We start from the raw sequence: 576,716 nt of genomic DNA, 5'->3' as shown, positions 1-576,716 counted from the left end.
TATCCTCAGCCTCCACCACCACTATACCACCAGGGTGACCGTGGTCCGTGTTGCCACCATTGCAAGTTCCTCCGTCCTAATTTTTGGCAGCTTTTGCTCGGAAGGCATAGGCAAAGACTATGGGAGACCCACTCCCCAATAATGGGAATAATGTTTTGAATATGCTGTACTGCATGGCTCTTGTTTGCCAGCATTGCAAGTTCCTCCGTCCTAATTTTTGGCAGCTTTTGCTTGGAAGGCATAGGCAAAGACTATGGGAGACCCACTCCCCGATAATGGGAATAATGTTTTGAATATGCTGTACTGCATGGCTCTTGTTTGCCAGCGTTGCAAGTTCCTCCGTCCTAATTTTTGGCAGCTTTTGCTTGGAAGGCATAGGCAAAGACTATGGGAGACCCACTCCCCAATAATGGGAATAATGTTTTGAATATGCTGCACTGCATGGCTCTTGTAAGGGGCATGAAAACCGTCTTGTTAAGCTACTGCGACCTCCACCACTCTTCCAAGGGGCATTAAAACCATCTTGTTAAGCTACTGCGACCTCCACCGCTCTTCCAAGGGGCATTAAAACCGTCTTGTTAATCTACTGCGACCTCCACCACACTTCCAAGGGGCATTGATATTGTCTTTTTATTCCACTGTGACCTCCACGTCTCTTCCAAGGGGCATTTAAACAGTCTTGTTAAGCTACTGTGACCTCCACATCTCTTCCAAGGGACATTAAAACTGTCTTGTTAAGCTACTGCGACCTCCACCACTCTTCTAAGGGGCATTAAAACTGTCTTGTTAAGCTACTGCGACCTCCACCGCTCTTCCAAGGGGCATTAAAATCATCTTGTTAAGCTACTGCGACCTCCACCACTCTTCCAAGGGGCATTAAAACCGTCTTGTTAAGCTACTGCGACCTCCACCGCTCTTCCAAGTGGCATTGATATTGTCATTTTATTCCACTGTGACCTCCAAGTCTCTTCCAAGGGACATTTAATCCATCTGGTTAAGCTACTGTCTTGCTAAGGTACTGCGACCTCCACCACTGTTCCAAGGGTTATTAAAACCGTCTTGTTAAACCACTCTGAACTCCACAGTTCTTCCAACGGGCATTGAAATATTGTTTTTATTTAACTCTAACCTCCACCACTCTTCCAACGGGCATTGCATTTCCTCCTAATTTTAGTTAGCTTTTGCTTTTCAATGCAAATGTGGCACCCTGCTGCGCACAGGTACCACAGGACCAAGGGTGCATGGACGGAGTTCTCCACAAGAGGCCCTCATTACATACAAACACCTCCACCCTTCCACCTCACACCACCAGAGGGAGCCCGTTAGGGATATATATATGGAGGGTGGAGCCAGGCAGTTCAACTTAGTTAGTCAGACAGAGTCAGAAGTTAGTGTGCTGGCACTTAGACCAGTGAAGACGCAGCACGCTGGCTGATGTACTTAGGCAAGCCAAGGCCTACAGCACGAGTTGAGTTCTGAGGGCCCCGAGTGTGGCCGATGGCAAGGAGGAGAAGAGAGAGGAGTTTAGGGGGCAGAGGAGCATCATAGGCTCACCCCGATATACAAACCGGACACCGAGTCCGCGCCTACAGGGTCCCTTTATGCCCAGTAGGGATCACCAGCATTCCAGGAGGACTACAAGTCCCTGGACGAACTGAAGCTAGATCCATTACAGGACCAGGAACCTGAAGGCCCCAGCGTCCAGGGAGAGTGGTTACCAGCAGAAGGTCCTACTACCGAGCGACAGGTGAAGGAACAGCACGACACATAAGCTAGGCCCAGTTGCATGCTGGCCAGGAGCATACAGAAAGGCAGACATGGACCAGGAGGCCTTATACCCGCTCACTGGGGAGAAGTCCTGAAGTGCACCCATCCTACTGAGTACCCTGGACCGTACCTGACATCCGCACCAGTAAAGGTATTGAAGCGAATCCCCTGTCTCTGTCAGTTACTCCTGCTGTGCCATCCCGCCTGCACTACAAGTCCCAGCATCACCACCCACCATCAAACACTATCCCTGCCCTGGGGGCCCACTCCACCTGTGCGGAGCAGAAACACCTCAGCTGCCATCCCATCCCCCCCCGGAGGTCTGCAGCAGCGCTGGTAAACCTTTCCAGATACCACAGGTGGCATCACAAACTATTTATTTTATTTTTCCTATCCAAGTTACAAATCCCCTTTTTAGTTGACCGCCCTGGGCCACGGACCGGGCCAGCCACTGTAATATCCCCCACCAGCATCCATAGGCCCGGCTGCCGAGTACCCCATTGCCCCGGGGGCGTGTCACATAGGTGAACACTAAGGGAGACCCATTCCCCAATAATAGGTAGAAGGTTTTTAGTACGCTGTAATCCACGTCTGTTTCAAGGGGCATTGCAGTTCCTCATAATTTTTGGAAAGTCTTCCATTCACTGCTTAGGCCAACAGTGTACAGGAGACCAAGTTGCTATAAATGAAAAAAATGGTTTAGTTAAGACCCTCTGACCTCCATGTCACTTCCAAGGGGCATTGGAGTGCCTCGAAATTTTAGGTAGGCATTGCACTCACTGTATGCCCTATAACTGTGTAGCCGAACCGCTCCTTTTGGTACAGAAACATATCCTACAAGACATGTGTGGTTGACTGGCCTGATATTGATGTGAATGGTCCCTGTTCCTCCTGCTCTTTCTCCTTTGCCACCACCTCATCCATCATTCATCACCTGAAGCTTTGTTTTAACAGGAGTCATAGAACTGGGATAGTAGCAGGAAAACATCCAGCAATCCTCGAAGGAGGTAGGATATGCGCCAAAACGCTGACCACCTCAGGCCTAGCCGCTACTACAAAAATGCGCTTGCATTCCAAGGAACAGAAAGCTAAGGAGATGGATGGTCTCATGATCATGAATAATTTACTCGTTGTGTAGGAGGCCGACCACTGCTGCTGTCTACCTTCTGAACTTTGTGTTGAAGCCTGATTGACCCAGTGTTATGAACTGCTACAAACACTAAGGAAAGATAGGAAAACTGTCCCTACAATAGGACTAAGCTGATACCCTACGATGCAGCGGGGGACCTGTTCCTTGTGAACAGACCCGCCTAAGTCCTCGGCTAGTCTGAACGCAGACCTATAGATATAAGGGAGGGGTCCCTACAAGAACTAAGGACTGGGATATAGATGGACACCTCCTAGCAGAAATTGTAGCAGAGTAAAGACAAACAAACAAAAAGTACTAGTGGTCAAAAGACCAAGCAAACTACAGAGTAAGGTACAAGGCACCTGGCTAGCTTAAGAGTAAAAGAAACACTGAAGTCCAGCCAGGCCAGAAGGGCGGAGCTGGATTATATAGACAGAAAGTCATGTGACCAACAAAATAGAAAAAGAACTAACAGGATGGTTCTAACAGTACCCCCTCTTCTATGAGGATCCTCCGGATCCTCCAGGCCCAGGTCTATCAGGAAACCTCCTGTGAAACGCTCCGACAAGTCTAGGCGCAGAGACATCATCCGCCTTTACCCAGGAGTTAAGAATGCGAGAAATTTCATATTCACCGTCTTCCACCACCGGAGGAACAGAGACAGTGGCGTCCCTATCCGAAACATCAGCTTTTATCAATAAGGAAACATGAAACACCGGATTAATCTTCCAGGAGGTGGGAACCTCCAACCTAACATCAGATTGGTTAACTACCTGAAGTACCTTAAAAGGCCCTACAAATTACGGGCACAATTTCTTAGAAGGAATCCTCAACCGCAGATTCTTAGAGGACAACCAAACCATGTCACCAACCGTAAACAAAATCTCTTGACGTTTCCTGTCAAAGTACCTCTTAGATTTTTTGTTAGCCTCTTGAAGGTTACAACGTACATCAGTCCAAACTCTCTCCAAATCACCGGAAAAACTCTCCTCCTCCGGCACAGCAGATACCAATTTGGAGAATGACCCAAACGACGGATGTCTCCCAGTACAACAAAAAAAAGGAGAACACCCAGCAGAAGAGGATGTATGGTTGTTAAGAGCAAATTCAGCAAGTGGCAGAAACTCAGACCACCCCTCTTGATTGTCTGCCACAAAACAACGCAAAAACTGTTCAACATCCTGGTTCTTTCTTTCTGTCTGTCCATTAGACTCAGGATGATATCCAGATGAAAATGACAAATGAACTCCCAACCTGTCACAAAAGGCACGCCAAAAACGAGCCACGAACTGAGGTCCCCTATCGGAAACAATGTCGGTAGGAACGCCATGGAGTCTGACAATTTCCTTAACAAAAGCCTTAGCGAGTGTCTTAGCGCAGGGCTGTTTGATGAAAGGAACCAAGTGACACATCTTGCTAAAACGGTCCACGACCACCCAGATGACAGTGAAACCCTCAGAGGCAGGAAGGTCAGTTATAAAATCCATAGCAAGATGCGTCCAAGGTGCACTAGGAACCTCCAGAGGGCAAAGCAACACCGCAGCAGGAGCATGTGAAGACTTCCTTCTGCCACCCAGGCCACCAAAAACTGCGACCTACAAGTCTCTTAGTCTCAGAAATTCCTGGATGACCTGCCAACCGAGACTCATGATATTCCACAAACAAATCTTTCCTAAAGGTTCTAGGCACAACCAACCTCCCATGGGGAGTGTTAGACAGGGCATCCTCCTGGGCTTTCAGAATCCCATCTTCCAAAATGGAGTCCAATGCTGCTATCACAACACCTTCCTGTAAAATGCTCTCCTCCTCCTCGGTACCAACCATGGGAGAAAAGCTGCGAGATAAAGCATCAGCTTTTACATTCTTGGTACCCTGGATGTAAGTAACAGAAAAATTAAACCGCGAAAAAAAAAGTGCCCACCTAGCCTGACGGGCTTTCAAGCGCTTGGCAGCATCAAGATAGATCAGATTCTTATGATCAGTGAAAACCTGAATGGGAAATTTAGCACCTTCCAAGAGATGACGCCAAAGTTCAAATGCGAGTTTAATAGCCAGCAATTCCCGATTACCAACATCGTAATTAAGTTCGGTCTCAGAAAATTTTTTTGAAGAAAAGGTACAGGGATGCACTCCATCCTTGTTTTCCTGAGACAAAACAGCCCCGACCCCCACCGAAGAAGCATCAACCTCGACCAAAAAAGGCTTGGTCTCATCAGGCTGCATAAGGATGGGGGTAGAACTGAACCTCTCCTTGAGATACACAAAAGCTTCAATAGCCTCCGTAGTCCACTGAACCGTATTCCCACCTTTCCTGGTGAAATCGGTCAGCGGCTTAACAATTATAGAAAAATTCTTAATGAATTTTCTGTAATAATTGGTGAAACACAAAAATCTCTGTATCGATTTCAAACCAATAGGCCTAGGCCATTCCTGCACCGCCTGAACCTTCACCGGGTCCATCTCAAAGCCCTCGCTGGAGATAATGTAGCCCAAAAAATGAATTCTCTGCACAGCGAACTCACATTTCTCCAGCTTAGCAAAAAGCGAATTGTCACTTAACAACTGCAATACCTCACGTATGCTCTGCCAATGAGACTCCAGATCCGGCGAATAAATCAAAATGTCATCCAAATACACCACCACATTTTTACTGATCAACGGTCTTAGGATGTCATTAATAAGGTTCTGAAAAAACGCTGGTGCATTGGTAAGACCAAAAGGCATAACCAGATTCTCAAAATGACCCACCGGAGTGTTAAAAGCAGTCTTCCATTCATCACTTTCCTTCATTCGTAACAAATTGTATGCCTCCCGGAGATCAATTTTAGAGAACCACTTGGCCCCCACTAACTGGTTGAACAAGTCAGGAATTAATGGCAGTGGGTAGGAATTGCGTACGGTAATTTTATTAATTTTGCGAAAGTCCAGACATGGACGTAAACCGCCGTCCTTTTTTTTTTTACAAAAAAGAATCCAACAGCCACAGGAGACTTAGAAGGTCTAATGTGACCGGCGGCCAAGCTTGTCTGTATGTATTCCTCCAAGGCCTTTCTCTCAGGGATAGTCAGATTAAATAAGCAACTCTTGGGAAGAGTAGCTCCAGGGACAAACTCAATGGTGCAATCATAGTCCCTATGAGGAGGTAAAACTTGCGACTCCTCCTCGGAAAAACCTTCCAAAAATCCTGAATAGGTACAGGTAATTCCCCTCTTTCCACAGCAGCAATGTGACCGTTACATTTATCATGACACTTAGGACTCCAAGACTTAATTTCATGGGTAGACCAGTCGAGTACAGGATTGTGCAATTTTAACCAAGGTAACCCCAGAACCACTGGAGAAGGCTAGTTATTTAATACCGCCAAATCCAAATTCTCTTGGTGAATGCCATTAATGGTGAGGGGAAATTCAAAAACCTTGTGAGTAATACATTTCAAAGGAGAGCCATCAACAGCAACCACAGAAATAGGAGATGACAAAAGTTTGGATTCTAATTAAAATTTTTCCAAAAATCCCTTATCAATCACATTGAGTGTAGAACCACAATCCACAAATACCCAAAATTCAATCAATTCCTCCTGATATGAGGTGCTCCCAGAAAGAAATACTCCCTGTGAGTTTAAACAAGCAATATGGGCGTAACTGACCTTTTTTTTTTCTTTGTTCAAACGAAGCACACAGTTCTTAATAAAGTGGTCAGATTTACCGCAATAAAAACATAATCCCTTAGCAAACCTGCGGTCTTTTTCCTGAGAATGGGGTGACATCGCCCCAATCTCCATCGGTTCTCCACCTTCCGAGCAGACCCTCTGAAAGCTAGGAGCTGCCATAGCAGTAGATTTCTCTTCATTAATCCTAGCACGCAGTCTCCTGTCCACACGTATAGATAATTGCATTGCCTCCTGCAAGGTTCCAGGTGTTGGGAAGGCAATCAGCAGATCCTTAACCCTTTCACCTAGACCAGCAAGAAACAGACATTTTAATGCCGAGTCATTCCATTCCACTTCAGCCGACCATCTTCTGAAGTATGTACAATAATTTTCCACATCACCTGATCCCTGCTTCAAACGTCTTAATTCAGTTTCAGCAGATGAGACTCGATCAGGATCGTCATACAACAACCCCATAGCAGAAAAAAATTCTTCCACTGATCAAAAACACAGGTCATTAGGTTGGAGAGAAAAGGCCCATCCCTGTGATTCTTTGCTCAAAAGTGACATTATAAACCCAATGCGCTGTGATTCATTCCCAGAGGATCTGGGTCTTAAACGAAAATATAATAAACAAGCGTTTTTAAAGGAAAAAAAATCTTGCTGTTTACGATAAAAAAAAATCTGTCAGTCCTACCTTCAGTTCCACAAAATGCGCTCCAGGACAGCTACTCACATATTGCTGGAGCTCGGCCACCTCCAAAGACAGTCCCTGTAGGCGATGAGCCAACTCCTGAACCGACACCATGCTGATATCTGGATTTCTTTCCTTAGAGTGTTTTATTTTAGTTTTGGGCTGGACTTACTGTTATGAACTACTACAAACACTAAGGAAAGATAGGAAAACTGTCCCTACAATAGGACTAAGCTGATACCCTACGATGCAGTGGGGGACCTGTTCCTTGTGAACAGACCCGCCTAAGTCCTCGGCTAGTCTGAACGCAGACCTATAGCTATAAGGGAGGGGTCCCTACAAGAACTAAGGACTGGGTTATAGATGGACACCTCCTAGCAGAAATTGTAGCAGAGCAAAGACAAACAAACAAAAAGTACTAGTGGTCAAAAGACCAAGCAAACTACAGAGTAAGGTACAAGGCACCTGGCTAGCTTAAGAGTAAAAGAAACACTGAAGTCCAGCAAGGCCAGAAGGGCGGAGCTGGATTATATAGACAGAAAGTCATGTGACCAACAAAATAGAAAAAGAACTAACAGGAGGGTTCTAACATCCAGGACCGGCAATCCTCTATGTCTGGAGGACATGTTGCATCCTAGTGTCCAACTGTGTCCTGGCTTCCACAATATTAACCCAGTGTGAAGGCATCAGTGAGATGGATCATCCCTGGCCACATTCACTTGTCCACGTGTGTGTGGTTAGGCTGTCCTTCAAATAGGGGCGGCTGGGGACCGTTTATGGACTGAGTATGGATACCAGGCCGCCGACGCAGCCATGACGTGGTGGCCAGATTCCGCCTCCACATGCCTAAAAGCCCCAATTTCAAGTGCAAGCATGCAAGCAGTATGGTATTGCAGCCTGGGGGTGGGTGGGTGGCAGGCTGCATACTTGCGCTTGCATTGCAAGGAATGGGGGAGGTATAATTGAACACTGCCCTGGGACAAGGACTTGCACGGGGATAGTTGCAAGTCTGCATCTTCTGATGCGGCAAAGATCACTTCTGATGGGCACACTTTTAGGCAGTGACCTGGGTGTCAGAGATGCTTCCAGGGGTCTTCCCCATGCTGTTCCCATGTCTTTTCAGCACTGTATGCATGTGTCACACAGCACATGGCCAGATAAGGTTGTAAAATGTTAAAATGATATTTCCCGGTGAATGCATTTGTCACAGTTGAAAGCAATACAAAAGTGAAAAAACACATAAAAAAATGCTACTTGTGAACATAGCCCAAGGTGTGGAGGAGTATTTTTGTTTTTGGTTATTTATTTTACCTTATACGCAAGTCTTTACCCTGGAAAGGAAGTTCCTTAACGTATTTCACAGGAAAACCGTTTCAGTTTCGTTTTTGAACGTTTTATTGTGAGCCCGTAAAAGTGGCTTAATACCTCTGACCACGTTGTTGACAGCAGTGACCTGGGGGTCAGAAATGCTTCCTGGGGCGATCCCCATGCTGTCCCCATGTCATTTGAACACTGTCACTATCATTTTGGACACTTTTTAGGCTTTCTACAGACTGCCTGGGGTGCCGCCACAAAAATGCTCGGGTCTCCCATAGACTAACATTGGGCTCGTTGCTCGAGTCGAGCACCCGAGTATCACGGTGAGTTCGGCCCGAGCTTTGAGCACCCGAGCATTTTAGTGCTCGCTCAACACTAGTGTTTATGATGCCCATAAAATTTTTTTTTTTATAAATTATGTTCATGTATACCCCACAGGGGTAAATGTTTGTCAGCCCATACACTTAGTGCATGGGCACTACAAGTATAGGAGGCCCGTTCCTTTCTAATGGGAACATTTTTTTATGAGGCCCTCCTCCACATCTCTTCCAAGGGGCATTGAAGTGCCTTTAAATGTTTGGCAGCCCTTGCATTCACTGCATAGGCCAACACTATGAGAGACTCTCTCCTTTCTAATGGGAATTTGTCGATTCTGTGGCCCTGCTCTATGTGTCTTTAAATTCTTAGTGGGGTTTTCCCTAAATTTGGTCAGCCGTTAGACTCACTGCATACCCTATAACTGTATAGCAGACTCTCTCCTTTCTAATGGGAATTTGTCATACTCGTTACTGTGGCCCTGCTCTGTGTGTCTTTAAATTCTTAGTGGGGTTTTTCCTAAAATTGGTCAGCCTTTGGACTCACTGCATACCCTTTAACTGTATAGCAAACTCTCTCCTTTCTTATGGGAATTTGTCGTACTCTTTACTGTGGCCCTGCTCTGTGTGTCTTTAAATTCTTAGTGGGCTTTTTCCTAAAATTGGTCAGCCTTTGGACTCACTGCATACCCTATAACTGTATAGCAGACTCTCTCCTTTCTAATGGGAATTTGTCGTTACTGTGGCCCTGCTCTATGCGTCTTTAAACTCGTAGGCTGTGTGCCCACTATGCGTTTTTTAAGCGTTTCCGCAGCGGCAAAAACGCTGCAGAAACGCTTACAAAACGCATGGTAGAAGGCCTGCCATGTTACCCAATGATAATCCGCATGTGCTGTGCACATGCTGCGGAAATTTCCGCTGCGGATTATCATTCCGGAAAAAAACGCAGCACTACCAATTATTTTGCGGAAGTGCTGCATTTTCGCCGCCATTGACTTGCATTAGAATGCGCCAGTTCCGCAAGACTGCATCTGTACTTGCGTAATTGGCGCGTTCAAATGTGTGGATGGTACCCGGGTGTGGAGGACAGGAGACTCTCCTCCGGACCCGGGTACCATAGAAAACTGTAAAAAAAAGAATAAAATAAATATATACTTACCTTCTGGCAGCCCACGGTGCGCTCCTCCTTGCTTGGCAGCAGTTCGCAATGGAATGATGGACCTGCGCTGATGTCAGAGCCATGTGACGGGTCACGCGACGCTGATGTCGGCAGGTCCTTCACTCTACCGCTGCCGGCAGCCAGGACGGAGGGAATCAAGACTGCGGGGGCCATCAGAGGGTAAGTATACATTTATTTTTTTATTTTTTGACATTCTCTCGGGTCACAGTATATAAATCCATGCCGTTTGCATGGATTTATATAGTGTGACCAAGTTGACAAGCACTTTCCAAGTGATGCTAAAATCGCTTGGAAAGCGCTTGTCAACCCGCATGCGGAAATGCAAGTGAAGAACACTTCACTTCCGCATGTCCCTGGCAGGAAAACGCATGTACAATCCGCATACGTTTTTTTCTGCCAGGGAGATGCAGAAACGCTCAGGAAAAAATCCTGAGCATTTCTGCATCGTGGGCACATAGCCTTAGTGGGATTTTTCCTAAAATTGGTCAGCCGTTGGACTCACTGCATACCCTATAACTGTATAGCAGACTCTCTCCTTTCTAATGGGAATTTGTCATTACTGTGGCCCTGCTCTATGTGTCTTTAAATTCTTAGTGGGGTTTTTCCCAAATTTTGGCAGCCCTTGCAGTCACAGCATGCGCATTACCACTATAGGAGACCCGCTCCTTTATAATGGGAACATTTTTTTTACTGAGACCCTCCTCTATGTCTCTTCAAAGGGGTATTGGGTTGCGTCCAAATTTTTGGCAGCCCTTGCAGTCACTGGATATGCAATAACAGTATAGGAGACTCACTTGTTAATAATGGGAACAACAAAGCATAGCCGGCTGATGGCTCTCTAACAACAGCGACGGCTGACTGCTGGCCTTTTAAGAATAGTAAGGGCCGTCTGATGTCCCTATAAAAATAGGCTTTTTGACTTTCAGAGTCCCTCCATCATAAATAAAACAGGATGTGTCTGATGATGTGTCACACACCACATTGCCAGATAAGGTTGTAAAATGTTAAAATGACATTTCCCGGTGAATGCATTTGTCTTAAAAAATAACGTAAAAAAACAAAACAATAGGATCTTTCTTTAGTATAAAAAACAGCGTCACCAATTTAACCTCAATGTAATCACATTGTTCAGCTCATGCACCTCCTCCTCCATCTCCGAAATGACCACATAGGTCAGAAGCTGACAGCACTGCAGCACTGCCTGTGCCAAGCGGCAACAGGCTGTGCTTGTTAGAACTCTCCTGTTAGGTTTTTTCTATTTTGCTGGTCACATGACCTTTTTTGCTTATTTAATCCTGCTCCGCCCTTCTGGCCATGCTGGACTTCATTGTAATTTCTACTCTTAAGCTAGCCAGGTGCTTTGTAACCTTTCTCAGGCAGTTTTGCTAGGTCTTTTGACCTTTATGTTCTATGTTGTGTGTTTGTCTTTTTACTGCTACAATTTCTGCTAGGAGGTGTCCATCTTTCTCCCAGTCCCTAGTTCTTGTAGGGATCCCTCCCTCACATCTATAGGTCTTCGTTCAGACTAGCTAAGGACTTTAACAGGTCTGATCGCAGGATCAGGTTCCCCGTTACATCGTAGGGATCTAGCTTAGTTCTATTGTAGGGACAGATCTCCTGTCTTTTCTTAGTGCTTGTAGCCTATCATAACAGTAAGTCCAGCCCAAAAAATCTCTAAGGAAAACCTCCAGTTTCCATCATGGTGTCGGTTCAGGATTTGGCTCAACGCCTGCAGGGACTCTCTCTGGAGGTGGCCGAGCTCCAACAACACATGAGTAGCTGTTCTGGAGCGCATTTTGTGGAGCCAAAGGTACGATTGCCTGACTTATTTTTTGGTGAACAACAAGATTTTTTTTCCTTTAAAAATGCTTGTTTATTGTATTTTCGTTTGAGACCCAGATCCTCTGGTGATGAATCACAGCGCATAGGGTTCATAATGTCACTTTTGCGCAAAGAACCTCAGGGATGGGCCTTTTCTCTCCAACCTAGTGATCCGTGCTTTAGATCAGTGGATAGTTTTTTTTCTGCTTTGGGGTTGTTGTATGATGATCCTGATTGTGTCTCATCAGCTGAGACGGAATTGAGACTTTTGAGGCAGGGATCAGGTGATGTGGAAAATGATTGTACTCACTTCCGTCGGTGGTCTGCTCAGGTGGGGTGGAACGATTCTGCTCTGAAAAGTTTATTTCTTGCTGGGCTAGGTGAAAGGGTTAAGGTTCTGATTATTGCTTATCCTACACCTGGAAACTTGCAGGAAGCAATGCAATTAGCTATACGGGTGGACAGGAGACTGCGTGCAAGGGTTAATGAGAGTAAATCCATTGCCATGTCAGCTCCTAGTCTTGAGAGGGTCTGTACTGACATTGGAGAGCCGATGGAGATTGGGGCGATGTCACCCCTCTCTCAAGAAAAAGACTGCAGGTTTTCTGAAGGTTTGTGCTTTTATTGCGGAAAATGTGACCATTTCATTAAGAACTGTGTGCTTCGTATGAACAAAGAAAAAAAAAAAAAAGGTCAGTTACGCCCGTATAGCCTGTTTAAACACTAAGGGGGTATTTCCTTCTGCTACTACTGCAGCTCAGGAAGAATTAATTTAATTTCGGGTATTTGTGGATTGTGGTTCTACTCTGAATGTGATTGATGGGGGATTCTTGGAAAAACTTAAACTAAAACCCAAAACCTTTGTCATCCCCTATTACCGTGGTTTCTGTCGATGGCTCTCCCTTGAAATGTGTTACTCACAAGGTTTATGAATTTCCCCTCACTATTAATGGTATTCATTAAATAATTTGCCTTCTCCAGTAATTTTGGGGTTACCCTGGTTAAAATTGCACAATCCTGTACTGGATTGGTCTACTAATGAAATTAAGTCCTGGAGCCCTAAGTGTTATGACAAGTGTGGTAACGGGTGCATTGCTGCTGTGGATAAAGGGGAATTACCTGTACCTATTCAGGATTTTTGGAAAGTTTTTTCTGAGGAGGAGTCGCAAATTTTGCCTCCCCATAGAGACTATGATTGTACCATTGAATTTGTCCCTGGAGCGACTCTTCCTAAAAGTCGTTTATTTAATCTTACTATTCCTGAGAGAAAGACTTTGGAGGAATACATACAGACGAGCTTGGCCACCGGTCATATCAGACCCTCTAAGTCACCTGTGGCTGTTGGATATTTTTTTGTTAAAAAAAAGGACGGCGGTTTACGTCCTTGTCTGGACTTTCGCGAGATTAATAAAATTACTGTACGTAATCCCTACCCACTGCCATTGATTCCTGATTTGTTTAACCAGTTAGTGGGGGCCAAGTGGATCTCTAAAATTGATCTCCGGGGGGCATACAATTTGTTGCGCATGAAGGAGGGTGATGAATGGAAGACTGCTTTTAACACTCCTGTGGGTCATTTTGAGAATCTGGTTATGCCTTTTGGTCTTACGAATGCACCAGCATTTTTTCAGAATCTTATTAATGACATCCTTAGACCTTTGATCGGCAAAAATGTGGTTGTGTATTTGGATGACATTTTGATTTATTCGCCTGATCTGGAGTCTCATTGGCGGAGCGTACGTGAGGTATTACAGTTATTAATTGACAATTCGCTTTTTGCTAAGCTAGAGAAATATGAGTTCGCTATACAGAGAATTAGTTTTTTGGGCTACATTATCTCCAGCGAGGGCTTTGAGATGGACCCGGTGAAAGTTCAAGCTGTGCAGGAATGGCCTAGGCCTATTGGTTTGAAATCGATACAGAGGTTTTTGGGTTTCGCCAATTATTACAGAAAATTCATTAAAAATTTTTCTATTATTGTTAAACCACTGACCGATCTCACCAGGAAAGGTGCTAATACGGTTCAGTGGACTACTGAGGCCATTGAAGCGTGTGTGTTTCTAAAGGAGAGGTTCAGCTCTGCCCCCATCCCCATCCCCATCCCCATCAGGTTCCCCGTTACATCGTAGGGATCTAGCTTAGTTCTATTGTAGGGACAGATCTCCTGTCTTTCCTTAGTGCTTGCAGCCTATCATAACAGTGCTGAAGATAACATGCTTAATGCTTAATTGACAAACCACCCAGCGCTGCAGAGTTGTTGAAAGCTGTAACACAGCAGCCTGATCTGTGGCTCTCACCGTTGAACATACAGCCAGGCATGGTCGTGTGTGACAATGGGCGGAACCTGGTGACGGAGAAATGACAGCCGGAGTAGATACAGTTTCCCTCTATGCCAGTCCTTTCACCGAGCTAAATGCAACTCTCAGCAAAAAAAGTTGTGGACTGGCTCCTTGCCATCCCTGGCCACATTCAACTGTCCACGTTTTTGTGGTTAGGCGGTCCTTCTCAGTAAGTGCACTGGGGTGGGCACGGGTAATGTTGTGAGACCCGTGCTTGTGGAAGGCGGAGGTGAGACTGGGTGAAACAGTGGCGGCTGGGGACCAAGTATGGACACCCGGCCGTCGCCGGCATGAGGTTGTGAAAAGCTTCCGCCTCCACGAGCTTAAAAGGCCATATTTCAAGTGCAAGCTGCTGCCCAGAAATCTGGCAGCTGAGTGTTGCGGCCTGTGGGTGGGTGGCTGGCTGCATACTTGCACTTGCATTCTAAGTAACAGAAAACTAAGCAGATGGTGGCCTCTATCATCATCATGGCCTCACCTCGGCACTATGAACTCTCCTGAAGGAGAAGCCATTGCCCACCGGAGGAGTCTCCGGTTCTCTGGTGGGCCCGTCCAACCCTGCCGAGAAGCAGCCCTGGCTAAGAAAAGTGTGGCGGAAGGTTCCCGGAGACTCTGTGGCTGCTTTTTTAATGTGGATTGGCCATGCTTATGCATGCTGTTTCTTAAACTGCATTACAGATCAGGCCATTGTCCAACTCTGTATTCAAGAAACTAAATGCGCAAAGAAAGATGTGTGTGTGTCAAAGCAACACCGACAAGTGCGAGTTGATGTTGGATGGGCTGCCATTGCTTCTGCAACAAGCTGCATTAGAGGACTTCCTGGGAGAAATGACAAGCAGGGTAGATACAGTTTCCCTCTATGCCAGTCCTTTCACTGAGCTAAATACAACTCTCAGCAAAAAAAGTTGTGGCCACATTCACCTGTCCACGTGTTTATGGTTAGGCGGTCCTTCCCAGTAAGTGCACTGGGGAGAGCACGGGTAATGTTGTGGGACCCGTGCTTGTGGAAGGCAGAGGCGACACCGGGAGAAACAGTGGCGGCTGGGGACAGAGTATGGACACCCGGCCGCCGCCAGCTTAAGGTTATGAAAAGCTTCCGCCTAAAAGGCCACATTTCAAGTGCAAGCAGCTGTCAAAAATTTGGCAGTATAGTATTGCAGCCTGTGGGTGGGTGGGTGGCTGGCTGCATACTTGCGCTTGCATTCCAAGGAATGGGGTAGGGACAACTGAACGCTGCACTGGGACAAGATCGTGGACGGTGATTGTTGCAAGTCTGCAATGACAGGTGCATGGCGGGAGGCATCTTCACATGCGCCAAGGATCACTTATAATGGGCACACTTTTAGGCTGTGACCTGGGAGTCAGAAATGCTTCCAGAGGTCTTCCCCATGCTGTTCCCATGTTTTTTCAGCACTGTATGCATGTGTCTAATGATGTGTCACACACCACATGACCAGATAAGGTTGTAAAATGTTAAAATTACATTTCCCAGGGAATGCATTTGGCTTTGTTGAAAGCAATGCATAAGTGCAAAAACTCATCAAAAACGCTACATGTGAACATAGCCCAAGGTGTGGAGCAGTATTTTTGTTTTTGGTTATTTATTTTGCTTTATATACATTGTACATGTCATGGAAAGGATGTTCCTTAACATATTTCCCAGGAAAATCCATTTTAGTTTCGTTTTGGTATGTTTTATTGTGAGTTCGTAAAAGTGGGGTAATACCTGTGACAATGTTGTTGACAGCAGTGACCTGGGAGTCAGAAATGCTTCCAGGGGTCTTCCCCATGCTGTTCCCATGTAATTTCAGCTCTGTTCCCATCAATTTGGGCAATTTTTAGGCCCTCTGCAGACCGCCGGGGGGAGCCGCCTGAAAAATGCTCAAGTTTCCCATAGACTTACATTGGGCTCGTTGCTCGGGTCGAGCACCCCAGTATTCCAATTTGCTTGACCCAAGCAACGAGTACCCAAGCATTTTAGTGCTCGCTCATCACTAATAATGAGCTCTTGTATAGAGTGATCAAGAAAGATCTGGAAATCACTGAGTAATTGCTGGTCACTAAGGTCTATTGGTGCAGGGTGCTTGATATGGCTCATAGTCATGTTCTAGGGGGATCCTTGGGGGGCCGAGAAGACCCAGGAGAGTATTCTCTGGAGGTTCTTCTGGATGGGGATGTACAAGGAGATTGAGGATTATTGTAAATCCTGCCCCGTGTGCCAAATAACTGCGCACGTGTCCCATTTTTGCAACCCACTTGTACCTCTCCCCATCATATTTGAGAGGATTGGGATGGATTTGGTGGGGCCAATTGTAAAATTAGCTCTGGGGCACCAGTATATCCTTGTCATAGTAGATTATGCCACTTGCTATCCTGAAGCGGTTCCCCTAAGAAATACTGCATCCAAAAGTATTGCTTGTGAGTTATTTTTTATGTTTTCTCTGATGGGGATTCCGAAGGAAATCCTTACTGACCAAGGCACACCCTTCATGTTAAAGGTAACGAAGGAGCTTTGCTGAATGCTAAAGATTGCCCACATATGTACTTTGGTATATAATCCTTAAATGGGTGGAATATTTGAGAGATTCAATAAGACGCTGAAGCACGTGTTGAAAAAGGTAGTGGAATAAGATGGACACTATTGGGATTATCTTTTACCATATTTAATGCTCTCCGTGAAAGAAGTACCGCAGGCCTCTACTGGTTTCTCGCCTTTCCAGTTAGTGTATGGGAGGCACCCAAGAGACCTGCTGGACATAGCAAAAGAAACATGGGAAGCTGAGGCTATCCCATATATAAGTTTTATTGAACACGTAGCGCAGATGCAGGACCAAATCAAAAAAGTGTTACATATTGTCAGAGAGCCCATGCAGAAGGTCCAAGAGGCCCAAAGTCGAGTCTATAATAGAGCGGCCAAAATCAGCAACTTCAAAGCAGGAGATAGGGTATTGGTCTTAGTCCTGACAGTTGGAAGCAAGTTTTTGGCGAAGTGGCAGGGTCCTTATGAGGTGGTAGAGAAGGTTGGAGAAGTAGATTATAAGGTACATCGACCAGGAACACATGAACTGTACAGCTGTACCATGTGAATCTACTTAAATCTTGGAAAGATAGGGAGTCTTTGGGCGCTACCAGTCTGAAACGTAGTATGTCACCATAATCGGTTCCAGTGGTGAAATTAGGGGATATCCATTAGAAGACCCAACGTCAGGAAGTGCAACAATTCCTGGAGAGGAACCTCTCTCACCTGCCTAGGAATACACATCTAATAAAACATGATATAGTTACCGGACAGAGTAAGAAAATAAATCTGAAACCCTATAGAATGCCAGAGGCATGCTGAGAAGCAATCTCAACTAAAGTCAAACGTATGTTGGAGTTGGGAGTGATCGAAGAGTCCCAAAGTGGCTGGTCTAGCCTGGTTGTGTTGAATCCTAAACCAAATGAGACCTGGAGGTTTTGCAATGATTTTTGAAAGTTAAATGAAATCTCTAAATTTGATGCATATCACATGCCCAGGATAGATAAATTGACAAACTCGGTAATGCCAGACACATAGCGACTCTTAACAAGGGTTATTGGCACAGACACAGAAAAGGCTGAAGGAAAAAGCTTCATAAGAGTCACAGCCTACAGATTGACCGGACGTGTTCACGAGAAGGAAATGCACAACGGTTAAATGTGCTAAATCCTGAGTTCCTGGAAAGCCAAGCCCGCATACCTCCCTGGTAGCATGAGTAACCAATATGGTATGTTAGTTAGCGCCTAGCCGGGCAAGTCTTTGTTAGTTTTGTTTTCTTTACTATTGGTTACGTTTTTGGCTGAAAATAAAGCCCCACACTTTTTTTATATGGACTGTGTCTGCCTATATCACTGCCACCCTTGCGCTACAATGCTCTAGGATGTTGCATTATATATATACAGTACAGACCAAAAGTTTGGACACACCTTCTCATTTAAAGGTTTTTCTGTATTTTCATGACTATGAAAATTGTACATTCACACTGAAGGCATCAAAACTATGAACATAATTAACTACCACTTAAAGCTCATCAGGAGAATGCCAAGAGTGTGTAAAGCAGTCATCAAAGCAAAAGGTGGCTACTTTGAAGAACCTAGAATATAAGACATATTTTCAGTTGTTTCACACTTTTTTGTTAAGTATATAATTCAACATGTGTTAATTCATAGTTTTGATGCCTTCAGTGTGAATGTACAATTTTCATAGTCATGAAAATACAGAAAAATCTTTAAATTAGAATGTGTGTCCAAACTTTTGGTCTGTACTGTATATATATATACACTGCTCAAAAAAATAAAGGGAACACTTAAACAACAGAATATAACTCCAAGTAAATCAAACTTTTGTGAAATCAAACTGTCCACTTAGGAAGCAACACTGATTGACAATCAATTTCACATGCTGTTGTGCAAATGGAATAGACAATACATGGAAATTATTGGCAATTATCAACACACACTCAATAAAGGAGTGGTTCTGCAGGTGGGGACCATAGACCACATCTCAGTACCAATGCTTTCTGGCTGATGTTTTGGTCACTTTTGAATGTTGGTTGTGCTTTCACACTCGTGGTAGCATGAGACGGACTCTACAACCCACAGAAGTTGCTCAAGTAATGCAGCTCATCCAGGATGGCACATCAATGCGAGCTGTGGCAAGAACGTTTGCTGTGTCTGTCAGCGTAGTGTCCAGAGGCTGGAGGCACTACCAGGAGACCGGCCAGTACACCAGGAGACATGGAGGGGGTCATAGGAGGGCAACAACCCAGCAGCAGGACCGCTACCTCCACCTTTGTGCAAGGAGGAACAGGAGGAGCACTGCCAGAGCCCTGCAAAATGACCTCCAGCAGGCCACAAATGTGCATGTGTCTGCACAAACTGTTAGAAACCGACTCCATGAGGGTGGTATGAGGGCCCAACATCCACAGGTGGGGGTTGTGCTCACAGCCCAACACCGTGCAGGACGCTTGGCATTTGCCACAGAACACCAGGATTGGCAAAGTCGCCACTGGCGCCCTGTGCTCTTCACAGATGAAAGCAGGTTCACACTGAGCACATGTGACAGACGTGACAGAGTCTGGAGACGCCATGGAGAGCGATCTGCTGCCTGCAACATCCTTCAGCATGACCGGTTTGGCAGTGGGTCAGTAATGGGGTGGCATTTCTTTGAAGGGCCGCACTGCTCTCCATGTGCTCGCCATTAGGTACCGACTAGCCTGACTGCCATTAGGTACCGAAATGAGATCCTCAGACCCCTTGTGAGACCATATGCTGGTGCGGTTGGCCGTGGGTTCCTCCTAATGCAGGACAATGCCAGACCTCATGTGGCTGGAGTGTGTCAGCAGTTCCTACAAGATGAAGGCATTGAAGCTATGGACTGGACCGCCTGTTCCCCAGACCTGAATCCGATTGAGCACATCTGGGACATCATGTCTCGCTCCATCCACAGATTGTCCAGGAGTTGGTGGATGCTTTAGTCCAGGTCTGGGAGGAAATCCCACAGGAGACCATCCGCAACCTCATCAGGAGCATGCCCAGGTGTTGTAGGGAGGTCATACAGGCACGTGGAGGCCACACACAATACTGAGCCTCATTTTGCCTTGTTTTAAGGACATTATATCAAAGTTGGATCAGCCTGTAGTGTGTTTTTCCACTTTCATTTTGGAGGTGACTCCAAATCCAGGCCTCCATTGGTTAATAAATTTGATTTCTATTGATGATTTTTGTGTGATTTTTGTTGTCAGCACATTCAACTTTGTACAGAACAAAGTATTCAATGAGAATATTTCATTCATTCAGATCTAGGATGTGTTATTTGAGTGTTCCCTTTATTTTTTTGAGCAGTGTATATATGCACATACATAAGGACATATGCATACACAGAGAACATACAAACACATGTTATGCATACATACTATAATGTCATCAAAGGTCCTGATGCACTCTCAATATTGGAAACTACACTAATGATGCAGAACTGCTGTTATCAATATAGTATCTGCTGTAAATGCTGGGGGACCTTTAAGTGAGTGGCAATTGCCCATTTCACCCAACATACATTGCTGGCCCTGCTTTTCAGATAACGGGATACATGGCTATGTTAATAAAATATTGTGCTATCAGACAAGTTATGGGTTACTACCTGTGTCAGACTGGTGCACCGGGAAACCGGAGAATCCTCCAGTGGGCCCGCACTGAGCCCAGCACCGCAGCTCCTGCCTCTTTCACATAATCATTAGTGCCTGCCCTGCCCAGTATTCTAATTGCGTGCCCCCGAGTGGTGTGTGCTTTATTCTATAACTGCTGCTGGTGGGCAGGCTGCACTGCTCATCAACAAGTGATGTGATGTGCAGCGCCTTCACATCACCTGCTGCTGCCGGCTTCTATTTATCTCAACGCGCGCACCGCTGCTAAGAGAATGGTGCGTGCTGAACCTCACTTCAGCCAGCACAGTCACAGCTGACTGTGAGGCTGAGATTATATAGTTACGTAGGTTGAGTAAAGACCTAGGTCCATCAAGTTTAACCGTCCTCCCCCAATTGTACATTTTGTCTAATTTAACTAACCCACAATGTTATGTGTTTCGAGGAAATCATCCAGCCTTTTTTGAAAGCTGTTATTTTGCCTGCCATTACTGTACTACCTCTTGTGGTAGGGCATTCCACAGTGTGACTGCTCTGACTGTAAAAAACCCTTTCCTGTTTAGCTGCCTGAATCATCTTTCTTTCACCTGTAATGAGTGCCCCCTGGTCCTTAGCATGGTCTTTGGAAGGAATAAGTCATGTGATAGTCCTTTGTACTGACCACACATATATTTATACATGTAAATGAGATCCCCTCTGAGGCGTCTTTTTTCCAAGCTAAACAAGCCCGACTTTTCCAGCCTCTCATCATATATGAGAGGCCTTCCATCCCTTGTAATAATCTAGTTGCCCGCCTTTAGACTGACTCTGACTTCTGAATATCCTTTTTAAAATGTGGAGCCCAAAACTGGATCCCATATTCTAGATGCGGCCTCACCAGTGATTATAAAAGGGTAACAATATATTGGGGTCACAGGATTTTATTTCTCTTTTTATACATCCGAAAATCTTGTTTGCTTTAGCGACTGCTGCCTGACATTGAGTACTGCTGCTCAGCTTACTTGTAACCAGAATACCCAAGTCCTTTTCCTGTTCTGTAGTGCCGAGTACACTCCCATTTAATGTGTATTCAGCAATAGGATTACTCCGTCCTAGGTGCATTTGCCAAGTGTTTGCCCATTCAGTCATCTTATCTTATCGTTCTGCAATATCGTAATGTCAAGATCAGATTTTAATATCCTACATAGTTTGGTGTCGACAGCAAAAACTGATACATTACTTTCAATCCCATCCCCAAGGTCATTGATAAAGAGGTTAAAAAGAATCGGTCCTAGCACAGATCCCTGCTGTCAGGGTCAGACTGTCCTGGTGGGGTATCGGGGAAATCCCTAGTGGGCCCTCGCTGCAGACGACAGGGTCAGAAGGAAGATTAGAACCGAGTATAAGGTTGCTATGTATATATATCATAAATATCTGAATAATCTCCATACTACAACCTACTCTTAGGACCATATATCTCAGGCCATTCGTATACAGAACATTATATACGGATGTGCCGAAGCAATAAATACTACGAATGTATGGCCAATATATTGGAAAAATAGAAAATCACTTTATTGAGAAAAACTTATTTAAAAAGATCATTAAAGTCATATGGGACTTTGGTGGCACAACATATGTCAAAAAGAAATGAAACATAGATAATTAAAACTTAATTAAGAACAGACACCAGGTGTCACCACAGGGTGCAGATATCACATCCATCATTATATTCAATTGCATTTATATCGCACAAGGGAATGTAGCACCCTGAGGATTCGGCTGCTACAGGGGTATTGCACCTCAACCCAGAGGTGTGATATTCCACTCCCGGGTAAGGATGGAGTGTGGAACTGAGCTAGTAGGCTGCATGCACTACACACATCCCATTTCCGGGGAACAGACCGATGGTACTCCCACTAGAGAAATGTGCAGGTACGACAGTGTCTGTTCCTGGCTGGAGTGGGAGGGGGGTGGAACATCCCAGTAGTGTAGGGGCAGATAGGGGGAGCAGCCTGGGTAAAGTTAGGAGCTCATTGGGTGCTGGTCACCTGGGCTCACACATAGAGGGAGTATATAAGGTGGGCACCATCTTAGATCAGGGTCAGTCAGTCAGTCAGTTGTCAGTCTGTGAGACGTCAGTCTGTCAGAGTGTAACCTGAGAAGCAGAGCAGAGGAGAAGAGAGAGAGACCCAGAGGCGCAGAGGGGACCCCAAGAGCCCATAAGAGAGCTAATAGGGTGAAGGGTCGGCAACAGGGTACCGGATCCCAAGCTGGCAGAGGCTACAGCACACCTTAGCCAGGAACCGGAGGTCGTGGGCAGGATTTGCCACGATCACCCACTAAATCCACCCGGAAGGCAGACCAAGAATAGGGTCAGGGAGCCCAGAGGAGGCTTGACCAACAAGAGGCCCGAGGGAGCCGGACTTAGGTGGATCCCTGGTGGGAACGGCCAGAAGAAGGGAGAGACAGAAAGGAGCTCAGGACCACACTCCGGAGTTGCCTGGGAGTTGACCGAGTCCAGGACCTGGTGGACGCAGCACGGCTTGGGTGGTCACTGCTGTACACAGTGACCCGAGCAACACCAGTAAGTAAAACCCTGGAACTGCATTTTATGCCTCTGAGTCTCCTTGCTGCACCTTCACAACCACCATCCTCCACGGCTGACCCCCTGAGGCTATACCCCTCCCGTTGGGGGTTATACTACCTAAGCTGCACACACATCACCAGCCTCAGTGGACCCTGCTGCAGCGGCGGCCTTTTGACCGCAAATCAACGGGTGGCGTAGTCGACACAAAGAACTCTAATAACATCTGTAGGACTGCCACACACTGAGTTTGACACCCTGGGCACGGACCGGGTCACCGCCACTCGGAGACTACAACCCCCATCTGATCCGGCTCCGGGTATCCCTAACAACACTGGCCCAGGGGGCGCGTCAACTTTGGCGTAGTCGGCAGGATAACGTGCCCGCAACAACCGGGTACTGCGTGCCTGAAGAAAAGTTCACCGTTACCTCAAAAAGAAGTCTCCTGCCGGTTCCGGAGGGTCCCCGCCAACGGACCCCATCACAGGTCGTTTCCCGCCGGTTGTCCGCCATTTGCAGCTTTTTCCCGCCATCCATGGAGTTTCCCGCCACTGGGAGACGATTCCCGCCATTTCCAAGGATTTCCCGCCTTGGGGGAGCGGACGCCATTATGGGCGTGCCAGAGGGTGGCAAGAGGCCACCTCCCATCGTGGGCCAGGTCGAAGAATGGCGCCAAAAGCGGAAACCGCGCCCACCAACAGAGACTGTGATGCTGGAAGTGTCCATCAGCGTAAGAGAACTGCCCCTGGAACTGACAATCACAAAGTTGCCCCGGGACCACCCTCAATGTGGGCGGAGACAGAACAAGAGAATGAAGATGGGTGCAGCCTGGAGGAGTCTGGAGAGAGCGCACCCGGAGACAAGACGTCTGGAAGAGAGTCCAGAGAGAGCCTACCCGGAGATGGAGGGAGAGACAGGCAGCACCGACCCAGTGGTCAGGAGCCTGTTGCAGGTCGCCACTCCAGAAGGCCTGCTGGAGATCCTAGCACAGCTCCCCCGAGACCGGGAGTGTGCACAGACCGCGCTGGAGGGCCTCGCACGGAGGATGGCCCAGGTGCAGCGGGAGACGTTGGCGGAGTGGAGCCGAGAGATGGCCCAGCAGACCGAAACCCGTCAGCGGAGCACGCCACCCGAGACGAGGAGACAGACCGCCTCTGAGGATGGCGCAGGAGGAATGAAGGCAGGAGACGGCGCCGAGAAGGGAGCTGAACGGACGGAGGCAGGTAAAGGGGACGTCTCTACCCCGAGCCGGGAAACCGCGTGCCTGCCCCAGCTCCCCGTCGCAGAGCCCGAAATTCCCCCTGCCGTGCCCGTCGCTGCATCGTCACCGCCGTCGACTAGGCCTCAACCGGAAACCGCGGCCGCGACCCCTGTGACGTCACACGCCTCGACCTCGAGCGTGGCCAAGCAGGAAATACCACCGGCCTGGTCGCAAGGCCTAGTACCTCCGGGCGCCGCAATACCAACAGCGCCCCCTACCTCCGCGGAGCCACCGGCCTGGCCGCAGGGCCGAGTAACCACGGGCGCCGCCGTTCTTACGGTGCCCTTTTCCTTTAGGGTGCCCCAAGCCTGGTCGCAAGGCCTGGTCAACCCGGGCGCCGCTACCATCAACGCGCCCTCAACATCTCGAGTGCCGCACCTGGGTGAAGATCTATTCGCCCAGCATACGTGCCCGGATGGGCAGCCCTTCATATGGCCCCAGGAGTACATTCAGCTGGAACTCCAGAGAGCAAGGCCCATGTGCGAGCCCCTGATTCCGGTTCCGAAGCCCGCAAGGAGGACCTCGCCCCCGCTGGAGGAGGCACAGTTCGAGTGGGACCCCACCGGAGAAGACCTCATGGGGTTCACTCAGGAGACTCGGGCGGCCGCAGCAGAGCGTGCAGAGTGCTGCCGGCAGCAGCTCGAGGTCTTCGAGAGGGAGCGGAGAGAGAGGCGGGTCCGGGAACAGCAAGCGCAGATAAGGAGTGCGGAGCAGAAGAGCCGGACCAGGAGGAAACCCCGTGCAGCTCATGGTCCCCGTGCCACCGGGACTGTGATAAAATTCAACATGCAGCATGGGTGGGGCTTCATTAGAGACCATCATACCCCCGGCGACGTCTTTGTGACCCGCAGAGACGTAGAAAGCCATCTGCCGGAGGGACACAGAGGTCGTGACCTGTATGTAGGGGACAAGGTCACCTTCACCCGGCACAAGTGTGCCAAAGGACCCTACGCCCTCCATGTGCATCGCCTGACGGAGGAGGAGCTGCGGTGTGAGGAGGACGCCGTCGTTGAAGTACGGTAGAGAGAGACTGTACATAGTTACCCGTCAGGGTATAAGAACTGTTCTAGTTAAAATATAGTCCCCGTTGGGACCAGCAAATTGAACTGAAACGCGTGTGTCCCTATTCCCACTGGCCGAGGACTGAGAGCGGCCATATTTCCCTTATATATAGTTGCGCTTCCTAAAGCGCCCCCTACCGGTTTTATAGGGAACTGTTTTCTTCAAGAGACTGTCGCACTTTACCCGGTCACAAGTTGCACAGTGACCGGAGGAACCAGAAACAAGAATGTTATTTATATGAAAAGTTTATTGCTGATATATCTATATGATGTTTTCTATGTTTATGTTTATGAAAAAAAAAATTGTATGTTTTGGATGTTTATATTTTACAGCCCGAGGACGTGCTGTGATTTACCAGGGGGGAATGTAGCACCCTGAGGATTCGGCTGCTACAGGGGTATTGCACCTCAACCCAGAGGTGTGATATTCCACTCCCGGGTAAGGATGGAGTGTGGAACTGAGCTAGTAGGCTGCATGCACTACACACATCCCATTTCCGGGGAACAGACCGATGGTACTCCCACTAGAGAAATGTGCAGGTACGACAGTGTCTGTTCCTGGCTGGAGTGGGAGGGGGGTGGAACATCCCAGTAGTGTAGGGGCAGATAGGGGGAGCAGCCTGGGTAAAGTTAGGAGCTCATTGGGTGCTGGTCACCTGGGCTCACACATAGAGGGAGTATATAAGGTGGGCACCATCTTAGATCAGGGTCAGTCAGTCAGTCAGTTGTCAGTCTGTGAGACGTCAGTCTGTCAGAGTGTAACCTGAGAAGCAGAGCAGAGGAGAAGAGAGAGAGACCCAGAGGCGCAGAGGGGACCCCAAGAGCCCATAAGAGAGCTAATAGGGTGAAGGGTCGGAAACAGGGTACCGGATCCCAAGCTGGCAGAGGCTACAGCACACCTTAGCCAGGAACCGGAGGTCGTGGGCAGGATCTGCCACGATCACCCACTAAATCCACCCGGAAGGCAGACCAAGAATAGGGTCAGGGAGCCCAGAGGAGGCTTGACCAACAAGAGGCCCGAGGGAGCCGGACTTAGGTGGATCCCTGGTGGGAACGGCCAGAAGAAGGGAGAGACAGAAAGGAGCTCAGGACCACACTCCGGAGTTGCCTGGGAGTTGACCGAGTCCAGGACCTGGTGGACGCAGCACGGCTTGGGTGGTCACTGCTGTACACAGTGACCCGAGCAACACCAGTAAGTAAAACCCTGGAACTGCATTTTATGCCTCTGAGTCTCCTTGCTGCACCTTCACAACCACCATCCTCCACGGCTGACCCCCTGAGGCTATACCCCTCCCGTTGGGGGTTATACTACCTAAGCTGCACACACATCACCAGCCTCAGTGGACCCTGCTGCAGCGGCGGCCTTTTGACCGCAAATCAACGGGTGGCGTAGTCGACACAAAGAACTCTAATAACATCTGTAGGACTGCCACACACTGAGTTTGACACCCTGGGCACGGACCGGGTCACAGCCACTCGGAGACTACAACCCCCATCTGATCCGGCTCCGGGTATCCCTAACAACACTGGCCCAGGGGGCGCGTCAGGAACACTGTGAGGATTGTATGTATATTCATATACATTGGGGCTGGAAGGAGGTATCATAGCAAGGTATACATGGCCACAAATAGAGCCTCACTTATGGTCATAAACCTAAAATCCACCCGCCATAGATGTAAATAACTCACAGAACACATATCAAAAAAAGAGAGAAAACATGATTCACCTTGTGTAAACATAGAAGCTGCACGCTGTGTGGCTCCCCGACGCGCGTTTCGGCGCTCCTGCCTTTGTCAAGGGGATGGCTGTGACTGAGAATGAGCAATGCTTTAATACCCCCATTGAAATTAGTAATTAGCTAGCATACACCTGTCACGGGGGCCAGAACTATGTAGTCATGTGACCATCACCATGGAAGCGCATAGTCACATGACCGTTACTATGGTAGTGCCCGACGCTACCCACTATGCACCGCGACCCGGAAGTGACGCAGGATGCATCCCTGCAACCCGGCAACGGACCACATCGGCGTCGCAGCAGCAAAGCTGCCCAGGGACACCGAGGGAGTCCGAAGCCACAGAGCAGCGACGCATCTGCGTGCAGAGTCATAACGGTGAGTATACATACTACAAAGACAGACTTAAAGAGCTAAGGGATGACATCCTATTGGTCTCAGTATTGTCTGCCAAAACACAGAGAGAGGAAGGGGGAAGGGGGAAGAAAAAAGAGGGGAAAAAGGGGAAAAAGAAACATAGTGAAAGGAGAGAAGAGAGGGAGAAAAGAAGAGGAGAGGGGAGCGGACCAAAAGGGAAGAGGGATAAAGGGGAGGAGGGGGGGAGGGGGAAAGACGGGGAAAGAAAGGGGACATACCACATACTGCAAATTGATATATCATCTCATAGATAAAGATCCCATATCTCTAATGTCTATCACAAGATACATATATTAATCCCATAAGTAGCTCCCATGTATAGAGAATAGTGTCGGTGTAGGGAGGTATTGAATAGCTAGCTCGTTAGTCATAACCTCCCAAGATTACCACTTGCTACATTTAGGTGTACCAAATTGATTACCTATTATTGTAAATCGCATCTTGCCCCATTAATTTATCTAAATGATTATATATGGAATCACACTAATATACATTATGTCATATTGGGCCAAACGCCAATGTACAATATGGTACACATACATTTTAAAAAGAACATTGTGTCATGATGTTGTTAGCAGTGTTAAATCCATACTTAGAATGCACATATATTACACCTCAGAGAATCATAGAGGGAAATAACAACTTATGGAAAGGTATCATCGTCAGGAAAATATATGTAAGACATGATTACATCAATAGATTGCCGCTAAATTACGTAGGGCCAAATAGCTACATATATACGTTCTCTCAATCCTTGTATTATGAAGCTTCCCAGCAAGGTTGGCATAGAATCACGTTCTAGGGCGTCACATCCAAAGTAGAGATTGTCCGGTGCATAAAATGGGTGAAGAGACACACCACACATCCAGCCAAGGCCAAAAATTCACAGCACCTGGTAAAAAATATTATATACAATTAAAAGTGGAACACACTCTATATATAATAACTGATACATACGTAAGATGGAAACCCAGGATAGGGTCACAAATATGGGGCGAAACTATTATATTCGTTCAGACCTTTCGTATGTATTGTTTGGAGGGTCCAAATCCACCTTGTCTCAATACGGGCAAGTCTTTGTGCAATAGGACCACCACGTATACCCACCTCTACCATATCAATCCCTTTTACCTCTAAAAGTTTGGGATTGCAATTGTGGTATCTTTTAAAGTGTCTTGGGAGTGTCTTTAAGGTAGATATTTCATTCTGTTCGGAAGCCGCTATTATACACAGAACATGTTCCCTCACTCGTGTTTTTAGGCAGCGTGTGGTCATCCCAACATAGATGAGGTTGCAAGGACATGTAGCATAATATATCACGTTCCGGGAATTACATGTTATACGTTTTTTAATCTCATATGAATATCTCCCCGTAGAGTCTACAAAATTAGTACTTCTCACTATGTTGGGACAGGCCACACACCGACCACATGAGGTACATCCAAGACGATTATTAAAATTGTCAAGAAAGGTACCAACCCTTCCTCCTTCATAGTGACTCCGAACTAGATGGTCGCGAAGATTTTTGCTACGGCGGAATACAATAGTGGATTTGATCGTAATATATTTCGCTAGCGCAGGATCAGCTCTAAGTACTGGCCAGGCTTTACTTAAGGCCTTCCTAACTGCTGGTATTTGTGTGTGGAAGGTGGTAATGAACCTCACAACGTCATTTTCTATCCTAGTACTAGATTTATACAGGAGTTCATGGCGAGAAGAATGTCTAGCGCGATTATACGCTTTCTTGACACTTCTATGACTGTACCCACGTGCATAAAAGCACTCACTCAGTTCCTGGGATTGTAATTCAAAATCATAATCGCTGGAGCAAATCCTGCGAAGCCGCAGGAACTGCCCCACCGGAACAGACCGAATAATGTGCGATGGATGGGAAGAGGAGGCATGTAACAAAGTATTGGATGAGGTGGGTTTTCTGAAGATATTTGTTTGGATGGCATTGTTCGGACCCCGAGTTAAACATACATCAAGGAATTCAACTCGATTTCGATCACAGTTGGATGTGAGCCGTATATTTAGGACATTCACATTTAGGTCACAAATAAACATCTCTAGATGTTCACGTGACCCCTGCCAGATCAGGAATATGTCATCGATGTACCACGTCCAAGAGAGGAAGCGGCCCATCGAGAACTCCTGATCCGGCAGGGAGAGGTCCTTCTCCCACAGCCCCAAGAAGAGATTAGCATATGAGGGGGAAAAAGCCGCCCCCATCGCGGTCCCCTGGAGCTGTAGGTAGAAGGACCCCTTAAAAACCAAAAAATTATGGGTAAGTGTGAATTCTAGCAACTCCATCACTAGTATTTGTATCTCAATTGGTATTGATGACCCTCTATGAAAATATTGGGAGGCTCGTAACCCATCATTATGTTTGATGCTGGTATATAGCGACTCTATATCAGCAGTAACCATTAAAGAGTCAATGTCAAGATATCGACCATCTACCCTTCTCATTAGGTCCCCTGTATCTCTAAGGAAGGAGGGAAGAGTTTCAACTAATGGATTGATTTTAGAGTCTATCCATCTATTGACGGGCTCCAAGTAGTTACCCCTGCCCGATATAATGGGGCGTCCAGGAGGTCTACATAGATTCTTGTGAAGTTTAGGGAGGAGATAAAAGGTGGGCACTGTTGGTTCTACCACACACAGAGCCGGGGACAATTCGCCAGTAATAGTCCCTTTGCTAACAGCTTGACCCAAGATATTCTTTAATTGTTCCTGAAAAGTATGTAATGGGTTGTATGTCAATTTTTTGTAGCATGTTCTATCCCGTAACTGGCGAAATGCCTCGGCCTCGTTCATCTGCTGTGGCCAGATCACAAGATTTCCACCCTTGTCAGCCGGTTTTATTACAACGTCTGGCAGATTTTTTAAGATCTTAAGTCTCTGTCTCTCCTCCCTATTAAGATTATCACAGGAAACATGTCTGGGGATTTTACATAATTTGTTGGAGACTATTTGTGCAAACATCTCTACATTGGGATGGCTAGATAGAGGGGGGAACCGCTTGGAGCCCTGTCTAAAAGATGGAGGTATCTTAGTACAATCAGTAGATGTATGTTCAATCGCCAGTTCTTCCAAAGTTCTCACGGCTCTTTGCTCCTCCTCCGAGGGGAATAATTGCCATAGGTGAGGATCATGGAAATGATGTTTGAAAATCAGGGATCTAGCAAAAATATGTAGGTCCTTGATAGGAGTAAACTCATCAAAACCCATAGCTGGTGAAAAAGACAGGCCCCTACTGAGAAGGTAGAGGTCAGATTCAGAGAGCAAGTTCTGACTCAGATTGATTACCTTGTTGTCAGAATTCTTTTTCGTCGGTGGCCTAAAATTCTGCCGTTTATAAGGATGATAGTTGAGGTCACGATGTTTCCGGGTCATTGAGCCAGACCTAGTCACTCTAGAAGTAGATACCTCATCACAGGATTCACTGAGTGACGACCCCGATGAGAATGATGATGTACGAGGTGAACGAGGTTGTTGAACATATGTTTTTCGCCACCAATAGACCCTTTTCAGCTTGTAGTCACGTACATCTCTATTGATTTTTTTGACATGTACCTCCTGAATTTTCTTAACAATACCATCAACGGTATATATTGTTCTGTATACGAATGGCCTGAGATATATGGTCCTAAGAGTAGGTTGTAGCATGGAGATTATTCAGATATTTATGATATATATACATAGCAACCTTATACTCGGTTCTAATCTTCCTTCTGATACTTTATTTACTGTGTGCAGCACAGCGTCTCTGATTAGAAATATGGACTATAAAGCCAAAGAAAAAACTTGGCTAAACCAAGTGCAACAGGTTTTTGGGGCTGATGGTGGCACTCCTCGGCAGGATGGTGAACATATATGGGATGACGATTTTTCAGCAATACAGGATTTGATTATAAAACGAACACGCTTCTGGTGGAATAGGACTTTCCTCGATACCTACCTCAATAAAAAGATGATACCAAGGGGCCTACGTGTGAGAGTGATCCCTACTTTTCCAGTAGAGGATACCACGTTTATATCTAAATGGGAAGCCACATGTGATGAGTGCTCGTATAAATTAATGCAACAACTAAGTGAATTAAATACGGGCAAAATTACGGCCTTGGACCTATCTATTGATATTGCTCAGAAAGCATTTAGGGCAAATTGCCCTCCGGATAAATTGCCAATTTTTGATTCCAAATTGGAGAATTCCGCTGATGGTATTGTTAAGAAAATTCAGGAGGTCCATGTCAAAAAAATCAATGGAGATGTACGTGACTACAAGCTGAAAACAGTCTATTGGTGGCGAAAAACATATGTTCAACAACCTCGTTCACCTCGTACATCATCATTCTCATCGGGGTCGTCACTCAGTGAATCCTGTGATGAGGTATCTACTTCTAGAGTGACTAGGTCTGGCTCAATGACCCGGAAACATCGTGACCTCAACTATCACCCTTATAAACGGCAGAACTTTAGGCCTCCGACGAAAAAGAATTCTGACAGCACTTGCTCTCTGAATCTGACCTCTCCCATCTCAGTAGGGGGCCTGTCTTTTTCACCAGCTATGGGTTTTGATGAGTTTACTCCTATCAAGGACCTACATATTTTTGCTAGATCCCTGATTTTCAAACATCATTTCCATGATCCTCACCTATGGCAATTATTCCCCTCGGAGGAGGAGCAAAGAGCCGTGAGAACTTTGGAAGAACTGGCGATTGAACATACATCTACTGATAGTACTAAGATACCTCCATCTATTAGACAGGGCTCCAAGCGGTTCCCCCCTCTATCTAGCCATCCCAATGTAGAGATGTTTGTACAAATAGTCTCCAACAAATTATGTAAAATCCCCAGACATGTTTCCTGTGATAATCTTAATAGGGAGGAGAGACAGAGACTTAAGATCTTAAAAAATCTGCCAGACGTTGTAATAAAACCGGCTGACAAGGGTGGGAAACTTGTGATCTGGCCACAGCAGATGTACGAGGTCGAGGCATTTCGCCAGTTACGGGATAGAACATGCTACAAAAAATTGACATACAACCCATTACATACTTTTCAGGAACAATTAAAGAATATCTTGGGTCAAGCTGTTAGCAAAGGGACTATTACTGGTGAATTGTCCTCGGCTCTGTGTGTGGTAGAACCAACAGTGCCCACCCTTTATCTCCTCCCTAAACTTCACAAGAATCTATGTAGACCTCCTGGACGCCCCATTATATCGGGCAGGGGTAACTACTTGGAGCCCGTCAATAGATGGATAGACTCTAAAATCAATCCATTAGTTGAAACTCTTCCCTCCTTCCTTAGAGATACAGGGGACCTACTGAGAAGGGTAGATGGTCTATATCTTGACATTGACTCTTTAATGGTTACTGCTGATATAGAGTCGCTATATACCAGCATCAAACATAATGATGGGTTACGGGCCACCCAATATTTTCTGAGAGGGTCATCAATACCAATTGAGATACAAATACTAGTGATGGAGTTGCTAGGATTCACACTTACCCATAATTTTTTTGTTTGTAAGGGGTCCTTCTACCTACAGCTCCAGGGGACCGCGATTGGGGCGGCTTTTTCCCCCTCATATGCTAATCTCTTCTTGGGGCTGTGGGAGAAGGACCTCTCCCTGCCGGATCAGGAGTCCTCGATGGGCCGCTTCCTCTCTTGGACGCGGTACATCGATGACATATTCCTGATCTGGCAGGGGTCACGTGAACATCTAGAGATGTTTATTCGTGACCTAAATGTGAATGTCCTAAATATACGGCTCACATCCAACTGTGATCGAGATCGAGTTGAATTCCTTGATGTATGTTTAACTCGGGGTCCGGACAATGCCATCCAAACAAATATCTTCAGAAAACCCACCTCATCCAATACTTTGTTACATGCCTCCTCTTCCCATCCATCGTACATTATTCGGTCTGTTCCGGTGGGGCAGTTCCTGCGGCTTCGCAGGATTTGCTCCAGCGATTATGATTTTGAATTACAATCCCAGGAACTGAGTGAGCGCATTTATGCACGTGGGTACAGTCATAGAAGTGTCAAGAAAGCGTATAATCGCGCTAGACATTCTTCTCGCCATGAACTCCTGTATAAATCTAGTACTCGGATAGAAAATGACGTTGTGAGGTTCATTACCACCTTCCACACACAAATACCAGCAGTTAGGAAGGCCTTAAGTAAAGCCTGGCCAGTACTTAGAGCTGATCCTGTGTTAGCGAAATACATTACGATCAAACCCACTATTGTATTCCGCCGTAGCAAAAATCTTCGCGACCATCTAGTTCGGAGTCACTATGAAGGAGGAAGGGTTGGTACCTTTCTTGACAATTTTAATAATCGTCTTGGATGTACCTCATGTGGTCGGTGTGTGGCCTGTCCCAACATAGTGAGAAGTACTAATTTTGTAGACTCTACGGGGAGATATTCATATGAGATTAAAAAACGTATAACATGTAATTCCCGGAACGTGATATATTATGCTACATGTCCTTGCAACCTCATCTATGTTGGGATGACCACACGCTGCCTAAAAACACGAGTGAGGGAACATGTTCTGGGTATAATAGCGGCTTCCGAACAGAATGAAATATCTACCTTAAAGACACTCCCAAGACACTTTAAAAGATACCACAATTGCAATCCCAAACTTTTAGAGGTAAAAGGGATTGATATGGTAGAGGTGGGTATACGTGGTGGTCCTATTGCACAAAGACTTGCCCGTATTGAGACAAGGTGGATTTGGACCCTCCAAACAATACATCCGAAAGGTCTGAACGAATATAATAGTTTCGCCCCATATTTGTGACCCTATCCTGGGTTTCCATCTTACGTATGTATCAGTTATTATATATAGAGTGCATTCTACTTTTAATTGTATATAATATTTTTTACCAGGTGCTGTGAATTTTTGGCCTTGGCTGGATGTGTGGTGTGTCTCTTCACCCATTTTATGCAACGGACTATCTCTACTTTGGATGTGACGCCCTAGAACGTGATTCTATGCCAACCTTGCTGGGAAGCTTCATAATACAAGGATTGAGAGAACGTATATATGTAGCCATTTGGCCCTACATAATTTAGCGGCAATCTATTGATGTAATCATGTCTTACATATATTTTCCTGACGATGATACCTTTCCATAAGTTGTTATTTCCCTCTATGATTCTCTGAGGTGTAATATATGTGCATTCTAAGTATGGATTTAACACTGCTAACAACATCATGACACAATGTTCTTTTTAAAATGTATGTGTACCATATTGTACATTGGCGTTTGGCCCAATATGACATAATGTATATTAGTGTGATTCCATATATAATCATTTAGATAAATTAATGGGGCAAGATGCGATTTACAATAATAGGTAATCAATTTGGTGCATCTAAGTGTAGCAAGTGGTAATCTTGGGAGGTTATGACTAACGAGCTAGCTATTCAATACCTCCCTACACCGACACTATTCTCTATACATGGGAGCCACTTATGGGATTAATATATCTATCTTGTGATAGACATTAGAGATATGGGATCTTTATCTATGAGATGATATATCAATTTGTAGAATGTGGTATGTCCCCTTTCTTTCCCCATCTTTCCCTTTTTTTCCTCCCCCCTCCCCCCCTTTATCCCTCTTCCCTTTTGGTCCCCTCCCCTCTCCTCTTCTTTTCTCCCTCTCTTCTCTCCTTTCACTATGTTTCTTTTTCCCCTTTTTCCCCTCTTTTTTCTTCCCCCTTCCCCCTTCCTCTCTCTGTGTTTTGGCAGACAATACTGAGACCAATAGGATGTCATCCCTTAGCTCTTTCAGTCTCTCTTTGTAGTATGTATACTCACCGTTATGACTCTGCACGCAGATGCGTCGCTGCTCTGTGGCTTCGGACTCCCTCGGTGTCCCTGGGCAGCTTTGCTGCTGCGACGCCGATGTGGTCCATTGCCGGGTTGCAGGGACGCATCCTGCGTCACTTCCGGGTCGCGGTGCATAGTGGGTAGCGTCGGGCACTACCATAGTAACGGTCATGTGACCATGCGCTTCCATGGTGATGGTCACATGACTACATAGTTCTGGCCCCCGTGACAGGTGTTGACAGGTGTATGCTAGCTAATTACTAATTTCAATGGGGGTATTAAAGCATTGTTCATTCCCAGTCACAGCCATCCCCTTGACAAAGGCAGGAGCGCCGAAACGCGCGTCGGGGAGCCACACAGCGTGCAGCTTCTATGTTTACACAAGGTGAATCATGTTTTCTCTCTTTTTTTGATATGTGTTCTGTCAGTTATTTACATCTATGGTGGGTGGATTTTAGGTTTAGGACCATAAGTGAGGCTCTATTTGTGGCCATGTATACCTTGTTATGATACCTCCTTCCAGCCCCCATGTATATGAATATACATACAATCCTCACAGTGTTCCCTTGTGCGATATAAATGCAATTGAATATAATGATGGATGTGATATCTGCACCCTGTGGCGACACCTGGTGTCTGTTCTTAATTATGTTTTAATTTTCTATGTGTAATTTCTTTTTGACATATGTTGTGCCACCGAAGTCCCATATGACTTTAATGATCTTTTTAAATAAGTTTTTCTCAATAAAGTGATTTTCTATTTTTCCAATATATTGGCCTACATTCGTAGTATTTCTTGCTTCGGCACCTCGGTATGCAGACGACAGGAGGAAGAATAAAAAAAAGCCTGCAGTTTTTAGGATCACGTGCCCTTTGAAAGCTCAGGCAGAGTATTTGCAGGGGCACACGCATGCAGCGATTATTACCTGAACTGCCGTGTCGCACGTCCCAATGAACCTGATGATTCTGCGTTTGACGTTGCAGGCGTATGACGTCACTGTCATGAGTCGGCTGCGACAGGCGCACTCAAGTCAGTCGCCTGCCTCTGCTAGGTCGGTGGCCATTTTAAGATGAGTGTGCTGGATCTAAGCAGAGGAGGACACCGCACGGCGTCAGGAGCGCAGGAAGGTAAGAGGAATCTTTTTTTTCTGTTTGTGGATGCGTGGGGAGGGGGGGAGGCTAGACACATGGGTGCCATGATTGATATATGGGGGGGTAGGATGGACTCATGGGGGCCAGGATGAATATACGGGGGGGGCTTGACACATGGGGACCAGGATGGATATATGAGGGGGCAGGCTGGACACATGGGGGCCGGGATTGATATATGGGGGGGCAGGCTGGATATATGGGGGCCAGGATGGATATATGGGGGGGGGCAGGCTGGACACATGGGGGCCAGGATGGATACATGGGGGAGCAGGCTGGACACATGGGGCCAGGATGGATATATGAGGGGGCAGGCTAGAAACCTGGGGGGCCAGGATGGATATATGATGGAGCAGGCTGGACACATAGGGGCCAGGTTGGATATATGGGGGGGCAGGCTGGACACTATGTACAAACCTCCTGTGTATAATGTCACCGGTGATCACTGTTTTACCTGTAGACTTATACTATACACTGTATGTTATATACAGAACTCTTGTGTATAATGTTACTGATGGTAATAACTGTTAATATTGTGGTTTGTATTCATAATCAGTATTGTAATATTTGGTCACTATGTGGTGTTAATATGTGTTCTGGTCATGGTTTGGCGGTATTTATTCCTTGTATGTGGTATTATTTGGTCACTATATGGTGGTAATATGTAGTCTGGTCATGGTGTGGTGGTATGTGTTCTTTGTATGTGGTATTATTCGGTCACTATGTGGTGGTAATATGTCATCTGGTCTCAGTGTGGCGGTAATCCCTCAGTGGCTGCGAGCGCTGTTTTTGTTTTTTTCTGGAAGTCTTCAAGAGAATGAATGAGGCTGTGGTCTGACTTCCTGCCTGCTGCTGCATTTTAAAATGGGGATAAGTGTCCTGTCAGGGATAAAACTTCCCCATTCTTCTGATTGGTGTCGTTTCCAGAGGTCAGACCTAAACTATCAATAAGTTATCACTGTGGAGCCCATGGATTGGTGATAACTTGTTTGAACCAAAGAAGCCCTTTAATGCAAACTACCGTAATTGTACATCCCAGTTATAGTGTGCGCATTGTAGATGTGTAGGAACCGTCTGTAATTTACAGTCGATGCTCCACTATAACAGGGTTAACGATAACGGCTAACAGAAATTTGCATACAGCTGTAGGGTGGGCCTCTAGCGTCAATTCCCCTTGTGGGCCCCAGACACCCCAGTCCAACCCTGCCTGCGGTACCCCACTGCTGACTATATCCCATTTAGAGAACTTACCATATGACGACTCATATGACACATTTATGACGACTCTTTCTTTCCTATCATTAAGCCAATTCCTTACCCATCTACATATAGTTCCCCAAGTCCTTGCTTCTGTAGCTTCAGTATAAGGCTGTTATGTGGTACAGTATCAAATGCCTTTGCAAAGTCCAGATAAATCACATCAGCCGCATTACCAACATCCAGGTTTGCACTTACCTCCTCATAGAAACCCAACATGCTGGTTAGACACGACCTATTTTTCATGAATCTGTGCTGGTTGTCATTTATTATCTTATTCTCTGAAGATATAACTCTGCAGGTAATCTCTTATGATGCCCTCAAAAACTTTGCACACTACCAATGTCAGACTTACCAAGCAGCAAAGCCATAAAATTGTATACAGGAGCAGAGGGACATTGATGGCTACAGTGTGTGTGAGTAAATAAAATAAATGATAATGCTGACTAGTTCTCCTGCCACTGCCATTAAGTGCCCTGAGGCAGTTAGGTGAGGGGGCCCTCATGAAATGTAAAGATGACACAGGGGGATTGGTCCCTCAGTAAATTTCTAATTTTCTGTGGGCACCCTCCCCCACTGTGTCACTCACCCTAATTTGTTGTGAGTCCCCTTTCCCTCCCTGAGCAGGCCCAAAGGAAATTAGAGGTAAAACAAGGGGGGGAGGGGTCCCAAAGCAAATTAGAGGTGAAACAGCGGGGGAAGGAGCCTACAGGAAATTAGAGGTGACACAATGGGGGAGGTGGCCCTCAGGTAATTAACCCTTTCACGACATCTGCCGTACATGTACGGTGCATGGCAGAAGTGGGTGTATGAAGCGGGCTCCCATAGTGAACCCCCATAGTGAGCCTGCCCCATACACGGCAGGTGATGGCTGACAGCGGCATTTAACACTTGCCAACATGTCCGCACATCATTTCCTCCACCTATCGTCATGGCCGTGACTTGTTCACGGGTCGTCTATGGGTTGTCATAACATCCGGGGGTCAGCTGATGGCAGGGCTTCAAAGGAGACCATGATTTCTGCTAATTGCAGTGATGCTGTCTATAATCGCATCTTCATGTTCCCTAAGGGGGCTAACAATAACAGTAAAAAGTAAAAAAAAAAGTTTTAAAAAATCTAAAAAAAACAAACAAAAAAACCTAAAAGTTCAAATCACCCCCACTTCTCTTTCATTGAAAATAAATAAATAAATTATATATATATATTAGTGTATATATCTATATATACACACAATACACATATGTGGTTTTGCCGAGTTCAGAAAAGTCAAATCTATCAAAATATAAAAACAATTAACCTGATCGGTAACCACCGTGAACGGGAAAAATTCAAGAACGTCAAAATTAAGTTTTTTTGGTCACCACAAAAAAGCTGTAACAAGTGATCAAAAAGTCACATCTATCCCAAAATGGTACTAATAAATACCTCTCATCCCACAAAAAGACTTCTTAACAATACTGGACATGTTGTGTATCGCTGTAATTGTATTTATGAGGAGAATCATATTGCAAGGCACTTTTTACCATAAATTGTACACTGTAAAAACAATTCCCAAAAAACAATGTCAGAATTGCGTTTTTTTTTCACAATTACTTGGAATTTTGTTCCCGTACACTATGTGGTAAAATGAATGGTGTCATTGAAAAGTAGAACTCTTTTGTCTTCATATGTCAATGTGAACAGAAAAATAAAAGAGTTATGGCTCTGGGAAAAAGGGGAGGAAAAAAATAATGAAAAATGGAAAATGGCCGTGGCGTGAAGGGGTTAAGAGTCATATGAGTAGATCAACAACTTATTGAGGCCATGGGGGAATTTGGTATTGACGTAATTGCACAGACTTGTACAATCATGTTTCCATGTCTCACACAATAAACAATGTGAAAACAAAAACCCAAAAAACTATGGTGGACTTGCATTTTTTTTTCATCATTTCATCCCACTTGAAATTTTTTCCCATTTTTTAGTATAAAGAAAAGTAAAATGAATACTATTCTAATTTGGATCTACTCCTGTGATTCGTAATGTAATTTAACTGAAAAGCGACCATATAATGGAAATTTACAGCATGTCGCGGCATTACGTATATGGAGCTGGCTCAGGAACTGAGTCTTCTCCATACCAGGCAGATGCCCACTGTGTTGGACAGCAGATATATTCCTGTAACAGTCATCACATTGTATGATTTTTACATAATTAATTTGCATTTTTTTGCATGAAATAAATATTTGATACAATAGAAAAACCGAAGTTAATATTTGGTACAGAAAACTTTATTTGCAATTACAGAGGTCAGATGTTTCCTGTAGTTCTTCACCAAGTTTGTACACACTGCAGCAGGGATTTTGGCCCACTCCTCCATACAGATCTTCTTCAGATCCGGCTTTGGGGCTGTCGCTGGTTTCAGCTCCCTCCAAAGATTTTCTATTGGGTTCAATTCTGGAGACTGGCTAGGCCAGTCCAGGATCCTGAAATGCTTCTTATGGAGCCACTCCTTAGTTTCCCTGGCTGTGTATTTCGGGTCATTGTTATGCTGGGAGACGCAGCCACCACCCATCTTCAATGCCCTTACTGAGTGAAGTAGGTTGTTGGCCAAAATCTCGCCATACATGACCCCATCCATCTTCCCTTCAATACGGTGCAGTCATTCTGTCCCCTTTGCAGAAAAGCACCCCCAAAGCATGATGCTTCCCCCACCATGCTTCACAGTTGGGACGGTGTTCTTGGAGTTGTACTTATTGTATTTACTTTTCCCACTGTAAATAGTGTGCACGAATTATGTGCGCACTTACTCCCATCAACCCTCCGTGAAATGGTGGCAGGCAACCAGGCCCCGACTAATAATCTGCCCCACCAGGCAGATTCCTGATGGGGTGCTGGCACAGGGGACCCGCCTGGACTGTCTCCTTATTATCTCGCTGGTCTGTGTGCAGCAGTGCACGATACTGACCTCAGCACCTTGTAAAAATGATCTCCGTCCTGTGCACCAGTCCTGATAGCATGTACTCCGCCTCAGCTGTCTCCTGCCGCACTGAAGATCTCTCACTAAGTGCAGGGACAGAAAATAGGTCGGTTGCAGCAGTAAGTTCCTATGTAATTGGGGCTGGGAGGAGGGGTAGCCGCCTATATACCGGGTTGGGAGGGGGTGGGACCACTTTTTATAAAATTATAACTTTTGTGTGAAGGCTTTTCTGCCCTGGGCCTAGCCATTCAAAAGGGGCGTGCCGTGCAAGAGAACACTGGCCAATGAACACTATCGCATCAGACTGACAGAAGAACTGATTGGCCAGTGTTCCTGTCCTCCTGCAGGGCACGACTCTGAAGGAGAGGCAGCAACCAAGCTGCAAGGTCAGCCTAACTGCCTGTGTGTGCTCCCACTGAGGGATAAAGAAGCAGCTCCATTCCCCATGGTGACAGCTTCTCCTAATCTGGCAGGCAGCCCTGCAGAGATGCCGAGAAGGAGAGAGCGGGAGAGGTGCAGGGACAGTGCTGCTGTGTGCAGGAGAAGCTGCAGCTGCACATGTATGTCTGCCTCCCCTACAGCACAGAGGAGTGTGTTACTTGTGTGTGTGTGGAATCTGTAATGTGTGTACACTTGTTCAACATGATTGTACTGTGTATATGATGTGTACCTGCTGAGCATTTGTTATACAACTTATGTGTAATAAGTACATGTATGATATGTGTGTGTGACCATACAATGTGTATGTAATAAACATTTGTTATCCAGCATATGTGTACTGTGTACATGTATATAATGTATAAGTGTGTAGGTTTATATGTTTTAAACATTATGTTATGGGTCCGGGTGGTGGAACCTCTGTGCTGAGATGCAAGGAGGGACCAGGGGGGCGTAACTAAGTGCCAACTTGGACCGACCCTGGCCACAAGGCGGCTTAATCGACTCCGTGAGCCAGGAAGGGACTGGGCAGGTGGACCAGGTGTCACTCTGGGACCAACCTTGTGTGAGAGCAGGCGACTCCTACGGGTCAGATGGCTGAAGCTCACCGGTACAGCGAATGAGCACGGCAGGTAGCTTGACGGGTGGTCCAGGTAGGCAGGCAGGCGGGCTCAGCAGGAAGCCAGACAGGTGATCCAGGTAGGCAAGCAGGTGGACAAGGCAGGTGACCTGACAGGTGATCCGGGTAGACAGGCAGGCGGACACAGCAGATGGCCTGACAGGTGATCCGGGTAGACAGGCAGGCGGGCACGGCTGACAGACAGGCTGGCGGGCATGGCTGACAGACAGGCTGGCCGGCACGGCTGATAGACTGGCCGGCGGGCACGGCTAACAGACAGGCTGGCAGGTACTGGAACCTGAGGGCTGAGGAGAGTGTTAGCACACAAACAACAACCGTGCACAGGCACCTCTATTTTGGAGGAGGTGCTGTAAATAGGAGTGGTCCTCCGGCCACTGGCCAGGGACTCTTTAGGACTGCGTGCGTGGCCCCTTCAAGAGGGAGGGAGCGCGCGCGCCCTAAGCACAGTGCCCGGGAAGCTGTGCACGGTGAGTGCAACAGCAGCAGCAGGGGAGCTGCAGGATGCTAGACCAGGACCGCGGTGGTGAGGGGAACGGCGTCTCTGCCCGGCAGGAGGCAGAGACGCCGACGCTACAGTATCCCCCCCTTTACGCCCCCTCTTCTTCAGGCCCGCAAGAAATTTTTCAAGAAGGCGAGGGGCATGAATGTTCTCCCTGGGCTCCCAAGATCTCTGCTCAGGACCAAACCCCTTCCAATCCACAAGAAAGAAAGTCTTTCCTCTTACCCTCTTGATGGCCAAAATGTTCTCTACCTCAAAGACGTCCTCAGCGGAGACTGGAGCTGGAGCAGTACCTGGATCGTCAGAGAAAGAATTAAGGACAACAGGTTTGAGGCGAGACACGTGAAAGGAGTTGGGGACCCGTAAGGAGGCCGGGAGTTTCAGCTTGTAAGCCACTGGATTTATTTGATTCAGGATCTCGAACGGACCGGTGAACCGCGGACCTAACATATATGATGGAATCTTGAGACGGACATATTTGGAGGAAAGCCAAACCTTGTCTCCCGGACGGAATTGAGGTGGATCCAGACGTCTCTTATCAGAATGCTTCTTCATCCGCTCGGAGGACTGAAGAAGCGCAGATCTAGTGTCCTCCCAAATTGCAGAAAATTCACTGACGAGAGACTCCGTGGCAGGATTGTCCACTGAAGGGGAGATGGGAAACGGAATCCGGGGGTGTTGACTGTAGACCACGAAAAACGGAGACTTAGCAGAGGACTCACTCACATGGTTGTTATAGGAAAACTCGGCCCAGGGCAGGAGCTCAACCCAATCGCTATGGTGAGCGTTGACAAAGTGCCAAAGAAAGCTGGTAAGGATCTGATTGATGTGTTCCACTTGACCATTGGACTGAGGATGGTAGGCCGAAGAGAAATCCAGAAGCTTGCAAGTGGCTCTCCAAAAGCGAGAAGTGATCTGAACTCCTCGGTCCGAGACAATGTGGAGGGGAAAGCCGTGGAGATGGAAGATGTGACTGATAAAATCCTTAGCCAGCACAAGTGCAGACGGAAGACCAGGCAGAGGAATGAAGTGAGCCATCTTGGAGACGCGGTCGACGACCACCCAAATGACAGTACAACCGGCCGATACAGGAAGATCCGTGATGAAATCCATTGCAATATGTTGCCACGGAGCGGAAGGCACGGGAAGAGGAAGGAAACGACCGTCTGGAAGGTGCCTGGGTATCTTGTTACGGGCACAAGAGGAACAAGCCGCGACAAAATCCGCAACATCCTTGCGCAAGGTGGGCCACCAATAGTGCTGGGTAATGAGCAGAAGTGTCTTCCTCTGGCCGGCATGGCCAGCCAGTTTGGATGAATGGCCCCAGAGTAAGACCCTCTTCCGATCCTGAGCCGCTACAAAGGTCTTACCAGGGGGAAGATGAGACAGGTCAAATGGTGCAACAGTCATTATTCTGGAGAGATCAATGATGTACAGAGGCTCCTCCTCCAGATCGGAAGACAGAAAAGAGCAGGATAGCGCGTCGGCTTTAATGTTCTTGTCTGCTGGGCAGTAATGGAGGTTGAAGCAGAATCGAGCAAAGAACAAAGACCATCTGGCCTGACGCGGGTTTAGTCTCTGGGCGGTCTGCATATACGCAAGGTTTTTATAGTCAGTGTAGATGACCACCACGTGCAGAGCCCCCACAAGCAAGTAGCGCCACTCCTCCAGGGCTAATTTGATGGCCAGCAGTTCACGATCTCCTATGGAGTAATTACGCTCGGCTGGAGAGAAGAGTTTGGTGAAGAAGCCACAGGTCACCATTCGCCTGGATGAGGATTTCTGGGTGAGCACTGCTCCGGCTCCGGAGGAAGAGGTATCAACCTCCAGGAAGAACTGTTTATTGCCATCAGGACGGTGTAGCACAGGAGCGGAGGAGAAGGCTTGTTTAAGAGAGATAAAGGCCTTCTCTGCCTCGGGAGACCACTCCCTGGGATTTGCTCCCTTACGGGTAAGAGCAGAGATGGTAGCTGTCCAGGAGGAGAAATGAGGAATAAAGAGGTGGTAATAGTTAGCGAATCCCATAAACCGCTGAATGGTCTTCAACCCCTCAGGTCGGGGCCACTTTAAGACGGCAGACACCTTCTCGGGATCCATCCGCAGTCCAGTCTCCCAGATGATATACCCCAGAAATGGCAGGGAGGTCTGCTCAAAGAGGCATTTCTCGTACTTAGCATACAGGTGATTTCTCCGGAGCCTCAGCAGTACCTGACGAACATCCCTCCAAATGAGAGGGCAGATCAGGGGAGAACACCAAGATATCGTCTAGGTACACCACCATGCAGGAATACAGGAGATCTCGAAAGATATTGTTTACCAACTCCTGGAAGACGGCTGGAGCATTGCAGAGACCGAAGGGCATCACACAGTACTCGTAGTGACCATCCCGGATGTTGAATGCCGTGTTCCATTCGTCTCCCTGGCGGATCCAGACCAGATTGAACCTCCCATGCAGCTCGAGCTTAGTGAAGACCTTGGCGCCTTTAAGGCGGTCAAACAGCTCAGAGATGAGAGGCAGGGGGTACTTATTCTTGATGGTAATCTGGTTTAGACCCCTATAGTCGACACAAGGACGAAGAGAGCCTTCCTTCTTCTTGACGAAGAATAATCCTGCTCCAGCCGGAGATTTGGATTTCTGGATAAATCCCCTATCAAGATTTTCTTCAATATATTCAGACATGGCACGGGTTTCGGCCAGCGACAAGGGGTAGATTCGCCTGCGAGGAGGTGAAGCACCAGGTATTAGGTCGATGGGGCATTCATACAGCCTATGAGGTGGTAGTGTCTCTGCCTCCTTTTTTATCAAAAACGTCCGCATAGGACCAGTAGGGTTAGCCAGAGTAGATGGGGTCAAGCAGGACGAACTGGAACCAGACAGGTCTTATGGCATTCCTGCCCCCAACGGAGCACCTCTCCCGAGCTCCAATTCAGGATGGTCTCATGTCTCTGTAACCAAGGCAGGCCAAGCAAGATGGGATGAGAGAGACCGGACAGTACATAAAAGGAGATCTTCTCCGAGTGCAGCATTCCCACCTGAAGAGTTACCGGCTCAGTGACCAACAAGATGGTTTCAGGGAGAAGTTTTCCATTCAGAGGAATCTGCTAAAGGATCCGCCAGACGTACTGTAGGAATCTGAAAACACTACACAATGGCCTGTTGAAAGAGATTTCCAGCGGCTCCGGAATCCAGATTGGCAGTCTTGAAGAAGCGGGTCTTACCACTGGTAACGGAAACAGGCAGAGTCAAGAGCGGAGAGGAAGAACTCTTGTCTAGGACGACCTCTCTGTTCGGTCCTAGACAATGAAGTTTCCCGATCTCACCGAGCAAGAGCAGATCTGATGCTCTATATTGCCACAATAGAAGCAACTCCCCACGGCATGATGGGTCTCCTGGCGAGACTTGACCATCTTGGCTTGGTCAATTTGCTTCGGTTCTGGAGAAGACACCTTGAGGAGTGAGGTTGCGAGACTGGACTTTGGAAAACGGGAGCGAGACGCGGAGGTCTCCTCTCACGGGTCATCTCCTTAGCGCGTTCAAGGAAACGGATGTCAATCCGGGTAGCTAATGACACCAGGTCGTCCAGGGAGGGTGGTATGTCACGACTAGTGTTGAGCCACCCCCTTGGTGTTCGAGTTCGGTTCGGTTCGTCGAACACCCGTGTGTTCGCCGAACTGTTCGTCGAACACCTTCGAACACCGTTAAAACCAATGGTAGGCAAACAAAAAGACATAAAACACATAGAAAACACCTTCAAAGGTGTCCAAAAGCTGACAAACTGCTCAGAAGACACAACTAACACATGGAAAAGTGACAAGTACATATAGTCATGAGAAAAGAAAAGAGGTGGAGGAGTAAAAGGAGGGGGGGACACAGATATAGGCATGTCATGCCCTTCTAAAATCCAAAAAGTGAGAAGCCGACACGTTCAGTCCGCTCCTGCCCGTGCCACCTCCGCGTCGCCGGGTTTGTGCCAGAGCCGCAGTGAACCCTGACGGCCAGCCCCCCTCTCCCAATACTGGTGCCTGTCCGCTGGTGGGTCGAGCGAGCCCCCCTGTGGTGGAGGCAGCTCTAAGCTTTTTAATTTAAATTGTCTCTCTAATTTGAATGAATACACTTTAAATCCATTTACAAGGATCTATTGGAGGGCAAGTCTCATGCCAGCAGCCGCGTAATTCCAGCTCCAGTAGCGTCCACTAAAGCTGCTGCAGTTAAAAAGCTTTTATAAGGATCGAGCTCGGCTGTCCACCGCAAGGCATCCTACTGCCAGTCCCAGCCCCTATGCCTTGGGGTGCCTCCTGATGCTCTTCACTGAGTATCCCGTGGTCCCGAAGCATTTCCTTTGAAAAAATTAAGTGTCCAAACTACAGGTGGTGTAGCTTGCTTAACAGCCGGGATAATCCGCTGACTAGCAGACACTGCTACTAGGCACAAAGTATTTCCTGGGCTAGATGCAGTTAAAAATTTGTAATTAGATACTCTCGTTGGATGCTGAGAAAGCATTCCATAGAGTCTCCTGGCACGCCATATATGATTCTCTTAAAAAGCTTGGGGTAGGGGTCTAGGGGACCCTTTTATAGCTAAAATCACGGCCCTGTATCGCAATACGTCACCTAGGCTGAAGATAAATGGAACTGTAGCACCCTGAGGGCTCGGTTGCTACAGAGGTATTGCACCTCACCCAGAGGTGTGATATCTCACTCTCAGGTAAGGATGTAGTGTGGATCAGGACCCGACACCTGCATGCATTACACCACATTGCCGTGGGGCAGGGTGACCAATATGCCCCTGAGATGGGCACGACAGTCCCTGTCCCTGGCTGGAGTGGGGGGAGGGAACACTGAGGAAGGGGAACCCTGTAGTGCAGGAGCAGGGAGGAAGCAGTTCCTGGGTGCATTGAGAAGGGAGTATAAAAGGTGGGCACCATCTTAGTTCAGTGCAGAGAAGTCTGAGCAGAAGTGGCAGGGAGCAGGGGCTCTGCATGAGCTCTGCTCCGGAGGCGTGCCTAGTAACAGAGGCCCAGGCCTGGAAGAGGGAGAAGGAAGGAAGAGGAGCGGAGAAGGCTCCAGGAACGAGGAACGAAGGGATCCCAGGGGTGCGGACGGGCGAGTCGCCACCGCACGCCCGAATCCACCTGCGTGGAGGGGTCAGGCCAAAGGGGGAGACCGGTCCCCGAAACTAGTGGAGGCAGGAAACGACCCTCAGCTAGAAACAGGAGGCTGTGACATTTTGTGTGGCGCAGCCCCTCGCTACACCCGCTAGGAAGGCACCACATAGGGTCAGGGAAACTGGCGCCAAGTTTACCAAGAGGAGGCCCGAGGCAGCCGGACAGAAGGGTTGGTAAGAAAGGCCAGACAAAGGACACACAAATGGGGTCCTGTGAAGCGCTCCAAAGTTATCTGGGAGTTGTCTGAGCCCCTCACCTGGTGAGCACAGTACGACGTGGGCAGCCGTTACCTGCAGACGTGGTCTGGATAATAAGAACTGTGAGTAAAGGCCCTGGACTGCATCACTGACTCCGTGTCATTACTGCTGCTGCCCTGCACCATCACCCCCATCCTCCGCATACACTGCCCTGAGGCTATACTCCTCCCGTGGGGAGTTATGCTACGCTCTGCTGCACCCACAACACCAGCCTCAGCGGTCTGCCCTGGAGCGGCGGTTCACTCTGACCGCAATCCACGGGTGGCGTAGTCGGACATTTAAACATCAAAACCACATAAATAGTTCCGCCATTGGTTTGACCGCCCTGAGCCACGGAACCGGGTCGCCGCCACGGAGACTACAACCACCAGCATCCACCAAAAAGGGTCCGGCTCCGGGTGTCCCAAGGCCCAGGGGGCGCGTCAGAACATTTTCATCACCTTTCACAATCACCAATGGGACAAGGCAGGGATGTTCTCTGTCCCCTCTCTTATACATCCTAGTGACGGAGCACCTGCTCTCATCAATTCGCCATAACCCCAATATTAGGTGGATTGAGGTGGGAGGCACCGAGTACAAGTGCTCTCTATTTGCTGATGATGTCCTAGTATATATCACTCAATCACATATATCCATCCATGCTGTTATGGCTGAAATAGATCACTTTGTTACATGGTCAAATTTTAAAATCAATGCAGCGAAGTCTGAGGCCCTCGATGTCTCCCTCCCCAAATCCATATAGGATTCCATCCAGTCCAACTTTCCCTTTGCCTGGCCCTCACAGGGTATCAAATACTTAGGAATTCCTATTCATAGAGACCTCTCCCATCTATGTTATCTTAATTTTGGGCCCTTTATTGAACAACTCCATACAGACCACGGTTGGCAAGTTAGAACTGTAAGATTCACTACGTGAACCACTGGTGTTTTGTGGAAAAGCACATGTACACTGTGTTCCAAATTATTATGCAAAAAGTGTTTAGGAGTGATAAGGGAAGAATTTGTTTGTTTGTCAGTTAAACTCATTGATGGTGATGTGTGTCAGGGCTCTTTATATCACTGTAAGCAATTGCAGACACCTGTGCTAATTAGTTTGGCAGGTGTGTCCAATGAAAGGCAAGACTACTTAAGAAGGCTGTCTCACATTATTAAGCAGCCTACATTTTCTGCCAAAATGGGAAAGAAAAAGGATGTGTCGGCTGCTGAGAAGCAACAAATTGTGGAGTGTTTAGGTCAAGGCATGACTACAATCAACATTGTGCGATGATCAGGATGAAGTGTCTTGGCAATCAAGAAGTATGTAGCTGATTCACAGTACACACGTGTGCGTGCTGATAAGGGCAAATTGAGGACTCTTTCCTACAGGCAATTACGTCAGGTTAAAAGAGCAGCGGCAAAAAAGCCTTGTCATAGCAGCAGACAAGTTTTTGAAGCTGCTGGTGCCTCCAACGTCCTCCGAACAACAAGATGCAGGGTCCTTCAGAGGTTTGCAGCTGTGCATACGCCATCCTGTCGACCTCCTCTATCCACTTCACACAAGCAGAAACGGCTCCAGTGGGCCAAACATTACATGAAGACTGATTTCAAAACTGTTTTGTTCACGGATGAGTGCCGTGCAGCGCTCGATGGTCCAGATGGATGGAGTGGAGGATGGCTGGTTGATGGACACCCCACGCAAACACGGCTACAGCGCCAACAAGGAGGAGGTGGAGTAATGTTTTGGGCTGGAATCATGGGGAGAGAGATTGTCGGCCCCTTTAGGATCCCTGAAGGCGCTAAAGATGAACTCCATAATGTATGTGGATTTTCTCAAACAGCACTTCCTGCCATGGTTCAAGAAGAAGAACCGTGTATTTCACAGCAAGATCATTTTTTTGCATGATAATGCACCATCTCATGCTGCACATAAAACATCTGCATCTCTGACTGATATGGGCATAAAAGGGGACAAACTTATGGTGTGACCCCCATGCTCCCCTGACCTCTACCCCATTCAGAACCTTTGGAGCATCATTAAAAGGAGTGTCTATGATGGCGGGAGGCAGTTCACATCTAAGCAACAGCTCTGGGAGGGTATTCTGTCCTCAAGCAAAACAATTGAAGCAGAAACCATCCAAAACCTGACAAATTCAATGGACGAGAGAGTTCAGAAGCTCCTTTCGAACAAGGGGTCCTATGTGAAAATGTAACATCACCTAGAATAAAGTTTTGAGTTGAAAACTGTTTGATTTCAGTTTCTAACAACCTGCTAATGCTTATAATTTCAAAAATGACCATTTTTTTGGTCTTTATTAAAATGAAAAGGTTGATCGAAAAGTTTGGGGGATCTAAGAGTGTGGCAACCCAGTAGTCATGATTACTTCGAATTCTGACAATATGAGGGTCATGCTGCAGGTAGTGCAGCAAGAAGGCACTTATGTGTCTTGCGCATCTCGGAGCCCCAAAATTATTTTCCGGGCTAGATGCAGCTAAAAATTATTATTAATTTTAAATCTGGTGAAGCTTTAGTATAGATGGCCTAATAGGATCAGTGCTGCACACTGCTACAAAGCCCAAATTATTTCCAGTCAAGATACAGATAAACATGATTAGTAATTTGAAAGCTTAAAACGGTTGGTAGGGTGATTTTAACCAATCATCAAGCTTTTACTCTCCCCAGGATGACACAGGGGTAGAAAAGTCGTTTCGGATCCATGATTTGTTCATCTTTATGAACGTGAGTCTGTCTACATTATCAGTGGAGAGCCGCGTGCGCTTATCTGTCAGCACACCACCAGCAGCGCTGAACACACGTTCAGACAGAACGCTGGCTGCGGGGCATGACAAGATCTCCAAGGCGTAAGTGGCTAGCTCCGGCCATTTATCCAGATTGGAAGCCCAAAAAGAGCAAGGGTCCAGTGACACAGTCATGGCTTCAATGTTTACTTGGAGATACTCCTGTACCATCGTCTCTAGGCGTTGACTATGTGTCAGACTTCTTGTCTCCTGTGGCCTTGCAAAGGATGGGCTAAAAAAGTGGTGAAATGATTCCGCAAAATTGATGTTACCAGCAGATACTGTGGTTCTGTTACGGTTTGAGTGCTGAACACTTGATGGTCCCACGGTTGGCAAGTTGGAACTGTGAGATTCACTACGTGCACCACTGGTATTTTGTGGAAAAGCACATGTAAGATTCTGCAACAGTCTCTGCTGATACTCCTGCATGCGTGCATCCCTTTCTATGGCAGGAATAATTTCTGCAAATTTACTTTTGTACCGGGGATCTAACAGTGTGGCAACCCAGTAGTCAGGATTATTTCTAATTCTCACAATTCGAGGGTCATGTTGCAGGTAGTGCAGCAAGAAGGCACTCATGTGTGTTGCGCATCCAGGAGCACCAAGTCCCTGTTGTGTTGGTGGCGAGGTAACAATCATGCTTCCTTCCTCTGTCCTCTCCCCCCAACCTCGCACAACAGAAATGTGATCAAGGTCTCCCTCATCTGATGAGTCTTCCATCAGTTCGTCCTCCACTTCTTCCTGGGCTCCTGCACCTTCCTCACTAGTTTGGCTGCTACCATGCGCCCTGGTAAAACCATCTCCCCCACCCTCACATGCCTGCCGCCTTGGTGCTGCCAACCGTCTGGACCTTGCAGATGTTAGCCCTTCCGCATACAACTCCTCCTCCTCTACTTCCTCCACCTCCTCTTGTGCCACCACCTGACTCCGAATTCTGTTTAACATGTGCTCCAGCATGTAAATCACCGGAATAGTCATGCTGATAATGGCATCGTCAGCACTAAACATCTTCGTCGCCATTTCAAAACTGTGCAGAAGGGTGCATAGGTCCCTGATCTGAGACCACTCCTCCAGCGTGATTTGCCCCACCTCTGGATCTCATTGGCCCAGGCTATACGTCAGAACGTATTGCACCAGGGCTTGTTGGTGCTGCCACAGTCGCTGCAACATGTGCAGAGTTGAATTCCACCGGGTAGGCACATCGCATTTTAGCCGGTGAAGTGGCAGGCCCAACGACTTCTGTAGAGATGTAAGTCGCTGAGCTGCGGGATGCGAACGGCGGAAGTGAGCACACAGCGACCGTGCCCTCTGCAGAAGGCCATCTAGTCTGGGATAGTGGGCTAAAAATTGCTGGACAACCAGGTTCAACACGTGAGCCATACAAGGCACGTGTGTGACATTGCCCCGGCGAAGGGCCGCACCCAGGTTTGCAGCATTGTCGCACACGGCCTTCCCTGGTTTCAGGTCCAGTGGAGACAACCATTCATGAAATTGGTTCTCCAGAGCTGACCACAACTCCTCAGCTGTGTGACTCACATTTCCCAGACATTTCAATGTAAAAACCGCCTGATGACGTTGAGCCCTACTGCCAGCATAGTAAGGAAGTGTGCAGGATCCCTTCTGCGCAGTTAGAAAGCTTGTGGCATGACCAGACAGGCTTTGGGTGCAGGTGGAAGACCGAGAGGAGGTTGAGGAGGCAGAAGCAGTGGAGGAACTTTGACATAAAGAGGATTGACTCACAACTCGTGGGGACGGCAAGACTTTAACAGCAGCCCCTTGTCCTGCTGTCACCATAGTTACCCAGTGCCCAGTCAGCGACATGTAACGCCCCTGTCCATGCCTACTCGTCCAAGTGTCTGTGGTGAAATGCACCCTGTCACACACAGAGTTTCTCAAAGAAGCGGTGATGTTGTGTGCGACATGCTGGTGGAGCGCAGGCACACCTTTCTTTGAGAAGTAGTGCCGACTGGGCATCTGGTACTGGGGCACTGCGACGGACATAAGGTCTCGAAAATCCTCTGTGTCCACCAGGCGGAAAGGCAGCATTTCTGTAGCCAAGAGCTTGCAGATGGTGAAATTCAACCTCTTAGGTTTCTCATGGCTAGGAGGAAATGGTCTTTTACTTGTCCACATCTGAGGGACCGAGGGCTGGCTATTGTGCTTAGACGGGGTTGATAAGGGTGTCCCCGGCAAACTGCCGGTCTGTGAGGAAGATGCAGGCGGACATGTTAGGTTGCCTTGATCCAAAGGTGGTGCTATCGATGTCGGACAGCGCTCAACACCAGCTGGTGTTACCACCTCCAAAGAAAATGATGACCTGCCAATCACGCTGGCTGTTGCGGGTAAAGAGGTGGCAGGTCTGCGCCCCAAAACAGGTGTGACTGCTGTCCCCCCAGTCACAGAGGATGAAGAGGCCGTGGATGCACAAGATATGGCAGACGGTGGTTGGCCCGGCCGGCTAGGCCGCATTGTAGCACACTGAGCTTCCCACTGCAACTTATGCTTCATGTCCATGTGCCGGTTCATGCATGAAGTACTCAAACTATGTATTTTTTGGCCTCTACTTAGCTTTTGCTGACAAATGTTACAGATAACACGAGTTGGGTCATCTTTATCGATCTGAAAAAATGCCCAGGCTATGCAAGGCTTAGCACCCATGCGACCTGAAGAGCCACCACGACTTGTGGTGAGAGGCAGAGTTGTGTTTGAGGATGCAGTTCTTGACGTGCTTCCAGTACTACGTCTCTGTCCAGGAAGGCGCAACCTGACCTCGTCGTCACTAGCATCTTCCTCCACCTCCTCTGCTGACCTCATCTCTTGGCTGACTGTGGGTTGACAGTAAGTGGGATCTCCAACCTCATCATCATCACCCTGTGCGTTATCACATCCGTCGTCCTCAGAGCCAACCTGTTCCTGCCCTGACAAAAAACTAAAGTTGTCGCTCCAATCAGGTATTTGAGTCTTATCATCGTCTTCCTCATTGTCTCCACCAACAGGAGTTACAGTTTGGGAATGAGGGTCTACATTATGGTCAGAACCTTCTGCTTCTGGTCCTGGATCCGACTCATAAAGATTCTGGGCATCAGTGCAGATCATTTCCTCGTCTGGATTCACAGAAGCGCTGGAGTCGACCTCTGATTCCCAGGCTATAGTATGAGTAAACAGCTCTGCAGACTCAACCATCTGTTCTACCTCATACTCAGACGGGCAGCTGGAGATTTGGGAGCTGTGAGGAAGCAAGTGCGATTGGGGTGACACCTTTGAGGACTGGAGTATTTGTGATGTTGAAGTTGATGTGGAGGAGAGCCCACTTAAAGGAGCACTTGATATCCGTTGAAGCACCTGCTGTTTTTGTGCCTCATCTGGAATTTGTAGCGATTGGCGTGGCCGTAAGAAAGGGATCTTATCACATTGTCCGCTAAAAGAAGTAGACATTTTAGTTTGGCTGGAAGATGGTCTTTCTTCTGCAGATGTTACTGTTGCTTTAACACCTACCCCACGGACACAACCTTTTTTCCCCTTCCCAACACGCCTATTCCCCTTTCCACCAGCAGCAGGCCTTTTTCCACTCATTTTGGTGGTTAACTAATTCACAACTCTGGAGTTGTTTGCACAAAAAAACAATGGATGGGAACCGAGCAGAGCTGAGTGGCCAAACTGTGGTATTAGGCCAAAACTATTGGCTGGGTTAGATGCAGAAAAAAATTATATTCAATTTGCAACCTGATGGAGGTCAGTATAGATGGACTAATAGAACAAGTCCCACACACAGCTAGAAGCCCAAATATTTTTTCAGAGGTAGATGCAGAAAATTTTTTTATTCAGTTTGCAACCTGATGGAGGTCTGTATAGATGGATTAATAGAACAAGTCCCACACACAGCTACAAGCCCAATATTTTTTCAGAGGTAGATGCAGAAAAAAAATATATTCAGTTTGCAACCTGATGGAGGTCAGTATAGATGGACTAATAGAGAAAGTCCCACACACTGCTAGGCCAAATATTTTTTCAGAGCTAGATGCAGACAAAAAATTATTTTGAATTTGCAACCTGATGGAGGTCAGTATAGGTGGACTAATAGAACAAGTCCCACACACTGCTAGAAGGCCAAATATTTTTTCAGAGCTAGATGCAGAAAAAAATTATATTCAGTTTGCAACCTGATGGAGGTCTGTATAGATGGATTAATAGAACAAGTCCCACACACAGCTAGAAGCCCAAATATTTTTTCAGAGGTAGATGCAGATAAAAATTATTTTTAATTTGCAACCTGATGGAGGTCAGTATAGATGGACTAATAGAGAAAGTCCCACACACTGCTAGAAGGCCAAATATTTTTTCAGAGGTAGATGCAGATAAAAATTATTTTTAATTTGCAACCTGATGGAGGTCAGTATAGATGGACTAATAGAGAAAGTCCCACACACTGCTAGAAGGCCACATATTTTTTCAGAGGTAGATGCAGAAAAAAATATATTCAGTTTGCAACCTGATGGAGGTCTGTATAGATGGATTAATAGAACAAGTCCCACACACAGCTAGAAGCCCAATATTTTTTCAGAGGTAGATGCAGAAAAAAATATATTCAGTTTGCAACCTGATGGAGGTCAGTATAGATGGACTAATACAACAAGTCCCACACACAGCTAGAAGCCCAATATTTTTTCAGAGGTAGATGCAGAAAAAAATATATTCAGTTTGCAACCTGATGGAGGTCAGTATAGATGGACTAATAGAATGATGCTATGCCCAAAAGATTTTACTTCACTAGGTGCAGTAAAAAAATTGGTATTCTATACACAGGTGGTATATCTTGCAACACAGATAGGCTACTCCACTGACTAACACACTCTGCAATAGGCCAAAAAGGATTAGCTTTGCTAGATTCAGCCAAATGCTGTGAAAAAAACTTGCACAGCACTGGCACAGACCTGCCTGGCAAAAACTGATAGGAACTGATGTAACCTAGTCCTGAAAAGGACTCCAATTACAATTAGTCTTTACTCCCACAATCTATCTATTTAAGAGCACAGACCTGCCTGATAAAAGTCGTAGGAAATGCTGTAACCTAGTCCTTAAAAGGACTGCAATCACAACTATTCCCTACTCCCAAGCTATCTGTAGATTTGTGCGAAAATTGGCTTGAAATTAACAAGGTATAGCGCACACAGCAACAGCGGTGCCGTCTAACACGCAGCTGCAGCAGTGAGAAAATGGTGGCGACGGGGAAAATGGCTTGGTCTTATAGGGCAAGGACATGTGACATACACTGCCAATGACACATGCCCTAGCTTGTGTGAAAAAAAGCACTTCGCTCCGTGTGTGCGCTGCTGATAGGCTGACAGATTGCACCTCCCCACTGTAAATGCGGGAAAGAGAAAAAAAAAATGGAGATCTTCATTGTTCCTGCAGAGATCCATCCCCTGCCCCTCCCCCCACCCCGCTGTACACTCAAACTGCGTATTAACATTAATTTTCATCATTACTGAGAAAAAATCCAGTTATGATTTTGGTGCACGAACAGTTATCGAACATAACCTCGAACAGCCGAATTTTTCTCAAATTGTTCGTGTTCGCCGAACGGCTCGAACACCGCCCAAAACAGCTCGAATTTGAGATTGGCGAACAGTTCGAGTAGAACAACGCTCATCTCTAGTCACGACCGGCTAGCTCATCCTTGATCCGTCCGGAAAGGCCCTCCCAAAAGGTGGACACCAGGGCCTCATTGTTCCAAGCAAGTTCAGATGCGAGGGTTCGGAAACACACGGCATACTGGCCCATAGTGAGACTCCTTTGGCGGAGACGGAGAAGTGGGGAGGCAGTAGAAAATTGTCATCTGGGCTCATCGAACACCTTCCAGAAGGCAGCGAGGAAAGCCTGAAGATCAGACACCAGGTGATCCCCTCTCTCCCACAGAGGGTTAAGCCACGCCAACGCCTTTCCGGTGAGGTGAGACATGATGAACGCCACCTTGGCCCGGTCGGAGGTGAACTGGTGTGCCAGGAGTTCAAAGTGCAGAGTGCACTGATTTATGAAGCCCTGACATAGATCGGGGTCACCACCAAAACATGAAGGCGCAGAGAGCCGGGGTCCAAAGCCGGGTGCCACAGCGCCACTTGGTTGAGGTGCCTCCGGAGCGGCTGCCGCTCGGTTAGAGACGGACACAGTCGGGGTGGACAACGCATCCAGGCGGTAGTTGACTGTCCGCAGATAGGACAGGATAGTATCCAGTTGGGATCTCTGGCGAGAGACCTCTTGGTACAGGTCTGAGAGCGAAGGAGCCAGGGAGCCATCGGGTTCCATGGCCTGTACAAACTGTTACGGGTCCGGGTGGTGGAACCTCTGTGCTGAGATGCAAGGAGGGACCAGAGGGGCGTAACTAAGTGCCAACTCGGACCGACCCTGGCCACATGGCGGCTTAATCAACTCCGTGAACCAGGGAGGGACCGGGCTGGTGGACCAGGTGCCACTCTGGGACCGACCTAGTGTGAGAGCAGGCGACTCCCACAGCTCAGATGGCTGAAGCTGACCGGTACAGCGAATGAGCACGGCAGGTAGCTTGACGGGTGGTCCGGGTAGGCAGGCAGGCGGGCTCGGCAGGAAGCCAGACAGGTGATCCAGGTAGGCAAGCAGGCGGACACGGCAGGTGGCCTGACAGGTGATCCGGGTAGAAAGGCAGGCGGACATGGCAGGTGGCCTGACAGGTGATCCGGGTAGAGAAGCAGGCGGGCACGGCTGACAGACAGGCTGGTGGGCACAGCAGATAGACAGGCTGGCAGGCACGGCTGATAGACAGGCTGGCGGACACGGCTAAGAGACAGGCTGCCAGGTACTGGAACCAGAGTGTTGAGGAGAGTGTTAGCACACAAACAACAACCTTGCACAGTCACCTCCATTTTGGAGGAGGTGATTTATATAGGAGTGGTCCTCCAGCCATTGGCCGGGGACTCTTTAGGATGGCGCGCGTGGCCCCTTTAAGAGGGAGGGAACGCCCGTGCACCCTAAGCACAGTGCTCGGGAAGCTGCGCGCGGTGCACACAACAGCAGCAGCAGAGGAGCTGGAGGACGCCGGACCGGGACCGCGGCAGTGAGGGGAACGGCGTCTCTGCTCAGCAGGAGGCAGAGACGCCGACGCTACACATTATGCAGTATTCTAAAATTGTATGTAATTTTAAAGGGAATCTGTCACGTGAAAAAACGCTATTAATCTGCAGATATGGGGTAAATCTGCAGGTTAACAGTGTTGTGAACCTGCCCAGCACCCACACTTAGATCCCTGCTGCCGGGAGGAAATTAACTTTATGTCCCCCTGTAGCATTCATTTTTCCATCATGGGGGCAGCACCAGCTCGAACAGTCACCACACTGTGCATAGACAGCTATGGCTGTAACTGAGCTCCCCACACTGACTTGCAGCCGGCCCTAATGCTGAGCCAGTGTCAGTCAGTCCTAGAGCGAAGATACAGCCATTGCTAACTATACACAGAGCGGTGACTGAACCAGCGCCACCACTGTGACTGAAGCCTAACGCTGCTGAGGAAGAGAATAAAGCTAATTTATTCCTGGCAGTGGGGATCTAAGTGCGGGTGCCGGGCAGGATCATAACGATATTAACCTACAGATTAACCCTATATCTGAAGGTTAATAGCATTTTCTGACATGACAGATTCCCTTTAATGGGGTTGTCCACTACTCAGACAGCCCCTTCTCAATCCCTTTTCCCCCCCAGTAAAATAATAACACCTATACTCACCTCCAGTGCCGGCGCCATTCCAGTGGTGTGAGCACTGGCTCTACTAGGGCTTATGTGACATTATGGCATGCACTGGCTTCACTCTCCCCTCTTTCGGACGTAATTGACATCCGGAAGAAATGTGAGAGCAGCTGCAACTCTCACTTCCTCCAGATGTCTAATTTGTCCGAAGGAGGGGAGAGCGAAGCCAGCGCTGATTGGCTGCAGAGATCACATGACATCTTCATGTCGTGGTCCCGGCCTAGACCATCATTCATGAACTAGCTCAGGTCTCTGTCTTGACCTATAGTTGACAACCTCATAAACATATACGAGGCTGTAAAGTTCAGATAAGGAGACTCACTGCCAGTCAGTGAGTAACTGTTTGTACTCAGACTGTAAATTGTGTCTTAGGTTAAAAGACAAGACCAGAAACTCAATTTGCACCGGTCTGACGCCTCTCATCCAGCCAAACCAGAACTCACACTTTGCACTGACGAGGGGCAGTACCCCGAAACATAGTGTCTGCAAACTGAGTTTCTGGTTTTGGCCTTTATCCTAAGTAGTGTTGAGTGAGCACTAAAATGCTCGGGTGCTCGAAGCTCGGGCCGAACTCACCTTGATACTCGGGTGCTCGACCAGAGCAACGAGCCCAATGTTAGTCTATGGGAGACCCGAACATTTTTGCGGCGGCACCCCTGGCAGTCTGTAGAAAGCCTAAAAAGTGCCCAAAATGATAGTGACAGTGCTCAAATGACATGGGGACAGCATGGGGGATCGCCCCAGGAAGCATTTCTGACCCCCAGGTCACTGCTGTCAACAACGTGGTCAGAGGTATTAAGCCACTTTTACGGGCTCACAATAAAACGTTCAAAAATGGAACTGAAACTGTTTTCCTGTGTCGGGTATTTGTACAGTCTGACAGAGGAAAAAAAAAAAAAGGAGGATTTAGATAAAAAAAAAAAAAGGATTTTTCCTGGCCCCTGAGACCTGGGGCTAAGTCTAGCAATTTGAGCAACAGCAGCACACAGGACTTTAATGCAGTGTTTGTTGGTGGCACTGGGTCTCCTATACAGCCTGCCTGCCTGCCTGATATCTGGGATGGATATTAGTCCTCAGAAGGACTGTTTGTTTGATTTTGCAGGCTTTAGAGACCCTACACTATCTATTTTGCAGTATAAATCTCTCCCTAGCTCAGCAGCACTCTCCCTACACTGTCTGATCCGGAGCGACTGTGTCCAAGATGGCGGCGCCCGGTTTTAAATACTCGAGGTGACGCTGTGCGGCCAGCCAATCACTGTAATGCCCACAACCAACATGGCTGCGGCATTACAGTGATGGCTGGCAATCCCTGCATGTTCATTGGCTCTGTAAAGAGCGCCAAACATGCAGGGCGGAGACCCGAGCTCTCGCCCCAGTAACCCAAAAATGCTCGGTGCTCGCTGAACTTTCCGAGTAGTGAGATGCTCGGGCGAGTACTGAGCAGTGTCAAGCATGCTCGCTCAACACTAATCCTAAGTCATGTGATAAGGCTCGTTAAAGGGTCACTATTGACTTTTAGGATTACTACTTCCTGTAGGTGGCACTAGAGTTCTAGTCCTCTTCATCTCTGAAGAGACAATTTGCATATTTCCCAGAGGAGCTTTGCGGCTTTAAATGTCTCCTCACCTGACGTGCTTAACACGTCACTCTCCGCAAGGAGAAATATTACCCCTAGATACTCAGACTGTGACACATACAGGTGAATCTCACTAAATTAGAATATCATCAAAAAGTTAATTTATTTCAGTTCTTCAATGCAAAAAGTGAAATTCATATATTATATAGAGTCATTACAAACAGAGTGATCTATTTCAAGTGTTTATTTCTGTTAATGTTGCTGATTATGGCTTACAGCCAATGAAAACACAAAAGTCATTATCTCAGTAAATTAGAATACTTTATAACAACAGCTTGAAAAAATGTTTTTAAAATCCAAAATGTTGGCCTACTGAAATGTATGTTCAGTAAATGCACTCAATACTTGGTCGGGGCTCCTTTTGCATCAATTACTGCATCAATGTGGCGTGGCATGGAGGCGATCAGCCTGTGGCACTGCTGAGGTGTTATGAAAGCCCAGGTTGCTTTGATAGCAGCCTTCAGCTCGTCTGCATTGTTGGGTCTGGTGTCCCTCATCTTCCTCTTGACAATACCCCATAGATCCTCTATGGGGTTAAGGTCAGGCGAGTTTGCTGGCCAATCAAGCACAGTAATACTGTTGTTTTTAAACCAGGTATTGGTACTTTTGGCAGTGTGGACAAGTGCCAAGTCCTGCTGGAGAATTAAATTTCCCTCTCCATAAAGCTTGTCGGCAGAGGGAAGCATGAAGTTCTCTAAAATTTCCCGTCCTCCAGACTCTGGGACCTTGATTTCCAAATGAAAATTGGAACTCTGGGACCTTGTGCAGTGTGTCAATGACTGCCTTCCGGACATCTGTCAGGTCAGCAGTCTTCCCCATGATTGTGGAGCCTACTGAAACAGACTAAGGGACCTTGTGCAGTGTGTCAATGACTGCCTTCCGGACATCTGTCAGGTCAGCAGTCTTCCCCATGATTGTGGAGCCTACTGAAACAGACTAAGGGACCTTTTTAAACGCGTAAGAAGCCTTTAAAGGTGTTTTTTGTTAATTATTCTAGTTTACTGAGATAATGACTGTTGTGTTTTCATTGGCTGTAAGCCATAATCATCAACATTAACAGAAATAAACACTTGAAATAGATCACTCTGTTTGTAATGACTCTATATAATATAGGAGTTTCACTTTTTGTATTGAAGAACTGAATTAAATTAACTTTTTGATGATTTTCTAATTTACTGAGATGCACCTGTAGATGTGCTGATGCTCTCTCCCTCTGGATGTATGGAATACATTTGAAGAAGGGAGAATGAAACGGCTGCTGATTGGCTGCAGGGATCATGTGACGTAATACTGGTGCGCGATCCGAGTGCCAACACTGCTGGAACGGCGGAGGTGAATATACTTTTTATTATTTTAAAAGGGGGAAACATTCGGGTTGAGAAGTGGTTGTCTGAGTAGTGGACAATCCCTATATGCCACGTGGACATGCTGAGCATTTGGTGAGTTTTTTACCTCAGTATTTGTAAGCCAAAATCAGCAGTGGAACAATCAGAGGAAAAGTATAATAGAAACATGTCACCACTTCTGTATTTCTCACTGCTGGTTTTGACTCACAAATACTGATGTAAAATACTGACCAAATGCTGAATGTGTGAATGTGGTCTTAAAAAGGTTATCCAACATATTTAAGAAAGCGGTGTAACAAGAAAAACAAAGTTCATCACAACCTGTTAATGTTCTACAATTTGGGTTGAAGACACTTATTGTACAGTTAGGTCCATATATATTTGGACAGAGACAACATTTTTCTAATTTTGGTTCTAGACATTACCACAATGAATTTTAAACAAAACAATTCAGATGCAGTTGAAGTTCAGACTTTCAGCTTTCATTTGAGGGTATCCACATTAAAATTGGATGAAAGGTTTAGGAGTTTCAGCTCCTTAACATGTGCCACCCTGTTTTTAAAGGGATCAAAACTAATTGGACAGATTAAATAATTGTAAATAAAATATTCATTTCTAGTACTTGGTTGAAAACCCTTTGTTGGCAATGACTGCCTGAAGTCTTGAACTCATGGACATCACCAGACGCTGTGTTTCCTCCTTTTTGATGCTCTACCAGGCCTTCACTGCGGTGGTTTTCAGTTGCTGTTTGTTTGCGGGCCTTTCTGTCTGAAGTTTACTCTTTAACAAGTGAAGTGCATGCTCAATTGGGTTGAGATCAGGTGACTGACTTGGCCATTCAAGAAAATTCCACTTCTTTGCTTTAATAAACTCCTGGGTTGCTTTGGCTTTATGTTTTGGGTCATTGTCCATCTGTAGTATGAAACGACGACCAATCAGTTTGGCTGCATTTGGCTGGATCTGAGCACACAGTATGGCTCTGAATACATCAGAATTAATTCGGCTGCTTCTGTCCTGTGTCACATCATCAATAAACACTAGTGACCCAGTGCCACTGGCAGCCATGCATGCCCAAGCCATCACACTGCCTCCGCCGTGTTTTACAGATGATGTGGTATGCTTTGGATCATAAGCTGTACCACGCCTTCGCCATACTTTTCTCTTTCCCTCATTCTGGTAGAGGTTGATCTTGATTTCATCTGTCCAAAAAATGTTCTTCCAGAACTGTGCTGGCTTTTTTAGATGTTTTTTAGCAAAGTCCAGTCTAGCCTTTTTATTCTTGATGCTTTTGAGTGGCTTGCACCGTGCAGTGAACCCTCTGTATTTACTTTCATGCAGTCTTCTCTTTATGGTAGATTTGGATATTGATACACCTACCTCCTGGAGAGTGTTGTTCACTTGGTTGGCTGTTGTGAAGGTGTTTCTCTTCACCATGGAGATTATTCTGTGATCATCCACCACTGTTGTCTTCCTTGGGCGCCCAGGTCTTTTTGAATGGATGAGTTCACCAGTGCTTTCTTTCTTTCTCAGGATGTACCAAACTGTAGATTTTGCCACTCCTAATATTGTAGCAATTTCTCGGATGGGTTTTTTCTGTTTTTGCAGCTTAAGGATGGCTTGTTTCACCTGCATGGGGAGCTCCTTTGAACGCATGTTTACTTCACAGCAAAACCTTCCAAATGCAAGAACCACACGTCAAATCAACTCCAGGCCTTTTATCTGCTTAATTGAGAATGACATAACGAAGGGATTGCCCACACCGGTCCATGAAATAGCCTTGGAGTCAATTGTCCAATTACTTTTGGTCCCTTTAAAAACAGGGTGGCACATGTTAAGGAGCTGAAACTCCTAAACCCTTCATCCAATTTTAATGTGGATACCCTCAAATGAAAGCTGAAAGTCTGAACTTCTACTGCATCTGAATTGTTTTGTTTAAAATTCATTGTGGTAATGTCTAGAACCAAAATTAGAAAAATGTTGTCTCTGTCCAAATATATATGGACCTAACTGTATGTGGGCTGGTGAACAGTGTGCCAGGGCTGCATTTTAGTCCCAGTCCGTCCCTGCAGGCAACCGATGGATTATTGTAAGAAAGTCTCTTACTGAGAACTGGAAGAGACTGGAAAACAGTATGGACGATTCTTCTTCAAAGGAGAGAATGAACTTTATTCAGAGATACGTGGCAGAACAGTTCAGAATGCAGGCAGGGAAAATACACTGGCACTCGCAGGTGACCAAACACAGCATTAGGTTATCTGGAGATGGTCTGGCCATGGTCGGGCAATGGTGTGGCCATTGCGGTGGACTGCCTGTAGACTGGCGATAGAATGGCCCCGAACAACAGTATCAGAGCCTTTTTATGCATGGCTTAAACAAAGGTACTACATATTGCGGTAAAAGGTGTATACATGATAACTAGTGTTGAGCATTCCGATACTGAAATATCGGGTATCGGCCGATATTCACTGTATCGGAATTCCGATACTTAATTCCGATACTTTTATAATATCGAATACCGGAATCGGAAGTTCCCATAATGCCTGCGCTCTGCAGTGTCTGTGAAGGATGACAAGCTGGATGGCAGCGCTCAGCTGCGATCCAGCTTGTCATCAGAATGCCATCCCAGCGGGGGAGAATTCTCCTGATTGTTTAAAAGCCGGCGCGCGGTAAAAAGCCGCCGGCTTTTAAACAATCACGCAGCCCCATACTGCTTCCCCGCAGCCTCCCACCCCGATCCTCCGCTCCCCTCGCCACCTCCAATCCCAATCGTAAATTAGGACCGGGCGGGGAGCGCAGCACCAAGGAGCGAAGGACCCGGGCGGGGAAGCCGGCAGTGAAAAGACTTCACCGCCGGCTTTCCCGTTCTGTGCTGCGCTTTCCCGCCGGTTATTTCAAATGAACAGCTGAGGTATCAGGTGATGCCGATCAGCTGTTCATTTGAAGTAGCCGCGGTGCCCTCAGAGGGTTCATGTGAGTTCATGCTTGACTGCATGAACTCACATGAACTTTCCCACGGCCGCACAGGTCAGCCTCACCTCCCAGACCCGTCATGATTAGTGTGTGCGGGGTGTGTGTGCGGGGTGTGTGTGTGTGCGGGGTGTGTGTGTGTGCGGGGTGTGTGTGTGTGCGGGGTGTGTGTGTGTGCGGGGTGTGTGTGTGCGGGTGTGTGTGTGCGGGTGTGTGTGCGGGGTGTCTGTGCGTGCAGGCAGACATAGGCCGATGTGACACTACTACTCCCATCGGCCTATGTCTGTCCCCCGTCCACTCCTGCCAGCAGGATCAGCTCGATGGGACCAGTAGTTCCCATCAGCCTGATCCTGCTATTTAAATTGCCCTACTGTGTCCCCAATAAATGTTAAATACATGTCATTGGTGGCCAGTGGTTACCTAAAAGAAATTAGTTCATACATTACCTGTCCCCGCCGATCGCCACCTAAAATAAAGTAAAAAATAAAAAACTACACCTATACTCACCTAGACACCTAATTCCCCGAAGCCATCGATCTCCTGTAATAAAATATAAAATAATAAACCACAACCTTATCCTTACCCCTCCGTAGCAGTCCACGAGTGTCCCACGAAGATCTCCAGTTCAGAGCAGCCACATAGAATGTGACCGCTCTGAACCGCTGCCGCCGCCGCTAGAATGACGGGGCCGTAAGGGTTCACCGGAGTTCAGGCAGCGCTGCTCCGGTTAGCTCCTTTACGGCACTGCTGTATCGTGAGAAATTCCCACAGTACAGCACTGCCGTAAAGGAGGTCTCCGGAGCTGCGCTGCCTGAATGCACTCCGGTGACCTCAGTCAGTGGCTCCCGCTGCCGGGAGCGGACGTGTTCCCGGCAGCGTGAGCTTACAGCAGCCATGCACAGCTGTCACCATCTCCAGATGTGACAGCTGTGCATGGGAGATCAGCGCAGGAACGTGGACAGGTAACTATTTTTTTTTTAGTAAACTAAGAATTAAATAAAATGGTGTTTTATTTCAAATAAATTATTTTTTTCTGGGTGTAGTGTGTTTTTTCTTTTTAACACTTTGTAGGTTAGTAATGGGGGTGTCATATAGACGGCCATCATTACTAACCTGGGCTTCATGGCAGCTGGCGCTGACATGAACCCCACCACTATTACCCCCTGCCACCGCACCAGGGCAGCGTGGAAGAGCGAGGCTAAGTGCCAGAATTGGCGCATCCTATGGATGCGCCATTTCTGGGGCGGCTGACGGCTGGTGTTTCTAGCCTGGGAGGGGGCCAATATTCATGGCACCCTTCCTGAGCTATTAATATCAGCCCCCAGCTGTCTGCCTAGCCTTTGCTAGCTATTAAAATAGGGGGGACCCCACGTCATTTTTTTTGGGGGGGTCCCCCATTTTAATAGCTAGTAAAGGCTAGGTATTCAGCTGGGGGCTGATATTAGTAGCCTGGGAAGCTCCGTGGGTTTTACCCCCTTCCCAGGCTTCAAACATCTGCCCCAGCCGTCTGCTTAACCTCCGCTAGAGACTAAAATTATGGGGGATCCCACGCCATTTTTTTTTTAAATAAATCCTTTATTTTAACACTAAATGACATTTGAGGACTTAATAAAGATGCAGTCCCTAAATTATTATTTATTTTTTAATAAATTTTTCCCAAAACTTTTGACGTGGGCTTCGCCATATTTTTGTATGCCAGCCAGGTACAGCATCCAGCTTCTATGAACGCGCCATTTTCCGGGGCGGCCGCGGACTGCAATTTTCAGCGGGGGGGGGGCAGAAAGCTTGGGCCTCCCTGCGCTGCAGATTCCATCCCCCAGCTGCCTAGTTGTACCTGGCTGGACACAAAAATAGGGAGAAGCTCCACGTTTTTTTTTTTTTAATTATTTCATGAAATTCATGAAATAATTAAGAAAAAAAGGGCTTCCCTATATTGTTGTGTCCGGCTAGGTACAAATAGGCAGCTGGTGGTTGGGGGCAGCCCGTTCCTGCCTGCTGTACCTGACTGGACACAAATATAGTGCGAAGCCCCACGTCAATTTTTTTAAATTATTTCATGAATTTCCTGAAATGATTTAAAAAAAATTGACGTGGGGCTTCGCACTATATTTGTGTCCAGCCAGGTACAGCAGGCAGGAACAGGCTGCCCCCAACCACCAGCTGCCTATTTCTACCTGGCCGGACACAACAATATAGGGAAGCCCTTTTTTAAAAAAATTATTTCATGAAATAATTAAAAAAAAATTGACGTGGGGCTTCGCACTATATTTGTGTCCAGCCAGGTACAGCAGGCAGGAATGGGCTGCCCCCAACCACCAGCTGCCTATTTGTACCTGGTTGGACACAACAATATAGGGAAGCCCTTTTTTTCTTAATTATTCCATGAATTTCATGAAATAATTTAAAAAAAAAAATGCGTGGGGCTTCGCCCTATTTTTGTGCCCAGCCAGATACAACTAGGCAGCTGGGGGCTGGAATCCGCAGCGCAGGGAGACCCAAGCTTTCTGGGCCACCCCCGCTGCAAATTGCAGTCCGCAGCCGCCCCAGAAAATGGCGCGTTCATAGAAGCGCCATCTTCTGGCGCTGTACCCAACTCATCCAGGGCCCTGGTGCGGTGGCTCACTGGGTAATAAAGGGGTTAAGGCCAGCTTGGCATTATCAGCTGGCCCTAAGCCCGAAATTCATGGGGTCACGCCAATATTAGACATGACCACCATGAATTTCTAGTAAAGTATTTAAAAAAACACAACACCCAGAAAAAAGTCCTTTAATTGAAATAAACACACAATTCTTTATTGTTCTAAATTAAACCATACTTACCATCACGCCCATTCCAGCTGAAGCCAACGATCTCCTGCAATAAAAGTAAAATAATAAAGTAACATCATCCTTACCTTTCCATGGCTCCCACGACAGTTTCAGCTCTGCTACATCGAGATGACAGGCTGGACCGCAGCAGAACGCTGCCATCCATCCTGTCATCCCGCAGACACTGAGAAGAGCAGGCATACTTCCACTCCTCAGTGTCTGGCTGTGACGGCATCCAGATGAGCCGAGGTCATGTCCAATGAACTCAGCTCACCTCATGTACGTCACTGACAGCGTGGGAAAATTCTCCTGCACTCAGCGCTTCAGCGTGAGAATTTTCCCACGCTGTCAGTGACGTGCATGAGGTGAGCTGAGTTCATTGGACATGACCTCACCTCATGTATGTCACTGACAGCGTGGGAGAATTCTCACGCTGAAGCGCTGAGTGCAGGAGAATTTTCCCACGCTGTCAGTGACGTGCATGAGGTGAGCTGAGTTCATTGGACATGAACTCGGCTCATCTGGATGACGTCACAGAGAGACACTGAGGAGCGCAAGCATGCCTGCGCTTCTCAGTGTCTGCGGGATGACAGGCTGGATGGCAGCGTTCTGCTGCGGTCCAGCCTGTCATCTCGATGTAGCAGAGCTGAAGCTGTCGTGGGAACCATGGAAAGGTAAGGATGAGGTTGCTTTATTATTTTACTTTTATTGCAGGAGATCGTTGGCTTCAGCTGGAATGGGCGTGATGGTAAGTATGGTTTAATTTAGAACAATAAAGAATTGTGTCTTTATTTCAATTAAAGGACTTTATTCTGGGTGTTTGTGTTTTCTTTTAACTTTGACTATGGGGTTAGTAATGGGGGTGTCTTATAGACGCCTCTCCATTACTAACCTGGGCTTGATGTCAGCTGGCATTATAAGCTGACATCAACCCCAACCCTATTACCCCCTGCCACCGCACCAGGGCAGCGTGGAAGAGCGAGGCTAAGTGCCAGAATTGGCGCATCCTATGGATGCGCCATTTCTGGGGCGGCTGACGGCTGGTGTTTCTAGCCTGGGAGGGGGCCAATATTCATGGCACCCTTCCTGGGCTATTAATATCAGCCCCCAGCTGTCTGCCTAGCCTGTGCTAGCTATTAAATTAGGGGGGACCCCACGTTATTTTTTTTGGGGGGGTTCCCCCATTTTAATAGCTAGTAAAGGCTAGGTATTCAGCTGGGGGCTGATATTAGTAGCCTGGGAAGCTCCGTGGGTATTACCCCCTTCCCAGGCTTCAAACATTTGCCCCAGCTGTCTGCTTAACCTCCGCTAGAGCCTAAAATTAAGGGGAACCCCACGCCAATTTTTTTTTAAATAAATCCTTTATTTTAACACTAAATGACAAGTACAGTAATCAACACTGTCACTGTACTTCATATATATGTGACTGACATGTTTCTATCTATCTAATCTATGTGTGATCCTCTATTATTTCTGTTATAAATTGTCGGGTACAGATGCTGAATTGCCGGCCGGCTTTCTTAAAGAGACGGTGCATGAAAACACTATTATTTTTTTAAATAAATCCTTTACACTAAATGACAAGTACAGTAAGCAACACTGTCACTGTACTTCATATATATGTGACTGACATGTTTCTATCTATCTAATCTATGTGTGAAGCTCTATTCTGTCTGTTATAAATTGTCGGGTACAGATGCTGAATTGCCGGCCGGCTTTTTTAAAGAGACGGTGCACGAAAACACTAATATTTTTTTTAATAAATCCTTTACACTAAATGACAAGTACAGTAAGCAACACTGTCACTGTACTTCATATATATGTGACTGACATGTTTCTATCTATCTAATCTATGTGTGATTCTCTATTCCTTCTATTCTAAATTGTCGGGTACAGATGCTGAATTGCCGGCCGGCTTTTTTAAAGAGACGGTGCATGAAAACACTATTATTTTTTTAAATAAATCCTTTACACTAAATGACAAGTACAGTAAGCAACACTGTCACTGTACTTCTTATATATGTGGCTGACATGTTTCTATCTATCTAATCTATGTGTGAAGCTCTATTCTGTCTGTTATAAATTGTCGGGTACCGCTGCTGAATTGCCGGCCGGCTTTTTTAAAGAGACGGTGCAAGAAAACACTAATATTTTTTTTAATAAATCCTTTACACTAAATGACAAGTACAGTAAGCAACACTGTCACTGTACTTCATATATATGTGACTGACATGTTTCTATCTATCTAATCTATGTGTGAAGCTCTATTCTTTCTGTTGTAAATTGTCGGGTACCGGTGTATGCCGCTGATGAATTGCCGGCTTTTCATGTCATTCTACATTATTCTTAGTTGTTTTCCTTCATGTAGAATTAACCTACAAGGAAAGAAAGGGTTTATTTTCATTCCGATATTTGTGTCCCATAGACTTGCATTGGTTTCCGGTATCAGAATCGGCGATATCCGATACTTTTTGGGTATCGGCCCGATCCAATCCGATACGATATTTCCTGATATCGGAAGGTATCGCTCAACACTAATGATAACATCAGTATTTTTACCAAGCTCCATTACAATCCATAAATCCCCATGTCTCTCTTAAGTAATCATAATTTTCCACATATTGACAACTATATTGTCCTTGTTCTTCTGCTGCTATTAACTTTTGTGTATACTAACCATACCTGCTAATGGCACTGACATCATTTTATAGCTGCACTGTGGGGAGAGCGCGCAGAACATGCATCTCATTAGCTGCAAAACTTAGCTCAAACTTCTGAACAAAATGGCTGCTAGGTTTAACATGGCTGTTCAGAATATTATGACTTCTCATTCTCTTTCAAGTCCCCCTCTTGTACTCTTTCTAGAGTACAACTTTACATTGATGTAATATGCAAAGGTGAATTATTATAAACAGGATTATTACGGTAATTCATCATTTTATAAACCTGTATCTAGAGCGGCAAAATTCCCTAAAAGCAAAAAAATAATAGAAAGTCAATTAAAGTATTAGTCCCAAAAAATAACAAGTCCCATAATAGTTAAGTCTTTTGATCACTGTCTTCTCTTTTTCTTCTTATGCTTTGGATTCTGGATTTTCCTGGTCTTCTCCCCCTCTCACACAGAGTCCCACTGTAGTGTGAAACACCATCTCCCGATCATCTGGTAGGTTCATGGTCACGAGTCGAATATGAAAGTCTTCGGCTGACCTGGGGAGAAAAAAGGGTGGAGTATCAATCCTTACCAGAAATCTCAGTAAGATAATTAAGAAGTCTACACTGATCAATATGAACAATTTTAACACCTTTGTCGCTTGGTTATTTAACCCTGCGCACTCCTAAAACCATAAGGCTAATTATTTGAGTGACAACAAAGGGACCTTCCCAATTAGCTTCCCATGGTCCTGTTTTTCTGAAATTCTTAATCATCACCTGAGCTCCTTCAACAAATTTAGATTCACAGGATTTTTCAGTAGGATCTGCACAACTCTTTGCCATCTGAAACGCCGCATACTGCTGAAGGTGCTTAATGTGCTGTTGTATTTGTTGTAACCACTGATCCCTCTGCACTACGGCTTGCTCAGGACTAGGAAGTGCAATGTCACTTGGCAACTGAACAGGCGTCTCCCAGTCATTAATTCAAATGGGGAAATGCTGGTGGACTTGGATGCCACAGCACGGATGGCTAACAGAATAGCCGGTAAATGATTGACCCAATCATTGCCTTTTTCTTGAATCTTGGACATTTTAGACTTTAGGGTTCTGTTCATGCGCTCTACCATTCTTGCAGACTGCCGATGATAGGGGACATGAAACTGCTGCTGGATCCCCAGCAGAGCAGAAATATGGGTCATAACCTGTCCCACAAAGTGAGGGCCATTGTCACTTTCAAATATTTTAGGGAAACAATTTTGTGAGAAGACATTTTTCCACAAAAGTCTAGCTGGAGTCAGGGCAGTATTGTTTGTGGCTTGGAGTGCCTCTACCCATTTAGAAAAGACATCGACTAGCACAAGGGCATATTTAATACCTCCTTTTGCTGGAGGGAAGGGACCAATAAAATCAATTTGAATAGACTGCCAGGGACCCTCCGCTACTTGTATTCTCAGGAGATGTGGCTTGCCTTTTCCTTTGGGATTATTTTGTAAACAGATAAGGCATTTGTCATGTATCTCATGACTTAAAGCTCTCAAGTGGGGATGCCACATTTTGTGTTGTACAAGCTCTAGTAAAGCCTCTAGTCCCGGGTGAGCAAAAACTGAATGATTAAATTTGATCAGAGGTTTGATCATTGTCGTGGGGATGTAAGGCACAAGCTTGTCATTAACCCTTTAGTAGTACAGGTACTCCCCTTTTTCCATGGGCAGAGACTAGAGGGAATTATACAAGGATGAGTCTCCATCCTTCTCCTGTGCTTTTATAAAGTCCTGACAAGGAGAAAAAAACAAGGTCGGGCTCTTGAGGCCTCTTCATAACAGCAGCAATCACTTCATGAGGGCATTTTTCCTCCGCTGTAAGGGCGGCTTCCTTGCCTGCGTGATCTACATATGCATTGCCAAGGATGTTGGGGGTCAGGAGTTAGTTTTTGGTGACCTTTGATTTTACAAAAGGACCATAAATTTGGGAATTCTTTGCCCTGCTGCACAATTTGTCAGAGAATCTCTGCATGTTAGGGCTTGTTCTGTGAATCAACCATCCTCCTCAGGGTCGTAACGTTTAGATATAAAGTGAAGGAGGAAACAACATAGGCACTGTCACTGAAAATATTCATAGGTTTGGTGAATGTTAGAATAATTTGTAGAGCTGCTTCTAATTCAGCTCTCTGGTCAGAAAAGTGACCTGAGAGTCTGTACTGAAGCAACAACTGTTTATCGGGAAACCATACAGCATAATCTGTGGCTTAGAGTCTATTATACCAGTATCGAGCTCCGTCAATATAGGCACAAGGGACGCCCTCCTGAAAGTCGGCTCGGAAGGGGGAGAGAGTGACATTAGCCCGTTCAACTTAACAATCGTAACATTTTCTTGCGTACTGTACCATCTCGGCTAAATGATATTTTTCACACACTTTAACTTGTAAGTCTCTGGTCTCAATCCATTGAGCCACTCTCTGAATTTACCCCCAAGGCTTTTCCTTTCAACACATTTTTTTGAGTGACATGTGGGGTTTGTAGAATTAACGGAGCAAATCCCACTATGTGTCTTACTTGATTCATTGTCCAGTGCACGCCCAGTAAGTGCTTCATGCACGGAATAAAACCTTTCTCCACAGGGGTAAGCAAGTACTGCAATAGCTCTTTGAGTAGCAGTAACCCCAGGATGGCCACTCAAGACAGAATCATGAAACTCCTGCTAGAGACATGATCTTAGATAGACTGGCACAAATACTGTAATTTGGAATGTGGAGTAGTGGAAGGGGCCAATGGCTGGGCTTTACAGATCTACGCATTCAACTCCGAGGATACTATAGACACCACAATACCCTGAGAAAAAGAGGAGGATGGAGGTTCCGGGGAAGAAACTGATTCAAGGCTGTGTGATAAAGTGTCAGCCTTCACATTCTTGGACCCTGGCCTGTACATGATAGAAAAATTAAGTCTAGACAAGCTTAAGGACCATCTGGCCTGTCTTGGGGTTAGCTGTTTAGCTGATTAAATATAGGTTAAATTTTTGTGAACTGTCACTACCGTGACTTGATGAACTGCCCCCTCCAAAAAATCTGCAACTGACTGGCGTGAGCGTGATTAGAGATCCCACTGTACCATGAACCGAGGAGAGCCAGGAGGGCCGTAACTAAGTATCAACCCGATCTGACCAAGGTCGCACAGCGGCTCAGTCGACTCCGTGAACCAAGGAGGAACCGAGCAGAGGGACCAGGTGATACTCCAGGTCAGACCCCGGTCACAGCTGTTGGCCCACACTGGGGAATGCAGGAACAGGCAGGTTAGACTGGCATACAGACAGGTGGGCACTGGCAAGCACGGCTGGTATGCAGACAGGTGGGCACTGGCAAGCACGGCTGGAGTGCAGACAGGGAGTTACTGGCAAGCACGGCTGGAGTGCAGACAGGGAGATATCAGCTGGTTGGAGCGCAGGCTGGATAGGGTCCAGTACAGACTGGGAGACAGGAACAGAGCTGCAGATGTGGTAGACAAGCAGAGTAAAGCGAAACCGCCGGAGCGGAGGACAAGGCAGAGCAGAGAGGAACCGCCGGAGCGGTGGACAAGGCAGAGCAGAGCGAAACTGCCAGTGCGGTGGACAAGGCAGAGCAGAGCGAAACCGCAGGTGCGGTGGACAAGGCAGAGCAGAGCGAAACCGCAGGTGCGGTGGACAAGGCAGAGCAGAGCGGAACCGCCGGAGTGGTGGGCAAGGCAGAGCAGAGAGAAGCCGCCGGAGCGGTGGACAAGTCAGAGCAGAGGGAAACCGCTGGCATGGTGAGCAAGCAGAGCCGAACAGGGCTGAAGGTGCATGCAGAAAGGACAGGACTCTGTTCACATGGAACAGACTGGAAAATACAGGAAGATGGCTAGAACACAGGAGGTAGATACGGAGGAAGGGAAAAGGAACAAGCAGAACCAGATACACACAAGGTACTTACTATGAAGTAGCAAGTGGACACAAAACTCACAAAAAGAAGTACAGAGACAATGAGTTGGAGTTAGGTGCAAGTTCAGACACTGCAAGAAAAGGGAAGGTATGGACATAGAGACAAACAGGTAACAGGCTAGGAGACAGTTCAGACAGGAACTGATACTGTAACGAGATACAAGAATGAGCCTGGGTATACAGCCCCCAGGGTGGCGGAAACAGACTAGAGGTCATAGGTAACAGGCCTGGGTATACAGCCCCCAGAGTGGCGGAAACAGACTAGAAACAGGACAGGACCTGGCAATTCAGTTGCAAGGACAAACTGAGTGAAGGTGTTGCTCAGGCCCCTCCTTCTGGGTGGAGGGGGTTTACATATCCAGTGACTCACAGCATAGGCTGGGGACGCATTAGGAGTGAGCCCGCAGCAGCTATAAGAATCAGGAAGTAACCGAGCCGCCGCCCTAAGCAATCAGACAAGAGACATGCACACAGCATGAACTGGAGCAAGGTTTGCAGGCTGGACTGACAGGTAAGATTGCGGTCTTGCATAGTGGAAGGTGGTGCACTATGCAAGCACGCCGCCAGGGATGTTACACATTGTTTCTCTCCACAGACAAATTTCCTAGAGAAAAAAAGCACATGATTGCAAGTTGGTCAGAGTTTTGGAACCTTGAGATAATATTGCCCCTACTCCGATCTTTTAAGCATCCACCTCCACAATGAACGGTTCCTGGAGATCGGGTTGGTTTAAAACTGGAGCGGACATGAAGCACTCTTTCAATTTATCAAATGCCTCAATAGCATTCGACGACCAACCCTTAAGATCTGCCCCCTTGAGTGTGAGATCAGTGAGAGGTTTAACAATCTGTGAAAAACTCCCAATATATTTTCTGTAGTTGAACCCAATTAATTATGGCCTGCACCTTTCCAGGATCCATCTTAAAACTTTCACCAGAAACAATGAACCCCTAGGAACGATATCTCTTGGACAGAAAAGTTACATTTTTCCAATTTATCAAACAAAGAACTCTCTGTTAGATTTTGTAAAACAAAACGGACATGTTCTTGATGAGAATCCAGATCGGGCAAAAAAATTAGAACATCATCAAGGCATACCACAATAAACAGATATTGTTCGTAAAATTTTGAAATACTGCGGGTGCATTGGGTAACCCAGAAGGCATGACAAGATTTTCAAAATGTCTCTCAGATGTTACAAATGCTGTTTTCCACTCATCACCCTCCCACATGCACATCAAATTATAAGCCTAAGATCCATTTTAGAAAATCACTTAGCCCCTATAAGCTAATAATATAGATCATGGTTGAGTGGAAGTGAGTATTTTATCCGTAATCTTGTTTAATTCCCGTAAACCGAGGCAAGGATGAAGGCCCATCCATCTTTCTTTTTAAAAGAAAAATCCAGCAACTACAGGGGAGGGGGAAGGATGGATATTCTTCCGTAAACTTTGATTTACATATTCTTTTATGGCAGTATGTTCAGGTCCTGGCAAATTATACAGGTGAACTTTAGGTAATTTAGCATTAGGAACAAGATCAATAGTACAATCATAAGGACGATGTGGGGGTAGTACCATATTTTCCGAGAACACATCTCCAAGGCCATCAGGTACCCCGGCAGACCTTTCCAAACTATCATAGCAAATTTGTACAGAGCTAAGACGTTTCTTATAACAATTGGGACTCCATTTAATAATATCCTTCCGACACCAATCAATAACAGGATTGTGAATACATAACCATGGAAACCCCAATACCAATCCAGGAGGTAAACTGTCCAACACATAGCAGGAGATGGACTAAGAGTGAAGTGTTCCCACTCAAACGGTGAACTCCACTGTAACCAGCTGGACAAGATTCTGAAGTAACGGTGTCTTGTCAATAGCAAAAATTTGAATGGGTCTTTCCAACTTAACCGTCCCTAACCCTAATTTCTGAAGCAGTCCAGAATCAATGAAATTGGCAGCAGACCCACAGTCAATGAAAGGTAATGCAGATAACCATTGGTTTTTAAAAAGTAGCTTCATGTTTGACAGCATCTTGTCTGAGGAGTAAAAGAGTACCTGGAAGTCTGTGTGACCTCCTCGACAATCACACAGACTTAGACATTTTCCTTGTCTTGATTGGCTTGTTTGCAGGCATGCTGCACAGTCCTTAAGGAAATGTCCAGCGTGACCACAATAGAGGCAGAGTCCAAGATCACGCGGATGTCTCCTCTCAATGGCCCGAGGGTTGGCAGCTCCAACCTCCATAAGTTCCGCCTAAGGTAAGTGGATGAATATGGGAGGAATAACTGAAAGGCTATGTGCCCACGATGCAGAAATGAAGCAGAAAATTTCTGCAGCGTTTCTGCATCTCCCTTGCCAGAAAAAACGCATGCAGATTGTGCATGCGTTTTTCCTGCAGAATACATGCGGATTCACATGCGGATTCACATGCGTTATCGCATGCGTTTCCGCATGTGGACTGACAAGCACTTTCCAGGCGATAGCATCACTTGGAAAGTGCTTGACAACTAGGTCACACTATATAAATCCATGCAAACGGCATGGATTTATATAGTGTGACCGTAAAAATAAAAAATTAAAGCTATACTTACCTCTGATGCCCCGCCGCGTGTGCTGTCGCGCTCGTCCTGGCTTCTTCCTGGTTGCCGGGCTCTAGCGAGACAGCCTGCGGTCACATGACCGCGACGTCATCTCAGGTCCATGAAAAATGCATCGTGGGCACGCAGCCAAACCCTCTGTTGCTCACCACGTCTCTCCCGAATGCTTCAATCCATACGAGTGGCCTGGGTCATGGCCTCCCCCAAGGAGCAAAGTGGCGTATACAGACCCAGAGCATCCTTAAGTGTATCAGAAAGACCTCTGTGATACTGGCACCTGAGAACTGCATAATTTCACAGCATTTCAGAGGATCATTGCCTCAGAGAATCATTGCCAGAACTCGGAAATATAGTCCTCCGCAGTACTGGCCAGATTCATGATCCTTACCTCTGAAACCTGGACCCTGTCAGATTCGTCACAGATCATCCCTAAGATGTCAAAAAAGGCATCAGCAGAAGATCATTCTGGGGCTTGTGGGGACAAGGTAATGCCCAAGTCTGGACATAATTATTCCCACCCGCTGACTCTCATAACCTGAAGTTCCAACTGAATCCATTGGCGGCAGGGAAAACAATATTTGCAGCCAATTGTACTGTAACACTACTCACCATTCATGGACAAGCCATGAGGCAGTATAGTCACACGTTCCAGGGTCAAATATCAAGATAGCACATAATAAGCAAAAGGGAAAAGATAAAGGTAAGGTCAGGTCATGGTCCAAAGTCAGAATACCAGGACAATAGCGGATCAGAGCAAAGGGGTTTGAAAAAGTGGATTGTCAGAATTAGGTCCAAAGTCAGGCAGTAATATATCAATGAACAGAGCACAGAAAACCAGACAAACAGCACCACCGAGCGAATGCTATGATTGGCACAAATCTGAGCTGAGAGCTGAGCTAAGTAGCAAGGAATTAATTAGAAACAGGGAGCATCTGCAAGAAGCTCAACACCTCCCAGTCTCTGATTGGATGGCCGAACTGTTAATCAAAGGACCGACAGCTCAGCACACCTCTGCAACAAATTGGACGACTTAGCTGTTTATCAACACACTGACAGCTCAGCACGCTCCTGCACCCAATAGGATGACTGAGCTATCACTCACGGTACCCACAAGACGTAGAGGGGAGGAATCATGACAGCAACTAGCTTTTCTTCCTGCTACTCTCAGTGAAGCAGGGGCTGTAGTATTTAACTGAGCATTGAGAGCATGAGGATGAGCAGCTAGTCAGCACGTGACGTATGCAAATTGTTCGAGTGGTCACATACTTAAGCTATGTATAGGTGGGTGCACCAAACAGAATTTTTGCCCTGGGTTCACTTAAAAGAACTGCAGTCTCTAAACAAGACATTTGACACAGAAGCAGAGATGTTATCAGGCCATTAGTGGTTTAATCCAACTGGTCCTCTCTATTAATGAGCGAGCACTCGTTGCTCAGGTCAAGCAAATTGGAATGCTCGAGTGCTCAGTCCGAGCAACGAGCCCAATGAAAGTCTATGGGAAACTCAAGCATTTTTCCGGCGGCCCCCCCGGCAGTCTGCAGAGGGCCTAACAATTGCCCAAATCTATGGGAACAGTGCTCAAATGACATGAGGACAGCATGGGAAAGACCCCTGGAAGCATTTCTGACTCCCAGGTCACTGCTGTCAACAATGTTGTCAGAGGTATTGCGCCACTTTTACAGACTCACAATAAAACATACAAAAACGAATCCAAAATGGATTTTCCTGGGAAATATGTTAAGGAACATCCTTTCCAGGGTAATGACTTGTATATAAGACAAAATAAATAAATAACAAAAATGCTCCTCCACACCTGGGGCTATGTTCACACATAGCGTTTTGATGCGTTTTTGCATTGCTTTCAACCATGAAAAATGCATTCACTGGGAAATGTAATTTTAACCTTTTACAACCTTATCTGGCTATGTGGTGTGTGACACATCATCAGACACATCCTGTTTCATTTATGAAGGAGGGACTCTGAAAGTCACAAACGCTATTTTTACAGCCTTACTGTTCTTAAAGGGCCAGCAGTCGACTGTGCTTTGTTGTTCCCATTATAAAAGAGTGGGTCTCCTATACTGTTATTGCGCATGCAGTGACTGCAAGGGCTGCCAAAAATTTGGACGCACCCCAATACCCCTTTGAAAAGACATAGTGGAGGGTCTCAGTAAAAAAAATGTTCACATTATAAAGGAGTGGGTCTCCTATAGTGCTAATGCCCATGCTGTGACTGCAAAGGCTTCCAAAATTTGGGAAAAACCCCAATAACAATTTAAAGACACATAGAGCTGGGCCACAGTAACGAGTACGACATGTTCCCCTTAGAAAGGAGAGGGTCTGCTATACAGTTATAGGGTATGCAGTGAGTCCAACAACTGCCAAAATTTAGGAAAAACCCCACTAACAATTTAAAGACACATGGAGCTGGGCCACAGTAATGAGTACGACATGTTCCCATTAGAAAGGAGAGGGTCTGCTTTAAAGTTGTTGGGTATGCAGTGAGTCCAACGGCTGCCAAAATTTAGGAAAAACCCCACTAACAATTTAAAGACACATAGGGCTAGGCCACAGTAACGACATTTTCCCATTAGAAAGGAGAGGGTCTGCTATACAGTTATAGGGTATGCAGTGAGTCCAACGGCTGCCAAAATTTAGGAAAAACCCACTAACAATTTAAAGACACATAGAGCTGGGCAACAGTAATGACATGTTCCCATTAGAAAGGAGAGGGTCTACTATACAGTTGTAGGGTATGCAGTGAGTCCAACGGCTGCCAAAATTTAGGAAATACCCCAATAACAATTTAAATACACATAGAGCTGGGCCACAGTAACGACATGTTCCCATTAGAAAGGAGAGGGTCTGCTATACAGTTATAGGAATGCAATGAGTCCAACATCTGCCAAAATTTAGGAAAAACCCCACTAACAATTTAAAGACACATGGAACTTGGCCACAGTAACAACATGTTCCCATTAGAAAGGAGAGGGTCTGCTATATAGTTATAGGGTATGCAGTGAGTCCAACGGCTGCCAACATTTAGGAAAAACCCCACTAACAATTTAAAGACACATAGAGCTGGCCAGAGTAACGACATTTTCCCATTAGAAAGGAGAGGGTCTGTGTGTCACCCCAGGCCTGGATGCCACAAATATTAAAGGCTGTGTCTGAGAGCAGGAGGGAGGTTCCCTGGTCAGGGACCATTAGCATGCAGCACCTCCTGTCCCAGGCCAGTAGGGGGAGCAGGCTGCCCCTATAAAAGCTGGAACTGGGGCAGGGTTAGACAGACCAGAACCCACTTCTGAAGTGACCAGAAGGGTTCTCAGAGAAGAGGGACAGGTCAGCAGCAGCTGAGGAGTCCATGAGGCAGAGGAGAGACTGCGAGCCAGGGACTGAGGCGACGAGAGCCGGTCCTGGCTGAGAGAAGCACACAACGGGACATTGGGGTCCGAGGCTGTCAGGGTTGCAAGCCCAGCAGCAGAGAACCAACCCGCGAGGGATTTCAGGTCCCTTGGCCTAAGAAGCCTGGAGGCTCCGCCACACAGAGGAACCAGTACAGCAAGGAGAAGCAAAAGGTACCTAAGGCCCGAGTCGCAAGCCATACAGGCAAAGTACACGGCCAGCTCAGGGACGTGGGCTATTACACCACGAAAAGGGGGATAGTCAGCAAGAGCATAGAGAGAACGGTAGGCCTACACACTCACCCTGACCAGTGGGGCTCGCCCGAATGCTCTCAGATACCCAGGCCCATTCCTAACCGGTACTCCTGTTGGGTCAGTAATAACATCTGCAATAAAGACCCTGGACTGTTTGAAGCGGACTCTTAACTCTTACTATTGCGGCCTGCACTATCACCCCCAGCATCCATCTACTCTGCCCTGAGGCTACACTCTTCCCGTGGGGAGTTATCCTACCCCTGTGCTGCACACCAACACCAGCCTCAGCGGTCTGCCTTGCAGCGGCGGTCATCCCTGACCGCAATCCACGGGTGGCGTAGTCAGACATTCCAAAACACTGATAAATAGACTGCACAGAATTTGGTCTGACCACTCTGAGCCACGGGATTGGGTTGCCACTACTACTCCCAGCATCTGTACAGTTTTAAGGTATGCAGTGAGTCCAACGGCTGCCAAAATTTAGGAGAAACCCCACTAACAATTTAAAGACACATAGAGCTGTGCTACAGTAATGACATTTTCCCATTAGAAAGGAGAGGGTCTGCTATACAGTTATAGGATATGTAGTGAGTCCAACGGCTGCCAAAATGTAGAAAAAAAAACACTAACAATTTAAAGACACATAGAGCTGGGCTACAGTAAAGAGTGCGAAATGTTCTCATTAAAAAGGAGAGGGTCTCCCATACTGTTTGCCTATGGAGTGAGTGCAATGGCTGTCAAAAATTTGGAGGAACTGCAATGCCCCTTGCAACAAACGTAGAGGTCGGAGGGCCTCCTGAAAACAATGTTCCCATTATTAGGAAGTGGGTCTCCCACACTATTTGTCTATACAGTGAAGCAACGGCTGCCTAAAATTTGGAGGAACTCCAATGCCCCTTGCAAGAGATGTAGATGTGGTGATATGGTGGTGACATGGAGGAGGATGTGGAGGATGAGGTTTTGGAGAAGGAGGCGGACAAGAGCAAATAGACAAAATCAGGAAGCGTATACCCATGTCTGGGTGTGAAGACAGATGTGCATGGGAATAGAATTAGACTTCCCAAAAAAAGACACTGTATTTGAGTTTGTTACGCTGCTATCTTTCGGTGGTGTTGAGACGTCTGACCCAATCCAGCCCTTGTTCATTTTTATAAGAGTCAGCCTGTCATCATTTTCAGTTGACAGGCGGATGCGCCTATCAGTTACAATTCCACCGGCAGCACTAAAAACCCGCTCTGACAAAACGCTAGCGGCAGGGCAGGCCAGGACCTCCAAGGCATAGAGAGCCAGTTAATGCCACATGTCCAACTTGGATACCCAATAATTATAAGGCACAGAGGAATCACGGAGGACATTGGTACAGTTGGCAAGGTACTCCCTCACCATCTTCTGAAACTTTTCCCTCCTTGTGAGAATACCCCGCGCCTCAGGGCCTGTGCGATGGGAGGGTCTGAGAAAACTGTCCCAGAACTTTGACAGTGTTCCACTGCCTCTGCTGGATTGCATTTGTGTCTCTCTCGCCTGTACTCCTTGGTTGTCCAACGAACTGTGACCTCTGCCGCCAGCGTTTTCAGATGGGAATTTTTTAAATAATTCCGCAACAAGGGCTTTCTCGTACTGCACCATTTTAGTAGGTCTGTCGTGCAAGGGAATAAGAGACAGAAAAATCTCTTAGCATAGGTCTAGAAGTGTCACCAACCAGTAATGACTGTCACACAAAATTTGGACAACGCGAGGGTCACGGGAAAGGCAGCGTAACATAAACTCAGCCATGTGTGCCAGACTACTAACAGGCAAGATTTGTCCTCACCAAGAGGACGACTGACCATGCTCTCCTCCTCATCCTCCTCCTCTTCCTCCTCCTCCCTGTCCTCAGGCCATCCACGCTAAACACGGTATGACAGTTGTGCAGGTAGTACTGTCTATAGCGCAGGAAACAAGCTCCTGTTCTTCCTCCTCTTCCTCTTTGTCACTTAATCCACGTTGGGATGAGATGAGGCTGGGCTGTGTGGAATCACAGTGTATGGTTCCTTGCTCCATCTCATCGTGCCCCGCCTGCAATGCATCCTCTTTAATTGTGAGCAGAGAGCGTTTCAGAAGACAGAGAAGGGGATGGTGACGCTAATTATGGCGTCTCCGCCGCTCACTATCTGGAGTCCTCAAAGTTTTGGAGGATGGTACAGATGCCTGACATCCATGTCCACTCCTGAAGTTTTATGTGTGGAGTCTGAACTGAATACCGACGGCCTTGTTGACGCTGTAATACGGGAAAGAATATACGCTACTTCTTGAGAGTGCCTAATGGATGCAAAATCAATATCCTAATAAGATTAACATCCCGGCACTGTACAAAGTCCATAATCAATAATTCATTGGAATTTTTCAAATATTTATTGCCAACATGGTCAGACAGACTTCAAACCAACGTTTCGGCTCTCAGAGCCTTTATCAAGGTTTATCTGCATATTAACAAATCAATTCGTTATTATTGTGATAAGTAAAAATTAAACAAAATAGTATAAAAGAAAATCACAAAACAAAATATGCATCATTCTGTAAACCAATAGCATAAGGTAAACATCAAAAAAAGAAAAATAAAAAGTAGTGCAGATATAACAATGATACTATAGAAATAATAATATCAAAATAGCAAAATAGCGAGGACCATCGTCTTCAAATAGGATTCATACTGTGGAAAAGTGTGAGGTTCTGTAGATGAACATAAAACCAATATGTGAAAAAAGGCATAATAGAAAATAGTAAAAACATATCCATTTTACTTATCACAATAATAACGAATTGATTTGTTACGAGGGTCAGTCAATAAGCAATGCCTCCTATTTTTTTTCTCCTTTTAATTGGCAAGAAATTCAAATGCAATTACATAGGTTGAATACCACAACATTAACGATTAATTTGTCACTTTTCAATATAATCTCCATCCATTTCCACAGTCTTGGTCCACCGTTTAACAAGGGCATGTATTCCAGCATGGTAAAAAGCATTCTTGGGACCCACCGTGCACAAACTTTTCTGTATCCCAGTTGTCCAATAATTTTCATCACACTGTCTTTACTGAGGCAGATAATGCCACACAATTCATCTGCAGTCACCCGGCGGTCACCACAAATGATGTCATCGACTCGCTGAATGTTGCTTGGAGTCACTGCGGTTACTGGCCTGCCACTCCGCATTTTGTCAGCCAACGGTGATGGCCCTTCAGCTGTGTTACAGCGACGAACCCATGGTCTAACAGTACTGACATCCACTGTTGCATCACCGTACACATTTTTCAGTCTCTCATGAATTTGAATGGGCGTTTCACCTTCTGCATGCAAGAAACCAATCACAGAACGTTGTCTAATACGAACATCGATGTCAGCCATTGTTGTAGCTAACGTTCTTAAATGGGCTCACACGCGTCGTACTTTGACAAGCATATCCGGGAAGGTTTTGAGAAACCGCTGAACCACGAGGTTAAGCACATGGGCCAGGCATGTGTGAGCTCGCCTCGCCTCAGAGCCGCCACCAGGTTCTGGCCATTGTCACACACGACCATGCCTAGCTGTAGGGTCAGTGGTGTCAGCCACAGATCTGCCTGTTCTTTCAGAGCTGTCCACAACTCTTCAGTGTTGTGCGGTTTGTCATCTAAGCATATTAGCTTCAGCACAGCCTGTAGCCGCTTGGCTGAGGCAGTGCTGCTGTGCTTCCAGCTTGTGACTGATGTGGTCATTTCGGAGATGGATGCTGAAGAGGAGGAGGAGAAGGTGTAGGAGCTGTAGAATGTGGGGGAAACCCTGATTGACCTAGGGCCCGCACTCCTCGGCGTGTTCCGTCCCAAGGTCCAACTGGGTCCCGGCTTCCACTATATTAACCCAGTGTGCCGTCAGTGAGATGCACTGTTCCTGCCCACAAGCAAATGTCCATGTGTCCGTGGCTAGGTGGACTTTCCCAGTTATTGCGTTGTTGAGGGCATGGCTAATGTTGTGGGACATGTGTTTGTGTAATGCGGGGACGGCACACCGGGAGAAATAGTGGCGGCTGGGGACCGAGTACCGAGGGATGGCCTCCGCCATCAGGTTTCGGAAAGCAACATTTCAAGCGCAAGCATTCATGAAAGGTGTGAATTTAGTAGTGTGGCCTGTGGGATGTTGGCTGCGTATTTGCACTTGCGTTCCAAGGACTGGGGTAGGGACAACTGAATGCTGCGCTGGGACTTGGACGTGCTTGCTGATGGTGCTAGTTGAGAGTGTGCAACGACATGTGCAGGGCGGGAGGCATCTTGGCATGCGCCATGGACACGGGATTGGCGTGCACGCACACCAGCGGAACAAGCAGTGGTGTCACCTGCAGACACTGTTTCTAGACCCTAGGGTTCCGGCCCACTTAGTCGGTTGCTTTGCTGCCATGTGCCTAATAATGCTGGTGGTGGTCAGGCTGCTAGTTTTGCTACCCCTGCTGATGCTGGCCTGCCAGGTGGTGCAAATGGCCTTTTTGGGATTATCTGCAGAGTGTTTAAAAAACAACCAGACTCTGGAAGACCTAATAGTTGTACTGGTAACTTCTGTCATGTTGGCGTTACGGGGAATGCTTTCCCGCCTTGAGTCTGCGGCCACCACACTGCTTCTTCCTGCCTGTTGTGGTGCTACGCTTCTCTCCCCCTGTGTGCTGCTGTCCTCACTTTGTATGCCCCCCTGCCAGGTTGGGTCAGTTACTATATCATCCACCACCTCGTCTTCCACTTCCACACCCTGGTCCTCCTCCTGACTTTCTGGCAATTGTGTCTCATCATCATCATCCACCTCTTGCGACAGTAATTGCACTTTCCCACCGTTGCCTTCGTGTGACCGTGGCTGCTCAAATATTTGGGCATCGCTACAAGCGTTCTCCTCTTGACTCGCTTGAAGCTGGCCAGGCGAGAGGCCCAAATCTACAAATGGAAAAGTGAACAGCTCTTCGGAGTGTCCAAGTGTGGGATCAGTTGTCTCCGGGCATTCGACATGGTGGGAGGAAGGGGGATCAGGGTGAGGAATATGCGGTCCAGACTCACGGCTACTGAGACTTGACCATGTAGAAGACAGGGTGGTGGTGGCAAAGTGACTGGAAGCATTATCTGCTATCCAACCAACAACCTTTTGACACTGCTCTGGTTTCAATAGTGGTGTACTGCGTCCCCTAGTAATCGGGACAGGAAGATCGAGCAACAAGATGTGGGTGTTTGTTGTTGCACAATTTCAGCTTGGCCACAGCCACGTCCTCGGCCTGTGCATGCACCATCACCATCACGTCCACTTCCCCGTCCCTTGCCACGCGCCTTGCCCATTTAAAATGGAGGACAATATTTTCCACGTTCATGGGAAATGGCTGATTTTGGAATGCAGTTATATGTGATACGTCTGACAGAGAACCACGGTTTTAAATAGCAGGCCTGTAATTTACTAATGCTATTCTTCACAGAGACCTAGTGTGAATAGCTTGACTGACACACTGCAACAAAGTGGAAGGCAGAAATCGCTGATTTTGTTACAATGTTATATGTGATATGTCTGACAGAGAACCACGGTTTTAAATAGCAGGCCTGTAATTTACTAATATTATTCTTCACAGTGACCTAGTGTGAATAGCTTGACTGACACACAGCAATGAAATGGAAGGCAGAAATGGCTGATTTTGGAATGCTGTTATATGTGATATGTCTGACAGAGAACCATGGTTTTAAATAGCAGGCCTGTAGTCTACTAATATTATTCTTCGCAGAGACCTCATGTGAATAGCTTGACTGACACACTGCAACAGAATGGAACTGACAATATTTTCCAGGTTCAGTTCAAATTTCTGGATTTTTATCTCTGAAATATGGAACAGATCTGGCTGTATTCTGCAGTGCTAACAAGCAAATGGAGCAGAAAAATGGTGTACTCTTGATTGCTTTTTAAGCAAATAACCAAGATAAAAAAAAATTTGCCCTGGCCCCTGATATATGGGGCTATGTCTGCAAATATCTGTAATTACAGCAGCAGCAGACAGGATGTTCAATGGACCGTCTGGCACTATATGCACTGCAGTCTGTCACATGCCCTGCCTGCCTAACTCCTGCTATCACTACTGAATATATGCAGCTGGATTCGTCCTCAGAAGGACTGTTAGTTCAGATGGATATATATGTTGTGGAATACCTATACTAACTAAAAACAGGCAAATCTCTCCATGACTCAGCAGCATCTCTCCCTACTCTGCCTGTGTCCGGGGTAGACTGTGACGAGCATAGCGGCACCAGGTCTTATATAGACCTGATGACGCTGTGCGGCTAGCCAATCACTGTAATTCCCACAACCAACATGGCTATGGCATTACAGTGCGTGGCAAGCAATCCCTGCATGTTCATTGGCTCTCTAAAGGCCGTCAAACATGCAGGACGGGGACCCGAATTCCCGCCCGAGCAACCCGGAAATACTCGCCGAGCACCAAGCTTGTCGAGCACTGTGATGCTCGGGTGAGTACCGAGCAGTGGCGAGCACGTTTGCTCATCACTATTCCTCTCCACTTTGACCAAAGTGTTTTGTAACTTCCAAGACTTTAGTAAGTACACTTCTAAGTAATGCTACTATTGTGCCAGGCTGGCGGGCACAGCTGATAGACAGACTGGTGGGCAAGGAACCTGAGGGCTGAGGAGAGTGTTAGCACGCAAACAACAACCTTGCATAGGCACCTCCATTTTAGAGGAGGTGCTTAATATAGGGGCAGTCCTCTGGCCATTGGCCAGGGACTCTTTAGGACGGCACGCGGCCCCTTTAAGAGGGAGAAAGCACGCGCCCTAAGCACAGTGCCTGGAAGCTGCGCGCAGTGCGCACCTCAGCAGCAGGAGAACAGGAAGACGCCGGACCGGGACCACTGCGGTGAGGGGAACGGCGTCTCTGCCCGGCAGAGAGGCGGATCCAGACGTCTCTTATCAGCATGCTTCTTCATCCACTCCAAGGACTGAAGAAGCGCAGATCTAGTGTCTTCCCAAATTGCAGAAAATACGCTGACGAGAGACTCCGCGGCAGGATTGTCCACTGAAGAGGAGACGGGAAATGGAATCCGGGGGTGTTGACTGTAGACCACAAAAAACTGAGTTTTAGCAGAAGACACGCTCTCATGGTTGTTATAGGAAAACTCGGCCCAGGGCAGGAGCTCAACCCAATCGCTATGGTGAGCGTTGACAAAGTGTCGAAGAAAACTGGTGAGGATTTGATTAATGCATTCCACTTGGCCATTGGACTGAGGATGATAGGCCGAAGAAAATTACAAGGAGACATCCAGCAGCTTGCACGTTGCTCTCCAGAAGCGCAAAGTGAATTGAACTCCGCAATCCGAGATAATGTGGAGGGGTAGGCCGAGAAGATGGAAGATTTGATGGATGAAGTCCTTAGCCAGCCCCGGTGCAGACGGAAGACCAGGCAGAGGAATGAAGTGGGCCATCTTAGAAAAGCAGTCAGCGACCACCCAAATGACAGTACAACCGGCAGAAACAGGGAGATCCATGATGAAGTCCATTGCAATATGTTGCCACGGAGCAGAAGGCACAGGAAGAGGAAGAAGACGGCCGGCTGGGAGATGCCTAGGTATCTTGTTACGGGCACAAGAGGAACAAACCGAGACAAATTCCTTGCGTAGGGTGGGCCACCAATAATGTCGGGCAATGAGCAGAAGTGTCTTCCTCTGGCCAGCGTGACCAGCCAGTTTGGACGAATGATCCCTCAGTAAAACCTTCTTCCCATCCTGAACCACTACAAAGGTCTTACCGGGAGGTAGATGAGACAGGTCAAATTGAGCAACAGTCATTATTTTGGAGAGGTCAATGATATGTAGAGGCTCCTTCTCCTGGTCGGTAGACAAAAATGAACGGGATAGTGCGTCGGCTTTAATGTTCTTGTCTGCCGGGCGGTAGTGAAGAGTAAAGCAGAATCGAGCGAAGAATAGTGACCATCTGGCCTGACGCGGGTTTAGTCTTTGGGCATTCTGCAAATAAGCGAGGTTTTTATGGTCAGTGTAGATGACCACCGGGTGCAGAGCCCCCTCCAGCAAGTAGCATCACTCCTCGATTAATTTGATGGCCAGCAGCTCTTGATCTCCTATGGAGTAGTTGCGCTTGGACGAGGAGAAGAGCTTGGAGAAGAAGTCGCAGGTTACCATTCTCCCAGACGAGGATTTCTGGGTGAGCACTGCTCCGGCCCCGGAGGAGGAGGCATCAACCTCCAGGAAGAACTGCTTGTTGCAATCCGGATGGTGTAGCATTGGAGTGGAGGAGAAGGCTTGTTTTAGGAAGACGAAGGCTTTCTCCACCTCGGGAGACTACTCCCTGGGATTTGCTCCTTTACGGGTGAGAGCAGAGATGGGAGCAGTCCGGGAGGAAAAATGAGGAATGAAGAGACGGTAATAGTTCGCGAAACCCAGAAACCATTGAATCCCTCCAGTCGGGCCTCTTTAAGATGGCAGACACCTTCTCGGGATCCATCCACAGACCGGTCTCAGAAATGATATAACCAAGAAACGGCAAGGAGGTCTGCTCAAAGAGGCATTTCTCGTATTTAGCATACAGGCGATTCTTCCGGAGCCTCAGCAGAACCTGACGAACATCCCTCCGGTGTGAGGGCAGATCCGGGGAGAACACCAAGATGTTGTCCAGGTACACCACCACGCAGGAATACAGGAGATCTCGGAAAATGTCGTTAACTAGCTCCTGGAAGACGGCTGGAGCATTACAGAGACCGAAGGGCATCACGCGGTATTCGTAGTGACCGTCCCGGGTGTTAAATGCCGTCTTCCACTAGTCTCCCTGGCGAATCCGGACCAGAGTGTACGCTCCACGAAGATCGAGCTTGGTGAAGACTCCGAGACGAGAGGCAGGGGGTACTTATTTTTGATGGTAATCTGGTTTAGACCCCTATAGTCAATACAAGGATAAAGCGAGCCATCTTTTTTCTTGACGAAGAAGAATCCTGCTCCAGCCGGAGAGGTGGATTTCTGGATAAATCCCTTAGCAAGATTCTCCTCAATGTACTCAGACATAACACTGGTCTCGGCCAACGACAAGGGGTAGATTCGCCCATGAGGAGGTGAAGCACCAGCTATTAGGTCGATGGGGCAATCATACGGCCTATGAGGTAGTGTCTCAGCCTCCTTTTTGTCAAAGACATCCACATAGGACCAGTAGGGTGCCGGCAGGCCAGGTAGGTTAGCCGGAGTAGATGGGGGTCAAGCAGGACGAACCGGAACCAGACAGGATTCATGGCATTCCTGACCCCAACGGAGCACTTCACCAGATCTCCAATTCAGGACAGGCTAATGTCTCTGTAACCAGGGCAGACCAAGCAAGAGGGTGTAAGGGGGAAGACCGGGGTGTAAGTACTTTCAGAGCAAGGGATCCGGAACTGCCGGGGCCGTGCCTCTGGTTGCAGGGGGAAGACAGACTGCGAACACAGGAGTCAGGTGACTGGGAAGCTGGGGGCATGTCCAGAGTGAGAGCTGGGAGGTCAGGTGACCGAGAGACTGGTGACGTGGGTAGAGAGAGGAAGAGACGAGGACATTTGCGCGGGAAAGCGGAGCTGGGTCCTGCTCAGCAGAGCAGTGTGAGAGGGTCCAGGCTCCTGGCTCCAGGACTGGGAGCAAGAGCCGAGTGCAGTGGACCAGAGGAGTCAAGCCGACTAGAGAAGAGATGCAGGGTCGGTGGAGCCGGGCACGTGAGGTGCCATGTTATGGACTAGGGGCTCAGTGGGTAAAACCGGAGACCGCCCGCTGCCGCCAGAAGACGGAGCATTGTTTGGGCGGGGAAGCCTGAAAAAATCAACACCGGCCCCAGCTGGCAACTGCCTTGTGGAGGAAAAGAGTCAGCTAAGTGTAAAAACTGTCGTTTACAACCGGTTCAACTCTGCTATATCTAGTTAAACTGTGAACTGTCAGTTAAAGACTTTTACCTGCTACTTTCCTTGTTTTTCCTCATATTTTCCCCTGTTACTCCCTGCATGGAGATTTACCCTATTATAAACTTCCCCTGTTTATTTACCCTGTATTGGCTGCTCTGTGTTTCTGTGTCGCTGCATCTAAAGTACCCGTGTTACAAGAGGATCAGAGAGACCGGACAGCACATGAAAGGAGATCTTCTCCTAGTGCAGCATTCCCACCTGAAGAGTTACTGGCTCAGTGACCAGCAAGATGGTTTCCGGAAGAAGCTTCCCATCCACTGAGGAAACCGCCAAAGGTTCAGTCAGATGTATGGAAGGAATCTGATAACGCTCCACAATGGCCTGTTGAATGAGATTCCCTGCGGCTTCGGAATCCAGAAAGGCAGTCTCGAAGAAGCGGGTCTCACCACTGGTGACAGAAACAGATAGAGTCAAGGACGGAGAGGAAGAACTCTTGCCTAGGATGACCTCTCCAAGCGGTCCTAGACACTGGAGTTTCCCGGTCTCTCTGGGCAAGAATGGATCTGATGCTCTATACTGCCACAGTAGAAGCAACTCCTCTCGGCGCGGCGTGTCTCCTGGCGAGACTTGACCATCTTGGCTTGGTCAATTTGCATTGGCTCTGGAAAAGACACTCGGGGGATTGCTGGTTGCGGGACAGGCCTTTGGAAGGTTGGAGCGAGACGCGGAGGTCCTCTCTCCAGGGTCGTCTCCTTAGTACGTTCCAGAAAGTGGATGTCGATCTGGGTAGCTAAAGACACAAGGTCGTCCAGGGTGGGAGGTATGTCTCGGCCGGCTAGCTCATCCTTGATCCGTCCAGAAAGGCCCTCCCAAAAGATGGACACCAGTGCCTCATTATTCCAGGCCAGTTCAGATGCTAGGGTGCGGAAACACACGGCATACCGTCCCACAGAAAAACTCCCTTGACGGAGTCGGAGAAGTGAGGAGGCAGTAGAAGATCTTCGTCCAGGTTCATCAAACACCTTCCGCAAAGCCGTGGGGAAGGCCTGGAGATTGGACACCAGAGGATCCCCTCTCTCCCACGATAAGCCACGCCAACGCCTCTCCGGTGAGGTGAGACATGATGAATGCCACCTTGACCTGGTCGGAGATGAACCGGTGTGCCAGAATTTCAAAGTGCAGCATGCACTGATTTATGAAGACCCGACATAGGACAAGGTCACCATCGAAACGTGGAGGTGCAGAAAGCCGGGGTCCCAAGCCGGGTGCCACAGCGCCACAGGATAGAGGTGCCGCCGGAGTGGGTGCCGCTGGAGTGGGTGCCACTCGATTAGAGACGGATACCATCGGAGTAGACAGCGTGGGAGTTGACTATCCGCAGATAGGATAGGATAGTCTCCTGTTGGGATCTCTGATGAGAGACCTCCTGGTACAAGTCAGAGAGCGAAGGAGCCTGGGAGCCACCGGATTCCATGGCCTTTGCAAACTGTTACGGATACGGATACGGGTGGTGGAACCTCTGTGCTTTGATGCAAGGAGGGGCCAGAGGGGCGTAATTAAGTGCCTACTCGGACCGACCCTGGTCACACGGCGGCTTAGTCGACTCCGTGAACCAAGGAGGGACCGGGCAGGTGAACCAGGTGCCACTCTGGGACCGACCTTGTGTGTGAGAAGGTGACTCCCATGGGTCAGATGACAGGAGCTGACTGGTACAGCGGATGAGTACAGCAGGTAGGCTGGCGGGTGATCCGGGTAGACAAGCAGGCGGGTACGGCGGATAGCTAGACAGGTACTCTGGGTAAACGAGCAGGCGGGTATGGCAGGTAACTTGGCAGGTGCTCTGGGTAGGCAGGCAGGCGGGCACGGCTGGTAACTGGCAGGTGCTCCGGGTAGGCAGGCAGGCGGGCACGGCTGATAGACAGATTGGCGAGCAAGGAACCTGAGGGCCGAGGAGAGTGTTAGCACACAAGCAACAACCTTGCACAGGCACCTCCATTTTAGAGGAGGTGCTTAATATAGGGGTAGTCCTCCGGCCATTGGGCACTCTTTAGGATGGCATGCGCGGCCCCTTTAAAAGGGAAGAAGCGCGCATGCGCCCTAAGCACAGTGCCCGGGAAGTTGCTCGCAGTGCGCTCCTCAGCAGCAGGAGAACAGGAAGATGCCGGACCGGGACCACGGCGGTGAGGGGAACGGCATCTCTGCCCGGCAGGAGTCAGAGACGCTGATGCTACATCCCCCCCCCCTTTACGCCCCCTCTTCTTTCAGCCCGCGAGAAATTTTTCTAGAAGATGAGGGGCATGAATGTTCTCCCTGGGCTCCCAAGACCTCTCTTCAGGGCCAAACCCCTTCCAATCCACAAGAAAGAAAGTCTTTCCTCTTACCCTCTTGGTGGCCAAAATGTTTTCTACCTCAAATACATCCTCAGCGGAGACTGGAGCTGGAGTGGTACCTGGATCATCAGAGAAAGAATTAAGGACAACCGGTTTGAGGAGAGACACGTGAAAGGAGTTGGGAACCTGTAAGGAGACCGGGAGTTTCAGCTTGTAAGCCACCAAATTAATTTGGTTCAGAACCTCGAACGGACTGATGAACCGCGGACCCAACTTGTAAGATGGTATCTTAAGACGAACATATTTGGAAGAAAGCCAGACCTTGTCTCCCGGACGGAATAGAGGCGGATCCAGAATTCTCTTATCAGCATGCTTTTTCATCCGCTCCGAGGACTTAAGAAGCGCAGATCTAGTGTCTTCCTAAATTGCAGAAAATTCTTTGACGAGAGACTCCGCGGCAGGATTGTCCATTGAAGAGGAGACGGGAAACGGAATCCGGGGGTGTTGACCGTAGACCACAAAAAACTGAGTTTTAGCAGAAGACTCGCTCTCATGGCTTTTATAGGAAAACTCGGCCCAGGACAGGAGCTCAACCCAATCGCTATGGTGAGCGTTGACAAAGTGTCGAAGAAAACTGGTGAGGATTTGATTGATGCGTTCCACTTGGCCATTGGACTGAGGATGATAGGCCGAAGAAACATCCAAGGAGACATCCAGCAGCTTGCACGTGGCTCTCCAGAAGCGCAAAGTAAATTGAACTCCGCGATCCGAGACAATGTGGAGGGGTAGGCCGTGAAGATGGAAGATGTGATGGATGAAGTCCTTAGCCAGCACCGGTGATTCCCACGGATCAGATGACAGGAGCTGACCGGTACAGCGGATGAGCACGGCAGATAGGCTGGCGGGTGATTCGGGTAGACAAGCAGGCGGGTACGGCGGATAGCCAGACTGGTACTCCGGGTAAACGAGCAGGCGGTATGGCAAGTAACTTGGCAGGTGCTCCGGGTAGGCAGGCAGGCGGGCATGGCTGGTAACTGGCTGGTGCTCCGGGTAGGCAGGCTGGCGGGCATGGCTGATAGACAGACTGGCGGGCAAGGAACCTGAGGGCTGAGGAGAGTGTTAGTACACAAACAACAACCTTGCACAGACACCTTCATTTTGGAGGAGGTGCTTAATATAAGGGCAGTACTCCGGCCATTGGCCGGGGACTCTTTAGGACGGCGCGTGCGGCCCATTTAAGAGGGAGGGAGCGCGCGCGCACCCTAAGCACAGTGCCCGGGAAGCTGCACGCAGTGCGCACCTCAGCAGCAGGAGAACAGGAAAACGCCGGACCGGGACCCCGGCGGTGAGGGGAACGGCGTCTCTGCCCGGCAGGAGGCAGAGACGCCGATGCTACAGCTATTAACCTGCAGATTTACATGTTAATAGCGTTTTTTGACATGACAGGTTCCCTTTAAGCCACTTCTTGATGACCATCTTCACAGTGTTGCATGGTATATCTAATGTCTTGGACATTTTTTTGTATCCTTCTCTTGACTGAAATCTTTCAACAGGGAGATCTCTTTGCTGTGTTGTAATCTGTTTACAGACTGTGGCTTTTCCTGTAAAATCCAGCTGAGAAAATATCAGGAAATTCCAACTAGAACAGCTAAAATCTATATAAGTTTAATTAGTATAATTTTAAATAATTGAAGCTGTGTTCTGACTAGTATTTAACATGAGTTTTAGGGCTTATGTAGGCGATTGTATTAATCGGATGAGTGTTATCCGATTCTGATTAAATAGCATGCGAACAGCACACTGAGACATTGTTAATCAAATTTTTTTTTTTGCCCGACTGTGAGAAAAAAATTGCAGCATGCACTACTACTTTCTTCTGAGTCTCAGATCAAACTCAACCATCCAAGCCTATGAGTGTGTTGAAAAAAATGGACCCAACACGAAACATTCAAGTGGCATCCGATTTTTACGGATTCATCTCTATTATCAACCTAGGAAACGGTATTTGATCATGTATATTTTTATTGTATTTAAACGGATTGCACATTGATATTTATGGATGCAACTTGGACAATTTTTCATAGGCTCATCTGCTGAAACTCTAAATGTGATTGGCTAGTACTGAACACAACCACGTCCCCAATTATAAGACGCTGTTCACACTTTATGCAACTTCATTATTTTGTTTTATTATTTTTATTTCCCCCCTCAAAATTATTTCAGCTTATTTCTTAGTAGATTTGTACAGAGTATAAGCTTCTTGGTATGATTTGTTTACATGACAAAAAACGGCTATTTTAATAACGGTGTGTAGACTTTTTATATTCACTATAGCATCATATCTTTCATAAACTGCAGCTCACACCATTCAAAAAGCTAAAGAGGCATATATCTAAGACCTTGACATTGAAAAAAGTAGAATAATGTGTCTGGAGCTGCCAGATATTTGATTAATGAGTATAATTGGAATGTCATACATTTTTTTGTAATAAAAAAGGTGTCTAAACCTGTTAGATGCAGTTACCGGAAAAAAATGCTTCCTGAGATAAGAGGCTAAATAGATTCTGAAACTTAATACCAGATTTCATCATGGATTGAATTTCATAACCAACCTCTTGTACATTTATAGAATTTCAGTGCAGTGACTTTATATAATATGTTACCCTGCACTGATGTTTTATTTTATTTATTTGTAACAGTGATGTGTTTTAATTAGCCAGTATACTCTAGTAGTCTGCTATTACTAAGAGCATACTATGATCAAAACTAAAAGTTTGAATGCTAACCAATGCATGTTGATGTGCATTTTAATTTATCTACTCTAAAACTTTGGAATTTTAATCTGCGGAAAGTTTCTGCACGTTTCAAAAATGCACAATAGCAAACTTTGTTTGTACCTTGAACACCTTATTAATAAGTGCCCATACGGACTAAAATAACCCTAATGACATTACATAACCCACCCAAGGGAAAGTAACACGTTGCATAACAGAGCAGCAAACAAGTTAACACAGTTCTGCAAGCCAAAAGGATGTTAATGCGCAAGAAGGAAAAATCATAACGATAAAGAAATCTGGAGAGGTGTGCTTAGTGACTAGTGATGAGTAGTGACTAGTGCTCACCGAGTATGTTTGAGCCGCCCCGGCTGTATGTGTCATGGCTGTTAGGCAATCCCTGCATGTGTCGCGGCTGTCTAACAGCCGTGACATATGCTGCCGCGGCGGATCGGACCTAGATGCCGAGCACGCTGAAAATACTCGGTGAGCACCCGAGCGTGCTCGATTAAAGGGTTAAACAAGCACGCTCGCTCATCACTATTAGTGACCCCTTCTCAAAGGCTTCCTCTGAGGTTCTATGGGGAACTTCAAATGGAATGTCTTGATGAGCAATGGGACATTGACATCCTTTTTACGAATCCATTACCTCTCTCCTGAACCTAAACATTTTCAGGAAATCAAATAATTTGGTATGCAGGATTTGGATTCATATCGAAATATAAAAAAAAATTCAAAAGCAGGATCAGGAGATTTCTAGATCGCAGGCCTGGTTCAGGTAAGCACAGTTTCAAACTGGCCCAGCAGAGAATTAGAGGAACCTCCGGTAGGCCCTCCCCCTCGCTTCTGTATGTTTGGAGCAGATTTACTTTGGCTAAAGTCTGGAGCATCATTTAAGATAGTACTGGCATCTACATGAGTTCTGTGGTACTACCTTAATAAAACTCTCTGTGCCACCTTTAGGGTATGTGCAAACGATGCGTCCTGTCACCGCTTTGATTGCAGTATACTTTATGCTGCGTCCAAAGCGCTGCACGCAGGTGAATCTGCATGTGTCCATTGAACACATGCGGATTCACCGCAGCCTACACTGTGTTCCAAATTATTATGCAAATAATATTTTCTCAGATTTTCCCAAATTACCTATATGAATTGCAGTCATTGTAATTTTCCAGTCAAATAACTATTAGAGTACAATTGAAAGGTTTTTGTACAAACTGCCTATGATAACAGTATATTTTTAAAAAAATAAAAAACTCAAACTGCACTCAAAATGCATGTTCCAAATTATTATGCACCGCAGAGTTTTCAACCTTTTCATTTTAATAAAGAACAAAAAAAATGTCATTTTTGAAATTATAAGCATTAGCAGGTTATTACAAGCTGAAATCAAACAGTTTTCAACTCAAAACTTTATTCTAGGTGATGTTACATTTGCACATAGGACCGCTTGTTCGAAAGGAGCTTCTGAACTCTCTCGTCCATTGAATTTGTCAGGTTTTGGATGGTTTCTGCTTCAATTGTTTTGCATGAGGACAGAATACCCTCCCAGAGCTGTTGCTTAGATGTGAACTGCCTCCCGCCATCATAGACACTCCTTTTGATGATGCTCCAGAGGTTCTCAATGGGGTTGAGGTCAGGGGAGCATGGGTGCCACACCATAAGTTTGTCCCCTTTTATGCCCATAGCAGCCAGAGATGCAGATGTGTTATGTGCAGCATGAGACGGGGCATTATCATGCATGAAATGATCTCGATGGTCCAGATGGATGGAGTGGAGGATGGCTGGTTGATGGACACCCCATGCAAACACGGCTATGGCGCTAACAAGGAGGAGGTGGAGTAATGTTTTGGGCTGGAATCATGGGGAGAGAGATTGTCGGCCCTTTTAGGATCCCTGAAGGGGTAAAGATGAACTCCATAATGTATGTTGAGTTTCTCAAACAGCACTTCCTTCCTTGGTTCAAGAAGAAGAACCGTGCATTCCACAGCAAGATCATTTTCATGCATGATAATGCCCCGTCTCATGCTGCACATAACACATCTGCATCTCTGGCAGCTATGGGCATAAAAGGGGACAAACTTATGGTGTGGCACCCATGCTCCCCTGACCTCAACCCCATTGAGAACCTCTGGAGCATCATCAAAAGGAGTATCTATGATGGCGGGAGGCAGTTCACATCTAAGCAACAGCTCTGGGAGGGTATTCTGTCCTCATGCAAACAATTAAAGCAGAAACCATCCAAAACCTGACAAATTCAATGGACGAGAGAGTTCAGAAGCTCCTTTCGAACAAGCGGTCCTATGTGCAAATGTAACATCACCTAGAATAAAGTTTTGAGTTGAAAACTGTTTGATTTCAGTTTGTAATAACCTGCTAATGCTTATAATTTCAAAAATGACCATTTTTTTGTTCTTTATTAAAATGAAAAGGTTGAAACTCTGCTGTGCATAATAATTTGGAACATGCATTTTGACTGCAGTTTGAGTGTTTTATTTTTTTAAAAATATACTGTTATCTTAGGCAGTTTGTACAAAAACCTTTCAATTGTACTCTAATAGCTATTTGACTGGAAAATTACAATGACTGCAATTCATATAGGTAATTTGGGAAAATATGAGAAAATATTATTTGCATAATAATTTAGAACACAGTGTATACATTGCACTGGTAGAATTTCTCTTGTGGAGACCAGCGTCACCACAAGAGAAATAGACATGCTTCGGTCTGTGAAGAAGCGCTGCATGTCCGTCTCCATGGGTAAGCCGCAGGAGCACGGAGATGCATAGTGGGCATGGGATTTGTACAAATCCCGTCCACTATGCTGTAACATCTGGCCGCTGTGGATTGCACACAGCGCAAGTGCGCTGCGTCCAATCCGCAGCGTTTTCTGACCGTGTGCATGCATCCTAACACCTCCTTCTTTCCTTCCTTCCCCCTCACACACACACACCTCTGTCTTTTTTACTGTAAGGGCAGAGAGATGGAGGGGGTCTGTAGGCTGCAGTTACTGTAAAGTAAGTTTTTTTGAGTGTATATTTATTGGGTATGTGTTTATTGTATACACTGTGTGTGAGTACTTAACTTACTGACAGCTGTGTGGATTGGACTCTGGGCCCCCAATCAGTTATGATCTTATAGGTGACATAAAAACAGAACTTTTCATAAATAGTCTATAATGGTGGAGAGTTATAGAAAGTTCTCTATCTATACTAATAAAGCCACAACTGGTTAAGGGCCCACTCCCATCTCTGTCAATAAGGGCTTTTTCATACATCATATTTTTTGATATGTGTGCTATCCATCATTTTTGCAGATAGATCACGTACCTATTAAAGTGGATATGCTTTTTCACCTATCTTTTTTTTGTGGAAAAAAAAACCTGAGACCTATCAAGCTTTGATTGAAGATGCCAGTAACGCACTTATTGCATGCAGATTTTGCTGCACATTTTACTTTATGCAATACAAAGGGTTAAATCCCCAGTGAAAATCATCATAAGGAATTGATGCAAAATGGAATGTCCACATTGCACTGTAATTATTTCAAACTCTGTATGTGATAGAAATCTAGTGCTTGTGCTGTACCTGCTTGTAAACGCTGATTCCATGTGCAGTTCACCACAAGACCAAGGTAAACTAGGTGAAAATCACAGTGGTTATTATTTACCTGATGTAAAATTTGTGCAAATTATTGCCTTGTCCATATTCACTATTTGAGGGAAAACCTTCAGTAGACACATGTGACACGCAGAAGTAGTGCTGTTGCTTCAAAAGCATCCAGCAACTATAAGGGTTAACACAGTTACACGAGACAGGGAGTGTTTAGCACGCCCCAGGGGGATTGTGGGGAACTTGTTTATTAGTCTGGCTGGAGCCGAAGAGAAAGGTTGGGTGTGTGATCTGTATCTCACAGAAGCGCAGGATTCAGGTCAGGAGTGAAGCTAAACACAGGTCAGATAGACTCCCTGAACTAACAGTGCAGAGTATTATCGGGCAGAAAGATAAGGACTGGAAAGAATTGTGTCACAGGGATCATCTCCCTCATCAAACCCCCCCCCTCCATCTCCATGCAGGATAAAGAATGCTGTGCACTATTGTGTCCGTGTGAAGGAAAAACCTGTGTTTGTGTATGCATAGAAGTGTGCTGCAAAGAGATCTAATCGGTGCTGAATTATGCTACAGAAGAGACTGACGTTACTGTGCCTGCTTTAATAGACTGTACTGTGATGAAGCCTGTTGCTACAAAGAGTTAAATGCTACTGGCCGTACTTGATTAAACTCCACTGTTCACCTGTTTATGAAGACTCTTGTGAGATGTGTCTGGTCAGCAATTTAATTTATCGTGTGCCTGATAGAAGCTGCAGCCTATGGTCACCCTGAGTAACGGTTCCCTCAGGATTCCAAAGAATTCATTAAACCTGTCTCGCCCCTATGCGGTGTGCACGTAACTTTGGTGGCCCGTACGGGAAATCCTGAGCGGGAATTAGCGTGTAGAGGGAGAAGAGGAAAAGTGTCTGGAAACACACAGCGGCACAGCACCTCAATTCAACTCAAGTTAAAGGGGACCAGCCCTAAATAAAACTCACTAGCAGCAATGGATGTGGAAATACAAATGGACAGAATTAGTGAGCTGCTTCTTCAGTTAACCTGTGAAGAATTGAGAACAGTAGCAGAACATATAAAGATGTCAGAAGAACAGATTTCTAAAGCACACAACCGCAGGCAACTGTTAGCTGTCATTAATGCAAAAATGGATGAGCTGGGGGAGAAAGAAGCTGAAGACGTCATGGGGACGTTTCTCCAGGGGCTAACACAGTTTCTAACCGGGTTGAAGTCGGAGGATGGAGGGGCGCCACCAATTACCAAAAGCGGGAATATCTGTCCGCAGACAGAACTACAGGAATTGAAAGAACAATTCAAAGCCCTAACAACAGCCCTGCAGGAATCGACCAAAACCTCTGAACGGGTGACAGACTCAGACAGAACCTTTACCCTGCTCGGGTTAGATAAATCAGGAAGACAGTCCTCTCTAATATCACAAACTACTATAAGGAAAGAATTCAAGATCCTGGGACAGATTGGAGAGTGTGAACAGAAACAGAAACTGTCTTATATGAACTTGTTGCACCAGATCGATGCAGGGTTATAGAAAGGCTACCAGCCAGATGAGATCGATGAGCCCTGGACTGAACCTCCGTAGTGTGCTAGAAATGAGGAGTCAATTGACCTTGCCACAGCTAAAGATGATTTTAAAATGGCACTATAAAGAAGAGAGTACTTCAGAATTGTTCCACCGACTCATTAACATCTCACAGGAAAATAATGAATCACCCCAAAGTTTCTTGTTCAGAGCAGTTGAACTTAAGGATAGACTGTTATTTGCATACAGAGATGTAGAAGCGGAGGAGAACTTTGATGCTGGACTATTGCAGAAAAAGTTCTTGAAATCATTGGGAATGGGGTTAATCAGCAAAGACATCAAGTTTCAGTTGAAACAGTATCTAGAAGATCCTGGCATTCTGGACGAAGTACTAATTGAAAAAATTAATGAGGCAGCTAGTTTGGAGTCAGAGAGCGGGCAGAAGTTAAAGAAAGGCTCTGCTCCTAAAATCACCAAAATGAGTCAGCTGAAATTGGAGACCCCCGGTGGCCAGTCCGAAGATCATCATGCAAACCCTCCAGTGCCACCCCCGAGAGGGAACCTTAAATCACCAACAAGAGAGAGGACCGCTAGAACTGACTGGGAGGAAGAAATAGGAGAACTGAAGCCGAGTTGATTGAGGTGAAAAAGTTGATTTGTTCCAGGTCAGAACCTGTATCCCTCAGACCCAGGAGTGGGTTCCAAAACAGAAGATACCCGGCTTGTGAAGCATGCCATTCATCAGATCAGATGGTATGTATCCACTGTCTAAGATGTGGTGAAGAAGGACATTATGCCAAGGAGTGCCAATGGTTGCGGTCGTTTCAGTTAAAAAACAGGAGGTTGCCAGTGCAGGGCGACTGGTAACTACAATATGGAGGAGGCCCCAGAAGCAAATCCAAATCTCACCAAACCCCAGAATGGCGCAAGAGAGACAGGGGCATCAGTTACTTAATGCCCAGTGTGGAGGTCAAACGATATACTACTGGGAGGAGGATTCCTCGGTCAGTAAAGATAGCCTCATTAGCCTAATAGGTGAAAGGTGCTTTATACAGTGCCAGCTAGATGGACTCCTGGTAAAAGCACTGTGGGACACAGGAGCCCAAGCTAGCCTTTTAAATGAAGAATGGAGAAGGCGCTACCTGCCACATACCTGCCTTCGGTCGCTAAAAAAACTCTTAGGACCAGTGGAATTCCACGGCAGCGCTGTCAACCAGACCGAAATCCCTTTCATAGGCTGGGTGGAAGTGACTTTCCAACTGAGGGCCACGAAGAACAGCAACACCATTGAGCGTTTGGTACCTTTTCTTGTTACCAGTGATCAGAACATGGCAGAGGATCCTATCCTGGGTTATAATATAATCAGTGAGGTCATCATGAAACACAAATCAGGGACGCTGGTGGTGGATGCAATTGCCACATCGCTTGCCATACCCAACGCTGTGGCGGAAAATGTGATTCATAGAGTAAAGAAAGCACAGAATACAATGGACCTAGAAGAAGTCAAGGTAGGCTGGCGTCCAACCATCATCCCTGCAAATCAAATGGTGGGGGTGAGGTGTGGAGTCCTGGTAGAACCGGGAAGAAAAGTCCAGAAAAGACTGTTCGTGCCAAAAGACTCCTCAGAACTTCCAGAAGGGCTAGTTCAAGGTGAGACTGTGCTTACGATACCTACTGGTGGGTTTTCTCGTGTGACAGTACCGGTGATGAATACTACGAAACACGAAATTTGACTGGATCCAAAAACTGTGTTAGGTCTAAACCGTTAAAACGATATATCTAGCCAGTGTGAGACTAGCTCAGGGATCTACCATGAATTCAGTCTCCCCACCAAGGAACAAGAGTTGCCCAGGGGAGGAAATTCCATGACCCACCTCGGGGTTCTGGGATCCCCCAGTACCCCTGGAACACTTGTGTGGTGAAGATCGAGCGGTAGCAAAACAGATGCTGAGAGAAGAGTGTCATGCATTCTCCAAAGATGACTCTGATATAGGATGTATCCCGTCGTTGCAGTTGAAAATCAATTTGAAAGACACGACCTCAGCAACCAGAAGTTACATGTCTGTGCCGAAACCAATACACTGTGAAGTGAAAGAGTATTTACAAGATCTAATCAACAGAAGTTGGGTCCAAAAGTCAAAGTCATCTTATTCCTCTCCTATTGTCTGTGTTAGGAAGAAGGATGGTACGTTGAGACTCTGCTGTGATTACTGGGAACTAAACCGAAAGTCAGTACCCGATTGACACCCGATACCAAAGATTCAAGATATGCTGGTTAGCCTATCAGGAAGTACCTGGTTCTCTGTCCTCGATCAGGGTAAAGAATACCATCAAGGATTTGTTGAAGAGTCCAGTAGACCTTTGACAGCATTCATCACACCGTGGGGGTTATATGAGTGGATCCGCATACAGTTTGGGCTCAGTTCAGCTCCAGCAGAATTTCAGAGGAGCATGGAGACCTGTTTAGAAAGATTGAGGGACGAAATCTGCCAGCCGTACTTGGATGACAATGTGGTACAGAGCAAAACCTTCCGGGAGCTTGATGAACACGTGAGGACCGTATTACAGCGGTATCAACAACATGGAGTTAAGTTGACCCCAAAGTGTGAACTGTTCAAAAGGCAATTCCTATTTCTAGGGAAAATTGTGTCCAGAGAAGGATATACCATGGACCCAGCAGAAATCGCTCAGGTACTCGCCTTAAAAGACAAGCAGCCCTCTAGCGTCGGTTACTTGAGGCAGATCTTAGGATTCCTCTCCTACTATTGTACTTGCGTTCGGAACTTCTCCAGGATTGCTGCCCCAATATACCTCCTCTTGTGAGGAACAACAGAGTTCACAACACCCACGGAGAAAAAGAAGAACGCGGGTAGGACCGGGCTTAAAAGAACCAACGCCGTTTCATCCCAACAGCCCATTCCCTGGACAGCAGATCATCAGGAGGTATTGGAAGAACTAGTAGACTAACTGGTAAAACCACCCATCTTTGGATATCCTGATTTCAACTTAGCATTTGTTCTTCATTGTGACGCTTCTCAAGTTGCACTGGGAGCTGCCCTGTATCAGCATCAAGATGGAAAATTGAGAGTTATCGGTTACAGTTCTAGGACCTTGACAGACGCCGAGAAGAATTACCATCTACATTCCGGAAAATTGGAGTTCCTGGCATTGAAATGGGCTATCTGTGAACGATTTAGAGATTATCTCTACTACAGCAAAGAGTTTGAGGTATACACTGACAACAACCCTTTGACCTATGTACTCACTACAGCCAAACTGAATGCAATGGGTCAGAGATGGGTCGCTGAACTAGCTGACTTCAATTTCAGCATCAAGTACAGGCCAGGAAAATGCAATGCGGATACTGACGAATTGTCAAGAATGCCACTAGAGCCTGAGGAGTTCATGCAAGAATGCTCAGAGGAAGTCAGTCTGGAAGCAATTGAGGGCACTACCCAAGCAGTACAAGCTTATCAAGAGGAAGACACACCATTGTGGTGTCCGTTGACGGTGGAAACCACCATAAAAGTGAGAGATCAAGATCACCCCCTGTCCATTCAACAACTGCCAAAAGGAAAAATCCATAGAGCACAACGGGAAGATCAGATAATTGGTAGAATACTACTTTATGTGGACCAAAATCGGTTTCCAAGTAAACAGGAGAGAGATAAGGAGTCATCAGTAGTATCTGTTTTAGTTAAAGAATGGACAAAGCTCTACCTCAGTGAAGACTGTATCCTGTATCGTAAAGGAGGACAAAACCGGCAGTTGGTACTACCCAGAGTATTCCGTAGGTTGGTCTTCAAAGAACTCCATGAAAACATGGGACACCTAGGAGTGGAAAGGACAACCAACTTGATTGGTGAACTTTTCTTCTGGCCATGCATGCAGAGAGATATTGAGAGTTATGTGACCAGGGAGTGTGGGTGTCTGAAAGATAAACGTCCCAACACATCAATCCTGGCACCTATGGGCAACATCCAAACTACGTTTGAGATGGTCTCAATAGACTTTATACATCTCGAGACGTGCAAGGGTGGTTACGAATACATATTGGTGGTGATGGACCATTTTACTCGATTTGCTCAAGCATATGCCACCGCCAATAAAGCTGGTCGAATAGCGGCAGAGAAGATCTTCAATGATTTTGGTTTGAGGTTTGGGTTCCCTACGAGGTTACACCACGACCAAGGAAGAGAATGAGAACCAGCTCTTTGCCAAGCTAGGAAAGTACTGTAGAATTCAGAGATCCCACACAACGCCCTATCACCCAGAGGGTAATGAACAAGTGGAACATTTTAACCGGACATTGTTGTCGATGTTGCGTTCGAAGCTGAAATCTTCCAGGAGTTCTGCAACCTTTATGGCTGTAAGAAAATTCGTACAACGCCTTACCACCCCCAAACCAACGGGATGTGTGAGAAGATGAACAATATAGTCATTGATCTCCTGAAGACGTTGCCCCTGGAGGAACGCACCCTGTGGCCATAAAAACTGCCGGACCTGATAGACCTATACAACAATATCCCGGTGAATGCTACAAACTGCACCCCGGCTTACCTGATGCAAGCTAGACCAGGTAAGCTGCCCGTAGACCTGGAGATGGGAGTCCTAATACCTGAGGACACCTCCCCGGATGCGGACTGGGATACGGAAAGGCAACTGCAGTACAAGAAGGTACAGGAGAGTGTGGAGAAGAGCCTGGCCCAGGTGAGAGAGAGGCAAGAAAAACTCTTCAATCAACATGCCCCTGCTGGTCCCCTAGAACCTGGTGAGCAAGTCCTGAAGCGAAAAAGAAGGCTACATAAGTTGGATGACCAGTGGGAAAGGGAACCCTACACCGTAATGCAGTCTGACCACGACAACCCAAAGGTGTGCGTAATCACCAAGGACGGAGGAGAAACCACTAGTACCGTCTCCAGAGACCACCTCAAAAGATGCCCCGAGCAACTCCGTAGTGCAGAAGAGGATCAGAGTGACCTTGAACCCGCAGAGGACAAGGAAGAAATGATCAGCACCGTTCTCGGAGAGTTCCCTCAGTCCTGGACTCGCATAAATGATGCCATAGTGGTACCTGTCCTGCATTTCCTGCAACCGGCACAGCAACAACCAACACCAGAGCCTGAAGGTGAAGAGGAGCAAGCGGTTCCAGAGGCAGAAGAGCCTGTACCAGCAGCCCAGGAGAGTCAACCCTCTGCTGACAGTGAGCCTGCCATGCCTGCGGTAAGCCAAAGGACCCGCAGACAGCTGCCTGCCCTACCTGTACACCCAGCTGGTAGCTGTACCCCTAACGCTAGTGGGGAAAGCCAAGTCGGTCCACCACCAGACAGTGGGTTAAGGAGGTCAACCAGGAGCACAAAGGGGCAGATACCCGCTCGCTGGAAAATATAGAGCACGCAAAAATTGAAAATAACCCTGTTACCAACTGTTGAAATGTTTGCCTAGTTACATGCTTGTTTGGTAATTCTGTGTTTCAGTTTCTTGCAGTTACCGTAAGGACTCACAGGTTATGGACTTTTTATAACCGGGACCTGGTATGGACTGCGTTCGGAGCCTAACCCAGGAATGAACTAAGACTGTGAAGGACTTGGGGTAGGACAGACCCCCACCTGATTAAGGCTCCCCGTTGTGTTGGTGATATGGACACCCGGTCACAGGCCACACTGTGACCTAAAGAACTCAATCTGTGCGTCGTCTGTCTGTTAATGTTTTATGGTATGCATATTGTCTTTGTTTATTGTTTAGTCCCGGAGTACTAAATTTCACTAGGGTGGATTGTGTCACCCTGGCCTGGATGCCACAAGTGTAATTAAAGCTGTGTCTGAGAGCAAGGGGGAGGTTCTCTAGTCAGGGGAACATTAGCATGTAGTACCTCCTGTTTCAGGCCAGTAGGGGGATCAGGCTGCCCCTATAAAAGCTGGTGCTGGGGGCAGGGTTAGAGAGAACTTGATGGCCTGTCTCAGCACTGAGACTTGTCCCAGAGCAGAGCAGGGACAGACAGTTGTATTGCACCTAAGAGGAAGTGTGGCAGGAGGAGAGCCACAAGCCAGAGACAAGAGGCGAAGAGAGCCTGTCTTGGCAGATCACGGACTTAATCTACCAGACTTTGGTGTCTGAGGCTGGGAGGATTCTACATCCTCCAGCAGATAACCAGTTCGCAGGGGACTGTATATTCCTTGGCCTAAGAAGCCTGGAGGCTCTGCCACAACAGAAGGGACCAGTAAAGCCGTACAAGGCTGGGAGCAGAAAGGAACCCACGTCGCAGGCCATACAGGCGAGAATACACGGAAAGCTCGGAGACGTGGGCGTTACCCTATAACGAGGAGATAGCCAGAAGGAGCGTAGAAAGCACGGTAGGCCTACACCCTCACCCTGACCAGGGCCAATTTCCCCGTTGCTCTCAGACATCCAGGTCCCCTCCTAGCTGGGACTGTTTGTGGGTCAATTTACCTGTTCTAGTAAAGACCCTGGACTGCAACCTGTTGTCTGCGTGCTCCTTGCTCCTCCAGCACTATCAGCACTGGGACTCTCACTACCATCACTCCCAACATCCACTATACTGCCCTGGGGCCGCACTCTTCCTGTGGGGAGTCACACTACCCTAGCTGCACACCTCATCAGCCCCAGCGGTCTGCATGCAGCGGCGGTTCCTAATAACCGCAATCCACGGGTGGCGTAGTCGGACATAATCAATAGCGCATAACGGACTACCACTGGCCTGACCACCCTGAGCCACAGAACCGGGTTGCCACTGCTACTCCCATCGTTCCCCTATTGCCCGGATCCGAGTTCCCCACGGCCCAGGGGGCGAGTCACTAGTCAAGAACGTACGTGAGAAAAGTGGTCCAGGAAAACTTTGTTTGTACTGGGAAGACAAGGTGTATGTTGTCGTAAGGAGGAAAGCCGATGACAGTCCAGTGTATGAAATCCGATTGGAAATGGAAGACAAGCAAACCAGAGTAGTCCATCGGAATTTACTACTACCCTGTAATTATCTGCCACAACAACAAGACTTCCCAGAAGTAGACCGACATCATCCGAGATCGACTAAGGGACCACCACAGACTGAAGCTCTGAAGGTGGATAGTGACCTTGAAAGTTACGATGAAGAGCACACCATTGTACTTCTCGGTCCGGCAATGAGAGGGATGTACCATCCTCAGGAGAGTGAACTAAGTTCTGAGGCTCCAGAGATTATACCAAGGAGTACAGATGAAGTCCAATTCAGATCTGGTGATCGAATACCGGTCCCTGAAGAGACTGATCGACACTCAGGAGGAGCGCAATTACCAGACCGTGCAGAAACAGGCGATTCAGGAGAAGTACAGAAACTTACAGAGGCAGTTCCAAGAGCATCTGAGGAAGCATGGGAAATGAGTGCGGCGGAAGAAACTCCTGTGATCGAAGAACCCGTGGTATCTGAGGAACAACCCACCAGGAGGATGTCGACTCGAGAAGTGAGGAGGCCCGTGATGCTGACATATGAGACACTTGGTGAACCGAGTCCAGTGCGAAGGACTGTTGACTGGAAACAGGAACAGTATCTCTGCCTGTGGACCAGGAAAGCCCACTTGAGTGGTATTCACCACCGAGAGGCAGTATGGAAGATGTTGCCTGGTGGAAAGACTTGTTTACTTGTTTTCTTGCTTTGATTTTCCTTAAAAGACTTTGTAGAAACAAAGAACTGTTAAGGTCTAGTGAGAGAGAAAGATGGTTGAAGATGTACGAAAAGCTTCAGCTGAAGAGACGCTGATTGTGTTAATTGTTTACTTCTTACAGGAGTACTACAACAAAAAGGTCATAGAATTGATTGTTATCAATGTTTGTAAATGTTATGCCAATTTGACAATGCCCATTTGCATATAAAGTTACTCAACTTTCACCACTGTCTCAGAATTGATCAGACTGACCAATTAAGGCCAATGTCGAGGACGACATTCAAAAAGGAGGGAAGAGTGTGACATGCAGAAGTAGTGCTGTTGCTTCAAAAGCATCCAGCAACTATAAGGGTTAACACAGTCACACGAGACAGGGAGTGTTTAGCAGAGCCCCAGGGGGATTGTGGGGAACTTGTTTATTAGTCTGGCTGGAGCCGAAGAGTAAGGTGTTGTGTGTGTGATCTGTATCTTACAGAAGCGCATGATTCAGGTCATAAGTGAAGGTAAACACAGGTCAGATAGACTACCTGGACTAACAGTGCAGAGTATTATCAGGCAGAAAGATAAGGACTGGAAGGAATCATGTCACAGGGATCATCTCCCTCATCAAACCCTCCCACCCTCCATCTCCATGCAGGATAAAGAATGCTGTGCACTATTGTGTCCTTGTGAAGGAAAAACCTGTGGTTGTGAATGCATAGAAGTGTGCTGCAAAGAGATCTAATCTGTGCTGAATTATAGTAACATAGTTCTTAAGGTTGAAGGAAGACTGAGTCCATCTAGTTCAACCCATAGCTTAACATGTTGATCCAGAGGAAGGCAAAAAAAAAACATGTGGCAATCACAAAGCTCCACATTGGGGAAAAAAATTCCTTCCCGACTCCATACGACAATCAGACTAGTTCCCTGGATCAACGCCCTATCAAGGAATCTAGTATATATAACCAGTAATATTATACTTTTCAAGAAAGGTATCCATGCCCTTCTTAAATTTTAATAGTGAATCACTCATTACAACATCATGCGGCAGAGAGTTCCATAGTCTCACTGCTCTTACAGTAAAGAATCCCCGTCTGTGATTATGATTAAACCTGCTTTCCTCCAGACGTAGAAGATGCCCTCTCGTCCCCGTCTCTGGCCTCAGAGTAAAAAGATCAGTAGAAAGGTCTTTGTACTGTCCCCTCATATACTTGTACATAGTAATAAGATCATCCCTAAGCCTTCGTTTTTCCACAGTAAATAACCCCAAGTGTAATAACCTGTCTTGGTATTGCAGACCCCCCAGTCCTCTAATAACCTTGGTCGCTCTTCTCTGCACCCTCTCTAGTTCAGCTATGTCTTTCATATACACTGGAGACCAAAAATGTACACAGTATTCTAAGTGTGGTCGCACTAATGACTTGTATAGAGGTAAAATTATGTTCTCCTCATGAGCATCTATGCCTCTTTTAATGCATCCCATTATTTTATTTGCCTTTGCAGAAGCTGCCTGACACTGGCCACTAAACGTGAGCTTGTCGTCCAACAATACACCCAGGTCTTTTTCAGTTACAGTTTTGCCCAGTGTTTTACAATTAAGCATATAATTATACATTTTATTTCCTCTGCCCAAGTGTATTACCTTACATTTATCCCCATTAGAGCTCATTTGCCATTTATCAGCCCAAGCTTCTAGTTTACATAGATCCTCCTGTAATATAAAATTGTCCTCCTCTGTATTGATTATGCTACAGAAGAGACTGTCGTTACTGTGCCTGCTATAATAGACTGTACTGTGGTGAAGCCTGTTGCTTCAAAGAGTTAAATGCTACTGGCCGTACTTGATTAAACTCCACTGTTCACCTGTTTATGAAGACTCTTGTCACATGTGTCTGGTCAGCAATTGAATCTATCATGTGCCTGAGAGAAGCTGCAGCCTATGGTCGCCCTGAGTAATGGTTCCCCCAGGATTCCAAACAATTCATGAAACCTGTCTCGCCTCTATCTAAACTTAGGCGGCGTGCACGTAACACACACTACTCATGAGAAAAGAGGGACAGTAATATGTGAGGGGTTTCTGTGGTCCTCTATCTAATGCCTCATTCAGATGTCCATTTCCACATGTGTATTCTATCGATGCTCTTCACAAATAGAACATATATCCATTATATCCTATGGGGCTGTTCACATCTGTGTTTTTTTTTGCAGACCATACGTCTGCACCTTAAAAACATTATACATCAATACATCAATTTTTGGTCCGAGTCACAGATCAAAATTCCCCATACAATTTATTGCTGCTGTATTTCTCTATTTACTGATGTAGTATTTCATTATTATATTAGTAGCTCTGTTGCATTATTGGGTAAGTAGGGGATTGTGGGTCCATTCTATGAGATAACACATTTGTGATGTACACTTGTTTTAATTGTGCTGGCCTGTTTCTGAAATGTATTAATACATTTTGGAAATATATTATGGAGAATGAATTTGTCAATGATCCCCTATATTTCTTTTTTGGGATATGTGGTTCTGTGTTGAGGATTGTAGTGCTCTTCCAGCACTTACATTGAGGACTGGGTTGCGATCCAAACTTTTTTAGTGCTACAATCTAAGATTTCTTTCATTCTTCCTCTTGTCATGTGTTTGCAGTGCTTTTACTTTTTGCTGGTTTCCAGTTTGATCTACATTGGAATTGATGGACTACATTGGACCGGCATGGGATCCATGTCTTTAATAAAATGGTCAAATAGGTATGGTGCCAGGAATGTTTTCTTTTTTCAGGAAAGTTTTTTTATTTTATATTACATCATTAGTAATGTATCTGACAGACAACTTTCCACTACTATTAATAGAACTTGGTATCAACCAGTCTTGTTTTTTGTTGACCAAGGGCTGTTCCCCCTCGTATTTTTTATTTTTACAATGTGCCTAAAAACTAACAGGCAGGAAGTTGCTAACTACCTGTCTGTTGTGCCCAGTGCTGATCTCTGCCAGCACAGAGCGGTCACTGACCACTCCTGCTGGCGGTTCAGTGGTTTCCAATGAAGTCACATCGACAGAGCAGCGGCTTCTTTTCCACTATCCTCTGTTGACGGGATGTGACTGCTGACATCAAGCTAATTAACAGCCGGCTCCTCGCTGCCTAACTAAGGTCAGCTAGTTGTCATTCAGCATGACATTGGTAGTTACACCTCGTCAACAGAGGAGAGTGGAAGAAAAACAGCTGCTCTGTTGACGTGGAGCAGCAGAACTGCCGGCAGGAGCATTCAGTGACCGCTCTGAGTTGGCATCAGGTAGGATAGGCAGGTAGTTAGTAACTACTTGCCTGTTAATTTTTAGACCCATGGTAAAAAAAAAATCCTGGATAACCTCTCTAACTACGCAAACACAAGGGTGTTGAGAAGAGCTGTGTTACCCTCAAAATTGGACCATTCAATGTGACAAGCCCCCTCTGGAGTGACTGCTGGCTGGTGTTTTTAAAGTGTGAAGGGACCAATATCCATGAACCTTCCCATCTTGATAGTATCAGTTTGCTGCTGTAATTTTTACCAGTAGTTGGTTATGTAAAATGAGAGGAACCCATGTTATTTTTGTTCTATAACTATTCATATGTGCAGAATCGAGCAGTCTGTATCCACTATACTAGGACCATTTGTTTCTATTTCTTTTGAATAAAAGTAGTTAATCATTGCCTTCTTGAGCCCCTGGTTACGTTTTCAAGGTAACACAGGATAAAATGTTAACATGTGAAACAACCTAATTTATTTACTCATTTTTTATGTGTGTGCACTAGTGATGAGCAAATGTATTTGGTTAACCCTGTAACCGAGCACGCTCGGGTCCTAACCAAGTATCTTCGGCGTGCTCAAAAACTGTGTTCGAATCGCCGTGGCTGCATGTCTTGCGGCTGTTAGATAGCTGTAACACATGCAGGGATTGCCTAACAATCTAATAGCCGCAAGACATGCAGCCGTGACGCTGAAGATACTCCGTTAGGCTCCGAGCGTGCTCAGTTAAAGGGTTAAGTGGGCACGTTCGCTCATCAATAGTGTGCATACATTTTCATAACCAGCCAATATAAAACTAACACCAGAAAATTGATCCTCTTGGGATGGGAAGGTCCTGAGATACTTACTGTTTACTTTCTAATCTAAAAATAAAAGCTTGCTGCCGTCCCAGGCACAAACTATCATATTGGATGGTCTGTTTTTGGGGGTAAACAAATATTTCCCAAATCACATGATAATTTTCTTAACCAACTAGATACCATGTTTGTCCAACGTGGTCTGTGAAATTCAATATAGTCTTTATAGTGATAAGAAAAATGAAAGAAATGTCTGATATTTAGTTTCAAACGCTTTATCTTAATGTGCACAGCGCTGTCCTCCTTTTTTGGTGCAGACTTTAGCCTTTCTTATTTTTTTGATCCCAAAAATGATGTTTTCTGGTGGTTCCTGTGTTCTCCAGTCCGACACTTGGTAAGCAAGCATATGAAAATATGGCCTATTTCATCCAGATCATTATCATCAGATGATTTTCATTTGGGTGCAATATATCTGCCATCTGTGTGTCCCAGAGGCATAGCTAGTGGTTAAAGAGGTTGTCCGACCCCAAAAATCCTAATTTTTTTACGCTAATCTATGCTGTATTGTAAAACTCAACACTACTACACATTGCTTTTTAAGTCTATCTTTTGTACCTCTTGAAATTCACTTCAGTGCCTGCATCCAGTTTGTTTACCTTCTCTTCCAGATCTGGCAGCTTTCTGTGCTTTTTTTTAAGCTCACAGCCAGCGGTAGCCCCACCCTGCCTGAGTTTCCAGCTCCGCACTTTGTCTGCCCACTACACACTCATTGGCTGTTATGATTCTGCCCCAGCACTAACTTCTATCATAAATTCCACCTTTACAAATGACTGAGCAGTGATCCTGATCCTATCATTTGAGGCAGTGTAGCACCAATCACCTACACCTCACATCACATCCGCAGTTGTACTAATGTTGTCACATGTCACCCACATTACCTCTGAAAAATGGGTCATATGCCACCACACTGTGAGTACAGTGTCCATTTTAGGACATGATCAGATATCAAAGTCAAGCATCAGAATAATGCCAGTTTGAGGCTAACTACCCTGTCTGAGAACTGACTTTGACATCTGACTTTACAACTTAGTCATTGTTCGCTGCTGGGACTTGAATCCAAAACTCTATGTTTAGAAGCTAGTGCACTTACCATTGAGCTATACACTCAATGTATATGTGGCACCCCAGGGGTCTGGTTTCCACAGTAACAGCAATGTTATGTCTGAGAGCAGGTGGGAGGTCTCTTGGTCAGGGATCATGTGCATGCCACACCTCCTGCCCAGTCCTGGGAGGGGAAGAACTTCCCCTATATAAACCTAGGGCTGAGGCAGGGTTAGTGAGTAGAGAAGAAGTAGAGACAGAGAAGAGAAGCAGATATAGGAAAAGAGCATCAGGAGCTCTGTGGGAGCAGTGCTATAAGGAGTCAGGGGCTGGCAGCTGCAGAGCTCGCCCTGACTGAGAAGCTATCACCGGACCCGGAGTCCGAGGCTGTGGGGACTAATCCTTACCCAGCAGCAGAAACCGCCCGGCAGGGGATTTCAGGTCCTCTGGCCAAGAAACCCGAAGGCACGGTCACACGCGTGGGACCAGCACCGCCGTCGTGGAGCGGACGCCACTAGAAGGCCCCGAGTCACCGGCCATACGGGTGAGCACCACACGGTACACTCAGGGACGTGGGCTACTTATACCCGCCTCTAGCAAGGTAGCCAGAAGAGTACAGTCAGTTTGGGAGGCCTACAACTCCGCCTGGCCAGGGGAGATCCCATCTGCTCAAGGACTGACCAGGCCCTGATCGCTAGCCAGTACTCCGGGAGGGTCTATCTTTATCACCAGTAAAGACCCTGAATTACACCGCATTGTCTCTGAGTGATTCCTGCTACCCCATCATCCACGTCGGCTGCCCTGAGGCCATACTCCTCCCGTTGGGGGTGATACTATCACGCTGCACAATCCTACCACCGGCCTCAGCGGTCTGCCCTGCAGCGGCAGCTCCTTCGCTGCATTCAACGGGTGGCGTAGTCGTCCAACATCTACCGCTAATACAGCGCCACTTAGTCTGACTCCCTGGGCACGGACCGGGTCACCGCCACGAGACTACAACCCTCAACAGATCCGGCTCCGGGTAAGCTCCCGCGTGCGCATCGCTGCGCGACACAGGCCCAGGGGTGCGTCAACTTTTGGCGTAGTCGGCAGGATCTCGTGCCCGCAACCACCGGGTACTGCGTGCCTGAAAAAGACTGTTCAAACTTACCAGTGGTGAAGATTCCCGCCATCCGGCGCCATCTTCTGTCTTCTTCCCGCCATCCGTGGAGTTTTCCCGCCGTTGGACGCCATCTTGAAGACGCCGCGCGGGAAGAAGAGGGGCGTGGACTCCGAAAGCGCGCGAGAACTGAAGCCCCGCCTCACGTCCGGACGTTGCGTAAGGTCCTGGAAGGAGCCCAGCAGACGCCGACGTCACAGGAGCGCGACGGAAGGTCCTCAACCCTGACGATCCACTGCGGAGCCGCGGCCTACGGAAGAGGATCATCGCAAGGTAGGCCACGGTCCACTAGGGGGGAGAAGGATGTCGGATACGGAGGAGAGCTTCACCGCTTCAACCCCCGCCAGCGCCACCGCTGTTGCGGTCATGCCTTTCACCATGCCCTATATCCCGGGGGCAGCCTGGCTACCCCAGTACTCAGGGGAGTCACATACCCTGCATGACTTTAGAGAAAAGCTGGATAGCCTCTTCCAGGTGTATCCCCTCAAAGAGGAGCAAAAAGTGAGCATCCTGGTGGCCCAATTAACCGGGGCAGCCCAAAGGGAGGTAAAGTCCTGGCCACCTGGGAGGAGGACTGTCGCAGAGATACTAACCCGGCTGAGGGACACCTTTGATACCCGCACCTCAGCCGAGATCAAGCTTAGATTCTACGGGTGCAAACAGCGGGCACATGAGAGTATAAGGGACTATGCCCTGAACCTACAAGAGGCCCTGAGAGCCATTAAGCAGACCGACCCTGACGGCGTGGGAGACGAGGACAGGCTGTTGACTGAACAATTTATAGAGGGTTTATATTGCAATGCCCACCGAACCCAGTTGCGGGCAATGGCCTTACAGGACCCTCATCTGGGATTTGCACAGTTCAAGGACAGAGCCATCCGGGTGCTCCGAGAACCAGCACCAGGTGGCGTTGTGACCCACAGACGCCCCACTACCACTTACCACCAGGAGGCGGCGCCCTTGTCGGCAGGGCCTGTGGGAGCTGATGCGCAGGCTTTGAACAATGACCCGGCTCCAGACCTGCACCATCAGGTCCAAGAGCTAGCTAAAAGCGTTGCTGCGCTAACCCGAACTGTGCAGTCTTTACAGGTTTCCACTCCAGGGAAGATCCAGCTGGCATCCGGACCGGAGGACATCCCGTGGCGTCGACCAAGGAGGACCCCACCGGCCAGAGGAAGACCCAGCGACCGATACAACGAGGACGGACAACCCATCTGCCGCCGCTGCAATCAACCCGGACATATGGCAAGGTACTGTCCTTTAAACTGGCACAACCTGGGGTAGAGGGCCAACCCCCAGGAAAAAGATCATCAGGCCCATCGAACTGGCGCGACAGATATGTGGGAGGACGTCCAGTCTTGCCTGTTGTACTGGATGGCATCCCTATGAGTGCCCTATTGGACACCGGGTCACAGGTCACCACTATCCCGTACGTGCTCTTCAAGCAGTACTGGAATGACTCGGATATCACCCGCTACCCTGACGACGACTTGAGTATCATCGCCAGCAATGGTCAGCCCGTGCCACAGATTGGATTTAAAGAGGTGACCATTAAAATCGGTAGAGTCGAACTGGCAGCACAGGGACTGATCATTGTAGACATTGACAAACACGAGAGTCACCCAAAGATAACTCTAGGAACTAATGTAATTGAAAATTGTCTTGCAGAGGTGATTTTCCTTTTACAACAGGTTGCCAAGAACGCCAGCTCCGGCCAGCAGCGAGTGCTCCAGAAAGAGATCCGGGCACTGATGCGACGGCAACAGATAGAACTCTCCGGTGGTGAGATTGGTAGCGTAAGAATGTGTGACCCTTTCCCTATTGCCATGCCCCCAAAAAGTGAAATGATGATTTGGTGCCGGGCAGCTATTGGTCTGAGAGGTAGAGATTACCAGGCAATGGTAGAACCAGTTTACTCAGACAGTAGGCCCACCATTTTGACAGCACGGGGGGTGGTCAATGTACGCCATGGGAGGGTGCCCGTTCGCATAATAAATATCGGGAAGAGGGAAGTGTACCTGCCCCGGTATGCCACGCTAGCCAAATTGTATACCATCAATCAAAATTCCATACAGTCCGTAGAACCCTTGCCTCCATCTTCCCCAGAGGAAGGTAACGGCTCTAAGGAAACAATGGAGGACTGGTGTCAGCAACTACATTTGGGTACTGACTCCACTCCCTCACACCAGAAACAGGGAGTCTATCGGGTGGTTCAAGAGTACGAGAGAGTGTTTAGTAAACACCCGTTAGACTTCGGGCGAGTCAAGGGGGTAGAACACCACATCCCCACGGGAGACCATCTTCCTATAAAAGAGAGGTATCGACCCGTACCCCCTGCACACTACCAACACGCCAAGGGGATGCTTAGGGACATGAAGGAGGCTGGGGTGATCAGGGATAGCTGTAGCCCCTGGGCAGCTCCACTAGTCTTAGTCAAAAAGAAAGACAACACCATGAGGATGTGTGTAGATTACCGGAAAATTAACCGTATCACACACAAGGATGCGTACCCCTTACCAAGGATAGAGGAGTCTTTGGCTGCTTTAAGATCTGCTAACTTCTTCTCTACCTTGGATCTCACTAGCGGGTACTGGCAGGTTCCTGTAGCAGAGGCGGACCGGGAGAAGACCGCATTCACCACCCCGATGGGACTTAGCGAGTTTACCTGTATGCCGTTCGGACTCTGCAACGCACCGGGAACCTTCCAACGATTAATGGAGTGCTGTCTGGGCCACAGAAACTTCGAGACGGTCCTGTTGTACCTGGACGATGTCATCGTATATTCCAAGACTTATGAGGACCACCTGAAACACCTGGCGGAAGTGTTCGAAGCTCTGGCAAACTACGGCCTAAAGGTAAAACCCTCCAAGTGTCACCTCCTAAAACCAAAGGTGCAGTACCTGGGACACGTGGTGAGCGCTGACGGAGTGGCTCCCGACCCTGATAAGATCACCGCAATTAAGGAATGGCCAAGTCCCTCCAGTGTAAAGGAAGTGCGGCAGTTCCTCGGGTTGGTAGGCTACTACTGAAGGTTCATACCCGGTTTCACCAAGAAGGCAGCTCCTATGCAGTACCTCCTGATAGGCCAGTCCAGAAAGGCCAAGAACCAGAAGCCACCCTTCAGATGGGAGAAGCCGGAAGAAGAGTCCTTCCGCCAGCTGAAGATGGCCCTCACGGGGGATGAAATCCTGGCGTACCTGGATTACAGCCAGCCCTTTATCCTCTACACCGACGCCAGTAACATCGGGCTAGGAGCCGTACTGTCCCAGATCCAGCAGGGGAAAGAACGGGTAATTGCTTACGCCAGCCGAAAACTGCGACCCACCGAAAGAAACCCTGAGAATTACAGCTCATTTAAGCTAGAGTTCCTGGCAGTGGTGTGGGCAGTCACCGAACGCTTTAAGCACTACCTCGCTTCTTCCCGGTTCACCGTGTACACGGATAACAACCCGTTGACACACCTGGACACGGCAAGACTCGGTGCCCTAGAGCAGAGATGGATGGCCCGTCTGTCCAACTACGAGTTCACAATCAAATACCGGGCAGGACGCTCCAATACCAACGTGGACGCCCTGTCCAGGATGCCAAACCTACCGGACGTAGGAGAAGATCCAGAGGGACTGGAAGAAGTCGAACTCCCCGCGTTCCACCGTCATGGGACTATCCAGTATTCCCATCGGGTAAGGAGTAAGCAAGCCGCTACGTTTAACCCCTTGCCTCACTACAACTGGGAGGAAACGCAAGACAGTGACCCTGCCGTCCGGCTGGTGAAGGAGATGCTGACTCGGCCAGAGGCTCGCCTTGACCCAGACGCTCCGGAGGAAGCCAAGCAACTGTGGGCTGAGAAGAGTCGACTGTTCCTTTACAAGGGGAAGTTGTGCCGCAGAATGGTTAACTCCCGGACGCATGAACTAATCTGGCAAGTAGTGGTGCCACGGAGAGACGCAGCCATGGTGATGGAAGCATACCACGACGGGGCTGGACACTTCGGATGGAAGAAGCTGGAGTTCCTGCTGCGTGGGCGGTTCCACTGGGTAGGCATGAGGGGAACCATCGAGAGGTGGTGCAGAGACTGTGGCCCGTGCAACCTAAGAAGGAAGGACCGTGCCAGCCAGAAGACTCCCCTGCAGTCCATCGTCACCCGGCAGCCGTTGGAACTGGTAGCCTTGGATCATGTAAAACTGACCCCAAGCAGAAGTGGCTACGTCTACGCGTTAACCATTGTGGATCATTACTCCCGGTTCTTGGTTGTCGTCCCCGTTAAGGACTTAACGGCTCAAACAGCAGCTAGAGCCTTCCAGCAGCACTTCTGCCGCCCACACGGGTACCCGGACCAAGTGCTGACGGACCAGGGACCTGCCTTTGAAGCGGAGGTCTTCCAGGAATTCTGCAATCTGTATGGCTGCCGGAAGATAAGGACGACACCCTATCATCCGCAAACTAATGGACTTTGTGAGAAAATGAACCAGGTGGTAATGGATCTCCTGAAAACGTTGCCCCTGGAAGAACGCAGTCTGTGGCCTGAGAAGCTGCCCGATCTGGTGGACCTATACAACCACATCCCGGTAGGTTCCACCAACTGTACCCCGGCTTACCTAATGAGGGCGAGACCTGGTAAGTTACCTGTTGACCTGGAAATGGGAGTCCTGACACCCGAGGACACTTCACCAGAGGCAGACTGGGACACAGAGAGGCAGCAGCAGTACCGGAAAGTACAGGAGAGCGTGGAGCGAAGTCTCTGTCAGGCTAGGGAAAGACAAGAGAAAACTTACAACCAGTATGCTCCCGCTGTTCCCCTGGTACCCGGAGAGCAGGTCTTGAAGAGGAAAAGACGGCTCCACAAGTTGGATGACCAGTGGGAGAAGGACCCGTACACGGTACTGCCCTCAAGCCACGAAAACCCGAAAGTCTGTACCATCAGTAAAGACGGAGGGGAGACCATAGCCATTGTATCCCGGGATCACCTGAAGAAGTGTCCTGAACAGCTACGGAACCCTGAAGAGGAACAAGAAGACCATCGACCCGTAGAGGAAAGGGAAGATATGGTTAGTACTGTGCTCGGAGACTTCCCTCGGTCCTGGACTCAAGTCAATGGTGCAGTTGTGGTACCCGTCCTCACGTTCCTCCAACCAGCATCCCAAGTGCCTACGGAGCAACAGGTAGAGCTGGAAGAGCAGCCGGTCCAGGAGGCAGAAGTCTCCACACAAGCAGAACAGGAGGATCAACCCTCTGCTTATAGTGAGCCTGCCGTACCCCTAGTGAGCCAAAGAGCCAGTAGACAGCTGCCCAGTTTACCCTTGACAGCTCCTACACCCTGTAGTTCAGGGCTAGACAGTCAGCTCCGTAGGTCCACTAGGGCCACTAGAGGCCAGTTACCCGCACGTTGGAGGATTTGAAGTGTATAAACTGTTTTATTTGTGGTTACCTGTTTTTCTTGTTGCTTGTGTATAATTATGTGTTTCTAGTTATTTATAGGAGTCCTTGGTGGATTTACCGGGAATCCTTGTACATGGTTGGAGCGTAACCTAGGAATGGACTAAAGACTGTTAAAGACTCGGGGTAGGACAGACCCCTACCTGGTTACGTCTCCCTGTTTTGGTGAAATGGACACCTTGCTTTTCTTCAAAAACTGCACCCGGTTGCGGACACGCCGTGACCATCTTTATATGTTTTTCTTATTGTACTATTATTGTTTATACCTTGTATGTTTTTCTAAAAATATGTTTAGTCCCGGAGTACTAAATTTCACTAGGGGGGAATGTGGCACCCCAGGGGTCTGGTTTCCACAGTAACAGCAATGTTATGTCTGAGAGCAGGTGGGAGGTCTCTTGGTCAGGGATCCTGTGCATGCCACACCTCCTGCCCAGTCCTGGGAAGGGAAGAACTTCCCCTATATAAACCTAGGGCTGAGGCAGGGTTAGTGAGTAGAGAAGAAGTAGAGACAGAGAAGAGAAGCAGATATAGGAAAAGAACATCAGGAGCTCTGTGGGAGCAGTGCTATAAGGAGTCAGGGGCTGGCAGCTGCAGAGCTCGCCCTGACTGAGAAGCTATCACCGGACCCGGAGTCCGAGGCTGTGGGGACTAATCTTTACCCAGCAGCAGAAACCGCCCGGCAGGGGATTTCAGGTCCTCTGGCCAAGAAACCCGAAGGCACGGTCACACGCGTGGGACCAGCACCGCCGTCGTGGAGCGGACGCCACTAGAAGGCCCCGAGTCACCGGCCATACGGGTGAGCACCACACGGTACACTCAGGGACGTGGGCTACTTATACCCGCCTCTAGCAAGGTAGCCAGAAGAGTACAGTCAGTTTGGGAGGCCTACAACTCCGCCCGGCCAGGGGAGATCCCATCTGCTCAAGGACTAACCAGGCCCCGATCGCTAGCCAGTACTCCGGGAGGGTCTATCTTTATCACCAGTAAAGACCCTGAATTAGACCGCATCGTCTCTGAGTGATTCCTGCTACCCCATCATCCACGTCGGCTGCCCTGAGGCCATACCCCTCCCGTTGGGGGTGATACTATCACGCTGCACAATCCTACCACCGGCCTCAGCGGTCTGCCCTGCAGCGGCAGCTCCTTCGCTGCATTCAACGGGTGGCGTAGTCGTCCAACATCTACCGCTAATACAGCGCCACTTAGTCTGACTCCCTGGGCACGGACCGGGTCACCGCCACGAGACTACAACCCTCAACAGATCCGGCTCCGGGTAAGCTCCCGCGTGCGCAACGCTGCGCGACACAGGCCCAGGGGTGCGTCATATACAAGCAGTTTTTCTTGGCTTATGAGATCAACCATGAAAATACTCAGGATGTCTAAGAGTCATTGTGATTCTCATGTTTGAAGAAAGTCAGATATCAGACTCACATATCAAACTCACACATCATTAGAATTTGACTTGGATGAGGTCTGTGTGAAAGTCCCAATGAGTTTCAGACAGGTTTGCACTGATAATCACATAACCAAATAGAATGTCTAGAGATATACAACAGAGTGTATAGCTCAATGGTAAGGGCACTGGCTTCTAGACATAGCATTTTGGGCTCAAGTGCCAGCAGCGAACAGTTGTTATTGTTATCAGTTGTAAAAGTCACATGTTAAAGTCACATATCTTTGACAAGTGAGTTTTACAACTGATAATAAGAAAAATAAAAAAAAGTCACTGTTTGCTGCTGGGACTTGAACCCAAATCTCTACATCTAGAAGCCAGTGAACTTACCATTGAGCTATACACTCAACCAAATAGATTGCATAGGTTTATTCAGCTATGTGATTTTCAGTCAAACCTGTCTGACTGGGACTTTCACACAGACCTCCTCCAAGCCAAATTCAAATGATGTGTGACTTTGATATGTGAGTCTAATATCTAACTTTCTTCAAACATCAGAATCAGAATCACAATGACTTTTAGACACCCTGAGTATTTTCATGGTTGATCTCATAAGCCAAGAAAAACTACTAGCCACTATCACTTACCCCTATGGCTGAATGTTTATTTTTCAGACTCAAAGCATGGAGCTTCTGGGTTCAAATCCCAATTGCAAAAGAATATATATTTTTTTAATTATGCTGGTTCGCACACAAACTACAGTGATGTTTTACTTTTAAAGGGAACCTGTCATGTCCTATCTACTATGTGAACTGCCCCCATTACGTTGTTAGTGATGAAATGTGCATCACTAACACACTTTTTTCGTTAAAATTGGTGCTTATATGAAACCTGCTCGTTCAGTTATAAGTAGTGTTGAGCCACCCCCGTAGTGTTCGAGTTCGGTTCGGTTCGTCAAACACCCGTGTGTTCGTCGAACTGTTCGTCGAACACCTTCGAACACCGTTAAAACCAATGGTAGGCAAACAAAAACACATAAAACACATAGAAAACACCTTGTGTCCAAAAGCTGACAAACTGCTCAGAAGACACAACTAACACATGGAAAAGTGACAAGTACATATAGTCATGAGAAAAGAAAAGAGGTGGAGGAGTAAAAGGAGGGGGGGACACAGATATAGGCATGTCATGCCCTTCTAAAATCCAAAAAGTGAGAAGCCGACACATTCAGTCCGCTCCTGCCCATGCCACCTCCGTGTCGCCGGGTTTGTGCCAGAGCCGCGGTGAACCCTGACAGCCAGCCCCCCTCTCCCAATACTGGTGCCTGTCCGCTGGTGGGTCGAGCGAGCCCCCCTGTGGTGGAGGCAGCTCTAAGCTTTTTAATTTAAATTGTCTCTCTAATTTGAATGAATACACTTTAAATCCATTTACAAGGATCTATTGGAGGGCAAGGATCTATTGGAGGGCAAGTCTCATGCCAGCAGCCGCGTAATTCCAGCTCCAGTAGCGTCCACTAAAGCTGCTGCAGTTAAAAAGCTTTTATAAGGATCGAGCTCGGCTGTCCACCGCAAGGCATCCTACTGCCAGTCCCAGCCCCTATGCCTTGGGGTGCCTCCTGATGCTCTTCACTGAGTATCCCGTGGTCCCGAAGCATTTCCTTTGAAAAAATTAAGTGTCCAAACTACAGGTGGTGTAGCTTGCTTAACAGCCGGGATAATCCGCTGACTAGCAGACACTGCTACTAGGCACAAAGTATTTCCTGGGCTAGATGCAGTTAAAAATTTGTAATTAGATACTCTCGTTGGATGCTGAGAAAGCATTCCAGAGAGTCTCCTGGCACGCCATATATGATTCTCTTAAAAAGCTTGGGGTAGGGGTCTAGGGGACCCTTTTATAGCCAAAATAACAGCCCTGTATCGCAATACGTCACCTAGGCTGAAGATAAATGGAACTGTAGCACCCTGAGGGCTCGGTTGCTACAGAGGTATTGCACCTCACCCAGAGGTGTGATATCTCACTCTCAGTTAAGGATGGAGTGTGGATCAGGACCCGACACCTGCATGCATTACACCACATTGCCGTGGGGCAGGGCGACCAATATGCCCCTGAGATGGGCACGACAGTCCCTGTCCCTGGCTGGAGTGGGGGGAGGGAACACTGAGGAAGGGGAACCCTGTAGCGCAGGAGCAGGGAGGAAGCAGTTCCTGGGTGCATTGAGAAGGGAGTATAAAAGGTGGGCACCATCTTAGTTCAGTGCAGAGAAGTCTGAGCAGAAGTGGCAGGGAGCAGGGGCTCTGCATGAGCTCTGCTCCGGAGGCGGGCCTAGTAACAGAGGCCCAGGCCTGGAAGAGGGAGAAGGAAGGAAGAGGAGCGGAGAAGGCTCCAGGAACGAGGAACGAAGGGATCCCAGGGGTGCGGACGGGCGAGTCGCCACCGCACGCCCGAATCCACCTGCATGGAGGGGTCAGGCCAAAGGGGGAGACCGGTCCCCGAAACTAGTGGAGGCAGGAAACGACCCTCAGCTAGAAACCGGAGGCTGTGACATTTTATGTGGCGCAGCCCCTCGCTACACCCGCTAGGAGGGCAGCACATAGGGTCAGGGAAACTGGCGCCAAGTTTACCAAGAGGAGGCCCGAGGCAGCCGGACAGAAGGGTTGGTAAGAAAGGCCAGACAAAGGACACACAAAGGGGGTCCTCTGAAGCGCTCCAAAGTTATCTGGGAGTTGTCTGAGCCCCTCACATGGTGAGCACAGTACGACGTGGGCAGCCGTTACCTGCAGACGTGGTCTGGATAATAAGAACTGTGAGTAAAGGCCCTGGACTGCATCACTGACTCCGTGTCGTTACTGCTGCTGCCCTGCACCATCACCCCCATCCTCCGCATACACTGCCCTGAGGCTATACTCCTCCCGTGGGGAGTTATGCTACGCTCTGCTGCACCCACAACACCAGCCTCAGCGGTCTGCCCTGCAGCGGCCGTTCACTCTGACCGCAATCCACGTGTGGCGTAGTCGGACATTTAAACATCAAAACCACATAAATAGTTCCGCCACTGGTTTGACCACCCTGAGCCACGGAACCGGGTCACCGCCACGAAGACTACAACCACCAGCATCCACCAAAAAGGGTCCGGCTCCGGGTGTCCCAAGGCCCAGGGGGTGCATCAGAACATTTTCATCACCTTTCACAATCACCAATGGGATAAGGCAGGGATGTCCTCTGTCCCCTCTCTTATACATCCTAGTGACGGAGCACCTGCTCTCATCAATTCGCCATAACCCCAATATTAGGTGGATTGAGGTGGGAGGCACCGAGTACAAGTGCTCTCTATTTGCTGATGATGCACTAGTATATATCACTCAATCACATATATCCATCCATGCTGTTATGGCTGAAATAGATCACTTTGTTACATGGTCAAATTTTAAAATCAATGCAGCGAAGTCTGAGGCCCTCGATGTCTCCCTCCCCAAATCCATATAGGATTCCATCCAGTCCAACTTTCCCTTTGCCTGGCCCTCACAGGGTATCAAATACTTAGGAATTCCTATTCATAGAGACCTCTCCCATCTATGTTATCTTAATTTTGGGCCCTTTATTGAACAACTCCATACAGACCACGGTTGGCAAGTTAGAACTGTAAGATTCACTACGTGAACCACTGGTGTTTTGTGGAAAAGCACATGTACACTGTGTTCCAAATTATTATGCAAAAAGTGTTTAGGAGTGATAAGGGAAGAATTTGTTTGTTTGTCAGTTATATCACTGTAAGCAATTGCAGACACCTGTGCTAATTAGTTTGGCAGGTGTGTCCAATGAAAGGCAAGACTACTTAAGAAGGCTGTCTCACATTATTAAGCAGCCTACATTTTCTGCCAAAATGGGAAAGAAAAAGGATGTGTCGGCTGCTGCGAAGCAACAAATTGTGGAGTGTTTAGGTCAAGGCATGACTACAATCAACATTGTGCGATGATCAGGATGAAGTGTCTTGGCAATCAAGAAGTATGTAGCTGATTCACAGTACACACGTGTGCGTGCTGATAAGGGTAAATTGAGGACTCTTTCCTATAGGCAATTACGTCAGGTTAAAAGAGCAGCGGCAAAAAAGCCTTGTCATAGCAGCAGACAAGTTTTTGAAGCTGCTGGTGCCTCCAACGTCCCCCGAACAACAAGATGCAGGGACCTTCAGAGGTTTGCAGCTGTGCATATGCCATCCTGTCGACCTCCTCTATCCACTTCACACAAGCAGAAACGGCTCCAGTGGGCCAAACATTACATGAAGACTGATTTCAAAACTGTTTTGTTCACGGATGAGTGCCGTGCAGCGCTCGATGGTCCAGATGGATGGAGTGGAGGATGGCTGGTTGATGGACACCCCACGCAAACACGGCTACAGCGCCAACAAGGAGGAGGTGGAGTAATGTTTTGGGCTGGAATCATGGGGAGAGAGATTGTCGGCCCCTTTAGGATCCCTGAAGGCGCTAAAGATGAACTCCATAATGTATGTGGATTTTCTCAAACAGCACTTTCTGCCATGGTTCAAGAAGAAGAACCATGTATTTCACAGCAAGATCATTTTTTTGCATGATAATGCACCATCTTATGCTGCACTTAAAACATCTGCATCTCTGGCTGATATGGGCATAAAAGGGGACAAACTTATGGTGTGACCCCCATGCTCCCCTGACCTCTACCCCATTCAGAACCTCTGGAGCATCATCAAAAAGAGTGTCTATGATGGCGGGAGGCAGTTCACATCTAAGCAACAGCTCTGGGAGGGTATTCTGTCCTCATGCAAAACAATTGAAGCAGAAACCATCCAAAACCTGACAAATTCAATGGACGAGAGAGTTCAGAAGCTCCTTTCGAACAAGGGGTCCTATGTGAAAATGTAACATCACCTAGAATAAAGTTTTGAGTTGAAAACTGTTTGATTTCAGTTTCTAATAACCTGCTAATGCTTATAATTTCAAAAATGACCATTTTTTTGGTCTTTATTAAAATGAAAAGGTTGATCGAAAAGTTTGGGGGATCTAAGAGTGTGGCAACCCAGTAGTCATGATTACTTCGAATTCTGACAATATGAGGGTCATGTTGCAGGTAGTGCAGCAAGAAGGCACTTATGTGTCTTGCGCATCTCGGAGCCCCAAAATTATTTTCCGGGCTAGATGCAGCTAAAAATTATTATTAATTTTAAATCTGGTGGAGCTTAGTATAGATGGGCTAATAGGATCAGTGCTGCACACTGCTACAAAGCCCAAATTATTTTCCAGTCAAGATACAGATAAACATGATTAGTAATTTGAAAGCTTAAAACGGTTGGTAGGGTGATTTTAACCAATCATCAAGCTTTTACTCTCCCCAGGATGACACAGGGGTAGAAAAGTCGTTTCGGATCCATGATTTGTTCATCTTTATGAACGTGAGTCTGTCTACATTATCAGTGGAGAGCCACGTGCGCTTATCTGTCAGCACACCACCAGCAGATCTGAACACACGTTCAGACAGAACGCTGGCTGCAGGGCATGATAAGATCTCCAAGGCGTAAGTGGCTAGCTCCGGCCATTTATCCAGATTGGAAGCCCAAAAAGAGCAAGGGTCCAGTGACACAGTCATGGCTTCAATGTTTACTTGGAGATACTCCTGTACCATCGTCTCTAGGCGTTGACTATGTGTCAGACTTCTTGTCTCTTGTGGCCTTGCAAAGGATGGGCTAAAAAAGTGGTGAAATGATTCCGCAAAATTGATGTTACCAGCAGATACTGTGGTTGTGTTACGGTTTGAGTGCTGAACACTTGACGGTCCCACGGTTGGCAAGTTGGAACTGTGAGATTCACTACGTGCACCACTGGTGTTTTGTGGAAAAGCACATGTAAGATTCTGCAACAGTCTCTGCTGATACTCCTGCATGCGTGCATCCCTTTCTATGGCAGGAATAATTTCTGCAAATTTACTTTTGTACCGGGGATCTAACAGTGTGGCAACCCAGTAGTCTGGATTATTTCTAATTCTCACAATTCGAGGGTCATGTTGCAGGTAGTGCAGCAAGAAGGCACTCATGTGTGTTGCGCATCCAGGAGCACCAAGTCCCTGTTGTGTTGGTGGCGAGGTAACAATCATGCTTCCTTCCTCTGTCCTCTCCCCCCAACCTCGCACAACAGAAATGTGATCAAGGTCTCCCTCATCTGATGAGTCTTCCATCAGTTCGTCCTCCACTTCTTCCTGGGCTCCTGCACCTTCCTCACTAGTTAGGCTGCTACCATGCACCCTGGTAAAACCATCTCCCCCACCCTCACATGCCTGCCGCCTTGGTGCTGCCGACCGTCTGGACCTTGCAGATGTTAGCCCTTCCGCATACAACTCCTCCTCCTCTACTTCCTCCACCTCCTCTTGTGCCACCACCTGACTCCGAATTCTGTTTAACATGTGCTCCAGCATGTAAATCACCAGAATAGTCATGCTGATAATGGCATCGTCAGCACTAAACATCTTCGTCGCCATTTCAAAACTGTGCAGAAGGGTGCATAGGTCCCTGATCTGAGACCACTCCTCCAGCGTGATTTGCCCCACCTCCGGATCTCGTTGGCCCAGGCTATACGTCAGAACGTATTGCACCAGGGCTTGTCGGTGCTGCCACAGTCGCTGCAACATGTGCAGAGTTGAATTCCACCGGGTAGGCACATCGCATTTTAGCCGGTGAAGTGGCAGGCCCAACGACTTCTGTAGAGATGTAAGTCGCTGAGCTGTGGGATGCGAACGGCGGAAGTGAGCACAAAGCGACCGTGCCCTCTGCAGAAGGCCATCTAGTCTGGGATAGTGGGCTAAAAATTGCTGGATGACCAGGTTCAACACGTGAGCCATACAAGGCACGTGTGTGACATTGCCCCGGCGAAGGGCCGCACCCAGGTTTGCAGCATTGTCGCACACGGCCTTCCCTGGTTTCAGGTCCAGTGGAGACAGCCATTCATGAAATTGGTTCTCCAGAGCTGACCACAACTCCTCAGCTGTGTGACTCACATTTCCCAGACATTTCAAAGTAAAAACCGCCTGATGACGTTGAGCCATACTGCCAGCATAGTAAGGAGGTGTGCAGGATCCCTTCTGCGCAGTTAGAAAGCTTGTGGCATGACCAGACAGGCTTTGGGTGCAGGTGGAAGACCGAGAGGAGGTTGAGGAGGCAGAAGCAGTGGAGGAACTTTGACATAAAGAGGATTGACGCACAACCCGTGGGGACGGCAAGACTTGGACAGCAGCCCCTTGTCCTGCTGTCACCATAGTTACCCAGTGCCCAGTCAGCGACATGTAACGCCCCTGTCCATGCCTACTCGTCCAAGTGTCTGTGGTGAAATGCACCCTGTCACACACAGAGTTTCTCAAAGAAGCGGTGATGTTGTGTGCGACATGCTGGTGGAGCGCAGGCACACCTTTCTTTGAGAAGTAGTGCCGACTGGGCATCTGGTACTGGGGCACTGCGACGGACATAAGGTCTCGAAAATCCTCTGTGTCCACCAGGCGGAAAGGCAGCATTTCTGTAGCCAAGAGCTTGCAGATGGTGAAATTCAACCTCTTAGCTTTCTCATGGCTAGGAGGAAATGGTCTTTTACTTGTCCACATCTGAGGGACCGAGGGCTGGCTATTGTGCTTAGACGGGGTTGATAAGGGTGTCCCCGGCAAACTGCCGGTCTGTGAGGAAGATGCAGGCGGACATGTTAGGTTGCCTTGATCCAAAGGTGGTGCTATCGATGTCGGACAGCGCTCAACACCAGCTGGTGTTACCACCTCCAAAGAAAGTGATGACCTGCCAATCACGCTGGCTGTTGCGGGTAAAGAGGTGGCAGGTCTGCGCCCCAAAACAGGTGTGACTGCTGTCCCCCCAGTCACAGAGGATGAAGAGGCGGCGGATGCACAAGATATGGCAGACGGTGGTTGGTCCGGCCGGCTAGGCCGCATTGTAGCACACTGAGCTTCCCACTGCAACTTATGCTTCATGTCCATGTGCCGGTTCATGCATGAAGTACTCAAACTATGTATATTTTGGCCTCTACTTAGCTTTTGCTGACAAATGTTACAGATAACACGAGTTGGGTCATCTTTATCGATCTGAAAAAATGCCCAGGCTATGCAAGGCTTAGCACCCATGCGACCTGAAGAGCCACCACGACTTGTGGTGAGAGGCAGAGTTGTGTTTGAGGATGCAGTTGTTGACGTGCTTCCAGTACTACGTCTCTGTCCAGGAAGGCGCAACTTGACCTCGTCGTCACTAGCATCTTCCTCCACCTCCTCTGCTGACCTCATCTCTTGGCTGACTGTGGGTTGACAGTAAGTGGGATCTCCAACCTCATCATCATCACCCTGTGCGTTATCACACCCGTCGTCCTCAGAGCCAATCTGTTCCTGCCCTGACAAAAAACTAAAGTTGTCGCTCCAATCAGGTATTTGAGTCTCATCATCGTCTTCCTCATTGTCTCCACCAACAGGAGTTACAGTTTGGGAATGAGGGTCTACATTATGGTCAGAACATTCTGCGTCTGGTCCTGGATCCGATTCATAAAGATTCTGGGCATCAGTGCAGATCATTTCCTCGTCTGGATTCACAGAAGCGCTGGAGTCGACCTCTGATTCCCAGGCTATAGTATGAGTAAACAGCTCTGCAGACTCAACCATCTGTTCTACCTCATACTCAGACGGGCAGCTGGAGATTTGGGAGCTGTGAGGAAGCAAGTGCGATTGGGGTGACACCTTTGAGGACTGGAGTATTTGTGATGTTGAAGTTGATGTGGAGGAGAGCCCACTTAAAGGAGCACTTGATATCCGTTGAAGCACCTGCTGTTTTTGTGCCTCATCTGGAATTTGTAGCGATTGGCGTGGCCGTAAGAAAGGGATCTTATCACATTGTCCGCTAAAAGAAGTAGACATTTTAGTTTGGCTGGAAGATGGTCTTTCTTCTGCAGATGTTACTGTTGCTTTAACACCTACCCCACGGACACAACCTTTTTTCCCCTTCCCAACACGCCTATTCCCCTTTCCACCAGCAGCAGGCAATTTTCCACTCATTTTGGTGGTTAACTAATTCACAACTCTGGAGTTGTTTGCACAAAAAAACAATGGATGGGAACCGAGCAGAGCTGAGTGGCCAAACTGTGGTATTAGGCCAAAACTATTGGCTGGGTTAGATGCAGAAAAAAATTATATTCAATTTGCAACCTGATGGAGGTCAGTATAGATGGACTAATAGAGGAAGTCCCACACACAGCTAGAAGCCCAAATATTTTTTCAGAGGTAGATGCAGAAAAAAAATATATTCAGTTTGCAACCTGATGGAGGTCAGTATAGATGGACTAATAGAGAAAGTCCCACACACTGCTAGAAGGCCAAATATTTTTTCAGAGCTAGATGCAGACAAAAAATTATTTTTAATTTGCAACCTGATGGAGGTCAGTATAGATGGACTAACAGAGAAAGTCCCACACACTGCTAGAAGGCCAAATATTTTTTCAGAGCTGGATGCAGATAAAAATTATTTTTAATTTGCAACCTGATGGAGGTCAGTATAGATGGACTAATAGAGAAAGTCCCACACACTGCTAGAAGGCCAAATATTTTTTCAGAGCTAGATGCAGAAAAAAATTATATTCAGTTTGCAACCTGATGGAGGTCAGTATAGATGGACTAATAGAACAAGTCCCACACACAGCTAGAAGCCCAAATATTTTTTCAGAGGTAGATGCAGATAAAAATTATTTTTAATTTGCAACCTGATGGAGGTCAGTATAGATGGACTAATAGAGAAAGTCCCACACACTGCTAGAAGGCCAAATATTTTTTCAGAGCTGGATGCAGATAAAAATTATTTTTAATTTGCAACCTGATGGAGGTCAGTATAGATGGACTAATAGAGAAAGTCCCACACACTGCTAGAAGGCCAAATATTTTTTCAGAGCTAGATGCAGACAAAAAATTATTTTCAGTTTGCAACCTGATGGAGGTCAGTATAGATGGACTAATAGAACAAGTCCCACACACAGCTAGAAGCCCAAATATTTTTTCAGAGGTAGATGCAGAAAAAAATTATATTCAGTTTGCAACCTGATGGAGGTCTGTATAGATGGATTAATAGAACAAGTCCCACACACAGCTAGAAGCCCAATATTTTTTCAGAGGTAGATGCAGAAAAAAAATATATTCAGTTTGCAACCTGATGGAGGTCAGTATAGATGGACTAATAGAGAAAGTCCCACACACAGCTAGAAGGCCAAATATTTTGTCAGAGCTAGATGCAGACAAAAAATTATTTTTAATTTGCAACCTGATGGAGGTCAGTATAGATGGACTAATAGAGAAAGTCCCACACACTGCTAGAAGGCCAAATATTTTTTCAGAGCTGGATGCAGATAAAAATTATTTTTAATTTGCAACCTGATGGAGGTCAGTATAGATGGACTAATAGAGAAAGTCCCACACACTGCTAGAAGGCCAAATATTTTTTCAGAGCTGGATGCAGATAAAAATTATTTTTAATTTGCAACCTGATGGAGGTCAGTATAGATGGACTAATAGAGAAAGTCTCACACACTGCTAGAAGGCCAAATATTTTTTCAGAGGTAGATGCAGACAAAAAATTATTTTCAGTTTGCAACCTGATGGAGGTCAGTATAGATGGACTAATAGAACAAGTCCCACACACAGCTAGAAGCCCAAATATTTTTTCAGAGGTAGATGCAGAAAAAAATTATATTCAGTTTGCAACCTGATGGAGGTCTGTATAGATGGATTAATAGAACAAGTCCCACACACAGCTAGAAGCCCAATATTTTTTCAGAGCTAGATGCAGAAAAAAAATATATTCAGTTTGCAACCTGATGGAGGTCAGTATAGATGGACTAATAGAGAAAGCCCCACACACTGCTAGAAGGCCAAATATTTTTTCAGAGCTAGATGCAAACAAAAAATTATTTTTAATTTGCAACCTGATGGAGGTCAGTATAGATGGACTAATAGAGAAAGTCCCACACACAGCTAGAAGCCCAAATATTTTTTCAGAGGTAGATGCAGAAAAAAATTATATTCAGTTTGCAACCTGATGGAGGTCTGTATAGATGGATTAATAGAACAAGTCCCACACATAGCTAGAAGCCCAATATTTTTTCAGAGGTAGATGCAGAAAAAAAATATATTCAGTTTGCAACCTGATGGAGGTCAGTATAGATGGACTAATAGAGAAAGTCCCACACACTGCTAGAAGGCCAAATATTTTTTCAGAGCTAGATGCAGAGAAAAAATTATTTTTAATTTGCAACCTGATGGAGGTCAGTATAGATGGACTAATAGAGAAAGTCCCACACACTGCTAGAAGACCAAATATTTTTTCAGAACTGGATGCAGATAAAAATTATTTTTAATTTGCAACCTGATGGAGGTCAGTATAGATGGACTAATAGAGAAAGTCCCACACACTGCTAGAAGGCCAAATATTTTTTCAGAGCTGGATGCAGATAAAAATTATTTTTAATTTGCAACCTGATGGAGGTCAGTATAGATGGACTAATAGAGAAAGTCCCACACACTGCTAGAAGGCCAAATATTTTTTCAGAGCTAAATGCAGACAAAAAATTATTTTCAGTTTGCAACATGATGTAGGTCAGTATAGATGGACTAATAGAACAAGTCCCACACACAGCTAGAAGCCCAAATATTTTTTCAGAGGTAGATGCAGAAAAAAATTATATTCAGTTTGCAACCTGATGGAGGTCTGTATAGATGGATTAATAGAACAAGTCCCACACACAGCTAGAAGCCCAATATTTTTTCAGAGGTAGATGCAGAAAAAAAATATATTCAGTTTGCAACCTGATGGAGGTCAGTATAGATGGACTAATAGAGAAAGTCCCACACACTGCTAGAAGGCCAAATATTTTTTCAGAGCTAGATGCAGACAAAAAATTATTTTTAATTTGCAACCTGATGGAGGTCAGCATAGATGGACTAATAGAGAAATTCCCACACACTGCTAGAAGGCCAAATATTTTTTCAGAGCTAGATGCAGACAAAAAATTATTTTTAATTTGCAACCTGATGGAGGTCAGTATAGATGGACTAATAGAGAAAGTCCCGCACACTGCTAGAAGGCCAAATATTTTTTCAGAGCTAGATGCAGACAAAAAATTATTTTTAATTTGCAACCTGATGGAGGTCAGTATAGATGGACTAATAGAGAAAGTCCGACACACTGCTAGAAGGCCAAATATTTTTTCAGAGCTAGATGCAGACAAAAAATTATTTTCAGTTTGCAACCTGATGGAGGTCAGTATAGATGGACTAATAGAACAAGTCCCACACACAGCTAGAAGCCCAAATATTTTTTCAGAGGTAGATACAGAAAAAAATTATATTCAGTTTGCAACCTGATGGAGGTCTGTATAGATGGATTAATAGAACAAGTCCCACACACAGCTAGAAGCCCAATATTTTTTCAGAGGTAGATGCAGAAAAAAAATATATTCAGTTTGCAACCTGATGGAGGTCAGTATAGATGGACTAATAGAGAAAGTCCCACACACTGCTAGAAGGCCAAATATTTTTTCAGAGCTAGATGCAGACAAAAAATTATTTTTAATTTGCAACCTGATGGAGGTCAGCATAGATGGACTAATAGAGAAAGTCCCACACACTGCTAGAAGGCCAAATATTTTTTCAGAGCTAGATGCAGACAAAAATTATTTTTAATTTGCAACCTGATGGAGGTCAGTATAGATGGACTAATAGAGAAAGTCCCGCACACTGCTAGAAGGCCAAATATTTTTTCAGAGCTAGATGCAGACAAAAAATTATTTTTAATTTGCAACCTGATGGAGGTCAGTATAGATGGACTAATAGAGAAAGTCCGACACACTGCTAGAAGGCCAAATATTTTTTCAGAGCTAGATGCAGACAAAAAATTATTTTCAGTTTGCAACCTGATGGAGGTCAGTATAGATGGACTAATAGAACAAGTCCCACACACAGCTAGAAGCCCAAATATTTTTTCAGAGGTAGATACAGAAAAAAATTATATTCAGTTTGCAACCTGATGGAGGTCTGTATAGATGGATTAATAGAACAAGTCCCACACACAGCTAGAAGCCCAATATTTTTTCAGAGGTAGATGCAGAAAAAAAATATATTCAGTTTGCAACCTGATGGAGGTCAGTATAGATGGACTAATAGAGAAAGTCCCACACACTGCTAGAAGGCCAAATATTTTTTCAGAGCTAGATGCAGAGAAAAAATTATTTTTAATTTGCAACCTGATGGAGGTCAGTATAGATGGACTAATAGAGAAAGTCCCACACACTGCTAGAAGACCAAATATTTTTTCAGAGCTGGATGCAGATAAAAATTATTTTTAATTTGCAACCTGATGGAGGTCAGTATAGATGGACTAATAGAGAAAGTCCCACACACTGCTAGAAGGCCAAATATTTTTTCAGAGCTGGATGCAGATAAAAATTATTTTTAATTTGCAACCTGATGGAGGTCAGTATAGATGGACTAATAGAGAAAGTCCCACACACTGCTAGAAGGCCAAATATTTTTTCAGAGCTAAATGCAGACAAAAAATTATTTTCAGTTTGCAACCTGATGGAGGTCAGTATAGATGGACTAATAGAACAAGTCCCACACACAGCTAGAAGCCCAAATATTTTTTCAGAGGTAGATGCAGAAAAAAATTATATTCAGTTTGCAACCTGATGGAGGTCTGTATAGATGGATTAATAGAACAAGTCCCACACACAGCTAGAAGCCCAATATTTTTTCAGAGGTAGATGCAGAAAAAAAATATATTCAGTTTGCAACCTGATGGAGGTCAGTATAGATGGACTAATAGAGAAAGTCCCACACACTGCTAGAAGGCCAAATATTTTTTCAGAGCTAGATGCAGACAAAAAATTATTTTTAATTTGCAACCTGATGGAGGTCAGCATAGATGGACTAATAGAGAAATTCCCACACACTGCTAGAAGGCCAAATATTTTTTCAGAGCTAGATGCAGACAAAAAATTATTTTTAATTTGCAACCTGATGGAGGTCAGTATAGATGGACTAATAGAGAAAGTCCCGCACACTGCTAGAAGGCCAAATATTTTTTCAGAGCTAGATGCAGACAAAAAATTATTTTTAATTTGCAACCTGATGGAGGTCAGTATAGATGGACTAATAGAGAAAGTCCGACACACTGCTAGAAGGCCAAATATTTTTTCAGAGCTAGATGCAGACAAAAAATTATTTTCAGTTTGCAACCTGATGGAGGTCAGTATAGATGGACTAATAGAACAAGTCCCACACACAGCTAGAAGCCCAAATATTTTTTCAGAGGTAGATACAGAAAAAAATTATATTCAGTTTGCAACCTGATGGAGGTCTGTATAGATGGATTAATAGAACAAGTCCCACACACAGCTAGAAGCCCAATATTTTTTCAGAGGTAGATGCAGAAAAAAAATATATTCAGTTTGCAACCTGATGGAGGTCAGTATAGATGGACTAATAGAGAAAGTCCGACACACTGCTAGAAGGCCAAATATTTTTTCAGAGCTAGATGCAGACAAAAAATTATTTTTAATTTGCAACCTGATGGAGGTCAGCATAGATGGACTAATAGAGAAATTCCCACACACTGCTAGAAGGCCAAATATTTTTTCAGAGCTAGATGCAGACAAAAAATTATTTTTAATTTGCAACCTGATGGAGGTCAGTATAGATGGACTAATAGAGAAAGTCCCGCACACTGCTAGAAGGCCAAATATTTTTTCAGAGCTAGATGCAGACAAAAAATTATTTTTAATTTGCAACCTGATGGAGGTCAGTATAGATGGACTAATAGAGAAAGTCCGACACACTGCTAGAAGGCCAAATATTTTTTCAGAGCTAGATGCAGACAAAAAATTATTTTCAGTTTGCAACCTGATGGAGGTCAGTATAGATGGACTAATAGAACAAGTCCCACACACAGCTAGAAGCCCAAATATTTTTTCAGAGGTAGATACAGAAAAAAATTATATTCAGTTTGCAACCTGATGGAGGTCTGTATAGATGGATTAATAGAACAAGTCCCACACACAGCTAGAAGCCCAATATTTTTTCAGAGGTAGATGCAGAAAAAAAATATATTCAGTTTGCAACCTGATGGAGGTCAGTATAGATGGACTAATAGAGAAAGTCCCACACACTGCTAGAAGGCCAAATATTTTTTCAGAGCTAGATGCAGAGAAAAAATTATTTTTAATTTGCAACCTGATGGAGGTCAGTATAGATGGACTAATAGAGAAAGTCCCACACACTGCTAGAAGACCAAATATTTTTTCAGAGCTGGATGCAGATAAAAATTATTTTTAATTTGCAACCTGATGGAGGTCAGTATAGATGGACTAATAGAGAAAGTCCCACACACTGCTAGAAGGCCAAATATTTTTTCAGAGCTGGATGCAGATAAAAATTATTTTTAATTTGCAACCTGATGGAGGTCAGTATAGATGGACTAATAGAGAAAGTCCCACACACTGCTAGAAGGCCAAATATTTTTTCAGAGCTAGATGCAGACAAAAAATTATTTTTAATTTGCAACCTGATGGAGGTCAGCATAGATGGACTAATAGAGAAATTCCCACACACTGCTAGAAGGCCAAATATTTTTTCAGAGCTAGATGCAGACAAAAAATTATTTTTAATTTGCAACCTGATGGAGGTCAGTATAGATGGACTAATAGAGAAAGTCCCGCACACTGCTAGAAGGCCAAATATTTTTTCAGAGCTAGATGCAGACAAAAAATTATTTTTAATTTGCAACCTGATGGAGGTCAGTATAGATGGACTAATAGAGAAAGTCCGACACACTGCTAGAAGGCCAAATATTTTTTCAGAGCTAGATGCAGTCAAAAAATTATTTTCAGTTTGCAACCTGATGGAGGTCAGTATAGATGGACTAATAGAACAAGTCCCACACACAGCTAGAAGCCCAAATATTTTTTCAGAGGTAGATACAGAAAAAAATTATATTCAGTTTGCAACCTGATGGAGGTCTGTATAGATGGATTAATAGAACAAGTCCCACACACAGCTAGAAGCCCAATATTTTTTCAGAGGTAGATGCAGAAAAAAAATATATTCAGTTTGCAACCTGATGGAGGTCAGTATAGATGGACTAATAGAGAAAGTCCGACACACTGCTAGAAGGCCAAATATTTTTTCAGAGCTAGATGCAGACAAAAAATTATTTTTAATTTGCAACCTGATGGAGGTCAGCATAGATGGACTAATAGAGAAATTCCCACACACTGCTAGAAGGCCAAATATTTTTTCAGAGCTAGATGCAGACAAAAAATTATTTTTAATTTGCAACCTGATGGAGGTCAGTATAGATGGACTAATAGAGAAAGTCCCGCACACTGCTAGAAGGCCAAATATTTTTTCAGAGCTAGATGCAGACAAAAAATTATTTTTAATTTGCAACCTGATGGAGGTCAGTATAGATGGACTAATAGAGAAAGTCCGACACACTGCTAGAAGGCCAAATATTTTTTCAGAGCTAGATGCAGACAAAAAATTATTTTCAGTTTGCAACCTGATGGAGGTCAGTATAGATGGACTAATAGAACAAGTCCCACACACAGCTAGAAGCCCAAATATTTTTTCAGAGGTAGATACAGAAAAAAATTATATTCAGTTTGCAACCTGATGGAGGTCTGTATAGATGGATTAATAGAACAAGTCCCACACACAGCTAGAAGCCCAATATTTTTTCAGAGGTAGATGCAGAAAAAAAATATATTCAGTTTGCAACCTGATGGAGGTCAGTATAGATGGACTAATAGAGAAAGTCCCACACACTGCTAGAAGGCCAAATATTTTTTCAGAGCTAGATGCAGAGAAAAAATTATTTTTAATTTGCAACCTGATGGAGGTCAGTATAGATGGACTAATAGAGAAAGTCCCACACACTGCTAGAAGACCAAATATTTTTTCAGAGCTGGATGCAGATAAAAATTATTTTTAATTTGCAACCTGATGAAGGTCAGTATAGATGGACTAATAGAGAAAGTCCCACACACTGCTAGAAGGCCAAATATTTTTTCAGAGCTAAATACAGACAAAAAATTATTTTCAGTTTGCAACCTGATGGAGGTCAGTATAGATGGACTAATAGAACAAGTCCCACACACAGCTAGAAGCCCAAATATTTTTTCAGAGGTAGATGCAGAAAAAAATTATATTCAGTTTGCAACCTGATGGAGGTCTGTATAGATGGATTAATAGAACAAGTCCCACACACAGCTAGACGCCCAATATTTTTTCAGAGGTAGATGCAGAAAAAAAATATATTCAGTTTGCAACCTGATGGAGGTCAGTATAGATGGACTAATAGAGAAAGTCCGACACACTGCTAGAAGGCCAAATATTTTTTCAGAGCTAGATGCAGACAAAAAATTATTTTTAATTTGCAACCTGATGGAGGTCAGCATAGATGGACTAATAGAGAAATTCCCACACACTGCTAGAAGGACAAATATTTTTTCAGAGCTAGATGCAGACAAAAAATTATTTTTAATTTGCAACCTGATGGAGGTCAGTATAGATGGACTAATAGAGAAAGTCCCGCACACTGCTAGAAGGCCAAATATTTTTTCAGAGCTAGATGCAGACAAAAAATTATTTTTAATTTGCAACCTGATGGAGGTCAGTATAGATGGACTAATAGAGAAAGTCCGACACACTGCTAGAAGGCCAAATATTTTTTCAGAGCTAGATGCAGACAAAAAATTATTTTCAGTTTGCAACCTGATGGAGGTCAGTATAGATGGACTAATAGAACAAGTCCCACACACAGCTAGAAGCCCAAATATTTTTTCAGAGGTAGATACAGAAAAAAATTATATTCAGTTTGCAACCTGATGGAGGTCTGTATAGATGGATTAATAGAACAAGTCCCACACACAGCTAGAAGCCCAATATTTTTTCAGAGGTAGATGCAGAAAAAAAATATATTCAGTTTGCAACCTGATGGAGGTCAGTATAGATGGACTAATAGAGAAAGTCCGACACACTGCTAGAAGGCCAAATATTTTTTCAGAGCTAGATGCAGACAAAAAATTATTTTTAATTTGCAACCTGATGGAGGTCAGCATAGATGGACTAATAGAGAAATTCCCACACACTGCTAGAAGGCCAAATATTTTTTCAGAGCTAGATGCAGACAAAAAATTATTTTTAATTTGCAACCTGATGGAGGTCAGTATAGATGGACTAATAGAGAAAGTCCCGCACACTGCTAGAAGGCCAAATATTTTTTCAGAGCTAGATGCAGACAAAAAATTATTTTTAATTTGCAACCTGATGGAGGTCAGTATAGATGGACTAATAGAGAAAGTCCGACACACTGCTAGAAGGCCAAATATTTTTTCAGAGCTAGATGCAGACAAAAAATTATTTTCAGTTTGCAACCTGATGGAGGTCAGTATAGATGGACTAATAGAACAAGTCCCACACACAGCTAGAAGCCCAAATATTTTTTCAGAGGTAGATACAGAAAAAAATTATATTCAGTTTGCAACCTGATGGAGGTCTGTATAGATGGATTAATAGAACAAGTCCCACACACAGCTAGAAGCCCAATATTTTTTCAGAGGTAGATGCAGAAAAAAAATATATTCAGTTTGCAACCTGATGGAGGTCAGTATAGATGGACTAATAGAGAAAGTCCCACACACTGCTAGAAGGCCAAATATTTTTTCAGAGCTAGATGCAGAGAAAAAATTATTTTTAATTTGCAACCTGATGGAGGTCAGTATAGATGGACTAATAGAGAAAGTCCCACACACTGCTAGAAGACCAAATATTTTTTCAGAGCTGGATGCAGATAAAAATTATTTTTAATTTGCAACCTGATGGAGGTCAGTATAGATGGACTAATAGAGAAAGTCCCACACACTGCTAGAAGGCCAAATATTTTTTCAGAGCTGGATGCAGATAAAAATTATTTTTAATTTGCAACCTGATGGAGGTCAGTATAGATGGACTAATAGAGAAAGTCCCACACACTGCTAGAAGGCCAAATATTTTTTCAGAGCTAGATGCAGACAAAAAATTATTTTTAATTTGCAACCTGATGGAGGTCAGCATAGATGGACTAATAGAGAAATTCCCACACACTGCTAGAAGGCCAAATATTTTTTCAGAGCTAGATGCAGACAAAAAATTATTTTTAATTTGCAACCTGATGGAGGTCAGTATAGATGGACTAATAGAGAAAGTCCCGCACACTGCTAGAAGGCCAAATATTTTTTCAGAGCTAGATGCAGACAAAAAATTATTTTTAATTTGCAACCTGATGGAGGTCAGTATAGATGGACTAATAGAGAAAGTCCGACACACTGCTAGAAGGCCAAATATTTTTTCAGAGCTAGATGCAGTCAAAAAATTATTTTCAGTTTGCAACCTGATGGAGGTCAGTATAGATGGACTAATAGAACAAGTCCCACACACAGCTAGAAGCCCAAATATTTTTTCAGAGGTAGATACAGAAAAAAATTATATTCAGTTTGCAACCTGATGGAGGTCTGTATAGATGGATTAATAGAACAAGTCCCACACACAGCTAGAAGCCCAATATTTTTTCAGAGGTAGATGCAGAAAAAAAATATATTCAGTTTGCAACCTGATGGAGGTCAGTATAGATGGACTAATAGAGAAAGTCCGACACACTGCTAGAAGGCCAAATATTTTTTCAGAGCTAGATGCAGACAAAAAATTATTTTTAATTTGCAACCTGATGGAGGTCAGCATAGATGGACTAATAGAGAAATTCCCACACACTGCTAGAAGGCCAAATATTTTTTCAGAGCTAGATGCAGACAAAAAATTATTTTTAATTTGCAACCTGATGGAGGTCAGTATAGATGGACTAATAGAGAAAGTCCCGCACACTGCTAGAAGGCCAAATATTTTTTCAGAGCTAGATGCAGACAAAAAATTATTTTTAATTTGCAACCTGATGGAGGTCAGTATAGATGGACTAATAGAGAAAGTCCGACACACTGCTAGAAGGCCAAATATTTTTTCAGAGCTAGATGCAGACAAAAAATTATTTTCAGTTTGCAACCTGATGGAGGTCAGTATAGATGGACTAATAGAACAAGTCCCACACACAGCTAGAAGCCCAAATATTTTTTCAGAGGTAGATACAGAAAAAAATTATATTCAGTTTGCAACCTGATGGAGGTCTGTATAGATGGATTAATAGAACAAGTCCCACACACAGCTAGAAGCCCAATATTTTTTCAGAGGTAGATGCAGAAAAAAAATATATTCAGTTTGCAACCTGATGGAGGTCAGTATAGATGGACTAATAGAGAAAGTCCGACACACTGCTAGAAGGCCAAATATTTTTTCAGAGCTAGATGCAGACAAAAAATTATTTTTAATTTGCAACCTGATGGAGGTCAGCATAGATGGACTAATAGAGAAATTCCCACACACTGCTAGAAGGCCAAATATTTTTTCAGAGCTAGATGCAGACAAAAAATTATTTTTAATTTGCAACCTGATGGAGGTCAGTATAGATGGACTAATAGAGAAAGTCCCGCACACTGCTAGAAGGCCAAATATTTTTTCAGAGCTAGATGCAGACAAAAAATTATTTTTAATTTGCAACCTGATGGAGGTCAGTATAGATGGACTAATAGAGAAAGTCCGACACACTGCTAGAAGGCCAAATATTTTTTCAGAGCTAGATGCAGACAAAAAATTATTTTCAGTTTGCAACCTGATGGAGGTCAGTATAGATGGACTAATAGAACAAGTCCCACACACAGCTAGAAGCCCAAATATTTTTTCAGAGGTAGATACAGAAAAAAATTATATTCAGTTTGCAACCTGATGGAGGTCTGTATAGATGGATTAATAGAACAAGTCCCACACACAGCTAGAAGCCCAGTATTTTTTCAGAGGTAGATGCAGAAAAAAAATATATTCAGTTTGCAACCTGATGGAGGTCAGTATAGATGGACTAATAGAGAAAGTCCCAAACACTGCTAGAAGGCCAAATATTTTTTCAGAGCTAGATGCAGAGAAAAAATTATTTTTAATTTGCAACCTGATGGAGGTCAGTATAGATGGACTAATAGAGAAAGTCCCACACACTGCTAGAAGACCAAATATTTTTTCAGAGCTGGATGCAGATAAAAATTATTTTTAATTTGCAACCTGATGGAGGTCAGTATAGATGGACTAATAGAGAAAGTCCCACACACTGCTAGAAGGCCAAATATTTTTTCAGAGCTGGATGCAGATAAAAATTATTTTTAATTTGCAACCTGATGGAGGTCAGTATAGATGGACTAATAGAGAAAGTCCCACACACTGCTAGAAGGCCAAATATTTTTTCAGAGCTAGATGCAGACAAAAAATTATTTTTAATTTGCAACCTGATGGAGGTCAGCATAGATGGACTAATAGAGAAATTCCCACACACTGCTAGAAGGCCAAATATTTTTTCAGAGCTAGATGCAGACAAAAAATTATTTTTAATTTGCAACCTGATGGAGGTCAGTATAGATGGACTAATAGAGAAAGTCCCGCACACTGCTAGAAGGCCAAATATTTTTTCAGAGCTAGATGCAGACAAAAAATTATTTTTAATTTGCAACCTGATGGAGGTCAGTATAGATGGACTAATAGAGAAAGTCCGACACACTGCTAGAAGGCCAAATATTTTTTCAGAGCTAGATGCAGTCAAAAAATTATTTTCAGTTTGCAACCTGATGGAGGTCAGTATAGATGGACTAATAGAACAAGTCCCACACACAGCTAGAAGCCCAAATATTTTTTCAGAGGTAGATACAGAAAAAAATTATATTCAGTTTGCAACCTGATGGAGGTCTGTATAGATGGATTAATAGAACAAGTCCCACACACAGCTAGAAGCCCAATATTTTTTCAGAGGTAGATGCAGAAAAAAAATATATTCAGTTTGCAACCTGATGGAGGTCAGTATAGATGGACTAATAGAGAAAGTCCGACACACTGCTAGAAGGCCAAATATTTTTTCAGAGCTAGATGCAGACAAAAAATTATTTTTAATTTGCAACCTGATGGAGGTCAGCATAGATGGACTAATAGAGAAATTGCCACACACTGCTAGAAGGCCAAATATTTTTTCAGAGCTAGATGCAGACAAAAAATTATTTTTAATTTGCAACCTGATGGAGGTCAGTATAGATGGACTAATAGAGAAAGTCCCGCACACTGCTAGAAGGCCAAATATTTTTTCAGAGCTAGATGCAGACAAAAAATTATTTTTAATTTGCAACCTGATGGAGGTCAGTATAGATGGACTAATAGAGAAAGTCCGACACACTGCTAGAAGGCCAAATATTTTTTCAGAGCTAGATGCAGACAAAAAATTATTTTCAGTTTGCAACCTGATGGAGGTCAGTATAGATGGACTAATAGAACAAGTCCCACACACAGCTAGAAGCCCAAATATTTTTTCAGAGGTAGATACAGAAAAAAATTATATTCAGTTTGCAACCTGATGGAGGTCTGTATAGATGGATTAATAGAACAAGTCCCACACACAGCTAGAAGCCCAATATTTTTTCAGAGGTAGATGCAGAAAAAAAATATATTCAGTTTGCAACCTGATGGAGGTCAGTATAGATGGACTAATAGAGAAAGTCCCACACACTGCTAGAAGGCCAAATATTTTTTCAGAGCTAGATGCAGAGAAAAAATTATTTTTAATTTGCAACCTGATGGAGGTCAGTATAGATGGACTAACAGAGAAAGTCCCACACACTGCTAGAAGACCAAATATTTTTTCAGAGCTGGATGCAGATAAAAATTATTTTTAATTTGCAACCTGATGGAGGTCAGTATAGATGGACTAATAGAGAAAGTCCCACACACTGCTAGAAGGCCAAATATTTTTTCAGAGCTAAATACAGACAAAAAATTATTTTCAGTTTGCAACCTGATGGAGGTCAGTATAGATGGACTAATAGAACAAGTCCCACACACAGCTAGAAGCCCAAATATTTTTTCAGAGGTAGATGCAGAAAAAAATTATATTCAGTTTGCAACCTGATGGAGGTCTGTATAGATGGATTAATAGAACAAGTCCCACACACAGCTAGAAGCCCAATATTTTTTCAGAGGTAGATGCAGAAAAAAAATATATTCAGTTTGCAACCTGATGGAGGTCAGTATAGATGGACTAATAGAGAAAGTCCGACACACTGCTAGAAGGCCAAATATTTTTTCAGAGCTAGATGCAGACAAAAAATTATTTTTAATTTGCAACCTGATGGAGGTCAGCATAGATGGACTAATAGAGAAATTGCCACACACTGCTAGAAGGACAAATATTTTTTCAGAGCTAGATGCAGACAAAAAATTATTTTTAATTTGCAACCTGATGGAGGTCAGTATAGATGGACTAATAGAGAAAGTCCCGCACACTGCTAGAAGGCCAAATATTTTTTCAGAGCTAGATGCAGACAAAAAATTATTTTTAATTTGCAACCTGATGGAGGTCAGTATAGATGGACTAATAGAGAAAGTCCGACACACTGCTAGAAGGCCAAATATTTTTTCAGAGCTAGATGCAGACAAAAAATTATTTTCAGTTTGCAACCTGATGGAGGTCAGTATAGATGGACTAATAGAACAAGTCCCACACACAGCTAGAAGCCCAAATATTTTTTCAGAGGTAGATACAGAAAAAAATTATATTCAGTTTGCAACCTGATGGAGGTCTGTATAGATGGATTAATAGAACAAGTCCCACACACAGCTAGAAGCCCAATATTTTTTCAGAGGTAGATGCAGAAAAAAAATATATTCAGTTTGCAACCTGATGGAGGTCAGTATAGATGGACTAATAGAGAAAGTCCCACACACTGCTAGAAGGCCAAATATTTTTTCAGAGCTAGATGCAGAGAAAAAATTATTTTTAATTTGCAACCTGATGGAGGTCAGTATAGATGGACTAATAGAGAAAGTCCCACACACTGCTAGAAGACCAAATATTTTTTCAGAGCTGGATGCAGATAAAAATTATTTTTAATTTGCAACCTGATGGAGGTCAGTATAGATGGACTAATAGAGAAAGTCCCACACACTGCTAGAAGGCCAAATATTTTTTCAGAGCTAAATACAGACAAAAAATTATTTTCAGTTTGCAACCTGATGGAGGTCAGTATAGATGGACTAATAGAACAAGTCCCACACACAGCTAGAAGCCCAAATATTTTTTCAGAGGTAGATGCAGAAAAAAATTATATTCAGTTTGCAACCTGATGGAGGTCTGTATAGATGGATTAATAGAACAAGTCCCACACACAGCTAGAAGCCCAATATTTTTTCAGAGGTAGATGCAGAAAAAAAATATATTCAGTTTGCAACCTGATGGAGGTCAGTATAGATGGACTAATAGAGAAAGTCCCACACACTGCTAGAAGGCCAAATATTTTTTCAGAGCTAGATGCAGACAAAAAATTATTTTTAATTTGCAACCTGATGGAGGTCAGCATAGATGGACTAATAGAGAAATTCCCACACACTGCTAGAAGGCCAAATATTTTTTCAGAGCTAGATGCAGACAAAAAATTATTTTTAATTTGCAACCTGATGGAGGTCAGTATAGATGGACTAATAGAGAAAGTCCCGCACACTGCTAGAAGGCCAAATATTTTTTCAGAGCTAGATGCAGACAAAAAATTATTTTTAATTTGCAACCTGATGGAGGTCAGTATAGATGGACTAATAGAGAAAGCCGACACACTGCTAGAAGGCCAAATATTTTTTCAGAGCTAGATGCAGACAAAAAATTATTTTCAGTTTGCAACCTGATGGAGGTCAGTATAGATGGACTAATAGAACAAGTCCCACACACAGCTAGAAGCCCAAATATTTTTTCAGAGGTAGATACAGAAAAAAATTATATTCAGTTTGCAAGCTGATGGAGGTCTGTATAGATGGATTAATAGAACAAGTCCCACACACAGCTAGAAGCCCAATATTTTTTCAGAGGTAGATGCAGAAAAAAAATATATTCAGTTTGCAACCTGATGGAGGTCAGTATAGATGGACTAATAGAGAAAGTCCCACACACTGCTAGAAGGCCAAATATTTTTTCAGAGCTAGATGCAGAGAAAAAATTAATTTTAATTTGCAACCTGATGGAGGTCAGTATAGATGGACTAATAGAGAAAGTCCCACACACTGCTAGAAGACCAAATATTTTTTCAGAGCTGGATGCAGATAAAAATTATTTTTAATTTGCAACCTGATGGAGGTCAGTATAGATGGACTAATAGAGAAAGTCCCACACACTGCTAGAAGGCCAAATATTTTTTCAGAGCTGGATGCAGATAAAAATTATTTTTAATTTGCAACCTGATGGAGGTCAGTATAGATGGACTAATAGAGAAAGTCCCACACACTGCTAGAAGGCCAAATATTTTTTCAGAGCTAAATGCAGACAAAAAATTATTTTCAGTTTGCAACCTGATGGAGGTCAGTATAGATGGACTAATAGAACAAGTCCCACACACAGCTAGAAGCCCAAATATTTTTTCAGAGGTAGATGCAGAAAAAAATTATATTCAGTTTGCAACCTGATGGAGGTCTGTATAGATGGATTAATAGAACAAGTCCCACACACAGCTAGAAGCCCAATATTTTTTCAGAGGTAGATGCAGAAAAAAAATATATTCAGTTTGCAACCTGATGGAGGTCAGTATAGATGGACTAATAGAGAAAGTCCCACACACTGCTAGAAGGCCAAATATTTTTTCAGAGCTAGATGCAGACAAAAAAATATTTTTAATTTGCAACCTGATGGAGGTCAGTATAGATGGACTAATAGAGAAAGTCCCACACACTGCTAGAAGGTCAAATATTTTTTCAGAGCTGGATGCAGATAAAAATTATTTTTAATTTGCAACCTGATGGAGGTCAGTATAGATGGACTAATAGAGAAAGTCCCGCACACTGCTAGAAGGCCAAATATTTTTTCAGAGCTGGATGCAGATAAAAATTATTTTTAATTTGCAACCTGATGGAGGTCAGTATAGATGGACTAATAGAGAAACTCCCACACACTGCTAGAAGGCCAAATATTTTTTTAGAGCTAGATGCAGAAAAAAATTATATTCAGTTTGCAACCTGATGGAGGTCAGTATAGATGGACTAATAGAACAAGTCCCACACACAGCTAGAAGCCCAAATATTTTTTCAGAGGTAGATGCAGATAAAAATTATTTTTAATTTGCAACCTGATGGAGGTCAGTATAGATGGACTAATAGAGAAAGTCCCGCACACTGCTAGAAGGCCAAATATTTTTTCAGAGGTAGATGCAGACAAAAAATTATTTTCAGTTTGCAACCTGATGGAGGTCAGTATAGATGGACTAATAGAACAAGTCCCACACACAGCTAGAAGCCCAAATATTTTTTCAGAGGTAGATGCAGAAAAAAATTATATTCAGTTTGCAACCTGATGGAGGTCTGTATAGATGGATTAATAGAACAAGTCCCACACACAGCTAGAAGCCCAATATGTTTTCAGAGGTAGATGCAGAAAAAAAATATATTCAGTTTGCAACCTGATGGAGGTCAGTATAGATGGACTAATAGAACAAGTCCCACACACTGCTAATAGCCCAAATATTTTTTCAGAGGTAGATGCAGAAAAAAATTATATTCAGTTTGCAACCTGATGGAGGTCTGTATAGATGGATTAATAGAACAAGTCCCACACACAGCTAGAAGCCCAATATTTTTTCAGAGGTATATGCAGAAAAAAAATATATTCAGTTTGCAACCTGATGGAGGTCAGTATAGATGGACTAATAGAGAAAGTCCCACACTCTGCTAGAAGGCCAAATATTTTTTCAGAGCTAGATGCAGAAAAAAATTATATTCAGTTTGCAACCTGTTGGAGGTCAGTATAGATGGACTAATAGAACAAGTCCCACACACTGCTAGAAGCCCAAATATTTTTTCAGAGCTAGATGCCGAAAAAAATTATATTTAATTTGCAACCTGATGGAGGTCAGTATAGATGGACTAATAGAATGATGCTATGCCCAAAAGATTTTACTTCACTAGGTGCAGTAAAAAAATTGGTATTCTATACACAGGTGGTATATCTTGCAACACAGATAGGCTACTCCACTGACTAACACACTCTGCAATAGGCCAAAAAGGATTAGCTTTGCTAGATTCAGCCAAATGCTGTGAAAAAAACTTGCACAGCACTGGCACAGACCTGCCTGGCAAAAACTGATAGGAACTGATGTAACCTAGTCCTGAAAAGGACTGCAATTACAATTAGTCTTTACTCCCACAATCTATCTATTTAAGAGCACAGACCTGCCTGATAAAAGTCGTAGGAAATGCTGTAACCTAGTCCTTAAAAGGACTGAAATCACAACTATTCCCTACTTCCAAGCTATCTGTAGATTTGTGCGAAAATTGGCTTAAAATTAACAAGGTATAGCGCACACAGCAACAGCGGTGCCGTCTAACACGCAGCTGCAGCAGTGAGAAAATGGTGGCGACGGGGAAAATGGCTTGGTCTTATAGGGCAAGGACATGTGACATACACTGCCAATGACACATGCCCTTGCTTGTGTGAAAAAAGCACTTCGCTCCGTGTGTGCGCTGCTGATAGGCTGACAGATTGCACCTCCCCACTGTAAATGTGGGAAAGAGAAAATAAATGGAGATCTTCATTATTCCTGCAGAGATCCATCCCCTGCCCCTCCCCCCACCCCGCTGTACACTCAAACTGCGTATTAACATTAATTTTCATCATTACTGAGAAAAAATCCAGTTATGATTTTGGTGCACGAACAGTTATCGAACATAACCTCGAACAGCCGAATTTTTCTCAAATCGTTCGTGTTCGCCGAACGGCTCGAACACCGCCCAAAACAGCTCGAATTTGAGATTGGCGAACAGTTCGAGTAGAACAACGCTCATCTCTAGTCATAAGGGTGTGATCCTCATATTCAGTCAGGGCTGGCACCTCCCACGCATTTGAATTCTGCTCTCAGCCTGCGCTGAAGTATGGGGAGCTTGCGCAGTATGACATGGCCAGCCAGCAAAGCTTGCAGCAAGGGGAGCCGTGCATGCGCTGTGACGAGCGGCTCCCCGCGCATGCACAGTGAGGCTGTGTAGTTCCCAGCTTCACTGCGCATGCAAGTGGTTGCCTTCTTTAACCCCTTTACCCCCCAAGGTGGTTTGCATGTTAATGACCAGGCCAATTTTTACAATTTTCACCACTGTCACTTTATGAGGTAATAACTGTGGAACACTTCAACGGATCCCCCTGATTCTGAGATTATTTTTTCATGACGTATTGTACTTCATGATAGTGGTAAAATTTCTTTGATATCACTTGTGTTTATTTGTGAAAAAAAACGGAAATTGGGCGAAAATTTTGAAAATTTTGCAATTTTCAACCTTTGAATTTTCATGCCCTTAAATCAGAGAGATATTTCACACAAAATAGTTAATAAATAACATTTCCCACATATCTACTTTACATCAGCACAATTTTGTAACCCAAATTTTTTTTTGTTAGGGAGTTATAAGGGTTAAAAGTTGACCAGTGATTTCTAATTTTTACAACAAAATTTACAAAACCTTTTTTTAGGGATCACATCACATTTGAAGTGACTTTGAGGGGCCTTTATGACAGAAAATATCCAAAACTGACACCACCCTAAAAACTGCACCCCTCAAGGTGCTCAAAACCACATTCAAGACGTTTATTAACCATTCAGGTGCTTCACAGGAATTTTTTGGAATGTGGAGGAAAAAAATGAACATTTAACTTTTTTCACAAAAATGTTACTTTAGACCCCAATTTTTTAATTTTCACAAGGGTATCAGGAAAAAATGGACAGTAAGATTTGTTGTGTAATTCCTCCTGAGCACGCCAATACACCATATGTGGGGGAAAACCACTGTTTGGGCACACGGCAGGGTTCGGAAGGGAAGGAGCGCCATTTGACTTTTTGAATGTAAAATTTGCTTAAATAATTAGCGGACGCCGTGTTGCGTTTTGGGGAGCCCATGATGTGTCTAAACAGTGGAAACCCCCCCCACAAGTGACCCCATTTTGGAAACTAGACCCCTCACGGAACTTATCGAGGTGTGTGGTGAGCACCTTGAACCCCCAGGTACTTCACAGAAGTTTATAACATTGAGCCGTAAAAATAAAATGCTCACATTTTTTCCACAAAAATGTTTTTCAGCCTCCAATTTTGCATTTTCATAAGGGTAACAGGAGAAATTGCACCATGCAATTTTTTGTGCAATTTCTCCTGAATAAGCCGATATCCCATATGTGGGGGAAAACCACTGTTTGGGTGCAAAGGAGGGTTCGGAAGGGAAGGAGCGCCATTTGACTTTTTGAATGCAAAATTTGCTTGAATAATTAGCAGATGCCATTTTGCATTTGGAGAGCCCCTGATGTGCCTAAACAGTGGAAACCCAACAAATGGGACTCTATTTTCGAAACTACACCCCTCAAGGATTTTATCAAGGGGTATAGTGAACATTTTGAACCCAGAGGTACGACACAAAATTTGATAACATTTGGTCATCATACTGAATAAGTTGTCATTAGTCTTGAGTGCAAGTGCTCACTACTTGAGTTTGCATCGGGTACTCGGGTATGCACCAAGTATCGCGGGTGCTCAAGTGACATGCTTGAGTCCCCGCCCGCATGTTTCATGGTTGCTAGACACCCAAAAAAAACATGCGGGGATTGCTCGTGTATGGCAGGCAATCCCCGTGAGGTTTTTTTGGCTGTATAACAGCTGTAAAACATATGGGGTGAAAAGTCGAGCATGTCACTCGAGCACCCGCGATACTCGGTGCATACTCGAGTACCCGATGCAAACTCAAGTAGCGAGCACTTGTGCTCAACACTAATCGCCATATCGTCATCATTTTTTTTTCTTTACTTCTGAAAAAATCCCAACCCCAACACAACCCTAACCCCAACCCTAATACAACCCCAACCCTAGCCCTAGCACAACCTTAACCCTAGCACAACCCTAACCCTAACACAATCCTAACCCTAACACAACCGTAACCCTAGAGTTTAATTTTTACTCTGTTCCTCGTGCGGTATAAGTGATTAGACGACTTTATTCTTCGGGTCAGTGCGATTACAGCGATACCAGATTGATATCGGGTTTTTATGATTGACAGCTGTCACACACTAAAAAACCCCTTTTTTTTGCAAAGGCTAATTTTTGAATCACTATATTTTGACAGCTATAATTTTTCCATATTTCGGGCAACAGAGTCATGTGATGGCTTGTTTTTTGCGGGACAAGTTGACGTTTTTATTGGTACCATTTTCGGGCACATGGCTTTTTTGATCGCTTTCTATTCCGATTTTTGGGAGGCAGAATAAACAAAAACCAACAATTCAGGAATAGTTTTTTTTATGCCGTTCTACGTGTGGTAGCTTTATTCTTCGGGTCAGTACGTTTACAGCGGTACCACATTTATATATTTTTTTATGTTTTGGCATTTTTACACAATAAAAACTATTTTATAGAAAAAAGAATTGTGTTTTCATCGCTTTATTCTGAGAGCTATAACTTTTATTTTTCGGTCGTTAGAGCTGTATGGCGGCTTATTTTTTGTGGGACAAGATGACATTTTCGGCGGTACCATTATTATTTACATTCGTCTTTTTGATCGCGTTTTATTCCATTTTTTGTTTGGCGGTATGATGATAAAGCATTGTTTTTTGCTTCTCTTCTTTTTTTTTATCGTGTTCACTAAAGGGGTTAACTAGTGGGACAGTTTTATAGGTCAGGTCGTTCCGGACACGGCGATACCAAATATCTGTACTTTTATTGTTTTTTTCATAATATATATTTATGGGTACAATATATTTTTATTTTTTGGGGATTCCTTTTTTAATTTTTTTTTTGTATTTTTACAATTTTTATTATTTTTTTTTCACTTTCTGACAGTTTTCTTACTTGTACACATTGTCCCACTATGGGACTTTCACTTTACATCCCTGTGCTATAAAGCCTGTCAGTGCTGCACAGGAAGAAGTTACTTTGGTGGTGCACTGCGCATGACCAAAGTAACTTCTTGCGAAATCGCCAGGGCGTACAAATATGTATCTGGCCCATAAGATAAGGCCCAGGGCACAGATACGTATTAGTACGCCTTGGGCCAGAAAGGGGTTAAAGCCGTATCCGAACCATAGTGTTAAAAACGTGGCAAAACATTGGTGCAGATGCTTTACTCCTCTTGAGTCTGTGAATCTTTGAAGCAGACTAGTGATGAGCGAGCACTAAAATGCTCGGGTACTTGTTACTCAGGTGCTCAACCTGAGTAACGAGTACAATGTAAATCAATGGAACACTCGAGCATTTTTCCACCCCCCCTCCCCCCCGGAGGTCTGGAGTGGGTCTAAAAATTGTTAAAATTGATGGAAACAGTGCTGAAATTACATGGACACAGCATGGGGAAGACCCTTGGAAGCATCTCTGAATCCCAGGTCACTGCTGTCAACAATGTTGTCAGAGTATTTCACCACTTTTACCTACTGACAATAAAACATACACAAAATGAGCTAAAACATCACAAGGTAATGACTTGTATATAAGGCAAAATAAATAACAAAAAACAAAAATGCTACTCCACGCCTTGGGCTATGTTCACACATAGTGTTTTTGCTGCATTTTTGCACTTTCGCATTGCTTTCAATAGTGAAAAATACATTCACCAGTAAATGTAATTTTAACATTTTACTACCTTATCTGGCCATGTGGTGTGTGAGACATGATCAGACACATCCTGTTTCATTTATGAAGGAGGGACTCTGAAAGTCACAAAGCCTGTTTTTACAGGGCCATCAGGCGGCCCTTACTATTGTTAGAGGGCCAGCAGTTGGCCCTCACTATTGTTAGAGGGACATTAGCCAGCTATGCTTTGTATTGCCATATTTTGCTACTGCAATGTAATTTATCCATCTGAGGTGGTCAAATTTTCTTTTTCGTATATACTCTGTAAAGTTTGAAATTTGAATGTCCAGTAGGCAGCCGCCACAATTTATGGATGTCTAGCAGACGGCCCTCACAATTTATAGAGTGCCAGCAGGCGACCTCCACTATTTTTAGAGGGCCAGTAGTCGTCTTGGGGACAGATGAGACCAAGATAGAGCATTTTAGTAAAGCACATCATTTAACGCTTTACTGTAAATGGAATGAGGCCTACAAATAAAAGAACACAGTACTTACATTCAAATATGGTGGAGGTTCAAAGATATTTAGGGGTTGTTTTGCTGCCTGTGGTACAGGGTGCCTTGACTGTGTGCAAGGCATCATGAAATGTGAAGATTCCCAAAGGATTTTGGGTCGCAACGTAGTGTCCAGTGTCAGAAAGCTAGGTTTGCATCCTAAGTCAAGGGTCTTCCAGCAGGACAATGACCCCAAACATACTTCAAGAAGCACACAGAAATGGATGGAAACAAACCACTAAAGAGTTCTGAAGTTGTAATTCCAGCTCCAGTAGCGTCAAGTCTCCCACCACTACCTCTTACATACCAAAGCTAAAGAGAAGCTGCGAATGGACACATTAAATCAGTACATTTTGTTAACTTTGATTCATTTCTAGCAAATTTGGAAAATTTCTGTCAACTATGATAAATTTTTGCAAATTTTGATTTCTGAGTACAGTTCACCGTAAAAATTATGAATCAGTCAATGAGTGTATGGAAAAAAAATCAATCTAGTTATAGTTTGTGGAAGAGATGTATGAGACCAGAATGAACACTTATTTCCAGCAGATGTTACCACCTAGCACCTATCCCTATTGTAAATTCAGCTTACAGCAGTATGAATAGGGAATAGAATAGAGTTGAGTTTTTTTTGCAGCAGCACGCAGTATAAGGCAATAATCCCTGGCTGGATCCGTGTAATACGCTATCCATAGTACGATAGCTCACCCATACACGAGTTGCAAATAATAGAGGTAATATTGTAGAATAAAAAATAGATTTTAACCAGCATGAAGGGATTTTTTTGGTACATGGCAGCACCAAACTGTGAACGAACACAAGCAACCCTGCCTGCTTTGATGAATTTCTTATTACAGATCAGCGTTTAATATTATGAATCGGTCAATGAGTGCATGTAAATAATCAATCAAGTTATGTACTGTGGAAGGTATGTATGTGAAAAGAATCATTTCCAGTTGATTATACCTAGCACTTGTCCCTATTGTAAAAGCAGCTAACAGCGGTATCAATAAGGAATAGAAGATATTTTTTTGCAGCAGCACGCAGTATAAGGCAATAGTCGGTGGCTGGATCCATTTAATACGCTATTCATACTACGATAGCTCACCCGTACATGAATGTCAGATAAGATAGGTAATATTGTAGCATAAAAAATTGATTTTAACCAGCCCTGAAGAGTTTTTTTGGAGTGAGTCTCCTAGACTGTTATTGCATATGCAGTAAGTTTAATGGCTGCCAAAAATTAGGATGCACTCCAATACGAATTTGAAGAGACGTAGTGAAGGGCCTCAGAAAAATTGTATTAAAAATGATTAAGGAGTGGGTCTCCTATACTGTTATTGCATCTGCAGTAAATGCAGAGTCTGCCAAAAATTAGGACGCACTCCAATAATCTTTTGAAGAGACGTAGTGGAGGGCCTCAGTCAAAATTATTTTTCCCATTATTAAAGAGTGGGTCTCCTAGACTGGTAATGCCCATGCCTAGTGTATGGGCTGAAAAACATTTACCCCCGAAGAGTATACATATATATTTTATAGAATGTTAGAGATAGGCCTCTAAAAATAGTTCCTACGGGCATCATAAACACCCTTAAAAAAATTATGACCATGTTGCATGATGGTCACCCTGGTAATATGGTGGCGGAGTATGAGCAGAAGGAGGAGGATGACAAAATAGAAAAGATCCTTAAGGACTATACCCATCTCTGGGTGTGAAGGGGTGCATGGGAATAGACCCCTCCCCCCCCAAAAAAAAAGCAACTGGATTTGAGTTTATGTTCTGCTGCTATCATCCGTTGGTGTTGAGAAGTCTGACCCAATACAGCCCTTGTTCATTTTGATAAGAGTCAGCCTGTCAGCATTTTCAGATGACAGGCGGATGTGCCTATCAGTTATAATACCCCGGCGGCACTAAAAATACAGTCTGACAAAATGATAGGCGCAGGGCAGGCCAGGACCTCTGAGGCATAGAGAGACAGTATGCCATATGTCCAGCTTGGATACCCAATAGTTGTAAGGCACAGATGAATCACGGAGGATGCTGGTATGGTCGCCAAGGTACTGCTTCAGCATCTTCCAAAACTTTTCCCTCCTTGTCAGAGTACCCGTGCATCAGGGCCTGTGCGCTGGGAGGGTCTGAGAAAACTGTCCCAGACCTTTGACAATGTTCCCCTGCCTGTGCTACATCTGGTTTGTGTCTCCCTCGCCTGTACTCCTTAGTTCTCGAAGAAACTGTGACCTCTGCCGCCAGCGTTGTCAGATTGAAGAATTATTAAAAAAATTCCCTAACAAGGGCCTTGTGGTACTGCAACATTTTATTAGACCTCTCTGCCACGGGAAGGAGAGATAGAAAGTTCTTCTTGTACCGTGGGTCTAGAAGTGTGACCAACCAGTAATTACTATTGTCCAAAATGCATACAACGTGAGGGTCACAGAAAAGGCAGCGGAACATAAACTCAGCCATGTGTGCCAGACAGCCAACAGCCAAGACTTCCCTGTCCCCATCAAGAGGATGGCTGTCCATGTTCTCCTCCTCATCCTCCTCCTGGTCATCCTCGTCCTCCCCCCTCTTCAGGCCATGCACGCTGAACAGACGGTATGAATGTGGTGTGGGTAGTATCGTCTGTAGTGAAGTAAACCAGCTCCTGTTCATCCTCCTCCTTCTCATTATCACCCAAACCATGTTGAGATGAGATGAGGCTGGGCTGTGTAGCATCACCCTGTATAGTTCTTTGCTCCATCTCATCGTGCTCCGCCTGCAAAGACTCCTCTTTAATTGTGAGCAGCGAGCGTTTCAGTAGGCAGAGAAGTTGGATGGTGGCACTAATTATGGCATCATCACCGCTCACCATCTTGGTCGAGTCCTCAAAGTTTTGGAGAACTGCACAGATATCAGACATCCATGCCCACTCATCAGCTCTTATGTGCAGAGGCTGATCAGAATACCGTGAGGCATGTTGAAGCTGGTACTCAACTGCCCTCTGCTGCTCACAAATCCTTCCCAACATTTGCAATGTTGAGTTCCAACGTGTGGTGACATAGCACACCAGTTGGTGAGCTGTAAGCTGCAAATTCTGCTGAAGCACTGCCAGGGCGGCGGAAGCTGTAGTTGACTTTCGGAAATGGGCACACACTTGGCGTACTTTCACGAGCAGCTCAGGTAGATCAGGGTAGGTTTTAAGAAACCGCCGAACCACTAAGTTAAGCACATGGGTCAGGCATGGTACGTATGCGAGGTTGCCAAGCTTCAGAGACGCCACCAGGTTCCGGCTATTGTCACACACAAACATGCCTGGTTGTAGGTTCAGCAATGAGAGCCACAGATCTGCCTGCTCTGTTACAGCTTTCAACAACTCTGCAGCGGTGTGCGGTTTGTCACCTAAGTAGATTAGCTTCAGTAGAACCTGTTGCTGCTTGGCCATGGCAGTGCTGCAGTGCTTCCAGCTTGCGACTGATGTAGTCATTTTTGAGATGGAAGCTGAAGAGGGGGAGGAGGAGGATGTGCATAAGCTGATGTAGAATGTGGGGGCAACCCTGATTGACCCAGGGCCCGCAATCCTCGGCGTCGGGAAGACGTGTTCTGTCCCAGGGTCCAACTGGGTCCCAGCTTCCACAATATTCACCCAATATGCCGTCAGTGAAATGTACCATCCCTGGCCACAAGCGCTTGTCCACGTGTCGATGGTTAGGTGGACTTTCCCAATAACTGCATTGGTGAGGGCACAGGTAATGTTCTGGGATACGTGCTTGTGTAAGGCGGGGGCAGCACAAGAGGAGAAATAGTGACTGCTGGGGACCGAGTACTAAGGGACAGCCGCCACCATGAGGTTTCGGAAAGCGTCTGTCTCAACAAGCCCAAAAGGCAACATTTCCAGTGCAAGCAGTCTAGAAATATGGCAGTTTAGTATTGTGGCCTGTGTGTGCGTGGCTGCATATTTGCGCTTGCATTCCAAGGACTGGGGTAGGGAAAACTGAACGCAGCACTAGGACAAGGTCGTGGATATGGTTGCTGATAGTGGTGGTTGCAAGTGTGCAATGACAGGTGCAAGATGGGAGGCATCTTCGCCTGCGTCATGGACAGGGGATTGGCGTGCATGCACAATAGTGGAACGGGCAGTGGTGTCACGCGCAGACACTGTTTCTGGACCCTGGCATTGGGGCCAACTAGTTGGGTGCTTTGCTGTCTTGTGCCTGAGCATGCTGGTGGTGGTCAGGGTGGTAGTTTTGCTGCCCCTGCTATTGGTGGCATGGCAGATGTTGCAAATGGCCTTTTTTGGGTTAACTGGACAGTCTTTAAAAAAAGAGCCAGACTCGGGAAGACCTAACAGTTGGACTGACAACTTCCCTCATATTGGTGTTTTGGGGAAAAGTTGCCCGCCTTGTGTCTGTGGCCACCCCACTGTTTCTTTCTGCCTGTTGTGGTGCTACAGCTCCCTCCCCCTCTGCGCTGCTATCCTCACTATGCATGTCACTTTCCCAGATTGAGTCAGTAACTTTATCGTCCACCACCTCGTCTTCCACGTATGCATCCTGGTCCTCCTCCTGACTTTCTGGCAATGTGTGTCTCATCATCATCCACCTCTTGCGACAGTAATTGCACTTTCCCGCTGCCGCTTTCGTGTGACTGTGGCTGCTCAAATATTTGGGCATCACTACATGCGATCTCCTCATGCACCGCTTGAAGCGGATAGAGCGAGAGGCCAGAGTCAATAAATGGAAAAGTGAACAGCTCTTTGGAGTGTCCAAGTATGGGATCACTTGTCTCCAGGCACTCGGCATGGTACGAGGAAGGAGGATCAGGGTGAGGAATATGTGGTCCAGGCTCACGGCTACTTAGACTGGACCATGTGGAAGACAGGGTGGTGGTGGCAAACTGACTGGAAAATATTATCTGCTATCTAACCAGCAACCTTTTCACACTTGTCTGGCTTCAAGAGTGGTGTTCTACGGCCCCCTAGAAAGTGGGACAGGAAGGTAGATCGACATAATGTGGGTGCTTGTAGTGCTCCCTCAGCAGGCACAGTTTTGTCTTGCCCACGGCCTCGGCCTCCGCATACACCATCAACATCAGGTCCACTTCCCCATCCCTTGCCCCGTGCCTTGCCCATTTTAAATGGAGTATAATATTTTGCAGCTTGCAAAAAATGTAAGGATTATTACCGCAGTAATATTTGATCATGTCTGATGACAAATTATTTATGCAGTGGTGGTATAGCGATGCTATTGGTCAGTGACCAAGTGTGGATATGTTTTCAACACACAAGTGCCACACTTTAAATGGAGTATAATATTTTGCAGCTTACAAAAAATGTCACGATTATTACCTCAGTAAAATTTGATCACGTCTGATGACCACGTTTTTATGCAGTGGCGATATAGCGATGGTATTGGTCAGTGACCAAGTGTGTATTTGTTTTCAATGCACAACTGCCACACTTTAAATGGAGTATAATATTTGTCAGCTTCCAAAAAAAATTCAGGATTATTACAGAAGTAATATTTGACCACCTGAGATGGTCAAGTTTCTCTGCTTGCACAATACAGCAATGCTATTCAAATAAAGCAAATCTGTCTGTATGCACTTAACAAGCAAATTGAGCAGTAAAAATGGTGTATTATAATGCTTTTCACCAAAATTATCAGGATTAAGAGCAAAAAAGAATATTATTAGCCCTGATATTTAGGGCTATTGATGTGAGTTCCAGCAGCAGAAAGAACGTGCAATGGACCCTATTCTGTACTATACTAGGTCTCCCAAACTCTGCCTAACTGCAATCAGCAGTATTAATATTCATCAGAATGAGCCCTAACAAGGATTGTTAGTGTAGATGAAAGTAATAATAGTGGTGTGGAATCAATGTTTAAAATAAGCGCCAATTCTCTCCCTCTCTTAGCTGCAGCTCTCCCTACTCTGCCTGTTTGACGGGTAGACTGTGGTGAGCATAGGGTCCCGGGTCTTATATAGACCCAATGACGCTATGCGGCCAGCCAATCACTGTAATGCCACAACCAACATGTCTACGGCATTATAGTGACTGTCAGGCAATCCCTGCATGTTAATTGGCTGCCTAATATGCGCCAAACATGTGGGGCGGGGACTCGAACTCTCGCCCAAATATTCAAAAAATACTCGCCCAGTAATGAGCATCTCGAGCACTGTGATACTTGGGCGAGTAACGACGAGCATGCTCGCTCATCACTAAAGCAGACCTCTGATGCTCATGGAATAAGATGTGTGAACAGCTCTGAAGACTCACCCATCTGTGGTTCCCCACAGTCAGTTGGGTGGTTGGAGAGTTGTGAGGTGGGGGAAACAATGGTATTTGGGTTGCCACCTTTGAGGGCTCTACTGTGTGTGCTGTTAAGGTGGAGGAAGGGGAGGAGAGGCCACTTGATGCAGCGCTTGCCATCCAATGGAACACATGCTCTTTCTGGCCCTGATCTACAGAACGTACCACTGTGTGGCTGCCAAAGAAAGAGTCGAGTAGCCCATCCAGTGACAGAAGCTGTCAAAATGCTGCGCAATTATACAATTAATGTCACTTTTCCTGGTGTCAGCCCATAATTTGAGCTGTTTATGCAGCTTTTGGCCCCCGTTAAATGTGTTGTCTATGCGTTGGTTTTGCCTCCCATTGAATTCAATGGGGTTCAGATATGTTCAACGAACTGTTCGGCGAACATCGGGACGTTCGCTGATCCGAACCAAAGCGAACCTTGAAAGGTTCGCTCATCTCTAATCATAATAGCTGCACTCTGAAACACTATAATATGTAGACATTGAATATACATTTTTTTTTACATTTGTAGTACATGCCTTCTGACTGAGCACTCCTCCCATCAGTCTAAGGCATATTAAATGGAGCTTGATCCTTCCTGCCCATATAATTGTAGGCTTTAAGCCTGAGAGAGGCATCATATTAGGTTTCGGGTGCCAAGTAGAAATGATCAGGCACTAAAATGCTCAAGTGTTCGGTACTTGAATCGAGCAGGTCGAATGCTCGGATGGTCTCGACCAGAGTAACAAGTATAATGGAAGTCAATGGTAAACTCAAGCATTTTCCAGAAGACCCTATCTGGAGGGCTTGGGGGGGGGGGCAGGAAAATTGCTGAAATGAATGGAAACAGTGTTCAAATGGAATGTGAACAGCATGGGGAAGATGCCTGGATGCATCTCTGACTCCCGGGTCACTGCTGGGAACAATGTTGCACAACTTTTATGGACTGACAATAAAACATACAAATCCGAAGACGTTTTGTGAAGCTCTAATGAACTCCAAGCCCAAGAGAGTTAATGCAGTGCTTGAAAATAATGGTGGCCACACAAAATATTGACACTTTGGCACAATTTGGTTATTTTCACTTAGATTAGTACACACTTTTGTTGCCAGCTGAGTCTCCTGACATTGTCTGTGCTTCTGTGGCTGGCTCTCCTGACATCCTCTGTGCTGCTGTGGCTGGCTCTCCTGACATCCTCTGAGTGTGCCATCAGCTGTAGGACTGTTGTTTTAACCATGCAGCAGCGGTGGTATATAAGTACTGCAATAGTAATATTAAACCCTGCCTAGATGCCTCTAATCCTAAACTTTCCCTCCACTTAATGCAGGTAACAGTGATTTCAGTACAAAAATACAGTGTCCATTTTAGGACATGATCAGATATCAAAATCAAACATCAGAAGGATGTCAGTTTGAGGCTAAATACCCTGTCTGAGAAGTGATTCTGACAAGTGATTCTGACAAGTGACTTTTACAACTGTAATAATAATAATAATAAAAAAAAATATAACTGTTTGCGGATTGGACTTGAACCCCAAATTCTGTGTCCTAAAGCCTGCTCACTAACCACTGAGCTATAAACTCAGCTGTAATATCCTAGAAGTTCTATTTGGTTATATGATTTTCAGTGCAAACTTGTCTGAAACTCATTGGGACCTATGCACAAACTGCAAGCAAGCCAAATTCAAATGATGTTTGATTTTGACTTGTGAGTCTGATGTGTGACTTTCTTCAAACATCAGAATTAGAATCACAATGACTTTTAGTCACCCTGAGTATTTTCATGGTTGATCTTATAAGACAAGAAAAGCTATCAGTTAGCATCACTTGACTGGTTAGCTTAATGATAAGGCATCAGTCTCTGAAACTACAGTGTTAGAGTTCAAATCCTGATAGGAATAAGATTTTTTTTTTTAATTATGGCTATTAAGCACACAAACTACAGGGGTGTTTTACTTTTAATATCTGACACTCTGATTGTCATCCTGATGTGTTAAGAGTTTCAGACACACTGTCTATTTGCATGGTAAATTACATAGCAAAAGTAAATAGTCAAAATCACTCGTCAAAATCACTGATCTCTGCAGGCCAAATATTTTCTGTATGGGTTGTGTACAGGGGTGGATTAAGAATAGCAAGGGCCCCGGGCAGTTTAGAAGGCACGGGCACGTAGCCATATATACACAGCGGGAGGCCGCACGGCACCATCTATAAACAGCAGGAGGCCGCACGGCGCCATCTATACACAGCGGGAGGCCACACGGCGCCATCTATACACAGCGGGAGGCCACACGGCGCCATCTATACTCAGCAGGAGGCTGCACGCAGTCACACACACAAACATATACAGACAAACACATACATACACGCATAAACACATTTGAAACACATAAATACATATAAACAGACATCACACAATTATGTCTGCCTGCACACACACACACACACACTCTCACTCACTTTCACACACTCTCACACACTCACCATCCCCCGGCTCGGCTCCAGTCCTCCTGCTCCTCTCCGCGCACAGGGCCGTGTCTCCTAGCTGTGACGCGGCCAGGCCAGCACAGGGAAGTTTACTGCTGCAGTGCTGGCACGGCCGAAGAAGAAGTAGCGGCCGTGCGCCGCTGCTGGGGGAGCGGTCCGGGAGCCCCCCGCCACTGTCTGCCTGTATGCCGCGCCCCTGTGTATGCTGGGCCCTGCCTGATTTCATGTGGCAGGGCGGTCCCAGCATCATTCAAACTGCCCGCCCTGGTGGATCTGCAGCTGGCCGGATGGGAGCGGCTGTGTGATGCAGCGTGTCTATGAGTGGCTGCTTTGAACTTTGGGACCGCCCTGCTTGACGTCATGTGGCAGGGCGGTCTCAAAGTTCAAAGCAGCCACTCACAGACACGCTGGCTGCATCACGCAGCCCTGTATATACACTAGCGCCGGCGGGAAATTTAAATGATGTTGGGACTGCCCTGCCACATGATGTCAGGCAGGGCGTACCAACAGCATTTAAACTGCACGCCCGTGCTAGTGAATATACAGCCGAAGTGGCCAGATGGGAGCGTCATGTGCACTGGCAGGGCGGGGCGACACAGTATGATTCAAACCGCCTACAGCTGCGGGCCCGCTGCGGAGATCATCTAAAGCTTCGGTCAGCGCGGCGGTGACCGAAAAAAATGCGCATTATAATGGGAGCAATTCATGGGCCCCCTGGAGCCTCAGGGCCCCGGGCGGTAGCCCATATTGCCCTCATTATAATCCGCCTATGGTTGTGTATGAAGCATCAGAAGGGACAATGAAAAGAGTCTCAGAATACATATTTAAAAAAAAACAAACACTTTTTTTATGTGTACAATGTTTTTTCTAATATACTTCATTAAACTTTTATTTTACTTTTAAATTAATATTGTATGTCAGTATGAAACTCGCAAGCAATCTAAAGTCAAGACAAATAAGTTTGGTTTCATGGCGGGCATATGGGGTTTTTGTTAGGTTTTCAATATGGGCAGTTTTAGATAACGTGTGAGCCTGGGGCCCTATTTTCTAAAAAGTGCACGCCCCCTCCAAAAAAAATAATTTATTGAAAAAACTACAGAAAACACCTGTGTGTCTCCAGATTGGCAGTGACCATGTAAATAAGACTTTGGATTTGGGATATTCACCTTCACTCTGGCCAGTAAGTGTATTTTATTTTTTTTATTGAAGTACCACTTTAATCTGAATTTCTAAAATTTATTATGGTAACCAAACATTTTTATCTCTTACTTTATAAAAAAAAACATATAAATAAGTCATGCATGAAAAGGTTAAACGAGTAAAATAATTCTGAGCAGTACAAAAGAAAAAAGGAAGTAAGGCGGAGTTTGTGGATTCTGTGGTAATAAAGAGCTTGCGGTTATATAAAGACCATAGCTCTAGCCACCTTGCCAGCTGCAGACAGATACTGGGAGGTCAAGGCTATATTTCTGCATTCTCATTACATTTGTGTTTCATAGGAAATTGTATAGTAAGTTTCTAATATAGCTTATGCTATACACGACTTAGCAGCTCTGCTGTTGACAGTAGCAGTTCTGATTACTATATAAATTATTTATAGTCTTATACTGCTGGGCGCTTCAGAAGGAAGACTTGTGGTTATTTTCATCACTATCGGAACAAATTCCAGGCTAACTGACACAAGTGAAAGAAGATGAAATGTAAGTGTTACTTCCACATAGTAATTATAATTCATACTAAAAGGATGAGAAATGATGATCTTTGTCTCCTTATACAAATCCTTTTTAGCCTATGTCACAAGTGTGTGTGCAGAACAGTGAAGATAATTGGGATTGATTGATGTTGCTTTCCAATATCAGCGATCTGAAGAACTATGTCTACAAAAATCAATCTTTTAATCATATATGAGTTAGGTACCATCCTGATTGAGTACACCTTGCTGCGGTGCGATGGCTTTTACCCTTTTTTGATCAAAATAGTGTTAGCTAAGTACTTTACTTGATTTATATGTACTATTACTACCCATTTACTTATTAACTTATTACAGGGTATTTTGTTTTTATCTTAGGTTGTATATACATAATGTTACATATACAGTGTGTGTGTATATATATATACACACACACACATACAGTATATATATATACATACACACACACACATACAGTGTGTGTGTGTATATATATATATATATATATATATATATATCATTTTTGTTTTTAAATTTAACAGCTAACTAATACTCAAAGTATTTGTTTCTATAGAAACAAATATGCCATTTTCCTCAAATATCTGATCAAATTAAATGCTTTTTTACTCTTTAAGGCTATGTTCCTATGAGGAATATTTAGTGAGTTTTTTAGAAAAAAAAGGTTTGGTACCGTGTTAGCCAGTTGAAAAAAGATTACTCTCAGTGGGAAAAACAAGATAATCTTGTAGTTATGATACCTTTTAACGGCTAGCAAAAATAAAATAAATGATGTTACAAGTACAAATGACAAGTTGGTTGTGCACACAGGTTTTTTGCAACAAATGCCTCCTGCATACAAGTATAACAAACATGCATACTAACGTACATATAACATGTTAAAAAGGGCATGTAAGTATAACTGTCGTGCATTCAAAATACATATCACATGTGTGACCCTAATGCAGGACTATAGAGCATAAATATTATAGCTATACGTGTATCAATATACCCCTAGACCAGTAGTGTACCCCTTGGTCCGTTTCTAGATTAATAATCAGAACCTATCTACCACCCATGACTATTGAGTGTCTAGACATATATGGAATAAACTGGCATTCTAGCAACCTGTGAATACAAAAGAGTGGAAACCTGAAGATACAAAAGGGAAACCCCACGCGTTACCCCTTTTCAGGCTTCCTCAGGAGTATGAGGAATTGTATTTTGAATGCATGACAGTTATAATTACACTCCCTTTTTAACATGTTATATGTACCTTAATATGCATGTTTGTTATACTTGTATGCAGGAGGCATTTGTTGCAAAAAAACTGTGTGCACAAAAAACTTGTCGTTTGTACTTGCAATCTTGTGATTAGTGGCTTAAACAGAGGTGGAAACTTCACATGTAGTCACGCTTCCTCATTGAGGTTGTTGTTTGTTTTTAATTGTTTTTTAATGGTGTCCATATGTTTACCCAATAAACTTTGTATATACTTTTTGGTTAACTCATGGTTTTATGGGCTACATTTATTGGTACTATAGACATATTTTATGTTCCAGTGCTTCATATTGCACTATAGTAGGTTACAGTTCAGGACTGCTAACACAAAGACATGTAAAAGCTAGATTGCAGTTTGCCAAAATGTATGTGAGTAAGCCAAAATCCTTCTGGGAAAGTGTCTTATGGACAGATGAGATCAAGATAGAGCTTTTTGGTAAAACACATCATTCTGCTGCTTATCGAAAACAGAATAATGCAGACAAGAAAAGAATACAGTACCTACAGTTAAATATGGTGGAGCTTCAAGGATGTTTTGGGGTTGTTTTGGTGCCTGTGGCACGAGGTGCCTTGACTGTGTGCATCATGAAATCTGAAGATCACCAAAAGATTTTGGATCTCAATGTAGTGCCCAGTGTCAGAAAGCTGGGTCTGCATCCTAGGTCATGGGTTTTCCAGCAGGACAATTACTCCAAATATACTTCAAGAAGCACCCAGAAATGGATGGAAACAAAGTGCCAGAGAGTTCTGAAGTGGCCAACAATAAGTCCAGATCTAAATCCCATTGAACACCTGTGGTGAGATCTTAAAATTACTGTTGTGAGAAGGCACCCTTCAAATATGAGAGACCTGGAGCAGTTTGCAGAAGAAGAGTGGTCCAAAATTCCAATTGAGAGGTGTAAGAAGCATGTTGATGGTTATAGGAAGGATTGATTGTAGTTATTTATTCCAAAGGGTATGCAACCAAATATTAAGCTGAGGGTGCCAACAATTTTCTCCAGCCCATTTTTGGGGTTTTGTATGAAATTATTTCCTGTGGTAGATCACTCACTCAGCTGCACATGGAAGTAGACGCAGGAATGTTGTTTCTTTAAATTCCTGAGGAATTTATTAAAACACAGCATAAACCACTATTAAGGCCTTCAAAATAAACAGGCCTTTCTTGGCATAATGAGTAAACAAAAGAAAATAAGGTAGTACAGTCCATAGGCCTGTGGGATTCCACATTATACAAGATTCAGGAAAACAAACACAAGCTCCTCTCTCTGGAGCCAGCTTCTCCAGACACTGAACCCTGAATGCCTTTACAGGCCGAGTATTTAAACCTCAGACCACACCCTGGGGTAGAGATATGGTGAGCGACCTCCCACCCGCTCTATAGTCGTTCAATAAAAAACCTGGCCCATTGAAATGGCTGATTAACTCTCTCAGCATATAACATGCAGGAGAAGACTTCAAGGTTTCACATCACTGAAGCTATTAGCCTCAGTGAAACATATTTCCCTCCTGCACTCTGCAACTGACTTTGTCACAGTCCTATCTGCCTCTTTTCCTTTTTTTTGTGTTGTTCCAATACACACAAAGGAAATAAAAATGTGTATTACAAAACGTGTAATTGCAATAATTTTCTAGGAGAAATACTTAATTTTCTGGAACAATTTTCAAGGGTGCCAACACTTTCAGCCATGACTGTATGTTCTCTTTCTTTCAATTTATTTCTGTTCAATATTTTTTTTTAAATAATACTCCATTTAAACTAATAAATCTACCCGTTTAAAAAGCATTTAAAGCAAACCTGTCATCAGGATTTTGCTAAGTAAACTACAGGCATTGTCAGGTTGGCTCTGTTACACTGATTAAAATGATACCTGGGTGGAAGAAATCCATCTTGCAGTTTTGAATTAATGAGATGCTCGTGCTCCGGGGCGTACCTGTGAGCTGGTCTTTTTTTGGTGCTCTGGCCTCATCGTCATCATTCTGGGCTCAAATGACAGTTCACTGAACCTTCAGTGACCTGCCTCCTATTTTAAATACTGTGCCTGCATATTTAAAATTGTGGTCTTCAAAAAAAAAAAAAATCAACTTCAACAAAATGTTGGCGGCATCGGCGCATGCGCAATAGCATCTGTGTCACCCAGGGGGAATATAGGGGACTCGGTACCCGAGCCTTTTACCTTGTTTAGGAGGTCACGGCAGTCGGCTCCCGAGGCCCGTACTCTGGGTCTCTCTTTAAAAAGGGGTTTTAGTATAGAGTTTGTCTCGTGACGCCACCTGTGGTTTCCGGTAATAGTTACCGGCGCTGCTGCAGACCTCCGGGGGTGATGGGATGGCAGCTGGGATGTTCTTGCTCCCCACAGGCGGAGCGGACCCCCGGGGCAGTGTAGGTGCAGGTGGTGGTGATGCTGGGGCTTGTGGTGCAGGAGAGATGGCGCAGCAGGAGTAACTGACAGAGACAGGGGATTCACTTCAGTACCTTTTCTGGTGCGGATGTCAGGTACGGTCCAGGGTACTCGGTAGGAAGGGTGCACTTCAGGACTTCTCCCCAGTGAGCGGGTATAAGGTCTCCTGGTCCGTGTCTCCCTCTCTCTAAACTCCTGGCCAGCCTGCAACTGAGCCTAGCTTCTGTGTCGTGCTGTTCCTTCACCTGTCGCTTGGTAGTAGGATCTTTTTCTGGCAACCACTATCCCTGGACGCCGGGGCCTTCATGGTTCCTAGTCCTGTTAAGGGTTTAGCTTAAGGTCGACCAGGGACTTGTAGTCCTCCTGGTATGTCGGTGATCCCTACTGGGTATAAAGAACCCTGTAGGCATGGACCCGGTGTCCGGTTTATGTCTTGGGGTGAGCCTATGATGCTCCTCTGCCCCCTCAATTCCTCTCTCCTCTCCTTACTGCCTCCGGCCACACTTGGGGCCCTCAATACAGCAGCAGACATGCTGCGTCTTCACTGCTCTCAGTGGCAGCACACTCTGACTGACTGAGACTCTCTGACTCCCTAACTCGACCCTCCATATATATATATCCCTAACAGGGCTCCCTCTGGTGGTATGAGGTGGAAGGGTCGAGGTGTTTGTTTGTAACGAGGGCCTCTTGTGGAGAAGTCGATCTATGCACCCTTTTGGGTCCTGTGGTACCTGTGAACAGCAGGGTGCCACATATCTATTGAAGCAAGAGCATATCATTAACTCAAAACTAGAAACACTGATTAAACAAAACCAGAAGACAGATTTCTTCTGCCCAGGTATCATTTTATTTAGTTTTAAAGCGCCAACCTGACAATGCCTGTAGTTTACTTAGCAAAATCCTGATGACATGTGTGCTTTAAAGTGGTTTCCTGCTAAATTCATCAATCTACTAGTTGAGTAATAAATGAATGGCCAATGATAGTCCGACTCTGAAATACCGCATTGTGAAAAGTGTAGGTTTACACTTGACTTTTTTGCTGCATATTTTAAGCAGCGTATTTGGTGTGTAAAATGTATAGTGTTTTACAGTACCAGCATAATCATTGAAATTTCTGAAAACTCATGAACATTCTGCGTTTTTCCATGGGTATGTCAAGCCCTGCTGTGTTTTTGCCAGAACTGTGCATTTCAATTCTTTTAGAGCTTTTACAGTGCTTTTCACCGATAAAAATTAATGGTTGAAACACGCAAGTAAATACTCAACAAAAACACACGTTAAAACGCAACAAACGCATGTATTGTTCTCATATTTTTTTTGTCTTCCCTCCCCTTTTTGGTGTAGAAAAAATGCTGCAAAAATGAAATGTACTCTTCATAAGCCCATTGTTTCAGCAATAAATTTTCCTAAAAATAAGTAACTTAACCAAAAACTTCATGATGAAAATCACACATCCCTCTCGTTACAATTGTTAAAGGATATAACACCTACATAGTCCAAACGGATAACCAAGGAATGACCAAAGTAGTTTAACATATAATAATCAAATTTTATTGAAGACACCACATGACAATTAAAAAACATGAAAAGACATGATAAAAAGTGTGTGATAATATGAGGGAGACTAAGGGCATCCACCACGACATGATCCTATGAAAGAGGTTCACTGGTTAGTATAACAGCTTCAACTTGTCTACTATTTATGAATTAATACATGCAATTGCATTTCCTATGAACTACAAGTCACTTTTTGCACTATGCACTTTATATTGAATCATGCTTTACAGTGGTGGCCAAAAGTATTGGCACCCCTGCAAATCTGTCAGATAATACTCAGTTTCTTCCTGAAAATGATTGCAATCACAAATTCTTTGGTATTATTATCTTCATTTAATTTGCTTGAAAGGAAAAAACACAAAAGAGAATGAAGCAAAAATCAAATCATTGATCATTTCACACAAAACTCCAAAAATGGGCCAGACAAAAGTATTGGCACCCTCAGCCTAATACTTGGTTGCACAACCTTTAGCCAAAATAACTGCGAACAACCGCTTCCGGTAACGATCAATAAGTTTCTTACAATGCTCTGCTGGAATTGTAGACCATTCTTCTTTGGCAAACTGCTCCAGGTCCCTGATATTTGAAGGGTGCCTTCTCCAAACTGGCATTTTGAGATCTCTCCACAGGTGTTCTATGGGATTCAGGTCTGGACTCATTGCTGGCCACCTTAGAAGTCTCCAGTGCTTTCACTCAAACCATTTTATAGTGCTTTTGGAAGTGTGTGTTGGGTCATTGTCCTGCTGGAAGACCCATGACCTCTGAGGGAGACCCAGCTTTCTCACATTGGGCCCTACATAATGCTGCAAAATTTGTTGGTAGTCTTCAGACTTCATAATGCCATGCACACGGTCAAGCAGTCCAGTGCCAGAGGCAGCAAAGCAACCCCAAAACATCAGGGAACCTCCGCCATGTTTGACTGTATGGACCGTGTTCTTTTCTTTGAATGCCTCTTTTTTTTTCCTGTACACTCTACAGTATGTTGATGCTTTTTCCCAAAAAGCTCTACTTTTGTCTCATCTGACCAGAGAACATTCTTCCAAAACGTTTTAGGCTTTCTCAGGTAAGTTTTGGCAAACTCCAGCCTGGCTTTTTTATGTCTCGGGGTAAGAAGTGGGGTCTTCCTGGGTATCCTACCATACAGTCCCTTTTCATTCAGACGCCGACGGATAGTATGGGTTGACACTGTTGTACCCTCAGACTGCAGGTCAGCTTGAACTTGTTTGGATGTTAGTCGAGGTTCTTTATCCACCATCCACACAATCTTGCGTTGAAATCTCTCGTCAATTTTTCTTTTCCGTCCACATCTAGGGAGGTTAGCTCATGCTTCCTCACAATTTGGTTTCTCAAGTCCTCAGACAGTTCTTTGGTCTTCTTTCTTTTCTCCATGCTCAATGTGTTACACACAAGGACACAGGACAGAGGTTCAGTCAACTTTAATCCATGTTAACTGGCTGCAAGTGTGATTTAGTTATTGCCAACACCTGTTAGGTGCCACAGGTAAGTTACAGGTGCTGTTAATTACACGAATTAGAGAAGCATCACATGATTTTTCAAACCGTGCCAATACTTTTGTCCTCCCCCTTTTTTAGGTTTGGTGTGGAATTATATCCAATTTGGCTTTAGGACAATTCTTTTTGTGTGTTTTCATTGAAGACAAATTAAATGAGGATAATAATACCAAAGAATTTGTGATTGCAATCATTTTCAGGAAGAAACTGAGTATTATCTGACAGATTTGCAGGGGTGCCAATACTTTTGGCCACCACTGTAAAGCATGATTCAATATAAAGTGCATAGTGCAAAAAGTGACTTGTAGTTCATAGGAAATGCAATTGCATGTATTAATTCATAAATAGTAGACAAGTTGAAGCTGTTATACTAACCAGTGTTCATATCGCTGGGATGCCCACGCCTGCCTCTCACTTCTATGCGCATTTCGCAGCGTGCTTCCTCAGGTACTGGTAGTGAGCACAGGGTTTAGGTGGGGATAATAAAGGCCTAGGGGTAATTAGTCAGCCAATCGGGTGCATAGTGCATGATATCGGCGCATAACGCTGCCCGACGGAAGATGCCACGCGTCCATCCCCAGGGCTGCGGTCACGTCACCAAAGGGTGCGGCGGCGCCCCTAGCGACATCACATGCATCCCGGAGAGAGACAAGCGCGCACCCCTGGAAGGGCGGCGATGTGCACCACACTACCTCCGCCATGAGGACTGAGGGCAAACCGGCGCATAACTCCGCCCGCCAGAAGTTGCCGCGCGTCCATCCCCAGGGCTGTGGTCACATCACCAGAAGGCGCAGTGGCGCCTCTGGCGACATCACAGACAGCCCGGAGAGAGACAAGCGCGAACTTCCAGAAAGGCAGCAATGCACACTGCACTGACTCTGCCATGATGCTGGATGGCAAAACTGTGGGCAGATATGTTCTCCCCAACAGGCCATGGCTGCTTGTTAAGGAAATCACTACAGACGCCATAACACAATAGAAAATGTCATACAGCCATATCTATATACCTCTGTGAGAGTTATTGCAAGCTATAAATAATAGTAATAAGACTAAGCGGGTCACAAAGCGTACCTGTAACGGGTCTGGGAGGTGGAACCTCTGAGCAACTATACAAAGGGGGCAGTCCTTGTAAGGAAGCGGGTGGCTCCCAGCGAAGGCGGGCAGGCAGTCACGGCTAGTGACGGGGACAGTCTCTGGGTAAGAGGGCAGGAGGTCACGGCAAGTGACGGGGACAGTCTCTGGGTAAGAGGGCTGGAGGTCACGGCAAGTGACGGGGACAGTCTCTGGGTAAGAGGGCAGGAGGTCACGGCAGGCGGGTGGTCACAGCTAGTGACGGCTGAGCCTCCGGGTAGGCTAGCAGACAGGTAGCAGGTGAGCGCTCCCAGGTGAGCGGGCAAGAGTCTCTGGACAGGCAGGTGGTCACAGCACATGACGGCAGAGCCTCCAGATAGGCTAGCAGACAGGTAGCAGGTGAGCGCTCCCAGGTGAGCGGGCAAGAGTCTCTGGACAGGCAAGTGGTCACAGCACGTGACGGCAGAGCCTCCAGGTAGGCTAGCAGGCAGGTAGCAGGTGAACGCTCCCAGGTGAGCGGGCGAGAGTCTCTGGACAGGCAGGTGGTCACAGCACGTGACGGCAGAGCCTCCAGATAGGCTAGCAGACAGGTAGCAGGTGAGCGCTCCCTGGTGAGTGGGCAAGAGTCTCTGGACAGGCAGGTGGTCACGGCACGTGACGGCAGAGCCTCCAGGTAGGCTAGCAGGCAGGTAGCAGGTGAGCACTCCCAGGTGAGCGGGCAGACAGGTCCATAGACAGACTGGCAGGGCTGGTAGGCAGACTGTCGGACCGCAGGAATGTCAGCAGAAAGACACGTATCAGGCAGGTATCAAGCAGGAAACTGGCAGGTAACTGGCAGGTAACTGGCAGGTATCTGGTAACGGGACCTGAGGGCTGAAGCAGAGTGATAGGCTATGCAACAACATTGCTCGGGCACCTCCATTTTGGAGGAGGTGCCTTATATATGGAGAGGTCCTCTGGCCATTGGCCGGGGACTCCTTAGGACGGCGCGCGCGGCCCCTTTAAGAGAGGGGGAGCGCGCGCGCGCCCTAAGCACAGTGGCCGGGAAGGAGCGCACGCTGCCAGCAGAGCGGGAGGAAGACGCCGGGCACGGAGCAGAGAGGTGAGGGGAACAGCGTCCCTGCCTAGCAGAAGGCAGGGACGCCGACGCTACAGTACCCCACCCTTTAGGCCCCCCCTTTTTTAGGCCAGACAGAAATTTATCAAGGATGTGAGGGGCATGGATGTTCTCCCGGGGCTCCCACGTTCTCTCCTCAGGACCAAACCCCTTCCAATCTACTAGAAAAAAGGTCTTTCCTCTTACCCTTTTGGTGGCCAGAATGTTCTCTACCTCAAACTCGTTCTCAGCAGAAATCGGAGCAGGAGGCACACCTGTAGACTTGGAAAAAGAGTTAAGTACCACGGGTTTGAGGAGAGATACATGGAAGGAGTTAGGGATCTGGAAGTTGGCCGGGAGTTTCAATTTATAGGCCACCGGGTTGATCTGTTTGATAACCTCCAGTGGGCCGATGAACCGAGGCCCTAACTTGTAGGAAGGAACCTTGAGCCGGACATACTTGGACGAGAGCCAGACTTTATCTCCAGGATGGAATTGTGGAGGATCCAGGCGTTTTTTGTCAGCGTGTTTTTTCATCCGCTCGGACGACTGAAGGAGTGCGGATCGGGTACTCTCCCAAATGCAGGAAAATTCGCTAACGAGGGATTCCGCAGCCGGATTGTCCACCGAGGTGGAGACGGGAAATGGGATCCGAGGATGTTGACCGAAGACTACAAAAAACGGGGATTTGGAGGAAGATTCGCTCTCGTGGTTATTGTAAGAGAATTCGGCCCATGGTAGGAGATCCACCCAGTCTGAATGGTGGGTATTAACGAAGTGCCGGAGGTAACTGGTCAGGATCTGATTGATTCGCTCCACTTGACCATTGGACTGTGGGTGGTAAGCGGAGGAGAAGTCCAGGGTGACGTCTAGCAGCTTACATGTGGCTCTCCAGAAGCGTGAGGTGAACTGAACCCCACGATCCCACACGATGTGGAGGGGCAGGCCATGGAGACGGAAGATGTGGCGGATAAAGTCTTTAGCCAGCTCGGGTGCAGACGGGAGACCCGGCAGGGGAATGAAGTGAGCCATCTTGGAAAAGCGGTCAGCGACCACCCAAATGACTGTACACCCGGCAGAGACAGGGAGATCTGTTATAAAGTCCATAGCTATATGCTGCCAGGGGGCAGCAGGTACTGGAAGAGGAAGGAGGCGACCGGCTGGCAGGTGTCTCGGAACCTTGTTGCGGGCACAGGACACACAGGCAGAAACAAAGTCTATTACGTCCTTGTGCAGGGTAGGCCAACAGTAGTGCCGGGTAATAAGCTGGAGGGTCTTTTTCTGACCGGCGTGGCCAGCTAGCTTAGACGAGTGACCCCAGTGTAGGATCTTCTCCCGATCAGGTACAGTTACGAACGTCTTACCGGGAGGGAGACGATTTAGATTCACGGGGGCCACCTGCATTACTCTGGCGGGATCGATGATGTGTTTAGGTTCCTCCTCGAGATCAGACACCAGGAAGGATCGGGACAAGGCGTCAGCTTTGATGTTTTTGTCAGCCGGGCGAAAATGAAGAACGAAATCAAAGCGAGCAAAAAACAAGGACCACCGGGCTTGGCGCGGGTTAAGTCTCTGGGCACTCTGGAGGTAAGCCAAGTTCTTGTGGTCCGTGTAAATTATTACCGGGTGAAGAGCCCCCTCGAGCAGGTAACGCCAGCTTAATGGCCAATAACTCTCGGTCTCCTATAGAATAGTTGCGCTCAGAAGAGGAGAAGAGTTTGGAGAAGAAGCCGCAGGTTACCATTCTTCCGGAAGACGACTTTTGGGTAAGTACCGCTCCGGCTCCAGAGGAGGAGGCGTCAACTTCCAGGAAGAATTGTTTGTTGCCGTCCGGGCGATGCAGCACCGGGGCGGAAGAGAAAGCCTGTTTTAAGGAAAGAAAGGCTTCCTCTGCTTCGGGCGGCCATTCTCTGGGATTAGTGCCCTTACGGGTGAGCGCAGAGATTGGGGCAGTCCGGGAAGAGAAGTGCGGTATGAAGAGGCGGTAGTAGTTGGCGAAGCCAAGGAACCGCTGAATAGCCTTCAACCCCTCTGGTCGAGGCCACTTCTGGATGGCAGACAGTTTCTCAGGATCCATTCGTAGGCCGGTCTGAGAGATTATGTAGCCCAAAAATGGAAGCGAGGTCTGCTCAAAGAGGCACTTCTCATATTTAGCGTAGAGGTGGTTCTGCCTGAGCCTGAGCAGGACCTGACGAACATCCCTCCGGTGAGTGAGAAGATCCGGAGAGAAGACCAAGATGTCGTCCAGGTACACCACTACGCAGGAATAGAGAAGGTCCCGGAAGATGTCATTGACCAACTCTTGAAAGACGGCGGGAGCGTTACAGAGACCAAAGGGCATTACCAGGTATTCATAGTGGCCATCCCGGGTGTTGAATGCCGTCTTCCATTCATCCCCCTGACAGATACGGACCAGGTTATAGGCCCCAAGGAGATCCAGCTTGGTGAAGATTCTAGCCCCCCTCAGACGGTCAAATAATTCCGGAATGAGCGGAAGGGGGTATTTATTCTTCACCGTGATCTGGTTAAGGCCTCTATAGTCTATACAGGGACGGAGTGAGCCGTCCTTCTTTTTAACGAAGAAGAAGCCTGCTCCCGCCGGGGAGGTAGATTTCCGGATAAATCCCCGGGCCAGATTCTCCTCAATATATTCAGACATGGACCGGGTCTCAGCAGCGGACAAAGGGTAAATACGCCCACGGGGAGGAGTAGCGCCGGGTATCAGGTCGATTGGGCAGTCGTATGGTCTATGAGGGGGTAATGTCTCTGCCTCCTTTTTATTAAAGACGTCCGGATAAGACCAATAGGGAACCGGAAGTCCAGGTAGATTGGCTGGGGTAGGAGAAGGACGGACAGGATGGACGGGAACTAAACAAGTCATATGGCAGTCCTGTCCCCAGCGAAGGACTTCTCCGGTCTGCCAATCAAGCACGGGTGCATGTCTCTGAAGCCAAGGTAGGCCTAGCAAGAGGGCGTGAGAGAGTCCAGGCAGAACATGAAAGAAGATGCTCTCAGAGTGCAGCATTCCCACCTGCAGAGTAATGGATTCGGTGATGAGTTGGATGGGACGTGGTAAGAGGCCCCCATCCACGGCAGCGACAGATAAGGGTACAGCCAGAGGTTTGGTGGGAATGAGGTATTTTTCTACCAGGGACTGAGAAATGAGATTTCCGGCAGCTCCAGAGTCAAGTTGGGCTAGTTCAAAATAACGGTTCTCCCCGCAGATGATAGAGACCGACAGCAACAGAGATGGAGAGGGTTTATTCTTGTCTAGGATGACCTCTCTGAGCGATCCTAGACACAGGCGTTTTCCGACCTCTCCGGACAGGAACGGATCCTGTGCTCCTTACTGCCACAGTAGAAGCAGCTCCCCTCAGCTCGGCGTAACTCTTGACGGGTTTTGACCATCTTGGTCTGGTCGACCTGCATAGGTTCGGGTGAGTGCGCCTGGGGAGTAGCGGGAGAAGAAACGGGTTTCTGAAAGGTAGGGGCTAGACATGGAAACCTCCTCTCACGGGTGACCTCTTTGGCGCGCTCCTGGAACCGGATGTTAATCCGGGTGGCAAGAGTTATTAAGTCGTCGAGAGTGGTAGGAATGTCCCGACCGGCGGGTTCATCTTTAATACGGCCGGACAGACCCTCCCAAAAGACAAACACCAGGGCGTCGTTATCCCAGGCCAGCTTCGAAGCAAGGGTACGGAACCGTATGGCATATTGGCCCACGTTGAGATTTCCTTGATGGAGGCGTAGCAGAGATGATGCGGATGAGGTCTTCCGTCCGGGTTCGTCGAAGACTTTCCGGAAAGCAGTGAGAAAGGCTGCAGGTTGGACACCAGGGGGTCTCCTCTCTCCCATAGAGGATTTAGCCAAGCCAGTGCCTCCCCCGTGAGATGGGACATGATGAAGGCTACTTTGGCCCGGTCGGAGATAAACTGGCGGGACAGAAGCTCAAAGTGCAGGGTGCACTGGTTTATGAAGCCCCGAGCTTGAGCGGGGTCGCCTCCGAAGCGAGGAGGTGCAGAAAGCCGGGGTCCGGGGCAGGATGCCATGGTATTGGTGGGCAGCGGCGCTGCCGGGCTGCGAGTAATGACACTAGCGGTGGTTGCTGGTGGAGCAGTCAGAGTGTCCAGACGAGAGTTGACATTCCGCAGATGACTCAGGATGGACTCCTGTTGGGACCTCTGACGGGACAGTTCATGACATAGGTCCGAGAGCGAGGGAGCTTGGGTGCCACCGGGTTCCATGGCCCGAGCAAACTGTAACGGGTCTGGGAGGTGGAACCTCTGAGCAACTATACAAAGGGGGCAGTCCTTGTAAGGAAGCGGGTGGCTCCCAGGGAAGGCGGGCAGGCAGTCACGGCTAGTGACGGGGACAGTCTCTGGGTAAGAGGGCAGGAGGTCACGGCAAGTGACGGGGACAGTCTCTGGGTAAGAGGGCTGGAGGTCACGGCAAGTGACGGGGACAGTCTCTGGGTAAGAGGGCAGGAGGTCACGGCAGGCGGGTGGTCACAGCTAGTGATGGCTGAGCCTCCGGGTAGGCTAGCAGGCAGGTAGCAGGTGGACGCTCCCAGGTGAGCGGGCGAGAGTCTCTGGACAGGCAGGTGGTCACAGCAAGTGACGGCAGAGCCTCCAGGTAGGCTAGCAGGCAGGTAGCAGGAGGACGCTCCCAGGTGAGCGGGCGAGAGTCTCTGGACAGGCAGGTGGTCACAGCAAGTGACGGCTGAGCTTCCAGGTAGGCTAACAGGCAGGTAGGCGCTCCCAGGTGAGCGGGTAAGAGTCTCTGGACAGGCAGGTGGTCACAGCACGTGACGGCAGAGCCTCCAGGTAGGCTAGCAGGCAGGTAGCAGGTGGACGCTCCCAGGTGAGCGGGCGAGAGTCTCTGGACAGGCAGGTGGTCACAGCACGTGACCGCAGAGCCTCCAGATAGGCTAGCAGGCAGGTAGCAGGTGAGCGCTCCCAGGTGAGCGGGCAAGAGTCTCTGGACAGGCAGGTGGTCACGGCACGTGACGGCAGAGCCTCCAGGTAGGCTAGCAGGCAGGTAGCAGGTGAGCGCTCCCAGGTGAGCGGGCAGACAGGTCCATAGACAGACTGGCAGGGCTGGTAGGCAGACTGTCAGACCACAGGAATGTCAGCAGAAAGACACGTATCAGGCAGGTATCAAGCAGGAAACTGGCAGGTAACTGGCAGGTATCTGGTAACGGGACCTGAGGGCTGAAGCAGAGTGATAGGCTATGCAACAACATTGCTCGGGCACCTCCATTTTGGAGGAGGTGCCTTATATATGGAGAGGTCCTCTGGCCATTGGCCGGGGACTCCTTAGGAAGGCGCGCGCGGCCCCTTTAAGAGAGGGGGAGCGCGCGCGCCCTAAGCACAGTGGCCGGGAAGGAGCGCGCGCTGCCAGCAGAGCGGGAGGAAGACGCCGGGCACGGAGCGGAGAGGTGAGGGGAACAGCGTCCCTGCCTAGCAGGAGGCAGGGACGCTGACGCTACAGTACCTAAATAGTACAATATAATATATATAACATACTCATTCAGCAATTGATGTAAAATAATAAATTGACATAAAAAATTCTCACAGGGTGATTTAGTCTATTGTCTAATATTTTTGAAGATATATAGTCATTTCAATAAAACATACATTTGAACAGCCTCAATTAGATACAAACACATGTATAGGGAAACAACAGATCTTGTGATCCTGATGGTGTTGCCGTAGTTACACAGCCAGATATATCATCCATGAATTAGATAATCCTGATGATCAGTAGAATATCCTAACGAAGTAAACATAATTATAGGACATTTTCTGAAATGAGAAAAATCAAAATTACTAAATGAAATTTAATACAAATGATGATATTGCAACATCATTATCCTGAAAGACCAAAAATACCCCATTAGTAAAGCAAAAACCCTGAACCTATTGCTCACTACTGATGTTAAGATACACACTTAAGATAAAAAAGCTAAAATAAATGTAAAAACATTTATATATATATCTGGGAAAAGGAATGGACAAACAGCAGCTCAGAGACGGAGGTACATGTTATTTTATCAAAAAGGGTCTAGTCTAAAAGGTCAATATACACATTACAAGAAACTCGAGAAACCCCATTGGTCATTCAGACCAAATGGTTTCATTTTACGAAGTGTAGTGATCCACTGGCACTCTTTACATGCCAACTTATTCATTAAATTTCCCCCACGAATGCCTAAATGGACCACAACTATCCCTCTCACCTGAAGAGCAATGTTAGGGGTCCAGATGGTGGAACCACTGTGCCGTGGTACAAGGAGGGACCAGAGGGTTGTGACTAAGGGCCTACCCGGACCGACCCTGGCTACATGGCAGCTTAGTCAACTCCGTGAACCAACGAGGGACCGGGAAGGTGGACTAGTTGCCACTCTGGGACCGACCTTGTGTGCGAGCAGGCGACTCCCACGGGCCTGACAGCTGAAGCAGACTGGCACAGATGATGGGCAGGCAGATGAGCATGGCTGATAGGCAGGCAGACGCACAGGCTTGGCTGGCGGGCTGACTGGCAGGCACGACTGGGACCTGAGGGCTAGAGAGAGTGTTAGCACACAAACTGCAACATTGCACAGGCACCTCCATCTTGGGGGAGGTGCCTTAAATAACTGGTGTCCTCCGGCCGGGGACATTTTAGGATGGCGTGCATGGCCCCTTTAAGAAGCAGGGAGTGTGCGCGTGCCCTAAGCACAGTGCCTGGGCATCTGCGCCCGGTCCAGCACAGTGTGAGCAGGAAGCAGAGCGGAGGACACCAGGCCGCGGCGGTAAGGGGATCAGCGTCTCTGCCGGGCAGGAGGCAGAGACGCCGACGCTACAGTACCCCCCTCCCTTATGTCCCCTCTTCTTCAAGCCCGCAAGACATTTTCCAGAAGAAGAGGAGCATGAATGTTCTCCCTGGGCTCCCATGACCTCTCCTCAGGACCACATCCCCTCCAATCCACAAGAAAGAAAGTTTTTCCTCTTACCCTCTTGGTAGCCAGAATGTTCTCTACCTCAAAGACGTCCTCAGTGGAGATTGGAGCAGGAGTAGTACCTGGATCATCGGAGAAGGAATTGAGTACTACCGGTTTGAGGAGAGACACATGAAAGGAATTGGGGATCCGTAACGAGGCAGGGAGTTTCAACTTGTATGCCACTGGATTGATTTGACTCAGGATCTCGAAAGGACCGATGAACCGTGGACCCAACTTGTAAGAAGGCATCTTAAGGTGGACATACTTGGAAGATAACCAAACCTTATCCCCTGGACAGAATAGAGATGGATCCAGGCGTCTCTTGTTGGCATGTCTCTTCATCCGCTCAGAGGACTGCAACAGTGAGCGTTGGCGAAGTGAGGAAGCTAATGTGGATCTGATTGATACGCTTGACCTGGCCATTGGACTGTGGATGATAAGCTGATGAGAAATCCAATGCGACATTTAGCAGCTTGCATGTGGCTCTCCAGAAGCGTGAAGTAAACTGAACTCCTCTATCCGAGATGATATGAAGATATAGGCCGTGGAGACGGAAGATATGAAGGATGAAGTCTTTAGCAAGCACTGGCGCAGAAAGAAGACCTGGCAAGGGAATGAAATGGGCCATCTTGAAGAAGCGGTCAGCGACCACCCAAATGACAGTACAACCGTCCGTAACAGGGAGATCTGTGATGAAATCCATTGCAATATGTTGCCACGGAGTGGAAGGTATAGGTAGCAGAAGACGTCGACCAGTTGGAAGTTGTATGGGTGTCTTGTTTCGGGCACAGGAAGAGCAGGCAGAGACGAAATCCACAACGTCCTTGCTTAAGGTCGGTCACCAATAATGTCGGGAAATTAGCAGAAGCGTCTTCCTCTGACTGGCATGACCTGCTAGTTTAGACGAATGTCTCCAGAATAAGACCCTCTACCTATCCGGAGCGGCTACAAAAGTTTTACCAGGAGGAAGGTGAGATAGGTCAAACAGAGTGACAGTCATTATTCTGGAGGGCTCAATGATGTGTTGAGGGTCCTCATCTTGATCAGTAGACAGGAATGATCGGGAGAGCGCGTCTGCCTTGATATTCTTGTCAGCCGGACGGAAGTGAAGAGAGAAGTTGAAGCGAGTAAAGAACAACGATCATCTGGCCTGACGAGGATTAAGTCGTTGAGCAGACTGCAAGTAGGCGAGATTTTTTGTGGTCCGGTAGACAACCACCGGATGTTAAGCCCCCTCCAGTAAGAACCGCCACTCCTCTAGTGCCAATTTGATGGCAAGCAGTTCCCGATCTCCAATGGAATAATTGCGCTCCAAAGGAGAAAAGAGCTTGGAGGAGAAGCTGCAGGTCACCATTTGCCCAGACGAGGATTTCTGAGTGAGAACTGCTCCGGCCCGAGTGGAAGAGGCGTCAACCTCCGGGAAGAACTGCTTGTTACAGTTAGAATGATGAAGTACTGGAGCTGAAGAGAAGGCTTGCTTCAAAGACACGAATGCGCTTTCCGCTTCGGGAGTCCATGCCTTGGGATTAACCCCTTTGTGGGTCAAGGCAGAGATGGGAGCAGTCCAGAAGGAAAAGTAAGGGATGAACAGGCGGTAATAATTAGCAAATCCCAGAAACCGCTGAATAGCCTTCAACCCCTCAGGTCGGGGCCATTTTAGAACGGCAGACACTTTTTCGGGGTCCATCTTAAGCTCGGTCTCAGAGATTATGTATCCCAGGAAGGGGAGTGAAGTCTGTTCAAAAACGCATTTCTCGAATTTGGCATACAGACAATTCTTCCTGGGCCTCTGCAATACCTGCCGAACGTCTCTTCGATGTGAAGGCAGATCAGAAGAGAATACCAGGATATATATAAATATAGAAGATCTCGGAAGATGTCATTCACCAGTTCTTGGAAGACTGCTGGAGCATTGCAGAGTCTGAAGGGCATCACGCGGTACTCATAGTGGCCATCCTGAGTTTTACATGCAGTCTTCCACTTGTCACCCTGGTGAATCCGGATGAGATTGTATGCGCCACGGAGAACGAGCTTGGTGAAGATCTTTGCGCCTTTGAGGCAATCAAATAACTTAGAGATGAGAGGCAGAGGATACTTGTTCTTGATGGTGATTAGATTTAAACCCATATAGTCGATACAAGGGCAAAGTGAGACGTCCTTTTTCTTGACAAAGAAGAATCCTGCACCTGCCGGATAGGAGGATTTATGGATAAAACCCCTCACCAGATTCTCTTCTATGTATTCTGACATGGGTCTCAGCCAACGACAGGGAATAGATTCGACCTCGGGGTGGAGAGGCACCAGGAATGAGATCGATAGGACAGTCATATGGCCTATGAGGAGGTAGTGTCTCAGCCTCCATTTTGTCAAAGACGTCCGCGTATAGCCAATAAGGTTCCAGCAAGCCGGGGAGATTAGCAGGAGTAGATGGAGGTCGAGTAGGACTAATGGGAACCAAGCAAGTTTTGTGACATTCCTGGCCCCAGCGGAGCACCTCTCCTGTACTCCACTTCAAGACCGGCTGATGTGTCCGAAGTCAAAGCAGTCCAAGCAGTAAAGAGTGAGAGAGGCCGGACAGCACATAGGAATGCTACACTCGGAGAAAATCTCCTTCTATCTAGAGAACTACGGGCTCGGTGACGAATAAGATGGACTCTGAAAGAAGCCTCCCATCCACCGAGGAAACCGTTAACGGATGCAGAAGACGTCGAATAGGGATCTGATATTGCTTCACAATGGCCTGAAATATAACATTCCCAGCGGCACCGGAATCCAGTTAGGCAGTCTCGAAAAAACGTGTCTTACCACAGGTTACCGAAACAGCCAGAGTCAGGAGTGGAGAGGAAGAATTTTTGCCTAGGACGACCTCTCCAAGCGATCCTAGGCACTGGAGTGTATATGCTCAGTACTGCCACAGTAAAAGCAACTTCCCTCGGCACGGCAGACCTCCTAGCGAGACTTGACCATCTTTACTTGGTCTATCTGCAAAGACTCTGGGGAGGAGGACGAGGACAGATGCTGGTTGAGAGACTGGCCTTTGGAAGGTTGGTGCAAGGCACAGAGGCTTTCTCTCATGGATCACCTCCTTTGAACGCTCCTGGAACCACATGTCGATCCATGTGGCCAACAACACCAGGTTGTCCAGAGAGGTGGGTATGTCACAACCGGCTAGCTCATCCTTTATCCGCCCAGAAAGGCCTTCCCAAAAGGTAGACACCAGAGCCCTGTTGTTCCAGGCAAGTTCTGACGTGAGGGTGCGGAAACGCACAGCGTACTTTCCCACAGTGAGACTCCCGTGGCGGAGTCGAAGGAGAGAGGAGGCAGTCGAAGATGTGCGCCCGGGCTTACTGAAAACCCTCCGGTAAGCCACAAGGAAAGCCTGGAGATCAGACACCAGAGGATCCCCTCTCTCCTACAGGGGATTAAGCCATGCAAACGCCTCTCCGGTGAGAGGAGACATAATGAATGCCACTTTAGCCCGGTCAGAAGCGAACTGATGAGCCAGGATCTCAAAGTGCAGCATGCACTGGTTGATGAAGCCCTGACATAGAGAGGGATCACCGCCAAAGTGTGGAGGAGCAGAAAGTTGGGGTCCAACGCTGGGTGCCACACCGCTGCTGAGAAGAGATCCCGCTTCTGCTTGGTTAGAGGCAGATGCAGCTGGAGTGGACAGTGCATCCAAACCGGAGTTTACAGTCCGCAGGTAGGACAGGATAGTATCCTGTTGAGATCTCTGGCGGGAGACCTCTTGGTACAGGTCTGTAAGCGAGGGAGCCTGGGAGCCAGCAGATTCCATGGCATGTGCAAACTGTTACAGGTCCAGATGGTGGAACCAGCCGTGGTACAAGGAGGGTCCAGAGGGGTGTGACTAAGGGCCTACCCAGACTGACACTGGCTACACGGCAGCTTAGTCGACTCCGTGAACTAAGGAGGGACCGGGAAGGTGGACCAGGTGCCACTCTGGGACCGACCTTGTGTGAGAGCAGGCGACTCCCACGGGCCTGACAGCTGAAGCAGACTGGCACGGCTGATGGGCAGGCAGATGAGCATGGCTGGTAGGCAGGCAGACTGACAAGCTCAGTTGGTGGGTTGACTGGCGGGCAAGGCTGATAGACCGGCTGACGGCAACGGCTGGGACCTGAGGGCTGGAGAGTGTTAGCACACAAACTACAACATTGCACAAGCACCTCCACCTTGGGGGAGGTGCCTTAAATAACAGCTGTCCTTCGACTATTGGCCGGGGACATTTTAGGATGGTGCGCGCGGCTCCTTTAAGAAGCAGGGAGCGCGCGCATGCCCTAAGCACAATGCTCGGGGATCTGCGCGCGGCGCGTGCACCCCGTTCCAGCATGGTGTGAGCAGGAAGCAGAGCGGAGGACGCCGGGCCGCGGCGGTAAGGGGATCTGCATCTGTGCCGCGCAGGAGGCAGAGACGCCAACGCTACAAGCAATAGGACCAGTCGGATGGAATTCGCAAAAATGAACAGGTAAAGTTTTTAATCTCAAAAGTTGTCTCTCCTCGTCTCCCCCATCCAGTATTGATCTTGCTGTTTTGATACCTATAACATGTTCTAAAATACATACAGGTAACTGCCTAGAGGTGAGACCGATATAAATCAGGTTAAATGAGCATGTGAGATATTAAATCACTGAAGTTGTTCTGCAGTTGATAAAGTGAACGATTTTAAATGCACATTGATTAGAAGAATTGACAAAAAACTCACTTTTCACCATGTAGCGGCATGCACTGCAGTCTCCGCATGCTCTGGAAACCCATTTTGGTCCTCTTGACTCAAAAATGTAGGTTGATCTTGGAGAGACATAATGATTATGTACCAGTGTATCACCTATTGTCTTAGACCTCATATTGTGGCAAGAAGGAGTATCATCAATCAATTTGGCCAATTCGGGATCTTGTTTGAGGATAGGCCAGAACCGATTCAAGATTCCTGACATCTCCTTCCATCTGGCATGGTGGTTGGTAATAATACGTAATTGAAAATCATCCTGCTTCCTATTTTTGTGTTGAAATAATGTATACCGATTCATACATTTAGCTTGACAATATCTTTGGTTTATATCATCCAATTTATAGCCACGATGCAAAAATCTCTGTTAGATCTTTTGATTGGACCTCAAATTCCTCCTCCGTATCACATATCCTCTTTGCGTGAACAAATTGACCCTTCGGGATCGCCCGAATTGTATGTCTAGGATGAGCTGAGTAGTGAATTAGTGCTCGTCTTTTTCTGAAAAATGGTGCTGTGTATATCCCCTTGTGGAACTGCAAATCAAGAAAATCAATTGTTGTAGTTGCAATATGAAATGTCAATTTTGCATTCCAGGTGTTTTCATTCAGATGCTTTAGGAATTGATCGAGTTCCTTTTTGTTACCCTGCCTAATAAAAGGGCATCCAGCTCACCACCGTTGGTCCCGAGATGGTATGGAGGCAGGGCAACATGTGCTCATGTTCCCAAAAGCCCATGAATAGGTTGGTATATGAGGGTGCACAAGTTGCCCCCATTGCCACACCTTTCAATTGAAGAAAAAAATGGTCCTTAAAAGTAAAATAATTATGAGTGAGCACAAATTCCAGAAGATTTAATAGAAACTCCATCAATTCCTGGTCTATACCTTTATTGGTTAGAAAAAAATGAGCGGCACGAAGGCCATGACTATGCTCGATACATGTATATAGGGATTCAACATCCCCAGAAATTAAATATATGTTGGGATCAAAGGTGACATCCTGTAGTCTATGAAGTACGTCTCCTGAATCTTTAATATTAGACGGTAATTCCAATATGCAAGGTTTTAAGCAGAAGTCTAGAAATCTACATGCTGGTTCACATAAACTACCACACCCTGAGACAATAGGTCTCCCAGGTGGGTGTGAACGTTTTTTGTGCACTTTTGGCAAGAAATATATGGTTGGGACTACTGGATGTTCGACTTGAAGGCCTTCCCAAATAGTTTTAGTAATGCACCCATTTTCAAATGCTTCATCAAATAGTTTGAAAAGTGATTGTTGAAATGGCAAAGTTGGATCGGAAGTTAATTTTCTATAACATTCAACATTGAGGAGTTGTCGGAAGGCCCCTCCCTCATACAACTCCGTTGGTCAAACCACGACATTGTCTCCCTTGTCGGCTTGTTTAAAGACAACCTTTTTCATATTACCAAGTTCTTTGAGAGCTTGTCTTTGTTGAAAAGTCAGGTTGTCTTGTGGTCTAAACAGGGGTAGCTGGTATAACTCGTTGCATACCATTCTAACAAAAATCTCAATGGAAGAATTAAGATTCAAAGAGGGAAAGGTCTTAGATTTCTTTTCACTATAACTCGGGAACTTACTTTATGAAGGCTCTTCTTGTTCTAGAACCTGGAGCGCTTCCAACTCCGTTTCTGTTGAGAAATTTGTAGAAAATTAGTTTTTTGCATGATACTTTTTGACAAGCAAATTTTGTGCAAAGAGGAATACATCTTTAATAGGAAAAAAAGGGTTAACTGTAGATGTTGGGCAAAACGACAAGCCCAGAGCCAACACAGACTTTTGGGGCGGAGTTAACACAATTTTGGACAAATGAATTACCTTAGAGTCATCATATTGCTCGGAGTATTGAAATTTGTCATTTTTACGTCTGTTTGTAGTTTGTCGTGTATAATATCATCCAAAACTCTCGGAAGGGGTCGTCAGGTTGGTGGATCCCGATATTCCAGATGAATTGCTTGATACCGTACTTTTCGACTCCATCCGTTGTCGATCATGTTTCTTTCTTCATCTGAAAACCTTGTCCGTCTGTTTGATCTCATTTAAATTTAATGTTTTTTTTTTTTGAGATCCTGTTCCCATTTCATAATAACTTTAATTTAGATCTTCCGCAAAAGCTGTAAACTCCACAGTTGATAATCTTTCCTTTAATTTGTCCTGGATTGGATGTATTTGTCCCTCCATAGTCTGTACCGTTTTCTGATCATATGCTATAAGGAATTCTAAGAAAGATCTCGAACAATTTTGGCATGCTTCCTCCCATTTCTATATAAACATGGAGTCTTCAATTGGAAATGAGGGGAAGACTTGAATACGTAATCCGCGTGGAATCAATTGACGTTGAAGATATTGCTCTAGAGTTTTGCCATTCCACCAGACTCTAATCCGTCTATACAATAAATATCTGAGCTGCCTCAAAATTAGTCTCATTTGTTACTGGAGTATCATTTATAGTCTCCCCAAATATATTTGTTATCTGAGTAAGCCAGTTGGCGTCCCGACTTCTGAAATCCATGACGGATTGGGGTCCTCCTGAAAAAACAATACAAATCTTAAACCTACAGTGGGTATGGAAAGTATTCAGACCCCTTTAAATTTTTCACTCTTCACTCTTTGTTTCATTGCAGCCATTTGGTAAATTCTAAAAAGTTCATTTTTTCTCATTAAAGTACACTCTGCACCCCATCTTGACTGAAAAAAAACAGATATGTAGAAATTTTTTGAAAATTTATTAAATAAAAACTGAAATATCACATGGTCATAAGCATTCAGACCCTTTGCTCAGTATTGAGTAGAAGCACCCTTTTGAGCTCGTACAGCCATGAGTCTTCTTGGGAATGATGTAACAAGTTTTTTACACCTGGATTTGGGGATCCTTTGCGATTCTTCCTTGCTGATCCTCTCCAGTTCCGTCAGGTTGGATGGTGAACGTTGGTGGACAGTCGTCTCTCCAGAGATGCTCAATTGGGTTTAGGTCAGGGCTCTGGCTGGGCCAGTCAAGAATGGTCACAGAGTTGTTCTGAAGCCACTCCTTTGTTATTTTAGCTGTGTGCTTAGGGTCATTGTCTTGTTGAAAGGTGAATCTTTGGCCAAGTCTGAGGTCCAGAGCACTCTGGAAGAGGTTTTCATCCAGGATATCTCTGTACTTGGCCGCATTCATGTTTCCTTCAATTGCAACCAGTCGTCCTGTCCCTGCAGCTGAAAAACACCCCCATAGCTTGATGCTGCCACCACCATGTTTCACTGTTGGGATTTTATTGAGCAGGTGAAGAGCAATGCCTGGTTTTCTCCACACATACCGCTTAGAATTATCACCAAAAAGTTCTATCTTCGTCTCATCGGACCAGAAAATCTTATTTCTCATAGTCTGGGAGTCCTTCATGTGTTTTTGAGCAAACTCTAAGCAGGCTTTCATATGTCTTGCACTGAGGAGAGGCTTCCGTCGGGCCACTCTGCCATAAAGGCCAGACTGGTGGAGGGCTGCAGTGATAGTTGACTTTGTAGAACTTTCTCCCTTCTCCCTACTGCATCTCTGGAGCTCAGCCACAGTGATCTTGGGGTTCTTCTTTACCTCTCTCACCAAGGCTCTTCTCCCAAGATTGCTCAGTTTGGCTGGATGGCCAGGTCTAGGAAGACTTCTGGTGGTCTTCTTCCATTTAAGGATTATGGAGGCCACTGTGCTCTTAGGAACTTTGAGTAATGCAGAAATTCTTTTGTAACCTTGGCCAGATCTGTGCCTTGCCACAATTCTGTCTCTGAGATCCTTGGGTAGTTCCATTGAACTCCTGATTCTCAATTTGCAAAAATTTCTACATTTCTGTTTTTTTCAGTCAAGATGGGGTGCAGAGAGTACTTTAATGAGAGAAAAAATGAACTTTTTAGAATTTACAAAATGGCTGCAACGAAACAAAGAGTGAAAAATGTAAAGGGGTCTGAATACTTTCTGTACCCACTGTATGTGTACTTTTATTGTTTTTTTTCATAATATTTATTTATAGGTACAGTATATTTTTAATATTTTTCACTTTCTGACACTTTTGGAACATTTATACTTTGTCCCACTATAGGACTTTCACTTTTTCCATTCTAATCGCCTGTATAGAATAGGGATGCAGCAGCATACAAAAATAAAAAAGTTCTAGCTCTCAGAATAAAGCGATATAAAAAAAATGTTTTCTATAAAATAGTTTTTATTGTGTAAAAGCGGCAAAACCTAAAAAAACTAAATAAATGTAGTACCGCTGTAAACGTACTGACCCGAACAATAAAGCTGCTTTATCAATTTTACCACACGTGGAATGGCATAGAAAAAAAAAACAATTCCAGAATTGTTGGTTTTTGTTTATTCTGCCTGACAAAAAACGGAATAGAAAGCGATCAAAAAATGTCACTTGCCTGAAAATGGTACCAATAAAAATGTCAACTCGTCCCACAAAAAACAAGCCATAACATGACTGTTGGCCGAAATATGGAAAAATTATAGCTCTCAAAATATGGCGATGCAGAAACTAGTCTTTGCAAAAAAAAAGGGTTTTTTAGTGTGTGACAGCTATTAATCATAAAAGAAAAATATGAATCTGGTGTTGCTGTAATCGACCCAAAGAATAAAGTCATCTAATCACTTTTACCACACGAGGAACGGCGTAAAAAATAAACTCTAGGGTTAGGGTTGGGCTAGGGTTAGGGTTATGCTTGGGCTAGGGTTAGGGTTGGGCTAGGGTTAGGGTTAGGATTGAGATTGTGTTATAGTTGGGGTTAGGGTTGTGTTGGGGTTGGGATTTTTTCAAAAGTAAAAAAAAAATGACGAAGATATGGCTACTAGTGTTGAGCGCAAATGCTCGCTACTTGAGTTTGCATTGGGTGCTCGGGTGTGCACTGATTATCGCGGGTGCTCGAGTGACAAGTTCGAGTCTCCGCCCCATATGTTTTGCAGCTGTTATACAGCCTAAAAAAACTTGCGGGGATTGCCTTCCATGCATGAGCAATCCCCGCATATTTTTTGGGGGTGTATAATAACCGTGAAATATGCGAGAGGGGACTCGAGCATGTCACTTGAACACCCGCGATACATGGTGCATACCCAAGTACCCGATGCAAACCAAAGTAGCGAGCACTTGCGCTCAAGACTAATAACAACTTATTCAATATGATGACCTAATGTTATCAAATTCTGTGTCGTACCTATGGGTTCAAAATGTTCACTATACCCCTTGATAAAATCCTTGAGGGGTGTAGTTTCCAAAATGGAGTCACTTGTGGGGGGGGGCTTCCACTGTTTAGGCACATCAGGGGCTCCCCATACACAACATGTCGTCCGCTAATTATTCAGGCAAATTTTACATTCAAAAAGTCAAATGGCGCTCCTTCCCTTCCGAACTCTTCCGTGCGCCTAAACAGTGTTTTTTTTCTCACATATGGGATATCGGTGTGTTCAGGAGCAATTGCACAACAAATTTTGCAGTCCATTTTTACCTGATACCCTTGTCAAAATAAAAAAATTGGGGTCTAAAATAAAATTTTTGTGAAAAGTTAAATGTTCATTTTTTTCTTCCACATTCCAAAAATTCCTGTGAAGCACCTGAAGGGTTAATAAACTTCTTGAATGTGGTTTTAAACACCTTGAAGGGTGCAGTTTTTAGAATTTGGGGTATTTTCTGTTATAAAGGCGCCTCAATATCACTTCAAATGGGATATGGGCCCTAAAAAAAATTTTTACAAAATTTTCACCAAATTTCCAATTTTTTCACAAATAAACTTAAGTCATATCAAAGAAATTTTACCACTATCATGAAATACAATATGTCACGAAAAAATAATCTCAGAATCAGTGGGATCCGTTGAAGCGTTCCAGAGTTATTACCTCATAAAGTGACAGTGGTCAGAATTGTAAAAATTGACCCGGTCATTGACGTGCAAACCACCCTCGGGGGTAAAGGGGTTAATAATCTTTTAATTATAGCTCAGAACTATAATTAACTTCAGATTTCATTACTGTTTTGCAATGCAATTTTTTTTCAAGGAAATGTACATATCCTATTTTTTTTTATGGACCTATTCAATTTTCGCAAGTGGTTGACCTATTCAGATTTAAATGGACTTTGGGGGCATACACACATGGTCAGAATTGTTGGTACCCCTCATTTAATGAAAGAAAAACCCACAATGGTCACAGAAATAACTTGAATCTGACAAAAGTAATAATTAAAAATCTATGAAAATGAGCAAATGAAAGTCAGACATTGCGTTTCAACCCTGCTTCCACAGAATTAAAAAAAAAATTAAACTCATGAAATAGGCCTGGACAGAGATGATGGTACCCCTGAAAATAATGTGACAAAAGGGACATGTTAAATCAAGTTGTGTCCACTAATTAGCATCACAGGTGTCTACAATCTTGTAATCAGTCAGTGGGCCTGTATATAGGACTACAGATACTCACTGTGCTGTTTGGTGACATAGTGTGTACCACACTTAACATGGACCAGAGGAAGCAAAGGAAAGAGTTGTCTCAGGAGATTAAAAAGAAAATTATAAACAAGCATGTTAAAGGTAAAGGTTATAAGACCATCTCCAAGCAGCTTGATGTTCCTGTGAATACAGTTGCACAAATTATTCAATTTAAGATCCATGGGACTGTAGCCAACCTCCCTGGACATGGCCTCAGGAGGAAAAATGATGACAAATCAAAGAGATGTACAGTATAATACGAATGGTAACAAAAGAGCCCAGGATAACTTCTAAAGAGATTAAAGGTGAACTTCAAGCTCAAGGAACATCAGTTTCAGATCGCACCATCCGTCATTGTTTGATCCAAAGTTGTCTTCATGGGAAACTACCAAGGAGAACACCATTGTTGAAAAAAATCATAAAAAAGCCAGACTGGAATTTTTCAAACTACATGTTGACAAGTCACAAAGCTTCTGGGAGAATGTCCTAAGGACAGATGAGACAAAAATGGAAGTTTTTGGCAACGCACATCAGCTCTATGTTCAAAGACGGAAAAATGAAGTATATCAAGAAAAGAACACTGTCTCTACTGTGAAACATGGAGGAGGCTCTGTTATGTTCTGGGGCTGCTTTGCTGCATCTGGCACAGGGTGTCTTGAATCTGTGCAGGGTACAATTAAATCTCAAGACTATCAAGGTATTCTAGAAAGAAATGTGCTGCCCAGTGTCAGAAAGCTTGGTCTCAGTCACAGGTCTTGCAACAGGATAATGACCCAAAACACACAGCTAAAAACACCCAAGAATGGCTAAGAGGAAAACATTGGACTATTCTGAAGTGGCTTTCTATGACCCCTGACCTAAAACCTATTGAGCATCTTTGGAAAGAGCTGAAACATGCCATCTGGAAAAGGCAACCAAACACGAGACAACTGGAGCAGTTTGCTCATGAGGAGTGGGTCAAAATACCTGTCGAGAGGTGCAGAAGTCTCATTGACAGTTACAGGAATCGTTTGATTGCAGTGATTGCCTCAAAAGGTTGTTTAACAAAATATTAAGTTAAGAGTACCATCATTTCTGTCCAGAAAAGCAATGACTGACTTTGATTTGTTCATTTTCATAGATTTTTAATTTATTATTACTTTTGTCAGATTCAAGTTATTTCTGTGACCATTGTGGGTTTTTCTTTCATTAAATGAGGGGTACCAACAATTTTAACCACGTGTGTATATATTGGAAACTCCACAAAAGTGATAGCATTTTAAAAACCGTACCCCTCAAATACTTCAAAACTGCGGTCCGGAAATTTTTTAACCCTTTAGGTGCTACACAGGAATTAATGCAAAGTGGAATGAAAAAAAAAGTTTTTCCTCCAAAGTGTTGCTTTAGCCCCAATTTTTTTCAATTTTACAAGTAATAACGCAAAAAATGGACCCCACAATTTGTTACCTAGTTTCTTCTGAGCGTGCTGATACTCCACCATTTGAATTTTGGAACACAAACTTGGCTGAAATAGATTGCGGATGCCATGTCGTATTTGCCCTAAGGCACCCAAACAGTAGAAAACTCCCACAAGTGACCCCATTTTGAAACTACACTCCTCAAGTATTTTATCCAGGGGTACAGTGGGTACGGAAAGTATTCAGACCCCTTTACATTTTTCACTCTTTGTTTCATTGCAGCAGTTTAGTAAATTCTAAAAAATTCATTTTTTTTCTCATTAAAGTACACTCTGCACCCGATTTTGACTGAAAAAAACAGAAATGTAGAAATTTTTGCAAATTTATTAAAAAAGAAAAACTGAAATATCACATGGTCATTAGTATTCAGACCCTTTGCTCAGTATTAAGTAGAAGCTCCCTTCTGAGCTAGTACAGCCATGAGTCTTCTTGGGAATGATGCAACAAGTTTTTCACACCTGGATTTGGGGATCCTCTGCCATTCTTCCTTGCAGATCCTCTCCAGTTCAGTCAGGTTGGATAGTGAACGTTGGTGGGCAGCCATTTTAAGATCTCTCCAGAGATGCTCAATTGGGTTTAGGTCAGGGCTCTGGCTGGGCCAGTCAAGAATGGTCACAGAGTTGTTCTGAAGCCACTCCTTTGTTATTTTAGTTGTTTGCTTAGGGTCATTGCGTTGTTGGAAGGTGAACCTTTGGCCAAGTCTGAAGTCCAGAGCACTCTGGAAGAGGTTTTCATCCTGGATATCTCTGTACTTGGCCACTTTCATGCTTCCTTCAATTGCAACCAGTCGTCCTGTCCCCGCAGTTGAAAAACACCCCCATAGCATGATGCTGCCACCACCATGTTTCACTGTTAGGATTGTGTTGGACAGGTGATAAGCAGTGCCTGGTTTTTTCCACACATACCGCTTAGAATTATCACCAAAAAGTTCTATCTTCGTCTCATCAGACCAGAGAATCTTATTTCTCATAGTCTGGGAGTCCTTCCATGTGTTTTTGAGCAAACTCTATGCGGGCTTTGATATGTCTTACACTGAGGAGAGGCTTCCGTCGGGCCACTCTGCAATAAAGGCCCGACTGGTGGAGGGCTGCAGTGATAGTTGACTTTCTCCCATCTCCCTACTGCATCTCTGGAGCTCAGCCACAGTGATCTTGGGGTTATTCTTTACCTCTCTCACCAAGGCTCTTCTCCCACGATTGCTCAGTTTGGCTGGACGGCCAGGTCTAGGAAGACTTCTGGTGGTCCCAAACTTCTTCCATTTAAGGATTATGGAGGCCACTGTGCTCTTAGGAACCTTGAATAATGCAGAAATTATTTTGTAACCTTGGCCAGATCTGTGCCTTGCCACAATTCTGTCTCTGAGCTCCTTGGGCAGTTCCTTTGAGCTCATGATTCTCATTTGGTCTGACATGCACTGTGAGCTGTGAGGTCTTATATAGACAGGTGTGTGCCTTCCCAAATCAAGTCCTATCAGATTAATTAAACACAGCTGGACTCCAATGAAGGAGTAGAACCATCTCAAGGAGGATCACAAGGAAATGGACAGCATATGACTTAAATATGAGTGTCTGAGCAAAGGGTCTGAATACTTATGACCATGTGATATTTCAGTTTTTCTTTTTTAATATATTTGCAAAAATTTCTACATTTCGTTTTTTTTCAGTCAAGATGGGGTGCAGAGTGTACGTTAATGAGAAAAAAATGAACTGTTTAGATTTTACCAAATGGCTGCAATGAAACAAAGAGTGAAAAATTTAAAGGGGTCTGAATACTTTCCGTGCCCACTGTATATTGAGCATTTTGAACTCACATGTACTACACAGAATTTAATAACTTTATGTTGTCATATTGAAAATTGTAATTTTTTTCATGAAAATGTTGCTTTAGCCCCATATTTTTCACTTTTGCAAGAGTTAACATGAAAAACTGGACTGCAAAGTTTGTCACCCACTTTCTTCTGAGCGAGTAATCAAAAAGTTCTGTTTGGACACACGGCAGGGATCGGAAGGGAAGAAGCGATATTTGGTATGTAAATTTAGCAGGAATAAATTGCAGATACCATGTATTATTTGCACAGACCCTTGGAGGTATCAAAACAGCAGAAACCCCCACAAGTTTCCCCATTTTTGAAACTGGACCCGTCAAGTAACTCATCTAGGGGAGTGTTGAGCTTGTTGAACCCGTAGGTGCTTCATAGAATTTTTTAAAGTGTGGATGTGAAAACAAAAATTAAGTTTTTTTTCTGCCAACTTTCACCAATGTGCCATTCTGAACCCCCTGTGGATACGTAATGTCAGCTTGGCACAGTTTTACACAGACACCCCCTGTCTACACAGGCACAGAGCAGCACGGGGAGTGAGAGAGGGTGGCCCACCTGATCGCTGGTGTAGCACAACACTTGCTCACAACCCTGACAGGCTGAGACCCCTTTCACTAGCACCATTGAAACAGAGCCTTGCCAACCCAGTAGAACTACCACCAGTTCCTTGTTAGATATTAGCCTGATCCATTAGCGGGATTATTTTGGGCCAGAATCCAGCTCTGGTAGCATGTGTTGTTAAACAGAGAAAACGGACATGTGGATTCATGGATCGAGATAAAAGAGCAGCCCAAGGTTAAATTGGATATTTAATTGCCTTAAGGGCATACTAGACAAAACACTATATACACAATGGATATACATATACAATGGTTAGATATGCAAATACAGGTTATAGTGCAATAAGTATAAGCAGATGATACAAAAGTCATTTACAGTTGATTGTTAGGCCTTGGTGCTGTCAGCCACATGGGAGGTGTGGGGTGCCAGCAGTTTCCGTTTTTTTTTCAACACAATGCACGGCATGACCTCCCTTAGAAGACAACAAGGGTCAAGGTTTCGCACAAGCAATTAACCCCTTGTTCGGTCACTCCCTTTCCTGCTCCTGGGATGGTCCTAGTTTCCCTCCCCTCGGGTCTGGTGTCTGAAACTTCAAAACCTATGATGGATAACTTGTGCATGGAAGGTCACAGGGAGGTAGTTTTGGAGCTATCGGATCCAGCCCGGCCACCGTTACGCTTGGAGACTAAACACGGCTTTGTCACCTGGTTTCTGCTAGCCGGTCTACATATCTCCCCACCCCGGGGTGCTAGAACGAGTAGAGAGCCTGGCAGACATTCGGCCCATTCCCGAGATCTTGAAAACATAACCGGTATATGGCTAGGACGCATCGCATCTCCATAACGCCTTATGAACTAACGGCTCCTGTATGTCTGGGGGGGGGGGTGGACTTTGAAGCTGTTAAACAACTTGGGCTCCCAGCAGGAGTTCATCCTGCCAAAAAGGCCTTGGTATCAGCTAGGCTGCTGGGGGTGTGGGCTTTTCCACTTGGAGCTTTTGAAGCTGTCCTGTCTTAGCTTCACACTTTGAAGGAGGTCTATGATCTTGGACCGGATATGATACAGTCGATTGGCATGAAGTTATATTCCCCATATTCTTCACGCACCATCTGCCCTTTCCCCGGTAGCTACACTACTAAGTTGCTTGGTTATACTCTGCCCCTAGTTTATTAGGCAATCATTCCTTCAAGTTAAACCTTGTCTTTTTCTTTTTTAGTTTTTGTTGAGATTTTTTATGCTGCATTTTTTCATTGCAAATCCACAACATGTCAATTTCTCTTGCTGGTACGTTGAGTTTTGTGTACAGATTTTTCCTATTGACTTGAAAATCCACAGGAAAAAAAACGCATAAGCATTTTTAGTGCGTTTCTATGGCGGAAATGCATAAAGAGTGCATGTATTCCGTACATAATTGTATTAATAAAGTTTTGTCAAAGTTAAATACCAGAAGTATCAAAAACAAAGCAGCTTTGCTTTCAACATGACATGCCAACAAGAGACAAAAAACACAGCTTTAAAAACGCGATAAAACCGCATGTAAAAAAACGCACTCAAAATCGCAAAAAAATAACGCAAATAATTTAATTTATTTAATAGGTGCAGAAAATCTGCAGCATGAAAAAGTCACCAAAATTCATTGTGGAAACGTAACCTAAAGGGTTTGTTCACTACAGGACAACCCTCGCTTAATCAATTCAGGACCCCCATTAAAGTAAAAATAATGGATACTCACTTCCCTTAGTAGTGTTGTTCCTGCGATGTTGACTCTGATGTTACCAGCCCAGTGGGTGACGTGACACTGTTGTGACATGTGATCGTTCCAGCACATATGTATTTTATACTTGCAGATTTTCTGCATCTAATGCAATTCTATGTTGAAAATCTGCACATAAAACTCAACGTACTTGCAAGAGTAATTAACGTATTGCAGATTGGAAAGGCACCAAAGGTTAGTTTACGCTAAAGTAAAAAAGCACAGTGGGCATGAGATTTCTATAAATCCCATCAACTTTGCTGGAACTGCAAAAACATGCCGCATCAAAAACACATCGTCGGCACACAGCCTTAAGGGTATGTGCACACTGTTTTTTTTTTATGAGTTTTTAGAGTTGAAGATGAGTGGAAACTCTAAATTTTTAAGGTTCTTTGAGTTTTTGAGGAGGATGTGAGAATTTCTTTTCAGTTTCGGCTCTAAAATCTCTGTGTACATGTAGCATAAGAGTATGTTCAGCTGAGGTTTTTTTGTAGGACTTTTTGGCGCAGAAGTTGGTGGAAACTCTCCTAATTATCCTTAAAGACTTAAAACTGTGCAAAAACTTGGATTTTGTACTCAGTTTTTCAATCCAAAAACTCAGCAAATGACTCAGTGTGAACAGACCCTAAAAGGCTTTTTTCCTACTTTTAGAAAACTCCCACAACCATAATAAAATCGCAAACACTTGCCTACTTTTATTTTTTTATGAAATTTACTTCGCCTGCTTTTTTCATGTTTTCTAATCGATATGACTTGTGTTTTTTTAATTTCCTGTTCAGAGCTTGAAATGGGTGTTTCCCATTCTAATGGATAAAACCACATTACTCGTGAACTCCTTGAACCTCTGTGTCATAATGAATCTGAGAAAAAAAACACACTTCCTAAACTTTCATGTGTCAGTGAGACCGAAACTACTGAAAACTTTAATTGACCCAAAGAAAGTAAGCAGATAGAAAGATAGGAGCAAATGGAGAGAAAAGACTGCTGGCGGTTTAAAGGGGTTGTCCACTACTGTACAATTCAATACCCCAATTAAAGGGGTGCCGTTCCAGTGATATCGGCGTTGCTTTTCCAGGCTTGCGATTGTGTGTCCACAATGAGATTTTGGTGAGTTTTTGACACTGCTTATTTTTGCTGCATCAAAAATGTAGCGTCTTACAGTTCCAACAGAGTGGATGGGCTTTGTATAGATCAATAAATTTAAGCTAAGGGATTATATATAGCCCACTATAAAAATACTAGATATTGCAGAAAATGGGTTTCTATTAAAAAATTGATTTTATTAGAATATCGTTAAAAAATCTAAGGTGAAAAAATAGTGCTAAACGATAAACACAGAAACAGATAGTGAGATACTCCGTATCTCAAATGTGCAATGCGGACATAATAGCCGGGGTAGGCCTGTGCAGAAATAAATCCACTTTTCTGATTCAAATTGGTCAAACGTATATAATGCACAATATAGGCTTATTTGCCCAAGTTAATCTATATTGAAATTAATACGTTTCTCGATTTAAATAGACCACATCAAAACAACATGTTCATAAATATTGTATCCTTACGTTATAGAGAATACATGGATCCTTACATGATCCTAAATCTATTCACCGCAGACACATATCAACCTTTGTCACTTAAAAGTAGTTACACAGCTGTCATTAAGATATTAAATCCATTGGTCAGCATAAAGTAACAGTTGGTTCAAGGTCCTGTGTACACACAATATTAACTACCTATGCTCTGCATAGTTATCAGGGGTATATGCAGTTAAATACACTGCTCAAAAAAATAAAGGGAACACTCAAATAATACATCCTAGATTAGAATGAATGAAATATTCTCATTGAATACTTTGTTCTGTACAAAGTTGAATGTGCGGACAACAAAATCACACAAAAATCAATGGAAATCAAATTAATTAACCAATAGAGGCCTGGATTTGGAGTCACCCCCAAAATTAAAGTGGAAAACCATACTACAGGCTGATCCAACTTTGATGTAATGTCCTTAAAACAAGTCAAAATGAGGCTTAGTATTGTGTGTGGCCTCCACGTGCCTGTATGACCTCCCTACAATGCCTGGGCATGTTCCTGATGAGGTTGAGGATGATCTCCTCCAGGATGGCACATCAATGCGAGCTGTGGCAAGAAGGTTTGCTGTGTCTGTCAGCGTAGTGTCCAGAGGCTGGAGGCGCTACCAGGAGACAGGCCAATCAGCAAAGCGGTGTTTAAATTTGGCGGCAATATCGGTGATTGGTCGCAGCCGGCGGCCGCGACCAATCAGCAGAGCGTTGTTTAAATTTGGCGCCAATAATGCGGATTGGTCTCTGCCGGCGACCGCGACCAATCAGCAGAGCGGTGTTAAAATTTGGCGCCAATAATGCTGATTAGTCGCGGCCGGCATCCGCGACCGATTAGCAGAGCGGGGTTTAAATTTGGCGCCAAAATCGCTGATTGGTCGCGGCCGGCCGACGTCCGCGACCAATCAGCAGAGCGTTGTTTAAATTTGGCGCCAAAATCTCTGATTGGTCATGGCTGGCGGTCGCGACCAATCAGCAGAGCGGTGTTTAAATTTGGCGCCAATCTCGCTGATTTGTCGCGGCTGGCGGCCGCGACCAATCAGCAGAGCGGTGTTTAAATTTGGCGCCAATCTCGCTGATTGGTCGCGGGCAGCACAGCAGTGTTTAAATGTGGCGCCAAGATCGGTGATTGGTCACGGCCGCTATTTAAATGTTGCGCCCAATTCGGTGATTGTTCGTGGGCAGCGGCTGTGACCAATCAGCGAATCGTATTGGTAAGGACCGGGGAGCGGAATCGTATTGGTGAGGACCGGGAAGCGCCGCTGCCTGTGCGGCTACTTCCGCTGCGAGAAGCCGGGAGATGAGCGGCTGCTCGCAGCAGAAGTATCCCGACCCGCAGTGCCGCTCACCGGTTCTCCCTTCCGCTTGGAGGTCAGCGGCGCCGGCGGTCGAGGTCCTTCTGCTGCTACCGGCCGGGAGATGAGATTTCCTGGACAGACAGACAGACAGACAGACAGATGGGATAAGACGATTATATATATAGATGACAGTGGCGTACCGCCAATGGCGGCAGACCACATCACTGCTATGGGGCCCATGGCCGGAGGGGGCCCGTGAGCGCCCCAAGCAGCGTGGGAACGAGGAGGATAGGTGAGTAGGAGGTTGCGGCGGCAGAGGAGCGGGTTGCGCAGTGGAGGAGCGGAGCACCTGCAGTAGCCGGCTGCTGCAGCCACCACGTGTCCCCGCTGCTAAAGGGACATGAATATTCCCTCTTCTCCACTCCCATGGGCATGGAGAAGACAGAATATTCATTCTCTTTAGTAGCGGGCACAGAGAAGCGCTGAGCCCCGGCTCCTGCTGTCAGTGCAGAGGAGTGAATGTGCCGGCAGCAGCTCACCTCTGCTTCTGATAGCGCGCGCTGCTCAGATGCCGACATGAGCTGCAGCAGACTGGACGCAGCGCTGGAGCAGAAGTGAGGAAGGAAGGTGAGTATAAGTGTTTATTGTTTTATGTGTGCAGTGATTGGGGGATTGAGGAGGCCACACATACCAGGAATGGGGGATTGAGGAGGCCACACATACCAGGAATGGGGGATTGAGGAGGCCACACACACCAGGATACTTGGATTGAGGAGGCCACACATACCAGGAATGGGGGATTGAGGAGGCCACACATACCAGGAATGGGGGATTGAGGAGGCCACACATACCAGGAATGGAGGATTGAGGAGGCCACACTTACCAGGATTTGGGGATTGAGGAGGCCACACATACCAGGGATTAGGGGATTGAGGAGGCCACACATACCAGGATACTTGGATTGAGGAGGCCACACATACCAGGAATGGGGGATTGAGGAGGCCACGCATACCAGGAATGGGGGATTGAGGAGGCCACACATACCTGGAATGGGGGATTGAGGAGGCCACACTTACCAGGAATGGGGGATTGAGGAGGCCACACATACCAGGATTGGGGGATTGAGGAGGCCACACATACCAGGATTGGGGGATTGAGGAGGCCACACATACCAGGATTGGGGGATTGAGGAGGCCACACATACCAGGATTTGGGGATTGAGGAGGCCACACATACCAGGGATTGTGGGGGCCACACATACCAGGGATTGTGGGGGCCACACATACCAGGGATTGTGGGGGGGCACACATACCAGGAATTGTGGGGGGCACACATACCAGGAATTGTGGGGGGCCACACATACCAGGAATTGTGGGGGGCCACACATACCAGGAATTGTGGGGGGCCACACATACCAGGGATTGTGGGGTTGAGGGGGCCACACATACCAGGATGGGGAAATTTACCAGTAGCTGCGGAATTTCCCACCCTAGGTTTATACTCAAGTCAATAGGTTTCCCATTTTTATGTGGTAAAATTAGGGGCCTCGGCTTATATTCGGGTCGGCTTATTTAAAATATATGGTATTTTAAAATCAGTGAGTACGTGGTTCCCATAATATTGCAGGACTGTGGCGTGCATTATACTATATGGGGGCTGCATTTTACCCTATGGGGTGTGTAATATACTGTATGGAGGACTATGGGGAGTGTATTATATTCTATGGAGGACCATGGGAAGTTCATTATACTATATGGAGGATTATGGGGGGCGCATTATACTATATGGAGGTTTATGGGGGGAGCATTATACTATATGGAGGATTATGGGGGCGCATTATACTATATGGAAGATTATTGGTGGTGCATTATACTACATGGAAGGCTATGTGGGGCCATTATAATATTTTGAGGGCTATGTGGGGGGCCATTATACTGTATGAAAGCAATTATACAGTGTGAATGTTTGTGTGGGGTCATTATACTGTTTGGAGGGCTGTGTGGGGGCCATTATACTGTTTGGAGGGCTGTGTGGGGCCATGAGAGTGTATGGAGGGCTCTGTGGGGTTCACAGTTGGGGGATTATACTGTGTTAGGGTCACCATACTTTGCCGTGGGAGTTGAAGTGGGGTACAACAGTGTCATTATACTGTGCATGTGGAGGAATGCACCAAAGGGGTATCATACTGTTTGGGGGGCACTTTTGTTGGCATCATACTTTATGGAGGCAATGAAGGAGGAATCTAGGACTTCAGAAGGAGGTAAATTACTATGTAAAGGCTGGAAAGTTATGAGATCTGCTCTTCTGTGACACAGACAAATATTTTTTTTTTGTAGGGGGGGGGCAATTAGACCTTCTGCTATGGGGCCCCATGACTTCTATGTACGCCCCTGATAGATTATGTCCATTTTGATTGAGTGTAACAACAGACATATGGTTGTACTAAGTTGCATTAAAACTGGTTACGGTTTGCTCATGTAACGTTTCTGCATTAAGCTGCATGTTTTCTTCAAGCACAGGTAGTCCAGTTTGCATGATTCAGAGTAGTGGGACTGGGTATTCTATTGCAGTGACCCAGTATGAATGTATTTAACTGCATATACCCCTGATGACTATGCAGAGCATAGGTAGTTAAAATTGTGTGTACACAGGACCTTGAACCAACTGTTACTTCACTGTTTTAGTTCATGCTGAACAATGGATTTGATATCTGAATGACAGCTGTGTCACTACTTTTAAGAGACAAAGGTGTCTGTGGTGAATAGATTTAGGATCATGTAAGGATCCATGTATTATCTATAACGTAAGGATACAATATTGATGCACATATTGTTTTGATGTGGTCTATTTAAATCAAGAAACTTATTGATTTATTAATATAGATCCACTTGGGAGAATAAGCCTATATCGTGCATTATATGCGTTTGGCCAATTTGAATCAGAAAAGTGGATTTATTTCTGCACAGGCCTACCCCGGCTACTATGTCCGCATTGCACATTTGAGATATGGAGTATCTCACTGTTTGTGTTTGTCGTTTGTCCTGTTCAATTTTTTAACAATATTTTAATAAAAGCCATTTTTTAATACAAACCCATTTTCTGCTATATCTAGTAGGTTTTTACAGATCTCACACCCACTGTGCTTTAATTTTTACTCAACGTAAACTGACCTGCAGGGCGAATTCAAATCCCCAACATGTCATTTTCTTTTTTACACTCAGTTTTATGTGCAGATTTTTCCCATAGACTTGCATTACATGTGGAAAATCTGTAAGTTGAAAACACGCGTGTTTTTAGTGCGTTTCTGAGGCTTTATTTAAGACAAAACATACCAACAAGAGACAAAAAAAAGCTGAATCAAAAAGACGATAAAAATGCATATAAAAAAACAGTCATTGCGTTTTTCCAATGTGTTTCAGAGTACGTTTTTTTACATGCGTTTTTGATGCTGCGTTTTTTTGTCTTTTTGGTATGTCATGTTAAATAAAGTTGCTTTGTTTTTGATACTTCCAGGTATTTGCTTTTCACAAAACTTTATTGATATAGTCAAGTCACTTGTGGATTGCATGCATTTTTGTTGTGTTTCTGACGCGCCCCCTGGGACATATTCCTTTTTGAGGGGAATACCCGGCACCGGATCAGATGGGGGGGGGTTTGTAGTCTCCAAGCGGCTGTGACCCGGCCCGTGCCCAGGGCGTCAAGCTCAGTGTTATGTGGCAGTCCTACAGATGTTATTAAGAGTTCTTTTGTGTCGACTACGCCACCCGTTGTGATGCGGTCACTGTGGCCGCCGCTGCAGCAGGGTCCGCTGAGGCTGATGGTGGGTGCGCAGCTTGGTGGGATAACCCCCAACGGGAGGGGTATAGCCTCAGAGGGGACAGGCGCAGAGGATGGGGGTTGTGGTGGTGTAGTGCAGACGGCAGTGAAGACAGAGTCGGGTTGTGCAGTTAAGGGTGTTTACTTACTGCAGATGTTGTACTGGTCACTCCAGCTGCTAGTGACCACCCGAGCCGTGCTGCGTCCACCAGGTCCTGGATCCAGCCAACCCCCAAACAAGTCCGGAGCGTGGCCCTGAGCTCTCTTTCTGTCCCGTTCTCTGGCCGTCCCCACCAGTAATCCACCTAGGTCCAACTCCCTCGGGCCTTCTGTTGGGACACCCTTGGCCCTGGGTTCCCTGACCCTTCATGTGGTGTGCCTTCGGGGTGGATGTGATGGGTGACCGTGGCAGACGCTGCCCACGGTCTCCGGTCTCTGGCTGGGGAATGTTTTTACCCCCACCAGCTTGGGTTCCGGTACCCTGATGCCGACTCTTCACCCGGTGCTTTGAGTTGGGATCTCAGAGTCCTTCTCTTCTGTGCTCTGGGTCTCTCTCTTTTCTCCTCTCTCACTCTGGGTCTTTGTCTTTCTTCTCTCCTCTGCTCCTGACTTGTTCTCTGCAGCTGACTGACTCTCTGCATCAGATCCTCTGCATCTGACCCTGATCTTAGTTGGTGCCCACCTTATATACACCCTCTATGTGTGAGCTCAGGTGACCAGCACCCAATGAGCTCCTATCTTTACCCAGGCTGCTCCCCCTATCTGCCCCTACACTACATGGGATGTACCACCCCCCTCCCACTCCAGCCAGGAACAGACTCGGTCGTACCTGCACATTTCTAAGTGGGAGTACCGTCGGCCTGTTCCCCGGAAATGGGATGTGTGTAGTGCATGCAGCCTACCGAGCTCAGATCCACACTCCATCCTTACCCGGGAGTGGAATATCACACCTCTGGGTTGAGGTGCAATACCCCTGTAGCAGCCGAATCCTCAGGGTGCTACATTCCCCCCTGGTAAATCACAGCACGTCCTCGGGCTGCAAGACATAAACACCAAACATACAAATTTTTATAAACATATAAAACATATAAAACATTATATATATAAAAACTTTTCATATAAACATTCTCGTCGTCTCTTGTTTCAGGTTCCTCCTCCGGACACTGTGCAACGTGTGTCCGGGAAAAGTGCGACAGTCTCTTAGAAAAACTGGTTTTCCTATAAAACCGGTAGGGGGCGCTTTAGGAAGCGCAACTATATACAGGGATATGGCCGCTCTCAGTCCTCGGCCAGGTAGAGGGAAGGGAATGGCTGCTCACAGTCCTCAGCCTGTGGGATTAAGGGGTAAACGGGTAAACAGTTCACTCAGCTGGTCCCAACGGGGACTATATATATATGTATCAACAGTTTCTTTGGTACCCGGTCGGGTAACTATTTACATCACTTGCTCTGCCGCACTCAACGGCGTCTTCCTCCTGCTCTTTGCTTACAGCTGGTTGTTACTTCAGACCCGTCCGGGTCCTCTTGCTCCTCCTCCTAGACGCGGCACCCTTGGTTTTACGGGTGCGGGCGCGGTGGTGGTGGCGCCCGGGTTGCCCAGGCCTTGCGGCCAGGCCTGGGGCACCTGGAAGGTGAAGGGCACCGTTAATACGGCGGCGCCCTGGGCTACCTGGCCTTGCGGCCAGGCCGGAGGCTCCGCAGAGGTAGGGGGCGCTGTTGGTGTTGCGGCGCCCGGGAATTCTAGGCCCTGCGACCAGGCTGGTGGTACTTCCTGCTTGGTCACGCTCGGGGTCGAGGCGTGTGACGTCACAGGGGTCGCGGCGGCGGCTTCCGGTTGGGGCCTAGTCTGCGTCGGTGACATGGCGTTTTCGGGCACAGCAGGGGGACTTTCGGGCTCTGCGACGGGGAGCTGGGGCAGGTAAGCGGTGTCACGGCTTGGGGTATAGGCGTCCCCTTTACCTGCCTCCATGCGTTCGGCTCCCTCCTCGGCGCCGTCTCCGGCCTTGGGTCCTCCCGCGCCATCCTCAGAGGCGGTCTCCTTCCTCATCTCGGCTGGCGTGCTCCGGGTCTTGGTTTCAGCTTGCTGGGCCATCTCCCGGCTCCATTCCGCCAATATCTCGCGCTGTACCCGGGCCATCCTCCGTGCGAGGCCCTCCAGGGCAGTCTGCGCACACTCCCGGTCTCGGGGGAGCTGTGCAAGGACCTCCACTAGGCCTAGTGGGGTCGTGGTGTCCAGCAGGCTCCTGACCAACGGGTCGGTGCTGCTCTGCTCTTCTTCCAGCAGGCTCCTGGCCAGCGGGCCGGTGCTGCTCTGCTCTCTGGACATCTCCGGGTGAGCTTTTCTGCTACTCCTCGTTAGACCTCTTGCCTCCGGGTGCGCTCGCTCCAGACTGCTCCAGGCGGCACCCATCTTTGTTCTCTCCTTTCGTCTCCTCCTACTTCGAGGGCGGTCCCGGGGCAACTCGGTGACTGTCAGCCCCAGGGGTAGTTCTTTCACGCTGACAGACACCTCTAGCATCACAGTCTCTGTTGGTGGGGGCGGTTTCCACTTTTGGCGCCATTTTCGGTCCTGGCCCACGATGGGAGGTGGCCTCTTGCCCTCCTTTGGCACGCCCATAATGGCGTCCGCTGCTCTTCCAAGGCGAGAAATCTGCGGTTTTGGCGGGAAGCGTCGCCCAGTGGCGGGAAACTCTGCAGATGGCGGGAACAAGTTGGAAATGGCGGACAATCGGCGGGAAACGACTGGTGATGGAGTCCGATGGCGTGGACCCTCCGGAACCGGCGGGAGACTTCTTTCTGAGGTAAACTTGCACTTTTCTTCAGGCACGCAGTACCCGGGTGTTGCGGGCACGTAATCCTGCCGACTACGCCAAAGTTGACGCGCCCCCTGGGACATATTCCTTTTTGAGGGGAATACCCGGCACCGGATCAGATGGGGGGGGGGTTTGTAGTCTCCGAGCGGCTGTGACCCGGCCCGTGCCCAGGGCGTCAAGCTCAGTGTTATGTGGCAGTCCTACAGATGTTATTAAGAGTTCTTTTGTGTCGACTACGCCACCCGTTGTGATGCGGTCACTGTGGCCGCCGCTGCAGCAGGGTCCGCTGAGGCTGATGGTGGGTGCGCAGCTTGGTGGGATAACCCCCAACGGGAGGGGTATAGCCTCAGAGGGGACAGGCGCAGAGGATGGGGGTTGTGGTGGTGTAGTGCAGACGGCAGTGAAGACAGAGTCGGGTTGTGCAGTTAAGGGTGTTTACTTACTGCAGATGTTGTACTGGTCACTCCAGCTGCTAGTGACCACCCGAGCCGTGCTGCGTCCACCAGGTCCTGGATCCAGCCAACCCCCAAACAAGTCCGGAGCGTGGCCCTGAGCTCTCTTTCTGTCCCGTTCTCTGGCCGTCCCCACCAGTAATCCACCTAGGTCCAGCTCCCTCGGGCCTTCTGTTGGGACACCCTTGGCCCTGGGTTCCCTGACCCTTCATGTGGTGTGCCTTCGGGGTGGATGTGATGGGTGACCGTGGCAGACGCTGCCCACGGTCTCCGGTCTCTGGCTGGGGAATGTTTTTACCCCCACCAGCTTGGGTTCCGGTACCCTGATGCCGACTCTTCACCCGGTGCTTTGAGTTGGGATCTCAGAGTCCTTCTCTTCTGTGCTCTGGGTCTCTCTCTTTTCTCCTCTCTCACTCTGGGTCTTTGTCTTTCTTCTCTCCTCTGCTCCTGACTTGTTCTCTGCAGCTGACTGACTCTCTGCATCAGATCCTCTGCATCTGACCCTGATCTTAGTTGGTGCCCACCTTATATACACCCTCTATGTGTGAGCTCAGGTGACCAGCACCCAATGAGCTCCTATCTTTACCCAGGCTGCTCCCCCTATCTGCCCCTACACTACATGGGATGTACCACCCCCCTCCCACTCCAGCCAGGAACAGACTCGGTCGTACCTGCACATTTCTAAGTGGGAGTACCGTCGGCCTGTTCCCCGGAAATGGGATGTGTGTAGTGCATGCAGCCTACCGAGCTCAGATCCACACTCCATCCTTACCCGGGAGTGGAATATCACACCTCTGGGTTGAGGTGCAATACCCCTGTAGCAGCCGAATCCTCAGGGTGCTACATTTCCACTGCAGAAACACAATTAAAACACATATGCATCTTTTACCTGCGGATTTTCTGCATCTAATGCAAGTCTATGAGCAAAATCTACACATAAAACTCAGCATATCCACAAGAGAAAACGATATGTTGTGGATTTGAAACATGCACCACAGGTCAGTTTACACTGAAAAAAGCCTTGCAATATGACTTAGGATAAAAGCCAAACCAGAATCTCAATTGCAAGCAGTGTTTCTGGGTGTTGCCCCTCATTAGTGCTTTTATCCTAAGTAATACTATAGGACTCATTGAAGGGTTGATATTGACTTTTAGGATCACTACCATAAATGGCACTAGAGGTCAAGTCCTCTTCCTCTCTGAAGAGACAATTTGCATATTTAATTTCCCAGAGAAGCATGCATGACTTTTAAATCTCCTCACTCTGACATGCCAAGACTGGCTTGTTACTCTCCACAAGGAGAAACGTCACCCCTTAAACCCCAGTCCAGAGCCTCTCACCTAGCCAAATCAGATCTCATACTTTAAACTGACGAGGGGCAACTCCCCAAAACATCGTGTCTGCAAATTGAGATTCTGGTTTGGTTTTTGTCCTAAGTAATATTGCAAGGTTCTTTGAAGGGTCAATATTGACCCTTAATAAGCCCCCTTGCTCTCTGAAGAGACAATTTATATACAGTGGGTACAGAAAGTATTCAGACCCCTTTCAATTTTTCACTCTTTGTTTCATTGCAGCCATTTGGTAAATTCTAAAAAGTTAATTTTTTTCTCATTAAAGTACTCTCTGCACCCCATCTTGACTGAAAAAAACAGAAATGTAGAAATATTTCCAAATTTATTAAAAAAGAAAAACTGAAATATCACATGGTCATAAGTATTCAGACCCTTTGCTCAGACACTCATATTTAAGTCACACGCTGTCCATTTCCTTGTGATCCTCCTTGAGATGGTTCTACTCCTTCATTGGAGTCCAGCTGTGTTTAATTAAACTGATAGGACTTGATTTGGAAAGGCACACACCTGTCTATATAAGACCTCACAGCTCACAGTGCACGTCAGACCAAATGAGAATCATGAGCTCAAAGGAACTGCCCAAGGAGCTCAGACAGAATTGTGGCAAGGCACAGATCTGGTCAAGGTTACAAAAGAATTTCTGCATTACTCAAGGTTCCGAAGAGCACAGTGGCCTCCATAATCCTTAAATGGAAGAAGTTTGGGACCACCAGAAGTCTTCCTAGACCTGGTCGTCTAGCCAAACTAAGCAATCGTGGGAGAAGAGCCTTGGTGAGAGAGACAAAGAAGAACCCCAAGATCACTGTGGCTGAGCTCCAGAGATGCAATAGGGAGATGGGAGAAGGTTCCACAAAGTCAACTATCACTGCAGCCCTCCACCCGTTGGGCCTTTATGGCAGAGTGGCCCAATGGAAGCCTCTCCTCAGTGAAAGACATATGAAAGCCCGCATAGCGTTTGCTCAAAAACACATGAAGGACTCCCATACTATGAGAAATAGGATTCTCTGGTCTGATGAGACGAAGATAGAACTTTTTGGTGATAATTCTAAGCGGTATGTGTGGAGAAAACCAGGAACTGCTCATCACCTGCCCAATACAATCCCAAGAGTGAAACATGGTGGTGGCAGCATCATGCTATGGGGGTGTTTTTCAGCAGCAGGGTCAGGACGACTGGTTGCCATTGAAGGAAACATGAATGCGGCCAAGTACAGAGATATCCTGGATGAAAACCTCTTCCAGAGTGCTCCGGACTTCAGACTTGGCCAAAGGTTCATAATCTAAAAATGAAAAATATAAAATAGTTAAAAACAAAATTAAAAGAACAACAACTGTTGCCAGCACTGCAATAAAGACTCAGAGAGAGGCACTCAAAGGGAGGCGGAAATCATTTCTAGGGGTCCAAGAAAATAGCCATTAAACATCCATCAAGACAACGCGAAGGAAAGTGTCCAAGATCTACAGGAATGGTGCAAAGGACGTATATTCATTAAGCCCAAGTGGTGTCTGTGTGGCCAGTTTAAAAATCCACTCCAATTCCTTCTGGGTCAATCGTTTTTTCCAATTGCCCCCTCTTGGGCCCGGTATCACGCGGTGAATACCACGTACTTTCAGTAGAGTTTCATCACATCCGTGCGCTAACCAGAAGTGACTTAAGTTCACTACTTGTTGCTGCCTCTTTTGCTGCTATAATGTCACGAACATGTTCCCTTACTCGTTTTTTAAATTCTCTTGTGGTCATGCCCACGTAAATTTTATTGCAAGGGCAAGTGGCGTAATAAATTACACCACTTGTTTTGCAATTGATTGAATGCATGATCTCATAGCGAACTGTACCAGATGAATTGTAGAAATCAGTAGCACTGATCACATTTGTACATGCTACACAATGTCCACATGATGAAAAGCCCCACCTAAGGCCACGTGAACCCAAAATCAAATGAGGTTTTGAGGTCTGATGATGGCTGTGAACCAACAAATCCTTTAAATTTCTTTACCTCCTAAATGAGATAGCTGGATATTCATTAAGATGTTTGCATAAAGTCCTGTCGCATAGCAATATAGGCCAATGTTTCATCAAAGTATCACGAACCTGATGATGACGAGATTGAAAATCACAAATGAATCTTATTCTCTCTGCTTCACTGGCATTTTTCCTCCTAGGTATCAATAAATCTGCACGATTGGTATTCTTTGCCCGTCTCTTCGCCTGTTCAATATTACGTCTGCTATAACCTGACGGAATCGATTAGTCAGATCCCTCTCTAGCTTTTCATATGCGCTGTCCTCAGAACAAATTCTGCGAGCCCGCTAAAATTGCCAAGTTGGTATATTCCTAATTAAATGGGAGGGATGTGATGAAGAAGAATGGAGGAGAGTGTTGGCAGCCGTCTCCTTCCTATACATATCCGTTTGGAGATACCCCGATTCGTCCACCTGTATAGTTAAATCAAGGAAGTTAATGGATTTGGCACTTGCCGTGTGGGTAAGTCTGATATTGCAGATATTAATATTAAGGCCAGCCAAGAACTGATTCAGGTTACCAGCAGAGCCCTGGCATATCATTAAAATGTCGTCAATAAACCTGCCCCGGAATTTACATCTTTTTAAACAATGTGGATGTATTTTGATCCTGGCATTTTTTCTTTGTTGGATGTAAAACTCCAGAATTTAGTTTTTTTTGGCCTCTGCAACATTGTAATAAAATGCAATAAGAGGTGATCTACCCCAAAATGGTATCAATAAAAACATCAGCTCAGGGTGCAAAAAATCCATCAAAGCCATCATACAGCCCCAGATTCCAAAATATTGAAATATTATGGTTCTCAGAAAATGGTGACATAAGTGAATTTTGTTTTTGCTTACAAATTTCTGATTTTTTTTTCCACCACTTAAATAAAAAATAAACGAAACATCTTTGGTATCTGCGTACGCGTAGTGACCTGGAGAATCATACTGTCAGGTAAATTTTAGTATATAGCGAACATGGTAAATAAAAAAAAGCAAAAAATATTGTGGAATTGTACTTTTTTTTGCAATTTCAACGCACTTGGAATTTTTTTCCTGTTTTACAGTGCATCGCACGATAAAATGAGTGGTGTCATTCAAAAGTACAACTCGTCCCAAAAAACCAAGCCATCATATGGCTATGGGGAAAGAAAAGTAAAAAAGTTATAGCTCTTGGAATAAGTGGAGGAAAAAATGGAAAGCGCAAAAACAGAAATTCACAAAGTTAAGGGGCTAGTAGGTAACTTCCACCAAATTCTTGCCTGGTTTAGGAATTGTTACTATTATGGCCTCCGGTATCTTTTTGGGAAAGGACCCGACGAAAGCCATATGGCAAACAAAATAAGTCATTAAGATGTTAGGTAAGGGTGTGGCCTAAGGTGAGGTAGTATTCATTAGAAAATCCACCTAGACCAGAGGATCTGCTTATTTTTTTTTAAAAGTGAGACAATATGCTCAACTTCTTTGGGTTAGGCCACAGCCTCACTATCAGTATTTTTTCTCAGGAGTGGAAACCAAAACAAGGAGTGGGTGAAAAATGAAATGAAAAATTGGTGCACTTGTTTCTATTATACCTTTTCTCTGATTGTTCCTCACCTGGTTTTGGCTCCCACTCCTGAGAAAAAGTACTGACCGAATACTGACCAAATACTGATAGTGGGGCTGTGGCATTAGAAATGGTAATTTAGTTGATCAAACTGGTACATGTTGAGAGAGAATAGGTACTGTAGATGCTTCCAGAAAATAATTTATAGTGCACTTCAAAAGTGCACTTTCTCTTTGCATATTTGCAGTTTTGAAGGTGGTAACGGCACTCTGTACCACAAAAAAATGGACGCTCACCACTGTGAGGTCCATTAGACTATATTTTTAATCCACATAGCACTTTTTAGCACTTAGTCACTTTTTTGTAGTGCTGCCCAAGATACGAGGTACACTCCCCTGATGAATCCTTTTTGAGGAGAAAGAAACACGTTGGGAGGCATTTTGCGGGGTAATAGATACACTTGGGTACTGCCCTTGTTAGGGCGGGAGCAATTACCAGGAGCACGACAGGGTAGATTTATCCTCAATGATGGGAGACAATTGAACTGGAGAGAAAAACCCTGGAGGATGCCCATGGACAAGAGAATGGGTGAGATCCACATATATTGTTAAAAGTTTTATATCACTATGTTTAAGTTTCATATGGACCAGATGGGATTAATATTACATATTACTAGTTCCTTCCAATATGCTATATAAGAGGTTTGCATAGTGTCCTGCTTTCATATACTGTATCCTTAACAAGGTTGGAAGTATATTTTTTTGCTGGCTCTCTCTATTGTATGAGGGGCCTGTCTGTGATGCAATAGGGGTGTATGAGCAGTTTATATTGGACATTGGAAGTATAAAAATTATGTTAAGGATTTAATAAAGGTTATATTTTAAGAGTTTTCCTCTTGGCTGATCTATATTGTTAATACTGAGGTTATAAGTCAATACTGCGGTAAGTTTAAGCAGTTTGTAGCTAAATAATTGCTTTGTTGGCAGACCACAAGTGAAATTGTTAATGTCTGGGGATTTGTTTTCCAGAAACCATTGTGAAATAGCTCTAGACCTGTCATTTTTAATTGACAAAATTTGGATGATGAAAGAGTTGGTTCTCCAAAGTCTGTCGGTATTAGGTCTCGCTCACACTAGCGTATAACTCTTACGAGTGCTATGAGATGTTTTATCACATAGCACTCGGCCCAATGTTATACTATGGAGCTGTGCAGATCAGCGATTTTGTTTTTTTTTCTCCTGCCGATTTGGCATGAGAAAACAATTGCAACATGCTGTGAGTGGCTCTGCAAATCATTCCATGCGCACCCATACAAGTCTGTGTGTGTGTAAAATATCGGACTGCACTCATATGTCATCTGAGTGCAGTCCAATGTGCGCGGTGTAGGGACTCGCTCTTGTAGGTATTTGACCTTAGGTTGTGTTCACACAGGTAATGCAGATTTGGTTCAAAACCATGCAGTTTTTTTTGCTTTCCACAGGTTACACAGCACCAAAACAACAAAATGATAAACGTAAATCCCTAGCCTTGTCCAGACGCTAACTAAACAGTATAGACCCTGACTACTTCAGACACCACTGAGCTAGCCCCAGTTCGGTCAAACAAACCTGTTATCATTCATAGCAACCACTGATACTTGCAGCTTGGTGCACACGGTCTGTGCAGGCTCTTCTCAAAGAGATTCTGGTTTGTTTCTCTCCAACTTCAACACACATCCAGTCTGCTCAGCCTCCTCAGCACACTGACTTAGATGAACTCCTAGCCTGTTTATATGCAGGACTAACCAAATGTACTAATCAAAGCCTGCAGAGCTAGAATTTAAACCTAACATACCTGGCATTACTATATGTCCTCTCCCTCTGACCAAAGCTGAGGGCTGGGCACCATCTGCCAACCTCCAGTGCATACAGGGGGTCACTTTATCAAAACTGATTTGTGAGGGGGCGTGGCCAGTTTTGTATTGCCTCCTCTGAGACTACCTCCCAATGGGCCTCAGGAATTCTACAGGGCTTTAAATCGACCCTAGTGGGAGGCTCATATTTGATGATATGAGTGTGACCTGGTAACTCCAAGACACTGCCTCTATTTTTGAGCACCAATTTCTGGCTGTATTGTCTTTTGGAAGGTGAAAAATTTACTGCCGCTTTGACATCTGGAATGTTGGCTTCTACGTGGGCTAAGAAGTAAGGGGTTTCAATCGGGTCCCTATCCTTCCAGGGCTTTAGCAGGTTGCTGTAATAAATGGGAAAAGGCTTCTTTTTCCCTGGTCGGTGTACTTTATAGTTTACCTCTGCCACCTTTTCTACCACCTTATAGGGCCCCTGCCACTGGTTAAGGAACCTGTTCTCCCCTGTGAGCACTAACACAAGTAAATTGTCTCACTCGAGCCGACCGATTATATCCCCTGGACTTTCCTCTTGGGCCTTGAGGAGGAACTCTTTTAGCTGTGCCTTAACTATGTTCCCGTGAGACAACAAATCATTATGCATGGCCAAACGTGGAACCAGCTACCAGTTCCTGAAGAACCCCATTTACATTTTCCAGAGTATCTTTTACTGTCTCTGAGCTGGGCAGTCCCAAAGTTGTCCTGGTGCTCTATGACCTGTCCTTTTACTTTGATCCCATGACACAACAAATCATTATGCCTGGCCAAACAAAAGTGCTATCAACCATAGCAACCACTGATACTTGCAATTTGGTACAGATTCCTCTCAAAGAGATTCTGGTTTGTTTCTCTCTTCAACATCAAGACACATCCAGTCTGCTCAGCCTCCCCAGCAGACTGACTTAGATAAACACCTACTCTTTTTTTATATGCAAAGCTAGCCAGGTGTACTAAACAAAGCCTGCAGAGCTAGGATTTAGTCCTAACCTGCCTGGCATTGCTATATTGGACACAGACAATGGAGAAGTTAGAGAAATGAAGCTCTCCATCTTCTTCACACATGTGCTACAATTTTCGCATGCGAGAGAATGGAATCACAGTAAGATGACACTCAGCTCAAACTGTGATCAGAGTTTGAGCAGAATGTCATTAGCATAATCAGCTCAACTCTTTCACATAAGAGAATCTACGATAGCATGAGTGTACACTTAGACTGAGGAGAGGTGGGGAAAAAAATACAGGTGGTTCGACCATGTGCAAGTTCCTATCTCGGTTTTTTTTTTTAAATTATGGAATGAATTTCTGGTATGATTAGATCCCTATCTAGTTAGGTATTTAGTGTATGTGATAATTTGAGCTCTGTGGCATTAGAGCATACAGTACGATCAGTGTTTTGGTTATAGTCACTTAAAATAATTAGGTCTACTTGCTGTAGCTTTTTAATTAGTTTTATAGTTTTGTTTTGAAGGGATATTTGTTCTCTGTTAAGGGCGTAGATATTAACTATGGTTAAAAAATGGTTATTGATGCTACATATAAGCCTATGGCCCCACTATCATTATTTGATCAGTATTTTTCCTCAGTATTTGTAAGCCAAAACCAGGAGTGGGTCAAAAATGCAGAATTGGTGCACCTTTTCTCTGGTTTCTCACCTGATTTTGGCTTACAAATACTGAGGAAAATTACTGACAAAATACTGACCAAATACAGATAGTGGGGCCATAGCCTTAGAACAGTTGTGGAATAGGGCTCAGCACTAGGAGCTATGTACCAAAACTGCCTCTGAAAAACACCTCTGTTGGCTGCAGACACTTTCTCATGACAGGTGATTCCACAAATGAACTGTTGGCGAGGTATACCTGTTCATTGGAAGCCATTCCTGGTTACTACCTGATGAAGCTTCTTGAGAGAATGCCAAAGAGGCGTAAAACTGTCATCAGAGTAAAATGGGGGTACTTTGAAAAATCTAAGGTTTAATACATATTATGGTTTGTTTTAGACATGTTTCTTTACTTCTTGTTTTCATGTGTCTATTTCTGTTTATTTCTGCCTACAATGAAAAAGGAAAAGTTGTTGAATTATAAAAGACATAGAATCAACAGACCTGTTAAGATATGCAAATTGTGAAAAAATGGAAACAAAATTTGTAAGTTTCTGGCAGCTCCATTAGCAATTGTCAACCAATGATGTCCCAGATGTGCTCAATGTAAGACAAGTCCGGAGATGCAGCACCCACGGTCTAAGCCATGATGGCTGCTCACAGTAGTACAAGCAACATGCGACTTGTCAAAAACAGCAGAAAAACTGCTCCTGGGACATTTTGGAGAAATGGAGGCATCATTGGCTTCACAACCCAATCAATATAATGTCAAGCTGTTCGTGTACCTGGAATAAAAACCTGAGGGGTCCAGGTAAAATACATTATGCCACGTAATAATCCCCCTGAATAGGGCTCGTGTAAATTTCACTCGTGAAAGTGTCTTCATAGTCTCACTTGCTTTCCAGACCGATCTCGGGCTATCATTGTGACCTAGACAAAAGTGAGACCCATCACTTAAGAGAACAGACATCCATTCCAGCCTCCCTTGCCATCTTGCCCTGCTCCATGATAGATTTTGAGAGAAGAAGCAAAAAAAAAAATTAGTTTTTAAATCACATGTATATACCCTTGAAAAAAATATTTTAATATTTGTGTGGAAGTGTCTCTGGTCTTTTTCGAGAACAGACAGCATTTAAGTAGTTTTTGCCTAACTAAAAGGGCCCAAAGGGAAAGATACCTAAATTGTCCCTCCCAAATGCCCATCATCACTAAACTTGGCTGGGAAGATTGTGTGAGACCTGGTGTCAATGCTTTTAGATAATTGGTAACCTGATAGTTACTATACTTGTGTACCCCTATTGCATTGCATGTAAGGGATGAGCTGTTTTGCTAGGCAGGGACCTGTTATGATGTGCGAGCTTCACTTGCAACATCGTCCCTCATATAGAGATTGCTTTGGCTGTAAAGATATTGTACAGCCAGACATTTTATTAAAAAAAATAAGTACACTAGCCCTGAAATTCTGTTTAATCCTGAGAACATGCTGAGGTTTGCAATTTTTTTTTCAAGTTCTTACTAAATACCTAAGTGACCTGCCAGTTCTGCTTTGTCAGCATGACACAGTCATATTTACTGGCAAATGGGTTACTGGGGGCATATCTACTTTGTAATTAGAGATTGCTACTCATATTTATTTTATATCACAAGTATGCTGCATATTTCTTATCATGGGAGCAACAGAATAATCTCACGATTTCATGCTAAATAAAACTTTGGTTTTCAAATGAACACTAAACCCACAGATGACTGTTACCCTCACCCACACCACTGAACGGCAGCTTTGTTTGCATACTGCCCATAATCAAAAAGCTGCCAATCGCTATATGAAAAATCTGTCATAAAAAGAGGTAACTTTTGAATTAAAATCCTTCCTCAATGTGTGGGCTCAAAAGTCTCATTCCAACCATAAGTAAATTCCTTTGGTAGTTTTCAAAATGGGGTCACTTTTAAGGACATATTTCCCAACTTTTGGAGAATAGAACTAGGGACAGATCATGCGGTGTACTATGTGCACCACTGTAAATTTTGGCCATGCCCTGGCCACACCCAAACCACGCCCATTTAGCATTTCTTTTTACCCTGGCAGGAGGAGATGTCAGAGGGGCTGTCGTAGTGAGGGACATTCAGGAGACACCCGAGACTGCAGGGCGTAGACCCAAATCAGGACTGTCCGCTGTATCTGGGATACAGATGAGCGGATCGATTCACGGGACTGTGGTTCAGCGACCAGGTCAGTGCTACCTGGCAGCTGGACAGGAGGCTGCGAATCTCTAACATTCTGGTGTCCCCAGCTCAGCTTTGATTAGCCAGGGCTGACACAATGTCATCTGTGCATCCTGTTCATCTCTAGTTGGGACCTGTGGATTTATTTTTTATTCATTCACAGAACTTTCTCATATAGCTTCACTATGCGATATCTGGCTTTTTTGAGTCTGTAAGGCTGTGTTCACACTTTGCAGTAATACTTTTTTTTTTGTTTTCTGCTGGTGTCCATACCAAACTACACAATCTGCTCTCCCTTATTTGATGCATTTTTGGTGCAGATGTGAAGCCTCGTTATTAATGTGTTTTTTATAGTACAGAAAAGCTTTGATTCTGCACTTAATAAAGTATCTGAGGTTTTTTACACGTGTTATTTTTAGGATCCACATAGAAGCATCTAACAAAAAAAAACACCAAAACCACACAATTCAGCAGCACCTCCTTTAGACTACGGAGGGCACAGTTATCATGAAATCACATCCACTTTGCTTGGATAAATAAACACAGCAGAATTTTTGTGCAAAAAAAAAAGCAGCAGAAAATATGCGGCAATTACGCTTCATGTGAACAAGGTCTAAATTTTGAAGAAAAGTGGATGTGATAGCATGTAATCTCCACTAAAGACGCTGCTGAACTCTGCGGTTTTGGTGTATTTTTTTTCTCTAAAGGCTTCCTCTGAAAAAACGCTGTTGTATTTTTAAGCACAGAATCAAAGCTTTTCTGTACTATTAAAAAAGCATTAAAAACTCTGCTTCATATCTGCCCCAAAATGGCATCAAATAAGGGGGAAACGTATAAAAGAGATGCAGCAAACACACAATAATCAGAGAAGATTGCTATTGCGTTGTGTGGTGAGCACACTTGCAGAAAAAAAGCAGTAGAAAGAACGCAGCATTTACGCTACATGTGAACAAGGCCTCAGACTTCCAGTTTTATTACATTTTTTATGGGTTTAATAGAGAAAAATATAAATCAGCCCATTTTGTTACATTATTTACAGATCCCTGTAAATCTGATCGCTATGTTTTGTGGTTTGTTATGATTATAGGGACACCAAATATGTCCATGTTATTTGCTGATTTGTGATTGTTTATTATTTTTTTTAAAAAAAAGCACATTAAAAATGACATTATTTTTTTTCATTATCAAGTGTTTTTCGTTATTTTTTAGTAATTTTATAGGATGAAAACATCTCTTTTCTCCCTCTAGACTACAAATACATTGAAATACACTGCTGTGTACAATGTATCAGTACAATCTGCCTGTGGAGTCAGAGCCTGCAATACAGATCAAGTACACAAAATTCTCCCCATTACATCAGCAGCGCTTGTGCTTCCATAGCTTTAGGTCCTTCCTGTGACTCTGAAGGTCATGGGTTAAAGTACTGGGGAGACTCTCGCAAAATAGAAAAAATTAAATTTTTTAATTGCTTCTTATTATTTTTACTACTTTTAGAAGAACAACAAAAAAAAATTCTTTCTTCTCCTCAGTATACAGGGAACTTAAAAACACATTGTGTATAACAATGTATCTCTATGTACATATATAATCTGCTTCTGGGTTCACTGCCTGCAATACAAGTCAAGATTACCAAATTCTCCTATGTTTATCATTGTGGGCTGTGGCTCCTAGATGGAACTACAGCTTACAAACACTGACATGAGTTTGAGTGACAGGGGAGAAATTTAATAATATAATTAAATTTATACACTGAGTAGAAAATTGTGGCTCCGCCCGCCCGAAGAACAGGAGATACGAAGTGATGATGACGTCGGAGAGAGGTATCTGAAGCCAGGAAAAAGCTCTGACGTGCCAGGACAGCGGGCCAATCCCACTCAACTGAATCCGGGACGGTTGGGAGCTATGTGTATGGGTGTTCGGTTAGGTGCATATTGTATGGAGTTGCTTTGTTTGTCAGCCAGCTAATCACTCATGCTAAATGTATGTTCTCCTTTGGTGCCAAACTACAGATTATGGACTAATTGGAGGTATTTTTGCAACGCTCTAAATGTTGAAGTCCATTTCCTCACCTCCCTGTATTATGTATGAAACATCTGTTCTAAAATGACACTTTTGTTAAAAATATATATATATATATTTTCACACTAATTTTGAACTAAATCAGTCAGCAAAACGTGGCCTCAAAAGGCTCATTACAAATACAAATTAATTCCTTATGGGGTGCAGTTTTCAAAATGGTGCCACATGTGGGGCTATTATAATATTCTGCCAGCTCAAATGCAGAAATGAAGATGGCCTTTAAATTGTCGCCCCTCACCCTCATGACTGAAACCGAATGCTGATGGGGAGAATAGTTAATTTTCTCACCGCTACATGCATGCATGCGCCGGGCAGCATAATAACGCTATTAACCTGCAGATTAACCATAAATCTGTAGGTTAACAGCGTTATTTCTGGTGACAGGATCGCTTTAAATTCCAACAAAGTGGATGTGATTGATGGATTAACGGGTCTATTCACATGTTGGATTTTTTTTCTTTCCCTCGGACAGAGGGGTATGCGGAAAATATCAGACATGTCCGATTTTTGATCCGAGGGTCCAATCAAAATCGGCAATGCAAGTCAATTGTTCCGTGAATAAATATGAGTGCACTCGGATGACATCTGAGTGGGGTCTAATTTTCACGGACTGTCAGAATGGAGAAGGTGGAGAATTTTTTTTAAATTTCTCCATGAGCAAGAAAATCGGATGACACTTGTACCACACTATCGATCCATTTTCTCGTACGTGAAAAAAATTGGATGTCTGAATGAGACAGAGCTCAATGTAAACTGACCTGCAGTGCGTGTTTCAAATCTGCAGCATGTAAATTTTTACTTGCGGGTACGCTGAGTTTTATGTGCAGACTTTCCTCATGGAATTACATGATGAGGAAATCTGCAGGAAAAAAACACATATGCGTCTTTAGTGTGTTTCTGTGATGGAAACACACTATAAACTAATGTAATCCACACATGAAGCTTTGTCCAAGCTAAATACCAGGAATTATCAAACACAAAGCAGGTTTATTTAAAACATGACAGCCCACAAATCGTCAAACAGCAGTGTAAAAAATGTGATAAAAATGAATGTAAAAAAAAGCACTCAAAAACGCAATGAAAAAAACACAAGTAACCTAACTTATTTAATAGGTGCAAAAAGTCTGCAAAATCAAAACACACCAAAAGCTCATTGTGGTAAAGTTACCCAAGGTTAAGTTGAGTAATGCACTTTGCCTGTATTTATTCTATGCATGTTCTACTGAGCACTTTGTCAGGCACATCTTTTAGACTGCTGTGTGAACGCCTTTTTATGTGTTTTGTACATGTATTATTTACTCTCGACTACTATATTACTTTAACCTGTTACACCTGCTTTTGTGGGATCCTTCTGCTACTTCTCCTATTTGATACAATTTTTTAAAATTAAAAAATAGTTTAATATACTAATTGAAATAAAGTTTTTATATTTTTAAGCTAAGGCAGACATACTTTGTTTTTTGCTATCGGATTTTGTGGTTTAATTGAAATACTGCATATAACAGGCCAACCCTTAGGCTATGTGCCCACGCTGCAGAAATGCTGCATATTTTTTCCGCTTCTCCCTGGCAGGAAAAACGCATGCGGTTTTTACATGCTTTTTTCCTGCCAGGTAGAAGAGTTTGTGAAGCGTCTTTGCATGCATTTCTGCATGCGGGTTATCAAGCGCTTTTCCAAGCGATTTTAGCATCACTTGGAAAGGTGCTTGACAACTTGTTCACACTATATAAATCCATGCAATCGCCATGGATTTATAGTAGTGTGACCAAGTTAGTTAAAAAAAAAGAATAAGAATGGTAAAAAATAAAAAAAAAAGATTATACTCACCTTCCGATGTCCTCCCTGGTATAGGTGTTTTCTTTGCTGCGTCCGGTCTCTTGCACTGCTCGCGGTGGTGTGAAGGAACTGCGGTGACGTCATTGAGTCATGTGACAGGTCACATGACTCAATGACATCATGGCAGGTCCTTCACAACACCGCGACCCATACAGCAGACAAGACGGAAGGGAGAAAACACCGGGAGGACATCGGAAGGTAAGTATAACCTTTTATTTTTTATCTTAAATTCTTTTTTTTACAGTTTCTATGGTACCCAGGTCTGGAGGAGAGTCTGGGTACCATCTGCACATTGAACCGTGTGATATCCGCTTGTGCAGATGCAGTGATGCGGATGTCACGCGGTCCATTGCAAGTCAATGGTGGCGATTACGCTGCATGTCCGCAAAATTAATGGACATGCTGCATATTTTTCCACAATGATAATGGGGCACGTATTACAAAGCGTTTAAGCGTTTTTGCTGCAGAAATTCCACGGCAAAAACGTTTGAAAAACGCATAGTGGGCACGCAGCCTTAGGCTATGTGCCCATGATGCAGAAATGCTCAGGATTTTTCCTGAGCGTTTCTGCATCTCCCTGGCAGAAAAAACGCATGCAGATTGTACATGCGTTTTCCCTGCCAGGGACAAGCGGAAGTGAAGCGTTCTTCACATGCATTTCCGCATGCGGGCTGTCAAGTGCTTTCCAAGCAATTTTAGCATCACTTGGAAAGTGCTTGACAACTTGGTCACACTATATAAATCCATGCAAACGGCATGGATTTATATACGGTGACCTTAAAGAATGGTAAAAAATAAAAAAATAAATCTATACTTACCTTCCGATGGCCCCCGGAGTCTTGCTTCGCTCCGTCCTGGCTTGCCGGCAGCTCGCGGTACACTGCACTGAAGGACCTGCCGTCACATGACTATGACGTCAGCGCAGGTCCTTCAGTTCACCGTGATCTGCAGGCAAGTGAAGACAAGGACACTGGGGGCCATCAGAAGGCAAGTACAATATGTATTTTTTATTTTATTCTTTTTTTTACAGGTTCTATGGTACCTGAGTCCGGAGGAGAGTCTCCTGTCCTCTAGACCTGGGTACCATCCGCACATTGAAACGCTTGGATTCTGCATGTACAGATGCAGTCATGCGGATTCCCAGCGTTCCAATGCAAGTTAATGGCGGCGAAAACACAGCGCTTCCGCAAAATAATTTGTAGTGCTGCGTTTTTTTCCGCAATCATAACCTGCAGCGGAAATTTCCGCAGCATGTGCAGAGCACATGCGGATTATCATTGGGGAACATGGCAGGCCTTCTACCATGCGTTTTTTAAGCGTTTCTGCAGCGTTTTTGCCGCTGCGGAAACGCTTAAAAAACGTATCGTGGGCACACATCGTGAATTGTTTTGCAACATTATTCTCAGCAGCAACCTGAGAGTCAGAGATGCATCTTCCCCATGTTCCCTTTCCATTGGAGCGAGGTTTCCATCCATTTCAGCAAGTTTGCTGCCCCCCTAGCCAAAAAAAACGCAGCATGCGCTAGTATCTTCCATGTGTTGGATAAGACGTGTCCATTCAAGTCTATGGGTGCACACAAAAAAAGTGGATACCATCTGAAGCCACAGTAGAATATAATTTTTTACGGAAACACTGCAATTCTTTAATATAGGAAACTGTAAATTGTCTTGTAAATTATTAATAGCTGCTAACACTGCAATTCTTTAATATAGAAAACTGTAAATTGTCTTGTAAATTATTAATAGCTGCTACTGTAAAAAAAACACATTGTATATGGACTGCATACATATGACAAGTGAGAGAAAAATATTCTGAGTTTTCTGGATGAAACTCTGATTTTTTTATACACTCGTGTGAACACAGCTTAAGTGGTGGGAAACCATTCATAACTGGATATGTCCATTGTGGTAAAAATAAATAAATAAAAAAAAAAAAAAAGTTAAGTAGTGCAAGACTGGGACATTTTTCCTATTTGTGACCTGGCATATATATATTTGTGGTTCTAATAGGTCAAAAAAATTTAAAATCACAAAGGACATTTAAAATAGATCTTATATTGTGTTCCCCTTTCCAGGGCAATTATGTGGAGTCTTTTTTAAAAACTTTTCTGTCTTCATATTTCATAAATTGCACCATCAATATTGGTATAAAACATATCAATGTCATAAAGCATTTCAACGTTTAAATACATTGTTTTCATTGCGGATTTTCCTTGTAAATGGGGCTGACATATTAACCCCTTCACGCCGCAGCCAATTCCCATCTTGAGTTTTCTTTTTTTTTTTCTCCTCTTCCAAGAGTCATAACATTTTTATTTTTCCGTCCACATAGCCATATTGTGGTGGGCCACTGGGGAGGCGCCAGATGTTGCAGAAGGGCCAGCTGGGGTGTGTAGTCTCACTGGCAGCAGATAATGATGTCACGGTAGCTGAAGTGGGTCGCTAAACCCCTCAACACTTCCCTCGTGTCCACAACAATTTCAAAAGCGGGAGGTGGCACTTGTGGATGGTATAGGACCCCCCGGGGGCACTCCTGTAGTGGTGGTGTCTGGGTGCAGGTTTTGGAGTACCCGTGATGTTTGTGCAATGTCAAGCAGCCAGACAGGCAGGTGAACTTGTAAACATAACAATTTTACTGAAGGAGGTAACAGGGTACAGTCTCTCTTACAGGCAAAGTTCACAGTATATTGTGCATATGAGAGTAATGGTTCTCTCCTCATGAGACAAGCATTGTTATGGCCTCTCAGGACGACTGAAGCAGTTTTCTTCACTTGCTAGTACAGGAAATGCTATGCGGAGTCCAGGAAATATTACACTGATGGAGGGACCGTCACAGATTGGCTCTCTGTGCAAACACACTAAAGTGTGGATGTACTCACAGCTTTTATCCCACTGTTCCTTCTTGCAGGGGGTAGGTTTAAGCAAAGTAGGTGGCGTGGCAGCCACATGGATCTGGTCCTGGCTAGGATCAAACAGGATAGCCAGCGTTGCAGGAGAGCATGTAATGCAGGTTCCGGAATGCAACGCACAGAGACACAAGGCGAGAACAGTCAGAGATGATTGTAAACAGTTTTATACAACAGGTATTCTGAAACAAGGGATTAGCAACAAGGGTAAGGAACAGTGGTTTGAAATATCAGCAAAATACGAAATTTCTCAAAGTAAGGCGCAGTCTCTTAAAGTAAGGTGATGCCCTCAATCATGGGAGACACCACGCAAGTTCTTTAACTGTGCATTTGGCCCTAGCGGGGGTCACCGGTTATTCCCGCTAGGCCGTGAGTCTCTTCCGGATAAATTCAATTAGATCACGTTGTGCTACTTTAGCCCCAACCGTTCCCCTCCCAACCTGAGTACATAAACCCAATTGTCCCCGATACCGTGGGTGAACAGTGGAAGTGACGGCCCTGCTCACGTATGCAGCTTCTCTGCTTCCGCTGGCGTGACTTTCCTGGGGCAACCGTCTCTCAACTCCTCTCTGCTTGGCCGTGGGAGGCAGTCTCTCGAGCCTTGGATAGGGGGGTCCAGGTCTCGTCTGTCGGCGGGCGACGTCGGGTTCCGCAAACTCACTCAGCACCGCGATCAGGTTCCTAGTCCCCTCAGCAGGCACAGCACTCGGGTCACAACTGTGAGGGATCCGGAGCTCTTTTACCGGTGCCCGGCTGGAGCACCTCTCAGGCCTCTGGATTTGGCCTGCCACACGGGGTTTCTCAGGACGCAGGGAGCACGTCTGCTCCTTTCTGCTGCTTGGTGCCAAAGACCCCTCAGGTTTGGCGCGCTGGCCTCTTATCTCCTGGAACTCCTTCCTGGAAGTCACCTGATCGGGTCCAGCGTCTGAACCTGCCCTCCCTGCAACTTCCCTTGCATATTTTGGTTCCGCTTGACTGTATCTGGCCAGTAGATGGCAGTCTCGCTCCATCCTAGAAACATCATGTTGAAGTCCTTTTACAAGCTTTCTTGTCTGTTCTACATTCCTCCTTCCTTTTTGCTCGCCAGTCCTCGGGTGAGTGGACTTCTCGCAGAATTGATGTCTCCTTCCTGGCAGTGCAAGCTCAGACAGGAGTTGGGCACACTCCTGCGTTTTCTGTTGGATTCGAGACCAGATAAACTCTTCCTGAGCATACCGGTTAGGAGGAATTCCGGCATTAGCCCGCTCAGTTCTGCGGGGCTCTTCTTGCGGAGGAGACTCCGGGAGATCCGAGGAATCAACTACTGGGAATTTGTTAATCATTTCCCGACTCATTCTGAGTTCCACTTGGGAGTGGAACCAACGGTTCTGACGGGCCCAACTGCATTGTGGCCCATCCTTCTTCATCCCCCAAGGTTCCTGTATGTGGCACTTCAGCCAACACGTCCGAGGACCCAACTCCGTTACAGACTTCTGCTTCAGAGGAGCAAGGTCGCAACTAGTGTTGAGCGATACCTTCCGATATCGGGAAATATCGGATCGGATTGGATCGGACCGATACCGAAAAAGTATCGGATATCGCCGATTCCGATACCGGAAACCAATGCAAGTCAATGGGACAGAAATATCGGAATGAAAATAAACCCTTTCTTTCCTTGTAGGTTAATTCTACATGAAGGAAAACAACTAAGAATAATGTAGAATGTATTGGGGGAGGTGGGGGAGACAATAAAGGCATAGAGGTTTAGCCCAATCAAATGGAATAGCAGGAATTAATATTTTTTTTAAGACGTTCTGAGTTACGGAAATATTGACTATGTTAAGTATTTTTATATTTTGTCAGATATTTATGTTTCACTACTTCCATGCTCTTCACCTTCTTTTTTACTTCTCCCACACTTTCTCCTTCATCATCCTCAGCATCTTTTTCATCCTCTTCTTCTTCACCTTCTTCATCTTCTTCTTCACCTTCTTCGTATTATTCTTTTTTTTACATTCTTCATATTCTACTTCTTCATCTTCTTCATATTCTTCTTCTTCATCATATTCTTATTTGTGACAGGCATTCCTGTAGTTGTTATCTATAAAAGGTTGGACATTACACCTTTCGTTCTGCCCGTCACAAAAGATTTACAACAGGATTTGTCCGCGTTCAGTTTGGCCTGCAGCAGCAGGTCTTTTCCAGGGGCACCACGAGGAGAAACAGACTCACCCACATACACTGCTTAGTCATCTTCTGCTTATAATTTAGATATTATCTTTTGCTATGATTTTTAGTCTTATGCTTAATGTTCTTCCGCTTTTTGTTCTGCAGCTTCTTGTATTTCTGCTTCTTGGTTTTCTGTCTCTTGTTCTTCTGTATCTTGGTGCTTGTCTTCTCTTCTTTGTCCTCTTGGTCAACTTCTTCAGGGTCATCTTCTTGGTCTTCTTCGGGGTGGTCTTCAGGGTTGTCGTCTTCGGGGGTCCTCGTCTTCGGGGTCCTCGTCTTCTTCGGGGTGGTCTTCAGGGTCCTCGTCTTCTTCGGGGTGGTCTTCAGGGTCCTCGTCTTCTTCGGGGTGGTCTTCAGGGTCCTGTGCCAGAAAGCACTACCAAGGACCAGCAGACGTAGGTGGAACTTGGATACCGAGAAGGAGGCACCTAATCCAAAGGCACTGCCGAGAACCAGCTGACGGTACTGGAACCCGGATGGGTAGCAGAAGGTACCCATGTAAAAAAAAGTTCAAGGCCGCGAGCCGGCCGCAGTTACCAAAACCCACAGTCCTACAGGGGGTGCTTGTCCTATTGGCACTATGGAACCAGCCTTCATTGCCTGATCCCGCAGCCCACATAGGAGTCACCTAAACTGCAGGCACCATAGAGTCGGCTAACCTGACCGCAACACGACAGGACAACGCATTGGAGGCAAAGTGACGTTGACACTACCCGGAAACAGCTGGCGTGCTGGAACCAGGCTGGGCAGGAGGGAGTACCCGTGCCAAAGTCACTGCCGAGAACCAGCTGACGGTACTGGAACCCGGATGGGTAGTAGAAGGTACAAGAGCAAATTGAACTACCGAGGACCAGCTGACGGTACTGGAACCCGGATGGGTAGCAGAAGGTACAAGAGCCAATGGAACTGCCGAAGACCAGCTGACGGTACTGGAACTCGGTTACTAAGCAGGAGGTACCTGTGCCAGAAAGCACTACCAAGAACCAGCAGACGTTGGTGGAACTTGGATACCGAGAAGGAGGCACCTAATCCAAAGGCACTGCCGAGAACCAGCTGACGGTACTGGAACCCGGATGGGTAGTAGAAGGTACAAGAGCAAATGGAACTACCGAGAACCAGCTGGCGGTGCTGGAACCCAGGGTAAATACTAAAAACAGAGTGGAGCCAGAGGTGTAATTGGAGCAAGTTTTAAATCAGTAGTACAGTGGATGTGGACAAAGCAGGAGAATTTGCCGGACACACAGCAGGGGAACAGCTGACGTTACTGAACCCCAATAACACTGGAGCAAGCGTTGACTGTGCAGACGGCACTTCTGAGCAGCAACTAGCGGTATTGGAGCCCAGGGTAAATACTAAAAACAGAGGAGCCAGAGGTGTATTTGGAGGAGGTTTTAAATCAGTAGTACAGTGGATGTGGACAAAGCAGGAGAAATTGCCGTCCGCAAAGCAGGGGAACAGCTGACGTTACCGAACCCCAATAACACGGCAGCAAGTGTTGACTGTGCAGACGGCACTTCCAAGCGCCAACTGGCGGTGTTGGAGCTCAGGGATTACAGTTCAGGTGGTAGAAACATGAACAGAACAGGAGACCTGGATACTTTTGCCAACAATTATTTATTCTGGAAGAGGACTGGCAAATTCATGAGAGATCCAGGCCTTGTTCATTTTGAGAAAAGTAAGCCGGTCAACGTTATCGGAGGATAGTCGCATGCGACGGTCTGTTAGTACACCACCTGCGGCACTAAAGACGCGTTCCGATAATACACTAGCAGCAGGGCAAGCTAGCACCTCCAATGCATACTGACTTAGCTCTGGCCATGTATCTAGCTTACAGACCCAAAACTTGAAGGGAGAAGAGCCGTCTGGGAGTACACTAAGAGGGCAAGACATGTAGTCTGTCACCATCTGACGGAAACGTTGCCTCCTGCTGACTGGAGCCGTCTGTGATGGTGTAGACATTTGTGGCGGCGGGGACACAAAACTTTGCCACATTTCGGCCATACTGGTCTTGCCTTGTGCTGAGGCGCTGCTTCTGCTCCCTCTTTGTGCAGAGCTTCCTCCACTGCCTCGACACACTGAGCTGCTTTGTAAAGCACTAGCAGCACTGCTCTCGGTTGGAATGGAGAACATGATGGAATGCACCAGTGCGTCTTGGTACTCCCGCATTTTACGCTCCCGGTTCAACGGTGTTATGAGGCTTTGTAAGTTGTCCCGGTAGCGAGGATCTAGGAGGGTGGACACCCAATAATCAGCCGTGTTGAGAATGTGGGCGATGCGGCGGTCGTTTCTCAGGCACTGCAGCATGAAATCAACCATGTGCTGCAGACTGCCAACTGGCCAAGAAACGCTGTCCCCTGCTTGAGGCGTGATCTCTGCCTGCTCTGCATCACCCCACCCTCGCTCTAGATACTGACTACTAGAGCATTGTGTACCTCCCTCCTCTGGACAGATGTCTTCCTCATCCATTGACTCCTCCTCATCCTCCTCACAAAGTGTCCTCTGCCTAGGCCTTTGTGAGGAACCACGTTGCGCAGACTGTAGAGAAGCAGATGGCATTTGTGACTCCTAATCCTCCACCTCTTCCAAAACCTCGTCCCTTAGTGCTTGCAGTGTTTTTTCAAGCAGGCAGATAAGGGGGATAGTCATACTGACTAGTGCATCATCTGCACTCGCCATCCGCGTGGAATAATCGAAGGCACGCAAAACGTGGCAAATGTCCTTCATAGAGGCCCACTCAGTGGTGGTGAAGTGTGAACGGCGCGCACTGCGACTTCTTTGCGCCTGCTGCAGCTGGTACTCCATTACTGCTGCCTGCTGCTCACACAACCTCTCCAACATACAGTCATATGAAAAAGTTTGGGCACCCCTATTAATCCTAAGCTTAATGTTTTATAAAAATTGGTGTTTTTGCAACAGCTATTTCAGTTTGATATATGTAATAACTGTTGGACACAGTAATGTTTCTGCCTTGAAATGAGGTTTATTGTACTAACAGAAAATGTGCAATCTGCATTCAAACAAAATTTGAAAGGTGCATAAGTATGGGCACCCTTATCATTTTCTTGTTTTAAATACTCCTACCTACTTTTTACTGACTTACTAAAGCACTTTTTTTGGTTTTGTAACCTCATGGAGCTTTGAACTTTATAGCCAGGTGTATGCAATCATGAGAAAAGCTACTTAAAGTGGCCACTTGCAAGTTGTTCTCCTGTTTGAATCTCCTCTGAAGAGTGGCATCATGTGCTCCTCAAAACAACTGTCAAATGATCTGAAAACAAAGATTATTCAACATAGTTGTTCAGGGGAAGCATACAAAAAGCTGTCTCAGAGATTTAACCTGTCAGTTTCCACTGTGAGGAACATAGTAAGGAAATGGAAGAACACAGGGACAGTTCTTGTTAAGGCCAGAAGTGGCAGGCCAAGAAAAACATCAGAAAGGCAGAGAAGAAGAATGGTGAGATCAGTCAAGGACAATCCTCAGACCACCTCCAGAGAGCTGCAGCATCAACTTGCTGCAGATGGTGTCACTGTGCATCGGTCAACTATACAAGGCACTTTGCACAAGGAGAAGCTGTATGGGAGAGTGATGCGAAAGAAGCCGTTTCTGCAAGCATGCCACAAACAGAGTCGGCTGAGGTATGCAAAAGGACATTTGGAGAAGCCAATTTCTTTTTGGAAGAAGGTCCTGTGGACTGATGAAATCAAGATTGAGTTATTTGGTCATACAAAAAGGCGTTATGCATGGTGGCAAAAAAACACAGCATTCCAAGAAAAACACTTGCTACCCACAGTAAAATTTGGTGGAGGTTCCATCATGCTTTGGGGCTGTGTGGTCAATGCTGGCACTGGGAATCTTGTTAAAGTTGAGGGACGCATGGATTCCACTCAGTATCAGCAGATTCTTGACAATAGTGTTCAAGAATCAGTGATAAATATGAAGTTACAAAGTGGATGGATCTTTCAGCAAGACAATGATCCAAAACACCGCTCCAAATCTACTCAGGCATTCATGCAGAGGAACAACTACAATGTTCTGGAATGGCCATCCCAGTCCCCAGACCTGAATATCATTGAACATCTGTGGGATCATTTGAAGAGGGCTGTCCATGCTCGGCGACCATCAAACTTAACTGAACTGGAATTGTTTTGTAAAGAGGAATGGTCAAAAATACCTTCATCCAGGATCCAGGAACTCATTAAAAGCTACAGGAAGCGACTAGAGGCTGTTATTTTTGCAAAAGGAGGATCTACTAACTATTAATGTCACTTTTCTGGTGAGGTGCCCATACTTATGCACCTGTCAAATTTTGTTTGAATGCAGATTGCACATTTTCTGTTAGTACAATGAACCTCATTTCAAGGCAGAAACATTACTGTATCCAACAGTTATTACATATATCAAACTGAAATAGCTGCTGCAAAAACACCAATTTTTATAGAACATTAAGCTTAAGATTAATAGGGGTGCCCAAACTTTTTCATATGACTGTATGTAACGTTGAATTCCACCTGGTGGGTAGGTCACATATGATGCGATGTTCCGGAAGACGTAATCGGCGCTGCAGAGCTGCAATGCGTGATCTTGCATTGCTGGAACGCCGCAAGTGAGCGCACTCTATGCGGACCTTGTGAAGCAGTGCATCAAGATCCGGATAGTCCCTCAAAAAACTCTGCATGACCAAGTTGAGCACATGTGCCAGACATGGGATGTGAGTGAGGTTGCCTAGGCCCAGAGTTGCCACCAGATTTCGGCCATTGTCACACACTACCATGCCTGGCTGGAGATTCGCTGGCACAAACCACACGTCGCTCTGCTGCTTGATGGCATTCCAGAGCTCCTGCGCTGTGTGGCTTCGATTCCCCAAAGAAATTAATTTTAATACGGCCTGTTGACGTTTGGCCACGGCTGTGCTCATATTGGTCACCATAACAGGTAACCGTTCACGGGTCGATGTGGAGGTAGACCGTGACGGCTCCTGCAGCGCTGATTCAGAGGAACTGGAGTATGAGGAGGAGTCAATGTGTACAGACTGGATTCCTGCAATCCTTGGAGTTGGCAGAACACGTACAGCGCCACTCTCAAGATCTGTACCCGGCTCCACAACATTTACCCAATGGGCAGTGAGGGAAAGGTATCGTCCCTGTCCATGCTTACTGGTCCACGCATCGGTGGTCAGGTGGACCTTGCTACTGACGGCGTTTTGTAGCGCATGTTTAATTTTTCCCTCCACATGATGTTGCAGGGCAGGGACGGCTTGCCTGCTGAAATAAAATCGGCTGTATTGTGGGACTGCCAATGCCATAAAGTTACGGAATGTGTCAGTCTCCACCAGCCTGAATGATAGCATTTCAAGGGCCAGTAGTTTAGCAATGCCAGCATTCAGAGCCTGTGCTCGGGGGTGGTTTGCCGAGTATGGGCGCCTTTTCTCCCATGCCTGTGCTAACGATGGCTGTAGACTGGCCTGGGAGTGTGAGGATGACTGGGAAAGTGGTGCTGTGGGTGGAATTACACTGTGTCTCTGTACAACAGTGCCAGAGATTCTTCCATGGCGATCCTGTGAGGAAGCCGAACCAGCTGTGTGTGAGCTGGAGGAAGAGGCTACAACACGAGCTGAAGAGGTGGTAGGTGGCGCTGTAGGTTGGCCTAGGTCTTCAGTGTGTTTTTGTAACTCCACCACGTGCTTGGTCCGCACATGTTTCCACATATTTGTGGTATTGAGGTTGCTGACACTTTTCCCTCTTTTCACCTTCTGATTACACAGCTTGCATTTGACAAAGCAAATGTCATCTGCAACTGTGTCAAAAAAGGACCAGGCACTGCAAGTCTTGGGAGCGCCCGCTTTGGATTTTGGAAGAGCCATGCTCCTAATGGGTGCCGAAGTGGAGGCTACAGGCAACCAAGTCTGCCCCCTCCCTCTCCCTCCTTTTTGGGCTGTTCGGGGAATCTCTTCCTCAGAGCTGCTCCCACCACCTTCCTGTCCCTCACGCCATGATGGGTCAAGGACCTCATCATCTACACCACCCTCTTCAAACAACTGCTTCTCCTGGGTAGTCTCGACAGCACAGTACGCACCAGAAAGTGGCACCTGAGTCTCATCATCAGATGCGTACTGAGGTGTGCTGCTGACCATAGGCACTGGCCCACCCGCCTCTTCAGATTCAGAGAGACAAAACGGTTGCGTATCACTGCATACTGCCTCTTCTTCAAATTCTCGAATTCTGCTTGGCTGGCCCCCTCTTTCCAAGCCAAGAGATTCAGAGAACAGAAGTAGAGATGGCTCCTGTCCAGGGCTCTCTGACTGCCTGGGCAATTTGGCAGGTGGTGAAGAGACAGATGGGTGCTCTTCAGTGCTCAGGACCTGAGAGGATCTGGAACTAATTGAAGACGATGCATTAGCTGCCATCCATCCAACAACGGCTTCAATTTGGTCCTCCCGCAGCAGTGGGGTACGGCTAGCTCCTACAAAGCTGCGCATAAAGGACTGTTCCCTGGTAAAACTGGGGGATGCTGAGTCACTGGTGCCCGCAGCAGGCACAGAATCCCCACGTCCTCTCCCTGCAGGCACAGAATCCTCACGTCCTCTCCCTGCAGAAACTCCACGACCATGACCACATGCCTTACTCCCTGCCTTCTTCATCTTGGTAGACTGATAAAGATAGGCAGAAAAGTACTAAGGGCTTAGTGTGCTTATTCCTGAACAGCTGCTAACAGGTATAAGAAACACTAATTTTATAAAGTGTGGACTAGACTTTAATATGAGCTAATGTGGCCTACACAACTGTAAAGTGGAGTGTTTGGTGAACTTTATTTAGTTTTTTTTTGTCACAAAAAGACACTGGATGTGCCTAAAGATGTAATAACGATAGTATCACAAACTTTTTGTAGCTATTACAATGTAGGAAGGTAACCTACAATGCAATAGATGAGGCTGCAAAAAATAGGCTAATACTAATCTGGCTGGGGCTGCAGGGCCCAATGCTGCAGAAAGGCTCCTCTAACTACTCCTATATAGTGTGTTTGGAACCAATTTAGCTGAATACGGATGGAACCACCACACTAATAGGAGATATCAGGAAAAATTATGAATTGGCAAAAAAGGACAATGTATGAGGCAGTGACACACACTGAGTGCACTACAACCAGACGTGGTTGAAGCACACACTCAGGGTGAGCTGCACTCACACACCAGACCTTGCAGACAGCGGTGAACAGTACAGATGCAGAGCACTGTGCACTAGCGCTGCAAGACCAAAAAAATTTCTCTATCTACTCCTATATAGTGTGTTTGGAACAAATTTAGCTGAATACGGATGGAACTGTAGCACCCTGAGGATTCGGCTGCTACAGGGGTATTGCACCTCAACCCAGAGGTGTGATATTCCACTCCCGGGTAAGGATGGAGTGTGGAACTGAGCTCGGTAGGCTGCATGCACTACACACATCCCATTTCCGAGGAGCAGACCGACGGTACTCCCACTTAGAAATGTGCAGGTACGACCGAGTCTGTTCCTGGCTGGAGTGGGAGGGGGGTGGTACATCCCAAGTAGTGTAGGGGCAGATAGGGGGAGCAGCCTGGGTAAAGATAGGAGCTCATTGGGTGCTGGTCACCTGAGCTCACACATAGAGGGTGTATATAAGGTGGGCACCAACTAAGAACAGGTTCAGTTGCAGAGAGAAAGTCAGCGAGCGGAGGGGAAGAGAGACCCAGAGTGAGAGAGGAGAAAGAGAGACCCAGAGGGGGAAACCGAAGAAAAGGACTCTAAGACCCCAAATTAAATCCCCGGGTGAAGAGTCGGCACAGGGTACCGGAACCCAAGCTGGTGGGGGCAAAAACACTCCCCAGCCAGAGACCGGAGACCGTGGGCAGCGTTTGTCACGGTCACCCACCACATCCACCACGAAGGCATACCACGTGGAGGGTCAGGGAACCCAAGGCCAAGGGTCTCCCAACAGAAGGCCCGAGGGAGCTGGACCTGGGTGGATCAATAGTGGGGACGGCCAGAGAAAGGACAGAAGGAGAGCTCAGGGTCACGCTCCGGACTTATTTGGGGGTTGGCTGGATCCAGAACCTGGTGGACGCAGCACGGCTCGGGAGGTCACTCGAAGCTGGAGTGACCAGAACATCAGCAGTGAGTAAACATCCTAAACTGCATAACCCGACTCTGTCTCTGATTGCCGTCTACACTGCATCACCACAACTCCCATCCTCTGCACCTGATCCCCCTGAGGCTATACCCCACCCGTTGGGGGTTATATCACCAAAGCTGCACCTACACCACCAGCCTCAGCGGACCCTGCTGCAGCGGCGGCCACAGTGACCGCAATACAACGGGTGGCGTAGTCGACATTAAGAACTTAGTAACATCTGTAGGACTGCCACATACAACTGAGTTTGACACCCTGGGCACGGACCGGGTCACAGCCACTCGGAAGACTACAACTCCCATCTGATCCGGCTCCGGATATTCCCCCTAAAGAATATGGCCCAGGGGGCGCGTCAACTTTGGCGTAGTCGGCAGGATTACGTGCCCGCAACACCCGGGTACTGCGTGCCTGAAGGAAAGTGCAAATTTACCTCAAGAAGAAGTCTCCTGCCGGTTCCGGAGGGTCCCCGCCATCGGACCCCATCACCAGTCGATTCCCGCCGGTTGTCCGCCATTAACAGCTTTTTCCCGCCATCTGCAGAGTTTCCCGCCACTGGGAAGCGGTTCCCGCCATTTCCAAAGGTTTCCCGCCTTGGAAGAGCGGACGCCATTATGGGCGTGCCAGAGGGTGGCAAGAGGCCACCTCCCATCGTGGGCCAGGACCGAAAATGGCGCCAAAAGTGGAAACCGCCCCCACCAACAGAGACTGTGATGCTAGAGGTGTCGGTCAGCGTGAAAGAACCGCCCCTGGAGCTGACAGTCACCCAGTGGCCCCGGGACCGCCCTCGAAGTGGGAGGAGACGAAAGAAAAGAACGAAGATGGGTGCCGCCTGGAGCAGTCTGGAGCGAGCGCACCCGGAGGCAGGAAGCCTGGAGAAGAGTAGCAGAGAAGCTCACCCGGAGATGGCGAGAGAGCAGAGCAGCACCGGCCCGCTGGCCAGGAGCCTGCTGGAAGAAGAGCAGAGCAGCACCGACCCATTGGTCAGGAGCCTGCTGGAAACCACGACCCCACTAGGCCTAGTGGAGGTCCTTGCACAGCTCCCCCGAGACCGGGAGTGTGCACAGACTGCCCTGGAGGGCCTCGCACGGAGGATGGCCCGGGTACAGCGAGAGACATTGGCGGAGTGGAGCCGAGAGATGGCCCAGCAAACCAAGACCCGGAGCACGCCAGCCAAGATGAGGAGACAGACCGCCTCTGAGGATGGCGCGGGAGGACCCAAGGCCGGAGACGGCGCCGAGAAGGGAGCCGAACGCATGGAGGCAGGTAAAGGGGACGTCTATACCCCAAACCAGGACACCGCTTACCTGCCCCAGCTCCCCGTCGCAGAGCCCGAAAGTCCCCCTGCTGTGCCCAAAAACGCCGTGTCACCGACGCAGACTAGGCCCCAACCGGAAGCCGCCGTCGCGACCCCTGTGACGCCATGCGCACCGACCCCGAGCGTGGCAAAACAGGAAGTAACACCAGCCTGGTCGCAGGGCCTAGAATTCCCGGGCGTCGCATCACCAACAGCGCCCCCTACCTCCGCGGAGCCTCCGGCCTGGCCGCAAGGCCAGGTAGCCCAGGGCGCCGCCGTCCTAACGGTGCCCTTCACCTTCCAGGTGCCCCAGGCCTGGCCGCAAGGCCTGGGCAACCCGGGCGCCACCACCACCGCGCCCGCACCCGTAAAACCAAGGGTGCCGCGTCTGGGAGAGGACTTGTTTGCCCAGCACACGTGGCCGGACGGGCAGCCTTTCATCTGGCCCCAGAAATATTATGAACTGGAGCACCAGAGGAGAGTTGGGGCCATGTGTGCACCCCTGATTCCGGCTCCGAAGCCCGTGATAAGGATCTCGCCCCCGCTTGAAGAGACCCAATTTGAGTGGGACCCCACCGGAGAAGACCTAATGGGGTTCACTCAGGAAACCAGGGCAGCTGCAGCGGAGCGTGCTGAGTGCTGCCGACAGCAGCTCGAGGAGTTTGCGAGGGAGCGGAGAGAGAGGCGGGTCCGGGAACAACAGGCCCAAATAAGGAGCGCCGAGCAGAAGAGCCGAACCAGGAGGGACCCCCGTGCAGCGCACAGTCCCCGCACCACCGGGACTGTAATTAAGTTCAATATGCAGCATGGGTGGGGCTTCATCAGAGACCACAACACCTCCGGCGACGTCTTTGTCACGCGCAGAGATGTGGAGTCCCATCTGCCGGAGGGGCACAGAGGTCGTGACCTTTATATCGGGGACGAGGTCACCTTTACCCGGCACAAGTGTGCCAAAGGACCTTACGCCCTCCATGTGCATCGCCTGACAGAGGAGGAGCTGCGATGTGAGGAGGAAGAGCAAGAGGATCCGGACGGGTCTGAAGCTGAGATCCCCAAAGAAGGAGCAGGAGGAAGACGTTGTTGAGTACAGCGGAGCAGGTGCTGTAAATAGTTACCCGATCGGGGTATAAAGAAACTGTTACTGCAAATATAGTCCCCGTTGGGACCAGCTGATGTGAACTGTTCACCCGTTTACCCTTAATCCCACTGACCGAGGACTGAGAGCGGTCATTCCTGCCCAATACCTGGCCGAGGACTGAGAGCGGCCACACAGTCCCTTGTACATAGTTGCGCTTCCTAAAGCGCCCCCTACCGGTTTTATAGGAAAACCAGTTTTCTAGAAAGACTGTCGCACTTTACCCGGTCACACGTTGCACAGTGACCGGAGGAGGAGCCAGAGGCGACGAGAATGTTTTATATGAAAAGTTTTATGCTAATATATGTTGTTTTATATGTTTTATATGTTTATGCAAAAAAATTTGTATGTTTGGATGTTTTTGTCTTACAGCCCGAGGACGTGCTGTGATTTACCAGGGGGGAATGTAGCACCCTGAGGATTCGGCTGCTACAGGGGTATTGCACCTCAACCCAGAGGTGTGATATTCCACTCCCGGGTAAGGATGGAGTGTGGAACTGAGCTCGGTAGGCTGCATGCACTACACACATCCCATTTCCGAGGAGCAGACCGACGGTACTCCCACTTAGAAATGTGCAGGTACGACCGAGTCTGTTCCTGGCTGGAGTGGGAGGGGGGTGGTACATCCCAAGTAGTGTAGGGGCAGATAGGGGGAGCAGCCTGGGTAAAGATAGGAGCTCATTGGGTGCTGGTCACCTGAGCTCACACATAGAGGGTGTATATAAGGTGGGCACCAACTAAGAACAGGTTCAGTTGCAGAGAGAAAGTCAGCGAGCGGAGGGGAAGAGAGACCCAGAGTGAGAGAGGAGAAAGAGAGACCCAGAGGGGGAAACAGAAGAAAAGGACTCTAAGACCCCAAATTAAATCCCCGGGTGAAGAGTCGGCACAGGGTACCGGAACCCAAGCTGGTGGGGGCAAAAACACTCCCCAGCCAGAGACCGGAGACCGTGGGCAGCGTTTGTCACGGTCACCCACCACATCCACCACGAAGGCATACCACGTGGAGGGTCAGGGAACCCAAGGCCAAGGGTCTCCCAACAGAAGGCCCGAGGGAGCTGGACCTGGGTGGATCAATAGTGGGGACGGCCAGAGAAAGGACAGAAGGAGAGCTCAGGGTCACGCTCCGGACTTATTTGGGGGTTGGCTGGATCCAGAACCTGGTGGACGCAGCACGGCTCGGGAGGTCACTCGAAGCTGGAGTGACCAGAACATCAGCAGTGAGTAAACATCCTAAACTGCATAACCCGACTCTGTCTCTGATTGCCGTCTACACTGCATCACCACAACTCCCATCCTCTGCACCTGATCCCCCTGAGGCTATACCCCACCCGTTGGGGGTTATATCACCAAAGCTGCACCTACACCACCAGCCTCAGCGGACCCTGCTGCAGCGGCGGCCACAGTGACCGCAATACAACGGGTGGCGTAGTCGACATTAAGAACTTAGTAACATCTGTAGGACTGCCACATACAACTGAGTTTGACACCCTGGGCACGGACCGGGTCACAGCCACTCGGAAGACTACAACTCCCATCTGATCCGGCTCCGGATATTCCCCCTAAAGAATATGGCCCAGGGGGCGCGTCAGAACCACCACACTAATAGGAGATATCAGGAAAAATTATGAATTGGCAAAAAAGGACAATGTATGAGGCAGTGACACACACTGAGTGCACTATAACCAGACGTGGCTGAAGCACACACTACAGGGTGAGCTGCACTCACACACAGAGACCTTGCAGAAAGCGGTGAACAGCACCGAGAACTGTGCACTAGCACTGCAAGGCACAGCGATTTATAAAGTAGCTTGGGTAAAGCAGAATAGACCAAATAGGTAGCTAAAACTGTCCCTCAGAACAACAGCATCCTATCCTTAACTGAATTCACAGCAGAGTGAGCTCAAAATGGCGGCGGCGGCTTTTATAGTGCATCATGACATCATTTCAGCAGCCAATCACAGCCATGCCATTAGTTAAGATGCCTACATGCCTAACAGGATGTGCCCACACTTCTTAGGATCCTCATTGGCTGAATAAAATGAAAATGGCTCATTGCATTATGGGAACTTCCGATTCCGGTATACGATATTGCAAAAGTATCGGAATTAAGTATCGGAATTCCGATACCGCGAATATCGGCCGATACCCGATATTTCAGTATCGGAATGCTCAACACTAGTCGCAACATATTACGGTGCAACACCCTGGATGTCGCGGCGTCATCCCCGTCGGGCCTAACCTCGTAGACGGGGTTGTCTGGGTGAACCTTCTTCACCACCCGATATGGTATTGCCTCCCAACGATGGTCCAGCTTACTCCCAAATCGTTTAGCCCTCACCAGCACTCGGTCTCCTGGCTGAAGCGATCCACCTGTGGTCGGGGGCCGAACTGCATGCTCTACTTCCTGAAACTTCTGAGCAACCAGTCTTCTCACGGTATGGAGTCGACGCTGGTGTTCTCGAATCCAGGTACTTTGGCTACTGCCCGGGCCGGGGTCTTCTGAGTCTAGCTCCAATTCGGTGATTTCTCGGCCACTTCTTCCAAACAGCAACATGTAGGGGGTGTAGCCGGTGGTTGCATGAACTCGATTATTATACACCCACACCAGCTCCGACACAAATTCGGGCCACTTCATCTTTTTGTCCGCTTCCAGTGTTCGCAACATTTGCAACAGGGTTCGGGTAAAGCGCTCGCATGCACCGTTCCCTTGCGGGTGGTAGGGCGTTGTCCGGGAACAGTCGATCCCATAGATGCAGTATAGCTCATCCATCACTCGTCCTTGGAAGCAGGCTCCCTGGTCAGAATGTATTCGCTTCGGGCACCCATAAATCCGGATGAAATCTTGACAGATGGCCTTGGCTGCGGCTTCTGCCATCTCGTTTTTAGTGGGCGTCACTACTGCGAACTTGGTGAAGTGATCAGTCATGACTAAACAGTGTCCATAACCGTTGTATGAAGTTCCTACCATCAGGTAGTCAATCATCAAGACTTCCAAGGGGGCAGAAGTTCGGATGGTCTGAATGGGAGCTCTTTGTTCCGGGGGCTTGTTAAACTCACACTGGCGACATGTTCGGCAGACCCCCTCGACTTCTTGCCGCAGTTGAGGCCAATACACCAGCCGTTGCAACCACCGGAAGGTTTTTTCTACTCCGAAGTGAGCACCTCCTCTATGAGCTTCTTGGGCTAGCTGTGTTACTAGCGCTCCTGGAACTACCACTTGCCAGGTAACATCAAACTCTCGAGGCAGCTGGATTCTTCGGCATAGCAAGCCGTCCTTCAGGAGGAGCCTCTCCCACTGGCCTAGGATTTGTAGGGTAGTTGGAAGTGAAGCGGCTTTGGTTTCCTGGTCGGGTCTCTGATTAAGGGCAACCCATGCTCTCAACTTTGCTAGCTCTAGGTCGGATTGCTGCAGATGTATCCATTCGTCTCTTGAACGGCCCAGAATCTGAGTGGGCCTTGGCTCCTCTCTGGTCTCTTGGGCGTCGACCACAGCAGCGGCGAACTGGTTGAAATCCGGGATCTCGTCGCCTTCGAGCTCCTCATCTCTGTCCTTCTTCGGCTCCACCTGAGTGACCCGGGACAGGGCATCTGCATGTGTGTTCAGGGCCTTGGACCGATAGGCGATTTTATACTGGAATTTGGACATCCTTGCGACCCACCGCTGTTCTAACGCGCCCAGTTTGGTGTTCTCCAAGTGGGCCAAAGGGTTGTTATCTGTCCGCACTTGTACTTCTGACCCTGACAAGTACTCAGCAAATTTCTCGGTCATGGCCCACACCAGTGCCAGTAGCTCCAGCTTAAACGAACTGTAGTTGTCCGGATTCTTCTCCGTATCTCGGAGTGACCTGCTGGCATACGCGATCTCTCGCTCTTTCCCTCCTTGTACTTGAGCCAGCACTGCTCCCAGTCCATGCAAGCTTCCATCAGTGTACAACATGAAAGGCTGCGAAAAGTCAGCGTAGGCCAGAATTGGGGCATTTGTTAGCGCCATTTTCAATGCTCGGAATGCCTCTTCTTGTCGTGGGCCCCACTGAATTGGCTGCCGCTTGGCTCCCCCGGCCGTTCCTCTCAGCAATTCATTGAGCGGGATAGCAATCTTAGCGAAGTCTTTAATGAATCTTCGGTAGTATCCAGCAAGCCCCAGGAACGCCCTTAGTTCCTTTAGATTGGCGGGCTTGGGCCACTTCTGCACAGCAGCTACTTTCTCCGCAGTGGGGTGCACCCCTGCACTGGACACAGTGTGCCCCAGATATTCAATTTCTCGTTTGAAGAGACGACACTTACGAGGCTTAATTTTCAGGCCGTGCCTTTGTAGCCGTTCTAACACTTGTTCCAATCGGCGGAGATGATCCTCAAACGTAGCGGAATAGATAATTATATCGTCCAGATATATTAAAGTGGCTTCAAAGTTGAGGCCCCCCAAGCATCTCTCCATCAGCCGTTGGAAGGTTCCTGGCGCATTTGTTAGACCGAACGGCATTCGATTGAACTCAAACAGGCTCATAGGGAGAACAAAAGCTGTCTTCGGACGATCCTTCTCAGCTACTGGGACCTGCCAATAGCCACTGGCCAGGTCGAGGGAGGAGAAGAATTTGGCACTCCCTAGTGCAGATACAGACTCTTCGATTTGGGGGAGTGGATAGGAGTCCCGTACTGTACAGGCATTCAGCTTTCGATAGTCTACGCAGAATCTCAGGGTACCATCCTTCTTTCGGACCAGCACGATCGGAGCCGCCCAGGGGCTCTGGCTTTCACGGATCACACCGTTCCGCAACATGTGGGCCAACAGCTCTTTCACCTCCTGGTACATTTGAGGCGGGATCTGCCGATATCTCTCTCGGATGGGAGCAGTATTTCCGGTGGGTATTTCGTGCTGAATGTCCCGAGTGCACACAAAATCATCTTCATGCTGTGCAAACACTCCCTGATATCACTGTAGAAGTTGTTCGATCTGCCTTACTTGTCCAGCAGAAAACTCAGTCAGGTTAGCCTCCATTTCTTCCAGGAGGTGGCGTCCAGCCAACGGTTCTCTTCCATGCTCCTGGCTATTGAGGGACACTTCTAGGGTCCATGGCTTTCCTTCCACAGGTGCCAGCCCTATAGCGTCAGCTCTAGTAAGGGCCTCTGGCATTATGCACACTCGCGCCACCTCTTGTCGGGGCAACAACTGTAAACTGGTGCCACTTAAATTGATGCAGCGCACGGGTACTCGACCGTGCCGCACGGTGGCCAGAGTTCGAGCAATCAGGAGTCCAGAGGGCGCTTCTTCTCCCTCCATTGGTTCAGTTTGAATGTCCACGCCCTCTAAGGACACATGTGCCAGCACCGGCCAAGTGAGTACAGTCTGTCCCACTGGCAGTGTCATTGTGGCTTCGGGCGGTATCGATACCTTACCAAGGTACGGAGAGGTAGTGGGCAACTTTTGAATCTGACTGACCCACCTTGATTAGCCGCCACCAGTTTGACAGTGGGTTCCCGGCAGGAACGAGCGACTTCAGGAAAGTGACTTTGGAAGTACGTCTCAGGCATAGTGGTCACTTGAGACCCGGTGTCCATCAAACAGCGGATCCGCTGTCCATTGAATTCAGCCCAGATAATGGGCCTCTCAGAGACAATGTCTTCAGAGCTCCCTCTTCTACTCTCTGAAGCTCGAGACCCCACGGTATGCTCCACAACCGTGGGGCATTTTAGTTTAAAGGCTGTCCCCTCCTCCTCCTTTCTCGGTTGGGACAGTCTTTGGAGATATGCCCCCTACCTCCGCAGGTCCAGCACTCCGGTCCTCGTTCTGCCGATAGGTCAGGTACATGTCGTGCTGGGGCCGGATAGGAACGTCTTTCTCGTTCTGGTATCCGTCCGCGTTGAGCAGTATGGTCTGTCGGCAAGGGGGCAGTAGGAGTCTTCCTAATAGCATTCAGCTCACCCCGAATGTCTCGAATTTCCTGACTTATTTCCCGTACCCAATCAGGCTCTTGGTTGGTGAGTCCAGGAGCAATTGCCTCATGACTTCTAACTGTGGCTTTGAGAACAGGAACTTCTCTCTCCAGGACTCTAGCTTCAGCCCCTACCTCCAGGAAGCCCATATCAGGGCTCAATCGCAGCCGCTCCTTCTGGATCTGCCTCAGGGAAGGGTCTTTGAAGCCAGCAATCAGTTGGTCACGCAACACCTCATCCAATGGTCCCAGTCCTCTGTTCCCATCGGTACATCACAGTCTGTCGGGCCTCTCCATTAAGGGTTAGGAGGGCCAGCTCCGCCTGGGCTAGAGGGTCAAGGGGATACATACGTAGCATACTTCTCAGTCTTTCTGCCCAGTCCCAAAGTGACATGCCATCCCCTGTAAACTTGGGAAGATGGCTGAGCATAGCCCCCAGGGGTATATGGCTCCGGCCGGACCCAGCCACAGACTGATCCGCCATCTCTGCGTCTGAATGTTGCATCCTGCCGACTACGCCAAATGTAATGCAGGTGCCGGAATGCAACGCACAGAGACACAAGGCGAGAACAGTCAGAGATGATTGTAAACAGTTTTATACAACAGGTATTCTGAAACAAGGGATTAGCAACAAGGGTAATGAACAGTGGTTTGAAATATCAGCAAAATACGAAATTTCTCAAAGTAAGGCGCAGTCTCTTAAAGTAAGGCGCAGTCTCTTAAAGTAAGGTGATGCTCTCAATGATGGGAGACACCACGCAAGTTCTTTAACTGTGCATTTGGACCTAGCGGGGGTCACCGGTTATTCCCGCTAGGCCGTGAGTCTCTTCCAGATAAATTCAATTAGATCACGTTGTGCTACTTTAGCCCCAACCGTTCCCCTCCCAACCTGAGTACATAAACCCAATTGTCCCCGGTACCGTGGGTGAACAGTGGAAGTGATGGCCCTGCTCACGTATGCAGCTCCTCTGCTTCCGCTGGCGTGACTTTCCTGGGGCAACCGTCTCTCAACTCCTCTCTGCTTGGCCGTGGGAGGCAGTCTCTCGAGCCTTGGATAGGGGGTCCAGGCCTCGTCTGTCGGCGGGCGACGTCGGGTTCCGCGAACTCACTCAGCACCGTGATCAGGTTCCTAGTCCACCTAAGCAGGTACAGCACTCGGGTCACAACTGTGAGGGATCCGGAGCTCTTTTACCGGTGCCCGGCTGGAGCACCACTCAGGCCTCTGGATTTGGCCTGTCACGCGGGGTTTCTCAGGACGCAGGGAGCACGTCTGCTCCTTTCTGCTGCTTGGTGCCAAAGACCCCTCAGGTTTGGCGCGCTGGCCTCTTATCTCCTGGAACTCCTTCTTGGAAGTCACCTGATCGGGTCCAGCGTCTGAACCTGCCCTCCCTGCAACTTCCCTTGCATATTTTGGTTCCGCTTGACTGTATCTGGCCAGTAGATGGCAGTCTCGCTCCATCCTTGAAACGTCATGTTGAAGTCCTTTTACAAGCTTTCTTGCCTGTTCTACAAGCACATGGACAGCATTCTCTCTCCTGACCAGAAGACACTTCACTCTTTTTGTGAAGGAGATTATGTGACGAAAAATGTCCCCTCAGCATAGACTGGCATTGAAAACTCTTCCGTGAGAGAATAATGTCTCTCCTATATCTTCCTTAGGCAGCAGGAACCGCCCACAACTGGTTTGTACCAGTGTTCAGTCAGAGTGTGGCCTGAGCTGGGAGACTCCTCCCAGCCGTTGCTATGGCCACCTGTTGTGAGAATAATCATTACTTCATATTACCACATTGGCCAGCAGGTGGCAGGAAAGTACAATTTACAATGCAAGTTAGTACAATTTACAATGCAATGTATTATATCCCCTAACTCAGTACACACAATGGAACAAATCTACTACCACACTACAACTGTCTCGTTTAGCAGCAGTAGAACTGGGATGCCACAAACTCCCCCTCTTAAGAAAAGCCATCCTCGATGTACAGTTGGAGGGTGAAGCCTTGTACAAATGACAAAGTTAGGGATACAGAGGAAAAAGTGCAATAAAGTGCATGGCAAAATGGAATAATTAATAGTTATGAGCGAGCATGCTCTCTACTGCTCCGTGCTCGCTGAGTATTTCCGAGGTTGGTCAGCGGGGGCTTGGGTCTCCTCGCTGCATGTTTGGTGCTCTTTACAGAGCCAATGAACATGCAGGGATTGTCTGCCACACACTGTAATGCCACAGCCATGTTGGTTGTGGCATTACAGTGATTGGCTGGCCACACAGCATCATCAGGTCTATATCAGACCTGGCGCCGCCATGCTTCTTCACAGTCACTCCGGATCAGACAGTGTAGGGAGAGGTGCTGCTGAGCTAGGGAGAGATTTGCTTGTTTCTAGTTAGTGTAGGTGTACCAAACTATATTAGAGACACATATCCATCTCAACTAACAGTCCTTCTGAGGACTAATCCAGCTGCAGAGATATCAGTGCTAGGCAGGCAGGGTGTATAGCAGACTGCAGAGCACATTTGTCCGTCACACGGATCACATATAATTGCACTGAAAATATTGCTATTTCTGGCCTCCATTGAAATTGTGTTTCAGTGTGTAAGTGAAGCTATTGACACCAGTTTGCTATTAAAAAATACACTGCTCAAAAAAATAAAGGGAACACTCAAATAACACATCATAGATCTGAATGAATGAAATATTCTCAGTGAATACTTTGTTATGTACGAAGCTGAATGTGCTGACAACAAAATCACACAGAAATCATCAATGGAAATCAAATTTATTAACCAATGGAGGCCTGGATTTGGAGTCACCCCCAAAATTAAAGTGGAAAAACACACTACAGGCTGATCCAACTTTGATGTAATGTCCTTAAAACAAGTCAAAATGAGGCTCAGTATTGTGTGTGGCCTCCACGTGCCTGTATGACCTCCCTACAACGCCTGGGCATGCTCCTGATGAGGTTACGGATGGTCTCCTGTGGGATCTCCTCCCAGACCAGGATTAAAGCATCCGCCAACTCCTGGACAGTCTGTGGTGCAACGTGATGTTGGTGGATGGAGCGAGACAATGTCCCAGATGTGCTCAATCGGATTCAGGTCTGGGGAACAGGCGGGCCAGTCCATAGCTTCAATGCCTTCATCTTGCAGGAACTGCTGACACACTCCAGCCACATGAGGTCTGGCATTGTCCTGCATTAGGAGGAACCCAGGGCCAACCGCACCAGCATATGGTCTCACAAGGGGTCTGAGGATCTCATCTCGGTACCTAATGGCAGTCAGGCTACCTCTGGCGAGCACATGGAGGGCTGTGCGGCCCTCCAAATAAATGCCACCCCACACCATTACTGGCCCACTGCCATTCTGAAGGATGTTGCAGGCAGCAGATCGCTCCCCACGGCGTCTCCAGACTCTGTCACGTCTGTCACATGTGCTCAGTGTGAACCTGCTTTCATCTGTGAAGAGCACAGGGCGCCAGTGGCGACTTTGCCAATCCTGGTGTTCTGTGACAAATGCTAAGCGTCCTGCACGATGTTGGGCTGTGAGCACAACCCCCATTTGTGGACTTCGGGCCCTCATACCACCCTCATGCTGTCTGTTTCTAACCATTTGTGCAGACACATGCACATTTGTGGCCTGCTGGAGGTCATTTTGCAGGGCTCTGGCAGTGCTCCTCCTGTTCCTCCTTGCACAAAGGTGGATGTAGAGGCCCTGCCGCTGGGTTGTTGCCCTCCTATGGTCTCCTCCACATCCCCTGGTGTACTGGCCTGTCTTCTGGTAGCGCCTCCAGCCTCTTGATACTACGCTGACAGATACAGCAAACCTTCTTGCCACAGCTCGCATTGACGTGCCATCTTGGATGAGCTGCACTACCTGAGCAACTTCTGTGGGTTGTAGAGTCCGTCTCATGCTACCACGAGTGTGAAAGCACAACCAACATTTAAAAGTGACCAAAACATCAGCCAGAAAGGATTGGTACTGAGATGTGGTCTGTGGTCCCCACCTGCAGAACCACTCCTTTTTTGAGGGTGTCTTGATAATTGCCAATAATTTCCATCTATTGTCTATTCCATTTGCACAACAGCATGTTAAATTGATTGTCAATCAGTGTTGCTTCCTAAGTGGACAGTTTGATTTTACAGAAGTTTGATTTACTTGGAGTTATATTCTGTTGTTTAAGTGTTCCCTTTATTTTTTTGAGCAGTGTAGTTACCTACAGGCCAGCTACTTAAAACTGGTTTGTTTGTCACACGGATCACATATAAGTTCTCTCCAAATTCAGCCATTTTTAGTAAGCGTGGAAGATATTGTCCTCCATTTAAAATGGGCAAGGCACGTGGCAAGGGACTGGATGTGATGGTTATGGTGATGGTGCATGCAGAGGCAGAGGCCATGGGCAAGCTGTAATTGTGCCACAACAAACACCCACATCTTCTCGCTTGACCTTGCTGTCCTAATTAATAGTGGACCGCAGAACACGACTATTGAACACAGAGCAGTGTGAAAAGGTTATTGGTTGGATAGCAGATAATGCTTCCAGTCACTTAGTCACCACCACCACCCTGTCTTCCACACGGTCAAGTCTCAGTAGCCGTGAGTCTGGACCGCATATTCCTCACTCTGATCCTCCTTCCTCCCACCATGCCGAGTGCCCAGAGACAACTGATCCCACACTTGGACACTCTGAAGAGCTGTTCACTTTTCCATTTATAGATTCGGGCCTCTCGCCCAGTTCACTTGAAGCGGGGCAAGAGGAGATCGCATGTAGCGATGCCCAAATATTTGAGCAGCCACGGTCATACGAAGGTGACGGTGGGAAAGTGTCACAAGAGGTGGACGATGATGAAACACAATTGCCAGAAAGTCAGGAGGAGGACCAGGGTGCGGCAAGACGAGGTGGTGGATGATATTGTAACTGACCCAACGTGGCAGGAGGACAAGCAGAGTGAGGACAGCAGCACACAGGGGTAGGGAGGCAGAGCACCCCAATAGGCAGGAAGAAGCAGTGTTGTGGCCTCAGACAGAAGGCGGGCAACCTTTCCCTGTAACATCAACACAACGGAAGTTGCCAGTACAACTGTTAGGTGTTCCCAAGTCTGGTTGTTTTTTAAAGACTCTGCCGATAACCCCAAAAAGGCCATTTGCACCACCTGCCAGGCCAGCATCAGCAGGTGTAGCAAAACTACCAGCCTGACCACCACCAGCATGATCAGGCACATGGCAGCAAAGCACCCGACTTTGTGGGGCGAACCCCAGGGTTCAGGAACAGTGTCTGCAGGTGACACCACTGCTTCTTCCACTGTTGTGCATGCAAGCCAATCCTCTGTCTACAGTGCATGCGAAGATGCCTCCTGCCCTGCACCTGTCATTGTATACTCTCAACTAGCACCATCAGCAAGCACGTCCGTTTCCCAGCGCAGCGTTCAGTTGTCCATACCCCAGTCCTTGAAACGCAAGTGAAAATATGCAGCCAACGCCCCACAGGCAACAATACTAAATTCCCACATTTCGTGACTTCTTGCGCTCGTCTTTTAGGCTCGTGGAGACGGAAGCTTTCCGCAACCTGATGGTGGCAGCCATCCCTCGGTTCTCGGTCCTCAGCCGCCACTATTTCTTTCGGTGTGCCTGCATTACACAAGCACGTGTCCCACAACATTAGCCATGCCCTCAACAATGCAGTTACAGGGAAAGTCCACCTAACCACGGACACGTGGACAAGTGCTTGCGGGCAGGGACGGTGCATCTCGCTGACAGCACACTGGGTTAACATAGTGGAAGCCGGGACCCAGTCGGACCTTGGGACGGAACACATCCTCCCGACGCCGAGGGTTGCGGACCCTAGGTCAATCAGGGTTGCCCCCACAGTCTACAGCTCCTGCACCTCATTCTCCTCAGGCTCCTCCTCCTCTTCAGCCTCCATCTCCGAAATAACCACATCAGTCACAAGCTGGAAGCACAGCAGCACTGCCTTAGCCAAGTGGCAACAGGCTGTGCTGAAGTTAATATGCTTATGTGACAAACCGCACAATGCTGAAGAGTTGTGGACAGCTCTGAAAGAGTAGGCAGATCTGTGGCTCACACCGCTGAACCTACAGCCAGGCATGATCGTGTGCGACAATGGCCGGAACCTGGTGGCGGCTCTGAGGCGAGGCGAGCTCACACATGTACCATGCCTGTCCCATGTGCTTAACCTCATGGTTCAGCGGTTTCTCAAAACCTACCCGGAGCTGCAGGATCTGCTAGTCAAAGTACGCTGCCTGTGTGCCCATTTTAGAAAGTCAGCTACAGCATCTGAGCTTCCACTGCCCTTGCCATGCTTCAGCAGCGTTTGCAGCTTCCGGCTCACCGACTGGTGTGTGATTTCCCCACGCGTTGGAACTCTACACTGCAGATGTTGGGAAGCATTTGTGAGCAGAAAAGGGCGGTTGTTGACTACCAGCATCAACAAGGCCATCGGTATTCAGTTCAGACTCCACACATAAGACCTCAGGAGTGGACATGGATGTCAGACATATGTACCATCCTCCAAAACTTTGAGGACTCCACCAAAATGGTGAGTGGCGATGATGCCATAATTAGCCTCTCCATCCCGCTACTCTGTCTTCTGAAACGCTCTCTGCTCACAATCAAAGAGGATGCATTGCAGGCGGCGCACGATGAGATGGAGCAAGGAACCATACCAGGTGATTACACACAGCCCAGCCTCATCTCATCCCAACGTGGATTGGGTGACAATGAGGAAGAACAGGAGCTAGTTTCATGCGCTATAGATGGTACTACCTGCACAGCTGTCATGGCCTTAGGACAGGGGGGAGGAGGAGGACAGCATGGTCAGTCGTCCTCTTGGTGAGGACACGGAAGGCTTGCTTGTTAGCAGTCTGGCACGCATGGCTTAGTTTGTTACGCTGCCTTTCCCGTGACCTTCACGTTCTCCAAATTTTGGGTGCCAGTCATTGCTGGTTGGTGACACTTCTGGACCCATTCTACAAGGAGAACTTTATATCTCTTATTCCTGAGGCAGATAGGTTTACAAAAATGGGGCAGTACCAGAAGGCCCTTGTTGCGGAATTATTAAAAAAATTCCCATCTGAAAACAGTGGCGGCACAGGTCACAGTTCGTTGAACAACCAAGGAGTACAGGTGAGAGAGAAACAACTTCAATCCAGCAGAAGCAGGGAAACACTGTCAAAGTTCTGGGAGAGTTTTCTCAGCCCCTCCCATCGCAGAGGCCCTGAGGTGCAGGGTACTCTCACAAGGAGTGCAAAGTTTGGGAAGATGCTGAGGGATTACCTTGCCGACCGTACCAATGTCCTCCGTGATTCCTCTGTGCTTTATAATTATTGGGTATCCAAGCTGGACATGTGGAATGAACTGGCTCTCTAGGCCTTGAAGGTCCTGGCCTGCCCTGCCGTTAGCGTTTTATCAGAGCGGGTTTTTAGTGCCGCGGGTGGAATTATAACTGATAAGCGCATCCACCTGTCAACTGAAAATGCTGACAGGCTGACTCTTATAAAAATGAACAAGGGCTGGATTGGGCCAGACTTCTCAACACCACTGAATGATAGCAGCATAACAAACTCAAATTCAGTGTCTTTTTTGGGGAGGTGTTTTCCCATGCACCTTTTCAAACCTACACATGGGTATACGCTTCCTGATTTTGGCTATTTGCTCTTGTCCTCCTCCTCATCCTCCACCACCATATCACCAGGGTGACCGTGGTCCGTGATGCAACACCCACATAATATTTTTAAAGGGTGTTTATGATGCCCGTAAAAAAATTATTTTACACAGTATGTTCATGTATAACTGCCAGGGGTAAATGTTTATCAGCCATACACTTAGTGCATGGGCATTACAAGTATAGGAGACCCGCTCCTTTCTAATGGGAACATTTTTTTTTATGGGGCCCTCCTCCACGTCTCTTTCATTTTTGGCTGCCCTTGCATTAACTGCATAGACCAACACTATGGGAGACCCACTTCCTAATAATGGGAACAATGTTTTCAGGAGGCCCTCCTCTAAAGTCTCTTCAAAGGGATATTGGAGTGCGTCCAAATTTTGGGCAGCCCTGCCACTTACTGCATACGCAATAACAGTATAGGAGACCCACTCTTTAGTAATGGGAACAATAAAACATAGCCGGCTGATGGCTCTCTAAGAATAGTGAGGGCCGACTGCTGGCCCTTTAAGAATAGTAAAGGTCGCCTGATGACCCTATAAAAATAGGCTTTGAGACTTTCAGAGTCTCTCCTTCATAAATGAAACAGGATCTGTCTGATGATGTGTCGCACACCACATGGCCAGGTAAGATTGTAAAATGTTAAAATGACATCTCCCGGTGAATGCATTTGTCACGGTTGAAAGCAATGCAAAAGTGCAAAAAACGCATCAAAAACGCTACGTGTGAACATAGCCCAAGGTGTGGAGGAGTATTTTTCTTTTTGGTTATTTATTTTGCCTTATATACAAGTCATTACCCTGGAAAGGATGTTCCTTAACATATTTCCCAGGAAAATCCATTTTGGTTTTGTTTTTATGTTTTATTGTGAGTCCGTAAAAGTGGCGTAATACCTCTGACAACGTTGTTGACAGCAGTGACCTGGGAGTCAGAAATGCTTCCAGGGGTCTTCCCCATGCTGTTCCCATGCCATTTGAGCACTGTTCCCATCGATTTGGGCAATTTTTAGGCCTCTGCAGACTGCCGGGGGAAGCCGCCTGAAAAATGCTCGAGTTTCCCATAGACTTACATTGGGCTCGTTGCTCGGGTCGAGCACTCGAGCATTGCAATTTGCTCGACCCGAGCATCGAGCACCCAAGCATTTTAGTGCTCGCCCATCACTAATTACTAGTAAAACCAACATAGGATGTGAACATGAGAAATATTCAGAAATATTGTTGGGAATAGGGTCTCTAGGCATTTGATGTAAATGTCCATACTTAGGAAAAATGTGATAGTAGATAAATATGAGCATAAACATCATTCTTAGTAATAATAACTATAATACTGTTACATGTAAATGGGGTTAACAAAGTTTAAGATTTCTTGGCTTTGTGAGCCAGGCACAGTCTTTGAACTGTTACATTAACTAGAAAAAAAAAACATATTAATCTGGTAAATCTGAGTATATAAATGCCAAGAGGGCATATCATTCAAGAAGGATATATGGTAACGTAACTAGTCCCTGTACTGAGCAGGTAGGATACCTTTGTACTCCGCTCTGAGCACCTCAAAAGGTACAGTCCATTGGCTGGAGATTAGTTCAGGTTCTGTGGTCTCTTCAGGTGGAAGAAAGGTATTCTCTGTTGAGGTAGGAATAAACTGATGATAGCCAGGAAACGCCAATTGTGGAGCAAAGATAAGTTCAGCGAGGCTCTGCAGTCTTTCTGATTAATCTGGGGGATTCTGTGTTCCAATCAAAGTTGACTTGTGTTGTGGTGATTCTTTCAGGAGTTCTTAGGCGGTTTCTGTGTACCGTATGGGGATTCCAACCAATTTTGGATATCTCATACACCTCAGACGATGGAAAGGGTATAGCAGTTATTGCGTACAGTTCAACTTCCCAAAGTGGATCCAATTTTCCAGTCCGATGGTTGTTTCGGAGCCACACTCTGTCACCAATTTGTAGGGGTTTGGCATGGGCACGTTGATTATAATCTTCTTGCTTATCTTCTTCGTGCTTCTTCCATGCGAGAATCAACAATTTCCTTGGCTTCCGCCACGCGTCTGCAGTGTTCAATCACCCAGTCCATTTGTGGAAAAGGATCAATGGTGTCAGGTACTTGCACACCTAGAGCCAAGTGTGAAGGAAACTGGCCTTGTCGGCAGAACTTCAGATAAAATGGAGTGTGACCAGTTGAGCAATGGGTGGTGTTATTGTAGATGTGTACAAGATCTTTCAGAATCTCAGGTCACCCAGCTCCCCTGGTGGCAGAAGCAGTGCGCAGCATACCGATGATGACTTGGTTCACTCTTTCACATAGTCCATTACCTTGTGGATGTAGTATAGGTATAGGTGGCTGGGTAAGAAGGGCTTTCAGTGTTTGGAATGCTTGTTCTTGATGATTTGTCCACTCTACTGGAAGCCTTCTGTTGTAGTTTTCCTCGGGAAATCCCCATAGCAACTCAGTAAGTGGTTCAGACACTTGAGCAAAGTGAGGAATAAAGCGGCGATAGTAGCCTGCAAATACCAAAAAACGTCGGACTAATTTGATGGTAGTGGGCGCTCTCCAGCTTTGAACTGCAGCAATTTTGTCGGGGTCAGGTTATACTCCTTCCGCGCTTACCACATGTCCAAGGTAGTTGACTCGTGGTTTTAGCAAGTGGCATTTGGAGGGCTTGATTTTGAGGTTATGTTGGCTTAGTACCTTGAAGGCTTTAGACAGATGGTGAATGTGGTCTTCATATGTCCAAGGATAGACAATGACATCAAAGTAAAGGAGGACACTCTGGAAATGTTCGTGGCCAAAACATCTCTCCATTAGCCGTTGGAACATAGCAGGGCCATTGCAAAGCCTGAAAGGCATAAAGTTAAATTCAAAAATCCCCATTGATGTGGTAAAGGCAGTCTTCTCTCTGTCTTCTGGTGCCATGGGAACTTGCCAGTATCCGCAGATTAAGTCAAGAGTAGAGAAGTAGGAGGCAGATCCGAGAGCAGTCACGGACTCTTCAATTCGTGGCAAGTAGTGTTGAGCGAGTATGTTCTGTCCGAGTATGCACGGGCCGAGCTCCGAGTATCTATATCTGCTCGGTGATATGCTTGAATCGCTCCCGTGTGCATGATTTGCAACTGTTTGACAGCTTTATTACATGTGAGGAATGTGTAAGAAATAGACATTCCTCTCATGTAATAAAACTGTCAAACAGTCGCAAATCATGCACACGGGAGCAATTCAAACACATCACCGAGCAGCTATAAATACTCGGAGCTCGGCCCAAGCGTACTCAGCAAAAGGGTTAACAGAACATACTCACTCAACACTAGTGGCAAGGGATAGGTATCCTTGTCTGTGATGTTGTTCAATTTGTGGTAAGCCACGCAGAAACGGATGGAGCCATCTTTTTCTTTCACAAGGACCAACCGTGCGGCCCAAGGGCTTTGACTTTCACATATGACATCAGCTTCTTGAAGCATTTTCTTGACAGACTGGTACTTCGCAGATGGTATGCAACGATGTCGCTCCTTGATTGGAGGATAATCACCTGTGAGGTTTCGATGCTGAATCAGAGTAGTCTTACCGAAATCCAATGGGTGCTTACTGAATGCTTGACGATAACATTTGGCAATGTTCAGAACTCCATTGATTCTCTCTACTAGACTAGTGGCATCTCCCACATTCAGCTCAGTCCACCAGGGGTCTGAAGTAACCTTCTTACTGTCTTGGGCAGCTTGGGTAGAATGTTGATTAGCTGTTACTTCACTTGAGATGATGTCTTCTGGTGAGAAGTAAGAAGTAGATTAGAAAAACTCCAGCACCTTCTCCATATCCATCACAAGAGATGTAAAGTTAAAACGTCCATTTTATTAGTTCCATTAAAAAAGCGCCATATGTAAGGCAGACCTTACGCGTTTGAACCAAACAGGGGTTCTTAATCATAGGTTACATTGCTGTAGATAAAAGACATATATATATAAATATGGACTAAAAACAAAAGAGAAAATAGGGTGGAGACTAACAAAGAACAGGAAGTTCATTAGTGGATGAAAGACCTCCTGAGAATAATTGCTCAGTAATATGCATAAATTAAACTTATGTGCATGGTTTGCTAGCAAATTATGTACACCATTAGAAAAAAGTATAAAAAAACGTATATTAGATCATTATGTGCATGGTTTGCTAGCAAACCGTCGGAGCGGCGAACAAGGCAGAGCGGGCAGAAACCGCCGGAGCGGCGAGCAAGGCAGAGCAGGCAAGAACCGCCGGAGCGGCGAGCAAGGCAGAGCAGGCAAGAACCGCCGGAGCGGCGAACAAGGCAGAGCGGGCAGAAACCGCCGGAGCGGCGAGCAAGGCAGAGCAGAGGGGACAGGGCTCTGTTCACACGGAACAGACTGGAAGGGAAAAGCAGAATCAGATACACACAAGATACTTGCAATGAAGTAGCGAGTGGACTCTAAACTCACAAACGGAAGTACAGCGACAACGAGTAGGGGTTAGGAGCAGGTTCAGACTCTGCAGAAAGAGGGAAGGTACGGACATAGAGAAAAACAGGAAACAGGTTAGGAGACAGTTCAGACAGGAACTGTTACTGCAACAAATACAGGAACGAGCCAAGGTAAAGCCAAGTGCTGGTTCAGACAATGCAGGAGAAAGGGAAGGTACGGACATAGAGAAAAACAGGAATCAGGTTAGGAGACAGTTCAGACAGGAACTGTTACTGCAGCGAGATACAGGAGTGAGTCTGGGTATGCGGCCCCCAGAGGGTGGGACGAACAGACTAGGAGCGTGTTCAGACAGGCCTGGAAATACAGTCTCCGGGAAGGCAGACAGGCAGGCAAGAAAACACAGAATAGGACCTGGCACATTCAGAGTGAAAGAGCACACTGAATGAATACATTGCTCAGGCACCAGCTTCCAGGTGAGGCTGGTTTAAATATCCAGTGACGGACAGCAATAGGCTGAGGACACATTAGGGGTGTGCCCACAGCAGCTACAAGAAGCAGGAAGAGATCGGGTGCCGCCCTTAAGCAGCCAGAACAGAGGCAAGCAGACAGCATGGAAAAAAGCCAGGCTAGCAGACTGGATTGGTGATCAAGTTTGCGATCTTGCATAGTGGGGGATGGAGCACTATGCAAGAACGCCACCAGGTATGTTACACTATGATTAAGAACCCCTGTTTGGTTCAAACGCGTAAGGTCTGCCTTGCATATGGCGCTTTTTTAATGGAACTCATAAAATGGACGTTTTAACTTTACATCTCTTGTGATGGATATGGAGAAGGTGCTGGAGTTTTTCTAATCTACTTCTTACTGCTTCTCATCCCTGGATTTGCTACCATGGATTTCCATTCACCAGTGGACCCTTATGGCATATGTATGATAGGCTGAAATTTTTCCTATTTTTTTCTTTATACACCTGTGTTCAAAGCAATTTTCGTGCCACCATTATTGCCAGGGCCACGTTTATATTACTCCATTTTTCATCACATTTATCGGTGGAGTCTTTTTGGTGTTCTCCTTTTTGTGGCTATTTAACATGCACACTCCATGTTTTCTTCCCGTGGCTAATGAAGTCAGAATGGGAAAGGTTAATGATGTTTTCAGCAGCAACAAACCACAGTCTTATGATCCCAATGTGAATACTGTGTTTAACCCGTTTACAACCCAAGGTGGTTTGTACGTTAATGACCAGGCCAATTTGTACAATTCTGACCACTCACTTTGAGGTAATTACTCTGGAACGCTTCAGCGGATCCCCCTGATTCTGAGATTATTTTTTCATGACATATTGTACTTCATGATAGTGGTAAAATTTCTTCGATATCACTTGCGTTTATTTGTGAAAAAAACGGAAATTTGGTGAAAATTTAGAAAATTTAGCAACTTTCAAAATTTTAAGTTTTATGCCCTTAAATCAGAGAGAGAGGTCACACAAAATAGTTAAATAAATAACATTTCCCACATGTCTACTTTACATCAGCACTATTTTGGAACCAATTTTTTTTTTTTTTAGGGAGCTATAAGGGTTAAAAGTTGACCAGCGATTTCTCATTTTTCCAACAAAATTTACAAAACCATTTTTTTTAGGGACCACATCATATTTGAAGTCATTTTGAGGGGTCTTTATGACAGAAAATACCCAAAAGTGACATGATTCTAAAAACTTCACCCCTCAAGGTGCTCAAAACCACATTCAAGAACTTTATTAACCCTTTAGGTGCTTCACAGGAATTTTTGGAATGTGGAAGAAAAAAAATGAACATTTAACTTTTTTCACAAAAATGTTACTTTAGACCCAATTTATTTTTTTTTTTTCGCAGGGGTAACAGGAAAAAATTTACCCCAAAATTTGTTGTGCAATTTCCCCTGAGCATGCAGATAGCCCATATGTGGGGAAAAACACTCTTTGGAAGGGTTCGGAAGGGAAGGAGCGCCATTTAACTTTTTGAATGTAAAATTTGCTTGACGCCATGTTGGGTTTGGGGAGCCCCTAATGTGCCTAAACAGTGGAACTCCCCCGCATGTGACACCATTTTGGAAACAAGACCATTCAGGGAACTTATCTAGATGTGTGGTGAGCACCCTGAACCCCCAAGAGCCTTACAGAAGTTTATAACATGGAGCCGTAAAAATCAAAAAATCAAACTTTCCACAAAAATGATGTTTTAGCCCCATTTTTTTTTATTTTCACAAGGGTAAGAGGAGAAAATGAACCCCAAAAACTTTTGTGCAATTTCTCCTAAGTACACCAATACCCCATATGTGGGGAAAATACAGTGTTTGCGTGCTCGGCAGAGTTCAGAAGGGAAGGAGCACTGTGTGACTTTTGGTACGCAAAATTGGCTGGAATTGAGAGCGGACGCAATGTCGCGTTTGGAGAGCCCCTGATGTGCCTAAATAGTGGAAACCCCCCACAAGTGACCCCCATTTTGGAAACTACACCCCTCAAGGATTTTATCAAGGGATATAGTGAACATTTTGAACACAGAGGTACGACATAGAATTTGATAACATTAGGTCATCATATTGAATAAGTTGTCATTAGTCTTGAGCGCAAGGGCTCAATTTTTTTTTTTTTCATTTTTTAATACTTTTTTTACTTTTATACTTTGTCCCACTATGGGAATTTCACTTTTTTTTACTCTGATCGCCTGCATAGCATGGGGATGGAGCACCATCCCTGTGCTATACAGGCTGTCAGTGCTGCAGATGTAGAAGATACTTTGGTCATGCACTGCGCATGACCAAAGTATCTTCCTGCTGTCTGGTGACCCGGATGTTGTCATGACGACATCGGGTCATCATGGCAACATCCGGGAAGCCGCGGCAGATAGCGTTGGACGCTGGCAGGAGAGGTGAGTATAGCGATCACCTCCCCTTGCCCCCGCAATGCTGCGATCGACTTCGATCGCAGCATTGCGGGGGTTAATGTGCCGGGAGTGGTGTGGGACCGCTCCCAGCACAGCCTGTGTGCGGGCAAAATCAACAGGGCATACTAATACGTACCTGGCTCTTAAAGCCCAGGGCGCAGGTACGTATTACTACATCTTGGGCTTTTAAGGGGTTAAAGAGCTTGAACAAGCCATGACACAAAGATTAAAGACATGGTCGGACTCCATAACTTTGCAGCGGTACTTAGATAATGATATAATCCCTAGAGGGTTACGCCTAAAGAAAATTGTGAATTTTAATTATGGAGAGGAATTTACTGCTGTCCCAATCCTCATCTAAACTAATGCAACTTATTATCAAGGAAGAAAACAAAAAGCTGAATAAATTGGAAGAACAAATAACCACATTACAGGAGTCATGTGAATTCAACAAATTTTAAAAAATGGAATGAAGAACTTTCCAAACATATCAATTCTGTGGCGGAACCTATCACTGATGTGAAGAGAAAAAAATTTGCTTGTAATTGTGCAGATTATGAGTCTAACCAGGTTTACACCTAGAAATTGCACAAACCAAAGTCAATTCTTAAAAGACTCCACCATCAAAACTGAAAACTCCAAATAAGAAAAAACAGGTTGGATATCCACAGGCTGATCTGGATACAACAGGAGAATTCACAGATTACTCCTTATCACCCGATCAGTCTCCTGCTGAAAATCATGATTTTTCCAAAAGAAACCTGTCAAAAAACAGGGGCTTCATAGAGCGGGAAGGAAACACAAATCCGCAAACAAATCGGAGGTATCCAACCAGAAAATTAAAATGAAAATCAACAATGAGGAGGTTGCTGTAGTTAACCTCTCTGCAAATATTATTTCTCTGTCTCAATTACGGTTATTAAGCAAAGGAAGTAAATTCATTCATACTATAGCAAATCTATTTGAAACTATCAAGGATGTCAGATTTGTAAGATCTTTGACAGTCAAGAGACATTTCTTTGCAGAGAACAGGGATAAAGAACAACACATTGTGGATCAATCTTTCCCCACAGCACCTCCCATTGACCTTTCTAGGAATTTACTTGAACAAATATCAGTAAAAGCTTTGGAATCTTTAGATGCGGATTTTGTAACAGATATACCAAATGACTCATTCACAACATTGTTTCCAAATCCACTATTCTATCCATTAGCCTCTAGAATACCTGGAATGGACAGTTTTCAAAATATAATTGAAAGAGAACTTATAAAAATACTGGATAGCGAATCAGTTGCAATGGATAATCTGACCACCATAGAGCGACAAGCACTGAAATTGTTAAAAAACAATGACAATATTATCATTAGAGCGTCCGATAAAGGTGTCTCTCTTGTAATCCTTGATAAGGCATTATACACCAGAGAGATTAACTCCATGCTATCGGATGTAAAAACCTATAGTAAACTAGCAGAAGATCCAACTAATCACGTAAAAGGAAAATTGAATTTTATTCTAAGAGGAGGCTTGCAAAAGGGACTCTTTAATCAAAAACCGTATGAATATCTATTAACTGAGTCACCAGTGTGCCCAATACTGCACGCCCTTCCTAAACTGCACAAAGAAACATTTCCACCCCCATTCCACCCCATTGTGGCAGGAATTGGTTCACTTACTGAAAGAACTGAGCATGGATTGATCAGCTACTACAGCCTATAGTTTTCTCCAGTACAGGATATATCAGGGATAGCAAGCATTTATTATCTGCTGTGAAATCTTTTGAGTGGGAATGTAATGATAGATGGGTTACCACTAGTGTTGAGCGAGTATGTTCTGTCCGAGTATGCTCGGGCCGAGCTCCGAGTATTTATAGCTGCTCGGTGATATGGTTGAATTGCTCCCGTGTGCATGATTTGCAACTGTTTGACAGCTTTATTACATGTGAGGAATGTGTAAGAAATGGACATTCCTCACATGTAATAAAGCTGTCAAACAGTCGCAAATCATGCACACAGGAGCGATTCAACCATATCACCGAGCAGCGGTAAATACTCGGAGCTCGGCCCGAGCATACTCGGCGAAAGGGTTAACAGAACATACTCGCTCAACACTAGTTACCACAGATATTGTGTCATTATACACTAGCATCCCGCACCATCTCTCATTACAATCTGTCTCCTATCACCTTAACAATACCAATCTCTGTACGAAAGAATTAAATGAGTTCATACTAAATTTGATACTATTCTTACTTGAAAACAATTTTTTTTACTTTAATGGAGATTTTTTTCTGCAGACCTGCGGTTGCCCTATGGGTGCGTCTTTTTCCCCCATCATTAGCTAATTTATATGTAGCTTGGTGGGAATTATTTCATATTCACACTCTTGACAATCCTTTTTTGCCTTACATCAGGAGGTACGCCAAATACATAGATAATGTCATCATGATCTGGCGTACCCCTGATGATGAGGCACTTTATATGCTATCCACGTTTCTACAGCTTTTAAATGACAATACATTTAATTTACAATTTACCATTAACATCTGTCAAAATGCAACCGCATTTTTTGTATATTTAACTGGAGACAGCAGTAATATTTGCATCCACACGTGTCTGTACAGAAAACCAACCAGTGGCAATGCGACGTTGATGGCAAACAGCTGTCATCCAGCACATACTTTTAAAAACTTACCACTAGGTGAACACATTAGAGCCAGACGTCTATGCTCTACGGATGAGAGCTATATTCATGAATGTGACATACTGAAGCGCAGGTTTAACCCCTTAAGCCCCGCGGGTGGTTTGCACGTTAATGACCGGGCCAATTTTTACAATTCTGACCACTGTCACTTTATGAGGTAATTACTCTGGAACGCTTCAACGGATCCCCCTGATTCTGAGATTGTTTTTTCGTGACATATTGTACTTCATGATTGTGGAAAAATTTCTTCGATATCACTTGCGTTTATTTGTGAAAAAAACGGAAATTTGGCGAAAATTTTGAAAATTTTGCAATTTTCAAAATTTTAATTTTTAAGCCCTGAAATAAGAGCGATATGTCACACAAAAGAGTTAATAAATAACATTTCCCACATGTCTACTTTACATCAGCACAATTTTGGAACCAAAATTTTTTTTTGTTAGGGAGCTATAAGGGTTAAAAGTTGACCAGCGATTTCTCATTTTTCCAACAAAATTTACAAAACCATTTTTTTAGGGACCACATCACATTTGAAGTCACTTGGAGAGGTCTTTTTGACAGAAAATACCCAAAAGTGACACCATTCTAAAAACTGCACCCCTCAAGGTGCTCAAAAGCACATTCAAGAACTTTATTAACCCTTCAGGTGCTTCACAGGAATTTTTTGAATGTGGAAGAAAAAAATGAACATTTAACTTTTTTCACAAAAATGTTACTTTAGACCCAATTTTTTTTATTTTCACAGGGGTAACAAGAAAAAATGGACCCCAAAATTTGTTGTGCAATTTCCCCTGGGCACGCAGATACCCAATATTTGGGGAAAAAACACTGTTTGGGCGCACGGCAGGGCTCGGAAGGGAAGGAGCGCCATTTGACTTTTTGATTGTAAAATTTGCTTGAATAATTAGCGGACGCCATGTTGTGTTTGGAGAGCCCCTGTGTGCCCAAACTTTGGAGCTCCCCCACAAGTGACCCCATTTTGGAAACTAGACCCCCCAAGGCACCTATCTAGATTCATAGTGAGCACTTGGAACCCCAGGTGCTTCACAAATTGATTCATAAAAATGAAAAAGTGTTTTTTTTTCACTTTTTCATTTTTACGAATCAATTTGTGAAGCACCTGGGGGTTCCAAGTGCTCACTATGCATCTAGATAGGTGCCTTGGGGGGTCTAGTTTCCAAAATGGGGTCACTTGTGGGGGAGCTCCAATGTTTGGGCACACAGGGGCTCTCCAAACGCAACATGGCGTCCGCTAACAATTTGAGCCGATTTTCCATTCAATTTGTTAGCGGACACCATGTCGCGTTTGGAGAGCCCGTGATGTGCCTAAACAGTGGAGCCCCCCCACAAGTGTCCCCATTTTGGAAACTATACCCCTCAAGGATTTTATTAAGGTGTATAGTGAACATTTTGAACCCAGAGGTACGGCACAGAATTTGTTTACATTAGGTCATCATATTGAATAAGTTGTCATTATTCTTGAGCGCAAGTGCTCGCTACTTGAGTTTGCATCGGGTACTCAGGTATGCACCATGTACAGCGTGTGCTCGAGTGACATGCTCGAGTCCCTGCTCCGCATGTTTCACGGTTATTAGACACCCAAAAAAAAACATGCGGGGATCGCTCGTGCATGGCAGGCAATCCCCGTAAAGTTTTTTGGCCGCGAAGCATATGGGGCAGAGACTCGAGCATGTCACTCAAATACCCACGATACTCAATGCATACCAGAGCACCCGATGCAAACTCAAGTAGCGAGCACTTGCTCTCAACACTAGTCGCCATATCGTCATCTTTTTTTCTTACTTTTGAAAAAAATCCCAACCCCAGCCCTAGCCCTAGCACAACCCTAGCCCTAGCACAACCCTAGCCCCAGCACAACCCTAGCCCCAGCACAACCCTAGCCCCAGCACAACCCTAGCCCCAGCACAACCCTAGCCCCAAACCCAGCCCTAACCCTAGCCCAATCCTAACCCAAGAGTTTATTTTTGACGCCGTTCCTTGTGCGGTATAAGTGATTAGACGACTTTATTCTTCGGGTCGGTGTGATTACAGCAATGCCAGAATCATATGGGGTTTTTATGACTGACAGCTGTCACACATTAAAAGACGCATTTTTTGTAAAATCTAGTTTTTGCATCGCCATATTTTGAGAGCTATAATTTTTCCAGATTTTGGCAGACAGTCATGTGACGGCTCGTTTTTTGCGGGATGACTTGACGTTGTTATTGGTGCCATTTTCAGGCACGTGACATTTTTTGATCGCTTTCTATTCCGATTTTTGGGAGGCAGAATAAACAAAAACCAACAATTCAGGAATTGTTTTTTTTTTTTTTTTTATTCTGTTCCGCGTGTGGTAAAATTGATGAGGTAGCTTTATTGTTCGGGTCAGTATGTTTACAGCGGTACCACATTTGTATCATTTTTCTATGTTTTGGCGCTTATACACAATAAAAGCTATTTTATAGAAAAAAATATTTTTTAGCATAGCTTTATTCTGAGAGCTATAACTTTTTTATTTTTCGGCTGATAAAGCTGTATGGCGGCTTGTTTTTTGCGGGACGAGATGACGTTTTCAGCGGTATCATTTTTATTTATATGTGTCCTTTTGATCGCGTGTTATTCCACTTTTTGTTTGGCGGTATGGTGATAAAGCATTGTTTTTTGCTTCGTTTTTTTTTTTTTTTTTTTTTACCGTGTTCACTGAAGGGGTTAACTAGTGGGACAATTTTATAGGCCAGGTTGTTCCGGACGCGGCGATACCAAATATGTGTACTTTTATTGTTTTTTTTTTTTTATATAATAATATTTATTGATGGGTACATTATATTTTTATTTTTGGTGTATTATTTTTTTTATTTTTTTATAATATTTTTGCACATTTTTTTTTTTTTTCCACTTTCACACAGTTTATACACTTTATTACTTTGTCCCACTCTGGGACTTTCACTTTTTTTTTTCTGATCGCCTGCATGGCACAGGAATGAAGCACCATCCCTATGCCATGAAGGCTGTCAGAAGTGCACAGTGTGAAGATTGCTTGGAGATGCACTGCGCATGCCCAAGCAATCTTCCTGCTCTCTGGTGACCCGGATGTTGTCATGACGACATCGGGTCGTCATGGCAACACCCGGGAAGCCTTTGCAGACTGCGCTGGAAGCCGGAAGAGGAGGTGAGTATCGCCGATCACCTCCCCTTGCCCCCGCAATGCCGCGATCGACTTCGATCGCAGCATCGTGGGGGTTAATGTGCTGGGAGCGGTGCAGGACCGCTCCCTGCACATAGTACCGGGTGTCAGCTGTGACAATCAGCTGACACCCGGCGGCGATCGCGCCCGCACAGCCTGTGTGCGCGCGCGATCGCCATGACGTACTAATACGGGTCTGGCTCTTAAGTCCCAGGGCACAGACGCGTATTAGTACGTCAGATGTTATTAAGGGGTTAACCCCTTACTTACCGGGGACGTATTAGTACGCATATCTGCGTACCGCCGGTTCAGTGAGGGCTCCGGCGCTGAGCCCTCACTGAACCGAGCACATGTCAGCTGATTCTTACAGCTGACATGTGCCCGCAACAGCCGCGGGTGGAATCGCGATCCACCCGCGGCTGTTAACCAGTTAAATGCTGCTGTCAATCTCCGACAGCAGCATTTAACGCGCGCTTCCGGGTAGCGCGTCATAAGCCCCGCCCACCTGCGACCCCGTCACGTGATCGCGGGTCGCCGATGGGCGTGCATGACAACCCAGGGTCTGCAGCAGACGCCTGTGGTTGTCATGATCTTGTCGCTATGAGCGCCACCTAGTGGTCGGCGCTCATAGCACAGGACCATTTCTGCTGCATGCAGGGGATCTGCTGGTCCCCTGTATGTAGCAGAGGCGATCGGACAGTTGCTGCTTCTAGTCTCCTATGGAGACTATAGAAGCATGCAAAAAGTAAAAAAAAAAAGTTTTTAAAAATATAAAAAAAAATAAAAAAATATAAAAGTTTAAATCACCCCCCTTTCGCCCCATTCAAAATAAAATATATAAAAAAAAACCCCACATACACATATTTGGTATCGCCGCGTTCAGAATCGCCCGATCTATCAAAATAAAAAAAGAATTATTCCGATCGGTAAACGGCGTAGCGAGAAAAAAATTCTAAACGCCAGAATTACGTTTTTTGGTCACCGCAAAATTGCAATAAAATGCAATAACGGGCGATCAAAACATCGGATCTACCCCAAATGTTATCAATAAAAACGTCAGCCTGGCACGCAAAAAATAAGCCATCAACCAGCCCCAGATCACGAAAAATGGAGACGCTACGGGTCTTAGAAAATGGCGCTATTTTTTTTTTTTTTTTTTTACCAAATTTTGGAATTTTTTTTCACCACTTAAATATAAAAGAACCTATACATGTTTGGTATCTATGAACTCGTAATGACCTGTAGAATAAGAAGGGCAGGTCAGTTTTAGCATTCAGTGAACATGGTAAAAAAAATAAATAAAAAACAACTGGGGTATTGCACTTTTTTTGCAATTTTACCGCACTTGGAATTTTTTTCCTGTTTTCCCGTACAGGATATGATAAAACTAGTAATGGCGTTGAAAAGTACAACTCGTCCCGCAAAAAATAAGCCCTCACATGGACATATTGACCAAAAAATAAAAACGCTATGGCTCTGGGAACAAGGGGAGCAAAAACGAAAATGCAAAAACGAAAAATGCTCCGGGGCTTAAACATAGAGGTTATTCAAATACACATACTGTATTTATAGAGCCCGTAATATAGCCTTTCACAAAACACAAGCATCTTTACTGGAGAATAATACGGTTTGTAAGAGAAATAAACAAGTTATTTTCTCCACAGCTTATAGTACAGACTACCAGGCTATTACAGATTTAATTCAGAATTATGCTTGTATATTACATCAGGACAAAGCACTTCAGAGCATCCTTAAGGAAGGCATTAATTTTGTTGCTAAAAAATCCCCCAATATAGGAAATTTATTATCTCCAAGTTATTTGTCCACCAAAAGCCCAAGGTCAGACACATGGCTTCATATTAATGGATGCTATAAATGTGGAGGCACCAAGTGTAACATTTGCAAATTTATGTTTAAGACCCAGACATTTACTGACAGTGCAGGCAAAATATATAATATCAAGCACTTTATTAATTGCTCTAGTACATATGTCATTTATCAAGCACTGTGCACATCTTGCAAAACATTCTATGTGGGTTGCACTAGCCGCATGCTCAAAAGACGCATCGCAGAGCATGTTACTGGAGCGACTCCGAATCCTAATGCAGTGAGTTCTCTATGTCAGGGCTCAGCAATAGTGTTGAGCGAGCACTAAAATGCTCGGGTGCTCGAAGCTCGGGCCGAGCTCACCGTGATACTCGGGTGCTCGACCCGAGCAACAAGCCCAATGTTAGTCTATGGGAGACCCGAGCATTTTTGCTGTGGCACCCCCGGCAGTCTGTAGAAAGCCTAAAAAGTGCCCAAAACTATAGTGACAGTGCTCAAATGACATGGGGACAGCATGAGGATCGCCCCAGGAAGCATTTCTGACCTCCAGGTCACTGCTGTCAACAACGTGGTCAGAGGTATTAAGCCACTTTTACAGGCTGACAATAAAACGTTCAAAAACGAAACTGAAACTGCTTTCCTGTGAAATATGTTAAGGAACATCCTTTCCAGGGTAAAGACTTGTGTATAAGGTAAAATAACCAAAAACAAAAATACTCCTTCACACCTTGGGCTATGTTCACAAGTAGCATTTTTTATGCGTTTTTGCACTTTTGTATTGCTTTCAACAGTGACAAATGCATTCACCAGGAAATGTCATTTTAACATTTTACAACCTTATCTGCCCATGTGCTGTGTGACACATGCATACAGTGCTGAAAAGACATGGGAACAGCATGGGGAAGACCCCTGGAAGCATCTCTGACACCCAGGTCACTGCCTAAAAGTGTGCCCATCAGAAGTGATTCTTGCTGCATCAGACTTGCAAGTCCTTGTCCCAGGGCAGTGTTCAATTGTACCTCCCCCATTCCTTGTAATGCAAGCACAAGTATGCAGCCTGCCATCCACCCACCCCCATACTGCTTGCTTGCTTGCACTTGAAATTGGGCTTTTTAGGCATGTGGAGGCGGAATCTGGCCACCACGTCATGGCTGCGTCGGTGGCCTGGTATCCATACTCAGTTCCCAGCCGCCCGGCGGCCCGGTGTCCACCCTTGGTCCCCAGCCACCAGGGGGTGGCCGGGTGTCCATAAATGGTCCCCAGCCGCACCCATTTGTCCCTGTAATCTTCCCCACACTTTTCTTAGCCTGGCCTGCTTTAGGGCAGCATTGGCTGAGCCCACCAGACAACCAGACTCCTCCGGTGGGCCCTGGCTTCTCCATCAGGGGAGTTGAGAGTGCCAAGGTGAGGAGCATGATGATGATGATAGAAGTTAGCATCTGCTTTGTTTTCTTGGAATGCAAGCGTAAGTGTGCAGCCTGCCACCCACCCACACCCAGGCTGCAATATCATACTGCTAGCTTGCTTGCACTTGAAATTGGACCTTTTAGGCATGTGGAGGCGGAATCTGGCCACCACGTCATGGCTGCGTCGGCGACCTGGTATCCATACTCAGTCCACAGCCAGCAGGCGGCCGGGTGTCCATAAACGGTCCCCAGCCGCCCCTATTTGAAGGACAGCCTAACCACAAACACGTGGACAAGTGAATGTGGCTAGGGATGGTCCATCTCACTGACGCCTTCACACTGGGTTAATATTGTGGAAGCCGGGACACAGTTGGACACTGGGAGGCAACACGTCCTCCAGACGTAGAGGAATGCGGGTCCTGGGTCAATCAGGCTTCAACACAAAGTTCAGAAGGTAGACAGCAGCAGTGGTTGGCCTCCTACACAACGAGTAAATTATTAATGATCATGAGACCATCCATCTCCTTAGCTTTCTCTTCCTTGGAATGCAAGCGCATGCATGTAGTAGCGGCTAGGCCTGAGGTGGTCAGCGTTTTGGCGCATATCCTACCTCCTCCGAGGATTTCTGGATGTTTTCCTGCTACTATCCCAGTTCTATGACTCCTGTTAAAACAAAGCTTCAGGTGATGAATGATGGATGAGGTGGTGGCAAAGGAGAAAGAGCAGGAGGAACAGGGACCATTCACATCAATATCAGGCCAGTCAACCACACATGTCTTGTAGGATATGTTTCTGTACCAAAAGGAGCGGTTCGGCTACATACACAGTTATAGGGCATACAGTGAGTGCAATGCCTACCAAAAATTTCGAGGCACTCCAATGCCCCTTGGAAGTGACATGGAGGTCAGAGGGCCTTAACTAAACCGTTTTTTCCATTTATAGCAACTGGGTCTCCTGTACACTGTTGGCCTAAGCAGCGAATGGAAGGCTTTCCAAAAATTATGAGGAACAGCAATGCCCCTTGAAACAGACGTGAATTACAGCGTACTAAAAACCTTCTACCCATTATTGGGGAGTGGGTCTCCCTTAGTGTTCGCCTATGCATAGAAAAGCAAAAGCTGACTAAAATTAGGAGGAAATGCAATGCCTGTTGGAAGAGTCGTGAAGGTTAGAGGTAGTTAAAAACAACATTTCAATGCCCCTTGGAAGAGGTGTGGAGTTCAGAGTGGTTTAACAAGACGGTTTTAATGCCCCTTGGAAGAGTTGTGGAGGTCGCAGTAGCTTAACAAGACGATTTTAATGCCCCTTGGAAGAGTGGTGGAGGTCGCAGTAGCTTAACAAGACGATTTTAATGCCCCTTGGAAGAGTGGTGGAGGTCGCAGTAGCTTAACAAGACTGTTTAAATGCCCCTTGGAAGAGCGGTGGAGGTCGCAGTAGCTTAACAAGACTGTTTTAATGCCCCTTACAAGAGCCATGCAGTACAGCATATTAAAAACATTATTCCCATTATTGGGGAGTGCGTCTCCCATAGTCTTTGCCTATGCCTTCCAAGCAAAAGCTGCCAAAAATTAGGACGGAGGAACTTGCAATGCTGGCAACACGGACCATGGTTACCCTGGTGGTATAGTGGTGGTGGAGGCTGAGGATAAGGAGAAGAGCAAAATACAGCCGAAATGAGGAAGTGTATACCCATGTGTGGGTGTGAAGCGGTGCATGGGAATACACCTCCCGAAATAACACAGTGGATTTGACTTTGTTACTCTGCTGTCATTTGGTGGTGATGAGAAGTCTGGCCCAATCCAGCCCTTGTTCATTTTGATAAGGGTAAGCTTGTCAGCATTGTCAGTTGACAGGCGAGTGCGCTTATCAGTTGTAATTCCTCCAGCGGCACTGAAAACACGCTCAGATAACACGCTAGCGGCAGGGCAGGCCAGGACCTCCAAGGCGTACAGAGCGAGTTCATTCCAAGTGTCCAGCTTGAATACCCAATAATTAAAAGGCACAGAGGAATCACAGAGATGCTGGTACGGTCGGCAAGGTACTCCCTCACCATCTTTTGAAACTTTCCACTCCTTGTGAGAGTACACCGCGCCTCAGGGCCTGTAAGCTGGGCGGGTCTCCGAAAACTGTCCCAGAAAGTTGACAGTGTTCCCCTGCCTCTGCTGGATTGGAGTTGCGTCTCTCTCGCCTGTACGCCTTGGTTGGTCAACGAACTGTGACCTCTGCCGCTAGCGTGTTTAGATGGGAATTTTTTTAAGAGTTCTGCAGCAAGGGCCTTCTGGTACTGCCCCATTTTTGTAGACCTCTCCACCTCAGGAATAAGAGAGTAACAGTTCTCCTTGTAGCGGGTGTCTAAAAGTGTCACCAACCAGTAATGACTGTCACCCAACATTTTGACAACGCGAGGGTCACAGTTATGGCAGCGTAACATAAAGTCAGCCATGCATGCCAGACTGGTAACGGGCAAGACCTCCGTGTCCTCACCAAGATGACGACTGACCATGGTCTCCTCCTCCTCCTCCTCCCTCCTGTCCTCAGGCCACCCACGCTGAACCGACGGTATGACAGTTGTACAGGTACTACCGTCTACAGCGCATAATACCAGCTCCTGTTCTTACTCCTCCTCCTCCTCTCCCTCATTGTCCCCCAATGCACGTTGGGATGAGATGAGGCTGGGCTGTGTGTAATCGCCCGCTACGGCTTCTTGATCCATCTCATCATACTCTGGCTGCAATGCCTCCTCTTTAATTCTCTACAGAGAGCGTTGCAAAAGACAGACAAGTGGGATGCTGACGCTAATGATGGCGTCATCTGATGGCGTCATCGCCACTCACCATCTTGGTGGACTCCTCAAAGCTTGTCAGGATGGTACATATGTCAGATATCCAGGTCCACTCTTGAGGTGTTATGTGTGGAGTCTGACCTGAATATCGACGGCCTTGTTGCAGCTGGTACTCCACAACTGCTCTCTTCTGCTCACAAATCCTTTGCAACATGTGGAGGGTAGAGTTCAAACATGTAGGGACATCACACACCAGTCGGTGTGCTGGAAGCTGCAAACGCTGCTGCAACACAGCAAGGCCAGCGAAAGCTGTAGCCGACTTCCGAAAATGAGCTGACAGGCGGCGTACATTGATGAGCAGATCTGGCAACTCAGGGTATGATTTAAGAAACCGCTGAACCACGAGGTTAAGCACATGAGCCAGGCATGGTACGTGTGTGATCTCGCCTCGCCTCAGAGCCGCCACCAGGTTCCGGCCATTGTCACACACGACCATGCCTGGATGTAGGTTCAGCGGTCTCAGCAACAGATCTGCCTGCTCTTTCACAGCTGTCCACAACTCACAAGCAGTGTGAGGTTTATCACCTAAGCTTATGAGTTTCAGCACAACCTGTTGTCGCTTGGCTGAGGCAGTACTGCAGTGCTTCCAGCTTGTAACTGATGTGGTGATATCTGAGATGGAGGCTGAACATGAGGAGGAGGATGATGCGCAGGAGCTGTACACTGTGGGGGCAACTCTTACTGACATAGGGCTCGCAATCTTCGGTGTGGGGAGGAGGTGTTCCGTCCCAAGGTCCGACTGGGTCCCGGCACCCACTATGTTTACCCAGTGTGCCGTCAGGTAGATATACAGTCCCTGGCCACAAGCACTTGTCCACCTGTCTGTTGTCAGGTGGACTCTCCCAGTAACTGTGTTGTTGAGGGCACGGTAGATGTTTTGGGACACGTGCTTGTGTAGTGCGGGGATCGCACACCGGGCAAAATAGTGTCGGCTGGAGACCGAGTACCGAGGGACGGCCACCACCATAAGGTTGCTGAAGGATTCCGTCTCCACCAGCCTAAAAGGCAGCATTTCCAACGCAAGCAGTCGTGAAATGTGCGAATTTAGGATTGTGGCCTGTGGGGCGTTGGCTGCGAATTTGCGCTTTCGTTCAAAGGTCTGGGATATGGACAATTGAACGCTGCGGTGGGACGTGGACGTGGATGTTGATGCTGTTTCTTGAGAAACTGCCATAACAAGTGAAGACTGAGAGGAGGGGGCCTTGGCATGCAGTATGGACAGGGGATTGCCTTGCATGCACAACAGGGGGTTCTCTTACACACACAACAGCGGAAGAAGCAGTGGTGACACCCGCTGACACTGGTCGTGGACCATGGGGTTCGCCCCATAAAGTCGGGTGCTTTGCTGACATGTGCCTGATCATGCTGGTGGTGGTCAGGCTGGTAGTTTTGTCACCCCTGCTGATGCTGGCATGGCAGGTGGTACAAATGGCCTTTTTGGGGTTATCAGCAGAGTCTTTAAAAAAATTCCAGACTCTGGAAGACCTACCGGTTGTACTGGCAACGTCCCTCTGGTTGGTGTTACGAGGAACTGTTGCCCGCCTTCTGTGTGCGGCCACCACACTGCTTCTTCCTGCCTGTTGGGATACTCTGCCTCCCTCCCCCTGTGTGCTGCTGGCCTCGCTCTGCGTGTCCTCCTGCCACGTTGGGTCAGTTACTAGATCATCCACCACCTCCTCCTCTTCCACTTGCACACCACGATCCTCCTCCTCACTTCGTGGCAATTGTGTCTCGTCATCGTCCACCTCTTATGACAAATTGCCAGCGTCGACTTCCTCTGGCCGTGGCTGTTCAAATATTTTGGCATCGCTACATGGAATCTCCTCTTTCACCACTTCAAGCGGAGCCAGCGAGGGGCACAAATATGGAAATAGACCAGTGAACAGCTCTTCAGAGTGTCCAACTGTGGGATCAGTTGCTGTCTGACAACACTCGGCATGGTGGGAGGAAGGAGCATCAGGGTGAGGAGGAGTATGCGGTCGAGACTCACGGCTACTAAATCTTGACCGTGTGGAAGACAGACCGGAGGTGGTGGTGCCCAGGTAACTGGAAGTATTATCTGCTCTCCAATTAATAACCTGTTCACACTGATCAGTTTGCAATACTGGTGTTGTAGTGTGCTTCCCTAGTAATTCTGTCAAGAAGTGGGAGCGAAAAGATGTGTCTGTTGGTTGTGGCACATTTTCGCCTTGGCCACGGCCACGTCCTCTACACGCACCATCACCAGAACGTCCAGTTCCACGTCCCTTGCCACGTACATTGCCCATTGTAAATGAAGTAAAATAGCTTACACTCGCACTATCAATGGAAAAAGGGTAATAGAAAGGAGATTAGAACCGTGGAAGAGGAATACCACAGTTCTATTTCTCTGGCCTACACCAGACTCTTTTAAACTGATATATTTGTGTCTGAACAGTCAGCGAGACACTATTACTGTTTTTTTTTACGGAAAAAGGCCAAAAGCTGGATAATACTGAGATTTGAACCGTGGAACTGCAGAACTAAACTTCTAGTTATCTGGCCTACATCAGAATATTTTAAACAGATATATTGGTGTCTGAACAGTCACAGACACACTCAATTTTTTTTTTTGGATGGGGGGAAATACCAAAAGGTTAATAAGACTCTGACTGAGGAAAAAAAATAAATACAGCATTTTTAGATAAAAAAAAAGGATTTTTCCTGGCCCCTGAGACCGGGGGATAAGTCTAGCAATTTGACCACCAGGAGCACACAGGACTGTAATGCACTGTTTGTTGGTATAACCACTGCGTCTCCTATACAGCCTGCCTGCCTGCCTGATATCTGGGATGGATATTAGTCCTGGGAAGGACTGTTTGATTTAGTAGCCTTTAGAGACCCTACACTAACTATTTCGCACTATATATCTCTCCCTAACTCCGCAGCACTCTCCCTACACTGTCTGATCCCGGGTGACTGTGTCCAAGATGGCGGCGCCCGGTTTTAAATACTCGAGGTGACGCTGTGCGGCCAGCCAATCACTGTAATGCCCACAAACAACATGGCTGCGGCATTACAGTGACTGGCTGGCAATCCCTGCATGTTCATTGGCTCTGTATAGAGCGCCAAACGTGCAGGGCGGAGACCCGAGCTCCCGCCCGAGTAACCCGGAAATGCTCGGTGCTCGCCGAACATCCCGAGTAGCGAGATGCTCGGGCGAGTACCGAGCAGTGTCAAGCATGCTCGCTCAACACTACTCGGCAAACATTTTGCTGATTTTCACTGTGGTGATCTTTCCTCACTTAGGCTGCGTGCCCACTATGCGTTTTTCAAGTGTTTTTGCAGCGGAATTTCCACAGCGAAAGCAATTAAAAAACGCTTGGTAATACATGCCGCATGGTCCCCAATGATAATCCGCATGTGCTGTGCACATGCTGCGGAAATTTCCACTGCAGATTATCATTGCGGAAAAATACGCAGCATGTCCATTAATTTTGTGGACACGCAGCGTAATTACTGCCATTGACTTGCATTGAATCGCATAATATCCACATGACTACATGTGCACACACGGATATTAAGCGATTCAATGTGCGCATGGTACCCGGGTCTGGAGAAGAGGAGACTCTCCTCCAGAGACGGGTACCATAGTGCCTTCTGATGGCCCCCGGTCTCCTGTACGATGCGTCCGGTCTCTTGTACGGCTCGCGATGGTCTAAAAGGACCTGCGGTGACGTCATTTAGTCATGTGACGGGTCATGCGACCGCTGACGTCGGTAGGTCCTTTAGTTTACTGCGAGCTGCCGGAAAGTCAAGACAAGGTCACCGGGGGCCATCAGAAGGTAAGTATAATATTTATTTTTTATTTTTTACCATTCTTTCGGTCACACTATATAAATCCATGCCGGTTGCATGGATTTATATAGTGTGACCAATTGTCAAGCACTTTCCAAGTGATGCTAAAATCGCTTGGAAAGCGCTTGACAACCCGCATGTGGAAATGCATGTGAAGAACGCTTCCCTTCTGCTTGTCCCTGGTAGGAAAAACGCATGTACAATACCTGGAGGAGATAGAGGCAAGCTTCTCTTAAGGCCCCGTCACACTAAGCGAGATCGCTAGCGAGATCGCTGCTGAGTCACAAGTTTTGTAACGCAACAGCGACCTCAGTAGCGATCTCGCTACATTTGACACTTAGCAGCGACCAGGCCCCTGCTGTGAGATTGCTGGTCGTGTCGGAATGGTCTGGACATTTCTTTGATCGTTGGGTAGCATGCATCGGTGTGTTTGACACCTTACCAACGACTTTGTTGACGACTCAGACACAGAAACACGTAGGCGTGCATAGTTATACAGGTCACTACGGGTCGCCGCATCGTTGCTGCGTTGTTGGGAAGATCTGACTGTTTGACATCTCACCAGCGACCACATAGCAACGCAGCAACGATCCCTGACAGGTCGTATTGTTTTTCGGGATCGCTGTAGCGTCGCTTAGTGTGACGGGGCCATTAGCTAGAGAAGCATCATGGATTCTTAAACTTAACTCTCGCATTCCCAATCATCTCAATTTTCGCAATGATCTAATGTACATTTTTTGATACTTTTTTCTAATGGTGTACATAATTTGCTAGCAAACCATGCACGTAAGTTTAATTAATGCATATTACTGAGCAATTATCCTCAGGAGGTTTTTCATTCACTAATGAACTTCCTGTTCTTTGTTGGTCTCCACCCTATTTTTTCTTTTGTTTTCAGTCCATATGTACAGTACAGACCAAAAGTTTGGACACACCTTCTCATTTAAAGATTTTTCTGTATTTTCATGACTATGAAAATTGTACATTCACACTGAAGGCATCAAAACTATGAATTAACACATGTGGAATTATATACTTAACAAAAAAGTGTGAAACAACTGAAAATATGTCTTATATTCTAGGTTCTTCAAAGTAGCCACCTTTTGCTTTGATGACTGCTTTGCACACTCTTGGCATTTTCTTGATGAGCTTCAAGAGGTAGTCACCGGAAATGGTTTTCACTTCACAGGTGTGTCCTGTCCGGTTTAATAAGTGGGATTTCTTGCCTTATAAATGGGGTTGGGACCATCAGTTGTGTTGTGCAGAAGTCTGGTGGACACACAGCTGATAGTCCTACTGAATAGACTGTTGGAATTTGTATTATGGCAAGAAAAAAGCAGCTAAGTAAAGAAAAATGAGTGGCCATCATTACTTTAAGAAATGAAGGTCAGTCAGTGCGAAAAATTGGGAAAACTTTGAAAGTGTCCCCAAGTGCAGTTGCAAAAACCATCAAGTGCTACAAAGAAACTGGCTTACATGAGGACCGCCCCAGGAAAGGAAGACCAAGAGTCACCTCTGCTTCTGAGGATAAGTTTATCTGAGTCACCAGCCTCAGAAATCGCAGGTTAACAGCAGCTCAGATTAGAGACCAGGTCAATGCCACACACAGTTCTAACAGCAGACAAATCTCTACAACAACTGTTAAGAGGAGACTTTGTGAAGCAAGCCTTCATGGTAAAATAGCTGCTAGGAAACCACTGCTAAGGACAGGCAACAAACAGAAGAGACTTGTTTGGGCTAAAGAACACAAGGAATGGACATTAGACCAGTGGAAATCTGTGCTTTGGTCTGATGAGTCCAAATTTGAGATCTTTGGTTCCAACCACCATGTCTTTGTGCGACGCAGAAAAGGTAAACAGATGGACTCTACATGGCTGGTTTCCACCGTGAAGCATGGAGGAGGAGGTGTGATGGTGTGGGGGTGCTTTGCTGGTGACACTGTTGGGGATTTATTCAAAATTGAAGGCATTCTGAACCAGCATGGCTGCCACAGCATCTTGCAGCGGCATGCTATTCCATCCGGTTTGCGTTTAGTTGGACCATCATTTATTTTTCAACAGGGCAATGACCCCAAACACACCTCCAGGCTATGTAAGGGCTATTTGACCAAGAAGGAGAGTGATGGGGTGCTACGCCAGATGACCTGGCCTCCACAGTCACCAGACCTGAACCCAATCGAGATGGTTTGGGGTGAGCTGGACTGCAGAGTGAAGGCAAAAGGGCCAACAAGTGCTAAGCATCTCTGGGAACTCCTTCAACATTGTTGGAAGATCATTTCCGGTGACTACCTCTTGAAGCTCATCAAGAGAATGCCAAGAGTGTGCAAAGCAGTCATCAAAGCAAAAGGTGGATACTTTGAAGAACCTAGAATATAAGACATATTTTCAGTTGTTTCACACTTTTTTTGCTAAGTATATAATTCCACATGTGTTAATTCATAGTTTTGATGCCTTCAGTGTGAATGTACAATTATCAAAGTCATCAAAATACAGAAAAATCTTTAAATGAGAAGGTGTGTCCAAACTTTTGGTCTGTACTGTATATACACTGCTCAAAAAAATAAAGGGAACACTCAAATAACACATCCTAGATCTGAATGAATGAAATATTCTCATTGAATACTTTGTTCTGTACAAAGTTGAATGTGCTGACAACAAAATCACACAAATCTTCAATGGAAATCAAATTTATTAACCAATGGAGGCCTGAATTTGGAGTCACCCCCAAAATGAAAGTGGAAAAACACACTACAGGCTGATCCAACTTTGATGTAATATCCTTAAAACAAGTCAAAGTGAGGCTCAGTATTGTGTGTGGCCTCCACGTGCCTGTATGACATCTCTACAATGCCTGGGCATGCTCCTGTTGAGGTTGCGGATGGTCTCCTGTGGGATCTCCTCCCAGACCTGGACTAAAGCATCCGCCAACTCCTGGACAGTCTGTGACGTTGGTAAATGGAGCGAGACATGATGTCCCAGATGTGCTCAATCGGATTCAGGTCTGGGGAACGGGCAGGCCAGTCCATAACTTCAATGCATTCATCTTGCAGGAACTGCTGATACACTCCAGCCACATGAGGTCTGGCATTGTCCTGCATTAGGAGGAACGCAGGGCCAACCGCACCAGCATATGGTCTCACAAGGGGTCTGAAGAACTCATCTCAGTACCTAATGGCAGTCAGGCTACCTCTGGCGAGCACATGGAGGGCTGTGTGGCCCTCCAAAGAAATGCCACCCCACACCATTACTGACCCACTGCCAAACCGGTCATGCTGAAGGATGTTGCAGGCAGCAACTCTGACTCTGTCACATCTGTCACATGTGCTCAGTGTGAACCTGCTTTCATCTGTGAAGAGCACAGGGCGCCAGTGGAGACTTTGCCTATCCTGGTGTTCTGTGGCAAATGCCAAGCGTCCTCCACGGTGTTGGGCTGTGAGCACAACCCCCATCTATGGATGTCGGGCCCTCATACCACCCTCATGGAGTCGGTTTCTAACCGTTTGTGCAGACACATGCACATTTGTGGCCTGCTGGAGGTCATTTTGCAGGGCTCTGGCAGTGCTCCTCCTGTTCCTCCTTGCACAAAGGCAGAGGTAGCGGTCCTACTGCTGGGTTGTTGCCCTCCTACGGCCACCTCTACATCTCCTGGTGTACTGTCCTGTCTCCTGATAGCGCCTCCAGCCTCTGGACACTATGCTGACAGACACAGCAAACCTCCTTGCCACAGCTCACATTGATGTGCGATCCTGGAAGAGCTGCACTACCTGAGCAACTTCTGTGGGTTGTAGAGTGACGTGCCCCCTGGGCCGTGGGGTACTCGGTGCCGGGCCGGTCGTTGCTAGGGGAGATGCCACAGTGGCGGTGACCCGGTCCGTGACCCAGGGCGGTCAGTAAAAGGGTGATATTTACAGGGGAATTAAAGTTCTTATATACAGTTTGTGACGCCACCTGTGGTATGTTGCTATATGGAGCCGCCGCTGCGGAGCAGGTCCTCTAGAGCTGTTAATGCAACAGAGTTGGTTCAGCTCTCCACAGGTAGAGCTTAGCTCCAGGGCAGTGTAGATGTTGCTGTTATGGAAGTAGCACTCGTGGTGCAGTGTAGTGCAGGGGGTGATGGCACAGCAATAATTTCACAGAGACAGTGGGGTGCAGTCCTCAGGGTTTACTCACAGTTGTTAAGTTCCTCAGGTTGCACTTTCCGGAGGCCCTGTGCCTCGCCAAACAATGTCCCAAGCCAGTATCCTCGGATCTTTCTGGGCAACCTGGAGTTCCCTGGATCCTATGTGGTTACCTTTTGGTGACTTGAGTGCGGATGTGGCAACTGCACCCTGAAAGTACAGACGCCTCTGGTTTCCAGTTGAACTTTGTAATTCTCACTGATTAGGAGCCGGTCCCCTCTGCGGCTCAATCCCTCCACCGCCTGGCAGATTCTGGCGTACGGGTGGTCTCCAGCACTGCCCGTACCCTGGGATCCCCTCTTTGCTCCTGGAGCCTTCCTCCTGCTCCTCTCCTCCTCAGTCTGTCCTGGGCCTCTCTGGCTAGGCCCTCCTCCTCCTGAGCAGAGCTCCTGCTCCCTCTACTTCTCCTCCCAGACTAAACTGTCCTTTCAAGATGGCTTCTCTCTATATACTATCCCTTACAAGTGCTCCCCTGATTTACTTCCTCCATGTTATGATCTGCAACATGTACTAAGGAATGATAGGGGAAACCTGTCCCTACAGTAAGACTAAGCTGAATCCCTACGATGTAGCGGGCTGCCTGTTCCTAGCGAAAAGACCAGCCTTAGTCCTCGGCTAGTCTGAATGAAGACCTATAGCATTAAGGGAGGGGTCCCTAAAAGAACTAAGGGCTGGGACAAAAATGGGACACCTCCTAAACAGAGAAGTTGTTGCAGAACACAAAAAGACAAACTGACAAAAATGTACTAGAGGTCCCAGAAGGACCAAGCGAACTTGACAGAGGCACCGAAGCACCAGGCTAGAGAAACAGTCAAACACTGAAGTCCAGCACAGCCATAAGGGCAGAGCTGGAATATAAAGGCAGATGGTCACGTGACCACAAAACACAAGATGGAAAAAACAAATAGGAGGGTTCTAACACTCCACCCACACCCACTACATGGTTTCCCCCACTCCAGCCAGGGACAGGGCTCAGCAGGAGAGTGACGCATCTTGCCCCTCCTGCTGGTCTGAAGTAGTGTAGTGTTGGATGCAGGTGTTAGGGTCCTGGGCAGCACTCTATCCTTGAGAGTGAGATACCACACCTCTGGGTGAGATGCTGTACCTCTGTGGTGACTGAACCCGCAGGGGCGCCACAAGAGTCCGTCTCATACTACCACGAGTGTGAAAGCACAACCAACATTCAAAAGTGACCAAAACATCAGCCAGAAAGCATTGGTACTGAGATGTGGTCTGCGGTCCCCACCTGCAGAACCTCTCCTTTATTGAGGGTCTCTTGATAATTGGCAATAATTTCCATCTATTGTCTATTCCATTTGCACAACCGCATGTGAAATTGATTGTCAATCAGTGTTGCTTCCTAAGTGGACAGTTTGATTTCACAGAAGTTTGTTTTATTTGGAGTTATAGTCTGTTGTTTAAGTGTTCCCTTTATTGTTTTGACTAGTGTATATGTCTTTTAACTACAGCAATGTAATCTATGATGAAGAACCCCTGTTTGGTTCAAACGCGTAAGGTCTGTCTTGCATATGGCGCTTTTTTAATGGAACTCATAAAATGGATGTTTTAACTTTACATCTCTTGTGATGGATATGGAGAAGGTGCTGGAGTTTTTCTAATCTACGTCTTACTGCTTCTCATCCCTGGATTTGCTACCATGGATTTCCGTGCTCCAGTGGACCGTTATGGCATATGTATGGTAGGCTGAAATTTTTCCTTTTTTTTCTTCTGGTGAGAGTTGAGAACTGCGCTACTGGATGAAATTTGTGAAGGTTAACAGGTGTGTCTCTTGTTAATCAGTCAAACTGGCACTCTTCCATTAGAGACAGTTACAATGCTGCGAGCAGCTTTCACTAATGGTTGTCCTTCTAGCAGGATTGGTTCGAGGAGAGCCTGATAATCTTGATTTTCAATACCTGGTCGGGCACGGCACCATACCATGGTTTCTGAACTAGGCTGTAGAATCACCGGTCGGATGTCTCAGATGCGGACACGACAAATTTCACCCTTGCTATTTGCAAACTTCTGCTGGGTGACAAGCACACGGATGGCATGCTGAATGGTCTGCTGCTCAGAAGATGTAGCTGTAGGGAGAGAGGCATGCAAAGTAGCCAACACTTCTGGAAAACAATTTCTAAGAACATTCATGCCTAGAACCATTACAGCAAAACCCTCATCCTCTGCATCAGTTACAATGACTCCCTGTCCTTGAAGCGTAATGTCCCCAATCCAAATAGTGGGCTCTCAGTAACCCTGGTGAGGTATGGGTTGACCATTACTAGCTATAATGTTCACCCAGACATCTGGAGGGTTATTTAAGTCACTAAAGTCCCAATGTTCAAAATATGCCCGCTTCTGCAAAGTAGTTACCTGTAAGCTGGTGTTGACGAGAGCTCCAGAGGCACACCGTTTACGAGGACAGTTATGTGCGGGCAGGGCGAGATGAAGTGAGGCACCCACATGGATGCCCCCTCTGGACCTTGCCTTCTTCCTCCCGAGGGCTGGTCTTCAGCCTCGGGGGTGGCCCGTTTAACTGATAGCACTGGGCCTCAGTGTGTCCATATCTGTGGCAGTGCTGACAGAAAAGTCTCTTACGACAAGCAGTTTTGCCTGGAGGTAAACTCCTGGGTGGAGGCTCTAGATAGAGAGTTCTGTCCTGGGCTTGCTCCCTGCAGCGTGAAGGTGAAATAATCTGATTTTTGATCTGCTGAGAGACTTGTTCGAGTCCTCTGGAAATGTTATCTACACGGGCCTCAAGGGATGCCTTGGAGTCCACAGCAGGAGTCTGCGCAGCTTGTGTAGCTTGAATGGTACCTGGCGATGTCATCTGGAAAGATGGAGGGGCATCAGGAATAGACCCAGCTGGAGGAGCAAAGGGGACATAGTTTCCCTGTATATATTCATTGCCGAGGACACGGATTACTAGGGTCTTGAAGTCTGCAAAGCTGAAGCTGAGATGTTGTGCAGCAAGCATGCGAAGTTTGCTCTGCGACAGTTCAGCGCCCGTCCCCTCTATGAAGCAGTCTATCCAGATTTTGTCAGAGTCCACACTTTCATGGGGGTCAACCTGTAGAACAGCGGAGAAAGCATCTTGGAGGGATAGAGCATAGTCCCGTTGGGTCTCACCTGGCTGTTGTTGTCTTGCTAAGAATCTCATCTTTGCCTCAGAGATAGATGTAACCTCAAAGGCATCCTTCAGTTTCGCAAGGATTTGCTCAGGCATTTTCTTCTCTGTTGGGGGCCAGGATCAAAACTTCCTTGGAAGCAGCACCCTCAAGCTGACCAGAACAGCAAGTGCACATCCTGCTGGAAGAGAGGGGGTAAAACAGGAAGAGAGCCAGCAACTTGTCATGGAAGTCTCTGAAAGTGTGCAGCTCCCCCTTGTAGCGTGGCAACCAGGGTGCCCCAGGATAAAATGTGACAGAGAATGGCATGTTGCACGTGATGGGCACAGCAGGGCTGCTAGCACCAGATTGGCTGTTGTTGATGGGTTTACTCATGATGTAGATGCTGAGGTGACTAGAGAAGAATCCTGTTCGTGACACCACAAATTGTGGTGGGCCACTGGGGAGGCGCCAGATGTTGCAGAAGGGCCAGCTGGGGTGTGTCGTCTCACTGGCTGCAGATAATGATGTCACGATAGCTGAAGTGGGTCGCTGGACCACTCAACACTTCTCTCGTGTCCACAACAATTTCAAAAGCGGGAGGTGGCACTTGTGGATGGTATAGGACCCTCCTGGGGCACTCCTGTAGCAGTGTTGTCTGGGTGCAGGTTTTGGAGTGCCGGTGATGTTTGTGCAATCTCAAGCAGCCAGACACGCGGGTGAACTTGTAAGCATAACAATTTTACTGAAGGAGGTAACAGGGTACAGTCTCTCTAACAGGCAAAGTTCACAATATATTGTGCATATGAGAGTAATGGTTCTCTTCTCATGAGACAAGTAAAGTTATAGTCTCCAAGGGCAGCTGGAGCAGAGTTCTCTTCACTTGCTAGTACAGGAAATGCTATGAAGAGTCCAGGAAATATTACACTGATGGAGGGACCTTCACAGATTGGCTCTCTGTGGAAACACACTAAAGTGTGGATGTAGTCAGTTTTTAGCCCACCGTTCCGTCTTGCATGGGGTAGGTTTAAGCAAAGTCGGTAGCGTGGCAGCCGTGCATCTGTCCTGGCTAGAAGCGATCAGGATGACCAGAGAGCAGGAGAGTCCATGTACAGCATTCTCTCTCCTGACTACAAGACACTTCACTCTTTTTGTGAAGGAGATTATATGAGGAAAATTGTCCCCTCAGCGTAGACTGGCATTGAAAACTCTTCTCTGAGAGAATAATGTCTCTCTTACAGTGGGGGAAAAAGTATTTAGTCAGCCACCAATTGTGCAAGTTCTCTCACTTAAACAGATGAGAGAGGCCTGTAATTGACATCATAGGTAGACCTCAACTATGAGAGACAAAAGGAGAAAACCAAATCATGAAAATCACATTGTCTGATTTGGAAAGAAATTTTTTTTCAAATTTTGGTGGAAAATAAGTATTTGGTCAATTACAAACAAGCAAGCATTTCTGGCTCTCACAGACCTGTAACTTCTTCTTTAAGAGGCTCCTCTGTCCTCCACTCATTACCTGTAATACTGGCACCTGTTTGAACTTGTTATCAGTATAAAAGACACCTGTCCGCAACCTCAAACAGTCACACTCCAAACTCCACTATGGTGAAGACCAAAGAGCTGTCGAAGGACACCAGAAACAAAATTGTAGCCCTGCACCAGGTTGGGAAGACTGATTCTGCTATAGGCAAGCAGCTTGGTTTGAAGAAATCAACTGTGGGAGCTATAATTAGAAAATGGAAGACCTACAAGACCACTGATAATCTCCCTCGATCTGGGGCTCCACACAAAATCTCAACCCGTGGGGTGAAAATCATCTCAAGAACGGTGAGAAAAAATCCTAAAACCACATGGGGGGACCTAGTGAATGACCTGCAGAGACCTGGGACCAACATTACACAGGCTACCATCAGTAACACACCATGCCGCCAGGGACTCAGATCCTGCAGTGACAGACGTGTCCCCCTGCTTAAGCCATTACATGTCCGGGCCCATCTGAAGTTTGCTAAAGAGCATTTGGTTGATCCACAATCCATTGGGAGAATTTCATAAGGTCAGATGAAACCAAAGTAGAACTGTTTGGTAGAAACACAAATCGTCATGTTTGGAGGAGAAAGAATGCTGAGTTGCATCCAAAGAACACCATACCTACTGTGAAGCATGGGGGTGGCAACATCATGCTTTGGGGCTGGTTCTCTGCCAAGGGACCAGGACGACTGATCCATGTACATGAAAGAATGAATAGGGCCATGTATCGTGAGATTTTGAGTGCAAACCTTCTTCCATCAGCAAGGGCATTGAAGATGAAACGTGGCTGGGTCTTTCAGCATGACAATGATCCCAAGCACACCGCCAGGGCAATGAAGGAGTGGCTTCATAAGAAGCATTTCAAGGTCCTGGAGTGGCCTAGCCAGTCTCCAGATCTAAACCCTATAGAAAACCTTTGGAGGGAGTTGAAAGTCCGTGTTGCCCAGCGACAGCCCCAAAACATCACTGCTCTAGAGGAGATCTGCATGGAGGAATGGGCCAACATACCAGCGATAGTGTGTGCCAACCTTGTGAAGAATTACAGAAAACGTTTGACCTCTGTCATTGCCAACAAAGGATATATAACAAAGTATTGAGATGAACTTTTGTAATTGACCAAATACTTATTTTCCACCAAAATTTGAAAAAAAAATTCTTTCCAAGTCAGACAATGTGATTTTCAGGATTTGTTTTCTCATTTTGTCTCTCATAGTTGAGGTCTACCCATGATGTCAATTAGAGGCCTCGCTCATCTTTTTAAGTGGGCGAACTTGCACAATTGGTGGCTGACTAAATACTTTTTTTCCCCACTGTATATCTTTCTTAGGCAGCTGGAACCACCCACAACTGGTTTGTACCAGTGTTCAGTCAGAGTGTGCCCTGAGCTGGGAGGCTCCTCCCAGCCGTTGCTATGGCCACCTGTTGTGAGGAGAATAATCATTACTTCATATACACACATTGGCCAGCAGGTGGCAGGAAAGTACAATTCACAATGCAAGTTAGTACAATTTACAATGTAATGTATTATAGCCCCTAACTCAGTACACACAATGGAACAAATCTACTACCACACTACAACTGTCTCATTTAGCAGCAATAAAATGGGTACCGGGATGCCACAGTATGAGGGCTTGTTTTTCGTTGGACGAATTGCATTTTTGATCAGCATGATTCATTTTATCATGTGGTGCATTGGAAAGGGGGAAAGAAATTTCAAGTGCATTGAAATTGCATAAAAGTGCTATTCCACAGTTTGTTAAGTTCTTTAATTACCATGTTGAATATGCGGAAAAATTGACCTGTCAATATGGTTCTCCAGGTTACTACGGTTACGTAGATATCAAACATGTGTTGTGTTTTTTTTTTTATTTAAGTGGTGAAAAAAAATGGATTTTGTAAATAAAATAAAAAAATTAGCTTATGTTGTCATTTTCTAAGAGCCATGATGTTTTCAATTATTGGGATATGGGCGTGTGAGGACTTGTTTTTTGGGCCGTAAACTGACATTTTTACTGATACCATTTTTGGGATATCTACGATGTTTTGATCCCATCTTCTTGTATTTTATTGTAATGTTGCGGCAACCAAAAAAACGTAATTCTGGTGTTTTTGATTTTTGTTTCTCATTACGCCGTTTACCAATAGGACTAATTTACTATTTTTATTTTGATAGATTGGACTTTTACAAATGCAACTATACCAAATATGTGTAGGTTTTATTTTTTTATTTTATTTTTAATAGGGAAAAAGGGGGGTAATTTGAACGATTATATTTTTCTTATTTTTTCCATATTTTTAAATATTTGTTTTCACTTTTTCCTGTACTTCTTAGTTTCCTTAAGGGACTTGAACCTGTAATCTAATCTTATCGCTTGTACTATGCATAGCAGTCCATTGTATCTCATATGAATGCCACCTAAACACTGGTGAGAACTGTCATGACAAGCACAGAGGTCTTAAGCAGACCGCCAGCTGTCATAGCAACCCATCGGCGCCCCACGATCATGTCACATGTTTATTTCCTTTATGTGTATTGGAATAGCACAATAAAAACTGAAGAAAAAAAGGCAAATTGGACAAAATTTCAAACAAAACCCCAAAAATGGGTGGGACAAAATTGGCATCCTCAACTCATTATTTGGTTGCACACCCTTTGGAATAAATAACTGCAATCAATCGCTTCCTATAACCATCAACAAGCTTCTTACACCTCTCAACTGAAATTTTCGACCCCTCTTCTTTTGCAAACTGCTCCAGATTGCTCATGTTTTAAGGGTGCCTTCTCCCAACAGCAATTTTAAGAACTCTCCACAGGTGTTCAATGGGAATTAGATCATGACTCATTGCTGGCCACTTAAGATCTCACCAGCACTTTGTTTCCATCCATTTCTGGGTGATTCTTGAAGTAGGTTTGGGATCATTGTCCTACTGGAAAGCCCATGACCTAGGGCGCAAATCCAGCTTTTAGACATTGGGCACTACATTGCGACCCAAAATCCTTTCATAATCTTCGGATTTCAAGATGCCTTGCATACAGTCAAGGCACCCAGTGCCAGAGGCAGTGAAAGAACCCTAAACATATATTAACCTCTGACATAGTTGACTGTAGGTACTGTGTTCTATTCTTTGTAGGCCTCATTCCATTTTCAGCAAACAGTAGAATGATGTGCTTTACCAAAAAGCTCTATTTTGGTCTCATCTGTCCACAGGATGCTTTTCCAGAAGGATTTTGACTTACTCACGTACATTTTGGCAAACAGCATGTAACATCTGACAGAGGTCACATGTTCAAAAGGCGACCCCGGACAGACTTGGGACACGCCACTCCATCTAGTGGAATGCTACCATGAAAGGACTGTCATCCAGGGGTAGAAATGGTCACCAAGCAGGGTCAGAGCCGAGAGGTCACATCAAGGACAGAATCAGGAACCGTAAGAATAGTCAGAAACAAGCCGGGGTCAAAACAGGAAAACACCACTAAAAAAACAGGAGCAGAAGATGCACATCTAGCCGGGGAACACTAAGCTCTATCTGGCAGCTACCAGCTGCAATCTGGAAGCCTTAGTAGGGTGTGGTGCTCTCCAATTGGCTGGAGCAACTTCAGCTGGAATGCACACAAACCCATTCTGCCAGACTGGATGGCACTTCACATCCCATCAACTTTATCCTTAGTGGCTGGACAGAGCACGCCTTCCAAAGCTTCTGGTTTTGATAACTCTATCACCAGGGCCGCCACATAGTGAATACAGCGGTGCCTGGCAACAGAAGCCGAAGTTGCAGGAGCAGGTTCTGGTGGAGATGTGACACTGCAGTCTAGCTCTTTATGTCTGTGTCAGCACTGGGTGTTCTGCCATAGCGTTTCATTTCATTCAAATGTCAATGGATAGTTTGCTCTGACACTGATGCCCCCTGATCCTGCAGGACAGCTTGAATATCTTTGGAACCTGATTGGGGCTGCTTATCCACCATCCATCCAAATTACCCTGCGTGGCAACCTTTCCTTAATTTTTCTCTGCTGTCCACATCCAGGGAGATTAGCTACAGTGCCATGGGTTGTAAACTTCTTGATTTATGTTGCGCACCATGGACAAAGAAACTTCAAGATTTCTGAAGAAGGACTTGTAACTTTGAGGTTGTTGATATTCTTCAACAATTTTGGTTCTCGAGTCCTCAGACAGTTCGCTTCTCCTCTTTCCATGCTTAGTGTGGCACACACAGACCTCACAATGCAAAGATTGAGTCAACTTCCCCTCTTTTTATCTGGTTTCAGGTATGATTTTCATATTGCCCACACCTGTTACTTGCCACAGGTGAGTTTGAACAAGCATCACATGCTTAAAACAAAGTTATTTACCCACAATTTTTGAAAGGTGCCAACAATTTTGTCCAGCCCATTTTTATGGTTTAGTGTAAAATTATGTCCAGTTTACCCTTTTTTCTCATTCTTTTTTTGTGCTGTTCCAATACACACAAAGGAAATAAACATGTATATAACAAAACATGTGTAATTGCAAAAATTTTCTGAGAGAAGTACTTCATTTTCTGGAACAATTTCAACGATGACAACACTTTCGGCCATGACTGTAGTGCTTAGGAAGATATAGTTGGTAATAAATAGAGATGGGCAAATCCAAACAGAAATGTTCAACGTTTGTACTGGACAGTCACTATTCGGGTCTGAATGCCAAACAAGGACTTGGGGAGGATGGGATGAGAGGGAGAGGAGAGAGAGAATTTTTTTAATTCTCTTACAAGTTTGGGTCTCCATTATTTTCAATGGGGTTCGGGTTCTGGTGGAGTTCGGGTTCCAGTCCTCTCATCCCTAGTAATAAACCAACTCTACCTTTTTAAGTTGATGATTTTTTCGTGTTTTTTGCATAAATAAATCGTAATTATTGCACATATGAATAAGTACACAACTTTCTAATATATTGTCACGCCAGGTGTGAGTGCAACACAGAGGAGAAAGGGAGCCCAGACACTAGGGAAAGGGGGAAGAGGTGACCTCCTAATCTGGACTAGCGTCACCCTGTCTCCCCCTAACGTCCCTATTCAGCCTCAGCAGCTGTCGCCGATCACGTGCTTCTCCCTACTATCCCTGGCGTAAGGCTAAAGCTGGGGGTGGAAGGAGATGAGCACTAGTCAACCTCCGCCAGCACTCTAAAGACAAAAAGGGGAAGACAACACAGGAAAATAACTTAGCTTTAGAAGAACTCCAACAGGGCACACGGCCTCAAGACTCCAAAGAGGACGTGATGCTGCTTCAGCCAAGTTCTGAATAGAAATGAGTATAACCGGCGACGCCCACCTAGACACACCAGGTATATATACACCCAGACTAAAGGGAGGTAGTCGCTGAGTACTAAACACAGCCTCCTATCTAGGCAGCTGTATGCATTGCCAAATGTAAAGATCTCCTGCAAACCACTGCAGGGCGACTGTCACCTCTGACACCCACTTGACAGATATTTTGCTTCAGATCCTCCTATGTAATGTGTGTCTGCCAAGGCCTAGACAAGGGGTAGGCAGAGTAGGCACCTGCCTAGGGCGCTACCTTCTGCCTACCTGAGGGGGGCGCACTTTGGACAAAAATTGCTGAATGCCTGCAGCCGCCCAGCATCATCTTCTGGCTGCAGACATTTGGTACAGGGACAGACGGGGCATGGGCACACAGGGAAGCAGTGTCAGTCACTGACACTGCTCACCCCTCTCTCTGCCTAAGCCTCGGCTGTCGCTCCCTGATGGTGGTTCTGGTGATGTAGTCATGTACTGATGGTGGGTCTGTTAATGTATTCATGGGCTAATGGTGAATCTAGTGATGCATTCATGTACTAATGGGGGTTCTAGTGACATATTCATGGACTGATGGTGGTTCTGGTGACGTATTTGTGTACTGATGGTGGTTCTGGTGATGTATTTATTTACTGATGATGTTTCTGGTGCCATATGTCATGATTGCTCAGTGAATGATTGTTATGCTGTCCAATGGAAACTGGGTCTTGCTGAGTTGTCAGTTTTTTGATTGACAGCTTAGTTGTCCAATCTTGTGATGGGCGTGCTGAACTGTTGGTGCTTTGACAGCTCGGCTGTCCAATCTGTGGCTGGGAGGTGCAGGACTTTCTCCAGGTGATCTGTGTTCTGGAGATTGCCAAAGCTATTTAACTTAGCTGTCTGCCCCTGATCCCTGCCAGACGTAGTGTGTGCTTCCAGTTGAGTGTTTGCATAATTCTGTTGTTCTGAGTTCTGCTCTTCTGCTGCCAGACCCTTTTGGGCATGTTCTGACTATCCATTTGTCTTGTCCTTTTGCTTTGATCTGCTATCTCCTGGTATTTTGGCCCCGGACTGTGACCTGACTTATGCATTTGTCTTTTCCCTTAGTTATCTACGTGCTTTCTTGGTACTGACACCAGAACGTCTGACTTCTCTGCTTCACAGTCTGTCCGTGAGTAGTGACTAGCGTCACATTATATTCACGTACTATTGATGGCTCTGGTGCTCTAATTAAGTTCTTGGCTTTGTATTCATGTACTGATGATGGTTCTGGTGATTAAATATAGAACTAGAATCATCATCACTTCATGAATACAGCACCAGAACAACCATCACTGCATGAAGATATCACCAGAACAGGAATATGTCACCAGAACCACCATCTGTACAAAGAGGCGTAGCTAGGGGTTCAGCTCAGGGGGGGCAAAACATCTGAGTGGGCCCCTAACCAGGTAACCATGGGTACAACTATGGTGGTGAACCCTGAACGTGGGTATAGAGAATCCTCAGGAGATAACCGCTCTGAAAATGAATCTCAACACTGATATTATCACCATATAGTGGTAGATACCAGTGCTGCAGAACATACAAGTAATCACAGTACAGTTATATATAGTAACTTACAGCTGATGTTCTTCCTGGTGGAGTCATTTATTTTCCCATCTTTTCCATCTGGCCCAGACTGACATGGCGACTTCTCCAGCCAGGACTCGTCTGCAGAGATTGCAATGAAAACACATTAGACTTCTCACATTACCAGCACCGTTCACATCTATTCTCAACATGCACAAACTCCTCATCCTGCTGATACCCCAATGCTGAGCCTGTGCTGTCAGCTACTATATATACAGTATAGTGGACCCATAGGTCCCTTATACAGAGTATGATGTCCCCACAGCTCCCCTATATACGGTATGATGGGCCCATAGCTCCCTTATAAACAATTTAATGCCCCACAGCTTCCCTATACACAGTATGGTGGGCCCACAGCTTCCCTATACACAGAACCACCGTCAGTACATGAATGCAGCACCAGAACTATTGGTAAATGAATGCAGTGCCAGAACCAGTAGATGAATACAGCACTAGAACCACATTTTTCCTCCTCTGCATACTGTCCACAAGATACTGTGCCATCACATTAACATCCCTCATATACAATAAAAGTCTCTATAAGTTTGGGCTCTATAAGGCGCTTACCTTTCCAACTTCGGCAACAAGGTGATGGCGGCAGCAGTGTAACGGCGGCAGCAAGGTGACTGCCACAGTAGGGTGGCCGTGGCAGAAAGGTGACTGCCTCAGCAGGGTGACTACCTTTGATCAGTTATGGATTGGTACATTTGTACACGATCAGAACCACGGTCAGTACATGAATCCATAACCAGCTCCACTGTTGCTACATGAATCCAACTTCTCCATACTGTGCCCCCACTTCTCCATATTGTCCCAAAAGCTCTCACCTCTCCATACTATCCCCTCACGCTCCCATCTCTACATACTGTGCCCTCACTTCCCAATACTGTCCTCCCACGCTCCCAGCTCTGCTTATTGTTCCACTACTTCTCTATGCAATCCCCTCACACTCCCACTTCTACATATGGACCCACACACTTCCATTTCTCCATTCTGTACCCCCATTTCTCCATATTGTCCCCTACGCTACCATCTCTCTATACTGTCCCCCCACTTCTTCATATTGTACACCCACTTCTCCATACAATCCCGCTTCCAATTCTCCATCCTGTTCCCCCATACCCATATTGTCACCTATGCTCCCACCTCTCCATACTGTCTCCCCGCTTCATGTTGAATATCCATTTCTCCACACGGCCCCCACCTCTCCATAATGCCCCCCACTTCTCCAAATGGTCCCCCCACTCCTGCATACTGTTCCTATGGTTCTTTCTTTCCTTACTTTCCCAACACTTTTCTATATGGTCCACCTCCCTTGCTGCTCCCTATCACAATTTTCCTCACTTACTCATTACGTGCCAGCACCATGCGTCCTTTGCCACTCTGCAGCTCAGTGATTGCAGCAGAGTGATGAGGTCAGCTGTGTGTGACCTCTTCACTCTACTGCACATAAGGTCGAGGAGATGAGAGCTCCCCTACGTCCCCTCGCTGCTGCGTTGAGCAGATGTATTCACGTGAATACATCTGAGCACAGGCAGAAGGGAGCCAGAGGTGACTCGCTTGCTGTGCAGCTTTGACTTAAGTATATCAGAGCACTGTGCACTCCGATATAGTTAGTTAAGCATAGCATAGCTCCGGGAGGGCGCCCCATGGTGAACCCCCCTGAGCACAGGGCCCGGAGCGACCGCACCCCCTGCCCTCCCGGAAGCTACACTACTGTCTGTACATTAATGCATCACCAGAACCACCATCAGTTTCATGCAAGCTGTATTTGTTGCATGACTGATGCAAAAAACATCAGACATATCCCTTTATCTATAATGGGGATCTGTTTTCTATTAGGGTATCTGCCAAATGCTGGACACCTTAATTGAAGCCAAATGGCCCCAATTATAGTTACGCTATTTTAGTTTCCATAGCTATCCTTGGGTTCTACATTTAAAATATAGGATATCAGGGATGAATATCGCTATTTGCCCCTGATATTGTGTAAATGGTCCCCAAAAATGATTGATTCTGTATCTAACTTTGAAATTGCACTTCCTGTTAAGTCACATCCCTAAAGTACACCACTTTTCTTTAGTTTTGATGACATTTTTTGTGAAAAAGGTAACCATTCTAGTGGAAGTGCTCATCAGAGTTTGCTACCTAATCCATCTCAGGGAGGGGGGGGTGCATTAAGGGTCCTGTTACCTCAGCCAAACCAGAACTCACACTTTGCACTGACGAGGGGCAGTACCCTGAAACACAGTGTCTGCAAATTGAGTTTCTGGTCTTGGCTTTTTATCCTAAGTTATGTGATAAGGCTTGTTAAAGGGTCACTATTGACTTTTAGGATTGCTACTTCCTGTAGGTGGCACTAGAGTTCTAGTCCTCTTCCTCTCTGAAGAGACAATTTGCATATTTCCTATAGGAGCATAGCGGCTTTAAAAGTCTCCTCACCTGACGTGCTTAACACGTCGTCACTCTCCGCAAGGAGAAATATTACTCCCAGATTCTTAGTCTCTGAGAAATTCCTTTGCTTTGGGGTTGGGGGGGGCGTCATTGGCTTTATCTGCCTAGGGCATCAAAATACATTGTCCCACCCCTGGTGTCTGTACTCAGTGAAGTGAATTTCCTTGTTTAAATTTAAATTTGGAGACAGCAAAATAGTAGAAAACTGTTTAAGCATATTTACTTGCAAATTTTAAAAGGCTATTTCCCCTTTAAAAGAAAAAAAAAACACGTTTTACCCATAGGATAGGAGTCCCAAAAACTAAGCTTTGTAGTCCTATTTTAAATGGACTAGAGACGCACATGCTCAACTACCGCTCCATGTATTGTCAATGAGATTGCTAGAAAAAGCCCCAGCAATTGGGTCTCCAGTGATCAGCAAGTTATCTTCTATCCTAAAGATAAAGAGTTATTCCCCTTCCAAAAACAAGTTATTTCTTAACAGAACCAGTGAAGAGATTGAAGGGGTTGGTTGCTTTATCTTTATTGTAATAAATATGCAATGGGCTCCCCTGGAGGTGGATTCTCAAAGTCATAGGTTTGGATGCGGAGTCTGGAACAGAGGTGACAGTGCAGTGATGTGGAACTTGATGGACAACACATAGTTCAATGAGGACCAGGGATGTATTGTATGCAGGACAGCTTATAACACGTAGAACAGATAACACAGATGATGCAGGGCCAGGTATGACACAAACAGGAACCGTAGCAGTCTAGAAAATTTCCTTCCAGCATGGCAATGGTTAATAGCAACAATGTAACAGAAAAAATGCAGTCTGGAATCTTCCAGCAAGGCAATAATCAATAGCAGCAATGTATGCAAGCTGGAACTTGTGGTGTGTAAATAATTATCTGCTGAAATACAATGAAGTATAGGCAAACTGGAGACATGCTTAAAGAGGTGTATTGCCATGATTGCAGAAATCAGGTGTGAACAGGACTAAGATTAGTAGCAAAGAGTTGGTAACTTGCATGCTGAGAGGTTGGTATGGGCTAAAAGGCCTAGGGTGATGAATTTTCTGAGAAATCCAGAATGGACAATACAAAGGAAAGTGCAATGGCAGAAGGGAGCAGGGTTTATCGTCCAAGCTGAGGCAGGTGAATAGCAAAATGAGTTTGTGCAGCCTTTTAGAAAGACTACAATAACAACTGTAGGAGGAGAACCTGTAATACTTACAGTATATATTGACAAGTACCACTAAATCATATCCCAAATACATCTGTTAAACTGAAGTGGCCAACCCCTTTAAATATAAAGCAACTGGTTGTATAAATATCAACTCTACCACTTTTATCTAGCTGTGCCTTACTTTATTTATTTGTTTTTTAAAATCAGATAAGATGAGGAGGACTTGTCGTCTAATGACTGCCTATAGTCAAAAAACTGTTAAAGTGGCGCGTGGTCCGCTCATCAAAGCTATTGTCTCTGATTCCACTGAAAGCACAGAAGGTAATTTCTATATGGTTTTAACATCAGTTTAATTATTTTGAAATTTGGAATTAAACAAGATTAAAGGGTCATTACATACAGTACAGACCAAAAGTTTGGACACACCTTCTCATTTAAAGATTTTTCTGTATTTTCATGACTATGAAAATTGTACATTCACACTGAAGGCATCAAAACTATGAATTAACACATGTGGAATTATATACTTAACAAAAAAGTGTGAAACAACTGAAAATATGTCTTATATTCTAGGTTCTTCAAAGTAGCCACCTTTTGCTTTGATGACTGCTTTGCACACTCTTGGCATTCTCTTGATGAGCTTCAAGTGGTAGTCACCGGAAATAGTTTTCACTTCACAGGTGTGCCCTGTCAGGTTTAATAAGTGGGATTTCTTGCCTTATAAATGGGGTTGGGACCATCAGTTGTGTTGTGCAGAAGTCAGGTGGATACACAGCTGATAGTCCTACTGAATAGACTGTTAGAATTTGTATTATGGCACGAAAAAAGCATCTAAGTAAAGAAAAACGAGTGGCCATCATTCCTTTAAGAAATGAAGGTCAGTCAGTCCGAAAAATTGGGAAAACTTTGAAGGTGTTCCCAAGTGCAGTTGCAAAAACCATCAAGCGCTCCAAAGAAACTGGCTCACATGAGGACCGCCCCAGGAAAGGAAGACCAAGAGTCACCTCTGCTTCTGAGGATAAGTTGATCTGAGTCACCAGACTCAGAAATCGCAGGTTACCAGCAGCTCAGATTAGAGACCAGGTCAAGGCCACACAGAGTTCTAGCAGCAGACATATCTCTTCAACAACTGTTAAGAGGAGACTTTGTGCAGCAGGCCTTCATGGTAAAATAGCTGCTAGGAAACCACTGCTAAGGACAGGCAACAAGCAGAAGAGACTTGTTTGAGCTAAAGAACACAAGGAATGGACATTAGACCAGGGAAATCTCAAATTTGGACTCATCAGACCAAAGCACAGATCTTTGGTTCCAACCACCATGTCTTTGTGCGACGCAGAAAAGGTGAATGGATGGACTCTACATGCCTGGTTCCCACCGTGAAGCATGGAGGAGGAGGTGTGATGGTGTGGGGGTGCTTTGCTGGTGACACTGTTGGGGATTTATTCAAAATTGAAGGCATACTGAACCAGCATGGCTACCACAGCATCTTGCAGCGGCATGCTATTCCATTCGGTTTGCGTTTAGTTGGACCATCATTTATTTTTCAACAGGACAATGACCCCAAACACACCTCCAGGCTGTGTAAGGGCTATTTGACCAAGAAGGAGAGTGATGGGGTGCTACGCTAAGTGGCCTCCACAGTCACCAGGCCTGAACCCAATCGAAATGGTTTGGGGTGAGCTGGACCTCAGAGTGAAGGCAAAAGGGCCAACAAGTGCTAAGCATCTCTGGGAACTCCTTCACGATTGTTGGAAGACCATTTCCAGTGACTACCTCTTGAAGCTCATCAAGAGAATGCCAAGAGTGTGCAAAGCAGTCATCAAAGCAAAAGGTGGCTACTTTGAAGAACCTAGAATATAAGACATATTTTCAGTTTTTTCACACTTTTTTGTTAAGTATATAATTCCACATGTGTTAATTCATAGTTTTGATGCCTTCAGTGTGAATGTACAATTTTCATAGTCATGAAAATACAGAAAAATCTTTAAATGAGAAGGTGTGTCCAAACTTTTGGTCTGTACTGTTTATAGAACAAGAGAGGATAAACAAAAAAGTTTTAATTAAAAGTGTTGTCTCAATAGAGAAACCTTTTAGGCTACGGCTCCACTATCAGTATTTGGTCAGTATTTTTCCTCAGTATTTGTAAGCCAAAACCAGGTGAGGAACAATCAGAGAAAAGGTATAATAGAAACAAGTGCACCAAGTCTGCATTTTTGACCCACAACTTATTTTGGCTTACAACTACTGAGGAAAAATACTGACCAAATACTGATAGTGGGGCCATAGCCATAATCTGAGATCTACCACATTAATCAGTTATCTTCCTTATTTTCCATTTGGGAACAAGTTTATGTGTTATATTGATCTTATCAATATTACTGAGCTTCCGGGAGTACCAGGGATAGATTTTGTTTATACTATGTGATTTGGGTTTTTTTTTATCCAAAATATATATGTAAAAGTTTTAGTCAGGTGTGGAAAAATGCTGCAAAGTTGGAATTCTCAAACTATTAAATCTAAATCCTATCAATATCAAAACAGCATCAATTCTAGGTACACATGCACAAAGTCAGGAATTTTGTAGTTTTATTGTAAGGTGTATGAGTAACCAATTATAGCAAATAGGTGATAATTATCATCATTTGCATATGTAGATTGAAACAGTCATTAACTTAAACAGAAATAGCTGTGTAGAAAGATTAAAACTGGGTGAGCCATGTCACAGATCATACACAATGGCAATGTTGAACACAGCAACAAGACACAAGTTAGTTATACTGTATTAGTATAATGTATCCTAGGTGTTAGAACCCTCCTGTTAGTTTTTTCTATCTTGTGTTTGCGGTCACGTGACCATCTGCCTATATATTCTAGCTCCGCCCTTCTGGCTTTGCTGGACTTCAGTGTTGTTTTGACTGTATTTCTAGCCAGGTGCTTTGGTGCTTATCTCTTTCAGTTCGCTTGGTCCTCTGGGACATCTAGTACTTTTTGTCAGTTTGTCTTTTGTGCTCTGCAACAACTTCTGTTTAGGAGGTGTCCCATTTTTGTTCCAGTCCTTAGTTCATTTAGGGACCCCTCCCTTAATTCTATAGGTCTTCGTTCAAACTAGCTGAGGACGAAGGCGGGTCTGTTCACAAGGAACAGGCAGCCCACTACATCGTAGGGATTCACCTTAGTCTTACTGTAGGGACAGCTTTCCCCTATCTTTCCTTAGTCTATGTTGCAGATCATAACAGTAAGTCCAGCCCAAAAAAAAAAAAAAACTAAAAGGAAAGAAATTCGGGCATCGGTATGGTTTCCATCCAGGAGTTGGCTCAATGCCTGCAGGGATTGTCTCTGGAGGTGGCTGAGCTTCAGCAATATGTGAGTAGGTGTCCTGGAGTGCATTTTGTCGAACCCAAGGTAGGACTGCCTGATGTTTATGGTAAACAACAAGATTTTTTTTCCTTTAAAAATGCTTGTTTGTTATATTTTCGTTTGAGACCAAGGTCCTCTGGGAATGAATCACAGCACATTGGTTTTATTATGTCACTTTTGCGCAAAGAACCACAGGGGTGGGCCTTTTCTCTCCAACCTAATGATCCATGTTTAAGTTCTGCTGAAGAATTTTTTTCTGCTATGGGGCTATTATATGACGATCCTGATCGAATCTCATCTGCTGAATCAGAACTTAGATGTTTGAATCAGGGGTCAGATGATGTTGAAAATTATTGCACACACTTCAGGAGATGGGCCTCAGAAGTTAAATGGAATGATTTTGCGCTGAGATGTTTATTTCTTGCTGGTCTGAGTGAAAGGGTTAAGGATTTGCTAATTGCATTCCCTGCACCTGACACTCTGCAGGAAGCTATGCAGTTAGCTGTTCGTATTGACAGGAGACTGAGGTCCAGGGTTAATGATGTAAAAACTCCTGTAACTTCAGGTCCTAGTTCCCAGAAAATCTGCTCTGACAGCGGAGAAGCAATGGAGGTTGAGGCGATGTCACTCCGCTCTCAGGAAAGAGATCGGAGATTCGTTGAAGGTTTGTGTCTTTATTGTGGTAAAGCTGACCATTTGATTAAGTATTAAGTGAGTGTCGTTTAAGTAAAGAAAAAAAAAAGGTCAGTTACGCCCGTATAGCTTGTTTACGCTCTGCAGGAGTGTTTCTTTCTGGGAGTACTACTCTGCAGGGAGATTTGATTAAATTTCAGGTATTTGTGGATTGTGGTTCAACACTTAATGTGATTGATAAAGGGTTTTTGGAAAACCTTAAATTGGAATCCAAACCTTTGTCATCACCTATTTCTGTGGTTGCAATTGATAACACTCCTTTGAAATGTATTACTCACAAGACTGCTGCATTTCCTCTCACTATAAATGGAGGTCACCAAGAAATTTTCGACTTGGTTGTTTTGGATAATTTGCCCTCTCCAGTTGTTCTAGGATTGCCTTGGTTAAAACTGCACAATCCTTTATTGGACTGTTCTACTAATGTGATTAAGTCTTGGAGTCCGAAGTGCTATGATAAATGTTGTAATGGTTGCATTGCGGCTGTGGAAAAAGGGGAATTACCCATACCTATTCAAGATTTTTGGAAGGTTTTTTCGGAGGAGGAGTCGCAAGTTTTACCTCCTCATAGAGATTATGATTGCGCCATTGAGTTTGTTCCGGGTGCTACTCTTCCCAAAAGTCGCTTGTTTAATCTGACTATCCCTGAAAGAAAGGCCTTGGAGGAGTATATACAGACTAGCCTGGCTGCTGGTCACATTAGACCTTCTAAGTCACCTGTGGCAGTTGGATTCTTCTTTGTTAAAAAAAAGGACGGCGGTTTACGTCCATGTCTGGATTTTCGTGAAATTAATAAGATTACCGTACGCAATTCCAACCCATTGCCGTTAATTCCTGACTTGTTTAACCAGTTAGTGGGAGCCAAGTGGTTCTCCAAAATTGATCTCCGGGGGGCATACGATTTGTTATGTGTGAAGGAGGGTGGTGAATGGAAAACTGCTTTTAACACTCCGGTAGGTCATTTTGAGAATCTGGTGATGCCTTTTGGTCTTACCAGTGCACCTGCATTTTTTATTAATGACATCCTGAGACCTTTGATTGGTAAGAATGTGGTTGTGTATTTGGATGACATTTTGATTTATTCACCAGATCTCGAGTCCCATTGGCAGAGTGTATGTGAAGTTTTGCAGTTATTGAGTGATAATTCACTCTTTGCTAAACTGGAGAAATGTGAGCTCGCTGTGCAGAAAATTAGTTTTTTGGGCTACATTGTCTCCAGCGAGGGCTTTGAGATGGACCCTGTAAAGGTTCAGGCTGTGTAGGAATAGCCTAGGCCTATTGGTTTGAAATCTTTACAGAGATTTTTGGGTTTTGCCAATTATTACAGGAAATTCATTAAAAAAATGTCTGTAATTGTCAAACCTCTAACCGATCTCACCAGGAAAGGTGCGAATACGGCCCAGTGGACTACTGAAGCCATTGAAGCGTTTGAGTATCTCAAAGAGCGGTTCATTTCTGCCCCTATCCTTATGCAGCCTGATGAGACCAAGCCTTTTTTGGTCGAGGTCGATGCTTCATCAGTGGGGGTCGGAGCAGGTTTGTCTCAGAAGAACAAGGATGGAGCACATCCTTGTGCCTTCTTTTTGAAAATTTTTTCGGAAACCGAACTGAATTATGATGTTGGAAATCGGGAGTTGCTGGCTATTAAACTTGCGTTTGAACATTGGCGTCATTTTTTGGAAGGCGCTAGATTTCCTATTCAGGTTTTCACAGATCATAAGAATTTGATCTATCTGGATGCTGCTAAGCGCTTTAATGCCCGTCAAGCTAGGTGGGCACTTTTTTTTCTCTGTTTTATTTTTCTGTTACCTGTATCCCTGGTACTAAGAATGTTAAAGCTGATGCTTTATCTCGCAGCTTCTCTCCTACGGTCGGTGCCGAGGAAGAGGAGAGCATTTTGCAGAAAGGAGTTGTGGTGGCGGCTTTGGACTCCGTTTTGGAGAACGGGATTCTGAATGCTCAAGATGATGCTCCATCTAACATTCCCCATGGGAGGTTGTTCGTGCCTAGAGCCTTTAGGAGAGACCCATCTCTCCTGACCCATCTCTCTGGTACATGCTCTGCATAATTCCCCTGCTCCTATGTATGCTGTCTTCTAATGCTCTGCTGACCCATCTCTCTGGTACATGCTCTGCATAATTCCCCTGCTCCTATGTATGCTGTCTTCTAATGCTCTGCTGACCCATCTCTCTGTTACATGCTCTGCATAATTCCCCTGCTCCTATGTATGCTGTCTTCTAATGCTCTGCTGACCCATCTCTCTGGTACATGCTCTGCATAATTCCCCTGCTCCTATGTATGCTGTCTTCTAATGCTCTGCTGACCCATCTCTCTGGTACATGCTCTGCATAATTCCCCTGCTTCATCTGTCCCACTCCAATCAATATTCACATATGTTTGTTCTTTCCCCACTATATACCTTATCTGATTTTTAGAGGTGCTAAACTGCAGAGACTTGCGTCCTGGCTCTGTCTTTGATCACCCAGCCATCTCCTGTTGAAATGACCAGCTGTTAATTTATCCACAAGCCGCTCCCACAATGCCCTACACCTGATATAGTTTAATGTGGCCTATATATTTAGACTCTCTGTAAGGGGTGCACGCGTGCTGGGGTGTGCACGCGTCTTCTTGTGCAAAGTGGCTTCGGAGAGAAGTGGCAGTTATTTCAGAGGCAGTTAGTCAGGGCAGGAGTCAGGTAACAAACACTTTGACCACTTACTCTCCTTAAACTATGTTTCTGTTAGCTCTCACTTTTTCCTCTATAGTCCTCCACTTTCTAATAACCCCTCAAATCCCTACACCAAGTAAGAAACTCATCATCTCTCCCTCTATCCTCCCCATTCATCTCACCTCCTCCTCCAAATTATTCCTCAACATTCAATCCTGGATCTCCAAACACAGAAAGCCACCTCATGCTCTCTCTTGCTCCCACCTGCTAACACTTTCTCTGCTCCTCCTCACTGCTGGAGATATCTCTCCAAATCCTGGTCCTCCTCGCCATATCCCCACAGTTACTTCTACCTCCTATCCACGACCTTCCTCAAACTGTCGCAACCCTTCTAACCTCATACCCATCCAACTAATACCCACCTCCTCAGCTATACTAACAGGAGCTCTATGGAACGCTCGCTCTGTCTGCAACAAACTTTCCTTCATCCACGATCTTTTCATTACAAACAAACTCTCCTTCCTCGCCATCACCGAAACCTGGCTCACCCCCTCTGACACAGCCTCCCCAGCTGCCCTTTCATATGGCGGATTCCACCTTTCCCACACCCCCCGCCCCAATGGCAAACATGGTGGAGGCGTAGGTTTCCTCCTATCAGAACTCTGCGCTTTCACCAAAATCCCACTGCCACCCTCCGTTACACTCCCCTCTTTTGAGGTGCACTGTGTGCGCATCTATTCCCCCTCCAACCTCCAACTGGCCGTCGTTTACCGACCCCCAGGGCAAGCCACCACCTTCTTAGACCATTTCACTACCTGGCTGCTTCACTTCCTTTCCACTGACATAGAATCATAGAATCATAGAATCATAGAATGGTAGAGTTGGAAGGGACCTCCTGGGTCATCTGGTCCAACCCCCTGCTCAAAGCAGGATTCACTAGATCATCTCAGACAGATGTCTGTCCAGCCTCTGTTTGAAGACGTCCATTGAAGGGGAACTCACCACCTCTCGTGGCAGCCTGTTCCACTCATTAATCACCCTAACTGTCAAAAAGTTTTTTCTAATATCTAATCTGTGTCTCCTCCCATTTAGTTTCATCCCATTGCTTCTAGTCTTTCCTTGTGCAAATGAGAATAAAGATGATCCTTCTACAATGTGACAGCCCTTGACATATTTGTAGACAGCTATTAAGTCTCCTCTCAGTCTTCTTTTTTGCAAGATAAACTGTCACGGGTGTGTTGCCACGAAGATCGTCACGAGTACACAGCCTGACTTCTCGCAGCTGACTTGTTGGTGCTTTGTGTTTCTCGGCAGTGAGGGAGTTAATTCTCTCTCTCTCTCTCTGGGCTAGATGAGGTCCAGCCTCGCCCAGCTGCAATCAATACTTCTGTAGTGAGACTCCTTCATATACCTGCTGGTCTGTTTGGGAGGTGTCGGTGAAAGCATTTCATTCAGACTGACAGAGCGGATCGTGGTGTTTGGAGTTGCTGAGATAAGTGTATTTGGAAGTGTTTTTTCCCTTTCCTCGCTTTATCATTTATCTCCTTTCCCGTTGGTTTTCCCTCTGTTGTAGTTGAGAAGTTGTTTGTATGCAAGGTGGTTTTGGTTTTTCCCTTGTACTGTCTCGTTCGTCTAAATACTGTGTTTGGGCATATTATTTCTTGTTCCCTTTGGTTGTGATCGGGGTCCTTCTCAGGACTAGATTACTGAGGTGCAGGGATCTTCAGGAGGTAGGGGTTACGCTGGCGGCCTGGACCTCTGTACCTTTAACAGTACCTCCAGGTTGAGGGATTAGTCAGGGCCCCAGCTTAGGGTCAGCTTAGGCCCCCTACCTCCAGTATACAGAGACAGCGTGACATTTTCACCGACCCACTTAGTTTTTCTCCAGCTACTATGGATCCAGTAGCCGGTCTATCTCGGCAATTGCAGAGTTTGTCCATGGAGCTGGCGGACGTTAGGTCCAAGGTTTGGCATCCTCAGGAGCAAGCCGGACCAGAACCTAAAGTAGCTCTCCCTGATAGGTTCACTGGGGGGCGGGACAAGTTTTTTGTTTTCCGGGAGGCATGTAAATTGTACTTTCGGCTGCGGCCTCGGTCATCGGGGAGTGAAGAACAAAGGGTGGGAATTGTCATCTCGCTCCTACAAGGGGACCCACAATCTTGGGCGTTCTCTCTTCCCCCGGGTTCCCCGACTCTCCAGTCAGTGGATAGGTTTTTCGCTGCCCTGGGACTCGTATATGATGACCCAGATCGGATCTCCCTTGCTGAGTCTAAGTTACGTAGGATCCAGCAGGGAGATCGTCCGGCGGAGGAATTCTGTTCGGAGTTCCGTAGGTGGGCCACGGACACCCAGTGGAATGACCCGGCTCTTAGGAGCCAGTTTTGTCATGGTTTATCCGACAAATTACAGGATGTGTTGGCACAGTATGACTCTCCCGTGTCTCTGGAAGCCGCTATGGCCCTCGCTATTCGCGTGGACAGACGGCTTCGGGAGAGGTGCGGGATAACTCTACCCCCTGTGATGACTCCACCTCCTACAAGGTCCCCTCATATGGTGGTTCCCCTGGTCAGTCCAGAGGAGCCTATGCAATTAGGAGGGACATCATTTCGGGGGAGGGGACCGGTGGTGCGCCATAAGGCAGGAAGGTGTTTCTTCTGCGGGAGAAAGGGACATTTTATTGGGGGGTGTCCATCCCGTCCCTTGCAGAGTGAAGAGTCGTCGGAAAACTGTTGATCCCAGGTTGTGTGGTGGACGGCAATCTGGGAGTAGGTATTTCGTCCCTAGGTTCGTCTCAGTTTCTCGTACCGGCGGAGGTGGTGGTGGGTACGAGAACTGAGAGGATATCTGTTCTTCTGGATAGTGGGGCCGGGGCTAATCTGGTTGATGCTCGGTTTGCCCGGGTTCAAGGTATGCGGTTGAGTGAGTTGGCTAAACCCATCCCCATATTCTCGATCGATGCCAGGCCTCTCGGGCAGGGAAGTTTTTTGCAAGTTGTGCATGACGTAAAACTTCAAGTGGGGGCAATACATAAAGAACTGTTGTCTTGCTACGTGTTGGAGGGTCTTCCCACTCCTATTGTGTTGGGCCTTCCTTGGTTAGCTAAGCATAACCCGGTTATTAATTGGCAAACCAGGGAGATAAGCCAATGGAGTAAATTCTGTAATAAAAACTGCATGAACACGGTCATTGGTGCGGTTACTCCTTGGGTCTTACCTCCATTTCTGGCGGACTTTGAGGATGTATTCTCGGAGAAAGGGTGTCAGGAACTACCTCCTCATCGCGTGTATGACTGTTCTGTAAAACTGCTCCCTGAGGCCAAGTTACCTAAAGCTAGGTTGTATAACCTTTCTGGTCCTGAGAGGCAGGCCATGAAGGATTATATCTCAGAAAGTCTGGCTAAGGGGCATATTAGACCTTCATCTTCACCGGTGGCTGCGGGGTTCTTCTTTGTTAAGAAGAAAGATGGAGGCCTACGCCCTTGCCTGGATTTCCGTGAACTTAATCGGATTACGGTCCGAAATCCGTATCCGCTCCCACTTATTCCCGATCTCTTTAATCAGATCGTGGGCGCCAAATGGTTTTCTAAGTTGGATCTCAGGGGGGCGTACAATCTGATTAGGATGAAGGAGGGGGATGAGTGGAAGACGGCGTTTAACACTCCGGAGGGGCATTATGAGAACCTTGTCATGCCATTCGGTCTGACTAATGCCCCGGCGGTGTTCCAACACTTTGTTAATGACATTTTTCGCCGCTTGGTGGGACAGTTTGTTGTCATATATCTGGATGATATCCTAATTTACTCGCCGGATCTGGTGTCTCATCAGGAGCACGTTAGGCAGGTGTTACAGATCTTGCGGGATAACAAACTGTATGCCAAGTGGGAAAAGTGTGTGTTCGCCGTACAGGAACTCCAGTTTTTAGGCTTCCTGGTTTCAGCGTCCGGTTTTCGTATGGACCCTGGGAAAGTGCGGGCAGTTCTTGAGTTGGATCGGCCAGAGAATCTTAAGGCACTACAACGTTTCCTGGGGTTTGCTAATTATTACCGGAAGTTCATTCGTAATTTCTCGTCCATGGTTAAGCCTCTCACTGACATGACTAAAAAGGGGACGGATTTTTCTAGGTGGTCTGACAAGGCTTGTCAAGCATTCTCCTCTTTGAAAAAATGTTTTGCCTCGGCGCCCATACTCATTCAACCTGATGCGTCTCAGCCATTCATTGTAGAGGTAGACGCTTCCGAGGTAGGGGTGGGAGCAGTATTGTCACAGGGTTCGTCCCCTGGTAAGTGGCATCCGTGCGCCTTTTTCTCTAAAAAATTGTCGTCCGCTGAGAGGAATTACGATGTCGGCAATAGGGAACTCTTGGCCATTAAGTTAGCTTTTGAGGAGTGGCGCCATTTTCTGGAGGGGGCTGTTCATCCGGTCACCGTCATCACCGATCACAAGAACCTGCTATATCTGGAGTCCGCGAAACGTCTGAATCCCAGACAAGCTAGGTGGTCATTGTTTTTTACCAGGTTTAATTTTGTCGTTACATATCGTCCTGGGTCAAAAAATGTAAAGGCGGATGCCTTATCTCGTAGTTTCCCGGGGGCCGGGAATACGGACGACCCGATTCCTATCCTTCAGGAGGGGGTGGTGGTTTCGGCAGTATGCTCTGAGCTGGAGGAGGAGGTATTGGAGGCTCAGGGGGACGCCCCTGTTGGACCTCCAGGGAGATTGTTTGTTCCAGATCAGTTGCGACAAAAGGTGATCGAGGCACACCATAACTCAGTTTTTGCAGGACACCCGGGGAGTAAAGCTACTGTGGATCTCCTCTCGCGTCGGTTTTGGTGGCCTAATTTACATAAGGAGGTGGTAACTTTTGTCGCGTCCTGTGGGGTTTGTGCGCGCTCTAAGACCTCACATACCCGTCCGTCTGGGGCCCTCTTACCTTTGAAGATCCCGGAGCGTCCTTGGACTCATCTGTCTATGGACTTTATTACGGACCTCCCTCCGTCTTCGGGTAAAACGGTCATACTCGTTGTAGTGGACAGGTTCAGCAAGATGGCACATTTTATCGCTCTTCCGGCTCTCCCTAATGCTAAAACTCTTGCGCAGGTGTTCATTGGGGAGATTGTGAGGCTTCACGGGGTACCCTCCGAGGTGGTGTCTGATCGGGGGTCTCAGTTTGTGTCTAAGTTCTGGAAGGCGTTTTGTGCACGGCGGGGGATGCAGTTGTCATTCTCATCGGCTTTTCATCCTCAGACCAATGGTCAGACGGAACGTATGAACCAGAGCTTGGAGACATATCTCCGGTGTTTTGTGTCAGAGAACCAGGAGGACTGGGCTTCTTTCTTACCTCTGGCAGAGTTTGCTCTTAATAATAGGCGGAGCGAGTCCACTGGTAAGTCCCCGTTTTTTGGGGCATATGGTTTTCACCCCCAGTTTTGTACTTTCAGTGGGGGGGGCTCTTCGGGGGTTCCTGAGGAGGAACGATTTTCCTCATCACTCGCTTCAGTATGGAGAGGGGTGCTGAAGAATCTGAATACTATGGGGAACCGATACAAACGTATGGCTGATAGGAGGAGAGTGTCTGGTCCGGACCTAAGTGTGAACGATCGGGTATGGTTGTCTACCAGGAATATAAAACTTAAGGTTCCCTCCTGGAAACTGGGTCCCAGGTTCATCGGGCCGTACAGAATCAGTTCTATTATTAATCCGGTGGCATTCCGTCTTGACCTTCCCCCTACGTTTAAAATTCACAACGTGTTTCACAGATCATTGCTTAAGAGGTATGTGGCGCCGGTGGTACCGTCACCTTTACCTCCCCCTCCAGTGGTTGTCAATGGTAACTTGGAGTTCCAGGTATCGAGGGTCATCGATTCACGCTTTAATCGCCGGTCCCTTCAGTACCTGGTTCATTGGAAGGGGTATGGTCCTGAGGAGAGGATGTGGGTTCCTGCGTCGGATATTAACGCAGACCGATTAGTTCGGGCCTTCCACACGACTCACCCGGATAAACCTGGCCCTGAGGGTCCGGAGGCCCCTCGTAGAAGGGGGGGTACTGTCACGGGTGTGTTGCCACGAAGATCGTCACGAGTACACAGCCTGACTTCTCGCAGCTGACTTGTTGGTGCTTTGTGTTTCTCGGCAGTGAGGGAGTTAATTCTCTCTCTCTCTCTCTCTGGGCTAGATGAGGTCCAGCCTCGCCCAGCTGCAATCAATACTTCTGTAGTGAGACTCCTTCATATACCTGCTGGTCTGTTTGGGAGGTGTCGGTGAAAGCATTTCATTCAGACTGACAGAGCGGATCGTGGTGTTTGGAGTTGCTGAGATAAGTGTATTTGGAAGTGTTTTTTCCCTTTCCTCGCTTTATCATTTATCTCCTTTCCCGTTGGTTTTCCCTCTGTTGTAGTTGAGAAGTTGTTTGTATGCAAGGTGGTTTTGGTTTTTCCCTTGTACTGTCTCGTTCGTCTAAATACTGTGTTTGGGCATATTATTTCTTGTTCCCTTTGGTTGTGATCGGGGTCCTTCTCAGGACTAGATTACTGAGGTGCAGGGATCTTCAGGAGGTAGGGGTTACGCTGGCGGCCTGGACCTCTGTACCTTTAACAGTACCTCCAGGTTGAGGGATTAGTCAGGGCCCCAGCTTAGGGTCAGCTTAGGCCCCCTACCTCCAGTATACAGAGACAGCGTGACATAAACATTCCCAAATCCTGCAACCGTTCCTCATAGGACATGGTTTGCAGACCAGTCACCATTCTGGTCGCTCTTCTCTGAACTTGCTCCAGTTTGTCTATGTCTTTTTTAAAATGTGGTGCCCAAAACTGTACACAGTATTCCAGATGAGGTCTGACCAAAGAGGAGTAAAGACCGATAATGACTTCACGTGATCTAGACTGTATGCTTCTGTTAATACATCCCAGAATTGTATTTGCCTTTTTTGCTGCTGCATCACACTGTTGACTCATGTTCAGTCTATGATCTATTAGTATACCTAAGTCTTTTTCACATGTACTGTTGCTTAGCTCTATTCCTCCCATTCTGTATATGCTTTTTTCATTTTTATTGCCCAGATGTAGTACTTTGCATTTTTCCCTGTTAAAAACCATTCTGTTGGTTGCTGCCCACTGCTCCAGTTTATTTAGGTCTTTTTGAATCCTCTCTCTCTCTTCTCTAGTATTAGCTATCCCTCCTAGCTTTGTGTCATCAGCAAATTTAATCAGTTTACCCTCAATTCCTTCATCTAAATCATTGATAAAGATGTTGAACAATACAGGTCCCAGGACGGAGCCCTGTGGTACCCCACTTGAGACATTCATCCAGCTGGATGTGAAGCCATTTACAACCACCCTTTGAGTCCGATCACTAAGCCAGTTATGAATCCACCTAACAGTTGCCTGGTCCATTGCATACTTGGTCATTTTTTCAATAAGGATGGTGTGAGATACTTTGTCAAATGCTTTGCTGAAGTCAAGATATACTATATCTACAGCATTTCCCTGATCCACCCAGTCAGTGATTCTGTCATAGAAGGAAATTAAGTTAGTCTGACATGACTTGTTAGTTACAAACCCATGCTGACTCTGGTTAATCACTTCATTCTTATCCATGTACTTACATACATGTTGTTTAATAATTTGTTCAAAGATCTTTCCTGGTATAGAAGTCAGACTCACCGGCCTATAGTTCCCAGGGTCCACCTTCTTCCCCTTTTTGAAGATAGGAACAACATTTGCTCTTCTCCAGTCTTCTGGGACTTCTCCTGTTCTCCAAGAATTTTCAAAGATTATGGAGAGTGGTTCTAAAATTTCTTCTACGATCTCCTTCAGTACTCTGGGGTGTAATTCATCTGGACCTGGAGACTTGAACTCATTTATGTTAGCTAAATATTCCCTCACAATCTTTCTGTTTACAGATAACTTGGATTCCTCTATTCCTTTAAAAGGACAGTGAAGATCAGTTGATGTTACATTTTCTTTCTGAGAGAAAACAGATGCAAAATAGGAATTAAAAAGTTCGGCCTTCTCAGCATCCTCTCTTACCATTTCTCCATTTTCATCCTGTAAAAATCCTATAGCATCTTTGACTTTTCTTTTACTTTTGACATACCCCCAAAATCCTTTTTTATTGCTTTTGACATCTCTTGCAAGCCTTAATTCATTGTCAGCTTTAGCTAACCTGATACGTGCCCTGCAGGATCTGCAGACTGCATTATAATCTTCTTTAGATATGCCTCCCTCTTTCCATTTAATAAACATTTCTTTCTTTCTTTTTAGCATGTGTTTAAGTTCTGTGTTCATCCATCCTGGTTTCCTTAAATGCTTCCCATTCTTCCTACTTTTCGGGATTGTTAACGATTGTGCTTTGAGAATCTCATTTTTAAAAATTTCCCATCCTTCCTGGACATTTTTGTCCTTAAGGACATCCAGCCATTGGATCCCTCCTATTCTCTTTCTGAGTCTCTTAAAATCTGCCTTTCTAAAATCTAACCTTGAAGTTTGAGTCTTCACATGTCTTCCTCCTCTAGTTATCCAAAATTCTATAATAGCATGATCGCTGCCTCCTAGGGTCCCAGCCACCTTTACCTCCTCAACCATTTCCTCCCTGTTTATAAGGATTAGATCCAAAGTAGCAGATCCCCTTGTTTTCTCCCCTACCTTTTGGAAGATAAAGTTGTCAGCAAGAGAGGATAAGAATTTGCTTGACCTGTTAGTTTTACTTGAGAGAGATTCCCAACAAATGTCTGGATAGTTGAAATCTCCCATGACCACTACGTCATATTTTTTGGAGAACTTGGTCATTTGATACATAAAGAGTTCATCCATATCTTCAGCTTGCCCAGGTGGCCTGTAGTAAATGCCTACAATGGTGTCCTTTCCGTTGTTCTCTCCTTGTATTCTTACCCAAACAGTTTCCACAGAACTCCCAGTCTCTGAAGCTTCAATCTCTGTGCAGATATACGCTTTTCTAACATACAATGCAACACCTCCTCCTCGTTTATCAAGTCTGTTTCTTGCAAATAAGTTGTATCCTTTTAGCCTTTTATTCCAATCATGTGTATCGTCCCACCAAGTTTCAGTGATTCCAATGACATCATATTCCTTTTCCTGCATTAGTAGTTCCAATTCTCCTTGTTTGTTGCCCATGCTTTGTGCATTTGTATAAAAACATTTTAGTTTGTGATTGGTTTCTCTTCCTCCCATATTTTTATTATTTAAATTGTTTTGTCTTTGTTCTTCCTTTCCACTTCCAGTAGCAGAGATCTCAATAGTATTTGTCAGCTGTTTGGCTTTTTCTGGCCTTTTGCTTCCCTTCCCACATTGTTCTAGTTTAAAGCCCTTCTGATGAGTGTAGCAAGGCGACTTCCAAATACATGTTTTCCAGTCTTCGTAAGGTGCACCCCATCTCTAGCAAGTAGTCCATCGTATAGGTAATTCATTCCGTGATCCAGAAATCCAAATCCTTGTTGACGGCACCATCGACGTAGCCAGTTGTTCACCTGTAGAATCTTATTCCACCTCATTGTTCCATGGCCATCCACTGGGAGGATGGATGAGAAGACCACCTGCGCTCCTAATTCTTTCACTTTCTTGCCTAAGTCTTCAAAGTCACTGCAGATGGTTTCCAGGTCCTTTCTTGCGGTGTCATTTGTCCCCACATGTATTAGCAGGAATGGGTAGTGATCTGTAGGTCTGAAGAGTCTTGATATCCTGTCAGACACATCTTTAATTTTTGCTCCTGGAAGACAGCACATTTCTCTTGAGGTTATGTCTGGTCTGCAGATAGCGGCCTCTGTTCCTCTTAACAGGGAATCCCCCATGACCACCACGCTCCGTTTTTTCTTCACAACATTCTTCTTTCTCCATCCAGGAGGATTCTGAGGGCTTACAAGGTTATTCATTGCTGGCAAAGTCTTATTTTGCTGTATTTCTTCATGGTTCTCCTGCGAGAGAGCCTGGTACTGGTTCCTGAGCAGTATGGGTGCTGACTGCCTCTCGATCCTCCTGCTTCTGTGGGTCACATGCTTCCATTCCTCTGTTTCGTCAGGTGCAGTTCGAATTTCTTCTCTTTCTGAATCATGAAGAGATAATTCTGCTCACTAATTCTGCCCACTATCATAATGGGTGACTTCAACATCCCCATTGACACTCCCCACTCGTCGGTCTCTAAGCTCCTATCCCTCACTTCCTCCTTTGGACTCACTCAATGGTCTTCCACACCCACCCACAAAGATGGCCACACACTGGACCTCATCTTCACCCGCCTCTGTTCCCTATCTAACCTCTCTAACTCACCACTCCCTCTCTCTGACCATAACCTCCTCACATTCTCTACCCTCTCCTCTCCGGGTGCACAATCCCCACTCCACAAACTCACACACCCTCGCAGAAATCTCAAACACCTTGACCTACACTCTCTCTCTGAATCCCTCCTTCCTCTCACAGACATAAATTCCTTGCACGATGCAGACGTTGCTGCTGCTTCATATAACACCACAATAGCTGCAGCTCTAGACTCGATCGCCCCTCTCACACACACCACACCTCGCACATTCAACAGGCAACCCTGGCACACTAAACTTACCAAAGAACTGCGCCGGGCCTCCAGGGTTGCAGAGCGGAGATGGAAAAGGTCTCACTCCATCGAGCACTTCATCGCATTCAAGCAATCCCTCACTAATTTCAAGTCCGCACTCACTACAGCAAAACAAACCTACTTCTCATCTCTCATATCCTCCCTATCTCACAACCCTAAACAGCTATTTAACACTTTCAACTCTCTCCTTCGTCCCCCAGCACCTCCTCCCTCTTCTCTCATCTCAGCCGACGACTTTGCCTCATTCTTCAAACAGAAGATTGACACCATCAGACAAAACTTTGGCCTAAAGTCCACACAACCCCTCCTCATATCTACTCAACCCTCCTCCTCCAAACCCCACTTCTCCACCATTACAGAAGGTCAAGTCTCCTCTTTACTCTCCAAATCACACCTCACCACCTGCGAACTTGACCCAATCCCATCCCACCTCATCACTAACCTCACCTCAGTCTTCATCCCAACCCTAACCCACCTCTTCAATCTATCACTAACAACCGGAGTCTTCCCCTCATGTTTCAAACATGCCGCAATCACACCCATCCTCAAAAAGCCCTCCCTTGACCCTTCCTCTCTGACCAGCTACCGCCCCATATCACTCCTCCCCTTTGCCTCAAAACTTCTAGAACAACATGTCCACCTTGAACTGTCCTCCCACCTCTCCTCCTGCTCCCTCTTCGACTGTCTACAATCTGGCTTCCGACCGCATCACTCGACTGAAACTGCCCTGACCAAAGTCACCAACGACCTACTAAATGCCAAATCCAAGCGACACTACTCCAACCTCCTCCTTCTGGACCTGTCATCTGCCTTTGACACAGTGGACCATTCCCTCTTACTCCAGATTCTCTCATCTCTTGGCATCACGGACTTGGCTCTATCTTGGATCTCCTCATACTTAACAGACAGGACATTCAGCGTCTCCCACTCACGCACCACCTCCTCATCTCGCCCCCTATCTGTCGGTGTCCCCCAAGGTTCAGTTCTAGGACCTCTGCTCTTCTCCATCTACACCTTCGGCCTGGGACAGCTCATAGAGTCTCACGGCTTTCAGTATCACCTCTATGCTGACGACACACAGATCTACCTCTCTGGACCCGATATCTCCTCCCTACTAACCAGAATCCCACAATGTCTGTCCGCCATCTCATCCTTCTTCTCCGACAGGTTTCTAAAACTCAACATGGATAAAACAGAGTTCATCATCTTTCCACCCTCTCATTCACATCCCCCATCCGACCTATCCATCAACATCAATGGCTGTTCACTCTCCCCAGTCCCACAAGCTCGCTGCCTTGGGGTAACCCTGGACTCTGATCTCTCCTTCAAGCCACATATTCAAGCCCTTTCCACCTCCTGCCGACTCCAACTCAAAAACATCTCCCGGATCCGTGCATTCCTCAGCAAAGACTCTGCAAAAACACTAGTGCATGCCCTCATCATATCCCGCCTCGACTACTGCAACCTCCTGCTCCGTGGCATCCCTTCCAACACTCTTGCACCTCTCCAATCTATCCTAAACTCTGCTGCTCGACTAATCCACCTGTCCCCCCGCTATTCCCCGGCCTCTCCTCTCTGTCAATCCCTTCACTGGCTCCCTATTGCCCAGAGAATTCAGTTCAAAACTCTAACCATGGCATACAAAGCCATCCACAACCTGTCTCCCCCATACATCTGTGACCTAGTCTCCCGGTACTTACCTGCACGCAACCTCCGATCCTCACAAGATCTCCTGCTCTACTCCCCTCTTATCTCCTCCTCCCACAATCGTATACAAGATTTCTCCCGTGCTTCCCCCTACTCTGGAACTCTCTACCCCAACATATCAGACTCTCGCCGACCGTGGAAACCTTCAAAAGGAACCTGAAGACCCACCTCTTCCGACAAGCCTACAACCTGCAGTAAACACCACTGCACGACCAGCTCTACCCTCACCTACTGTATCCTCACCCATCCCTTGTAGACTGTGAGCCCTCGCGGGCAGGGTCCTCGCTCCTCCTGTACCAGTCGCTGACTCGTTTTGTTAAGATTATGTAAATGCTTTTGTTATGTATATCCCTATCACATGTAAAGCGCCATGGAATAAATGGCGCTATAATAATAAATAATAATAATAATAATTTGTTTGTGGAGTGTCATGAGTCTCAGTTGGTAGGTCATCCAGGAGTTTTGGAGACTAAGAGACTTATCAGTCGCAGTTTTTGGTGGCCTGGATGGCAGAAGGAAGTCATCAAGTGGGTGCGTCAGTGTACTGTGTGTGCTAGGTCAAAGGCTTCACATACTCCTGCTGCGGGGTTGCTTTGCACTCTGGAGGTTCCTAGTGCGCCTTGGACGCATCTCACTATGGATTTTATTACTGATCTTCCTGTGTCCAAGGGTTTTACTGTCATCTGGGTGGTCGTGGACCGTTTAAGTAAGATGTGTCATTTGGTTCCATTCATTAAGTTGCCCTGCGCCAAGACACTCGCTAAGGCGTTTGTTAAGGAGATTGTCAAGCTCCATGGCGTTCCCACGGATATTGTTTCTGATAGAGGACCTCAGTTTGTTGCTTGCTTTTGGTGTGCTTTTTGTGACAGGTTGGGAGTCCATTTGTCATTTTCATCTGGTTATCATCCGGAGTCGAATGGACAGACTGAAAGAAAGAACCAGGATGTTGAACAGTTTCTGCATTGTTTTGTGGCAGACAATCAAGAGGTGTGGTCTGAGTTTCTGCCTCTCGCAGAATTTGCTCTTAACAATCATACATTCTCCTCTGCTGGGTGTTCTCCTTTTTTTTTTGTACTGGGAGACATCCGTTTTTTGGTTTGTTCTCCAAATTGGGGTCGGCGGTGCCGGAGGAGGAGAATTTTTCCGGTGATTTGGAGAGAGTTTGGACTAATGTACATTGTAACCTGCAAGAGGCTAACAAGAAGTCCAAGAAGTATTTTGAGAGGAAACGTAAGGGGTTTTTGTTTACTGTGGGTGACATGGTTTGGTTGTCCTCGAAGAACCTGCGGTTGAGGATTCCCTCTAAAAAACTGGGTCCTAAGTTTGTGGGTCCATTTAAAGTGCTTCAGGTTGTTAACCCGAAGCGGTTAGGTTGGATGTCCCCACTTACTGGAAGATTAATCCTGTGTTTCATGTTTCCTTGTTGAAAAAGGCTGACGTATCGAATAGGGACGCCACTGTCACAGTTCCTCCTGTGGTGGAAGATGGCGAATATGAAATTTCTCATATTTTGAATTCTAGATGGCATAGAGGGAAATTACAGTACCTTGTCTCCTGGAAGGGTTTCGGTCCTGAAGACAACTCCTGGGTAAGGACGGATAATGTCTCTGCTCCTAGGTAGAGATGAGCGTTGTTCTACTCGAACTGTTCGCCAATCTCAAATTCGAGCTGTTTTGGGCGGTGTTCGAGCCGTTCGGCGAACACGAACAATTTGAGAAAAATTCGGCTGTTCGAGGTTATGTTCGATAACTGTTCGTGCACCAAAATCATAACTGGATTTTTTCTCAGTAATGATGAAAATTAATGTTAATACGCAGTTTGAGTGTACAGCGGGGTGGGGGGAGGGGCAGGGGATGGATCTCTGCAGGAACAATGAAGATCTCCATTTTTTTTTCTCTTTCCCGCATTTGCAGTGGGGAGGTGCAATCTGTCAGCCTATCAGCAGCGCACACACGGAGCGAAGTGCTTTTTTTCACACAAGCAAGGGCATGTGTCATTGGCAGTGTATGTCACATGTCCTTGCCCTATAAGACCAAGCCATTTTCCCCGTCGCCACCATTTTCTCACTGCTGCAGCTGCGTGTTAGACGGCACCGCTGTTGCTGTGTGCGCTATACCTTGTTAATTTCAAGCCAATTTTCGCACAAATATACAGATAGCTTGGGAGTAGGGAATAGTTGTGATTGCAGTCCTTTTAAGGACTAGGTTACAGCATTTCCTACGACTTTTATCAGGGAGGTCTGTGCTCTTAAATAGATAGGTTGTGGGAGTAAAGACTAATTGTAATTGGAGTCCTTTTCAGGACTAGGTTACATCAGTTCCTATCAGTTTTTGCCAGGCAGGTCTGTGCCAGTGCTGTGCAAGTTTTTTTCACAGCATTTGGCTGAATCTAGCAAAGCTAATCCTTTTTGGCCTATTGCAGAGTGTGTTAGTCAGTGGAGTAGCCTATCTGTGTTGCAAGATATACCACCTGTGTATAGAATACCAATTTTTTTACTGTACCTAGTGAAGTAAAATCTTTTGGGCATAGCATCATTCTATTAGTCCATCTATACTGACCTCCATCAGGTTGCAAATTAAAACTAATTTTTATCTGCATCTACAGTACCTCTGAAAAAATATTTGGGCTTCTACCTGTGTGTGGGACTTGTTGTATTAGTCCATCTATACTGACCTCCATCAGGTTGCAAACTGAATATATTTTTTTCTGCATCTACCTCTGAAAAAATATTGGGCTTCTAGCTGTGTGTGGGACTTGTTGTATTAGTCCATCTATACTGACCTCCATCAGGTTGCAAACTGAATATATTTTTTTCTGCATCTACCTCTGAAAAAATATTGGGCTTCTAGCTGTGTGTGGGTCTTGTTCTATTAATCCATCTATACTGACCTCCATCAGGTTGCAAACTGAATATAATTTTTTTCTGCATCTAGCTCTGAAAAAATATTTGGCCTTCTAGTAGTGTGTCGGACTTTCTCTATTAGTCCATCTATACTGACCTCCATCAGGTTGCAAACTGAATATATTTTTTTCTGCATCTACCTCTGAAAAAATATTTGGCCTTCTAGTAGTGTGTCGGACTTTCTCTATTAGTCCATCTATACTGACCTCCATCAGGTTGCAAATTAAAACTAATTTTTATCTGCATCTACAGTACCTCTGAAAAAATATTTGGGCTTCTAGCTGTGTGTGGGACTTGTTGTATTAGTCCATCTATACTGACCTCCATCAGGTTGCAAACTGAATATATTTTTTTCCTGCATCTACCTCTGAAAAAATATTGGGCTTCTAGCTGTGTGGGTCTTGTTCTATTAATCCATCTATACTGACCTCCATCAGGTTGCAAATTCAAAATAATTTTTTTCTGCATCTAACCCAGCCAATAGTTTTGGCCTAATACCACAGTTTGGCCACTCAGCTCTGCTCGGTTACCATCCATTGTTTTTTTGTGCAAACAACTCCAGAGTTGTGAATTAGTTAACCACCAAAATGAGTGGAAAAAGGCCTGCTGCTGGTGGAAAGGGGAATAGGCGTGTTGGGAAGGGGAAAAAAGGTTGTGTCCGTGGGGTAGGTGTTAAAGCAACAGTAACATCTGCAGAAGAAAGACCATCTTCCAGCCAAACTAAAATGTCTACTTCTTTTAGCGGACAATGTGATAAAATCCCTTTCTTACGGCCACGCCAATCGCTACAAATTCCAGATGAGGCACAAAAACAGCAGGTGCTTCAACGGATATCAAGTGCTCCTTTAAGTGGGCTCTCCTCCACATCAACTTCAACATCACAAATACTCCAGTCCTCAAAGGTGTCACCCAAATCGCACTTGCTTCCTCACAGCTCCCAAATCTCCAGCTGCCCGTCTGAGTATGAGGTAGAACAGATGGTTGAGTCTGCAGAGCTGTTTACTCATACTATAGCCTGGGAATCAGAGGTCGACTCCAGCGCTTCTGTGAATCCAGACGAGGAAATGACCTGCACTGATGCCCAGAATCTTTATGAGTCGGATCCAGGACCAGACGCAGAAGGTTCTGACCATAATGTAGACCCTCATTCCCAAACTGTAACTCCTGTTGGTGGAGACAATGAGGAAGACGATGATAAGACTCAAATACCTGATTGGAGCGACAACTTTAGTTTTTTGTCAGGGCAGGAACAGGTTGGCTCTGAGGACGACGGGTGTGATAACGCACAGGGTGATGATGATGAGGTCGGAGATCCCACTTACTGTCAACCCACAGTCAGCCAAGAGATGAGGTCAGCAGAGGAGGTGGAGGAAGATGCTAGTGACGACGAGGTCAGGTTGCGCCTTCCTGGACAGAGACGTAGTACTGGAAGCACGTCAACAACTGCATCCTCAAACACAACTCTGCCTCTCACCACAAGTCGTGGTGGCTCTTCAGGTCGCATGGGTGCTAAGCCTTGCATAGCCTGGGCATTTTTTCAGATCGATAAAGATGACCCAACTCGTGTTATCTGTAACATTTGTCAGCAAAAGCTAAGTAGAGGCCAAAAAATACATAGTTTGAGTACTTCATGCATGAACCGGCACATGGACATGAAGCATAAGTTGCAGTGGGAAGCTCAGTGTGCTACAATGCGGCCTAGCCGGCCGGGCCAACCACCGTCTGCCATATCTTGTGCATCCGCGGCCTCTTCATCCTCTGTGACTGGGGGGACAGCAGTCACACCTGTTTTGGGGCGCAGACCTGCCACCTCTTTACCCGCAACAGCCAGCGTGATTGGCAGGTCATCATTTTCTTTGGAGGTGGTAACACCAGCTGGTGTTGAGCGCTGTCCGACATCGATAGCACCACCTTTGGATCAAGGCAACCTAACATGTCCGCCTGCATCTTCCTCACAGACCGGCAGTTTGCCGGGGACACCCTTATCAACCCCGTCTAAGCACAATAGCCAGCCCTCGGTCCCTCAGATGTGGACAAGTAAAAGACCATTTCCTCCTAGCCATGAGAAAGCTAAGAGGTTGAATTTCACCATCTGCAAGCTCTTGGCTACAGAAATGCTGCCTTTCCGCCTGGTGGACACAGAGGATTTTCGAGACCTTATGTCCGTCGCAGTGCCCCAGTACCAGATGCCCAGTCGGCACTACTTCTCAAAGAAAGGTGTGCCTGCGCTCCACCAGCATGTCGCACATAACATCACCGCTTCTTTGAGAAACTCTGTGTGTGACAGGGTGCATTTCACCACAGACACTTGGACGAGTAGGCATGGACAGGGGCGTTACATGTCGCTGACTGGGCACTGGGTAACTATGGTGACAGCAGGACAAGGGGCTGCTGTCCAAGTCTTGCCGTCCCCACGAGTTGTGCGTCAATCCTCTTTATGTCAAAGTTCCTCCACTGCTTCTGCCTCCTCAACCTCCTCTCGGTCTTCCACCTGCACCCAAAGCCTGTCTGGTCATGCCACAAGCTTTCTAACTGCGCAGAAGGGATCCTGCACACCTCCTTACTATGCTGGCAGTAGGGCTCAACGTCATCAGGCGGTTTTTACATTGAAATGTCTGGGAAATGTGAGTCACACAGCTGAGGAGTTGTGGTCAGCTCTGGAGAACCAATTTCATGAATGGTTGTCTCCACTGGACCTGAAACCAGGGAAGGCCGTGTGCGACAATGCTGCAAACCTGGGTGCGGCCCTTCGCCGGGGCAATGTCACACACGTGCCTTGTATGGCTCACGTGTTGAACCTGGTTGTCCAGCAATTTTTAGCCCACTATCCCAGACTAGATGGCCTTCTGCAGAGGGCACGGTCGCTGTGTGCTCACTTCCGCCATTCGCATCCCGCAGCTCAGCGACTTACATCTCTACAGAAGTCGTTGGGCCTGCCACTTCACCGGCTAAAATGCGATGTGCCTACCCGGTGGAATTCAACTCTGCACATGTTGCAGCGACTGTGGCAGCACCGACAAGCCCTGGTGCAATACGTTCTGACGTATAGCCTGGGCCAACGAGATTCAGAGGTGGGGCAAATCACGCTGGAGGAGTGGTCTCAGATCAGGGACCTATGCACCCTTCTGCACAGTTTTGAAATGGCGACGAAGATGTTTAGTGCTGACGATGCCATTATCAGCATGACTATTCCGGTGATTTACATGCTGGAGCACATGTTAAACAGAATTCGGAGTCAGGTGGTGGCACAAGAGGAGGTGGAGGAAGTAGAGGAGGAGGAGTTGTATGCGGAAGGGCTAACATCTGCAAGGTCCAGACGGTCGGCAGCACCAAGGCGGCAGGCATGTGAGGGTGGGGGAGATGGTTTTACCAGGGCGCATGGTAGCAGCCAAACTAGTGAGGAAGGTGCAGGAGCCCAGGAAGAAGTGGAGGACGAACTGATGGAAGACTCATCAGATGAGGGAGACCTTGATCACATTTCTGTTGTGCGAGGTTGGGGGGAGAGGACAGAGGAAGGAAGCATGATTGTTACCTCGCCACCAACACAACAGGGACTTGGTGCTCCTGGATGCGCAACACACATGAGTGCCTTCTTGCTGCACTACCTGCAACATGACCCTCGAATTGTGAGAATTAGAAATAATCCTGACTACTGGGTTGCCACACTGTTAGATCCCCGGTACAAAAGTAAATTTGCAGAAATTATTCCTGCCATAGAAAGGGATGCACGCATGCAGGAGTATCAGCAGAGACTGTTGCAGAATCTTACATGTGCTTTTCCACAAAATACCAGTGGTGCACGTAGTGAATCTCACAGTTCCAACTTGCCAACCGTGGGACCGTCAAGTGTTCAGCACTCAAACCGTAACAGAACCACAGTATCTGCTGGTAACATCAATTTTGCGGAATCATTTCACCACTTTTTTAGCCCATCCTTTGCAAGGCCACAGGAGACAAGAAGTCTGACACATAGTCAACGCCTAGAGACGATGGTACAGGAGTATCTCCAAGTAAACATTGAAGCCACGACTGTGTCACTGGACCCTTGCTCTTTTTGGGCTTCCAATCTGGATAAATGGCCGGAGCTAGCCACTTACGCCTTGGAGATCTTGTCATGCCCCGCAGCCAGCGTTCTGTCTGAACGTGTGTTCAGCGCTGCTGGTGGTGTGCTGACAGATAAGCGCACGCGGCTCTCCACTGATAATGTAGACAGACTCACGTTCATAAAGATGAACAAATCATGGATCCGAAACGACTTTTCTACCCCTGTGTCATCCTGGGGAGAGTAAAAGCTTGATGATTGGTTAAAATCACCCTACCAACCGTTTTAAGCTTTCAAATTACTAATCATGTTTATCTGTATCTTGACTGGAAAATAATTTGGGCTTTGTAGCAGTGTGCAGCACTGATCCTATTAGGCCATCTATACTAAAGCTTCACCAGATTTAAAATTAAAAATAATTTTTAGCTGCATCTAGCCCGGAAAATAATTTTGGGGCTCCGAGATGCGCAAGGCACATAAGTGCCTTCTTGCTGCACTACCTGCAGCATGACCCTCATATTGTCAGAATTCGAAGTAATCATGACTACTTGGTTGCCACACTCTTAGATCCCCCAAACTTTTCGATCAACCTTTTCATTTTAATAAAGACCAAAAAAATGGTCATTTTTGAAATTATAAGCATTAGCAGGTTGTTAGAAACTGAAATCAAACAGTTTTCAACTCAAAACTTTATTCTAGGTGATGTTACATTTTCACATAGGACCCCTTGTTCGAAAGGAGCTTCTGAACTCTCTCGTCCATTCAATTTGTCAGGTTTTGGATGGTTTCTGCTTCAATTGTTTTGCATGAGGACAGAATACCCTCCCAGAGCTGTTGCTTAGATGTGAACTGCCTCCCGCCATCATAGACACTCCTTTTAATGATGCTCCAAAGGTTCTGAATGGGGTAGAGGTCAGGGGAGCATGGGGGTCACACCATAAGTTTGTCCCCTTTTATGCCCATATCAGCCAGAGATGCAGATGTTTTATGTGCAGCATGAGATGGTGCATTATCATGCAGAAAAATGATCTTGCTGTGAAATACACGGTTCTACTTCTTGAACCATGGCAGGAAGTGCTGTTTGAGAAAATCCACATACATTATGGAGTTCATCTTTAGCGCCTTCAGGGATCCTAAAGGGGCCGACAATCTCTCTCCCCATGATTCCAGCCCAAAACATTACTCCACCTCCTCCTTGTTGGCGCTGTAGCCGTGTTTGCGTGGGGTGTCCATCAACCAGCCATCCTCCACTCCATCCATCTGGACCATCGAGCGCTGCACGGCACTTATCCGTGAACAAAACAGTTTTGAAATCAGTCTTCATGTAATGTTTGGCCCACTGGAGCCGTTTCTGCTTGTGTGAAGTGGATAGAGGAGGTCGACAGGATGGCGCATGCACAGCTGCAAACCTCTGAAGGACCCTGCATCTTGTTGTTCGGGGGACGTTGGAGGCACAAGCAGCTTCAAAAACTTGTCTGCTGCTATGACAAGGCTTTTTTGCCGCTGCTCTTTCAACCTGACCTAATTGCCTGTAGGAAAGAGTCCTCAATTTGCCCTTATCAGCACGCACACGTGTGTACTGTGAATCAGCTACATACTTCTTGATTGCCAAGACACTTCATCCTGATCATCGCACAATGTTGATTGTAGTCATGCCTTGACCTAAACACTCCACAATTTGTTGCTTCTCAGCAGCCGACACATCCTTTTTCTTTCCCATTTTGGCAGAAAATGTAGGCTGCTTAATAATGTGAGAGAGCCTTCTTAAGTAGTCTTGCCTTTCATTGGACACACCTGCCAAACTAATTAGCACAGGTGTCTGCAATTGCTTACAGTGATATAAAGAGCCCTGACACACATCACCATCAATGAGTTTAACTGACAAACAAACAAATTCTTCCCTTATCACTCCTAAACACTTTTTGCATAATAATTTGGAACGCAGTGTACATGTGCTTTTCCACAAAACACCAGTGGTTCACGTAGTGAATCTTACAGTTCTAACTTGCCAACCGTGGTCTGTATGGAGTTGTTCAATAAAGGGCCCAAAATTAAGATAACATAGATGGGAGAGGTCTCTATGAATAGGAATTCCTAAGTATTTGATACCCTGTGAGGGCCAGGCAAAGGAAAAGTTGGACTGGATGGAATCCTATATGGATTTGGGGAGGGAGACATCGAGGGCCTCAGACTTCGCTGCATTGATTTTAAAATTTTACCATGTAACAAAGTGATCTATTTCAGCCATAACAGCATGGATGGATATATGTGATTGAGTGATATATACTAGGACATCATCAGCAAATAGAGAGCACTTGTACTCGGTGCCTCCCACCTCAATCCACCTAATATTGGGGTTATGGCGAATTGATGAGAGCAGGTGCTCCGTCACTAGGATGTATAAGAGAGGGGACAGAGGACATCACTGCCTTGTCCCATTGGTGATTGTGAAAGGTGATGAAAATGTTCTGACGCACCCCCTGGGCCTTGGGACACCCGGAGCCGGACCCTTTTTGGTGGATGCTGGTGGTTGTAGTCTTCGTGGCGGCGACCCGGTTCCATGGCTCAGGGCGGTCAAACCAGTGGCGGAACTATTTATGTGGTTTTGATGTTTAAATGTCCGACTACGCCACCCGTGGATTGCGGTCAGAGTGAACCGCCGCTACAGGGCAGACCGCTGAGGCTGGTGTTGTGGGTGCAGCAGAGCGTAGCATAACTCCCCACGGGAGGAGTATAGCCTCAGGGCAGTGTATGCGGAGGATGGGGGTGATGGTGCAGGGCAGCAGCAGTAACGACACGGAGTCAGTGATGCAGTTCAGGGCCTTTACTCACAGTTCTTATTATCCAGACCACGTCTGCAGGTAACGGCTGCCCACGTCGTACTGTGCTCACCAGGTGAGGGGCTCAGACAACTCCCAGATAACTTTGGAGCACTTCACAGGACCCCCTTTGTGTGTCCTTTGTCTGGCCTTTCTTACCAACACTTCTGTCCGGCTGCCTCGGGCCTCCTCTTGGTAAACTTGGCGCCAGTTTCCCTGACCCTATGTGGTGCCTTCCTAGCGGGTGTAGTGAGGGGCTGCGCCACATAAAATGTCAGAGCCTCCGGTTTCTAGCTGAGGGTCGTTTCCTGCCTCCACTAGTTCGGGGACCGGTCTCCCCCTTTGGCCTGACCCCTCCACGCAGGTGGATTCGGGCGTGCGGTGGCGACTCGCCCGTCCGCACCCCTGGGATCCCTTCATTCCTCGTTCCTGGAGCCTTCTCCGCTCCTCTTCCTTCCTTCTCCCTCTTCCAGGCCTGGGCCTCTGTTACTAGGCCCGCCTCCGGAGCAGAGCTCATGCAGAGCCCCTGCTCCCTGCCACTTCTGCTCAGACTTCTCTGCACTGAACTAAGATGGTGCCCACCTTTTATACTCCCTTCTCAATGCACCCAGGAACTGCTTCCTCCCTGCTCCTGCACTACAGGGTTCCCCTTCCTCAGTGTTCCCTCCCCCCACTCCAGCCAGGGACAGGGACTGTCGTGCCCATCTCAGGGGCATATTGGTCGCCCTGCCCCACGGCAATGTGGTGTAATGCATGCAGGTGTCGGGTCCTGATCCACACTCCATCCTTACCTGAGAGTGAGATATCACACCTCTGGGTGAGGTGCAATACGTCTGTAGCAACCGAGCCCTCAGGGTGCTACAGTTCCATTTATCTTCAGCCTAGGTGACGTATTGCGATACAGGGCCGTGATTTTGGCTATAAAAGGGTCCCCTAGACCCCTACCCCAAGCTTTTTAAGAGAATCATATATGGCGTGCCAGGAGACTCTATGGAATGCTTTCTCAGCATCCAACGAGAGTATCTAATTACAAATTTTTAACTGCATCTAGCCCAGGAAATACTTTGTGCCTAGTAGCAGTGTCTGCTAGTCAGCGGATTATCCCGGCTGTTAAGCAAGCTGCACCACCTGTAGTTTAGACACTTAATTTTTTCAAAGGAAATGCTTCGGGACCATGGGATACTTAGTGAAGAGCATCAGGAGGCACCCCAAGGCATAGGGGCTGGGACTGGCAGTAGGATGCCTTGCGGTGGACAGCCGAGCTCGATCCTTATAAAAGCTTTTTAACTGCAGCAGCTTTAGTGGACGCTACTGGAGCTGGAATTACCGCGGCTGCTGGCATGAGACTTGCCCTCCAATAGATCCTTGTAAATGGATTTAAAGTGTATTCATTCAAATTAGAGAGACAATTTAAATTAAAAAGCTTAGAGCTGCCTCCACCACAGGGGGGCTCGCTCGACCCACCAGCGGACAGGCACCAGTATTGGGAGAGGGGGGCTGGCCGTCAGGGTTCACCACGGCTCTGGCACAAACCCGGCGACACGGAGGTGGCACGGGCAGGAGCGGACTGGCCGTGTCGGCTTCTCACTTTTTGGATTTTAGAAGGGCATGACATGCCTATATCTGTGTCTCCCCCTCCTTTTACTCCTCCACCTCTTTTATTTTCGCATGACTATATGTACTTGTCACTTTTCCATGTGTTAGTTATGTCTTCTGAGCAGTTTGTCAGCTTTTGGACACCTTTGAAGGTGTTTTCTATGTGTTTCTATGTGTTTTTGTTTGCCTGCCATTGGTTTTAACGGTGTTCGAAGGTGTTCGACGAACAGTTCGACGAACAGTTCGGCGAACACACGGGTGTTCGACGAACCGAACCGAACTCGAACACTACGGGGGTGGCTCAACACTACTCCTAGGCTTGTTAAAGCTTTCCACAGGAGGTTTCCTGATAGGCCTGGGCCTGGAGGATCCTAATAGAAGAGGGGGTACTGGTAGAAAAAACTAACAAGAGGGTTCTATCTTGTGTTTGCGGTCATGTGACCATCTGCCTATATATTCCAGCTCCGCCCTTCTGGCTTCAGTGTTGTTTTGACTGTCTTTCTAGCCAGGTGCTTTGGTGCTTATCTCTTTCAGTTCGCTTGGTCCTCTGGGACATCTAGTACTTTTTGTCAGTTTGTCTTTTGTGCTCTGCAACAACTTCTGTTTAGGAGGTGTCCCATTTTTGTTCCAGTCCTTAGTTCATTTAGGGACCCCTCCCTTAATTCTATAAGTCTTCGTTCAGACTAGCCGAGGACGAAGGCGGGTCTGTTCACAAGGAACAGGCAGCCCTCTACATCGTAGTGATTCAGCTTAGTCTTACTGTAGGGACAGCTTTCCCCTATCTTTCCTTAGTCTATGTGGCAGATCATAACACTAGGCAACATTTTTGCAGATTACTGGGGTTTCAATATGGGTTGTTCAAGCTCTTTTTGAAGAAGAAATGGGCAACTTTGAGGCACAGTGGTTGGTCAAGGAAACCAGATAAAATTCACATCATGCCTGCTTACCTTTAAAATCTGAAGATGTTCATCACGGCCATCAACTTACAAAGGTCATCAACCAGTGAGACCCAGCTACACCCATGTACTGTTCAAAGAAGTCTGTCCAGATGTGGTCTACATAGATGAATTGTGTCCAAAAATCCATACCTTCACATGGAATCAAGGTCAAATGAATTATGCACAAAAACATAGGAACTGTGGTGCAGAAAAATGGCAGCTAGTGCTCTGGGCTGATAAGTCAGCGTATTTGGCTGTAACAGAATGTTTGTTTAAGAGTTGGAGAGCAGTATAATAAGTGTCTGCAGGCAACAATGAAGCACTGAGGTTTGGTGCTGAATTTTAGCAAATGGAATATGGGATTTGGTCAGACTAATGAGGTCTTCAATGCTGAGAAATGCAGGCAGATACTTATCCATGTTCCATTACCATCATGGAAGAGTATGATTGGCTCCAAATTTAACATCAAGTAATTGGATATACTGTAAATATTTAGAGAATGGCTCTTCAAACAAGTCCATAAATCACCACATCTACACTAGATAATGTGCAGAAAGACAAAGAGATCCATTAGTATATAGATGTAATTTTTTTTCATCAATCAATTAAAATCATGACAAACCATAACAAACCAAATAATACATATAACATATAATTAAAAAACAGAGTGCCCAGTATAAGGGGACTAGCTCCTGCCCAAAATATAATAATTATATAGAAACTAGTAGGCTCACAAATTGATTAACTATGTACGATATTATTATTACTATAGTATTTCGATGAAGCAATCATATCTGCAAGAGATCTTTAATGTAAAGCATGGCTATAGACATATATCAAGGGTATAGATTAATGAGGGGACACAAACCCCTTCCTTATATCAATTAATTTTCAATCCAACGGAAAAGCCCAATATATATTGTAATTTAATTTATGCAGAATATATTACGATCTAAAACAGCATAATATTAATCTTTTCTAAAGTTCAACATGGTATATGAGTATGAGAAATGATGTAATGATCATTCATATAGAATAAGCCATGTACCTGATCCAGGTTGTGCCAATTGGTGAGCCGTGACACGGAGTAGCCAAAGTCCGGGCAGGATGCTGTCCCCCTTCACCCCGACGTGCGTTTCGCCCGCTTGCTTCTTCCGGGGGTGAAACGCGTGTCGGGGTGAAAACGCACGCCCCCGGAAGAAGCAAGCGGGCGAAACGCGCGTCGGGTTGAAGGGGGACAGCGTCCTGCCCGGACTTTGGCTACTCCATGTCACGGCTCACCAATTGGCACAACCTGGATCAGGTACATGGCTTATTCTATATGAATGATAATTACATCATTTCTCATACTCATATACCATGTTGAACTTTAGAAAAGATTAATATTATGCTGTTTTAGATCGTAATATATTCTGCATAAATTAAATTACAATATATATTGGGCTTTTCGTTGGATTGAAAATTAATTGATCTAAGGAAGGGGTTTGTGTCCCCTCATTAATCTATACCCTTTATATATGTCTATAGCCATGCTTTACATTAAAGATCTCTTGCAGATATGATTGCTTCATCTAAATACTATAGTAATAATAATATCGTACCTAGTTAATCAATTTGTGAGCCTACTAGTTTCTATATAATTATTATATTTTGGCCAGGAGCTGGTCCCCTTATACTGGGCACTCTGTTTTTTAATTATATGTTATATGTATTATTTGGTTTGTTATGGTTTGTCATGATTTTAATTGATTGATGAAATAAAATTACATCTATATACTAATGGATCTCTTTGTCTTTCTGCACATTATCTAGTGTAGATGTGGTGATTTATGGCTCCAAATTTAGTCTGCAGCAGGACAAAGACCCCAAACATGCAGCCAATGTCATTAAGAATTATCTTCAGCGTAAAGAAGAACAAAGAGTCCTGGAAGTGATGATATGGACCTCACAAATCTCGGATCTCCACCTCAAGTGCTGATCTTTTAAGTGTGAATGGGATTTTGTAAAATCCTACTTACGAGTTGAGATCAAAGTATGCCTTCTTGGCATCTCCCAACAGGAACATGGCCACCATTTCAGCCCACTGGTCGGCTGGCAAGTTCTCTTGTCCCGCGGTTCTTTTGAAAATGGTGCGAAAGGCTTCCAGGTCATGCTCTGGACTCATTTTCCTTAGCGCCGCTCTGACTTTATCCCGGGCCTCGGGATGGCCAGGGGTCGGTGGTGGGAGCATCTCTTGCAGTTAGGTTTTAAACAAGGAGATCAGGTATTAGTTTTAGTGCCCACCGCAGAAAGTAAGCTCATGGCCAAGTGGTAAGGGCCATATGAAGTCCGAGAAAAGGTTGGGGAGGCAAATTACAGGGTCTATCAGCTTGGGAAGATGAAACCCGAGCAATTAGATCATGTAAATCTGCTAAAGGCGTGGAAAGACCGGGAAAGAGTTTTTACAGTTGCGACTCCAGTCGCATCGACTGAGGAACCTCCGCCACCAGAGGAGGTCGGTAACGAGGTAAAGATAAGTGATTCTCTGCCTGTACAGCAGCGATGGGAAGCTCGGAAATTAGTGCAGCAGAATATGGACATATTCTTAGAACTGCCCGGCCATACATCTGTGATCTACCATGATATTGTCACCGTGCCTCAGGTAAGGGTGCAAATGAAACCGTACCATGTGCCGGAGGCAAGCCATCATGGCTGAGGTGGAACAGATGGTCCATCTAGGAGTTATTGAAGGGTCCAGGAGTGAGTGGGCTAGTCCCATTGTGCTGATTCCAAAGCCGGACGGATCATTATGCTTTTGTAACGCTTTCCGGAAATTGAATGAGGTGTCAAAATTTGACTTTTATTCAATGCCTCAGGTGGATGAGCTGATTGAGACACTGGGGCAGGACCAGTACTTCATGATGCTCAATCTGACCAAGAGTTACTGGCAGACGCCTTTGACTGAGTCGGCAAAAGAGAAGAAGACCACCTTCATTACAGCGGAGGGTCTCTATTACTATGTGGTTTTGCCTTTTGGGTTACATGGGGCCCCCGGCCACGTTCCCGAGGCTGATGGACATAGTTTTAGAGCCCCATCAGAAGCATGCATCGGCGTTTTTGGATGATATTATCATCTTTACCAACTGGCATACCCATATGTCCCAGGTACAAGTTGTAGTGGATTCGCTCCGAGCCGCGGGCTTGATGGCAAACCCCCAAAAATATGCAATAGGTCTCGAGGAAGCCCAATACTTGGGGTACGTGATTGGCCGTGGGTTTATTAAACCCGTATGTAAATAGGATGTATGTCACTCTGTATAAAAATATGGTGCCAGGATAGGACACCACTCTATATACTCAGTGAAGAAAAAATCTGGCACTCAGAGTTGCAGAAAAAAGATCTGATTTATTAGTAAAGCAATCCAAAAATTGCTCATGAGTGCAAATCCTATGGGCATTGAACCTCTATTCCCCCACAGCGCTGTTACATGCAGTGAACCATATGCTATCTGTCTGAAGAAGAAGACTGAAACCTCACTGCATTTGGATTGCTTTACTAATAAATCTGATTTTTTTTCTGCAACTCTGAGTGCCGGATTTTTTCGTCACTGGGTTTATTAAACTCCATACAAACAAAATCGAGGCGATTCAAAACTGGCTCCTGCCTCTTACTGCACAGCAGGTAAGAGCGTTCCTCAGCATCATTGGGTATTACCAACGATTTATACCTAATTTTGACGGGAGATCGGCACCCTTTACCGATCTCTTAAAGGGAAAGAAATCGGTCATAGTTCAGTGGAACACTCAGGCAGAGGAAGCATTCCAGTCCATGAAGTTGGCGTTGTGAGGACAGCATGTCCTCACCAGCCCCAACTTCAAGAAAGGTTTTATTGTGCAAACGAATGCCTCTGAGGTGGGCCTAGGAGCGTTTCTGTCACAGGAGGTGAAGGAAGAAAAACATCACCTACTTGAGTATGAAACTTACACCGTCAGAAAAAAAAATTATAGCGTAGTGGAGAAGGAATGCTTGGCCATTACGTAGGCCTTAAAGTCCCTATGTTATTATTTACTAGGGCTATAGTTTCGCTTGATAACAGACCATTCACCTTTGGTCTGGATTAGAAATACCAAGGAGAGGAATGCTTGAGTCACCAGATGGTTTCTGTCATTGCAAAATTTTAGTTTCTCGGTGGAACATCGAGCTGGGAAGGCACAAGGAAATGCTGATGCCCTATCGAGGGTACCCCAAGTTTGAACAGAAGGAGAAAAATGTGAGGCAGTGAAAGGAATCATATACGAGGGTTGTGTATAAAAACATACTAAACCCGCTGGAGAGATTTGTAATTACAGCCACAGCTGTGGTTACAATGCAAAAGAAAAGAAAAGAGTGTGGACTTGGTCAAGCTATTAGACAAAGTAAAATTTAGGAAAAACCTCATATGGACTTTTATTTTGGAGAGATCTGTAGGATGGTAATGGGACGGATGTCTCCCTCCACTCCGGGTCTTGGGAGTGGCCCATGTCCAGGATTCCCATTTAAACTTTCAGTTAAGGTTTGGGTTTCTCAGTTTTTGGTTTGCAAACATCAGAGCAGGAGGTTCTGTGCAGGACAGGTCTGTGTGAGACTGAAAACAGGCCAGAGCCAGAGAAATCAAAACCATTGATACATCCAGGAGTGATACGGCGGTGCAGTCGCCCATAGCAATGGATTTAATATGCTCTGTTACAGATAATCTGGCTGCAAACTGGAGGATGAAGTTTGAGTTATTTTTGTAAGTTGCCAAAATAAAACGTTTAAATTGGACTAACCTGGGTCACTGCCTTTTTACTGCACTATTGTGAAAGCCGCTGCATTACAGTAGATGGTGTCTCGCCAGGAGTGGGTGCAATACAGGGGGGAAAGGTAAAGGGAGCCCAGACACTAGGGAAAGGGGAGGTGACCTCCTAAACTGGACTAGCGTCACCCTGTCTTCCCCTACCGTCCCTATACAGCCTCCGCAGCTGTCGCTGATCACGTGCCTCGCTCTACTATCCCTGACGTAAGGCTACAACTGGGGGTGGAAGGACATGAGCAATATTCAACTTCCGCTAGCACTCTAAAGACAAAAAGGAAAGCAACACAGGGAAGTTACAACTTAGCTTTAGAAGAAACTCCAACAGGGCACACGGCCTCAAGACTCCAAAGAGGACGTGATGCTACTTCAGCCAAGTTCCAAGTAGGAATGAATATAACCGGTGACGCCCACCTAGACACACCAGGTATATATACACCCAGACTAAAGGGAGGTAGTCGCTGGGTCCTAAATACAGCCTCCTATCTAGGCAACTGTCTGTATTGCCAAAAGTGGAGATCTCCTACAGACCACTGCAGGGCGACTGTCTGTCACCTCTGACACACCCGTGACAGATAGATGTCCTGTGGATATATAATGTCACAAGCCCCCTACATATAATAAACTTACACCCTTTAGTGCCTTTCATGTGGCATTAAAGGGTGTTTAGCTTTGTTTAATCTAATAAATAATCAAACAAAAACAATTTGCGGTTCCCCTATTTTTGATAATCAGCAAAGGTAAAACAGATAGCTGTTGGCTGATATTATCAGGCGGGTAAGGTCCATGGCTATTGGGCCTTTCCCAGCCTAAAAATAACAGCGGTGGGGCATCACATTAGATGTGCCAATTCTGGCGCTCTACCCTTCTCTTTCCAATGTCCTGGTGTGGTAGCAATCGGGGTAATGGTAGTTAGGGTTGATGTCAGCTGTGAATTCTCCCACAACAGATCTGCCATCAAGCACTGGGGTTAGTAATGGAGAGGTGTCTATCAGATACCCCCATTAGTAAACCAGTAATCAAAAATAAAAACACACACAAAAATATTTTATTTGAAAAAACACACTGCCCACACTTTCCCTGGTTCACCAATTTATTAAAGAAAATTGAAAAAAAAAGCCATGCAAATCCGCCTTAGTCCTGGGAATCCGCCATAGTCCACCAAATCCACCGTACTTCACGAATGGATACCCGAAAAGCATAGAAAGACAGAAATAAAGACAAGACACTGTCCCTCGTTCACCAAGTTATTAGAAAACATAAAGTTCCCATGCAGGTCCGACATACAGGTGCATCTCACTATATTAGAATATCATCAAAAAGTTAATTTATTTCAGTTCTTCAATACAAAAAGTGAAACTCATTATATAGAGTCATTACAAACAGAGTGATCTATTTGAAGTGTTTATTTCTGTTAATGTTGATGATTATAGCTTACAGCTAATGAAAACACAAGAGTCATTATCTCAGTAAATTACAATGATTAACAAAAAACACCTGCAAAGGCTTCCTAAGCATTTAAAAAGGTCCCTTAGTCTGTTTCAGTAGGCTCCACAATCAAGACTGCTGACTTCACAGATGTCTAGAAGGCAGTCATTGACACACTCCACAAGGTCCCAGAATTCCAATCTTCATTTGGAAATCAAGGTCCCAGAGTCTGGAGAAAGAGTGGAGAGGCACACAATCCAAGCTGCTTGAGGTCTAGTGTGAAGTTTCCACAATCATTGATGGTTTGTGGAGCCATGTCATCTGCTGGTGTAGGTCCACTGTGTTTTATCAAGAAGACCAAAGTCAGCGCAGCCATCTACCAGGAAATTTTAGAGCAATTCATGCTTCTCTCTGCCAACAAGCTTTTTGGAGATGGAAATTTCATTCTCCAGCAGGACTTGGCACGTGTCCACACTGCCAAAAGTACCAAAACCTGGTTTAAAAACAGTATCACAGTGCTTGATTGGCCAGAAAACTCACCTGACCATAACCCCATAGAGAATTTATGGGGTATTGTCAAGCGGAAGATGAGAGACACCAGACCCAACAATGCAGACGAGCTGAAGGCTGCTATCAAAGCAACCTGGGCTTCCATAACACCTCCGCAGTGCCACAGGCTGATCGCCTCCATGCCACGTCGCACTGATGCAGTAATTGATGCAAAAGGAGCCCTGACCAAGTATTGAGTGCATTTACTGAACATTCATTTCAGTAGGCAAACATTACGGATTTTAAAAACATTTTTCAAGCTGTTGTTATAAAGTATTCTAATTTACTGAGATAATGACTTTTGTGTTTTTATTTGTTGTAAGCCATAATTATCAACATTAACAGAAATAAACACTTGAAATAGATCACTGTTTGTAATGACTCTATAATATGAGTTTCACTTTTTGTATTAAAGAACTGAAATAAGTGAACTTTTTGATGATATTCTAATTTAGTGAGATGCACCTGTAGTCCGTGGCGTTCCCATGACAATCCCCAAATCCGACGTCCACAAGCTATGGAGCCTCATTCAGAGAACGAAGTTCCATAGACTGGAGCAGCAGCCACCATGGGTCCTACTGCACTCCGAGACCCAGCAGCTGTGATGAGCGGTGACGTCAGTAACTATACCGTTCAGAGTCACGCTGCTCTCTGTGAGACCCAGTGACTCTGATGAGCGGTTTAGTTACTGATGTCACCGCTGTTCAGAGCCGCTGGGTCTCACGAAGCGCAGTGGGAGCCGGCAACTCTGATTAGCGGTGATGTCAGTACCCGGCATCTGTGAATAGCAGTATCGTTGCTTACTGCTATTCACATTTGACGGGTCCGGATTCGTGAAATGCCATGGATTACGCTGGAAAATGTTTTCAAATAAATTGGTGAACAAGGGACAGTGTTTTGTCTTTAGCTCTTTTTATGTTTTTCAGGTATCCATTTATGGACTATGGCGGATTCGGTGCACTACAGCGGATTTCCAAGACTATGGCGGACCTGCATGTTTTTTTAAAATAAATTGGTGGACAAGGGAAAGTGTTGGGACTTGTTTTATCAATTAAAGTATTTTTTTGTGTGAGTCTTTATTTTAGACTACTTGGTTAGTCATGGGAGTGTCTGGTAAACACCTCCCTATTGCAAACACCAGGGCTTTATGCCAGCTGTGATTTTTGACAAATCACAGCTGACATCAACCCCAACTACCAGCGCCGGCTCCAGGTTTCGTGGGCCCCAGGCAAAAGAGGCTCAGTGGACCCCTTTAACACATACCACGATTCATGATGCACAGATACGGCAGATAAATACAGTTATATGAAAAAGTTTGGGCACCCCTATTAATCTTAAGCTTAATGTTTTATAAAAATTGGTGTTTTTGCAACAGCTATTTCAATTTGATATATGTAATAACTGTTGGACACAGTAATGTTTCTGCCTTGAAATGAGGTTTATTGTACTAACAGAAAATGTGCAATCTGCATTCAAACAAAATTTGACAGGTGCATAAGTATGGGCACCTCACCAGAAAAGTGACATTAATATTTAGTAGATCCTCCTTTTGCAAAAATAACAGCCTCTAGTCGCTTCCTGTAGCTTCCTGGATCCTGGATGAAGGTATTTTTGACCATTCCTCTTTACAAAACAATTCCAGTTCAGTTAAGTTTGATGGTCGCCGAGCATGGACAGCCCTCTTCAAATGATCCCACAGATGTTCAATGATATTCAGGTCTGGGGACTGGGATGGCCATTCCAGAACATTGTAATTGTTCCTCTGCATGAATGCCTGAGTAGATTTGGAGCGGTGTTTTGGATCATTGTCTTGCTGAAAGATCCATCCCCTGCGCAACTTCAACTTTATCACTGATTCTTGAACATTATTGTCAAGAATCTGCTGATACTGAGTGGAATCCATGCGTCCCTCAACTTTAACAAGATTCCCGATGCCGGCATTGGCCACACAGCCCCAAAGCATGATGGAACCTCCACCAAATTTTACTGTGGGTAGCAAGTGTTTTTCTTGGAATGCTGTGTTTTTTTGCTGCCATGCATGACGCCTTTTTGTATGACCAAACAACTCAATCTTGGTTTCATCAGTCCACAGGACCTTCTTCCAAAAAGAAATTGGCTTCTCCAAATGTGCTTTTGCATACCTCAGCCGACTCTGTTTGTGGCGTGCTTGCAGAAACGGCTTCTTTCGCATCACTCTCCCATACAGCTTCTCCTTGTGCAAAGTGCGTTGTATAGTTGACCCATGCACAGTGACACCATCTGCAGCAAGTTGATGCTGCAGCTCTCTGGAGGTGGTCTGAGGATTGTCCTTGACTGATCTCACCATTCTTCTTCTCTGCCTTTCTGATGTTTTTCTTGGCCTGCCACTTCTGGCCTTAACAAGAACTGTCCCTGTGTTCTTCCATTTCCTTACTATGTTCCTCACAGTGAAAACTGACAGGTTAAATCTCTGAGACAGCTTTTTGTATCCTTCCCCTGAACAACTATGTTGAATAATCTTTGTTTTCAGATCATTTGACAGTTGTTTGGAGGAGCCCATGATGCCACTCTTCAGAGGAGATTCAAACAGGAGAACAACTTGCAAGTGGCCACTTTAAGTAGCTTTTCTCATGATTGCATACACCTGGCTATGAAGTTCAAAGCTCAATGAGGTTACAAAACCAAAAAAAGTGCTTTAGTAAGTCAGTAAAAAGTAGATAGGAGTATTTAAAACAAGAAAATGATAAGGGTGCCCATACTTATGCACCTGTCAAATTTTGTTTGAATGCAGATTGCACATTTTCTCTTAGTACAATAAACCTCATTTCAAGGCAGAAACATTACTGTGTCCAACAGTAATTACATATATCAAACTGAAATAGCTGTTGCAAAAACACCAATTTTTATAAAACATTAAGCTTAAGATTAATAGGGGTGCCCAAACTTTTTCATATAACTGTATAGGTATACAACACAGGGCCCAGGATGTCCCCTCATCCTTCACATATGAAGATATGCACACATACACAGTACGCGCACACACACAGTACACAGGCATGCATGCACACACACAGTACGCAGACATGCACAAGCACACAGTACACAGACATGCACATGTATACAACACAGGGCCCAGCCTGTCCCCTTCATCCTTCACATATGAAGATATGCACACACGCACACATACACAGTATGCGCACATGTACACATACACACACAGTACGCAGACATGCACACGCACACACAGTACGCAAACACGCATACACAGTACGCAGACACGCACACACAGTACGCAGACACGCACACACAGTACGCAGACATGCACACGCACACACAGTACGCAAATATGCGCATGCACACAGTACGAAAATGAGCACACAGTACGCAGACATGCACACACAGTATGCAGACATGCCCACACACACACAGTACGCAAATATGCACATGCACACAGTATGCAGATATGCACACGCACACAGTACGCAGACATGCACACGCACACACAGCGTCTGTCCCTGGCTGGAGTGGGAGGGGGGGAGGAATATCCCAGTGGTGCAGGAGCAGAGAGGGGAGGGACTCTGGGCATAGGAAGGAGCCCATTGGTGGCTAGTCACCTGGGCTCGGGTGTCAGAGGGAGTATAAAAGGTGGGCACCATCTTAGGAGTTCAGTTCAGTCAGACAGAAAAAGAGGAGAAGAGTAGTGACAGGGAGCAGCAGCCCTGTCTGGGTGCTGCTCCTGAAGGGAGCAAGAGAGAGAAAGACAAGAGGAAAGGAACAAGGAACAAGGAAGGAATGGAACCTGGAGAAAGGCCCAGAGACATGAAGGAAGAGGGAACCCGAACACGCTAGGAGTCAGCGGGTGAAGGGTTGGCAGATCAGGGTACCGGATCCCGAACTGGTGGAGGCCACTTATCCTCAGCCAGGAACCGGAGGTCGTGGCCACGTCTTGGCGCGACCACTCACTACACTCACCACGAAGGCACGCCACATAGGGTCAGGGAAACCGGAGATAGGTTTCGCCACCAGAAGGCCCGAGGAAGCTGGACATGGGTGGGTCCCTAGTGGGGACGGCCAGAGAAAGGAACGGAGAAAGGAGTTCAAGGTCACACTCTGGAACTGCCTGGGGGTTGGTCGAGCCCCGTACCTGGTGGACGCAGCACGGCTCGGGTCGTCATCACCTGCAGGACTGACACTGATAACATCTGTGAGTAAAGCATTGAAAACTGCAATCAGTCTCTGTGTTCCATCGCACTACCAGCACTAAAGGTACCGGGACGCCCTTTCTATCACTCCCTTCACCCGCACCAGCTGCCCTGAGGCCATACCTCTCCCGTTGGGGGTTATACCACCATTGCTGCACACATACCACCGGCCTCAGCGGACTGTTCTGCAGCGGCGGCCTTGCGACCGCAAATCAACGGGTGGCGTAGTCGACACTTAAACAACATCTACAAAGACTGCCACACACTTAGTTTGACCACCCTGGGCACGGACCGGGTCCCCGCCACTCGGAGACTACTACCCCCATCGGATCCGGCTCCGGGTATTCCCCCGCGCACACGTGCGCCGCACTACAGCACTGGCCCAGGGGGCGCGTCACATGCACACACACAGTACGCAGACACGCACACAGTACGCAGACACGCACACACAGTATGCAGACATGCACACGCACACACAGTACGCAAATATGCACATGCACACAGTACGCAGATAAGCACACGCACACAGTACGCAGAGACGCACACAGTACGCAGACACGCACGCAGACATGCGCACACACAGTACGCAAATATGCACATGCACACAGTACGCAGACATGCACACGCACACACATGCACACACAGTACGCAGGCATGCACACACACAGTACGCAGGTATGCACACACACAGTACGCAGGCATGCACACACACAGTACGCAGACACGCGCACACACACAGTACGCAGGCAGGCGCACACAGTGTACGCAGGCATGCGCACACACAGTACGCAGACACGCGCATACACACAGTACGCAGGCAGGTGCACACAGTGTACGCAGGCATGCACACACAGTGTACGCAGACACGCGCACACACACAGTACGCAGGCAGGCGCACACAGTGTACGCAGGCATGCACACACAGTGTACGCAGGCATGCACATGTGGCACCCCAGGGATCTGGTTTCCACAGTAACAGCAATGTTATGTCTGAGAGCAGGTGGGAGGTCTCTTGGTCAGGAATCCTATGCATGCCACACCTCCTGCCCAGTCCTGGGAGGGGAAGAACTTCCCCTATATAAACCTAGGGCTGAGGCAGGGTTAGAGAGTAGAGAAGAAGTAGAGACAGAGAAAAGAAGCAAATATAGGAACAGAACATCAGGAGCTCTGTGGGAGCAGTGTTACAAGGAGTCAGGGGCTGGCAGCTGCAGAGCTCGCCCTGACTGAGAAGATTTCTTACCGGACCCGGAGTCCGAGGCTGTGGGGACTAACTCCTACCCAGCAGCAGAATCCGTCAGGCAGGGGATTTCAGGTCCTCTGGCCAAGAAACCCGAAGGCACGGTCACACGCATGGGACCAGCACCGCCGTCGTGGAGCGGAAGCTACTAGAAGGCCCCGAGTCACCGGCCATATGGGTGAGCACCACACGGTACACTCAGGGACGTGGGCTACTTATACCCGCCTCTAGCAAGGTAGCCAGAAGAGTACAGTTAGTTTGGGAGGCCTACAACTCCGCCTGGCCAGGGGAGATCCCATCTGCTCAAGGACTGACCAGGCCCCAATCGCTAGCCAGTACTCCGGGAGGGTCTATCTTTGTCACCAGTAAAGACCCTGAACTACACCGTACCGTCTCCGAGTGGTTCCTGCTACCCCCATCATCCACGTCGGCTGCCCTGAGGCCATACCCCTCCCGTTGGGGGTTATACTATCACGCTGCACAATCCTACCACCGGCCTCAGCGGTCTGCCCTGCAGCAGCAGCTCCTTAGCTGTACTCAACGGGTGGCGTAGTCGTCCAACATCTACCGCTGATACATCACCGCTCAGTTTGACTCCCTGGGCACGGACCGGGTCACCGCCACGAGACTACAACCCTCAACAGATCCGGCTCCCGGTAAGCTCCCGCATGCGCAACGCAGCGCGACACAGGCCCAGGGGCGCGTCAACTTTGGCGTAGTCAGCAGGATTTCGTGCCCGCAACCACCGGGTACTGCGTGCCTGAAAGAGACTGTTCAAACTTACCTGTGGTGAAGATTCCGGCGCCATCTTCAGCCTTCTTCCCGCCATCGGTAAAGATTCCCTGAAAAAGAGACTTTTTACTTACCTGTGGTGAAGTTTCCCGCCGTCCGGAGTCGTTTCCCGCCATCCGGAGCCGATTCCCGCCATCCGACGCCATCTTCTGCCTTCTTCCCGCCTTCCGTGGAGTTTTCCCACCGTTGGACGCCATCTTGAAGACGTCGCGCGGGAAGAAGAGGGGCGTGGACTCCGAAAGCGCGCGAGAACTGAAGCCCCGCCTCACGTCCGGACGTCGCGTAAGGTCCTGGAAGGAGCCCAGCAGACGCCGACGTCACGGGAGCGCGACGGAAGGTCCTCAACCCTGACGATCTACTGCGGAGCCGCGGCCTACGGAAGAGGATCATCGCAAGGTAGGCCACGGTCCACTAGGGGGGAGGAGGATGTCGGATACGGAGGAGAGCTTCACTGCCTCAACCCCCGCCAGCGCCATCGCTGCTGCAGTCATGCCTTTCACCATGCCCTATATCCCGGGAGCGGCCTGGCTACCCCAGTACTCAGGGGAGTCACATACCCTGCATGACTTTAGAGAAAAGCTGGATAGCCTCTTCCAGGTGTACCCCCTCACAGAGGAGCAAAAAGTGAGCATCCTGGTGGCCCAATTAACTGGGGCAGCCCGAAGGGAGGTAAAGTCCTGGCCACCTGGGGGGAGGACTGTCGCAGGGATACTAACCCGGCTGAGGGACACCTTTGATACCCGCACCTCAGCCGAGATCAAGCTTAGATTCTACGGGTGCAAACAGCGGGCACATGAGAGTATAAGGGACTATGCCCTGAACCTACAAGAGGCCCTGAGAGCCATTAAGCAGACCGACCCTGACGGCGTGGGAGACGAGGACAGGCTGTTGACTGAACAATTTATAGAGGGTTTATATTGCAATGCCCACCGAACCCAGTTGCGGGCAATGGCCTTACAGGACCCTCATCTGGGATTTGCACAGTTCAAGGACAGAGCCATCCGGGTGCTCCGAGAACCGGCACCAGGTGGCGTTGTGACCCACAGACGCCCCACTACTACTTACCACCAGGAGGCGGCGCCCTTGTCGGCAGGGCCTGTGGGAGCTGATGCGCAGGCTTTGAGCAATGACCCGGCTCCAGACCTGCACCATCAGGTCCAAGAGCTAGCTAAAAGCGTTGCTGCGCTAACCCGAACTGTGCAGTCTTTACAGGTTTCTACTCCAGGGAAGATCCAGCTGGCATCCGGACCGGAGGACATCCCGTGGCGTCGACCAAGGAGGACCCCACCGGCCAGAGGAAGACCCAGCGACCGATACAACGAGGACGGACGACCCATCTGCCGCCGCTGTAATCAACCCGGACATATGGCAAGGTACTGTCCTTTAAACTGGCACAACCTAGGGTAGAGGGCCAACCCCTAGGAAAAAGATCATCAGGCCCATCGAACTGGCGCGACAAATATGTGGGAGGACGTCCAGTCTTGCCTGTGGTACTGGATGGCATTCCTATGAGTGCCCTACTGGACACCGGGTCACAGGTCACCACCATCCCGTACGTGCTCTTCAAGCAGTACTGGAATGACTCGGATATTACCCGCTACCCTGACGACGACTTGAGTATCATCGCCAGCAATGGTCAGCCCGTGCCACAGATCGGATTTAAAGAGGTGACCATTAAAATTGGTAGAGTTGAACTGGCAGCACAGGGACTGATCATTGTAGACATTGACAAACACGAGAGTCACCCAAAGATAACTCTAGGAACTAATGTAATTGAAAATTGTCTTGCAGAGGTGATTTTCCTTTTACAGCAGGTTGCCAAGAACGCCAGCTCCGGCGAGCAGCGAGTGCTCTGAAAAGAGATCCGGGCACTGATGCGACGGCAACAGGTGGAACTCTCCGGCGGTGAGATTGGTAGCGTGAGAATGTGTGACCCTTTCCCTATTGCCATGCCCCCAAAAAGTGAAATGATGATTTGGTGCCGGGCAGCTATTGGTCTGAGAGGTAGAGATTACCAGGCAATGGTAGAACCAGTTTACTCAGACAGTAGGCCCACCATCTTGACAGCATGGGGGGTGGTTAATGTACGCCATGGGAGGGTGCCCGTTCGCATAATCAATATCGGGAAGAGGGAAGTGTACCTGCCCCGGTATGCCACGCTAGCCAAATTATATACCATTAACCAAAATGCTATACAATCTGTGGAACCCTTGCCTCCATCTCACCCGGAGGAAGGTAACGGCTCTAAGAAAACAATGGAGGACTGGTGTCAGCAACTACATTTGGGTACTGACTCCACTCCCTCACACCAGAAACAGGGAGTCTATCGGGTGGTTCAAGAGTACGAGAGAGTGTTTAGTAAACACCCGTTAGACTTCGGGCGAGTCAAGGGGGTAGAACACCACATCCCCACGGGAGACCATCCTCCCATAAAAGAGAGGTATCGACCCGTACCCCCTGCACACTACCAACACGCCAAGGGGATGCTTAGAGACATGAAGGAGGCTGGGGTGATCAGGGATAGCTGTAGCCCCTGGGCAGCTCCACTAGTCTTAGTCAAAAAGAAAGACAACACCATGAGGATGTGTGTAGATTACCGGAAAATCAACCGTATCACACACAAGGATGCGTACCCCTTACCAAGGATAGAGGAGTCTTTGGCTGCTTTAAGATCTGCTAACTTCTTCTCTACCTTGGATCTCACTAGTGGGTACTGGCAGGTTCCTGTAGCAGAGGCGGACCGGGAGAAGACTGCATTCACCACCCCGATGGGACTTAGCGAGTTTACCTGTATGCCGTTCGGACTCTGCAACGCACCAGGAACCTTCCAACGATTAATGGAGTGCTGTCTGGGCCACAGAAACTTCGAGACGGTCCTGTTGTACCTGGACAATGTCATCGTATATTCTAAGACTTATGAGGACCACCTGAAACACCTGGCAGAAGTGTTCGAAGCTCTGGCAAGCTACGGCCTAAAGGTGAAACCCTCCAAGTGTCACCTCCTGAAACCAAAGGTGCAGTACCTGGGACACGTGGTGAGCGCTGACGGAGTGGCTCCCGACCCTGATAAGATCACCGCAATTAAGGAATGGCCAAGTCCCTCCAGTGTAAAGGAAGTGCGGCAGTTCCTCGGGTTGGTAGGCTACTACCGCAGGTTCATCCCCGGTTTCACCAAAAAGGCAGCTCCTATGCAGGACCTCCTGATAGGCCAGTCCCGGAAGGCCAAGAACCAGAAGCCGCCCTTCAGATGGGAGAAGTTGGAAGAAGAGTCCTTCCGCCAGCTGAAGATGGCCCTCACGGGGGATGAAATCCTGGCGTACCCGGATTACAGCCAGCCCTTTATCCTCTACACCGACGCAAGTAACATCGGGCTAGGAGCCGTGCTGTCCCAGATCCAGCAGGGGAAAGAGCGAGTAATCGCTTACGCCAGCCGAAAACTGCGACCCACCGAAAGAAACCCTGAGAATTACAGCTCATTTTAGCTAGAGTTCCTGGCAGTGGTGTGGGCAGTCACCGAACGCTTTAAGCACTACCTCGCTTCTTCCCGGTTCGTCGTGTACACGGATAACAACCCGTTGACTCACCTGGACACGGCAAGACTCGGTGCCCTAGAGCAGAGATGGATGGCCCGCCTGTCCAACTACGAGTTCACCATCAAATACCGGGCAGGACGCTCCAATACCAACGCGGACGCCCTGTCCAGGATGCCAAACCTACCGGACATAGGAGAAGATCCAGAGGGACTGGAAGAAGTCGAACTCCCCGCGTTTCACCGTCATGGGACTATCCAGTATTCCCATCGGGTAAGGAGTAAGCAAGGCGCTACGCTTAACCCCTTACCTCACTACAACTGGGCGGAAACGCAAGACAGTGACCCTGCTGTCCGGCTGGTGAAGGAGATGCTGACTCAGCCAGAGGCTCGCCTTGACCCAGACGCTCCGGAGGAAGCCAAGCAACTGTGGGCAGAAAAGAGTAGACTGTTCCTTTACAAGGGGAAGTTGTGCCGCAGGATGGTTAACTCCCGGACGCATGAACTAATCTGGCAAGTAGTGGTGCCACGACGAGACGCAGCCATGGTGATGGAGGCATACCACGATGGAGCTGGGCATTTCGGATGGAAGAAGCTGGAGTTCCTGCTGCGCGGGCGGTTCCATTGGGTAGGCATGAGGGGAACCATCGAGAGGTGGTGCAGAGACTGTGGCCCGTGCAACCTGAGGAGGAAGGACCGTGCCAGCCAGAAGACTCCCCTGCAGTCCATCGTCACCCGGCAGCCGTTGGAACTGGTAGCCTTGGATCATGTAAAACTGACCCCAAGCAGAAGTGGCTACGTCTACGCGTTAACCATCGTGGATCATTACTCCCGGTTCTTGGTTGTCGTCCCCGTCAAGGACTTAACGGCTCAAACAGCAGCTAGAGCCTTCCAGCAGCACTTCTGCCGTCCACACGGGTACCCGGACCAAGTGCTGATGGACCAGGGACCTGCCTTTGAAGCGCAGGTCTTCCAGGAATTCTGCAATCTGTATGGCTGCCGGAAGATAAGGACGACACCCTATCATCCGCAAACTAATGGACTTTGTGAGAAAATGAACCAGGTGGTAATGGATCTTCTGAAAACGTTGCCCCTGGAAGAACGCAGTCTGTGGCCTGAGAAGCTGCCCGATCTGGTGGACCTATACAACCACATCCCGGTAGGTTCCACCAACTGTACCCCGGCTTACCTAATGAGGGCGAGACCTGGTAAGTTACCTGTTGACCTGGAAATGGGAGTCCTGACACCCGAGGACACTTCACCAGAAGCAGACTGGGACACAGAGAGGCAGCAGCAGTACCGGAAAGTACAGGAGAGCGTGGAGCGAAGTCTCTGTCAGGCTAGGGAGAGACAAGAGAAAACTTACAACCAGTATGCTCCCGCTGTTCCCCTGGTGCCCGGAGAGCAGGTCTTGAAGAGGAAAAGACGGCTCCACAAGTTGGACGACCAGTGGGAGAAGGACCCGTACACCGTACTGCCCTCAAGCCACGAGAACCCGAAGGTCTGTACCATCAGTAAAGACGGAGGGGAGACCACAGCCATTGTATCCCGGGATCACCTGAAGAAGTGTCCTGAACAGCTACGGAACCCTGAAGAGGAACAAGAAGACCCTCGACCCGTAGAGGAAAGGGAAGATATGGTTAGTACTGTGCTCGGAGACTTCCCTCGGTCTTGGACTCAAGTCAATGGTGCAGTTGTGGTACCCGTACTCACCTTCCTCCAACCAGCATCCCAAGCACCTACGGAGCAACAGGTAGAGCTGGAAGAACAGCCGGTCCAGGAGGCAGAAGACCCCACACCAGCAGACCAGGAGGATCAACCCTCTGCTTGCAGTGAGCCTGCCATATCCCTAGTGAGCCAAAGGGCCCGTAGACCGCTGCCCAGTTTACCCTTAACAGCTCCTACACCCTGTGGTTCAGGGCCAGACAGTCAGCTCCGTAGGTCCACTAGGGCCACTAGAGGCCAGTTACCCGCACGTTGGAGGATTTGAAGTGTATAAATTGTTTTATTTGTGGTTACCTGTTTTTCTTGTTGCTTGTGTATAATTATGTGTTTCTAGTTGTTTATAGGAGTCTTTGGTGGATTTACCGGGAATCCTGTGTACATAGTTGGAGCGTAACCCAGGACGGACTAAAGACTGTTAAGGACTCGGGGCAGGACAGACCCCTACCTGGTTACGTCTCCCTGTTTTGGTGAAATGGACACCTTGCTTTCTTCAAAGACTGCACCCGGTTACGGACATGCCGTGACCACCTTTATGTGTTTCTTTATTGTATTGTTATTGTTATATCTTGTTATGTTTTTCTAAAATATGTTTAGTCCCGGAGTACTAAATTTCACTAGGGGGGAATGTGGCACCCCAGGGATCTGGTTTCCACAGTAACAGCAATGTTATGTCTGAGAGCAGGTGGGAGGTCTCTTGGTCAGGAATCCTATGCATGCCACACCTCCTGCCCAGTCCTGGGAGGGGAAGAACTTCCCCTATATAAACCTAGGGCTGAGGCAGGGTTAGAGAGTAGAGAAGAAGTAGAGACAGAGAAAAGAAGCAAATATAGGAACAGAACATCAGGAGCTCTGTGGGAGCAGTGTTACAAGGAGTCAGGGGCTGGCAGCTGCAGAGCTCGCCCTGACTGAGAAGATTTCTTACCGGACCCGGAGTCCGAGGCTGTGGGGACTAACTCCTACCCAGCAGCAGAATCCGTCAGGCAGGGGATTCCAGGTCCTCTGGCCAAGAAACCCGAAGGCACGGTCACACGCATGGGACCAGCACCGCCGTCGTGGAGCGGAAGCTACTAGAAGGCCCCGAGTCACCGGCCATACGGGTGAGCACCACACGGTACACTCAGGGACGTGGGCTACTTATACCCGCCTCTAGCAAGGTAGCCAGAAGAGTACAGTTAGTTTGGGAGGCCTACAACTCCGCCTGGCCAGGGGAGATCCCATCTGCTCAAGGACTGACCAGGCCCCAATCGCTAGCCAGTACTCCGGGAGGGTCTATCTTTGTCACCAGTAAAGACCCTGAACTACACCGTACCGTCTCCGAGTGGTTCCTGCTACCCCCATCATCCACGTCGGCTGCCCTGAGGCCATACCCCTCCCGTTGGGGGTTATACTATCACGCTGCACAATCCTACCACCGGCCTCAGCGGTCTGCCCTGCAGCAGCAGCTCCTTAGCTGTACTCAACGGGTGGCGTAGTCGTCCAACATCTACCGCTGATACATCGCCGCTCAGTTTGACTCCCTGGGCACGGACCGGGTCACCGCCACGAGACTACAACCCTCAACAGATCCGGCTCCGGGTAAGCTCCTGCGTGCACAACGCAGCGCGACACAGGCCCAGGGGCGCGTCACACACACACACATGCACATAAACAAACATTTACACAGATACGTACACATACATATTTGAACACAAATTCTTAAAAACACATAAAACAGACATAAAAATATATATACACACAGTCATACAAAGATATTCACATCATACATGAACACACACAGGCACATTACAATATTTTTAATATGGGGATTGAGGAAGCTGTCAACAAGCCTCTCTCACCTGCCCCCGGCCTGTCTCCCATCCATCTCCTCAGGAATTTGGCTGTGCAGGGCCCCCGGCGTGTGTTTGATGGCCGTCACAGACATGGCCCTGGGCCATCAGGGGGGCACACTTGTCGTAGGAGCCCGGGCCACTCCCCCAGCATCTGTGCCGGACCTCTGGTGCTGCTTGATTGCCGCCACTTTACCAGAAATGGCCGCCGCAGTGCGCTGTGCAGCTGTGTCTGCTAGTAATGGCGTGCGTGGCAAGGGCGATACACAAGCACAATTATCGAAGAAATCGGAAAGGGGGTGGAGTCTGTCTATATGTAAAGACGTGTCTAAAGCCTACAATAAGGGAGGATGTATGGGAGGGAAATGAGGAGGTCGAGTCCTTATGGGTGGAGATACATGGGGCAAAAAACAATAATAAACTTATCATAGGAGTCTGTGTTATAAACCACCAAATATAGCAGAAGCCACGGAAAGTCTATTAATGAGACAAATAGACGAAGTAGCAAAAAATAACGAGGTGATTATTATGGGGGACTTCAACTACCCCGATATAGACTGGGAAACCGAAAGCTGTAGATCTCAGAAAGGAAACAGGTTTCTGTCAATTATCAAAGACAATTATTTGTCACAACTTGTGCAGGAACCAACTAGAGGGATGGCCCTTTTAGACTTAATATTAACTAACAGGCCAGACAGAATAACTGAGGTGCAGGTCGGGGGGCACCTGGGAAATAATGACCACAACATTATACAATTCCACATGTGCTTCAGTAGGGTGCCCAGCAAGGGAGTCACAAAAACACTGAACTTCAGGAGGGCAAAGTTTGATCAACTAAGAGATGCCCTTCACCTTATAGACTGGGATAGTATCTTCAGTAATAGGAGCACGGATAGAAAATGGGAAATTTTCAAAACAGTCCTACATAGTCACTGTAGAAGGTACATACCTTATGGGAATAAAAGGGCTAGGAATAGGAGGAAGCCAATGTGGCTAAATAAGGAAGTCAAGAGGGCAATGAAAAACAAAAAAAGGGCTTTCGGTAAACTTAAACAAGAAGGCAGCGAGGAAGCGCTAATATCTTATAGGGAAAAAAACAAAATCTGTAAGAAACAAAAATAAGAATAGCAAAAGAGGAGACAGAGAGACTAATTGCCAAGGAAAGTAAAACGAATCCCAAACTGTTCTTTAACTATATAAACAGTAAAAGGATTAAAACTGATGGAGTTGGCCCATTGAAAAATAACCTGGGTAAAATCATAGAGGGCGATGAGGGTAAAGCAAACCTACTCAATAGCTTCTTCTCCACTGTTTTCACAAAAGAAAACAATTTATCGGAGGAAATGCAGAGTGATAAAGTAAACCCTCCGCTAAATATCACCCACCTAACCCAGGAGGAAGTTCAGAAACGCCTAAATAATATCAAAATAGACAAGTCACAAGGCCCAGATGGCATACACCCCCAGGTACTAAAAGAATTAAGTAATGTGATAGACAGACCGCTGTATCTTATATTCAAACACTCTTTATGGACAGGGACTGTCCCACTAGACTGGCGCCAAGCAAATGTGGTACCAATATTCAAAAAGGGGTCTAAAAGTGACCCTGGGAACTATAGACCAGTAAGCTTAACGTCTGTTGTGGGTAAATTGTTTGAAGGATTTCTTAGAGATGCTATTGTAGAATATCTTAATGATAATAACTGTGTAACTCCATATCAACATGGATTTATGAGGGATCGCTCCTGCCAAACAAACCTGATCGCCTTCTACGAGGAGGTGAGCTCACAGCTGGACCGGGGAGAGTCAGTGGATGTTGTATACCTTGACTTCTCCAAAGCGTTTGATACCGTGCCACACAAAAGGTTGGTATATAAAATGAGAATGCTTGGTCTGGGGGATAATGTGTGCAAGTGGGTAAATATCTGGCTGAGTGATAGAAAGCAGAGGGTGGTTGTCAATGGAGTAAGCTCAGGGTGTGTCAGGGTTACTAGCGGGGTGCCTCAAGGGTCTGTCTTGGGCCCTATATTATTTAATATATTTATTAATGATCTAGTGGAAGGGTTGCATAGTAAAATAGCAATATTTGCAGATGATACTAAACTTTGTAAAGTAGTTAATACAGATGAGGATAGGGCACAGCTACAGGAGGATTTAGATAAATTGGGGAGTTGGGCCAAAAAATGGCAAATGGGGTTCAATGCCGATAAATGTAAGGTCATGCACATGGGAAAGAAAAACAGCAGTCACCCATACATATTAAATGGGAAACCGTTGGGGAAATCTGACATGGAGAAGGACCTGGGCGTCTTGGTTAACAGCAAATTAAATTGGAGTGCCCAGTGTCAGGCAGCAGCTGCGAAGGCAAATAGAGTCATGGCATGCATCAGAAGAGGAATAGGGGCATATGATGAGAACATTGTTCTTCCTCTGTATAAAGCGCTGGTAATGTTATGATCTGCTACAAGCACTAAGGAAAGAAAGGAGATCTGTCCCTACAATAGAACTAAGCTAGATCCCTACAATGTAACGGGGAACCTGATCCTGCGATCAGACCCGCTAAAGTCCTCGGCTAGTCTGTACGAAGACCTATAGATGCAAGGGAGGGATCCCTACAAGAACTAGGGACTGGGATAAAGTTGGACACCTCCTAGCAGAAATTGTAGCAGAAAAAGACAAACACACAACATAGAACAAAAAGGTCCGAAGACCTAGCTAAACTGACTGAGAAAGGTAACTAATCACCAGGCTAACTTAAGAGTAGAAATTACAATGAAGTCCAGCAAGTCCAGGAGGGTGGAGCAGGATTAAATAGGCAAAAAATGTCATGTGACCAGCAAGATAGAAAAAACCTAACAGGAGAGTTCTAACAGGTAAGGCCGCACTTAGAATATTGTGCACAGTTCTGGGCTCCGGGGCTCAGGAAAGACATATTGGAGCTAGAGAGGGTACAAAGGAGGGCGACTAAGGTAATAAAGGGAATGGAGGGACTAGAATACCCAGAGAGGTTGTCAAAATTAGGCCTATTTACGTTGGAAAAGAGAAGGCTTAGGGGAGACCTCATAAACATGTATAAATACATAAGGGGGCAGTACAGAGATCTCTCCCATGACCTGTTTATACCAAGGATGGTGACAAAGACGAGGGGGCAAGCTATGCGTCTGGAGGAAAGGAGGTTCCTGCACCAGCATAGAAGGGGATTCTTTACGGTCAGAGCCGTGAGACTCTGGAACTCTCTGGGAGAGGAAGTGGTGATGTCCAACTCACTTAATGAGTTCAAGAGAGGCCTGGACGCCTTTCTTGAGAACAATAAAATTACATTTTATGCTTAGTGATAGTTAATTAATCCAGGGATTAAATCTGACTGCCAGATTGGAGTCGGGAAGTGAATTTTTCCTAAATGATGTAAATTGGCCTGTACCGCATGGTTTTTTTTTGCCTTCCCCTGGATCAACGCTGCGGAATAGCTGCAGTGCACAAGAAATAGGCTGAACTGGATGGACACTTGTCTTTTTTTGGCCTTATAAACTATGTAACTATGTAACTAATTAAAGGTGCAGTTTCGCCACTGCCGTGACATTACTAGCAGACACAGCCTCACAGTGCACTGTGAGCAGCCATGTCTGGTAAAGTGTCGGCAAACAAGCAGCACCAGAGGTCTTGTACAGATGCTGGGGGAGCGGCTCAGGCCCTGATGGCAACTGGGCCCTCCTGATGGTCCAGGGCCCCGGTGCGAGTGCGAGTTACATTTGGCAGATTTATAATCAGATGTGAGAGAACCGTATTTCTGGTTTTACACTTGCAACAGTCACAGCTCGAGTACGAACCGCAATGTATGGAATGACTATTGTTCCCCTGACTCAGGTATATATGTCATATATAAGGCTGTTGAGTTCGAGTCAGGAGACCTGCAGCTAGTCTGGACATCATGGTCCAAACTCAGACAATTAATTTCCAAAGTGTGAAATTTGCTTAAAGGGGTTGTGCAGTCTAAAACAACAAGTCTGCAGTCAATCTATGTGACTGCAGACTTGTGAATCCTCACATAGTGAGCATAGAAGGATTATCCGGTTGTCAGCACCGGGAACGGTGGTCACGTGACTGGAAGTATGCGACATGCATACTCCCAGACAGAATCTGCTAGACTGTTTCCAGCACGCTCAATGCAAGTGTATTGCATGAGGCCAGAAACAGTCTAGTTAGATCCTGGCCGGGAATATGCATATCACATACTTATGTTCACGTGATCGCTGCTCCTGGCGCTAACAACCAAAGAATCAACACAGCACGCAGTATGTGAATTTTCACAAGTCTGCAGTCACATAGAGTGACTGCAGACTAGTTGTGTTAGACTGCACAGTCTTTCAGTCTATTTGTTAAATTTACATTTAACTTCTATTCCATTCAGGTGTTTGCGAAATAGTCTATTTAGGACAAGAACCGATACCGGGGACTGTGGAAAAGCAAGAAGCAGCTATACTTCTGCAACATGAAGGGTTAACATATCAAATGAGATATACAGACATGGTAAGTTATGTGTTATTTTACCTATAATAAAAATTATTAGCAGATTCATGCTGTTCTATCCGCTGGTAATAAGAAATACCATTAGGCTTCATCGTTACAAGACAGAACTAGTAGCACATAGCCAACTGACAACAAACGGACAGAGCCTGGGACTATAAGGCCACGTTCACACGTTCAGTATTTGGTCAGTATTTTACCTCAGTATTTGTAAGCCAAAACCAGGAGTGGAACAATCAGAGGAAAAGTATAATAGAAGCACCTCCCCACTTCTGTATTTATCACCCACTCCTGGTTTTGGCTTACAGATACTGAGGTAAAAACTCAAATACTCAACGTGTGAACATGGCCTGAAGCTACCCTGGTATACAAACCACTTCAAGCCACATCCAATTAACCCCCACCACCACAGTCCCTGATTAGTATAAAATAGCTGTAAAGCAAACTCTGCTTTACTTTGGCACATTCCTAACCACTCACTTAACCCCCTAAACCCCCCCTTCGCAAGCGAACCTGCGTCTTTGCTGGCAGATGATGGCTGTAACAGCCACAGATGGACCGGAGCTCTGCCCGCGGCTGTTAACCTGTCAAATGCTGCTGTCAAGATTGTTGTAAGACCATTTCTGGTGACTACCTCTTGAAGCTCATCAAGAGAATGCCAAGAGTGTGCAAAGCAGTCATCAAAGCAAAAGGTGGCTACTTTGAAGAACCTAGAATATAAGACATTTTCAGTTGTTTCACACATTTTATTAAGTATATAATTAGACATGTGTTAATTCATAGTTTTGATGCCTTCAGTGTGAATGTACAATTTTCATAGTCATGAAAATACAGAAAAATCTTTAAATGAGAAGGTGTGTCCAAACTTTTGGTCTGTACTGTAGATCTGAAGTCTGTGTGAAAAAAACTGGGGTATCCTCCAATCTTGTAAAAATTAAGTAAATAGTAGGCAGTGAGCAGCTCCTGCAATTTGTGGACGTCACTGGCCTCGACTATAAGGACAGTTAAGTTTTCATAACTTTCAAAAACTGAGAAAGCCAATAAATGCAAACTAAAATTTTTAACAAAATAAAAGGACAACCAAAAGAATTAAACTTCAGTGTGATTTAATTTTTCTTACAGAATGAAATGCCCACAAAACTAGTGGTGGTGCAAGAAGATGTAAGTATGCATCTCTGTTCCTTCTGTTTCACAAAAGAAAAAAAACTCAAAAATATTGGAAAATATATTGTACACTTTATATACTTGGGACTGTGTAAAATGTAGAGAAAAAAAGTAATGCAATGTTTTGGAAATATTCTAGCCATATTTTATTCACAACAGAACATAAAACACAGATCATAAGATGAAACCCATGTAGAAATTGAAGGCAGCAACACATCTCAAAAATGTTGACAGAGTTATGTCTAGCATTGTGTAGCAGTCACAGGAATACCGCGACAGAGAGGAGCCAGAAGACCACAGCATCTGATTCCTCCCACTCCTACACTCATTAGAAGCATTAGGCTATGTGCCCACGATGCAGAAATGCTCAGGATTTTTTCCTGAGCGTTTCTGCATCTCCCTGGCAGAAAAAAACGCATGCGGACTGTACATGCGGACTGTACATGCGGATTGCACATGCGGATTGTACGTGCGGACTGTACATGCGTTTTTCATGCCAGGGACATGCGGAAATGAAGCGTTCTTCACTGGCATTTCCGCATGCGGGTGTCAAGCGCTTTCCAAGCGATTTTAGCATCACTTGGAAAGTGCTTGACAACTAGGTCACACTATATAAATCCATGCAAACAGCATGGATTTATATAGTGTGACCCGAGAGAATGGTTAAAAATAAAAAAATAAATCTATACTTACCTTCTGATGGCCCCCGAGACTTGCTGCGCTCCTGTGCTGGCTGCCGGCAGATCGCGGTGCGCTGTACTGAAAGACCTGCCGTCACATGACTGTGACGTCAGCGCAGGTCCTACAGATCTGCCCGCGATCTGCCCGCAAGCACAGAGAAGGAGTCCGGGGGCCGTCGGAAGGTGAATATAATGTTTATTTTTTTATTTTATTCTTTTTTTTTACAGCTTTTAATGGTACCTGGGTGTGGAGGAGAGTCTCCTGTCCTCCACACCCGGGTACCATCCGCACATTAGAATGCGCCAATTACGCAAGTACAGATGCAGTCTTGCGGAATTGGCGCGTTCTAATGCAAGTCAATGGCGGCAAAAACGCAGCGCTTCCGCAAAAATTAATGGACATGCTGCGGATTTTTGAGGAAAAATCCGCAGCATGGGCATTGAAAGTGCGGAATTGCATTGGAGACCATGGGGGGAAGGTTTACCAAGCTTTTCCCAAGCGTTTACGCTGCGGAAATTCCGCAGCGTAGACGCTTGAAAAACGCATCGTGGGCACACAGCCTTTCACCTTCATATTAGGGCTCTTTCACAGGTCCTGATATTTCCAGTACCGGAGATATCCATGTCAGTGTTTCCATGTTCACCTGTGTGGCACAGGAGCAGTGGTACATGTGACACATGAGGAGCACATGTACCGGCGCCTGGGAATAAGCAATACAGAATAAAAGAAAAAAAGCAACAACTTATACTCACCTGTCCGGAGATGTTCCCTGCTTTAATCCATGCAACCGATCACGTTGAGGAGCCGGGGAGAATGACTCCTGCAGCGAGCGGGCCCCGGAGCTGCGCTCAGTGAGCACCGCTCATGAGCTCAGCGCAGCTTATTCCCTGCTGGTGCTGATCGCAGCGCAAGCAGGGGACAATGATGATGGCACCCTGGATTTCTCCTCCGCCTACCATCCACAGTCCAATGGCCAAGTGGAGCGTATCAACCAAATCCTTACCAGCTACCTCCGGCACTTTGTTAACGCTCACCATACCGATTGGGTGGAGCTCCTACCATGGGCCGAATTCTACTACAACAACCATGAGAGCGAATCTACTTCTAAATCCCCATTCTTCGTGGTCCACGGTCAACATGCCCAGATTCCGTTTCCCATCTCCGCCTCGGTGGACAACCCTGCTGCGGAGGCTCTTGTCAGCGAATTCTCCACCATTTGGGAAAATACTAGGTCCGCACTTCTTCAGTCCTCCGAGCGGATGAAGAAACAAGCTGAAAAGAGACGTCTGGATCCGCCTCAATTCCGCCTGGGAGATGAAGTCTGGCTCTCTTCCAAACATGTCTGACTCAAAATACCCTCCTATAAGTTGGGTCTTCGGTTTATCGGTCCATTTGAACCCAGTGGCCTACAAGTTAAAACTCCCGGCCACCTTACGGATTCCCAACTCCTTCCATGTATCTCTCCTCAAACCAGTTGTGTTTAACTCTTATTCCAATCTAGGTACTCCCCCCTGCTCCAGTTTCCGCTGAGGACGTTTTTGAGGTAGAGAACATTCTGTCCACTAAGAGGGTAAGAGGAAAGACCCTTTTTCTAGTGGATTGGAAGGGGTTTGGCCCAGAGGAGAGAACTTGGGAACCCAGGGAGAACATTCATGCCCCGCTTCTCCATGAAAAATTCCTTTCTGGCCTAAAAAAGAGGGGGCGTAAAGGGGGGGTACTGTAGCATTGGTGTCTCTGCCCCCTGCCAGGCAGAGACGCCGTCCCACTCACCTCCTCGCTCCCCGCTCTGCGTTCACCAGCGCTCTTCTTCCTGCTGCCGGCGCGTGCAGCTCCCCGGGCACTGTGTTTAGGGCGCGTGCGCGCGCGCTTCCTCCCTCTTAAAGGGGCCGCGCTCGCCGTCCTAAGGAGTCCCCGGCCAATAGCCGAGGGTCCTTCCATATATAAGGCACCTCCTCCAAAATGGAGGTGCCTGAGCAAAAGTTGTTGCACAGTGTTTCTGACCTCTGCTTCAGCCCTCAGGTCCCGCTGCCAGCCTGACTACCAATCTTGCCCGCCAGCCTGTTACCTGCCTGTTACCTGTCTGTTACCTGCCTTGCGAGCCAGCCCGCTCACCTGGGAGCACTTGCCTGTTGCCTGCCTATTACCTGCCGTGCCTGCCAGTCTGCTCACCTGGGAGCACTTGCCTGTTGCCTGCCTGTTAACTGCTGTGCCTGCCAGCTCGCTCACCTGGGAGCACTTGCCTGTGACCTGCCTGTTACCTGCTTGTTACCTGCCGTGCCTTCCCGGAGGCTCCTGCCGTCACTTGCCGTGACCACCTAGAGACTCCTGACGTCACTTGCCGTGACCACTAGTGTTGAGCCACCCCCGTAGTGTTCGAGTCCGGTTCGGTTCGTCGAACACCCGTATGGTCGCCGAACTGTTCGTCGAACTGTTCATCGAACACCTTCGAACACCGTTAAAACCAATGGCAGGCAAACAAAAACAAATAGAAATACATAGAAAACACCTTCAAAGGTCTCCAAAAGCTGACAAACTGCTCAGAAGACACAACTAACACATGGAAAAGTGACAAGTACATATAGTCATGTGAAAAGAAAAGAGGTAGAGGAGTAAAAGGAGGGGGAGACACAGATATAGGCATGTCATGCCCTTCTAAAACCAAAAAAGTGCAAAGCCGACACAGCCAGTCCGTTCCTGCCCGTGCGATCTCCGTGTCGCCGGGTTTGTGCCAGAGCTGCGGTGGACCCTGCGGCCAGCCCCCCTCTCCCAATACTGGTGCCTGTCCGCTGGTGGGTCGAGCGAGCCCCCCTGTGGTGGAGGCAGGTCTAAGCTTTTTAATTTAAATTGTCTCTCTAATTTGAATGAATACACTTTAAATCCTTTTACAATGATCTATTGGAGGGCAAGTCTCATGCCAGCAGCCGCGTAATTCCAGCTCCAGTAGCGTCCACTAAAGCTGCTGCAGTTAAAAAGCTTTTATAAGGATCGAGCTCGGCGGTCCACCGCAAGGCGTCCTACCACCAGTCCCAGCCCCTATGCCTTGGGGTGTCTCCCCGATGCTCTTCGCTGAGTGTCCCAGGGGCCCGAACCATTTCCTTTGAAAAAATTAAGTGTCCAAACTACAGGTGGTGTAGCTTGCTTAACAGCTGGGATAATCCGCTGGCTAGCAGACACTGCTACTAGGCACAAAGTATTTCCTGGGCTAGATGCAGTTAAAAATTTGTAATTAGATACTCTCGTTGGATGCTGAGAAAGCACTCCATGGAGTCTCCTGGCACGCCATATATTATTCTCTTAAAAAGCTTGGGGTAGGGGTCTAGGGGACCCTTTTATAGGCAAAATCACGGCCTTGTATCGCAATACGTCACCTAGGCTGAAGATAAATGGAACATTTTCATCACCTTTCATAATCACCAATGGGACAAGGCAGGGATGTCCTCTGTCCCCTCTCTTATACATCCTAGTGACGGAGCACCTGCTCTCATCAATTCGCCATAACCCCAATATTAGGTGGATTGAGGTGGGAGGCACCGAGTACAAGTGCTCTGCATTTGCTGATGATGTCCTAGTATATATCACTCAATCACATATATCCATCCCTGCTGTTATGGCTGAAATAGATTACTTTGTTACATGGTCAAATTTTAAAATCAATGCAGCGAAGTCTGAGGCCCTCGATGTCTCCCTCCCCAATTCCATACAGGATTCCATCCACTCCAACTTTGCCTTTGCCTGGCCCTCACAGGGTATCAAATACTTAGGAATTCCTATTCATAGAGACCTCTCCCGTCTATGTTATCTTAATTTTGGGCCCTTTATTGAACAACTCCATACAGACCACGGTTGGCAAGTTAGAACTGTAAGATTCACTACGTGAACCACTGGTGTTTTGTGGAAAAGCACATGTTCACTGTGTTCCAAATTATTATGCAAAAAGTGTTTAGGAGTGATAAGGTAAGAATTTTTTTGTTTGTCAGTTAAACTCATTGATGGTGATGTGTGTCAGGGCTCTTTATATCACTGTAAGCAATTGCAGACACCTGTGCTAATTAGTTTGGCAGGTGTGTCCAATGAAAGGCAAGACTACTTAAGAAGGCTGTCCCACATTATTAAGCAGCCTACATTTTCTGCCAAAATGGGAAAGAAAAAGGATGTGTCGGCTGCTGAGAAGCAACAAATTGTGGAGTGTTTAGGTCAAGGCATGACTACAATCAACATTGCCAAGACACTTCATCCTTATCATCGCACAATCAAGAAGTATGTAGCTGATTCACAGTACACATGTGTGCGTGCTGATAAGGGAAAATTGAGGACTCTTTCCTACAGGCAATTACGTCAGGTTAAAAGAGCAGCGGCAAAAAAGCCTTGTCATAGCAGCAGACAAGTTTTTGAAGCTGCTGGTGCCTCCAATGTCCCCCGAACAACAAGATGCAGAGTCCTTCAGAGGTTTGCAGCTGTACGTAAGCCATCCTGTCGACCTCCTCTATCCACTGCACACAAGCAGAAACGGCTTCAGTGGGCCAAACAATACATGAAGACTGACTTCAAAACTGTTTTGTTCACCGATGAGTGCCGTGCAACGCTCGATGGTCCAGATGGATGGAGTGGAGGATGGCTGGTTGATGGACACCCCATGCAAACACGGCTACGGCGCCAACAAGGAGGAGGTGGAGTAATGTTTTGGGCTGGAATCATGGGTAGAGAGATTGTCGGCCCCTTTAGGATCCCTGAAGGGGTAAAGATGAACTCCATAATGTATGTGGAGTTTCTCAAACAGCACTTCCTGCCATGGTTCAAGAAGAAGAACCGTGTATTCCGCAGCAAGATCATTTTCATGCATGATAATGCACCGTCTCATGCTGCACATAACACATCTGCATCTCTGGCTGATATGGACATAAAAGGGGACAAACTTATGGTGTGACCCCCATGCTCCCCTGACCTCAACCCCATTCAGAACCTCTGGAGCATCATCAAAAGGAGTGTCTATGGTGGCGGGAGGCAGTTCACATCCAAGCAACAGCTCTGGTAGGGTATTCTGTCCTCATGCAAAACAATTGAAGCAGAAACCATCCAAAACCTGACAAATTCAATGGACGAGAGAGTTCAGAAGCTCCTTTCGAACAAGGGGTCCTATGTGCAAATGTACATCACCTAGAATAAAGTTTTGAGTTGAAAACTGTTTGATTTCAGTTTCTAATAACCTGCTAATGCTTATAATTTCAAAAATTACCATTTTTTTGTTCTTTATTAAAATGAAAAGGTTGATCGAAGAGTGTGGGCGATCTAAGAGTGTGGCAACCCAGTAGTCAGGAGTACTTAGAATTCTGACAATCTGAGGGTCATGTTGCAGGTAGTGCAGCAAGAAGGCACTCATGTGTCTTGCGCATCTAGGATACTCAAAATTATTTTCCGGGCTAGATGCAGCTAAAAATTATTATTAATTTGAAAGCTGGTGGAGCTTAGTATAGATGGCCTAATAGAATCAGTACTGCAAACTGCTACAAAGCCCAAATTATTTTCCAGCCAAGATACAGATAAACATGATTAGTAATTTTAAAGCTTAAAACGGTTGGTGAGGTGATTTTAACAAATCATCAAGCTTTTACTCTCCCCAGGATGACACAGGGGTAGAAAAGTCATTTCGGATCCATGATTTGTTCATCTTTATGAACTTGAGTCTGTCTACATTATCAGTGGAGAGCCGCGTGCGCTTATCTGTCAGCACACCACCAGCAGCGCTGAACACACGTTCAGACAGAACGCTGGCTGCAGGGCATGACAAGATCTCCAAGGCGTAAGTGGCGAGCTCCGGCCATTTATCCAGATTGGAAGCCCAAAAAGAGCAAGGGTCCAGTGACACAGTCATGGCTTCAATGTTTACTTGGAGATACTCCTGTACCATCGTCTCTAGGCGTTGACTATGTGTCAGACTTCTTGTCTCCTGTGGCCTTGCAAAGGATGGGCTAAAAAAGTGGTGAAATGATTCCACAAAATTGATGTTACCAGCAGATACTGTGTTTCTGTTATGGTTTGAGTGCTGAACACTCGACAGTCCCATGGTTGGCAAGTTGGAACTGTGAGATTCACTATGTGCACCACTGGTGTTTTGTGGAAAAGCACATGTAAGATTCTGCATCAGTCTCTGCTGATACTCCTGCATGCGTGCATCCCTTTCTATGGCAGGAATAATTTCTGCAAATTTACTTTTGTACCGGGGATCTAACAGTGTGGCAACCCAGTAGTCAGGATTATTTATAATTCTCACAATTCGAGGGTCATGTTGCAGGTAGTGCAGCAAGAAGGCACTCATGTGTCTTGCGCATCCAGGAGCACCAAGTCCCTGTTGTGTTGGTGGCGAGGTAACAATCATGCTTCCTTCCTCTGTCCTCTCCCCCCAACCTCGCACAACAGAAATGTGATCAAGGTCTCCCTCATCTGATGAGTCTTCCATCAGTTCGTTCTCCACTGCTTCCTGGGCTCCTGCACCTTCCTCACTAGTTTGGCTGCTACCATGCGCCCTGGTAAAACCATCTCCCCCACCCTCACATGCCTGCCGACTTGGTGCTGCCGACCGTCTGGACCTTGCAGATGTTAGCCCTTCCGCATACAACTCCTCCTCCTCTACTTCCTCCACCTCCTCTTGTGCCACCACCTGACTCCGAATTCTGTTTAACATGTGCTCCAGCATGTAAATCACCGGAATAGACATGCTGATAATGGCATCGTCAGCACTAAACATCTTCGTCGCCATTTCAAAACTGTGCAGAAGGGTGCATAGGTCCCTGATCTGAGACCACTCCTCCAGCGTGATTTGCCCCACCTCTGGATCTCGTTGGCCCAGGCTATACGTCAGAACGTATTGCACCAGGGCTTGTCGGTGCTGCCACAGTCGCTACAACATGTGCAGAGTTGAATTCCACCGGGTAGGCACATCGCATTTTAGCCGGTGAAGTGGCAGACCCAACGACTTCTGTAGAGATGTAAGTCGCTGAGCTGCGGGATGCGAACGGTGAAAGTGAGCACACAGCAACCGTGCCCTCTGCAGAAGGCCATCTAGTCCGGGATAGTGGGCTAAAAATTGCTGGACAACCAGGTTCAACACGTGAGCCATACAAGGCACGTGTGTGACATTGCCCCGGCGAAGGGCCGCACCCAGGTTTGCAGCATTGTCGCACAAGGCCTTCCCTGGTTTCAGGTCCAGTGGAGACAACCATTCATGAAACTGGTTCTCCAGAGCTGACCACAAATCCTCAGCTGTGTGACTCACATTTCCAGGACATTTCAAAGTAAAAACCGCCTGATGACGTTGAGCCCTGCTGCCAGCATAGTAAGGAAGTGTGCAGGATCCCTTCTGCGCAGTTAGAAAGCTTGTGGCATGACCAGACAGGCTTTGGGTGCAGGTGGAGAGCTGAGAGGAGGTTGAGGAGGCAGAAGCAGTGGAGGAACTTTGAGATAAAGAGCATTGACGCACAACTCGTGGGGACGGCAAGACTTGGACAGCAGCCCCTTGTCCTGCTGTCACCATAGTTACCCAGTACCCAGTCAGCGACATGTAATGCCCCTGTCCATGCCTACTCGTCCAAGTGTCTGTGGTGAAATGCACCCTGTCACACACAGAGTTTCTCAAAGAAGCGGTGATGTTGTGTGCGACATGCTGGTGGAGCGCAGGCACACCTTTCTTTGAGAAGTAGTGCCGACTGGGCATCTGGTACTGGGGCACTGCGACGGACGTAAGGTCTCGAAAATCCTCTGTGTCCACCAGGCGGAAAGGCAGCATTTCTGTAGCCAAGAGCTTGCAGATGGTGAAATTCAACTTCTTAGCTTTCTCATGGCTAGGAGGAAATGGTCCTTTACTTGTCCACATCTGAGGGACCGAGGGCTGGCTGTTGTGCTTAGACGGGGTTGAGAAGGGTGTGCCCGGCAAACTGCCGGTCTGTGAGGAAGATGCAGGCGGACATGTTAGGTTGCCTTGATCCAAAGGTGGTGCTATCGATGTCGGACAGCGCTGAACACCAGCTGGTGTTTCCACCTCCAAAGAAAATGATGACCTGCCAATCACGCTGGCTGTTGCGGGTAAAGAGGTGGCAGGTCTGCGTCCCAAAACAGGTGTGACCGCTGTCCCCCCAGTCACAGAGGATGAAGAGGCCGCGGATGCACAAGATGTGGCAGACGGTGGTTGGCCCGGCCGGCTAGGCTGCATTGTAGCACAGTGAGCTTCCCACTGCAACTTATGCTTCATATCCATGTGCCGGTTCATGCATGAAGTACTCAAACTATGTATTTTTTGGCCTCTACTTAGTTTTTGCTGACAAATGTTACAGATAACACGAGTTGGGTCATCTTTATCGATCTGAAAAAATGTCCAGGCTATGCAAGGCTTAGCACCCATGCGACCTGAAGAGCCACCACTACTTGTGGTCAGAGGCAGAGTTGTGTTTGAGGATGCAGTTGTTGACGTGCTTCCAGTACTACGTCTCTGTCCAGGAAGGCGCAACCTGACCTCGTCGTCACTAGCATCCTCCTCCACCTCCTTTGCTGACCTCATCTCTTGGCTGACTGTGGGTTGACAGTAAGTGGGATCTCCAACCTCATCATCATCACCCTGTGTGTTATCACACCCGTCGTCCTCAGAGCCAACCTGTTCCTGCCCTGACAAAAAACTAAAGTTGTCGCTCCAATCAGGTATTTGAGTCTCATCATCGTCTTCCTCATTGTCTCCACCAACAGGAGTTACAGTTTGGGAACGAGGGTCTACATTATGGTCAGAACCTTCTGCGTCTGGTCCTGGATCCGACTCATAAAGATTCTGGGCATCAGTGCAGATCATTTCCTCGTCTGGATTCACAGAAGCTCTGGAGTCGACCTCTGATTCCCAGGCTATAGTATGAGTCAACAGCTCTGCAGACTCAACCATCTGTTCTACCCCATACTCAGACCGGCAGCTGGAGACTTGAGAGCTGTGAGGAAGCAAGTGCGATTGGGGTGACACCTCTGAGGACTGGAGTATTTGTGATGTTGAAGTTGAGGTGGAAGACAGCCCACTTAAAGGAGCACTTGATATCCGTTGAAGCACCTGCTGTTTTTGTGCCTCATCTGGAATTTGTAGCGATTGGTGTGGCCGTAAGAAAGGGATCTTATCACATTGTCCGCTAAAAGAAGTAGACATCTTAGTTTGGCTGGAAGATGGTCTTTCTTCTGCAGATGTTACTGTTGCTTTAACACACTCTGGTGTTGTTTGCACAAGAAACAATGGATGGGAACCGAGCAGAGCTGAGTGGCCAAACTGTGGTATTAGCCCAAAAGTATTGGCTGGGTTAGATGCAGATAAAAATTAAATTGAATTTGCAACCTGATGGAGGTCAGTATAGATAGACTAATAGAACAAGTCCCACACACTGCTACAAGCCGAAATATTTTTTCAGAGCTAGATGCAGAAAAAAATTATATTGAATTTGCAACCTGGTGGAGGTTAGTATAGATGGACTAATAGAACAAGTCCCACACACTGCTACAAGCCGAAATATTTTTTCAGAGCTAGATGCAGAAAAAAATTATATTGAATTTGCAACCTGGTGGAGGTTAGTATAGATGGACTAATCGAACAAGTCCCACACACTGCTAGAAGCTGAAATATTTTTTCAGAGCTAGATGCAGAAAAAAATTATATTGAATTTGCAACCTGATGGAGGTCAGTATAGATGAACTAATAGAACAAGTCCCACACACTGCTAGAAGCTGAAATATTTTTTCAGAGCTAGATGCAGAAAAAAATTATATTGAATTTGCAACCTGATGGAGGTCAGTATAGATGGACTAATAGAACAAGTCCCACATACTGCTAGAAACCTAAATATTTTTTCAGAGCTAGATGCAGAAAAAAATTATATTGAATTTGCAACCTGATGGAGGTTAGTATAGATGGACTAATAGAACAAGTCCCACACACTGCTACAAGCGTAAATATTTTTTCAGAGCTAGATGCAGAAAAAATTATATTGAATTTGCAATCTGATGGAGGTCAGTATAGATGGACTAATAGAACAAGTCCCACACACTGCTAGAAGCCGAAATATTTTTTCAGAGCTAGATGCAGAAAAAAATTATATTGAATTTGCAACCTGATGGAGGTCAGTATAGATGGACTAATAGAACAAGTCCCACACACTGCTACATGCTGAAATATTTTTTCAGAGCTAGATGCAGAAAAAAATGATATTGAATTTGCAACCTGATGGAGGTCAGTATAGATGGACTAATAGAACAAGTCCCACACACTGCTAGAAGCCTAAATATTTTTTCAGAGCTAGATGCAGAAAAAAATGATATTGAATTTGCAACCTGATGGAGGTTAGTATAGATGGACTAATAGAACAAGTCCCACACACTGCTACAAGCCTAAATATTTTTTCAGAGCTAGATGCAGAAAAAAATTATATTGAATTTGCAACCTGATGGAGGTCAGTAGAGATGGACTAATAGAACAAGTCCCACACACTGCTAGAAGCCTAAATATTTTTTCAGAGATAGATGCAGAAAAAAATTATATTGAATTTGCAACCTGATGGGGGTTAGTATAGATGGACTAATAAAATAAGTCCCACACACTGCTACAAGCCGAAATATTTTTTCAGAGCTACATGCAGAAAAAAATTATATTGAATTTGCAACCTGATGGAGGTTAGTTTAGATGGACTAATAGAACAATTCCCACACACTGCTAGAAGCCTACATATTTTTTCAGAGCTAGATGCAGAAAAAAATTATATTGAATTTGCAACCTGATGGAGGTCAGTATAGATGGACTAATAGAACAAGTCCCACACACTGCTAGAAGCCTAAACATTTTTTCAGAGCTAGATGCAGAAAAAAATTATATTGAATTTGCAACCTGGTGGAGGTTAGTATAGATGGACTAATAGAATGATGCTATGCCCAAAAGGTTTTACTTCACTAGGTGCAGTAAAAAAAATTGTATTCTATACACAGGTGGTGTAGCTTGCAACACAGATAGGCTACTCCACTGACTAACACACTCTGCAATAAGCCAAAAAGGATTTGCTTTGCTAGATTTAGCCAAATGCTGTGAAAAAAACTTGCACAGCACTGGCACAGACCTGCCTGGCAAAAAGTGATAGGAACTGATGTAACCTAGCCCTGAAAAGGACTGCAATTACAATTAGTCTTTACTCCCAACCTATCTAAGAGCACAGACTTGCCTGATAAAAGTCGTAGGAAATGATGTAACCTAGTCCTTAAAAGGACTGCAATCACAACTCTTCCCTACTCCCAAGCTATTTGTAGATTTGTGCGAAAATTGGCTTGAAATTAACAAAGTATAGCGCACACAGCAACAGCGGTGTCGTCTAACACGCAGCTGCAGCAGTGAGAAAATGGTGGCGACGGGGAAAATGGCTGGGTCTTATAGGGCAAGGACATGTGACATACACTGACAATTACACATGCCCTTGCTTGTGTGAAAAAAAGCAGTTCGCTCCGTGTGTGCGCTGCTGATAGGCTGACAGATTGCACCTCCCCACTGTAAATGCGGGAAAGAGAAAAAAAAATGGAGAACTTCATTATTTCTGCAGAGATCCATCCCCTGCCCCTCCCCCCGCCCCTCTGTACACTCAAACTGCGTATTAACATTAATTTTCAGCATTACTGAGAAAAAATCCAGTTATGATTTTGGTGCACGAACAGTTATCGAACATAACCTCGAACAGCCGAATTTTTTTCAAATCGTTCGTGTTCGCCGAACGGCTCGAACACCGCCCAAAACAGCTCGAATTTGAGAATGGCGAACAGTTCGAGTCGAACACCGCTCATCTCTAGTGACCACCTGCTAGCGCACCTAGAGACTCCTGCCGTCACTTGCCGTGACCACCTAGAGACTCCTGCCGTCACTTGCCGTGACCACCTGCCAGCCCACCTAGAGACTCCTGCCATCACTTGCCGTGTCTACCTGATAGCCTACCTGCAGGCTTCTGCTCACCAGCCTGCCTGCTGGGACTACCTGCTATTCCGGTCAGTCCCTGCCATCTGTACCGTGGGTGTCACCTGCTCCCTTACAAGGTCGTCCCCAGAGTAGCACCTGGTCCCTCGGCATGGTCCCTCCCTGGTCACGGAGTCGTTAGCCGCCGTACGACCAGGGTCGGTCTGGGTTGATACTTAGTTACGCCCCTCTGGGTCCCTCCTTGCACCGTAGCACAGTGGTTCCACCCCCCGGACCCGTAACAGAAGCCGGGACCCAGTCGGACCTTGGGACGGAACACATCCTCCCCACACTGAGGATTGCGGGCCCTATGTCAGTCAGAGTTGCCCCCACAGTGTACAGCTCCTGCGCATCATCCTCCTCCTCCTCATGTTCAGCCTCCATCTCAGATATCACCACATCAGTTACAAGCTGGAAGCACTGTAGTACTGCTTCAGCCAAGCGGCAACAGGCTGTGCTGAAACTCATAAGCTTAGGTGATAAACCTCACACTGCTTGTGAGTTGAGGACAGCTGTAAAAGAGCAGGCAGATCTGTGGCTGAGACAGCTGAACCTACATCCAGGCATGGTCGTGTGTGACAATGGCCGTAACCTGGTGGCGGCTCTGAGGCGAGGCGAGATCACACACGTACCATGCCTGGCTCATGTGCTTAACCTTGTGGTTCAGCGGTTTCTTAAATCATACCCCGAGTTGCCAGATCTGCTCGTCAAAGTACGCCACCTGTCAGCTCATTTTCGGAAATCTGCTACAGCTTCCACCGCTTCCCTTGCTGTGTTGCAGCAGCGTTTGCAGCTTCCGGCACACCGACTGGTGTGTGATGTCCCCACACGTTGGAACTCTACCCTCCACATGTTGCAAAGGATTTGTGAGCAGAAGAGAGCAGTTGTGGAGTACCAGCTGCAACAAGGCCGTCGATATTCAGGTCATACTCCACACATAAGACCTCAGGAGTGGACTTGGATGTCTCTGATATATGTACCATCCTAACAAACTTTGAGGCGTCCACCAAGATGGTGAGTGGCGATGACGCCATCATTAGCATCAGCATCCCACTTGCCTGTCTTTTGCAATGCTCTCTGCAGAGAATTAAAGAGGAGGCATTGCAGCCAGAGTATGATGAGATGAATCAAGAAGCCGTAACGGGCGATTACACACAGCCCAGCCTCCTCTCATCCCAACGTGCATTGGGGGATAATGAGGGAGAGGAGGAGGATGAGGAAGAACCGGAGCTGGTATCATGCGCTGTAGACGGTAGTACCTGTACAACTGTCATACTGTCGGTTCAGTGTGGGCAGCCTGAGGACAGGGGGGAGGAGGAGGAGGAGGAGGAGAAGGAGGAGAGCATGGTCAGTCATCATCTTGGTGAGGACACGGAAGTCTTGCCCGTTACCAGTCTGGCACGCATGGTTCTTGTTTGCCAGCATTGCAAGTTCCTCCGTCCTAATTTTGGGCAGCTTTTGCTTGGAAGGCATAGGCAAAGACTATGGGAGACCCACTCCCCAATAATGGGAATAATGTTTTGAATATGCTGTACTGCATGGCTCTTGTTTGCCAGCATTGCACGTTCCTCCGTCCTAATTTTTGGCAACTTTTGCTTGGAAGGCATAGGCAAAGACTATGGGAGACCCACTCCCCAATAATGGGAATAATGTTTTTAATATGCTGTACTGCATGGCTCTTGTAAGGGGCATGAAAACCATCTTGTTAAGCTACTCTGAACTCCACGTCTCTTCCAAGGGGCATTAAAACAGTCTTGTTAAACCACTCTGACCTCCACGTCTCTTCCAAGGGGCATTACAACCGCCTTGCTAAGTTACTGTGACCTCCACGTCTCTTCCAAGGGGCATTAAAACCATCTTGCTAAGCTACTGTGACCTCCACCACTCTTCCAATGGGCATTGATATTGTCTTTTAATTCCACTGCGACCTCCACCACTCTTCCAAGGGGCATTAAAACTGTCTTGTTAAGTTACTGTGACCTCCACGTCTCTTCCAAGGGGCATTAAAACCGTCTTGTTAAGCTACTGTGACCTCCACCACTCTTCCAAGGGGAATTAAAACCATCTTGTTAAGCTACTGTGACCTCCACCACTCTTCCAAGGGGCATTAAAACTGTCTTGTTAAGCTACTGTGACCTCCACGTCTCTTCCAAGGAGCATTAAAACCGTTTTGTTAAGCTACTGTGACCCCCACCACTCTTCCAAGGGGTATTAATACCGTCTTGTTAAGCTACTGTGACCTCCACCACTCTTCCAAGGGGCATTGATATTGTCTTTTTATTCCACTGCGACCTCCACCACTCTTCCAAGGGGCATTAAAACTGTCTTGTTAAGCTACTGTGACCTCCACGTCTCTTCCAAGGAGCATTAAAACCATCTTGTTAAGCTACTTTGAGCTCAACCACTCTTCCAAGGGGCATTAAAACCATCTTGTTAAGCTACTGTGACCTCCACCACTCTTCCAAGGGGCATTAAAACTGTCTTGTTAAGCTACTGTGACCTCCACCACTCTTCCAAGGGGCATTAAAACTGTCTTGTTAAGCTACTGTGACCTCCACCACTCATCCAAGGGGCATTAAAACCGTCTTGTTGAACCACTCTGAACTCCACAGCTCTTCCAAGGGGCATTGAAATGTTGTTTTTAATTACCTCTAACATCCATGACTCTTATAACGGGCATTGCATTTCCTCCTAATATTAGTCAGCTTTTGCTTTTCAATGCATAGGTGAACACTAAGGGAGACCCACTCCCCAATAATGGGTAGAAGGTTTTTAGTACGCTGTAATCCACGTCTGTTTCAAGGGGCATTGCAGTTCCTCATAATTTTTGGAAAGCCTTCCATTCACTGCTTAGGCCAACAGTGTACAGGAGACCCAGTTGTTATAAATGGAAAAAAACGGTTTAGTTAAGGCCCTCTGACCTCCATGTCACTTCCAAGGGGCATTGGAGTGCCTCGAAATTTTTGGTATGCATTGCACTCACTGTATGCCCTATAACTGTGTAGCCGAACCGCTCCTTTAGGTACAGAAACATATCATACAAGACATTTGTGGTTGACTGGCCTGATATTGATGTGAATGGTCCCTGTTCCTCCTGCTCTTTCTCCTTTGCCACCACCTCATCCATCATTCATCACCTGAAGCTTTGTTTTAATGGGAGTCATAGAACTGGGATAGTAGCAGGAAAACATCCATCAATCCTCGGAGGAGGTAGAATATGCGCCAAAACGCTGACCACCTCAGGCCTAGCCGCTACTACAGACATTCTCTTGCATTCCAAGGAACAGAAAGCTAAGGAGATGGATGGCCTCATGATCATGAATAATTTACTCGTTGTGTAGGAGGCCGACCACTGCTGCTGTCTACCTTCTGAACTTTGTGTTGAGGCCTGATTGACCCAGGACCCGCATTCCTCTATGTCTGGAGGACGTGTTGCATCCCAGTGTCCAACTGTGTCCCGGCTTCCACAATATTAACCCAGTGTGAAGGCGTCAGTCAGATGGACCATCCCTGGCCACATTCACTTGTCCACGTGTTTGTGGTTAGGCTGTCCTTCAAATAGGGGCAGCTGGGGACCGTTTATGGACACCCGGCCGCCCCCAGGTGGCTGGGGACCGTGTGTGGGCACCCGGCCGTGGGGCGGCTGGGGACCGAGTATGGACACCCGGCCGCCCCCTGGCGGCTGGGGACCAAGCGTGGACACCCGGCCGCGGGGCGGCTGGGGACTGAATATGGATACCAGGCCGCCGACGCAGCCATGACGTGGTGGCCAGATTCCGCCTCCACATGCCTAAAAGGCCCAATATCAAGTGCAAGCAAGCAAGCACTATGGTATTGCAGCCTGGGGGTGGGTGGGTGGCAGACTGCATACTTGCGCTTGCATTGCAAGGAAAGGGGAGGTACAATTGAACACTGCCCTGGGACAAGGACTTGCACGGGGATAGTTGCAAGTCTGCATCTTCTGATGCGGCAAGGATCACTTCTGATGGTCACACTTTTAGGCAGTGACCTGGGTGTCAAAGATGCTTCCAGGGGTCTTCCCCATGCTGTTCCCATGTCTTTTCAGCACTGTATGCATGTGTCACACAGCACATGGCCAGATAAGGTTGTAAAATGTTAAAATCACATTTCCTGGTGAATGCATTTGTCACGGTTGAAAGCAATACAAAAGTGCAAAAACGCATAAAAATTGCTACTTGTGAATATAGCCCAAGGTGTTGAGGAGTATTTTTGTTTTTGGTTATTTATTTTACCTTCTACACAAGTCTTTACCCTGGAAAGGATGTTCCTTAACATATTTCACAGGAAAAATGTTTCAGTTTCGTTTTTGAACGTTTTATTGTGAGCCCGTGAAAGTGGCTTAATACCTCTGACCACGTTGTTGACAGCAGTAACCTGGGGGTCAGAAATTCTTCCTGGGGTGATCCCCATGCTGTCCTCATGTCATTTTAGCACTGTCACTATCGTTTTGGGCACTTTTTAGGCTTTCTACAGACTGCCGGGGGTGCCGCCGCAAAAATGCTCGGGTCTCCCAGAGACTAACATTGGGCTCGTTGCTCGGGTCGAGCACCCGAGTATCACTGTGAGCTCGGCCCGAGCTCGAGCACCCGAGCATTTTAGTGCTGAACAATTGTTGACTGCTTTGCCTTCAATCTGCGGTCCAACTTATCTCAAACCATCTTAATTGGTCTGAGGTGGGGCGATTGTGGAGGCCATGTTATCTGATGCAATACTCCATCTAACTTTCTTGGTCACATAGCCACCCGGAGGTGTGTTTTGGGCCATTTATGTGTTGCAAACAAAATGATGGCCCCTTTTTATGCAAACCAGATGTGATAGCATGTCATTGCAGAATGCTGTGCTAGGCATGTGTAAGTGGGCCTTAAATTTGGAATAAATCACCAACAGTGTCAATAGCAAAGAATCAACACACCATCATATCTCCCCCTCCATGCTTCACTGTGGGCCCTACACATGTAGAAACTGTCTACTCACCTTTCCCATGTCTCACAAAGATAAAGATATTATGGAAAGTATAAAAAATCTCACATTTTGACTCATCAGACCACAGTACAGATTTCCATTGTTCTAATGTTCAGTCATTACTACTTGGCTCAAACAAGTTTCTACATCTTGATTATATTCCTCATTAGTGAATTATTTGTAGCAATTCAATCATAAAGACCTGCTTCTCACAATCTCCTCTAGGCAGTTGATGTCGAGATGTATCTGCTATTTGATGCCAGAGCAAAATTTATGAGCGGTTATCTAAGGTACTGTCAACCTGCAGTTTCTGTGGCTGATAAATTTGATGTACTTATCCTCTGTGTCCTGATGAGAGCAAGTTTGATCATAGCAATTGATTGTTTTCATGACTGCACTTGAGTATTGATGAGTAAATATGTTCGAAATCCGATTTCCAAACTTAAGTTCAACACGAATGTGACACATTCGGATTCGTGATCGGAAAGGCTAGCAAAATTTGTTAAATTCGGGAAAATTGGTAACGTTCAGCGAATTTCCGTGGTTACGTGATTGCGGGGCAACTACAGCTTTTTTAACAGTTTTGCTAGCATAGTGTTTGTGTATGATGAGTGGGGAGACGTGGTAGATGAGTGGGGGGGCTGGTGATAGCTCAGAACACGTCAGATCAGCGGTGCGCTGTTTTTTTGTTTTTTTTTCCTGTAGGCGGTAACTTTAAGTCAGGAAAGAGCGGCTAGCCAATCAGAGCGCAGGAAACATCCACAGTGTCCCAGGTACAAGGGCTTCTGCAATTGGCTGCTGAAATCACATGTCCTCTCCATATAAAAAACGGCCATGTTCCCTCAGTGCCATTTTATGCATGTCACTTGTGCTAGACGCTGCTCCTGCACCCAGCTCCTGTGTAATGAGAGATATGAGCTTGATAGATGGGCGCTTCTGTGGAAGTCAGATAGTGTATATAAGTCCTGTGCTGTGTACCTGTTCAATCGACTTTGCGGCACTTTTTTTTGTTTTTGTTCAATTACTGATATTCTGACAGAAAGAGCAGGGCCTGTGGCATAGAACAGTGTTGTACTGTCTGTGCTCTATGCAGGGGTATGCCGTCAATCTATTTTTGCACCTACTAATGGGATAAAGCAAGCCCTTGTAGGCCACTTTTTGATTATGTGGGGTTGAATTTCAGCTATATGCAGATCTTGTCAGTGCAGAACTTCTGAGTGCAGAGCTCAAAAAACTGTTTTTTCATGTACTATTGTGATAATGCAAGCTGTGTTAACCCAGTTTGTTATTTTTTTGGTGGGTGAACTTCAGCTGTTTTCAAAGTAAAATTTTTTATTTTTTTTGTCTTGCTAGGCAGAGTCCACAAAAGATTTTTTTGTGTGGCGAACGTCATACACTCTGCTGTACGTCAGCTACTACATTAGTGGCGGTGAACTTCAGCTATTTTCAGAGTAAAAAAATTTTTTTTTTCTGTTGCTAGGCAGAGTCCAAAAAATATTTTTTTCTGTCGCAAACGTGTTACACTCTACTATAAGCCACCTAGTCCTTTTAGTGGCAGTGAAATTCCGCTGTATTCAGAGCTTGTGCAGAGTCAAAAAATCTATTTTTTGCTGTTCCTAACGTTATACAGCAGGCTAGATCTGAGTTTGAAATAGTTTGGAGAATATCTCCTATGTTATGCAGGCGTCATCCACAGTAAAAAAAATACTTTGTTCGGTTCCTAACACTATACAGCAGGAACATCTCAGTTTGAAATAGTTTGGAGAATATCTCCTATGTTATACAGACGTCATCCACAGTAAAAAAAAAATACTTTGTTCAGTTAGTAATATTATACAGCAAGCCATATCTTAACTTGTCATTTAGTGCCGCTGAAATTCAGGTGTGGGCAGAGCTGTTGCAGAGGAAAAAATCAAATTTTGTTTTGCTAATAGCGTGCTCCTACCACAGTATCTGAGCAACATGAGTGGGAAAAAGAGAGGTCATGGTGGAAGGGGGAATAGGCTTGGTGTTCAAGGTATACATGGGGTAGGTGGTAATGTTAGTGAAAGCACTAGTGAACCAACACCGTCATGTCCTATTAGAAATGAGCGAACATTTCAATGTTCGGTTCGGGAAAGTTCGATGAACAAATAGACATTCGCCGAATTTATTCATGGAATATTCGACGAACATTCCCGTATCCCATAGGAGTCAATGGGGGGACCAAAAAAATGCATATACAACACCTACAAATAGGTCCCCAAAAGCTGTCAAAACACATCAAACTACGTGTAGACACCAGGGAACTGCCATCAATTGACCCAGAGTACAAGTACTATAATTATTATTACTATGATAGCCACATTTATTCCGTGGCGCTTTACATGTCAAAAGGGGTCACCGACTGGTACAAGAGGAGAGAGGACCCTGCCTGTGAGGGCGCACAAACAATCTGCAAGGGATGAGGGAGGATACAGTAGGTCAGGGTACAGCTAATCGTGCAGCGGTATGCTGGAGCGAGGGTTGCCGCAGATTGTACGCTTGTCACAAGAAGTGGGTCTTCAGCTTCCTTTTCAAAGTTTCCATGGTAGGCGACAGTCTGATGTGTTGGAGTACAGAGTTACACAGTAGCGGAGATGCACCGGACAAATGTTGTATGCGATTGTAACAAGAAGAAATAAGAGGGAAGTAGAGAAGGAGATCTTGGAAGGATGGGAGGTTGCATGCAGGTAATTAGTACAAGGAGAATAGGTCACACATGTATGGAGGAAACAGGTTTTCAATTGCTTGGTATGCCAAAGTTAGGCTTTTCAACTGGAGTGTCTGGGCAACAGGGAGCCCGCGCAGGGATTGACAGAGGGGAGAAGCCTGGGTATAGCGGGGTGACAGGTGGATAAATCGGCCAGCACAATTTAGGATAGATTCGAGGGGTGCGAAAATGGTAGAAGGGAGGCCACGGAGCAGGAGCTTGTAGTAAAAGAGGCGGGAGATGAGGGCATGCACTGGTGTTTTCTAGATGCATGGTTGAGGAATGTGCGGATCCCTGAGATACTTTGGAGTTGGAATCAGCAGCAAGTGGAAAGGGCTAGGATCTGACATTTGAAAGACAGAGCAGAGTCAAGCTTGCGGGACTGGGGAGAGTGGGTAGCCATTCACTTTGATGGATAGGTCAGTTGGGGGGGATGAATGAGATGGTGGAAACACGATGCATTCCGTTTTATCCATGTTAAGTTTTACAAAGCTAGCAGAGAAGAAAGATAAAATACAGGACACACATTGTGGGATTCTGGTTAGTAAGGAGGTGATATCAGGTCCAGAGAGGTAGATCTGTGTGTTATCAGCATAGAGGTGATACTGAAAGCTGTGAGAAAATTTGTGGTGTTAGAGAGGACTGTCTCCCTGATTTATCTAACCTGAGCAGGTTAAAGGTCCTGTCTGAGTCTGTCACCCGTTCAGAGGTTTTTGTCGATTCCTGCAGGGCTGTTAGGGCTTTGAATTGTTCTTTTAATTCCTGTAGTTCAATGTGTGGACGGAGATTCCCGCTTTTCGTAATTGGTGCCGCCCCTCCATCCTCCAACTTCAACCTGGTTAGAAACTGTGTTCCTGGAGGAACGTCCCCATGTCTTTTGTCTTTTTCAGCTTCTTTGTCCCCCGCTCATCCATTTTTACATTAATGGCAGCTAACAGTTGCCTGCGTTTGTGTGCTTTAGAAATCTGTTCTTCTGACATCTTTATATGTTCTGCTACTGTTCTTAATTCTTCACAGGTTAACTGAAGAAGCAGCTCACTAATTCTGTCCATTTATATTTCCATATCCATTACTGCTAGTGAGATTTCTTTAGGACAGGTACCCTTTAACTGGTGTTGCAGAGTTGAGTTGAGGTGCTGTGCTGCTGTGTTTTTCCAGACATTTTTCCTCTTCTCCCTCTACACGCTAATTCCTGCCTAGGACTCCCCGTACAGGCCACCAATGTTACACGCACGCCACTAGGTTCAGATAGGGGCGAGACAGGTGACATGAATTCTTTGGAATCCTGGGGAAACCGTTACTCAGGGCAACCATAGACCATGTGCTGCAGCTTCTCTCAGGCACCCAGGGGTATTGACCCTCAGACACAGACACGTATGTTGTTTCACTTGCTGACCAGACACACTTGACAAGAGTCCTCATAAATGGTAGAACAGTAGCAGTAATAACTTGCACAGGCTGTGCAGCTTCTTAAGTCTTATGAGCAACAGGCTCCAGTGACAAACAGTACATTTTCCTTAGCAGCACAGCAGTTCATAGTCTTCGCAGTAGTACAGAACAGCACAGTTCTAATGCAAAGGCACATTAATGAACACAGCATTCTTTACAGCTCAGTGAGATGGAGGAGGGGGGAGGGTTTGCTGAGGGAGATGATCCCTGAGACACCATTTCTTACAGTCCTTATCTTTCTGCTTGACAATACTCTGCACTGATAGTTCAGGAGCTCTACCTGACCTGTGCTTAGCTTCACTCCTGACTTGAATCCTTTTCACTTGCAGAGGCGCTTCTGTCAGATGCAGAACACACACCACCTTTCTCTTCGGCTCGAGCCAGACCATAAACAACTTCTCCACAATTTCCCTGGGGATCTGCTAAAACAATCCCCTTCTCCTGTGACTGTGTTAACCCCTCTAGTTGTTGGATGCTTCTGGAGCACAACACTTCCTGTCTCATGTGCTTGTGTTACTGCTAATAGTTGCTGAATGCTTTTAAAGCAACAACACTACTTCTGCATGTCACACTCTGCAACAGCACTACTTCTGCATGTCACACATGGCTCCCCAAGCCATCACTGATTGTGGAAACTTCACACTAGACCTGAAGTGGCTTGGATTGTGTGTCTCTCCACTCTTCCTCCAGACTCTGGGACCTTGATTTCCAAATGAAATGCAAAATTTACTTTCATCTGAAAACACCTGGGACCACTGAGCAACAGTCCAGGTCTTTTTCCCTTTGGCCCAATTAAGATGCTTCTGACGTTGTCTATAGGTCATGAGTGGCTTGACACAAGGAATGCGACACTTGTAGCCCATGTCCTGGATACATCTGTGTGTGGTGGCTCTTGAAGCAATGACTCCAGCAGCAGTCCACTATTAGAACCCTCCTGTTTGTTTTTTCCATCTTGTGTTTTGCGGTCACGTGACCATCTGCCTTTATATTCAAGCTCCGCCCTTTTGGCTGTGCTGGACTTCAGTGTTTGACTGTTTTTCTAGCCAGGTGCTTCTGTGCCTATCTCTGTCAGTTTGCTTGGTCCTTCTGGGACCTCTAGTACCTTTTTGTCAGTTTGTCTTTTTGTGTTCTGCAACAACCTTCTCTGTTCAGGAGGTGTCCCATTTTTGTTCCGGTCCTTAGTTCTTTTTAGGACTCCTTCCTTTATGCTATAGGTCTTCGTTCAGACTAGCCGAGCACAAGGCGGGTCTGTTCACTAGGAACAGGCAGCCCGCTACATCGTAGGGATTCAGCTTAGTCTTACTGTAGGGACAGCTTTTCCCTTTCTTTCCTTAGTACATGTTGCAGATCACAACATCCACTCCTTGTGAATCTCTCCCAAATTTTTGAATGGCCTTTTCTTAACAATCCTTTCAAGGTTGCGGTTATCCTGGTTGCTTGTACACCTTTTTCTACCATACTTTTTTCTTCAACTCACCTTTCCATTAATATGCTTGGATACAGCACTCTGCCTGCTTCTTTAGCAATGACCTTTTGTGGCTTACCCTCCTCGTGGAGTGTGTCAATAACTGCCTTCTGGACATCTGTCAAGTCAGCAGTCTTCCCCATGATTGTGGAGCCTACTGAAACAGACTAAGGGACCTTTTTAAATGCTTCGGAAGCATTTGCAGATGTTTTTTGTTAATTATTCTAATTTGCTGAGATAATGTCTTTTGTGTTTTCATTGGCTGTAAGCCATAATCATCAACATTAACAGAAACAAACACTTGAAATTGATCACTCTGTTTGTAATGACTCTATATAATGAGTTTCACTTTTTGTATTGAAGAACTGAAATAAATTAACTTTTTGATGATATTCTAATTTAGTGAGAAGCACCTGTATAACCAATAAAGTGCTTAAAGTGTAAAGTGCCAATATCTACAAAATGGAATAAGATCCATCAAGTCGCCAACACGAGAATCCCCCAGTAGAGATTTCAAATAATATGTTCTACAAATATAGACTAGATCAAATCCAAATAGACAACCACATCCTGTGCTCCATTATTGTGAATAGATGGCAATAGCACACATAATAAAGCAGCTAACTGCAATGGACATGCAAATACCTAAGGAAAAATGTGTGTACAACTGCGGTCAGTAAAGCTGCAAATAGTGCAGAGATCTCACCACACGCTGATTTCAGCAGTAACTGCAATGAAGTCTGAATAGAAAATGTTGTAGCGCGAATCTTGAAAAAAAAAACAGGTCAAAAAAGAACTGGCAGGGTGAAATGCCCGTTGCGTGTCGCCACACACTGTGGCTTCATCAGGGGCCTGTGAATCTAGTCCGTATGTCACAGTTTAAATAGACGAATAATCATTAATTACACCGTTCAGCTGTTGAACTTACCGGAAGCTAAAGAAGTTAACAATCGGCGCACCTAGTTTCACAAGCGCAAGACATCCTATTTATCTGGAAGTCTGCACATGCGCATTGGTTATGAATGTTATCGTGCTGTACAAAGACTAAAAGTTATGACGTACTCCATGCAGGCACGGAACGGCGAACAATCAGATCACTGTCAAACCTATCATGTCCCAAAATAGGCGCCTGCATGTATTTGTCAGAGCAGCGAGATTAAGCGCATGCACATACCTAATGAGGTTAACTAATGCTAGATACAAAGTAGTACAAGGAGGAAAAAAAAAGCATGAAATGGTCAGAAGAATGCAGGAGAGCGATCGGATCGCTAAACATACACAAGGAGAAAATTATATGAATAGTGGTTTATCTAATAGTACATAATAAATAGGTGTCCCAATATAGAAATATACTCCAAAATAGATAGAATAAAGGGCATATTGCCTTATAAAGCAATTACAGGGGGAGAAATTTGTCTGATAAGGAACCATGTAAAGAAGGTCTAATGTAAACCTAGACTAAAAAATAGATATAGTGATAGTCCCGGTTTGTGGACTTTATAGATGACCTCGCCAACCTTCTTGACCACTTCACAGGGGCCCTGCCATATGGCCAGAAATGTGCTCTCCACTGGGGGTACCAGTACTAGTACCCGATCGCAAGAGCTGAACTGTCTCAACCTTGCCGACCGATGGTACACACTTGGCTGTGCCTCTTGCACCAGGAGGAGGTGCTCTCTCAACATGGGCAATCCTTCAGTAATTACTTCAGCAATCTTTTCTTGCATTTGGATCAGAACGGAATCCAAGAAATCAGCCATGAGGAAGTGCGGCCCTCATTAGGGTTTCCCAACTTCCTGAGTCCAACAGACCAGTTATTGGCACTCCGTTCACTGATACAGGACATGCTTGCGGCCCTTTGCCCGGTTGAGTGTCAACACTGCAGGCAGGATATGCATAATACGAACAGCGCCGACCAATGCTTCAGTCCATTAACTCATGGGGCAATGATCGGCTATGTGACACCTCCAGCAATTCACGTTATTAGATGGGGCCTTCGGCAACAACTCAGACTCCTCCTGGGCTCTTGAATGCCCCTATATGTGGCTCTAGTTCCCTTATTTTGGGTGTCAGCCCCCCTTTGGGAACCCCAGTATGGAGATGTTGAGACCCCTTGTTTCCCCAAGGAACTCTTGACTGCCTGGTACCTTTCCACACAGCTTACCAGGTCATCTTAATTAGAGGGATCTCCCTTGTCAACCCAGGACAGAACCGGACTCGGAAGGGAGTGTATGAACCTGTCCATGAAGATCCTCTCCACTATCTGCACTGAGGAGGAAGTTTCTGGTTGCAAGCACTTTTAAGCAAGGTGTAGGAAGTCGAACATTTGGGACCAGGGAGGTTTGTTACCGTGATAGACTCAGTGGTGCACTCGTTGCGCCCTCACAGTCACAGTCACTCTTAAGCGCTCAGAGATCTCAAAGAAACTTAACTTACTGTTTTGCATCCTTCAAGGCCAGGTCATAATAGGCCTTCTGCAATTCCCCCATTAGATATGGCGCCAGAACCTCTGACAACTGCTCCGAAGGCAGTTTCTCCCATTTTGCCACCCTTTCGAAAACCATCAAGAACGCCTCAACGTCATCAAACGGGGTAATCTTTTGCAAGGCTCTCCTTACCATCTTCCTCATGTGTGAATCATCACCTTGACTTGGGGTTGGGGCAGTTGCTTTGTCATGGATTGTCTATGCTAGGAGTTGCATCAGCAGTACAATAAGCAGATGGGTCTGCTGCTGATGTTGTCACTGCTGCTGCTGCCATAGCTGTTGCTGCTGGAGATTAGCTTGCACCATTTGCTTTAGCAGATCCTCCATGCTGTCTGCTTTTGCTCCAACAGCAGCTTTTAGCATAGACATGTGGATTCCCCATGGCGGTCAAACGTTCGTGTGCACCTGCACCAACAGTAGCTTTTCTACTCACTCGGTTGAATTAAGGTAGGCAAGGGAAACTGTTTAAATAAAACATACTCGCTGATTTATTAAGTCTTCATAAATTTTGCCACAAACAAAGCAAATAAACCACCATTCCGTGCATGCATAAAAAAGTAAACCGTTTGCATGATGGCACTTTAGTGACCTTCCACTACAGTCGGGCTGGATAACATCCAGTATACAAACTTAGTCTGGAGATATCAATCAGTAGGTCTTCTTACCTCCACTCACTGTACTCTAATGATACAGCTGGACTTCCTTATCAAAAAGGTAAGTATCCAGCTCTGAATCCAGTTAAAAATTGCCTTTATTGGAAACTTTAAATTAAAACAGTAGCTCCTTGACAGGGGAGATCAAGTCAATGACGGACAAATAGTTACGCATTTCAAATGCACTCCAGTGTCCTTTGTGACAAATCATCTCCCGTGATGCAGATATCCCATCAATGGTTATAGGAAGTTTTGCCCCCAGCAGTTCGCCCCCAGCAATTTGCCCCCAGCAGTTCGCCCCCATCAGTTCACCCCCAGGTACATTTCGCCCCTATCATTTTGCCCCCAGGAAGATTCGCCCCCGCACGTTTCGTCCCCGGACTGGGGCGATATGTGCGGGGGTGAAATGTGCGGGGGCAAAACACCCTTGGGGCCAAATGCTGGGGACAAAATGTGCGGGGGTGAAATGTACCCGGGGGCGAACTGCTGGGGGCGAAACATCCAATTACCCCCATCAATGATGTGTCCAGTGGCCATCTTACAATATTATATTTTTTTTTTTAGGTGAACAGTACGGGAGGCCTTGCAGAAATTGACTGTGGAGGACGACATTGAGGCTTTCCAGACTGTCTTTGAGAGAGAGCAGACAGGGAGAAACTGCCCCCCAGCGCAATGGGCTAGGGTTCTAGCTCCATACCTGACTGAGGAAAGCAAACTATGACCTTGCCCTGCAGGATGCCAAAAATGAGTGTAAGCTGAAGACAGAGATTCTGGCACATTTGGGCATAACTCAGTCTGTCAGGGCGCAATGGGTGCACATCTGGTGCTACCAAAGGGACAACCCTCCCTGGTCCCAGATGTTTTACCTGTTACACCTACTGTTCGGCCCAAATGGTGGAAAGAGTGGTAGTGGACAGGTTTATACACTCGCTACCTTAATCATTGCCCAAGGAGATTCCCAGAATGCAGATTACCTAGTAAATTTGGTGGATACTTGGCTGTGTAGAACTCACTGAGCTGTGAACAGAGTCCGAGTTCACCTTTTAGGGATTCCAAATGAAGGGGTCCAAGATCACCTCTGAGGGTCACCCAATGTCCCAGGACAGGTCAAAGTTGAGTTCAAAGGGTACATCTCATAACATTTTCTGTAAGTTGGAGGTGTTGTGCCCTGGGTTATATATCAGCCAATTGTCACTTGATCTTGGAGCCGATTGACTGCTGCATAGGCCGACTCTACTTCTACTTTGCCTACCCCGCCTGCAGCACTGTTCCTCATCCTGGCAAGGGACTTCAGGTATGCCGGGTGACTGGGAATGGTGTCCAAGTGACAGCACTTTTGGACTCATGGAGTTTGGTGACTAAGGGCCACACTTCCACATGTAGAAGTCCCTGGGAAGGTGGTGGGTGACAGATGTATTCATGGAGATACTAAGAACTTTCCTGTGGCCTGGGTCAATGACTCGTCCAGGGGGATATGGGGGACTCGGTACCCGGGCCTTTACCTTCTTGGGATGTCACGGCAGTTGGCTCCCGGGCCCGTACCCTGGGGTCACTCTTTAAAAGGGGCTTGTCACTCGATGGGATGAATATTAGTTTTGTCTCGTGACGCCACCTGTGGTTCCTGGTAATGTGTACCAGCGCTGCTGCAGACCTCTGGAGCTGATGTTAGGGCAGCAGGGTTGGTGCGGCTCTCCACAGGCAGAGCACAGCTCCAGGGCAGTGTAGGTGCAGATGGTGATGCTGGGCGTTGTAGTGCATGAGCAATAGCATGGTAGAAATAACTGACAGAAACATTGGGGTGCAGTCATCCGAGTTTACTCACAGTTATTCAGGTTCCTCAGGTAGCACTAGATAGCTGACAGTCTCCCACGTCGCGCTGCGTTTACCAGGCAGGGTTTCAGCACTCCCTCAAGTATCTCAAGAGTACTTAACGGGACCCCTCTCTGTATGTTCCTTTCTTAGACTACTTCCCGCACTGGGTATCTCCCTCCTGCCCTGCGCCCCGCCTCACAAAGTCCCGATCAGGTACCTTGAGATCCCTCTGGGCAACTTGAAGTTCCCGGACCTGGCTTGGTGCCCTTTTCGGCGGCTTAGGTGCGAATGTGGCAACTGCACCTTGAAAGTGCAGAAGCCTCCGGTTTTCTAGCTGAGACTTAAAGTAACTCGGCTAGTCCAGGGACCGGTTCCCTTCTTGCGGCCTGATCTCTCTGACGCTTGGCAGATTTGGGCGTACGGGTGCCATCCTGCACTCACCGTACCCCCTGGGATCCCTTCTGTTACTGGAGCCTTTCTCCTCAGCTCCCCTCTCACTCTTGGGCCTCTCTTACTAGGCCCCACTCTGGAGCAGAGCTCCTGAAGAGACTCTGCTCATCTCCTTTTCTCTCTCACTGAATCCCCTCCTACACATGATGGCTTCCCTTCTTATACTACTCCTGACAGTGCTCCCCTGGTCTGCGTCCTCCACCCACACCCACTACATGGTTCCCCCTCACTTTTGGTTCCCCCCACTCCAGCCAGGGACGGGGCAGCAAAAGAAGTGCATAATGCCCTTCCAGCCGGCCTGGGGTAGTGTAGTGTTGAGTGCAGGTGTTGGGGTCCCGGGCAGTACTCCATCCTTACCTGAGAGAAGGAGATGCCACACCTCTGGGTGAGGTGCAGTATCTCTGTGGCGACTGAACCCTCAGGGGCGCCACATCAACATTGACACAGACTGTGGTTCCTTGACCCAAAAAGTGAGAGTAGTTAAAAACTTGTTGCATCCTATCATTCTCGGTCTTGATTTTCCTCTGTTTAGGGATTTGTGGGGGAAAGCTGTACCACTGTACCATCTGGTATCTCAGCTGACAACCAGGTTACAGCAATAAAAACCTCATATCAAGGTGACAGACCAAATAAAAGAGCGCCTCCTCAAGGTACAAGGGGTATGACGCGCCCCCTGGGACATATTCCGTTTTGAGGGGAATACCCGGCACCGGATCAGATGGGGGGGGGGTTGTAGTCTCCGAGCGGCTGTGACCAGGTCCCGTGCCCAGGGCGTCAAGCTCAGGGTTATGTGGCAGTCTTTACTGATGTTATTAAAGTTCGTTGTGTCGACTACGCCACCCGTTGTGATGCGGTCACTGTGGCCGCCGCTGCAGCAGGGTCCGCTGAGGCTGATGGTGGATGCGCAGCTTGGTGGGATAACCCCCAACGGGAGGGGTATAGCCTCAGAGGGGACAGGCGCAGAGGATGGGGGTTGTGGTGGTGCGGTGCAGCCGGTAATGATGACAGACTCGGGTAGTGCAGTTAAGGGTCTTTACTTACTGCAGATGTTCCTGGTCACTCTAGCTCCAAGTGACCTCCCGAGCCGTGCTGCGTCCACCAGGTCCTGGATCCGGCCAACCCCCAAACAAGTCCGGAGCGTGGCCCTGAGCTCTCCCTCTGTCCTTCCTTCAGCCGTCCCCACCAGTGATTCACCTAAATCCAGCTCCCTCGGGCCTTCTGTTGGGCAACCTTTGGCCTCAGGTTCCCTGACCCTCCATGTGGTGTGCCTTCAGGGTGAATGTAGTGGGTGACCGTGACAGACCCTGCCCACGGTCTCCGGTCTCTGGCTGGGGAATGTCTTTACCCCCACCAGCTTGGGTTCCGGTACCCTTCTGCTGACTCCTCACCCGGTGTTCTTATTTGGGTTCTTGGGTCCCTTCTTTGTCCCCCTCTGGGTCTCCTTCTTTACTCCACTCTCTCTCCAGGGCTGTTGTTTCTTTCTGCAGGCTTGTCCTCTGCATCTGACTTACTCTCTGCGTCTGACCCTGATCCTAGTTGGTGCCCTCCTTATATATCCCTCTATGTGTGAGCTCAGGTGACCAGCACCCAATGAGCTCCTACCACTACCCAGACTGCTCCCCCTATCTGCCCCTACACTACATGGGATGTTCCTCCCCCCTCCCACTCCAGCCAGGAACAGGCTCGGTCGCACCTGCACATTTCTAAGTGGGAGTGCCGTCGGCCTGCTCCTCTGGAATGGGATGTATGTAGTGCATGCAATCTATCTGAGCTCAGTTCCACACTCCTTCCTTACCCGGGAGTGGAATATCACACCTCTGGGTTGAGGTGCAATACCCCTGTAGCAGCCGAATCCTCAGGGTGCTACATTCCCCCCTGGTAAATCACAGCACGCCCTCGGGCTGCAAAGACAAAAACACCAAACATACAAATTTTTATAAACATATAAAACATATAAAATATTATATATATATAAACTTTTTCATATAAACATCATCATAACATTCTCGTCGTCTCTTTCTTTCTTCCTCCTCTGGTCACCGTGCAACTCGTGACCAGGTAAAGTGCGACAGTCTTTTGAAAAGCAGTTCCTTATAAAACCAGTAGGGGGCGCCTTAGGAAGCGCAACTATTTACAGGGAAGTTTTGGCCGTTCTCAGTCCCCGGCCAGGTAAGGGAAAGGGATGGCTGCTCACAGTCCTCAGCCTGGTTTGGGTAAGGGACACACGGGTTAAACTGTTCACTGGTCCCAACGGGGACTAAACGTTAAAGCAGCCACGGTTTCTTGTGTACCCCGACGGGTAACTATATACAGTTTTTCTTTACTACTGTTCTTAATCGTAGTACCTCCTAGCCTTGAACCCGTCCGGGTCTTCTGGCTCTTCCTCCCTACACCGCAACTCCTCCTCTGTCAGGCGATGCACGTGGAGGGCGTAAGGTCCCTTGGCACACTTGTGCCGGGTGAACGTTACCTCGTCACCGACGTAGAGGTCACGGCCTTTGTGACCCTCTGGCAGGTGAGACTCGACATCCCGTCGGGTAACGAAGACGTCACCCATGGTGTTCTGGTCCTTTATGAAGCCCCATCCATGCTGCGCATTAAACTTTATTACCGTCCCGATGGTACGGGGACGATCTGCTGCACGGGGGTCCCTTCTGGTCCGGCTCTTTTGCTCCGCGCTGCGGGTCCGGGCCCATTGCTCTCTGGCCCGCCTCTCCTCCCGCTCTCTCTTGAACTCTGCCAGCTGTTGACGGCAACACTCGGTACGCTCTGCTGCAGCTGCCCGAGTCTCTCCGGTGAACCCCATCAAATCTTCTCCCGTGGGGTCCCACACGAACTGGGCTTCCTCGAGTGGAGGCGAGACCCGAGTCACGGGCTTTGGAGCCGGGATCAGGGGCTCACACAAGGGCCCTAGTCTTTGCTGCCGCTCTAGCTCAGGGTACCCTTCGGGCCAGATGAAGGGCCGCCCGTCCGGCCATGTGAGCTGGCCGAAGAGGTCCTCCCCCAGGTGTGGCACCCTTGGTATTACGGGCGCGGGCGCGGTGGTGATGGCGCCCGGGTTGCCCAGGCCTTGCGGCCAGGCCTGGGGCACCTGGAAGGTGAAGGGCACCGTTAGGACGGCGGCGCCCTGGGTTACCTGGCCTTGCGACCAGGCCGGAGGCTCCGCGGAGGTAGATGGCTCTGCTTTGGATGCGGCGCCCGGAAACGCTAGGCCCTGTGACCAGGCCGGAGGCTCTTCTTCCTGCGCCACGCTCCGGGTCACGACGCGTGACGTCACTGGGGTCGCGACGGCGGCTTCCGGTCGGGGCCTAGTCGGTGGCGGTGTCATGGCGGTCTCGGGTACGGCAGGGGGACTTTCGGGCTCTGCGACGGGGAGCTGGGGCAGGTGGGTGGTCTTCCGGTATGGGGTATAGGCGTCCCCCTTACCTGCTGCCATACGTCTCGCTCCCTCTTCTGCGCCGTCTCCGGCCTTGGGTCCTCCCGCGTCATCCGCAGAGGTAGTCGGTGTCTTCTTCCAAGGGAGCGGGTTCCGTGGACGGATTCCAGCTTGCTGGGCCATCTCCCGGCCCCACTCCGCCAGGAGCTCCCTCTGCACTCGGGCCATCCTTCCCGCGAGGCCCTCCAGGGCACTCCGCGCGCACTCCCGATCTCGGGGAAGCTGCGCCAGGATCTCCGCTAAGCCTAGCGGGGTTGTTGACTCTAGCAGGCTCCTGACCATCGGGTCGGTGCTGCTCTGCTCTGCTTCCGGCAGGCTCCTGGCCAGCGGGCCGGTGCTGCTCTGCTCTCCTCCTTTTTCCTTTTGCAGGCTCCTGGCCAGCGGGCCGGTGCTGCTCTGCTGCCGCTCCATTCCCGGGTCTACTCTTTCTCTCCTCGACTCCGGGTGCTCTCGCTCTGGACACCTTGCCTCCGGGTGCGCTCGTTCTAGACTGCTCCAAGCGACACCCATCTTTGCTCTTTTTTTTCGTCTCCTCCCACTTCGAGGGCGGTCCCGGGGCAACTCGGTGACTGTCAGCTCCAGGGGTAGTTCTTTCATGCTGACAGACACCTCCAGCATCACAGTCTCTGTTGGTGGGGGCGGTTTCCACTTTTGGCGCCATTTTCTGTCCTGGCCCACGATGGGAGGTGGCCTCTTGCCCTCCTTTGGTACGCCCATAATGGCGTCCGCTGCTCTTCCAAGGCGGGAAATCTGCGGTTTTGGCGGGAAGCGTCGCCCAGTGGCGGGAAACTCTGCAGATGGCGGGAACAAGCTGGAAATGGCGGACAATCGGCGGGAAACGACTGGTGATGGAGTCCGATGGCGTGGACCCTCCGGAACCGGCGGGAGACTTCTTTCTGAGGTAAACTTGCACTTTTCTTCAGGCACGCAGTACCCGGGTGTTGCGGGCACGTAATCCTGCCGACTACGCCAAAGTTGACGCGCCCCCTGGGACATATTCCGTTTTGAGGGGAATACCCGGCACCGGATCAGATGGGGGGGGGGTTGTAGTCTCCGAGCGGCTGTGACCCGGTCCCGTGCCCAGGGCGTCAAGCTCAGGGTTATGTGGCAGTCTTTACTGATGTTATTAAAGTTCGTTGTGTCGACTACGCCACCCGTTGTGATGCGGTCACTGTGGCCGCCGCTGCAGCAGGGTCCGCTGAGGCTGATGGTGGATGCGCAGCTTGGTGGGATAACCCCCAACGGGAGGGGTATAGCCTCAGAGGGGACAGGCGCAGAGGATGGGGGTTGTGGTGGTGCGGTGCAGCCGGTAATGATGACAGACTCGGGTAGTGCAGTTAAGGGTCTTTACTTACTGCAGATGTTCCTGGTCACTCTAGCTCCAAGTGACCTCCCGAGCCGTGCTGCGTCCACCAGGTCCTGGATCCGGCCAACCCCCAAACAAGTCCGGAGCGTGGCCCTGAGCTCTCCCTCTGTCCTTCCTTCAGCCGTCCCCACCAGTGATTCACCTAAATCCAGCTCCCTCGGGCCTTCTGTTGGGCAACCTTTGGCCTCAGGTTCCCTGACCCTCCATGTGGTGTGCCTTCAGGGTGAATGTAGTGGGTGACCGTGACAGACCCTGCCCACGGTCTCCGGTCTCTGGCTGGGGAATGTCTTTACCCCCACCAGCTTGGGTTCCGGTACCCTTCTGCTGACTCCTCACCCGGTGTTCTTATTTGGGTTCTTGGGTCCCTTCTTTGTCCCCCTCTGGGTCTCCTTCTTTACTCCACTCTCTCTCCAGGGCTGTTGTTTCTTTCTGCAGGCTTGTCCTCTGCATCTGACTTACTCTCTGCGTCTGACCCTGATCCTAGTTGGTGCCCTCCTTATATATCCCTCTATGTGTGAGCTCAGGTGACCAGCACCCAATGAGCTCCTACCACTACCCAGACTGCTCCCCCTATCTGCCCCTACACTACATGGGATGTTCCTCCCCCCTCCCACTCCAGCCAGGAACAGGCTCGGTCGCACCTGCACATTTCTAAGTGGGAGTGCCGTCGGCCTGCTCCTCTGGAATGGGATGTATGTAGTGCATGCAATCTATCTGAGCTCAGTTCCACACTCCTTCCTTACCCGGGAGTGGAATATCACACCTCTGGGTTGAGGTGCAATACCCCTGTAGCAGCCGAATCCTCAGGGTGCTACAGGTACGATCCAGGGGGTATCATCGGTTGACTCCTGTCACCATGGAAATGCAGTATAATCTGCAGGCATCATGTTATAAAGCAGGAGGAGCTCAGCAGATTGATGTATAGTGTTGTGAGAAAAGACTAGGTATAAGCTGTGTTTTCATCATTTAATCCTCTGCTCTTTCTGGCATTTTTAGTCCAGTGGGCAGGACTATCAATAACTGACAGCTATCTTTGTATAAGTGTGCATACAGAAATAACTGTCAGTCACTGATAGGACCGCCCACTGGACCGGAAATCCCATAAAGAGCAGAGGTATAAATTAATAAATCACAGGTTATACTGAATCTTTTCTCACAAAATCACATATCATTCTTCTCACCTCATCCTTCTCTATAACATGGTGCCCGCAGATTGCATTTTCTTGGTGACAGGTTCACTTTAAACCTGGGAATCGGGTGTGAGTATTGGTGCCAAGTGGCAAGGACCCTATGAAGTGGTGGAAACGGTTGTTGAGGGCAACCATAAAGTTTACCAACCAGGAAAACGGAAGCCCTATCATGTGTGTTATATCAACTTAATCAAGCATTGGCAAGACAGGGCTCACTGTTGGTTGGCAGAAGGTGCCCAGCCCCGTGGGTTTACGCAGAATAACACTGGTCCAAGTGCTATGCGATCGTATAGCACTAGGCCGTATTATACAATAGTGTGACTCCAGCCTTAAGCTGAAAGTGTTAGGAACTTTAATAAACCTTCCTGCGTGCCATAAGAGGTCTCTGCCAGTGTGTGAGCGCTGCTGACTGCCAAAAAGCTAAATCCCTGCAGTATACAGTATATACTGTGTGTGTGTGTCTATGTAATAATAATAATCTTTATTTTTATATAGCACTAACATATTCTGCAGCGCTTTACAGACATTATCATTGTCCCCATTGGGGCTCACAATCTAGATTCCCTATCAGTATGTCTTTGGAGTGTGGGAGGAAACTGGAGGAAACCCACACAAACACAGGGAGAACATACAAACTCCTTGCAGATGTTGTCCTTGGTGTGATTTGAACCCAGGACCCCAGCGCTGCAAGGCTGCAGAGCTAAGCACTGAGCCACCGTGCTCAGTATATAATATACTGTGGCAAGACGACTCACTCAGCTGCTTTCAGAAGTAGACTTAGGAACAGTGTTCGTCTGCAGGTTTATTATAATGGCACAAAGCACTGCAGGTTCAGCAAAATAAACTCAGCCTTGCTGGCATAACGGCGAAACAAAAGACAAACGATAGCACAGTCCATATGTGTGTGGGATTCGCCCACACAAGTTGCAGAACACTTCAGCTCTTCCTGAGCTGAAGTTTTACAGTCTGGAGACATGCCTCTCCAGACTCACAACAGAAGAAAAACCTCACTGCTGGAGATTTACCTTCCCCAGCCACACCCTTGAGGTGAAGATATGGTAAGTAGGCATCCCACCCATCTCAACCTAGTCACAACCCCTCCCAAAATGGCTAATTAACCTCTTCAGTACCTAACATGCTGAAGAAACTTCTAGGTTCAGTTCACGGAGGCTAGTAGCCGCAGTGAAACATATTCCCCTCACATATATCACCAGTGACTCTGTGACTCTGTCACATATTCCCCCTCTGCCCAAAGTTGGGGGTTTGGGCAACTTCAGACACCAGACAGGGAATTCTGGAGAGGGCATAAGTGTTACCATGTAACTTCCCGGGTCTATGCTCCACGTCAAAATTAAAGTCCTGGAGACCTAATAACCACTTAGTCACCTGGGCATTCTTACCCTTCTTTTACCTCAACCATCAAAAAGGGGCATGGTCTGACACAAGTTTAAACTTCCGGCCTAGTAGGTAATATCTTAGCATATCTACGGCCCATTTTATGGCTAAGCACTCTTTCTTTACTATAGCGTAATTTTTCTAGCAGGAAGAGAGCTTCCGGCTTAGATACAGGATGGGATGCTCTTCACCATTTATCTCTTGGGAGAGCACGGCTCTTAAGCCAACTTCTGAAGCATCTGTCTGGACCACGAATTCTTTATTAAAGTCTGATGCATCCAGGACCGGCTGCTTACACAGTGCCAGCTTCAGCTGTTGGAATGCCGTCTCAGTTTCAACCGTCCATTTCGCCATTGTTGATTTGGTACCTTTGAGAAGGTTGGTAAGTGGAGCGGCCATCACGGCAAAATTTGGGACAAACCACCGCTAATATCTCACGATTCCAAGATACGCTCTCACCTTCTTCTTGGAGAGCGGTGGCGGCCAGTTCTGGATTGCCTCGGCTTTATTGACTTGTGGCTTAATTTCACCTTTCCCGATGACATAGCCTAAGTACTTGGCCTCCTCCTTTCCAGTGGCACATTTTTTCAGATTTATAGTAAATCCCGCCTTCCTTGGAGCATCCTGACTCGCCTGTACCTTTGGTAGATGACTAATCTAATCTAATCTATGATTCTATGATTCTATGAACCCAGTCTTGGCTAAAAACAACAATGTCATCAAGGTAGGCTGCAGCATACTTCTTATGTGGGCCAAGGATCCAATCAACAGCCCTCTGGAAGGTGGCTGGGGCCTCCTGCAGTCTGAAAGGCATTTTGGTGTATTGAAACACCCATCAGGTGTTGAGAAAGCCGTCTTCTTCTTGGCCTCTTGGACATGGGGTCTGCCAGTAGACTTTCGTCAGGTCGAGGATGGTAATATACTTCACAAGTCCAAGCCTCTCGATGAGTTCATCGACATGGGGCATCAGGTATGCGTCACACTTGGATACCTCATTCAGCCGGCGATAGTCATTGCAAAACCTCCACTCCCCATCGGGCTTTGGCACAAGAACGATGGGACTCGACCATCCCCTCTCTGATTCATCTATCACATCGAGATCCAGCATCCTCTTCACCTTGGCTGAGATCACCTCACGGCTGGTTTCAGGAATCCTATAGGGCTTAAGATTTACCCAAACATGCGCTTCCGTCAGCATGTCATGCTCGATCACCTGCGTACGCCCCGGCAACTCAGAGAAGGTCATGGTTCTGTTGCAGCAGCTCTCTACACTGTTGCTTTTGGGCCAGCGATAGAGTCTCTGCTATCATAACGTCGTCCACTTTGGCTTTGGGACTGGCTCCCAAACAAGGAGCCCCCAACGTTTCCCAATCTTGCCATGGATTGAGCAAGTTCACATTGTACACTTGGTGCGGCTTTCTTCAGCTAGGCTGGTGGACTTTGTAGTTCACTTTGCTGAGTTTCTCCACCACCTAATACGAGCCTTGCCACTTGGCCAGGAACTTGCTCTCGACGGTGGGAATAAGTACCAGAACGTGATCCCCAGGCTGGAACTGTATCAGCCTCGCTGACCGGTTAGACACCCTCGCCTGGGCTTTCTGCGCCTGGAGAGGATGTTCCTTCACGATGGGCATCACTTTCGCCATTCTCTCCTGCCACTGGGCAACATGTTCACTGATGCCCCAGTGGGGCGTGACCTCTGCCTCCCAGGTTTCCTTGGGGATGTCTAGGAGTCCTCTTGGATGCCGAGCATAAGGGAGCTTGAATGGAGAGAAGCCAGTGGAGGCTTGAGGAACTTCTCTGAGAAGAGCAGAAATGGAAGCAGGTAGTCCCAGTCTCTCCCATCCTTCTCAACGACCTTCCTTAGCATCGCCTTTAAGGTCTTGTTAAAGCGTTCCACTAGGCCGTCTGTCTGTGGATGGTAAACTGGGCAATCCATAGGTCCTTCATCACTTTGCTCATGAAGTGGGTTCCCTGGTCTGTCAAAATTTCCTTAGGTAGACCTGTCCTGGCAAAAATATAGACCAGATCCCGGGCTATACTCTTACTCGATGAGTTCCTTAGGGGTACCGCTTTGGGGTACCAGGTCACATAGTCCATTACCACCAGGATGTATTGGTGGCCCCGGACCGATTGAACTAAGGGACCCACAAGGTCCATGACAATCCTCTCAAAGGGACCTTCTATCACAGGTAGTGGGACCAAGGGACTATGGAAGTGGGAGGAGGGCGCGGTTATCTAGCAGGTGGGCCAGGACCTACAATAGTCTAGGACAGTGGTTCTCAAGACCCACCAACAGATCAGGTTTTCAGGATTATCTTAGTTTTGCACAGGTGATGGAATTATTACCTGTGCAATACTAAGGAAATCCTGAAAACATGATCTGTTGGTGGGTCTTGGGGACTGGAGTTGAGAACCACTGGTCTAGGATCTCCCTATAACATCCTGGCCAATCGAACTTCCTCATTATTTCTCCTGAGTTTTCTCAACCCCCAGGTGTCCCCCCAGAACATGTGAATGGGCCATATCTAATACCCTCTGTCGGTATGGCCCTGGAACTAATAGCTTTTCCACTATCTATTCACCTCTTAGTTTGGTCACCCGGTACAATAATTCCCCCTGAACTGCAAAGTGTGGGTACCTGGTGTCTTGGGTGTGTCAGAGGTGACAGACAGTCGCCCTGCAGTGGGTTGCAGGAAATCTTCACGTTTTGGCATTGCAGACAGCTGGTTAGATAGGAGGCTGACTTTAGGACTGAGCGTCTACCTCTCTTGCTAATTTGCTCTCTGGCCTGGGTGTATATATACCTGGTGTGTCTGAGAGGGCGTCGCTGGTTATATTCATTTCTACTTGTGAAGCTTAGCAGAAGCTGTACCTCATCCTCTCTGGAGCTTGAGGCCATGTGCACATTTGGAGTTCATCTAAAGCTAAGCCATTTTCCCCTGTTTTGTCTACCCTTGTTGTCTTTAGAGGCTTAGTGGAGTTTGACTAGTGCTCATCTCCTTCCATCCCTAGCCATAGCCTTATGCCTTGGAAAGAAGGGTGAGGCACGTGATTGGCGATATCTGAAGAGGCTATATAGGGACGTTAGTTGAGACAGGGTGACGCTAGACCAGACTAGGAGGGCTCCACCTTTCCCTAGTGTCTGGGCTCCCTCTCCCTTTTCCCTCTGTGTTGCACTTACACCTGGCGTGACATTATAACCTGCCGAGCACGTTTAGGAAAAAAAAAAATTACTGACATTTTATTTTTATTTTTTCTTTGTGTGTTTTTGGGTGTGCACCTTTTTTTTATCTTTTTCGATTGGTATGGGATCAGTTGCAGAGCTCGCAGAGCAGTTCCGCTGTCTGTCTCTGGAGGTGAATGACCTCCACTGTGAGGTTCAGTAGCAGCATCAGCGTTTACAGGCCGCCAATGTAGGGGTCTCTGCAGGTAGGCCTGTCCAGACTGAACCCAAGGTTGCCCTCCAGGACAGGTTTTCAGGAGGTAGGGACAGGTTTTTTGTATGGAGGCATGCAAATTGTATTTCAAACTTCGTACCTACTCCTCCAATAATGAGGAGCAACGGATTGGTATTGTGATCTCTCTATTGCAGGGTGATCCCAGTCATGGGCGTTTTCGTTACCGCAGAACTCGGCTTGTCTCCAATCTGTGGAGGGGTTTTTAGGAGCTCTGGCCCTCATCTATGATGACTCTGACTGAGTCGCCTTGGCTGAGTCTAGTCTACGTCGCCTTCAGCAGGGGATTCGGTCAGTGGAAACGTACAGTTCGGAATTCCATAGATGGGCAACGGATTCCAAATGGAATGACTCAGCCCTTAGAAGTCAATTTTGTGAGGGGCTTACTGAAAGGTTGAAAGATGCTTTGGCTGTATATGAAACCTCTCAGTCCTTGGAGTCTGCCATGTCTTTGACCATACGTCTGGATTGGCGCCTTCGGGATAGACGGGGGCGACCACCTTCTCGGGGGCCTTCTGGTCGGAGTTGTGTACCTTTGCCAGGAGAGCGGTCTGGGGGTGAACCAGTACTGGGGGAGGTGGAAGAACCCATGCACTTAGGGGGTGTCTCTACATCAGACATCTCCCCAGAGATTCACAAGAAAAAAGGCGTATGTTTTCTTTGTGGGAAAAAGGGACACTTTGTTGGGACCTGTCCTTCAATTCTTAAACAAAAGGAGACTCTATTAACTCTCGGTAGTCTGGAGTTGGATAAAAAAGGGAAACGTTTGTGGCCAAACTGCAGTTCCCGCTTTGTCCTGACAGCAGAGGTGGTGCTAGAGAGGAAAACCGAAAAAATGTCTGTTTATTGACAGTGGAGCCAGGGTCAGCATGGTTGATGCTGAGTCTGTGAAAACTCATGGTCTTGCTTGCTGTGCTTTAGCTGTGCCTATTCCCATCTTTGCCATTGACTCGGCGCCACTTGCACAGAAAGCATTTACTCAGATTGTACATAATGTAAACCTGAGGGTGGGATCAGTTCATTGTGAAATAATCCCTTGCTATGTTTTGGACAGTCTTCCTACTCCGATTGTTTTGGGTATCCCTTGGCTTGTTAAACATAATCCGTTGGTGGATTGTGAAGCCGGGGAGATTATTGAATGGGGAGATTACTGCCATGAGAACTGTCTGGATGTTTCCATTGCTGATGTCTCTACGGAAACATTACCTGCTTTTCTGTTTTTGAGGACGTTTTTTCTGAGAAGGGGTGTCAGGATTTGCCTCCTCATCATGCTTATGACTGTCCTATTAACCTGACCCCCGGAGCTAAACTACTGAAGTCAACACTGTATAATCTTTCTGGACCTGAGAGACAAGCAATGAAGGATTTCATTGCGGAAAGTCTGGAGAAGGGACACATCAGACCCTTATCTTCGCCCATGGTGGCAGGGTTCTTCTTTGTGAAGAAAAAAGATGGAGGTCTACGTCCCTGTTTAGATTTCCTGGAATTAAATCAAATTACCATCCGTGATCCATACCCTCTTCCTGATTTGTTCCGCCAGGTTGTGGGAGCTAAGGTATTCTCCAAGTTGGATTTAAGGGGAGCCTTCAATCTGGTTAGAATCAGAGAAGGGGACGAATGGAAGACAGCGTTCAATACCCCGGAAGGACATTTCGAGAGTCTGATTATGCCTTTTGGTTTGACCAATGCACCTGCGGTATTTCAGCATTTCATAAATTATATTTTCCATCATTTGGTGGGGAGGTTTGTGGTGGTCTATCTAGACGAAATTTTGCTTGATTCACCTGATTTTGAGACTCATCGGGGGCATGTTAAGCAGGAGCTCCTGATAATAAGGGATATAAAACTTTATGCCAAACTGGAAAAATGTGTTTTCGTTGTTAAGGAGGTGCAGTTTTTGGGGTACTTGTTGTCATCTTAAGGTTTTCGGATGGATCCGGAGAAGATCCGTGCAGTCCTTGACTGGGAACGTCCCGAGAACCTGAAGGCCCTACAAAGTTTTCTGGGCTTTACTAATTTTTACAGGAAATTCATCCAAAATTACTCTTATTGTGAAACCCCTTACTGACATGACTAAGAAGGGGTCTGATTTTGCCAACTGGTCGGATGCTTCCCTCCAGGCTTTTTCTTGCTTAAATAATCATTTTGCCCCCTATACTCAGTCAACCCGATGTTTCTCAACCCTTTATTGTGGAAGTTGATACTGGGGTTGGGGCTGTGTTGTCTCAGGGTTCGTCCCCTGGAAAATGGCGTCCATGCGCCTTCTTTTCTAAAAAAAATTGTCTTCGGCTGAGAGAAATTATGACGTGGGTAATAGGGAACTTTTGGCGATCACATTGACGTTCGAGGAATGGCGACACTGATCACTGACATCCTATTACTGTTATTACTGACCATAAAAACCTGTCATATCTCCAGTCAGCTAAACGTCTCAACCCTAGGCAAGCCACATGGTCCCTATTTTTTACTAGGTTCAATTTTGTTGTCACTTTTCTTCCAGGGGTCAAAAATGTCAAGGCTGATGCTTTGTCCCGGAGCTTCCCTGATGGTGGTGACCATGAGAACCCTGCCCCGATATTACAGAAAGGGGTAGTCATTTCGGCTATTTATCCTGAACTGGAGGGTGAGGTGTTTGAGGCTCAGGTGGACGCTCCTGCCTCCTGCCCTTCAGGAAAGTTATTTGTACCATCTGATCTACGCCGCAAAGTAACCAAGGAACATCATAACTCTGTGCTTGCTGGGCATCCAGGGGGTAAGGCAACCACGGACCTCCTCTCTCGTCGTTTTTGGTGGCCGGGGTTGCATCGGGATGTAATTGAACGTGTAGCTGATTGCAGTATTTGCGCGCTTTCTAAGGTTTTGCATACCCGTCCGTCTGGTACTCTTCTTCCGCTACCTATCCCTAGTAGGCCATGGACATACTTGGATTTTATTACTGACCTAACTGTTTCTGCAGGCAAAAAGGTGGTTTTTGTGGTAGTAGATAAGTTCAGTAAAATGGTTCACTTCATTGCATTACCTGCACTTCCCAATGCCAAGACACTTGCTCAGGTGTTCATAAATGAGATTGTGAAGCTTCACGGGGTTCTCTCCGATGTGGTGTCTGATCGGGGGACCCAGTTTGTTTCAAAGTTCTGGAAGGCATTCTGTTCTCGACTGGGGGTGCAACTGTCCTTTTCCTCTGCCTTCCACCCTCTGTCGAATGGTCAGACCGAGTGTGTCATTCAGAACTTGGAGACATACCTCAGGTGTTTCGTCTCCGAAAATCAGGAGGATTAGGCATCCTACTTACCTTTTGGCAGAATCATCGTCAAGGATGCACTGGCAGGTCACCGTTCTTTGGTGCATACGGTTATCATCCACAGTTTGGTACCTTCAGTGGGGGAGGAGCTTCAGGAGTTCCTGAGGAGGAACGGTTTGTAATTTAAAGACCATGGGAGACAGGTATAAGCGTATGGCTGACAGAAAACGCTTGCCAGGTTCGGACCTGAATGTGAATGACTTTGTGTGGTTGTCTACCAGGAATATAACATTGAAAGTTCCTTCTTGGAAGCTGGGACCTAGGTTTATTGGTTCATATAAAATAACCGCCGTCATTAACCCAGCAGCATTTCATCTTGAACTTCCTCAGGCCCTTAAGGTCCACAATGTGTTCCACAGGTCCTTACTCAAAAGGTATGTGGAACCTCTTGAGCCCTTACCTCTACCACCGCCCCCATTAATGGTTGATAGTAATCTGGAGTTCCAGATTTCGAGGATTGTAGATTCTCGTCTCCAATGTCGCTCTCTACAGTACTTGGTGCACTGGAAAGGCTATGGTCCAGAGGAGAGGATGTGGGTTTCAGCATCAGAGGTGAACGCTCCCAGATTGGTTCGCTCATTCCACACCTATTTTCCTGAGAAACCCGGTGCTGAGTGTCCGCAGGCCACTCTTAGAGGGGGGGGTACTGTCACGGGTGTGTCAGAGGTGACAGACAGTCACCCTGCGGTGGGTTGCAGGAGATCTCCACGTTTGGCATTGCAGACAGCTGCTTAGATAGGCGGCTGTCTTTAGGACCGAGCGATTACCTCTCTCTTGCTAATTTGCTCTCTGGCCTGGGTGTATATATACCTGGGGAGTCTGAGAGGGCGTCACCGGTTATATTAATTTCTACTTGTGAAGCTTAGCAGGAGCTGTACCTCATCCTCTCTGGAGCTTGAGGCTATGTGCACTAGTGCTCATCTCCTTCCATCCCTAACTGTAGCCTTATGCCAGGGAAAGTAGGGTGAGGCACGTGATCGGCGATAGCTGAGGAGGCTACATATGGATGTTAGTTGAGACAGGGTGATGCTAGACCAGACTAGGAGGTCTCCACTTCACCCTTTCTCTAGTGTCTGGGCTCCCTTTCCCTTTTCCCCCTGTGTTGCACTTATACCTGGCGTGACACCTCGGCTCTTGAGCAACCCCATTACAAACAGTAACATTACATTATCCCAGGCCCCCTTTAAGGTCAAGTCCTAAACTTGAGCAGACCCAAAGTTCTCTCCGGACACCTCTAACTCAGGGATGTCGGCCTCCACGGTCCACAGTCTCGTCCTCTTCGCCGGCAAGGTCACACAATAAGAACTCATCCACTTGGGATTTCGACGGGGGTTCTTCTCTAGGGACCTGGCTTTTGTCCATGCGACTCAGTCCGGTTACCTTCCCCCACAAGTGCCAAAACAAAGAAAAATTGCGCCCCAACATAACGGGATGTATAAGGTCCTTGACCACCCCGACCTCATGGGACTGGGCACCACAGTCTGTTCCCACTGTCACTCTGGCTACAGGGTTGTCCTTGGCATCCCCAAGTATGCAGTGAATGCCCACAGTTTTGGCAGGGATCAGCTGGTGGGGAAGAGTGGCATTGATTAGGGTCACACCATTAATGGACATGGCACACGCCTGCGGCCCCCTCAACAGGTTGACTGTCCATGCTACAGGCCGGATAGTCGTAATAGGAACCCCGGCCTAGGCTGCAGTCAATTGGTTCAGGGGATGTATGGCACCGGGTAGCTGTTTGTCCAGGATTATGACAACACCAACAGACCACAGTCTTTGCAGGGCCTCCAGCAGGACTTGGACGACCCCCGTTTGGGTACTCCAGTATGAGAAAGTGACTGTCCAGTTTTCCAAGGTTTTTTTTCCATCACTTGGAACCTCTCTACTAGGCCCACGAGGTCCGCATTCCAAGGGTCACCCTGGGCAACCCAGGTCTGCACCACCCTGGGAAGGGAATGGATGAACCTGTCGATCACCACACGCTCAACCATCTGGGCAGGAGTGGAAGACTCTGGCTGCAGCCACTTCTGCACTAGATGTAGCAAGTCAAACATCTGCGAGTGAGGAGGTTTGTCGCCAGCATACGCCCAGTAGTGAACCCTTTGTGCTCTGACAGACATAGTCACTCCTGAGGGTGCCAATATCTCTGTCTTTAATTTGGCGTACTCCTGTGCACCCTGTAGGGCCAGGTGATAGTAGGCTTTTTGGGGTTCACCTGTTAAATAGGGGGCCAGCACCTCCTCCACTGCTCCGGTGGCAGTTTTTCCTCTACCCTTTCGAACACAGGCAGAAATGCCTCAACATCACCACCTGGGGTCATCTTTTGCATAGCTTGCCTTACCGTATTCCGGACGTATGAGATCTCACCTGGAGTTGGGGGGGAGGGATGGATCTCCCCTGCTAGGATTTCCATCTGCTGTTGCTGCTGTTGAATTTGCTGCATCAGGAGTTTGTCTCCTGCTGTACCTGCTGGCTCTGCTGCTGCTGCTCTCGTTGCTGCTGTAACAGCTCCTGGTGCTGCAGCTGCATGTGCTGCTGACTCCTCAGGTACTGCTGTTGTTGGCTTTGGAGCAGGTGCTTGAGGAGCACCTCCATGCTGCGGGAGATCTCTGGCTGGTGAACTTTACCTAGGACATCCGTCGATCTCTATGGCAGGCACACGTGTTCCTGGAATCTTGCCTGTGTGGCGCCCTGCTGCTCATTGGTGCCACAGAACCCAGAAGGGTGCATGGATGGACTTCTCCACATGAGGCCCTCACACATTCACACACCTCCACCCTACCACCTCAGACCAGCAGAGGGAGCCCTGATAGGGATATATAAAGGGAGAGTGGAGGCAGGTAGTTCAGTTTAGTGTTCAGAGACAGAAAGCGTGCTGATGCTTGGAGAGCAGTGAAGAGGCAGCGAGCTGGCTGCAGTGCTTAAGCGAGCCAAGGCCTATAGCACGTGTGGAAGCCTAGTGAGGGCCTTGAGTGGGCCGAAGGCGAGAGGAGAGGGAAGAAGTAGCGAGGGGGCAGAGGAGCATACCAGGCTCACCCCGATATATATACCGGACACCGGGTCCGCGCCTACAGGGACATTTATACTCAGTAGGAACCACCGGAACCCCTGGAGGACTACAGGTCCCAGGTTCACCAAATGCTGGCTACAGTACCAGGGCTAGGAGTCACAGAGGTCCCAGCATCCAGGGAGAGTGATCTCCAAAGAGAAGGCCCTACCACCAGGTCAGCAGGTGCTAAGAGAGACAGTAACCAAGCTAGGCCTAGCTCCAGGCAGGTCAGAAGCTTAGAGAAGAAAGCAACGGATCAGGAGGCCCTATACCCGCTCACTGGGGAGAGTCCAAAAGTGCGCCCTTCACCTGGAGTACCCTGGACCGTGCCTGCAGCATCACCAGTAAAGGTACTGAAGCTTACCCCCGTGTGAGTGTCCGTCTTTCCTCCGGGACCGTCCTGCCGTCTCTCCCCTGCACCACCATCCATTACACACCCCACGCTGCCCTGGAGCTAGCTCTACCTGTGGAGAGCCACACCATCCCTGCTGCCGTAACACCAGCTCCAGAGGACTGCTCCGCAGCGGCGGCACCCCTTCGCCGCATTCCACAGGTGTCGACACAAACTGTCCAAATCCCCCATATCTATCCCCCTTTTTCACTGACCGCCCTGGGTCACGGACCGGGCCAGCCACCGTGATATCCCCCATCAACCAGAGGCCCGGCTGCTGAGTACCCCATGGCCCAGGGGGCGCGTCACCTGCATTCTCTACCAACTGTGGCAAGACGACTCACTCAGCTCCTTTCAGAAGTAGACTCAGGAACGGTGTTCGTCTGCAGGTTTATTATAACGGCATAAAGCACTGCAGGTTCAGCAAAATAAACTCAGCCTTGCTGCCATAATGGTAAAACAAAAGACAAATGATAGCACAGTCCATATGTGTGTGGGATTCGTCCATACAAGTTGCAGCACACTTCAGCTCCTCCTGAGCTGAAGTTCCACAGTCTGGAGACATGCCTCTCCAGACTCACAACAACAGAAAAAAACTCACTGCTGGAGATTCACCTTCTCCAGCCACACCCGTGATGTGGAGATATGGTGAGTAGGCTTCCCATCTATCTCACACCTACTCACAAAGAACTCATCCCAAAATGGTTCATTAACTTCTTCAGCACCTAACATGCTGAAGAAACTTCTAAGTTCAGTTCACGAGGCTAGTAGCTGCAGTGAAACATCTCCAGAAACATAAAAAAGCCAGCTTAATGTTTGCAAGTGCACACATGAACAAACAAACGGAATTTTTGGAGACATGTCCTGTTGTCTGATGAAACTAAAATTGAGCTTTTTGGACCTAATGACCATCGTTACATTTGGAGGAAAAAGTGAGAAGTTTGGAAGCCTAAGAACACCATCCCAACTCTGAAACACGGGGGTGACAGCATCATGTTGTGGGGTTGTTTTGCTGCAGGAGGGACTGGTGCACTTCACAAAATAGATGGAATCTTGAGAAAAGAAGAAGATTATGTGGCAATAATGAAGCAATATCTCAAGACATCCGCCTGGAAGTTAAAGCTTGGGCAGAAATGGGTCTTTCAAATAGACAATGACCAGAAGCATACTGCCAAAATGGTAACAAAGTGGCTTAAGGATAACAAAGTCAATGTTTTGGCGTGGCCATCACAAAGCCCTGATCTCAATCCTATTGAAAATTTTTGGGCATAGCTGAAAATGCAGGTGCGAGCAAGGTGACCAAAAAACATGGATCAGTTACACCAGTTTTGTCAGGAGGAATCGGCCCAAATTCTGACCAACTAATGTGAGAAGCTTGTGGAAGGATATGTATGTAAACTTTTGACTTTGCAGTAAATAATAAAAATGCCTTAAAACATTCTTGCTCTCATTGTTCTGGCATTTGGCAAATATTAAAAATTATGGTAATCCGAATTGACCTAAAACGGAAAAGTTTTTTTCTGATTTCATGTCAGATATTGAGAAAAACATGCATATGTGTCTTTTTATATAGTGTATGTAAACTTCTGCTTTCGACTGTATATCACCAGTGACTCTGTCACAATCCATACACACTGTATATACAGTTGTGCTCAAAAGTTTACATACCCCGGCAGAATTTTTCCTTTCTTGGCCTTGTTTCAGAGAATATGAATGATAACAAAAAAACTTTTTCTCCACTCATAGTTATTGGTTGGGTGAAGCCATTTATTGATAAACTACTGTGTTTTCTCTTTTTAAATCTTAATGGACAACCAAAAACATCCATTAAACATAATGTATACTGTATGCTGTCAAGGTAGAAAGTGTTGGCACTCTTGAAACTGAAGTGAAGTACTATTTGTCTATATCTATCTACCTATCTATATATACAGCTATCACAGTCACGTAATGAATAACAAAATGTATACTTTTTCTTATTGCAGACCAATGATAATTTAGGAGATTGTAGTTTCATTCAAGAATCCATGGGAGATCAGAGCTACGCATTTCGATGTAAGGCTAAGCCGGAACTATATCTCTGCGTTAAAAGTGGAAATAGTGGAAATGAAGTGCTACTATGCAAACCAGGTCAACAGCATGAGAACGTCTTTCAATTTTATTCAGGTTTGGTTTAAATTCACAAATGAATGTAGAAATTTGGTTTCTTCCTAAATTAAATGGTTATTCTCCATTTAGAATGTTCTAAGATATTGCAAAAATGTCACTTGGAAGTACACTGAACTGACTATATAAGGAACGTCAGCACACCCTGCATCATAATAGAAGTTATTGTTTGCTAGTACATTTCTTCATAGTGCTATATGGATTAAAGGGGTAGTCAACTACTAGATTAGGTAACCAAGCTGTCACATGCGCTTTCATGGAGAGGGCTCAGCTCCTTAGCCTGCTGTATACAATAATAGTGCCAAGTCACTGTACATGTACAGCAGCTCTTGTTAACCATATTCTTAAACTGAAAAAAAAAAATGCAGTAACCTTTTCATGACATGCGCATGTACAGTGCTGCAAGTTCCAGTCAATGCACTGAATTGCGTGGTGACTGGGTAAACATGGCTGCTGTTTCTGAAGCAGACCATACCAGCACTGTACCGGTCCCCGCGTTAGTAATAAAGTTTGAAAAAAAAATCTGTCTGACAGCACCAATCATAGCAGTGAAAATGGATGGGGTGATCGCCCCGTAACCTCTGTTATAAACCCTTTTGGCGCCGATTGGCTGATGAATATTTACTGAGCAATTGGTGCCAAAAAGGTAAATGTAAAATGAAGATCGCCGTTCTGCATGCTATTTTTCCCTCAGATCTGGCTTGCAGAGCAGTTGTATAGCCCCTCTGTGTATCTGTGAGAGATAATTGGCGGCCAGTGGCTGCAATCCTCCTGCGATCCAGAGTGTTCAATCTTCTGTGCTGTGCAGTCTGCGGTGTGTGCTTGATCTGCAATCACAGCAGCAGCATTTCCTGATCCCTGTTACAGCTCCCTCCTAACACCACTCCCCAATTGCATTTTTTAAGCAATTATTTTTTTGGTGCTTTTTACGTGCACTCGTTCCACATCCGCCCCCCAATTGCATTCTGCGCTGAGCATCTATGCTCAATTTTTTGCACTTTTTTTTTTTGCAAAACTAACTTGTGCGCTTCCCGCTGTCACAGTGCTCTGATCAGTATTGCTGATCAGAATCTGTGCCATGGGACTTTTTCTTCTTTCTTTTTTCTAGAAGTAGAGCAATGGACATCAGTGTTAGTGACTAGAGATGAGCGAACATGTTCGGAAAACGTTTGCCAATTTAAAATTTAGCATGAACGCTGCACATTCAGATTCGTGATCGGACACCCAAGCGTTTTTACTTAAAATCGGCAAAATTTGGTAAAAGTGTGGTGTGGGAAATGATTGTGTTTCCACTACAGTATTTTTATCACTTTGGCTAGGATAGTAGTGGTTGATGAAGGGAGGGGGGTGGAGAGAGTAGTGGCGTGCTGTTAATCGAATTTCTTTTCTTCTTAACTTAATATGTGCATGTTCCGACAAGCCAATCATGGCACAGGAACCATCCACAATGTCCAGACACAAGGGCTTGTGCCATTGGCTGCTGAAATTACAAGTCCCTCTCCATATAAAGAGTGGACATATTGTTTTAGCACCATTTTGTAGGTATAACAGCGCAGAGAAGATGCTCCTGATGCTGCTCTTGGATACTGAGAGATTTTATATAGTTATCTAGGCGGTTGCTTCTAAGTCAGATAGTTTAGATAGTTAGGATCTTGTGTGGCTGTGAAATCGACCTTCCAGCAGATCAATCGTTTTTGCTATTAGTGAGGTCCAGACAGTGACAGCAGGGCACATTTCCACATAGAACTCTGTTGTGCACTGCTTATATTGTGCTCCATGCACGAGTACACCTTTGATATTCTTATTTTTCTGTTCCTACCGTGCTACATTAAGTAAGCCACATCTAACCTTGTAATTCTTTTGCGCTGAGATTCAGCTCTACCTAAGGCTATAACAGTAAAAAATCAATTTTCTGTTACTACAGTGATACATACAGCAGGTCACATCTCAGCTTGAATTTTTTGGGCACATATATTCTACTGTATGCAGAGCTCGTCCACAGTAAAAAAAATCTATTTTTTTCTGTTATTAACGTGATACAGCAGGCCACATCTGATCTTGAAAATTTTTTTGTGCATATATTTTACTTTATACAGGCTTCGTTCAAAGTAAAAATTTTAATTTCTTCTGTTACTAACGTGATACAGCAGGCCACACTATAAAATGTTAATTTGTTGTGTTACTACCGTACCACAGAAACCATGCCACATTTCAGCTTTTAATTCTTTCTTTGGAGCCGTTATTCTGTTTCATACATGGGTTGACATGATAAAATCTAAATTTGTTCTGTTATTACTTTGCTACAGAAACTAGACCACATCTGAGCTTGTAATAGTTTTGTGCTGAGATTCTGCTATATCCAGGACTCCACAGTAAAAAATCTAATTTTTTCTGTTACTACCATGCTACAGAAACTAGGCCACATTTCAACTTTTAATTATGTTGTGCTAGTATTGTGCTACAGCCAGGAGTCCACATTTCAGAATCTAAATTGGTTGTGCTAATATCGTGGTCCTGAAACCATGCAACATTTCAGCATTTGACAGGGCTTAGAGCAGCATTTCTAGCTTAAACTTTGATCAGTAACTGGTGGATGAATGAGAACTGTGGGCCTGGTGCTTTGAGAGCTCTGCCAAATTCAGGCAACACACATGAAGGAGACCCAACTTGTACATCAAACATTTCCAATAATTATGGGCAGATACCACTAAAGGGGCATCAGTTTCTATTTATTTATTTTACTCACTTATATAGCGCCAATAATTTCTCAGCACTTTACAGACATTATCAATTTCATCATAGTAGAAATTATACAATGGCACCCCTTCCACTACAGGCAACCCATCAGTTGGAGTCTCCACATTTCAAAAAAATTTTTGGTAACATCAGCAGCACTAGCAACAACATGCACAGAAGACACGACAAAGGTGTCACAGACTGCAATTAAGCGAGATCAATTCAGCACACTAAAAAGTACACCATCGCCTAGTCTTCCTGGTCTGCGACTGGGGTGCAAAAGTCATTGGAGATCCATGACTTTTTCATCTTGATGAAAGTTAGGTGGTCTACACTTTCAGGGGACAGCCAGATGCACTTATGAAGACACCAGCAGCACTGAATACATGTTCTGAGAGAACGCTGGCTGCTGCCTATGACAAAATTTCTAAGGCAGGACAGGCGAGCTCAGAGCACTCTTCAATTTTTCTAGGCCAAGATTCAAAAGGGTCCAAACTCCCCCCAATATCATTGTTATTGAGCTTGAGATACTCCTGCACCATCTTCTCCAGTCGTTCACTACGTGTCAGACTTGTACTCTGTTCTGCAGGAGCACGGTCTGGTCTAAAAAAGGAGTGAAACAACTCCCAGAATTTTTTTTTTTTACATTTATTTTACTCATATAGCGCCATTAATTCTACATCGCTTTACAGGCATTTACAAACATTAGTGGCACTGTCCCCATTGGGGCTCACAATCTAAATTTCCTATCAATATACAGTTAGGTCCATATATATTTGGACAGAGACAACATTTTTCTAATTTTGATTCTAGACATTACCACAATGAATTTTAAACAAAACAATTCAGATGCAGTTGAAGTTCAGACTTTCAGCTTTCATTTGAGGGTTTCCACATTAAAATTGGATGAAGGGTTTAGGAGTTTCATCTCCTTAACATGTGCCACCCTGTTTTTAAAGGGACCAAAAGTAATTGGACAGATCAAATAATTGTAAATAAAATGTTCATTTCTAGTACTTGGTTGAAAACCCTTTGTTGGCAATGACTGCCTGAAGTCTTGAACTCATGGACATCACCAGACGCTGTGTTTCCTCCTTTTTGATGTTCTGCCAGGCCTTCACTGCGGTGGTTTTCAGTTGCTGTTTGTTTGTGGGCCTTTCTGTCTGAAGTTTAGTCTTTAACAAGTGAAATGCATGCTCAATTGGGTTGAGATCAGGTGACTGACTTGGCCATTCAAGAATATTCCACTTCTTTGCTTTAATAAACTCCTGGGTTGCTTTAGCTTTATGTTTTGGGTCATTGTCCATCTGTAGTATGAAACGACGACCAGTTTGGCTGCATTTGGCTGGATCTGAGCACACAGTATGGCTCTGAATACATCAGAATTCATTCGGCTGCTTCTGTCCTGTGTCACATCATCAATAAACACTAGTGACCCAGTGCCACTGGCAGCCATGCATGCCCAAGCCATCACACTGCCTCCGCTGTGTTTTACAGATGATGTGGTATGCTTTGGATCATGAGCTGTACCACGCCTTCACCATACTTTTCTCTTTCCATCATTCTGGTAGAGGTTGATCTTGGTTTCATCTGTCCAAAGAATGTTCTTCCAGAACTGTGCTGGCTTTTTTAGATGTTTTTTAGCAAAGTCCAGTCTAGGCTTTTTATTCTTGATGCTTATGAGTGGCTTGCACCGTGCAGTGAACCCTATGTATTTACTTTCATGCAGTCTTCTCTTTATGGTAGATTTGGATATTGATACGCCTACCTCCTGGAGAGTGTTGTTCACTTGGTTGGCTGTTGTGAAGGGGTTTCTCTTCACCATGGAGATTATTCTGCGATCATCCACCACTGTTGTCTTCCGTGGGCGCCCAGGTCTTTTTGCATTGATGAGTTCACCAGTGCTTTCTTTCTTTCTCAGGATATACCAAACTGTAGATTTTGCCACTCCTAATATTGTAGCAATTTCTTGGATGGGTTTTTTCTGTTTTTGCAGCTTAAGGATGGCTTGTTTCACCAGCATGGAGAGCTCCTTTGACCGCATGTTTACTTCACAGCAAAACCTTCCAAATGCAAGCACCACACCTCAAATCAACTCCAGGCCTTTTATCTGCTTAATTAAGAATGATATAACGAAAGGATTGCCCACACCTGTCCATGAAATAGCCTTGAAGTCAATTGTCCAATTACTTTTGGTCCCTTTAAAAACAGGGTGGCACATGTTAAGGAGCTGAAACTCCTAAACCCTTCATCCAATTTTAATGTGGATACCCTCAAATGAAAGCTGAAAGTCTAAACTTCAACTGCATCTGAATTGTTTTGTTTAAAATTCATTGTGGTAATGTCTAGAACCAAAATTAGAAAAATGTTGTCTCTGTCCAAATATATATGGACCTAACTGTATCTTTGGAGCTTGGAAAGGAAATGAGTACTTGGAGGAAACCCTTGCAAACACGGGGAGAACATACAAATTCCTTGCAGATGTTGTCCTTGGTGGGGTTGGCACGCAGGAACCCAGGGCTGCAAGGCTGGTAATGTTTTTCCATTGAAGATTCAATGTTCCTAGTGTTGGAAGTCTATAACTGCGATGCACACTGTGTGCCTCATTGCTGTCTTGGGGAAAATCACTCTCAAGATTATCTTCAAGAATGTTTTGATACTCCAGCATGGGTGCATCCCTTTCCAGGGGGATAAGCATCTGGCAAAATTTACTCTTGTAATGTGGATCGAGCACAGTGGCAACCCAGTAGTCAGCACTATTTCTAATCCTAACAATACGGGCAGCAATCATGTTGCAGATAGTGCTGCAAGAAGGCGATCATGGGTTGGTCTCTTTCATGAGGTCCAAGTCCATAGTCTGTTGGCAGAATAATACTCAAGCTTGCTTCCTGCATCCCCTCCTGGCAACCACCACGGACAACAGAGAGGGGATCATAATCCTCTTCATCTCCTAACTGTTGTGTGTCCATCAAGTCTTCCTCCTTGTCCTCCTCCATTTGTTCCTCGGCTCCTGCACCTTCACTAACAGTTTTTCTGGTGCCAAGAGCCCCCCCGATCACTGTAATCCACTGTCCTATGGCAGCTGCTTGTGCGACGACAGTCCGGAACTTAAAGATATTGTTAGCCCTTCTGCATCCTCCTCTGCTTGCTCCTCTTCCTCCTCTTCCCTTGGGACCACCACCTCCTCCCGCAGGCTATTTAAAGTGTGCTCCAGCATGTAGATGACCGGAATAGTGATGCTGATGATGGCATTGTCCGCACTAACCATCTTAGTAGCCATTTAAAAAATGTGCAGAAGGATGCATAGGTCCTTTATCTGTGTCCACTCTGCAAGTGTAATTTGCACCACGTCCGTATTGCGTTGGGCCAAGCTATGCAAAATGACATACTGTGTCAGGGCTCGTTACTGCTGCCACAGTCATTGAAACATATGCAGAGTTCAATCATACCATGGCGCAACAGCGCATATCAACAGATTAACCGGTAGGCCGAAAGATCTCTATAGCAATGCAAGTCGATGATCCGCGGGTTTCAAATAGTGGAAGTGAACACACAGTGACCGTGGTTTCTGCAGCAACACATCCAGGCTGGGATAGTGGTGAAGAAATTGTTGTAGCACCAGATTGAGGATGTGAGCCATGGAAGACACGTATGTGAGGTTGACTCAGCGTAGGGCCACCACCAGGTCTGCACCGATATCACACATGGCCTTCCCTGACTCCAGGTTCAGTGGAGACAGCCATTGCTCAAATTCGGCATGGATAACTGTCTATGACTCTTGATCTGTATGGCTGCGGTTTCCAAGGCATATTAATTTAAACCTGATTGTGGTGAGCCCTAGCTGAGCAGTACAGAGGTGGGGGGAACTCTCTCTGCACTGTTGGAATGCGTGTCTCATTAAGGCTGAGGTTGAGGATAAAGGTGGAGGCCCTAGAGGAAGTGGAGGAGGCAGAAGCATTGGAGGAAGTGTTATATACAGAGGTTTGTCCCGCAAGACCTGGGGATTCGAAGAATTGGTGTCTAGTGACACCTTAATGTCTAGTGGTTTAGTTCTCCAACCCCTGCTGTCTATTAGCTTAGTTATCCATGTTCTGGTGTGTTTCGTTCTCCAATCCTAGATGTTTAGTAGTTTAGTTCTCCATCTTCTGGTGGGTAGTGGTTTACTTCTCCATCCCCAAGCGCCCTGCAAGACTTGGGGATTCCAAGTCTTGTGGAGCAGCCCATTCCCACCTGCCCCCACAGCCACCAGAGTCACACAGTACCCAGTCACCCAGTGCCACAGAGATGTAACTGCCCTGGCCATGCTTGCTTGTCCGGGATTCAGTGGTGAATGTTGTCTTCAATATGCTGGTGTAGCACAGGCACATCTTTCTCAGAGAAGTAATGGCGACTGGGCAACTGGTACTGGGGGACTTCGACGGCCATCAGCTTTAGGAAACCGTCTTTATCCACCAGGCAGAAAGGCAGCATTTCCGTGACCAACAGATTGGAGATGGTGAAGTTCAAGCTCTTTGCTTTGGCATGTGTAGGAGGAAACAATATTTTATGTGACCACAGCTGCGGGATTGAGGGCTGGCTGCTGTGCTGAGAAAGGATGGAGTAAGGTGAACATGACAAACTGCTGGACTGCGAGAGAGGTGCAGGCGGAGATGTTATGGTGGATTGAGAAAGATGGGGTGTGCTCGGTGTCTGAGATCATTCAGAAACAGCAGGCATGTCCACTTCCGTAAAAGCTGACAGGCTTTCACTTACCCCAACTGTAGCGGGTAAACAAGTGGAGGCTCTGTGGCTGGAGACCTGTGTGAGAACACTTGCCACGGTGACGGAGGAGTAAGAAGCAGCAAATGCGGTTGGTGGGGCGAGGCCCACTAGTCTGCATTTTAGCACAGTAAGATTCCCAGATTAACGCATGGTGATTGCACATGTGCCAGTTCATGCATGTAGTAGTCAAATTATTGCAATTTTTGCTTCTACTCTGTTGCTTTTAACAAAGTTGGCAGATAACATGAGTGTGTCATCCTTTGCAGTCTCTAGGTAGGGAGGGGGAGGGGTGAGCACTAGTCAGCCCCACTGCAACTAAAGACAAAACAAGGGAAACATAGAAGGGGAAACACTTAGCTTTGAGAAGACACCAGAGAGATCATGACTATTATACTAAAAGGAACTCCAAGACTAATCTAGCCGACTGCTAGCACACCAGACCTGAACAGATGAATATTACTCTATCACCGGCAACTCTCTGGAGACAATGAAGGTACTTAAAGATCAAGCAAGGGTGTGTCAATTAGTAGCATTACGTGGAGATCACCGCTGGGTTCTAGCGAGAGAAGGATACCACTACAATGCAGAGATGTAAGGATCAAGAAGGTTCCTGCAAGGACAAGCGCAGCAACCTTCTACAACTGGATCCAGAATGACTTTCTGTTAAACCTGATACACCCTTGACAGAGAGTCACGATCCTCTTCTTCCTGCCAGCGCAGCACAGTCCGTGTGCACCTCAGGTATCTGAGTCTCATCAAAATCACCAACTTCATTATCTTTCCACCATCTCATTCAACTCCGCAACTGACCTATCCATCAAAGTCAATGGCTGCCCACTCTCCCCAATCCCGCAAGCTTGACTCTGATCTCTTCTTCAAACCTGAGATCCAAGTCTTTTCCACTTGCTGTCGACTCCAACTTCAAAATATCTCTGGGATCCGCACATTCCTCAACCATGAATCTACAAAAACACCAATGCACGCCCTCATCATCTACAGCCTCGACTACTGCAACCTCCTGCTCTGTGGCCTCCCTTCTACCACTCTCACACCCCTCCAATCTATCCTAAACTCTGCTGGCCAACTAATCCATCTGTCACCCCGCTATTCCCTGGCTTCTCCCCTCTGTCAATGCCTACGCTGGCTCCCCATTGCCCTGAGACTCCAGTTGAAAACCCTAACTTTGGCATACAAAGCCATCCAAAACCTGTCTCCTCCATATCTGTGACTTAGTCTCCTGGTACTTACCTGCACGCAACCTCTGATCCTCACACTATCTCCTTTCCTACTTCTTTCTTATCTCCTCTTCCCAAAATCCCATACAAGATTTGTCCTGTGCATCTCCCCTACTCTGGAACTCTGTGCTCCAACATATCAGACTTTCACCTACCGTGGAAACCTTCAAAAGGAACCTGAAGACCCACCTCTTCCGACAAGCGTACAACCTGCAGAGTGGTCTCCACCATACCGCTGCATGACCAGCTCTACCCTCACCTACTGTATCCTTAGCCATCCCTTGTAGTTTGTTTGTGAATTGTGAGCCCTCGCAGGCAGGGTTCTCTCTCCTCCTGAACCAGTCGGTGATCCCTTTTCACATGTAAAGTGCCATGAAATAAATGGCACTATAATAATAATTATACCATTTGTACTGTCGGTCAATCGATGACACTTTTCCTGGTGTCTGCCCTTAATTTGAGCAGTTTTGGCAGCTTTTGGTCCCCTTTGAAGGTGTTGTGTATGCGTTTGGTTTTGCCTCCTATTGAATCCAATGGGGTTCGTTATGTTCGACGAACCATTCGGCAAACTATTTGGCGAACATTGGGAAGTATTCTTTTGCAGAAAAAAAATAGTACAGAGTAACTTCATAGGTAGGGCATTAGGGGAGCGGATGTCGGCGTGTTAGTGAAGTCCTTTTGTTTTGCAGAAAAGAATTAATAGTACTGAGTAACTTCATTGGTAGGGCATTAGGTGATCGGACAACGGAGTGTTAATGACGTCCATTTTTTTTTTGCAGAACAAAATTAATAGTTAGTAATGAGTAGATTGTAGCATCGGCGTCTCTGCCTCCTGCCAGGCAGAGACGCCGTCCCCCCAACTGCCGCGGTCCTGCTCCGGCGTCTTCCGGCCTCCCTGCTGCTGCTGCTGGTGCACGCAGCTTCCCTGGCACCGTGCTTAGGGCGCGCGCACTCCCGCCCTCTTGAAGGGGCCACGCGCGCCGTCCTAAAAGTCCTCGACCAATGGCCGGAGGACTTTCTCTATAAAAGGCACCTCCTCCAATATGGAGGTGCCCGTGCAATGTTGTTGCTCCGTTATTCTTGCTTTGCTTCAGCCTTCAGGTCCTCTGCAAGTCAGTCCAGTCCAGCAGCCTGACTACTTTCCAGCCCGACAGTCTGCCTACAGTCCAGTCCGCCAGTCTGTCTATGGGCCGTGCCCACCCGCCTGCTTACCTGGAAGCACCTGACTTTACCTGCCATGCCCGCCAGCCTACTTGCCTGGAAGCACCTGCTTGTTACCTGCCGTGCCCACTTGCCAGCTTTCCTGGAAGCACCTGCCTTTACCTGCCGTGCCCGCTTGCCTGCTTACCTGGAAGCACCTGCCTGTTACCTGTTGTGCCCGCCAGCTTGCCTACCCGGAGCACCTGTCTGGCTATCAGCCGAATCAGCCTGCCTGACTACCCGGACCACCCGTCAGCCTGCCTGCCGTGCTCTTCTGCTGTACCGGTCAGTTCCTGCCTTCTGACCCATGGGAGTCACCTGCTCTCATACAAGGTCGGTCCCAGAGTGGCACCTGGTCCCTCTGCGCTGGTTCATGGAGTCGACTGAGCCGCCATGCGACCTTGGTCAGGCCGAGTAGATACTTAGTCACGCCCCTCTGGTCCCTCCTTGCACCGCAGCACAGAGGTTCCAGCACCCGGATCCATAATATAGATTCATAGGTAGGGCATTAAGGGAGCGAACGTCAGTGTTTCTTTTGCTGAAAAAAATAGTACCTAGTAGCTTTATAGCTAGGGCATTAGTGTAGTGACTGTCACTGTATTTTTTATATTCAAAGTTTTCATTATTTCTACTGATATTTGTTTTTTCTATTTTTTTCTTCGAAGTGTTTGTTATAAATTTTTCTACTTTTTTTCTCACATTTTTTCTCTACTTTTTATAGTAAATGCAATAATAAATAGTACCCTTTATACACGCCCCACACAATACACATATAAAAGTAGCACTTACACACACATCCCCACTGTTTAGAAGAATAAAATAACAATGGCCTATTTGTCAAGAAGGCGCTATCCAGCAGAGGAGGCATATGCTTTCCTTGCCCCCAACATAGATTCAGGCAGTGAGGTGCTCTTTTCTTCTTCCTCCTCCTTCTCCTCATGTAGTGAGGAGGGACCCACTGCAAGGCGTCCTAGGAACGAGCCAACCCTTTCAGCAATTGATCCCATATTGGCTCCACAGCCTGAAAATTATCACCCTGTTATTCCGGATTTCATAGGCAGCTCAGGAATTCAATTGACACCACAGGCCTCAGTGAAATTGCTTTTTTTCAAATTATTTTTCAGTGAGGATATAATAAATCTTATGGTGGCCCAGACAAATTTATATGCTTATCAATTTTTCACCAAAAATCCCACGTCATCACATGCCAGATGGACCTTGTAAATACAGCAGAAATTATGACATTTTGGGGCATTGTGCATACATGGACAAACTGAAAAAAAACAGATTTGGCAATACTGGGGTACTGATATATAATATAGCACACCAGTATTCCGTATGGTAATGACAAGGACACGATTTGAAGCAATCCAAAAAACTTTGCATTTTAATGATAATGCGCTGTGTCCTCCCCAAGACAATCCCAACTTCAATCGTCTACATAAAATTCAGCCAGTAGTTGAACACTTCAGCAGAAAATTTGCTGAGGCATAAATCTTCCCTAGGAACATGTTGGAATAATGCTTAGTATTGTAAGTATTTCAACAACTACTATTTGCTACTGTTTAACTGTGCATGGTTTTAAGTCTCCAGCAATAGTGTTATATTGCCAGTAAACCATTTTTAAAAACAAAACAGGAAATTCCTGCTCAGTCAGTGTGTGTGTTTAACTGAAGCACACTTTTACATTCACTTTGCAAGCTGACAAGATGCTGAGATCCTTCCTAAGCTATGAGAAATATAAGTTGTAAGCTGTTATCTTTGTTCCTGAATAAATATATCTTCACCATTGAATGACTGGATAGTACAGAGATCAATCTGCTGCCAACTTGTTATGGGTCCATACGCTCAGAAACCCAAATGCCCAGAGAACAGATCAGAGAAGAGAGAACTACAGTGTACTAAGAAGAAGAAGCAAATATGGCTGCCAGTAGCAACTCTGAAGTTCACAGAGCCAAATCTGACTAACCAGAACTACCAATCCTGCAAATTCAAGGTAAAGAAGCTGCTGATAAGAGAAGGTACATGGAAATACACACAAGAATCTAGACCTGATCCACCACCAGAAGACTGGGCAGAGAAGGATCAAAAAGCAAAAAGCACTATCTCCCTCAGTACAGATGATGATCAGATTGTGCATGTATGTAAATGTGAAACTGCAAAGAAATGTGGGAACAGCTGTAGAAAGTGCATGAAAGGATAAATCTCAACAGAGAAATCTGAAATCAGTCTAAGCTAAATAAGGGCCACGATATGCAGGATTACATAAGAGATACTCTAGAAATTGTGGAGTGCTTGCTGGGCATTGGGGAAGATTTAAAGGATTTCCACTGAACTACTACTAAGCAGTCTACCAGAAACCTATGACACACTTGTAACTGCACTAGATGCACGCTCAGTTTATGAGCTTACATTGGAGTATGTCAGAGGAAAGCTTGTTGATGAGTATAAGCAAAAGACAGAAAGTGTAAGCAGCAGTGTTGTGTCTAAAGCAGAATCCGCTTTAAAAACCCAAGATCTACCCAAAAATTAAAGTCATTTGAAAGAAACATGTGAGTATTTTGTCTGCAAGAAATCAGGACACTAAGTGCATGGGCTGAAAAACATTTACCCCTGGAGGGTATACATGAACATACTGTATAACATACAGAATGTTAGAGGTAGGCCCCTAAAAAAAATTCCTTCAGGCATCATAAACACACTTAAAAAAATTATGTGGGTGTTGCATCATGGTCACCCTGGTGATATGGTGATGGAGGATGAGAAGAAGGAGGAGGACAACAGAAAAAAAGACAAAATCAGGAAGCGTATATCCATGTCTGGGTGTGAAGAGGTGCATGGGAATAGATCCCCCCCCCCCCCAAAAAAAAAGCCACTGGATTTGATTTTATGTTCCAATGCTATCATCCAGTGGTGGTGAGAAGTCTGGCCCAATCCAGCCCTTGTTCATTTCTATAAGAGACAGCTTGTCAGTATTTTCATTTAACAGGTGGATGCACCTATCAGTTATAATGCCCCCGGCAGCACTAAAAACCCGCTCTGACAAAGCGTTTGTGACAGGGCAGGCCAGGACCTCCAAGGCGTATAAAGCCAGTTCATGCCATATGTCCAGCTTGGATTCCCAATAGTTATAAGGCATAGAGGAATCACTGAGGATGTTGGTATGGTCAGCAAAGTACTCCTTCAGCATCTTCCAAAACTTTTCCCTTCTTGTCAGAGTACCCCATGCATCAGGGCCTGGGCACTGGAAGGGTCTGAGAAAACTGTCCCACACCTTTGACAGTGTTCCCCTGCCTTTGTTCATCATATTTGTGTTTCCCTCGCCTGTACTCATTGGTTGTCCAAGGAACTGTTACCTCTGCCGCCAGCATTTTCAGATGAGAATTTTTTTAATAATTCTACAAGGGCCTTCTGGTACTGCAATATTTTACTAGACCTCTCTGCCATGGGAAGGAGAGATACAAAGTTCTCCTTGTAGCATGTGTCTAGAAGTGTGACCAACCAGTAATTACTATCGGTCAAAATGCATGCAACGCGAGGGACAGGGGAAAGGCAGCTGAACATAAAGTCAGCCATGTGTGACAGACTGCCAACAGCCAAGTTTTCCCTGTCCTGACCAAGAGGATGACTGTCCATGCTCTCCTCCTCATCCTTCTCCTAGTCTTCCCTCTCCTCAGACCATCCAGGCTGAACAAACGGTATGACAATTGTGTGGGTAATACCGTCTGTAGCACAGTAAACTCCTTCTCATCATTATCACCCAATCTGCATTAGGATGAGATGAGGCTGGGCTGTGTTGCATCACCCTGTATGGTTCCTTGCTCCATCTCATCATGCTCCGCCTGCAATGCCTCCTCTTTAATTGTGAGCAGCGAGCGTTTCAGTAGACAGAGAAGCGGGTATAGAATGCTAATTATGGCATCGCCGCTCACCATCTTGGTGGAGTCCTCAAAGTTTTGGAGGATGGCACAGATGTCTGACATACATACCCACTCATGAGCTCTTTTGTGCGCAGGCTGACCTGAATACCGATGGGCGTGTTGAAGCTGGCACTCAACAACTGCCCTCTGCTGCTCACAAATCCTTCCCAACATCTGAAAGGTTGAGTTCCAATGCGTGGTGACATTGCACACCAGTCGGTAAGCTGGAAGCTGCAAACTCTGCTGAAGCACGGCGAGGGCGGCAGAAGCTGTAGGTGACTTTCTAAAATGGGCACACATACGGTGTACTTTGACAAGCAGCTCAGGCAGATCCGGATAGATTTTGAGAAACCACTAGGTTGAGCACATGGGTCAGGCATTGTAAGTGTGGAAGCTCGCCTAGCTTCAGAGCCACCACCAGGTTCCGGCCATTGTCACAAATGACCATGCCTGGCTGTAGGGTCAGCGGTGTCAGCCACAGATCTGCCTGCTCTTTCAGAGCTGTCCAAAGCTCTTCAGCATTGGGTTGTTTGTCACCTAAGCATATTAGCTTCAGCAGTGCCTGTTGCCGCTTAGCCGAGGCAGTACTGCAGTGCTTCCTGCTTGTGACTGATGTGGGCATTTCTGAGATGGAGGCTGAAGAAGAAGAGAAGGTGCAGGAGCTGTAAAATGTGGGGGCAACTCTGACTGACCAAGGGCCCGCGTCGGTAAAACGTGTTCTGTCCCAGGTTACAACTGAGTCCCAGCTTCCACTATATTAACCCAGTGTACCGTCAGCGAGATGTACCATCCCTGACCACAAGCACTTGTCCATGTGTCTGTGATTAGGTGGACCTTTCCAGTCACTGCATTGTTGAGGGCACGGGACGGCACACCGGGAGAAATAGTGGCGGCTGGGGACCAAGTACCGAGGGATGGCCGCCATCATCAGGTTGCGGTAAGATTCCATCTCCACGACAACATTTCAAGAAATTTGAGAAATGTGTGAGTTTAGTAGTGTGGCCTCTGTGGCATTGGCTGCGGATTTGTACTTGCGTTCAAAGGACTGGGGTAGGGACAACTGAATGCTGCGCTGGGACAAGGACGTGGACGCTGACGGTGATGGTCGCAAGTGTGCAACGACAGGTGCAGGGCGGGAGGCATCTTCGCATGCACCATGGACAGGGGATTGGCATGCACGCACAACAGCGGAACAAGCAGTGGTGTCACCCACAGACACGGTTTCTGGACCCTGGTGTTCAGCCCACCTAGTCGGGTGCTTTGCTGTCATGTGCCTGATCATGCTGATGGTGGTCAGCCTGCTAGTTTTGCTGCCCCTGCTGATGCTGGCATGGCTCAGGGTGCAAATGGCCTTTTTTGCAGTTATATGGACAGTTTTAAAAAAGAACCAGACTCTGGAAGGACTGGCAACTTCCCTCATGTTGGAGTTCCGTGGAACAGTTGTCCGCCTTGTGTCTGTGGCCACCCCACTGCTTGTTCCTGCCTGTTGTGGTGCTACGCCTCCCTCCCCCTGTGTTCTGCTGTCCTTGTTATGCATGTCACCTTGCCAGGTTGGGTCAGTGACTTCATCGTCCACCACTTCGTCTTTTACATATGCACCCTGGACCTCCTCCTGACTTGGTGGCAATTGTGTCTTATCAACCTCATCCACCTCTTGCGACAGTTTCCCACTGTCGCCTTCATGTGACTGTGGCTGCTCCAATATTTGGGATCGCTACATTTGATCTCCTCTTGCCCCGCTTGAAGCGGAAAAGTGAACAGCTCTTCGGAGTGTCCAAGTGTGGGATCAGTTGTCTCTGGGCACTCGGCATGGTTGGAGGAAGGAGGATCAGGGTGAGGAATATGTGGTCCAGACTCACGGCTACTGAGACTTGACCATGTGGAATGTGGAAGACAGGGTGGTGGTGGTGGTGGCAAACAGACTGGAAGCATTATCTGCTATCCAACCAACAACCTTTTCACACTGCTCTGGCTTCAAGAGTGGTGTTCCACAATCCCCTAGTAATTGGGACAGGAAGGTAGTTCGACATGTGGGTTGTTGCTTGTGCTCCCTCAGCAGGCACAGTTTCATATTTCATATTTGGCCTGCTCCAGAAAGTGTCACGATTATTACCGCAGTAATATGTGATCACGTCTGATGACCACGGTTTTAGGAAGTGGCTTTATAGATGTAGTATTTGTCAGCGACTAAGTGTGAATAGGATGAGCAAACCCAAGACGCAGACTTTAAATGGAGGGTAATATTTGCCACGCTACAAAAAATGTCACAATTATTACCGCAGCAATATGGGATCACGTCTGACGACCATGGTTTTAGGAAGTGGTCTTATATATGTGGAATACTGAACAGAAGAGCAGCTGACCGGCACCAGCTCTGCCTTCAGCCTTTTCCAGCACACAGTCCTGTAATACAGGCAATCCTGAGTCCTTGGCTAATCCACTGCGGGTGGTGCTGCATCAACTGAAGCAGGTAATCATGAGGCACACATCAGAGAATAGAAAAGATCGCACTCACCACGGGATGCCTTGTGAATGATCCTTTATTTCAGATCTGGCGTGTAATCATAGGCGCAGGTACATGGGTGTAGGGGTGAGAAGGGAGGACGACGGCCGTTTCGCGCGTATGTAGCAATTCCACGGGTCCAGTGTGGCAGGCAGGAGGATACCTTCCTGGTAAGTATCCTTCAGTCTATGATACCTCCGCCTGCACACCTACATCAATTACCGTTAGACAACTTGTGAAGATATTTAAAGAGACATAACAATTAAAAACGGTATAAAAGAATGCTGTTACAAAAACACGGACATATCGAGTCTATCATTTAAGCCTAATGGGCCTTGAGCATTTGATTTTAGAATTAATTTGGCTTCTCTTTTTAATAAAAGGCTGTTGTGATTACCTCCATTTAAAGGAGATTTAACTTCTACTAAACCAGCAAAACGTAGTTTCTCTGGATCACTATTGTGTGCTTCTCTCATATGACTAATCAAACGCGGTGACCCCTTGCCAGAGGTTATAGAGCGGTAATGCTCATTAAATCTGACATGCATGGGCCTAATCGTTTTGCCAATATAAAAATACCGGCAAGGGCAAAATACCACATAAACCACATATTTTGTCTTACACGTAGTGAAGTCACTTGTACTCCACCTAAGTCCACCCAGTTAGAAAAAAAGCATCAGTAAGATGTAAATGGCAATAAGAACATTGCCCACATTTGTGATTACCTTTTGGAATGCTTCTTTCAAGCCAATTCGGGTTAACATCCCTGTGCAGACGGTTCTTTACCAACTGGTTGGCCAAATTTGTGCTCCTTCTATACGCAAATAGCGGTTTGTTTTTTGCCCTAGCTTGTAAATCGGCATCTGTTTCCAACAAATGCCAATTTCTTCTGATGGCTGCATGGATTACCTTATCCATGTTGGTATGTCTAAATGAAAAAGTGAATCTGTCCAATGTTCCCTTATTCCTTTTGCTTCCCAGCAAACTTTTTATGGGGATTCTAGATACCTTTTGCAATGTATTATCCAAAAGTCCCACCGGGTACCCTCCCTCAGTCCAGGAAATTGTTTTTTAAATCATCAACTTGAGCTAAAGGTGGTTTTACTATTATTGATTTTACGCAGCCTTAAGAACTGACTGTACGGTAAACTATCCTTAATATGTTGTGGGTGTGCGCTGTCATATCTCAATAGTGAGTTTGATGCAGTAGGTTTTTTGTAGTTTTCCATACAGATAACACCTTCCTTAATGCTAACTTTAACGTCTAAGAAATTAATGGATTCTCCTCCCCATATTGCCGTGAACTTCATGTTATCTGAATTGGTTCTATTTAAATGGTCTATGAACGCGAAAAACTCATTTTGGTTCCCTGTCCATACCATAAACACGTCATCCACGTACCGCAGGTACGTACGGATGTGCTTAAAATATGGCTTGCTGGTGGTGGTGATGTGTTTTCAAATATAGCCAAAAATAGATTAGCAAAAGTGCAAGAGACAGGTGTCCCCATTGCTGTACCAGTTTTTTGGCGATACCATCTGTCCTGAAATTGGAAGGCATTATGGGATAAAACGAAGGATAGTCCTTGGCAGATAAAGTCTATCAAATTCCTGTTTAGGTCATGATTCATTAGTATTTTTTCTATAGCCTCTATGTCTTTTTGCTGAGGAATACGAGTGTATAGACTCTCAATGTCTATAGAAGTTAGAATAAAGTCATCTTGCCATGTGATCTCATCATGGGCTTTCAAAAAAATCACTTGTATCCTTTTGATAAGAGGGTACCGCATGTAACATAGGTCTTAAAAGCCAATCTAAATATTGCGAAAGGGGCTCAGTGATTGATCCTATGCCTGAAATTATGGGTCTGCCAGGGGGGGCCCTGGGGGCATTTATGTACCTTGGGAATGTAATACCAATGTGGTTTTGTTGGAAAATCTGGAATTAATTTATTGGCCATTTTTTGTGATAGTACGCCGCGTTCGACTTGTTGGCGCAAGAACGTTCTTAATTTATTCCTATAACCATTAGTGGGATCTTCACGTAACTCTGCATACGTTGTAGTATCTGTTAACTGTCTCAAGGATTCTTTTATGTAATCACTCTTCTTTAATAGCACAAGGTTACCTCCCCTTGTCTGCTCTTTTAATAATAGTGTCTGTCAAAGACTTAATTTCTTTTAGAGCTAGAAACTCCCCTGAATTTAAATTATCACATGGCGAGTTATAGCACAAGGCTTCTACATCCTTTATAACCCTGTCATAGAATAAATCTATGATATTGCCTGGGCTTATAGGTGGCATGAAAGAGGATTTTACTCCGCCCATAAAAATGTTATCGGCAGGATTTTTTTCCGGAATTTCCTTTATTGAAGTATTGTCTTCGCATAAGCTTAACACGTCAATATCATTTGGGAGATTGGTACTGCCGGGATCAGATACCATGAACCCCAAAGGGTGCGAAGTGATTGGACATTCGCCTATAAAGTGATTGTCTGATGTAGCCTCCCCTTTCGTTTTAAACATTTTAAACAAATGAATTTTCCTTGTCTCCTGATACATATCAATTTTAAAATCAGATAAATCAAACTGATCAGGGATACAGAAATTAAGGCCCTTAGAAAGTAATGACTTATGATACACATTTAAATCATGCGCAGTCAAATTTATTATTCCAGTGAAACTGTCAGTCCTGGGGTTTACTTTCTCCACGATACTTGCTTCCTTTTTGTACCGATTCTTCTGCACCCCTTTTCCTCCTCTCCTGGTCCGTCTCCTAAAGGGGCATATTCCATTGAAGTGTCAGATTGGGCTCCCTCTCCTGTTAAATTTAGGTCTTCATTCATACTAGAGTCGGAACCAGTGGTCCATCCATCTCTGTTAGATCGCCTTCTTTTATTGGACTTAAAGGCTTTATTTTTATTCCATGATCTGGGATTGTTGTTGTATCTATTATTGAATTTGCCTTTTTTATTCCAAGAAAAAACTGCAACATTTTCAAAGTCCATTTTGTCTCTGACAAATTTTGTCTTTTTTCCTTTGCTTTATTTCAGCTTGTAATGGGACAAGTTTTTTATCAAGTTTTGTAAAAAATGCTTTCATTTGGCTTTCTGTTAATCTAGTTTTCAGTTCAGATTTAGCTTTTTCAAGCTCAGTTACTAAATTGATATATTCTCTCATTTTGCTGTAAAAGCAACTGTAACAATTTCTGAGAGCATTGTAGACGAATTTTATCCTACTCTGTACGAAAAACTTCATCATCCTGAAATTGGGAAATTTCCTTATACACTGAGACCTCTAGGTACCCGAGCTGATTCTTCACATGACTTTAGTGATTTGATAGTCTAGAATAATATAATTGCTTTTTCAGCCAATATTCCAATTTTAAACTCCAAATTTTTTGTGCCCATAGCTTTAATTTCATCTATGACATTACAGTCCGTGAAATACACCCCCGCACCTTCTCTTCCTGCCATGAAACCGCCTTTTGCTGTGGGCTCATCTGCGGATACTTGTGGCTGGCTGTCCATACAATCTTGGACACTGGTTGGACTTGCTGTGCCACAGCTACAAAGAAACAAGCACTGTCAAATACTGAACCGAAGAGCAGCTGACCGGCACCAGCTCTGCCTTCAGCCTTTTCCAGCACACAGTCCTGTAATACAGGCAATTCTGAGTCCTTGGCAAATCCACTGCGGGTGGTGCTGCATCAACTGAAACAGATAATCATGAGGCACACATCAGAGAATAGAAAAGATTGCACTCACCATGGGATGCCTTGTGAATGATCCTTTATTTCAGATCTGGCGTGTAATCATAGGCACAGGTACATGGGTGGGGGGGTGAGAAGGGAGGACGACGGCCATTTAGTGCGTATGTAGTGCCTGCACACCTACATCAATTACCGTTAGACAACTTGTGAAGACATTTAAAGAGACATAACAATTAAAAACGGTATAAAAGAATGCTGTTGCGTGGAGTACAAGTGACTTCATTACGTGTAAGACAAAATATGTGGTTTATGTGGTCACCGCGTTTGATTAGTCATATGAGAGAAGCACACAATAGTGATCCAGAGAAACTACGTTTTGCTGGTTTAGTAAAAGTTAAATCTCCTTTAAATGGAGGTAATAACAACAGCCTTTTATTAAAAAGAGAAGCCAAATTAATTCTGAAATCAAATGCTCAAGGCCCATTAGGCTTAAATGATAGACTCGATATGTCCGTGTTTTTCTAACAGCATTCTTTTATACCGTTTTAAATTGTTATGTCTCTTTAAATATCTTCACAAGTTGTCTAACGGTAATTGATGTAGGTGTGCAGGCGGAGGTATCATAGACTGAAGGATACTTACCAGGAAGGTATCCTCCTGCCTGCCACACTGGACCCGTGGAAGCGCTACATACGCGAGAAACGGCCGTTGTCCTCCCTTCTCACCCCCGCACCCATGTACCTGCGCCTATGATTACACGCCAGATCTGAAATAAAGGATCATTCACAAGGCATCCCGTGGTGAGTGCGATCTTTTCTATTCTCTGATGTGTGCCTCATCTTATAAAAGTGGTATTGGTCAGCGACCAAGTGTGAATAGGATGAACAACACCCGTCATAAACAGAGGGAAGAGGCAAAGGCGTAATCAGGTAACGTACCGTTGGTCAGAATTCCAGGAGGACAGCAGATCAGAACAGAAGGGGTTAAACAGACGGATGATCAGAACAAGGTCCAAGGTCAGGCAACCGAAAATCAATAAACAGAACACAAGGCACAGAGAACAAACCACACACTAGCTGAATGTACATCTGGCAGACATCTGGGGGAAACATCTCAGTTAAGTAGCCAGGAATTCACCTGGGATAATGAACACCTGAAGATAGCCAGTGCCTCCAAGTCTCATATTGGACAGCCGAGCTGTCAATCACCACACTGACTGCTATTGCACGCCCGTGTATCAGATTGGATGGTCGAGCTGTCAATCACAGTACTGACAGCTCCAGCACACCCCTGTACAAGATTGGACGGCTGAGCTGTCAGTAACTGAATCCTAGACACAGTGAGGAGTGGAACCGTGACAGTAATATTTGCCACGCTCCAAAAAATTTCACAATTATTACCGCAGTAATATGGGATCACGTCTGATGACCACGGTTTTAGGCACTGACCTATTAGTATGATATTGGTCAGTAACCAAGAGTGAATAGGATTGAAGAACACACAACTGCCAGACTTTAAATGGAGTGTAATATCTGGCATGCTCCCAAAAAATGTCCCGATTATTATCTCAGTAATATGGAATCACGTCTGGAGCAGTAAAATGCTGTACAGTATTGCTTTTTAAGCAAATAATCAGGATTAGGAGCAAAAACAAAATTAGCTCTGATATCTAGAGTTATGGATATCTGTAACAGCAACAGCAGACAGAACGTGCAATGGACCCTATTCTGCATTATACAGTGTCCACAAATGCTGCCTGCCTAACTCCTGCTATTAGCAGTAATATATGCAGCTGGATTAGTCCTCCGAAGGACTGTTAGTTAAGATGGATATATATCATGCTGTGGAATACCTCTACTTAACTAATAAACCGCCAATTCTGTCCCTTACTCAGCAGCACCTCTCCCTACTCTGCCTGTCTGAAGGGTAGACTGTGACAAGCATAGGGTCACTGGGTCTTATATAGAACCGATGACGCTATGCGGCCAGCCAATCACTGTAATGCCACAACCAACATGGCTACGGCATTAAAGTTAGTCGCCGGCAATCCCTGCGTGTTAATTGGCTGTCTAAAGAGCGACAAACATGCGGGGCGGGGACCCGAGTTCCCGCCCTAGCATCCCAGAAATACTCACCGAGCATCAAGCATCTCGAGCAGTGAGATGCTCGGGCGAGGACCAAGCAGTGGCGAGAACACTCGCTCATCACTAAAGGAGACTTTTTCTGTTAAGTACCCTTGGATTAAACCTTTCATGTCCCAAGCCTGCCAAATAGCCGGGGCCAATGGCTCAATGGCCAATGCATAAAGCAGAGGAGACAAGGGGCACCGCTGCCTAGTCCCTCTTTCTAAGGGAAAAGGTTTTGACACAAGCTAAGTTGAATTCTTACTCTAGGAGAATTGTATAGTGTTACGGGTCCGGGTGGTGGAACCTCTGTTCTGCGGTGCAAGGAGGGACCCAGAGGGAAGTAACTAAGTATCAACCCGGACTGACCCTGGTCGTACGGCGGCTAACGACTCCATGACCAGGCTGAGGGACCAGGTGCTACTCTGGGGACGACCTTGTAAGAGACCAGGTGACTCCCACGGTACAGATGGTAGGGACTGACCGGAATTGCAGATGGGCACAGCAGGCAGGCTGACGAGCAGAAGCCTCCAGGTAGGCTAACAGGTAGACACGGCAAGTGACGGCAGGAGTCTCTAGGTAGGCTGGCAGGTGGTCACGGCAAGTGACGGCAGGAGCCTCCGGGTAGGCACGGCAGGTAATGAGCGGGTAACAGGCAGGTAACAAGCAGGTGCTCCCAGGTGAGCGGGCCGGCAGGCACAGCAGGTAACGAGCAGATAACAGGCAGGTAACAGGCAAGTGCTCCCAGGTGAGCGGGCTGGCAGGCACGGCAGGTAACAGGCAGTTAACAGGCTGGCGGGCAGGACTGGTAGTCAGGCTAGCAGCTGGACCTGAGGGCTGAAGCAGAGGTCGGAAACACTGTGCAACAACTTTTGCTCGGGCACCTCCATTTTGGAGGAGGTGCCTTATATATGGGAGGACCCTCGGCTATTGGCCAGGGACTCCTTAGGACGGCGCACGGCCCCTTTAAGAGGGAGGGAGCGCGTGCCCTAAGCACAGTGCCTGGGGAGCTGCACGCGCTGGCAGCAGGAAGGGGAGCGCTGGAGAGCTCAGAGCGGGGAGCGCAGGGAGCGAGGAGGTGAGTGGGACGGCATCTCTGCCTGGCAGGGGGCAGAGACGCTGATGCTACAGTACCCCCCCCTTTACGCCCCCTCTTTTTTAGGCCAGAAAGGAATTTTTCAAGGAGAAGCAGGGCATGAATGGTCTTCCTGGGTTCCCAAGTTCTCTCCTCTGGGCCAAACCTGTTATGATCTGCTACAAGCACTAAGGAAAGAAAGGAGATCTGTCCCTACAATAGAACTAGGCTAGATCCCTATGATGTAACGGGGAACCTGATCCTGCGATCAGACCCGCTAAAGTCCTCGGCTAGTCTGTACGAAGACCTATAGATGCAAGGGAGGGATCCCTACAAGAACTAGGGACTGGGATAAAGTTGGACACCTCCTAGCAGAAATTGTAGCAGTAAAAGACAAACACACAACATAGAACATAAAGGTCCGAAGACCTAGCTAAACTGACTGAGAAAGGTAACTAAGCACCAGGCTAACTTAAGAGTAGAAATTACAATGAAGTCCAGCAAGGCCAGGAGGGCGGAGCAGGATTAAATAGGCAAAAAAGGTCATGTGACCAGCAAGATAGAAAAAACCTAACAGGAGAGTTCTAACAAAACCCCTTCCAATCCACCAGAAAAAAGGTTTTTCCTCTTACCCTCTTAGTGGCCAGAATGTTCTCTACCTTAAAAACGTCCTCAGCGGAAGCCGGAGCAGGTGGAGTACCTGGATTGTTGGAAACAGAGTTAAACACAACAGGTTTGAGTAGAGAAACGTGGAAGGAGTTGGGAATCCGTAAGGTGGCTGGGAGTTTTAACTTGTAGGCCACTGGGTTGATTTGTTTGAGAACTTCAAGTGGACCAATGAACCGAGGACCCAACTTATAGGAGGGTATTTTGAGTCGGACATGTTTGGAAGAGAGCCAGACTTTATCTCCTGGGCGGAATTGAGGTGGATCCAGACGTCTCTTGTCAGCATGTTTCTTCATCCGCTCAGAGGACTGAAGAAGTGCGGACCTAGTATTCTCCCAAATGGTGGAGAATTCGCTGACAAGAGCCTCCATGGCAGGGTTGTCCACCGAGACGGAGATGGGAAACGGAATCCGAGGAAGTTGACCTTAGACCACGAAGAACGAGGATTTAGAAGTAGATTCGCTCTCATGGTTGTTGTAGGAGAATTCGGCCCATGGTAGGAGCTCCACCCAATCGGTATGGTGAGCGTTAACAAAGTGCCGGAGGTAGCTGGTAAGGATTTGGTTGATACACTCCACTTGGCCATTGGACTGTGGATGGTAAGCAGAGGAGAAATCCAGGGTGACATCCAGTAGCTTACAGGTAGCTCTCCAGAAACGTGAGGTGAACTGAACCCCTCGATCCAACACAATGTGGAGGGGTAGGCCATGGAGACGGAAGATATGACAGAAGAAATCCTTGGCCAGCTCCGATGCAGACGGGAGACCAGGCAGAGGGATGAAATGGGCCATCTTAGAGAAGCGGTCGGCGAACACCCAAATGACTGAACAACCAGCAGAAACAGGGAGATCAGTAATAAAGTCCATGGCAATGTGCTGCCACGGGGCAGCAGGTACGGGAAGAGGCAGGAGGCGACCGGCTGGAAGATGTCTGGGAACTTTGCTGTGGGCACAGGACGAACAGGCCGAGACGAAGTCTACCACATCCTTGCGCAGGGTAGGCCACCAGTAATGCCGGGTAATGAGTAGGAAGGTCTTCTTTTGGCCAGCATGGCCAGCTAGTTTAGATGAATGACCCCAGTGAAGAACCTTCTCATGATCTGGTACCGCTACAAACGTCTTACCGGGTGGAAGACGAGTCAGATCTAAGGGGGCCACATTCATCACTTTGGAGGGGTTGATGATGTGCATAGGCTTCTCCTCTTGATCGGAGGACAGGAAGGATTGGGACAAGGCGTCGGCTTTGACATTCTTGTCTGCCGGGCGGAAATGTAGGACGAAGTAGAAGTGGGCGAAGAACAAAGACCGCCGGGCCTGATGCGGATTGAGTCTTTGGGCATTCTGGAGATATGCCAGGTTTTTGTGATCCGTATAGATGATCACCGGGTATAGAGCCCCTTTAAGCATGTAACGCCACTCCTCCAGCGCCAATTTAACGGCTAACAGTTCTCGGTCTCCTATGGAGTAGTTGCACTCAGACGAGGAGAAGAGTTTGGAGAAGAAGCCGCAGATTACCATTCTCCCGGATGAAGACTTTTGGGTGAGCACCGCTCCGGCTCCGGAGGAGGAAGCATCAACCTCCAGGTAGAACTGTTTGTTGCAGTCCGGACGGTGCAGCACTGGGGCAGAGGAGAAGGCTTGCTTTAAGGAAAGGAAGGCCTCCTCAGCTTTGGGCGACCATTCCTTGGGATTTTCTCCCTTACGGGTGAGCGCAGATATGGGAGCAGTCCGGGAAGAGAAGTGCGGGATGAAGAGACGATAGTAGTAGGCGAAGCCCAGGAATCGCTGAATCGCCTTCAACCCCTCCAGACGGGGCCACTTTAGGACAGCAGAGAGCTTCTCGGGATCCATTCGTAGGCCTGTCTGGGAGATAACATAGCCCAGGAAAGGAAGAGAGGTCTGCTCGAAGAGGCACTTCTCGAATTTTGCATAGAGGTGATTCTGCCTGAGCCTAAGCAGGACCTGACGAACATCCCGCCGGTGTGTGGGAAGATCCGGAGAGAAGACCAAGATATCGTCCAGGTACACGACAACGCAAGAGTAAAGAAGATAACGGAAGATGTCGCTGACCAATTCTTGGAAGACGGTGGGAGCATTGCAGAGACCGAAGGGCATCACACGGTATTCATAGTGACCGTCCCGGGTATTGAATGCCGTCTTCCACTCGTCTCCTTGACGGATTCGGACCAGGTTATACACCCAACGTAGATCTAGCTTGGTAAAGATCCTAGCTCCCTTAAGACGGTCAAAAACTCGGAGATGAGCGGCAGGGGGTATTTGTTTTTTACCGTGATTTGGTTGAGTCCTCTACAGTCAATACAGGGGCGTAATGAACCATCTTTCTTCTTGACGAAGAAGAATCCGGCTCCAGCCGGGGAGGTAGATTTCCAGATGAATCCCCTAGCCAGATTCTCCTCGATGTACTCCGACATGGCCCGGGTTTCGGCCGACGACAACGGGTAAATACGCCCACGGGGCGGAGTGGCGCCGGGTACCAGGTCGATCGGGCAATCATATGGCCTATGAGGTGGCAGTGTCTCTGCTTCCTTTTTACTGAAGACATCTGCATAGGACCAGTAAGGTGCCGGTAGTCCAGGTAAATTAGCCGGGGTAGGTGGAGGACGAGCCGGGCAAACCGGAACCAGGCAGGTCCTATGGCAATCCTGCCCCCACCGGAGTACTTCACCGGATTGCCAGTTCAGCACGGGTTCATGTGTCTGGAGCCAGGGTAGACCTAGCAATAGGGAGTGAGAGAGTCCGGACAGCACATGGAAGGAGATCTTCTCAGAGTGCAGCATTCCCACCTGCAGGGTTATGGGTTCAGTGACGAGCAGGATGGTCACCGGAAGGAGTCTTCCATCCACGGAGGCGACTGACAATGGTTCAGCCAGAGGTTTGGTGGTAAACCGGTATCTCTCTACCAGGGACTAGGAAATGAGGTTTACATCAGCTCCAGAATCCAGGTGAGCAATTTCAAAGTGATGGTTTTCTCCCCAGGAGATAGAGACAGACAAAGTCAGGGACGGAGAGGGCTTACTTTTGCCTAGGACGACCTCTCCGAGCGGTCCTAGACACTGGAGTTTCCCGGCTTCTCCGGGCAGGAACGGATGAAGTGCTCCTTACTGCCACAATAGAAACAGCTCCCCTCGGCTCGGCGTGACTCTTGGCGAGATTTGACCATCTTGGTCTGGTCGAGTGCACCCAGGGAGTGACTGGTTGAGAGGCAGGTCTCTGGAAAGTAGGAGCAAGGCGAGGAAACTTTCTCTCCTGGTTAGTCTCTTTGGTACGTTCTTGGAAACGGATGTCAGTCCGGGTAGCTAGTGACACCAGGTCATCCAGGGTGGTGGGAATGTCCCGACCGGCTTACTCGTCCTTAATCCAACCGGAAAGACCCTCCCAGAAGACGGACACCAGAGCCTCGTTGTCCCAGGCAAGCTCAGAAGCGAGGGTACGGAACCGTATGGCATATTGGCCCATGGTGAGACTCTCTTGGCGGAGACGTAGCAGAGAGGAGGCTGAAGGGGATTTTCGTCCAGGTTCATCGAAGACTTTCCGGAAAGCAGCGAGGAAAGATGACAGGTCAGACACCAGGGGGTCCCCTCTCTCCCACAGGGGATTTAGCCATGCCAGTGCTTCCCCAGTGAGATGGGACATGATGAATGCCACCTTGGCCCGGTCGGAGATGAACTGATGTGCCAAGAGTTCAAAGTGCAGGGTGCACTGGTTTATGAAACCTCGAGCTAAGGCGGGGTTGCCAGCAAAACGTGGAGGTGCCGAGAGCCGGGGTCCAGGGCTGGATGCCGTGGTATTGGTGGGCAGTGGTGCTGCCAGAACGGAAGTCACACGACTTGAGGTGGATACACGTGGGACAGACAGCGTGTCCAGATGGAAGTTGACATTCCGCAGATAGTTCAGAATGGTTTCCTGTTGGGATCTCTGACGAGATACCTCCTGGTACAGGTCCGTAAGCGAGGGGGCTTGGGGGCCACCGGGTTCCATGGCCCAAGCAAACTGTTGGTGGAACCTCTGTTCTGCGGTGCAAGGAGGGACCCAGAGGGAAGTAACTAAGTATCAACCCGGACCGACCCTGGTCGTTCGGCGGCTAACGACTCCATGACCAGGGAGGGACCGAGCTGAGGGACCAGTTGCTACTCTGGGGACGACCTTGTAAGAGAGCAGGTGACTCCCACGGTACAGATGGTAGGGACTGACCGGAATTGCAGATGGGCACAGCAGGCAGGCTGACGAGCAGAAGCCTCCAGGTAGGCTAACAGGTAGACACGGCAAGTGACGGCAGGAGTCTCTAGGTAGGCTGGCAGGTGGTCACGGCAAGTGACGGCAGGAGCCTCCGGGTAGGCACGGCAGGTAATGAGCGGGTAACAGGCAGGTAACAAGCAGGTGCTCCCAGGTGAGCGGGCCGGCAGGCACAGCAGGTAACGGGCAGATAACAGGCAGGTAACAGGCAAGTGCTCCCAGGTGAGCAGGCTGGCAGGCACGGCAGGTAACAGGCAGGTAACAGGCTGAAGGGCAGGACTGGTAGTCAGGCTAGCAGCTGGACCTGAGGGCTGAAGCAGAGGTCAGAAACACTGTGCAACAACTTTTGCTCGGGCACCTCCATTTTGGAGGAGGTGCCTTATATATGGGAGGACCCTCGACTATTGGCCGGGGACTCCTTAGGACGGTGCGCGGCCCCTTTATGAGGGAGGGAGCGCGCGCGCGCGCCGGCAGCAGGAAGGGGAGCGCTGGAGAACGCAGAGCTGGGAGCGCGGGGAGCGAGGAGGTGAGTGGGACGGCGTCTCTGCCTGGCAGGGGGCAGAGATGCCGATGCTACATATAGTAGTTTAATCTAAGTACAAAAATTGTGACTAAACTTGAGGATCGATAGTAGTGAATGCAAATATTGTCATTCGACAGAGTTACACATATCCAGGGACATAACAAAACTGGGAGAGGGATCATCACGTGCAGCTGCTATATTTAACCCCTTTCTGGCCCAGGGCGTACTAATACGTATCTGTGCCCTGGGCCTTATGAGCCTGATACGTATTAGTACGCCCTAACTTTAATGTGGCACCGTGACTTCGCGGTGATTGCATTACATTTCCGGCACCATCTTACCTCAGTGTAGATGGCGCCGGCATCTCGGGGGGGGGGGTCACCCCCCCGCACCCACGATCGCTGTGATTGGCTGTTCAATTCTAAACAGCCAATCACAGCATTTCTCACAGTTTCCGGCAATTAGATTGCCGGAAACAGTGATATGCAGCCTAGGATCGGTGCTCCCAAGAGCACCGATCCTAGGCTGTTACTAGGAGACCCCAGCCCTGGCCCCAAACTGCTATGATCGGTGCGTTCGCCGATCACATCGATGCAACCGATCATAGCGGGACTGTGCGGTAACAGGGCGGTCACGGGGCGGTGACCTGCTTGTGACCTGCCTGTCACCGCCCCATGACCCCCTGTGATGTCAGAGAAGCCCCCAGCCAGCTCTGATTGGAGCGATCAATGATGATATCGATCGCTCCAATCAGAGTACCTGAACACAGGTGACAGGGCGGTCACAGGGCAGTGACCAGCTTGTGATCTGCCTGTGGTGCGTGCCCAGGCCCCAGCCATCTCTGATTGGTGCAATTGATATCATCATCGATCGCACCAGAATACCTGACCGGGAGGTGCCCTAATGGTGACCGGCCTGTGACCTGCCTGTCACCACCCTATCACCCCCCTGGGACCGCCCTGTAGATCCTCATACTTGGTGAGGATTTCTACAGAGCGGTCACACTGATCTGCACTGTGCTGGGCCTTGTAGTGTCACAGAATCTTCTGTGACACTACAAGACCTTCTTCTCACCTGCTCCAGTCGCTGATGCTGCTCCAGCATCCTGCTGCGGTCTCCAGGGTCCTGGGTCTCCAGCTCTGTGTCCTGCTGCTGCGGATCCTGCTCCAAAGCCTGCTGCTGATCCTACTGCTGAAAGAAGAACAGAGAAGACTTTGGTAAGGTCCATCTCTGTTCTCCCCTCATCCACCCCTATCCCCCTCTACCCCCCCCCTCCTTTTACCCCCAATACCCCTCCCTCCTTTTACCCCCAATCTCCATCCCCCTAGTTTTTTTTTTTTGTGCATCCTGCAGCGGCCGAGCGCTGACCAGTGAAAACGTTACTGATCAACGTCCATGCTTGCTGCTTTTCAGGACTTTTTTTTGTTCCTGTCATTTCCCCCCCCCCCCACACTTTGCACCACCTCCGTGCGTGCATCCAGAAGCCGCCGAGAGTTGATCAGTGACACAAATCACAGATCAGCACTCGCTACTTTACCCTTTTTTTTTCAACTAACCTTTTTTATTTTCTAGATGGCGGTCGCGTTGTCCGAATGTGCGCCGTGTTGGGCCTTGTGGATGCCACAGAAGCCTGTGACACCACAATCGCCGCTCCTGCTCCAGAAGACATCATACAGACGACATTGTACAGACGACATCTGAAAGACAACAACTGTAAGTAGGATTTTTTGATCCGTCCTCATCGACCCCAATCCCCCTCTCTCCCCTCTCCTCCTTCCCCCCCTTCCCATCCCCCTTTCTCCCACCAAGTGCTGATTATTACTTGATCAGTACATGATCGCTTGACTTTTATCCGTTTTTTTTTCCGTGCTTTCTGCAGCGGCTGAGCGCTGATTAGAGACCACAGATCACTGATCCGCACTCGTGCTCGCTGTTTTACACCCCCCCCCGCACACCTTTGCACCACATCCGCGCGCACACCCAGCAGCTGCCGAGAGTTGATTGGTGACATAGTTCACCGATCTGCACTCGTGCTCGCTGTTTGCACCACCTACAGTAGTTCCTTTTTTTCTCCTTTTTTTTCAGAAAAAAAAAGTTCACACCAAGCACACTGACACACACACACTCTAAATAAAGTACTGACACCACATACAGTACAGACCAAAAGTTTGGACACACCTTCTCATTTAAAGATTTTTCTGTATTTTCATGACTATGAAAATTGTACATTCACACTGAAGGCATCAAACCTATGAATTAACACATGTGGAATTATATACTTAACAAAAAAGTGTGAAACAACTGAAAATGTGTCTTATAGTCTTGGTTCCTCAAAGTAGCCACCTTTTGCTTCGATGACTGCTTTGCACACTCTTGGCATTCTCTTGATGAGCTTCAAGAGGTAGTCACCAGAAATGGTCTTCCAACAATCTTGAAGGAGTTCCCAGAGATGCTTAGCACTTGTTGGCCCTTTTGCCTTCACTCTGCGGTCCAGCTCACCCCAAACCATCTCGATTGGGTTCAGGTCTGGTGACTGTGGAGGCCGGGTCATCTGGCATAGCACCCCATCACTCTCCTTCTTGGTGAAATAGCACTTACACAGCCTGGAGGTGTGTTTGGGGTCATTGTCCTGTTGAAAAATAAATGCTGGTCCAACTAAACGCAAACCGGATGGAATAGCATGCCACTGCAAGATGCTATGGTAGCCATGCTGGTTCAGTATGCCTTCAATTTTAAATAAATCCCCAACAGTGTCACCAGCAAAGCACCCCCACACCATCACACCTCCTCCTCCATGCTTCACGGTGGGAACCAGGCATGTAGAGTCCATCCGTTCACCTTTTCTGCTTCGCACAAAGACACGGTGGTTGGAACCAAAGATCTCAAATTTGGACTCATGACACCAAAGCACAGATTTCCACTGGTCTAATGTCCATTCCTTGTGTTCCTTAGCCCAAAAAAGTCTCTTCTGCTTGTTGCTTGTCCTTAGCAGTGGTTTCCTAGCAGCTATTTTACCATGAAGGCCTGCTGCACAAAGTCTCCTCTTAACAGTTGTTGTAGAAATTTGTCTGCTGCTAGAACTCGGTGTGGCATTGACCTGGTCTCTAATCTGAGCTGCTGTTAACCTGCGATTTCTGAGGCTGGTGACTCGGATAAACTTATCCTCAGAAGCAGAGGTGACTCTTGGTCTTCCTTTCCTGGGGCGGTTCTCATGTGAGCCAGTTTCTTTGTAGCGCTTGATGGTTTTTGCAACTGCACTTGGGGACACTTTCAAAGTTTTCCCAATTTTTCCCACTGACTGACCTTCATTTCTTAAAGTAATGATGGCCACTCGTTTTTCTTTACTTAGCTGCTTTTTTCTTGCCATAATACAAATTCTAACAGTCTACTCAGTAGGACTATCAGCTGTGTATCCACCAGACTTCTGCACAACACAACTGATGGTCCCAACCCCATTTATAAGGCAAGAAATCCCACTTATTAAACCTGACAGGGCACACCTGTGAAGTGAAAATCATTTCCGGTGACTACCTCTTGAAGCTCAAGAGATCAAGAGAATGCTAAGTGTGTGCAAAGCAGTCATCAAAGCAAAAGGTGGCTACTTTGAAGAACCTAGAATATAAGACATATTTTCAGTTGTTTCATACTTTTTTGTTAGGTATATAATTCCACATGTGTTAATTCATAGTTTTGATGCCTTCAGTGTGAATGTACAATTTTCATAGTCAGGAAAATACAGAAAAATCTTTAAATGAGAAGGTGTGTCCAAACTTTTGGTCTGTACTGTACATAAGAAAAAAAATGTCCCGCTCATCCCAAACTCGCTATTCAGCAGAGGAGGTATACGCTTTTCTTGCCTCCGACACTGACAGCGAGGCCGAGGATCCCACATTTCTTTATTTTCCCAACTCCTCGTCGTTCTCCTCTTCCTCCTCTTCTTCCTCCTCCTCCTCAGGTGCTGCTGGACTGCCACGCAGTCGCCCCAGAAGAGAAGATGAACCAGCGCCCCCCCACTACTGACCCCATATGGACCTCGCCCCCTGAAAATTATAAGCCACTGATTCCTGATTTCGTGGCTTAATCAGGAATCAAGTTTGACACCACCGGCCTCCCAGAAATAGACTTTTTCAAAGTCTTTTTCTCTGAGGATTTCGTAAACCTCATGGTGGGTCAAACTAATTTATATGCTCATCAATTTTTGGAACAAAACCCCTCTTCATCATTTACTAACTGGTCTCCTGTAGACGCAGAAGAATTTATGAAGTTTTGGGGCCTGGTCTTTCATATGGGGATCCTGAATAAGCCAGAAGTTCGGCAATACTGCAGTGTTGACGTTTTGTATAACACTCCAGTGTTCCGAATGGTCATGATCCGGAGACGCTTTGAGGCCATCCATAAGTTCTTGCATTGCAACAATAATGCAAGGTGTCCTGCATCGAGCACTTCAACAACAAGTTTGCTGAAGTGTATGTGCCCCAAAGGGACATCTGTGTGGATGAGTTCCTAGTTCATTTTAAGGGGCGGCTGGGATTCTGGCAGTACCTGTCCAGTAAGAGGGCCAGGTACGGGATCAAGCTGTATAAACTTTGTGACAGTACCTCAGGGTACACTCACAAGTTTAGAGTTTTTGAATGGAAGGACTCCCGGATTGAGCCCCCTGAATTCCCCCCCTGTTCTGGGAGTGTATGGGACTTGGTGCACCCACTGGTGGATAAAGGTTATCACTTGAACGTGGATAACTTTTATACCAGGGTCCCTCTCTTCAAGTCCCTCTCTTCACGACGTACCGCAGCCTACGGTACTATCTGCAAAAATCAGAGAGGCCTCCCAAATACGCTAATTGGGCAGCTGCTCAGAAGGGGTGACAGCAGAGCCCTATGTAGCGACCACCTGTTGGTGGCCAAGTACAAGGACAAGAGGGATGTCCTTCTCTTGACCACCATACATGGTGATGGCAGCCCCCTCAGCACTGTACGAGGTTCCACTACACAGGTAGTCAAACCAGACTGTGTAGTGGGGTACAACAAGTACATGGTGGGAGTTGATCTCTCTGATCAAGTCCTCCAGCCATACAGTGCTTTGAGAAAGGCCAAGGTATGGTATAAGAAGCTGGCAGTGAAAATTGTACAGATGGCAATGCACAACGTTTTCCTTCTGTTACAATGTGCAGGCAAGACTTCTACGTCGTATCTTCACTTTAAGGAGACAGTTATCAAGGCCCTGATATTGGCAGTGGTGACGGAGCGGGCCCCAGTACTTCTGGAACTGAAAGACCTTGAATTGTATCGGGCCAGCATTTCCCGAGGCAGATCCCTCACAGCGGAAAAAAAGGTATGTCACAAAAGAAGTGCCAAGTGTGTTAAGGGGAATACGTAAGGACACCATTTATCAATGTGACACCTGCCCCGACAAACCTGGCCTATGCATGAAAGACTGCTTCAAAAGGTACCATACTTCCATTGACTACTAAATTAATTTCTGACGTATGACAACCTGATGAACACTACACAACTGACGTAGTGTTCGTCAGGTTGTCTTACGTCAGTTGTGTAGTGTTCGTCAGGTTGTCCTACCCAATTGACGTATAACACTACATTATGAAATTCACAAATCGGGTATCAGTTCCAAAAAGGGGGCACTTGTAGGGCATTTTCTGACATGCGCCCAAACAGTAGATTTCTCCAATACATGGAGTATCAGCGTACTCAGGAGAAATTGCACAACAACTTTTGGGGTCCAATTTCTCTTAGTACCCTCGTGAAAATAAAAATATTGCGGCCAAAATATTGTTTTTGTGGAAAAAAATGTTTTTTTTTTTCACGGCTCTACATCATAAACCTTTGCAAAACACTTGGGTGTTCAAAGTGCTCACCACACATCTAAATAAGTTCCCTGAGGGGTCTAGTTTCCAAAATGGTGTAACTTGTGGGGGATTTCCACTGTTTAGGCACATCAGGGGCTCTACAAACACGACATGGGGTCCTCTGTCAATTCCAGCGAGTTTTTCAGCATTGAAAGCATCAATTGGCGCTCCTTCCCTTCTGAGCCCTGCCGTGCGCCCAAACAATGGCTTTCCCCCACATATGAGGTATCAGCGCACTCAGGAGAAATTGCACAACAACTTTCAGGGTCCAATTTCTCCTGGTATTGTTGTGAAAATAAAAAATTGGGGTCTAAAGTAAAATTTTAGTGAAAAAAAGTTAAATTTTTTCCTTTCACATTCAATTAATTGGTGTGAAGCATGTGAAGGGTTAATAAACTTCTTGAATGTGGTTTTGAGCACCTTGAGGGGTGCAGTTTTTAGAATGGTGTCACTTTTGGGTATTTTCTGTCATAAAGGCCCCTCAAAGTCAATTCAAATGTGATGTGGTCCCTAAAAAAAATTATTTTGTAAATTTTGTTGTAAAAATGAGAAATCGCTGGTCAACTTTTAACCCTTATAGCTCCCTAACAAATAAAATGTATCGGTCGACCATGACAGCACTACGAGAGAGGGGATCCGCCCACCAAGGACAGGAAACCTACAGGCTTAAAAGGGGCAGCCCTCTCTTCTCGCCACAGTTTGGTTTCCCATCCTTGATGGAGGGAACATCTGACAGGCTTACCTGTGAAGATGTCCGGAAGAAGCGTGCTGTCAAGCTGCGCCCCTGTCTGGGATCAGCAGCTCCAGTACCGTCCTGTGCCCTGGGCTGTGGGAGCTGCGCCCCTGTCTGGGGTGGCAGCTCCAGCCAGATGGATCGTGATGACAGAGGCTGCGCCCCTATCTGGGGACGGCAGCCCCAACTCTGAGGTGGGCACAGCATTGGGGGGCTGTGCCCCTGTCTGGGGTTGGCAGGCCCCAGACCTGCGCGAAGGAAGCTGGGGGAGCGGTGCCCTTAGCAGCAGATGAACGCTAGCTGCAGCAGGCAGCTGGAGGGAGAAAGCGCCGATTACAGAAGCTGCTCCTCTATGACCAGCGCCGCATGCTTCCGGTCTTTTACTAGGCTGGGGGCGGGGCCTGATGCCGGGCAGTCATGTGACCAGACAAGACGTCCGTTCCACATGCCTGCAGACGCCGCGTGAGTGCTGCATTCTCCCCTCCAACCAGCAGATGGCAACATAAAAAAAAAAGAGGGGAAATTAAAGGGAAGTAGACGCTCCTATTTAAGCGTCCAGATATCGCTGCTCTAAGCTTCCCAGCTACTTCATAACTCTATTGTTAATGGATTCTGAAGACGAGCAGCAGCAAATCCAGCGGTCGCCGCTTTCTCCATCTCAGCGGTCGCCTGGGGAGCCCCCGAAGACGCGACTCCCTCGAGTCACCAGCAATTCTCAGACTGCAGGTAGACGAACCCGGTCCGGCCATCATGACTCTAACAAGACAGACGAATCTGCAGCCCCTAGGGACGATACCCCGGCTGAGAAAGGTCCTCCAGCTAAACCGGTACCGGCTATTTGAGCTCTGGGTAAATGATGTTCAAGAAAGTTCACTTGGGTAATAAGGTGTCCCTTCTTTTTATTCGTTTAGGAGAAGAAGTGTACCTCCAAAACCAAACACAAGCAATGTGTGTTATGCAAGGCCCTATTGGCGGACTCATATTCTAAAAGACTGTGCCAGTCCTGCATAAACCAAACTTTGGCGGATGAGACCCCTAGTTTCGCCTCAGGCTTAAAAACCCTAATTAAATCAGAGGTGAGCAAACTCCTCTCTAAAAAGTCTAAGAGGAAGGAAGCTAACCATGAGGTCTCCCCAACTCCTGATTATTCCCTATCATCAGCCGAGGAGGTGGACTCTGACGATTCATCTTCTTCATCTTCCTCATCTTCGGATGGTGGTTCAGGCCAGCACTGCTTTCCATTAAATGAAGTTGATGGGTTGGTTAAAGCGGTCCGCTCAACCATGGGCATTACGGACCTCAGACCAGGGAAGTCAGTCCAAGACATCATGTTCAGAGGACTGGGGCAGAGGAAGAGAAAATGTTTCCTGTTTAATGATAAACTTCAGGGTCTAATCCATAGACAGTGGCAAAAGCCAGAAATAAAGGGTTCTCTCCCCCCATTCTTTAAAAGAAAGTACCCCTTTGAGGACTCGGCCTCCTCCTTCTGGGAGAAGGCTCCCAAACTAGACGCAGCGATAACTAAAGCTTCTAAAAAGTCATCTCTCCCCTTTGATGATATGGCGGCCCTTAAAGATCCTCTGGACAGAAATGCGGATGTGTTTCTCAAAGGCACCTGGGAGACAACCACTGGGGCTTTAAAAAATGCAATTGCTGCCACTTGCACAGCTAGGTCTTTGATGATATGGCTAGATCAGCTGGAATCGCATTTAGAAAACAACACATCCAGGAAAGAGATCTTGTCTAGTATCCCACTCATGTAGGGGGCAGCAGCCTTCCTTGCGGATGCTTCTGCGGACTCTGTTAAGTTAGCTGCTAGAACGGCCGCCATGTATAATACAGCTTGCAGGGCCCTGTGGCTCAAGTGTTGGCCGGGTGACATCCAGGCTAGAACTAGACTCTGTGCTATACCTTGCGAAGGGGAACATCTCTTCGGTCCAGTCCTGGATGAAATCCTAGACAAAGCAAGCAATAGGAAGAAAGGTTTCCCTAGCCTGTCCATGCCTGCCTATAAGCAGTCTTTTCGCAGGAGAAGATTTGTGCGTAAAAGGCCACAGAGAGACCAGGATAAATGGGAAGACCGTAAACCAAAAGGTAGAGGTCTTCTGTTCAGTAAGTATTCTTCCACTCAGGAGCCCCAGAAATTGAGTCAAAGACTCGTAGTCCAGGTAGGGGGGAGGCTGATGGGCTTCTTACCTGCCTGAACAAAGATTTCAGCCAGTAACTGGATCCTTAATCTCATAGGTTCGGGTCTGAGATTCCAGATCAAAGCAGTTCCTCGTGGAAGGTTTATCTTGAACCCGGTCCGTTCCTCTATATCAGAACAACCTGCTCTTCAGGAAGAAGTACTGGACCTTGTTCAAAAAGCAGTCCTGGTGGAGGTCCCGGCGTCCGAAAGGGGGTTGGGATTTAACTCCCCTCTCTTTCTGGTCTCTAAGCCGGACGGTTCTTTCAGGTGTACAGTGGTGGCCAAAAGTATTGGCACCCCTGCAATTCTGTCAGATAATACTCAGTTTCTTCCTGTAAATGATTGCAATCACAAATTCTTTGGTATTATTATCTTCATTTAATTTGTCTTCAATGAAGAAAACACAAAAAGAATTGTCCTAAAGCCAAATTGGATATAATTCCACACCAAACCTAAAAAAGGGGGTGGACAAAAGTATTGACACTGTTTGAAAAATCATGTGATGCTTCTCTAATTCGTGTAATTAACAGCACCTGTAACTTACCTGTGGCACCTAACAGGTGTTGGCAATAACTAAATCACACTTGCAGCCAGTTAACATGGATTAAAGTTGACTCAACCTCTGTCCCGTGTCCTTGTGTGTACCACATTGAGCATGGAGAAAAGAAAGAAGACCAAAGAACTGTCTGAGGACTTGAGAAACCAAATTGTGAGGAAGCATGAGCAATCTCAAGGCTACAAGTCCATCTCCAAAGACCTGAATGTTCCTGTGTCTTCCGTGCGCAGTGTCATCAAGAAGTTTAAAGCCCATGGCACTGTAGTTAACCTCCCTAGATGTGGACGGAAAAGAAAAATTGACGAGAGATTTCAATGCAAGATTGTGCGGATGGTGGATAAAGAACCTCGACTAACATCCAAACAAGTTCAAGCTGCCCTGCAGTCCGAGGGTACAACAGTGTCAACCCGTACTATCCGTCGGCGTCTGAATGAAAAGGGACTATATGGTAGGATACCCAGGAAGACCCCACTTCTTATCCCGAGACATAAAAAAGCCAGGCTGGAGTTTGCCAAAACTTGCCTGAGAAAGCCTAAAACGTTTTGGAAGAATGTTCTCTGGTCAGATGAGACAAAAGTAGAGCTTTTTGGGAAAAAGCATCAACATAGAGTGTACAGGAAAAAAAAATAGGCATTCAAAGAAAAGAACACGGTCCCTACAGTCAAACATGGCGGAGGTTCCCTGATGTTTTGGGGTTGCTTTGCTGCCTCTGGCACTGGACTGCTTGACTGTGTGCATGGCATTATGAAGTCTGAAGACTACCAACAAATTTTGCAGCATAATGTAGGGCCCAGTGTGAGAAAGCTGGGTCTCCCTCAGAGGTCATGGGTCTTCCAGCAGGACAATGACCCAAAACACACTTCCAAAAGCATTATAAAATGGTTTGAGAGAAAACACTGGAGACTTCTAAGGTGGCCAGCAATGAGTCCAGACCTGAATCCCATAGAACACCTGTGGAGAGATCTCAAAATGGCAGTTTGGAGAAGGCACCCTTCAAATATCAGGGACCTGGAGCAGTTTGCCAAAGAAGAATGGTCTACAATTCCAGCAGAGCATTGTAAGAAACTCATTGATGGTTACCGGAAGCGGTTGTTCGCAGTTATTTTGGCTAAAGGTTGTGCAACCAAGTATTAGGCTGAGGGTGCCAATACTTTTGTCTGGCCCATTTTTGGAGTTTTGTGTGAAATGATCAATGGTTTGATTTTTGCTTCATTCTCTTTTGTGTTTTTTCCTTGCAAGCAAATTAAATGAAGATAATAATACCAAAGAATTTGTGATTGCAATCATTTTCAGGAAGAAACTGAGTATTATCTGACAGAATTGCAGGGGTGCCAATACTTTTGGCCACCACTGTATTATAAATTTAAAAGCCCTGAATAAATTCCTGATAATCCCCACCTTCAAAATGGAATCGATAAGGTCAACAATTAAATTGCTGTTTCCAGATTGTTACATGGTAGTTTTGGATTTGAAAGATGCCTATTACAATGTACCTATCCATTCAGATTACCAGAAATATCTTAGAGTGGCCGTGGTTATAGATGGGGTCATCAAGCACTTTCAATATAGGGCCCTGCCATTCAGTTTAGCCATAGCCCCCCCGGGTATTTACCAAAATCGTGGCAGAGGTAATGGCTCATGTTAGAGAGCATGACATATTAATTATTCCTTATCTGGATGATTTCCTGATAGCTGGTAACTCGGCCCTTCAATGTAGTAAGCTTCTAAAAATAGTGATCTCCATCATAGAGAATCTGGGCTGGGTCCTCAATTTAAATAAATCTAGTTTACCGGCCACAAAAGTTCAGCAATTCTTAGGAGTTATGCTGGATTCAGATTCTCAGACATGTTACCTCCCTGAAGCCAAAAAACTAAGGATCAGGGATCAAGTAAGAAGGGCAGTGTCAAACCCAGTCATGTCCCTGAGAGCTGCGATGTCCCTGTTAGGTACCCTGACATATTGCCTTCCTGGGGTTCTATTGGCTCAATATCACTCCAGGGTTTTACAATGGGATGTACTGCATAATGAAGTTATGTTGAAGGGGCGCTTGGAGGGGAGGTTTTCCTTGTCTTCCCGGTCAGTTGAATCCTTACAGTGGTGGGATAATGAAGTGAACTTATCCAGAGGGGTCCCCTGGGTTTTTAAAACAACCCGAACAATTACTACCGATGCCAGTTCCAGTGGGTGGAGGGCCCATCTGGGAGATATGGTAACCCAGGGGTCATGGTCTAATGCAGAAAATAGTCTCTCCTCCAACGCTAAAGAGTTGCTAGCGATAGACAGGGCAGTCAATTATTTTCTAGTTTTTCTTCAAAATCGTGATGTAAAAGTTTTCTCTGATAATAAAATCGCAGTAGCTTACGTGAACCACCAAGGGGGTACATGATCAAGATCTCTGATGAGCGTAGCGGATCATCTCTTTCAGGTCTCGGAATGCCATCTTCATTCCCTAACAGCCGTTCATATAAAGGGAAAAGAAAATTCAAGGGCAGACTACTTAAGCCGCTATACCCTGAGACATGGGGAATGGGAGCTAAATCAGAACATTTTCTCCCAAATTGTCCAAAGATGGGGACCTCCAGTAGTGGACTTGTTTGCTACAAAGTTAACACTAGGACTACTGGACTCGTGACCCCGCCTAGAACTACCGAAAGGAGTCATTTTGACTCCTTGCTTGTTTTCGTTTATTTTTAGAGTTTCATTTGTGGTTATTTATTAATAATTATATTTTTTGTAATGTATTATTATTGTGAGATCCAACAGTAATGCTTTTGATTGTTTTTTTTCTGCTTTTCTTATTTTTCTACAGAAAATAACAATAATTATAATAGACGTTTTTCAAACATTTTTTTTTATTCAAGTGCACACATATAAACAACAACTGAAGAACAAAAAGCAGAGAAAATGTAGGTGGAGGAGCATAAAAATGAAAATATGGCGCAGAATTCACCTTCTAAACATTTGGTGTTTCGCATTTTAGGCATTGCCTTTGATTTATGGCAGTACATTGCCCACACAAAGACTTACCACAAGTCTTACAATTTCCGACAGATCTATTTTTCTTGCACTTTTCTTTGATCTGGCAAAATTTTGTTTGAACCATCACTTCTGAGCATGTAGAAACTTGGGACGTGGAACCCTTTTCCCTATCTGTGACATAAGGACCACTCAACTCTCTCACAAGCGTTTGCAAAAATGCCTTGCGTGACATTTTTTGGTGGGTAATCTCCTTGAATATTATCCATGCATTTATACCCGCAAAGTCTAAGGCATTTTCAAATGCATGAACAGGCCATCTCCTTGTGCATGTTCGTGTGGTATATTTTCGTGCCATCTGATCCACTACATCTACTCCATATTTTGTTTCATTGTAAAACTTTACCGTTTCTGGAGTTTTTTTAGCGGAATCAGACGCAACAACAACATCTGGATGGACGGAACTCAAAATGACAACATTTTTGTTGGGCTTTCCTTGATATACTGTAAGTGTAAAATTGTCTTCATTTCTAAACACTTTAGTGTTGTACAATTCCTCTTTCATGGATTTTATTTCTTTAGGCACTTCTCGCCTTATCTTGTTCAGTGTTCCCACGATGGTTGTTCCTTTGCTTTTTAGCTGTTTAGCTAATTTTACTGAAGTAAAATAATTATCGGTTGTAACATTGCGACCTTTTTTCAAAAACGGGTCCAATAACTTCATTACCACATGGTCAGCTAAACGGTCCTCAGCACGGCGTGTGTCATCTTTGCCTAGATAAGGGAAGCCATTTGCCAGATATTTGCTCCTCTTATCAACAGCTAGCCAATATTTGTGGCCATATTTATCTGGTTTGGAAGGCATGTACTGCGTGAATGGACACCTAGTTTTGCTTGGGAAAAGTTGCTCATCCACCGTTATGTATGGGCCAGGTTTGTAACACGCAATATAATTTTCAATAAACCTGTCCCACACAGTAGAAAATAGAGCAAACTTGTCCGTTTGCAATCTCTCCGATCGAGTAGATTTCTCATCAAATCTGAGAAACCTCATAATTTCAACAAAGCGGTCCCTAGACATTGTCGCTTTGCAAAACGGTATTCCCCAGTCATTACACCAAATACTGCTAATCGAGTGACGGTTCGTGCCAAATATTCCACGAGCATAGAATATCGCAATGAATGCATCTAGCTCCTCATCAGATAGAGTAAACTGTAAATTATTGTTCCTGCATGCTTCTGCAAGCGTACAGTTCTTTATATGTGTCAATATATATGAATCAAAAAATAAACGCCATGCGCTCAAAGGACTATCGATAATGATATTTCTTCTGGCGTATCCTGTAGGGCCAGGTGCTTCTCGAAGAATATTTTGGCTGTCACGCCTACCAGGCAAGTGTTCTCCAATTTCAACAGGTTTCCATTGAATACCATCCGCTGAAACTAGTATTCCTTCAGATTCGCCTTCTCTGGTGTTTGTTGTTGCATTACCTTCGCCGCCATCGTTATCTGTTGTTCTTTCATTTCTGGGACGTTTTGCTGATTTTTTCTGTCCACGACCAGGAGGATGGTCACGAGGCAACATAACTGCATGAGCCCGATCCCCAGTTGATGTGCTTGGAATATCTGGAAAAAAGTTGATGAATATTTAGAATTTTTGTTTTGTAAGGGTCCGTGCACACTGGCTGGATTAGCGGCGGAATATCCGACCGGATATTCTCACCACAATCCGGCCCGTACCTGCCCGCTCAGGTACAGAGCGGAGTTTCATACCTGAAGCTCCGCTCCGAACCCCGGGCTGGAGCCGCTGTCTGGGACGGAGCCGTGCTCGCGCGTAAGCAAGCGCTGCTCTGTCCCTGACAGCGGCTCCAGCCCGGGGTTCGGAGCGGAGCTTTAGGCATGAGCGGGCAGGTACGGCCTGTATTGCGGCAAGAATATCCAGATGGCTATTCAGCCAGAATTCTGCTAGTGTGCACAGGCCCTAACTCAGTGTGTGGAAGAACAAATAAATACACATAACTACTTACCTTCTGGATTTGTTCCTTCTGAGTCTTCAGATTCACTTGATATGTTCTGAGGAATGAAATCTTCATCACTGTCAGAATCAAATACATGTTCCTGCAATTCGGATTCCGATTCATCCTCCGGTATGGATTGCAAAGTAGCCAGAATATCCTGAGGCTTTATCAAACGTCTTCTCTCCATATTCCTCACAAATTCCATAATTCTATATAGTTCCCTGCTGAAAAATAGAAATGAAATGAAAACTAAAAGAAATAATAACTGTTCTGCCACCTTCAAAAGTAGGTGGGCTGAATCAGTTGACAGACAGCTAAACTATTTCATAACAATTCATACCTGTATGAGTCTTCAGAGCTTGTATGTCTGCGTCTGTTCTCTTTGTCTCTTCAGCTGAACTGAAAGTAAAGTTACTATCCAGAATACTGTCTCCTGCTAGGACCTTAGAAAAACACCACCCTTCATTAGCATAAGATAAGAGCCTAGAGTAAACAAGCTATTTTGTTCAGCATTACACAGTAATACAAGCAGGTAAAACACAAGGAAAATGTGAAAAGTTGACATGTAAATTGAACTACATCTATATGAACATCAGGGTAAATAAGACAGAGTGAAAAAATTATGCACAAAACTTTATAGCAACATTTAGTGACAAAAGGACCTCAAAATATAGTAGGGAGTCAAAATGACTCCCTTCAGTAGTTCTTGGTAAATTTTGAAAAAAACGCGCAAATTTTTCACCAAAATTATTTATTCTCACAAAATCTTTTTTCACATCATATTTGAGGAAAAGTCACCGAGTTTCAAGCCGGAATTCTGAAAAATGTAGTCACAGAAGAGAAATAAAAAACGAAAGGAGTCAAAATGACTCCATCAGTAGTTCTAGTGTTAAATCGGAAAACTCAGCTCTTCTGTTCCCTGGATCTCAAAGAAAAACCCCTGGCAGTAGACGCTCTCCAGATACCTTGGGGGTTCAGTCTAGCCTATGCCTTTCCCCCGATAACCCTTCTTCCTATGGTTATCAGGAAGATCAGGGTGGGCAAGGAGAGAGTTCTGCTGGTCTCACCCTTTTGGCCCAGGAGGCCCTGGTTCTCATGCCTCAGGAGCATGTCTGTGTCAGATCCTTGGGTTCTACCAGAAGTTCCGGATCTCCTCTTCCAGGGTCCTATAGTGCATCCTCAAGTGTCTGGCCTCCACTTGATGGTATGGAACTTGAAGGGGAGCTATTAAGAAAAAAGGGATTCTCCCAAGGCTTAGTGACAACCTTAATGTGTAGCCGTAACCCTATTACAACCAGAATTTATGCGAGAACCTGGAAGAGTCGGTGAGGAGGCTCCAATAAGTAAAATTCTAGAATTTCTGCAAAAAGGTCTTGAGTTAGGGCTAGCCACTAGCACCCTGAAGGTTCAGGTGTCTGCCTTAGGTGCCTTAGGTGCCTTATATAGCTGTGATCTGGCGAGTAATTATTGGATTTCTCGTTTCATTAACGTGGCCTTTAGGTCCAGGCCCATTGTCAAAAGCAAATTGGTACCCTGGGATCTAAATTTGGTTCTTAAAGCCTTAACTGGTCCACCCTTTGAGCCAATAGAGTTAGCCACTCTTAAGTCCCTCTCCTTTAAAACAGCACTTCTGATAGCTTTAACATCTGCTAGGAGAGTTAGTGATATTCACGCCCTGTCTTCAGCCTTGCCCTTCACTGAGATCCTGGATGATAAAATAATTCTTAAACCTGATCCCGCCTATCTCCCTAAAGTAGCTACCCGTTTTCACAGACTCCAAGAAGTAGTCCTACCCTTCTTTTGCCCTAATCCGGGTAACCGGAAAGAAGAAGAGTTTCATACACTAGATGTATGGAGATGTGTAATTAGGTACCTCTTGGTCATCAAAGAGTTTAGAAAAGATAGTTCGTTATTTATATCCTACCAAGGTGTTAGGAAAGGCTCTAAAGTCACAAAGTCCACAAAGTCCACCAAAGCTAGATGGATCAGGGAGGCTATTTCCCTAGCTTATACATCCAGCGGTGAGGAAATACCACAAGAATTGAAGGCTCACTCCACCCGGGCAGTGACTTCCTCCTGGGCGGAGAAGACGGGTGTCTCGATAGAAGACGTATGTAAAGCTGCTCCCTGGTCTTCTCCGTCTACATTCTATAGGCACTATAGACTGGATTCAGGTGTTTCGTCTGATCTCACTTTCGGGGGAAGGGTGATCCAAGCTGTAGTCCCTCCCTAAACTTCTTCATCTCTGTAATTCTCTGGTGGTGCTGTCATGGTCGACCGATAAAGTCATAAGTTATTTACCGGTAACGGGATTTTTCAGAGACCATGACAGCACCCTTATATTCCCTCCCTTCACATTGGTGGGAGCACTCCTTGTTTATTAATTTTCACTCTTAAGTTGGTGAGTTATAGAAATGTTGGTTTATCATGTTTTGCTATGTCTACTAACCTGGTGGTCCTCTCAATGCTCTGTAATCCAAACTGAGGTGAGAAGAGAGGGCCGCCCCTTTTAAGCCTGTAGGTTTCCTGTCCTTGGTGGTAAGTAACTTATGACTTCTGGTTCCAAAATTGTGCTGATGTAAAGTAGACCTGTGGGAAATGTTATTTATTAACTATTTTGTGTGACATATCTCTCTGATTTAAGAGCATGAAAATTCAAAGTTTGAAAATTGTGAAATTTTCTAAATTTTTGCTGAATTTCTGTTTTTTTTTCACAAATAAACAGTGATATCGAAGAAATTTTACCACAATCATGAAGTACAATATGTCACGAAAAAACAATGTCAGAATCAGGGGGATCCGTTGAAGTGTTCCAGAGTAATTACCTCATAAAGTGGCAGTGGTCAGAATTGTAAAAATTGTAAAAATTGGCCTGGTCATTAACGTGCAAACCACCTTGGGGGGTAAAGGGGTTAAGAATAACTGTTGAATGTTCATGTCTGTCAATCTACCTGGAATTAATTCAATTTTGTCAGGGTGTATTAATCATGACAGAACCTGACTCAATCTTAAAGCAAAAATTTTAGCTATAATTAAAATATCTATGTTCAATAACGAAAAAGGACATTAAGAACCTGGAGACATGTGGTCCTTCCCTGGCTTCAGTAGACCACTACCTGCGCCCCCCTAGTTAGGAAGCTCCCCTCTCTTAAAAAATTCTCTCAAAGAGCTCAAACAAATAATGTTTAACCAAATCACAATTTGTCTCGTTCCAATCATCTACCAAACCATCAGATCCAGGAGTTTTAATAGCATCTTCTACCTCCTCTTCACTAATCGGGGCATCTAGTTCCTCTGATTGCTAAAGGGACAAGCACTAATAGGGATGGCTGGATAGAAAGGAGTCTACCACCTGGGAGATATGGTCACATTTAGAAGTGCTCAAATATTGATAGAAATAAAAAAAAAATCCCATTAATCACATATGGGTAAGTATGCAGTTCACCAATTAGATTCCCAATACACTGATTGGATACAGGAGGTCACACAGCAGGAGCCAAATAAGCCAATAACTTCACATTTTTATCCCCAACCTCAAAATGGCAGACTCCTTCACCAGCAGTTCCTTTCTACTCTGCTCCTTGGCCAAAATAAGTAATTCCCTGTGCCTGGGCCCATTGCCACTTACATGAGAGCTGGGGGTCATCAATATATGCCTGCTCAGTGGTCAGGGATATCTCCTTATTTTTAAGGACATGTCTCTGCACAGCAACACCAGAAATAAACACCATTCTAATTGTTGCCTTATAGGCATCTCATGTGACTAACAGTTTTAGGTGATCAGTTTTTTGTACCCAGAAATCAACATATTCATCATGAACTGTCTCAGAAACTGCCAGAGAATCTAGCCAGGCAGGATGCATATGCCAGATTTTGAAACTATTTGGGGGACTTATCCTCATTTAGCTACTAATGTGGAATGAATGGAAATTCTCCTAGCTGTATAATTAACATCTTGAACTGAAGGTATAAGATCGGGAGATTCATTGGCCAGATTTATCCTTATATACAGTTGAATAATAAGAAAACACCTGTTTTTTGCCATACTACATGATCCACTGTCTTTTTCTAGTTTTATACTGTATAACAAGGTTCTGTGATTGATTTGGATTAATCTTTCCTGATTCCCAAAATATCCCACCAGTTTCTGCTCAATTATATGCTAGGCCTTGTTAGAGACCAATAATATATTAGATGGCTTTTTTATGGTCTAATGATTCTATTGATCAAACCTTTTTTGTCAGCATACTTCTTAATTGGCACTGACGTACCTTAATGATTCTATATATTTATTTTAGCTCTCCATACTGGATTTTAAATTGTAACTATCAATATTCTATACATCATATAATTGTTCTCCAAAATGGTGGAATGGATGCCGCACTAAAAGACATCACTTCCAGTCTCCTTCAAATATAAGGTTGTTGGAAAGCACTCCATACCATAGACGTCATGCCATTCTTGCAGCTCTGGATGATCCTTATTTCCTTTATGAACCTTTATGATTGGTAATCCGTGGCTTACTATTTTGGATGGACATACAGTACAGACCAAAAGTTTGGACACACCTTCTCATTTAAAGATTTTTCTGTATTTTCATGACTTTGAAAATTGTACATTCACACTGAAGGCATCAAAACTATGAATTAACACATGTGGAATTATATACTTAACAAAAAAGTGTGAAACAACTGAAAATATGTCTTATATTCTAGGTTCTTCAAAGTAGCCACCTTTTGCTTTGATGACTGCTTTGCACACTCTTGGCATTCTCTTGATGAGCTTCAAGAGGTAGTCACCGGAAATGGTTTTCACTTCACAGGTGTGCCCTGTCAGGTTTAATAAGTGGGATTTTTTGCCTTATAAATGGGGTTGGGACCATCAGTTGTGTTGTGCAGAAGTCTGGTGGATACACAGCTGATAATCCTACTGAATAGACTGTTAGAATTTGTATTATGGCAAGAAAAAAGCAGCTAAGTAAAGAAAAACGAGTGGCCATCATTACTTTAAGAAATGAAGGTCAGTCAGTCAAAAAAATTGGGCAAACTTTGAAAGTGTCCCCAAGTGCAGTTGCAAAAACCATCAAGCGCTACAAAGAAACTGGCTCATGTGAGGACCGCCCCAGGAAAGGAAGACCAAGAGTCACCTCTGCTTCTGAGGATAAGTTTATCTGAGTCACCAGCCTCAGAAATCGCAGGTTAACAGCAGCTCAGATTAGAGACCAGGTCAATGCCACACAGAGTTCTAGCAGCAGACACATCTCTTCAACAACTGTTAAGAGGAGACTTTGTGCAGCAGGCCTTCTTGGTAAAATAGCTGCTAGGAAACCACTGCTAAGGACAGGCAACAAGCAGAAGAGACTTGTTTGGGCTAAAGAACACAAGATATGGACATTACACAAGTGGAAATCTGTGCTTTGGTCTGATGAGTCCAAATTTGAGATCTTTGGTTCCAACCACCGTGTCTTTGTGCGACGCAGAGAAGGTGAACGGATGGACTCTACATGCCTGGTTCCCACCGTGAAGCATGGAGGAGGAGGTGTGATGGTGTGGGGGTGTTTTGCTGGTGACACTGTTGGGGATTTATTCAAAATTGAAGGCATACTGAACCGGCATGGCTACCACAGCATCTTGCAGTGGCATGCTATTCCATCCGGTTTACGTTTAGTTGGACCATTTATTTTTCAACAGGACAATGACCCCAAACACACCTCCAGGCTGTGTAAGGGCTATTTGACCAAGAAAGAGAGTGATAGGGTGCTACGCCAGATGACCTGGCCTCCACAGTCAGCAGACCTGAGCCCAATCGAGATGGTTTGTGGTGAGCTGGACCACAGAGTGAAGGCAAAAGGGCCAACAAGTGCTAAGCATCTCTGGGAACTCCTTCAAGATTGTTGGAAGACCATTTCCAGTGACTACCTCTTGAAGCTCATCAAGAGAATGCCAAGAGTGTGCAAAGCAGTCATCAAAGCAAAAGGTGGCTACTTTGAAGAACCTAGAATATAAGACATATTTTCAGTTGCTTCACACCTTTTTTGTTAAGTATATAATTCCACATGTGTTAATTCATAGTTTTGATGCCTTCAGTGTGAATGTACAATTTTCATAGTCCTGAAAATACAGAAAAATCTTTAAATGAGAAGGTGTGTCCAAACTTTTGGTCTGTACTGTATACCCAGTGGGAGCACTGATCATTACGGTTTTTAAAGCATCCTATAGAGACTTTTTAAGATATATTTCTAATAACCTATCAGAGCCGTGAGATGTCTTTTATAAATATTTTTGCCTATCTAATACACTACTAGAGGCATTTAATATTTTTAAGATATAATTTATAATTCTAATACTCTATTAGTGGAAAGATAAGTTTAATATTTTTATGATTAGAGAGATTATAGGGATTTCTAGGGATAGTCATCATTGAGCGGGGGCACCATTGTCCTACACTTTAGGGTACCAACCTCTGTGGCTAGGTATGAAATCCTTAGGGTTAATCTAGAACTATATGTAGGGCCTTGTTTAACTATAATTATATGTATCTTGTGGCTGTGATGATATTGTCTGTGTATGTTCATATCTTTAGCCCGAAGGCCCTTTTAGGTGTACAATTACCTGTTAGTTGTACACCAATTTTTGCTCCTAATATCTCTTTATACATTGCGTTATATTTAATAATGTAAGGAAATGCCATTGAGCGTTTTTACTCATTTTGATAAAAAAAGTTTCTAGAGGTTTCTTTTTCTAATTCTATTCTTTATAAAGTTGGGGCCCCCTACCTAATTTTTTAGCTCATTTCACTTTTGACATCACTAACATATAAATATTATCTCTATTAATGTTTAAAGACACTGAAATGAATCTAAGATGAAATTGATACCAAGTAGGATACGTTCTCAGAATAGTACACTGGCCATAAAAATATGAGAATATAAATGACTAGACACTCTGTATTAGCTTATGATTCCATTGATAATTTAGTATGCACTTTTTTTTTTTTTTTTTTTTTTTTTTTTTTAGAGAATGAGACCAGACGACACATAATGGAAAAATTTGTCTTAAAAGAGAAGATTGGTATAAAAGGCTATCGGAAAAGAATTCATCAAAGAAAAATACCAGAAACAAGTGGTAAAAATATGCTTCATTGTTTTTACACCTTTTACAACTGAACTAACCTGTACCTTTCACCACATTTTTCATGTTGACCTGGAGACATGCGATAATAGTGGCCGCAGAGCGGAATTAAATGTTTTGTGGTCTTTTTCTAATTTCACCTTTCAGTTGTGGAGATATTAGCAATCAAAGCATTTGGTACCTTAAGAGGGAAATTTTTGAAGTGTGTGTTCTCAGATAGTCTCTGGGGGCGTGTACTTCGTCTCCCTGTATCATGTTTCCCAATCATAATCAGGCAGCAACACACTAAGAAAGAAGAACACACTCCCACCATAGCTTAGAGCAGGTTTCTCAGTGTATGACTTGTAATGATGCATCCATGATCTCCTGGTCAAGCCTCATGAGTCAGAATTCTTTTTTTTTTTTGCTGACATACACATTGATGCAGCTAAAGATATGTATACCATACAGTCATGGCCAAAAGTTTTGAGAATGACACCAAAATTATATTTTCACATGATCTGCTGGCCTCTGGTTTTTATTAGTGTTTGTCTGATGTTTATATCACATACAGAAATATAATTGCAATCATATTATGAGTACCAATAGGTTATATTGACAGTTAGAATGAGTTAATGCAGCAAGTCAATATTTGCAGTGTTGCCCCTTCTTCTTCAAGACCTCTGTAATTCTCCCTGGCATGCTAACAATCAACTTTTGGACCAAATCGTGACTGATAGCAGTCCATTCTTGCATAATCAATGCTTGCATTTTGCCAGAATTTGTTGGTTTTTGTTTGTCCACCCGTCTCTTGATGATTGACCACAAGTTCTCAATGGGATTAAGATCTGGGGAGTTTCCAGGCCATGGACCCAAAATCTCTATGTTTTGTTCCATGAGCCATTTAGTTATCACCTTTGCTTTATGGCATGGTGCTCCATCATGCTGGAAAAGGCATTTTTGGGCGCCAAACTGCTCTTGGACGGTTGGGAGAAGTTGCTCTTGGAGGACATTCTGGTACCATTCTTTATTCATGGCTGTGTTTTTAGGCAAGACTGTGAGTGAGCCGATTCCCTTGGCTGAGAAGCAACCCCACACATGAATGGTTTCAGGATGCTTTACAGTTGGCATGAGACAAGACTGGTGGTAGCGCTCACCTCTTCTTCTCCGAATAAGCTGTTTTCCAGATGTCCCAAACAATCGAAAAGGGGATTCATCAGAGAAAATGACTTTGCCCCAGTCCTCAGCAGTCCACTCCCTGTACCTTTTGCAGAATATCAGTCGGTCCCTGATGTTTTTTCTGGAGAAAAGTGGCTTCTTTGCTGCCCTCCTTGAAACCAGCCCTTGCTCAAAGAGTCTCCGCCTCACAGTGCGTGCAGAAGCACTCGCACCAGCCTGCTGCCATTCCTGAGCAAGCTCGGCACTGCTGGTAGTCCGATCCCGCAGCTGAAACAGTTTTAAGATACGGTCCTGGCGCTTGCTGGTCTTTCTTGGGCGCCCTGGAGCCTTTTTGACAACAATGGAAGCTCTCTCCTTGAAGTTCTTGATGATGCGATAGATTGTTGACTGAGGTGCAATCTTTGTAGCTGCGATACTCTTCCCTGTTAGGCCATTTTTGTGCAGTGCAATGATGGCTGCACGTGTTTCTTTAGAGATAACCATGGTTAACTGAAGAGAAACAATGATACCAAGAACCAGCCTCCTTTTAAAGTGTCCAGTGATGTCATTCTTACTTAATCATGACTGATTGATCGCCAGCCCTGTCCTCATCAACACCCACACCTGTGTTAATACATCAATCACTAAAACGATGTTAGCTGCTCCTTTTAAGGCAGGACTGCAATGATGTTGAAATGTGTTTTGGGGGTTAAAGTTCATTTTCTGGGCAAATATTGACTTTGCAAGTACAGTAATTGCTGTTAAGCTGATCACTCTTTGACATTCAGGAGTATATGCAAATTGCCATTACAAAAAATGAAGCAGTAAACTTTGGAAAAATTACTATTTGTCTCATTCTCAATACTTTTGGCCATGACTGTACATCTGAAATATTGTGGACTTTTATCAACTTTTAAAAACCTACATCTATAGTTATTTCATTTAGTTAAACTTCATTTGAAAAGGGCCATGCTGGTTTGTACGGAGTACCAGATTTGTACTGAGCATTTACTGTGCCACTGTATACAATAATAGGACTGCGGTCCCCTTATTTTGTTAATCACCAAAATTTCCCGGGATCAGACCCTCATCATTTAAACATTTATGCGTCTAACTTAACTGAAAACCCCTTTACAGCGACTGTCCAGTCATGACCTCAGAAATTATACGAAAATCCTTAATATATTTTTTAATAATCATTAAAATAATATCATTAATTAAAATCATTACCTCCGGGTACTGTTTGCCTGGTATTACTTTATCTCAGTGCTTGTTCAATAACAACTTTTTAGATCTATGACTAGAGATGAGCAAATATTTCAATGTTCGGTTTGGTTTCCGATCGCCGAATTTGCAAAATTCGCAAATTAATTTTGCTGAACTTTCGCTGAACATATCAGAACACCATTGGATTCAATGGGAGGCAAAACCAAACGCATACACAACATCTTCAAACGGGCCCAAAAGCTGCCAAAAAAGATCAAATTAGGGGCAGACACCAGGAAATTGGCCTCAATTGACCCACAGTATAAATTTTATAATGGCACAGCAGCCATCGGCCATGCATGAGGTATCAGGGTCTGTGCCAGCATTTACAGCTTTTAATTGAACTTCAAATTAAGACGAGTTGGGTGAGGGATCGGTGTAGATCTGCTGTGCTGGGAGCCCTGATACCACATGCAACAGCTCAACGGGGTTTTATGCTCAGCCAAACTCCGATGGCAGAAAAATCTGTTTCATAGATTAGTATTGGTACAAAAATTCAAGGATAGTAACACGGGTAGTTGACTGAAAGTAAGTGGAGGCCTGCCGGTCTGGGAGGCCTAATGCTATAGGCAACACACATGAAGGAGACCCAACCAGCATTGTTCACATTTTCAAAAATTAGGGACTGACACTACCAAAGTGGCATCAATTTCACCAGAGTGGAAATAGCATAATTAGGACAGACCCCTCTTCCAATACAGCAAACCCAGCAGATGGAGATCTGTAGCACCCCGAGGACTCGGCTGCTACAGGGGTATTGCACCTCGAACCAGAGGTGTGGCATTCCACTCCCGGGTAAGGATGGAGTGTGGAACAGAGCTCAGTTAGCTGCATGCACTACACTCACCCCATTTCCGGGGGACAGATCAACGGTACTCCCACCAGATAGATGTGCAGGTACGACAGCCTCTGTCCCTGGCTGGAGTGGGGGGGGGGAGGAACATCCCAGTGGTGTAGGAGCAGACAGGGGAGGGACTCTGGGCATAGGTAGGAGCCCATTGGGTGCTGGTCACCTGGGCTCGGGTGTCAGAGGGAGTATATAAGGTGGGCACCATCTTAGGACAGGGTCTGTTCAGAGAGGAGCTCAGCCAGAGAGGGCTGACAGGGAGCTGTGGCTCAGTCTGGGCCCAGCTCCAGAGCCAGGCCTGGAGAGGAGGCCTGAAGGAGAGAGAAAGAAGAAGAAGGAGGAACAGAAACACCAGGAAAGGCCCAGAGACGCAAGAAGAGAGGGGAGCTCTGGACCACGCTCCGGAATTGCCTGGGAGTTAACCGAGTCCCTCTCCTGGTGGGCGCAGCACGGCTCGGGTGGTCCTTACTGCGCACAAGTGACCTGATAAAGAACTGTGAGTAAAGCTGTGAAAACTGCAACCGCACGTCTCAGTGATTCCTTGTCACACCACCACTACCACCATCATTCCTCCCTGCTTCACCTGCTGCCCTGAGGCTATACCCCTCCCGTTGGGGGTTATACCATCCACGCTGCACCACCGTACCACCGGCCTCAGCGGTCTGCCCTGCAGCGGCGGCTTCATAGCCGCAATCAACGGGTGGCGTAGTCGAACTCTATAACATCTTAATGCCGAGCACTGCCACTTAGTTTGACACCCTGGGCACGGACCGGGTCACCGCCACGAGGACTACTACCCCTGTCAGATCCGGCTCCGGGTATCCCCCGCATGCGCAACGCAGCACAACATGGCCCAGGGGGCGCGTCAGATCCAACCATGAGTGTTCACATTTCCCTAACTTAGGGGCTGACACCACCGAAGTGGCATCAATTTCAGTAGAGTAGAACTAGTATAAAGAGGACCGACACCTCTTCCACTACAGCCAACCCAGAAGATGGAGACCAGGAGTGTTCTTATTTCCCAAAATTATTGTTAACATCTGCAGCAGCAGCAGCAACAGCAGGCACAGAAGCCACGCTAAAGATATCACAGACAACAATTATGCGAGATCAATGCAGCACACTAAAAACTATAACATCGCCTAGTCTGTACAGTCTGCAATTTGGGGTGCAAATCTCCTTGCAAAAGGATGCACAGAAATTGCTTCTGCCACTTACACTGCTGCTGCTGCTGCTAATGTTTTGGCATTGACAACTTGATGTGCCGAGGTTGGAAGTCTAGAGCTGCGATGCACACTTTATGCCTCACTGCTGTCTTGGGGAAAACCTCTCTTAAGGTTGTGTAAAAGCTTATTTTGATACTCCAGCATTCGCGGGTCCCTTTCCAGGGAAGCATCATGCAAAATTTGCTCTTATAACGTGGATCTAACAGAGTGGCAATGCAGTAGTCAGCACTATTTCGAATCCTAACTATATGGTGATCATGTTGCAGATAGTGCAGCAAGAGGGGACTCATATGTCGGGCTCTTCCATGAGGTCCAAGGCCATACTGTGTTGGTGGCTGGGTAACACTGATGCTTGTTTTCTCCGTCCCCTCCCACTAACCACGAACAACAGAGAGGGGATGATTATCCTCTTCATCTTCTGACTGTTGCTCGCCCATCACCTCTTCCTCCTCCATTTGTTCCTCGGCTCCTGCACCTTCACTAACAGTTTGTCTGGTATCACCAACCATACTCGCTAACCAGCTTAGTAGCCATTTTGAAACTGTGCAGAAGGGTGCAGAGGTCCTTAATCTGTGCCCACTCCGCAAGCGTGATATGCCCCACGTCCATACAGCCAAGGCCCAGGCTATACGACATGACATAATGCGTCAGAGCTCGTTGCTGCTGCCACACTCGCTGCAACATGTGCAGAGTGGAATTCCACTTTGTCGGCACATTGCATATCAACCGGTTAACTGGCATGGACAAAGACCTCTGTATTGATGCAAATCAATGACCTGAGGGGTGCGAATGGCGGAAGTGAGCACACACCTTCCTTGCTTTCTGAAGCAGCTCATCCAGGCCAGGATAGCGGTGGAGAAATCGCTGTACCACCAGGTTGAAGATGTGAGCCATGCAAGGCATGTGTGTGAGTTTGCCTCTGCATAGGGCTGCCACGAGTTTTGCACCGTTATCGCACACGGCCTTTCCTGGCTCCAGGTTCAGCAGAGACAGCCATTGCTCAAACTCAGCCTGGATAGCTGTCCACAACTCTTCACCTGTGTGACTGCGATCTCCAAGCCATATTAATTATAAGACTGCCTGATTGCGGTGAGCCCTGGATGCGCAGTACGGAGGTGGTGGGGATTCCCTCTGCACTCTTGGAACGCGTGTCTCATTGAGGCAGGGGTTGAGGGCGCAGGTGGAGGCCCTAGAAGAGGTGGAGGAGGCAGAAGCAGTGAAGGAAGTGTGAAATACAGAGGTTTGTCCTGCAAGCCTTGGGGATTCCAATAATTGTGGAGCAGCCCCTTCCCTGCCTGCCCCCACAACCACCAGAGTCAGCCAGTGCCCAATCAGCGAGATGTAATGCTCTTGGCCATGCTTACTTGTCCAGGTGTCTGTCGTGAAATGCACCCTGGCAGACATAGATTTAGTCAAGGAACGGGTCATTTTGTCTGTGACATGCTGCTGTAGCGCAGGCACAGCTTTCTTATAGAAGTAATGGTGACTGGGCAACTGGTACTGGGAGACTGCGACGGCCATCAGCTTTCGGAAACCGTCTGTATCTACCAGGCGGAAAGGCAGCATTTCCGTGGCCAACAGATTGGAGATGTGTAGGAGGAAACAATCTTTTACGTGAGCACAACTGCGGGACTGAGGGCTGACTGCAGTGCTGAGAGAGGGCAGAGTACGGTGAACCAGACAAACTGCTGGACCGTGAGTGAGGTGCAGGCGGAGATGTTACGGTGGATTGAGAAAGATGTGGTGTGCTTGTTCTCTGAAATCGGTCAAAAACAGCAGGCATGTCCGCTTCTGTTACAGCTGACGGGCTCTCACTCAGCCTGACTGGAGCGGGTAAACAACTGGAGGTTCTGTGGTCAAAGACCTGCATGACATTACTTGGCACAGTAACAGAGGAGGATGAAGAAGCAGCAGATGCGGTTGATTGGGTCGGCTGATAGTTGTTGAGGTCCGCTGGTCCACATTTTATCGCAGTAAGATTGCCAGAGTAATGCATGTTGATTGCGCATGTGAAGGTTTATGCATGTAGTAGTCAAATGATTGCACTTTTTCCCTCTACTCAGTTTTTTTTGCAAAGTTGGCAGATAACGTGAGTTGGCTCATCCTTTGTGGTCTCAAAAAAGGGCCAGGCTAGGCAAGCCTTGCCGCCCCAGCAGGCTGCAGACCTGTGACCACTGCTGGCCACAGCCACGGTTGTGGCTAAGGATGCAGTGCTCGTCGTGGTTGCATCACTCCATGTCTGCGTCGTAGAGCGCAACGTAACCTCCTCGTCTTCCTCCTACTCCACCTCCACAGATGATCTACTCAGCTGCATGCCTCTGGATTCACACAAAGTGGGATCTACAATCTCATCATTATCCTCTGTGTTATCCCATTCCTCGCCCTGAGAGTCACCCTCCTCCTCTTCCTGCCCTGACACCACAGTACAGTCCGCGTCAGCCTCAGGTATCTGAGTCTCATCAGGATAACCCCCCTCCCGGGGGTTAACGTCTGGTGCTGGGGGTCAGGATGCTGCTCAGACCCTACTTCGTCCTGCCCCAAATCCAACCTAAAAAAAATTTGGACATCGGTGCAGATGCTTTCCTCCTCTTGAGTGTGGATCTTTGGAGCAGACTTCTGATGCACATGGCATAGAATGTGTGAACAGCTCTGCAGACTCACCCACTAGTAGTTCCCTACAGTCAGTTGGGCGGTTGGAGAGTTGTGACGCGAGGCGAAACAAGTGTTATTGGGGTGCCACCTCTGTGGACTGTACTGTGTGTGATGTTGAGGTGGAGGAAGAGGAGAAGAGGCCACTTGATGCAGAGCTTGCCATCCACTGGAGCACATGCTCTTTCTGGCCCTCATCTAAAAGGCGTACCACTGTGCGGCTACCAAAGAAAGGGAGTGGAGTAGCCCGTCCAGTAACAGAAGTTGTCAGTTGGCTTTGGATATGACGTGACAGTGTTGGCTCACTAGTGCTTTCACTAACATTACCACCTACCCCACATATACCTTGAACACCAAGCCTATTCCCCCTTCCACCACGACCTCTCTTTTTCCCACTCATGTTGCTCAGATGTGTGGTGTGTGTGGTAGGAGCACGCTATTAGCAACAAAAAATTAGATTTTTTACTCTGCACCAGCTGTGCACACAGCTGAATTTCAGTGCCACAAAATGACAAGGTGAGATATGGCGTGCTGTATCATGTTAGCAACAGAAAAAAATAGATTTTTAAAGGTGTACTTCTTGCATGGAGTACAATAGAAGCAGTGTACAACAGAGTTCTATGAAATGTGCCATGCTGGGCCTCACTAATGGCACAAGAAAAAAAATCTGCTGGAAGGTCAATTTCCCGACCACGCAGGACACTAGCTATCTAAACTATCTGCCTTAGAAGCAACTGCCTAGTTAACTAGCGAAAATCGCTAATGAATCCAGAAAAAGACCAGGAGCATCCTTTCTGATCTCTTATAGTCACAAAATGGCGCTAAAAGAACATGTCTGCCCTTTATATAGAGAGGGACATGTGATTTCAGCAGCCAGTAGCACAAGCCCTTGTGCCTGGACATTGTGGATGGTTCTTGCTCCCTGATTGGCTAGCCACAATTTGCACACATAAAGTTAGCAAAAAAAAAAAAAGATTACAAGCACGCCGCTCGTCTGAGCTGTCCCCACCCCCTCCCCTCATCAAACACGTCCCCCCCGCTCATTATACACCACCACTATCCTAGCCAAAGTGCTAAAAATACTTTAGTGGCAACGCAATCATTTCCCACACTTTTGCCAAATTTTGCAGATTTTAAGAAAAAATGCTCGAGTGTCTGATCACGAGTCCGAATGTGCCATATTCGTGCTGAATTTGAAATTGGCGATCGTTTTTCGAACATATTCGCTCATCTCTATCTATGACTATAGCTTAGCTACAGTGTATACAGGAAATTTTAATTTGACTAATGGACAAGGACTAATAAATATGTGATTGAGATTAAGCAAGTAGCAAATCATGTATCCAAAAGCATACTTTTTACACATAAAACTCCGAGACCTTGGCTGTTAATTTGGAGTTAGGCCCCCTTTTATGATTGGAACAGATTCAACACTTCTGGAAAGGCTTTCAAAAAGATTTTGGAGTATGCCTGTGGAAATCTGTGACAATTCTGCTAAGTTAACATTTGTGAGGTCAGGCACTCATGTTAGGCAAGAATTAAAACATATATCTTTCTTACCTCCTGCTTTCTTACAGTTGCTAAAAAGTTAAGTGTTACGAATCGTGGTTCTGTGATCCCACCTGGGAATAGAGCAGGTCCGGTGCTACGCTACTCCGGTCGCAAGTGCCGCCATTGTCCTGACCCTGAAGGCGGAGTTACTACGCGTGCAGGGAAACTATCCCTTTCTTGTGGAGCATCACGTTCTGGTGTTGTGGGATGTGTGAGGACGCGGGCACGATGTCTCTTATTGATTTCTCTGCCCAGGGAAGGTGGGACGCTGTCTTCCCTGGTTGACAACGCAGGACGCTGTTTTGTCTGGTACTATGCAGTGGTGGGATGTTGTCCAGTCTTCTGTTGAAGCTAGCAGGGAGTGGCTGTCTGGGGATGATTTGGCGGTAATCAACACCGGATCATTAGACAGGCTATATAATCCTGCTCCCTGCTCAGTCCTTTGCTGTTTATTGCAGTTCCCCATGTGCATGATGGTGAGTAGTGCTAGCATTAGGTTTGCTATCTTTTCAGGGGTTTTCTAATTTTCTCTTCTGGTTTCACTTCCTGGGGTTCTTGCATAGTCACCTGGTTCATGAATAGGCACCAGACCTGTCACCAGATGTCAGCTGTCCAGGGACAGTCCCCCTTCCATTTACTGGGAGCTGGGTGAAGAGTATTCGCGACCCTCAAGGGCTTGCCTAGCTGGGCAGCTTGTGCCAAGTGCATCTGTGGCTGCGCCTTTGCTGGTTTGGTGTCAGTCTTGCTGGGTCCCTCTGCACAGTGCATAACAGTAAGGCCCTGGATGGCAGGTATGTGTCACCGAGGTGGTTAGCCTTGGTAATGTAAAATCTGTGCCAGTAAAGTTTTAACTTTACTGGATTTTAGGCTCAGGATTCAGGAGCAACCAAAAGTGGAGAAGGTCATTCCCATAATTTAGCCTGGGGCATACAGGCTTAATAACTGCAGCTGGGTTAGCTCAGCAGAGTGGAGTTTGGGCTGGAGATGAACAAAGGTGTGTTTGTTTATTGAACAGGTTTAAACGGCTTGAGCTGTGACTGCCTGGAATACCAAGATTGGTGAGGCTGCCATATTTCCTTTGTTTCATTGTACCTGAAGAAAGGACTGTTTGTTATTTATTTGATCTAGAGAAAAGCTGTTTTCGTTTTGGAGCTATAAAGTTTAAGATGGAAAATACATTTTATGGTTTTTAAGGTTTTGATATAAAAACCCTGTGCCAGTGTGTATCCAAGCAGCTACCAGAGAGCTGAAACCCTACACTACCTATGATATACATTTTCATCATAGATCAATAAGTATTATATTAAGCCGCCTTGGGCATAAAGTCTGCTTCATTCCAGGTAAATGCCAACTGTGTTACATAGCTGGCATTTCCTTGTAACCACAGCCTCCAAAGCTAGCTCCAATTGCCATAATTTAACCACTTAAATGCCACGTTCAATCTCTGACAGCTGCTGCATTCAAATAACATTAGTGCTGACACAGGCGCATAAACAGCTCTCATCGGCGCCCCGTGACTAGTGTTGAGCCACCCCCGTAGTGTTCGAGTTCGGTTCGGTTCGTCGAACACCCGTGTGTTCGCCGAACTGTTCGTCGAACTGTTCGTCGAACACCTTCGAACACCGTTAAAACCAATAGCAGGCAAACAAAAACACATAGAAACACATAGAAAACACCTTCAAAGGTGTCCAAAAGCTGACAAACTGCTCAGAAGACACAACTAACACATGGAAAAGTGACAAGTACATATAGTCATGCGAAAAGAAAAGAGGTGGAGGAGTAAAAGGAGGGGGAGACACAGATATAGGCATGTCATGCCCTTCTAAAATCCAAAAAGTGAGAAGCCGACACGTTCAGTCCGCTCCGTGTCGCCGGGTTTGTGCCAGAGCCGCGGTGAACCCTGACGGCCAGCCCCCCTCTCCCAATACTGGTGCCTGTCCGCTGGTGGGTCGAGCGAGCCCCCCTGTGGTGGAGGCAGCTCTAAGCTTTTTAATTTAAATTGTCTCTCTAATTTGAATGAATACACTTTAAATCCATTTACAAGGATCTATTGGAGGGCAAGTCTGATGCCAGCAGCCGCGTAATTCCAGCTCCAGTAGCGTCCACTAAAGCTGCTGCAGTTATAAAGCTTTTATAAGGATCGAGCTCGGCTGTCCACCGCAAGGCATCCTACTGCCAGTCCCAGCCCCTATGCCTTGGGGTGCCTCCTGATGCTCTTCACTGATTATCCCGTGGTCCCGAAGCATTTCCTTTGAAAAAATGAAGTGTCCAAACTACAGGTGGTGTAGCTTGCTTAACAGCCGGGATAATCCGCTGACTAGCAGACACTGCTACTAGGCACAAAGTATTTCCTGGGCTAGATGCAGTTAAAAATTTGTAATTAGATACTCTCGTTGGATGCTGAGAAAGCATTCCATAGAGTCTCCTGGCACGCCATATATGATTCTCTTAAAAAGTTTGGGGTAGGGGTCTAGGGGACCCTTTTATAGCCAAAATCACGGCCCTGTATCACAATACGTCACCTAGGCTGAAGATAAATGGAACTGTAACACCCTGAGGGCTCGGTTGCTACAGAGGTATTGCACCTCACCCAGAGGTGTGATATCTCACTCTCAGGTAAGGATGGAGTGTGGATCAGGACCCGACACCTGCATGCATTACACCACATTGCCGTGGGGCAGGGCGATCAATATGCCTCTGAGATGGGCACGACAGTCCCTGTCCCTGGCTGGAGTGGGGGGAGGGAACACTGAGGAAGGGGAACCCTGTAGTGCAGGAGCAGGGAGGAAGCAGTTCCTGGGTGCCTTGAGAAGGGAGTATAAAAGGTGGGCACCATCTTAGTTCAGTGCAGAGAAGTCTGAGCAGAAGTGGCAGGGAGCAGGGGCTCTGCATGAGCTCTGCTCCGGAGGCGGGCCTAGTAACAGAGGCCCAGGCCTGGAAGAGGGAGAAGGAAGGAAGAGGAGCGGAGAAGGCTCCAGGAACGAGGAATGAAGGGATCCCAGGGGTGCGGACGGGCGAGTCGCCACCGTACGCCCGAATCCACCTGCGTGGAGGGGTCAGGCCAAAGGGGGAGACCGGTCCCTGAAACTAGTGGAGGCAGGAAACGACCCTCAGCTAGAAACCGGAGGCTGTGACATTTTATGTGGCGCAGCCCCTCGCTACACCCGCTAGGAAGGCACCACATAGGGTCAGGGAAACTGGCGCCAAGTTTACCAAGAGGAGGCCCGAGGCAGCCGGACAGAAGGGTTGGTAAGAAAGGCCAGACAAAGGACACACAAAGGGGGTCCTGTGAAGCGCTCCAAAGTTATCTGGGAGTTGTCTGAGCCCCTCACCTGGTGAGCACAGTACGACGTGGGCAGCCGTTACCTGCAGACGTGGTCTGGATAATAAGAACTGTGAGTAAAGGCCCTGGACTGCATCACTGACTCCGTGTCGTTACTGCTGCTGCCCTGCACCATCACCCTCATCCTCCGCATACACTGCCCTGAGGCTATACTCCTCCCGTGGGGAGTTATGCTACGCTCTGCTGCACCCACAACACCAGCCTCAGCGGTCTGCCCTGCAGCGGCGGTTCACTCTGACCGCAATCCACGGGTGGCGTAGTCGGACATTTAAACATCAAAACCACATAAATAGTTCCGCCACTGGTTTGACCACCCTGAGCCACGGAACCGGGTCGCCACCACGAAGACTACAACCACCAGCATCCACCAAAAAGGGTCCGGCTCCGGGTGTCCCAAGGCCCAGGGGGTGCATCAGAACATTTTCATCACCTTTCACAATCACCAATGGGACAAGGCAGGGATGTCCTCTGTCCCCTCTCTTATACATCCTAGTGACGGAGCACCTGCTCTCATCAATTCGCCATAACCCCAATATTAGGTGGATTGAGGTGGGAGGCACCGAGTACAAGTGCTCTCTATTTGCTGATGATGTCCTAGTATATATCACTCAATCACATATATCCATCCATGCTGTTATGGCTGAAATAGATCACTTTGTTACATGGTCAAATTTTAAAATCAATGCAGCGAAGTCTGAGGCCCTCGATGTCTCCCTCCCCAAATCCATATAGGATTCCATCCAGTCCAACTTTCCCTTTGCCTGGCCCTCACAGGGTATCAAATACTTAGGAATTCCTATTCATAGAGACCTCTCCCATCTATGTTATCTTAATTTTGGGTCCTTTATTGAACAACTCCATACAGACCACGGTTGGCAAGTTAGAACTGTAAGATTCACTACGTGAACCACTGGTGTTTTGTGGAAAAGCACATGTACACTGTGTTCCAAATTATTATGCAAAAAGTGTTTAGGAGTGATAAGGGAAGAATTTGTTTGTTTGTCAGTTAAACTCATTGATGGTGATGTGTGTCAGGGCTCTTTATATCACTGTAAGCAATTGCAGACACCTGTGCTAATTAGTTTGGCAGGTGTGTCCAATGAAAGGCAAGACTACTTAAGAAGGCTGTCTCACATTATTAAGCAGCCTACATTTTCTGCCAAAATGGGAAAGAAAAAGGATGTGTCGGCTGCTGAGAAGCAACAAATTGTGGAGTGTTTAGGTCAAGGCATGACTACAATCAACATTGTGCGATGATCAGGATGAAGTGTCTTGGCAATCAAGAAGTATGTAGCTGATTCACAGTACACACGTGTGCGTGCTGATAAGGGCAAATTGAGGACTCTTTCCTACAGGCAATTACGTCAGGTTAAAAGAGCAGCGGCAAAAAAGCCTTGTCATAGCAGCAGACAAGTTTTTGAAGCTGCTGGTGCCTCCAACGTCCCCCGAACAACAAGATGCAGGGTCCTTCAGAGGTTTGCAGCTGTGCATACGCCATCCTATCGACCTCCTCTATCCACTTCACACAAGCAGAAACGGCTCCAGTGGGCCAAACATTACATGAAGACTGATTTCAAAACTGTTTTGTTCACGGATGAGTGCCGTGCAGCGCTCGATGGTCCAGATGGATGGAGTGGAGGATGGCTGGTTGATGGACACCCCACGCAAACACGGCTACAGCGCCAACAAGGAGGAGGTGGAGTAATGTTTTGGGCTGGAATCATGGGGAGAGAGATTGTCGGCCCCTTTAGGATCCCTGAAGGCGCTAAAGATGAACTCCATAATGTATGTGGATTTTCTCAAACAGCACTTCCTGCCATGGTTCAAGAAGAAGAACTGTGTATTTCACAGCAAGATCATTTTTTTGCATGATAATGCACCATCTCATGCTGCACATAAAACATCTGCATCTCTGGCTGATATGGGCATAAAAGGGGACAAACTTATGGTGTGACCCCCATGCTCCCCTGACCTCTACCCCATTCAGAACCTCTGGAGCATCATCAAAAGGAGTGTCTATGATGGCGGGAGGCAGTTCACATCTAGGCAACAGCTCTGGGAGGGTATTCTGTCCTCATGCAAAACAATTGAAGCAGAAACCATCCAAAACCTGACAAATTCAATGGACGAGAGAGTTCAGAAGCTCTTTCCAACAAGGGGTCCTATGTGAAAATGTAACATCACCTAGAATAAAGTTTTGAGTTGAAAACTGTTTGATTTCAGTTTCTAATAACTTGCTAATGCTTATAATTTCAAAAATGACCATTTTTTTGGTCTTTATTAAAATGAAAAGGTTGATCGAAAAGTTTGGGGGATCTAAGAGTGTGGCAACCCAGTAGTCATGATTACTTCGAATTCTGACAATATGAGGGTCATGTTGCAGGTAGTGCAGCAAGAAGGCACTTATGTGTCTTGCGCATCTCGGAGCCCCAAAATTATTTTCCGGGCTAGATGCAGCTAAAAATTATTATTAATTTTAAATCTGGTGGAGCTTAGTATAGATGGCCTAATAGAATCAGTACTGCACACTGCTACAAAGCCCAAGATACAGATAAACATGATTAGTATTTTGAAAGCTTAAAACGGTTGGTAGGGTGATTTTAACCAATCATCAAGCTTTTACTCTCCCCAGGATGACACAGGGGTAGAAAAGTCGTTTCGGATCCATGATTTGTTCATCTTTATGAACGTGAGTCTGTCTACATTATCAGTGGAGAGCCGCGTGCGCTTATCTGTCAGCACACCACCAGCAGCGCTGAACACACGTTTAGACAGAACGCTGGCTGCGGGGCATGACAAGATCTCCAAGGCGTAAGTGGCTAGCTCCGGCCATTTATCCAGATTGGAAGCCCAAAAAGAGCAAGGGTCCAGTGACACAGTCATGGCTTCAATGTTTACTTGGAGATACTCCTGTACCATCGTCTCTAGGCGTTGACTATGTGTCAGACTTCTTGTCTCCTGTGGCCTTGCAAAGGATGGGCTAAAAAAGTGGTGAAATGATTCCGCAAAATTGATGTTACCAGCAGATACTGTGGTTCTGTTACGGTTTGAGTGCTGAACACTTGACGGTCCCACGGTTGGCAAGTTGGAACTGTGAGATTCACTACGTGCACCACTGGTGTTTTGTGGAAAAGCACATGTAAGATTCTGCAACAGTCTCTGCTGATACTCCTGCATGCGTGCATCCCTTTCTATGGCAGGAATAATTTCTGCAAATTTACTTTTGTACCGGGGATCTAACAGTGTGGCAACCCAGTAGTCAGGATTATTTCTAATTCTCACAATTCGAGGGTCATGTTGCAGGTAGTGCAGCAAGAAGGCACTCATGTGTGTTGCGCATCCAGGAGCACCAAGTCCCTGTTGTGTTGGTGGCGAGGTAACAATCATGCTTCCTTCCTCTGTCCTCTCCCCCCAACCTCGCACAACAGAAATGTGATCAAGGTCTCCCTCATCTGATGAGTCTTCCATCAGTTCGTCCTCCACTTCTTCCTGGGCTCCTGCACCTTCCTCACTAGTTTGGCTGCTACCATGCGCCCTGGTAAAACCATCTCCCCCACCCTCACATGCCTGCCGCCTTGGTGCTGCCGACCGTCTGGACCTTGCAGATGTTAGCCCTTCCGCATACAACTCCTCCTCCTCTACTTCCTCCACCTCCTCTTGTGCCACCACCTGACTCCGAATTCTGTTTAACATGTGCTCCAGCATGTAAATCACCGGAATAGTCATGCTGATAATGGCATCGTCAGCACTAAACATCTTCGTCGCCATTTCAAAACTGTGCAGAAGGGTGCATAGGTCCCTGATCTGAGACCACTCCTCCAGCGTGATTTGCCACACCTCTGGATCTCGTTGGCCCAGGCTATACGTCAGAACGTATTGCACCAGGGCTTGTCGGTGCTGCCACAGTCGCTGCAACATGTGCAGAGTTGAATTCCACCGGGTAGGCACATCGCATTTTAGCCGGTGAAGTGGCAGGCCCAACGACTTCTGTGGAGATGTAAGTCGCTGAGCTGCGGGATGCGAATGGCGGAAGTGAGCACACAGCGACCGTGCCCTCTGCAGAAGGCCATCTAGTCTGGGATAGTGGGCTAAAAATTGCTGGACAACCAGGTTCAACACGTGAGCCGTACAAGGCACGTGTGTGACATTGCCCCGGCGAAGGGCCGCACCCAGGTTTGCAGCATTGTCGCACACGGCCTTCCCTGGTTTCAGGTCCAGTGGAGACAACCATTCATGAAATTGGTTCTCCAGAGCTGACCACAACTCCTCAGCTGTGTGACTCACATTTCCCAGACATTTCAAAGTAAAAACCGCCTGATGACGTTGAGCCCTACTGCCAGCATAGTAAGGAGGTGTGCAGGATCCCTTCTGCGCAGTTAGAAAGTTTGTGGCATGACCAGACAGGCTTTGGGTGCAGGTGGAAGACCGAGAGGAGGTTGAGGAGGCAGAAGCAGTGGAGGAACTTTGACATAAAGAGGATTGACGCACAACTCGTGGGGACGGCAATACTTGGACAGCAGCCCCTTGTCCTGCTGTCACCATAGTTACCCAGTGCCCAGTCAGCGACATGTAACTCCCCTGTCCATGCCTACTCGTCCAAGTGTCTGTGGTGAAATGCACCCTGTCACACACACAGTTTCTCAAAGAAGCGGTGATGTTGTGTGTGACATGCTGGTGGAGCGCAGGCACACCTTTCTTTGAGAAGTAGTGCCGACTGGGCATCTGGTACTGGGGCACTGCGACGGACATAAGGTCTCGAAAATCCTCTGTGTCCACCAGGCGGAAAGGCAGCATTTCTGTAGCCAAGAGCTTGCAGATGGTGAAATTCAACCTCTTAGCTTTCTCATGGCTAGGAGGAAATGGTCATTTACTTGTCCACATCTGAGGGACCGAGGGCGGGCTATTGTGCTTAGACGGGGTTGATAAGGGTGTCCCGGGCAAACTGCTGGTCTGTGAGGAAGATGCAGGCGGACATGTTAGGTTGCCTTGATCCAAAGGTGGTGCTATCGATGTCGGACAGCGCTCAACACCAGCTGGTGTTACCACCTCCAAAAAAAATGATGACCTGCCAATCACGCTGGCTGTTGCGGGTAAAGAGGTGGCAGGTCTGCGCCCCAAAACAGGTGTGACTGCTGTCCCCCCAGTCACAGAGGATGAAGAGGCCGCGGATGCACAAGATATGGCAGACGGTGGTTGGCCCGGCCGGCTAGGCCGCATTGTAGCACACTGAGCTTCCCACTGCAACTTATGCTTCATGTCCATGTGCCGGTTCATGCATGAAGTACTCAAACTATGTATTTTTTGGCCTCTACTTAGCTTTTGCTGACAAATGTTACAGATAACACGAGTTGGGTCATATTTATCGATCTGAAAAAATGCCCAGGTTATGCAAGGCTTAGCACCCATGCGACCTGAAGAGCCACCACGACTTGTGGTGAGAGGCAGAGTTGTGTTTGAGGATGCAGTTGTTGACGTGCTTCCAGTACTACGTCTCTGTCCAGGAAGGCGCAACCTGACCTCGTCGTCACTAGCATCTTCCTCCACCTCCTCTGCTGACCTCATCTCTTGGCTGACTGTGGGTTGACAGTAAGTGGGATCTCCAACCTCATCATCATCACCCTGTGCGTTATCACACCCATCGTCCTCAGAGCCAACCTGTTCCTGCCCTGACAAAAAACTAAAGTTGTCGCTCCAATCAGGTATTTGAGTCTCATCATCGTCTTCCTCATTGTCTCCACCAACAGGAGTTACAGTTTGGGAATGAGGGTCTACATTATGGTCAGAACCTTCTGCGTCTGGTCCTGGATCCGACTCATAAAGATTCTGGGCATCAGTGCAGATCATTTCCTCGTCTGGATTCACAGAAGCGCTGGAGTCGACCTCTGATTCCCAGGCTATAGTATGAGTAAACAGCTCTACAGACTCAACCATCTGTTCTACCTCATACTCAGACGGGCAGCTGGAGATTTGGGAGCTGTGAGGAAGCAAGTGCGATTGGGGTGACACCTTTGAGGACTGGAGTATTTGTGATGTTGAAGTTGATGTGGAGGAGAGCCCACTTAAAGGAGCACTTGATATCCGTTGAAGCACCTGCTGTTTTTGTGCCTCATCTGGAATTTGTAGCGATTGGCGTGGCCGTAAGAAAGGGATCTTATCACATTGTCCGCTAAAAGAAGTAGACATTTTAGTTTGGCTGGAAGATGGTCTTTCTTCTGCAGATGTTACTGTTGCTTTAACACCTACCCCACGGACACAACCTTTTTTCCCCTTCCCAACACGCCTATTCCCCTTTCCACCAGCAGCAGGCCTTTTTCCACTCATTTTGGTGGTTAACTAATTCACAACTCTGGAGTTGTTTGCACAAAAAACAATGGATGGGAACCGAGCAGAGCTGAGTGGCCAAACTGTGGTATTAGGCCAAAACTATTGGCTGGGTTAGATGCAGAAAAAAATTATATTCAATTTGCAACCTGATGGAGGTCAATATAGATGGACTAATAGAACAAGTCCCACACACAGCTAGAAGCCCAAATATTTTTTCAGAGGTAGATGCAGAATAAAATTGTATTCAGTTTGCAACCTGATGGAGGTCAGTATAGATGGACTAATAGAACAAGTCCTACACACAGCTAGAAGCCCAAATATTTTTTCAGAGGTAGATGCAGAAAAAAAATATATTCAGTTTGCAACCTGATGGAGGTCAGTATAGATGGACTAATAGAGAAAGTCCCACACACTGCTAGAAGGCCAAATATTTTTTCAGAGCTAGATGCAGACAAAAAATTATTTTTAATTTGCAACCTGATGGAGGTCAGTATAGATGGACTAATAGAGAAAGTCCCACACACTGCTAGAAGGCCAAATATTTTTTCAGAGCTAGATGCAGAAAAAAATTATATTCAGTTTGCAACCTGATGGAGGTCAGTATAGATGGACTAATAGAACAAGTCCCACACACAGCTAGAAGGCCAAATATTTTTTCAGAGGTAGATGCAGATAAAAATTATTTTTAATTTGCAGCCTGATGGAGGTCAGTATAGATGGACTAATAGAGAAAGTCCCACACACTGCTAGAAGGCCAAATATTTTTTCAGAGCTAGATGCAGACAAAAAATTATTTTGAATTTGCAACCTGATGGAGGTCAGTATAGATGGACTAATAGAGAAAGTCCCACACACTGCTAGAAGGCCAAATATTTTTTCAGAGCTAGATGCAGATAAAAATTATTTTTAATTTGCAACCTGATGGAGGTCAGTATAGATGGACTAATAGAGAAAGTCCCACACACTGCTAGAAGGCCAAATATTTTTTCCAGAGCTAGATGCAGAAAAAAATTATATTCAGTTTGCAACCTGATGGAGGTCAGTATAGATGGACTAATAGAACAAGTCCCACACACAGCTAGAAGCCCAAATATTTTTTCAGAGGTAGATGCAGAAAAAAATTATATTCAGTTTGCAACCTGATGGAGGTCTGTATAGATGGATTAATAGAACAAGTCCCACACACAGCTAGAAGCCCAATATTTTTTCAGAGGTAGATGCAGAAAAAAAATATATTCAGTTTGCAACCTGATGGAGGTCAGTATAGATGGACTAATAGAGAAAGTCCCACACACTGCTAGAAGGCCAAATATTTTTTCAGAGCTAGATGCAGACAAAAAATTATTTTTAATTTGCAACCTGATGGAGGTCAGTATAGATGGACTAATAGAGAAAGTCCAACACACTGCTAAAAGGCCAAATATTTTTTCAGAGCTAGATGCAGATATAAATTATTTTTAATTTGCAACCTGATGGAGGTCAGTATAGATGGACTAATAGAGAAAGTCCCACACACTGCTAGAAGGCCAAATATTTTTTCAGAGCTAGATGCAGAAAAAAATTATATTCAGTTTGCAACCTGATGGAGGTCAGTATAGATGGACTAATAGAACAAGTCCCACACACAGCTAGAAGCCCAAATATTTTTTCAGAGGTAGATGCAGAAAAAAATTAGATTCAGTTTGCAACCTGATGGAGGTCTGTATAGATGGATTAATAGAACAAGTCCCACACACAGCTAGAAGCCCAATATTTTTTCAGAGGTAGATGCAGAAAAAAAATATATTCAGTTTGCAACCTGATGGAGGTCAGTATAGATGGACTAATAGAGAAAGTCCCACACACTGCTAGAAGGCCAAATATTTTTTCAGAGCTAGATGCAGACAAAAAATTATTTTTAATTTGCAACCTGATGGAGGTCAGTATAGATGGACTAATAGAGAAAGTCCCACACACTGCTAGAAGGCCAAATATTTTTTCAGAGCTAGATGCAGATAAAAATTATTTTTAATTTGCAACCTGATGGAGGTCAGTATAGATGGACTAATAGAGAAAGTCCCACACACTGCTAGAAGGCCAAATATTTTTTCAGAGCTAGATGCAGAAAAAAATTATATTCAGTTTGCAACCTGATGGAGGTCAGTATAGATGGACTAATAGATCAAGTCCCACACACAGCTAGAAGCCCAAATATTTTTTCAGAGGTAGATGCAGATAAAAATTATTTTTAATTTGCAACCTGATGGAGGTCAGTATAGATGGACTAATAGAGAAAGTCCCACACACTGCTAGAAGGCCAAATATTTTTTCAGAGCTAGATGCAGACAAAAAATTATTTTGAATTTGCAGCGTGATGGAGGTCAGTATAGATGGACTAATAGAACAAGTCCCACACACTGCTAGAAGGCCAAATATTTTTTCAGAGCTAGATGCAGAAAAAAATTATATTCAGTTTGCAACCTGATGGAGGTCAGTATAGATGGACTAATAGAACAAGTCCCACACACTGCTAGAAGCCCAAATATTTTTTCAGAGCTAGATGCAGAAAAAAATTATATTCAAAAATATATGCAACCTGATGGAGGTCAGTATAGATGGACTAATAGAATGATGCTATGCCCAAAAGATTTTACTTCACTAGGTGCAGTAAAAAAATTGGTATTCTATACACAGGTGGTATATCTTGCAACACAGATAGGCTACTCCACTGACTAACACACTCTGCAATAGGCCAAAAAGGATTAGCTTTGCTAGATTCAGCCAAATGCTGTGAAAAAAACTTGCACAGCACTGGCACAGACCTGCCTGGCAAAAACTGATAGGAACTGATGTAACCTAGTCCTGAAAAGGACTGCAATTACAATTAGTCTTTACTCCCACAATCTATCTATTTAAGAGCACAGACCTGCCTGATAAAAGTCGTAGGAAATGCTGTAACCTAGTCCTTAAAAGGACTGCAATCACAACTATTCCCTACTCCCAAGCTATCTGTAGATTTGTGCGAAAATTGGCTTGAAATTAACAAGGTATAGCGCACACAGCAACAGCGGTGCCGTCTAACATGCAGCTGCAGCAGTGAGAAAATGGTGGCGACGGGGAAAATGGCTTGGTCTTATAGGGCAAGGACATGTGACATACACTGCCAATGACACATGCCCTTGCTTGTGTGAAAAAAAGCACTTCACTCCGTGTGTGCGCTGCTGATAGGCTGACAGATTGCACCTCCCCACTGTAAATGCGGGAAAGAGAAAAAAAAATGGAGATCTTCATTATTCCTGCAGAGATCCATCCCCTGCCCCTCCCCCCACCCCGCTGTACACTCAAACTGCGTATTAACATTAATTTTCATCATTACTGAGAAAAAATCCAGTTATGATTTTGGTGCACGAACAGTTATCGAACATAACCTCGAACAGCCGAATTTTTCTCAAATCGTTCGTGTTCGCCGAACGGCTCGAACACCGCCCAAAACAGCTCGAATTTGAGATTGGCGAACAGTTCGAGTCGAACAACGCTCATCTCTACCCGTGACACAATTCCGAGGAACTGATGGGACCTGCTGAAGGCACCTGAAACTACCATATTGGTCCTCCTGTAAAGCTAAGCCTCTTAGGAGAACTGTAATTTTGCAATTTTACTGTGTAGTATACAATATAAGAGATCGAATAATCACACATTCAAGTCCCCTAAGGAGACTAAAAAATAAAGTAATAATATTTTTTTAAAAAAATATATAAACTTTGAATTACATTCTTTTCACACATTAAAAATACATTTAAATACATTTAAGAAAATAAACAGATATATTATTGTTAAATTCAAAAAAGTCTGATCAAAATCTAAAAAAATTTTAAAACAAATTTTTGATGTTGAACTCGACACTAGGCACTGCAGAGGAGATTTTTTTTTTAATTTGCCTCTCCATTGTGTAAATATTGTATTTGGCACTTCAAATTTTCATTTTTTTTAAGGTCCAAGAGGGCATTAACAGAGAGATTTCACTAGGGGCGTGTACTTCTTCCTCTTTATGACAAATCATAAGCAGGCAGCAACTTACTGGTTCAAAAAGAATACACCCCCATGATAGTTCAGAATAACCTTAGTGTAAGGCACATATTGACAAACAGTCTGCTCTCATCAATACATGACTTGCTGGAGCACACAAGACCTGAGTGTGATTAATTGGCAGATCCCATTAAAAACACTTGTTAAGTTGTCTGCCATGTTTCCCAACGATAATCCGCATGTGCTGTGCACATGCTGCGGAAATTTCGTCAGGGGGTGGACGTGTGTCCGAAACGCGCGTCGGGGTTACGCCACGTGGTGCCATTCATACATACTGGACTTGTGTGCAGGTACTTTATTTCATACTCCTCTATGTTGAGTCAGCATTTGTTTAATCTATGACTACTACATGAATAGATATGGGGCACATGAGTGGGCAATTACATGGAGTACATGATCTTCCTCCTCCATAATATCTACATATATCATTTGGCCACTCATGTGATGCCCCATCTTAGACCGTCTGTTGGTTTATGTCAGAAATGTTGTTACCTTGAATATGCTGATTATCAGTCTTACATATACCTGCCTCTGCTATTTACTAGCATGATTTGGAGTCTAGTATACATTTTATTGTAATGATATTGTATACAATTTTGTTGGTCACTACAGTACGGCTTTCCTTGTGCATGTAGTGCCACTTCAACCATAATATTAATAAAGGTTTTTTACTTGAATTATTCTATTTGATTTGACCTATCATTCGGTGGTTCTCCTTTCTCATAAATCCATGGCGGTTGCATGGATTTATATAGTGTGACCAAGTTGTCAAGCACTTTTCCAAGTGATGCTAAAATCGCTTGGAAAAGCGCTTGATAACCCGCATGCGAAATCGCATGTTAAAAACGCTTGACAAACGCTTCTACCTGGCAGAAAAAACGCATGTAAAATCCGCATGCGTTTTTTCTGCCAGGGAGATGCAGAAACACTCCGCAGCATTTCTGCATCGTGGGCACATAGCCTAAGACATAATGACACAGCCTGCTCTCATCACTGCAAAGTGATAACCTGTGCCATAGCACAGTAGATTTGCCTGTGATTAAACGACAGCTTTCAGCTCTCATGTCTAACAGTCAGTGTGTGGGAGGGTCAGTACAGCATAGTTGGCAGCACTATACTTGTCTTTGCAATAATAGTTCGCATATGGCCCTGTCCATAAAGCTCATTTCATTTTGAGAGGAGAGCTACTATAAGTGTTTGTAATGAGAGTCAACTTTTTTACCAATGTGTAGAATCTTATGGTCAGGTCATATTTACCTGACAATGAATGTTGTAAAACAAAAACAATATCAAAATTGCCAATAGTAGAAAAATACAATATGCTCTAAAAATTAACTAATAGTCACTTGGAGCCTACCTTTATTCCCATGTGGATGTAGTCCAAATGCATCATCCTGTTCTAAATGATGATTCCTTGTCGAGAAATGTGAAGACACGATGTACTGAATGTCCTTGCTCTGTGTTTGACACTCCACAAGCACAGCACACAGAGTGCTGGCCGATCACATCTGTTTGGACACTTGTTTGAAAAAATCTGCTGCCCTGTGTCTGTGTGACGTCACCAAACTATGGGCTCTCTTTCAGGAGAAAAGAGTGGCAACAGTCCATCCAATGCGTTTCCGAGGCTTTGACCTCCTTTGTCAGGGATTACATTCACAGTGTGTCAGTTCTTATATAGATGGGTGTCTCAGCTTATTGGTCTAGAAGACAGAACTTCTATTGAAAAGCGAATAGCTCTATTTCACAATTTAGTAGTATGTTAGTATTTATGACATGGACACTGTATACAATATATAATTCCCTTAGAATGACAAGATATTAGTGGGTGAAGCAGAATTCACCGAGCGTTGGATTGTTCACCCACTAATATCTTGTCATTCTAAGGGAATTATATATTGTATACAGTGTCCATGTCATAAATACTGTATAGGCAGAACGAAACGTGAATTAAAAGTGAGCATGAAAGAACATGTATATAATATAAATCAACACTTTATTGGACATCCCCTGTCTTATCACTATAAAATGGCACATAATGGTAAATTAACGGACAATGTATTTTGGGGTATAGAGAATGTAAAGGAACATTGGAGAGGAGGAAACTACATCCACAAAATAAACAGAAAAAACTGACCGGCACATCCAAAACAAGAAATAGGTGTGTATAGGTTCTTACTAGGATCAGCTACCTCCATATACAACTAACAAAGTAGCACTCTGCAACACTAAGTATGCGAACATGAAATATATGAAATTTGAATAGCATTACTGCTCTAGAAAATAGAAATAACCTAGAAATCTTAGCGCATAAATTAGCCAATTCATGTGTACCTGGTAGCCACGTTAAGGCGTTTCTCAAAATACTAGGAGCCTGCCAATATGAACTCCTCTCTAAGAGACATAAGCCTGCTTGTGTATGGGAAAGCAAGATCCTGCGGCAATTAAAACCGCCTGTGGCCTAGAGGCGGAGTGCTCAGTCAGAGTGCCTATACATATAAACAGAAAAGACTGACGGCACTTCCAAAACAAGAAATAGGTGTGTACAGGTGCTTACTAGGAGCAGCTACCTCCATATACAACTAACAAACAAAGTAGCACTCTGCAACGCTAAGTATGCAAACATGAAATATATGAAATTTGAATAGCATTACTGCTCTAGAAAATAGAAATATTTCTATTTTCTAGAGCAGTATTGCTATTCAAATGTCATATATTTCATGTTTGCATACTTAGCGTTGCAGAGTGCTACTTTGTTTGTTAGTTATATCGACAAAATGTCCAGAGGAAAAAGCAAGTGGATCTTTACAATTAATACATTAAGGCCATTCGGTCTAAATAGTGAAATAGAACTATTCGCTTTTCAATAGGAGTTCTGTCTTCTAGACCAATAAGCTGAGACACCCATCTATATAAGAACTGACACTTACTGTGAATGTTATCCCTGACGAACGAGGTCGAAGCCTCAGAAACGCATTGGATGGACTGTTGCCACTCTTTTCTCCTGAAAGAGAGCCCATAGTTTGGTGACGTCACACAGACACAGGGCGCCAGGTTTTTTCAAACAAGTCTCAGAACAGACATGACCGGCCAGCACTCTGTCTGTAGTGTTTGTTGAGTGCCAAACACAGAGCAAAGACATTCAGTACATCGTATCTTCACATTTCCCAACAAAGAATCATCATTTAGAACAGGATGGTGCATTTGGACTACATCCACATGGGAATAAAGGTAGACTCCAAGTGACTATTAGTTATTTTTTAGCGCATATTGTATTTTTCTACTATTGACATAAGTCTATTGCCCACGTAGGCAGAAGGTGCGTCTGTATGCAGCTATGTTGGCTATGGCTATGTTGAAAGCTATGGCTATGTTGAAAGAAAAATTATGTCCATTGGAACAAGCAGAAGAAATAACATACAGTGGCATGTAAAAGTTTTGGCGCCCCTGCTCAAAATTACTGTTATCGTGAACAATTAAGCAAGTTGAAGATTGAATAATCTCTAAAAGGCCTCAAGTTAAAGATGACACATTACCTTTTGTATTTTAGGGAAAAAATATATATTGTCATGTTTTACATTTTAAAAATTACAAAAAGGAAAATGGACCAATGCAAAAGTTTGGCCACTCTTCGAGATTTGTGTGCTCAGATAACTTTGACCAAGGTTTCAGACCTTAATTAGCCTGTTAGGATTATGGCTTATTCACTATCATCGTTAGGAAAGGCCAAGTGATACAAATTTCCCAGATTTATAAAAACCCAGCCTCCTCTAACCTTGTGCCAAAAAACAGCAGCCATCGGTTCACCTGCCTAAGTTCCCTTTGATATTATTAAACTATAAACATTGAGACTAGAAGGACTACATGCCATTATTGTTTCACTAACATCTAACTGTAATTTACAATATATGAAAATATAAAGGGGTTTTATGGATTCAGAGAACAGCTGGTGCACTTTGTTGTTTTTTTTTTTCGTTTGCTTCTTTTTTTAATTGTATTTTTATCAAACATTTTACGTTTTAGCAAAATAGTAAAAATAGATGTATATTGTTATGGAGTAAAGCAATTTTTTACAATGATCTTGTCATATCTGATGAGCAATTTGTTTAAAAAAAACAAACTGTGCTTTATTCACGTTCCCCATGTCCAGCGCTCAGTCTCCACAGCTGCTCCAAGTGTCTGCTATTTTCTGCAGCGCTGACATTACTTCGACAACGCTGCAGCCAATTGTTGAGCTCAGTGGCTCTGCCCTTGTAGATGGCACAAGCTGCTCACAGACACTGGGCTCATTGATTGGCAGCAGAACTGTCAATAGGATGTCAGCATTGCAGACAGTAACAGATATTGGGAGTAGCATCAGAGACTGTTTTGGACCAGGTGAGGATGAGTAAAGCTCAATTTCATTTCTAAAACCTACTTCACCTGAGGATATAGGTTTTCTAAAAGCAGAAAACCCCTTTAGTTACCTTTAGTTACATGGGACTATGATTACACTGATAATTCAATATGCTCTTCTATTTTAGAGGGAGTGAACATATTAGAAAAAAAGACAAAATCTGCTGTTGTCACTATAACAAGAGAACATCGTTATCAAACACGATCTTCAGCAAGGAAGAATTCTCCAAAGATCAAGACCACAAGCACTTTCTTTTTAGAGGGAATGAATATATTAGAAAAAAAGAGAAAATGTGCTATTGTCAATCCAAAAAGAGAATGTCGTTATCAAACACGATCTTCAGCAAGGAAGAATTCGCAACGGATCAAAACCAGAAAATAGTGGTAAATATATACTTCATTATTTTGATTTCTGAGATATTTAACTTCACCTAAAGGAACACAAAACCGTGCTGCCGGGAAAAAACGTACATGTCTCCATGTGTTTTGCACGGACATACGGTATGTGAAAAATACGGATATGTCAACAGCACCATAGATTATAATGGGTACGTGTTCTATCCCTGAAAAAATCGGATACATCCCGTACGTGCAACACGGACGTCTGAATGAGGCCTAAAACAAATATTTGTACCGCACAAAATAGTTAGTAAATAACATTTACAGTTGGCACAGAAAGTATTCAGACCCCTTTAAATTGTTCACCCTTTGTTTCATTGCAGCCATTTGGTAAATTCTAAAAAGTTCATTTTTTTTCTCATTAAAGTACACTCTGCACCCCATCTTGACTGAAAAAAACAGAAATGTGGACATTTTTGCAAATTTATTAAAAAAGAAAAACTGAAATATCACATGGTCATAAGTATTCAGACCCTTTGCTCAGACACTTATATTTAAGTCATATGCTGTCCATTTCCTTGTGATCCTACTTGAGATGGTTCTATTCCTTCATTGGAGTCCAGCTGTGTTTAATTAAACTGATAGGACTTGATTTGGAAAGGCACACACCTGTCTATATAAGACCTCACAGCTCACAGTGCATGTCAGACCAAATGAGAATCATGAGCTCAAAGGAACTGCCCAAGGAGCTCAGAGACAGAATTGTGGCAAGGCACAGATCTGGCCAAGGTTACAAAAGAATTTCTGCATTAGGGTATGTGCACACGATGCAGAAATGAAGCAGAAAATTTCTGCATCTCCCTGGCAGAAAAAACGCATGCAGATTGTGCATGCGTTTTTCCTGCAGAATACATGCGGATCCACATGCAGATTGACATGCGTTTCCGCATGCAGATTGACAAGCGCTTTCCAGGCGATTTTAGCATCACCTGGAAAGTGCTTGACAACTAGGTCACACTATATAATCCATGCAAACAGCATGGATTTATATAGTGTGACCCGAGAGAGTGTATATACTTACCTCCGATGGCCCGCGCTGTCCTGCTTTACAAAGTTCCCGGCTGCCGGCAACTTTGAATTGAAAGACCTGCCGACGTCAGAGTCACGTGACCCGTCACATGACTCTGACGTCACCGCAGGTCCTACAACTCACTGCAAGTGCCGGGAACCAAGCGGGAGCGCTGCGCGGGCCGACAGATGGTAAGTATACATTTATTTTTTATTTTATTCTTTTTTTTACAGCTTTTTTAATGGTACCTGGGTGTGGATGAGACTCTCCTCTCCTCCACACTCGGGTACCATCCGCATATTAGAACGCGCCAATAACGCAAGTACAAATGCTGTCTTGCGGAATTGGCGCATTCTAATGCAAGTCAATGGCGGCGAAATCGCCGCGTTTCCGCAAAATTAATTGACATGCTGCGGATTTTTGACCGCAGCGTTGACGCTGCGGAAAAATCCGCATCATGGGCACAGCACATGCGGATTTCCATTGGGGAACATTGCTTCCCTTCTACCATGCGTTTTTCATGCGTTTCCGCGGCGTTTACGCAACTGCAAAAACGCCGCGGAAACGCATGAAATACGCATCGTGTGAACTCAGCCTTACTGAAGGTTCCTAAGAGCACAGTGGCCTCCATAATCCTTAAATGGAAGAAGTTTGGGACCACCAGAAGTCTTCCTAGACCTGGCCGTCCAGTCAAACTGAGCAATCGTGGGAGAAAAGCCTTGGTGAGAGAGGTAAAGGAGAACCCCAAGATCACTGTGACTGAGATCCAGAGATGCAGTAGGGAGATGGGAGAAAGTTCCACAAAGTCAACTATCACTGCAGCCCTCCACCAGTTGGGCCTTTATGGCAGAGTGGCCTGACGGATGCCTCTCCTCAGTGCAAGACATATGAAAGCCTGCATAGAGTTTGCTCAAAAGCACATGAAGGACTCCCAGACTATGAGAAATAAGATTCTCTGGTCTGATGAGACGAAGATAAAACTTTTTGGTGATAATTCTAAGCGGTATGTGTGGAGAAAACCAGGCACTGCTCATCACCTGCCCAATACAATCCCAACAGTGAAACATGGTGGTGGCAGCAACATGCTATGGGGGTGTTTTTCAGCTGCAGGGACATGACGACGGGTTGAAATTGAGGGAAACATGAATGCGGCCAAGTACAGAGATATCCTGGATGAAAACCTCTTCCAGAGTTCACTGGACCTCAGACTTGGCCAAAGGTTCACCTTCCAACAAGACAATGACCCTAAGCACACAGCTAAAATAACAAAGGAGTGGCTTCAGAACAACTCTGTGACTATTCTTAACTGGCTCAGCCAGAGCCCCGACCTAAACCCAATTGAGCATCTCTGGAGAGACCTGAAAATGGCTGTCCACGAACGTTCATCATCCAACCTGACGGAACTGGAGAGGATATGCAAGGAAAAATGGCAGAGGATCCCCAAATTCAGGTGTGAAAAACTTGTTGCATCATTCCCAAGAAGACTCATGGCCTTACTAGCTCAAAAGGGTGCTTCTACTCAATACTGAGCAAAGGGTCTGAATACTTATGACCATGTGATATTTCATTTTTTTCCTTTTTTAATAAATTTGCAAAAATTTCTACATTTCTGTGTTTTTCAGTCAAGATGGGGTGCAGAGTGTACTTTAATGAGAAAAAAATGAACTTTTTAGAATTTACCAAATGGCTGCAATGAAACAAAGAGTGAAAAATTTAAAGGGGTCTGAATACTTTCCGTACCCACTGTACCATATGACTATTTTACATAAGAATAATTTTTAATGTATTATTTTAGGATGTTAGTAAGGTTAAGATTTTAGCAGCAATTTTTTAATTTTTTTCAAAATTTACAAAGCTTTTTTTTTATGACCTTCACTTATGAAGTGATTTTGAGGGGTCTATATGTCAGAAAGCCCCAAACAAGACCCCTTTTGTAAAGCTTCATTATGCAAGTTATTCAAAACCTCATTCGAGAAGTTTATTAACCCTTCAGGTGCTTCAATAGAATTAATGCTAAGTGGAAGGAAAACTTTTTTTTACTAAAATGTTGTTTGAATCCTGAATTTTTCAATTTCACAAGGGTAACAATAATATGGACCCCAAAATTTGTTGTCCAATTTCTCATGAATAGAAAGATTTCCTGCAAATTTATGTCCAGCTCACCCTTTAAGACATCGTTAGGTATTCGGAGCAGGGAAAATGCTGCGTCAGAGCGCGAAACAATCACATGAACAATGGAGAATCCAGCTCAATGGACTTTTGAACAAACTTTTCTTTTATTCACAAAAGTGCTCAGTAGAGGATAAGAACAGAATCAGCAGTACAGGTTACATGATATGCAATGATATGGTTTTTCCGGTGACTGTGAACCCTTAATCATGATGTCCAACATTTGTTGAGTTACTCTTTTTATACTAAGCGCTGGTGAATACACTGGTGTGCTGATTAATTAGCATAGATACTTGTATAAAACAGTGAAGACACATGTGAAATACAGTACAGACCAAAAGTTTGGACACACCTTCTCATTTAAAGATTTTTCTGTATTTTCATGACTATGAAAATTGTACATTCACACTGAAGGCATCAAAACTATGAATTGACACATGTGGAATTATATACTTAACAAAAAAGTGTGAAACAACTGAAAATATGTCTTATATTCAAAGTAGCCACCTTTTGCTTTGATGACTGCTTTGCACACTCTTGGCATTCTCTTGATGAGCTTCAAGAGGTAGTCACCAGAAATGGTCTTCCAACAATTTTGAAGGAGTTCTCAGAGATGCTTAGCACTTGTTGGCTCTTTTGCCTTCACTCTGCGGTCCAGCTCACCCAAAACATCTCGATTGGGCTCAGGTCTGGTGACTGTGGAGGCAGGTCATCTGGCGTAGCACCCCATCACTCTCCTTCTTGGCTAAATAGCCCTTACACAGCCTGGAGGTGTGTTTGGGGTCATTGTCCTGTTGAAAAATAAATGATGGTCCAACTAAACGCAAACCAGATGGAATAGCATGCCGCTGCAAGATGCTGTGGTAGCCATGCTGGTTCAGTATGCCTTCAATTTTGAATAAATCCCCAACAGTGTCACCAGCAAAGCACCCCCACACCATCACACCTCCTCCTCCATGCTTCACGGTGGGAACCAGGCATGTAGAGTCCATCCGTTCACCTTTTCTGCGTCGCACAAAGACACGGTGGTTGGAACCAAAGATCTCAAATTTGGACTCATCAGACCAAAGCACAGATTTCCACTGGTCTAATGTCCATTCCTTGTGTTCTTTAGCCCAAACAAGTCTCTTCTGCTAGTTGCTTGTCCTTAGCAGTGGTTTCCTAGCAGCTATTTTACCATGAAGGCCTGCTGCACAAAGTCTCCTCTTAACAGATGTTGAAGAGATTTGTCTGCTGCTAGAACTCTGTGTGGCTTAGACCTGGTCTCTAATCTGAGCTGCTGTTAACCTGCGATTTCTGAGGCAGGAGACTCAGATAAACTTATCCTCAGAAGCAGAGGTGACTCTTGGTCTTCCTTTCATGGGGCGGTCCTCATGTGAGCCAGTTTCTTTGTAGCGCTTGATGGTTTTTGCAACTGCACTTGGGGACACTTTCAAAGTTTTCCCAATTTTTCGGATTGACTGACATTCATTTCTTAAAGTAATGATGGCCACTTGTTTTTCTTTACTTAGCTGCTTTTTTCTAGCCATAATACAAATTCTAACAGTCTAGTAGGACTTTCAGCTGTGTATCCACCAGACTTCTGCACAACACAACTGATGGTCCCAACCCCATTAATAAGGCAAGAAATCCCACTTATTAAACCTGACAGGGCACACCTGTGAAGTGAAAACCATTTCCGGTGACTACCTCTTGAAGCTCATCAAGAGAATGCCAAGAGTGTGCAAAGCAGTCATCAAAGCAAAAGGTGGCTACTTTGAAGAACATAGAATATAAGACATATTTTCAGTTGTTTCACACTTTTTTTGTTAAGTATATAATTCCACATGTGTTAATTCATAGTTTTGATGCCTTCAGTGTGAATGTACAATTTTCATAGTCATGAAAATACAGAAAAATCTTTAAATGAGAAGGTGTGTCCAAACTTTTGGTCTGTACTGTACATACTGTACAAAATAAGTAAAATCACAAACTTTGGCTGAACTAAAACAGTCCTTGAACAGGACATAACCAATCGTTATTGCTAATAGAGTTAAATTAATTTCGCACTCTTACAAAAGTGTGCGGAATAACAACTGTTTAAGTAATGTGCGTTGTGTCCAAACGGTTGGAGACACAGTGCAGTGTGTATGTGCACTTGTCCCAAGTTAGTTATCTTGCTTTAATATGTTGTTACAACATGAAGTTTATAATGTTTCTAAATCATTAAAGCCATTAATACCAAGATAATGTAATTGCGTTTATTTAGTTGTGTGAATTGTGTACACAAAAAAGCGGTTCAACTTATTTTTGCAATTAAATACATAATTGCAAAAAAAGGTTGAACTGCTTCTTGATTATTATATTTTGATATTAGTCAGTGGCCCCAGTGATTTACAATTATTAATAGAACAACATTAATACTTGACTACAGTGGCATATTTAGGCGAAACAACTAACTTGGGGTAAGCGCAATCAGATATTTTAATACAGCATTGAATTCTCTCATCAGCAGTTACTTTATTTATTTGCAAGAATAAGTTGAACCTCTTTTTTGCGTACATAATTCACACAACTACAGTGGGGCAAAAAAAGTATTTAGTCAGCCACCAATTGTGCAAGTTCTCCCACTTAAAAAGATGAGCGAGGCCTGTAACTCACATCATAGGTAGACCTCAACTATGAGAGACAAAATGAGAAAACAAATCCTGAAAATCACATTGTCTGATTTGGAAAGAAATTTTTTTCAAATTTTGGTGGAAAATAAGTGTTGTGTTCTGCTACCAGAGCTAAGGAAAGAGAGGAGATCTGTCCCTACGATAGAACTCAGCTTTATCCCTACGATGTAACAGGGGACCTGATCCTGCGATCAGACCTGCTAAAGTCCTAAGCTAGTCTGTACGGAGACCTATAGATGTGGGGAAGGAATCCCTACAAGTACTAACGACTGGGAGGAAAATGGGACACCCCCTAACAGAAATAGTAGCAGACAGACAAACAAACAAAATATATAGAACACTGAGGTCCGTAGACCAAGCAAACTAACAGAGTTAGATACAGAGCACAGGCTAGCTAGAAAGTAGTTATACAATGAAGTCCAGCAAAGCCAGAAGGGCGGAGCAGGATTAAATAGGCCAACAAGGTCATGTGACCAGCAAAGGAAAAAACCTAAGCGCAAGGTTCTAACAGTACCCCCCCTTCTAAGAGGATCCTCCGGATCCCCTAGGACCAGGCTTATCAGGAAATCTCCTGTGAAACGCTCTGATAAGTCTGGACGCGGAAACATCATCTGACCTCACCCAAGAGTTATCCTCGGGTCCGAAACCTTTCCAGGCCACAAGATACTGCAAACTACCTCTATACCGTCTAGAGTTAAGGATGCGAGAAATTTTATATTCCCCATCCTCCACCACCGGAGGAACAGAGGCAGAGGCGTCACCATCCGACACAACAGCTTTTTTTAACAGAGAGACATGAAATACCAGATTAATTCTCCAGGAGGTAGGAACCTCCAACCTAACAGCAGATTGGTTGACAACCTGAAGCACCTTAAAGGGCCCTACAAACTTGGGACCCAATTTCTTAGAAGGAATCCTCAACTGCAGATTCCTAGAGGACAACCAAACCATGTCACCAACAGCGAACAAAACCTCCTGTCGTTTCCTATCAAAGTAGTCTTTAGATTTTCTGTTGGCCTCCTGAAGATTACCATGCACATCCGTCCAAACTCTCTCCAAATCACCGGAAAAATTCTCCTCCTCAGGCACGGCAGATCCCAACTTGGAGAACGACCCAAACGACGGATGTCTCCCAGAACAACAAAAAAAAGGCGAACAACCAGCAGAAGAAGATGTATGATTGTTCAGAGCAAATTCAGCAAGTGGCAGAAACTCAGACCACCCTTCTTGATTGTCTGCCACAAAACAATGCAAGAACTGCTCAACATCCTGGTTTTTCCTTTCTGTCTGGCCATTAGATTCAGGATGATATCCGGACGAGAACGATAAATGAACTCCCAACCTGTCACAAAAGGCACGCCAAAAACGAGCCACGAACTGAGGACCCCTATCAGAAACAATGTCAGTAGGAACGCCATGAAGTCTGACAATTTCCTTGACAAAGGCCTTAGCGAGAGTTTTAGCGCAGGGCAGTTTGACGAAGGGAACCAAGTGACACATCTTGCTAAAACGGTCCACGACCACCCAGATGACAGTAAAACCCTCAGAGGGGGGAAGGTCAGTTATAAAGTCCATAGCCAAATGTGTCCAAGGAGCACTGGGAAGCTCCAAAGGACAAAGCAACCCCGCAGCAGGAGTATGTGAGGACTTAGATCTAGCACATATAGTACATTGACGCACCCACTTAATGACTTCCTTCTGCCATCCAGGCCACCAAAAACTGCGACCCACCAGTCTCTTGGTCTCAGAGATTCCGGGATGACCTGCCAACCGAGATTCGTGACACTCAACAAACAAATCTCTACTAAAGGTCCCAGGCACAAACAACCTCCCATGAGGAGTGTTAGATGGGGCATTCTCCTGTGCTTTAAGAATCTCATCTTCCAAAACGGAGTCCAAAGCAGCTATCACAACACCTTCTTGTAAAATGTTCTCCTCTTTCTCAGCACCGACTATGGGAGAAAAACTGCGAGACAAGGCATCCGCCTTAACATTCTTAGTACCAGGGATGTAAGTAACGGAGAAATTAAACCGCGAGAAAAACAGTGCCCACCTAGCCTGACGGGCATTCAGGCGCTTGGCAGCATCAAGATATATCAGATTTTTATGATTCGTAAGAACCTGAACGGGAAATTCCGCACCTTCCAAGAAGTGGCGCCAGTGTTCAAATGCGAGTTTAATAGCCAATAATTCCCGATTACCAATATCGTAATTCAGTTCAGTCTCCGAAAAAATTTTTGAAAAAAAGGCACAGGGATGTAATCCATCCCCGTTATCCTGAGACAATACTGCGCCAACCCCCACAGAGGAAGCATCAACCTCAACCAAAAACGGCTTAGTCACATCAGGCTGCATAAGGATGGGAGCAGAGGTGAACCTCTCCTTGAGATACACAAAAGCTTCAATAGCCTCAGAAGACCACTGAACCGCATCAGCACCTTTCCTGGTGAGATCGGTCAGAGGTTTGACAATACTAGAAAAATTTTTTATGAATTTTCTGTAATAATTGGCGAAACCTAAAAACCTCTGTGTTATGCACACGCCCGGACTGACTGGCGTGTGCGGGTGTTGTGGTTCCACTGGACCATGGACCGGAGAGTGCCTGGAGGGGCGTGACTAAGTATCTGGCCGATCCGACCAAGGTGGCACGACGGCATACGACGCCAGTGCACCAGGGAGAAACCGGGCAGAGGGACCAGGTGCTACTCCAGGTCAAACTCCGGACACGGGTGTTGACCCACACTGGGATTACTGGAACAGGCAGGTTAGGCTGGCACAGACTGGTGGATGTAAGCAAACACGGCAGGTATGCAGATGGGTGGATACAGGCGAGTATGCAGGCAGGGAGGTACTGGCCGAAAGGACGGGCTGGAGCACAGAAAGGTTAAGACCCAGTACAGACTGGGTCACAGAACCGCAGATGCAGTAGACAACCACAGCAGAGAGGGAACGCCCAAAGCGGTGGGCAAGAACAGAGCAGGACGGGGCTGCAGGAGCAGCGAGCACAAGCAGGGCAGGACAGGACTGCCGGAGCAGCAGGCAGAAGCAGGGCAGGACAGGACTGCCGGAGCAGCAGGCAGAAGCAGGGCAGGACAGGACTGCCGGAGCAGCGGGCAGAAGCAGGGCAGGACAGGACTGCCGGAGCAGTGAGCAAAAGGGTCAGAGCGGAGCAAGGCTGCCGGAGCAGTGAGCAAAAGGGTCAGAGCGGAGCAAGGCTGCCGGAGCAGTGAGCAAGGAGTCAGAGCAGGACGGACAGGGCTCTGTTCACACGGAACAGACAGGAAGGGAAAGGCAGAGCCAGATACCCACAGGGTATTTGCAGTGAAGTAGCAAGTGGACCACAAACTCACAAACGGGAGTACAGAGACAACAAGCAGGAGTTAGGTACGAGTTCAGACTCTGCAGAAAAAGGAAAGGAACGGACATAGAGGCAAAACAGGTAAAGGATAGGAGAGAGTTCAGACTGGAACTGAGTGTACGGAAGAGACCGACACTGCAGCGGGATACAGGAGCGGGTCTGGGAATACGGTCCCCAGAGAGGCGGGACGAACAGGCAAGGAGCGTGTTCAGACAGGACAGACAAGATACAGGAGCGGGTCTAGGTAATCGGCCCCTAGAAGGCGGGAGGAACAGGCTAGGAGCGAGTTCAGACTCTGCAGAAAGATGCAGAAAACAGACAGAGGGAAAAGGGAGACAAGGTTAAAGTAGAAACGAGGCACAGACAACAGGGAACAGAGGAACGGGAACAGAAACAGCAAGGCAGGAACACAAACAGGACTCTGTTCAGACGGGAACAGATACCGCAAGGCAGGAACACAAACAGGACTCTGTTCAGACGGGAACAGATACCGCAAGGCAGGGACACAAACAGGACTCTGTTCAGACGGGAACAGATACCGCAAGGCAGAGACACAAACAGGACTCTGTTCAGACGGGAACAGATACCGCAAGGCACAGACAGGCAGATCTAGGAATACGGCCCCTAGAAGGCGAAAGAACAGGCAAGAAGCGTGTTCACAAGAACAGACCACAGTTCAGACACAGAACTGGAAAACAGGCAGGAAAACAGGATAGGACCTGGCATGTCAGAGACAAAAAAAAACCAACTGACAAGAAACAATGCTCAGGCGCCATCTTGAGGAAGAAGGTGGTATAAATACCCAAAGATGGACAGCAATAGGCTGAAGGTGCAACAGGGGCGTGACCGCAGCAGGTACAAGAAACAGGAAGTTCAGTGGGCGTCGCCCTATGCAGCCAAAACAGACAAACAGACAGCAAGGAGGGAAGCCAGAGAGACATTCTGGACTGGAGATCAAGTGCGCGCTCTTGCACAGTGGGAGATGGACCACCATGCAAGGACGCCGCCAGGTATGTTACAGTACCCCCCCCCTTACGCCCCCTCTTCTTCAGGCCTGCCAGAATCTTCCGCAGGGAATTCGAGGACCAGTCGTTCACTTCAAGGAAATCACTTCCACTGTCCACAGGAAAAATTGATCTCATCTGGTTAGCTAGGATGCTACCTCCTATCCAGCCATCCTTAGCAACAGACGAAACGGGTGGAGTACCAGGAACAGCACACAAGGAAGTCTCTCTCCACATATTTTCAGGTGGCACCCCAGAGGGTACAGGAGACAACTGGAAGTCCTTCACCGGGTTGGAGGGGGACAGAGACTTGGGGGTAATCTCTGCTTCGAGGTACATCTTGTCAAGCTCACAGGAAGAAATAGACGGGTTATCAGGTACATAATGAGGAAAAGTCACTGTCTCTTTGTTATCTGGTGGTACCCCGGAGAATTCAGGAAACAACTGGAGGTCCTCCGCCGGGTCAGAAGAGTGCAGAGGCTCAGAGAAAACATCTGCTTCAGAGTACACTAGGTCGGACTCACTGGAGGAAGCAGGCGAGGTATCGGGTACCGAGTATAGGAAAGTCTCTGTCCATTCACCACCAGGTGGCACCCCGAAGGGTTCTGGAGACAACTGGAGGTCCTCCGCCTGGTCAGAGGGGTGTAGAGACTCAAGGGTAACCTCTGCTTCAGAGTACACAAGGTCGGACTCACTGGACGAAGCAAGCGAGGTATCAGATCCAGGATATAGGAAAGTCTCTGTCCATTCACCACCAGGTGGCACCCCGAAGGGTTCTGGAGACAACTGGAGGTCCTCCGCCTGGTTGGAGGGGTGTAGAGACTCGGGAGTAACCTCTGCTTCGGAGTACACTAGGTTGGACTCACTGGACGAAGCGAGCGAGGTATCAGGTACAGAGTATAGGAGAGTCTCTGTCCTTTCGCTACCAGGTAGCACCCCGAAGGGTTCTGGAGACAACTGGAGGTCCTCCGCCTGGTCGGAGGGGTGTAGAGACTCGGGAGTAACCTCTGCTTCGGAGTACACTAGGTTGGACTCACTGGACGAAGCGAGCGAGGTATCAGGTACAGAGTATAGGAGAGTCTCTGTCCTTTCGCTACCAGGTAGCACCCCGAAGGGTTCTGGAGACAACTGGAGGTCCTCCGCCTGGTCGGAGGGGTGTAGAGACTCGGGGGTAACTACCACTTTGGGGTACCCATTGTCAGGCTCACAGGTCGAAGCGGACAAAGTATCGAGTACCGAGTGTAGAGAAGTCTCTCTCCATTTGTCATCGAGTGGTATCCCGGAGGATTCAGGAGGCAACAGGAGGTCCTCCGCCAGGTAGTAGAGGTGCACAGACTCAGAGGTAACCACAGCTTTGGAGCATCCTTGGACATGCACACCGGTTAAAGTGGGTGAAGCATCTGATGCCGGGTGCAGGAAGTTCTCCTGTGTGGAGTCTGGATGGGCTGAAGTCTCTTCGGGCAGGAGAACCGGAGCACTACCCACGCACATTACCCGTTGGGGCTTCTCCGGGATACAGGGAGATGAAGCTTCAGTAGGGACTTCAAGGTTGGGGTCAGGAGGTCTCAGGGAGGACAGACCCTGGCGTGACGGCTTGCCTCTACGTCTAGCACGTCTGGACTGCCTCTTGAGGTTGGGAGAAGTATTCCGGAAAGCGTAGTCACCCTGTGAGGATTCTGGGTGGGCAGTAGTCTCATTGGGCTGGAGGACTATTGCGCTACCCACACACATTACCCATCGGGGCTGCTCCGGGATATTGGGAGGTGAAGCTTCAGCAGGAGCCTCCGGGTTAGGATCATCGAAGACCATTAGAAAGGCCACCAGGAAGGCCATTAGGTCCAGGAGGATCGGATCCTGTGTTTCATATAGGGGGTTGATCCATTCCAAGGCATCACCCGCCAGGTAAGACATAATGAATGCCACCTTAACCCGATCGGTGGGAAAACATAGAGGGTAGAACTTGAAGTGTAGCATGCATTGCTCCACAAATGCACGACTTTATCTTGGATCCCCATAGTAACGTGGCGGATCCGCAGGAACGAGAGCAGATAGATCCATCTGGACGGGTGCGTAATTAGCCTGGAACTCAGCTGAGAAAAAAAATTTTTTATTTATTTATTTTTAATGCATGTATTCGCTGGAAAACTTCTCAGAGAGCGAAGGCCGTGGGGCTCAACGGAAACCATGGCCTGAGCATGCTGTTATGCACACGCCCGGACTGACTGGCGTGTGCGGGTGTTGTGGTTCCACTGGACCATGGACCGGAGAGTGCCTGGAGGGGCGTGACTAAGTATCTGGCCGATCCAACCAAGGTGGCACGACGGCATACGACGCCAGTGCACCAGGGAGAAACCGGGCAGAGGGACCAGGTGCTACTCCAGGTCAAACTCCGGACACGGGGGTTGACCCACACTGGGATTACTGGAACAGGCAGGTTAGGCTGGCACAGACTGGTGGATGTAAGCAAACATGGCAGGTATGCAGATGGGTGGATACAGGCGAGTATGCAGGCAGGGAGGTACTGGCCGAAAGGACGGGCTGGAGCACAGAAAGGTTAAGACCCAGTACAGACTGGGTCACAGAACCGCAGATGCGGTAGACAACCACAGCAGAGAGGGAACGCCCGAAGCGGTGGGCAAGAACAGAGCAGGACGGGGCTGCAGGAGCAGCGAGCACAAGCAGGGCAGGACAGGACTGCCGGAGCAGCAGGCAGAAGCAGGGCAGGACAGGACTGCCGGAGCAGCAGGCAGAAGCAGGGCAGGACAGGACTGCCGGAGCAGCGGGCAGAAGCGGGGCAGGACAGGACTGCCGGAGCAGTGAGAAAAAGGGTCAGAGCGGAGCAAGGCTGCCGGAGCAGTGAGCAAAAGGGTCAGAGCGGAGCAAGGCTGCCAGAGCAGTGAGCAAGGAGTCAGAGCAGGACGGACAGGGCTCTGTTCACACGGAACAGACAGGAAGGGAAAGGCAGAGCCAGATACCCACAGGGTATTTGCAGTGAAGTAGCAAGTGGACCACAAACTCACAAACGGGAGTACAGAGACAACAAGCAGAAGTTAGGTACGAGTTCAGACTCTACAGAAAAAGGAAAGGAACGGACATAGAGGCAAAACAGGTAAAGGATAGGAGAGAGTTCAGACTGGAACTGAGTGTACGGAAGAGACCGACACTGCAGCGGGATACAGGAGCGGGTCTGGGAATACGGCCCCCAGAGAGGCGGGACGAACAGGCAAGGAGCGTGTTCAGACAGGACAGACAAGATACAGGAGCGGGTCTAGGTAATCGGCCCCTAGAAGGCGGGAGGAACAGGCTAGGAGCGAGTTCAGACTCTGCAGAAAGATGCAGAAAACAGACAGAGGGAAAAGGGAGACAAGGTTAAAGTAGAAACGAGGCACAGACAACAGGGAACAGAGGAACGGGAACAGAAACAGCAAGGCAGGAACACAAACAGGACTCTGTTCAGACGGGAACAGATACCGCAAGGCAGGAACACAAACAGGACTCTGTTCAGACGGGAACAGATACCGCAAGGCAGGGACACAAACAGGACTCTGTTCAGACGGGAACAGATACCGCAAGGCAGAGACACAAACAGGACTCTGTTCAGACGGGAACAGATACCGCAAGGCACAGACAGGCAGATCTAGGAATACGGCCCCTAGAAGGCGAAAGAACAGGCAAGAAGCGTGTTCACAAGAACAGACCACAGTTCAGACACAGAACTGGAAAACAGGCAGGAAAACAGGATAGGACCTGGCATGTCAGAGACAAAAAAAAACCAACTGACAAGAAACAATGCTCAGGCGCCATCTTGAGGAAGAAGGTGGTATAAATACCCAAAGATGGACAGCAATAGGCTGAAGGTGCAACAGGGGCGTGACCGCAGCAGGTACAAGAAACAGGAAGTTCAGCGGGCGTCGCCCTATGCAGCCAAAACAGACAAACAGACAGCAAGGAGGGAAGCCAGAGAGACATTCTGGACTGGAGATCAAGTGCGCGCTCTTGCACAGTGGGAGATGGACCACCATGCAAGGACGCCGCCAGGTATGTTACACTCTGTATCGATTTCAAACCAATAGGCCTAGGCCATTCCTGTACAGCTTGAACTTTAACCGGGTCCATCTCAAAACCTTCGCTGGAGATAATGTAACCCAAAAAACTAATTCTCTGTACAGCGAACTCACATTTCTCCAGCTTAGCAAAAAGCGAATTGTCCATTAACAACTGTAATACCTCACGTACGCTCCACCAATGAGACTCCAGATCCGGCGAATAAATCAAAATGTCATCCAAATACACAACCACATTTTTGCCGATCAAAGGTCTAAGGATGTCATTAATAAGATTCTGAAAAAATGCAGGAGCATTAGTAAGACCAAAAGGCATAACCAGATTCTCAAAATGACCCACAGGAGTGTTAAAAGCAGTCTTCCATTCGTCACCCTCCTTCATGCGCAACAGATTGTATGCCCCCTTAAGGTCAATTTTAGAGAACCACTTGGCCCCCATTAACTGGTTAAATAAATAAGGAATCAATGGCAGTGGGTAAGGATTGCGTACAGTAATTTTGTTAATCTCACGAAAATCCAGACAAGGACGTAAACCGCCGTCCTTTTTTTTTACAAAAAAAAATCCAACCGCCACAGGAGACTTAGAAGGCCTAATGTGACCGGCGGCCAAACTTGTCTGTATGTATTCCTCCAAAGCCTTCCTCTCAGGAATAGTAAGGTTAAATAAACGACTTTTAGGAAGAGTCGCTCCAGGGACAAATTCAATAGAACAATCATAGTCTCTATGGGGAGGCAAAACCTGCGATTCCTTCTCAGAAAAAACTCTCCAAAAATCCTGAATAGGAACAGGCAATTCTCCCCTATCCAAAGCTGCAATACGCCCGTTACAACACTTGTCATAACATTTATGGCTCCAGGATTTAATTTCACTGGTAGACCAATCCAGTACAGGATTGTGAAATTTTAACCAGGGCAATCCCAATATTACTGGAGAAGGCAAGTTATTCAAAACTACCAAATCCAATTTCTCATGGTGAACACCATTAATAGTGAGAGGAAATTCACAGACCTTGAGAGTAATATTCTTCAAAGGGGAACCATCCACAGAAACCACAGCAATGGGGGATGATAAAGGTTCGGGTTTTAAATTGAGTCTTTCCAAGAATCCCCCATCAATTACATTCAGAGTAGACCCACAATCGACAAACACCCGAAATTCCATTAATTTTTCCTGAGCAATCGTGGAAGCAGCTAAAAATACACCCTTGGAATTTAAACAGGCAATACGGGCATGACTGACCATTTTTTTTTCTTTCTTCATACGAAGCTCACAGCCTTTAATCAAATGACCAGATTTTCCGCAATAGAAACACAAGCCTTCAAAAAATCTACGGTCTTTTTCTTGAGAGCGAGGTGCCACCGATCCAATCTCCATCGGTTCACCACTGTTAGTACACACATTCTCATAACCAGAAACTGACATAGCAGAGGATTTGCTCTCATTAACCCTTGCACGCAGTCTCCTATCCACCCGTATAGCTAATTGCATAGCCTGTTGCAAATCTTCAGGTGTAGGATAAGCAATTAGCAGGTCTTTAACCCTTTCATTGAGCCCAGCAAGAAATAGACTTTTCAGAGCAGAATCGTTCCACCCTGTTTGAGTAGACCATCGACGGAAATGAGTACAATATTTTTCCACATTACCTGATCCCTGTCTCAAACGTCTTAACTCAGTCTCAGCTGATGCGACACGGTCAGGATCATCATATAATAGCCCCAAAGCAGAAAAAAAACTATCCACTGATCTGAAGCATGTATCACTAGGTTGCAAAGAAAAGGCCCACTCCTGAGGCTCTTTGCGCAAAAGTGACATTATGAACCCTATGCGCTGGGATTCATCCCCAGAGGACTTGGGTCTCAAACGAAAATACAATAAGCAAGCATTTTTAAATGAAAAAAATTCTCGGTGTTCACCAAAAAATAAATCCGGCAAACATACCTTAGGCTCCAAGAAATGTGCTCCAGGACAGTTACTCACGTGCTGACGGAGCTCGGCCACCTCCAGAGAGAGTCCCTGCAGGCGATGAGCCAAATCCTGAACCGACACCATGATGGAACAGAAAAATCTTTCCTTAGAGAATTTGCAGGCTGGACTTACTGTTGTGTTCTGCTACCAGAGCTAAGGAAAGAGAGGAGATCTGTCCCTACGATAGAACTCAGCTTTATCCCTACGATGTAACAGGGGACCTGATCCTGCGATCAGACCTGCTAAAGTCCTAAGCTAGTCTGTACGGAGACCTATAGATGTGGGGAAGGAATCCCTACAAGTACTAAGGACTGGGAGGAAAATGGGACACCTCCTAACAGAAATAGTAGCAGACAGACAAACAAACAAAATATATAGAACACTGAGGTCCGTAGACCAAGCAAACTAACAGAGTTAGATACAGAGCACAGGCTAGCTAGAAAGTAGTTATACAATGAAGTCCAGCAAAGCCAGAAGGGCGGAGCAGGATTAAATAGGCCAACAAGGTCATGTGACCAGCAAAGGATAAAACCTAAGAGCAAGGTTCTAACAATAAGTATTTGGTCAATCACAAAAGTTCATCTCAATACTTTGTTATATATCCTTTGTTGGCAATGACTGTGGTCAAATGTTTTCTGTAAGTCTTCACAAGGTTGGCACACACTGTTGCTGGCATGTTGGCCCATTCCTCCATGCAGATCTCCTCTAGAGCAGTGATGTTTTCGGGCTGTTGCTGGGCAACACGGCCTTTCAACTCCATCCAAAGGTTTTCTATAGGGTTTAGATCTGGAAACTAGCTAAGCCACTCCAGGACCTTGAAATGCATCTTACGAAGCCACTCCTTCATTGCACTGGCGGTGTTCTTGGGATAATTGTCATGCTGAAAGACTCAGCCACGTTTCATCTTCAATGCCCTTGCTGATGGAAGGAGGTTTATACTCAAAATCTCACGATACATGGCCCCATTCATTCTTTCATGTACACGGATCAGTCGTCCTGGTTCCTTGGCAGAGAAACAGCCCCAAAACATGATGTTGCCACCCCCATGCTTCACAGTAGGTATAGTGTTCTTTGGATGCAACTCAGCATTCTTTCTCCTCTAAACATGACGAGTTGTGTTTCTACCAAACAGTTCTACTTTGGTTTCATCTGACCATATGACATTCTCCCAATGCTCTTCTGGATCATCCAAATGCTTTTTAGCAAACTTTAGACTGGCCCGGACATGTAATGGCTTAAGCAGGGGGACACGCCTGGCACTGAAGGATCTGAGTCTCTGGCGGCATAGTGGGTTACTGATGGTAGCCTGTATAACGTTGGTGCCAGCTCTCTGCAGGTCATTTACTAGGTCCCCTCGTGTGGTACTGGGATTTTTGCTCACCGTTCTTGAGATCAAGGGAGATTATCAGTGGTCTTGTATGTGTTCCATTTTCTAACTATTGCTCCCACAGTTGATTTCTTCACACCAAGCTGCTTGCCTATTGCAGATTCAGTCTTCCCAGTCTGGTGCAGGGCTAAAAATTTGTTTCAGGTGTTCTTCGACAGCTCTTTGGACAAGTGTCTTTTATACTGATAACAAGTTCAAACAGGTGCCAGTACTACAGGTAATGAGTGGAGGACAGAGGAACCTCTTAAAGAAGTTTCAGGACAGGTCTGTGGGAGACAGAAATCTTGCTTGTTCGTAATTGACCAACTACTTATTTTCCACCAAAATTTGAAAAAAAATTCTTTCCAAGTCAGACAATGTGATTTTCAGGATTTGTTTTCTCATTTTGTCTCTCATAGTTGAGGTCTACCTATGATGTCAATTACAGGCCTCTCTCATCTTTTTAAGTGGGAGAACTTGCACAGTTGGTGGCTGACAAAATATTTTTTTTTGCCCCACTGTAAGTTCACCAGAACTTAGTATGAAAAGAGTTACTCACCAAATGTTGGACATCATGATTAACCCCTTTACGACCTTGGGATTTTCCGTTTTTGCATTTTCGTTTTTGCTCCCCTTGTTCCCAGAGCCATAGTGTTTTTATTTTTTGGGCAATATGGCCGTGTGAGGGCTCATTTTTTGCGGGACGAGTTGTACTTTTAAATGCCATTACTAGTTTTACCATATCATGTACTGGAAAACTTGAAAAAAATTCTAACTGCGGTGAAATTTAAAAAAAAAATGCAATTGTGGGTTTTTTTTTCTTTCCACGTTCACTGGATGCTAAAACTGACCTGCCCTCATTATTCTCCAAGTCATTACGAGTTCGTACACACCAAACATGTACAGGTTCTTTTATATTTAAGTGGTGAAGAAAAAATCCATATTTGCTAAAAAAAATAAAAATGGTGCCATTTTCCGAGACCTGTAGAGTCTCCATTTTTCGGGATCTAGAGCCAGGTGAGGGCTTATTTTTTGCGCGCTGAACTGACATTTTTATTGATATCATTTTGGGGTAGATATTATGTTTTGATCGCCCATTATAGCATTTTATTGCAATGTTACGGCGACCAAAAAAATAATTCTGGCGTTTGAAATTTTTTTCTCGTTACACCGTTTACGGATCGGATTAATTATTTTTTTATATTGATAGATCGGGCGATTCTGAATGCGGCGATACCAAATATGTGTATGTGGGGTTTATTTTTTATTATTTTATTTTGAATGGGGCAAAAGGGGGGTGATTTAAACTTTTAGATTTTTTTAATATTTTTAAAAACATTTTTTTTACACGTTTTACTTGCTTCTATAGTCTCCATAGGAGATTAGAAGCAGCAACTGTCTGATCGCCTCTGCTACATAGAGGTGATGAGCAGATCACCTCTATGTAGCAGAAATGCTCCTGTACTATGAGCGCCGACGACCACTAGGTGGCGCTCCTAGCGATCTTTACATGACAACCACTGGGGTCTGCTGCAGACCCAGGGTTGTCATGCCCACCCATCAGTGATCCGCGATCACGTGATGGCGTCACCGATGGGCGGGGTAAGTGACGTGCTTCTGGCGCAGCGCTGTTAAATGCCGCTGTCAGAGATTCACAGCAGCATTTAACTGGTTAACCGCCGCGGGTGGATCGCGATTCCACCCTCAGCTGTTGCAGGCACATGTCAGCTGTAATAATCAGCTGACATGTGCCCTGTTCAGTGCGGGCTCAGCGCCAAAGCCCGTGCTGAACCGGGGGTGATGGCCTGGGGCGTACTAATACGCCCCAGGCCAGTAAGGGGTTAAGGGTGCGCACTCACCTGAAATGTGTCAATGTCGCATATCATGTAACTTCTACTGCTGATTCTGTTTTTATCCTCTACTGAGCACTTTTGTGAGCAAACTTTTCTTTTAATCACAAGTCCGTTAAGCTGAATTCTTGATTGTTCATGTGACAGATTTCCTACATGTAGTAGAACTACTTTTTGGGTACGCGGTAGGGATCAGAAGGAGGCTAATTTTGGCAGGAACAGATTGCCACATCGCCTTTGAAGAGCCTATTATATGTCAGAACAATAGAACGGAAACCCCTTCATGACATATTATGTACATTTATGTTATACGTATGTCATGCCCCTAACATTGATGCAGGTTCGCACGCCGAGCCCACATCTTTCCATCCAGATGATGACTGATTTAATCAGCTATCATGTGCCTTTAACAGCTGTTAACCTGTGAAATGCTGCTGTCAATCTCTGACAGATACTTTTAACATATGCTGTCAAGGGGACACATCACTCCACGCACCCATTGTGATCACGGGGCGCCGTTGGGTTGCCATGACAGCTGGGAGGCTGCTTGTCATGACAATTCTCCTGTGAAAACCAGTTAAATTCTCTTTTGAAAACCTGTTAATTGCCGCCATCAATATCTGACAGCGGCCTTTAACACTCGCAGCTAGGGGGCACATCATTCCACGTGTCCATCAGCGCGCCCATGGCGTAATCATGGGGTGCCGATGGGTTGCCATGACAGCAGGAGGTCTGCTGAAGAGCTCTCCGCTTGTTATGACAATTCTCCTGTGAAGGCGTTCATTGTAGAACATGACTTTCAGCTATACATAGCAGTGCTAAAGCACTGCTTTTTTAGTGCAAGTGTTCAGATGATGGCATCTTCAAGTCCCCTAAGGGGATTATTAAATACAATCAAAAGTTTAAAAAATGTTTTTACAAATATTAAAAAAAAAAAAAAAAACACAAGTTTAAATGACCCATTTTTGCCTCATTAAAAATAAAACTATTTAAAAAAAATACACATATTTGGTATTGCCACACTCAGAACAGTCCGATATATCGAAATATAAAGTAAATTAATCAGATCAGTAAACGGCGTAATGAGAAAGAATAAAAATGCTAGAATTACGTTCTTTTAGCTACCGCAACATTGCAATAAAAGGAGACAAAATATCGTATTTACCCCAAAATGGTATCAGTAAAACAATCCGCTCAGAGCGCAAAAAATAAGCCCTCACACAGCACTATATCCTGAAAATTGAAAGCATTGTTTGTCTCAGAAAATGGCGACACAACCAAAGTTTTTTGTTTTCTTTTTACAAATTTCCAAATTATTTTTCACCACTTAAATAAAAAAAGATAAATGTTTGGTATCTTCATACTTTTACTGACCTGGAGAATCATATTGCCAGGTCAGTTTTACCGTATAGAGAACATGATAAATAACTCCCCCCTCCCCTTCCAAAAAAAAGTGAAATTGCATTTTTTGCCACTTCAACGCATTTGGAGTTTTTTTCCCGATTTCCAGTGCATCACTTGAGAAAATGAATGATGTCATTGAAAAGTACAATTCATCTCACAAAAAACAAGCCTTCATCCATCTGTGTAGACGGAAAAATAAAAAAATTATGGCTCTTTGAAGAAGGAGTGGAAAAAAACGAAAACAAAAAAGCTGAAAATCATCCTGACATGAAGCGGTTAAACCCACAGGTGCTTAATTTTTTGAATGAGTTTTTTTAAAAATGAGTTTTAGAATAATGGACTGTGAAAAATGAAAAATGACATTTTCTCCACTATAATTTTGTTTTGCCTAAATTTTTTTTTTTACAAGAGGCACCAGGTGAAAATGGACCCAGAGTACGCAGATACCACATATGTGGTCAGAAACTACTGTACCGACACACAGCAAGGCTCGAAAGGGAAGGCGCATTATTTGACTTTTGCAGAGCAATTTTGTCTGCAACTGCGTATTGTGTCTGCATTCTATTCCAGAGCTCCTGAAGGGCCAAGACAGCAAAAACCACCCACAAATGACCTCATTTTGGATACTACTCGCCTCAAGGAATTCACCCAAGGGTTTGACAAGCACCTTTATAGAATTGTGTAGTAATGAAAAAAATGTTTTCTCCACCAAACATTTCATTTTCATAAGTAGTAGTAAGAGAAAATTGACACAAAAATTTGTTACCCAATTTCTCCTGAACACCGTAATATCCCACATGTGTTCAGAAAGTACTGTTTGAGTACATGACAGAGCACAGAAGGGAAGGAGCGCTATTTGATTTTTTTAAGGTGCCATTTTGGCTGGAGTTCATAAGGGACACAAAATTGCATTTAAAAGTAACAGCATAAACCCTCCACAAGTGGCATCATTTTGGAAACTACACCCTCTAAGGAATCATCATGTAGATGCATAGTGAATATTTAGATCATACAGGTGCGTCACAGAATTTTATACCATTGAGCCACGAAATTGGAAAAAAATTACACTTTTAGCACTAAAATGTTGTTTTAGCAGATTTTTCCATTTTCACCAGGGGTTATAGGTGATAATGAACCCAAAATGTTTTATACAATTTCTTCTGAACACAGCAGTACCTTATACAGGGCTGTTTGGGAATATGGCAAGGCTTGGAAGGGAAGCATGACTTCTGAAGCACAGATTGCTCCTGGAATAGATTATGGGCGCTATAAGCTGCCAGAACAGGAAAAAAAAACTCTTCAAGTGACCCCATATTGAAAATTACACCCACTGGGCATTAATCTATGGGTGTTGTGACTATTTTGACCCCACAGTGTTTTCTAGAAATAAACACACAGCTAGCATTAGGCCACGGCCCCACTATCAGTATTTGGTCAGTATTTTTTCTCAGGAGTGGGAGCTAAAAGCAGGTGAGGAACAATCAGAGAAAAGGTAGAATAGAAACAAGTGCATCAATTCTGCATTTATCACCCACTCCTGGTTTTGGCTCCTACTCCTGAGAATAAATACTGACCAAATACTGACCGAATACTGACCAAATACTGTTAGTGGAGCCATTGCCTTATAGAGTGAAAATTGCAAATCTGCCAGTTTAGTGCCATACATTCTGCGCAGCTAATGTTTCTAGAGATGTCAGGAATAACAAACATGCGGACGCTAATTGCAATTTAGTCACATTTTGAGGCTTAGTGGAGATGGGAACATTTGAATTTTGTAGAGCAGATTTTGCTGGATTTTTTTTGGCAGGGGGGTGGAGCCATGTGTTTTTCTTTGCTTTTTTTTAGAGCCCTTGTGCTACAAGTAATCCCATATTTTTGCATTGATAGATGACAGTCCTGAGAGCAGGCTTCTTTTTTGTGGATTAAGTGGAAGCTTTTACTGGTAAGATTTTGGAGTGCCTCACATTTTTGATTGCTTTTAAGACTTTGTTCACATTTATCCTGTTTTTTATGCTAAGAACTTATGTCACGTTTCCATTCCAACTATTCACTATAATGTGGCAGATGGAGACACTTTACTTTTATTTACTGCACAAATGCATGTTTGACTGCACTTTTGTGCATGCCTAAACAGATGAAACACCGTTACAACAGAGGCCAGACAGGGTCCAAACTGACTCCATCTGCCTCATCATAGTGAATGTTTCCATCATTAGGTTGTCTGTCTTGAACCTGTTTTTCAGAGATTTAGGGGGAAGTCTGGACGTAAGTGCTTGGTGTAAAGTAATGAATAAATATTAACCAAGCCATATTCTGATTTTTGGGAATCGGTATGAACAAATCAACAATTTTTTTATTTTTTTTTACACCGTTCATAATATGGTTTAAGTGCTGAGACAACGTTACACTTCTGGTCAGTACGATTAATGTGTTTCCAGATTTTATTGGTTGTTTTATGTTTTGCTGTTACACACTAAAAACACTTTTTTACAAAAAAGAAAAAAAATGTGCAGGTTTACCTGCCTGAAGAAGGAGCCTCTGTGCACTGAAATCTTGTAAACATAATTCTTCTGGTTAGCCAATAAAGGTATCACTAATGGAATACTTTTGTCAATTTTGGGCATAAAAGTATTTACATGTAAATCTCTGAAATATGTGGTTGAGATGGAAGCCCTGACTGGAGATTCCCTATAATCAGGCAGATGGAGGCACTGTGGACGCCATCTGGTCTGTGATCCAGTGGTGCCCATCTTTTAAATATAGGAGGTATCCACACTACTGGTAGCATTAAGGCTCTGGAAAAGTGTCATGGCTCCCACTAAAAGAAATCCATTGAAGTCTGCACTCCCAAATCCAGACGCCCCTCTTCCTGAGCCCCACAGTGTGCCTAAACCGCAGTTAGCATCCACATGTTTGGCATTACAGTAGCGAAGAGAGCCCACTTAATTTACAGGGTGAGTGTCTCCATAAGCATGAGCTGGACACAATGTATGAGCACTACAATGTAAGGACACTACAATGTACTGGGCACTAAAATGACATATTTGCAATTTTACTCAGCAACATCCATTCTGCTTGTTTCTGGAAAACACCTATGGATTAAAAATTATCACTGCGCCTGTAGATAAATTCCCAGAATGGTGTAATTTTCAAAATTGGGAGGGGGGGGAATTCTGCTCTTTTGCTCTTTAGGCACTTAGGGGCTCTGTATATGGAGTCCGCAGCAAACTATGCTACGAAAGTTTCTTCTCCAAGAGTCCCTCCCGAGTCTCGCCGTGTGGCCAAACAGAACAGTTCAGCCACATATGGGGTATTGCCTCCTTCAGCAGAAATTGTGTAACAAATTACCGGTATGTGGTCATATTTATGTATTTTCCCTTGTGGAAATGTTAAATCTGTGGCTATAACAACGTTATAGTGGTAAAAATGTAATTTTTCTTTCTTCACCGCTCAATGGTATAACATTTTGTGAAACACATATGGTGTCAGTATGATCACTGCTTAGGATATAAGCCAGAACCAGAAACTCAATTGCAGACACTGTGTTTCGGGGTACTGCCCCTCGTTAGTGCAAAGTGTGAGTTCTGGTTTGGCTGGGTGAGAGGGGTCAGACCGGTATCTAATGGGTAACATTTCTCCTTTCGGAGAGCGACATGTTAAGCATGTCACTGTGAGAAGACTTTTAAAGCCGCAATATTCCTCTGGGAAATATGCAAATTGTCTCTTCAGAGCGGAAGAGAACCAGAACTGTTCTAAAACACTTCTAAAATGGGGTCAATTGTGGGGGTTTCTGCTCTACTGGTACCTTGGCGGTTATCCTAATGCGACATGTCATCCACAATCTATTCCAGACTATTTTGCACTCCAAAAGTCAAATAGCGCTCCTTCTCCTTCCCTTCTGAGCCCTGCCGTGGCACAAACAGTAGTTTTACACCACATATGGGGTATTGGTGTACTCAGGACAAATTGCACAACAAATTGTATTGAAAATAGAAAGTGAGAGTCAACTCACCAGTGTCGATGCACCTGTATTCCTGGTCATGGAATGATAGCACGGAGCCGCCCTGGCTGCAATCAAGCAATTTTGAAGAGAAGAAGTCATCCAGTGATGTCCAGGTGAATATAAAACTTCAGAATTTATTAAATCATTTTAAAAACAGTATAGAACTAGGATAAAGAAAGAATGAAATTCCTGGTTAATCTACGCATTTAGGAATTATGTCACGGTATGGGTAGACAAGGTATAACTTAATTATATATACAGGTGAGGATGTCACATGTAACTTAATCAACCAATCAGAAAAAAAGTAGTATAAAATGTATATAACAATGATTAAAAAATCACATCTACATATAATAGAAAAAGGGACAAAAATTTCCACATGATCTGATAGCAATTAATATTGTAAAATAAGATCTTGCCTAATGTTCAAACCCGATGGAGTTCTAGGCTCTAATTTAAATATCCAAAATGATTCCCGATTTAGGAATTTTCTTTTTAAAAATCACCTCTTCTGACAGATCTATGTCTCTTCTCGATACCCATGAACTTAAATGAGGTAACATCCCCTTTATGGACGTGTAGAAAATGTCTGGAAGCTGCGGATGTATGTACTGGATTGTGATTAGACTCATCAGATAAGTGCCGTAAGATGCATTTTTTCAGGGCGCCCATGGTGCAGCCTACATACTGGATGTTGCACATTGAACATTCAATTAAATAGACCACATAGGAGGTGTTACAGTTAGGCTGCGTGCACACGATGCGTTTTTCATGCGTTTGTGCTGCGGAATTTCCGCAGCGGAAACGTATCAAAAACGCATGGTAATCCGCACCCCATGGTCCCCAATGGCATTCCGCAATGTCAATGCACATGCTGCGGATTTTTCCGCAGCGTTTCTGCAGCGCAAATAAATCCGCAGCATGTTCATTAATTTTGCGGAAGCGCCGCCATTGACTTGCATTGAGACGCATAATATCCGCATCTGTACATTTGTACAAGCGGATTTTATGCGTCTCTATGTGCGGATGGTACCCAGTTCTGGAGGAGAGAAGACTCTCATCCAGACCTGGGTACCATTGTACCTGTAAAAAAAAGAATAAAATAATAAATAAAGTTTATATTCACCTGTCCGGCGGCTTCTCTCTGCTTGCTGGCAGCGCTTCTCCTTCCAGGACCTGAGATGACGTCGCGGTAATGTGACCGCAGGCTGTCTCGCGATGTGCCGGCAACCCGGAAGAAGCCAGGACGAGCGCTGCAGCACATTACGGTCACACTATATAAATCCATGCCGTTTGCATGGATTTATACAGTGTAACCAAGTTGTCAAGCACTTTCCAAGTGATGCTGTCGCCTGGAAAGTGCTTGTCAGTCCGCATGCGGAAACACATGCTTTAACGCATGTGGATACGCATGTGAATCCGCATGTATTCTGCAGGAAAAACACATGCACAATCTGCATGCGTTTTTTCTGCCAGGGAGAAGCAGAAATGCTGCAGAAATTTTCTGCTTCATTTCTGCATCGTGGACACATAGCCTTAATGCCATTTTTTATAGAAAAAAATCTGTCTCGCTTTTTATGATGAAAAACTAGTGGATTTCAGCAAAGCCGCATGATTTACATTGATTATGCCCAGACTTATAGAAATATCCAAAGAAAGCCATGTATTGGAAATTTTCTTTCTTTTCCTTATCTATAAATCAACTGAGGGACAAAATTGAAGCTAAGGTGGGAGATTTTTTAGTTGTAAATCTGATATTTGTATAATATGTGAGAGATTGCTATCTTGATTTAATATTGGCAGCTATTTCCTAATAATGTTTGTAATCTCTTGATATTGAGGACTAAATTGGGTTGAAAATGTAATAAACTGAGAATTTCTTTTGTTTTTTTTCTATTTTTGGAAGAATTATTTTCTAATAATTTGCTTTGGTCCATTTTTGAAACAATTGTATCCGCTTTATTTAATATCCAATTTGAATAGCCTATGTCCTTAAAGGGTTTGTTCCACCATAGGACATATAGGTAATTGTAGCGTCGGCGTCCCTGCCTCCTGCTAGGCAGGGACGCCGTTCCCCTCACCTCTCCACTCCGTGTCCGGCGGCTTCCTCCCGCTCTGCTGGCAGCGCGCGCTGCTTCCCGGCCTCCGTGCTTAGGGCGCGCGCGCTCCCCCTCTCTTAAAGGGGCCGCGCGCGCCGTCCTAAGGAGTCCCCGGCCAATGGCCGGAGGACCTCACCATATATAAGGCACCTCCTCCAAAATGGAGGTGCCCGAGCAATGTTGTTGCAAAGCCTATCAACTCTGCTTCAGCCCTCAGGTCCCGTTACCAGATACCTGCCAGTTACCTGCCAGATTCCTGCTTGATACCTGCCTGATACCTGTCTATCTGCTTGCATTCCTGTGGTCCGACAGTCTGCCTACCAGCACCTGCCAGTCTGTCTATGGATCAGTCTGCCCGCTCACCTGGGAGCGTCCACCTGCTACCTGCCTGCTAGCCTACCTGGAGGCTTAGCCGTCACTTGCTGTGACCACCTGCCTGTCCAGAGACTCTTGCCCGCTCACCTGGGAGCGTCCACCTGCTACCTGCCTGCTAGCCTACCTGGAGGCTCTGCCGTCACTTGCCGTGACCACCTGCCTGTCCAGAGACTCTTGCCCGCTCACCTGGGAGCATCCACCTGCTACCTGCCTGCTAGCCTACCTGGAGGCTCCGCCGTCACGTGCTGTGACCACCTGCCTGTCCAGAGACTCTTGCCCGCTCACCTGGGAGCGCCAACCTGCTACCTGCCTGCTAGCCTACCTGGAGGCTCTGCCGTCACTTGCCGTGACCACCTGCCTGTCCAGAGACTCTTGCCCGCTCACCTGGGAGCGCTCACCTGTTACCTGCCTGCTAGCCTACCTGGAGGCTCTGCCGTCACTTGCCGTGACCACCTGCCTGTCTAGAGACTCTTACCCTGCTGTCACTTGCCGTGACCATCCACCTGTCAAGAGACTGTCCCCGTCACTTGCCGTGACCTCCTGCCCTTCTACCCAGAGACTGTCCCCGTCACTTGCCGTGACCTCCTGTCCTTCTACCCAGAGACTGTCCCCGTCACTAGCCTTGACTACCTGCCCGCCTTCCCTGGGAGCCACCCGCTTACTTACAATGACCCTTTCACCAGGGGCGGAACTACCGCCCGTGCAGCCGGTTCATTGAACGGGGGCCCCGAGGGAGAGGGGGCCCCTCCAGCCTCCAGCAGGGCCGCCATCAGGGCATGACTGCCCTGACTCCAGTATGGGGCCCGGCCGGTAGGGGCCCCCTCGGGGGCACCCCTCTTGTGCGTCTCTCTCCTCATGGGGCCCCCGGCCCCATGCTATGCGCCGGGTCCGGGACATTTCAGCGCTGAGCTGCGCTGTTGCAGCAGCGCCTTCATGATTCCCCTGACTTCCGGTCATGTGACGGTGCAGTCACATGGCCGGAAGTCAGGAGAACCTGCTGTCAGCGATTTGGACGAGCGCCAGGATTCTGCAGGGATCGCATGGGGGTAAGTATAACAAGTTTTATTTTTTTTAAAATACAATTAACTAGGAGTGGAGAGATGGGAGATGCACATGTGTGTGTGTGTGTGTGGGGGGGGAGATGGGAGATGCACATGTGTGTGTGTGGGGGGGGAGATGGGAGATGCACATGTGTGTGGGGGGGAGATGGGAGATGCACATGTGTGTGGGGGGGGGGGAGATGCACATGTGTGTGGGGGGGGAGATGGGAGATGCACATGTGTGTGGGGGGGAGATGGGAGATGCACATGTGTGTGGGGGGGAGATGGGAGATGCACATGTGTGTGGGGGGGAGATGGGAGATGCACATGTGTGTGGGGGGGAGATGGGAGATGCACATGTGTGTGGGGGGGAGATGGGAGATGCACATGTGTGGGGGGGGGATGGGAGATGCACATGTGGTGGGGGGGAGATGGGAGATGCACATGTGTGGGGGGGGAGATGGGAGATGCACATGTGGGGGGGATGAGAGAGGTGCACATGTGGTGGAGGGGGATGAGAGAGGGGCACATGTGGGGGAGGGGGATGAGAGAGGGGCACATGTGGGGGAGGGGGACGAGAGGGGCACATGTGGGGGAGGGGGTGAGAGATGTGCACATGGGGGGGGTGAGAGCTGCACATGGGGGGGTTTGAGAGCTGCACATGGGGGAATTGGGAGTAGGGGATAATGAGCTGCACATAACGAATGTGGGGTGGGGGAGAGTAAATGATAAATGATGATGGGGTGGGGAGAGCACGGACATGATATAATGAATTGGGGCAGGGGGTGCATGTAAATATTGAATGCGGGGAGCAGGAAGTATAGAGTAGGGGGCGTTGCGGATGCAGGAGTGTGACTGGTAACAAATTGGCGGAAAGAGTAGAGGTTCTAATTAAATTATATATTAAGTGCCTATTTACAGTTAATGGGGGCACAGTGGTGGATTACAATTTATATTTGGAATGGTAGGTTGCATAATAACTAACCATATATTGATGGTGGATGCACGTCTGTATTCAGCTGCGTAATGTAGAAGTTGGGGAATGTGCTCTAGATAACTGTGTTATTTTATGCAGAGACGAGTCCTGGCTGGAAGATGTGATGGCGGTCTGTGCTGGATGAAGGAGAAAAGCGAAGATGAAGGACTTCACCTAGAGACGTCACCGGTGAGTCAGTCTATTACATGTACACTGTGTATAATGTCACTGGTGATCACTGTATTACCTGTACACTGACACTATATACAGAGCTCCTGTGTATAATGTCACTGGTGATCACTGTATTACCTGTACACTGACACTATATACAGAGCTCCTGTGTATAATTTCACTGGTGATCACTGTATTACCTGTACACTGACACTATATACAGAGCTCCTGTGTATAATGTCACTGGTGATCCCTGTATTACCTGTACACTGACACTATATACAGAGCTCCTGTGTATAATGTCACTGATGATCACTGTATTACCTGTACACTATATACAGAGCTCCTGTGTATAATGTCACTGGTGATCACTGTATTACCTGTACACTGACACTATATACAGAGCTCCTGTGTATAATTTCACTGGCGATCACTAGATTACCTGGACACTTACGTTATACATACCATGTATAGAGCACCCGTGTATAATGACACTTATGGTAATATTAGTAATGTGGTGGTAATATTAGTAATGTAGTGGTAATATGTGGTCTGGTCATGGTGTGGCAGTTTTTCTCCCTTCTGTGTGGTATTATTCGGTCACTATGTTGTGGTAATATGTGGTCTGGTCATGGTGTGGCGGTATTCCCTGTATGTGGTATTATTGGTCATTTAAAAAAAAAATGTATATGACACATTCCCTTAAAGAAAACTAAATAAAAATATATCTAAAAAGAGTATTGGATATTTTAAGAAAATTTTAATAGGTTAGAGTAGGGCCCGCCCAGAAGAGTCTACCTTATCGTGGTGGCGGCTTTAAAAATCTTTTGGCCAAAACAAAAGCTGATGGCTATGTATGTGGCGCCGTCACATGGCCGAACGTCAGGAGAACCTGGTGGCAGCGACGTGGACGAGCGCCAGGATTCTGCAGGGATTGCATGGGGGTAAGTATAACAAGTTTTATTTTTTTTAAATACAATTAATTAACTAGGAGTGGGGGGAATCAGAGATGCACGGGGGGATGAGAGATGCACATGGGGGGGTGAGAGATGCACATGGGGGGGTGAGAGATGCACATGGGGGGGTGAGAGATGCACATGGGGGGGTGAGAGATGCACATGGGGGGGTGAGAGATGCACATGGTGGGGGTGAGAGATGCACATGGGGGGATGAGAGATGCACATGGGGGGATGAGAGATGCACATGGGGGGGATGAGAGCTGCACATGGGTGGGATGAGAGCTGCACATGGGGGGGTGAGAGATGCACATGGGGGGTTATGTTTACATAACTTTGTTGCCTTATGAAGGGCAGGGGGGGCCCCCCAAAATTTCTTGCACAGGGGCCCACTACAGTCTGTGTCCGCCCCTGCCTTTCACTGTACATTTCCTCCCATTTCATAAAGAACATGATAATTTATACCAAAGGGTTGTCTCTGGTGGTCAATGCATTATAATCATTGTACAATGTTCACAAAAATATCATGATTATATAAGAGTTAACATCTATTGCACTTCCCCTGAATACAATACATACTTAATTTAGACTACCTTAATCTCTATTGCACATGCCCTCAATACAATATGTAGTTTGTTTAGACCATATATTGTCTATTGCAATCCCTTGCAATCGTTGCAATTAACAGAAATATTGTTATTATATAAGGATCAACGTCTATCAAACATGCCCACAGTTCAATATCTCATTTATTTAAACCCCCTATCTGTATTCTAACCTGAGATCCCTTGGACCTGTCTGACATCTATTACACAGACCTCCAGTCTACCGTCGTTGCTCATGCCATGAGAACCAATGCATCGTTGACTAGGGAGGAAAAACCTTGGCTTGCTGCATAGGGGTTAGTGACCCATTTTTTGCCAAGAAGAAAGTCCAGTGAATGGGCTATTCTTGCCCAACGCGTGTCGCCACCCGCAGTGGCTTCATCAGGGGCTATGGGCTCATTAGCAACACTCTGTGATATATATACTGAGTTAAAAAATAATAATAATTACCCTGGAAACAGCTGTGCCACCGTTCATGAACGCAGCGCTCCCACACCGGAAATGCGGTCTCTGCACCGGAAGTGCTCACTTTGCCCCCCAGGCTTCGGCTGTATCCGGAGGCCGCGCCTCCAAGTGCGCGTCACCCTGTCCATGGCTGTTGGACCTACGCATGCGCTGGGGGAAGCTATGTGCTTCCTCTCTCCATGACAACCACACGCTCCCTTGGTGGTATTAAAGCACATGCTACATTCTCCACCACTCATGACTCAGAGCTATGGTTCCGTACTTAGCGCACAGCTTAGTTGTCTTTAGGCAGCGAATATTCGTCTTAGAGTTCTAGCCTAAACACCACTCCCACCACTTTGTAACATTAAGGTGGAAAATACAACAGTGCACAATAGAATATCCTATCTTTCTCCTTTTTTTTAATGTTTTCAGTTATTCTTCAAAAAAAGGAGAAATATAGGCATATGTATATATATTACAAGAATTATATCACCTCACACAACAATATTTGTTACGGGGCGAAAGGGAAACAACCGTTGTATCATATGTCAGATCTGAGACCCACGATAGTCCTATCCCTCTGACGCGTTTCCTGGGCCGTGGGGGGGGGAATACCCGGAGCCGGGCCTTCTTTAGATGTCGGGGGTTGTAGTCACCGTGGCGGTGACGCGGTCCGTGCCCAGGGTGGTCAAACCAGGGGTAGTCTATTTGTGTGATGTTATTTGTAAGGTTAATGTCTGACTACGCCACCTGTAGATTGCGGTTATGAGGAACCGCCGCTGCGGAGCAGACCGCTGAATCTGATGGTGTGTGCAACTAGATGATGTGACTCCCCACAGGAGAAGTATAGCTTCAGGGCAGCGGGAGTGGATGGTGATGGTTGTGATGCAAGCCACGGAAGTAACGACTCAGAGTCTTGGCAGTGCACTTCAGGGTCTTTACTGATGGCAACTACTAGACCCCGCCGGGAGTACTGGTTGGCAATGAAGGCCTGGCCGGTCTGAGAGCAAACTAAGAGTTCCGCTGGCCAGGTGGAGGGGTAGGTCTGCCTTTCTGACTGCACTCTTTCTGGCTACCCTGCTGTAGTCGTGTGGTAGCCCGCGTTCCTGAGTGTACCGTGTGGTGCTCACCCGTATGGCTGGTGACTCGGGCCCTTGGTATTCCTCGCTCCTCTGTGGCGGTACCGGTCCCTCTCGTGTGACTGAGCCTCCGGGCTTCCTGGGGCCAGAGGATCTGAAGTCCCCTGCCGTGTGGTTTCTGCTGCTGGATGTATAATCCCCACAGCCTCGGACTCCGGTGTCCGGTTCTTGGTGTCTTTGGCCAGGATGAGCTCTAGCAGCTCCAGTCCCTGGCTCTCTGCTCCTGTCTTTACTACAGGGCTCCTTGCTTTGCTGCTCTGTCCCTGCTTCTGGAACTACTACTCTAACCCCACCCCAGATCCAGTTTATAAAGGGCAGGATCCTCCCCTTCCTAGCCTGGGGCAGGAGGTGATGCATGTAAAGCACTCCTGACCAGGAAACTCCTGCTTGCTCTCAGACATGGTATTGCTACCACTGTGGCAACCAGATCCCCTGGGGTGCCACATTCCCCCCTAGTAAATTTTAGTACTCCGGGACTAAACACATTTTATAAAACATACAGGTAATAAGCAATAACACATCAACATATGTACAAAGAGTTTAGTCTTTATAGGTCACGGCGCTTCCGTAATCAGGTGTCCATGTCACCCAAGATGTACTTTGAGGGACCCATCCCAAACCCTCCACGTAGGCCCTGGGGTGGCTACAGGGCATCGATGATCCGGAATTGGACCACGTCTTCAGCCACCTCCACGGGTTTTTATTCTATGGTCCGGACAAAAGGGGCACTTAACAGGTGCAACTATTTACAAGGTACAGTTCCGGTTATTCATTGTCCATAACCTGTCAGTCCATGAACCCTGTCGGGTAACTAGAAAAACACAATTAATATGCAGGCAACAAACATTAAACATTTCAACAGTTGCAATACACTGGTATATATACGTTACATTTAGATTCTCCAGCGGGCGGGTATTTGACCCCTGGTGCTCCTGGTGGACCTACGCAACACACTGTCTGTTTGTGTCCTTTCTGGGTCCCCCTTTTCTATCCTTTGTGTAGTGGGCCCACTAGTGTCTGCACTACAGGTATTCTGAGGTGTTACTGGCAGGTTGGGCAGCTTTCTACGTGGCCTTTGGCTTACCAGGGGTACGGCAGGCTCGCTACTAGCAGAGGGTTGATTCTCCTGTTCTGCTGTTGAGGAATCTTCTGCCTCCGGGGCCAATTGCTCTTCCAACTCTACTGGATCCTCTGTAGGCTCTTGAGGGGCTGGCTGGAGAAATGTAAGGACGGGCACAACTATGGCATTATTGATTTGTGTCCAGGACCGGGGAAATTCTCTGAGTACCGTGCTGACCATTTCTTCCTTTTCCTCCGCGGGTTGAAGGATATCCTGGTCTTCTTCAGCATGCTGCAGCTGCTCGGGGCACTTCCTTAGGTGGTCTCTGGAAACCGTGGCTGTGGTTTCCCCTCCGTCCTTACTTATAAGGTACACTTTAGGGTTTTCATGACTTGATGGTAGTACGGTGTACGGTTCTTTCTCCCACTGGTCATCCAACTTATGGAGCCGCCTTTTTCTCTTTAGGACTTGCTCTCCAGGTGCCAGGGGAACAGCAGGTGCATGTTGATTGCAGGCTCTCTCTTGCCTTTGTATTGCTTGAGACAGACTCCTCTCAACACTTTCCTGTACCTTGCGGTACTGCTGTTGTCGTTCAGTATCCCAGTCCGCATCTGGTGAGGCGTCCTCTGGTGTCAGGACTCCCATATCCAGGTCAATGGGCAGCTTACCAGGTCTTGCCCTCATCAGGTAAGCGGGTGTGCAATTATTGGAATTGACTGGGATGTGATTGTACAGGTCCACTAGGTCCGGTAACTTTTCAGGCCACTGACTGCGTTCTTCCAGGGACGACGTCTTCAGCAGGTCTATCACTACCTGATTCATCTTTTCACACATCCCGTTGGTCTGGGGGTGATAAGGTGTTGTCCTGATCTTCTTGCAGCCGTATAGGTTGCAGAACTCCTGGAAGACCTCCGCTTCAAAAGCCGGACCTTGATCAGTGAGCACACGTTCTGGGTAACCATGCGAGCGGCAGAAGTGCTGCTGGAAAGCTCTAGCCACCGTCTGAGCCGTTTGGTCCTTGACGGGCACTACTACCAGAAACCGGGAGTAGTGGTCTACGATGGTGAGAGCGTAGACATAGCCTGACCTGCTCGGGAACAGCTTCAAATGGTCGAGGGAAACCAGTTCGAGTGGCTGCTTGGTGACGATGGATTGCAGGGGAGCCCTTTGGCTGGCACGGTCCTTCCTCCTCAGGTTGCACGGGCCGCAGTCTCGGCACCACCTCTCGATGGCTCTTCTCATGCCAACCCAATAGATCCTTTCCAGCAGCAGGACTTCCAGCTTTTTCCATCCAAAGTGTCCCGCGCCATTGTGGTATGCTTCCAGGACCATAGCTGCGTCTCGTCTTGGGACCACCACCTGCCAGGCCAGCTCGTGCATCCGGGAATTGACAGTCCATTGGCACAGCTTTCCTTCATAGGTGAACAGCTTACTTTTCTCTTTCCATAGCTGTTTGGCCTCCTCTGGAGCATCTGGATCAAGGCGGGCATCAGCCCGCGTCAGTAACTCCATCACCAGGCAGACGGCCGGGTCACTGTCCTGCGTCTCTGCCCAGCTGTGGTGGGCAAGGGATTGAACGTGGCTTCTTTGGTGGCAGAGTAACTGTCCTTCACGCAGTGGGAGCACTGAGTTATCCCATGACGGTGGAAGGCGTGGATCTCGATCTCTTCCAGTATTTCTGGACCTTCGTCCCCGTCCGGCAAATGAGGCATTCTGGACAGGGCATCCGCATTGGCATTCTTGCGCCCAGCCCGGTACTTGATGGTGAATTCATAGTTGGACAGGCGGGCCATCCATCTCTGCTCCAGGGCACCAAGTTTTGCAGTGTCCAGGTGTGTCAGCGGGTTGTTGTCCGTGTACACGGTGAACTTGGAAGAGGCAAGGTAATGTTTAAAGTGCTCCGTCACTGCCCACACCACTGCCAGGAACTCTAGCTTGAAGGAGCTATAATTCTCAGGGTTTCTCTCTGTGGGTCGTAGTTTCCGGCTGACATAAGCGATTACCCGTTCTCTGCCCTGCTGGATCTGGGACAGCACCGCTCCTAGTCCGATGTTGCTCGCGTCCGTGTGGAGAATAAAGCGCTGGCTGTAATCAGGGTACGCCAGGATTTCATCCCCCGTGAGGGCCATCTTCAACTGGTGGAAAGACTCATCCTCCAGCTTGTCCCACTTGAAGGGCGGCTTCTGGTTTTTGGCCTTCCTGGACTGGCCTATCAGGAGGTCCTGCATAGGGGCTGCCATTTTGGTGAAACCGGGAATGAACCTTCGGTAGTAGCCTACCAACCCGAGGAACTGCCGCACTTCCTTTAAGCTGGAGGGTCTTGGCCAGTCCTTAATCACTGTAATTTTATCGGGGTCGGGAGCCACTCTGTCGGCACTCACCACATGTCCCAGGTACTGTACCTTTGGCTTCAGTAGATGACATTTTGAAGGCTTCACTTTTAGACCAAAGCCTGCCAGGGCGTCAAACACTTCTGCCAGGTGCTTCAGATGATCCTCATACGTTTTGGAATACACGATGACATCGTCCAGGTATAGCAGGACCGTCTCGAAATTCCTGTGTCCCAGACAGCATTCCATCAACCACTGGAAGGTTCCTGGGGCGTTGCAGAGCCCGAACGGCATACAGTTGAATTCTCTGAGGCCCATCCGGGTGGTGAACGTGGTCTTCTCCTTGTCTGCCTCTGCTACAGGAACCTGCCAGTACCCGCTAGTAAGGTCCAAAGTGGAGAAGAAGTTAGCAGTTTTTAATGCAGCTAATGACTCTTCTATTCTAGGTAACGGGTAGGCGTCTTTGTGTGTTATGCAGATGACCTTTCTGTAATCTACACACATCCTCATTGTGCCATCCTTTTTCTTTACAAGAACTAGTGGAGCTGCCCAGGGGCTACAACTGTCTCTTATTACCCCAGCCTCCTTCATTTCTCGTAACATTCCCTTGGCATTCTGATAGTGTGCAGGGGGTACAGGCCGGTACCTTTCTTTTATGGGTGGATGGTCTCCCGTGGGGATTTGGTGTTCTACCCCCTTTACTTGCCCAAAGTCAAGCGGGTGTTTACTAAAGACCCTTTCGTATTCCTGCACCACCCGGTACAGTCCTTGTTTTTGGTGTGGGGAAGTGGAGTCAGTGCCCACATGCAGCTTCTGGCACCAGTCCTCCATTTGTCCCTTGGAGCCGTTATCCTCCGCCTGTTGGGATGGAGGCAAGGGTTCCACTGCCTTTATAGAATTCTGGTTGACAGTGATCAGCTTGGCTAGGGTGGCATACCGGAGCAAATGGACTTCTCTCTCCCCAATGTTTAGGATGCGGACGGGTACCCTCCCATGGCGGACATCAACCACCCCCCGGGCTGTCAAAATGGTGGGCCTACTGTCCGAGTAGACGGGCTCTACCAAGGCCTGATAGTCTCTACCCCTTAGACCAATAGCTGCCCGACACCAAATCATCATTTCGCTTTTTGGGGGCATGGCGATCGGGAATGGGTCACACATCCTAACACTACCAATTTCACCACCAGACTGTTCTACCTGCTGCCTTTTCATCAGGACTCGAATCTCCCTCTGTAGAACCCGCTGCTGGCTGGAACTGGCGGTTTCCGCAACCTGCTGCAATAAGACAATTATTTCTGCAAGACAATTTTCAATAACATTAGTGCCTAAAGTTATCATGGGATGACTTTCACGGCGATCAATGTCAACAATTATCAGTCCTTGTGCTGGCAGTTCGACTTTGCCAACCTTTATGGTCACTTCTTTGAACCCCACCTGAGGCCCGGGTTGACCATTGCTGGCATAAATGCTGAAATGTTCATCTGGACGGCGGGTAATATCAGAGTCTGTCCAGTACCATTTGAAGAGAATGTAGGGGATGGTGGGGATGGTGGTCACCTGTGATCCAGCAACGCGCTCATCGGAAAGCCGTCCAGCACGACAGGTAAGACCGGTCGTCCTCCCACATATTTATCTCGCCAGCTTGGTGGGCCTGGTGGTCTTATGCCTGGTGGTTGGCCCTCTGCCCCAGGTTTTGCTAGTTTAAATGACAGTACCTTGCATAATGTCCTGGCTGGTTGCAGCGGCGGCAGATGGGCTGTCCGTCCTGGTCATAGCGGTCACTGTTCCTCCCCCTGGATGGTGGAATCCTCTGCTGTCGTCGCCACGGGACGTCCACCGGGCTGGAAGCCAACTGGATCTTTCCTCTGGGAGACACCTGCAAGGACTGTACAGTTTTGGTTAGCACTGCCACACTTTTATTTAATTCCTGGACCTGATGGTGCAGGTCTGTGGAGGGGGCGTTGTCCAGAGTCTGTGCATCAGCTTCCTACAGGCTCTGGTGAAACGGGTGCCACCTCCTGGTGATAGGTGATAGCTGGGCGCCGGTGAGCTGTGGTGCCACCTGGTGCTGGTTCTCAGAGCACCCGAATGGCTCTGTCCTTAAATTGGGCAAAGTCTAAGTCAGGGTTCTGCAGGGCCATTATGTGCAACTGGGTTCGGTGGGCACTAGACAGTAGACCTTCAATGAACTGCTCGGTTAACAGTCTATTTTCGTCACGTACACTGTCTGGGTCCACCTGCTTAATGGCTCTTAGTGCCTCCTGTAGGTTCAAAGCATAGTCCCGTACACTGTCCTGTGCCCGTTGTTTGCACCCATAAAATTTCATTTTGATCTCAGTGGTGGTGCGGGTATCAAAAGTGTCCTTTAGACCGGCCAATATCTCCTTTACAGTCCCTTTTTCTCTGGCTAACCAGGATTTTACTTCTCTTTGGGATGCGCCGATCAACTGGCCTATCAGGATGCTCACTTTCTGCTCCTCGGACAGGGGGTATACTTTGAACAGGCTACTTAGTCTCTCTTTGAAATCGCTCAGGGTAGCCACGCCACTCCCGGTATATAGGGCATGGTGAACGGCATCACTGCGGCAGCGGCCGCGCTGGCCGTGGAAGTTCCCTCCATTCCCGGTGTCTCCTTCCCCACTAGTGAACCGTGGACTACCTTCAGTTTTCTTCTGTAGGCCGCAGCTCCGCAGGCGGTGGTCTGCATTGAGGACCTGGCGTCGCGCGCTGCTGACGTCAGCGTTCGCTGGGCTCCTTCCAGGACCTGGCGCGGCGTCAGTGCGTGGGGCAGGACTTTGGATCTCGCGCGCTTTCGGCGACCACCCCCCTCTTCTTCCCGCGCGTCGTCCTGAAGATGGCGCCCAATGGCGGGAAAACAACAGCGAATGGCGGGAAATCTTCACCATGATAAGTAACACAGTCTGTAAAGGCACGCAGTAACCGGTGGTAGCAGGCACGTAATCCTGCCGACTACGCCAAAGTTGACGCGCCCCCTGGGCAGTGGGGGGGGGAATACCCGGAGCCGGGCCTTCTGTAGATGTCGGGGGTTGTAGTCACTGTGTCGGTGACCCGGTCCGTGCCAAGGGTGGTCAAACCAGGGGTAGTCTATTTGTGTGATGTTATTTGTAAGGTTAATGTCCGACTACGCCACCTGTGGATTGCGGTTATGAGGAACCGCCGCTGCGGAGCAGACCGCTGAAGCTGATGGTGTGTGCAGCTAGATGATGTGACTCCCCACAGTAGAAGTATAGCTTCAGGGCAGCGGGAGTGGATGGTTATGGTTGTGATGCAAGCCACGGAAGTAACGACTCAGAGTCTTGGCAGTGCACTTCAGGGTCTTTACTGATGGCAACTACTAGACCCCGCCGGGAGTACTGGTTGGCAATGAAGGCCTGGCCGGTCTGAGAGCAAACGAAGAGTTCCGCAGGCCAGGTGGAGGTGTAGGCCTGCCGTTCTGACTGCACTCTTTCTGGCTACCCTGCTGTAGTCGTGTGGTAGCCCACGTTCCTGAGTGTACCGTGTGGTGCTCACCCGTATGGCTGGTGACTCGGGCCCTTGGTATTCCTCGCTCCTCTGTGGCGGTACCGGTCTCTCTCGTGTGACTGAGCCTCCGGGCTTCCTGGGGCCAGAGGACTTGAAATCCCAAGCCGTGTGGTTTCTGCTGCTGGATGTATAATCCCCACAGCCTCGGACTCCAGTGTCCGATTCTTGGTGTCTTTGGCCAGGACGAGCTCTAGCAGCTCCAGTCCCTGGCTCTCTGCTCCTGTCTTGCCTACAGGGCTCCTTGCTTTGCTGCTCTGTTCCTGCCTCTGGCACTACTACTCTAACCCCGCCCCAGATCCAGTTTATAAAGGGCAGGATCCTCCCCTTCCTGGCCTGGGGCAGGAGGTGATGCATGTAAAGCACTCCTGACCAGGAAACTCCTGCTTGCTCTTAGACATGGTATTGCTAGCACTGTGGCAACCAGACCCCCTGGGGTGCCACACTTCTATCATTGATCATCAGAGACATGTTGATTTCATGATTAATTCTATATTATTGTAATGACATATTAATTTACAGATAAAATTCCCCTGGTTAAAGTTGGTAGTTTAAATTTGTATCATAAGTCCTCTGGTTTGAATAGAGCAGCTCCATGTTATTCTGTCCCATTTCAGGACAGGATTATTGTCGCTCCATCCGATCCTCCGTGGGACCACCCGGTACATCTCTCCATCTCAGCAGATCCACCCCTCCGGCCGCTCATTCCAAAAGGTGAGTTTTAAAGTCTGATTTTTAGGGGATAAATTTATTTATTTATTCTCAGTTCATGCCGACCCTAGTCCTATGTCCCTCATAATAAGGAGTATTGAAGTACTCAGTTTTGTTCTTCCATTGGTCCATGGGGATCTCTGTCCAATTGGTTGCAGTCTTTCAATTCTTCACACCTTTTCTGTAGCAGTCCACCCACGTTATATATTGCTCCTGATGTACCTGTACGGCCATATTTACATAGTTGGTTCACATCATGTCCACACATCCACCATCAATGAGGTCTATTCCAGCTGTTGTCCAACTTTCAATGGATGAAATTCAGTTGGGTCCATCCCCTATGGTAAAAGAGATGTCAATGATTTGCAGACAATAACTTCATAGCTGTTTGTAAAAACCCGTGAATTGTAATTCTCCATTTAATCCATGGGGAGCTAGACTATGTAGATTATATATACACTTTGATTCACATCTCAGGAGAGCATTTGTTATGTTGCCCCCTCTGATATTCGTCCGCACCTCTTCTAGTCCCATTACCTGTAGGCCCGACGCTTTTCCTCCATGGAACTCCAAAAAATGTGCAGCCACTGTTGTAATTGCTTTGTTCTTATCACGGTCACGCTTTGCGGTTGATATATTTGAAAGATGCTGCTGAACCCTCTTCCTCAGTTCTTGTGTTGTCTGTCCGGTATATATCTTTGGGCACCCGCAGATGATAGCATACACCACATTTCGTAACCTGCAGTTAAAATACACCAGCATTTCACATAATTTGGGAATAAAAGCAGTCACATACTTTTTGGATCAATATACAACAGGAGACCGCAAACACGACTCCTTCATCCTAGAATTATTGCATTTCGTCTTGGACAAAAATTGGAGGAAAAGCGTCGGGCCTACAGGTAATGGGACTAGAAGAGGTGCGGACGAATATCAGAGGGGGCAACATAACAAATGCTCTCCTGAGATGTGAATCAAAGTGGATATATAATCTACATAGTCTAGCTCCCCATGGATTAAATGGAGAATTACAATTCACAGGTTTTTACAAACTGCTATGAAGTTATTTTCTGCAACTCATTGACATCTCTTTTACCATAGGGGATGGACCCAACGGAATTTCATGCATTGAAAGTTGGACAACAGCTGAAATAGACCTCATTGAAGGTGGATGTGTGGACATGATCTGCACCAACTATGTAAATATGGCCGTACAGGTACATCAGGAGCAATATATAACTTGGGTGGACTGCTGCAAAAAAGGTGTGAAGAATTGAAAGACTGCAACCAATTGGACAGGGAACCCCATAGACCAATGGAAGAACAAAACTGAGTACTTCAATACTCCTTATTATGAGGGACATAGGACTAGGGTCGACATGAACTGAGAAGAAATAAATAAATTTATCCCCTAAAAATCAGATTTTAAAACTCACCTTTTGGAATGAGCGGTCGGAGGGGTGGATCTGCCGAGATGGAGAGATGTACCGGGTGGTTCCGCGGAGGATCGGATGGAGCGACAATAATCCTGTCCTGAAATTGGACAGAATAACATGGAGCTGCTCTATTCAAACCAGAGGACTTATGATACAAATTTAAACTACCAACTTTAGCCAGGGAAATTTTATCTGTAAATTAATATGTCATTACAATAATATAGAATTATTCATGAAATCAACATGTCTCTGATGGTCAATGATAGGATAGGACTATCATGGGTCTCAGATCTGACATATGATACAACGGTTGTTTCCCTTTCGCCCCGTAACAAATATTGATGTGTGAGGTGATATAGACATACTAGATGGTGGCCCGATTCTAATGCATTGGGTATTCTAGAATAAACATGCGGCTGACCGGGCGCCACTAAGCAGCGAAGCAGTGTTTAAATGGGTTGTGCACTACTTTTAATTAACTTTACAATGTATCCCCTCGGTGCCCCTAATGAATTTGGTCATTATGTTATGTTGTCAATCTTGCTTGTGACAACATCGCTGACGACGCACAGCCAGCACGTAAATGTCCCGCCTGCAGCCAGCTGTTGCTTCCGCTTACATCACGACTATTTGTGGCTGCAGCCAGGGGTCTGCTGTTCCGAGCACCACAGTGAATGACGGGCTGTGGCCGGGGTTATCCCCCATCGTGTCACATCCAGCATCCACAGCGCGGTCTGTCAATGTGGTTTGTATGGGTGCGTCATTCATCTAATCCTGGTTTGTATGGCTGACTTATTTTGGATTGTACGCCTTCCTCATCTTAGCTTGTATGGCCCCCTTATCCTGGTTTTGTATGACCTACTCATTCTCCCATCTCCACAGCACATTTCAAAAACTAAACCCTAATCCTCACCTTGTTTCTTTTTCTCTGCTCCAGCGCTGTCTGTCCTGTTTTCAGCAGCTCCTCGCAGGATCGGAGGCGCAGCACGCGCTCTCAGATACTGCTGTGATTAGCTGCTGTCTGTAGATTCGCTGCTTTCCACGCCGGGACTAAGTGCGTGAAGAGGCACAAATCTGCATTAACTTTAGTAGCACATGCTGCAGATGTCGCTATGAAGATTTTACAATAATACAATGAATACAGAAAATAATACTTTATTAACTATTATTGGTTATAGAACTTAATACAACTGAACAAAATTATTAAACAGATAATCAAAATATATAAACTATTCCATGAATATGTAACAATATTTTACAATAAATCATCGGACAAAAGAAGTACGACTTTAGAATATATTTCTTAACAATATCAACCTAAAATATTTTTGTACACGACATTTTTGGTGAAGACTTTTGGACTATCTGTAAGCAACTTTCCTTGTAAATTGGTATCCAAAACTTGCACCTTGACATTGGATCTCATTTTAACTCTTGAAAATGCAACATACAGTTGTCCATGTCCAAAAACGGGCTCTGGTAAATATATGCCAACACGGTGTAGAGTTTGACCTTGTGACTTGTTTATTGTCATGGCAAATGCTGGTTTTACTGGAAACTGTCGACGTCTAAGCCTAAATGGAAGACCGGTGTCTGAAGGACATAAATCAATGCGTGGAATGAACACTTCGTCTCCTTTTGCATATCCAGTGATCACTGTTGCTTGAATTATGTGGGAATGGAGTCCAGTAACAATAAGGCGAGTTCCATTACATAGACCATTTCTTGTATTTAGATTCCGCAGCAACATGACGATTGCTCCAACTTTAAGTTGTAGTCTGTGGGATGGCATTCCTGATGGCGTAACACTATTTAAAAATTCAACTGGATAATGCTCTCGTTCATCTTCATTGTCGACATCCACCGAATCATCACTTTTGTATAATTTATACTCTCCAGGCATTCTATCCATCACACGGGAATTTAGCAGAGCTACGTTATCGTTCTTGGGACAGAGAATAGCATAGGAAGAGGATCTCTCAACACTGCTTGGGTCTTTCACATCTATTTCAACGCGTTGTCCAAAAACATCACTTACGATGCAGTCAGTGCACAACATGTCTTCTGGTATTTCAATAATGTCTTCTCCAAGGTTATATTCATTGCTAAGTTCACCATTCCCAAGTTTAAGAAGCCAGTTGCTGTACTCTGGGTCAGAAGATCGCATGTTGTTAATTAGTTGTAGTTTATTAAACTCTTTCCAAAGGTCTGACATTTTTAGGGTTGACTCGATAATATTTGTTCTTGTTCCATTCGGTACAACTGGAAGGCATTGCCTAAAATCTCCGCCAAGGACAAAAACTTTACCTCCAAAAGGAATTTCATTTTTTTCAGCAATATTTGTAGTCATAACTTCACGCAGAAGTCTGTCAATTAAGCTCAAAGCATATTTAGGCGCCATGGTGCACTCATCAAGTATCAAAAGATTTGCACTGTTCAACTGTTTTCCTGCAAATGTGTCTTGTTTGATTCTGGAAACGGAGATTTCATTGACCGGAACCGGTATCCCAAAGAGTGAATGCATAGTGCGACCTCCTCTTAAAAGGTTTGCTGCAATACCTGTTGTAGCCGATGGCAATACGACTTTTCCTAACCCTCTAACGTGATGCATTAAAACTTCATAGAGGTATGTTTTACCGCTGCCTCCAGGACCGTCAATAAAGAAACATTTTGGCGTTGGATCGGCTTGGTTTTCTAAAGCGCTCACAATAGTGTCATATGCAATTCGTTGTTCTTGATTTAAGGAGTTTTTCTTCTCTATTGCCAACAATAATTCATAAGCTTCGTCATACTCTTGAATTTGTGCAACTTGACTTGTAGGCTGTGGCAAATTAAAGTCTGAAAATGTTTTTCCATGCAGTAGTAGGATATTTTGGATATCTTGCATGGCATAAGATTCGCAATTGTGACAATTTCCACTTTTGTTGTGAAGACGTAAGCAGTAATCTTCAATTATATGTTCTTTGAAATTTGTCCAAAGTTGATCCGGATTTGTAGGCGGTCCAAAGACACAAATGTAGGCAAACAATTCACGAAGTTTCTTAGGGATATGTAGGGTAACTGCGTCTTCTAAAGTAAGTGTCCACATAGTATCATCCAATAGAAGTCCTAAAGCCAAAGTTGCAGCTTTAAATGTATCGTGCACTACTCCATTAACTGTTTTCAAATCTTCGTAACTTCTAGCTCCTTTGACATGCAGTAGTAACAGCCGAAGGCAATATCTTTCTTGATCCTTGACACTAACAGTATACATGCGTCCAATTATTCTGCTAAGTCCTCGTTATCTTGGCTTCCAAGTTTTATTCCAAACGTAATGCTCTGGAATCTCTCGATACAAATACTGCCTTGCGTTTTCGTCACGTTGGTTCTGCAAAAACCATTCCATTAATGTTGACGTTGTGCTTAAATTTTTGGAGACATCTTTGACTTGAGCATTTTCAAAGAAATAAAGCTGTTGTTGATTTGGTAAATGAATAGCTAAACGTATAATGGCATGGGACTGTGAATGCATTGGAAATGCAAATATTCTTCAAGCAGCTTCTGGAGCACTGACATATCTTGAGTCAACAAACCGTGATGATTCATCGTTATTGACTGTTTTTTGTTGGATTTCGACGTTAGCTTTGTCATGTCCCTTGTAGATGTACTTGAAAAGATATTTAACACTTTTTATTGAAGCGCAGATTTCAACGTTGATGTGACAGTTGTAGCGTTTTAATAAGTACGGGTTGTATGGAACTATCCATGAGTTATTTATAATCTTTTTGTTGTGTACAATGTTATCAATCAGTTGTCTCCGGTAGGATGGGTAGCCGTCCAAATCTTTAATAGTGTGCTGTCTCAACTGCTTTGGAAACCCTTTTGTACACTTTCCATTTTCCATGCATGGACTTTTTGGATTTGCTACACCGCATGGGCCATGAACCATATTACAGATTACAATATTATACAATTCAGGATACTTTTCTTGGTTAGGAATTTCAGCCCACACTATGTTGTCAATGCGCAAGTGGGAGACCTCGTTTCTGAAACTCTATGACGTGTACCATTGCTACGACTGTTCCAAAAAGGCCTTTTTTGATGTCTTCTAAAAGGCTGCTGAGTTTTAGTCGAAATACGCATGCAACTAAGTCCGGCCTGTGTTCATCTTGCTGCCAGGGTTGTAGATTTTCTGTGATTTACGGACATTTAGGATTACAGGTCATTGTTAAAAAAATGTCAGGTCTTCCATACTTTGTTACTATTGCCATTGCATCTTGATAACGCTGTTGCATGTTGCGGGGGCTACCTTCAAAGGACGACGGGAGAATTACTGTTTTTCCTATTGGAATTCCTTTTTGAATGGATTGTTTTTGCAAATGTTCTTGAAGAACGCAGTAGTCTTCAACTTTAAGTTGTTTTTGGTTCCTTCGTATGAAATTGAGCCGATTTGCTTCAATTTTTACGTATGCGTCTACTAAGTACTGTTGTGTCAGTTTCCCATCGTTTAAAATAGGATTGAAGTAATTTCGCACAGACAGAAGAAAACTGTAGTACTGTAGTTGTGTAATTCTTCTTGAAGTTCCTTGCTGGTGTAGGTTTTCATGCCAGCCTTGATCACCGCTTGGAAAGAATAGCGGATACAGAAGAGCATCAAGGTTGCTGTGCAAAATGCTAATCCATTGTGTTTTAGGAACGAAAGGGTTGTTTTTGTCTGGCTTAAGATGGACTAATATATCTCTTTGAAAAGGAGGCTCTCCATCATCATTTTGAAAAACAACTGCGACCTCACTTACACGTGGTTTGTTGTAACATCGGGGATCTTGTTGACGTTCTTGTTTAATGGCCATGATAATAGAAGGCATTTCCGTCCCATTTTGTATAGCTCTCTGTTCCTCTTCAGCTTCAACGTCTTTTAGCATGCGATATGCGGCAGCAAATGGGCTGATTGTTTGTAAATGTACTGCAATTAGGTTCATCAGTTCTGCATTACACTTTTCATTTCCTTTTCGGTTCATCCTTTGTTCTGTAGCCTCATTTGGTTCAAAGATGTATAATTGTGCAAATGTTGGTGGTTGTCCTAGTTCTGGGTGAAGTGTTCCAGTACGGTGGTAGATCTGGCCATGAATTTTAAAACAATACGGTCCGAATCCAGGGGGCGGTGCAATGTTGGCACCAAATGAAGCAAAGGCATGAGAACTGTTGATACTTCTGATATTTTCCATAAAATTTCTACTGTGTTCATGCGTTCCTTTCATCAACTGCTCAAACAGATCTGAGTAGTGACATCTTGGTAGCATTACTTTTCCTTTTTGGCAGCATTGAGTAAACTGATTGTCAGATGGTTTTTCCTCGATAAAATTCATAGATTCGCATTTTGAACAAACTACATTCATCTTCCCACAGTAGTGTTGAATAATGTTAGTTTCATTGTCTGTTACGTAACGTGCAAGTTGTTGAATGTTCTGCTGGGTTTGCCTTAGTTGGTAGAGCATTCGTTTTTGATAAATTTGTCGATCGTGTTGTTCTTGGTTTGTCCTGGATTCTAGAGATTCATTGAGACGACATTGTCTATGGGATTCCGCTTCGTGTTCCTGTCTAGCCGCAGTGTGTTGCGGTGTTTGCCGTTCCCGACGTTGTCTGTGAGATTCCGCATCCTGTGCTTGTCTGGTGGCAGTGTCTTGTGGTGTCTCTTGTTTCCGACGTTGTCTGTGAGATTCCGGATCCTGGGCTTGTCTGGCGACAGTGTGCTGTGGTGTGTCTTGCTCCCGGCGTTTTTCTTGAGATTCTGCATCCTATGTTTGTCTGGCGGCAGTGTGTTGTGGTGTCTCTTGTTCCCGACATTGTCTGTGACATTTGGCATCCTGGGCTTTGCTGGCGACAGTGTGTTGTGGTGTCTCCTGTTCCCGACGTTTTCTGTGAGATTCCGCATCTTGGGCTTGTCTGCCGGCAGTGTGTTGTGGTGTCTCCTGGTCCCGAAGTTTTCTGTGAGCTTCCGCATCCTGGGCTTGTCTGCCGGCAGTGTGTTGTGGTGTCTTCTGGTCCCGAATTTTTCTGTGAGCTTCTGCATCCTGTGCTTGTCTGGCGGAAGTGTGTGGTGTTGTCTCCTGCTTCCGAATTTTTCGGTGAGCTTCCGCATCCTGGGCTTGTCTGCTGGCAGTGTGTTGTGGTGTCTCCTGTTCCCGGCTTTTTTGGTGAGATTCCGCATCCTGGGCTTGTCTGGCAGCAGTGTGTTGTGGTGTCTCCTGTTCCCGGTGTTTTTGGTGAGCTTCCGCATCCTGAGCTTGTCTTGTGGCAGTGTGTTGTAGTGTCTCCTGTTCCCGGCGTTTTTGTTGAGCTTCTGCATTCTGGGCTTGTCTTGCAGCAGTTTGTTGCGGTATCTCCTGCTCCCATCGTTTCTTGTGATATTCTGCATCCTGGGCTTGTCTGGCGGCAGTGTGTTGCGGTTTCTCCTGTTCGCAGCGTTTTTCTTGAGCTTCTGCATTGTGGGCTTGTCTGGCGGCAGTGTGTTGCGGTGTCTCCTGTTCCTGGCGTTTTTGTTGAGCTTCGGCATCCTGGGCTTGTCTGGCGGCAGTGTTTTTCGGTGTCTCCTGTTCCCGGCATTTTTTGTGAGCTTCTGCATCCTGGGCTTGTCTGGCGGCAGTGTGTTGTGGTGTCTGTTGCTCTCGACGTTGTCGTTTTCTTGCTGCTTCTGCTGCTTTTCTGTCTTCCTCCGTGGCGTATTTTCGCTTACGACCCATTATAAAACAGGAAACGTAAATAAGTATCTGTTCAGCGCGCTGTCACTGGCAGAACGTGTTCAGTAAACCTGACTGAAGTCCCTCACACAGTGTGACTGAAGTCCCTCGCACAGTGTGACTGAAGTCCCTCGCACAGTGTGACTGAAGTCCCTCGCACAGTGTGACTGAAGTCCCTCGCACAGTCTGACTGAAATCCCTCGCACAGTGTGACAAAGAAAACCTGCTCAGTACGTTATGAGCATTTTGTGAGTCACATGACAAATGGGCGGAGTTAGCCGTGCTATCTCCCGAAGGTGGCGTAGATATTTCAAATGTTGCGGTAATTGGCCGGAGAGCGTGTTTAAATTTGGAGCGGAAATCTGTGATTGGTCGCGGGTGGCGTCCGCGACCAATCATAAAAGCAGGATTTAAATCTTGCGCGCCGTGTTACTAAGCAGCGGACAGTATGTTTGAATTCAGCGTTAAAATCTCTGATTGGTTGCGTCAGGAGAGCGCGACCAATCAGCGTATCGTATTGGTGAGGACCGGGGAGCGGCTGCCTGTGCGGCTACTTCCGCTCCGAGAACCCGGGACATGAGCGGGCGCTGGCAGCAGAAGTATCCGGACTCGCAGCGCCGCTCCCCGGTCCTCCCTTCAGCATGGATGTCAGCGGCGCTGCTGGGCGGATACTTCCGCTGCGAGAACCCGGGACATGAGCGAGCGCTCGCAGCAGAAGTATCCCGACCCGCAGCGCCGCTCCCCGGTCCTCCCTTCACACCCTAGCCGCTGATGCGCCACAGCATCCGAATAGTGTTCCAAAGGTCCTGACATTTTTATTCAAAATCGCTGATTGGTCGCTGGCGCTGCCCGCGACCAATCACCGATTTTGGCGCCACATTTAAATAGCGTCCGCGACCAATCAGCACAGCGGAGTTTAAATGTGGAGCCAAGATCGGTAAGTGGTCGCGGCCGATATTTGAATGTGACGCCCAAATCGGTGATTGGTCGCGGGCAGCGTCCGCGACCAATCAGCACAGTAGTGTTTATCTTTTGCGGCCAAGACCGCGACCAATCACCGATTTGTGCGGCACTTTTAAATAGCGGCCGCGACCAATTGTATGTCAGCGCCGCTCCCCGGTCCTCCCTTCACGCCTTAGCCACATGGATGTCAGCGGCGCTGCCTGTGCGGATAGTTCCGCTGCGAGAACCCGGGACATGAGCGGGCGCTCGCAGCAGAAATATCCCGACCCGCAGAGCCGCTCCCCGGTCCTCCCTTCACACCCTAGCCGCTGATGTCCCCACAGTATCCGCATGGTGTTAGAAAGGTCCGGACATTTGTGTTAAAAATCGCTGATTGGCCGCTGGCGCTGGCCGCGACCAATCACCGATCTTGGCGGCAAATTCAAACACCGCTGTGCTGATTGGTCGCCGACGCTGTGCGCGACCAATCACCGATTTTGGCGGCACATTTAAATAGCATCCGCGACCAATCGGTACAGCGGTGTTTAAATGTGGAGCCAAGATCGGTGATTGGTCGCGGCCGATATTTAAATTTGGCGCCCAAATCGGTGATTGGTCGCGGGCAGCGCCAGCGACCAATCAGCGATTTTTAACACAAATGTCCGGACCTTTGTAACACCATGCGGATACTGTGGGGACATCAGCGGCTAGGGTGTGAAGGGAGGACCGGGCAGCGGCGCTGCGGGTCGGGATACTTCTGCGAGCGCCCGTTCATGTCCCGGGTTCTCGCAGCGGAAGTATCCGCACAGGCAGCGCCGCTGACATCCATGCGGCTAAGGCGTGAAGGGAGGACCGGGGAGCGCCGCTGCCTGTGCGGCTACTTCCGCTGAGAGAACCCGGGACATGAGCGGGCGCTCGCAGCAGAAGTATCCCGACCCGCAGCGCCGCTCCCCGGTCCTCCCTTCACACCCTAGCCGCTGATGTCCCCACAGTATCCGCATGGTGTTACAAAGGTCCGGACATTTGTGTTAAAAATCGCTGATTGGTCGCTGGCGCTGCCCGCGACCAATCACCGATCTTGGCTTCACATTTAAACACCGCTGTACTGATTGGTCGCCGACGCTGGGCGCGACCAATCACCGATTTTGGCGGCACATTTAAATAGCGTCCGCGACCAATCAGTACAGCGGTGTTTAAATGTGGAGCCAAGATCGGTGATTGGTCGCGGCCGATATTTAAATTTGGCGCCAAAATCGGTGATTGGTCGCTGGCAGCGCCCGCGACCAATCAGCGCTTTGCAACACAAATGTCCGGATCTTTGTAACACCATGCGGATACTGTTGGGACAGCAGCGGCTAGGGTGTGAAGGGAGGACCGGGGAGCGGCGCTGCAGGTCGGGATACTGCTGCTCCGAGCGCCCGCTCATGTCCCGGGTTCTCAGAGCGGAAGTATCCGCACAGGCAGCGCCGCTGACATCCATGCGGCTAGGGCGTGAAGGGAGGACCGGGGAGCGGCGCTGACATCCAATTGGTCGCGGCCGGTATTTAAATGTGCCGCACAAATCGTTGATTGGTCGCGGACTTGGCCCGCGACCAATCACTGATCTTGCGGCCAAAGTGAAACACTACTGTGCTGATTAGTCGCGGACGCTGCCCGTGACCAATCACCAATTTGGGCGCCAAATTTAAATATCGGTCGCGACCAATCACCGATCTTGGCTCCACATTTAAACACCGCTGTGCTGATTGGTCGCGGCCGATATTTAAATGTGGCGCCCAAATCGGTGATTGGTCGCGGGCGGCGTCGGCGACCAATCAGTACAGCGGTGTTTAAGTTTTGCGCTAAGATCAGTGATTGGTCGGGTCCGAAGACCGCGACCAATCATCGAATCGTCTTGGTGAGGACCGGGGAGCGGCGCTGCCTGTGCGGCTACTTACGCTGCGAGAACCCGGGACATAGCGGGTGCTCGCAGCAGAAGTATCCCGACCCGCAGCGCCGCTCCCCGGTCCTCCCTTCCGCATGGAGGTCAGCGGCGCCGGCGGTCCATCCACTGATACCGGCCGGGAGATGAGCGCCTCGTGCCGCTCATCTCCCGGCTGCATCTCCGTCCCGCAGATGGGTCCGGCGGTCGGGTTCCTTCTGCTGTTGCCGGCCGGGAGATAAGCGCCTCGCGGCGCTCATCTCCCGGCTGCATGGCCGCTAAGCTCCGTCCCGCAGTTGAGCCGCTAACGGCCGCCATCTTTTTTCAGAAATCCCACGGCGCTGATTGGCCGCTGCCGGACCAATGAGCGACGAGGGATTTCCTGGACACACAGACACACAGACACACAGACAGACAGACAGACGGGATAAGACGATTATATATATAGATGTATATATATTACAAGAATTATATTTCTCCTTTTTTTGAAGAATAACTGAAAACATAAAAAAAAAGGAGAAAAATAGGATATTGTATGGTGCACTGTTGTATTTTCCACCTTAATGTTACAAAGTGGTGGGAGTGGTGTTTAGGCTACAACTCTAAGACGAATATTCGCTGCCTAAACATAACTAAGCTGTGCGCTAGGTACGGACCCATAGCTCTGAGTCATGGGCGGTGGAGAATGTAGCATGTGCTTTAATACCACCAAGGGAGCGTGTGGTTGTCATGGAGAGAGGAAGCACATAGCTTCCCCCAGCGCATGCGTAGGTCCAACAGCCATGGACAGGGTGACGCGCACTTGGAGGCGCGGTCTTCGGATACAGCCGAAATCTGGGGGGCAAAGTGAGCACTTCCGGTGCAGAGACCGTATTTCCGGTGTGGGAGCGCGGCGTTCACGAACAGTGGCACAGCTGTTTCCAGGGTAATTATTATTATTTTTTAACTCAGCATATAAATCACAGAGTGTTGCTAATGAGCCCATAGCCCCTGATGAAGCCACTGCGGGTGGCGACACGCGTTGGGCAAGAATAGCCCATTCACTGGACTTTCTTCTTGGCAAAAAATGGGTCACTAACCCCTATGCAGCAAGCCAAGGTTTTTCCTCCCTAGACATTGATGCATGGGTTCTCATGGCATGAGCAACGACGGTAGACTGGAGGTCTGTGTAATAGATGTCAGATAGGTCCAAGGGATCTCAGGTTAATATACAGATAGGGGGTTTAAATAAATGAGATATTGATCTGTGGGCATGTTTGATAGACGTTGATCCTTATATAATAACAATATTTCTGTTAATTGCAACGATTGCAAGGGATTGCAAGAGACAATAGGTGGTCTAAACAAACTACATATTGTATTGAGGGCATGTGCAATAGAGATTAAGGTAGTCTAAATTAAGTATGTATTGTATTCAGGGGAAGTGCAATAGATGTTAACTCTTATATAATCATGATATTTTTGTGAACATTGTACAATGATTATAATGCATTGACCACCAGAGACAACCCTTTGGTATAAATTATCATGTTCTTTATGAAATGGGAGGAAATGTACAGTGAAAGGGTCATCACTCAGTGGGACGCATGCCACTGAGTTTTTTACTTGGGTTTTCGGTTTGTTTTTAGGTGTTTAAGCAATTGTGGATATGAAATAAAAACATATTTATATTTATAACGAATCTTTAGAATTTTGGGTGATCACTACAAACATAGTGTACCTCTTTTTTCTTTTTGTTGATATACATGTTGTTACGGATCCGGGTGGTGGAACCTCTGTGCTGCGGTGCAAGGAGGGACCAGAGGGGCGTAACTAGGTATCAACTCAGACTGACCAAGGTCGTACGGCGGCTCAATCGACTCCGTGACCAAGGAAGGACCGAGCAGAGGGACCAGGTGCTACTCTGGGCCAGACCTTGTATGAGAGCAGGTGACTCCCATGGGTCAGAAGGCAGGGACTGACCGGTACAGCAGATGAGCATGGCAGGCAGGCTGACGGGTGATCCGGGTAGACGGACTGGCAGACACGGCAGGTAACAAGCAGAAGCCTCCAGGTAGGCTGACAGGTAGGCACGGCAGGTAACAAGCAGTAGCCTCCAGGTAGGCTGACAGGTAGGCACGGCAGGTAACAAGCAGGAGCCTCCAGGTAAGCAGGCGGGCAGGGCCCATAGACAGACTGGCGGACTGGACTGTAGACAGACTGTCGGGCTGGAGAGTAGACGAGCTGGCGGACAGGACTGGTAGTCAGGCTGGCGGACAGGACTGGTAGTCAGGCTGGCGGATTGGACTGGTAGTCAGGCTGGAGGACTGGACTGGTAGTCAGGCTGGCGGACTGGACTGGTAGGCTGGCTGGCAGTGGGACCTGAGGGCTGTAGCAGAGTTTTACACACAAAGCTACAACCTTGCACGGGCACCTCCATTTTGGAGGAGGTGCCTTTTATATGAGAGGTCCTCCGGCCATTGGCCGGGGACTCCTTAGGACGGCGTGCGCGGCCCCTTTAAGAGGGAGGGAGCGCGTGCGCGCCCTAAGCATAGTGCCCGGGAAGCTGCGCGCTGGCAGCAGCAGAAGCAGGGGCGCCAGAGGACGCCGGGCGGGAAGCGCAGCGGTAAGAGGGACGGCGTCTCTGCCTGTCGGGGCAGAGACGCCGATACTACACATGTCTACATCCTGCTCCCATATGTTCTCCCATCCTGGCCCCATGTGTCTCATTTCTGCCCCCATATGTCCTCCCATCCTGGCCCCATATGCCTCACTACTGGTCCAAGGACGCACATTCTGTTACTGAAACAGGCAGAATCCTGCCACTGGGACCCAGTGAGCGAAGCGAAAAAAGGAAGGCCCTTCAGGTGTCCCCATCATGCCCCATATGATCTCCCATCCTGCCCAATATGTCTCCATCCTGCCCCCATATTGCGGCTTTCAGTACAAAAAGAAAAAAAAATGGTAGAATCCTGCCCGAGGGGCCTGGTGAGCAGAAGTGAAGCAGCCATATGTCCTCCCATTCTGGCACCATGTGTCTCCATCCTGCCCCATATGATCTCCCATCCTGCCCCAGGTGTCTCCATCCTGCCCCAGGTGATCTGCCAAGCCCCCCCTCCTTGCTTTTGCTCACCGGGCCCCATACACCAGTATGAAATAGAGGCACCTGTTGTCACTTGGATCTTCTTGTAATCCCTCCCACAATCTCTCCTATTCACTACCACATGATCAGGACATAAGCGACCCAGATAACACAGAAAAAAATGTTTATTATTTAGGTTATTCACTTTAAACATTTTTTTGTGAACATTTATGCCTGTTTAGAAGCTTTTAACAGCAAAGTGTGTGTGTCATGGCACAACAACTTTAAATTTTTGTTTGCTGTAGGTTTTGAATATCGTAAAATGGTAAAGGTTTGATTGCGTGAATTAGCCTGTAACGGGATATTCAGAAAGTTAATTCTAGATACTACAACATTAAATAACAGCTTTCGCTCCAACAATCCATATTTTTATCAGATTCAGTCACATCCCATAGCACTTGACCAATTTCAAGATCTTATGGAGAAAGAATTGATCCATCTAGATAAATCCACCCCTACTACAATAGAAAACAGCAACTTATCCAGAGACGAAAAGCAAAATTTCTAATAAAATTGGCGGACAAGGGAGGTGGAACTGTTGTTCTTGACTCCGCATTATACCACAAAATGAATCTATTAGATTTACATGATTCAGATGTCTATCTAGAATTATCATATGATCCAACAGCATATTTTCAAAAATAACTTCTGAAATTTTTGGAAGAAGGAATTCATCTGGGCACTATAGACAAGAAAAGATCTGAATATTTATATGTGGACTGCCCAGTTACACCAATTTACCATTCCCTCCCTAAAATTCATAAAAATATTTTCCCACCACCCCTCAGATCCATTATAGCTGGAATAGGATCCCTTGAAGTAAAACTTGGACCATTATCTTCAGCCCTTAGTACAAAATTTACCTGGATACATCAGAGACACTAACAACATTGTATCAGTTTTTAATAAATTCAGCTGGTAACCTACAGTACATACAAATGGTTAAGCTGTGATGTCATTAGTTTGTACCCGTCTAGTCCTTACAATGTTACCATTTACAGCCTCACATTTTTGGACAAATTTAGTACATACACTCCTGAGATCAGAGAATTTATTGAGTTACATTTCTGTTAAAACATAATTATTTTTCCTTTGATAAAAAAAAATTCTGCAAAAACAAGGCGTGAGTATGGGGGCCAAATTTTCCCTTTCATTTGCAAACATAGTAGTGGCAGTTTGGGAAGAACACTATTTGCTCAATTAATCTAATTTATTCTCTTCATATATTAAATGGTATGGACACTTTATTGACGATTTGCTCTTGGTTTGCGAGAGTGAAACAGATATATGATTTTCTTAAATACATAAATGATAATCCTTACAACTTAAAATTTATGAATTTTTCTGACTCAATGACAACTTTCTGGATATCACATTACAGGCTAGTTTACACAATCGGACGGTTACCATTCTACCATATTACAAACCTACATCAACTAATTCTATTTTAAAAGCGCAATCTTGCCATCCGTTACATACCATCAAAAATATCCCAGTAGGAGAACTTACTAGGACGAAAAGAAATTGTACCCATTACAAAGACTGTTAGAGAATCAAAAAAAGTATACAAAAAAATTAAGGACAGAGGCTATTCGAATTGGATATGAAATAGAGCGGAAACAATTGTTTCAAAAATAGACCAAAACAAATAATTCTTCTAAAACTAGAAATAAAAATTCACAGTTTTACATTTTCTACCCAATTTGCCCCTTTCTCATTTCCTATTCTTTTGCATGTTTGTCACACTTAAATGTTTCAGAACACAAAACAAAATGTACACATTAGACAAAGATAACACAAGTAAACAAAAAATGCAGTTATTAAATGAAGGTCTTTATTATTAAGGGAAAAATAAATCCAAATCTACAGGGCCCTTTGTGAAAAATTGATTGCCTCCCTCCCCTAAAACATAAATTAACACATCTTTGGGAAGCTGAGTTCAAATTCCCTAGCCATACACAGGCCTGATTGCTGCCACACCAGTTCTCATTCAAGAAATCACTTAAATAGGACCTGCCTAACAAAATGAAGTAGACCAAAAGAGCCTCAAACGCTAGACATCATGCTGCGATCAAAAGAAATTCAAGTAATTGACATCTATCAGTCTGGAAAAGGTTATAAAGCCATTTCTAAAGCTTTAGGACTCCAGCGAACCATGGTGAGAGACATTATCCACAAATGGAGAAAACATGGAAGAGTGGTGAATCTTCCCAGGAGTGGCCGGCTGACCAAAATTACCCCAAGAGCACAGCAATAAGTCATCCAAGAGGTCACAAAAGACCCCACAACAACATCCAAAGAACTGCGGGCCTCACTTGCTTCAGTTAAGGTCAGTGTTCATAACTCCACCATAAGAAACAGACTGGGCAAAAGGGCAAAAATGGCATGCATGGCAGAGTTCCAAGACGAAAACTACTGCTGAGCAAAAAGAACATAAAGACTTGTCTCAGTTATGCCAGTAAAAACATCTTGATGATCACTTAGACTTTTGGTAGAATACTTTATGGACTGACAAGAGAAAAGTTGAAATTTTTGGTAGGTGTATGTCCCATTACATCTGGCGTACAAGTAATACAGCATTTCAGAAAAGGAGCATCATACCAACAGTAAAATATAGTGGTGGTAGTGTGATAGTCTGGGGCTGTTTTGCTTCTTCAGGACCTGGAAGACTTGCTGTGGTAAATGGAACCATAAATTCTGCTGTCTGCCAAAAACTCCTGTAGGAGAATGTCCGTCCATCTGTTCATGACCTCAAGCTGAAGCGCAGTTAGGTTATGCAGCAGGACAATGATCCAAAACACACCAGCAAGTCCACCTCTGAATAGCCTCAGAAAAACAAAATTAAGACTTTGAAATGGCCTAGTCAAAGTCCTAACCTTAATCTGATGGAGATGCTGTGGCATGACCTTAAAATGGCGGTTCATGTTCGGAAACCCTCCAATGTGGCTGAATTACAACAATTTTGCAAATATGAGTGGGCCTAAATTCCTCCAGAGTGTTGTAAAAGACTGATTGCCAGTTATCGCAAATTCTTGATTGCAGTTGTTGCTGCTAAGGGTGGTCCAACCAGTTACTAGGTTTAGGGGACAATCACTTTTTCACACAGAGGCCTGTAGGTTTGGATTTATTTTTCACTTAATAATAAAGACCTTTATTTTAAAAACTGCATTTTGTATTTACTTGTGCTATTTTTGTCTAATATTTACATTTGTTTTGTGATCTGAAACATTTAAGTGTGACAAAACAAAAAGAATAAGAAATCAGGAAGGGGGCAAACACTTTTTCACACCACTGTATATGTGAATTTTAATCATTGTTATATACATTTTATACTACTTTTTCCTGATTGGTTGACTAACTTAGATGTAACATCCTCACCTGTATATATATTTCAGTTATACTTTGTCTACCTTTACCATGACTAAGGCATCATTCCGAAACACGTAGTTTAAGCAAGAATTTCATTATTTCTTTATGCTGGTTCTATACTGTTCTTAAAATGATTTAATTAATTATGAAGTTTTATATTCTCCTGCACATCGCTGGAGGACCTCTTCTCTTTAACAAAATGCATGGTCCATTTTCTCTAGTTACCCTTGTGAAAATGAAAAATTTGGGGCTGAAGCAACATTTTTTGTGGGATAAATGTATTTTTTCATTTTCACGTCTCAACATTATAAACTTCTGTGAAGCACCTGGGGGTTCAATGTGCTCAATACACCTCTAGATAAGTTCCTTGAGGAGTGTAGTTTCCAAAATGTCATCAGTTGTGGAGAGTTTCCACTGTTTAGGCACATCAGCGGCTCTACAAACACAACAAAAGTCAAATGGCACTCCTCCTGAGCGCCAAAACAGTAGTTTTCCCCCACATATGGGGCACAACATATTTTGACATCCATTTTCTCCTGTTACTGTTGTGAAAATAAAATAAAAATAGGGCTAAAGTAAAATTTTTGTGAAAAAAAGTAAAATGTTAATCTTTTCCTTCCACATTCCTTTAATTTCTGTGAAAAATCTGAAGGGTTAATAAACTTCTTGAATGTGGTTTTGAGCACTTTGTTGGGTGCAGTTTTTAGAATGCTGTCACTTTTGGGCATTTCCTGTGAATCAGGCCCCTCAAAGTCACTTCAAATGTGATGAGGTCCCTAAAAAAATGGCTTTGTAAATTTTGTTGTAAAAATTATATCTAAGAAGTAACGTTTCTCCTTGTGGAGAGCGACATGCTAAGCACGTCAAGGTGAGGAGACTTTTCAAGCCGCAATGCTCCTCTGGGAAATATGCAAATTGTCTCTTCAGAGAGGAAGAGAATTAGAACTCTTGTGCCACCTATTGGAAGTAGCAATCCTAAAAGTCAATATTGACCCTTTAACGAGCCTTATCACATGACTTAGGATATAGACCGGTATCTAAGAAGCAATGTTTCTCCTTGTAGAGAGCGACATGCTAAGCACGTCAAGGTGAGGAGATCGCAAGGAGAAACGTTACTTCTTAGATACCAGTCTGGCACCTCTCACCCAGCCAAACCAGAACTCACACTTTGCGCTGATGAGGGGCAGTACCCCGAAACACAGTGTCTGCAAATTGAGTTTCTGGTCTTGGCTTTTATCCTAACTCATGTGATAAGGCTCATTAAAGGGTCAATATTGACTTTTAGGATTGCTAATTCCAATAGGTGGCACTAAAGTTCTAGTTCTCTTCCTCTCTGAAAAGACAAGTTGGAAAAATGAGAAATTGCTGATCAACTTTTAACCCTTCTAACTTTCTAACAAAAAAAACTTATCTTTCAAAAATGATGTAGACCAGATTTACCACTGACATGAAGTACAATGTGTTACGAAAAATACAATCTCAGAATCACTGGGATATGTTAAAGCGTTCAAGAGTTATTACGATAAAGTGACACTGGTGAGATTTGGTAAATTAGGATCAGTTATTAACGTACAAAGTGGCTCGGTCCTTAAGGGGTTAATTGTGATGTAAGTAAATTCTTTAATCATTTATATCTAATTTTTTTTTGTATTGTAGAGTGATCCGTACATTAAGGACAAGACTAAGAAGCATTTTTGGCTAAACTATTTTAAGAGTATGATATCGGCAATACATATTTTAGGAAGATTATCATAATACTTTGAATACTTGGGCACATATTAGTATATGTTACCTTCATCTACACTGTTACACTAAGGTTATTGTCACATGCGCACCCTGGTTATCTCCTTGATAAATGGTACACATGCAGTGTTTTGTTAGGTCAAATTTTGCAATACTTTTTAAATAGTTTTAACATTTCAGAAATACAAGTCTATATCAATGCTACAAGATATAATTTTAATGTAAAAACAGCAACTCTACTAAGACATAACTAAAAAAGCAATAAAAACAGGAGTCATAATACTATAAAAAATATATACTATTTTATTCACAAACAAAAACAAATATGAAGTTAAAAATACTACGGAAATGCACATATGCGATTCTATCCATGTTGTGACATTGGTGCTGGTGCCTGTCCCCTATGTGTCAGCTTGGGTTGGTAGGCAACACAGGGCAACAATATGGTAGCCTTCTTTTACTCCTGGGTCTTGTGGTTGAGGCTAAATTCATTGCTTGTTACTCTTTCTCCCAGTTGGTCATGGGCAGAGCTGCTTTCTATTTAAACGTCTGACAGTCAGTTTCCTGTGCCAGTTATAGTGATACGACTCTGGTCTGCAGTCTGTTTGCATCTATTCTGCCTGTATGTACCATGTTCTGACCTTGGCTCATTTTCTGATGATTCTCCTGCCTAACAATTCTACCTCTGACTTCCTGGTACTGACCTCGCATGAGGACCTTTCTTCCCACCAGCTTGCTCTAACGTCCAGCAGTCTACTCCATGGCCTCAACCCAGGGGCCTCTGTGTAAGTCCAGATCCCTGTACAGAGGTTAATGTGTGAAGGCCAGGGCAATTCCTGGGATCTGGTAGACGTAGTGCCTAGCGCTAAGATTGCCCATGGATGCCCTATTAAGAATTAACAGGCTACCATGAACAGTATCTTTATAACAAATATACAGTGGGGAAAAAAAGTATTCAGTCAGCCACAAATTGTGCAAGTTCTCCCACTTAAAAAGATGAGAGAGGCCTGTAATTGACATCATAGGTAGACCTCAACTATGAGAGACAAAATGAGAAAACAAATCCTGAAAATCACATTGTCTGATTTGGAAATAAATTTTTTTCAAATTTTGGTGGAAAATAAGTATTTGGTCAATTACAAAAGTTCATCTCAATACTTTGTTATATATCCTTTGTTGGCAATGACAGTGGTCAAAAGTTTTCTGTGAGTCTTCACAAGGTTGGCACACACTGTTGCTGATATGTTGGCCCATTCCTCCATGCAGATCTCCTCTAGAGCAGTGATGTTTTGGGGCTGTCGCTGGGCAACACAGACTTTCAACTCCCTCCAAAGGTTTTCTATAGGGTTTAGATCTGGAGACTGGCTAGGCCACTCCAGGACCTTGAAATGCTTCTTATGAAGCCACTCCTTCATTGCCCTGGTGGTGTGCTTGGGATCATTGTCATGCTGAAAGACCCAGCCACGTTTCATCTTCAATGCCCTTACTGATGGAAGGAGGTTTGCACTCAAAATCTCACGATACATGGCCCCATTCATTCTTTCATGTGCACGGATCAGTTGTCCTGGTCCCTTGGCAGAGAAACAGCCCCAAAGCATGATGTTGCCACCCCCATGCTTCACAGTAGGTATGGTGTTCTTTGGATGCAACTCAGCATTCTTTCTCCTCCAAACACGACGAGTTGTGTTTCTACAAAACAGTTCAACTTTGGTTTCATCTGACCATATGACATTCTCGCAATACTCTTCTGGATCATGCAAATGCTCTCTAGAAAACTTCAGACGGGCCCAGACATGTAATAGCTTAAGCAGGGGGACACGTCTGGCACTCCAGGATCTGAGTCCCTGGCGGCGTAGTGTGTTACTGATGGTAGCCTGTGTAACGTTGGTCCCAGCTCTCTGCAGGTCGTTCACTAGGTCCCCCTGTGTGGTTTGGGGATTTTTGCTCACTGTTCTTGAGATCATTTTGACCCCACGGGGTGAGATCTTGTGTGTAGCCCCAGATCGAGGGAGATTATCAGTGGTTTTGTATGTCTTGCATTTTCTAATTATTGCTCCCACAGTTGATTTCTTCATACCAAGCTGCTTGCCTATTGCAGATTCAGTCTTCCCAACCTGGTGCAGGGCTACAATTATGTTTCTGGTGTCCTTCGACAGCTCTTTGGTCTTCACCATAGTGGAGTTTGGAGTGTGACTGTTTGAGGTTGCGGACAGGTTTCTTTTATACTGATAACAAGTTCAAACAGGTGCCAGTACTACAGGTAAAGAGTGGAGGACAGAGGAGCCTCTTAAAGAAGAAGTTACAGATCTGTGAGAGCCAGAAATCTTGCTTGTTTGTAATTGACCAAATACTTATTTTCCACCAAAATTTGAAAAAAATTTCTTTCCAAATCAGACAATGTGATTTTCAGGATTTGTTTTCTCATTTTGTCTCTCATAGTTGAGGTCTACCTATGATGTCAATTACAGGCCTCTCTCATCTTTTTAAGTGGGATAACTTGCACAATTGGTGGCTGGCTAAATATTTTTTTTCCCCATTGTATACACCAAGTAATTAATAAATTAACTAGCACATGGAATATTTAGGATGTTAACAATATAATATATACAGTGGTGGCCAAAAGTATTGGCACCCCTGCAATTCTGTCAGATAATACTCAGTTTCTTCCTGTAAATGATTGCAATCACAAATTCTTTGGTATTATTATCTTCATTTAATTTGTCTTCAATGAAAAAAACACAAAAAGAATTGTCCTAAAGCCAAATTGGATATAATTCCACACCAAACCTAAAAAAGGGGGTGGACAAAAGTATTGGCACTGTTTGAAAAATAATGTGATGCTTCTCTAATTCGTGTAATTAACAGCACCTGTAACTTACCTGTGGCACCTAACAGGTGTTGGCAATAACTAAATCACACTTGCAGACAGTTAACATGGATTAAAGTTGACTCAACCTCTGTCCCGTGTCCTTGTGTGTACCACATTGAGCATGGAGAAAAGAAAGAAGACCAAAGAACTGTCTGAGGACTTGAGAAACCAAATTGTGAGGAAGCATGAGCAATCTCAAGGCTACAAGTCCATCTCCAAAGACCTGAATGTTCCTGTGTCTTCCGTGCGCAGTGTCATCAAGAAGTTTAAAGCCCATGGCACTGTGGTTAACCTCCCTAGATGTGGACGGAAAAGAAAAATTGACGAGAGATTTCAATGCAAGATTGTGCGGATGGTGGATAAAGAACCTCGACTAACATCCAAACAAGTTCAAGCTGCCCTGCAGTCTGAGGGTACAACAGTGTCAACCCGTACTATCTGTCGGCGTCTGAATGAAAAGGGACTATATGGTAGGATACCCAGGAAGACCCCACTTCTTATCCCGAGACATAAAAAAGCCAGGCTGGAGTTTGCCAAAACTTACCTGAGAAAGCCTAAAACGTTTTGGAAGAATGTTCTCTGGTCAGATGAGACAAAAGTAGAGCTTTTTGGGAAAAAGCATCAACATAGAGTGTACAGGAAAAAAAAATAGGCATTCAAAGAAAAGAACACGGTCCCTACAGTCAAACATGGCGGAGGTTCCCTGATGTTTTGGGGTTGCTTTGCTGCCTCTGGCACTGGACTGCTTGACTGTGTGCATGGCATTATGAAGTCTGAAGACTACCAACAAATTTTGCAGCATAATGTAGGGCCCAGTGTGAGAAAGCTGGGTCTCCCTCAGAGGTCATGGGTCTTCCAGCAGGACAATGACCCAAAACACACTTCCAAAAGCACTATAAAATGGTTTGAGAGAAAGCACTGGAGACTTCTAAGGTGGCCAGCAATGAGTCCAGACCTGAATCCCATAGAACACCTGTGGAGAGATCTCAAAATGGCAGTTTGGAGAAGGCACCCTTCAAATATCAGGGACCTGGAGCAGTTTGCCAAAGAAGAATGGTCTACAATTCCAGCAGAGCATTGTAAGAAACTCATTGATGGTTACCGGAAGCGGTTGTTCGCAGTTATTTTGGCTAAAGGTTGTGCAACCAAGTATTAGGCTGAGGGTGGCAATACTTTTGTCTGGCCCATTTTTGGAGTTTTGTGTGAAATGATCAATGATTTGATTTTTGCTTCATTCTCTTTTGTGTTTTTTCCTTGCAAGCAAATTAAATGAAGATAATAATACCAAAGAATTTGTGATTGCAATCATTTTCAGGAAGAAACTGAGTATTATCTGACAGAATTGCAGGGGTGCCAATACTTTTGGCCACCACTGTACATCCTAATGTATATGTTGTGCAGACCAGCAATCACATATATACATATTAGAGTAGGTATAGTACAAGTGCTTCACTATAGCACAATGTATATTAACCCTTTCCAGCCAGACATATGACGTACAGTTAGGTCATATGTCGGGTCCCTGACTTTCATGTGGGCTGGCAAGCCGAGCCCACGACTTTCCAGGCATATGATGGCTGAATTATTCAGCCATCATCCACCTCTAAGGGTATGTGCACACGATGCAGAAATGAAGCAGAAAATTTTTGCATCATTTCTGCATCTCCCTGGCAGAAAAAACGCATGCAGATTGTGCATGCATTTTTCCTGCAGAATACATGCGGATTCACATGCGTTTCCACATGCAGATTGACAAGCGCTTTCCAGGCGATTTGAGCATCACCTGGAAAGTGCTTGACAACTAGGTCACACTATATAAATCCATGCAAACAGCATGGATTTATATAGTGTGACCCGAGAGAGTGTATATACTTACCTCCGATGGCCCACGCTGTCCTGCTTTACACTCCGTTCTCCCGTCTGCCGGCAACTTTGAATTGAAAGACCTGCCGACGTCAGCGTCACGTGACCCGTCACATGACTCTGACGTCAGCGCAGGTCCTTCAACTCACTGCAAGTGCCGGGAACCAAGCAGGAGCGCTGCGCGGGCCGACAGATGGTAAGTATATATATGTTTGTTATTTTATTCTTGTTTTACAGCTTTTTTAATGGTACCTGGGTGTGGATGAGACTCTCCTCTCCTCTACACCCGGGTACCATCCGCACATTAGAACGCGCCAATAACGCAAGTACAGATGCAGTCTTGCGGAATTGGCGCGTTCTAATGCAAGTCAATGGCAGCGAAAACGCCGCGTTTACGCAAAATTAATTGACATGCTGCGGATTTTTGAGCGCAGCGTTTACGCTGCGGAAAAATCCGCATCATGGGCACAGCACATGCGGATTTCAATTGGGGAACATTGCTGCCCTTCTACCATGCGTTTTTCATGCGTTTCTGCGGCGTTTACACAACTGCAAAAACGCCGCGGAAACGCATTAAATACGCATCGTGTGAACTCAGCCTAAGACTAAGTTCCCACAAGGAGCTTTTGGTGCATTTTTGATGTTGCATATTTTTGCTGAGTCAAAAATGCAGCCACTTACAGTTCCAGCAAAGTGGATGGATTTTATAGAAATCTCCTGCCTCCTGTGCTTCTTTTTAACGCAGCATAAACTGACTTTCAGTGCATGTTTCAAATCTGCAGCATGTCAATTTCTCTTGTGGGTATGCTTAGTTTTTGGGCGGAATTTCCCCAAAAAAGTACTAAAAATCAATAAAGAAAACCATCACTGAAAGAGAGAAAAAGCAGCCATACTTCCAATACCATGTCCAGATACAAATGCACAAACAGGATGCAGCAGGTCCCCCATGATAAAGGCGAGGGCAGCATAGGTGCAAAATACTAATAAAACAACCACTTACTAACCCACCAAACATCCATGGGGTGACTGCTTTAATTGCACACAGGCTTGCATATGGTTTCATTCACAACATTATGTGATATGCACCTCTATCCGTATAGCAGCCTATTACCAATGCCACTACTATTACATCAGGCGAGCGGCCAATACCATATGTGCACCTAGAGACCAGACGTCCCACATTACCCAGCCACCACTGGAGAGACCCAGCCTGCACCCTGCATAAAAAACATGTATATAATACATGAGGTATTCGTTGATATTTTGGCCAAAATACACAAGCTCGCAACCCACGTCAAAGGTCCTCATTATCTTATGAGTATCTACACTAAATTTAAAAACAATTAACTGAAAAAAAGACTAAAAATCAAATGTAAAAAACATCTCTGAGAGAGAATAAAGCAGCATACTTGCAATACTATGTCCAGACACAAATGCATAAACAGGAAGCAGCAGGTTCCCCATGATTAATGGGGTCAGCACAGGAGCAAAATACTAATAAAACAACCACTTACTAACCCACCAAAAATGGGATGTCTGCCTAGTATTCTAATTGCACACAGGCTTGCACAGTGTCATTCACATCATTATGTGAGGTGCACCTGTATAGCAGCCTATTACATGGTATTGCAAGTTTGGCTGCTTTTTATTTCTTTCAGTGACGGAATTTCCCTATAGTCTTACATTAGGTGCGGAAATTCTGCAGGTAATTTCCGTGGCATAAACGCATCAAAAATTCATGTAATCTGCACCTAACTATGTCAATAAATTTTTGTGAAAGCCAAATACCAGTAAGTATCAAAAACAAAACAGCTTTATTTAAAGCATGACACACCAACAAGAGACAAAAACTGCAGTCAAAAGCTCGATGAAAACACGTTAGAAGACTGCACACAAAAATGCAATAAAAAAATGCAAGTAACCTAATTTAAATAATAAGTCCAGAAATGGTGCAGAAATTTACCAAAACACCAAAAGCTCATCGTACGAATGTAGCCTAACAGGCGCAGATGGAGCGTACTCCACCTGCAGCTGTTAACCTGTTAAATGCCACTGTCAATCCCTGACAGCGACATTTAACACACTCTGATAAGGGGGTGCATTATTCAACATGCCCGTGACGGGATTGCGGGGCATCGATAGGGTGCCATGCTAGGATGGGGTCTGCTGAAGACCTTTGTGCTTGTCATGACAATACTTCTGTGAAAGTCAGCATTTAACTGGCATTCAGAGGAGACCGTGATTTTCACTATACATTAAGATACTGGTGCACTTCTATGTATAGTACAAGTGATCGGATGATAACAGGTTCAAGTCTCCAAAGGGGTCTAATAAATACAGTAAAACGTGAAAAAACATTATATAAAAATATGGAAAAAAATAAGAAAATATATAAAAGTTCAAATCACCCCCCTTTGGTCTCATTAAAAATAAAGCAATTATTAGAAGATAAAAAATACTCATTTGGTATGACTGCATTTGTAAAAGTCAGATCTATCAAAATATAAAATAGATTAATCTGATCGGTAATCAGCATATTGGAAAAAAAAATTGAAACACCAGAATTACGTTTTTTTGGCAACATTACAATAAAATGCAATATGAGGCAAACAAAGCATTGTATCTACCCCAAAATGGTATAAATAAAAACATCAGCTCTAGGCACAAAAAAGAAGCCCTCACACAGCCCCATATTACAAAAATTTAAAGTGTTACAGGTCTCAAAAAATGGCGACACAAACAAAATTTTATTTTTTTACATATTTTCGAATTTCTTTACACCACTTAAATAAAAAAAATATATACATGTTTGATATCTGTGTAATTGTACTGATCTGGAGAATCATATTGTCTGGTCAGTTTTACCATATAGTGAACATGGTAAATAAAAAATAACCCCAAATATTATGGAATTGCCCTTTTTTTGCAATTTCAACACACTTGGAATTTTTTTTCTAGTGCGTCACATGATAAAATTAATGCAGTCATTCAAAAGTACAACTTGTTCCACAAAAAAGAAGCCCTCATACGACTACGTGGATTAAAAAAAAATAAAGTTATGCCTCTTGAAAGAAGGGGAGGGAAAAACAAAAACGAAAAAACAGAAATTGGCCATGGCGTGAATGGGTTAAATCATGCTGGCCACGTCCTATATAATGATAGTAAAATACACCCAGATAGTAACATCAAAATGCTATTTCACATAGCTTTAGCAGGATTGAATAAATAATAACAATAATCGTATGGAATATTATCAAAAACACATCACCAGAAATAAATGATGTCTACTGAGATACATTAAAGAGGTTAACGGCTAGATTTATCATTGATGACCTATCCTTAGGATAAGTCATCAATGTATAATAGGTCAGGGTCCTACACCCGGCACGCCTGCCGATCACCTGTTCTCAGTGTCGACGGTGGTGGTTGCCGGACAGAAATTCTGAATTCAAATCAATAGGAGGCGGATGTGCAGTACCCAGCCGCGGCCACTATCAGAAGATGGAGCAGCTCCACAGTTGAGCATTTCCAGCCGCCGCCAACACCCGCTGATCGGTGGGGGTGCTGGATGTTGGACCCTGACCGGTCAGATGTTGATGACCTATCCTAATGATAGGTCATCAGTGATAAAGTAGTGGACAATATTTTTAAGTGCAAAAGGTATAGCCACCAAATAGCTCAATGAAAGTCAGGGATGGTCTTGCCCATAATGTGCCTATAGTTCTCTTCTGCCACCAGCCCAACACGCATTTCGCGAATGACTTCCCCATGGAGCGTGCACTTCATATTTGTTTTTAATTGTTTGTGAATAGGATTATGACTCCTGTGCTTTTAAATAATTTGTGAATGTAGTAATTATGACTTTCATAACCAGTCAATTAGACTGAAGATTTTTTTGAGAAATGGCTTTTTGTTTATTCCAATATTTTCAATGTATTTCGTAAAGCATTGATTTAAAATGGTTATTATTTTGACCTTAAAGCTGTGTGCACACGTTGCGTTTTTGTCGTATTTTTCCTGCGCAGTTTTGTCGCAAAACCTTTAGGGGTCCTGATACCAGCAAAGTGAATGAGAATCCCGAAGTCTCATGAACACAACACACACTCTTTTTCCACAGGAAATTGATCCCCAAAAAAAGAATTTATTCGAGTATATTGTTGGACCATAAAATAAACTTTATTATATCAAAAAATTAATTAAAAACTGTAAAATACAGTGCTTCGCAGAAAGAGAGGGCAAAAAAATAAACATGCACAAAAATTAATAGGAAAATACCTCATCAAAAAAGTAGTATATATGATATGAAAAAGACGTGATCCTAATAGGTTGTTCAACAATCCCAAAATAGCGTTATACTTCTACAATAGCCTATAGGACGTAAACAAACCCAACTTGTGGCTGAATCACATGTTATGTGCATATAATAGAGAATGTATTGAAAATTAAGTACCACCTGTGTTAATACAGGAATAAATAAGCATAGACTGACATGTTTATAAAATAAATAACTGTCAATCAGAGGCACTTATGCACAAAAATGTCAAATATATAAATAAATAAATTAATGAACAAATTAATACTGAAAGGTTTTACCTTAATAAAGTGCTATGTGCAAAAGCCCGCCGGTCACCCCGACGTGCGTTTCATCTAGCCTTCTTCAGAGTTTAGCCTTCTTCAGAGTAAAACTCTTTTTTGGGATTGTTGTAAAAACCTATTAGGATCACGTCTTTTTCATATCATATATTCTACTTTTTTGATAAGGTATTTTCCTATTAATTTTTTGTGCATGTTAATTTTTTGCCCTCTCTTTCTGTGAAGCACTGTATTTTACAGTTTATAATTCATTTTTTGATATAATAAAGTTTATTTTATGGTCCAACAATATACTCATATAAATTCTTTTTTGGGGGATCAATTTCCTGTGGAAAAGGAGTGTGTGTTATGTTATTATTGAGTTCACAACCAGAACTACCATATAGGATTCCATTGGTGGAACTCTGTAGTTAATAGTCTCATGAACACGTTGCTTATTTTTGACTTGCAGATTTGATGCAGATTTAATTATGCAAGATGTCAATTCTTTCAGCTGAAGATTTCATCCATACGAATGAGTGAGGAAAAAGCTGCACCAAAAATGCATGTAAAAAACCTGCGTATTTTACGTTGCATTTTTCCTGCCAAGAGATGCAGAAATTTCTGCACCAATTACTTAATATGTGCATGTACCCTTAAAGGAGCTTTCCAGCGTCTTAACATTCTGGTGAAATCACTGAGATCAGTTTAAAATAATAAAATAAATAATGCTCCCCTTCATTGATCCTCTGTAGGTATTGTTTTGGCACTGATACGGTCTCTGCTAGCCAACGATTCTAGGTCCCATACTCAACACATAGGAAGAGGCAGGAAAAGACTGGCTGAGGCGGGTCACCACTGCTGCTTGTCATTCACTCACCAGACATTTTGCAGCCTCTTCCAGTGTGTTGAGGATGGGACCAGGAAGCATAAAACAGTGAGACTAGTTAAATGCCAGAACAGGACATTTTCTTTTAAAATTTTATTTTGATTAACTGGAAAACCTTTTCAATAGCTCCCATTTTTACAGATATACAGTATATACATCAGACAGACAGTATTATGCACATGTGCAGTTGAATAAATCACATATTTCCTAATAAGATAAATCACTTGCGGAACATAATTTTTGGATAACTGTTGGTACTCATTTTATATAATACAGTACATTTACTCTTTATTATTTTCATTTATGCTATTAAATTGATGTAGTGATGTGATTAGACTTCACATAATGTAGGATTGATGATGATTGTCTGTTCAATTTGTTCATGATCATGACTATAAAAAAAACCTGTGAAATTAACTTTTATATTTAGTATAAAGCATTGTTTGTGAATAACCTGGATAAAATAAACTGCTACATGTGCACTAATGTGAATGCTGGTCCAATACAAAGAGTTGTAAAACAGGAAAAAAGGAAAACAGACAAGCATATAAAAGGTTGTCAATGTGTGCGAATTTCCTGCATTTTTGTGAAAAATGATGAACATTTGTTATTTCATTAGCATGTTTAGAATAACTGTCATTTTAATTTTTTTTCATAACTCTGTTGTACAAATGAAAAATAAGAAAATCAGCAATAAATCTTGTCAGAGAATTTACAGTATTTCTCCTGGACTGATCATTTACTTTCAATTCACAGGTAAAATATGTCAGCAGTGAATACAGATTTTCACTTTATTGAGGGATGATATAGGATTTGCTGTTCATAAAATTCTATGGAGAGGGGAGGAGGAGAGGAGGGCTAGAAGCAGACACAAAAATTGTGCTACAAGTTCTCCTGAAATGACAGTCTTTAAAGTATACTTTTCATCTTTAGGGATGAGCACACCCGCGAAAGTTTGAGTTGCCGGGTTAAAGTTTGAGTTAAGTTCTGATGCCCGAACCGAACTTTGGACTACAGTTTGACCGAACCCGACAAATTCAAAAATCCACGGGAACCCAATAGAAGTCAATGGGGACCCGAACTTTGGCGCTGTAAAATGGTCATAGTAAAGGGTAGGTGGCTGCAAAAAGAAGCAAAATGGGGACAAAGTAGGACAATTGCCCTTGTAAATAAATGTGGGTAGGAAAATTTACTTAAAATAACATAGAATTAAAAAAAAATAATAATAATCTTGAACCAGGAGGCGGAGGTCCAAGAGAAGGAAGAGGTGGAGGTGGACGTGGCGTTGTAGGTGGAAGAGGCAGAGGAGGAGGTAGCCAACACCGTTTTTGTTACAATGTTTTCATTGCCTCTTATTACATTTTTCTTGCAATTTTGGCAATTTAGTGTGCATTCATATACCTAAATTTTTAAAAAAGGAAATATTGTTCAGTATCGTTTTTAGTGTCTGTCTGATATACAGTACAGACCAAAAGTTTGGACACACCTTCTCATTTAAGGATTTTTCTGTATTTTCATGACTATGAAAATTGTACATTCACACTGAAGGCATCAAAACTATGAATTAACACATGTGGAATTATATACTTAACAAAAAAGTGTGAAACAACTGAAAATATGTCTTATATACTAGGTTCTTCAAAGTAGCCACCTTTTGCTTTGATGACTGCTTTGTACACTCTTGGCATTCTCTTGATGAGCTTCAAGAGGTAGTCACCGGAAATGGTTTTCACTTCACAGGTGTGGCCTGTCAGGTTTAATAAGTGGGATTTCTTGAATAATAAATGGGGTTGGGACCATCAGTTGTGTTGTGCAGAAGTCTGGTACTTTTGGCCTGTACTGTATAACATCATTAGGGATAACTTAATAATGGTATTGATAATACAAGTTGTTAGATGTATAATTATCAAGGTCAGTTTTAGTTTTCTGATTAGTTTTTATTACATTTTTTACCTTAGTCCAAATTTGTGGACATGATGGAGGTCTTTAGGGGTCCAGCGACCCACTTAAGCTACCGTGACATTAAAATCGTCTGCCAGTGGAATTACCGTATTTTTTGGGCTATAAGACACACCGGATCATAAGACATGGAGGACAACTAAGTTTCAAGGGAGGAAAATAGAAAAAAAAATAAAGCAAAAAATGTGATCATGATGTAGCACCCTGAGGATTCGGCTGCTACAGGGGTATTACACCTCAAGCCAGAGGTGTGGTATTCCACTCCCGGGTAAGGATGGAGTGTGGAACTGAGCTCAGTTAGCTGCATGCACTACACACATCCCATTTCCGGGGAACAGACCGATGGTACTCCCACCAATATATGTGCAGGTACGACAGTGTCTGTTCCTGGCTGGAGTGGGAGGGGGGTGGAACATCCCAGTAGTGTAGGGGCAGATAGGGGGAGCAGCCTGGGTAAAGCTAGGAGCTCATTGGGTGCTGGTCACCTGAGCTCACACATAGAGGGAGTATATAAGGTGGGAACCATCTTAGATCAGGGTCAGTCTGTGAGACGTCAGTCAGTTGTCAGTCAGCCAGTCAGACAGTCTGCCTGAGAGCCTGAGAAGCAGAGCAGAGGAGAAGGAAGAGAGACCCAGAGGCGCAGAGGGGACCCCAAGATCCCAGAATAAGGACAAAAGGGTGAAGGGTTGGCAAAAGGGTACCGGATCCCAAGCTGGCAGAGGCTACAGCACACCTTAGCCAGGAACCGGAGGTCGTGGGCAGGATCTGCCACGACCCTCACCAAATCCACTAGAAAGGCATACCAAGCATAGGGTCAGGGAGCCCAGAGGAGGCTTGACCACCAAGAGACCCGAGGGAGCCGGCCAAAAGTGGATCCCTGGTGGGAACGGCCAGAAGAAGGGAGAGTCAGAAAGGAGCTCAGGACCATACTCAAGAATTGCCCGGGAGTTGACCGAGTCCAGGACCTGGTGGACGCAGCACGGCTTGGGTGGTCACTGCTGTACACAGTGACCCGAGCAACACCAGTAAGTAAAACCCTGGAACTGCATTTTATGCCTCTGAGTCTCCTTGCTGCACCTTCACAACCACCATCCTCCACGGCTGACCCCCTGAGGCTATACCCCTCCCGTTGGGGGTTATACTACCAAAGCTGCACACATACCAACAGCCTCAGCGGACCCTGCTGCAGCGGCGGCCTTTTGACCGCAAATCAACGGGTGGCGTAGTCGACACAAAGAACTCTAATAACATCTGTAGGACTGCCACACACTGAGCTTGACACCCTGGGCACGGACCGGGTCACCGCCACTCGGAGACTACAACCCCCATCTGATCCGGCTCCGGGTAATCCCCTAACAGCACTGGCCCAGGGGGCGCGTCAACTTTGGCGTAGTCGGCAGGATAACGTGCCCGCAACAACCGGGTACTGCGTGCCTGAAGAAAAGTTCATCGTTACCTTAAAAAGAAGTCTCCCGCCGGTTCCAGAGGGTCCCCGCCAACGGACCCCATCACAGGTCGTTTCCCGCCGGTTGTCCGCCATTTGCAGCTTTTTCCCGCCATCCATGGAGTTTCCCGCCACTGGGAGACGATTCCCGCCATTTCCAAAGATTTCCCGCCTTGGAAGAGCGGACGCCATTATGGGCGTGCCAGAGGGTGGCAAGAGGCCACCTCCCATCGCGGGCCAGGTCGAAGAATGGCGCCAAAAGCGGAAACCGCGCCCACCAACAGAGACTGTGATGCTGGAAGTGTCCATCAGCGTAAGAGAACTGCCCCTGGAACTGACAATCACAAAGTTGCCCCGGGACCACCCTCAATGTGGGCGGAGACAGAACAAGAGAACGAAGATGGGTGCAGCCTGGAGCAGTCTGGAGAGAGCGCACCCGGAGACAAGACGTCTGGAAGAGAGTCCAGAGAGAACACACCCGGAGATGGAGGGAGAGTCAGGCAGCACCGACCCAGTGGTCAGGAGCCTGTTGCAGGTCGCCACTCCAGAAGGCCTGCTGGAGATCCTAGCACAGCTCCCCCGAGACCGGGAGTGTGCACAGACTGCGCTGGAGGGCCTCGCACGGAGGATGGCCCGGGTGCAGCAGGAGACGTTGGCGGAGTGGAGCCGAGAGATGGCCCAGCAGACCGGAACCCGTCAGCGGAGCACGCCGCCCGAGACGAGGAGACAGACCGCCTCTGAGGATGGCGCAGGAGGAATGAAGGCAGGAGACGGCGCCGAGAAGGGAGCTGAACGGACGGAGGCAGGTAAAGGGGACGTCTCTACCCCGAGCCGGGAAACCGCGTGCCTGCCCCAGCTCCCCGTCGCAGAGCCCGAAGTTCCCCCTGCCGTGCCCGTCGCTGCATCGTCACCGCCGCCGACTAGGCCTCAACCGGAAACCGCGGCCGCGACCCCTGTGACGTCACACGCCTCGACCTCGAGCGTGGCCAAGCAGGAAATACCACCGGCCTGGTCGCAAGGCCTAGTACCTCCGGGCGCCGCAATACCAACAGCGCCCCCTACCTCCGCGGAGCCACCGGCCTGGCCGCAGGGCCGAGTAACCACAGGCGCCGCCGTTCTTACGGTGCCCTTTGCCTTTAGGGTGCCCCAAGCCTGGTCGCAAGGCCTGGTCGACCCGGGCGCCACTACCATCAACGCGCCCTCAACATCTAGAGTGCCGCACCTGGGTGAAAATCTATTTGCCCAGCATACGTGCCCGGATGGGCAGCCCTTTATATGGCCACCGGAGTTTCACCATCCCCGACTCCGGAAAGAGAGACCCCTAGACGAGCCCCTGATTCCGGCTCCGAAGCCTGTAAAGAGGACCTCGCCCCCGCTGGAGGAGGCACAGTTCGAGTGGGACCCCACCGGAGAAGACCTCATGGGGTTCACTCAGGAGACTCGGGCGGCCGCAGCAGAGCGTGCAGAGTGCTGCCGGCAGCAGCTCGAGGTCTTCGAGAGGGAGCGGAGAGAGAGGCGGGTCCGGGAACAGCAAGCGCAGATAAGGAGCGCGGAGCAGAAGAGCCGGACCAGGAGGAATCCCCGTGCAGCTCATGGTCCCCCTTCCACCGGGACTGTGATAAAATTCAACATGCAGCATGGGTGGGGCTTCATTAGAGACCATCATACCCCCGGCGACGTCTTTCTGACCCGCAGAGACGTAGAAAGCCATCTGCCAGAGGGACACAGAGGTCGTGACCTGTATGTAGGGGACGAGGTCACCTTCACCCGGCACAAGTGTGCCAAAGGACCCTACGCCCTCCATGTGCATCGCCTGACGGAGGAGGAGCTGCGGTGTGAGGAGGAGCAAGAGGACCCGGACGGGTCTGAAGAATCTAAAGAAGGAGCAGGAGGACGCCGTCGTTGAAGTACGGTAGAGAGAGACTGTACATAGTTACCCGTCAGGGTATAAGAACTGTTCTAGTTAAAATATAGTCCCCGTTGGGACCAGCCAATTGAACTGATGCCCGTGTGTCCCTAGTTCCTAATACCTGGCCGAGGACTGAGAGCGGCCATATTTCCCTTGTATATAGTTGCGCTTCCTAAAGCGCCCCCTACCGGTTTTATAGGAAACTGTTTTCTTCCAAGAGAGACTGTCGCACTTTACCCGGTCACAAGTTGCACCGTGACCGGAGGAACCAGAAACAAGAATGTTATTTATATGAAAAGTTTATTGCTGATATATATATATGATGTTTTCTATGTTTATGTTTTAAAAAAAAAAAAAAAATTGTATGTTTTGGATGTTTATTCTCTTACAGCCCGAGGACGTGCTGTGATTTACCAGGGGGGAATGTAGCACCCTGAGGATTCGGCTGCTACAGGGGTATTACACCTCAAGCCAGAGGTGTGGTATTCCACTCCCGGGTAAGGATGGAGTGTGGAACTGAGCTCAGTTAGCTGCATGCACTACACACATCCCATTTCCGGGGAACAGACCGATGGTACTCCCACCAATATATGTGCAGGTACGACAGTGTCTGTTCCTGGCTGGAGTGGGAGGGGGGTGGAACATCCCAGTAGTGTAGGGGCAGATAGGGGGAGCAGCCTGGGTAAAGCTAGGAGCTCATTGGGTGCTGGTCACCTGAGCTCACACATAGAGGGAGTATATAAGGTGGGAACCATCTTAGATCAGGGTCAGTCTGTGAGACGTCAGTCAGTTGTCAGTCAGCCAGTCAGACAGTCTGCCTGAGAGCCTGAGAAGCAGAGCAGAGGAGAAGGAAGAGAGACCCAGAGGCGCAGAGGGGACCCCAAGATCCCAGAATAAGGACAAAAGGGTGAAGGGTCGGCAAAAGGGTACCGGATCCCAAGCTGGCAGAGGCTACAGCACACCTTAGCCAGGAACCGGAGGTCGTGGGCAGGATCTGCCACGACCCTCACCAAATCCACTAGAAAGGCATACCAAGCATAGGGTCAGGGAGCCCAGAGGAGGCTTGACCACCAAGAGACCCGAGGGAGCCGGCCAAAAGTGGATCCCTGGTGGGAACGGCCAGAAGAAGGGAGAGTCAGAAAGGAGCTCAGGACCATACTCAAGAATTGCCCGGGAGTTGACCGAGTCCAGGACCTGGTGGACGCAGCACGGCTTGGGTGGTCACTGCTGTACACAGTGACCCGAGCAACACCAGTAAGTAAAACCCTGGAACTGCATTTTATGACTCTGAGTCTCCTTGCTGCACCTTCACAACCACCATCCTCCACGGCTGACCCCCTGAGGCTATACCCCTCCCGTTGGGGGTTATACTACCAAAGCTGCACACATACCAACAGCCTCAGCGGACCCTGCTGCAGCGGCGGCCTTTTGACCGCAAATCAACGGGTGGCGTAGTCGACACAAAGAACTCTAATAACATCTGTAGGACTGCCACACACTGAGCTTGACACCCTGGGCACGGACCGGGTCACCGCCACTCGGAGACTACAACCCCCATCTGATCCGGCTCCGGGTAATCCCCTAACAGCACTGGCCCAGGGGGCGCGTCAATGACACACTGTTATAGGATGGGGATCTGTTGCTGACACTGTTATAGGGGTAATGTAACCCAATTCTGTACTAATATCATCCATCCTGGTATATATATGTCTCCATTCTGGTATACATGGACCCCCATTCCCATCCTGGTATATATGGCTCCTATCATGCTGCACACATAAAAAATAAAGGATTCTAGTCAACTTTCCTCTGCTCCAGCAGTGTCCTGTTCTGATGCCAGCAGCAGCGGATTTCAGTGTGTAAGCAGTGCATAACATCACTGCCATGTACCCCCACACGCTGAGGTCAGCTGCCGGAATATTCACTGTTCCCCATGCTTCGGCTTCTGAAGCTGCTGGGCGATTACATGCCCGCTATTAAAGAGAATGAATATTCACTGCTCTCCACTCCCATAGTTCAGTCCACCTCCCCCCCAGTCGGCTCCTGCCTCCTGTGAACCCGCGCCTCCGCCGCTTTCCCCCCATCCACAGCCATAGCCGGACTATAATAAGATTATAAGATAAGGTACATCCAGACTATAAGACACACCCCCCACTTTCCTCCAAAATTTTGGAGGAAAAAAGTGTGTCTTATAGTCTGAAAAATACTGTACATCTTCCAGCTGGCTCCTCTGCAACATCTGGTGCCTTCGCCTTGGCTCACCACAATTTCTTGCGTCATGAGCAAGAAATTGCCTTTGTCAGAGACTCTGTCCGATTGTGAGCAGTCACTCCTGCATCTACATCATGAGTGACCCCAATGACAACAATCAAGCTGGTGCTAGCAACCCTTCTGTGCCCATATTTGCAAAATGCCCTTCTCTGTCGCATTTTATCCTGGGGCACCATGGCTGCCACACTACAAGGGGGAGCCACATAACTTCAGGGACTTCTGTGAAAAATTGCTGGCTCTCTTTCTGTTTTACACCCTCTCTCCAGAACAGCAAGCACAGTTCCTGTTTGGTCAGCTTGAGGATGCTGCTGCCAGGGAAGTCCAATCCTGGCCCACGTCAGAGGAAAAAAATGCTTGAGCAAATTCCTACGAAACTGTAGGATGCCTTTGATGTTACATTCATTTCTGAGGTCAAGATCCAATTTTCGCCAGACGACAGCAGCTTGGTGAGACCCTAGGGTACTGTGCGCTATCCGTGAAAGTGTGGACTCAGGGAGAGGGTGGCTTTTGAACTGTTGCAGAGTCAACTCCGCATACTTGCTGTTCAACATCCCAGCTTACCTTTGCAGACTTCAAGACCCTATCCATCCGTGTCCTAGGAAATTAACATTCTCAGGGAATCTGTCACTTTTGCTCCCTTAGCTGGGTCTATTCCTGGTACCCCTCCAGCTTTCTTGATGACACACAAGCTGCGCAGACTCCTGTTGCAGACTCCAAGGCATCTCTTGAGTCCTGCGTAAACGACATTGCCAGATTACTCGAGCAAGTCTCTCAGCAGATAAAAAACTTGATGATTACACCTTCACGCTCCAGTGAGCAATCCCAGAGCAGAACTTTCTCTCCTGAACCTCCACCCAGATGTCTACCTCACAGTAGGAGACCTTTCTGACAGCACTGGAACAGATATGGACACATCGAGGTCCAGTGGTAATCGTTAAATGGGCCACCCCCGCGGCTGAGGACCACCCCTCGGGAGGAAGAAGGAAAGGTCCAGATGAAGCATAAATGTTGGTGCCCCGCTTCATCTCTCCCTGGCTTCACATAACTGTCAAGATAAACGGTGTCCTTCTGGAAGCTCTTGTCGACACCAGCTCACAAGCATCCACTTTGCAGAAGTGGGCATATCTTGAACATTTTGATTGTAATGACTTAAATAACCCTTCAGATGTTTGGATGAACATTATTTCCAGTAATTGTCAATCTATCCCTCACCAGGGAAACTGGGAGCCCACTTTTCAGGTTGAGGATATTAAGCTCCCAAGACAGGGTGTCATTGTTCTAGGCATGAATGATCTTAGAAATAGTTTTTCAGAAGTATTGTCTGCCTTGCATGCTTCTCTCCCTACAGCTACATCTTCTGATCAGTTCACCATTCAGTGTGCCATCAGTGTGCTTGTCGCCCAGCAGAAGTTTGCAAACAGCAAAGTTGAAATTTGCATCTGAGACACCCGAACGGTAATCCTACAGCCTAGTACAGAGACCACAGTATAGTGCTGTGCTTGGCCAGGTGTAGAAAATCAACACTATCAGGCTCTCCTTGAAAAATTCTTCTTAGAAGTACAACCATTAGTAAAAGCTGCTTGCTGCATTGTAGCCGTCTCTAATGGAAGAGTGCCAGTTTGTCTGATCAACTTAAGTGACGCACCTCTACAAATTTCATCCAGTGGCGCAGTTGTCTAAGCTCTCTCCAGAAGACATCATCTCAATTATGGTGACCATCCTCCCATCAGGGAGCTACATCGTCCCATAGCATCTGCGAGGTTCCAGCCTGTCAAGAAAGTGCTTCAAAGTCCCTGACTACTCTTGGATCTGCCTCCTATTTCTCTACCCTTGACTTAAGCAGTGGATACTGGCAAATTCCCATGGCACCAGAGGACAGAGAGAAGACTGCCTTTACTATGCCAATGGGGATCTTTGAATTCAACAGTATGCATTTCGGGCTTTGCAATACCCCTGCCATGTTCCAGTAGCTAATTGAGAGATGTCTAGGCCATGAAAATTTCTAGTGTGTCTTCCTTTACCTTGATGACGTCATTATCAATTCCTGGACATATGAAGACCACATTCATCATCTGTCTGCAGTCTACAAGGTACTTTAAAGTCAAGCCCTCCAAATGCCACTTGCTGAAACCACAACTCAACTATCTTGGACATGTGGTAAGCGCAGAAGGTGTGCAACTTCACCTTAATAAAATTGCTGCAGTCCAAAACTGGGGAATGCCAACTACCATCAAAGAGGTACGAAGCTTCTTGGGATTCGTAGGCCACTATCGCCGCGTCATTCCTCACTTTGCTTAAATAGCTGAACCACTTACAGAGTTGCAACGATGATGTCCCAAAGAAAACTACAACTGAAAACTTACAATAGACTGAACAGATTGTCAAGACCAGGCATTTCAGATGTTGAAGGCCCTCCTTACCCAACCACCTATCCTGATTACACTTAGCCATTCCTTCTGTACACAGATGCTGGCCTCCAAGGACTAGGCGCTGTCTTGTCCCAGGTCCAGGCAAACAAAGACCGTGTGTTCGCTTACACCAGCCGCAGCCAGAGAGGAACCGAGAAGAATGACCACAATTACAGTTCGTTCAAGCTTGAACTGCTTCCAGTTATCTGGGCTGTTATGGAAAAATGAAAGGATTACCAGGCTGCCACGCCCTTCACTCGCTACACAGACAATAATCCGCTAGTGCTCCCGGATACTGCTAGAAGCCCTGGAATAACAGTGGACTTTATGCCTAGTGAATTACAAATTCACAGTCAAATGCAGCAGCAAATCGAATGTCAATGCCAATGTGTTGTCATGGCTGCCTGTTGGAGAAGAAGCACTCCAAGATGACATCTGGGAGTGTGAGGGTCGTGATGACATTCCACTCGTCCTCCAGTCACTCCAAATTAAGGCTATGAGCATGGGTCAACCATTCAAAGAATGAGTCAGACAACAAGCTGGTTCAAACTCAGAGCACGCTCAAAAGACTACTACAGACAACGTTCTCAGCAATGTTCTGTGTTTATTCCTACATACACAAACCTAAATACACTACATAATGGGAGGGGAAAGGGGTTGTCTGGGGCGGGGTAAGCCATGAAAGTCCAGTGTCTGGCCACTCCTGATTGGTCCACATCTCCTTATCTCAGTCTCTGGGCAGATATTGCAGCCGTCAGCTTATAATCTTGTTTCGTTTCTCTGAAATAAGTCTTGGCAACACTGGAACTGTCTTAGTTTAAGTTTCGATTTGAGTAATATGTAGCAAGGAAAGCTTATTGTTATAAGACACAAAACGGTGGTTAGTACATAAGCAAAAAAAGCGTATAAAAGTTACAAAAGTATAAAAGTTACAAATATATATATTCTCTTTTACCCCGACATTCCCCCCTAAACACTAAGCTTTCCTTTGCTTCGGGGCCTTTGAGACTGTCCATGTGTGGGGAGAGGGGAGGTGGATTTCTTCACCCAATCATCTTAGAAGCTGCCCCCTTATGGGACGCCCCCAGACAATCGAGCCCTATCCTGGGTGACACATGGAGTTCTCCCAACTGTCCCTAAACTAAATCTCTCAATTGGACTTTGTCATGGGGGGGCTGGTCAGACTTGTTCAAAGGAGTGTATTTCTCCATATCTTCTCTTGATTCAGAAAGGTCCCGGAGGTTGGGACAGCATTGGTTATAGCTTTCCTGTTATAAGGGGACTATGCAGCACAGGACCACCAGGCCCAATACTAGTAGACCTCCCATTACTAGACAAACTTGTTGGAGGAATCCCTTGAGCCCTCCCAACCAACCTGAGAAGGAGGAGGTATCTACCCCTGTGTGGTAGCTGTCCACCCTGGGACAGACAGTAAACATATGGAAAGGATATAGAAGAAGGTAGTCATCTTTTATAGACTCGTTCTGTCTCTCTTGCAGTGGGAGGCGTGAATACAGGTGCTCTTGCCCTCAAGCTTCCGAGCCGTCAGGGTGGTGAGAAGCACAATGTACGGTCCCTCGAACTGCGGCTGGAGGCAGTCTTTCCGGACAAACTTCTTCACATACACTAGATCGCCTGGGATGAAATCATGTACTGCATCACCTGTAGATTCTGGGAGAGAAGCAGATACTGGAGAGCGGGTGTTAGTCAATTCTCTAGACAAGGCAATCACAAATTTTACCACTCTATCATGTGTTTCAGACAACTCTTGGGGCCTAATCTCTCCTATCTTGGGTGGGGTCCCAAACAAAATTTTATAGGGAGTCAGCCCATGTTTGGCCTGAGGAGTGTGTGTGATATGATACAATACTATGGGGAGTAGGTCGGGCCAGGGGAGGGGATGATCTTAGGTCATTTTCAAGAGCTGGGTCTTGAGTGTGGAATTCATTCTCTCCACTTTGCCTGAACTGGCAGGATGGTATGGAGTGTGGAGGCCCAAATCTGTTCCCAACATGTTCCAGAGTTCTTCGTAGATATTTGCTGTGAAAGCTGGTCCTTGGTCCGATTCTATGACTTGGGGAACTCCAAATCTGCAGGCAATTTCGGTGATCAGTTTCTTGGCTGTGACTTTAGCAGTCATGTTGACAACCGGGTAGGCCTCGGGCCAGGCTGAGAACATATCCACGGCTACCAAAACGTACTCCTATTTTCCTGCTTTAGGCATTTGGATATGGTCGACTTGTATTCTCTGCCAAGGGTAGTCTGGTTTAGCCAGGTGTTGGAGAGGGACCCGTGCCGTACACGTTGGGTTGCAGGTAGCGCAGACAGAGCAGGATTTTGAGTACGCAGTCACAGTGGAAGAGATTCCGGGTGCAAAGTACAGTTTCTTGATACATGCCAAGGCTTGATTCTTTCCTCTGTGTGTAGGCCCGTGAGCCCATGCTGCCACAGCTGAGTACATGCGTCTAGGCAAGCAAGGCTTCCCATCCACTTGGTAAAGAGTTGAGTTGACCTTTGAATCTTTGCGACCTGCCAGCACAGCTCCTGCCGCTTTCCATTGCTTGACTTCTTCAGTGGGGGGTCTTCCTTTGTTCCTCACACAATTTTTCTTCAGGCATCCTGACCCCCCTGGATTCCACTCGTGTCTCCGCTGGACTTGTATGGTCTTCCGCCGGCTGTTCTTTGGCTCTTGCTCTAGTGAGCGTCACAGCTACGGTTTGCAGGGTCTCCCCCATCTCTTCTTCCTTTTCCTGCCACTTTGATGACACATTCTCCACTGCCGCAGTCTTGGCTGCTTGGTCAGCTAGGTGGTTGCCCCTGGCTTCTCTGGATTCTAGTCTTCCATGAGCCTTGACCTTGATAACAGCAACCTGAATGGGTAGTTCCAGGGCCTTCATTAGGGCCTTAATCCATGAGGCATGTTTCACTGGTGTACCTGCAGCTGTGATGAATCCTCTAGACTTCCATAAGAGTCCAAAATCGTTGCAAATTCCATGTCCATACCTGGAATCGGTATATATATTCGCCGTTGTTCCTGCTGCCAGGTGGCAGGCCTCTGTGAGAGCCACAAGTTCAGCTTCTTGTGCAGACATGTATGGTGGTAGAGCTTCAGCCTTGAGGACTGTTAGGTCCGTTGTGACAGCATATCCTGTGTGGAACTTCCCTTGAGGGTCTGCGAGCGGATGTGCCACCATATTCTCTGGAGCAGAAGTCTCTTCCTGCAAAATTTTTATACAATCATGAGGTTCCACCAATGGACCTTCACCCTCTTCACCTTCCCCCCTAGAAGGTGGAAGCAAAGTGGCAGGATTGATAGTCAGACATCTGGTAAATGTTATATTGGAGGGCAACAATAGGGAACACTGCAGCCGCAGGTGTCTTTGGTTGGTTAGATGTTTCGGAGATGTTTGTTGCAGAACAGCTGAGAGATCATGGCCGGCCTGTATAACTAGATCATGTCCAAGGACGATATCAGCTGACTTGTCAAGGAGGATGTGAGCAGCGTGGACCGCCTTAAGGCACGTGGGGGCAGTTCGGGCGACAGGGTCCAGGCGGGCTGAGTAGTAGCCCAAAGGCCGATACTTAAGATCATAGCGTTGTGCTAGAACTCCAGAGGCATGACCTTCCGATTCCGAGACAAAAAGGTGAAATGGCTGAGTATAGTCTGGTAAGCCCAAGGCCGGGGCAGAGACAACAGCCTGTTTAAGACGGTCAAAACATAGTTTGTGTTGATGAGAAACACGTGGATCTTCGGCATGAAACCAAACTGAGCCTTCATTCTTGAGACAGTCGTACAGAGGTTGCATGAGCTTTGAGGCATCAGGGATCCATTGCCTGCAGTAAGTGATGAGGCCAAGGAAAGTCTGCATAGCGGAATAGGTGGTTGGGTACCACTGGAGTTTCTAAAATGGTAGCTGCATTGATGGCTCTGAGATCCTGAACCAACCGGTATCCTGGAGGCTCTCCCGGAGCGGTTTTCTTTTTTTTACAGGAAAGAGGGGTGTATTGCATGGAGATACACATCTGACAAGGACTCCTGATTCCAGGAGGGAAGCGACTTGGGTACCCAAGCTTTGTTCTTGTGCAGCCTTGAGGGGGTATTGTGGCAACCGTGGGTACCTGTGTCCAGGCTTGAGGTGTACTCGGACCGGGGGAACCTGCAGGAGGCCGACGTCCTCTGGCCCACTGGACCACAGAGAGTGAGGTTGTATGGTCATCATCATGAGAGGGAAGGCTTTAAGAACACAGCGGTCTTCAGTCCCTTGTTCGGAATGAGGGTCCCGCAAAAGAAGCTCCATACCATGGTTTCCGAAGGTAATTGTTGCCTTCATCCGCTCTAAGAGATCGGCTCCCAACAGATTGACAGGGCAAGTTTCAGAGACCAAGAATCTTGTGAGTACTCCGGTGAACGGTCCTGCAGACACAGGGACTGTGAGTGGAGAGGAAATATGTTGGCCTTCCACCCCAACACAGGTGAGGGTATCCGGTGATAGGGATACAGAAGGAGGGAGCTGTGCAGAGGAAATGACAGATGTGGCCGCCCCAGTGTCCACCAGGAACTCCAGTGGTTGATGGTCCACCTGTAAAGTGACAGTCCCACAGGCGGCCGTGAGATGCGTAGCCGGGAAAGTGGACACTGGTTGACCGAGCCGTCATTGGCGTGGATGAGATGGTTCACGGGAAGGTCCATGGTTGTATGGACCGTCACGGAACGACCGGTCATGGTACTGTCTGCGGGTTGGACAGTCTCTGAGGATGTGGTCAAGGCTACCACACTTCCAACACAACATTCGTCCTCCAGAATCACGAGATTGTCTTCTGTTTCTAGATGGTCCCTTGTCATCTCTTCTGTCTTGTTTTCTATATGTGGGAGGAGTATCATCACCTGTGCCTTTAACCATTACCCACTTGATTCCATGTTGGTTGCCAGGGGGTGGGTAGCTTTCTTGAGCTTGATATACCATGGCAGAAGCGGCTTTCTTCTTTGGCTTAGTATCCTTTTTCATTTTTAGCATTGATTTTTGGAAAGCTTTAACGATATATCCACCGCGTCGTTGAAAGAAAAAAAACGAATCTCGGGCCGTACTCTCAGGACTTCATCTCTGAGAGCGTCTTGTAGGCCATCTACTAGGGCCTGAACCAACAGGGCGGCCTGCGTCTTGACGTGAGGACTGTATCCGAGATCCTCAAAATGCATGCTGAGTCTTGCAGCATATCTTTCCACTGATTCATCAGGGTCTTGTTGAACATCTTGTACAGACCCAGCTTGATCTGACAAGCGATCCTGAGCCCAGACTTTTAACTGTTTCATGTATTCTAGGCCGGATTCATACGTACTAAGGGGTCCTGCTTTTGTGGAATCCATGGCCTTTTGAAAGCTCTCCGTTTTCGGCTAAGTGAGCCTGGCATTCTGCAGCCAGAGTAGAACCAGCAGCAAAAAGAATTTTACGAGCCAATCCTCCAGCATGGGTCATAGGGTGTTTGCAGGGTTGATTATGGCCCCCACCCGATGTGTAAGGATGTCACCATAGCCTATTGACAGAGTGACAGGGCGTCCTGATGGGTCTACTAGATTCCGGGAGCGGCAGGGGTCCCAGACTTCTGAGGGGCTGGGGGGTGGTGCTCTTTCAGCAGTTGCTTGGAGCAAGGGCCGGAGTATGGGTAATGGATGTGGGGTGAAGGATGCCATAGGAGACGTATGGGGTAAAGGAGGGGGGGGGGGGCTGGAGTATCTTGAGCCCATCCCTCATCTGGCTTCGTATCGTCTTGAGTAACAGTATGTTGGCGGAGGGAGAGCAGTCTAGCCTGAAATTCTGGGGAGTTGAGGAGGATATCCCCAGGGTTGTGGGTGACTCCCATAGGAAACAGGGGAAGCGTCTCAGCATCGTGGACTGGAGCAGAGGGTGTCACATTAGTTTCAGATGGGTGCTCTGGGACTGCGGGCTTTTCCACCTGTGCTGGTGGCTGGTAATATGCACCGGACGGATCTAGTAGTGGATATAGGCCGGATTGGGGCTTTCCGGGCCTCCCACAACAAGTAAGAGGTGTAGCAAGATGGCCGTGGGAGGGAGGAGTTAGAGTGGAAGTGGGATTGTTCTTGGGGGCAGGGAAAGGTGTAGTAAGATGGCCGTTGGAGGGAGGAGTTAGAGTGGAAGTGGGATTGTTCTTGGGGGCAGGGAAAGGTGTAGTAAGATGGCCGTTGGAGGAAGGAGGGGGGAGTGGGGGTGGGATTGTTCTTGGGGGCAGGGAAAGGTGTAGTGACAGGCATCAACGGGGTTACGGCCAATTTAGGGTCACATAACAAATCACATTCTGCAGCTTTCATGTATCCTAACAAAGGCTCGGCATTCTCTGTTCCCCCCTGCACCATCTACTCTAAGATGTGCCTGAGCCTGGTGCAGAAGTCCTCACCCAGCTTTCCCAATTTCTGTGTAACACATTCTTTCTACACTGAAAACTAAAGCCTGCCTGTACTGGATAAGCTTATCATATTATACAAATTCCTAACATTCTTCTTGCCTTCTTGCCTTCCCGTAACTCCACTAATTGGCTTAACTCCCACAGCAGCATTCCGCAACTTACGAGATCTTTCAAATTTGAATATACGCAACATTTTCTTATAGAATGCAATGATCTGTCGCGACTCAGATCACTGGTGCAGTCCACAGGTCGCCACTCCTCAGTGTAGAGCACACCTCAATACACTGATGAGATAGAGAGACACCTCAATCTAACTCCTTTCCTAGCCTTGAATGGCGACTTTACAGTGCGACTCACCACGGCACCCTGACTACAGGTCACCACCCGTCAGTGTAGAGACACCTCAATACACTGATGAGATAGAGAGACACCTCAATCTATCTCCATTCCTACCACGGCACCACCCGACAGTGTAGAGACACCTCAATACACTGATGAGATAGAGAGACACCTCAATCTATCTCCTTTCCTACCACGGCACCACCCGACAGTGTAGAGACACCTCAATACACTGTTTCCTAACCTTGACTTTACAGCAGTCTCTGTGTTAGACGAAGAGCACTCCTCAATTCGTCACAGATTCTTTCTCCCTTACACTACAATTCAGGAATGCTTTGAAACCTCGACTATCAGTTACGGGAGGCAGCTATCTAAGAAAAGTACAGTGACCGGGGGAGGAGGAGGTGGTGTGCACACGAGCACGCGCAGGCATGCGACGTCACTCGTTTTAACACTTGCTGGTTCAGGACGTGGTGCGGGACGCCTAAGGTCTCACCACTCGACCGGTCACCCACCCAGATCCAACCTGACAGCCCAACAGGAACCGCTGCGGCTGACACACAGGCAAGTGAGACATATAAAATACATCTCAACTTACCGTGTTCGATGGAGGTTGATCAGGCCTCAAATTCAGCCACCGCGGTCACCACCAGGGAAATCAGCGATATGGGTCCGGGAGGGCGGCGTACCGCTAGCCACGCCGCACGTTGAGCGCCATTTGTGAGGGTCGTGATGACATTCCACTCGTCCTCCAGTCACTCCAAATTAAGGCTATGAGCATGGGTCAACCATTCAAAGAATGAGTCAGACAACAAGCTGGTTCAAACTCAGAGCACGCTCAAAAGACTACTACAGACAACGTTCTCAGCAATGTTCTGTGTTTATTCCTACATACACAAACCTAAATACACTACATAATGGGAGGGGAAAGGGGTTGTCTGGGGCGGGGTAAGCCATGAAAGTCCAGTGTCTGGCCACTCCTGATTGGTCCACATCTCCTTATCTCAGTCTCTGGGCAGATATTGCAGCCGTCAGCTTATAATCTTGTTTCGTTTCTCTGAAATAAGTCTTGGCAACACTGGAACTGTCTTAGTTTAAGTTTCGATTTGAGTAATATGTAGCAAGGAAAGCTTATTGTTATAAGACACAAAATGGTGGTTAGTACATAAGCAAAAAAGCGTATAAAAGTTACAAAAGTATAAAAGTTACAAATATATATATTCTCTTTTACCCCGACAGGAGGAGGTGGAAATGCCTCTTTTATACTCAAGGTTTTCCCAACAGTGTTTCATAACTGCCTCTCTTCTGAAGAGCCATAGTCTCATTCCAAGTCCCTTGCTAAACCTCTTCAAGAATCTTCCCTGCAGAAGACATTACAAGAAGAGCACAGAGTCCTGGGAAAACTCAATGACTTCCTTACAACTGGAAGAGTTCTGACCCGGCTATGACAAGCTTATCCAGATGTAGAACTTACCCACCTCTAGAGTCAGAGAAAATGCCTATTTGTCTAGAAAGGACTCATAATGAGAAACATTTTGGACCCTGTCTCAGGTGAGAGACTTCACCAAATACTCAGTCCGAGAGATGCACGAGTTGTCCTTGAAGCCTATCATGATCGCTCCGGCCATTTCGGTGTCCAGAAAACTGAAGCTACGATCCTCCAAAGGTTCTTCTAGGTCGGTTTGAGAGGTGACATTGAAAGTTGGTGCCGAGAATGTCCCGTGTGTAACATCACTAAAGATGGGCGCAGAGATCAAAAAGCGTGTCTACACCCTATCAAGTCCAACAAACCAGGAGAAATTGTTGCTCTTGATCATATGAAATTGGGCCCAACTCAGTCTGGCTATATATATGCCCTCACAAGGATGGACCATTACACAAAGCTTGCCGCTATTGGTCCTGTCAAAGATCTTAAAGCCAAAACTGCTGCTGAAGTCTTCCATACAGAGTTCGTCCAACACTATCGATGTCCGGACCACATCCTCAGTGATCGTGGACCTGCCTTTGAATCTCAACTTTTCTATGAACTGTTTAAGTACAGAGATTGCAAGAAACTGCATTCCAATGCTTACCATTCACAAGAGAATGGACTATGTGAGAGAGTCATTATGAAATGACAAAAAGAGAAAAAAAGAAATAATGCACAATGGATATTGTAAGGCGGCGGTGTTCACACCGTGCAGTAACTGAGGCAGTGACCCAAGCAAGTCCAACATAAACAGCTTTTATTCAGCAACTCACGGGTAAACAGAAAGTCCTCCAGTTCGCAGCCGGGTTAACATGAGTCCATAAACAACGGTTGCCGGGGACAACGGCCACGCCAGGCCACTCAGAGCCTGACAGGTGCAGAGCCTTCCCAGTGTGGTTCAGCCACACTCAATCCTGCTGAGCTTCCCTGCTGTGCTCCTAGCAGGTTCCAACATAGAACAGCACTAATCCTTAGTGCAGGGATTTTAAAGGACCTGTGGCAAGAGCCACTGGAAAACCCGGGTTGGAGGGAGGAGGCCGCCCCACTGCCTCCTGTGACCTCTTCCAAGAAATGAAGGCCCTGCCGGGTTTTACTTAATCTGCCTTAGCCAGGTAGTCTGACCAGGTGATTGCTCACCTTCTTTCCTGCATTGCAGCCACAGCTGTGTCTGTGACTGCAATGCACTCCAATGGATTTAATAGGTCTCTGTACACATTCTGGGGGATATATAACGTCCCTCGTATACGATTCCGGTCACTGCCTCACATATCCCCCCCCTCTGTTCAAACTTGTGGGGTGGAACATTTGCCATCATACAGGGTGCCCGGGACAGGGCATCTGCGTTTGCTTGCAACTTCCCAGGGCGATGTTCTACAGAGAGACTGAAATTTTGCAGTGACAGGAACCACCTGGTGACTCGCGCATTCCTCTCCTTGGCATTTCTCATCCATACCAAGGGTGAGTGGTCCGTCACCAAGCGGAACTGACGCCCGAGTAAATAATAACGTAGTGATTCCAAGGCCCACTTAATAGCCAAACACTCCTTCTCTACCACGCTATAGTTTCTCTCTACCGGGACAAGTTTTCTACTCAAGTAGGTGACCGGGTGCTCTTCACCATTCACTTTTTGTGACAATACCGCCCCTAGGCCTACCTCTGAGGCATCTGTCTGTACAATGAAGGTTTCCTTGAAGTTGGGGCTGATGAGGACCGGCTGTCCACAAAGAGCCAACTTCATGGACTGAAAAGCTTCTTCTGCCTGAGGGTTCCACCGAACCATTACCAACTTTTTTCCTTTCAAGAGATCTGTCAGGGCCGCCGTTCGCCCAGCAAAATTAGGTATAAACCGGCGGTAATACCCAGGGATGCCAAGGAACGCTCTCACCTGTTTTGTACTTGACGGTTTAGGCCAGTTTTTTATGGCCTCAACTTTATTGATTTGGGGCTTGATAGCTCCTCGGCCTATCACATACCCCAAATATTGGGCTTCCTCTAGCCCTATCGCACATTTTTTGGGGTTTGCCGATAACCCCGCGGCTCTGAGAGAATCCAGCACTGCTTGTACCTGTGATAGGTGCGTATGCCAGTCGGTGCTAAAGATGATAATATCATCTAGATACGCGGATGCGTACTCCTGATGAGGCTTGAGCACTATGTCCATCAACCTCTGGAATGTAGCCGGGGCCCCATGTAACCCAAAAGGTAAGACCACATAGTGGTATAGACCCTCCGGAGTTACGAAGGCGGTCTTTTCCTTCGCCGAATCTGTGAGAGGTACCTGCCAGTAACCCTTGGTGAGATCGAGCGTGGTAAAGTACTGGGCCTGCCCCAGTCTCTCAATCAGCTCATCCACCCTGGGCATTGGATAAAGGTCAAACTTTGACACTTCATTCAATTTCCGGAAATCATTACAGAAGCGTAACGATCTGTCTGGTTTCGGAATCAGTACGATGGGGCTAGCCCACTCACTCCATGATTCCTCTATGATGTCTAACTGAAGCATTTGTTTTACCTCAGCCGTGATGGCTTGCCTCCGGGCTTCGGGTACCCGGTATGGTCTTATTCGCACCCTTACCCCAGGTTCAGTGACAATGTCATGTTGGATAACCGTAGTCCTACCTGGTAGCTCTGAGAACACGTCGGTATTGTGCTGCACCAGCGAGCGAGCCTCCCGTCGCTGCTGTTTCGTGAGGGCATCACTTATCCTGACCTCTCCCTCGGACGCTTCCCTGGCTGAAAGTAGAGAACTCTCTGGTGATATGCCCGGGGTGACGACTGTAACTAAACACTCTCGATCTTTCCAAGGCTTTAGCAGGTTTACATGGTAAAGCTGCTCAGGTTTCCTCCTTCTGGGCTGATACACCCGGTAATTTACCTCCCCCACTTTTTCTCGAATCTCATATGGCCCTTGCCACTTGGCCATGAGCTTACTCTCGGCTGTGGGTACCAGTACTAACACGCGATCGCCCTTGTTAAAAGACCGGACTCTGGCTCTTTTATTATATGTGCGCCTCTGGGCTGCCTGGGCATCTAACAGATGTTCTTTCACGATGGGCATGACCGCCGCGATCCGATCCTGCATACTAGCCACGTGTTGAATTATACTCCTATGTGGAGTCGGCTCTTGTTCCCATGTCTCTTTGGCTACGTCCAACAGACCCCTAGGGTGTCTGCCGTACAATAACTCAAAGGGAGAGAACCCTGTGGAAGCCTGGGGTACCTCACGGACGGAGAACATCAAATAGGGTAGCAACATGTCCCAATCCCTACCGTCCTTAGAAACCACCTTTTTTAACATGGACTTGAGGGTTTTATTGAACCGTTCTACTAGCCCGTCGGTTTGAGGGTGGTACACCGAGGTGTGCAATTGTTTAATTTTTATCAATTTGCACAGTTCCCCTGTCACTTTGGACATAAAAGGGGTCCCCTGATCCGTCAGGATCTCCTTAGGTAGTCCAAGGCGACAGAACATGGCAAACAGCTCCCGTGCAATCAGTTTTGCCGAGGTGTGGCGTAGTGGTATAGCCTCCGGGTACCGGGTGGCATAGTCGACGACCACCAGTATATGTTGGTGGCCACGGGCGGATTTTACAATGGGCCCTACCAAATCCATTGCAATCCGTTCAAAAGGTACCTCTATCACTGGCAGGGGTAGCAATGGGCTACGGAAATTTGCTGTGGGTGAGGTCAACTGACATTCGGGGCAGGATTCACAGTACCTTTTGACCTCCGCGTAAACCCCAGGCCAAAAAAAAACGCCGCAAGATACGTTCTTGCGTTTTTTTTTTCCCCTAAGTGTCCACCCAGCAAGCGTGTGTGCCAAATCTAGAACCACCCGACGGTACGACTGAGGTACTACCAACTGTTCCACGACCTCGTCCCTGATCTTATCTATCCTATAGAGCAACTCACCGTTGACTACCATGCGTGGAAATACAGTATCTGCATTGGGCTGTTGGGCTACGCCGTTTACCTCTACCATCCTTTCCCGCGCCTGAGTCAGGGTGGGATCCTGTAGCTGAGCCATCCCAAACGTGTCCCGGGACACTTCCAGCTCGGGGATCGATGGGGTCTCCTCGACCTCTCCTGCCAGCACCTCTAAGGGAAACCTATCGGGGTCACACTCTGTCCCTAGGTTGGACACCCCTACGGCAGGTTCGTCGGGTACAGAGTCTGTAATACATTTTACCGGGGGAGAGTGGATTTTGTTTTTCCACAGAGTCCAGAACAGGGGCAAGTCTCTTCCCAACACAGTCCCATAGGGAAGAGTTTTTACCACTCCCACCACATGTTTTATGTCTCCACATGGCGTGGACAAAACTACCTCCGCAGTTGGGTACTCTCGGAGGTCCCCATGGATACACACAACCCCAACTGGCCGTCCACTGGGGTTGTCTCCTGCCACCAGCGACCCATGTACCAGAGTCACGAGGCTTCCTGAGTCCAGGAGGGCCTCCGTGGGGTACCCATTAACTAGAGATGAGCGTTGTTCTACTCGAACTGTTCGCCAATCTCAAATTCGAGCTGTTTTGGACGGTGTTCGAGCCGGTCGGCGAACACGAACAATTTGAGAAAAATTCGGCTGTTCGAGGTTATGTTCGATAACTGTTCGTGCAACAAAATCATAACTGGATTTTTTCTCAGTAATGATGAAAATTAATGTTAATACGCAGTTTGAGTGTACAGCGGGGCGGGGGGGGGGCAGGGGATGGATCTCTGCAGGAACAATGAAGATCTCCATTTTTTTTTCTCTTTCCCGCATTTGCAGTGGGGAGGTGCAATCTGTCAGCCTATCAGCAGCGCACACACGGAGCGAAGTGCTTTTTTTCACACAAGCAAGGGCATGTGTGATTGGCAGTGTATGTCACATGTCCTTGCCCTATAAGACCAAGCCATTTTCCCCGTCGCCACCATTTTCTCACTGCTGCAGCTGCGTGTTAGACGGCACCGCTGTTGCTGTGTGTGCTATACCTTGTTAATTTCAAGCCAATTTTCGCACAAATATACAGATAGCTTGGGAGTAGGGAATAGTTGTGATTGCAGTCCTTTTAAGGACTAGGTTACAGCATTTCCTACGACTTTTATCAGGGAGGTCTGTGCTCTTAAATAGATAGGTTGTGGGAGTAAAGACTAATTGTAATTGGAGTCCTTTTCAGGACTAGGTTACATGAGTTCCTATCAGTTTTTGCCAGGCAGGTCTGTGCCAGTGCTGTGCAAGTTTTTTTCACAGCATTTGACTGAATCTAGCAAAGCTAATCCTTTTTGGCCTATTGCAGAGTGTGTTAGTCAGTGGAGTAGCCTATCTGTGTTGCAAGATATAACACCTGTGTATAGAATACCAATTTTTTTACTGCACCTAGTGAAGTAAAATCTTTTGGGCATAGCATCATTCTATTAGTCCATCTATACTGACCTCCATCAGGTTGCAAACTGAATATAATTTTTTTCTGCATCTAGCTCTGAAAAAATATTTGGGCTTCTAGCGGTGTGTGGGACTTGGTCTATTAGTCCATCTATACTGACCTCCATCAGGTTGCAAATTAAAAATAATTTTTTTCTGCATCTAGCTCTGAAAAAATATTTGGGCTTCTAGCGGTGTGTGGGACTTGGTCTATTAGTCCATCTATACTGACCTCCATCAGGTTGCAAATTAAAAATAATTTTTTTCTGCATCTAGCTCTGAAAAAATATTTGGGCTTCTAGCAGTGTGTGGGACTTGGTCTATTAGTCCATCTATACTGACCTCCATCAGGTTGCAAATTAAAAATAATTTTTTTCTGCATCTAGCTCTGAAAAAATATTTGGGCTTCTAGCAGTGTGTGGGACTTGGTCTATTAGTCCATCTATACTGACCTCCATCAGGTTGCAAATTAAAAATAATTTTTTTCTGCATCTAGCTCTGAAAAAATATTTGGGCTTCTAGCGGTGTGTGGGACTTGGTCTATTAGTCCATCTATACTGACCTCCATCAGGTTGCAAATTAAAAATAATTTTTTTCTGCATCTAGCTCTGAAAAAATATTTGGGCTTCTAGCAGTGTGTGGGACTTGGTCTATTAGTCCATCTATACTGACCTACATCAGGTTGCAAATTAAAAATAATTTTTTTCTGCATCTAGCTCTGAAAAAATATTTGGGCTTCTAGCGGTGTGTGGGACTTGGTCTATTAGTCCATCTATACTGACCTCCATCAGGTTGCAAATTAAAAATAATTTTTTTCTGCATCTAGCTCTGAAAAAATATTTGGGCTTCTAGCAGTGTGTGGGACTTGGTCTATTAGTCCATCTATACTGACCTCCATCAGGTTGCAAATTAAAAATAATTTTTTTCTGCATCTAGCTCTGAAAAAATATTTGGGCTTCTAGCGGTGTGTGGGACTTGGTCTATTAGTCCATCTATACTGACCTCCATCAGGTTGCAAATTAAAAATAATTTTTTTCTGCATCTAGCTCTGAAAAAATATTTGGGCTTCTAGCAGTGTGTGGGACTTGGTCTATTAGTCCATCTATACTGACCTACATCAGGTTGCAAATTAAAAATAATTTTTTTCTGCATCTAGCTCTGAAAAAATATTTGGGCTTCTAGCGGTGTGTGGGACTTGGTCTATTAGTCCATCTATACTGACCTCCATCAGGTTGCAAATTAAAAATAATTTTTTTCTGCATCTAGCTCTGAAAAAATATTTGGGCTTCTAGCAGTGTGTGGGACTTGGTCTATTAGTCCATCTATACTGACCTCCATCAGGTTGCAAATTAAAAATAATTTTTTTCTGCATCTAACCGAGCCAATAGTTTTGGCCTAATACCACAGTTTGGCCACTCAGCTCTGCTCGGTTACCATCCATTGTTTTTTTGTGCAAACAACTCCAGAGTTGTGAATTAGTTAACCACCAAAATGAGTGGAAAAAGGCCTGCTGCTGGTGGAAAGGGGAATAGGCGTGTTGGGAAGGGGAAAAAAGGTTGTGTCCGTGGGGTAGGTGCAGAAGAAAGACCATCTTCCAGCCAAACTAAAATGTCTACTTCTTTTAGCGGACAATGTGATAAGATCCCTTTCTTACGGCCACGCCAATCGCTACAAATTCCAGATGAGGCACAAAAACAGCAGGTGCTTCAACGGATATCAAGTGCTCCTTTAAGTGGGCTCTCCTCCACATCAACTTCAACATCACAAATACTCCAGTCCTCAAAGGTGTCACCCAAATCGCACTTGCTTCCTCACAGCTCCCAAATCTCCAGCTGCCCGTCTGAGTGTGAGGTAGAACAGATGGTTGAGTCTGCAGAGCTGTTTACTCATACTATAGCCTGGGAATCAGAGGTCGACTCCAGCGCTTCTGTGAATCCAGACGAGGAAATGATCTGCACTGATGCCCAGAATCTTTATGAGTCGGATCCAGGACCAGACGCAGAAGGTTCTGACCATAATGTAGACCCTCATTCCCAAACTGTAACTCCTGTTGGTGGAGACAATGAGGAAGACTATGATAAGACTCAAATACCTGATTGGAGCGACAACTTTAGTTTTTTGTCAGGGCAGGAACAGGTTGGCTCTGAGGACGACGGGTGTGATAACGCACAGGGTGATGATGATGAGGTCGGAGATCCCACTTACTGTCAACCCACAGTCAGCCAAGAGATGAGGTCAGCAGAGGAGGTGGAGGAAGATGCTAGTGACGACGAGGTCAGGTTGCGCCTTCCTGGACAGAGACGTAGTACTGGAAGCACGTCAACAACTGCATCCTCAAACACAACTCTGCCTCTCACCACAAGTCGTGGTGGCTCTTCAGGTCGCATGGGTGCTAAGCCTTGCATAGCCTGGGCATTTTTTCAGATCGATAAAGATGACCCAACTCGTGTTATCTGTAACATTTGTCAGCAAAAGCTAAGTAGAGGCCAAAAAATACATAGTTTGAGTACTTCATGCATGAACCGGCACATGGACATGAAGCATAAGTTGCAGTGGGAAGCTCAGTGTGCTACAATGCGGCCTAGCCGGCCGGGCCAATCACCGTCTGCCATATCTTGTGCATCCGCGGCCTCTTCATCCTCTGTGACTGGGGGGACAGCAGTCACACCTGTTTTGGGGCGCAGACCTGCCACCTCTTTACCCGCAACAGCCAGCGTGATTGGCAGGTCATCATTTTCTTTGGAGGTGGTAACACCAGCTGGTGTTGAGCGCTGTCCGACATCGATAGCACCACCTTTGGATCAAGGCAACCTAACATGTCCGCCTGCATCTTCCTCACAGACCGGCAGTTTGCCGGGGACACCCTTATCAACCCCGTCTAAGCACAATAGCCAGCCCTCGGTCCCTCAGATGTGGACAACTAAAAGACCATTTCCTCCTAGCCATGAGAAAGCTAAGAGGTTGAATTTCACCATCTGCAAGCTCTTGGCTACAGAAATGCTGCCTTTCCGCCTGGTGGACACAGAGGATTTTCGAGACCTTATGTCCGTCGCAGTGCCCCAGTACCAGATGCCCAGTCGGCACTACTTCTCAAAGAAAGGTGTGCTTGCGCTCCACCAGCATGTCACACACAACATCACCGCTTCTTTGAGAAACTCTGTGTGTGACAGGGTGCATTTCACCACAGACACTTGGACGAGTAGGCATGGACAGGGGCGTTACATGTCGCTGACTGGGCACTGGGTAACTATGGTGACAGCAGGACAAGGGGCTGCTGTCCAAGTCTTGCCGTCCCCACGAGTTGTGCGTCAATCCTCTTTATGTCAAAGTTCCTCCACTGCTTCTGCCTCCTCAACCTCCTCTCGGTCTTCCACCTGCACCCAAAGCCTGTCTGGTCATACCACAAGCTTTCTAACTGCGCAGAAGGGATCCTGCACACCTCCTTACTATGCTGGCAGTAGGGCTCAACGTCATCAGGCGGTTTTTACATTGAAATGTCTGGGAAATGTGAGTCACACAGCTGAGGAGTTGTGGTCAGCTCTGGAGAACCAATTTCATGAATGGTTGTCTCCACTGGACCTGAAACCAGGGAAGGCCGTGTGCGACAATGCTGCAAACCTGGGTGCGGCCCTTCGCCGGGGCAATGTCACACACGTGCCTTGTATGGCTCACGTGTTGAACCTGGTTGTCCAGCAATTTTTAGCCCACTATCCCAGACTAGATGGCCTTCTGCAGAGGGCACGGTCGCTGTGTGCTCACTTCCGCCGTTCGCATCCCGCAGCTCAGCGACTTACATCTCTACAGAAGTCGTTGGGCCTGCCACTTCACCGGCTAAAATGCGATGTGCCTACCCGGTGGAATTCAACTCTGCACATGTTGCAGCGACTGTGGCAGCACCGACAAGCCCTGGTGCAATACGTTCTGACGTATAGCCTGGGCCAACGAGATTCAGAGGTGGGGCAAATCACGCTGGAGGAGTGGTCTCAGATCAGGGACCTATGCACCCTTCTGCACAGTTTTGAAATGGCGACGAAGATGTTTAGTGCTGACGATGCCATTATCAGCATGACTATTCCGGTGATTTACATGCTGGAGCACATGTTAAACAGAATTCGGAGTCAGGTGGTGGCACAAGAGGAGGTGGAGGAAGTAGAGGAGGAGGAGTTGTATGCGGAAGGGCTAACATCTGCAAGGTCCAAACGGTCGGCAGCACCAAGGCGGCAGGCATGTGAGGGTGGGGGAGATGGTTTTACCAGGGCGCATGGTAGCAGCCAAACTAGTGAGGAAGGTGCAGGAGCCCAGGAAGAAGTGGAGGACGAACTGATGGAAGACTCATCAGATGAGGGAGACCTTGATCACATTTCTGTTGTGCGAGGTTGGGGGGAGAGGACAGAGGAAGGAAGCATGATTGTTACCTCGCCACCAACACAACAGGGACTTGGTGCTCCTGGATGCGCAACACACATGAGTGCCTTCTTGCTGCACTACCTGCAACATGACCCTCGAATTGTGAGAATTAGAAATAATCCTGACTACTGGGTTGCCACACTGTTAGATCCCCGGTACAAAAGTAAATTTGCAGAAATTATTCCTGCCATAGAAAGGGATGCACGCATGCAGGAGTATCAGCAGAGACTGTTGCAGAATCTTACATGTGCTTTTCCACAAAATACCAGTGGTGCACGTAGTGAATCTCACAGTTCCAACTTGCCAACCGTGGGACCGTCAAGTGTTCAGCACTCAAACCGTGACAGAACCACAGTATCTGCTGGTAACATCAATTTTGCGGAATCATTTCACCACTTTTTTAGCCCATCCTTTGCAAGGCCACAGGAGACAAGAAGTCTGACACATAGTCAACGCCTAGAGACGATGGTACAGGAGTATCTCCAAGTAAACATTGAAGCCACGACTGTGTCACTGGACCCTTGCTCTTTTTGGGCTTCCAATCTGGATAAATGGCCGGAGCTAGCCACTTACGCCTTGGAGATCTTGTCATGCCCCGCAGCCAGCGTTCTGTCTGAACGTGTGTTCAGCGCTGCTGGTGGTGTGCTGACAGATAAGCGCACGCGGCTCTCCACTGATAATGTAGACAGACTCACGTTCATAAAGATGAACAAATCATGGATCCGAAACGACTTTTCTACCCCTGTGTCATCCTGGGGAGAGTAAAAGCTTGATGATTGGTTAAAATCACCCTACCAACCGTTTTAAGCTTTCAAATTACTAATCATGTTTATCTGTATCTTGACTGGAAAATAATTTGGGCTTTGTAGCAGTGTGCAGCACTGATCCTATTAGGCCATCTATACTAAAGCTTCACCAGATTTAAAATTAAAAATAATTTTTAGCTGCATCTAGCCCGGAAAATAATTTTGGGGCTCCGAGATGCGCAAGGCACATAAGTGCCTTCTTGCTGCACTACCTGCAGCATGACCCTCATATTGTCAGAATTCGAAGTAATCATGACTACTGGGTTGCCACACTCTTAGATCCCCCAAACTTTTCGATCAACCTTTTCATTTTAATAAAGACCAAAAAAATTGTCATTTTTGAAATTATAAGCATTAGCAGGTTGTTAGAAACTGAAATCAAACAGTTTTCAACTCAAAACTTTATTCTAGGTGATGTTACATTTTCACATAGGACCCCTTGTTCGAAAGGAGCTTCTGAACTCTCTCGTCCATTGAATTTGTCAGGTTTTGGATGGTTTCTGCTTCAATTGTTTTGCATGAGGACAGAATACCCTCCCAGAGCTGTTGCTTAGATGTGAACTGCCTCCCGCCATCATAGACACTCCTTTTAATGATGCTCCAAAGGTTCTGAATGGGGTAGAGGTCAGGGGAGCATGGGGGTCACACCATAAGTTTGTCCCCTTTTATGCCCATATCAGCCAGAGATGCAGATGTTTTATGTGCAGCATGAGATGGTGCATTATCATGCAGAAAAATGATCTTGCTGTGAAATACACGGTTCTTCTTCTTGAACCATGGCAGGAAGTGCTGTTTGAGAAAATCCACATACATTATGGAGTTCATCTTTAGCGCCTTCAGGGATCCTAAAGGGGCCGACAATCTCTCTCCCCATGATTCCAGCCCAAAACATTACTCCACCTCCTCCTTGTTGGCGCTGTAGCCGTGTTTGCGTGGGGTGTCCATCAACCAGCCATCCTCCACTCCATCCATCTGGACCATCGAGCGCTGCACGGCACTCATCCGTGAACAAAACAGTTTTGAAATCAGTCTTCATGTAATGTTTGGCCCACTGGAGCCGTTTCTGCTTGTGTGAAGTGGATAGAGGAGGTCGACAGGATGGCGCATGCACAGCTGCAAACCTCTGAAGGACCCTGCATCTTGTTGTTCGGGGGACGTTGGAGGCACAAGCAGCTTCAAAAACTTGTCTGCTGCTATGACAAGGCTTTTTTGCCGCTGCTCTTTCAACCTGACGTAATTGCCTGTAGGAAAGAGTCCTCAATTTGCCCTTATCAGCACGCACACGTGTGTACTGTGAATCAGCTACATACTTCTTGATTGCCAGGACACTTCATCCTGATCATCGCACAATGTTGATTGTTGTCATGCCTTGACCTAAACACTCCACAATTTGTTGCTTCTCAGCAGCCGACACATCCTTTTTCCTTCCCATTTTGGCAGAAAATGTAGGCTGCTTAATAATGTGAGAGAGCCTTCTTAAGTAGTCTTGCCTTTCATTGGACACACCTGCCAAACTAATTAGCACAGGTGTCTGCAATTGCTTACAGTGATATAAAGAGCCCTGACACACATCACCATCAATGAGTTTAACTGACAAACAAACAAATTCTTCCCTTATCACTCCTAAACACTTTTTGTATAATAATTTGGAACGCAGTGTACATGTGCTTTTCCACAAAACACCAGTGGTTCACGTAGTGAATCTTACAGTTCTAACTTGCCAACCGTGGTCTGTATGGAGTTGTTCAATAAAGGGCCCAAAATTAAGATAAAATAGATGGGAGAGGTCTCTATGAATAGGAATTCCTAAGTATTTGATACCCTGTGAGGGCCAGGCAAAGGGAAAGTTGGACTGGATGGAATCCTATATGGATTTGGGGAGGGAGACATCGAGGGCCTCAGACTTCGCTGCATTGATTTTAAAATTTTACCATGTAACAAAGTGATCTATTTCAGCCATAACAGCATGGATGGATATATGTGATTGAGTGATATATACTAGGACATCATCAGCAAATAGAGAGCACTTGTACTCGGTGCCTCCCACCTCAATCCACCTAATATTGGGGTTATGGCGAATTGATGAGAGCAGGTGCTCCGTCACTAGGATGTATAAGAGAGGGGACAGAGGACATCACTGCCTTGTCCCATTGGTGATTGTGAAAGGTGATGAAAATGTTCTGACGCACCCCCTGGGCCTTGGGACACCCGGAGCCGGACCCTTTTTGGTGGATGCTGGTGGTTGTAGTCTTCGTGGCGGCGACCCAGTTCCGTGGCTCAGGGCGGTCAAACCAGTGGCGGAACTATTTATGTGGTTTTCATGTTTAAATGTCCGACTACGCCACCCGTGGATTGCGGTCAGAGTGAACCGCCGCTACAGGGCAGACCACTGAGGCTGGTGTTGTGGGTGCAGCAGAGCGTAGCATAACTCCCCACGGGAGGAGTATAGCCTCAGGGCAGTGTATGCGGAGGATGGGGGTGATGGTGCAGGGCAGCAGCAGTAACGACACGGAGTCAGTGATGCAGTTCAGGGCCTTTACTCACAGTTCTTATTATCCAGACCACGTCTGCAGGTAACGGCTGCCCACGTCGTACTGTGCTCACCAGGTGAGGGGCTCAGACAACTCCCAGATAACTTTGGAGCACTTCACAGGACCCCCTTTGTGTGTCCTTTGTCTGGCCTTTCTTACCAACACTTCTGTCCGGCTGCCTCGGGCCTCCTCTTGGTAAACTTGGCGCCAGTTTCCCTGACCCTATGTGGTGCCTTCCTAGCGGGT

General features: G+C 46.2%; 1 protein-coding gene across 4 annotated transcripts; it reads left to right on the top strand.

The window, feature by feature from the left end:
• Positions 1-163,266: 163,266 nt before the first annotated feature.
• On the top strand, positions 163,267-535,876 carry LOC141166076 (uncharacterized). 4 transcript variants are annotated; one of them, XM_073652378.1, is made up of 9 exons: positions 163,267-163,371; positions 163,462-163,561; positions 292,688-292,801; positions 348,262-348,380; positions 349,500-349,538; positions 397,818-397,998; positions 448,055-448,162; positions 475,097-475,352; positions 534,828-535,876. In XM_073652378.1, the coding sequence occupies exons 2-8, from the start codon at positions 163,555-163,557 to the stop codon at positions 475,348-475,350; spliced, it is 822 nt and encodes a 273-aa protein (XP_073508479.1). In that variant the 5' UTR covers positions 163,267-163,371; positions 163,462-163,554; the 3' UTR covers positions 475,351-475,352; positions 534,828-535,876. The 4 variants fall into 4 exon arrangements, with proteins under 4 accessions (XP_073508479.1, XP_073508497.1, XP_073508470.1 ...); XM_073652396.1 differs by lacking the exon at positions 292,688-292,801; XM_073652369.1 differs by having other exon boundaries at positions 163,273-163,561.
• Positions 535,877-576,716: the final 40,840 nt, after the last annotated feature.

This window comes from Phyllobates terribilis, unplaced genomic scaffold, assembly GCF_046119375.1.
Source record: "Phyllobates terribilis strain yellow unplaced genomic scaffold, ASM4611937v1 Scaffold_1__5_contigs__length_1240528914, whole genome shotgun sequence".
Taxonomy (NCBI): Eukaryota; Metazoa; Chordata; class Amphibia; order Anura; family Dendrobatidae; genus Phyllobates; species Phyllobates terribilis.
This window is presented reverse-complemented; position numbering and strand designations above follow the sequence as displayed.

Bases quoted from the DNA above. Each gene is read 5' to 3' on its own strand.
- LOC141166076 (XM_073652378.1), top strand. The intron at 397,999-448,054 runs GTTTGGTTTAAA...TTTTTTTTTTAG, and splicing joins CGTCTTTCAATTTTATTCAG to AGAATGAGACCAGACGACAC. The intron at 448,163-475,096 runs GTAAAAATATGC...CTTCTATTTTAG, and splicing joins AAAAATACCAGAAACAAGTG to AGGGAGTGAACATATTAGAA.